General features: G+C 38.6%; 2 protein-coding genes across 2 annotated transcripts; one reads left to right on the top strand and one right to left on the bottom strand.

Moving 5' to 3' along the window:
• Positions 1 to 209659: 209659 nt before the first annotated feature.
• Positions 209660 to 212806, top strand: LOC131686817 (uncharacterized). The gene has a single exon (XM_058970809.1). The coding sequence runs from the start codon at positions 209660 to 209662 to the stop codon at positions 212804 to 212806; it is 3147 nt and encodes a 1048-aa protein (XP_058826792.1).
• Positions 212807 to 280200: 67394 nt separating this feature from the next.
• LOC131691945 (toll-like receptor 6) lies at positions 280201 to 558045 on the bottom strand. Its single transcript, XM_058978725.1, has 5 exons — positions 556896 to 558045; positions 460101 to 460162; positions 358064 to 358105; positions 293172 to 293279; positions 280201 to 293015 (listed from the first exon to the last, which is right to left on the bottom strand). The coding sequence occupies exon 5, from the start codon at positions 291837 to 291839 to the stop codon at positions 287481 to 287483; it is 4359 nt and encodes a 1452-aa protein (XP_058834708.1). The 5' UTR covers positions 291840 to 293015; positions 293172 to 293279; positions 358064 to 358105; positions 460101 to 460162; positions 556896 to 558045; the 3' UTR covers positions 280201 to 287480.
• Positions 558046 to 576716: the final 18671 nt, after the last annotated feature.

The raw sequence follows: 576716 nt of genomic DNA, 5'->3' as shown, positions 1-576716 counted from the left end.
GAGAAATAGGATACCATCCCATCATGCAAACAATCCCACAACACGTCGATAAGTCTTTGAATAGCTCTTGGAATGGACTCCTTTTATTAATTTCATGCATTTTAGTTGTTTATTCATTTTATTCACTTTCGTCATTTGCGAAAATTTTGATGATTGTATTCCTTTTACTGATCTTATTCATTTCATTCATTCATTTTCATCATTTGATTCATTTTGTTGATTTTATTTTTTTATTGATTTTAGTATTTTTTTAAAATTTTATTCATTTTATTAATTTTATTATTTTATTCATATAATTGGTTTCATTCATTTTATTTATTTTTATTAATTTTTGTCATTTTATACATTTTGTTGATTTTATACATTTATTCATTATATTCATTTTCGTAATTTAAATCGATTTGTTCATTTTATTAATTTTATACACTTCATTCATTTTGTTTGTTTGATTAATTTTATTCGTTATTTAATTCATTTTCGTCATTTTATTCATTTTGTTCGTCCTATTCATTTTTCTTATTTTATTCATTATATTCATTTGCATTATTTTATTCATTTGATTGATTGTATTCATCTTATTTATTTTTTTCCTTTTTTATTTCGACTATGTTAGTCACATTTTCTTTTTTTTACATTTAAACGACATTCAATTAGCTAGAGATTACTGGGCAGGGAAAGTTGTGGAAATTAGAACCATAGTACTCAAGTGAGAGCAAGAATGTGAAGTAAACAGATAGGAAAACTAGAAGTGGCAGGGTCATTAGAACAGGCTTAATATCGTACGGGCTTAATCTTTGTCTTCTGCTAATGAGGGTCGAGCTTAGGCAGCATAACTGCGAATCACCCGAGTTCACTAGCATGTGTCCTGGTATAGATAGACGTGTTCATCTTTACCGTGATAACCGACGATATTAAGCCTAATTTCCATAACTTTCCCTACCCAGTAATCCCTAACATTTTATTTTTTTAATCAGTTTATCGTTTATTAATTTTTATCATTTTATTTATTCTGTTGATATTATTCTAGTTTCATTTTAATTATTTGATTCATGTTATTTATTTTATTAATCTTTTTAATTCTGTTCAGACGCTCCTTTTGTTCATTTCATCTAATTTGTTAATTTGACTCAACGTAATTTATTCTATTGATGTAACTGCTCTATTACTACGTTATCTCCTGAAGTTTATTGTAGAAACACAACGTCAGTCTGCTTATATCAATCAAACGAGCTAGTTTGCTTTCACTCCGCGATCCGAAATACCTCAACTTTTGTCTGCCGGGTCTGTATGTCACTAATTTTGTCGGGAAGTAAGGCCGTGAGATCGTTGGAACAATAGCGAAGATTGGTCAAGTTCTGCGGTACGCACAAAGTTGACTTCTCGGATATTTCATGTAGTACCATCCTCTCTAGTAAACCAAAACCTCTTTCTATGCTCGAATTAAATGAATGACAACCCAGATGGCCATTACCATGTTATATTCTGTTCCCATTGAAATATCAATTCAACGGTGCGGAGAACAAAATTTGCTTCACCTTTGTGAATCCACATGTCACACTAATGTGCAGCCAAACAAGACCCACTTAGTGCACCAATCGGTACACACAGTATCGCACGGAACCGCAACTATTTTCGAATACCAACTCAATCCCCGTAGAAAATCTCACCCTTCATCTCCAGTTTCCGTACTTGTTGTGGGTTGTTAGCAGAGGAGTTTCTTCCCCCCTCCTGCCATATTTGTCGAACGAACACACATATCCGCATACGAAGTGCAGTCTAGCGGGGTTGGTTTAGCAGTGCTCACTTTAAGGTGAACTATCCATCCTTACATGCTGGAGTACCGGTTTTGTTTGCATATAGTTATGACTATCAAACACACTCAACCGAGTTGGATTCCTTCGGGTTGTATCCTGCGTCCTGTGTCCTACCTAGTCGATCCCAGCCGTAGTTCAATGCGGTTGGGTGGTACCAGCACTCCCCTTACAACATGATGCAGTGCTTTTGCAGAGGTCTAGTTTTTGCATGATGTTCAATATATGGGTATTTTATTCAATAAACTTTTCGTTTATCGTGCCTTATTTATGAACGGAGAAAGCACGTCCCGCTCGTGTGGGTTGGCAGACTGGTTGCGGGAAAATTTTCCATGTTGCAGGAAACCCTCTCTCAGGTGGTTCATTTTCGATGTGGTTGGATTGAGGTTATTGTGAGTTTATGGCTTTTAGTTACTGTGATATATAGAATCGAGCGGAGATTTTACCAAAGCAGCAGAAGGAGCAACAGCAAGTTGTTTCCATCACACTGTTCCACTTGCACTGGCAGCAAATCGATCCGATGATTCGCAATTACGCCTGGGCAAGCAGATCATTTCGTTTTATTTTTAAAGCAAAAGTAATGAAAATTACTGTTTAAACATCCTCGAGTGGGTGGCACGTTTTTGTTCAGAAAACAAACAAAAAACTCGAGAGATGCGCAGTTCCTGTATGATTGCTGGAGAAATTGTTTCTACTTCCCAAAATGAAAATTGATTCCGCACGAGCTAAAAAACGATGGCGACGAATCCTTTCCACGTTGTTTAACATTCCCGTGACCTGCCCGCATTTCGCATTTTACATAAAGTAAACATTCTCGAGTAACGCAAATAGAAATTAATTAAATTTGAATAATAAGCAGACGTCGTGGGTAGCGGTGGATTGGCGAAGCATTTGTGCTTTAGAGAGAAGATTTTAAATTGAAATGGGTTTATTCACTAAATTAATTATAGGATATCCCGAATAGAGTTTTACAATAGCATTTACCCTACAAACAATCATAAAACAATAAATATTATAGTTTTCACTGTTTCAACATTGTTCGACGCAGAGTTCTCACAGTAGATTTGCAATAAAATTTCATGTAACAATCAATTTTACTGTTCAGCAAAAAACTGATACAGTAAATTCACATTGAATTTTACTGTTTTCGAGAAAAAAATGTATGCAAAAAAATCGATTTTTTCAATGTTAAGATACATAACCACCCCCCTTTTTTACTGTAAAAGTCAATTTTACATTGGAATTTATTGTCGATACGTTAATGTTTATTGTTTTTGTATTGTAGCATAACACTAGAATTTACTGTAAATTATTGTAAAATTACTGTACTGTCACAGTGAGAATTATGGTTTTGTTACTGTACAATTCTATTCGGGATATGAAATTCGAATCGTATAAAAGTGTTGAATTAACCGATAACCTCATTCAATTAAAATAATTTAAACCGCATTACTGGAATGTGAGTAATTGAGATCCAACGAGACCAGCAGTACAATGCACTGAGCTGGAAAAAAATCGATGAAAATACCAAAATGAACCTCATGTTGATGCAAAATTCTCCATCTGACCAATTATTAACCAAACATGGTCGGTGTTAAGTCAGACCGGACTAAGTCGCAAAACATCAAAAAATGAGATAGTGATAGCACTGGATAAATGATTTCTTCAGCTACATTTGACTTTTGCCAGAAATATGTAACAGAGTAAAGCCATGTCAAGTGATCCTCGAATTTTTCGCAAAATCACCGATTTTCATGAGGTATATTTTATTGTATAGGGATTATGGTGAATAGCTTTTGGTATAAATATTTCGTTAAAACTCCCTTTTTTCTTTGAGATATTAACCCTTAAACTTTATTGTATAATAAAATTGTAATTTTTATATCTCAAAAACTACTGAAGATAATTGAATGTATTTTTGTACACTTATAGAATGATATTAACACTATCTCACAAAAATATATCTATTGTATAATTGAGTAAATAACGGTACTTTGCATCTATTTAAAATTTTCAATTGCATTTTTTCTTGTGTTCTTCACGCTAAAAATTTTCAGGAAGTATGTCAAATTACGCAGCAATCCTTCACCTTCAATAATCTGTATTGATAATTTTTCATTTTTGTTCCTATCCAAAGTTATGGATGATTTTGTAACGGTCTGTTCTTTCAACGCATGGCCCACTTTGATGCAGCCCGCGAACACTTACATATTGGCAACGCCGCACGTCGCGACGTTCTAATGCGCATCGCGTTGGAAGTGTGCATCGCATGACTAACAGAAGCTATATCTCTCGATTGCTGCAAAAGAACAAAATTTTCTATAGGGATTAACGAAGATGAATATTTTCCGGATATTTTGAGATCATTTAAAATTTTTTTGACCGAAGTGCACAACAAAAATCATAGTAGTTTAATAAAAACTTTCTTATTATAATTTATCGTTACTCACAATTAAACTGTATCGCAAATAACCGAAACTTAACTTATGTAATGAGTTTATGTTATTGCTATCTTCAAAGACACTTTTGTAGTAAAAGTACGTCTATGTTTTATTCAAATACATTATTTGTCTACAACTTTATACAGGAAAGGGGAACAACTTATGACAACAGCATTTTACTTCACATGTTTTTGTTTACTGAATGATCTTACTTATGTCGTTTTTGCTTGAGGCTAAAAACTAACTCAGTTTCAGACCTAACTGCTGTCAAAGCGTTTGTTTGATGCCAGTTTCGAACCTAGGTTATGCGCCACTGAGGGACCATTCATGAATTACGTAACGCTTTTAGGGGGGAGGGGGTACAACAAGTTGTGATATGATGTGACATAGGGGGAGTTAGCTAGATCGTTACGTAACATGTTTTCACCGAAGAAGAAAAAAATTTCTAGGAATTTGTTACGTAATAGGAGAGGGGGGAGTGGAGAAATTTGTGACAATTTGTTACATGGGGGGAGGCAGAGTCAATTTTGGGCAATTTTTGAGTTACGTAATTTATGAATGGTCACTGAACTGAAAACCGAGTTCTTCCAACCTGAAAAATATTTCGGGTTCGCTCACACCACCGCTGTTTTGCGAGAACCCAACTCAGTTCCATTAGAAACGTTTGTTTGAAGCAACTAACCCGGGTTAGTGTCTAGGTTCTCAATCGAAAACGACATTATAAACAACAATGCGAGCAAACATCCCGGCTACCACTCAGACAGAACCAACTAACAAAAAAGTGGTGAAATATGACACTTTGCAAAAATTCGTGTCCATGCAGGTTCAAACATGTCCACTGCTCAATAACTCGCGAAAAATATAATAACGCTAAAAAGTATGCAAATCACTCGAAAAACATTTACCCTCAAAAATCCGTAAAGAAAAGCTTGTCTTTTTACTCTAATATCAGAGATGGCAATTTTGGACATGAGATACGCTTTTCCAAAGCGATGCGCATTAGGACGTGGCGACGTGCGGCGTTGCTAATATGTAAGAGTTCGCGGGCTGCATCAAAGTGGGCCATGCGTTGAAAGAACAGACCGTTACAAAATCATCCATAACTTTGGATAGGAACAAAAATGAAAAATTATCAATACAGATTATTGAAGGTGAAGGATTGCTGCGTAATTTGACATACTTCCTGAAAATTTTTAGCGTGAAGAACACAAGAAAAAATGCAATTGAAAATTTTAAATAGATGCAAAGTACCGTTATTTACTCAATTATACAATAGATATATTTTTATGAGATAGTGTTAATATCGTTCTATAAGTGTACAAAAATTCATTCAATTATTTTCAGTAGTTTTTGAGATATACAATTTACAATTTTATTATACAATAAAGTTTAAGGGTTAATATCTCAAAGAAAAAAGGGAGTTTTAACGAAATATTTATACCAAAAGCTATTCACCATAATCCCTATACAATAAAATATACCTCATGAAAATCGGTGATTTTGCGAAAAATTCGAGGATCACTTGACATGGCTTTACTCAACAATAAACAATAATTATGACCAAAATAAATTTCCAGTTATAACGTAAAGGATGCTTCGATTCAAACTTTAAACTTGTTTTTCTCGAAATTGATACTTTTCCACTTAGTCCGGTCTGACTTAACACCGACCACATAATCTAATCATGATATACAGAAAAAAACCCTTTCCTTGCCCCCTAGTTGTATCACCCCCGCTCCCGTAGCTAACTATTTGAAATTCCACCTGACGACGACATATTTATTTCCCTCCCCTCTGAACAGCTTGCTCGTTTTAATCTGCCGAAATCCTCCGAATCCCGTTTCCACCAGATCCACATCATGAGAACACCAGAAGGTGCGATGGCGGCTGTGAAATTGCATTTTTGCTAGCTTTGTATTTTCCGAACTCTATTCCGGGACAGCACTCCCACCGGGCAGAGCCAGATAGGACTCTCCATTCAGTGCCCACCAACCAGTCATCAGTCGGCGCACACACACAGACCCCAAATAGCGGAGGGACTTGAATAATAGTGGCAAACAATTTCGACTGCTTTCCCCGGAACTGGCACGAGACCGGATTTTTTTTGCACTGTTTCGACTTAGAACTGTACTGTGGAGCGTTTTTCTAGCAACGACACCGACCATTGTCGAAGCTGGAAAAGATGATGAGCTTTCCGCTCTGCCAAACGAAACGAAGCTTATCTAGGATGACGATACCTGGTCTGGCCGGCCAAAAGTGTACCCCGAACGGTTTGGAGTGTTATTCTCTTCGTGATTGTGCCACACCAGAAAATGATCATTAAAAAAAATTGCACCGCAATCAGTTCCGGTGGGACTGTGGGCTGGCTGGGATTTTGAGTGGAAATTTATAAAATATCACACAATAAGTTTGTTAATTTGACTAAGTCTGTTTCCCAACTCAGATTTACTGACTGAATCAACATCGAATTTATGACCTGACCCACTGTCCATCGGGAACGGCAAACACCAATCGTTTGCAGTTTTACTTGCGTTTTCGTCCAACGAGTTCCGTTTAGAGGGACTGTTACAGGTGATCGTGACGCTGCCCGCCGCGTATCTCTGCTTTCGTTGGTTGCCGCCGGCGGAATTCGTTATCCCGGTGCACGAATTTTCGGACGCGAGAAAGCAAACAGATCTCCGGTTCATTTCACCGGCAGCAGCAGCAGCAGCAACATGTACCATCCCTACCTTATGCGCCAATGCCGACGATATTTAAACTTCAACGCGGCCCCAGAACGGCGCGAGATAACGTGTATAACTGTGTGTGTGTGGGTGTGCGAGCGAGAATGTGTCTGTGTGCACGCGGAACGGCCGGCGGCAAATTCGTCGCTTTTTAACGATCTCACGTTTATTTATCTTTTTTTTTGTTTCGTGGCACCGCGACCGTACTCCTGCGAATGCAATTTTTTTTAGTGTTTTCCTCTCGGGTGAAAAGCGTGAAAGTTATCTCCGCCTAACTGGCCTGGTTCGTGGTTGCTTCAGCCGCCGGAAGATTGCATTTTTAACACGAAACGCAGGATAAGTGAAAGGATGATTATAAGGTTGGAATCGGTTTCAATAAACTTGGAAATATGCGTCGGATGCTGTTTGCTGCAGATGAGGTTTTCGGGGCGGATGAAAGATGCAAGCACGTTTAAGAAGAAAGTTATATGCGTGAAACATCGTATAGATTGATACTTTTAGGTTGAATGTGCGATACTTGCATCACGAAATAAGTAATCATGCCGTCCTGTTTTTGGTGCCACGCTGCAATTTTTTTTTTATTCAAAGAGGCATAGCAAAAGGTTCACAAAAAAGTATTAATACTATATCAGTACTAAAAATCAATATTTAATTTGAAATAATTTGTGAACTTTAGTAAAATTTTTTCAATGTTTTGTGAGCATTTTATTTTCACTCTAATTCACCTAGATCTGTTTACCTGAGGCAGTGCATTTTGAAAACAGATCGAAAAATGAACTACTAGAATATAAGGATTCTAATACCAAACCTTCTGGCGTACAGAAAACTACCGCTACTGGAATATTTCAATTAAAAAAACTAAAAATACAGAGTGAAAAAGGTTAAAAATATGCTTTTATCGGTAAGCTTTCATATACTTAAATCTACCTTTTTTATTTAATTCGTTTATTTGATAAGGTACGTTTGCGTTAGCTTAAAAGGTACCAATTTTGTTTTGTTTAAAATTTTAAATTTCTTAAATCTAGCGGATTACACATTGATTTTTTTTAATAAACCTAAGGAGATTTTATAGCTATCTTATACATCTACACAAGGGGGTAATATAATTTTCGTAAGATTAGGGGGGTTATCAGTCTACCTTCTAATCTCGCCCATCACGGAGAAAAATTCGTTTGTAAATTCATGAAAACAAGATCAGGAAGCGTGAACTGAAGGATTTACGAAAACCATGACCAAGCTCCTAAAAATATGAATAATAAACCTCGTATTCATGAAACTATTTGTGTTTCCAAAAAACTGGTTCGTGACGAATATATACATGGCGTTACATTCGAATATTTGGTAGGGTTACTGTGGTTGTTCCCTAAACATGATTGGTTTTTGTTGTGATTCTTGTTCATAATTTGTGAATTCACAGCCGACAGTTATGACAGTTATGTTCATGATTACAGGAGCTTATTTGCGATTATTGTGATTTCTCATCAAGTGACCGTGATATTTTATACATGAGTTTACTATGGCATTTTTCTGTCAAAGTAGCGTGATTTATGTTTATGATTGCAGGATCTTAGTCATAATTTTCGTAATTTCTATTTCGTGGTATTTTGATCATGAGAAGAATGATAAATGCTCATGATTTAAGGATACCAGTCATGATTTTTGTGTGATTAATGTGATTTATATTCATGATTTCAGGTTCTTTGTTAGGATTTCCTTACTTTATATTCACGTTATCGTGATATTTTAATAACGAGTAGAGTAATTTGTGTTCATGAATTCAGGATCTTAGTCACGATTTTTGATATTTTCATCAAAAGTAATGTGTTTTATATTCATGATTTCGTTTTCATTTTCGTAATTTTTATTCACATTATCTTGATATTTTGGTCACGAGTAGAGTGATTTATGTTCATGATTTCAGAATTTTAATCACGATTTTTGATATTTCCGCCACGAATAGTATGATTTATGTCCTTGATTTTAGGATCATTTTAGGATTTTGTCACGATTTTCATAATTTTGTTGCACGTTATCATGACATTTTATTCTAGAGCGGGATCTTGCGCCATGATCTATATGACGAACGCGATTTGTGGCTCTATAATGTCGAGACATCATACTAAACTTTATCAAAGAGTGATCGGTCGGTTCGTCACGAAGTAAAAGTAAATTGTTGTCGAGACGTTTTTGCGCGTTTGTTCGTTCGAAAAGTGCACCAAAGCATCGTCGGACAGTCGGACATTATTCCATAATGTCCGACGATGCTCGAAGGAAATAGATTCCTGAAGTGGGAATGACTAGATAAAGCCTTTTTCGAAGGTTTTCTTCCCCGCAGAAGCATCATCAGGAGAGAAGACAAGCGGGGCGAACGAATACACTTCCGCGCCCGCCGCTCAGCACTTCTCTACGAACGCTGTTGCTGCGAACGAGAGTGTGAGTCGAATCAACTATTGCAAAAGTGAGACGGATGAACCCACTGAAAAGAGCGTATACACACTACACGGAGAGCTTTGTTTGGTCATCGATGGTGTGTTTTTCTGCCTGTCTCTCATTCTTTCTGCTGTGGAATTTGTGCGTAGGGCGCATTCGGCCTGCTCACTCATTGAGTGCTTACTAGAAGTGTATTATATGGGGTGCATGGCAAACGCGGAAGTGTGAGAGACGGCGATAGGGGATGTGTGGGCCCTGCGTGTTTTTGTTTCTCGGTGCATACAGAGAAATAGAAATATGCGGACTTTGCATGTTTTCTGTTTCGGTCTCTTTTATTCTGCTGTGACTTTTATGCGTTTCTGGAGCGTACTTCTGGTGAATATTCAGTGAGTGGATAGACCGTGTATGTACAATGGAAGAAGGTATACGCTGTCGAGGACTGGATCAAGTTCCCTGTATATTATTGGTAAAATAGAAAAAGTGGTATTTTTTCTATTAACTTATTTTAATTTACATATATCAATTATATTATATTCAATTAAATACGTGTAGATTTCTTACCACATGAAAGGACTCGAAAGTCTTATTGTAATGTTAAAATCCATTTGATACAAACATTACATTAAGGCGGGCTGGTTGATGGAACGATTACCTCGGAACACGGTTTGCCCTGTATACGAAATGGGTAATCGGAAAATCGATTGATCTAGCACCTACCTAAATCCTGGAATCAAGATATTTGCATGCATGCAAATATCTTTTTTCTGTAAACCGCTGCCAGACAGTGGGAGATCTCTTTTTTTTGTTGGCGATGAATCACTGCGACCAGTATTTAGATCTATTGTGGTAACAGTGGGAGATAGGATAGGACACACTAAACCTTATCAAATGAATAACGATGTTCTAATAGTTTTCTTATATCTACTGCTCGAGCCTCTTGCTGGTCGCTAGCAGTTGGATATATCTGACATTTTATGGAATTGAATTGAACAAAAATGATTCTACAAATAATATTCTAGATTTTGTGAAATAGTTTCCGTGAAAATTTCATGACAATGTTACATGCAATTGAAAATGATCAGGGATATCTTCTAAATATCACAAGTACGCAAGATAGATCCCAGGTCAAGTACTAGGAATCATGAACCAGTTCACGAATACATGAATAACATTTGATGATTTCGTGAACTGTTTCACGAACACGAATGACAGGTCGTATCTACTCTATGTACTAGAAATTATGAACCAGTTCACGAATACATACAAAATATTTTTTGATCTCGCGAACTATTTCACGAGCACGAATGGTAAGTCGTGACTTTCAGTTCAGGAATACATGAATAATATTCTATGATTTCGTGAACTATATCACGACCACGACTGGTAAATCGTGGCTATAATACTAAGTTTCATGAACCAGTTCACGAATTCGTGAATAATATTATATGATTTCGTGAAATATTTCACGCGCGAATGGTAAATCGTGAGGGATCATGAACCAGTTTACGAATACATGAATAATAATTCATGATTTCGTGGACTATTTCTCGAGCACGGATATTGGATCGTGAGTACTGGGGTGGGTGCTCCAATAGTTGCAGTAGTGGGTTATACGCCTAACTAAGGTACCAACCATCAACAAATGTTTTTTTATTGATTCATCGCACTAAAATTATGCGACAATAAAACTGTTATCCTTGAAATTTGCTCAAATAACTATTGAAAAAATGATTTTCTTTGAATTTTGAGCTCCTTTGCACCTATAGTTGATATAGTGTACCTATAGTTGCAAGTCCCATAAGAAATCAATGGGATTTGCAACAATAGGAACCGAAATTAGCGATTGCAGCACTATTGGTACATGTGTTCCAATAGTGGTACAAGCGGTTTTGAATACATAAATTGGTTATTAAACAATCTTTATATTTTTCCAACGAAGTAGGGATTGAAAGCTTTCGTTTAATGTATTAACATTGCTCATAGGTCTATTCATCGATTTTTTAGCAAAAGTTTTCCCTAAGTATGCGACTAATTGCTACATCCACCCTATATTAAGAAACTTGAATTAGCTCACGAGGATTGAATAGATTCATGAATAAAATTCCGAATTTCGTGAAATAGTTCACGAGAAAGTATCCCGACTGTTTTGATTTTGAGAACTAATGTTCCTAAATCAATGAATAACATGGTAAGTCAACCTTTGGTTTTATGAATAATGTTCTTAAAGTTGTGTACTAGTCGAGCTTCTATTATGAGGAGTTTTTCGGCTAATCAGTCATAAATTAGACAGCGAAAACAACAATATTGCTTTTACTTCCAACGTTTCAACGGATTTATTCCACCCTTATCAAGTTTTTAATCCTTGATAAAGGTGGAATAAATCCATTGAAACGTTGGAAGTAAAAGCAATATTGTTGTTTTCGCTGTCTAATTTATGACTGATTAGCCGAAAAACTCCTCATAGTTGTGTACTAGTTCACATACAGAAAATTTGTTTGGTAATGAAATGGCGGAAACATGACTTAAGTTCACAAAACAAAAACAAATATTTCCAGTAATAAAAGCGTTATGTGAGCGTTACTGAAGAGCAATTGAACATAATTTAAAAGCCATGATTTTTGTTCATGGTCCTGTTTTCGTAACGTGAAAACGTGGTTGTTCTAGAATTCATGGCACTTTATTCACGATTTTGCGAACAATTTTTTTCCGTGCAGCACAGTTGCAAAAAATTTATCTGTTATAGTTATCAATAAAGAGTGCAGGAAATTTCTACTGCTTTGTTGTTTTTCCACTGCACAAACAGTATAGTATCCTTTTTCTGGCCGTGCAGTGAAAATGAGAAAGCTACAGAAGCGAAAAAAATCTCACTGAAGTGGCTAAGTCATGGGCGACTAGCTCAATCGGGTTTTATTTCACACAGGGTCGGCTTCCACACTGCTCAAGGGAAGACTCACAACCTTGACTTACCTGATAGCACTTTTAACGAACGAAACAGATCGACATTTAAGACAGACATAAGGCTCAATGAAAAAGAAAGTTATACAAAGCAAAAGCGATACATTTTAACTTATATATTTAGCATTTCTTACATGGCGTATACTGTCGTCAGGAACTGTTGGGGCCCTTGCTGCTTAGATGGTGGAGAGAGGGTGAGGAGCTGGAACATTTTGTTGCTGCACACTGGGAGTGGATTTGTAGATGTGGATAGAGCTATCCTAAGCTTGAATGAAGCACACCGCCAACTCGGTATGTGATGTGACGATGGCCGCTCGGGGAAATTGTAACGGTTGCTCTATCCACGGTGCTCGCAGACGCCGGGGGAACTCATCAGTCTAGGAATAGACCCAAACGTCCAAAACGGTCGTTCCCGCACTTAGCGAAAGCGTGTGACTCGGCGATAGCGTAAGTCTCATCGGCCACCAGCGCCTCTTTGGTGTCCAAGGGTTGGGTACACGTGGTGGGACTGGATAGTCCTGATAACCTCCTTCGAACCACGCTGTCTACGGAGCTGATTCTGGCTTCGAAGGAACGGAGACTTTTCCCTGTTCAAGATGCGACGTACGAATGTAACCGGGTCCTCGTGGTGGTGTTGCGTCGTCCTGATAACCTCCTTCGAATTTGCTATCGGGCTTCGAAGAAACGGAGACGTATCGCCGACACACTAACTCGTCACTACAGTCCTTCGTCCCGTTCTTTCGTCGAACGTCTTCACCGATCTCACTAACCGCGACACCTTTTCGTCCTTTTTTAATTTTCTGCCCGAATTCGAGGTACTTATTTTTTTGACGTCCGTCTTCTTTCAGTGGTTTCCAACGACTCCCCGTTTTAATCACTTCTCCTCTCCTTCTAACCTCTCCTTCCCTCTCTCTCTCTCTCTCTCTCTCTCTCTCTCTCTCTCTCTCTCTCTCTCTCTCTCTCTCTCTCTCTCTCTTCTTCCTTCGCCGAAATCGGAAGCAGTGGTTCTGCGGTGCGATTAATTTCTAAGTTTACCTATTCTTCGCCGGAGGGATGTTAGTAGATTTGTTTGTTATCAGGGGTGGACGAGTTCAGAAAACGTTCTTAAATTCTATTATTTATAATATAATATTATGTTAGTATGATTTTACAAAATTACCTAAAACTAAATACAAAAATGATGAGCCTTTGAAAAATTACTATGCGAAAAAAATAATGAAAGATAACAAAATTATAAATTATTTAATTAAACTAACAAAAATATCAATGCAATAAATGTGGATCCGAGACATTGTTCCTGTGTCAACGGTAACAAACGTTCAGACCGAGACTGGAAGCAACATTGTAAAGAACATCATGCAACACAACTGATGTGACCTTCCTCAGCATGTTTGTGCAAACTAACAATCTCTATTTGTAATATTATAGTATTTAAAGCCCATTGACCTCTTAAAACCGTACCGTACCCCATTTCATGAAAAAATCCGTACACATTTCAATTCAAAATTGAAAACACAAAACTTGGTTTATTAGGCTTTTTAGTATTTCTCACGTTCTATATATTTTACTAGATTTTTCCTAAATATTTTCTGAATTCAGTATGATTGATGGAGCACAGAAAGTATATATCAAACTTCACATGTCAGTGTTCTGAGCTCTGTCATTTAATTATAAATAGTTTGCCATCAAAACATTGCTTGGTTCATCGCCTTATGTTTTTAAAATATAAAAAAAATCTCTGCTTAATATTTTCCATATCAAGTAAACTAAATGAACTAATACTTTTTGCTATTTAGAAAGATTCTTAATAATTATTGTGGATTCCAAAGCTTGGGGTACGGGATTCCAAAAATTTTCATATATACAAGACAAGAAATATTGGAATTCTGAATTTTAACTGGGATCGAATGTAGAGACCGAAGGCCTGATACGTTTGTTTTTGCAAAATATTGAAATATGAATCCTTGAACAAAGAGCATGTTTCACATTCTTCAACTTCACAAAAAGCCGTATAAATAAGGCTCTATACAAATCTCACCATTAGCAACACAGAAGAAAGGTAAGTGCAGGCAACTTGCTATAACGCGTGGAGATTCGTTTTCGCAACAGGAGAATATTTGTTTCCTGTCCTGCTGCATCTTGGGGGTCATTATATGGAAAAAGTGCACAAGTGAACAAGTGATCAACAGGAGGAAAACACAATTTGTTCCGAAGCGCCATCTAGCGTGAAGATAATCCACAACAAATAGCATACAAATACGATCTATAATAAATGCCAACTATGTATACATTTTTACGGCAATCGGTTAAGCCGTTTGGGAGTCCATAAATCATATTCATACATACATTGACTTTTATATAGTTAGATAGGTAGATAGATATAAGGACAATTTGTCAGAAAACATGTTATACAAATTGAAGTGGAAACACAAAACTACGAAAAACGTGCATGGACAAACATATTGGAATACGGAAAAGTGTTTTTTGCCAACCGAAAACACACCCCAAACTCGTTAAAATTTTCATTAGAATCGTAGCACAAAGCTATCAAAAAGCACATTTCCACTCCAAGCACCAGATTATTAGAAAGCTAGTTGAGATGATGCTTCGATGCGCGCGAGGGTTTATGATATGCTCAAAACACTACGGTATAGTACAAAAAAAACCCAAAACAAAACAAAAACAGGAAAAAAGCTCCCAGCGAAAACGGCACTCGGTGCGTATGCTAATTTCCACCACTTGACTACAAGATGTTGCTCGGCGTGGAGGGAGCAAGAGCCACCCGCTTATGCAACTGACGAGCAAAAAGGAAACCCGCTTTCCAGCAGCTAGCTCAAAATTCATTACAAATATCAAAGAGAAAAGTTTCGCGCTCGTCCGTTTCCGTTGGCCCCCCTTTACTACTATAGTTGTTGGTTGTTGTGCTGGGAGCTTTGCCTGTTTGCTACTTCTAGTAGCCCTGGTTGGTAGAGAGAAATACGTTAGCTGCAGAAAGAATCCAAAACGAGTTAATCAAAGTTAAGCTTTAGTGGCTGGTTGGGCAGTGTTGCCAGATAACAGGTTGGTTGCTGATGTAAATGTTTCTGTTATAAAGTCTAAATTAAAACACAGACATAAAGAGTTCAACTCCGTTTCTCAATCTATCATTTTTCTGGCATCACTGATCTGTTGACGATGGCGACGGATAACAAAGTTAAGCGCTATGTTTAGTGCGAAGCTATGGAAAAAGAGGGTAAAATCAAATCATCCCCGTCAAACGACCACTAGTTCTCCACCCCTCGCTTTTTTTCTCAAACGTGGAACACAGGAAAAACCATGGCAGCGGTAAATGCTTTGATGATAGTGCAAGTGCTGGTTAAAAGAAAACGACGCGAGAAACTAAAACTTCGGAACTCCGTCCACATATAGAACTACTAGAACTTTAATTTCCTTCGCATTTTTTTTCGCATTTCCACCGGGAGTTTATTGTGATCGTGGAACTCACAACGGCGAAGAAATGAGTAGAAGCAAGGGACGCTGATTTGTTCACGTTTGTGCTTTTGTACTTTACCCTTTGGGGGTGGATGAACTATTCCGGGTAGATCGGAAGGGGCAATAGTTTTCGGTTGCAAGCACACACTCACTGACTCTTTTATGAACTGCGGAAAACTCCATCCGACAGCTTAATTGCTTACAGAATGTGAAAGTTTGCCGGCGAAGGTGCGGAAAATTGCCAACGTCAAACTTTGATTGTACCTAGGGCAAATTGGACTGTTGGACGTTTGCGAGTTGCTTAACGAAGTGATTACGGTTAGCGTGTTTTCCGAGAACGAAACGCACTTAAATGAAGTTATTCAAAACATCCGTTACTTCAAAGCTTCCGTTTCTAGTAGAAGCAGTAGCAGCAGCTAACGCGCAGTTGACGCACCAATGAAAAGGGGAAATTCAATTTCCGGCGCCATAAACTGTATGCAGTTTTCACTTGTACTTGACTTTTTACTACTTCTTGCACAAATCCAATAATGTAGAAATACATCTAGCTGGAACAAGAAACTACAATCTGCAACTATAATTGAAATGTGATCCCGATAGGGCTAACGATACTTCAGCCAGCTAGCCAACAATCTATCATGTACATTTTTGCAGCCTGTCGGAAGCCGTCAGTCGCAATGCATTTTCAATTATTTAAGAGTTCAATCGCCTTCGCACTTCGCAGCACAGGTAGCAGTTACATACATACATACATACATACATGCTAGCTGAAGGACTACCTAGTTGAGAGGTCGGGGTAAGCTTCCTTCGCGATTAAATCATCCTTGTCGGTGTAAGGCCGCTTGCCAAAGTGGTTCATTTCCGGCTGCCGATGATTGACAGTTGGCGGCCTGGTTTGGGGAAAAATGGTAATGCGCTAACAATCCTATTTTTGGCATGTGAATGTAGGCCACGTGTAAGCGTTTTTATTTGTTTGTAATGTGGCTTTTAGGAAACTTTGCTAGGCATTTGACGTCTAGTTTTGGTAGTATATCTTCATCATATCCGCACGCTTTAGCCATGTACAGTAAAAAGCCTCGTGTTTCTTGTGAATAAATTGTTTAGTGCAGCTGAACAGTATGTTCAGAAATATTTAAGTAAATAAATTACGACATTTTTTGAATAGAAGATTTTAATTCCAGATATAACCAAAAAGATGGCCCCATTTCTGATTTTTTAACAAAGAACGATACAATAGAGACATGTTCAGTTAAGCTACTGAAAAATGCCTGTTCTACAACTTCCTGGAAAACACTTAAGTTTTATCTCTCCCGTTGAAAAGTTAGTGTTGGCGTGACGGTTAAATGTAAAACTAAAATTTTGAGCCAAAATATGACTCATACCATATGCTAAAATTCGTTCAAACATGCTATTCAGCTAAACCATGCGATGTTATGACCTTTGCAAAACTGATCCAGACATCATTAACAGTGATAAACTGATGCATACAGCGCCAACTAGTGGTAAAAATTCGAGGAAGTATGTTTTCTCCGGTTATATTGTCGAAAAATCTCCTATAAATTTCCAGCACAATGGCTAAACTTGATTTGGCTCAAATTTGGAGCGGATACTCCTGGTGAAACTATGAATCGTCTGTTTAGCAGAATCAGTGCAGACAAAGCTATCGAAAATGTTTGGGCATTCTTCAAATCTCATCATCCAATAATAAACCCAAATTTTGGATCAGTCTATCTTCTCATCTCGCCTAGAACATAATCGAAAAATCGACCCGCTAGCACCAGTGCACAGTGTTTCCAAATAGGCAAAAAGGTGATAGAAATTGTTTTGACCACGAAAAAACGATTTTTTTCTGCAGCAAAGTTTGTCTATAAAATATTCCCCATTTTATTAAAGTGTTAGTTTGGTGATTAATCCCCCTAAAGCTGAGCAGTAACTTTTCGTTTGGTCATTTATAAAAATAATAAAAAAACTGTATACAGCAAAGTTGTAGGAAATTTAATAAGAAACAAATGCTGAAGAGACTATATAGTCTGGCTTTTTCCCCGAAACCCTTTTTTATTTAAGAGGTTTGCGGTGATCACGATTGGAAACCAATAGATCATCTAAAAACCCAAAACTCAATTTTTTTTATTTGTATATGAGTATTCATCGTACCTTAACGATTAGTTGAATAAATAATAATTTTTTCCTGCATTCGAGAACGTTTTCAGTAAAAAATCGCTGTTTTAAGCTCTAAACATTGTATTAAAAAATTCTTATCCATGAAACAAAAATTTTTGAATAAAAAAGGAATTAATAACGATCAATTGAAAAAATTAAGAAAATTGATTGAGTACTTTCTCGGTAATCGTGATCACGGAAAAACTATTTTTAGTAAAACGACATTTCGAGAAAATCGAGTTTATAATTTCAAATTACCACTGCTCTTGGTAGACGAAGCGCGCTTGGAAGCGCTGTAACTTTCGATCTATCTCTTGGATCTTTATAAAAATTTGGGAAACCATTCGCAAGGAGTTGTACTTTCAGATAAAGTAATAAAAAATTTCGATTTCATGAAAAATGAAAAAGTAATTAACCCCTTAATAAAAATATGCTTAGTTGCTAAATTAGACAATATCTTCTCACAAACTGAGTTTTATTGGATTCTGAGATGATTATGACTTTCATTGGTTTAGTTTTCGATAAAAATGCACTGGATAAAAAAATCAGTTTGGACAAGGAAAAGTTTATTTTTTTTTCAAATAACTTTTTTTCCTCAAAAGTGCCTAACTTGAGTTTTTGATGGTAGGTGGGGAACATAATTATCTATCTTGTTACAAAATTTCATCCAAATCAAAAATGTTTTTTTGTAAATCGACTTTAAATTTTGAAAATCGATTTTATTCAGTGTAGGAGTCAATCAAGAACTTTTTCAATATTTTTATTCGAAAATTTGACTAATTTTGTGAAAACCACTCCTACAACATTTTTTTGGTAGGATTTGTCATTTTTAGACTATAGCCATTTGAAAAAAAATGGGAAAAAAGTTTGGACCTTTTCAAAAGACAGTCTAGATCATTTTTGGAAAAACAAAATATGCAAAGTGGCTTTTTGTGACAAAGTCTTCATGTACAGAAAGTTTCATTAGAATCTAAAAGGGTGCTGCCAACTCTGAATACGATTTGGCGCGAAATTCGTCAGTAACAATAAAACGTTGCCTCTGCCTACATTCAAGTTGAAGTGATTATCCACAACTACTCCGGAGGAAACGATCCACAAAACAATTTTTTTTAAGATGCGCTGGAGTATATTATATAATTTCTTTCAAGTTGTTAATCTTCCTTGTTAAACTTTTCTTCTTTTTGTTTATTTTAGAGGTTTTAACCTTATGGTCATTCGCCTCTTTTCGGGTTAGAAAAATCTCTCCAGAAAAACTTCAAACGCTATGTGCGGGTTTGGGAATCGAACCAACTACGCTATGCCTGCCCCCTTTCTTCTTTTTAATTTTTATATTACTTTGCTATTTTTATAATTGTACTGCCTATGATCGCAAATCAGTAATATAAAGATAGGAAATTCCATAGCAAATGGAATAAATATGCGATCAAGGGCAGTATTGTATACGTTACATATTATTTATACATATTATTTATATTACGACATCTACAATTACATAGGATTTACCACATCCATTTCTACAAATGTTTTATTGGATTCTGAGATGATTATGCATAAAAGTAATCGCTTTATGTTATATTGTATTGATTGTGAAATGTCGCGTTTCACTGGAATAAAGCAGCAAGGTATAATAAAATAATTTACAAGACGTATGATTCAACTAAATATAAGTAACATTTCCGACAATCGGCTGCCTGAAGTTTAAGCTGCATTTCCTACAAACTGAAAATTTCCGAATTAGTTCAACAAACGATAAATCTAACATAAACTCTCGGTAGCCGGCTGCCCAGAGCAATAAACACATGATAACACTTTAGAGAGTGACATAGTTGACATCACTTATCAAGGTTTTTTTTTATTTTGATTGTAGAGGTTTTAACCTTATGGTCCTTCGCCTTTTATCGGGGTATTTTTTTTTTAAGTTTTTTGGCCCAATTTTTAAAATTCTTGTTTTGATATTCAATTACAAGTATTAGTTTCACTTATACCTGAATATTTCAGATTCTATAAACGTGGGAGCAGAAATGTTTTTAATATCATTGGGCATCCCAAACTAATATATACTCAAATAAACATGTCATAATGAATTTAATGCTTACAAAAGGATGTCAATTACTAAATATTTTGCTGATTTTTGTATGGAAAAAGTAAAAAAAAAACATGATAAACCAAGCTTACCCTATTCATAGGGTTCTACAGCGCCACGCACCAATCCTTTATAGCTGTATTGTACATAGTTTGGACAGTGCAAAAAGCGCTGCATTTTTTTGACCTTTCTTTCTTATACGTAGTTGAAGTTCGTGTAAAAATGTAAAAATATTCAACAACTTTGAAACGAATGAGTATTTTTACATACAGTCTTCGACAATATTATGTAGTTTTGATACCTACACATTGTCTTGAACATAGTTTGCACGAGAAGTCACAATGAAAAAGTTCTATTAAAAAAACTATATTTAAGGAGGTTGCCATGGAAAACGCCTTATAAATCGATAACCTTTAGTCCAACAAGCTCTAGTTCTTCAATAAAATTTTTCACTATGAGCATTTCTAAAACTTTGTCGAAGACACCAACTTTCTACCTCGTCAGTAAAAAGTTATTTTTTTAGTTCGATCATAGTAAGCCATGCCTAATTTCAATTGTTATCAGATTATGGGGAATATTCATACGAACAATTCCTCTAAAGACACCCTGTGCATATATTCGATGGTTTGACCTCTAGTGAATTAAGTTCACGTTTTTGGCATTTCCGACCACTGTGCTTTGGCGTCCATCGGCGGTTGGTTGGCTGCTAGTTCCTAGAGTTTTTGATTTTCTCCCTTACTAAGTAAATGGTTAGGTCTCTTTGGTCAGATTCAGGAGTTAGTCTTCTTCTCAGTGTTTCAGAGAATATTGGTTTTATAGCACGCTACAAGTGCAATCTCAATTTTATCAGTGGCTATAAAACTACCATAAAACCTCAATTTTTACTAGGTTAGTCTCATTTTTCCCTCCGCAGTTGAGGCACGCAAGTTTGTGCGTGCACACCTTTGCCCGTGGTCGAATTCGTCTCACCTGTATTCAAATCATATCCATGAAGATTTGTTCCGGCTGACAAGAGCCGGAGAAGAAATACAATAAGTGGGGTGTTCGATGGGCTACCGTTGACCGTTTTTGTGATCCTTCTAGTCTCGACGACTCCCTGATCATTCAACTCGGCGCGAAGTGTTCCTGTGTTCATGTTCACGAATACCACAAAGTTACCGGTGCCTAACATAGGCCCAACTAGTCTTACACGAAATTGAATCCCTGATTGAAACGTTACATGAGATTTTTGGTGTTGTTGAAACTGCTTCAAACTCCTTGATTGATCTTAAAATTTCTTAGACCTCGAGCTAGTGTATTTGGCGATATCAATAAAAAATTAATGTTTTTACAAGGAAGACTCTGACTATAGTTTTTATGAGCAGAAAAAGCTATCCCTGTATGGGGTTCATCAGAGTCATACTCTTTCTGAGCGCATGCCGCCTAAAGAACATCGACAATTTTGAACCTATGCACAAAATTTCGTGCACGCGTTCAACCACAAACATGCTTCGTCTCGATGTACAGGTTCGCCTCGAACATAGAACCCAAGCGAACGATGTACAAACTCTAGTTAAACATCCGTGTGCATACACCGGGTGCATTCACGAGAACGATTTGCACAAGGCAAACAGAGTTAAAGCTAGTAATGATGAGAGTGGGAAGGAGAAAAATAGTGCCTCGAACCTGCGTGTACGCGCATCGTGTACGTACATGAAGTTCGGTTGTGCAGGCGAACATGTGCACGTGTTTAGGTACGAAAAAACGTGTTTGGGTTCGTACACGAAGTGTGGGTTTAATATGAGCATTGAACCAGAGCGAACATTGTGTGCGATGTGCATATGGGAAGACTGGTTTCTGCAAAAGTGTGGTATGGCGTGGTAATAGGTCATGTAGACTCTTCCCACAATAGACACATTTTTCAGCCCTATCATGGTTCTCTGCGCAATTATCACTCCGAGCCTTACTGCTTCAATGGTCCATTTGAACAAACAGCCGAACAGGCAGACGATTCTTGTCGAAAAAACCGTAATTAAAGGCAAAGCAGTTCCACAAAAAAGTAACTCGACACGTGTTTGAGATATCACATTGTCCCATCCAGTGCGTTTGCCATCTAAAATCTTTGCTCACTGGAGCAAAAGGTCCATAAACAAGTCAACCACGTGCTTCAGTAGATCCACGAGTCAGGGCGAACTTGGGAGATACCTGCAACGGTTGAATATTTATGAGTCAGTTTTTTCGAAATCGTTAGCGGATTATCTTTGGTCCGAAAGATGACCAGTTAGGGTCTGACCGAGTTCAACGTATATGGTTTCTAAAGGGAAGTCGGAGCCATCGATGGCAAATCTTGTTAGACATCCATTTTCTCATCATTCTCTTTTCAGCAGAATTTATTTATGCAGGGACCTAGAGCCTGGCACAAAGCGAAAACTGAAAGAAGATAGAAATTATGGGAGATAAAATAAATTTAACGACAAGTCACAGGATATTAAAAGAAAAATGTGACCATCTATCTCCATTGATGTGTAACTAGATGCTACCGAATATCTTTGCAACTGACATCAAGAATGTGTAAAAATTTTGATCATATATTGATCATAAAAACATTTTTGTTTCTCTCGAATTCGTGCAACGAGTTGAGGGAATGTTTGGGACATAACCGGAATGTCGTGACGGCACTTGAACTCGTAATTAAAATCTAATAATATGGACCATCATCAGCAATCCAAAGATTGCCTTCATTGGTCTAATCTGGCACCCCCAAAAAGACCCCATGCCAAATTTGTGCTAAATCGAAGGAAGAAATGTCTTATAAATGTCATGAAACATCGAGATCTGGTAATCTGGTGAAATCTCGAAAAAATTGTCTTTCTAGGAGATGGAAAATTTTTGAGTTGATATGAGGCTTAAGCATGGAAATACAGGCTATATTTATTTGTTTGCACATTGTTGGAAATGTTGAAATGAGGAGACTTGTATTAGGATTCTTGTTTGAAAATTGCAGTTTAAAAATTAAGAGCATTAAAAGCACCAGAGACTTCCCCAAAAACAAAAAATAAATAACGAGATAATACCAATTTTTTATGACATTTACCATCATAAAGATTCAAAGATGCCTTTCCAAATCCAAGTCTCAACTCAACTTAAAATGTGGATTTGGGGTGTGTCCAGTTTTAAAATTTGACTAAATGCACTCTTCGTCGTCTTCAAACACATAGCGTCAACTGATTTCATGAATATCCAGCTCATGATTTGCGGTTGAAATTTACATGAAATGAGCGAGAGTTTAACACGAATGAAGTTTTGTCAAATCTTTTGGAAATCGGATTTTTTGGTATTTTTGCAAGTTTTTCACGATCGGAAATAACGTTGGTGAAGGAAAAATTATTCAAATAAATATTTCGTATTACATATTCTATGATACTGGTGGGTTAAATTCTCTAATAAATTTTTAGCTCTGTAAACCGATTTACACATACAGTCTTCCGAAACAATCCTCCATCCGTCGCCTTCAAATACCTAGCGTCGAATGATTTTACAAAGTCCCATGAAAAATACTCTATCCGTCACTGCCGTCCGTCAATTATATTTCAGTTAAATCAGCAGTAAAACTTGAACTTTAAATTTCACAAAACTGATTCATATTGAGGACTTTCCTCGAAATTGGTTTATTGCTTGTTTCGCTTTAGAAAGATTTTTCGAAAATTACTTTCTTCGTTTAGTAGTTATACCTACTTAGAAATTGGATAAAAATTATTTTAAATTTCACCGATTGATGATGTGATTGGGAAATAATAAGCCTGATGGTCTGCAAAAAACCGGATTATCAACGGATTATAAGCACAACTGTCTTGGCCAGTTAGCAAAGCTTCTTTTGGCATTACCCATTAATGAGAAAACAGCAAGCTGTATTGTAACATTAAATTTGCCGGCCCTCCTAATTTATGAATTATTAGTGAAGTGAAATATATGTATAGCTAGTCTATGTTAGTGGAATGTTATACGACTTTTGTTGTATTCACAAGTCTATGTAAAATTCGTTATTATTTTAACCTGAAGTCCTTCAGGGATATTGGAATATACATCGCTCTCCGTTCATCCCTTTGTTTTTGCGAAAGTAAAGTTGTGTTTCTGACAGTAAGCCATTTACTTCGAGCCAGTTGTCGAGACGAAACAAGATCATTTTCTCGAGCAACTTCTGAATACAGGGCAGCATTGCAATTGGTCGATACGAGTTGTGATCGAAGGCTGGTTTTGCTGGGTTTGAAATGGCAATGATCTTCACTTGCCTCAAGTCACAAGGGACAATGTTTCCCCCAAGAATCTTGTTAAATACAGTCAACAAGCGACCTTTTGCTTCATTAAGTTGAATTTGATTCTGTATAACTCCGGGCTGAAATCATTCAAGATATTGTGAGAAGATGCGGCGCGGCAAGTTTTCTGAAGCGAGACAGGATCCACACGGATCTTCTTGGCGCAAACGAATTGAATAGTCTACGCTTCCAACGAAAGGTACTGTTTCGGTTACGCTTACAGCGAGCCGTGCCCCAAAGAATGCACATCGATCTTTCTCTCGTTAATCCGTCAACGAACCGGCGCAAATAACCGCGTTTTTTTGGCTTCAGTCGAGTTTCTAGCGTCGCGTAGCTCGCATGTCGCTTTGTTTCGGCCGAAGTAGAAAGCAATGGCGTTTCTGTTTTCGACAATACACCAAACCTGTGTAGTCGATGCTACAGTTATTCAACCTCGGATGAAATCAATTTATCTCTACCGAAAACGTCAAACGAACCGATCTCATTCAATGAACGAAGCGATCTTGCAACTACGAGTTAATCGCATCAAAGTAAAGAAAAGCTTAGAGCTTGAAGCTTCTTGCTATATGCACTTTGTTTATAAAATAGGTATGAAATTACTGCACAATTCTTGTTTTGTAAATTCTAAGAGAGCTGGTTTTCATTCAATGTTGTATATTACATAAAGCTTGAAAGTCAACTTCGGTTTCAATAAGCACAACTCCTTCAGTTTTCCCACAAGTAGGAGTCGTTAACCTTCGTTGTATGTAACATGATAAATTATTAACGAATACGCGTTCGCCTCTCGATGCTATAAATAACATATCATCCTTTCATATAAATATTTCACTTTCGTTACCAAATACTGTATCGATTATTTCCACCAATTCCTCCCAGCTTCCAAAGCCGCCCCCGTACACACCAACACCGTATCGTAATTTCCCACAAAATCTAGCATCCAAATAACACCGCCGAAAGCCGGAGAAACAAATCACAAAAGGTGACTTTTATCTACTTCTATTGTGGCATCAGTTTATTGGAACCGGAAGCAGAATCGATTTCTGCCGGCACCCTTCGGCGTCGACTCCTGCGCCTTTCTGGGGTCTGCTGTCTTTTACTTTCTGGGAATTAATATCTTCGCTTCCTATTTCAATCCTTTTCATTCAACTTCTCTCGATTTTCGCTACCTCCACCATCCGACCACCCCCAATCCGGTCAGAGTTCCATTACTGGAGAAAAAGGATACACGTGATATCGCGCCAAGTAGAGAAGCAGGAATCAACGCGTGAACAAGTGAGTCGTGGTTGTCGATATTGGATTTCCGTCCCTTTTCCTGTTTCCAACCACCACCACCGACCGGCTGGTCGGGTTGATGTGACCTGGCCTTGCGCTTACCCACCGTCAGTAGCATCGCTCGCAATAGGGGTTGTTTAAAGATTTACGATTTTTATCGCATTTGCTGTGTCCCGATTTTTTGTCCATTTCCCGACATCGACTTCTGCCGTTTTCTCTATTGCTTACATGATGCTCGTATTTCTTTCGAACTGGTAATAAAACATCATTTGGTAACACGTACTTACAGGATATAATCCTTTTATGGTGTCTGGATTTTCGGTCCTTCTTGTTTTCTTCAATTTAATTTGCTACATATAGCTGGCTGATATCGTTTCTGGCGTGACGAGTTGTCACCAAATGGACCGGACGTTTCCGGGGTCAGCGATAACGGTGGCCGGAAACGGAAACGGGACAGGTTTTATGTTTGTGAGGTCGAAGAAGAAGCACTAGATTTGAAACAGAGATGACCTATATTGAAATGATAATCTAGAATATTTGATAACACATTTTCCATGTTGCAGGTTGTTCCTGTTTCGTCTTCTTAATATAGCATAATTAGCTTTGGGTGGACTTTAGGTACTGCCGTAGTCCCGAAGGGGTTTTCTCGCAAAACGGTTATTTGAGAACAAGCTAGGATTCATGTAGCGTGAATAGAGTCGGTGGTTGTTTGTCGGATTCACTTCCCTGCTTTCTTGTATTGGAAGTTGTTGTTCACCAAGAAATTTTTAATTCAACATTGTTTGGTTTTCGTTTCCGTTTCCCTCGTGGTTCGCTCACATTTTTAACAACATAAAACTCCCAAAGGGAAGCACTTTTCTTTTACGCAACAAAGAATATACCCGCCTTACCCCCTCACCACGAAACTTGACGGGGAAACCGATCCCGTTGGGAAAGAACATCAAATGGAACGCCCGGTTCCACCAGCGAAATCGTGGTCGGAATAATTTTTCACTATTTATTTTTCACCCTCCCGTCACCGGCTCAGCAGTATTTTAGAGGGAGCAAAGAAAGCAGGCCGGTTTCTGTTCAGAAAGGAAAAACTTGAGAATCTGAAGAAAAAATATGAAAAATAACACACGCGTTCGGAATCGCAAAAACGATTCCGTTCTTCACGGCCCAAAATCCGCCATTTGGATCGAATACACTTTCGGTACGATGATTGCCCCGATGACGATAAGCCACTTTAAACAGAAAGAAAACACCGGAATTTATTGATTTTCCTCTTCGTAACGATGACTGGTCTTATCTCTTTCGAGGCGACAGCATCGTTTCAAGGACTCACCAAGGAAGTAACAAGTAGTCCAAGTGCAGAGCATCATCCCTGCTTAGCCTCACCCAGCCACGCGTACGCAACGACAGTTTGATGATTTGTCATCGTTTTCATTTTTAATGGTACCACTCATCACCACCGGAGGGAGGCTTGGTTGAGTACTGGCGATAAAAGACTCGATCCCCGACTCGAGCTGCCCAGCCGCCGTCGTTGGCGAGGAAAAATCGTGAAAAAAGTGATGGCTTCCGTTATCGTTGCTGCGTTTCCGCTTCGTTTGCTGCCTTAGTTCGGTTCTGCAGAGGTAATTTCCGACCGATCGGTTGTTGGAACTTGGTTGATGTTGTTTTATTGTTTTATACCAACCCGACGGCGGCGATGATAAGAGGAAATAAAATTTGCTATTGCTGATGCTCTTTCTAGAGGGTAAGGGATTCGGAAGACAGTGTGCGTTTGTGAGTATATATCCGCTGAATCAGATCTAAATAATTGATTTCTTTGATTCTAAACTATGGCACAAAAACAATTCAGCGCTACGATGAAGTATTAGATTAATAGTAAAACTCATGTTTATTGGAACGAATTAGACAGTGGTAGTGGAAATGCCATCTTCAGCTATTCAAACAGGGTTACTATGATTAATAGTAAAATCCACTTGTTCTGAAGTCATGCTGCCTTTTTAGTTTATAACTTTTCTCAGCGAATTTTCACAAACTTACAATGTTCCACGAATGTGTTCAGTTGAAGAATACCTTTAGAAATATATAGTGTTCTCATGAATTGATTGATGAGGTGATTTTTTATGAATTAATTTTCAATTTTAACCGATTTTCCCTACTAATTTCCATATAAACTTTGAATTTTTTTGAGGGTCCGTAGACACAACCGATCTGTACCAAAATTTGCACAATTACTAAGGGCCATAAATGGAATCAGTATAGCCTGGTGGAGCTAAAAGTAAAAAATTGAACCAGTCTAGTGTATATCATAAATGCATCTGATATGTTACTCTGGATCAAATTTAAATTAAATACATTAAAATTTAAATGGTCCATCAATTATTGGTGAATCCAAGTACGAAAATAAACTATTAAATTGAAAATAAAGAAATCCAGATAAAAATAAACGAAACTTTCAAATATTTGTAGCATACCCAAGTAACAATTTAAGTTTTATAGCACACTACAAGTGCAATCTAAGTTTTAAGAGAGACTTCAAGAGCACCACAAAACCTCAATTGTTATTAGGGTAGGTTACAAAACTAGGAGTACGTTCGAAATAATTGGACTAGACATAACTAGGTGAAATACCTAAAGATCGAATGACTAAATGCAAATTTCAGAGCAATCCATGGAGCATAAATATGAGCATGTACATGATCATAATAACCGTACAATTCGTAGTTGCTACTCCGTACCCGACCAGAACAAGCGAAATCGCACAGAGAATCAACGAATGGGGCCTGGGAGTAGCTATGCATTCTCAGTGTGTACATTCCGAGAGTTCTATACTTTGAAATGCCAATAACGACACCGGTCACGTCCTTAAGTCATCGGGAAAGCAAAGAAATGTTAGTTTAACAAAGGTTGCTATGGAGACCGTGTATAGCTCTGCAGCTCAACGTTTGTCACGGGAAGGAGTTTTTGTTAGTAGGACGGATTCACCTTGATAAGTGATACGATCTATACAACTCTCAGTAGTGTTTTCAAGTGTTTATTGCTCTGGGCAGTCGGCTGCCGAGAATTTATGATGGATTTATCTTTTATTGAATTAATTTTGAAATGCTCGGTTTGTAAAAAAGCAACATTAGCTCCGGACAGCCGGTTGCATATGCTTAATTGAATCAAACGGCAGGTGAACGATTTCATTATTCTTTGCTCGTCCATTCCGGTAAAACACGGCATTCCAAAAACAATACAATGTAATGAAAAGTGATTACTTTTAGTGTCTCGGGACAATTGTCGATATATCCATGTAATTATATATTTCGTAATACACACAATACTAATCGTGTATAATATAATATAATATAATATAATATAATAAAATATACTATAATATAATATAATATAATATAATATAATATAATATAATATAATATAATATAATATAATATAATATAATATAATATAATATAATATAATATAATATAATATAATATAATATAATATAATATAATATAATATAATATAATATAATATAATATAATATAATATAATATAATATAATATAATATAATATAATATAATATAATATAATATAATATAATATAATATAATATAATATAATATAATATAATATAATATAATATAATATAATATAATATAATATAATATAATATAATATATAATGTATAATATATGTATTAATATGACAATTATGTATTGGATTCTTTCTCTGCGGACGATTGATTTTTATGCTATAATTATTCGCGCGCGTTGATATGCTATCTAAGGTATATTTTAAACGGTATAAAATAATTCCTACCGAAATACCTGAAACGACTACCTTTGTATGCGGTTTATACAACCGATGATATGTGCGCTGTTTTTTATGATAATTACTAGAACAAGATTGAAAAGAATAAGTACGAAAAGAAACTAACTTGTCACATTTTGCGCCAATAAGCAAGCTGCTATATTTTTATACTAATGATGAAACATGGTTAACGTGACAGTAATATAGTGCATGTACTACTCCAAAGCATGTTCAAGTACTCAATACAATAAAATAATTTACCGATGATTTGATAGACTAAAAGTAAACCAATGAATATGACAATAAAACATTTGTTCTTCGTGCTGATATGACTACCGAAAATTGGTAACTGTTCTTCAATTCTTCTTGCTAATTGTTAATTCTTATCCCCTGATGCATAATTCAAAAGTCATCATTCACTCAGACACGACCATGCGTATTCACCACACGCATTAAATACCCTGTTGATTAGTTTCCTAGTTGGTCAAATAAACACTAAACAAACGAAGAAATTAGTTTGCTCAGTCCAAAAAAATGTCAGCTCGATTGGCATCAACCGGCGGATACGTGTTCCCTTACAATGCCATCAAATAAAAGAACATTTAAAATTACATACGACAAAATATGCGCAATTCAGAATATAACGAAATAAAGATAGCTGAATTATTTGCATTAAAATAAGATCGGAAAAAAACTAATTACATAACCAAGGTGGTTAATTTTCAAGGACAGCACTTTTGATGAATCTCTTTATAAAAATAAGTGATAAGGGTCGCGGACGAAAATAGCTGAGAAACAGATGTGAATCTGTTTCATTTGGATATAATGATTTTACCGGTTTATATGAGAATTTCACATGTGACCGCATAGTTCAACCCATAACACAGGAACCAAAGTTCCAATGGAATTAAAGAGCAGTCAATAGGGATGTTTCACATGGAAAAAATTCGTTAACAATTTCATGAACAATTTAGTGAAGTAAACGATTTACGAAAGTCCTGACCGAGTTCCTAAAATTATGAATTATAAATCTTATATTCATGAAACTAATTGTGTTTACAAAAATTTAGTTACGTTACATTCCAAAGTTTGGTTGGGTCACTGTAGTTGTGCATGTTTAATTTTTGGTAATGATTCTTGTACATAATATCGGGATACACTAAAAGAACCTACTATGTTCAGGATCATTGTCACGATTTTCGTATGTTCTCATCAGGTTACCATGGTATTTTATTCATGAATTACTATATGATTTTTCTGCGAATGTAGCACGATTCATGTTCATTAGTTCAGGATATTGGCTACGATTTTAGTAATTTAAATTCGTGTAATCGTAATATTTTATTCGCGAGTACAGTGATTTGTGTTCATGACTTCAGGAACTTAATCATGACTTTTTTATATTTTTGACATGATTTCAGGATTTTCGTTTTTATATGCACACTATCGTGATATACAGGGTGTTTGGTTCATCATTATGAATATCTCGAGGGGTAATTTACTGTCATATTTGGAGAAAAAATCGTTCTATACATACCATCAAATCTTTTAGTTGCATTGGAAGGGTGAGAAAATTTTCTGTTCAATACTGTTCTCATATCTTTCAGTTAATTAGTTTTAATTTTCTTTTAGTTGTAAAGTATTTAAAAGTTAGTGTTTTTGATGAGGTTTTTGTTAATTTCCTCAAAAATAATGAATTATGATTATAGCAATATCTATTATCCAAAAGTTGGGTTTGAGGACGATTCATAATTTGTTCTTCAACATAATATTCCTATCTCTTCTCGATTCCTTGTAATTTCACTTCTAAACTTTTCCTGTAATCGACTTGCAAGTTCTTAAAATACTCTAATCTAAAAAATATGCCTAATCGCTATTTCCAGGGCCTCATCGGAAATCTGAGAAAATTTCCTTTCGGTGTATGTGCAGATATCTTTAAGTTAAGTGTACTTAATGACTTTTTACTAGTAAAATAAGCGCTTTCTGGAGAGTTTTGAAATTATGCTAATTACTAATCAACTAAATTTATCGTCACTATTGTTCATTTGCTGCCCCTTAATATTACCTACAAATTATTTGACACTTTATCCATATCGCTTTTCATTTCGCTGCAATTTAATAGTTAACACAGCATGACCTCATCACAAATGTAGTGGGTTCGAAATCGTTGTTTTTGCATACGAAACGAGGAGATAAAATGATTTTGCTTCGAAACTAAAAGAGATAATTGAATTAAGTCGTAGGAAGAATTGTAGAACTATTATTTACTATTTTAAGAAAACAACGAAAATGCTAATAATAACACTAACTTTAAACTAATTAACTTCTAAAAGAATACTAAAGTCATTTAACTGAAAGGTATTAATACATTTTTCTCTGCAAAATTTTCCTGGCGTTCGAATAAAATAAGAAAAGGTACAATAAGTGTCATTCTTTTCTTCAATAAGAGCTAGTATTAGTGAATATGAGATAAAAATATCCAAGTTCAATAACCCAAGCACATGAAAACAAGACAAGATAAGTGTATCATGTCAAAGAACAAATTATGCAACTCTTCAAGACTAACAACTTGAATTATTAAAATGGTAATGTTAACTATTAAGATTTTCGAGAAATAAACGAAAAATTGATCAAAATTGATCAATTTTAAATAAATTACTGTGAAAAGGTTACTAAGCCTCATTAGCTGAAACATTTGAGGACATTGCCATTTAAGCCAATATATTCTGATTCCTGATGTGTAGAACGATTTTTTTCTCAAAATATGATAGTCAATCGTCCCTCTAGAGGTTCTTATGAACCAAACCAAACACCCTGTATTCATGAGCTCACTTTTAAATTTGACACGTGGAGTAATGTAACTAATATTCATGATATCAGCAGTTGTATCATGATATTCGTAATTTCTTTTCTTTTTATCGTGATTTACTATTTTTAATTGCTGTGGGATTTTTTATTCGGAGTAACGTAACAATATGAACTGGATCATAAAAGTGTGACTGATTTGTGGTATTTTGTTTTGTGAACTATATCACGAACACGATTTGTGGCTTTATTCTAGGTCGTCAAACGGTGGGATAACAAAATTCTCACAAGTTTCCTATCTCATGCCTCCACGCGAGTCTAAGTCTATTGATGACATTTGGTCCTTAGACCGGCGACGACTGGGTGCTATCAGCCTTCTGCCGATAGTAGCAGAATGAGACGGTGCGAACAGATCTAGTCGAGAAAACATTGCCGTAAAAATGAATAGTTGATCGGCAATTAGCCCCAATACGACTAATCTGACTAGTATCTATGATCACGGGTCAATACGTATTGAAAATTCGCCGCGTCTGTTTTTATGAACCTAATTTCAAGCTCCGTTATTGCTAACAAGCCCGTGCATCAGGTTAACAATCGTTTATATTTCCCTTCAGTGTTCGTTATTATCGCTCGTATACTTGTATTCCACAAACAATCCGAAATGGAAAATAAGAAATACTTTCCTTGATTTATAACATCTCGCGCTATTTTTGCCCGTATAATGTGTTATCACTCGATAGTTTTCAAGTCAATAAATATATCGTAGAGAAGAAGTAGCGAATTTTAGTCCAAATACTGTTGCAATAAATAGTGATCCGGCCAATTACGCAGATAACATTAGCTTTTTCTAGGCAATACTCCCACGGTCGGCCGAGTGGAGTTCAAATTGCTTTTGTTTAGGGATCATAGTATACTCTCGGTAGCCGGCTGCTCAGAGTTTAAAAAGAACCAAAAACTAAACAAGATCTTCTCTTTTTCGAGTGATCATGCACTCGAAGACTAACTAAACAACTACCTAATAAAATATGCTTTACAGGTCGCATCGTTTGCTTGGAGCGAATCCTAGACCTGATACCCTTCCAAACTACCAACTCCGCGACACCTATGGAAGAGTCTGATGAATCGTCGTCCTTCCGTTAAGTAGGTGGAGCATCAACACTTCCTGTCTACCTTATCCTTTAGACTTCCTCGTGAACGATGGAGATGGGGGCGGCCGGCAATGATGGCTATCATGCTGTTAAGGTATTAATATGGGTCGGATTGGTATGAATTCCTACTTACCATTTCCTAAGCAACTCTTATTAGATAATCAGCTGTCAAACATAATGAAGTCAGTGTGCAATCCGCCAAAATCATCGTCACAACGCAACGCAACGCAACGCAACACGATTTGTGGTTTTATTCTGTCGATGTTTGAAGCAGCGATGCCACTAGTTCAGATTTATCTAGAAATGTACAGATTTTTTAAATATTTTTGGAACAGATGCTTTTCGGTACATATCACAGATTTTTGTAAAAAAGTACAGATTGGTACAGTTTGTTTTACGTGACAACAGCGTAAAATAGTTAAACACTGCAAACCGTCAAATATTGATTTGGTTCACTGACAGAGTGATTTGGAGAAGCTGAGCTGGATCTTTCGCTAACATTAGAATGCGAGATACGATAAATTTGTTTGCAGCAAATCAAATGGAGCCTGCCAGACTATAAGCAAGAATTTTGAATTTCGCATCAAAATGTCAGTTTCTGCTCGACGGCCCGAATGAAAAATATGTACATAAAATGATTTTTTTTAAACAACCGTGTTATTGTTTTTGAACAGAATCCGGTGCAGATTTTTCTATATAGAAGTACATATAGAAAAGGTTTTTCAACTCCCGGTAAAGATTTAGTTGTGGCAACACTGGTTCGAAATTCTAATAGTTTTCTTGTGTCTGCTCCTTGCTATTATTACCAATCGCTAGCAGCTGGACATAACTATATAGTAGCGCTCAAAAGCCTTTTGTAGGTGGTATTTAGTCGGTAATATTGGCATCGACAAAGGAGTGCAGAAAAGTCTAACGACGAAAAAATTCTACGTGCGTCGCTTGCTATTGTTATAAGGAATCGCAAAAAAATAGTTTCAAGCTGGACCCTTTCCAGAAAAGGTGTCAACGGAAAAATACTGTACAGCCGCCATCGTGTGACAAAATCACTTGAAAATTTTTTTTTTGTACAACTAGTATTATAAATCCCATTTAACAAGATACCGATTTACCTCTTTATTGCGTCTACAAAACATTCCGAAATATGCCTATTTTTTCGTGTTCTACAAAGGTGTAACCCCTTAACAGCGCCGCCCTAGCGACTGAATTCCGAACTAATATGAAATGATCAAATAAAGCGCTAGATTCCATGTAACAATTTTGCCAAAGACACCATAACTCTAAAATGAAAGATAAGGAAAGGACGTCATTTCTCAGAAAATGCAGGAAATGAAGTACCTACAAAAGACTTTTGTGAAATAATTCCCGTGAAAATATCATGATCATGCAAAATTGAAAATGATTAGGATATCTCCTAAATATCACAAACACACAAGATGAGTCATGTACTAGAAATCTCGAACCTTTTCACGAATATATGAACAATATTTTAATATTTTGTGAACTGTTTTACGGGCACGAATGATTAGGCGTGGCTTTTATACTAGGAATCTCAAAATAGTTTACGTTTCCATGAATAAGATTCTCCGAGCACGAACGGTCAGTCGTGACTACTACACTACAAATCATGAATTAATTCACGGAAAGCTTTTCCATGAATTTGCGAACTAGTTTACGACCAGGAATGGTGAGTTGTGACTAATATACTCGGAATAATAAACCAGTTCACGAATACCTGAATAATATTTTATGATTTTGTGAAATACTTCATGGGCACGAATTCACTGGGAATCACAAATCAGTTCGCGTTTACGTGAGAAATACTTTCCGATTTTGTAAACTATTCCACAGGCTCAAATGATTAGTCGTAGCTATTACACTAGGAATCATGAATTAGTTCACGAATATATGAAATTTTTTTCATGATTTTGAGAACTATTTCACGAGCACGAATGATGAGTTGTGGCTAATATACTGGGACTCATGAACCAGTTCACGAATACATGAATAACTTTTTATGGTTTATGAACTACTACAAAGCAGGAATGGCGAGTCCAATTCTCTAGGAATCGTGAATCAGTTCACGTATGCATGAATAATATCTGATTTTGTGAACGGATGTTCAACTGTAACTAATATATTAGGTAGCACGAATTGGTTCACGGCAATTGAAGGGATTCATGATAAATATTCCGAGATTCGTGAAATAGTTCATGAGAACATATCTTCTGATTTAGTGAACTATTTTACAACAATGAAAACCAGTTCGTGTTCAAAATGTAATAAATCATGAATCAGTTCACGTCGTATAGTCAGATTGAATAATGTTCCTAAATCTATGAATAACATCACCAGTCAACCTATGGTTTTATGAATAATATTAAAAAAGTTGTGAACTAGTTCACGTGCAGAAAATCGATTTGGTAATGACAAGGCAGAAACTCTGACTGAAGTTCGCAAAACAAAAACAAAAATCTCCACTAATAAAAGCGTTTTGTGGGCGTTATTGAAGGATAATTGAACATAATTATAAAATTGATTTATGATTATGGTCCTGTTTTCCTAACGTTAAAACGTGATTGTTCCAGAATTTATGGCACTTTATTCACGATTTTGCGCACCGGTTTTTTCATGTTGCTGTCATTTGAGACTAAATTTGAGAAAATCGAGTAAGACATTTCTGAGAAGCAGATGTGAATTCAATACAGGAACTTAGCCACCTTCCCGAAGACGGTTCCGGTTCCGCCGAAGGTGTCCGAGTGGTTAATGTGGGTTTGGTTGGGCATCCAAGAGCTGAAACTACAAATTCAAACAATTTGGAACACATTTTATGAAGTTTCGCATCTTTTAGATAACATTCTGATATCGATTCATATGGAAATTACATGCGTGATTGCACTATTTAACCCGTATCTCCGGAACCGCAAGTCGGAAATAAATGAAATTCAATTGTTGAGACAGATGTGCATTTGTTAGTCACATACATACATACACACGCACACATACATACACACACTCCCACGAAGTAATACCTTGACGTAGTTTCGGGGGAAGAATAGCGAAAAGAGTAACAAATGTTTTTAGTAGCTAAGCACAAACGTGAGTCGTGAGTCCCACACAGTGCCAATACACTACGTGCCAGGCTTTTGAAGCTTTTTAAACCTTACCATAAAAACTAGGTTAGGTCTATGGCTTTGCAGTATAATTTTTTAGCAAAAATAATTGACTGAACCGAATTCAGAGGAATAAAAGACGAGCGTTTCGATCCCGAAAAGACATTGAATGATCGGAACAAATGATCCGGAAAAACTAAATGACAATCCATTGTTGTACAACAACAGATCTGACAACAAAGACAAAAAAGTTTCCTGTTTGGCAAAAATCAACTAGTTTTCATGTGAGGTACTGATCACTTAACAGTGTAGTTATTGAATAACATGACCAGAACATTGATACTGTTGCCAAACAATCAATTGTTTTACATGGAAAACCATTCTAGTCTAGCTTCGATAGATTGCGCGTAGTTCGATTTCTAGATTGACAGAGTGAATGAAAATGCTCAATGAATCAAAAAAGTGAAGCTTGGAAGGAGGAAATCACGCTTGCTGTTCATATTTCAGTGACACAATATTTAAAAGTAAAAGGTGAATAAGTAATAAATCCTAGACCTTTATTCAGTAATATTCTTTGACATTTTGTTAGTACTTGTTTCACTATAGATAAACGATGTGTTGTCGTTGTATAATGGAATTTAGAAAGTTGTGTGTCCAAATTATATTCCGTTAGATATCTACATTTCCATAGAATAGACAAATTTACGGTATTCCTAGAATATATTCACTTTCAGCATCTTTTCTCCGTTGAAGCGGTCCTTTAATGGTTTCCAAGTCTGTTAAATATTTGTTAAATAAGTCGTCTCAATAGCCCAGCATCTTCTGCAGGAGACTTCATTCCGACGCAGACCAGGTCACCGTCACACCAAAACGTTCAACTTTCCCACAACGTATCGTTTTCAGAACGGTGGCCGCGAAGATTTTGCATGATTACAAACAACACAGAGAAAGCAAATCCCAATAATTGGATCCACATAGCGACTGACCTGCGAAACAGTAGTGATGCGACGTTACTTCGCCCCAAGGTCCGTCGACTGATTTTATCAAGCGTGAGTTACGCGTCGTCTCGAACGAACCGCAGCTCTTTGGCCGTTTTCTACCCTGCATCCAACCGAATCATCCACTCTGATACCGATCTACATTCAGTGTCCCATCATCTCGCCACGGCAAAGAAAGTTACTCGAAATGTGCAAAACTTCAGTTGCTTGCTTGCTAAAAACGTTAAACCCAAAAAAAGGTATTATCTGATATCGATCGATCGTCACAAATCATTCGAAAATTGTCGCCACCCTTTCACAGTTAATGCCGCGAAAGCATGCCAATAAAGTGGCAACTCCTGTTGCTTCGATGATGGCAGTTGACGTGTTCGCAAGAAAGTGAGAGCCGCAGCAGACGACTATGAGTGGAAAGATTATTAACAAAAGCACGTTCCGAGCACACTTCTTTTTTATCCGGCAAAGGCATTCAGCATTTTTCTTCCCGGATTTTATTTTTTTACTTTTTGCATTTCACCACCCTCGCAGCAGTCAATGCTAGCTAGCTGGCGGTGCAAAGCTGACAGGAAACGGAAAATAAAAGCTCAATAGGAAGCGCCCTCAAGTATCATCAGGACGCGGAGTGCATTGTGTTTGGATTGGCGGCGAAAGTGTGAAATAGTGGCAGGATGGCAGAAAAATAATGGATCCGCCCATGAGAGGATCAATTTTGGACTGAAGGTGCCAGGTTGGGTATGTGTGCACCCCTCGAGGCCGTTACTAATGAGAGTGGTTGGCGGGAATTTGTTCAACAATGGCGAAACGCTAACAATGCGGTTGGAGTGCACTCGAGGTTCACTATTTCGACGCGCATTAAAATTGAGATAATTATTACTATTTCAGTATTGATTGTACGTACCTTTTTTGCAATTTTTTTGAAACATTTCAGTGGTACAATTAATTTCTTCTCTTTTACCAAAAAGAAACCTTATGAAATATAATTATCCCCGTCTTGAGCGAATCGCGGAAAACCGAGAGTACTAAATTGTACGATACTCTCTGCGCGCTTTCTCCTAGCAACAATGTATTAAGTTTTTTTTCTCTTGCCACTTTCATGGATGCTATCGCTGGTGCAAACACCAGTTCTACCATTCTATTCCAGGTAAGACACTCAGCCTGCTATGTCCATGTGTTCAGTATTTCAATTGTCACATGCGTGTCATATTAAAATTTACTGCCCTTTACGATCCTCGAATTCGTCTGCGGAACATCAAATGCACCGATCCGACACGCGGGATGGCGGTGGCCACACTAGCACTATCTTACCGCATGCATAAGGTTCACGCGGGTTCAGGTGCAAACGGAACCGGCCCCAAACGAAGCGACAGAATCTAGCGCGCGCGGTTTCCAAGGTGTAAAGGTTATGGCAGTTTGTGTACCCTGGCTCGCATCCATCTCACGCTGGGATCAATCGAGCTCATACCGAGAGATGCAACCGAGCCAGCGAGGAATGATGGTCGCGGCGTGTGGCTTACGACACCGGTGCAGGTGAGATCCGGGGAGTCGTAAAACGTAGACTAGACAAATATAAACATAAACAAAGGTATGAATTGCTTCGAATATGATTTTACTTTTCTTGGGATAAAACGAATTGGATTTGTTTGAACGAGAAAAGTTGTTCCAATGAAATAAGGTGTTAGATATGAAATGAAAAGAATTCAAAGATGCTACAATGTATGATGTCTCGAATTGTACCCATAGATGGATCACTCCCGACGCATCAGTTCCAAATTCTGAAACAATTATAAGTCACCACCCGTCGGTCGACTGGCGGGACAGAAAACAGCTTATTTAACGCATCTTGAACCGGTTATGTCAACCAACTTAATCATATTGTCTTTTTTGGAAAGCCCACGCCTGCTACGATCAATGGCGCGGAGGGGGTGATCACTAATGTGGGATAGAAGATTGGGACCGAGAGAAAAGTAAATAAATTAAACTATTAAAAGTGCATTTTCCCCGATACGATTTCCGATGAAGACGCGACGCCATGTTTGTCATTCCGTTGGATCCGTTGATGGGTTGAATTGGGAAAGAACTGTTCAACAGACAGCTGACACCATGTTGACAATGACATTAGAGCTGTATACAAAGTGACTTACAGACTATTTTTATTGTTTTTTTTTTCTCCACTATCTGGTCATTTTTTGTTCCCTTTGTGATCTAACCCGACGCACATCCGACGCGACAAAAGCAGTTGGTACGCAATAACTTTCTTCACACTTTGTTTCATTTTTCCCCCGGTTTAAACCCTTCTTCAATGGGCCCGAATGAAGATAAAGTTTTGGGTCTTACATTATAATCAACAGACGGTGCGTTGTGTGCATTCACAGTTGGCGGCTTTCGAAAGAGAAAAAAACAGTCGTTTCCTTACAAAATTGATCCTGGTCGTTCGTTATCCCTTTTTCCGAAACCCAAGTGCCGGCCTAATCAAATTTTAATTAATCTTTTTTCGGTTTGTCGCTTTTCACATCTCACTTCGCATCGGAAGACGGTCACACTAAAGGACATTTTCATTTCGATGTCCAACTCGACGCGCGAGTTTGAAACAATGCGGGCAAAACAAACAACTAGATGTCTTACACCACGGTGAGTTGAGAGCAGAATCCAGCCAATTCGAAAGTTAAGCCAGGGAAGGTGAGAAAGAACAAATTGAAGAAGAAAACGCTGCAGCAAGAGAAGTAGCTTGTCCAAGTGCAGGCTGGAGTTTTCTTTATCGGTACGAATGTCGTCCGATGCTTTATGGAGGAGATAATTTTTATCGTAAAGCATCCCCTTATGTTTATGTGCCTTTGTGCTGCTGCAATACGTGTTGATATCGTTGCAGTCCATGTGCAGCTAAAGATGGTTCATTCTTCGCTCTTGTTTTTATCCGATATGATTAAGTCGTTTGTTGGAGTCCTTGGGACGGGAAAAGTTTCTGTACGTTTATTTGTTCGAATTTAATTTTACTTTGTTCAGTTCTGTTGTAGGGATTTCTAGAATGTGAAAAGGTGATTTTATATCGACTACTATCAGTGCGGTAAAATATCAATTTCAAACGAAAATATTCGTTTCAAGTGAAACTGCGAGTCTTTCACTGTAAGCATACCACCACTATATCAATTGAGTTCTGCTGCCGTCTTCGTTTGAGTCACTCAGAGTTCACTGTCAATTGAATAACAGGTTCTGGTCATTTGACGTTTTTGCCTGTTTAGTTTCTACCACCAGAAAACCAGAGGAGGATCAAACGAAGGAGGTTGAATATGAATTGCAACTCATTTGAAAGCATCGATGAGTGAAGTGCCACGAACTGAGCTTCAGATCAACAGCAACTGATGCGTTAAATGAATATGAATGCTACCGTAGACGACTGATTGACTGCGTTCATTCAGTTTCGATTGAATGAAATGAAATTTTACTGCACTGACTACTATACATACAAACATGCTCAATTACTTAGAGGTTTCGATATAATTAGAAAAATTATCAAAACCGTTTGTTTGGCTTTACAATAATCTAATTTAATTTGAGAAAATCTGTTAATAATCAAAAAGTTACGATTACGCTTATAGACCACTTTTACTAGTCATCAATACATTGCTGAATGCATGTGCTAAAGAAACTCATATTTTAATTCGAAACAGTTGTTCTCGATGATAATATTATATGTCTTTGTTATATTGGTATAAAAAGAGTTCAAAGGAAAAAAAACATGATTTAGTTGATTTATTACAAAACAATGGGTATCCGAAATTCAAATCAGCACAAATATATCCAAACTATGCAATTTAGCAGTTACTAATCCAATTGAGGAAAGAGTATAGTGTGTTGAATCAGAATACAAGTGATAGAAAAATTATTGGCAAAGGTAAAGATGAACATGATTTTTAGTTCATTTCAAGGAGGCCTTGAGAGGACTTCATTTATCAAATTTCCGTTCATTTGCACACTATGTCACTTTTCACGATGAAATATGTACCAAGGAAACAGTAATACTGTGTGATTAAAATGATTTTTAGTTAGTAACTGGCGTTACTTGCAACTAGAGGTGTGCGCCGATGCATTTTTAATCGGCGGCGGCGTAAGCGACATTTTTGGCCGGCGGCGGCGGTGTTGGCGGCGTCACGCCGTTGGACCCTATCGGCGGCGGCGCGCCGGCGTGTGTCGGCGTGACGAATATTGACGCTTATGCAACTAAAAAAAATTCTTGACAGTACAATTCCTTTCCCAAAATTTCGGTTTCTATTATAACAGACTTCACAGTACATACAAACAAACGTTACAGCTTAAAGAAAATCTAAAAAAAATCATCGCCCACGATGTACTAGCGACATCTATTGAACACATTGCACGAAATGTAATTCTCGCAACCATATCAAATTTTTTTTTTCAACTGAAGCTCCAATAGTGCCCTCCCTGCTTGCCAAATGCAAGATAATAAATGAAAGGTGGAACTATTTTAACAGTTGTAAAATTTGTAGAACGAAATAGAAAAATTGTCGATGTCGCATACTACGACTTCGCATGTAATAATGATTGCAATGGACAAATTTGAAGAGTGCAGAGTAACGACTGTATTTCAATGACCCATAATAATTATTTTCTATATCTGGGAAATTAAACAACGGTAAAACAGTTTTTGTTTTGTTTGAGGAAATTAACTTTTAATGATCGTGTAAGGACACCTTTCAAGGTTACTTCATTTTCCAGGCTGGTGTTTACTTTTACTTCTTGTAAGTACAAAATCGCAACGATGGTAAGGAATACGATTCCCTGGCACTACATTTTCTTACAACGTACGATCTACTTCTATCTTGAGTGCAAAGTATGCTCGATGTGCTGGAATCATACAGATCTACACCCTGACGAAACCTAAATATACAGTTACTATCAATCATAATCATTCCACGACTTGACGTGTTAGCTCCTGTTAAGTTGAAACAGATCACTAAACAAGTCTGATTGAAAATGGTCTAAGCGTATCTCTAATTTTCGTAGCACCTGCACCCCGCTGATTTCTCCAGCAGTTCCGCAGACCAACAAATTCTAATCCATTGCATAAATTCGATACACCGAATCAATTAAATTACTAACATCCTGTTATGTGCTTACTCACCGATCCACAGTGGGACGAGCCCGGACTTAAGTCCATATATGAAGGTTATGCGATATTCTCACTAGTATTTTTCTCTTATCAGCTGAGCCATCAGAGACATTTTCGCGAGATTTTAGGTTATTTGAATGCAAAATGAATTTTTGACAGCTTTTTGAAGGGCATAACTCAAGTGTTTTTTGCATTATTTGACCATAGGAACTACATACGGTTATTCTCGTTTTTCAAAGAAACGGTTCATTTTATGAATTGCATTATTTCACCAAAATTATCCTTGTGATAAAATTACATCGTAAAATCGCCAAAAATAAGTCACTAGTTGGTTTAATTAGTGTTTAGATAACTGTTTGTCATGATTTTTTATTGAATTCCAACTTCTAAAGCGATAACAACAACGACGCCCGTGAATACCCACGATCGCACTATGCTCATTCGAAAGCTTTTCATTTTCTCTTTAAAATCAGCCTATGCTAGTTTTGCGAAAACTTGCGATAAGCAGTCAAAATTTGAAAAAACTGTGACTGGAGACGCATGGTTATTACTGATATTTAATTTGAATATTCACTTTATGACTAAAATAATGACACTAATTTATGCACAACTTTCAAATAGCATTTAGAGCATGATCTACAAGGGTTTTACTAGTGATCAAGAGTAAGGAACCGAATTGGAAATATGGTTTTTAAGCGGTAAAGGAATTAAGAATGTTTAAAATTCAGTAAATATTTTCAACCATCTGAAATGTTTCATAAAATGTTTCATGAACTATTTTTGCTAACTTACGCAATAACTGTCAAATTGAGTGAACACAGTTGAGTTCTAGTCATTTGGTGAGACTATTTTTGCCGAGTTTGCATAGCGCTGATATAGCTTAAGAATATGCGATATTATCCTAATAAAATAAGACCATTTTTAAATGAACCATATACGCGAAAAAAGGATTTTGGATTTATTTTAATTTAAGGTATGAAATAAGCAATCTAAGCAACTTAAAACATACCTGCGAAAACAAAATCGTTAACCATCTTGTTGATTAGTGAATGTAAATCAATATTCCACTAAGACGCTCAAAATATTTGTTTTGAAAATGAAAAAAAAATGTAACAACTCCCACCTTGGGCACTTCGACAAGAATGAATTTCACATTTCCGGCCCATATTGTTTGTTTTGGTTTGCATGAGATTAAAAAGACGGTAACGTTTTCGGGTGGGTGCGGAAATTAAGTAACGCATTTAGCTCTGTGTCAAAATCGCTTCACTATCGCCACCGATTTGTAATTGAAATCGACCGTTTTTTCTACGAGTGATGAAAATTCATCTCATGTTACGTCTTATTTGTCTGTGATACCGGGCTGCTGCAACTGACACTGAAAATCTTTCTTGAGTGGGGCTAGATCACACGATGAATAATTTATGAGACTAGAAATCTTACCCTCTGCATCGCCACATCTGTGCACCAGCGTTGCGAAAAGTCAAGATCACTTTTCTCAACTATTCTTCGAGAAAAAAAATTTAAAATAGGTCACGATTCAATCAATTATAAATAAACCTCGTATTGAAAATAATTTTTGTGTTTTCGTAAAACTAGTTCACGCAAAAAAGATGACATAATACTCAAATGTTTAGTAGGTGGTTGTGTCTGAATATGTTTAATATTTTTATGATTCTAATTCATAACTCGATGAAACATTGATTTGTATTAACTTTATTGATTAAAACAGTCAAGAATTTAACGACGTGCAACGATTTTCGTAAATTCTCGTCGTGTTATCGTGATATTTTAGTCTTGAGCTTACCGTTGGATTTTGTACACAGAGTCATGCGTCTTATAGTTTTCTAAATTATTTCACGGACATGAATTGTGGCTAGGTAATGTATTTTGCTCAGAGCAGTTTCATTTAATTCCGCACATTTCTCTGAATTTTAACAAAGGAATAACAGGGTTACAGGTCCTAGTAATGTCTTTGTATCTAATGCAAGTGCCTATGAGACTGGTTGCTAGCAGTTGTACACAATAGCTCACATAGAAATTTCAAAACCAAAAAGCAGAGCGAATAATCCATGAATAATAGTCTGAGTTCCTTGTAATTGTTTACGTAAGTATAATAAGGTTATGTGGAAAATTAATTACTTCATGAATTACATCATGAACAGTTTCACGAGCTCAACTGGTGAATCGTGTGGAGCATATTATGAATTAAGAATCGGTTAAAAAATCAATGAATAATACACTGCGTTCCAGTGAAATTGATTACGTGCAAAGATTAGAATCAGGCACATAATCGTAAATTTCAGGCACATATATCTTGAAAGTGGAAGTTTTTTTTTAATTTGTGGACCATTTCACGCACACGAATGGTTAATTGAAACTTATATGCTCGCAATCATAACCAGTTGACGAAGCAAGAATGGATCTTTGAATTGTATAACGAGTGTCGTGTAATGGTTTTCGAGAAAATATCAAGATTATTTTAATTTTGTAATCGAATTGACGACCACTAATACCAAATAATGATCAAGATGTGATAAATCATGAATCAGTTAACGTCGTATATTCGGTCCATAGACAATGTTCCTAGATTTGTGGATAAAATTATGAGTCAACAATTTTAGAGTTTGCGAATTTTCGGCGCGGGAAAAATGCATCGGCGGCGCGCCGCCGGTTTACCTTTCGGCGTCGGCGTACGTTAAAAATTACCGGCGGCGGCGGCGTGGCGCGGCGGCGCACAGGTCTACTTGGAACTACACGTTTGAAAGATTGATGTCTAGAGTCTTATGTTATTCGGATGACAATAAATTAATTTATCGGAAAAAATGAAACTCATTTATTGTTTCGATAACAATATTATCGTGAAGTATTTTGATAATTTCCTTATTGACATTTAAGATGATTTTATTATGAATAAAAAATGTATTGTTGCTGTAATAAAAAATATGTTTAGTGAAGCATTTTTTTCCTTTGATTGATCGAATTCAATAAGACTTAATTTTGATATAAATATGCTATGTTGCTGTGTATAAAGCACACATGATTAAACGATTTATTTATTGTCGTCAATCAAGAGAAGACCGTTTTGTAACAAAATCAAAACATTCTGGATATTTTCTCGTTAACTATTTCACGAAACTCTTAATTTTTTTCATGAATCCATTCAATCATCGTGAACTAATTCATGATTTCTAATATAATAGTCACGATCCAATATCTGTGCTCGTGAAATAGTAAACAAAATCATGAATATTTGAATTTGTCAACTGGTCCATGCTTCCTAGTACAGGGAGACCCAACTGGATGTATCCTATTTCAACATTGAACAACCCCGCCATTTTCCAGCCGATTTTGACATATAAACACAATTCTGAAACGTAATTTAGTGCTATTCTAGCTCTGAATCGATTTACACCAAAAGAATGCGCTGAAATCGCAGCGGTTACATTGAAAATGATCGTTCAATAGTGAAAACTGCCTAACTTTTGGGACAAAAGCTTACTTCACTCTTTCCGGTGGAGTAAATAAAAAAAAATTGTCGAATTTGGGGGACATAGAACCCAAACGTTATACATCAAACACCACTGCACGACCAGAAAGTAACTGTTTGGGTCGGAGTGTGCCCCAAAACAATCATCGGTTCTTATGTTCAGAGCCGTCTTGAGACCACTAGGGGCCCCTGGGCACAACTGAGTTGAGGGGCCCCTATAATTGAACAGGCACATACTGCTGTAGAGTAGGATGATAAAAAAATGATCCCCAGCATCAGGGAGCCATAGAGGCTACCTTGAGATATATTTTTCAAATTTAAACCAAATCATTCAACCATGTGAAAGTATTAAAAATGCTGTAGGTATCAAAATATATCGAGAAAAAAAATTAGATTTCCATCACTATAGGTGGCCTTGTAAATATACAGGTACCGTCGAAAAACAGAAGATGATTTTGATATCTTAAAAAGATCTCTGACCAATCTTACCGAAAGTGACAAAGAGCATTACATACTATATGCGGTTATGGGAGTTCGAACTCAGGTGAGCTGCGTACAGTGTAATAGAGTTACCAGCTGCGCTATTCCCACCCTATGTGATATAATCTGATCTTCTTGGTTGTAAGACGTTTTTTGGGGCTGAAGAGTGCCTCCGTCAATAATAAGGAATGATTTAGTAAGGAGAGTTAAACGTCAACTCTACAATGTCGACGATTTATTCAATCATTGTCCTGACACTATGACAATCTAAGAAAAATACTTGCCAATATGCCAATAAAATTCAACTTGTTAATAGATGATGACTACGAGATTTACAAAAGTTACATTGATTCGTACAAAGTTGTTCTCAATTTCTTACTGTTCCTGATACGATGCAGTTGGAAAAAGTCAATTCCCAACTTTAAAAAAGCCAAACATTTTTTTCAATCACAATTCAACTACATTTACAGATAATAATATTGAATATTACAGCCATTGAAAACAATCGATATTATGTCGAATCTAAGTGCGCGATTCGAGGTTCATTCTTTTTAGATAGTCGTATTTTTCGCTGCAGGATCCTTTGAAATAGTGTCTCTTCATACACAACTTGCCGGTGAGGTAGATTTTTGTTATATATTTTAACAGAAGTTTCGTGCTTTCTTTTATAGTGAACGGTTCGGAGAGGCGAAGATAGCAAACAAATACGTATTTTCATATTCAACGAATTAGTATCTCAAAGACGGCGCCGGTGGTTAAGTGGCAAGTCTAGGGTTTTGATGGTAGAGTCACCTCTCTGATGTCGGTGATAAGCACTCAGTGCAGAAGGAGACAGAAAGAAAAAAATAATTTTCAACATTCGAAATTACTCGAACCTATTAATATGAACAACAAAATTCATTTCAACAATTCACTACCACAACTATCAGCAGTTCATTCATAATCAGCTACAAACAGAAATGCAACCATCTACCAATGAAGTTCATCAAATATGCAAAGCAAATGCTATATCACTTTGACTGCAAAATTATACAAAATGTAAACCCAAACATAAATGAATAAAAATTTAAGTTACAAAAAAATTCATTTCAATACCAGTAATGTAAAACATTCGAAATAGGAAACACATCGAATGCAAATGGCCGTGAGGCACAACTTCTCGACTACTGATTCCTGATTCTGACGGCCTAAAATATTTTTGATGAGGCGGAGTGTCGTACAAAAATAACATAATTGATTCTGTACCAGACTACGACAGCATAGTGAAAAATCTGACGGCGAAAGAATCGTGAAATCTTAAGAAGTCCAAGAGGAGAATGAAACTGGATTCCTAGTTTTAAGATAGCATGCAAAAAAAATTAAACAGACTATTTGAACCCACCGTTGTATATAGCATTTAATTTCTAGTATTAGGATAGCTATAAAAATTTTCCTCTTTTATAAAAAAAATATTGAAGCGAGTAAAGGCGCTAAAATCTAGGCTCATTAGCCAGGGCAGGACTAAATAGCTCTGCCCCATCCCAGGAGCTTAGGACCAAAGGAGTGACATTAACCTTTTTAGCCAAATCACTCCCAACGATTTACCAAATCCCCATCAAATTGAAACGGTCGGTACGGTTGTCCACGTTTCTTCCTTATTCAAGGTTCAAAATGATTTGTTGATTGAATTCTTCATCAAATGAATAATTTGATTGCCGTATAATTTTGAATCATCTTCATTCTGTACGCTGCACAGTTGGCCTGGCCGTTTTTATAATTGAGTCACATACCACTTGTGTCACAAACATTAATACTGACAAGAAAAAATTGTACGTGAAAGTTTGAAATTTTCCAGGATTCCTACATGTATTGGCTATGTATGTGTATACTAAATTGGCATTGTAGAAAATAATTCATTGTTTTTGCTCAAAATGATTTGAAACTTGAATCAAAATGTTGGATTGACGTCTGAATTGGTCCAATACCATCCTGATCATATAGTGCCTCGTTCCCTATCGCTACCATCAATCCGGTTGATTGTCTGATGCTCTCTAAAAATCACATGAGATAAGGTGCAATGTGTGAATCCGAGCAACTGATCCATTGTTACCCTGCACGCTAAATAGTTATAAACAATTGCTACTATTTTTTGGAACTATGATTCTATATTCATACTAAGTTGGGGGGCCCTAAAAGCCCGGGGCCGCTGGCCCTGGCCCAGTGTTCCCATGCGTAAAGACGATAATGCTTATGTTTTCAAAGAGGGAGAGACCATCGACGACGCACGCTACCGTTGGATTTTGGCGTCCACAAATGCAGAAAAAAGGTCTGAAAAACTTCTATTTTCAACAAGACGGGGCACCTTGCCACACCGCAGCTGCTACAATCAAGTTCTTGCAGAGCAAATTCCCAGGACGCATTGTCTCAAAAAATGATAATTTGGAAAGGCCTTCTCGTTCTCCGGATTTAACGGCACCAGACTTTTTTTCCGTGGGGTTACTAGAAATGTAAAGTTTATTTTAGCAAACCTAAGAATCTTGACGAACTCAAAGCTAATATACGAACTGAAATTGCTGCGATTAAGCCCGAAATGCTGTCCAATGTCATGCTAAATCCCAGGTAAAGAGCTGCTTTAGTGTATCAAATGGGAGTGGTCATTTAGTCGACGTTGTATTCACAATCTGGTTTATAATAAATGGCATAAAATATTCTAAAAAACTTTACTTGCTAAAATCGTCTGGAAAAAATGTTGAAAAAGGATACATCCAGCTGGCGCACCCTGCACAACAGGTGATCATGCTTGCCCATGAAGTAAATCACAAAATACCAAAATATTACTCATGTATACATGAACTACTACATGAATCCTAGTATAATAGCCATGACTTACCATTTGTGCTCGTAAAATGGTTCACAAAATCATCAAATATTATTCATGTTCTCGTGAACTGGTTCATGATTCCTAATAAATTATTTATGATCCCATATCCATACTCGTTAAATAATTCACAAAATCATAAAATATTTTTCGTGTATTCGTGAGCTGGTTCATGATACCTAATACAATAGTCACGACTTACCATTCGTGATCGTGACATAGTTCATGAAATCATAAAATTTTATTCATGTATTCGTGAACTGTTTCACGATTTCTAATGCTATAGTAACGTCTAACCATTAGTGCTCGTCAAATAGTTCATAAAATCATGAACTATCATTCATGGATTCGTGAACTAGTTCATGATTCCTAGGACACGATTTACAATCTATTTTATGTGCTTGTAATATTTAGAATATATTTCTAACTATTTTTCAATTTTATGCAATATGGTAATGAAATTTTCGCTTGAACTATTTCACAAAATTTGGAGTATTATTCGTGGAATCATTTTTGTTTTATGCTTTTTCATGAAATGTCCAGCTGCTAGTGACCAGTAATAGGTCCAAGCAGTAGATATTCGAAAACTATTACTAACGAACTTCGCGATCGCGTGTATCATCGCGAAGGACTCGAGCATTTGTATGATAACGTGTTCGATCGCGTGTGCGTTTGGATGTCCGTGTGCTAACGTGTATGTATCTTCGCGTGTATAAATTCTGCATTACGCCTTTCACATATTCGCGTGTGTTCTAGAATTATCGCGCGCGGACCGTGAATCTAATACCTAATTTTTCGTGCACGGTTCAGATTCTAGAAGAAAGTGGGTTCTTCCATATCACTCGAGTTCCCAGTCATGTCGCCTTGGAACGTGTTGTCTAGTGGATATGTGAGTTATTTTTTCATTTTTTTTATTAATTGACATGGGCCTAGACTGTTGGTACCAAGGACAGAGACTTCTGGACGTGTCCGTTTTATGATGGCGCGAGCGCGTGAGTTTGTACGTTAAAGCTTGCGATCGTGTTTGTAAGTTGATGAGTACTGAGACGTCCACCTTATCACCGAGGTGTTATCATGTTTGCTAGATCGTGGGCGTAGGTTGCTTGGATAATCGCGAGGGGTTCAAACGTTTGTATGCTGACGTGATTTTGTAACACATTTGCGTGTGTTCTTAAATGGTCGCGCGAACTGATATTGAATTTTCGGTGTACGGTTCAGATTCTAGCAGAGAGTTGGTTCCCTTACATCGCTAGGGTTCCCGGTCATGTAGCCATGAGACGTGTTGTCTAATAAGTATGAGCGTATTTTCTTAATTGGTCCATGCTGAAGGCATGGACCTAGGCTTCTAGGATCGAGGACATACTTCCGGATGTGACCGATTCATGATCGCGTGTGCGAGGGCATTTTGGTAGGTTCCCGCTTGATACCTCGTTTCAGAATTTATGAGTGTTAAAAACGGTGCAATCATGTTTGCGAAATCGCGGGCGTAGGTGTGCGTGGGTTGTCGCGAAGAGCTCAAGCGTTTGTATGTTAACGTGTTTTTCTCGTGTGCTAGCGTGTATGTGGCTTCGCGTGTATAGATTATGTGACCGTGGTACCATTCACATATTTGGGTGTGGTCCTGAACGATTGCGCGTGCCGTGAATCTGATATTAAATTTTAGTGTGCGCTTCAGATGCTAGAAGGGAGTGAATTCTCTCGTGTCATCTGTAGTTTCTGGTCATGTCGCCATGGAACGTGTTATTTGGTGGATATGAGCGTCATCTTTGACTGACCCATCTGAAGGCAGGTGTAGAATGGCAGTATAAGAATCGAAAACAAAAGGCAAAAGATGAGAGATGAAATAGATTTGGCAGGTACAAGATACAGCTGAAGTTATGATCATCACATGACAAAGATAGTTTTTGAAACACTACTAATACTTGAATAGTAAGCCGTGTGGTGTCCGGCGGGCTGAAATCTTTTTGCACTATTTCAACCAAGAATAGAACCTCTGGGAACTGCTCCCATGTCGTAAGAGGCGACTAACAACATGCTAGGAGTTCCTAGGCCGAGGTTTTGTTCCGTACCGAAGACTTAATCTGGGCGGACCTTAAGGTTTTCCATATTACCCTCTTTCCAGTCTGTATTTAGTGAATCACTGACATATACCTTTTCTGATTCGCCTTTCTTGATTGTGTACCAACGTTTTAAGTTTCTTCTGGCGGTTGTATATTAGCCGTAAATGACGAAATCTAATTCTACACTAAGTAACAGAATATATTAATATACCGGCACTTCCACGCCAAGGTTTAACTTCCAAAGCTTTGGCTTAAAAACCGTTTTTAAAAAATGGAAACTTTCATGCAGGAAATTTATTGAATTGGCCTAAGATGGAGCTGTCGAATTTCACAAAAAGCTTTTTATGTTGCAAGTGATCTGTAGTTGTGTTAAATTAGGTATTTTTCTATTATATTTGGAACCGTCTACCGACAAATCTACATTTACGAATACCTCCAAAAGTGACTTCTTGAGGTCTCATGAAGGCCTGACACTAGCTTTATGATACTTTTGCTTTTCTAAACAGTAATAAAAATCTCAACATTCAAGAACTTCACTTTGTCAGAAAATGTAGGGCCATCGGAAGCTAAAACTTCGTAAAATCGCACTCCTGGTCCTTTTTTCAGTGCAGTACTCTACGTCACTCGTTCAAATTTGCACCGCTCTTATGGTAGTCGGTATTTGCTAGTATTACTGATCTCCCATCCATTCTGGTAGTCAAACGGTGGGATAGCAAAATTCTTACAAGTTTCCTATCTCATGCCTCCACGCGAGTCTAAGTCTATTGATGACATTTGGTCCTTAGACCGCAGAATGAGAGGGTGCGAACAGAATGAGAGGGTGCGAACAGATCTAGTCGAGAAAACATTGCCGTAAAAATGAATAGTTGATCGGAAATTAGCCCCAATACGACTAATCTGACTAGTATCTATGAACACGGGTCAATACGTATTGAAAATTCGCCGCGTCTGTTTTTATGAACCTAATTTAAAGCTCCGTTATTGCTAACAAGCCCGTGCATCAGGTTAACAATCCTTTATATTTCCCTTCAGTGTTCGGTATTATCGCTCGTATACTTGTATTCCACAAACAATCCGATATGGAAAATAAGAAATACTTTCCTTGATTTATAACATCTCGCGCTATTTTTGCCAGTATAATATGCTGTCACTTGGTAGTTTTCAAGCCAATAAATATATCGTAGAGAAGAAGTAGCGAGTTCTGTCCAAATACTGTTGCAATAAATAGTGATCCGGCCCATTACGCAGATAAGATTAGCTTTTCCAGGCAATACTCCCACGATCGGCTGTGTGGAGTTCAAATTGTTTTTGTTTAGGGAACATAGTATACTCTCGGTAGCCGGCTGCCCAGAGTTTAAAAATAACCAAAAACTAAACAAGATCATCTCTTTTTCGAGTGATCGTGCACTCGAAGACTAACTAAACAACTACCTAATAAAATATGCTTTACAGGTCGCATCGTTTGCTTGGAGCGAATCCTAGACCTGATACCCTTCCAAACCACCAACTCCGCGACACCTATGGAAGAGTCTGATGAATCGTCGTCCTTCCGTTAAGTAGGTGGAGCATCAACACTTCCTGTCTACCTTATCCTTTATCCTTCCCCGTGAACGATGGAGATGGGGGCGGCCGGCAATGATGGCTATCATGCTGTTGAGGTTTTAATATGGGTCGGATTGGTATGAATTCCTACTTACCACTTCCTAAGCAACTCTTATTAGATAATCAGCAGTCAAACATGATGAAGTCAGTGTGCAATCCGCCAAAATCATCGTCACAACGCAACGCAACGCAACGCAACGCACTACTAATACTTGAATAGCAAACCAGCACACATAGCACATTCTTTCTCAATTATCTGTTTGCTATTGATTGATTGTTGGTTGTGAGCTGGTAACGAGAGGAAAAGTATAGAACAGAAAAAAGGCTCTCATCAGCCCTCCCGGCCTCCTCGATCTACCACTACTATTGTAATCAACATCGTGAAGCAGGCTTCTTATATAAATCAAATCTTGAGTAGTCATAATGATTGGCGGGTTATTAACATGAGAACTAATTAACCTCTAGTAGTAGAACATGGTACAAAAAGAAACTAAAAAGAGCGAAGGTCCATATATTTAAGTAACTTTATTCATTCTATTGTGGCTTGCTGATGTTTACAATACCGTCAATCCCATCAACTTGCGCGAGGGATGAACATGAATCACTCTGCTTATGACTAAAATATTACGATAACGTGTATAGAAATTATACAAAATTCGCGACTAAGATCCTGAAGTCATGATCATAAATCCAACCAGCCTGACCGAAAAATCCGATAGTAAACTGATAAATAAAATAGCAAGGTAATGTGATGAGAAATCAGAAAAATTGCAAATAAGCTTCTGAAATCATAAATATCGTATGACTGGTGTATTCTCAAATTATGAACAACAATCATAACAAAAATCAAAACATGTCCTGGGACCAACAACAGTAACCCAAACATTCGAATGTAACGCCATGTTTATATTCGGGGCGAACTAGTTTTTTGGAAACACAAATAGTTTCATGAATACGATAATAAACATTACTCGCAATTTTTGGAACTTTATCACGATTTTCGTAAATCGTTCAGTTCACGAAATCGTGATCTTTGGTTTATGAATTTATGAACTGATTTTTTTCCGTGTATGATGCCTCTAAAACCTCGTGGTCTCTGTCCCTAGCCCAGTGCGCTCATATGTTAGAATAGTACTATTCGGCATCGACGATATAAGCAGAATAAGGATTGGAGCTGATGACCTGGCTGTTAATCAACCTAGGACAAATTAAGAATATAAAACTATAAATTAATATTTAATATAAATCGTACTCATACGTAGTAATCATCTGCAATTTGAATAGCAAAATATTGAGCTTGAACAGTTTGTAATCCACATTATTGAACACACTTCAAGAAGATGATCCGAATTGCAAAGCCCACACGCCACGTACGTTTACCACCAGCGTGGCAAAAAAACTAGATTTATTTCATCCAAACTATTTAGTACTAGTTCTACTTCTTTTTCACTCATTCGGTCCAAACCGTTAAACCTGTGGACTGGAGACGAGATAAGTTCATCAGCCGGACGGCAGACAAGTGAACCGGCGCGAGCAATGCGGCGCATGGAACGGAATGAAATATTTGGAACGGCCATAAAAAAATCCAGCACTGAAGTGATAATAAAAAACGCATTTGAATTTTTCTATGGTAATATCTTTTCCCGCCAGCCAGCCAGCCAGCTTCGATCCACTTCTTCGGTTTGGCCTGCTCGCAGTAGGACCCCATAAATTTCCTCTTCTCAAGAGTGGTCTTTTATTGCACTTTTGCCTGCGGCCTGCTGCGGCTAGGCAACAAAACGGCTGAAATAGAGATAGTCCGGATAGTTTGACGACGCATCGAGTGTCGGTTGGGCATTTCGGTGAATGAATGTGAATGCAATTGGTAAGTGGTCTGGGAAATGAATTTTGTTTGCCCATCGACTCGGCACTGCAATTAGCTGGATGTGAATTGTTGTTGCCTTTTAGCGAGCGCCGTCAATGCGGGTGTTTCAAGGAATGTTTGAAGCATTTTTTTGGAGTAATATTTGCTTTGGTCAGACAGTGAGGAAGTATTTAAATAGTACCTGTTGTGTTGAGTAATGTGACCTCGCCCTTGATCCTGGGATTGTTAGCAACTAATTTCCTTGCTTAAACGCCTACCCAGGATATGACACTGTTGTGTACCGCTCCATTTCATTTCCTGTCTGCATCAATTTATAAAATAAGCAATGACTTTCATGATTGCAAAAAAAATTCCTAGGATCCGTAAAATTGTGAAGACTGCATCGCAGATAGGATAGTTTGACTCGGTGATTTCACTTTCCACAATTTCCAGCAAACCGCCTGCACTTATTGTAATAACTCGAAACAATACCAACGAGTCCTGAATGAAGATAGTTCCACCGAACGAGCCAGCGAAATGTGCCTGCAGACGGAGAACAAAAGTTTTTAATTAAAACCACAACCGATTTAATTGAGTGACACTTTGCACGTTGGCAGATGAACAAAACACTCGCGTGATGGCAGCTCATCATCCGTTGGCACGGCAATCCGGCGATGAATGCAACCACCACGATACCGTTTCAGCATATCGCGTCGCATCGTCGTGCGTTATTTTGCCATTGGGTCGTTCTGACATTAGAGAGAGAGAGTGAGAGGGAGCGAGCTGTGGCTTGCAATTGTTTCTTCCTCGCCATTCGCAAGATTCGTCCCATCAGACGACACCCGCAATTTGTGGTATCGTTCCTATCATCCGTCTGGGTGCTGCTGGAAGGGATCGCGATGGACGAAACGAGAAATACAACTTGTTAATGTAGAAAATAGAGAAATTTGTTCTCATTCTCCTGACTTACGGTAAATCAGTGAAGATTTTTCAATAAAATTTGTCTTGATTTATATCTTAATCATGAAGTTTTTTAAGCTTTATCTATACAAATTAATAAAAACATTTTTTCGTTTCCAAAAAAAGATTCAACATTAGTCCACCGCGTCACCCAGAAAATTAAAAAGATTCCTATCGCACGCAAGTGCTCCCCCTGGTTGACTTCTGGCTGTCGAGTATCTTGCAACTCTCAACTAATTCGCGGCGACAGTGCCAATGAGCTGGGACAGATATTGAAATTGATCGCGGGATGTGCGCTTCTGGTCTGGCCTGGTCTGCTGGTTGATCTTCTGGCCCAAGGCAACATCAGTTGTTAGTCACTGCAGATGCTACACCATACTCCTGACGAGCATACAAAACGCGATGAGTAGCATAACAGCCAATTGAAACATATTTGCATTGCTGATTAAAGTGATGACGGGTGTGATGAATGAATGCGAGTGGAGGTCTGGAGAAGATTATGCTTGAGGAGAGGCAGAAAATGAATGTGTTTAATTACTTGGGAGCAAGTCATTTGGTTCGCTGCCGAAGCATGACGACGCGTTTGGAGTTTGAAATTCGAACGTTGTCTTTTGAAGTAATCCTAACACTATACGTATCAAAGAAAATATAGAAGCGAGAAGAGGATTTCTTGTTTTGCTTTTTTTCTGAAAAAGCAGACGTTAACTTCTCATATATATATTGGAGATGGGTTGGGATCTGAAAATACCTCCCATGTGAATAATAAATTGTTGAGTTGCGGGGGGTTGATTTTTCGTCTGTAGCAAAATAATTTTAATATTTGTTAATAAATATCAGATCAAAGTACGGTTTGTCTGGCAGGGACATTAGCAAACTAAATTTATAAGTATGTTTTGAAGATTATCTGTATAATCATCATTACATAAAACGGAGCACACTCATGATGACCCAATCCCTTCCCAATTGCCAATTGTTTTTTGAGTTTGACTAAATTACTACCGCAACTTATGCTATTGTGGTTTGACATTTTTTTATTATTTTTAGTAATAATCACAAAGCAGCCATTTATTCATATATATTCATAACAGTTCCAAACGATTTTCAATTGAAGCAACAAAGAGAACGGCAGCTTATATCAGTTATACAGTTCGAAACAAAACTGTTCAAAATAACAAAGTAAAATGCTGGGAATGTGATTGATTCCGTTTCAAATTCACTTTAAAATTTCCATATACAGAACTACACATGGCCTAAGGAATTCGATGAATATAAAATAATAATGCAAACCTGCGATAAAAAGCAATCAATGCTTTCTCTTGGTCAGATGGCATCACTTTTCTTTGGATTGACTAAAAAGAATCGCTATAGATTATCTCGCTACTCTTTGAGAACGAATCAAAAATAAAACTGCTCTAACATAACTTGGTCTCCTCATCCAGCAAAATTTCCAACTAACCCCAGCCTTTCTATATGCGCAAATCCAGTTGAGTCCGCCCGTGCTTTAGAAATAACTATTTAAGCATATAGTTCAAAATTTTTTTTTGCGTTTCGGATTCTCCTAATCAGTAACCTGCACCAGACTTTGGGCTAGTTAGATAATAAATCTAAACTAGCACCAAAGGTGGCCCTAGTTAGACGCTTTTATTTGCATGATGTCAGATGGCTTAGTGATACAATATGTATCACATATATCCGAAATAAGAAAAGTGTGTTTATTTGATAATTATTCTACGCCTCTAAAAACTGCAGAAAACATGGATTGCAAAGCACACACAAGCATAAAAATAAATTATAAATTAAGGTTGGAGAGAGAATGGGCAAAAATCGAAAACGAAAAAAGCAGTTTTCTCCCACACCGTGTTTTAGATCTTCATAAAAATCAATCAGCTTATGCAGAATGTTGTTACAGTACTGCTGATTGATTTTTATAAAGATCTAACACACAGTGTGGGAGAAAACTCCTTTTTTCGTTTTCGATTTTTGCCCATTCTCTCTCCAACCTTAATTCTTTCAAACGCAAACTCCTAAGCAGCACACACACGTCGCACCCTGCAGTATTGAGCTCAATCTAAAGAATACCCCTCCCAACCACTTTGCAAATGCAAATCTGTGGATCGGGCTGGTACCCGAAAATTTGAATACGATTTAACTGTGAGCGATGCCATCGCTAGTGAAAATCCATAGCGTCTACCGCTTTTTGTAGCGCCCAGACGCTCGTTTGGTATAAGAGCAAAAACTGATTCAAACAGGCACGTGGTACCTATATTCATAACTGTTCGTGTTCGATTGAGCCACTTATCTGCTTCCTATTGACAGTTCTGCCCGAAATAGCTGCCTCGTTGATGGAAATTTTCCCTTGTTTCGTGATTTTTTTTTAATTTCACTGATTTTCAATAGATATTTAATTATTACCAATATTGAAGTTAAGCGTTTCTGAATCAGCAGATGTGTAAATGCCTTAAATTTATCTAGCAATAGTGGCGTTGAAAGCGCGTTAATCTTTGTAGTATCGTTACATAGGAGATATTCTTGATTTTCGAATGACACCTAGCCCCAGCTGATGGAGTAAGACATTTTAATGTCAAAAACTTTCAACTGTTCTTATCCTGGCCTAAACTCTATTTCCATTAGATTCAAGTCATACGCCAGTAAATCGCTTGTATCAATGACACGCAAAAAGAAATTTGTTCATTTAAGCGTCGACCAACTTGAATGATTTTGGCTGTCGAAAATTTTCTTGCTCCATGACAATCGCTATTATTATCACTTTGTGTGTAGTGTTTTTCAAAGGCGTTGTTTATGCTAAAAAGACCCGCACAGAGTGAAGCCAAATCTACCTATCGAACTGTCAGATGGCTACCTATCGTGCAAGGTAAACAAACATTCTTCTTTTGGAGAACATGCAAGAAAAGTATTCGTGTTGAGAAAAATAATATCATGGCAAAATATTTCAATCGCCTAAACAAGACACTGAATTTAGTTTATTATAGAGGAGACCAGGGCTGGTTGGCAGAGTTTTGCTTTCGGAATTTCTGTACTCATTCTGGTTAGACTTTTTGAAAACCGGTTTGCGCTGTCATGAAGATACAACCCTTGAGCACATATGTAATTTTTTCATCCATGAAAAAAATCAGTAATAAAGTTATTAGCAAACAAATGCGGAAAGAAAAATCGACCAACCAACCCCAGGGCTGGGATAGGTTGGTCGAGTTTGGTAAAATAAGCTAAACACGTCAAATGTATCAGTGGAAAACTTTTAATTAAAAAAAAAACATCGTTTTTTCGTATATAGGTAAGGAAAATAAAATCTACTCTTCACTTTTTTGTCTTTTTAACCTTTTTGGACTTAGTTTTGACAGCTTTAGTGAACTTTTTACCAGCTCTCGCTGATTGTTTCCTCCGCCAGCGTACGTATACGTTTGATTTCCTTTTTCTGCCCCTCCAATACTGCTTTTATTGGGGAATCGGTCAAAATTTGAGTCGATCGGCGTTTACGACCTTGTCACTTCTTCGTAGGGTTCGTCGCGGTGCGGATGTGGGCGGTAAATGGATAGTCCGCACCGCAACCGCAAAAAAATAATAAAACCGCACCGCTTACCGCAACCGCATTGCATTTACCGCACCGCACCGCGCGGTAATGCGGTAAATGCGGTAAAAATCATGTATTTTAAAAATTGTGCTGAAAAATTATTCATTTGTTTTGTATAGCCATATATAATAAAATGTTATTCTTATTTACACGAAAATTAACTTTGACGGACTCCTATGGATGTAATATTTATGAAAATATTCAACTTTGCAAATTTTTTAAAGGGGGCAAGGGTTTTGGCGTAAAAAACTTTTCTTGATTTTTTTAAACTTTGCGTAAAGCGAATTGATCAAAACTTTTGTACATTATAGTGTATCATTTCCATAACATGCTATAATTTTTCCATGCAAAAATATCGACAAACGACTCGGTGACGAAGCTTTCTGTATAACGTCTCTGGAAAAACATGATTTGCGATGTTACCTGCCATTCAAAAACTACTTAACCGATTTCTTTCAAACTTTGTATACAGATTCTATGCAACCCCTACGTTAAGATTTCGAGATAAATTTCCAATTAAGGCAAAAACTGTCCAAACTATGCAAAATTTGGCATCTGGGCTAACTTTGACACTTGTCACAATATGAAGGGAGGCCTTGAGGTAGACTTTGAGAAACACAAAAAAATCGCACTGCCCTACACTAACTTCGAAAGCTTTACTTTCAAAAAGTTAAAAAATACCTTTAACTGAAAAATATTATTTGTTAATTTGGTAGAAATTATTTCCAGTTGGACGAACAATTGATGCACGCGAAAAAAAATTCCTCCAAGTTCGTTTGGTTTGATGATGATAATTACATTCTTTGGATTGTTTTTAAGTCTTAGTATTAGTAGTTCTTCAAGTTATCCAAATTGATCAAAATTCACAGCTGAGAAAATGTCATCGAAAATGATTCATAATTCCACGATTGCCAAGAGGAATCGGTAGAAATGATGCATTTTGTAATTGGACTTGACAGTACAATTGAATTGTTTTTCAATGATTGAATTTTGCGTTTTATGTATTTGAAAAGGTTCGTTTGTAAATTTTTTGTTTGGAGTATAAAATAAATAGTTTTAAAAATATGTCGTAAAATAATGGTGCCAAATTATATTGGGCACAGCCTATAGATTTTATTTCTTAGTAACAGTATGTTTTATCATATTATAACGACCAAAATGTAAAAATCAAGTAGCGATAGGTCGAATACAGATTATACTCGGATTTCTTTTCAAGCCATTGTCAAGTCTATGGAAATTAGAGCAATTAAATGTTTATTATGTTTCTCTATTGTAGGGTAATAAGTAAAACTCGAACGTTCTGATAGAGGGATTTTCCTAATAGTGACATTGCTAAGCATTCGTTCAGAAAATAAATCTAGTTGCGTTCTTCTCAAATGGTAAAAGTCATAGTTTTAATTCACTTTTTAATGCAGACTGCAGACTTTATCAATTATTTTTTGAAGTGCGGTTGCGGTAATACCGCGCGGTAAAAGCCATTTCCCGCACCGAATCCGCGGGAAAAAGTGTCTCACCGCACCGCAGTTTTTGCGGTGCGGGTGCGGTAAATACCGCGCGGTTGCGGTAATTACCGCAACCGCGACGAACCCTACTTCTTCGAAACAGATCGTGCACTCGCCTTGGGAAGAGGTCTAACGTCTTCAGAGAGACTTACATCTGCAGCAAATTCTATGCTAATGTTCGGGGTTGGGTCGATCTGTGACGTGTTTGTGAATTGTGATTATGAACGACGAGACATACCTACCTGACACTCGACGGTAATGACTGGCAGGGATTCGATTATTCCACGTCCCGCATGAAGGAGGTGAACAGCGACGTATAGATCATCTTCCATACAAGGTTCCCTTGTTGCTGATAATAATCAGTGAAAAGGAAATGTGAAAGTTGATGTTCATTTCTTCGCAACTTGTCGAAGGACGATGTCATGTTCTGGTCGAATTAGCTCAGAGCATATTACGCGAAGCGGTCGCTGGAAGAATTTTTGAAGATCCCAGTCGTCTCCAAGAACGCCGACATCCTCCCCCCCCCCCCCCAACGTGCCCAGTTGTATGGAAAACGTACACTTGGCCGCATCAAACCAGCACAAAGCTTTTTTGGTTCCATTTAGGATAAAAAAGCTGCAAAATTGGCGGTCGATTGGTTACGACCCGGTGTTGCGCATTACGTTTGAAATTTGTATGGGATTTCGTGTAGGGAAATATGCTTTTTTGCATAATATTGAAGGTTACGAGACAAAATTATTTAACTTCGAAGATTTAAATAATTTTTGAAAACCTTTTCTAAGCATGTGCGAGAAAGAGAAAGAGCATATGACATTACATTGGAATATCTATTTTACTACAAAGTCGGATCAACTTGCAGTCTCCTACAATGTTAATCCTCTCATCTTTAGTTATACATCTGAAGATTAGGATACATAAGATGGTGCTGGCATTTTGTACCGATTTTTTTGTTTCTATTTCCGATATTTCATATATTTTTACATACTTAAAAATTCCTGTGAATAAACCAGAAGCATCCGAACGAGTTAATATTTGGCAAGAGGTTTCTGGAGCCTATTACATCTGCCGGTCTAGTACGCACGCATTTGTTGTAATTTTAATATGTTCATCACAGTATGCTGTGCGTTTGACCGACCACTCTCGTTTGTTCACTTTTTTGTACGGCTTAAATTCGTCGTTTCCAAAACGTCACTTTTTGAAAATGAATTGAAAATTAGGGTTAGGAAAGAGGGCGCAACTACACGAAAATTGCCGAATTACTTTGGAATTCATCACGTAAATGTAAAATCTATTATAAACAAATTTTGGCGACACTATTCTTTGGATAAACTGCCAGGAAGAGATAGAAAACCTGAATCTTTCAGCTTCAAACTAGACTAGAAAGTAGTATCTCTAAATAGGAAGAGTCGATATCGATCAGTTGTTTGGCCAATAAAATTGAATATCAGATTGATCTAATATCCCAAAGAGGGGAGCGTCGTAAAGACCTAGAAAAAATCTGGAAATTGCTAAACAAAATGTAAACAACAATAAACTGAAACAACATCCTTGCTCTCACTTGAGTACTATGCCTCTAAATTTTCAAAACTTTCTCTAATTAGTAATCTCTAGCTAATTGAATGTCGCCAACACGTGAAAAAGAAAGTGTGATTACATCAGTTGAAATAAAAAAGGAAAAAACAAAAATTCTTATTTTTTTGGTGTTGGACGTGAGTACCAATTATGTATTCTTCCTGGGACATCATCATAGCCCAGGGATGCATTGTGCTGGAGTCCCAAAGGTTGCAGAGTTCGAATCCTGCCTCTGGGAGGAAAGTTTTCTCAAATAATTACTTTAACCCACCACTTCGGATACTTACCACCAAAATAGCCTTAAATAATGTATTAGCACTTACGCCAAAACCCAGAAACTAGGGATGGGTAATGTCTGAGACATAACCGCTGTAGCAAGTTTGCGTAGTCCGTTTTTGCGTGACTCGAACTATAATGATATTTATTAGGCCAAATTCATTTAAAACAAACAATTATTACTTACAATAAGTTTCTCTGCGGAATATTTGTACGGTGACAAATTGTTGTACCCTTTGAGGAAATTTTTCCAAATAGTCTAATTATAAGTAGGCATTTAATAACATAGTACATAATTATTTCGCAAATTCATCGATCTTACTTCAATTCTATCGCTCTGGTTTCAAAGGGAAATGTATATTTTCTGCGATTTTGTATAAATGTGGCTGCCACGAAATAGTAAGGATTTGTTAGGTTAGGTCGAAGTAAATTTCCTTCACAGGACTCGGCGGGAGAAATTATTCGTTATAGTATTAATATACCTTTTCAGTGATATCCAATAAAGCGATCACGAATAAAGCACATATGGACTATTTTGTTCCGAACGACCTGCTCCTAGTTCGTCTAATCTAACGTGGTTTCGATTTACTTCGGTTAGTCTACTGTCTCATTATAGAAGGATCCCACAGTGACAGCGCCTCGTCGAGATAGCTTTACACACTCAACGCATCGCTTTTCAGCAAAGGAGGGGCTCGATAAATGATGCCCTAACAACCGCAGTGTTGACGTAGGACTATCCGTTGGTGTATATTATGAAAATAGGGATCTTTAGGGGTGTGCGGGTTACGGCATTTTCTGATGCAGATTGGTACTGTGAGTTAATATCTTAATCCTTTTTCTAACTCTAAGCCCGAAACAATTGAAAAAAAGCATTTTTTAGTTTGTTTCCTTTTAGGACAATAACACATTCAAACCACGACTCTATAGGTTGCCTCATCAGTTTTACCATAGTTTGTAGATGATACTTGGGATTGCAAGCTGCTAGCGGATTGCAAAAGTACCAGATCATGCGGTGTGGGGTGCTGTCCCGGTTAACAATACAGTGAAAGAGATATTTGCTGATACGTCATTGAGTAGGACAACTGTCAGTTTGTTGGCTGAATTTAATTTAGTTTTTTTTAAATTTAAAAGTCAGAAAAGAATAATAAAGGTTTAAAAATAATATGAGTGTACTCGTGAGGAGACCCACTATAAATACATATGAAAAATTGACACAATTTTTTTCAAATTAAAGATCCCTATTCTGCTTATATCTATTTCAAACGGCTAAGTTTACACATTAGGTTTGATTCGAGTTCTCCGCATAAAATATATATGAGTAATTGTCAATAAGAGTTGAAAGTTTTCGGTAAATTTCCGACGGCAAAATCTAAAGAACGTTATTCGAAAATTAAATTTGACGAATTATCAGTAAAAGTATGCTACTTTTAGTTAGGATTGTTTAGGGTTATAGAAAAAACTTTCACATAAAATAATTTTTCTACGTCAACACCCCGATTATGTTCCGGACAGTACCTACTCCTAGTTTTTGAAAATCAATTATTGCCGCTGTACTGAATGGGATAAATATACTTTTACACGATTTGCTAAGGAATATTCTAAGTAATTGTGCAGCGATTTCGTAGAGGATAGGATTAACATAAATTACAATAAATGATGATTTGTAAAAGCAACCTTTAGGAAGCATTCATAATTTACGTAAGACTTTCAGGAGTGAGGGGATAAAATAAAATATGACATTTTGTGACTTATGTGGGAAGGAGAGTAAGTTAGGATATTACGTAACATATTTTACTGCAGAAATTTTTTTTTCATTGATTTCGTATTATGGGAGGGAGAGATAAAATTTTTTGTGACAACATGGGGATAAGGGAAAATCCATTTTACGTAATTTTTACGTTACGTAATCTATGAATGGTCCCTTAGTTGTGATTTTATTGGTAGTCTTTTATTCAACTAGCGAGCATAAATTTAATTTCAAGATTAAGCATTTTTGAGACAGGTAACACCAATTAGCTATGGCAAAAAATTTCCAGTTGACATTCAAACGTCGTAGAAGCCACAAGCATTTTGCCACCGGTGATCTGCTCATTAGTTCCTAGAAGGAACACTCTCTGCTAGCAGCATCCAATAAAAACCGGTTTCAAAATCTGTCCAATTAATAAGAAGTAAGAAAATAATTTGGGTCAAAAAGTGACCCTTGCGGAAAAATGCTTCTACCGTTTAACAGATGAGGTTTCGGAGTTGTTTTTCAACGTCAATTATTGCCGCTGTACTGGAAGAATAAATAGATTTTTACACGGTGTGTTAGCAAATATTCTCAACAATTCCGTAGAGGATACGACTACCATACAGTACTATACAAATGATCTTGTAAAAGAAGCCATTAGCTAGGATTTAATGGATGATCTACTGTTCATAAACGAGCATAAATTTTGCATTCGAATACAATTCAAATTTTCAATGTTACTATTGGTAACGGAAAATATTGAAAAATATTTTTTACTTCATGGCAGAATCCTGAAAAGCGCCGATCGCTACGAAATATCAAGTCGATTCACCACTGATAAACTTTTAGATTAGCAATTCGTTTAGCAGGAAGAAAGTTATTAAGGTTCAAAGTGTGCGTAATGTTGCCGTTTTGAAATGACGCCCAGTGTAGTAAAGAAAGAAGTTAGTCCTGCGTCTTAAATGGACTAATTGCTCAAATTTGAAAGGCGGATTCGCTCCGTCATACTTCTGTTAACTGGGCAAAGGACCAGAAATCGACAGTCTCCATTAGATCTGTTACCCATCGAAGTATGGGTTGAGAACTAGAAATCAGACATCAGACGTAAATAAGAATCCCGGCCTTGGTATCTAGCGACGAAAGTAAATAGATCTAATGTGTTGAGTGGCGGCGGCAATTGTGAGTGATTTTGCTCTAGTGGCAGTGGTACGATCACTGTCGCCAATTCGATAATCATGCGTCATCGTAGCCCAGGAGTAGCGTTAGGTTTTGTGCATTGGGCCGGAGTCTCAAGGGTTGTAGGTTCCAATCCTACCACTGTGTTCCAAAACGTCTTTTTCGTACTCAAAATTAATAGCATCTAAACCGTTATCTTTATGAATACAGTTTGTTCGGAGAAGTTCTTGCCTTCATGACTGCGCATCTACTGGAATATAATGTTCAGTGATTAATTCACCCGTAAGTGATATTCGAAATTTATTTCCTGAACTAATTAAGATCGAAACTTTATGTCATCGGTAAAGTTGTAGAAAATATCACTGCAAAGGAAATTGCTCAAGACACTATGTGTCTAACTTTAATAGTTTTCGAGTTATGAAATATGTTATATAGAAGACCCCTTAAAATTAGTTTTTTTTCATAATAATGTTTTTAATTATTCTCCCACATTCTCGGAATCTTCCATAAAGTTTTTTTGCAGTACCGAATCACATATTTTTGCGGAACAAATTAACTTCCTACCTGTCGTATTTAAAAAGATATTCTAAACTTTGAGATATTTTTGGGGTAACTTCTACCATAAACAATCCGTTAAGGGGCAAACAACATCATAACATACCGAAAGTACTAGCTTTTTATTTTCATATACCGTCGTGCGGGGCTACTTTGCTACTACTGCACACTTTAGTTTTTCAATATTTACTGACAGATGCGCGTTTATTAGTTTTATTATGGTTTTGACATTTGTAGAGCCATGTATTTTAAACAATGTTGTATATTTTGTCATTATTCTTAACACTGTTTACCACAACAAACAAAACACTTCAAGGTTCGATGAAAGTGGTTGGAGGGTCGTAAAATAAGACTGCCTGACAAAACGAAAAATCTTAAGTGCACTGAGACCACATACTGATTTTTGGAAAGAAGAAAAAAAAAGATGATAAATGGCGTTTTCCGTTTATTTCTAGTACGTCAGGATCAGTTTTTATGACCATTTGAAGGTTTTTGTGTGATGAAAAATGGTGTTTTCAGTTTGTTTCTAGTATGTCAGGATCGATTTTTATGAGCAACTAAATACTTTTGTGTCCTTAAAAAAGTTATTTTTAATATCATTATCAACAACTTTACCGAAGATACCAAGTTTCTAAATTATGGTTAGATTTTAGTCTTTGTAGTTATTTTCAAGAGTATCAATTACCAAAATTGATGTTTTCAAGAGATGCTCTTTTTTATATTGTATAATTTCTTTGAAGACATTGAACCATTGCGAAATGATGTGATCTTAACCATGAAAAAACTGGTTTCGAATCTTTATTTCAGAATTCTTGACGTAAAAAGTGCATAACTTGAGTACGTGGCCTTGTGTACTAATGTGTACTAATTACAATCAATTTAGCACTCAAACGTATGTCAAAAATAGCCCCTTACATCACTTTCCTTATTTTGTGAAATTTACAATCCGACTGTGTGGTTATTTGTATAATTGATTATACAAAAAATCTTTAAATGCTTTTAAAAATCTATTCTGACATACCAAAAATTAACCGTTATCACCATTTTTCATCATTTTCCTTTTTAATGTATGTTGTTTTATTGTTGAAAAGCCTTTGATATCAGTATGAATTAATCATATTTCAATAAAAGTAAATAAAACTGGTAAATTTTTATTTTATATCGAAGTGTTCAAAGTAGCCCCCAGCTAGTCAACATAAAATATTTTTAAACGCTATATGAACAACTTTTCTATGTGTGAATCAATTCTGCTCATATTTGGTATACATAATACATACACGACGACGATAAATCTGTGTTGATATGATACAAATCCATCGATTATTAAGGGAGTTATAATTCGTCAAAACTGAAAAATTGATAAAAAGTGCGCAAAGATACCCCGCACGACGGTAGTGGCTAATTTGTTTGTCGATTCGATTCTCCCCGATTATTATGTTCAAAACAAAATTTCATCGAGGGTTATAAAATGAAACATTCGAGGGCACTGCGGAAATCACCTTAATTTTCTCATGGTAACTGCACTAGACATTTTTTACTGTAGATTCGCTGCAGTGTTGTTTCCCATGACCGCCCGAAACGCGATATAGCTACGTAAGCAGTGTCCATTGCATCCAAACCTATAGCAGAACAAGCCTACGATTTTGAACAATCCTTGAAGCGATTTTTTTTAATAATTCTAGGACAATTCATAGAGCGAGGTATATTTTGGTTTAGTCAAAAATTGCTGGATCGCCGATATTCATATCTCGTCAAATATGGTTGATCGACGGCAAGCTTGAGCGCGGAACACAAAAAGGGCGGTGCATGGACTCAATTCTCGCGACGCCATTATTATAGTTTGGGCTTCAAACTTCGAAGCAGTATTCTAGGATTGTCATCGACAAAGAGCATAAAAGCGAATTTAGAAAATGGATGTTTATGTTAAAACACAAGTTTTGATATTTTTGTAACGAGGTGGACGAGTAGATGACAGAAACCGATGCCTGATGCCATTTCAAATTTTGAAATTCCTGTTGGGTCGAATTAAAAAAAATAATATCATATTACAACAAAAATCACTATTTGTAGGTTTTTGCCACCTAGCACATCACTGTGCAGCGATGTAAAATAACGATTAACATTGCGGGTTAGCCATGCCAGCCAACAGCGCACCGCATCCCATCGACAGCCAGATGTCAGCCAGTTCTTTATTTGTTAATCAAAGTGGAGCATCATCACCACGCGCGTGTGACAATCGCAGACTGTAAAGTGGAAAGCGTTGATGCGAGAGAGAGAGAGAGAGAGAGAGAGAGAATCTTGCGCTTCCCGTTCGAAGTGAAAGACAAACTGCGATGGCAACGTACAACGGATGATGATGATGAGCGGCAGCGGGAAGACTCGAAATAAATATTCATTAAAAACTCGTACTTGCCTGTGTAGGAGAGGCAATGAAACGGTTTATGATCCGAGGCAGAAGTTGAACACTGTTGTTCTGTTCAGTCGATGGTAAATGGTGCTGACAGGGATATGTTTGCAGATTAATTATTTGCTGCTATTTGCTCGGTTGATTGCTTAATGAAAGTCTGAATGCAGGATTGCTTTGTACTAGGGGGATGGTGGGTGCTCAAAGTGTTTCAATTTTAATTTGGTTCTCTGAATATTTAGAGGTTGGACGAATTCAGAAACATATCTTATAAGAACAAAAGTTTGAAACTATGTCAAGAAAATGCAGAAATTAGTTACATAGCAGCGTTTGGAATGAAAATGTCCAGACGTTCTAACTCGTGAAGGTGTCCGATTTAGTAGAAAAGAAAAATGAAAAATGACAAACGTTGGCTTCGTTTGCGACAAATTTCGATAAAGTTGAAATAAAGTAGTCAGCCAACAACGGCAGCAACGAGCAGAACTGGAAGAAAGCGATATGTCTTTCTTATCGGGGATCAGCACACACTCCATAGTCGACAGACAGCCATGCAGGAGAAGCAGTTGGAGGATTTATGCTTCGTCCCATGCGGGCACTTTCTTGCGTACAGTCATGCATTGCGAGAAAAAGGACGGAAAAGAAAGTGACCGTAGTCAGTCGCATTCACTGCAGGCACGAAGGTCAGACGACCAGACAAACTTTTGGCGACATTTTGCTCGGTGAAGATGTGAGAGAAAGATGCAACATGTATTTTTTTCCTTGCAAAGACAAAATCAATAAAAAAATACTGAAATCTCGGAAGATACTGTGAGGTTGATTCTGCATGGAAAAGAATGAACATTCGCACCATTATATTTTGTAGATATGGTGTTTTTGGGACGAATAATTGTTTTCTAAATGCAATAAAATTGAAGATTCCCGCCTTCATCAAAATTATAGAAACACCTATTCTAAGCGGCTTTTAGATCGTTGACATCAATGAATAAACAATCGGAAGATTTTATGACTAACATTGCGCTGATGTTCAGGGTAGTAGGCGACGCATTAGCATTCCCAATGCCAGTGCCCCCATATCGCGAATCTCTACAATAGCTTCTTAAACATTGTTGAGGTGTGCCAGATACCTGTCAGATTTGACTTTTGATAATAGTTATGTAATAGGCAATTGATGTTTACCCCTGAAAGCGTCTCGAAACGCAGTACCCAGGCAGCCCTTCGTTCTGGCGAAGGGAAAAGTTTCGTGCCTTCCAGTAAGCAGCTCGGCTGATGAGGGTGAAAAGTACTTGTGTGCCAAAAATGTCGGCAAACATTCATCCGCAATGCTGTATGCCGTCTACCGTTGTCAGGGAAGGGTAACTTGTACCAGTACGTGGTGGAACAGCATCATTGTTGTTAGCCTTCATCCTCCTCCTATCCAACGGTTAGGGTAGAATAGATACCACATCTATGGAGCTGAAAGGGAATCGTGGAATCTGTTTTGGGACTCATAGGCCAGGACAGGTAACCGCGTGAGCAATGGAGAAACATCAAAAGTAGGTTAAAGGTGGAGGGTGTACGGGGAGAAACGAGTAAATTCCTTCGAGGGAAGTTCGTCCATATCCGTACAGTTGGTGTTACGTGGGTGACGACGACAGATGGTTCGAAATATTCATTGGGTTGAATGTGAACGGTGTTCGTTTTAGTGTAAGCACTGTGACACATCCCAAAAGGATAGCTGCGCATTGGAGTACTCCGTCGGTTCAAGAATTTACCGTTGTTTCGTTTCACTCTATAAATTCGATCGGCTCTACATATATTCAAAGGAAATTTACACGAACGTCATCCCATGTCACTATCATCAGAATAAAGCGGGCTCCAAAGGAACCTCGCAAATGGTGATTACGGGCTGGTATTAAGGGATGGAATTCAGAATGCCATTTACGGGGAGCATAATGTCTACCCGTTAGCCTTACTCAAACTCCCGTTTGAAATGATTTTAGTGTCTGTTGGTATTCTAATTTCGTCTGGGACCGTAACCTAACCCGTAGCTAGGAATCATCCTGCAATGTGCAATATATGTCGGTCTAGCGTGGGGATACAACCCGGAACAGGTATTCGAAATGTTTCGATTACATTCCACCAGAATCGTGATTTAGGAGTGTTACTCTATGTGCTGTAAATTGAATCCATTCCAACAATCCATCAGTCAGCTCAGTACCGGCTCTAGCCCATCACTGGAAATTCTCATTCCAACCACATATCGGATCAAAGAGATTTCTCGTTTTTCGGTTGCCTCTAATTTAAAACCACCAACGAATAATCTCGGGAAGAGTGAAACAACTCAACAAAACAGCACCACCACCGGTAGAATCGTGAGCAAGAGAAAAAAAAAGTGAGAAATATTATCTATCAGAACTTTATCAAAATACAATATTTTATTTCGCAACAGGAACTAAATTGCACGTTTCGAGCGGTTCTGCTTTCGCTGGGCGGATATTTCCTGTAGCCTTTTTGCCTTACACCACGTCTACGTGCGTGCACCGCAAATGTTTGCAATTTAGATCTGCGTCGGTCGGCTCTCGTCGGGATTTTTTTTTCTTTTCATTTTGATAAATAACACTGGTGGCAATGGTGATTCTTTTTCGCTACTCTACCTCATTCAACACGAGTGAGCAGCTTTGAAATGGAGCATACATCTGCGAACGATGGATCTCCTTGGGGCAGCTTTTGGTGAGAGGAGGTGTTCCCTGTTACAGATCTGGGTGTGGAACAGTCGTTCTAGGCACAGTGGTCCAGAATGCAAATTTAGCAACAATTTTAACTTTTTGTTAAAACAAAATAATTTAGCCTTATATGTTTAAGAAGGTTGTTTCGCTTTGCACGGCCCTTCTTTTTGTTTGAACAGAAATTAGAGTGGTTCTGATTTAGCAAGATCTTGAACTTCTAAAACGTATCGAGATAAAACTTGAGAGCCTTCAATGAAGTTGTGGAACAACACATTTCAGAACAGTTGCTTTTAGAGTGTTCCATTGAAAATGGTTTTATTTATGTAACTTTTGTAGTTTTGCCATCGAAAATGTTTTACTGCACTATCTGGGGTTGTGTGTCGTTCTTAATCTAATATCAAACAATGTCACGTTTTTGCGTCACGATTTTGAACGCTAAATCACTGTTATGGATTTGCAAACATATTTCTACCACCAAAAATACGGAACTAACTAAAATTAAGTTCTATTGCTATATAGTTTATGTATTTCAATAGTACACTATTGAAAAACCTGTAAAATAAAAAAAATATCGGAAAACGTCAAAACTCCCATATATGAGTTAATCTATTCCGGGCAGAGCCGTCAACAGGGAAGACCTAGCGACTCAATCATGTCTTTGTATTTATTTATTTCGTCAATCAAGTGTAGACTACATTACCCAACAAACATTAGGAGCTGAACTATAAGACTACGTGTTGATTTAAAGCAGATTAAAGGTTATGTAAGCTGAATAAAACTTTCGCTGAACTATTTAAACTTTAACAGTTTATTCAGCCTATTTAAAATCCAGTATTCGCCAGTTCCAACTAGGCTGAACTATACTGCTAATAAATGTAATTGCGACAATATTAAAGCTTTTATTCAACCATCTTAATTAAACTGAATTGCGAGTTGAATAAACGATGCTGTTACCAATAGTATTACCTTTAATCATTAAGCTGCACTACATGTCTTCAAAAGGTTGTTTCTACCTTTACATTTGCCGTTATACCACCTTTGACTTTTAGCTGAATTATGTGTTTAACAAAGGTAATTGTAACTACTACAAAAGTTGGCGCGATTAGCAAATCATGAGGAATGGCAACCGACCTGGGTTCGAGTCCCAACACACACACAATATTTTTTTTACTATTAAGTGAAGGATTTTTTTTTATTATTTCGGTATATTCCAATTGAGATGTTTTGCATATATTACAGTTAAGGAGCTATAGATCAATAAATGAATAAAGAAATAAAGAAAGTTTATTTAGTTTTTTTATATCTACTGAGTTTTCACCACGGGAAATACACGATTTACAGTTTTTCAATGTACAAGCTTACCACATCACACGCGCCCTCGTTTATGTAAATTTACCTTTTAATTCGAAACGGTCTGTTTACTTGTGAAACATGAATATTCTCCTTATTGAACACAAGAGAAACTTTTTGTTCCAACGTCGCTATAAATTGTCACCATGATTTTTTTCTATCCATCGACTTGCAAACAAAGGTACAATGAAATGATTATTCACGCTGGCGAACTTAGTTGATATAAATAAATAAACTATTGAATTCGAACAGCGACGTCCGCTTACCAAAAAAAATCACTATGGAAAGAAAATCATTTGGCAGGGAGTGGTAAATAAATTGAGGAGATTGCCACCTTAGAATTATAAATGACTTCAATCCATCATTCAGTTACCACCACTTTCATATAACACCCATTTTTACTTATCTAAATGTTTTGTGACAACCATAAATCCTCACCTTGGAAACAAAAACGACTATAATCATCATTTTGGAAATAAAAAAATTATCTAATTTAAAATTCCCGAATGTTCTAAAAATTATTAATTAAAAAAAATTGAAATAAAAAGTTATCGTAGGTTCGGATTCGAACCCAAGCCAACTAGGTTCACTCAAATCTATAGAAGGCTACTGTAGCCTTTGTACAGACTCTATTCAGCAACCTAGACTTGTCGGTACATCGGTGAAATCTTAAGCATTTGATGTATGCAAGATTGGTGCAGACAGTAAGGTAAGTGCTTAGTATTCAACCGGTTGCTGGTTCGGATCCAGGTACGTGATATGACTTCCAACAAGGTAATACAATTTTTCTCTAACTGTAACGTAACACTAATAAAAGAATATGGCTTCCAAAGAGATTGATGGCGTGTGTAACTTGAAATAAATGTCTTTTTTAACAATTTTCCTATGATAATTCTCTCAGCTGAATAGCGGTAACGAAAAGGTTTATTGATAAAGCTGTACTGTGGTTTTCTTCAGGCTGTATACGTGCTGAAGAATTGTTCTTTCATGTGTTTTAATCAGACAAGCTGAATAAATTCTCCAAATCCCGGATGTTTAAGGGTGGAATAAACGATATATGATTACACGTATACTTCCAATGTTCAGCTAGAGCTGAATAAAGCAACTGTTAAAACGTTTATAAAACCACGAAATGTTTGTTGGGTATACAAATATTAATTGCTTATATACTCTCCTGTAAACTATTTCTATGTACTATGATGTCGTAAAGAGTTGAAAAACTGTTTTAAACTTGTTCGGGGCTTGGTAAGGTCAATACTTTCACAATGCTCGTTATACACAGCCATCATCTGGTTTAGTGGTCCGAATTTAGCATAGTCTGTACGGTGATGACCTATCGCGAACAAATTTCTATTGCGTAATTGACGAGTGGGAGCATATACATTTAATTTTGACAATATGTAAGATGAGTCAATACACTGCATGACGATATCGTTTAGAAACGAGATCATAGCATAGTCCCGACGTTCTTTCAATGTTTGAATATCTATCAACATACAACGTGCTTCATAAGATGGAAGAGGGAATACTGTCTATCTTAACTTGCGTAGTGCATATAATAGAAACTGTTTTTGGATTGACTCAATTCTCACTTCGTGTTTTTTTATGAATGGTGACCAAACAATACTACAATATTCTAAAATAGACCGAACATATGCTACGTAAAGAGTTTTAATTGTGTAAGGATCTTGAAAGTGATATCCGAAGCGTTTTATAAAATTAAGCATATTACTAGCTTTATGAACAATTGTGTTGTAATGTTCCACAAATTTTAATTTTTTATCTAAGATAACTCCTAAATCTCTTATTTTATCGCATTTCTGAACGGTTTGATTACCTAATGTAATTGACACGGAAGCCGTGATTTGTTTTCTGCTAAAAGTCATGAGATTACATTTTTTAACATTTAACTCCAGTAAACATTTACAACACCATGTATAAAAGATTTGTGTTTCATTGTGAAAAACATTATAGTCATTATTATTTCTAATTTCTAAAAATAGCTTCATATCATCCGCATATATGAGAATCTTAATGTTTTTTTAAAATAAGAGAGATGTCGTTGACATATAAAATAAAAAGAAGAGGTCCTAAGTGTGAACCTTGAGGAACCCCCGAAGTAACTTTAATTATATCAGATTTCATCTCATAGAATTTTACTATTTGCTGACGATCTGTTAAATACGACTTAATCCAATTGAGGAGTCTCATCTCGATTCCCAATTTTTCAAGTTTGAATATTAACATGGGAATGTCCAGCTTATCGAAAGCTTTGCTGAAGTCAGTGTAAAGAGCTTCTATATGATTTCCTTTATACATGGCATTTAACGAGTAATCAACAAATTCTAAAAGGTTTGTACTAGTTGAACGGCCTTTAAAAAACCCATGTTGTGAATTTGTTATTTTATGTTTGACTTGGTTGAAAATGGTTTTATTTATGATGGATTCGAAAAGTTTGGGAAAGCAAGACAGAATGGCAATTCCCTATAATTGCGAATATCAGATTTTTTACCCGATTTATAAATAGGTATTAAGAAAGATTTTTTCCAATCTTTTGGGAAAATACCAGATTCTAGTGACTTATTGAACAGCCAGAATAAAGGTGACGTAAGCTCAATTGCTAAATTCTTTATGAAAGCAGGTGGAATTCCATCAGGTCCTGAGCCTTTAGTGGCATCTAGATCATTGAGACCAGACAAGATATCTTGAACATTAATGTGACTGACACCAACATCCCTTGAATAATCAGGAAAATAAGAAAAATATTCAAAGTCACGATCATTATCTGAATGGTTAGAATAAGTTTCTTGAAAAAATGTTGCGAAGAGATTACAAATATCTTTTGAAGTTTCACCCTCTTTCCCACCAAAAGACATTTTTGATGGGAAGTTGCATGAATTCAACTTAGTTTTGATGTAATTAAAAAAGTTTTTTGGGCATGACTTGATCTCATTTTCAGTTTTTGCATTAAATACAGTTAGTGCCGAAGAAATAGCCAAAGTTAGTTGGTCACGAATGTTAAGGTATTTTTCCAAAATATCCTGATTATTGTGTTTTCTGTAAATTTTGTGAGCTTTTTGCTTCCGATTTTTCAAATTAATAATTTCCTTGTTGAACCAAACTGGATTTTTGGATGCATGATTTCGTCGTTTTTCGTGAGTGGAACTTCCTCCTGTATTATTTGCCATAAAATATTATAAAAGATCTCCACTGCACATTCAACGTTCACTTGATTCTTTAAAAGGGACTGCCAATTAGCACTGCTTAATTTATATTTAATATTTTCATAATTTGCTTTTCTATAATCGAAAACGTCCTCGAAGTCACAATCAATGAAATTATGATTCTTGTGCACAAAAATAGAGAATTCTATTGCTGTGTGAAACGTTTCATTTTTCCAAAAGGGAGAATGAGATTCATCAACACAGAAGTCTTCATTAATGTTTGTTAATAGCAGATATAAATAACGATTGTGTTGATTTTTTATATAGTTTATTTGATTGAGTCCTAGCAATGCAATTTTCTCAAACATATATTGTAATGTTTCGTTTTCACCAACGACAGGAAGTAGAATGTCCTCATTTTCAGAGTCAGGAATAAAATCTAAGTTGCGCTGATTAAAATCACCTTAAATATGAACTTTAAATTCTGGAGGAAAATTAGAGATTATTTCTTCAGCTGGTTGAAAGAAAATCTCATATGTTGATTTGCAAGCTAGGTCCGGTGGAAAGTACACTGAGAAAAAAGGGGGTTTCATCAGCGATATGTGCTTTAACCCATACATGTTCAAATTCTTTGAATTTTGGTGAGACAATACGAACGGAATTAAATATAGATGAAACTGCGATGAGAACTCCTCCGCCTGACATTCTTTGGGTTAGCCGTAAATCACGATCATCTCTAAAAACATTATAGTCACTACCAAAAACCTCTTCACTTTTTACATCCTCATTCCAACTTGTTTCGGTACCTAGAATTATCGAAAATGAGGAGCCTAATATATTCTTATGGATTTCGTTCATCTTTACCGCGCTCCTCATTCTATTAAAATTTTGACAGTAAACCAAAATTTCAGTGGCTTTCGAAGAAGTTGGTTATGATTCGTTATTCGTAAAAATATTGTTTAAAACTATTGTACTGTTACCAGCTGCGTCATACTTGTCCTGGTCTGCCTCTGAGAAGTGCGTTAAAATTGGCGAAAACACGAACGTTCACAGGAGCAAGATGAACAATGATGTTGATTGTTATGGTGATTGTTGTTAAGACCATTGTTGTTTGTATTGTAAATGCTGTTTCTGTTGTTATTGTTGCTGTAACTGCTGTTTCTGTTTCCGTTGTGGTTGTTGTTATTTCTGTTGCAGTTGTTGTTGCTGTTGTAGTTGCTGTTTCTGTTGTAGTTGCTTATTCTGTGATTATTGTTGTTGTTGTTGCTGTTGTTGTTACTGCTGTTAATGTTGTTGTTTCTGTTTCCGTTGTGGTCGTAATTGTTTATGTTGTGCCTGTTTCTATTGAAGTTGTTGGTGGTATTATTGGACTTGTAGCTGTTGTTTTTTGTTGCTATTGTTGTTGTTTCTATTTTGGTTGTAGTTGTGATTATTGTTATTGTTGTACTTATTGCGGTTCCTGTTCTTATTGCACTTGCTATCTTTGTTGTTGTAGTTGTTATTGTTCTTACTGTTGATATTGCTGTATTTTGTACCCTGTTTTCTTCTCGATTTTTTACTCTTTGCTGCTTTATCTTGCTCTTTTTGTTGTTTAATACGACGCTGTTTACGTAAGTCATATTCTGACCAGTCGAAGTGCCACACTCTTTTCGAACCAAGTGTGCGCCATCCATCTTTTGCCACTTGATTATGCTGCGAACCTGAGATAGCAGTTTTATTTGAAACCACGGTCAATTCGTCCATCAGACTGGGGGGAGACACCGCAGGTGTCAAACGAGCATTATTAACACTGGTTTCCAGGGTACTAATTGTCGCGGCAATTGCCCTTACTTCGTCTAAAATATCGTCGCCAACAGCGCTGGCTTGTGATTTTATTTCGTCAAGAGCATCACGAGCAGAAAACGACTGGTTACCGGTATGTTCGTTGCATTGAGACGCCATGTCAATGGTTATTACGCTTAAATTTTGAACTTCGCAGCATATTTTTTTTAGCTCATGAGTCAGGTCAGTTGTGAGCTCCACCACGTACTCCTCAATGCGCTTCCTTGTGGATTCCATAGATATGTTGAATAATGACGTTATATGATTTTTTAAAACAACGAGCTCATCGGCCTTATTGACCGCGTTGTTTTCCATAGTGCGCGATAATGTTGACACCGCATAATCAACTTTCGCGCAAGTGATATTATTTACATTAGTCACCGGTTCTTTTAGCTGGTGATCAATGTTGTCGAACAGTTCACCAAATGCGTTCAACTTTTTGATATCAGCAGCCATTCGAAGATTGGAATCCGTTTGCGTCTTGATTAAATTAAACAGCTGCTCCTGTTGGAAAAGCACTTTACGTGTGTCAATCTCCGTTTTAAGATTATGCTGACAATCCGAGCATAGAGGAATCATAAAAGACGTGATGTGATGCTCTTGTTGCCGTTGCACTCCTACACAGGCCGCGTGATACGATTTGTTGCAAAATTCGCACTTCCATAAGAAACGATCATCACTAATTGAACACGACCGAACACTGCACGACATAATGCTGACTATTTTTTTTTCGAAAATCGCGCGCGGCTTGAATAAAATTAATCAAATAAATACTTGTAGCGTAGCGCCGTTCAACTACGTCTACTACCGGTAACGGTCGACTAAGAACCACTAGATTATAAAACCGGCTGAGACGGTTGTGCCTCCAACTGGAAAGCTTTTTTCTCGAGAAAACGGCAGGATTCGAGACGCTATACGCATTGGTGGAGTGGGAAAGAGAGACCAGTTCGTAAATTATGAGTAGACAGTTGAGACGTCGGAGGCGTGATCGACGGCATCCTCAACAAGTGGTGTTTCGACAGCAAACCTCGGGTAGATACATTTGCTTACCGCGGTGGCAGAACTCGAGAATGATCGCACCTATAGTACTGGTGTCGTCAGGCATCTCTAAGCGACGAGAGGAGAAGTATCACACGTAGACCTATTTGTTCTATTTGTCTACCGCAGAAGCAGAACGCCGAAGAAGGACAACAAGTGGCACCGAAGAGTATCGCATCGACAGGTGGATTTTCCACAGCAAGCCACGGGCAGCCATACTTTTCTACCGCAGTGGCGGAAACTGAGAGAGTCTGGTGATTCGAACGAGCAGTGCTAGTCAACGGAAAGAGATTTGAAGAGTCGCGGATAGGCTTATTTGTCTACCGCAGAAGCAACGCGACGAAGAAAGACAACAGGTGGCACCGACACACACACACACACGAGTTGTGTTCTAGCGGTGTTGACGTTCATCACATCACAAACAGTAGATAACTTGCTAGCTAAAATGGATGACGAGATGGGATAACGAATAACTGACTCTTCTCCTCAGCCTTCTGCTAAAAATGTAAAACCCATTAGAATTAAAATCTACTCGGACTCGTCAACGGGACCATGGATTGTATGTATTAGGCGCAAACTAAATATTACCCAAAAGATTTCACTTCACTATTCTCGGATGTAAAAGAGATCATCAAAGTTAATAAAGATAAAATTCCAAAAATTCATTGTCGTTGGTAGTCTCAAACAAGCCAATGCAATTGCCTCTTGTGAGCTTTGTACCCGTGAATATAGAGCGTATATACCTTCAAAGGACTTTGCAATTGATGGGGTCATCACAGAATCGAGTTTGACTGTTGATGACTTAATTAAGCATGCGGTTGGCCGTTTCAAGGACACCATACTTAAAAATCTATTTTATGATTTTGCAAAACAAAGTTTCTACGTCGTGCCAAAAAGTGTAGTTATTGGAGACGCTTCGTTGATAGCTTGTCAAGCGAAACATCAATTAGTGCTCTTTGGAACACAGCTAGAAGAATGAGAAATCGAAACATGACGAATGAAATTTCCGAATCGCTGAATATTTAATTTTGCCAAATAAGTATGTCCAGATTCTGTTCCCGCGCGGAAAATCATTCGCGAGGCTCCCGCAAGTAACGATTCCATAGATTCGCCCTTGACAATGATGGAATTTTCAATTACACTCCTTTCGTGTAACAATAATGTTCCGAGTCCAGACAGAATTAATCAACAAGTTTGATGAGCAGAATATTGTCCCACGCGACTGGAGACAAGCAAGAGTCATCGTAATTCCGAAGCCGGGAAAACCAGTCTCCGACCATAACTCGTATCGACCGACTGCAATGGTATCCTGCATCAAGTAATTGTTGGAAAAAAAATATCCAAATTATAAATCCAACTCGCATGCCAAAAACAAAGAACAAATGACATCTGTTTTTTAGACATAAAAGGAGCATTCGACTTAGTGTTTATTGATGTTCTCTAGGAGAAACTAAATCAATATGGTCTTTCACCGATGTTAAATAACTATTTACACAGTATCGTTGTTTATAAATCGCCTTAGGTTGCATGCAGTGGACCCATATGGTGAGTCTTGAAGTACTAGCGGGAGTTCTTCCTTTAAAAGACTGGTTCTGGGACCTTTTCTCTCGTTTACTTATTCGATGTGAGGTTATGAATCCATTAGGAATTAAAAATTTAGAAAGACTTGTCGAGTTTCAATTCCTAACCAGATCCATGACAGTGCACTTCAATCATATGTCATAAGAAATAGCACTTTAAATATGCATCTCCTCCGTATAGGGCTCGCAGGGGGTAATCATTGTGCTTGCGGAGAGGTTTACCACGACATTGAGCATGTTGTTTGGTCGTGCACTGCATATTGCGGAGCCAGATCCCAATTCGTAGATTCTTTACGAGTCCGAGGAAAACCAATCCATGTTCCTGTTAGAGACATCCAGTCTCACGATGATCCTTTATACATGGAACTTAGCGTTTATCAAAATTTAATTAGATTCATCTCCTCATACTCTCTTCTTAGGCTGATTATTTATCAATTAAAGTGTCCTAGAATATGGAGCTTTATTTTACGTTTACACAATGGCCGGAAAAAATTGTAAATGCAATAAAAAATACTAGATCATTATGAAATACAAGAATCTATGAAAAACGGCAAACATAACGTGATGGTAATTATTATTTTGTTAATTTTAGATAAATTACTATTATAATAATAGTTAAAATTAGACTTAGGAATTTTTGTAACATGCTATTTAAAAAAAGAAACTTTGACGTAAAAAGCTTTAGCAAATGCCATGTCAAATGATCGCATTGAAGAAAAATAATATAAAATCTTTCATTTTAATGTTTATTATTGACTAGTTTAAAAGCTGCCTATAACAAGCATTTAAAAATAGTCGGTGATCACGCCGTCGCTCTCTACGTGGCAGGCGGGAATTTAGATCCGGTGGTTCATCATAAAATACTTGTTGTCAGTAATATCAGCCCCCTCTTATTGAAAGGACACAGACTGGAGTGCGATAATTACCGTAGAATTGCCCTTCTTAATTCGGCATACAAAATCATGTCCCGTGTTCTGTTCAACAGATTGAGACCGCTTAAGGAGTCCTACGTCGGCGAATACCAAGCCGGTTTTCGCAAAAGGTCGATCAACGACGGATCAAATCCTCGATAAATTGCGGGAGTGCAACTTGCAGACACATCATCTGTTTATAGCTTTCAAGGCGGTGTACGATTCAGTGAAACGAAATGATATGGCAAAATACGCTAGAACATGGCTTTCCGACGACACAGCGACAGTGAGAATTGGACTCATGATTAATACCGGCAAAACAAAATACATGGTCGCTGGTACACAACGTGTGTCCAGCAGTGATAGTGGTAGTGTAGTGGTGCTAGATGGTGAAATATTTGAATTTGGAGTTGAATTTGTGTACCTTGGAACTTTAGTGACGTGCGATAACGATGTTACCCGCTAGGTGAAAAGGCGTATTGCAGCTACAAAAAGGGCTTATTGCGGACTTCGCAACCAGTTGAAGTCCCGCAGGCTGCAAACAAAGACGAAATTCGCTCTATTCTTCCGGTGGCTTTATACGGTCATGAAGCCTGGACGAAAAAGGAAGCCGACCGTAGAGCGCTCGGAGTATTCCAGCGTAAGGTGCTGCGAACAATACTCACCGGTAAGCAGAAGATTCTGGCAACATCGCATGAACCAAGTATATAAAGGGACGGATATTGTGAAGCTGATACAATACGACAGACTTCGGTGGGCTGGACACGTGGTCCGAATGCCGGATGAGCATAAAGCGAAAACAATATTGAACAGGGAACCCGGAAGAGGCCGTCGGCTTCATGACAGGCCGCGTACACGATGGTTTTGTATAGGTGAGGAGAACCGGAGGGCGCTCAACGTTCAGGGTGACTGGAAGCGATTGGCTCAGGGTCAAGTGCAATGGAGGAGGATGGTCCATTCGCCGTAAGCGCATCTAGGAGATGCTGTAGCCCATCAAGAATCAAGCATATCACAAGGCATACCAAATTAAGCTGGGGAGTGCTTAGTTCGTGGGATTTTCAATCTCCTCACAAACCCATCCCCACATGACAAAATTAGTTACCAGGAAGACACCATTGAACTAATTCTGATTAAACTAAGTATGATATTTTTGTTTGTTTCAAGTGTGCCTTCGTCAACACGTAGTTCATCAGGTTCGTGGCTGGCGAGCCATTATGTGTAGGTGCAAAGTCTAATAAGAATGTAACAGACATTTCCATAATTATATTGATTATTAGTCATAGTTTGGGGAAATGAGAAAGGCACAATTGCACCACTAGTTTAACAACAAAAACAATGATAATTCGGAAATGTGCAACTTTTTTTCCATTTCCTGTAAAAATACAAAATGTGAGTTAGTCCCTATTGGACGCCACCCATTTAATTCTGGTATCTCGAAACCCAATTCGCAATTCTCAATTCTCAATTCTTAATTCTCAATTCTCAATTCTCAATTCTCAATTCTCAATTCTCAATTCTCAATTCTCAATTCTCAATTCTCAATTCTCAATTCTCAATTCTCAATTCTCAATTCTCAATTCTCAATTCTCAATTCTCAATTCTCAATTCTCAATTCTCAATTCTCAATTCTCAATTCTCAATTCTCAATTCTCAATTCTCAATTCTCAATTCTCAATTCTCAATTCTCAATTCTCAATTCTCAATTCTCAAATCTTAATTCTGAATTCTCAATTCTCAATTCTCAATTCTCAATTCTCAATTCTCAATTCTCAATTCTCAATTCTCAATTCTCAATTCTCAATTCTCAATTCTCCATTCTCCATTCTCAATTCTCAATTTTCAATTTTCAATTTTCAATTTTCAATTCTCAATTCTCAATTCTCAATTCTCAATTCTCAATTCTCAATTCTCAATTCTCAATTCTCAATTCTCAATTCTCAATTCTCAATTCTCAATTCTCAATTCTAAATTCTCAATTCTCAATTCTCAATTCTCAATTCTCAATTCTCAATTCTCAATTCTCAATTCTCAATTCTCAATTCTCAATTCTCAATTCTCAATTCTCAATTCTCAATTCTCAATTCTCAATTCTCAATTCTCAATTCTCAATTCTCAATTCTCAATTCTCAATTCTCAATTCTCAATTCTCAATTCTCAATTCTCAATTCTCAATTCTCCATTCTCAATTCTCCATTCTCAATTCTCAATTCTCAATTTTCAATTTTCAATTTTCAATTCTCAATTCTCAATTCTCAATTCTCAATTCTCAATTCTCAATTCTCAATTCTCAATTCTCAATTCTCAATTCTCAATTCTCAATTCTCAATTCTCAATTCTCAATTCTCAATTCTCAATTCTCAATTCTCAATTCTCAATTCTAAATTCTCAATTCTCAATTCTCAATTCTCAATTCTCAATTCTCAATTCTCAATTCTCAATTCTCAATTCTCAATTCTCAATTCTCAATTCTCAATTCTCAATTCTCAATTCTCAATTCTCAATTCTCAATTCTCAATTCTCAATTCTCAATTCTCAATTCTCAATTCTCAATTCTCAATTCTCTATTCTCAATTCCCAATTCTCAATTCTCAATTCTCAATTCTCAATTCTCAATTCTCAATTCTCAATTCTCAATTCTCAATTCTCAATTCTCAATTCTCAATTCTCAATTCTCAATTCTCAATTCTCAATTCTCAATTCTCAATTCTCAATTCTCAATTCTCAATTTTCAATTTTCAATTCTCAATTCTCAATTCTCAATTCTCAATTCTCAATTCTCAATTCTCAATTCTCAATTCTCAATTCTCAATTCTCAATTCTCAATTCTCAATTCTCAATTCTCAATTCTCAATTCTCAATTCTCAATTCTCAATTCTCAATTCTCAATTCTCAATTCTCAATTCTCAATTCTCAATTCTCAATTCTCAATTCTCAATTCTCAATTCTCAATTCTCAATTCTCAATTCTCAATTCTCAATTCTCAATTCTCAATTCTCAATTCTCAATTCTCAATTCTCAATTCTCAATTCTCAATTCTCAATTCTCAATTCTCAATTCTCAATTCTCAATTCTCAATTCTCAATTCTCAATTCTCAATTCTCCATTCTCAATTCTCAATTTTCAATTTTCAATTTTCAATTTTCAATTTTCAATTTTCAATTTTCAATTCTCAATTCTCAATTCTCAATTCTCAATTCTCAATTCTCAATTCTCAATTCTCAATTCTCAATTCTCAATTCTCAATTCTCAATTCTCAATTCTCAATTCTCAATTCTCAATTCTCAATTCTCAATTCTCAATTCTCAATTCTCAATTCTCAATTCTCAATTCTCAATTCTCAATTCTCAATTCTCAATTCTCAATTCTCAATTCTCAATTCTCAATTCTCAATTCTCAATTCTCAATTCTCAATTCTCAATTCTCAATTCTCAATTCTCAATTCTCAATTCTCAATTCTCAATTCTCAATTCTCAATTCTCAATTCTCAATTCTCAATTCTCAATTCTCAATTCTCAATTCTCAATTCTCAATTCTCAATTCTCAATTCTCAATTCTCAATTCTCAATTCTCAATTCTCAATTCTCAATTCTCAATTCTCAATTCTCAATTCTCAATTCTCAATTCTCAATTCTCAATTCTCAATTCTCAATTCTCAATTCTCAATTCTCAATTCTCAATTCTCAATTCTCAATTCTAAATTCTCAATTCTCAATTCTCAATTCTCAATTCTCAATTCTCAATTCTCAATTCTCAATTCTCAATTCTCAATTCTCAATTCTCAATTCTCAATTCTCAATTCTCAATTCTCAATTCTCAATTCTCAATTCTCAATTCTCAATTCTCAATTCTCAATTCTCAATTCTCAATTCTCAATTCTCAATTCTCAATTCTCAATTCTCAATTCTCAATTCTCAATTCTCAATTCTCAATTCTCAATTCTCAATTCTCAATTCTCAATTCTCAATTCTCAATTCTCAATTCTCAATTCTCAATTCTCAATTCTCAATTCTCAATTCTCAATTCTCAATTCTCAATTCTCAATTCTCAATTCTCAATTCTCAATTCTCAATTCTCAATTCTCAATTCTCAATTCTCAATTCTCAATTCTCAATTCTCAATTCTCAATTCTCAATTCTCAATTCTCAATTCTCAATTCTCAATTCTCAATTCTCAATTCTCAATTCTCAATTCTCAATTCTCAATTCTCAATTCTCAATTCTCAATTCTCAATTCTCAATTCTCAATTCTCAATTCTCAATTCTCAATTCTCAATTCTCAATTCTCAATTCTCAATTCTCAATTCTCAATTCTCAATTCTCAATTCTCAATTCTCAATTCTCAATTCTCAATTCTCAATTCTCAATTCTCAATTCTCAATTCTCAATTCTCAATTCTCAATTCTCAATTCTCAATTCTCAATTCTCAATTCTCAATTCTCAATTCTCAATTCTCAATTCTCAATTCTCAATTCTCAATTCTCAATTCTCAATTCTCAATTCTCAATTCTCAATTCTCAATTCTCAATTCTCAATTCTCAATTCTCAATTCTCAATTCTCAATTCTCAATTCTCAATTCTCAATTCTCAATTCTCAATTCTCAATTCTCAATTCTCAATTCTCAATTCTCAATTCTCAATTCTCAATTCTCAATTCTCAATTCTCAATTCTCAATTCTCAATTCTCAATTCTCAATTCTCAATTCTCAATTCTCAATTCTCAATTCTCAATTCTCAATTCTCAATTCTCAATTCTCAATTCTCAATTCTCAATTCTCAATTCTCAATTCTCAATTCTCAATTCTCAATTCTCAATTATGATTTTCGATTTTTTTGTTTAAATTTCTCAATCTTTAAATTTTTGAATCTTTAAATTTTTTTCAGATTCTCGGAGTTTTCATGTGTTTTGTTTTTAAATATTGGTTTTTGAATTTGTTCGGAATTTTTGGACATAGATTTTCCGATTTCTGGATTCCTCGATTCCTTGAATTTTCGGTGTATGGATTATCGGGTCTTGGAAGCTTAGATTGTTGGACTATCAGAATGTCACATTTAAAAATGTTCTAGTTTTCAAATATATAGATTTTCTTTCTTATGATGTATCCGTTTTTTAGGCATTACCGAATTTCATTGCCTAAAATCCAAATCCCAATATCTGTTGGTAGGAAAAGCAGTATTTTATCATGTATTGGGGAAAATCAGAAAACAACAGACGTTACTTACGTAAGGGGCACACAACAAAACGAAGAGTAACGCATAGATCACAATAAATTTCCTGGTGAGAAAAACTCGTTTTTTGTTGTGTTGTTTTCGAACTGCTCCGGGGCCGATATGGAAAATCATAAATAACGAAGTATGTGCATACATATATTCTGCTGCAGCAACACGGTGGAAAAGTTTTGTGGCTCCGCTTTGCTTTTGTTTTCTTCAATTTTTAGATTTATACTGCAAGTGGTTGTAGAACATACATCGCAGATTTTGTCTCGAACCGTTTAAAAGGTTACATTTTCAGGGAACATACGGACGTGATATGCAAAGAACCTCTTGAGGGGAGGTGAACCTGGTTAGACTAAAATATATGAGTGTTCGTTCGCACTATTAGTTTTGGCCCCACTGCGTGAGATGTTTCGTTCTCACGCGAGGATCGGTGCTACCGGGCACCATTTATACCGGTTTTTCTAGCCCTTCTGGCAACCGGGCGATGATATGAAGTGGTGAGCCAACATTAACTCATACTGTGAGAATGACACAGAAAATTCAGTCTACAATAAACCAGCAACTAAAGTAGATCATCTTTTTTCGATCCTGAAAACTAAGTGTAATTTTATATTAAGTGCATGCAAAGTGCAAGTCGTATGTGCAGCAATAAAGAGTGTTCGGATCAGTGCAAAGTTATATACCGTGGTTAGTTAGCCCGAGAAAATCCCAGGCAAAGTTGTTCGCTACTGCTGGTTGTTCGGTGCATCTGGTGATTGCAGTCACCGGTAGTTTTTGCTCCTTTTCCTCGCCTTCATTGCGAGCTGCCGTTCGTTAGTGGAAGACTTTGCTGACCTGTTGCTGCCTGACGGTGCGGTGATTTGCGCTACCTGCAACAGGTGATCGAGTTGCAGCCAGTAGGGTGCGTGAACCTACCTTCGTCCCTTCGGAGAAGTTTTGGTCATATCGCAAAAAGGAAAGCACAACGTAGGGGTAAGCGACAATGAGAAAGCAAAAAAAAATACGTTGAGTTCACCTGATTAGCTTCCTTCACTAGAAAATCAACTAATTATGCCTCAAAGCAAAATGTGAATCTCATTCAGGACGCTATTCTTCACTATTTTCATAAGCTGGTAAATTTTTCCGCTTTCAGTTTCTCCAACCCTATTTCAGGAGGGAAATTTTATTCTTCAATTCTCGGCGTCGTCGTCGTCCTAGTCGTCATCATCAGCAGTGCTTTATGGCGTGCTGGTAGTTAAATCGCCAATCAGTGGCGCTAATGAGCCCATATTTTATTCGCTTCTTTCGCTCCGATAGCTACTTAGCCAAAAATGTCCAAGTGTATATATATCACTTATAAAAATGTTGTACGACTGCAGAGTTCCCACACCGCCATGTCGTAACTCAAATAGCTGGATGGGGATTGTTTTTCCTTCTTTCCTGTACTGTGAGCTATTGGCATTTTGGGAAGTTACACAGCAGTTCGAGCGGAATAAGTCAAATTGATTTTTTATTATTTCTGATCCTAATCGCCTTTCCTGCTCCGGCTTGGATCAGGTGTTTCACTTTAAGGCATGCCGGTCGTATTATAGATTTCGTGTAGAACTCAAATTTCGGCGAAATCGAAAAAAAGCCAGACTTCTAAGAAATCCGCTTCCAACACTGGCGAACGGCGTTCGAATGGTTGCAGTTTGCGATGAAAAGTTTTACTTTGTAATTTTTGATCCACGACGTTAAATTTGCCTAAAAGTATCAATCTGCATGCTTTAACATGCAAACACATTTTTCATTGCCATCCCCAATTTTTGCAATGAATTTCAAATCCAGCTGAAGAATAACTTCACGTGGTTCGTACCAAACATTTTTCTCCCTCCACATTTCCTGGAAAATCATACGCAACAAGCGCTTCCGATGAAGCGTGAAGCCAAGGCCAGTGGGCTCCATCGGTCCGTCCAGTGGAAAATCAGTACAACTGCGCGTTGATCGAATTTCCTTCGCCACCCTTGAAGGGAAACAATTGCGTAATGACCAGAGGAGAACGAACGACTTGTGGAATCTAATCAGCACAATGGCACCAGATTGCCAGCTGCTGCCAGTAATGATCTATGCCGATGTTTGCTGGGGAGGGGTCATTTCGGGCCGATCGGTAATGAATAATGAATTTCGATTTTCCAATTTGGAGCTTGATTGGGGTGGAGCAAATGTGGGGAAAATCGAAAAGGTTAGGAAATTATTATTTAATGATTAATGCTGAATTCTTTCGATTCGATGTTTTGGAAGTTTGTCAATGAAATATGAGTAACAGTTAGGATAGCACAGACATTTTATGTAACTCTGTACAACCAGAGTTAAAAATAATCGAATCTATTTTTAGACGGCTGAAAATGAACCGGATGCAACTCGTGGTGAATAGAAAAAAGATGGGTGGGTAATGTCTAGGACATAACCGGAGTGTCGTGACTACTCGTTTGACTTGTAATTCAAATCGAATGATACTCAATGAAATATGTGGGAATGTTTCAAGTTATTCTTTATAATAATTATGGTGGTTCTGAAAAGAACCTTTGTTGTTGGCGTCTGCGTTGATAGGGGATGCGCTGGATTCTAAGCTCGTTGAGACATTCATTCATGAAATGAACAATTTTCTTGCTTTGAAATATCAATGTTAAAATCTCTCGAAACAACCATCGGAATCTTTTCCGTACAGAAATGAACACGCTTAGCGAAAAACTAGGGGCGGGTAATGTCCGGGACATAACCGCGATGGTCATATTCTTAAAATTCTGCTTGTATCTCCTTCAAATGGCTAAATTTTGCGCATTAAGTTCGATTCACCGGGCTCAGCGAAATTTTCCTGGGGATCCCGTTCGTTAGTATATTCAGCAAAACAATTTTATTACCGAGTTCTCCGCGTTGAATACAGGTCAATAATTTCATATAATGATTTCAACATGCAGACAATGTACATGTATGACAGGTGGGAGTGTTCTGAAGTGGTTTTAGTGGAGGTAACAACATAAAATCATGTATTGGACATTTTACAATGATTCTCCTTAACCCTGCAAAACCACGTGGTTGGCAGCAGAGGGTTAAGTTGTTTGGAAGAGATGACAGTTAATATATGATAACTAAAAATATAAAATTGTTCTATAAATTGCAAAGTTATTGCCGCGTTGACCTGAAAATTTGTCATTTCATTCATAAAGGAACAATCATTGAAATTATGTCAATTTATGCTTTGCAAGATTTGAAATAACTTCGAAGTGTGGTCACGACACCCCTGTTATGTCATATACATTACCAACCCATCTTTTCATCATTCGTTTTGGTGTAGCTTTCGCTTAGTGGCAGAGTTGGCACATTCACTGATTTTCTTGGAAGGATTTGCAAAAACCTTCGGGTTTGTAAATTAGAAAAACATTTTCTTATGATTCACTGGTAAAAGTACAGAATTACCAAGCGCAAACTTAATACCAGTTAATAAAAGAAACTTTCTAATTAAATTCTTTTTCCATTTTGTATTCGTCCTAATAAGGACGGTTTGTAGATAACTATGTTGATACAAGACGGGAATCTTTTAAAATAATTCAAACCTTGCCGACGATTGTTTTTACTGCGTACATCCATACGATCTTTCCCCTTTCGCAGCTCACACCGAATGAGTACGCTTTGCAGCCTTCGATGTTTTGGTGGCATTTTTAGTGGCAGTTACTACCGCCTTTTCAGTGACTGCGTTTCTTAGCCTTTGGCTTTTTGGACTTCTCACCGCCACCACCTCCACCAACGTTTTTCTTCTTCTCTCCGATGGTAGCTGATTTGATTGGTCGTCCGATGCAGCTTCTCACGACCACGCACGTCTGTTATGCACTGCGTCTTACACACGTCTGGCTTAGAGAAAAGCTGCGACACCCCTATTTATAGGTTTTATCATTAATGTTGATTTCATTTAAAGTAGTTTTCGAACTATTTAAACAAATTTTATATAGCAAAGAACGCATTGGTAGCAAGCATTGAACGTTTTCCTTCCGATTTATGAAACAAGATTGGCAATCCGTTTTGTAGAAGAAAAGTTAATAAGGTTCAAAATGTACGTAACGCTTTCGCTAATATGCACTACTATCGCTTGTCGCTCGTTCTCGTGGCGTGCATGAGCCTTTCCTTTCCGTCCGACTTCTAATGGCTTAACCAAAATTAACATCCCGGCTTTCCCCCACCAACTGCTCTCGTCAAGCAACCCAATACGAATAATCATAGGAACAAACATGTAGTGGACCTTTATATAAACTTTTCATTATTTTATTGTTCATTTGCTGCACCATTTTGACGGCTCTGTGCGGGATGGGCTGAAAATTTTCACTTTTCCGAGTCGCTTTCGAAAGATTTTTCAAAACACTATTATTCCGTTGATAATGAATATCCTACATATTCCAAAATTTAATACAACATTGGTACAAATATTTTCGACAAAATGCCGAAGAAATTGATTAAATCCATTCAGTACAACAAAAGATATAAGCGTTCAAAATCTTACATCATTTTTCTTCCGAAATTTTGAAAAGGGGCCCCTATATTGAAAGGTAAGTCGTTAGTCACGACAAAATATCCATTCATAAATTCATGTCATTCATTCAGTTGAATATCGTACAATAATATTCATTTCGATAATTATCTAGGCAAATGTTTTCAAATGCCGGTAAAGCATACACTCAGCCAAAAATTACAGTGAACTTCATAAGTATATCGTACATTTTTTAGCCACAAGGAGGACGTCTGTAAATCATAAGACTACCTTATGAAGCGGCATTTATTTCGTCAAATCGGTTTGCTATGATTTAATTTTCCATAATGCATCTTCGATTTTTCATAAGACAAAATTATATATTTCTCTTATGTTTATGTGAATCATAAGATATTCGTATGAAACTCTAGCGAGTAACGTATGCAATACCCAATAAAGTCGTATTTTCTCAAAATCATCTTATCAAAACACAGTTTTGTTATTTTTCTATACATCATAAGATAATTCTTATGAATCTAGCTGTATGATTTGGCTGCGTGTATAAAACAACAATAATCATCGCTTATATTATGCCAGGGCCTACTTTGATGCGTTTGATTCGTTTCTGTGCGTTCGCTTCGTGTAATAATCGGAGACGAATGAAAATCTGCGTGCATGAATGGGCGGTTTTGACGTTTTCAGGTGCGTCACTGAATATTGAAAATGAATGCGGCGGAATATGATCAATTTTCATTCAATGAAATTGAATATCTATAACTATGTGTACAACATTGTACCTCTGCATTGCCGTTGGCTTCTCCACAGATAACATTTTTCGTAGATATATTTCTGCCACGCAAAAACGTGGAAAAAATAATCCCGAAGGCCTATATTTGTCCTCCCAGGCTTAGTATGCGCAACATTATGAATGAAAATATCTGGTAGTTTCATCATGTTTTACGTGATTTAAATATCAAAATGTAAAATATAAAACGTCTATAGTTTTATCTATTGGTATCTTCTCATAGAAAATTATAAAAAAAAATTGTCGTAATATGCTCATATTCTCACCTTGGCTAGGACTAAGGGCTAGGGGCTCCGTGATTTGGGGATCCCGCATTTAACTCTTTCATGCCTAACTTTTTTCTAGTACATGTAGGGTTTCAAAACTATTTTTCCTTGAAAAAGATGGGAGCAAGAAACACGAAAAACCTTATTTCATAAAGATAGGTGCTTCCCTCGCTGTGCTAGAAGCTGTTCAATTTTTACCTATCAATGCTCAATACAATTCTCGTATAATATTTACAATAGCCCAATTGCGTGGAAAATGTGGCCAAAGACGGTCTAAATTGATAGGTTTTACCAGTTTTCAATAATATTGCAACATAACAAAGATATATGAAAATATCATTTTCCGTCGTCTACGTAAACTGTCCCTGGCAGCACTGCTCCATCGAAATACAATCAGACTAATTGCAATAACTTCAGTTCTAGAGCTGATCATCGTAACTGTTAATACTCAAATGAAAGGTAATAGTCACATTTATTAGCCTTACTTGTTTTTGTGAGCAAATCTTGCCACAATCAAAAGTTATAGCTGTTTAAAAACTTGTTTTAATCCACCTAGCGGTGCAATTGTGCCTTTCTCATTTCTCTAAACTATGGCACGGAGGCTTTTTATGTTCAACATAATTGTGGAAATGTCCATTACATTCTTAGTACACTTTGCACTTATATACAATGGCATGCCAGCCACGAACTTGATGAGCTACGTTACGACGGTGAAACACTTGAAACAAAAAAATATCATACTCCATTAGCCTAATCAGCATTAGATCAATGTCATGCGGGGGAGGGCGAAAGTCCCATGAACGAACGACTCTCCAGCTTAAATTGGTATGCTTTGTGATATAGTGGTGATTTAAAGATGATGGGGTTGAAAGGGAGGGGTATGAGGGCTGGATGGGGTGGTGGTCTGAGGGGTGATTTAAAGAGATTTTTAAAGGAGGGGAGTGAACAGTATAGGGGGGGTGTAACCCCTCTCCGTAAACCATCAACTACGCCCCTGTTAAAATCCAGAAACCTTATGCGAGTCGAAAAATAAATTTGGCCGGGATTAGGTTGACGTTTTTCAGAGTGATTGCATAACCTTTCTATATGAGAAAGGCAAAAATGTGCCAAAATCCAAAAAAAGTGAACCGTCGTCAAATTTTTTTTCCAGTTTGCATCAAATCTCGACGTTTTATGCACCTTGAACACATTTAGCATCAAAAATAAAAATTCTATTTTTAAGTTTCCTATAGTTTAAATGAGAAATTTCTGTGTGGCCGCACTCTGAAACCCGTAACTCCGGAACCAGAATTCCGATCGATCCAAAATTCAATAGCAACCGATGGGAAGGTTGCACCTTTCATTTGAGACTAAGTTTGGGCAAATCGGTCCAGCCATCTCTGAGAAAAATGAGTGACATTATTTGACACATACGCACATACATACACACACACATACACACACATACACACACATACACACACATACACACATACATACACACATACACACACACATACAGACTTTTTCCGATCTCGACGAACTGAGTCGAATGGGATATGACACTCGGCCCTCCGGGCCGGGATTAGGTTGACGTTTTTCAGAGTGATTGCATAACCTTTCTATATGAGAAAGACAAAAATACTACATAAAATCATACTACAGTATACCTCGATAGTACGTACGTTTTGCCTCGATAGTACGTACACCTACCAACAATTTTTTTTATCGTTTGATTTTGTAAACTTCAACAAAATGCGATACATTTTATAGAAGTTTCACGAGTTCCATGTTACTTCTGCATACTTTAGAGAGGTTATGTCAAGGGTTCTGTGCTACTCAGAGTAATTCTGCAAACTATAGCAAAGTATTCCAAAGTTTAAGTAAACCATAAATTCATCATGAAATTCTGCCTAGTATGAAAAGAATTCTACGAGCTTTAGGGACGTCCTACAAGTATCTTGAAAGTCTTACTAATTTTTGGGAGCTTGCTAACTTACAAGGGAATTCTTAGAACTACAGACAATTTGTACGATATTCCTATCATTCATAGTTTTTTTTATCAAACATCAGAGAATCTCAATGAGCTTTAAGGATGACAATTCGCCGGTTGTATAAAATTTACGAAAATACTTCAAACTTCAGAGAATTTTCATGCACTCAAACATTTTAAATAAACAGCAGAGTGTTCACGATATTCACTCATCTTTTACTAAACTCGGGGTAATTCTGCGAACTTCAAAAAAATTTACGATCTTGATTGAAATCTTTAGAATTTCTGGAAAGTTATTTAAAGGATTTCAAGAGTATTTAAAGGATTTATGGAAAAAAAATTTCAAACGTCAAGGAGTGTCTTCAAGCTTTGCAATATTACTTCAAACAAATAAATTACAACGAACCTCAAGTAAATTTCCAAAACTTACAGTTAACTTCACAAAATTATGAAAGTTTGACCAAAAACTTTTGCATGCTTTATGTACGGTGTCTCACAAGTATCATAGAAGAATTACTAACTTCGAAGTAACCGGTTAAATTCAAAGATATTTCTCTGAAGACCAAAAATGATTTTAGTAACTTTTAAGGTATACTATCTAGAGCAATGATAACACGATTTTTGCTAATTGATTTTTAAATATTATGCACATAAAATGTGAGTGCTGAATTCATTACATTCTGGGAGATACTAAGTTTTGAATGGAATGGGTAAGATTCGGATCAAGTACGTCCAGCGAATTTGATGGAGACTAATATGACTGACAGATCTTGACAAACTCTGCTAAACGAGCCTTTTTCCCTCTATACTTCTTTTCTGAAACTTGTGCGAGCAATTAAAGTAGTATTCAACATATTGGCATGGTTCAAGGATTAAGGTATGACAGGGAACTAGGCTTTATATATCTTTAAGCTCATATGTTGTCATCAGGCATTTATCGCTCATACGAGTAAATGCGCCCGGATAGTTTACTACTGCGACAGTAAAAACTCACATTTTCACACGAAAAGTTATTGGCACTCACATAACTTCTCCGGATAAATAAAACAGCCGGAGAACGAAAGAATGAGTTTATCACGGTATCCTTTTTTCCAAGGGGTTTCCAACGAGCCAAAATAGTGACACTTAATCAAGAATTACTTCCCTTTTCGAAATAATTCGGTAATCCGTTGATTACTTTGGTAATCAATAATAAGCAGGGTAATTGTCTGTATTTTTAAAATAATTCACGTAATCAACCATGAATACAATGTAATCAGTTAATCATAAAGTAATTTATTACTACAAGACTTATTCTATGTTGATTTTAACGTTTTTGCTCTCATTTTTTAAATATTTTTTGGTTATTTCACATATGAATTTCACATTACATTTTACTTGCGGTTTAGGGGAACTGTGCCTAAGACGGCCACCTTATTGTTAAATGGCAAATGCGACCCATCGATTGATGCAGTGCTCGCAAATTGTACGCCAAGCGTGATTTGAGATCATATCTCATCAACACAGTAACCGATACTAATTAAATTTCAAACTAAAAGATGTTTAAAATGGTTGTGAAAATTGAAGCACAAAATCGTCATTTCAAAAGTGCTATGGGTAAGATGGATATGTGGTGTTGATAAAGATGAAGATAGGACAAGGGAAGAGTGAAAAGCTTCGCAACTAATAAATTTATTTTTCTGTCGGCATATCACAACGTTTCGATATTAAATAATAGCCCAAGGGTGTACAAAAGAGTGCCCAGAAAAATTAAGAATTTTTGAAAACTCAATCGGCCCACCCCTGAGTCGATTCTTAGTCCCACCAGGAGTACTTGCTCCAAATTTGAAGCAAATCGGACAAGTCTAGCTACCGGACCAGCGTGCCTGTAGTTGTATAGGATTTTTCGACAATTTACATGGAGAAAAAACACTGACTCGCATTTTCGCCGCTAGGGGGCGCCGTATGCATCGTATTATTATTAAAGGTGAAAATAAGAAAGATAATTTAGTTGCCTGCAACTTTGTCGAAGACTGCTAGTGAATCCGGCTTTGTTAAAAGAAGTTATTAATTTTTTAATGAAGTGATGTCTGAGTCAGTTTTGCATGGGGCCTAGCAGTGCATGGTTGTGTATCAGTACTCGATTCCCACCAACTATACATTTTTGTGAGATAATGGTTAGATTTAGCTGTATAGTATATTCACAAGAATTGTAGAACATAATAGGAGTTATGTTTTGGTTATAAAATTTTAGTTCCACCTGTGACCGCATAGAGGGCGCCAACACTAACTTTTCATAGAAGTGAGATAGAATATCAAGATGTTCAGAAGAGTTATTTAAAAAATCTTGATCTACAACTTTGTGGAAGACACCTAATCTCTATCTCTTTCCGTTGAAAAGTTAGTGTTGGCGCCCTCTATGCGGTAAAATGTGAAACTAATATTTTCTAACCAAAACATGACTCGTATTACTTACTATAAATCTTCTGAACATACTATTGACCTAAACCTAACCATTATTACACAAAATGTTTAGCTCGTGCGTATCAAGTACTGATCCACATCCATGCACCGCTAGGCCCCATGCAAAACTGACTCAGACATCACTTCATTAAAAGTTTAATAACTTCTTTTAACAAAGCCGGATCCACTAGCAGTTTTCGAAAAAGTTGTAGGCAATTAAATTATCTTTCTTACTTTCACTTCCAAAGATAAAACGATGCACACAGTGCCACCTAGCGGCGAAAATGCGAGTTAGTGGGTTTTCTCCATGTAAATTGTCGAAAAATCCCATACAAAGTGCAGGCACGTTGGTCCGGTAGCTAGACTTGTCCGATTTGCTTCAAATTTGGAGCAAGTACTCCTGGTGGGACTAGGAATCGATTCAGGCATGGGCCGATAGGGGTCATTTTTTTCCTGTCACTCTAATGTACAATTTAACGGCGTTTTGCAGTGTTTCACCCAAGAAATATACCCATCTTTCCCTACCCTATTGTGTCCGTTATACCCAGAATGATACAAAATTTAATAAATATCCTTGATTATGAACGACTTATTAAAATTTCTGTTTTTCACCAGTCGTGTGCTAAATAACCAGTACATCATGTTAAACCATTTCCCGAGATCAATCATTATTTGCTGGTGTTAAAAATTATACCCATTAGCGTGCCCTTGACAAAAAGAATTGATTTGCTTAAATATCTGATAATCTGATTCTCTCTTAAAAATTTGGGTAGAAGAAGTTTAGAGTGTATTGTTTACACTGTATTTTTACCGCTGTCAGTTTTTCGAAAATTGTTGCCGATAGATTGAAATCTGCGTGTGTTATAGAAAATGCGCACGTGGAATGCGTGGCGGTTTAAAACAAAAGAAGTTCAGCGTGGCCATAGAGATTGTGGGAGACCTTTCTAGAGGCTCAATACTAACAATTAAGCGGATAAAACAGAACCCTCTACCCCAGACCCCTTAACAATTAAAACTAGGAAAACACTTTTCGGTCCTTGGTAGGCGCGCAAGATATTCTTTGGAAAGACATTCACATGGGCGATTAATTCTTTGGAAATACATTCACAACGGGTTCATTCACAAGAGCGACATTCGGGGGATTTAGTAGTAAAGAGCATATTAGGGACAGCAAAGAGATGGTGGACAACGATCACAGAAACAAGACGAACACAAACTTGCACCATTATGGCGAGTGGCCGGTCTTTTTTGAAGACCCGACTTCCAGTCCGTTATTTGCATTCGGTTTTCAATGCAGCGATAGATTTTCTGCTGGTCTTGTAGTAGAGATCAGAGAATGATAGAAAAAAGAGAAGAAATAGCTTGTGTTTGGATATTTATCGCCAACACATCCAGAACCCAAAGAATATAATTTATCTGAGATCTGGCGCCACAATACTCGTCTCATGACCAGACAACATGTTCGATGTCATGATAATCCTTCTCCACAAGTTCAAATAGCGTTCTCTACAAGCCCAATATGCTGGGAATGGACATCCAACGTATTATGATTTGGCATGGGCTTCACTCGAACTAAATTACAACCCATATCTATCCCCTTGAAACAGGCTTTCGTTGACACTTGTGGGATTATAGAATGTTGCCACCTCCCTAAGTCTCTACTCCTCCACGAGATTTGCCTTCTTTAGAGTGTCCAGTGATGAGAAAATCACATGTAAAATTCTTTTAAATGAACTGATCTTTCGTAAAAATCACTTTCTAATGCACTCACCTTAGCTAGAGTTTGCGCCTTCTCATTACTCGGAATGGAGCAATTAGAAGGGACCCAAACTAAGTTTCCGTGCTTTCCCCAAAAAAATTCTAGGAGTGCTTTTCACGATCCATCGAACGGAGGGACTCTATACAACTTAAACTATCCGCAACGAAGAAATAATGGTCTACAGGCAGGGTGTCAACGATCCCAAGGATATCCCAAATTACTACTGATTCTGAGACATAAACTGAAGCAGTTTGTTGATTGAATGTGTCGAAGCCAGGAGACTCGTCGAGTTTTGATGAGTCAGAGCACCCCACTATATTCTGATTATTGAATTGAAAAAAACTTGAAAAATTGATCCTATGTTGCCACTTCTAATTCAGATTTCTAATGTGGTTTTCGAGTCGAACCAGAAGACAAGATATTTTATTGCGGTGACGAGCGATAGTTTGACCTATTAAAAGGAGCTGTACTTATGCTGAATCGTGCTTCCTTGAAAATACGGCTAGCTTTGTTTTGTTCATGGAAACCTTGAACCCGGTTGCAAGTTGAAGCAGACAAATTATCCAAAGTATCTTGCAGTTCGATGGCTTTGGATCCTATTACGGGGACCTATCCATCATCTGTAAGTGTCATTAGCGTGTTAATATTTACAAGATATTCATAGATGTCGTTTACAAGCCAACTGTACAAAAGGAGGCTAAGAGGAAGACGCATGCCGCTTGCCTTTTTTAATTTTATAAAAATTGTTAAAGATTGTGTGAAATGATAAAAAAACAAGCAAACAACAGCTTACTATTTATCCGAATAGTCGTTTTGAATTTTTGGTCGGTTCACATGGTTTGGGTTTCTTGTAGTGAGAATAATCCAGCAGAGCTAGAATGTATTAAAGGTGTATGTAATAAAATAGCGATAAATTTGCTAAGCATGAACAGTTTCCGCTTAAAATAATTGAATAATTTGAAGTAATTCCAACAAGAACTCGCTTTGTTTCCAAATAATCCAGAGTAATCGAGGAATTTTACAGTAATCGAGTAATTAATTAGTAATCTGTTTTTCGAAGAAGTAATCTTTATAACCATGAAGTAATCTAGGTAATTTTTTCGGGAGTGACATGTAATCAATGCTGTTGGAAACCCCTTGCTTTTTTCGCTCGCTGCTCTCCTGTCGTTATCCCAAAACACGAAAAAACAAGTCTATCATATTTATTTGCCGCTTTTCTTTGTAATTAAGTGTATTTTTTTAAATTTTTATTGATTTCCACTAAATTAAAATTTTATCACCTTCACCGGTGAGAAGGAAAAAGTCAAATAAACTTTATCCGGAAAATCATTCTCACGCTATTTGTGGAGACGGAGAATTTTGCGACTCATCTTATCTCGGAAAAGTTGGACCTCGGATAAGCTTCTTCTCACGTGAGTGAGAGAGAATTACAATGCCTGGTTGTCATAAAAAATATTTAAAGTTTAATCTCCATTGCAAATATATTTAAATATCCGTTTTGCAACCAAAAAAATAAAGGTATAGAAAAACAACATGTTGTTAATGGCATCGCACTCGCGGAAATGCTACCAAATTCAAAGAATTTATCAATAACTCTCGAATATCCTACGATATTCAGAGGCATCTTATTCCTTTCGGTTTTTTATTACAAATTCAGAATATTTTATGCAAAATTCAGACAAATCGTACGTAGTCAAGGAACTGAATAAGTCCGAGGAAATGCTTTTACATGCCATTTTCAACCATTCTGATTGTAGAAAACCGTTCTTCTAAAACCAAGTACACAGTGATTGAACAGTTTATTACTAATATGAGGATTAATTCAGTGATAAATCTTATTTTTGTAAGTTTTCATGCAATATTAAACATAAAAAGTAATATTTTGAAATTTATTTTTGTGATTCGATAGTACGTACGTTTCGATAGTACGTACACTAAACGAAGCGAAAGTGTACGTACTATCGAGGTATACTTGTAAAACGCAAAATCTGCGCTCCATTTTTTCTGTCAAAAGAAACGATGACTGGGTATTATCAGATATTACTGTTAGAATCCAGAATGTTTAACGTACTTTTGGAACTTTCTGTTTTATGCTACAGATTTTGTCCACAATAAGAAGGGACAGATTAGAACTGCTTCCGGAATTTAGATGAAAGGAATTATTTCTTACTTATACCTTTTTTACGTTTTAACGACATTCAATTAGCAAGGGACTGGAAAATGAAATATATTTTTCAATATTAGAAGCCATAGTACTCAAGGGAGAGCAAGGAGTTGAAGGAAGAAAGTTTAGAAAAGCGTGGAAAAGGGACATATGAGCAAGCTTAGAGTTTACCGGCGACTTAGCCTGTTAGGATCTTTTGGCATTAGAAAAGCGATTCACCTATTTCTTATTAAAACCTCGGAAAACGAACGAGAAAACTCGAATTTCCATAAGACACCATGTGGGGTTATCACCTCTTAGACGCCAGCTAGTACTAGGGTTACCTCCATGGTCAACTTTGACTGCTAATAGCAAAAAATCTATTTTTTTTTCAAACTTCTATCCACAGATTACTTAGAACTTAAAAAAAATAAAATAAATAATTATCATATTAAGAACCCGGAAATTGCATGATCAGGAAAATATTGGTGTTCCCAAATGGTTTTGGATGAGGAAGCATACGATAACGAAAATCGACAACAAAATGTTTCCGGACTATACCTTTCTCGATGGCCGAAGCCTTGTCGATGCTGAGTGGTCGGAAAAATCGATAGAATGGCTGAGGTTTGAGAAGTCTTTTCTTAGCGAGAAATGTTCCCCAAACTCTTACGCCATTAGTCATACCGATGGCCTTAGTGACATTCATACTCAAAACACCGCTAACGAATGACGGATCTCAATAGTAGCATGTCTGTAATAATATACGTACATGGAACTATTGAGAACCAGAGCTACAGGTCCAAAGCCCTGGTAAAGGAGGATGGTTGTGATGATCTGGGCCGAGGTCACCACGTAAAGCAAGATAGGTCATAACCCCAATTCCAAGGCATGAAGCGACCCGTGCCGAGGGATGAGTGATCGAGGGGGTGAAAAAGATGCTCGATCGTTAACGGAGCCTGTGGGGTACCTGGGCAACCCCCACAGTAAGCGTCCCTTACCACGTTAATGCGGAGCTCTGGCGTGGCGGACATCTATTCTCGCGCTACTCGTGGGATTAAACATGGAGTCAACAAAAAATAAAAATAAACAGTCGGAGGTGGTTTGGCGAGGTCTCTCCCCCCCCCCCCCCGTGGGGAGAGTAGTGGAGCGATGAGTGCTGCATCTGAAAGCACCAGTGACCCCCCAGCAGCGGTAGGAAATAGCCCTACCAACGCACCGGACGGGCCATTACCGGCGATGCGCAAAGTGGTGGAGCAGCTCGATGCAATAATCGAGTACACTAGCGCAAAGCAAACCATAAGCAAGGAGTTAAAGCAGAGTCTCCTGGAGCTCCGGAAAACTGTTCGTGTCGCAAGACAGAAACAGCAGGCTTGTGCCAAGAGGGTGGAATGTCGGGAGAAGTCCGACAGAGAAACCCAGACAGTGGCCTCCAAGAGGGAGGTAAGAGAGAAGGTCGATACAGGCACTCAGACAGTGGCCTTCACCTTCTATGGAGCAGCCACGTCGCTCGGAGCGGCGGCCGAATTCCCCTCGAAGGGAAAACGCAAGGGCAATCGTAAGACGGCGCCGAACGCGAAGCACCCTAGGAAGTCGCCAGGCGAGGGTGCAAAAACCGACACCACACGGCGTGCAACCGTTAAGACCAGACGCCGTTTGGTCGAGGGAAGCGAGGGCGAGAGTGACCTCGCTGAGCAGAGCGTTGGTACCAGCAACCCGGCACGACCGGGGCAGGAGGGCGTTAACCTATGGACGCTGGTCACCAGGAAGAAGCCGGCACCGACACCGGAGGTACCGCGGCCCGCGAAAAAGGCCAAGGACAGAGGCGAGGCCTTGTGGTTAAAAACCGACAAGGACAAATACGCCGACGTCCTAAAGTCGATGAAGGCGGCCGAAAGCCTTTCGGCCCTTGGGCGAGATGTGCGTAGCGTGAGACGCACCAACACGGGAGAAATGCTTCTGGTGCTGAAGCGAGGCGCACAATCTAGTGCGGTGTACAAGGCCTTGGCCCAAGACGTCCTTTGTGAAGGCGCCCAGGTCAGGTCGCTAGGGGCGGAAATGACTCTCCAGGGCAAGCATCTGGACGAGTTCACGAACGCAGAACATGTCGTCGCAGCCGTTAAGGAGCAATGCGACGTCACAATCGAGCAGGCCTCTGTGCGCTTTAGAGAGGGACCCTCTGGCACCCAAGTAGCCTACCTCAGGCTACTGAAGGCGGATGCCAAAAAGGTAACCGAGAAAGGTAAGCTGAAGATCGGCTGGTCGGTATGCCCAATTAGCATACCCCAGCCGCCTTCAGGGGATAGGTGCAAATCCTACGAGTGCAAGGGCATAGACAGGAGCAAACTATGTCGTCGCTGCGGCGAGGAGGGGCATAAGGAGCGGGGTTGCACTAAGGCGTACAAGTGCCTTATCTGCACCGCTAAGAAGCAAGCCCATAAACATGCTATGGGCGGACCTTCGTGTCCCTTCGGTGAGTTAAATAAGAAGAAGCCGTGAACGTCACACAGCTAAATCTTAACCATTGTGCAGCAGCCCAACAGCTGCTGTGGCAGTCGGTCTCGGAGTCGAGGACAGATGTCGCCCTCTGATCAGACCCGTACAGCATCCCTGCCGGCAACGGCAATTGGGTGTCGGACGGGTCTGGAATGGTGGCAATCTGTACAACGGGACGGTTCCCGGTTCAAGAGGTAATACACTCCTCCGCCGAGGGTGTGGCGATTGCCAAGATCAATGGTGTGTTCTATTGCAGCTGCTACGCCCCACCAAGGTGGCCAATAGAACAGTTCAACCAGATGATCGACAGGCTCTCGTCGGACCTAGTGGGCCGAAAACCGGTAGTCATAGCGGGAGACTTTAACGCTTGGGCAGTGGAGTGGGGCAGCCGCTGTACAAATAGCAGGGGTCAAGCGCTAATGGAGGCGCTTGCGAAACTCGATACTGTGCTAGCTAATAATGGCTCCGCTAGTACATTTCGTAGAAACTGGGTGGAGGCGTGGACGGGTAGACGAAGGCTACACCCATAGCGATCATTTAGCAATCCGCTTTAGGATCAACTATGGTGTGCAGCATCCGAGGGCGGGAGATCCCTGTCTGGTACGCGGGTGGAAGTCCAATCACTTCGACAGCGAAGCTTTCACCGCGGCCCTGGGACTGGGGGCCAACACCGACAGTCTAAGCGGGGATGCGCTGGTAGCTGTTCTATCACGCGCGTGCGACGCCACTATGCCGAGAAAAACACTGCCAAGAAACGGCAGATGCCTGGTATACTGGTGGAGTGCCGAGATTGCAGCTCTACGGTCAGCCTGCCTCAGAGCTAGACGTAGGATGCAAAGAGCTCGCACCGAGGATGCAAGAGAGAACCGCCGTGAAGTGTTTCGAGCTGCGAAATTGGCCCTTAACAAGGCCATTAAAAGCAGCAAGAGAGCGTGTTTCGACAACCTGTGTGAGAGTGCCAACGCGAATCCGTGGGGTGACGCCTACAGGATTGTGATGGCCAAGACCAAAGGGGGCTCCTCACCCCCAGAACGGTCTCCGGACCGGTTGGCAACGATTAACGAAGTACTCTTTCCGTCTCGAGCCACAAGCGCCTGGCCACCTGCACTACGAGACAGTGCGGGCACAGCCGAAATGGTGGCTCCAGTGACGAATGAAGAACTACTCGCAGTGGCTAAATCCCTAGCAATGAACAAAGCTCCAGGGCCGGATGGAGTTCCAAACAACGCTCTCAAGGCAGCGATCATAGCGAACCCGAACATGTTCAGGCTAGCTATGCAGAGATGCCTTGACGAGTGCCGTTTCCCCGATAGATGGAAAAGGCAAAAATTGGTGCTGTTGCCGAAGCCCGGGAAGCCGCCAGGCGACCCATCGGCGTACAGACCAATCTGTCTGATTGACACGACTGGCAAACTGCTTGAGAGGATCATCCTCAACAGGCTAACTCCGTACGCGGAAGGTACGGACGGTCTGTCAAGCAACCAGTTTGGCTTTCGGAAGGGTAAGTCCACAGTGGACGCTCTCAACTCAGTTATAAATACTGCCGAGATAGCGATCCAACGGAAAAGGCGAGGAATTCGATACTGTGCGTTAGTGACACTTGACGTGAAGAACGCATTCAACAGTGCAAGCTGGGATGCCATCGCGCTCTCGTTACACCGGCTTAGCCTACCGGTGGGTCTGTACCGGATCCTGGAAAGTTACTTCCAGAACCGCGTATTGCTATACGAGACCGATGCCGGTCAGAAAAGGGTTCCGATTACCGCCGGAGTCCCGCAGGGCTCGATCCTAGGCCCGGTGTTATGGAACCTCATGTATGACGGGGTTCTGAAACTGAAGTTCCCTCCTGGGGTCAAGATCGTCGGCTTTGCCGACGATGTAACCTTGGAGGTCTACGGGGAGTCAATTCCTGAGGTAGAACTAACCGCAGAACACGCGATCAGCACGGTGGAGGAATGGATGAGCGCGAGAGGCCTGGAGCTCGCTCATCATAAGACGGAGGTAGTTATCGTCAACAACCGCAAGTCGGCACAACATGCAGTTATCCATGTGGGAGAAGTCGCGATCACTTCACAGCGGAGTCTAAAGTCTCTCGGAGTCATTATAGACGACAAGCTGACCTTCGGCAGCCATGTCGACTATACATGCAAGAGAGCGTCGACTGCTGTTGCGGCTCTATTGAGAATTATGTCCAACAGCTCAAAGGTGTTCGCTCTTCGTCAAGTACTGCAGAAATGCCGCGAGTACAATGTGCCCACACATCATTTGTTCATCGACTTCAAAGCCGCATACGACACTATCGATCGAGATCAGCTATGGCAGATTATGCACGAGTACGGATTCCCGGACAAACTGACGCGATTAGTGAAGGCGACGATGGATCGGGTGATGTGCGTAGTACGTGTCTCAGGGACGCTCTCGAGTCCCTTCGAATCACGCAGAGGGTTACGGCAAGGTGATGGTCTCTCGTGTCTGTTATTCAACATTGCGCTGGAAGGTGTAATAAGAAGAGCAGGGATCGACACGAGTGGTACGATTTTCACAAAGTCCGTTCAGCTACTTGGCTTCGCCGATGACGTTGATATTATTGCACGAAACTTTGAGAAGATGGAGGAAGCCTACATCAGACTGAAAAAGAGAAGCCAAGCGCGTCGGACTTGCCATCAACACGTCGAAGACAAAGTACATGATAGGAAGAGGTTAACGAGAAGAGAATGAGAACCGCCCGCTTCGAGTTTGCATCGGTGGCGACGAAATCGAGGTGGTTGAAGAGTTCGTGTACTTGGGCTCACTGGTGACCGCCGACAATGATACCAGCAGAGAGATTCGTAGACGTATCGTGGCAGGAAATCGTGCTTACTTTGGCCTCCGCAAGACACTTCGGTCGAACAGAGTCCGCCGTCGTACGAAGTTGACCATCTACAAGACGCTGATTAGACCGGTAGTTCTCTACGGGCACGAGACCTGGACCATGCTCGTGGAGGACCAACGCGCACTTGGTGTCTTCAAACGGAAAGTGCTGCGTACCATCTACGGTGGAGTGCAGATGGAAGACGGCACATGGAGACGGCGAATGAACCATGAGTTGCATCAGCTGTTGGGGGAGCCGCCCATCTGTCATACCGCGAAAATCGGACGACTACGGTGGGCCGGGCACGTAGCCAGAATGTCGGACAATAGCCCGGTGAAAACGGTTCTCAATTGCAATCCGACCGGTACAAGAAGACGTGGCACGCAGCGAGCACGATGGATCGACCAGGTGGAAGACGATTTGCGGACCCTTCGCAGACTGCGTGGCTGGCGACGCGCGGCCATGGACCGAGTGGAATGGAGGAATCTTTTGTATACGGCACAGGCCACTTCGGCCTTAATCTGTTAATAAATAAAAAAAAAGCTCAAAGGTGTGCGCCAGTAGACGTAGGTTACTGGCAGGCATTGCCGTATCTATCCTCAGGTACGGCGGCCCGTCATGGTCAAGAGCACTGAGGGTAACCAGTTACCTACAGAAACTGGAGAGCACCTACCGCGTGATGTACCTCAGAGTGATATCTGCCTACCGCACGGTATCACACGATGCATCCTGCGTGATAGCGAGCATGATGCCAGTCGGGCTGATCATTCGGGAAGATGAGGAGTGCTTCGAGCTACGTGGAAATAGGGGAGCCCGCGAGCGCACCAGGATGACCTCGGTCGCCAGATGGCAGCGTGAGTGGGACAACTCCTCGAAAGGTAGGTGGACCCACCGGCTGATACCTAGCATATCGAGCTGGGTGGGAAGACCCCATGGGGAAGTTCACTTCCACCTGACACAATTCCTGTCAGGCCATGGCTGTTTCCGACAGTACCTCCACAGGTTCGGGCACGCGGAGGTCCCAGTCTGCCCGGACTGCCCAGGTGTAGACGAAACTGCCGAACACATACTGTTCGTATGTCATCGGTTCGACGTCGAAAGAAGAGCAATGCTTGACGTCTGTGGCTGGGACACAACCCCTGATACCCTTACTCAGCGGATGTGTCAATCGGTGGAGAAGTGGAACGCAGTCTCGGCTGCTACCATCCAGATTGCCAGTAGGCTACAGGTAATCTGGCGAACCGAGCAACAGACGACGGGCACGGCTAACTAGTGATTGGTTAGCTGGAGCGAAAAAGGCCAAGCGCAAAAAAAGGAGTGAATGGTCTGTTCATGCCGAGGCAGGTTTGGCACAGCGAATGGCAACCGCGTAAGGGGTAAACCCAGCCACCCCGAAGCAAGACAGAAGAGTGAGTGTATAGGCGTATAAGTGGACTGCCTCATGCCAAGACGGGAGGGTCGTAGCGTAGTATGTTGGGACTTAGCTATCGATGCCTCATGGCGTGGCAGAGGAGTGAAAGGGTGAGCATCCAAGTCAGTCTCACACGGCATGTTAAGGGTGAGCACAAAAGTCAGCCTCGCATGGTATGTCAGAAGTGGGGCCTAAGAAAAATGTCCCACATGGGATGCCAGGGGGAGTGACAGAGGTACAATAGAGTGGCACGATTGAGAGTGAATCAGGTGATAGGGTGAGCACCCAAGTCAGCCTCACATGGTATGGGTGGGGCGAGCACAAAAGTAAGCCTAGCAAGGAATGAGTAAGGTGAGCACACAAGTCAGCCTCGCAAGGAATGAAAAAGGTGAGCACAAAAGTCAGCCTCATGTGGGAGTGTTTGAGAGTGAATCAAGGTGCGATAGAGAGAGCACCCAAGTAAGCCTCATACAGAACGTATGAACGCGTGAGTGAGAGTGAATGAGTACATTAAGTACAGCCATACCCCCAGAAGTAGTACCGAGAGGTAGTTCCTAGGAGGAATGATGACATAGCCCAATGAAGTTTAGTCGGTATTAATGGCAGCGACACCATTCGAGCCCGACACGCCCCCAGTGCACCCCGTGCGGTAGATTGGACCCTACCAATAGCACGTGTACTGGGCTAGGACGTAAAGGTCTTCTCCATTGTAAAAAAAAAAAATTCATACTCAAGGAGACGAATCCACCAAAATGTTCTAAAGCAAGGCCGCTTGAAACTTTTTGGGTCATGACCAAAGTATATCAGAAAGGGAATGCTCAAACAGCGGATTCTGTTATATACGTTAGCCAAATTAAAAAAATACTTGCATTGTCGAACAGGAAATTCTACTGAAGCTTATAAAATAAAAATGCGATTGATCAAAGACTGCATCTAGTACCTCCAAATCAATGGTCTGCACCACCAGCGGAAAACATAACCCTCAAGTGCCTATGCAGCAAATAATTCTCGGTCGATAAAATGAATCACCACACACTGTGAAAAAGTGCGTACAACATATCAAGTGATGTAATTTTTGTTTCATTTTTTTCCATTTTCACAAGTAGTAAATAGATTCCCGTGGCCCAGTTTAGTTAGTACATATAGCGTGTTAGTATGAATTCCACGATTGGCGAAGAAACAAAAATCGATTTGCCTGAGACAGACCCATAATACACCGTTCTCGAATGACATTTTCTAGTTTCTTCAGTACGAAACTGCCCCTTATCATGGAGATTTTTATTTCCCGTCATTTCCTCTGACATTACAGCAGGTTCCTAGTGGATCAATTTTTATCAAAGACACTCCAACCTACCGGCTACCCCACGACTCAGTCCCATCCCGTTGCAATCATGTTTTCTAAGTTACTGGATGAAAACTATCCTCGAGCGAGAAAACTACCATTGAGCAATATTAAACGTCAATGTTTGTAAGTTATCTTAAACGAATAAACTGTTACTTTCACTGACCATCGTGACAAAATTCGTTTTTATTATCCGCTTCGAAATTGCCAGCCAGAGCTAAACTTCACTATTATTTTGACACCAAGCCAAAAGCATCTTGTTTCCCGGCGAAATGGACTCAAGCTTGGACCATTAAAACAACAGTATCCAACTGTCTTAACATCACTCACCATTTTATGCGCCGCTTTCCACAGTTTAATGTGGCTAAAGTACGCAAATTTACTTAACCAGCAACGACGACAAAGTTTCCCGCACGCTTCTTTTTCGGTGCTTGCCCTGGAAATTAAAAGCATATCAGTGGCGTACAAATTATGGTCGTTGGTTGGTTGGTACCATCAAAAGACTCAAAACGCCACAAAGCAGCAGGGTCTGTTGCTTCGAACCAGAAAAAAAATCGACCCGACCGACCGACCGACCGACCGACCGAGGATGGAAATGCTGATAACAGATTAGAGACGAAACCGAGACGGTCGTTAACTATGCTACTTTATCGCACACACTAATGGCTTTCGGGGGTAGGATTTTTGTGTGTGTGGTTGGCCCGAATGGTTCAGAAGGGCAAAAGAAAGTAGCCGATGAGATTAGACGTAGTTGAGCGTGCGGCGATTATCGCAAAATGCGTTTAGTGAGCCGGGGGAAAAGTTATGACAGGCTGACAGTGGACAGCGCTAAGCAGCGAGTTGAACTATACTGGAGTGAGTGGCGTAGTGATTTTCAAGGAATCAATTGTTTTCGGAAGTAAGTTTAGCCTCTGTCATCATGCGAGAATTTGATGATTAAACGAGAGCAATCGAAGACACATGTCTTGATCAATAAAATGCTGCTTCTTTACCCGGCAGCAGTGGCGGCGCTAAGGGGGGGGGGGCGAAGGCGGCAGCCGCCCCGAGCGGCAATGTCAGGGGGCGGTATTTCCTACTAAACAAATTTCTACTTCAGTTTGTAGTAATTCTTCAACTTTCATTAACCACGATAATAATCAGGTGCGGGTGAAACGCTTGAATTTATATTATTTTCGAGCCTGTGGACAATTAAAAAGGTAGGGGATCAGGACGGCGGATGTGATCGAATGTACTTAAAGTTGTGGGAGTATGCAGAGTACCCAGGTAACCAATAAGCATGCAAAATGCGCCTTAACGCCTACCTGATAAGCATTTAAGTCGTTCTAAATGCTATTTAAAAGTTGCTTTTGGCAAAATATGCGGCTACATTAGTACTGTGCCATAAAAATGCTTCTCTACTGCTGTTGTGCATTCAGAATGCTGTTTACTGGCACAAAGTTTTTAAACAGTTTTTTGAATGCTGATTAACAAGAGCTATGCACAACGAATGCTAATATAGTGCAAGAAGCATCTGAAATGCAAATTATATGCTACTTTACTGCATGCACTAATTCTTACTGGTTACCTGGGTAATTTATTGGGATTAAACTAGGGAGCTCTATCATATATAGAGTGTTTAGTTCATAGGTAAAAAGAATCTTTCGAGCGTAGAAAATCATATATGGGGAAAAATTGGCCTACACAAACTATCAAATCTCAACTGTTACAAAATTATTGAACTTTTTTTTTGTAAACCAGTTGTTTGTTTTTAAATGTCTCAAACTCAAAAAGTATACTTTGTATTTTCAATCTTTTAATTCCATTGGAAAGGTGTTCTCTTTCCCGTTAAATACCGGTTGCGTTGGTCTAGCATAGTCGATAAGACAACCGGTCTAATAAGTGTTTTATAGGTTACTAGTTAATACCCATCGCGCGTTGCTGCGACTTTCAATCAAGTAGGAGGAAAACACAATTTATTTCGAAGCGCCATCTGGCGGGCAGATAATCTCCAACCAATAGCACACAAACACGCTCCAGAACAAATGCCTACTATGAGTAAATTTTGACGGCAATCGGTTAAGTCGTTTGGGAGTCCATAAGTCATATACATACAAACATTCATTTTTATATATATACTAGCCAATACCTATCGCGCGTTGCTGCGACTTTCAACGAAATATGAGGAAAATACAATTTCTTCCGAAGCGCCATCTGGAGGGCAGATAATTCCCAACCAATAGCACACAAACACGCTCCAGAACAAATGCCTACTATGAGTAAATTTTGACGGCAATCGGTTAAGCCGTTTGGGAGTCTATAAATCATATACATACAAACATTGACTTTTTTTTATATATATATATATATATATATATATATATATATATATATATATATATATATATATATATATATATATATATATATGTATATATATATATATATATATATATATATATATATATATATATATATATATATATATATATATATATATATATATATATATATATATATATATATATATATATATATATATATATATATATATATATATATATATATATATATATATATATATATATATATATATATATATATATATATATATATATATATATATATATATATATATACACTAGCTAATACCCATCGCGCGTTGCTGCGACACTCTGCGAAATAGAACACAATTTGTTCCGAAGCGCCATCTGGAGGGCATATAATTCCCAACCAATAGCACACAAACACGCTCCAGAACAAATGCCTACTATGAGTAAATTTTGACGGCAATCGGTTAAGCCGTTTGGGAGTCTATAAATCATATACATACAAACATTGACTTTTTTTTATATATATATATATATATATATATATATATATATATATATATATATATATATATATATATATATATATATATATATATATATATATATATATATATATATATATATATATATATATATATATATATATATATATATATATATATATATAGACTAGCTAATACCCATCGCGCGTTGCTGCGACACTCTGCGAAATAGGAGGAAAACACAATTTGTTCCGAAGCGCCATCTGGCGGGCTGATAATCCCAAACCAATAGGACACAAACACGCGCCAGAACAAATGCCTACTATGTATAAATTTTGACGGCAATCGGTTAAGCCGTTTGGGAGTCTATAAATCATATATATACAAACATTGACTTTTATATATATAGATAGATAGATAGATTGATATACTAGCCATTACCCATCGCGCGTTGCTGCGATTTTCAACGAAATAGGAGGAAAACACAATTTTTTCCGCAGCGCCATCTGGCGGGCGTATAATCCTCAACCAATAGCACACAAACGTGCTCCATACCAAATGCCTACTGTGTATAAATTTTTACGGAAATTGGTTAGGCCGTTTGGGAGTCTATAAATAATATACATACAAACTTTGACTTTTATATAGATAAATATATATATATATATATATATATATATATATATATATATATATATATATATATATATATATATATATATATATATATATATATATATATATATATATATATATATATATATATATATATATATATATATATATATATATATATATATATATATATATATATATATATATATATATATATATATATATATATATATATATATATATATATATATATATATATAAATATATATATATATATATATATATATATAAATATATATATATATATATATATATATATATATATATATATAGAGAGAGAGAGAGAGAGAGAGATAGATAGATAGATAGATAGAAGGTTAGTTTGCGCTACTATTCGATCGAAGAGTTTTTTGGAATGAGTGAACCCGGCGATTAGCAATGGGTAAACAAACTAGCTTTTTTGTTCCCTGATTTCTAGCCGGAAGCATATCCGAGAGCTTAACAACGATAAGGCCGTTGGGAAGGGGGGAATCCCGGGTGAACTTCTAAAAGTCTAAAAAGAGATCTGCTGGCCTCACATATCCTATCTTCAAGAAGGGCTACCAACTCGAACATATCTTCCGAGGCATAAGTCAATGCCGCCTACAAGCTAGTCTCTCGTGTTCTGTTAAGGAGATTGCGCCTGTTGGCTGAATGCTCTGTTGGTGAATATCAAAGCGGGTTTCGAGAAGGACGATCAACGACGGACCGAATGATTATTTAGCGGCAAATGTTTAACTAGCGACAAATTCTGCGAAGGTGTCATCTGTTTGTGGATTTCAAGGCGGCATACGAATCAGTAAAACGAAATGTATTGTTACAGATAACGATTGAGCATGGTTTCCCGACAAAACTGATTAAGCTGATTCGTATGACGCTGGATGGGATAAAATCAAGCAATACGAAGATCTGATGTACAAAGGAATGGAACTATTATCACGAGATCTCACATGCTTCTTGGCTTCGCGAGCGACATACACATCATTGGTGTTGATCGCAGAGTAGTGAAGGAGGCATTGTTACCTTTTAAAAGGGAAGCTGCAAGAATCGAACCGACTGTAAATTCTGACAATACAAAGTACATGGTAGCTGGTAGAGAACGTGGCAGTCGTGTTGGGTTCGAAGTGGAAATTGATGAGGTACACATTTATATATCTTAGAACACTAGTGACATATCGTCGCTGTTGTGCTATCTTATGACAAACGCCATTTTGGGGTAAACTGAGTTAGATATGCAACATTACTAATCTGAAAATTCTCTACAAAATGGCGTTTTCAGAATTTTGAAATTTTGCTTGGTTACTGAGTTATAGCGAAAAAAGTGATGAGAAATTGTCAGTTTTTTGCTTTAAATCACTGTATCTTGGGATTCGCTTAAGTAATGTAGAAGTTTTAGATGTTTTTATATGTAAAAATGTCTGAGGAACACAATGGCATAATAATTTTTAAAATAAAAATACATGTATTGCGAGAAATATACAGTTTTTTTTTACTATTAAATTGGCAATATTTCATGTTTGGCAACACTGTAATTAAAAATTACTATTTTTTCTAGATTGCTTGCTCAATTTCCTTCAAAATGCATCTCATCGATTGTTTCTAGGTCGAATAAAGCCCCAGATATTAATAAAAGTTAATAATTGATGCTTTTTTTCTATGGAAAATTTTCCATGCACAATTATGACACGCCATACAAATTTTGCCATCAATACACACTTACGACATGTGTGAGTGCGACTTTTGTTTACATTTATAGTGAAAACTCGCAACATAGTCAACCGAACTTCATGATTTTTGAGAGTTTAATACAGAATAGATTGAAGCATTAATTGTCTTCTTTGAATTGTTTTTACCATTTATAAGTTTCAAGATATTCAATCTCAAACTTTAAAAATCGTTTTTCTCGAAATGTGCTAAATGGCGCTTGTCATAAGATAGCACAACAGCGACGATATGATAACGATGTTAGCCGTGAAGGAAAAATGCATGTTGCTGCTGCGAATGTGGTTTACGTAGTAAGCTAAAGTCCCACAGCCTAAGGAACGCAAGACTTGCTCTATTCAAATCGCTGATACTCTCTGTTGCGCTGTACGGCCATGAGGCGTGGATGTTGAAGGAAGTAGACAATCGAGTGCTCGGTTTGTTTGAGAAAAGAATTCGGCGTTCAATACTCGGCTGCACAGTAGAAAATGGAGAATGGCACGGTCGCATGAATCCCCAACGATACCAAGGAAGGAGCGCATGCAGTACGCGTTCATGGAAGTTGGAAACTGGCGGTCCAAGATCATGGAACTCCAAAATACATTCAATTATGATTCGGATTATCTGGATTGTTCGGTCACTAGGACACTGAGATAATGATGACAACTGTTGGTTTGTTGCGCAAATTTGATGTTATGGCAGATGCATTTTAATTGCCCTTTTACCTAGGATTGTACAGATTAAAATGTCGTCAGTAGATATCTGGCAAGTCAGAAACTGCGTAATAGCCGGTTCTTGGAGGTAGTAGATGACACGTTTAAATCGAAATCCGCAAACACTTCGTTGAATGTGGCAGGCATAAAGAGAATCGGATCATGATCACCATGCAGGGAGTTCCTATGTTCCAACAGTAAAAAGCTTCGTTGACAGAGAACACGTTCCGGTGCATAGATGTGGAGTTGACCCAATCATTCCGACGTATCTAACTCTCCTAGAAGAATCTTCGCGACGAAAACTGCTTGGGCTACTCTTCTTCTCGTATACCTAATAATCTGCAGCGGTCTTCGTATGGCGAAAGATTGTCAGGGTCCTACCACGGAAGGCGTCTTAGTGCATAACGAACGAATTTTCTTTGAATTGCTTCCATTCTTGCTATTCATGTTGCTTGATACGGACACCATATTACGGAGTTAGATTCCAATATCGACCGGAGAGGGTCATTAAATTCACAAAAAATTTTTAACATGAATAGTCGAAATGAGGTCGAAAAGTGAGTGCAGAATCCAAAATGACTCCAAGGTCACACAATTGTGGTACACGCTCAAGATTCTGATCTCCTATACAGTAGTATGAAATTGGCTTGTGCTGGCGATGACACGATATTATACTGCACTTGTGAATGCTAATTGTAAGCGAGCTTAAGAAGCACCAGTCACTGAAAGTGTCCAAGAGCTGTTGTAAAGCTAAGCAATCCCTGATGCACTTGACGTTCATGTATAATTGAACGCCATCAGTGTAGAATATACGACATCCCGGTGGTTACACTGTAGCTAGATCATTGAGAAAATGTGTGAATAAGAGTGGGCCCAAATTAATTCCTTGAGGAATACCCGAGTTGTTCGAAAATAAGTTAGTACAATGTTGTCTTCCTGCAAAGTAATTTTGTCATGCGAGGGTGGGTGTGTGAGGAGGATGAATAAGTCACGAACGAACCACTCCCTAGCGTAATTTGGTATGTCTTGTGATATAGCGGTGGTATAAAGATGACGAGGTTGAGAGAGGGAGGGGTATGAGTGATGGATGGGGTGGTGGTCTGAGGGGTGATCCAAGGGAAATTAAAATAGGATGTAACCAGTGAGGGGGAGGCGGTGTAACCCTTCTCCGTACAACCCTAGCAGCGCCCCTGTTCAAATCCAGAAAGCTTGTGTCAGTCGAAATTAGGTTGGGGATTTTTTAGTGATTGCATATCCATTCTGTATGAGAAAGGCAAAAAATTGTGTCGTCGCACTCTAAAACCCGTAACTTCGGAACCGGAAGTCGGATCAACTAAAAATTCAATACCAGCTTGAAACTAAGTTTGAGCAATTCGGTTCAGCCATTTCTGAGAAATGTGAGTGGGATTAGAATAAAAACAAAAATCTCTTGCAATAATTCCAAGCGACATCGCTTGCAAATTTGCAGTTACAGCCGCATGCAATGTTTGCAAGCATATAAAATCACTTCATCTCTTGCTATACGTACATACGTTTCTTCAACACACTGTCAAAGGATTGTCACCACATTTACGTGCCTATGCTGGTCTTTTACAATATCATTAATCGTAATGTCATCCAAATGTTTATATAAAAGTATTATTTTGTAAAAGTAATTATTCACTCATAACTATCTGAGAGCGTGGTTGGATGGATAAAGGATTGATTAGTAAGCTGACCGTGTGGGGCTCATTTTCCAATATAAGCGTCTTTTTATCTAACGCATATTTGTCACCAATACATCGTTAATGCATAGACAAAATTCGTTTTTGTATTTCTTGAATTACATGCAAGGAAGCTTTTTGCAATTTTTGCACATTAACAGAACGCTTGCAATTTTCGCTCGTAATTATTGCATTAATGTAAGCACTTCTTACCGGGTACGTTTTGGGTGTAACGAGGAAGAAATAACCTTATCAACGGTATACTATGTGATGTTCTTTTCTTATTAGTGTTATGCGGTATTTTTAATCACAATCTATTGCCAATGAAAATAGCCGCCATCTCGATCTTTGTTTTGCCAGCGATCAGGTTTCCGCCACATCAATAGTGATGGCGCCCTCTCCTCTAGTAAAACCAGTGATGCATCATCCTCCATTGATCGCTACGATTGATACCACTGTGGTGCATGATTTCGATATTGCACCACGTCATGTCACCTACGATTTCCGTAAAGCCGACCATCGTAGTATCGCAGACTTTTTTTCCACCATCGATTGGGAAAATATTTTGGACCTCGAAGATGTCGAATCCGCAGTCCAAACTTTTTCCAACGTTCTGGCGTACGTTATTGACAGGTACGTTCCGAAGAAAGTTCACCATCGACAAACCGGCCCTCCATGGCAAACGAGTACATTGCGACGGTTGAAGTCTATTAAGAGAGCTGCCCTGCGGAGGTTTACCAAGTATCGTACAATATCACTCAGAGACTATTACGTCAGTCTCAACCATGCGTACAAACGAGCCAGTCAAAACTGTTTCTATCGATATCAGCAAAATATTCAGCGTAATCTCAAGCCGCATCCTAAACGTTTCTGGAAATATGTAAACGAGCAGCGCAAGGAATCTGGACTGCCGTCGTCTATGACTTTCAATGGTAACACAGCTTCCACATCACGATATATATGTGCACTTTTTTCGGAAAAATTCGCGAACGTGTTCACAGATGAGGAATTAACTATTGAGCAAATCGAACTCGCTGCTAGCAGAGCTCCACTTGTGGGTCAAACTCTGAGTGCTATCGATGTCAACGCAACGATGATTACCAGAGCTTCCTCTCGACTTAAGTCATCCTTCAATCCGGGACCCGACGGGTTCCCCTCCGCTTTTCTGATAAGGCACATTGAAGTTTTGGTTAATCCGCTTCTTCACATCTTTCGAACATCTATTGACAGAGGTATTTTTCCATCTTGCTGGAAATCAGCGAACATGTTCCCAGTACATAAAAAGGGAAATAAACGAGACGTCATTATGTGATTATGGAACCTCTTCAGGCTCACTGTAAGCAGTACCTAAGTGACGATCAACACGGCTTCACGTCTGGACGGTCAACTGCGTCTAACCCATTATGTTTAACATCCTTCATAACAGAGAGTATGGAACATCGCGCTCAAACCGATGTTGTTTACACCGACTTATCTGCCGCTTTTGACAAGATAAACCACGATATCTCAATAGCAAAAATGGAGAGATTTGGAATTAATGGTAGTATTTTGCAATGGTTTCGATCCTACCTCACTGACCGAGAGATAGCGGTTGTCATAGGAGAATGCCAGGCCCCTGCATTCTCTTCTACATCTGGAATACCTCAAGGAAGCCACTTGGGACCGTTGATGTTTCTGATATACTTCAATGATGTACATCTAATTTTGAAGACTCCACGATTATCGTTCGCAGATGACCTCAAGATTTTTCGCCTAATTCGTTCAATTGAAGATTGCAGAATTCTCCAACAGCAGCTTCAAGTCCTTGCTGATTGGTGCAATACGAACCGCATGTATGTAAACCCGAAGAAGTGCTCGGTAATATCTTTTTCACGGAAGAAGGATTCGATTTATTTTAACTACCGTCTACTAGAGACAGGAATCGAACGTGTCAGTCACGTGAAGGATCTGGGAGTGATTCTGGATTCTCAACTTACGTTTAAACAACACGTATCCTATGCAGTTGGTAAAGCGTCTTGAGCACTGGGATGCATATTCAGGATAGCCAAAAACTTTACGGATGTTTATTGTCTCAAATCGCTGTACTGTTCTTTATCCCGATCAATTCTAGAATATTGCCCTGAAGTGTGGAGCCCGAACTATAATAATGGCGTTGAAAGAATTGAAAGTGTGCAGCGACGCTTTTTACGTTTCGCGCTCCGTAGATTGCTGTGGAGAGATCCTGTCTGACTACCTAGCTATGAAAATCGATGTCAGCTGATTCAACTAGAGCCCCTACATGTTTGAAGGAATACCGCAAGAGCTTTGTTCATCGCTGACACTCTGCAAGGCCGTATAGATGCCCCAGCTATTTTGGAAGAAATCAACATAAACGCACCTCGAGCACTACGTAACAACAATATGTTCCGGTTGCCATTCCGACGCACAAATTATAGTATGTATGGAGCCATCACTGGTCTGCAACGAATTTACAACCAGGTAGCTTCAGCATTTGATTTCAACGTTTCTCGACATACTCTGCGTGTACGTTTCTCCAGATTGTTTAATCATTTCGTTAACAACACTTGACCTTTTTATTCTTTGTTTGTAATTATTGTATGATTATTGTTTTTATGTGCGACTTCAGTATTAGAAATAAGATTAGTATTTAGGCTAACATCATTGGGGCTTTAATATGCCTGTTGATGTATTAAACAAAATAAACAATCAGTTGAAAAATGTCAGCGTTTCCAAATTAGAAACTTACTCGCATGAACGTTCAAGTGGACGGTTTCATATAAAATAATTTGAAAGCATGTTTGTAAAGTTTAAAGTTAAAGTTTGAAGTTTTCAGCCGAATTTGGAGATAAGTTGATCGTTAGATGTAGAATTAAATCTCTCTAATTTATTAATAAAATAAGAATGTTGAGTAATTTGCCTTTTGGCGGCGAAGGTCCCGAAAATAAGAAATTTTTTAGCTATAAATCAAGATTTTGGGGGTATACAGCATATTTCGTACATTATCTTTACATTATCTTTAATAAGGTTTAATAAGGATTAAAAGGAAATTATTTTTCTCTGGACGTTTAGCTAGAGAATTTAATAAAAAGGTTGATCGCCAGTAACTCACAAGAATAATATTTTAAAATGATTTGTCCGATTCTTTGATCAGTAGTTATAAACCAAATGAAGAATGGCTCAAACAAGAAAATTTTAGGCACCAATTATTGCCATAATTAAAGGCCAAGATCACGGAGCGAACATGTGAACGGAGTTGTAGCCAGGGCCGGCGGAAAGCGTGGGTAGTATGGGTAGTACTACCCACTCGAAAATAACCGAGTGGGTTTACCCACTCGAAATTTTGAACCATTTCAAAAAATTTAGTTTCGCAAAGCATGTATCTCGCACTAGACACATTTGAAAATATCGATGTACCACAATTCCATTTGCATAAACGAACGTGGTTTAATGTGAATGTAATGTAAGCGTGTGCATTGCGAAAAGGGAAACAATCCTTACTAATGGACCCCTCACCTTATACTTTCTACCCACTCGGGCGTAAAGTGTTTCGCCGCCCCTGGCTGTAGCGCCACCTTTCGCAAGGAAATTTATGCGCAACACTACCGCTAGGGTTCGTCGCGGTGCGGATGTGGGCGGTAAATGGATTGTCCGCACCGCAACCGCAAAAAAAAATATAAAACCGCACCGCTTACCGCAGCCGCACTTTATTTACCGCACCGCACCGCGCGGTAATGCGGTAAAAATTTTATATTTAACAGTTATGTGTCCAATAAATAAAAAACACTTTTAACAGGCCAACGAGGGTACCCGGGTACCCACAAATTGAAATGCTCATAACTATAGCTTCCTTTAGCCGATTTGGACACTTTTAGATGTTTTGGATTCAGGAACTCGTCTACTTTTGATTCTGTACAATAGAACCGGAATAATGGATCTGGTTTTTGGTAATCCGGATTTTCCGGAGTAATGTTCCAGTACTAGGATATAATTTGTAAATTTTAATAGTGTCCTAGCAATATGAGTATCAAAACTCTTCAAATTGTCTCGGAAGTCTGTTTTTTATTGTTACAGGACCCAGTGGCGTAGTAGCGGTGGGGGGGGGGGTTTGGGGACGAAACCGCCCCCCCCTGAACTATTTTGGAGAAATTTGAAAAAATTGTATGAACATATGTTGAACAAAAATATGCCTAATATTTTAAATGAAATTCTCAAAGTTTCATTTGCAAAAGTTATCTTGTGAAAATATTTCCTTGTAGTGAAAATTGGCTGCAGACTCGACACCTACCTTTCGGCACGTTGTGGAGGCTAGCTCAATCGCCGAGGACTATAACGAGTAGATCGCGGCGAAGCGAGGAGCTAGGAGCTTAATAGTTCACGAAACGGTTATCGGTACCGAGAAAAATTTCGACACATTCTGTAGTCCTTGACTGATGGCGAACATGGACTGGAGAGTGTGAGAGAAGTATCCCCATAGAGACCACCAGGCGATTCGCTACCGCATCGGCCAATGGAACCCTGCTGCAGCACGAAGAAGGACGGGCGGCAAGCTAAAGTGGAAGACGAAAGCCTTTAACGAAAACCTCTTTGTTGAGTAACTTCGGCGAACAACGGAATCAAGTACGTTGATACGGCTGACGGCTAACAAGAAGGATTGTGACGGCATGTGACGTTACAATGTCACGAAAACTAGGGTCATGCAGTAGACGGCGTGTAGCTTACTGGTTAAATGAGTAACTCAGTACGCTACACGCTGCTTGTCTTAGAGCCAGAAGGCGGGCTCAGAGCGCAAGATCGGAGAGTGAGAGAGGAGCACAAACGACGTATCTAGAAGGTAGGGACTCTTTAAAACGGGAGATCAAGCTTGGCAAGCCAATTGCCATAAGTAGCTGTGCTGAGAAATAAACGCCAATCCCTGGGGGACGCGTACTGAGTGTCATGACGAAGACGAGGGTCCGTCGACACCAGCTGAAATATACCCGGGTAAGCTAAAGATAATCGTTGAGGGTCTCTTCCCAAATCACGATTCAACTACTTGGTCACCGACACCGTACGGCGAAGAAGAATGAGGCAACACAGTCGAGTGGCAAGTGACTAACGACGAGCTCAAAGACGCGTCAATGTGACTAAAATCAAAGAAAACCCCCGGTCCGGATGGAATACCAACCGTGGCGCTGAAAGCTGCGATCCTGGCATATCCGGACATGTTCAGGATGCTACTGCTGAAGTTTTTAGACGTTGGTAATCCCCGAAATGAGGAAGGTGCAGAAACTGATGTTGCTGCCAAAGTCAGGGAAGTCACTGGGCCATCCAGCCTCGAAGAGACCAATGCCGCAGCGTGGCATAAAAGAATGAGCCACATGCTGAAGAAGCTACTTCCAGAGTAGAGCACTGCTGTACCAGACGAACAAAAGGGCAGAAGGCAATGCGAGTCACAGCGGGCGTTACTCAGGGCTCCATTCTCTGTCCAACACTTTGGAATGGGATGTACGATGCACTGATAATATAAATTCGTGAATATAATGAATCATGAAATGCACGAATTCATGCGTCGTTTTCTGCAACGAAGTATTTTCGTGCCCTGTAAATAGTTAGTTTCGGTCATTTTATGAACAAGAATGGCCGTATGGTGAACGAAAGCTTTTGAAAATTTTACACATTTAATGTATGTACACTGCACTAATGTTATCGTTCATAACGACATTATTTTTCGAGAATGAAATGACATGTTTTTTTTTAATTTTAATAAACGTTTGTGTATATTACGAACGATTTCGTTGGTCGCACAAATTTTTTTCGTTTATCTTAGAAAAATTTTCGTATTTATTAGCCTCTTATTGTTCTTTTGGGATCGATGTTTGACAACACCGTTTTTTTATTTAAAAAAATCGATGTGGCCAAATCGATTTTATTGTGGTACGAAGAAATGGTCGCTTGATGAACGAAAGTTTTCGTAAATTTTACTTATTTAGTTTACATTGCACGAAAGTTATCGACATTATTTTTCGTGAAAGAAACGAAATGTTTCGTTTATTTTAATAAACGTTTATGTATATTACAATCGATTTCGTTGGTCGCATTCGATCTTTTAGGATCGATGTTTGACAGCACCGATATTGCTCCGGCAGAGAAAAACTCAAAATTGTTCATACAAAATAAACGAGCAGTTCGCGACGGCTCAATCGATTCTGTACTGCTCCAGATTCTGAATCAACTGGAAGCGAAAGAGGTTCAGAAAATCATCCTGCAACCGGCGGACACGGATACGACTACTAAATAGTCAGACAACAACAATTATCTGACGAATAGCAACAATGGCTCCATATTGCTCTTTAGACGTGGACGGTTTGACGAATGGTGCTCGTAAATATTACAAAGATGTTCGTATATAGCAGCGAACGACTCGTTTGCTGAATGAAGCTCTTTCGTAATAAGCCAACGAAAGTCATTTCGTGGTTTTCACGAAAAACTAGTAATAAAAAATAAAAGTGTTTCGATAGAATTACGAACGATTCATCATATGTACGAAAAATTGGTATATTTTATTACAGTTGTTTGTACGAAATTAATTCCTAGCGATTTACGAATATATTCTATCAGTGTGGGGTCTTAACACTGCGGGTGCCCAGGAAAGTGAAAATCGTTGGTTTCGTGGACGATGTGTCAATAACGGTGAGACACTTGAAGCAATGGAGGTGTCGGTAACGGAGACAATAGATGCGATCGAGAGCTGGATGAACGGGTCAGGCTGCAACTAGCTCACTACAAGACGGATTTGTTGTTGGACAGCTACTGCAAAGCGGTTCAGCGGATACAGATCACCATCGAAGGGCATCGAAGCGTGCACTGAAGCAATTGGGAGTGATAATCGACGACTGATTGAGCTTAAACAACCACGTTGAATACACATGCGAAATGTCGGGTCTTTACCTAGTGTTTCGTCATCGATACTGCGATATGGAGCTCCTGCTTGGAGTGCGGCGCTGAAAACCAAGTGAAACCGCGAAAAGCTGAACTGGACGCTTCGACTGCTGGTCGTACGAGTTGCGATTGCGTACCGGAGGCAGTATGCCTTGACGCCGAGATGATCCCCATCTGCATTACCCTGACGGAGGATATCAAGAGCTACAATCAATGAAACGTTAGAAACGTGAGGAAGATGATTAGTATCGATTCGATGGTGACGTAGCAGCAGGAATGGGATAATACGGAGAAAGGAAAGTGGACCTACCGGCTCATCCAAACCTGTCGACGTGGGTCAATAGAAAGCACGGAGAGATGACCCTCCACCTGAAACAGCTCCTACCGAGCCACGGCTGCTTAAGGAGTATCTTCATCGGTGTGGGTACGCAACGTCAACACTGTGCCTGGAGCGTCTTTGAATGTCCGAGGTTTGAAGTCTTTGAATGTCCGAGGTTTGAAGTGACGTGCAGGGAGCTACTTAAAACGGGAGGACCGGACATCAACCCTGATAATGTAGCCTACAGAATGACAAGCGACGTAGAGACGTGGAACACAGTAAACAGAGATATGATGTAGATCAGTGATTCTCAACTTGGGGTCCGCGGGCCCCTAGGGGGCCGCGAAGTCATTGCTGGGTGTCCGCGAAGAAAAATATATTTTCCGAGTGGATATTGAAATTTCAAATCTTGTTTCCTAACAAATTGAAAATAACATATTGATAGCATACAAAATTTATGTTTATCTGCGGGGTCCACAGCAACCCAGTGTGGTATCTAAGGGGTCCGTGGTAAGAAAAAGGTTGAGAACCGCTGATGTAGATCGTGACCGTCTTACAACGGAATGGACATCGAACAACGGTTTCGGGAGAGCAATCACCGCCAGGGAACTCTCCGCAGGTATAAGCTAGATCCACCGCCGAGGACTAGTCGAATAGACTGCAACGGAGCAGCGAGTATGAGTCGTCGAAACGCCAGCGAACCGGACGTCACGCTCCATGCGGATTCGTCAGACGGACCACGGCACCCCACCGGTTGTTCCGATAGAAAAATAGCGAAAACCAAAGAAGAATCGATATTGGGAAAACTTTTTTCGCCAGGGAACTCTCCGTTAGCGTAAGCTAGATTCACCGCTGGGGACTAGACTGAGTAGACAGCGACGAGACACCACTAGTCGCGGGTCATCGGCGTACCAGTGCATCGGATACCCTGGTTCACCAGAATCGCCGAACTGACCTCGGCATCTAGCTGATTAGCTCGATCTCGAGAGAACTTCTCTCGCCGGGGAATTCTCTGTCGGAGTAGATGAGGTCCATTGTCGGGGACTAGACCGAGTTGTTCGCGAACAAGTCGAGGACTGAATGGACCATCAAGGAAGTAGTGCTAAATGGCCCAAGAAGAGAACTAAAGGGCTTAAAGGAGTTGCGGTGCTAAATGGCACCGGTTACGGAGTCAAAGGGCTCAAGAAGTTGTGGTACTGAAACCAAATAAGAATCGGTATCGGGAGAACTTCTTTTGTCTGGGACCTCTCCGTCAGCTTACAGTCACATTTACCGCCGGGAACGAGACCGCGTAGACCGCGACGATACACCACCAGTCGCACCGGGGCTCCAGCAAACCGGATGCCCTACTCTACTGGAATCGCCGAACTGACCGCAGCACCTGGCTGGTTGGCTCGAACTTCTCTCGCCGGGGAACTTTTCGTCGGAGTAGGCTAGATCTATCGTAGGGGACTAGACCGACTAGTTCGCGAACCAGTCAGAAGCTCAACGAGAAAGTGGTACTGAATGGCACAAGGGAACTGAAGGGCGCAGTAAATTAGACAATCTGAAGTTTGCCGCCCAGATTGTCCTCGTAGAGGAAGAGCATTTATTCTTTACCAACAGATAGCTTTCCTACCTTGCCTACCCAAACCCGTTCCCTGAGTTGTTGGTTTTTGAACATTCTTTTTTCTGCTCAGAATGTTTTTGAACATTTTTTCATATATATAAAAAAATTTCATATCCTCACCGAAAAATTTTTTTACTACGCCACTGACGGGACCCTATGGCAAGTTGAAAAATGGAATTGGAATGGAATGGCCACTCACGGCCCCACGGGAACCTGCTCCGGAATGTCCGTTCCGGGGTCAAATCACCAAATGGTTTCAAAACCACTAGATATCTAAACCACTAGCCTACTGATGCAATTCCAAGAATTTTGATACCCATATTGCTAGTATTCCATTGAAGTTCGCGAATAGTACCCCAGCACTGGAACCTGCTTCCGGAAGCCCGGATTCCCGAGAACCGAATGAAGTAACCCGATTCATTTTTACCAAGTCCAAAAGTGGATGAATTCCTGATTCCAAAACGGCCAAAAGTATCGAAATCGGTTGGATATTACCTTAGTTATGGGCATTTTAGTTATGTGGGTACCCGGGTACCCACGTCGGCCTGTTGCGTAGTAAAAAACCGATTTAATCCACCTAGCAGTGAGATGAGACATTTCTTACACATTTCACTATTGGATTAGTTTGCAGAACTCACGAGAAGTAGGCACCCAACTAGAGGTGGGATGAAAACAGTTTCTAGTCTTGCACGAATAAAATCTCGAATAAACTGAATAAATTATAGAAATCAACAAAACGACCAAAATAAAAAAGTAAAGCAAAAATAGATGGTTGGGTAATGTCTGCGACATAACTGGAGAGGTGTAGAATACATGAGGAACACGTTCTTCAAATATGTTGATACTCATTGGAATTTTCGGACAAAAAGTGATTTGGGCGAGGAATATTTCAAATTATTCTTTACAAAAATGATGGTGGTCCTGAAAAGCACCGTTTTTGTTGGCGTTGTTGGCCTTGGTGAGGGAGATGGCAGAACAGATAATAATTGATTCCTAAAAATCATTTTTTCTTTTTTCATGTAAATTATACATACTAACCTAATAGAAGATTCCTGGTCATATTTCTGAATCATTAGTGCGAACATTGTGTAATTTGGTTAAGTACAATGAAAATTACAAACTTTCCAAACTCGACCTTCTGTTCCTTCCGAAATATTGAAATGGGGTGTCTATATTAAACCATTAGTCGTGGTCCCAATAAAAAAGATGGGTGAGTAATGTCTGTGACATAACCGGAGCGTCGTGACTTCAATTCGAGACGTTAATTTAAATCTAATAATATTCAAAAGAATCACGTTTGAATGGGAAATTTCCAAATAATTCTCTATGGTAATAATAGTGGTTCTGGAAAGAACCTTTGGTTTCGGCGTTGGTGTTGATGGTGATGCGCTGGATCGTTGGATATATTTGGCATGATAGTTACGTGCCTGGCGAACTGTTTTGTAGCCTCGAACAAAACGACAAGACTGGCTTCTTCGGGTACCATTACGGCTGAACTTTATAAGCTTAGCTCGACTTTGAAATACTGCACAATCTCACGAATCAGACGCTGGTAGGGCCATTTTGTTTGCTACTAGCACGGAGCTGCACAAAAAAATCATTTAATGCAGTTAGTTCACGGAGGCTGCCAAAAAGCTCGAATAGAAGCATGCGACTTCAACGTTTCTCTTAAACACATGCAATTGAAGCAACACTGATTACTAGAGGGATGGAGAGGGAACCCGAACATTCTTTTAGGTTATACTGATAATAGCAGCAGAAAGGAATGGAAAATGCTGTGCAGTGCACGAAACGAGCGAGAGGATAATTTAAATTTTTGTTCCGTGTGCAAGCTACTTCTTTCCACACAACGTATTATGTTGCTTGTTGAAAATTTGTTACATATCTTAAAATGAAAGTTTCAGTTTAACTCTCACTAGAACACAATTGATTGGTCCTGAAAAGAACCGTTGCTTTTATTGTAAACTACGCCCACTCCCAGCGGACATTGTGAGCCAGTTTGATTTCTTTTGCGAGAAAGTTACGTACTTGGCGCACTATTTTGTATCCTCAAGCAATACGACCAAGTAGGCATCACTGGCTTCATTACGGCTGAGTTTTGTAAGCGTAGTTCGACTTTAAAGTTACCTTACGAACCAGACGCTGGAATGTTAGCCAGCGGATTAGTTGCTCCGTTGCCCTTTAGTTGGGGCGAAATACTGGCATGGCGACAGTTCCTGATCGGTAGTTGGTTGCGATGGGCCACCAGTAGCTGGGGCACTTTTTCGAACCGTCATCATTGCCAACTGCTCTCCTCCGGTGGACTGGCTGCTTGCTAGTGCTTGAACGAATACGAATGATGAGAAAAACCGACCGACCAATATTCATATATGAACACACGAGAAAGCACTACTATCGCTCTCTCGCTCGTTTTCGTGCCATTCCTGTGCCTTTCCTTTCTGTTCGGCTACCAATACTAGCATAACCAAAACAAATATTCTGTCTTTCCATCGCCTTCAATCTAGTGGCCAGTGCTAGCAAACTTGCATGTTCAGTTTTTAAATAAAAACATTCCAACAATATTTTCAAATAATGTTGCAGATTTGAAAAGAAGGACGGAAAAGATTTTCACAAATTTAAATTCTTTTGTCTTATTTGTTAGCGCTGATACTGGCCATGGTATGGTGGGGGAACACGCATATTCGTTTTAGTTATGATGGTATTAGCAGCAGAAAGGAATGGCAAAGCAGTGCACGAAAACGAGCGAGAGAGGATAATTTAAATTCTCTTTCTTTCCACACATCGTATTTCTTATATAGCTTTCTGAAAATTGTTATACACCATAAAATGTAAATTTCAGTTTAACTCTTATTAGAACACAATTAATTGGTCCTGTAAAGAACCGTTTATTGTTTTATTGCGGGAGCATAATTCAGACGCACTCCCCGCGGACACGGTGAGCCAGTTTAATGTATTTGGCCTGAAATTTATGCGCTTGGCGCACTATTTTGCAGCCTCGAAAAAACCGACTAAGTAGGCATCGTTGGCTTCTCGAGGTATCATTACGACTGAGCTTTGTAAGCGAAGCTCGACTTTGCAGTCCTGTACAATCTCACGAACCAGACGCTGGAACGATAGCCTACAGATTAGTTGCTCTATTGCCCTTTAGTTGGGGCGAAATTCTTGCAAGGCGACAGTTCCTGATCGGTAGTTGGTTGCGATGGGTCACCAGTAGCTGGGGCACTTTTTCGGACCGTCGTCATTGCCATCTGCTTTCCTTCGGTGGACTGGCTGCTTGCTAGTACTTGAACGAATACGAATGATGAGAAAAACCGACCGACAGATATTTATATAATCGCGCTAATATGCACTACTATCGCTTTCTCGCTCGTTCTCGTTGCCGTGCCTGAGCCTTTCCTTTCCGTCCGGCTTCTAATGGCCTAACCAAAGGAATATGCCGTCTTTCCCCCACCAACTGCTCTCGTCAAGCAACCCAATACGAATAATCATAGGAACAAACATGTATTGGACCTATATATAAACTTTTCATTATTTAATTGTTCGGTTGGTCCACCATATTGACGGCTCTGTGCGGGATTGGCTGAAAATTTTCACTTTTCCGAGTCGTTTTCGAAAGATTTTTCAAAACACAATTTTTTGTTATTGGTGCATGTTATACATACTTCAAATTTCAATACAGCATAGAGGAACATATTTTCAACAAATTGGCCTAAAAATCAAATCATTCTGTTAAGTATGATAAAAGTTAATAACGTTCAAAATCTGACGCCACGCCGCAGCCAATATTTTGAAACGGGACCCCTATATTGAAAGCTTAAATGTATTCTACATTAAAAATGAAACAATAGGTTTTTAAATTCATAAAATGAGAAGAAAAATTAATGGAAATCAAAATTATAATATACACGAATCAAATTAGATTAGGTTATTACATAAAAATTAAGATTATATTTAGAAATAGTTACAAGAATAATAGAATAAATTGACTAATACTAACAAATTGAATGAAATAAAACGAATGAAATGCATAAAATTAAAGATATGAATAAAATGAATCAGATAAATCAAATGAATCAAATGAATCAAATGAATCAAATCAATCAAATGAATCAAATGAATCAAATGAATTAAATCAATCAAATAAATCAAATGAATCAAATGAATCAAATGAATCAAATGATTCAAATGAATCAAATGAATCAAATGGATCAAATGAATCAAATGAATCAAATAAATCAAATAAATTAAATGAATCAAATAAATCAAATGAATCAAATGAATCAAATTAATCAAATGAATGAAATGAATCAAATCAATCAAATGAATCAAATCAATCAAATGAATCAAATGAATCAAATGAATCAAATGAATCAAATGAATCAAATGAATCAAATGAATCAAATAAATCAAATGAATCATATGAATCAAATGAATCACATGAATCAAATTAATTAAATGAATCAAATGAATTAAATGAATCAAATTGATTTAATTCATCCAGTGAATACAATGAATCAAATTAATGAAATGAATCAAATAAATATAAAGAATGGATGAACAAAATGAATAAAGTAAAAAATAAATGAAATGCATAAATAAAACAAACGAATCAAATAAACAAAATGAGCTGAAGTGATAAAATGAATAAAAAGAAGAAAATGAGCAGAATTAAATGCATTGATTAAAATGAAAAATTGAACAACAGTAAAAGGTTATAAATTAATATAAAGAAATAAATTGAATCAAATAAATTATTTGGATGAAATGATTAAAACTGAAAAAGTAGTCAGATTATTAAAATGAAGAAACTGAACAAAATGAATAAACTGGAAAAAATTAATAAAATGCATACAATGAAAACAATGAATGATATGAGTAAAATGCACAGAAAGAATAAACTGATCAGAGTGAATCCAAAGAATGAAACGAATAAAATAAGTAAAATGAACGCAGATGAACAAAACGAATAAAAAGATGTGGAATGAAATAATTAATTAAAATGAAATGGTCATATATTTGAAGCCAAAAACATTTTTGAATATAGAAAATGAATAAACCGGATTGTACGAATTTGAAAACCATTGTATCAGAAAGTTTTGAAATGTTTTCGAAAATCCCATCTTCTGAAAAAGAAATGGTTCAAACTACTCAGTATATCCAAATATGGACGACGATAAGTTAGAAGACACATTGTAGTTGCATCCCCCATCGAGAGTGGGTACTTTGGGGACTTCTTTTCCTGGATCTAATTTGTGGATATTTGGTTTTTGATCCGTTATTTTTCATGAATGTTCGTACCAATACAACGAATGTGCAGCTGATACAACTCCTGGTTCATTCGCCTGCGCAACGTTCCGTCTTCCATCTGCACGCCACCATAGATGGTACGCAACACCTTTCGTTCGAAAACTCCAAGAGCGCGTTGGTCCTCCACGAGCATAGTCCAGGTCTCGTGGCCGTAGAGGACCACCGATCTAATCAGCGTCTTCAAGATAATCAACTTCGTGCGGCGGCGAATTTTGTTCGACCGGAGCGTCCTCTGGAGTCCAAAGTAGGCACGATTTCCCGCTATGATCCGTCTCTGAATTTCTCTGCTGTTATCATTGTCGTCGGTTACCAGTGAGCCCAAATACATGAATTCGTCGACCATCTCGATTTCGTCACCGTCAATCCGAACTCGGGTGGGAGGTTCACATTGTCGTCTCTAGAACCTCTTCCTCTCATGTATTTTGTCTTCGAAATCTTGCTGGCTTCAGCTTTCAGTCTTTGAGCATATCTTTCATTCAAAATTCAATAGAGATATGAATAGTTTAAATATCGCACGTGGAATGTCTCTTTTGAAAATTTCCATCGTCAAACTTTCATATTACCCAGTTAAGCCAAATATTTTTCTGATATAGCCATGAATTACCTTAATTATAGTGTAGATACAGGCTTTGTATGCAATTGAATTAAAGTTGAGTTGATGTAGCAGCAGACAAAAAATAGTTTTGTTTTCTCAAACCTTCGCAATTACAATTAATAAATATTTCAGATTGGCAGAAGATCTTATCGCACAACTTAGAAATGCATACAGAAATAGCTAGATAGATGCGATAGAAGAGACACAGAGAGAGAAAGAGAGAGAGAGAGAGAGAGAGAGAGAGAGAGATGGGGGGGGGGGGGCGTGTGAGGAGTGGCAAATGATGGTTAATGCAGTGACATTATTTTTATAGGTATATTATTATGATATATTGATTTTTACATTCTTATCATAAATAATGTAAGTAGTAATTTTTGCGCCATAACCAGTATAACCTAAATCTTGCAAATTTTCGCTAAATTTTTGGACTTCAAACATACAGTTGCTTTCGATGACGCCACAAGTATAATTATATTAGAAATCTTTATCTCACTACTAGGTGAATTACTTGTTAATCTGTGTATTGATATACTATCCAACATTTACCTCATGATTGAACGCAATTCCTAATCCAAGGAATAAATATTGGAACTCCCTGTTTCTTTACCAACACATTATTTTGTCTTTGAAGTGAACTTATATATTGATTTTTGAGAAATAGTTCATTTATTATAAAGGTAATTCACAAAATGTTCTCAACATCGAATTCCTTGAATCACGTAGATGTGTTTTCATACCCCTATATTCAAAATCGCTTTAGTTTTGCCCCTAAAACACCAGTAAAGCAATACTCTGTATGAAACAATCTCATTTTTAATTAGTGGAAATTGGCAAGCGAGGACTAAAAATACAAAATGTTTAATATCTCCGCCACTCGTGCACGGATTCAGACAATCTATAGCTTGTTAGCAAGGTATTTTTACAAGCTTTTCATTTATGTGCAGTTTGTGGGACAATATTGTATTGTTCGAAAGTTATTCGCAAAAAACCTGCTGTGTTTTGACAAAATCGTCCATATCTCAGAAAGTAAACAACATATCGAAAATCAAAAATAATAGTGTCAAATGGCAACGTTAGGCCTTTCATTTGAAACTAATTTAATTAAGATCGGTTCAGCCATTGCTGAGATAATTACATGACATTTTGTACATACTTACATACACACATACACACACACACACATACAGACATTGTCTCAATTTGTCGAGCTGAGTCGATTGGTATATGAGACTCGGCCCTCCGGGCCTCGAAAAAAGTTGTCAAAGTTTGAGCGAATCCTATACATTTCTTTTGTAAGAAATGTAAAAATACAGAAGCCGCTCCTCACTCCCACCCTTACTATATCAACAATATTATTAACCCTCATAACTCTCCGAGCTCTCGATCGAAGCAGTTCGTTTTCTGGTGCTGTGCATAAAGTGAACAAGAATATATATTGACAGTGAAGGTCAACTATTGTTTGAGGCAGTCTTTGTTCGCCGGTGCCTAGGCTGGTGAAGTGAATACCAGAATTGCCGGACACGCCGCTATATAAGCTAAGTATTATTTTTCTTTCTTTTGTTTCCCTTTCCCCGATCGGTCTCTACTTTTCCCTTTCCCCTGAATACAAGTTTCATCTCTCGTTTGGATTTGGATGGGAATGATATTCCCATGGATTTACCGGATAAACCCGATATTACTCCCTCCCCTGATTCCCCCAGTCCTCCCCGTGTTAAAACATACCCAGCCAGTTCAAATGGACCCTGGGTGGTGTATTTCCGGCCCAACACGAAATCGCCCAATATTCTAGAAATATCACGGGAGCTGACTGCTAACTACCCGGCCGTAGCGCAGATAACACGTGTTCGAGCTAATAAGATACGCGTTATAGTAAATGACCTCGATCAGGCAAACCAGATTGCTCGCAGCGAGCGTTTTACGAAGCAATTCAGGGTGTATGTGCCTTGTAGGGCAGTGGAGATCGATGGAATCGTCGCCGAACCGGGTCTAAAGTGCGAAGACCTGTTGAAGTACGGGGTTGGCTGCTTTAAGGACCCTTCACTTCAAAAGGTGAAGATTCTGGAATGCAAGCAATTGTATTCCGCAAAAACAGAAAATAATAAGACGACTTATTCTCCGTCAGACTCGATTCGGGTGACTTTCTCCGGGTCTGCTCTTCCCAACTATGTCCTCCTGGATAGGGTTCGCTTACCCGTTCGCCTGTTTATGCCGCGGGTAATGAACTGTAGCAATTGCAAGCAACTGGGCCACACAGCCACTTATTGTGGCAATAAAAAACGGTGCGGCAAATGCGAGGGAGAACATGAGGATGACGCTTGCGGTGGAGAAACTGAGAAGTGTATTTACTGCGGGGGCCCTCCGCATGCTCTTAAGTCATGCCCGGCGTACAAGCAGCGCGGGGATAAAATTAAGCGCTCCCTTAAGGATCGCTCGAGGCACTCTTATGCAGAAATGCTAAAGAATGCTTCGCCATCTGTCCCTTCTGAAAATTCCTTTGCTCTTTTGGCTGGCGTTGAGCAAGAATCTGACGACCCACAAGAGGGAACATCATTGGTTAACCCAGGGGAATCCAGGAAGAGGAGAAATCTAGCCTCCCCTAAATTGCCTCGTAAGGGTGCCAAGGTGTCGTCCCCTCAGAGTGCGCCAACTACAATCAATAAATCCAACGGAAGTGATGCACAAAAGCCGAAGCAATTTGCTCCAGGACTTGGAAATCTTAATTCTAACAAGGAGTACCCACCACTTCCAGGGACACCAAAAACCCCAAGTGTCCCCTTTTTTCAAACAGATACTCAGTCCAGTAGCGGACTAATGAAATTTTCTGAAATAGTGGATTTAATTTTCACAGCTTTCAATGTTACTGATCCTCTTAAAAGCCTTCTGATACGTTTTCTCCCTATAGTGCAAACATTTTTGAAGCAGTTGACTACTAAATGGCCCCTCCTTGCAGCGATCGTATCCTTCGATGGCTAAGTCATCGAACGAGGTCACCGATTCGATCACTGTTCTACAGTGGAACAGCAGAAGTATCCTCCCGAAAATCGATTCCTTTAAATTTTTACTAAATAGTTTAAAATGTGATGCTTTCGCATTATGTGAAACTTGGTTAACTTCCGATATAAATCTCAACTTCCACGACTTTAATATAATTCGTCTGGATCGAGAAAACCCCTATGGAGGAGTACTTTTGGGGATCAAAAAGTGCTATTCTTTCAACCGAATTAACCTCCCTTCGACACCAGGCATTGAAATTGTCGCTTGTCAAGTTTTAATCAAAGGTAAAGACCTTTGCATTGCTTCCATCTACATTCCTCCTAGAGCCTCGGTAGGGCACCGAACGCTTTGTAATATCACGGAATCCTTACCGGCACCGCGGCTAGTTCTGGGAGACTTTAACTCGCACGGTACGGTATGGGGTTGTCTTCATGATGATAATAGATCAACAGTAATCCAAGATCTTTGCGATAATTTCAACATGACCATCTTAAACACGGGAGAAATGACGCGGATTCCTACACCACCAGCACGCGTAAGCGCGTTGGATTTATCGCTTTGCTCGACATCGCTACAGTTAGATTGCATGTGGAAGGTGATCCCTGATCCCCACGGTAGCGATCATTTGCCTATCGTGATTTCAATTGCTAACGGTTCAAGACCATCGAAAACAATCAATGCCTCGTATGACCTCACACGGAACATTGATTGGAAGAGTTACGTGACCGCGATATCCGTTAAAATCGAATCCACTCAAGAACTTCCTCCGGAGGAAGAGTACAGGTTTTTGGCTGGCTTGATTCTCGACAGTGCGAATCAAGCTCAGACTAAACCAGTACCCAACGCGAATACCCATGGACGGTCTCCCACACTGTGGTGGGATAAAGAGTGCTCAGAGCTGTACGCGGAGAAGTCCACTGCATATAAGGCCTTCCGGGAAGACGGGTTACCCGCTAGCTATCAACAGTACGCGTCGCTAGAAAGGCGAATGAAGAGTTTAATGAAAGCCAAAAAACGCAGTTATTGGCGCCGGTTCGTCGACGGGTTAACGAGGGAAACAGCGATGAGCACTCTTTGGGGTACGGCTCGACGTATGCGTAACCGTAATAGTACCAACGAGAACGTGGAATATTCAAACCGTTGGATATTCGCTTTCGCCAAGAAGATCTATCCGGACTCTGTCCCGGTACAGAAAACGTGCCGCGCCGCGTTTCCTCCCGATACCACGAACGAAACACCGTTTTCGATGGTGGAGTTTTCACTTGCTCTCTTATCATGCAACAATAACGCCCCAGGGTTAGACAGAATCAAATTCAACTTGCTGAAGAATCTGCCTGACACTGCAAAAAGGCGCTTGCTGAACTTATTTAACAAGTTTCTTGAGGGTAACATTGTCCCTCATGACTGGAGGCAAGTGAAGGTCATCGCCATTCAAAAACCAGGAAAACCAGCCTCCGACCACAACTCGTATCGGCCGATTGCAATGCTGTCCTGTATTCGGAAGTTGTTCGAGAAAATGATCTTGTTTCGCCTCGACAATCGGGTTGAAGCAAATGGCTTACTGTCAGATACACAATTTGGCTTCCGCAAAGGCAAAGGGACGAACGATTGCCTTGCGTTGCTTTCTACAGAAATCCAAATGGCCTATGCTAACAAAGAGCAGATGGCATCAGTCTTCTTGGATATTAAGGGGGCTTTTGACTCAGTTTCTATCAACATTCTGTCAGAGAAGCTGCACCAGCATGGTCTTTCACCAATTTTAAATAACTTTTTGCTAAACCTGTTGTCTGAAAAGCACATGCAGTTTTCGCATGGCGATTTAACAACATCGCGATTTAGCTACATGGGTCTTCCCCAGGGCTCATGTCTAAGTCCCCTTCTCTACAATTTTTACGTGAATAACATTGACGATTGTCTTGCCAATTCATGCACGCTAAGGCAACTTGCAGACGACGGGGTGGTCTCTGTTACAGGGCCCAAAGCTGCCGACTTGCAAGGACCATTACAAAATACCTTGGACAATTTGTCTGCTTGGGCTCTTCAGCTGGGTATTGAGTTCTCCACGGAGAAAACTGAGTTGGTTGTCTTTTCTAGGAAGCGTGAGCCGGCGCAACTCCAGCTTCTATTAATGGGTGCAACGATCAACCAGGTTTTCACATTTAAATATCTCGGGGTCTGGTTCGACTCTAAAGGTACCTGGGGATGTCACATTAGGTATCTGAAACAGAAATGCCAACAAAGGATCAATTTTCTCCGAACAATAACTGGAACATGGTGGGGTGCTCACCCAGGAGACCTGATCAGGTTGTACAAAACAACGATATTGTCGGTGATGGAGTACGGGTGTTTCTGTTTCCGCTCCGCTGCGAACATACACTTCATCAAACTGGAGAGAATCCAGAATCGTTGCTTGCGCATTGCCTTGGGTTGCATGCATTCGACCCATACGATGAGTCTCGAAGTGCTGGCGGGCGTTCTTCCGCTAAAAAATCGATTTTGGGAACTCTCATATCGATTGCTCATCCGATGCGACATTCTGAACCCGTTGGTGATTAAAAACTTCGAGAGGCTCGTCGAGCTTAATTCTCAAACCCGATTTATGGCCTTGTACTTCGACTACATGGCACAGAGCATTAATCCTTCTACGTATACTCCCAACCGTGTTCGTTTCCTAGATACTTCTGATTCTACTGTATTCTTCGACACATCCATGAAGGAAGAGATTCGTGGAATCCCGGACCATATACGCCCTCAAGTGATCCCCAATATATTTTATAATAAATTCCGAGAAGTCGACTGTGACAAAATGTTCTACACTGACGGATCAAATCTCGATGGGTCCACGGGCTTCGGTATCTTCAACAATACTATCACCGCTTCATTCAAGCTCAATGATCCTGCTTCAGTTTACGTCGCAGAGTTAGCTGCAATTCAGTACACCCTTGGGATCATCGATATTCTGCCCACAGATCACTACTTCATCGTTTCGGACAGCCTCAGCTCTATCGAGGCTCTTCGTGCGGTGAAGCCTAAAAAGCAATTACCGTATTTTCTGGGGTATTACAGGAGTCCTTGTGTACGTTATCTGAAAAATCTTATCAGATTACCTTTGTTTGGGTCCCCTCTCATTGTTCTATCCCGGGCAATGAAAAGGCCGACTCATTAGCAAAGGTGGGCGCATTAAATGGTGACATATACGAAAGACCAATCTGCTTCAACGAATTTTTTAGTATTTGTCGTCAGAGGACACTCAACAGTTTTCAAACCTCGTGGAGCAATGGGGAACTTGGACGATGGCTACATTCGATTATCCCAAAGGTATCAACGAAACCTTGGTTCAGGGGGATGGATGTGGGTCGGGATTTTATTCGTGTAATGTCCCGACTTATGTCCAACCACTACACCTTAGATGCACATTTGCGGCGTATTGGGCTTGCGGAGAGTAGTCTGTGCGCTTGTGACGAGGGCTATCATGACATCGAGCACGTTGTCTGGGTATGCGCCGGGTATTTGGACGCCAGGTCTCAGTTAAAGGATTCCCTTCGGGCCCGAGGTAGACCACCCAATGTCCCAGTCCGAGATATGCTGGCAAATCGTGATTTCCCCTATATGTCCCTTATTTATACTTTCATAAAAACGATAAATATCCCAATTTAGCCCCTCTCTTTTTATTTCTCGTTTTTAGAAGTTTCCTCTTGCCGTGTGGAACCGATAAGCTTCAGACTGCCACTATGTAACCGCCATCGCCCTTATCACTACGGAATCTGAAGCGAGAGCGACTCGAGGTCCGAAGGATTCCCTTTGAAGGATTCCCCGCGGGTCCGAATAATACCATCCGCCAATCCGACCTACTAGACTGAGGCGCAAATTTGTTTCGCTGATCTCCCGTTTGCCCGAAAGTTGCAAGTTTTGCTCTTCTCTACCGGTCACCATCTACGCCTTCTCTCCCCTGTCCTTGATACAACTACTTCTACACCGATTTTGGAAATGACCAAGCATAAGTATCCGATAAAAAATCAAATTTGTATTCCGTATTCCTAGTTTTAAGATAGTCGTAATTTCTACTCTTCGTTAAAACTATTGTCCCCCATCTTGTAAATAGAATTGTATCCCTAGTTTTAAAACATCTGTGAAATTTTTCATAAATATTTGTTCCCCCTTTTGTGTACCAAACTATATTGTTAGTTTTAAGATAACTGTAAATATTTCCTAAAAAACTATTACTATTGAATTCCTTGTTTTACAATTTTTCATAAAAAAAAATCTTTTGCCCCCTCTATTATATATAGATTTTTTTTTCTAGTCTTAAGAAAGCTGTAAAATTTTTTCTCTTTTATAAAAAAAATATTTCAACATTGTAACCTCCTAGTTTTAAGATATTCAAAATGTAAAAACAAAATAATTCGGCACCGCCAAGCTAACGCATTTGTGCCTATCAAATAAACGAAATGAAAAAAAAAAATATTATTAACCCAAAAGCTTGACTTAGTGAAGTTCTAAGATGTCACAAAATTTTAATTTCCAGCTATGGATAAAACATAGGATTTTAATTAATTGAATCTTAAAAAGGTACCCGGGTACCGCGTCGGGCACACAACGGTTAAAAAAAAGGTGTTGATTTTTTTTATTTGTATAAAAAAATGTTATTCTTATTCACACGAAATTTAACTTTAAGAGACTCCTCAGAATGTAATGTTTATGAAAAAAATCAACTTTTGCATTTTCTATTAATAAAATTCCGTACATTTAAAGGCAACATTATACATTCAAAAACGTTCTACTGCAGTAATAGGAAAATTTTTATTTTAGCAACTCTTCTGTTAATTGAAAAAATGGCATAAAAATGTAATAAGAAATGAAGATGCATATTTTTTCTTCAAATTTTCATATTTTCATTGTTTTTGACATGTGAAAATGAAATGGATGTTTTCCGCATTTACGTAGTAAAAACCACCTTTCATTCTTAAAGGAATTTCACCAAAAAAAAATTAAGGTTCTATATAGCAGCGCATATATTCCAATACAGTGAAATAAAAACATATTGTATTTCATCAATAAGAACGACGCCATATTTGACGAAAAAAAATTGCTCTATAAATCTAATCAGGGGTCCGGTATCAACCGGTACAGAATTATTGAACATTAGAAAAACTGCAAAAAATGTATGATTTGTAGCATACAGCAAAAATGTTATTAAAAATAGGGGGTTCCATGGACAAAATATCCCAAAAATCTGATTTCCGTATTTTTCAAGAAACAGATGTATTATCATTCAAATACTAAGATTGCTACCTTTAAAAATGGATGAACTGTAATTTTTTAAAGGCTAGTTCGAAAGTTATAGTATTTAGTATATTTTCCTCTAGTATTTTCCCAAAGAGCCAATGACAAAAACTTCAATTGAAGTGGACGGGAGTCAAACTATGTGGTATTTGGCATCTGAGCTAACTTTCACACTTGTCACAATATGGCTTTGAGAATTACAAAAAAATGTAATACCATACACTATAAAAAACTAACTTTGAATAACATTACTTCAAAAAAGCTAAAAAATAGTCTTAACTGAAGAATATCAGGACTTGATTTGGTAGAAAATGATCGTAAATTTGAAAGGAAGTGCGCAAAAAAAGTTATGTAGCATACTTTTTGAGAAAGAATCCAATAAAATTGACTGCAGAAAAATTCACATTGAATTTACACAGCAATCAAAGAAGATAGAAGTACAATGTTGATGAAAGAATGATAGAATAATCAGCTTAATTTGGATCCATCCTTATTTTGGACGCTTTTCATACATTCGTCTCTTTTACTGCTAATTACTTCAAATTCGTTTGGTTTGATGAAGATAAAATATTCTTTGGGTTGTGTTTAAGTCCCGGCATAATTAGTTTATCTCCAATTCCATTAAATTAATCAAAATTCAAATTGAAAAATTGATCTCGAAAACGATTCATAATTCCACGATTTCCAACAGGAATCGGGAGGAGTGATGCACTTTTAAATTGGATTTAAGAGCACAAATTTATTGTTTTTAAATGATCTAATAATTTTGTCTCTATTTGGATTTTATGTGTTTGAAATTGTTAGTTTGTGAAGTTTTACTTAGAAGTATAAACTAACTAGTGTCCAAAATATGTCGTAAAAATAATAGCGTCAAATTATTTCGGACACAGCAAGATTTTCTTTCGTAATAGCAGTCTGTTTATCAATTTAGAATAACCAAAATGTGAGAAATCAAGTAGCCATAAGTCGAATATTTATTATATTTCGATTTCTTCTCCAATAATTAGCAAGTCAATGGAATTTATGCCAATTCAAAGTATTTTTATGTTGCCTTATTGTAGGGTGAAAAGTAAAACTCGAACGTTCTGACATGGGGGTTTTTCTAACAATGCTATTGCTAAGCATTTGCTAAGGAAATAAATCTAGTTGCGGCCTTCTCAAATGGTTAAAGTCCTAGTTTTAATCCACTTTTAAATGCAAACGTGAGACTTTATTAATTATATTTTTGCGGTGCGGGTGCGGCAAAACCGCGCGGTAAAAGCTCATTCCCGCACCGCATCCGCGGGAAAAAGTGTCTCACCGCACCGCAGATTTTGCGGTGCGGGTGCGGTAAATACCGCGCGGTTGCGGTAATTACCGCAACCGCGACGAACCCTAACTACCGCCAGGACAAAGCATTGACAATAAAATATGAAAAAGATTATTTTGTGTAGAGCCTTTCTAATACTTTTATCATTTATTGTTTCATATGAAAAGATGGAAAATAAAATCGATCTCTTTTGAAAATTCATTACAAGAGGGGCAGCAAATTCAATTGTTGGCCCCGAGCAGTAAAATACCTCGCGCCGCCACTGCCCGGCAGAGATCCTATTGCGACAGCTTTCTCCTTTATTAAATAACCAAACCTTGTGGGACGTAACTTTCGCTTAGGTAAGCCAGTTCTGCTACAAAAAAGTTATTTTTATTGCAGACGACATCAGGAGAGGTGATCACGTGGCTGCTAAACAAATTACCCCATGTCGAAACGAGCTGATGATATTGGTAAAGCGGCTTACCCGGAAAACTTCCATCGAATTAATATAATTAATAACGCAAATGTTCAAGGCCGCTAAACTGAACCTCTGCAACCTGTCATTTCCCAGTCAACGCGGTGGGTTGTCCCATTTTTTGGGTTTTATGCTCTGCGAAATAATGAGATGATTATGTCCTACGCGGTTTCTGGTTGTAGGTCGTAATAAGAGGGATGTGCCGGAGGCTTATATCATACAACTATATGGGAAAAACCAATCATGGCATATCAATGTACATTTCTAACGCTTTGTGTCGCAGGTAAAAATCTTTTCGCCGTAGACTGCTGTTTGAAAATAGATATTGAGCTTTTGGCATATGTTTAGCTCGTTAGTGAATGATTTGTTTGGCAAAGCAACTGTGCTGTTTTGTCTAGAAAAAAATTCAAAGCAACTTGCATTGTATTATGTTTGCATACATTGATCGATACAGACTTTATATATGTTCCATTTATAGATATTTCCAAGGAAGTAAGGTTTTGTAAGAAACTGTCGAGTACATGGTGGGCACAAAAATAATTCGTATATTTTTGCAAACGACATGATGAACCATTATAATTGTCCAAAATGCCTAATATAGGTGCACCGTGCATGCCACTGAATACCGCATAAGGATTCAAACGTTTGCCGAGTACGGTTTGGTTATATTGCGGTCCTTCGATAGTTATTCTGCGAGTGTGAAATTTTGACCGAGCGCGCTACCGAATAGTGCGACAATGTCCAAAATGCAATGTGAAGTTTCAAAGTGCTCCACGAGCGATAATCGCTTCTTGGGAAGATGCCAGGGAAAGCGCAACCGTTATTTCCACGCTGGTTGTGCTGGTGTTCAGTGTGACAGCGAAAAGTCTATTGACAGCAACGAACCACCACCCTGTCGCAATCATTGCTTGGACAAGATCAGCCTAAGTCGAATACTGCAAAAACAGGTTGTAATCTGCGATAAACTGCGGACTCAGATCCAAACAAATCTTGAAATTGTGACCTTTCTCAAAGGTATCAACAAAATGCAGGAAACGTTCGATCAGCTAGTATCGCAGATAAGTGAAGTTAGGAGCGTACTGGCAGTAGCAAATTCCTTCGCCGACAGTCCAGTTCCGGTGAGGACTAGATGACAGAGAAGGAAAAGAAAGCGAACAAATAAAAATAATGTTCTCCATTGTTTCGAATACAACAGTAACGGTATTATTGGTGGAAATTGCATCTGCATCGCCAATAGCAGCAATAACAAGGCCAACCGCAACAGGTATAGTACTAACAGCAACATCATCGGTAACGATAGCGCCAATAGAAACAAGATCGTTAACAATATCAGCAATGACAACAGCAGTAACGTCTACAGTGGCAGCAACAAGGACAACGTCAGCAATAGCATCAGTAAAGATAACTACCTCAAAGCAAGCGGCAATAGCGTTACCTACACGAACAAAGCCAATAAGCAGAGTGCTGTCCGGACTAAGAATACCATCAGAACCACCAAAAACGGGACTAGCAAAACTGTCAATAAGTAATGCGTTAACAACGACAGGGACAGAAATATTTATCAGCACCATCAACACGAAATTTCGAGGTAACACCCAAACTATCTGTTACCTCTAACCCTATCTGGCTGAATTATGATTAGTTTATTTTGTAGCATAAGAACAAGTGAGCGCGTTCTGCACATATACCTACACAGGTTTTAGGATTTTGTCTCGAAGCAATTAGGATTGTTATATTACTGATTGTGTTATTGTTTAGCAAGGATTCGTAGGCTTCAGAAAGTGTTAAAATATCCAATTTAAACATTGTACGCCGAGCTAGGAGTTGAGTTAGGACACCCAAGGATTGGCTTAGGAGAATTTGTAATTATCCTTTTGTTTGTACTGAAAAGAAAACGAATACAGAAACGATTTTCTGCTGAATGTTCGTACTTTATTTTTTGAAAGAAGCTATAATCAGTATTTCGAATATATGTCTTCTAAAATGGGTCTTGCTTTTATTCCGATTCATTTTCGGGCTAGATAACCTGACAATCGAGTTACTAACTAAAAATCGGCAAACAGACTTTTTACTCGGGGAACCACTTCTATTATATTAAAGTGTAGACATCGAGAGTAAAATTCTGACTGGGGCGAGGTCACCATGTGCGTTTAAATAGGGATAATTTAGGGCTTTTCTAGAGTCAAATTTACTTTGAAAATTCCTAATCAAGTAAATTTTATGGGATAGAGATTTTGTTTTAATTTTCGATAAAAAATATGGTCATTCTTGTATTTAATTTATTGACGAAAAAGTTCCAAACTATCCTTGAAAAGTTCTTTAAGGGGTTATATACAAAGTTGTGAGCTAATTTCGTGATTTTTTACCTTTCTCATAACCTCCAAAAACCGTCTTTCTAACGGAGAGCCGAGTGTCATGTACCATTCGACTCAGTTCGTCGAGATCGGAAAATGTCTATGTGTATCTATGTATGTATGTATATATGTGTGTACGTGCGGATATATTAACAAAATGTCCACATCGTTTTCTCGGAGATGGCTGAACCGATTTTCACAAACTTAGTCACGAATGAAAGGTACAAGGCTCCCATCGGCTGCTATTGAATTTCATTTAAATCTGATTTCCGGTTCCGGAGTTACGAGTTGAGGAGTACGGTTACATATAAAATCTTGTTATAATTTGTCCACATCGGTTTTTCGGAATTTTCTGAACCGATTATCACAAACTTAGTCTTAAATGAAAGGTACAACGTTACCATCGGCTGCTATTGAATTTTGTGTGGATTGAACTTCTAGTTCCTGTTTTTTTTTGTATATTATTTTCTATTTGATTGTATTGTTTTGTTTGCATTACATTTCTAATTTAGTATATTGGGTGTTCAGCCACAAGTGGTGACTTTTCATCCCTATTGTTTACATGATTCGGTTAATTATTATTAAGTTATATTATGCTTTCGCAGTTAAGTTTTTTTTCAGTAGGATGTTTTAAACCTACTTGTCTTCTGAATAAGGAGCTAAACAAATCTTATAAACTAACTTATAAACTATAAAGAGAGCTAATCGTTGCAATTGAAGATTGCAACGATTTTTGTCGGAAGTTGCTTATAATACTGTCCGTCATAATTTCTAATGTTTCTATGTTTGCGAGTCTGTGCAATTCATTTGTGCTAAACCGTGGGGGACGCTTCAAAATCATTTTCAGAATTTTATTCTGAATCCTTTGAAGCGTTTTTTTTTCCTAGTAGCACAACAACTTGTCCAGATTGGCACTGCATATAGCATTGCCGGTCTAAATATTTGTTTATAAATTAATAGTTTGTTCTTTAGGCAGAGCCTAGAATTCCTATTTATAAGAGTGTATAAACATTTTATATATTTGTTGCATTTGGTTTGGATTCCTTCAATGTGATCCTTAAAAGTGAGTTTTTTATCGTAAATCAAACCCAAGTAGTTAACTTGATCTGTCCACGTTAAATTCAAACCATTAAATTTAATAATATGGTTATTATTTGGTTTAAGAGAAGAAGTTCTTGGCTTATGCGGAAACACAGTCAATTGCGTTTTTGCCGCATTAGTGGAAATTTTCCATTTTTTCAGGTAATCATTGAAAATATTCAAGCTTCGTTGCAGTCGACTGCAGATAATACGAAGACTCCTCCCAGTGGCTGAGATGCTAGTATCATCACAGAAAAGTGACTTTTTACAGCCTGTAGGTAGATTTGGAAGATCAGAGGTAAAAATATTGTACAGTATTGGTGCGACGCTTGATCCTTGAGGGACGCCTGCTTTAACGGGTAGCTTATTAGATTTACAATTCTGATACACTGATAGAATATATTCGTAAATCGCTATGCATTAGTTTCGTACAGATAATTTTCATAAAATATACGAATTTTTCGTACATATTATGAATCGTTCGTAGTTCTATTGAAACACATTTATTTTTTATTACGAGTTTTTCGTGAAAACGACGAAACGACTTTCGTTGGCTTATTATGAAACAGCTTCGTTCGGCAAACGAATTGTTCGCTGCTTTATACGAATATCTTTATAATATTTACGACCAACGAGATTGTTCGCAATATACACACACGTTTATTAAAATAAACAAAACATTTCGTTTCATTCACGAAAAATAATGTCGTTATGAACGATTACATTCGTGCAATGTAAACTAAATAAGTAAAATTCACCAAAATTTTCGTTCATCAAGCGGCCATTTCTTCGTACCACAGTAAAATCGATTTGGCCACATCGATTTTTTTAAATAAAAAAATCGATGTAGTCAAACATCGATCCCAAATGATCGACTGAAAACAATAAGAGGCTAATAATACGAAAACTTTTCTAAGATGTACAAAATGAACTCGTGCGATCAACGAAATCGTTTGTAATTTACACAACCGTTTATTAAAATAAACGAAACATTTCGTTTAATTCCCGAATAATAATGCCGTTTTCAACAATAACATTCATGTAATGTACACTGAATATGTAATATTTACGAAAACTTTCGTTCATCAAGCGGTCATTACTTCACACCACAATCTTTTTAGTCATCAATAGAAGGGAGCAGATTGAATTAAAATCGATTTTGTCAGATCGATCCTTTTAGTTAGTTGAAAAATCGTTGTTGTCAAACATCGATCCTAAAATATCGATTGAAAAAATAATATGTTAATGAATACGAAAACTTTCCTAAGATGAACGAAATGAAATCGTGCGACCAACGAAATCGTTCATCATATACATAAACATTTATTGAAATACACGAAACATTTCGTTTCGTTCACGAAAAATAATGTCGTTATCAACGATTACATTCGTGCAATGTAAACCAAATAAGTAAAATTTACGAAAACTTTCGTTCATCAAGCGGCCATGTCTTCGTACCACAATAAAATCGATTTGGCCACATCGATTTTTTTTTAAATAAAGAAAAATCTATGTTGTCAAACATCGATCCCAAAAGATCGACTGAAAACAATAAGAGGATAATAAATACGAACCCTTTTCTAAGATAAACGAAATGAATTCGTGCGACCAACGAAATCGTTCGTTATATACACACACGTTTATTAAAATAAACAAAATATTTCGTTTCATTCACGAAAAATAATGTTGTTATCAACGATAACATTCGTGCAGTATACATTAAACGTGTAAAATTTACGAAAGATTTCGTTCGCCAAACGGCCATTCTTCTTCATGAAATGAACGAAACCTACTATTTAGAATGCACGAAAATACTTCGTTGCAGAAAACGACAAATGAATTCGTGCATTTTATGATCGATTTCATTATATTTAAGAATTTATATTATCAGTGTAAGAAACCTGTAGGGTACGGTTATTAAGTTAGATTTTAATTATCTTTATTATGTAAATTGGAAAATTGAAATCCCACATTTTGGCAATTAAACCTTTGTGCCAAACACTGTCGAAGGCTTTTTCGATGTCTAGAAGAGTTACTCCAGTGGAATGGCCCTCTGAGATATTTTTTTATTTATTAACAGATTAAGGCCGAAGTGGCCTGTGCCGTATACAAAAGATTCCTCCATTTCAGTCGGTCCATGGCCGCGCGTCGCCAGCCACGCAGTCTGCGAAGGGTCTGCAAATCGTCTTCCACCTGGTCGATCCATCGTGCTCGCTGTGCGCCACGTCTTCTTGTACCGGTCGGATTGCAATTGAGAACCGTTTTCACCGGGCTATTGTCCGACATTCTGGCTACGTGCCCGGCCCACCGTAGTCGTCCGATTTTCGCGGTATGACAGATGGGCGGCTCCCCCAACAGCTGATGCAACTCATGGTTCATTCGCCGTCTCCATGTGCCGTCTTCCATCTGCACTCCACCGTAGATGGTACGCAGCACTTTCCGTTCGAAGACACCAAGTGCGCGTTGGTCCTCCACGAGCATGGTCCAGGTTTCGTGCCCGTAGAGAACTACCGGTCTAATCAGCGTCTTGTAGATGGTCAACTTCGTACGACGGCGAACTCTGTTCGACCGAAGTGTCTTGCGGAGGCCAAAGTAAGCACGATTTCCTGCCACGATGCGTCTACGAATCTCTCTGCTGGTATCATTGTCGGCGGTCACCAGTGAGCCCAAGTACACGAACTCTTCAATCACCTCGATTTCGTCGCCACCGATGCAAACTCGAAGCGGGCGGTTCTCATTCTCTTCTCGTGAACCTCTTCCTATCATGTACTTTGTCTTCGACGTGTTGATGGCAAGTCCGACGCGCTTGGCTTCTCTTTTCAGTCTGATGTAGGCTTCCTCCATCTTCTCAAAGTTTCATGCAATAATATCAACGTCATCGGCGAAGCCAAGTAGCTGAACGGACTTTGTGAAAATCGTACCACTCGTGTCGATCCCTGCTCTTCTTATTACACCTTCCAGCGCGATGTTGAATAACAGACACGAGAGACCATCACCTTGCCGTAACCCTCTGCGTGATTCGAAGGGACTCGAGAGCGTCCCTGAGACACGTACTACGCACATCACCCGATCCATCGTCGCCTTCACTAATCGCGTCAGTTTGTCCGGGAATCCGTACTCGTGCATAATCTGCCATAGCTGATCTCGATCGATAGTGTCGTATGCGGCTTTGAAGTCGATGAACAAATGATGTGTGGGCACATTGTACTCGCGGCATTTCTGCAGTACTTGACGAAGGGCGAACACCTGGTCCGTGGTAGATCGTTCGCTCATGAAACCCGCCTGGTACTGCCCCACGAACTCTCTTGCAATTGGTGATAGTCGACGGCATAGTATTTGGGAGAGTACCTTGTAGGCGGCGTTCAGCAGGGTGATTGCTCGGTAATTACAGCAATCCAGCTTGTCGCCCTTTTTGTAGATAGGACACACGACACCTTCCATCCACTCCTCCGGTAAAATCTCCTCCACCCAAATCTTGGTAATCACCCAGTGCAGCGCTTTAGCCAGTGGCTCGCCACCGTGTTTTAGTAGCTCGCTTGGTATTTGGTCAACCCCAGCGGCTTTATTATTTTTGAGCCGGTCAATCTCCTACTGGATTTCTTGGAGATCCGGAGCCGGTAGTGTAATGTCTTCCGCGCGTGCTCCCAGGTGCGTTACCGTGCCATCCTCGTCGTCTGCTGCATCGCCGTTCAGGTGTTCTTCGTAGTGCTGCCGCCACCTCTGGATCACCTCACACTGGTCCGTGAGAAGATTCCCGTTTGTATCTCTGCACATGTCGGCCTGTGGTAGCGGTTCAACTTCTCGTAGAATTTCCGCGTGTCTTTAGCGCGGTACAGCTGCTCCATCGCTTCGCGATCTCGGTCTTCCTGCTGGCGCTTTTTGGTCCGGAAAACCGAGTTCTGCCTGTTCCGTGCCTGTTTATATCGCGCCTCGTTCGCCCTCGTGCGGTGTTGCAGCATTCTCGCCCATGCTGCATTCTTCTCTTCGACTAACTGCTCGCATTCGCCGTCGTACCAGTCGCTTCTTCGGTCCGGGCCCACCGTACCTAGTGCAGTGGCTGCGGTGCTACCTATGGCGGATTGGATATCTCTCCAGCCATCTTCAAGGGCAACTGCGCCTAGCTGCTCTTCCGTTGGTAGTGCCACTTCCAACTGCTGCGCGTATTCTTGAGCCACTCTGCCATTTTCTAGCCGCTCGATGTTTAGCCGCGGCGTTCGGCTTCGACGAGAGCTATGCACTGTCGAAAGTTTTGAGCGCAACCATAGTGCAACCAGGTGGTGGTCCGAATCTATATTCGCACTGCGATAAGTGCGGACGTTTGTGATGTCCGAGAAGAATCTACCGTCGATTAGAACGTGGTCGATTTGATTTTTTGTTACTTGGTCCGGTGATCTCCAGGTGACTTTGTGGATATCTTTGCGAGGGAAGAAGGTGCTTCGGATTACCATTCCACGGAAGGCTGCGAAGTTCACACATCGTTGGCCGTTGTCATTTGATACGAGATGCAGGCTGTTAGGCCCGATCACCGGTCTGTACATTGCCTCCCTTCCTACCTGTGCGTTCATGTCGCCGATGACAATTTTCACGTCTCGCAGAGGGCAACCGTCGTATGTCTGCTCCAGCTGCATGTAGAACGCTTCTTTCCCGTCGTCGGGTCTCCCTTCGTGTGGGCAGTGCACGTTGATGATGCTGTAGTTGAAGAAACGGCCTTTGATCCTCAACTTGCACATCCTTGCGTTGATCGGCTGCCACCCGATCACACGTTGGCGCATCTTGCCCAGCACTATGAAGCCGGTTCCCAGCTCGTTGGTTGTACCACAGCTCTGGTAGAAGGTAGCCGCTCGATGCCCGCTTTTCCACACCTTCTGTCCCGTCCAGCAAAGTTCCTGCAGCGCCACGATATCGAAGTTGCGGGGGTGTAGCTCGTCGTAGATTATCCTGTCACATCCTGCGAAGCCGAGCGATCTGCAGTTCCATGTTCCGAGTTTCCAATCGTGATCCTTTATTCGTCGCCTGGGTCGTTGCCGATTGTTCTGGGTCGTATTCTCTTCTGTATTGTTTGTTATGTGGGTTTTTTAAGGGGCGGCTTATAGGGCCTACGCCAACCACCTGTCTCGCCGGTGGGCCGTCGTGCCAGGACTGCTTAAGGTCCCACCTGGACACCAGGACAGGTTTACACCTTCCGAAGAAGGGTAACCCCCCCCCCCCCCCCCTTCCCTGCCGGCATACGACCAAAGTTCCCACCGGGGTTGGTTACCCGATCTTCACTAAGGTTACTCGTATCCCAGTCGACGCCACGAGGAGGCCAGGGCTAGGAGTTAGTGGGCAGGAAGCTAAGGACCGCAAGTGGGGTCTATTTTATGCCTTCAGGTACAAGAGGCTTACGCACTGCCCAGTCATTGTCGACCTTACTTTCACTTACACATCTGTTTTCGCAATTTAAAAAACGAAGAAAGTGATGTATTATACATTTCTTTTGTTTGCATTTTTACCTGCGAAAAATGCGATCAAACGCGTGGGGTACATTTATACCCCAGTGCAGCATTCTAAGGTGGAAAACGCAAGTGCAACGTTCTAGGGTTAAGAATGTAATAGACATTTCCACAATTATATTGAGCATAATCGGCATGGAGTAATAGTTTGAAGAAATGAGAACGACACAATTGCACCGTTAGGTGGATTAAAACAGGTTTTTTTAAAAGTTTTTGCAAATATTTTTTGAAAAAAACAAAAGACAGTTCGTTGGTAGCACTACCGAAGATAGAAAACAAAAGTTCAAATAAAAAAATATTCAAAGTTGTCGGATTTATGGCCCGAAGCATGTTTTTTTTTGGCAGAGGTTTGCGGTGAACGCTCTCCAAGCCGGACCGCTCAAATGAAATCCAAAAACTAAGAAGATTATTGAAGAAAAATGTATTGTGCTGTACTTTAGAGATTTCAATTTTTAGAACCCGAACCCGAGAGCTTGAAAATTGAAAAACCCGAGCCCGACCTGAGCCCGAAATTATAAAATTTGAAAAACCCGAACCAAGAATTTCAAAATTTGAAAACCCGAACCAGAAAATTTAAAATTTGAGAAACCCGATCAGAGCTCGACTGTATAGTACGGAGCATTAATTTAATGCATTAGAGTCCCATATGGAATTTTGTCGAAAATGAGTTTTCTGTATTCTATATCACCAATTGAATCACAATGCACAAATAAGATTACCTAGTTTGTTTAGAAAATATTGAAAAAAAAATACCAAAATATGTTTGTCCCATCCATAACGCTCAATGAGAAAGTAAATCTTCAACAGCGTTTTTCTCGGCTTGCTGTTTTTCAATATGGGACTCTCATGCTTTTATGGGCAGCACACGCGTCCAGTAATATCTGCCTATGGCAAAACAAATTACTGGCGAATGGAATTCGCATTTATATTTACTATTATCGAGCGTCGAATTTTTTTAATGTTCTGAGAAACTTATAAACCGTCAATATCCTTACTGGAAAGTAGGATAAATCGGCAGCTTAATGATGACAGTTTCAAACAACCCTGCCCGTCGTACTTAACCAAAATTTCTAAGTTTTTTTATCGATAACCATTCCTGCAAGAGTAGTTTTATATAATTTATTAAATTGAGCTATGGCTATTGGTAATTCCTATTCGACGGTTTACACGACGTCACCCGCGTTACTGGTTGGTAGGGTCCAACTTGTGTCGAAGGGTGTCAATCAAGATTTTCTGACGCGTTCTTGACGTAACGTTAGGACGATCGTCTATGATGGGGTGTATAATTTCTTTTATGCTTTAGATAGTACGGTAGAGAGATGCTTCGATATCTCCGATGGAGTTCTCGGAACGTCTCCAAACTTCTACGAATCCGCCAAAAACTTTAACAGATTTTTGCGATCAATTCCTTAAGATCGTGGAAATTTATATATTCTCACGAAGGAATCCGGATCACAGAAAGTGCTTGCTGCATATTTGTACCACTGATTTGATAGTGACGATGGTAAACCATTCCCATATGAGAGCCTTCGTTGCTCATGACACTCATATGGTGATGGTATACTAGCGCCACTATCAAATCAGTGGTACAAATATGTAACAAGCACTTTCTGTCAGATTGCTCCAGGGCTGGGCCGTTGCATGATTTGGATTCCTTCATGAAAATACATGAATTTTCACGACCTTAAAGAATTGATCGGCAAAATATTGGGTGTCCTGTGCAAGCCATTAGCGGATTTGTAGAAGTTTCAAGTAAAGACCGTGTTTTGTAACGTATACTATGAACGCCGTCAGTGCATCTAGCGCCGGTTCCACAATCCTTCAAATTTATCTCGGTGGTGATCTAACGTATCCTTCATTTGCTCTCAGTCTACTTGGTAACCCTAGCTAAATCAAGGACAGCCAGAAACCTGACGGGAAGGTTTCTATCGGAGACTCGGGAGACCTGGGAAGATGTTGGTTCAAATCCAAAATTTTTCGTATAACATAACATCAATTTATTTTTTTTTTTTATTCAAAATGGAACTTTCCATGTTTTTAGTTTAAGTCTAAGGGAACAAATACAAACTCTAGAAAACCACCTAGGAAAAAAAACTGTTTGAATTATCTGCTTTTTAAAAAATAAATAAGACGATGTGCCTGTTGTTCAATTTGTAGTCAATAGTTTAAAAGCATCTCGTGGATCGCAACTATGCTAAGAATAAACAAATCGTTCTGCATCTGCATTAAAATTCAATTATCATTTTAATTCATGTTTCTATTAACAGTATTCATAATTAATCATTAATGTAGGGGAACATGGGGAGACTTGACCAGGTTTTCAGTTAATACTATGTAAATATCTAAAAAAGTTTTCAATCCTTCAGAACTCGTTAAAATGTAATGTGCAAAAGTATGGAGCGTGTTCATGTTTTTTTTTGCAGAAGTGTTAATTTACTTTTTCAAAAGTTATAAAAGTTTTTCTGTGATCGCTTTTTCTGGTCAAATCTCCCCACCGCGGGGAGACTTGCCCAAGGCGCAGGGAGACTTAACCAAGAAAATTTTGAAATATTAAAACAAAAAATAATGGCTTGAAACATGCTGTAATCATTTTTTTATATTTTCGAGGTCCTTAGTGCCAGTAAAAAATAGAAAAGGATTGTGTTTCATGAATTTTGATTTTTTTAATGCATTTCCTTTTTAAGATTTACTGTACTGCCAATTTTGTGAACTTGTGCTAAAAAGATATAGACAGGTGTTTAAGGGGGGATTTTTTTTATGACGTAATTATCATTAACAGTAGGTACCACAGAATAATAAATATCTGAAATGTTGTACCTTTCTTCAGCTTATTGCCCCTTGATCAAGTCTCCCCAACATTAGTTCTTACGTTCAATGTCGTTGTAATTTTATAAATAACTATTCCAATATTCCGATAAATGTACAATCATCTCACTACTTCATAAGGATTAACATGGTATATGAGTACTACAAAGAATTAGTTACTCTAGTACATATGTCCATACAAAGATTGATAAAAAATACATCATTTACCACAAATTCATGAATTACGGAATATTTGCTATGATGAAAGGTTTTTTCACTCCAAACTTTTAAAATTGCCTGGCGGGATCGAAACAAGCATAAAAATACTTTTTTTATATATTTTAAGAACCAAATAGAACACGGAATTGATAATTGTTAAATCTCGCTCTCGCGAACCTGACCATCTCTAGTGTACTTGAACAGATCAGTTTCCCAATAAAACAATTTTTTTACAAAAAAAAACATTTTGACCAAAAAATTGAGCATTGTGATGTTCAAACTTTTAAACAAAAATTCATTGCAAAAAATCGAAATTTTTTGATCAAAAAGCCGTTCAAGTACACAAGAATGCAAATAAGAACAATTCAAATTTTTTTTGAAAATTGGATGAATAGTTTTTAAGACATAACGTTCACCGCAACGGTACTTTTCAAAACGCTTTAAAACACTGAGAAAATTGCGTTTAAAGTTCTTTAAAGTTTGTAATTTCAGAATATTCAACAATTTAACAACTTAATTGACGAAAAAAGTTTCATACTACTTTTTCTGTTTCAATCATATAGTTTTTAACCTTAGGGTTATTTGTTTCTTTTTTTGGATTAACAAATCCCTTTAGAAAAATGTCTAACAATTTGTGCGGGATTGGGAATCGAACCGAGGTGAACTGTGTACAGGGCATTCGATCTACCAACTACGTTATGCCCGACCCCAGAGTTTCATACTAAATTACACTGCGAAACAAATTAATTTTTTTGGAGGACAGTATAAATAGCAAAATTACTCGAAGTTAAGGATCACTAAAAATTCGCAGCGAAAAAAAAATTAAAAAACGCGCCCATTTACACACTGTTTCAATCCAGAGCTTGTATGGAGAATAAAGAATGTTCAATTGGAAAAGTCACAAAAGAAAATGGTGATTTTCAACTCTTTCATGTCCAACTTTTTAGTGCATGTAGAATTCCAGCACTATTTTTCGTTAAAAGTAGTGAGATCAAGAAATGCGAAACACTTAATTTAATTTTTCGTCGTCAACGTAAACTGCCCCTGGCATCACTGCTCCATCAGAATCCAATCAGACTAATTGCAGTAACTTCCGTTCTAGAACTAAAATTTGTAACTATTAGTGCACCATTGAAAAGTCACATTTCTAAGCCTAACTTGTTTTTGTGAGCGAATCTTGTCTGAATCATAAGTTGTTGTTTATACACAACATGGGCATGAGACGGGTGAATAAGCAACCCAACCAAGTATAACATGTGAGCGACCGAAAACAAAAGTCGCAAGGACAGAAAATGCTTCGTACAACCCGTTTCAAATATATTAGAATAAAATAAATCAGAAATAAACTTCAAGCGTAAAAATCGGACAGAGATCCTTAAGCATAAGAATCGCTTAAAAAACTTGACAAGAATGAATCTCCAGTATCAAAATCGGTTAAATATAATTCGTGATGTTCAAGATGTTAAAAGTCGGCTAGCACAAATTACTTTGTAGGAATCGGATGTCTTTTTCCGGTTTTTATACTGAAGATTTTTTTTATTCAACTCTACACTTCAAATTTAAATCCGGATTTTATATTCTAATATATTTGAAGTGGGTTTTACGGAGGATGTACTGTCTTTGTGACTTTTATTTTCGTTCGCTCAATGTTTGTTGCTTCTAAAAAAGAATTCCTAATCGATAGTTCAGCTTAACCTGGCACTATTAAGGCGTTTCTGAAATTTGCAAAAAATGGAAAAAGGAGGAGGCCCGGAAATATTGAAAATTAAAATTTTTGTTCCGATGAAAATGGCGGTAAATAGAACGAAACCTCTTCATACAATTTAAAAAGTTAAGAATATGAAACCTTCTCTTCTTGATGAATATGCTATAAAAAACCTATTTCTACGGAAAAAAAACCTAACATTCGTCATTTAAGCGAAGCTCCAAGATTATTTCGCATGTTTTTCAGAACGTTGTGTACTCAGTGATCACGGCCCAGCTTTAATCAATCTAACATCACAAACGAGGCGAATGTCTCTTCCGTTCAATGTCACCAAATCGACAATCAACACCACCTAGTAAAGAATCAAATGCCGATTAAGCAGGATTAACAACAGCGACCCGTAAGTACAGAACATCCGACCGTGAGCATCATAAATGCAGTACCGATGACGACATGGTCGTGAACGGAAGACGGACCGAATAAGCCCTAAGGTGTAGCAAACAACACAGCTAATGTTTCACCGCCAAGGAGGAGGATCTCAACACGCAGCAGCAAACTGCGTCAACAAAACCCAATGAACAGACATCCTGAAAGTTATTTGAAATTTTTAAATATTTAAAAAACCAGGAAAGGTCCACGGCTCAGTTATGCTAACATATAACATGTGGCATTAAAAATTGATAAACCTTTTTTAACAATTTGAAACTATGTTATCAATGTTTATTGCTGGAACCTCCATTCATGAACCAAACCGGGGGTTCGTGAATTGAATTAGGTCGTAAAAAAGGGTTCGTTATTTGGGATTTATTTCGTAAAAAAGTTCGCTTTACATTTTTATTAAAATTAGTTTGTTGAGTTATATTCCCGATAACCCTATCAATATGGGTATTTTTGGAATGGGCTTGATTAGTAGAAGATGAAAATTGGCTATTGGAATCTTTTTCCAATCACAATATGGGTATTTTTGGAACGGACTTTTCAAGAAGAAGATTAAAATGGACAATTGGAACCTTTTTGAAATCCAAGAAGGCAATTTTCTCTTGAACAATATTCCCGGAAACCCTAGCATCTTTGATTTCAAAACAAGTTCAGCTATCGATTTTTGTCTCATGTATTAGTCAACCCCCTTCCGAAAATACCCATATTGTGGAGGTTATAAAAAAAATTCTATACCGATAGTCGCCATCTTGGATTACAAAATGGTCTCAGCCATCGATTACTGTCATGCAGTCTTCCCATATGCACATCGCACACAATGTTCGCTCTGGTTCTGCGCTCATGTTAAACCCACACTTCGCGTACAAGCCCAAACACGCTATTTCGTGCCAAAACACGTGCACATGTTTGCCTGCACAACCGAACCGCCATGTACGTACACGGTGTGCGTACACGTATGTTCGAGGCACTAGTTTTCTCTTTCTCACTCTTATCATCACTAGCGTTGACGCTTTTTGCTTTGTGCAAATCGTTCTCGTGTACGCACCCGGTGTACGTGCATGGATGTTTGTACACCGTTCGCTTGGGTTCTATGTTCGAGGCGAACTTGTACATCGAGACGAAGCATGTTTGAGGTTGAACACGTGCACGATATTTTGTGCTCAGATACAAAAGTGTCGATGTTCATGGGAAGTCTGCGTCATGTACTCGTACTCGAAAGAATATGTTAAATTGTAATAACTTCTTGCTGTACTGTACGTACTTCAATTATTTTTTTTTTTGCGAACTTGGTTCGTAAAAAAAGAGTTTGTGATTTCGAATTTAGTTCGTAAATAAAGTTACGTAAATCTAATATTACGTAAAAAAGAGTTCGAAAATGGAAATTTCTAGACTGAAATATTAAACCAAACATGCACACAAATTGAGCTAACCATGAAAAAATTTTTAATATTCCCAAGTTAATTAGTTGATCCAAATACCCTTATTCGACTAAGGGAACGACTCTATCTAAAATTTTCAAAAAAATATCTATATTTTTCTTATGTAATCAGTAGTCAGATTACCAGAGAGTATTATCGCAAAGTATCAAAGATGAACTCAGAGTATTTTCGAAGAGAGATATTATCAGGCCCGATGAGGGGGGACGTCAATTTTGGGCAATTCTAGGTGCCCGCATATTGTCCTGAAAGTGGAACTGAAAGATGGGCGAAAAATTCCAGTGGTCATAGAAGAGTACTATAAACAGTAATTATAATTACTCTGTGTTCATTCGCCTTGTCAAATCGTTACATAAGCTGGAAAACAATTTGAAATATATTTAAATTTAATAGCTTGAAAATTTGAATTCTGATTGTGTATACCGCAATTTTATTTTAAATTTGGCGTTTCTAAAAAATCTACATTCTTGAAGGGTAGTTGTTTACTTTATGTACATGGTTAAAAAACCGAGTTTTTATTGCGAGCGCATATTCATCCTCTTCTTTGTTCGCTTTTTTGCTGGTGGTACCGATTGTTGACCTGGAAACCCGGATCACAACTGAGGAATTCAATGAGAAACCGGCCGACCGCAAATTATGACCATCGTCGATTCGAACGAAACTTTGCAGGTGTGTTCGCTGTATGAATCTCCATGATATTCTCTGACAATTGGAATATTTTGATACAAGAGTAATTTTTCAAAAGGGTGTAAACGTTTCTACGTGTATGAATTTCAAATTTTCTTTGTTCGATTACTGTATTTTATACAGCAAAACTATCTGAGAACAAGTTACAGGGAATGAATACTTCTGTCTGAAAAAAATATACACTGAAAAAAATGTTATGTCATTTTTCAAAAAAACAAAAATTTATGATCAAAATTTAAATTGCGGAAAAAACCCATTTTTTTTAATTTTTTTATTACCAAAAACCTAAAGAGAAAAGAAACATTTTGATTGTGATTGCATGATGGAGAAAAAATCGGTAAAAAAGTTTTCCTAACAATAACTTCGAACATGTTTTTAAATTTCATACTAATAGACATACAAAATTGTAATTCTATTACAGAATATAATTCTAAGCATCATTTAAAATCAAAATGCATTTAACAAAAATCTTCCAAAATGCGATAGTTTTCGAGATATTTGATATTTTGCTACTTCAAAAACAATTAATTCGTGTAATTATGCTCTTTTAAAAAGTTATTCGCGTTACCCCATCAAAAATGTCAAAACTTTAATGTTTATCGTTCTAAAGACGTAAAAGCAACCTTTTTAGTGTATTTGGATCATGGAGAAGCTTTTAATAAAAAAGTTTTCCTAACAACAACTTTTGACATTTTTTATAATTCTTACTATTTGCAGTCAAAAATATAATTTTCTTTTTGAATATGATTCTAAACGCCATTTTAAATCGAAATGCTCTTAACAAAAATTTTCCAAAATGTAGTAGTTTTCGAGATATTTTAACTTTTGTTTTAACAACACAATTATTTTGTTTTATTACGACCTTTTCATAAGTTAGTCACGTTTCTCCATCAACAATAATAGGTTTTTCAAAAGGCCCGTAAACTTTCCTGCAACTTTCTCTTTGACATTCAAAATGTTTCTTTTCTCTTTAGGTTTTTGGTAACAAAATATAAAAAATTTAAAAAAATGGGTTTTTTCGCAATTTAAATTTTTATCATAAATTTTTGTTTTTTTGAAAAATGACACAACATTTTTTTCAGCGTATATTTTTTTCAGACAGAAGTATTCATTCTCTGTAACTCGTTATCAGATAGTTTTGCTGTATAAAATACAGTAATCGAACAAAAAAAAATTGAAATTCATACACGTAGAAACGTTTACGCCCTTTTGAAAAGTTGCTCTTGAGTCAAAATAATGTTATTACCTGTGGAAAATATTTAGTCTTGCATGACGGTGAAACGTGTAAAGTTTCATTGGAATCTAAGATGGTCGGTCACGATTTTAAAGATTTTCGGACGGATCTTCGTGGAATTCCTCAACTGCTTTTGAGTGAATATTTATTTCTGTCAGATACGTAGATATTGGTTTAAAGACGCTTGTGATACCGGTGTGCTGTTGATGGGCATAGTAGGTGCACTTTTCTTACCTGCTTCTGTACAAGGTTTTCCGTGGTGCAATGTCTTTTTGCAAAATTTGCACATAGGAATCTGCCCTGGGTGCATGACTAGTATTGTCTGAAAAAAAACGTGCCATTTTCGGTTGATCGGCATCAAATGGTTACGTATGAAGAAATTGGTTTGCTCGGAAGAATTTTTTCAACACACGAACATTTTAAACACCCGCAAAAAAATTTCCACGACGTTTCAGCTGTTATGAAATCCACTTCTCCGTATCATAACCTTTATTTTTTTAGTCACGATGTCAGGGGTGCACGAAGGTAAATCGTGTAAGCGCACCTCTCTAGATCATTGTCTATATGTACGGGAATGCAGTAGTTAACGTTACCGCATTCGTTGTTGTGCTTGGTAATATTTGATATGGTGCATTTCCAGGATTTAACCTGGCAGAAAGTCAGATTGTGCCCCCCGATCAGAATGAAATACAAGATTATAATAGAACACAATTTCTGTAACATATTGTGTTATAAATTAGGTTAGCAGTTAAAATAACAGAAATTTATAACAAGTAACTATGCGAGATATAGTTTTGAAATATTTCTGTTATGTGTTTCTGATCGGGCCAACTACACTTTTAGTAATTGTTTAACTTTCCAAGCAGCTGATCTTACAATACATTAGCAAAAATCAATGGCAACACAATACGTTTGCAGTGGTGCTAGTTTTTTTTCCGGGTATCTAAAGCGGAACTCTGGGCGATATGAGAAGGTAGACTGCTAATGGATATTTTTTGTATTTTTATAGCACGTTTAAGTAATTTTTTCCATTAACCGTTATGTGTCCGACGCGGTACCCGGCTTCCAAATAGACGGCTCGCCTAAATAGTAGATCTCATATTGGTGTATTAGTTCTAAAGTGTGTGCCAAGATTCATTTAACTGAATCGACTAGTATGTTTAAATCCAATTTAAAGTTAGTTATAGGGTTGAATTGGCTCGGTGAAATTAAAAACGAACTCTCTTTTCCTATTTGTTACGTAACGTTTCGGCTTACTACGCTTCAGCCATCGTCGGACGTATAAGTTCGCTCTTAACATACTCCATTCATTGATCTTTTTTTAAATTTTGATTATAGAGGTTTTAACCTTAGGGTCATTCGCCTCTTTCCGGGTTAGAGAAATCGCTTTTCGAAAAATCTCTAACCCTATGTGCGGAGTTGGGAATCGAACCCAGGTGAGCTGCGTACAAGGAAATCGATTTACCAACTACGCTGTGCCCGACCCTCCATTCATTCACGTCTTCTGCCGACTGGCGAAGGATTTGGTTGCTATGCTATTCCGCTGTCTGCTTTCTTTGCTATTCACATACTCACTGCAATTCTATGTAAAGTATTATATTTAGTTTAATTAAAAGAGTTGTTCCATTTGGAATTTTTTATATATCAATTTTGAAAACCATGCTTTCAATGACCGCAAAACTCTGAAAACCATCATCAATATGGGTGTCATTTGAAAAGAAATTGTCAGTCGATGACGGAAATAGATGACTCTACTGACTACTTTTTGGAATTCAAGTAAAAGTCATATTTACACCAATTTAAAAAATTTGAGATATTTTTATACTTAATGAACTTTCATCATTTAGTTAAATTCATTAGTCGCCATCTTGACTTTCAAAATGATTTTAAGCATCGATTTCCGTCATACTTTTTCTGCCCCCTTTGGAAAAAAAACCCGCTTTTTGTCATCTCCTGACCAGTCCCTTTCAAATGATACATACATTGATGATAGTTTTCACTGTTTTGTGGTAACCAGAAGCCTAAAGTTTGAATTTTAAAATGACCTCAATCGTCAATTTTTCGTCAACTATTGAACACAACTTTTCAAATGATACCGACATTGATAGTATTTTTTACTATCTTGTGATTACCAGAAGCCACCATCTTCAATTTAAAACGACCCAAATCATCAATTTCAGTCAACTCCCGATCAGCCGCTTTCAAATGATACCCATATTTACATTAGTTCTGACTGTTTGATGGTTACCGGAGGCTGCGAGCTTGAAATTCAAAATGGTCTCAATCCTCCATTTACGCTACCGGAAGCCGCCATTTTGAATTTCAAAATGGCCTCAATCGTCAAGTTCTGTCATCTACTGACCACGACTTTTCAAATGATATCAGCTTAATAGCAACCGATGTGTTAAATAAATCTGAATCTTGTCACAGCCGATTGATTGGCTGCGTCCATTAGTTTTGATTGAATGAACTGAGGTTTTACTCAGGGATGTTATGCACCTCAGAGCAAATACAGAGAAGAATAACAAACGCTCTTTGACTTTTCATGCGAACCACCGCTCTTCTCTTTCACAATAAACCTTTTCACTCCGATGCGTGTTGCTCCCACACGTGTATTCTACTCCATGGCTGCACGCCACAAAGAGTAGAAATAAAGAGGCTTTTTAGTGTGTATCTTGGTCCCACGCGCACGTAAGTATAGAAGGCAACCAAAAAACATTTTTAAAACGTTCTTCCGATCAAACTTTATCTGAATTGTAGTTTGATTCGCCTTCTTACCTGCTTTCCAGTGAGGGGAGGCACAAAAAAGTGGCTCTTCAAGGTGACTCTTTGAACGAAATTGTGCAGCTCTTGGTGCACAGATCTTACTCTTTTTCGTTTTCAAGTTTCTCTTTGTGCGGTCGTTCTGCACATCGCAGTGTTTTTGTGCTGCTCTATTTTTAATCGGTGTATTTCGCTCTTTGTGGCTCATTGTGTGAGCAAATAACAAGCCTGGTTTTACTGCACTGCAGTGGTATGAAAAGAGAGGTGCCAAGATGAATTAGAGCCCCAGTAACGCTGTTTGTGGAACCGGGAAATTATGCGATTCATTTTATCCGGAAAATATTGACAAGGTATCTCGCGTGAGTAAAAAATACAATGTCGGACTTCGTTAAACAAAACATTGTACTACAAGCTTACACGAAGACGTGTTAAACTCCGGTCTGAACAGCGGAGGGACATTTATTTTTGATTTTTGCATATAGCCTTTTTAAAAACATAAAATCTCCCTGCCCTTCGGCTCAGGAAGGGTAATGGGCGCGTCGTACCAAGTTGGTCGAGGTACATTTCGATTGTGAGTCAGTCGATGCCGGAGGTACAAAAGTGCCTGTGCCGATGGCAACACTGTCGGGGATCAGTCGAAGATTTCGCAAATGGGAACATGTGAGTGACAAGATATTTTATTTTTTTTTCATTTTAAATACCTAAACCGTTAAGGTGCTGATTCAAGTTAGCAAATGCATCACAAAAGGCACCTCACTGACGTGTTCCCGTTGCAAATCCGCAGAACCATCCTGAGTGGCCAATGAGTGTGTGTGCGCTTGTAAGCATCGGTGAAACCATGTTCACGTTCGGCAACAACGATTTTTATGGTTTTGGCCCAGAAAAGATGCATTTTAAAAAACTGAATCAACCAGAGTCTAGTCCAATTGTGAGCCAACTCGGTCAAGTTTAGCGACCAAAGCAACGTCGTTGAAGTTTTTTTATGAGATTTTTCGATGATCTATTCGATAATCTATATGGATACAAACCGCTTGTTAGTCAGTTATTAGAACAACATTTGGATTGCGATGCTGAAAACAACTTGACTGGCTACAGCTTTGTCGAAGAATCGATCCAAATTCATACTTTTAACGACGTAGCGTCTGAATTAGATTTGCATAGCACCTAACAGCATATGGTTATCGTTCAGAAAACTAATTTCCGCAAACTTATTGGATATTCAAAATAAAAATGTTGAGTTAGTATGCTCTGAAGAATTCTAGTAAATCACCATTCTTACTACAAAAAATTAGTTCCGAAATTTTATCGAATAGGGTAACGTTCTACCTCACTTCTACCTCACAACTTTCTGATATGATAAATCTGAGGAACTAAAATTCTTCTGACCATACTTTTCAGCTAAACTCAAAAATTTACATTTTCAAATCAAATGAGTCTGTGACATTACACTGTTGAGCCCTGTGCAAAACTACCCCATGTACTACTTCGTTAAAAGTTTAATAATCTCTCGGAATGATTCTGTATTTATTAGCAGTCTTCGAAGAAGTTGTAGGAAATAAAATTATCTTTTAAAAATCACAATTATGCTGGTGTTTCATACAAAGGGCCACTTACTGGTAAAAATGGTAAATAGTTTTTTGTTTATATCGATTCACGTAACATTCCATACAAACTCGATTGACGCTGGTCCGATAACTTGGCATGACTCAAAATTTGACAAGACACTTCTCGTGGTAATAAATATCAAATCAGGGGTGTGAGACGGTGGGTTTTTTCCTGACCACTCAACACAGTAAGCTGAATAAGAATAATTACGGATTACCATGATAATCGTTGGAATATGACTTACGAACAGCACCGTGCTAGTCAGCGCAACATACTCCCATAATAATGTCTCTACTTTCCCCCGGAAGTCGCGTCAATATCTACAGGTGGACGACCACCCGAAGCTCTAAGATGATTTCACTAGTGTTACTTAACAGTACACTGCGCGGCTTTCGGAGGGTTAATATCTGCGATGAATGTAAGTAATTATCAATATAAAAATGTATTTTTCATATTCACTCATTTATATTTTATTTTTTCATTCATTACGTTTATAATTTTATTTAATTCATTATACAGAAAACCAGTTATGCAAATAAAATATGCGTAAATACACATTTTAAAAAGAATGCATTTGAATTTAAAATATTGCCATATATTGTAATTTCCTTTATACGCACGAATTTAATTCCAACGCTGTTAGTTTCAACCACGTGTTTTACGTTGTTCTACAAAACAATCTTTCTGCTTGGCCTAACATATTAAATGACATCAGCACTGCATGGCGTAGTTGATTATACTGAAGATATGCAATCTCCGTAAGCCTAAGCTCCATTTCGATTTCATGAAATATTTCGCTTCACGATTTCTTGGTCAACAACCGCAGTGCTGGGACGGAGCAGTGCTTTTCCGTCATCTTCAAAAAAAACTTTTTCTTAACGAATTAATCATAGTAGGCTACAGAAAATTTTACTTTTCAACGGAAAGAGATAGAGCTTGACCGTTGTCGTGAAAATTGCAAAGGAGATCATTGCCATAGATTTTGCTGAAAATATCTTTTCTTTGTCGCTGGTCCTTTGCATTTTCGCCGCTAGGTAGCACTGTATGCACCGTATTCCCACTGTAACTGAAAATAACAAAAATCATTTAGTTGTATACAACTTTGTCGAAGACTGCCAATCAATACGGCTTTCTTGAAATAAGTTTTAAAACTTTTAACGAAGTGATGTCGTTAGTCAGTTTTGGATGGGGCCTAGTAGGGCATGGTTGTGTGTCAGTACTAGATTCCTACGAACTATACATTTGTGTGAAACAATGGCTAGTTGTAGCTGAATAGTTCATTCAGAAGAATTGTAGTACATGAGACGAGTTACGTTTCGGTTATAAAATTTTAGTTCCACATGTTACCGCATGGAGGGCGCCAACACTAACTTTTCATAGAAGAGAGATGGAATATCCAAATGTTCAGAAGAAGTACTGAAAAATGCCGGTTCTACAACTTTATAGAAGACACCTAACTTCTATCTCTCTCCGTTGAAAAAATAGTGTTGACGCCCTCTTTGCGGCAACATGTGGAACTAAAATGTTCTAACCAAAACATGACTCGCATTATTTACTATAATTCTTCTGAACGTGCTATTGAGCTAAACCTAGCCATTAATTCAGTGGGAATCTAGTACTGATGCATAACCAAGGCCCCATGCAAAACTGACTCAGGCATCACTTCGTTAAAAGTTTAATAGCTTCTTTTAAGAAAGGCGGATTGATTGGCAATCTTCGACAAAGTTGTAGACAACTAAATTATCTTTCTTATTGTCAGTTACAGTGATAAAACGATGCATACAGTGCCACCTAGCGGCGAAAATGCAAGCTAGTGGGTTTTCTCCTTGTAAATTGTTGAAAAATCCCATTCAAACTTCAGACACGTTGGTCCGGTAGCTAGATTTGTCCGATTTGCCTCAAATTTGGAGCAAGTACTCCTGGTGGTAATAGGAATCGACTCAGGGGTGGACAGATACTGGTCATTTTTTTCTAGTCACTTTAATGCGCACGCCGCTATGTTGATTCTAGTACACCCAAATGCCACCGAATCAGAAGACTCATGCTGTTTGAATGTAACTGGTGATTCGTTACAGTGGGGTCTCTAGTTATTATTTTTTATGCGGAAGGTTAACACAGATATGGAACGGCGAAGGATCACAGTAACCTATGGTTTGAGTCATTGCACAGCGGAAAAAATGGACCCCAAAACGCGAGTTTTTTGAAAAGGCCAGATGACGCTAACCAGAAAAGGTGATTTTTATGTAAGAAGGCCTGAAAAATTTATTTACACTGACCGCATGCTACGTTATCATGTCCGTTTTGCCTAAATTCCCCTTTTCGTTTGATTTCATTTTCAAAACTGAATACATAACTCGGAAGAAAGTTGAATACAACAGACCAAATTGGTGCTCCTTATATAAAAAAAGCCAGAGAATCGATTGGAGATAATTAAAATAATCTCACCAAACCCATTTTCCCCAATTCTTCGCACAACTAAAGTTTGAAGTTAATCCTAGTTTTATACTTCGGTAAAAGGCTATATGCGACTGATCAAAAGTGGTAATTTATGAATTATGAATAAAAGCTCAGGTTTTTGTTTCAATATAGTTAAACTATCCGCCAGAAACGTGTGTACCCGTTTTACCCCAATTCCTTCAATAACTCAAGTGTAAAGTTAAACCTGGCTCTACATTTCAGAAGGAAGTTGACGGCGATTGGTCAAAAGTAGTATTTCTTATGCTAAAAATGCTGGAGAATCGATTGAAGATAGTTGGAATGACCGCACGAAACGTGTGTGCCCGTTTTACCCCAACTCTTCTTATATCTTAAGTAGGAAATTGAACCAGACTGTGCTTCTCAGTAAGAGGCTGAATGTGGCTGATAAAAAGTAAATTGTATGCAGAAAAATTCGGGAAATCCATTAAAAATAGCTAGAATGACCGCACGAAACGTCTATACCCGTTTTACCCCAATTCTTACCATTACTCAAACGTGAAGTTAAACCTGGCTGTGCTTGTCGGAAATAGGCTGAATGCGGCTGATGAAAAGTAGGTAATACTTATGCAGAAAGATCTGGGAAATGGATCAAAGATAAAAAAAAATTACCGCACGAAACGTTTGAATCCGTTTTACCCCAATTCTTCACATAATACAACTGTGGAGTTATACCTTACTCAACATTTTAGAGAGACATTGAAAACGACTGATCAAAAGTAATAATTCTTGTGTAAAAAATATTGAATATAGTTGGAATAACCGCACGAAAAGTGTGAACCTGTTTTACCCCAGTTCTTTCCCTGAAGTTAAAGCTGGCTGTACTTCTCGGAAATAGGCTGAATGCAGCTGATGAATAGTAGTAATTCTTATGTACAACAAAATCGCGTTCAGTCTGATCCTGAAATGTAGTCCTGTTCAACTGACTTTCTTAAATGTGTAGTTAGAATTAACTTCAAACTTGAGTACAGAGAACGGGGGTAAAACGGGTACAGTTTTCGTGCGGTCGTTTTATTTATCTTCAACCGATTCCCCGTATTTTTTATAAATAATGCATTTGATCAGTCGCATTCAGCCTCTTTCTGAAACGAAGGGACAGATCTAACTTCACACTTGAGTTATGAGAAGATTTGGGGTAAAACGTATACACACGTTTCGTGCGGTCCTTCTTACTATCTTCAATTGATTCCCCGCACTTTTTTTTACTAAAAATAACTCTTTTGGATGAGCCGTATTCGACCTCTTCCCCAAATGTAAAACTCGGTTTTCAATCATGAATTATGGGTGGTAAAACGGGTTCCCACAATTCAGGCGGACATTCTGACTATCTGAAATTTATTTCCAGGACCTTTTTACATAAATAATATAACTATTGATCAACTGCATTCAGACTATTTCCTAAACATATTGCCATATCTCATTTCCCTCTTGAGTTTAAGAGAAATTGGGTTTCCTTGGACTTTTTGGCATAAGGAACACTACTTTTGATCAGCGGCATTGAGCTTTCTTCCGAGCTTTCACAAGGGAAAACTAAAAACTCAATATTTGGGGAAAATTGGGGTAAAACGGATTACAACGTTTTATGTAGATTATTTGGTCTTTTTTACATAAAAATCACCAACCATGGTATCCCGCATTCAGTATTCTTCTATGTTGTGAAGCCAATAATACAAATAGACACTAGTAGAAAGGGGAATTAGGGCAAAACGAGCATGAGAGCGTACTTTACGGTCATTTTAGATACCTGGAATCATTTCCCCAGACATTTTTACATACGGAGTATGCATTTTGGATAACAACACTTAGCCTTCTATAAAGTTATTGAGTAAAGTCGCGTTTTTGGTCCATTTTTTCTCACTGTGCATTGTTGCTATACTGGAAACTAAAAACGTTGATTTCCAATCGAACAAGGCGTCTGTTTTTTAATTCAAATTTTTTTTTAGAAAGGATTGTACGCCTTTCTTTATTATATAGGGTAACAGTTCATTTTTTTGAATCGGAAGCTTCTATCTATTAGACTGTTTGAGTGCAACTTTCAAGATGAAAAACTCATTGCTGATAACTCATTTGTTACGAATTTGGCGTTTTAATACGTCAAAATTGGTTTAATACTTTTGAAACCATATGGAACTTATCTCATCGACTTATTTTACTGACATCTCTGATCACAGCGAAATGCAAGAAAACTCTAACATTCAGTCGATAAACTGTATAAATTGATCGTCACCCAATAGAAAATTCTTCAATATCAGTGTTAATTTTCACGGAGACGCGCTAGTACGCTGAGTGTACACCGCATTGAAAATCAAGCGAAATCTTTTTAGACCTTCAGCAGCTGCTGCTACAATGAACCATTCACACGCAATATTTGATTTTAGTGAGTGTGTCATGAAAAACTTCCCTTAAACCAATAACCATAAGTGACGGAGAATAAAATATCTCCAGCAAAATTTATGGAAATGCTGTATTCCATAACTTTCTCGAAGATAGCCATGCGCTATCTATTTTCGTTTAGCAGTTAGATTTTCTTCAGCCTACAATGATCAATTTCTTAAAAAAAAAACGGAATATGGGATGGCACTTTTTCTACTCGAAGGCAATTAAGAATCTGCCAATGGGTCAATTTATCTGAGATTCAGATCGTTTTGTACTAAATTCACTGCACTGCAATTGTACTGCGGCGCTCTTAAAGCTATTCGAATATTGTTTCAAAGATTTCGTGTACATAAATAGACTGATGTTTGTAATTGTAAGAATTGTAATGCATTTGAATTTCTTTACGACATTGCAGTGGCGTAGCCCTGGGGGGGGGTTGGGTTTTGGGGGTCAACCTGCCCCCCACCAAACCAAAATTAATAGAATTGAAAAAAAATATTGTACTAAATATTTTTAGAAGAAAGTTGTCTGATAACTACATTGATCACCCATTGTTTTTAGCATCACGAGGACTTTCGGAAAATTGTGAGAAGGGGATCTTGTAACTTATTCGGGATCCCATAGTTGTCAAATTACGTCAATATAAAATAAAATATTCTTTTTTCTTGTTTTTATTTCGACTAATATGTAGTCGCATTTTCATTTTTACTTTTTAAAGACATTCAATTAGCTAGAGAATACTGGGTTGTCTGTGTTCACGGTAAAGAGGAACAAGTCTGTCCTTACCGGGAGGCATGTTGGTAAACTTGCGAGATTCGTAGTTATGCTGCCTAAGCTCGACCCCTGCAAACAGAAGACAAAAGATTAGCCTGTAGGATTTTAAGCCTGTTTCTAATGACCCTGCCAATTCTAGTTTTCCGCACTGTATATTTCACATCCTTGCTCTCACTGAAGAACTATGGCTTTAAATTTTCATAACTTTCTCTATCCAGTAATCTTTAACTAATTGAATGTCGGTAAAAAGTAAAATAAAATAAGTGCCTGAATTGAGCGACCAAAAATAAAAGTCGCAAGGACATAATTTCGTATAACCCGTTTCAAATATATTAGAATATCAAAATCGGAAATAAACTTCAAGCGTAAAAATCGGAGATCCTTCACCATAAGAAGCAGCATCCGTATATCCTCACGTTGAGTCGACTAACAAAAACTATTTTGTAAGAATCGGATTTTTTCCGGTTTTTATACTGAAGGTGTTTTTTATCCAACTCTTACAGAGGAAAGTCCCAGTCCGATTTTTATGCTTGAAGTTTATATCCGGTTTTTATATTCTAATATATTTGAAGCGGTTCTTACGAAGCATGTTCGGTCCTTGCGACTTTTATTTTCGGACGCTCAATTATTATAAGTTCTTTTTTGAAGAGATGATGCAAAATATGGATTAGGGACAGTTTTTCGAATGGGAAGCTAAGTTTGAATAGGTTTATTGTCTATAAAGCATAAACTTGCTTACCGAAAACTTGCACAAATTTAAACATTTGCTGAATTTTTTTTTTTTTTGAGATTGCGACAAAATATAATATAAAATTATAGTCAGAATAAAATTTCGGAAACTAGACGGAAGATGATGAAAAATACAGTACTAGCAGGTGAATAGTTGCTAAGCAGGATTGAAGTAAATAAAAAATTTCAACATATTCTAAGATAGTAGCTATTACACACAGAAATTTTTTTTTTGGTAAAAGTAAGAGTTTTTCACTCTTAGCCTAAAACAACCAACGCATACTGTTAGTTTGAAAATAAAACTTTTATTTTGATCACTATTCTTCATTAGCTTAAAAGGAAAACTTTTATTTTGATTATCGTTCTGTGTGTGTGTGTGTTAACCTTCCTATCTCCCACTAGCTGGTAGTGATTTACAGAAAAAAGATGTTTGCATGTATTTAAACATTCATGCAAATAACTTGGTTCACGGATTTAGGAAGGTGTTAGCTCAATTGACTTTCCGATGACCCATTTCGTGTACAGTGCCAGACATGTTCCGAGGTCATCGTTCCATCAACTAGCCCCGCCTTACTGTAATGTTTGTATCAATTGGATTGTAACATTACAGTAAAACTTTCGATTCCATTTAAGCAGGAAATCGACGCGTATTTATTATAATGGTTCAATTTGTATATATAACATAACACATGTGTACTAGAACTTACCATTTTTCAGTTTTCTACCTTCATTCATATCTTCCATTTATGTCTCCTTTAACTCTCATCCACATTTCTTGATTTCCTGCTTATTTAAGAAAGAAAAGGGGAAATAATAAAAAAGAACCGATAGACTCCGTGTTTTCCTCAGCGCTTCCGTTTCTCCTAGTCTGGTGTCACTGCCTGTTGGACTTGTGTAAGTTGTTCCATGGGAGATCTCCAAGGAGCTGTAATTGGAGAAAGATCTGACTTCTATCCAGAAGTATCAGTTTTTCACATTAATAGATTATATATGTACACTACAAAACAATCCCGTGTATAATGCAACCATTTTTTGAACATTTATATGTACATATACACACATAAACACATACACATATATACACACATGTATACATAAAACCGATTTAATCCACCCATCAGTGGGATGAGACACTTCTCATACATATAACTGTTGTATTATTCATTAATTTGCCAAATGCACGCAAAGCTGGCAAGCAACTATATGTGAGACAAGCACAGCCTCGAGTCCTGCACGTATAACACGTATAATAAACTGAATAAATTAAAAAAACAATAACAAAACAAACCAAAAATCAAAACAATTATGAAACAAAAAAGTTATTCATAAAATGGATAGAATGATCCATATAAATCAAATTAATAAAACAAATCAAATTAGCTCAAATGAAAATCAGACAATATTAAAAAAGTTATGAAATTAAGAGAGTAAACTAAATTGTTTCAAGCTAACTAACTGTCATCCAATAACTAAAAGAACTGACTAAACCGAATTAATAAAATGAAGAAACTGAACAATATATGAACTGGGAAAAACTAACAATTTAATAAAATGATTAAAACAAATGAAACAATTAACATGAATAAAACAATAAAAAAAATTATTGAATTAATAAGATAAATAATATGAATAATGTGGATAACACTAACCGCCATGTTTGAAAAATGCAAAAACAACCAAGTCCATTGCAGCCGCCAGAAAATTTGTCGTCTAAGTATTGAAATTGCCTTTAAATCGCATTCGCAAATAGCATTTGTTCCTAGGGGCAATTAGCACAGGCGAGTTGAGTCAAACGTCAAACTATTAAAATCGCCTGACGATCTTAGTCCGCATTTTTTTTTTGACCGGGTACTGACTCCAATCAGATATCCGAACCGGTTCCGGAATGAGTTTAACTGGGAATCAGTGAAATCGTTGCATCAACTAGTCAAGTTCAGATGGCGCTGTCGATGCTAAGTGGGAACATTTTTTTGGTAGCTCGCGCACATACATAGTAAAATAATTGTGATGTGACGATAAAATCACTACGTCAAATTACACTATTCCAACGATACTTTTGCCTACCAACACATAACACAACAGGAGAAACGACCTACCGAGCGATTAACTTCGATTTCCTATCAAATATATTACATTTCACTGCAAAATTTTGCAAACTATGGGAGGAACACAAAATCACTTCCGAGAGATTCGGCAGTGCTGCCACTTCTCCCTTTTATTTTGATTATCGTTCTTGATTAATTTAAAAGTTTTACTTTCAACCCAATAGTAAGCGTTGGATGTTTTTTTTTTTTGCTAAGAGTGGAAAACTCTCACACTTCTCAATTTTTTCTGTGTGTAATGGTGTATATTTGAGAGTTGAATTAAATTAAGAAGGTATTTTTGAAGAATTTTACAACATAAAACGGCATATCTTTTGATAAAACAATTTTGGCGGATAATCCACCACGAAGTAATTGTAGAGAAATTGAATTATCTCCAAACAACTTTAGCTTCAGACTTAGCGTCTTCACCAGAGTTTTCGAAAATACTATTTCAAACAAGTTTGTTAAAGACATGAATACCTCATACATTCAGAGTATCGGAATATAGTAGACTATATGTAAAAGAAAACCTTTAAAACAAGTTATTCTAATATTACTGTATTTGATAAATCTTTCCTGCGGTTTATAAACAATAAAATTCACATTGCATTCAAAGTATGAGTTTCTGAAGCATACAAGAAAAAGCAATACTGAAGAGAACTTGCTTTAAAAAATTTTGCTAAATACTGTTTCATATCTCGATATGCTGCGTTCATGTAGCCTTCACATATTCAAGAAAATTATTTTAAATGATGTTATCAACAACTTTGCTGAAGGCACCAAGTCACTTACAATTTTTAAAGAGTTCATTCTCCATAATTACTGTTAGAAGAATTTGTATATCAACAGATGTGCTGTTTTATATTGGAAAACTTCTTCGAAGTTGTTAAACCTTCAAAGTTGATGATTTCGAAATTATGTGACCTTGACTGTTGAGAAAGTCCCACTTTAAAAGTTTACATTTTTTTACTTCATTGACATATTACCTATACAAGAAAATAATCTACAGAGGTTTAAAAACTGTTCCACATTGGTTCTGGAGTGGTATCTGTTAGTCTACTTATGTTTCTGAATTTTCAATAATTGATCAAATTCTCATTAAATTTTAGCATTTTCAGAAAATCAAAAATTTTCGTCGAACCCTCCCCCCCTCCCAAGCCAAATTTCTGGCTACGCCACTGCAACATTGACTTTTACTGGATGTCATAAATGTATTAGATTAGATAATGAGAATAAATTGTCTCAAAACAACGGGTAAACGTGTTTACCTGGCGAATCACAACTATGCATGTTATCGGTCGTGATAATATCCTATTTGTGTAAGTAAAACGAGTAAATATTTTAGATTAAAATAAATCAAGGCCGAGTTAATCTTAAGATTTTTCTGATAGTAATTTGAAAACAATGGGCGCAAAACTTTTTAGTCCAAATGTACATAGTTAATGTTTAAATAATATCCGTCTAGGGAAATTCCACGAGGGTCCGTCCGAAAATCATCAAAATCGTCTTTGATTCCGATAAAACTTTACACGCTTTACCGTCTTGTAAGACTAAACATTATCGACTGTCTATGAGATAATTTTGACTCGAGAGCGATTTTTAGAAGAGCGTATGCGGTTTTACATCCAGCATTTTCCAAAAAAAAAAATTGTTCGATTACCGTATTTATATAGCATAATAATCTAAGAAAAAGTTAAAGAAATTGAAAGCTTCTGCGTGAAGAAAAAATACACTGAAAAAAATGTTGTGATTGTTTCACAAAAACAGAAATTAATTGCAAAGTAAAACATTATTTTCAAATTTTTTTATCTTTTGTCAACGAACCTAAAGAAAAGAGAGACCTTTTAAATGTAACTGTGGAATGGAGAAACAATTAATAAAAAGTTTTTCTAACGATGACTTTAAACAAACCTTATTTGAATTAACTGTTTTTGTTAAAACGATATTCCAAATATCTCGAAATCTATCGCGTTTTGGACTATTATCGTTAAAAGCAATAAGATTTAAAATGACGTTTGAAATTATGTTTATAATTTGGTCTGTCAATTTCTGTGAAATTTAAAAACTTGTTGAACCCTCAAAAAAGCAAGGGGTCTCAGAGGCCCGGCTAGTTTCAGTTCCCTAGTTTGAATGAACTTGTAATTTGAAATACAAATGATCGAGCCTTTTCGGGCTTTCGATTCTCTCACTAGTAAAACGATAAAAAAGGCTTTTTATTTCATTGGGTCTTAGGAGCGATGCATGATGAAGTCACAATTTTAGCTTGCCTTTTTGAGGGGTAATGTTATTGTTAGAAATACTTTTTTTCATCGTTTCTCCATTCCGCAGATACAATTAAAATATTTCTTTAAAGGGCGAACACGAAATTATTGCGACACCGAAAATGTCATGCCATAATGTTTAAAATCAAACCAAAATTTTAGGGTAGTTTTATACATATATTTACTTCAAAAATCAAAAGTAAAGTTAATCGATGGAGCCTCGGGTGTAAAATTGAACGCATTTTCGCTTGATGCCCTCCATCAAAGTCTTTACAGTGTCATCCGGTACCAGTTTCTCAGTTTTTTTCCATTTTCATAACATGTCCTTCTCGTCTTTGACTGTCTTCTTGCTCTTCCGAAGTTCCCGCTTCATCATTGCCCAGTACTGCTCCACCGGGTGCAGCTCCGGACAGTTTGGCGGATTCATGTCCTTTGGAACAAAATGGACAGAATTGGCCTCATACCACTCCAGGACACTTTTAGAATAGTGGCATGATGCCAAATCTGGCCAAAATAGCGGAGCTTCGTCGTGCTGCTGCAAGAACGGCAAAAGGCGCTTCTCGAGGCACTCAGATTTGTAGATCTCGCCATTTACTGTGCCCTTTGTCACGAATGGCTCACTCCTCAGTCCGCAAGAGCAGATAGCCTGCCAAATGAGATATTTGGAGGCGAACTTCGACATTTTCTTCTTCTTAAATTTGTCGTCCACATAGAACTTGCTCTTGCCGGTTAAAAACTCCAACCCCGGAATTTGCTTAAAATCGGCTTTTATATACGTTTCGTCGTCCATCACACAGCAGCCATATTTTGTCAGCATCTTCTCGTAGAGCTTCCGTGCCCGAGTTTTAGCCGTCGATTGTTGCCGCTCATCGCAGTTTGGGAAGTTCTGTACCTTGCATGTATGTAGTCCAGCTCTCTTCTTTGCATTCTGGACGTAGCTCTGTGACATGCCGAACTTTTTAGCCAAATCACGGCTTGAGACTTTGGGATTTGCTTTAATCATCCGCTTCACCTTTCCCTCCGTGTTTTTGTTCTCCGGTCTCGGTTTTCTTCCAGCTCCTTTGCCGTGGTCCAACGTCAACCGCTCCTGGAACCGCTTCAACACTCTGGAGACGGTTGAATGGTGGATGTTCAACATTTTTCCCAACTACCGGTGCGACAGGTCAGGAAATTCCAGGTGTTTGGAAAGAATTTGTTCTCTCGACTCGCGTTGGTTCACCTACATTTTCGTTGAATCGAAAAACACGAGTTTGACAGCATGTAAACAATACACATCAATGAGAAAGTGTGCAAAATTTGGTTGATTTTTACCCAAAGGTAAAAAAGTTATGCCCTGTTGAATGTGTCGCAATAATTTCGTGTTCGCCCTTTACCTTTTAGATTTAATTGAGAACGGCTCAAAATAAAAAATGGGTTTTTCGAATTAAATTTTTATCATAAATTTTTGCTGTTCAAAAAAATGCGACATTTTGATCAGTATATTTTTTGTGCAAAAGCTTTCATTCCCCGTAACTCATTATCAGCTAATTTTGTTGTATAAAATAAGGTAATCGAACATTTTTTTTTTTTTGGAAAATGATGCATGCAAAATCTTTTAGGCCCTTTTTAAAAAATGCTCTTGTGTAAAAATCTATTATTGCGAAAGGAAATCATGGTGATTCATGTTCCAAATCCATCTGTAATGCATTGTTCGTATCCGGAGACGATCATATTGTATGGTCGGCCACATCCTCGTGGAATCCCTCTATAGTAGGCCGTTGTCGTTCAAAGCTTGAAGCCGATACTGGCTCAATTGGGAACTTAACTGCTGTCAAAGCATTCGTTTGAAGCCAGCTTCGAACCTTGGTTAGGCGCTGTTGAACGTTGAAAATCGGGTTGGGCTGACCTACAGTATAACTCGAGTTTGCTGTGGTCTCAAACCGAAAACAGACGGTCAAACGTATTTACTGGCTTAGATGACGTTTTCGTGCTTACGTATTTACGCCAAATTAACTGTTCCACAAGTTTGCAGAATCAAAAATATTTTTTTTTGTTGAATAAAAAAAATATTTCCGAAAATGGAAATACTTCCTCAAGAAAAATTAAGGTGCTAACTGATTCAGATGCTTAATCAGATTTTACGAAACTTCACTGAAGACGCCTAAGCACGAAAACATCGTCGGAAGCCAGTTATATTTATTATTGACCACCGAGCACCGCCGCAGATTTGCAAGAACCCAACTCAGGCCCGTCTAAAAACGTTTGTCTGAAGCAACTAACCTAGGTTCGTTCTATAAGTTCTCAAGCGAAAACAACATTGATAAATATCTTAACCGTTATGTATCCGACGCGGTACCCGGATACCTTTTTAGGTTTCAATTAATGAAATTTCCATGTTTTATCCATAAATAGCTGGAAATTGAAACTTTATGACATCTTAGAACTTCACTAAGTTAAAATGCATATTTCTTTGCACTGATGTGGAAAGAAATGACGATTTAAGTTTACTTTTATCCTTATTCTACGAAACTGACAAAACTGTTAGTTTAGTGCATCATAGGGGCCAGAAAACTTGCGCTACCAATAGTCATGAGTTAACATATAAAGTTGAGTTAAATAAATTAGACTGGTAACGAAGGGTACAATAAACTGTAAATAATAGTACTTGTGATACATGTGCCAGGTGTATTTAAACAATCCAAATGTGTTCTGAAAGCACATACTATAAGAGAATCAATTAGGTTTACTAAATATCAAATAGGTAATAAAATGTACACACTTAGAAACACTTAAAATTATATTTAAGGTAAACATCAACACTCGTTGCAGACATACAATATGATAAATGTTATGTATTATAGAGGATTTAACCCTAAGGGTCATTCTCCTCCGACATACAATATTCCTTATTCGCTGATAAATGTTTTAACACGTTTGTCATAATCGCTCACATGAAAGAGTTGTTCAAAAGTTTAAAACAGGACAATGCTAAAATCAACGATAATTATTTGGTGTTCGTGAACAGTAGTTGTTTTTGTATAGTTGTCCAAATTCAAAATGTTCTGAAAAGTATCAAGTAATTTTACTATCGCTTGAATTTTCTATTTTTAATTTAGCGTTAATAAACTACGAGTTGAGATACTCAGACAGTGTAACGCATGCTGAACATAAACCGGCAACCCTGTGCGTGTGCATTAGAGTGCCCAGAAAAATAAAGAATTTTTGAAAACTCACTCGGCCCACCACTGAGTCAATTCCTAGTCCCACCAGGAGTACTTGCTCCAAATTTGAAGCAAATCGGACAAATCTAGCTACCGGACCAACGTGCCTGAAGTTTGTATGGGATTTTTCGACAATTTACATGGAGAAAACCCACTAGCGCGCATTATCACCGCTAGGTGGCACTGTATGCATCGTATTATCACTGTAAGTGAAAATAAGAAAGGTAATTTAATTGTCTACAACTTTGTCGAAGACTGCTAGTCAATCCGGCTTTGTTGAAAGAAGTTATTAAACTTTTAGCGAAGTGATGTCTGAGTCAGTTTTGCATGGGGCCTAGCAGTGCACGGTAGTGTATCAGTACTAAGTTCTAACAAACTAAACATTTTGTGGAATAATGGTTAGATTTAGCTGAATAGTATGTTCGGAAGAATTGCAGTACATAATACGAATTATGTTTTGGTTAGAAAATTTTAGCTCCACCTGTGACCGCATAGATGGCGCCAACACTAACTTTTCAACGGAAAGAGATAAAATATCGAGATGTTTGGAAGAATTGCTACAAAATGCCTGTTCTACAACTTTGTAGAAGACACCTAATTTCTATCTCTCTCCGTTGAAAAGTTAGTGTTGGCAGTTTAATAGCTTTTCTTGTTCGAGTCGGATCGCTTTGCAGTCTTCAACAAAGTTGTAGATAATGGAATTATCTTCTTAAGTTTCACTTTTGGTGATAATCTGATGTATACAGTGCCACCTAGCGGGGAAAATGTGCGAAAGTAAGTTTTCTTCATGTAAATTGTCGAAAAATCCCATACAAACTTCAAGTACGTTGGTCCGGTAGCTAGACTTGTTCGATTTGGCTCAAATTTGGAGCAGACACTCCTGGTGGGACTAGGAATCGACTCAGGGGTGGGCCGATAGGGGTCATTTTTTTTCTGTCACTCTAGTGTGCATTCATGCTGATGGGATCCCACAACGCTCATCGTTGCATCTGCCATTAACACAGCCTCTTTCAGCATCCAACCTGCAAGCAGGTAAGGCGTGCGGCAACATAGCCACCTGGGTGGTCCCTTTTCCACTACCGTTTGAGGTTCCACAGCTAAGTTTTCTAAATTTCGCTGATGCCCATCAGCCCATTCCGCACGACTTAATAAAAGCATATGTAACCGACCTAACCGGATTTGAACCAACTTTGAAGGAATTTTTTATCTAAGGTCAAAGTATAAAAATTCAATTTTTTGTGTCCATTGAACCACTACTCGCTCCCCTCCGCCTCCCTCATTTTGACTAATTATCTTGCTTAACGAAATACCTTTTAAGGGATTAATGGTCTCTAAATGAGACCAAAGCAGTGGAGGAATCCTGTGCTTCCCATATAAAAGACGTAACCTGTTCTGGAGACACCTAGACCGATATATTTCCGCATTTATAGTTTCGGTAGTTTAAAAAAAATGGAAGACTGCAAACCCCAGCAGCATATTGCTTGCCATACCAGGCCATTCGAACAAATTTCTCAATTTGACGCGACCTGTTCGCATTCCCTCCCTATGGCGGCAGTAATAATATTGTGGACTTGGAAGGGTTTCGCATGAGTCCCATCGTCTATCAATCCGATCGGTGCAAAACTCACCAATACAATCTCCCGGCATGTTTCTTTTGCTCCGTACTTTGTTAGACAATTTTATACTTTTTTATAGATCTTCAACTTGTTCTGCTTCTTGATACCGTAAATCACTCGAAACTTTTTTCGTAGATCGCTTATTAAACCAGAATAGTCTACCGAATCATTTTAGTTTGAAATGATTTTTACTCTAAACTTATGAAATACTGATTTGTTATACTTTTTGAGTATTTTGTTCGGTTTTTGGGTACAAAAACTACAAAAAACCGAAATTTGACTTTACCTTATTTTTACGAAGCTTCATAAAGTGTATATTTTTTATGAAACAAATAAATCTCAGATTTGAGCAAGAGTAATAAATTACAAGCGAGATATTATTTTTCTTTAGAGTGGGATGTACCAAATTTACTTTTAAGAGTTTGTTTGTTTTAAATACAATTTTTTGTGAAACTAGTTGACAATTTCAAATTTTTTTAAGCTAAAACTCGTAACTTTTTTTATTGTTCAATATTCCAATGTGTTAAAATGGATGAAACATTTTGTACATTGATAAAGCACTGAAATAATTTTTTTTAGCAGTTTCAAAGGTTTTCAGAATCTTTTATTCTAGTTGGACACAAATTATACGAATTTCGGTTACTCGAATTTTACAGTACATTGAAATACTTTGTATAATACCAATTAACATCTATTTAACAATGAGTATCTTTCCAGAATTAGTTTAAACAAACATTTGAATGAAAAACATTGATATCAATAACTTAATGTGGGTGAACATGCAGATTATCAAAGTCACCCCGGAATACGAAAACGGACATCAATTTGAAATCATTTTTGGAAAAAATAGCTGTAAGCGGACAATTTTAGGTAAAACCATCCAATCTTGTTCTCCTTACATCAGTACATGGTTTAAAAATATTAAACATGAAAAAAATGTGTTGCGTCTAAAAATATGCAATGATTACTTCGAAAAGTGATCAATGTCACCCCGGTTTACGGTACGTTGGATTATTCCAGCTTTTTTTTGTCTAAATCATGCTTCGGCATTGCTTTATTCTTCCTTACAGGAAATACCGCTTGCTGGTCCAGTTTCGATTTGTACGGTTCGGGTTTTCTGTTTCTTCCTGGCAGTTAAGCCAAAGATCGCTATTCTCCTAACTGATGTTTATGATGTTAAATCCACTTGCGTGATGAATTGCGATAGGTTTAAGGACATTATACATGCGAGCCAAAACATAGCTCCTACACCGCACACACCCCTCTCCCCTGCCTAACCATGTATCTGACATGAGCAAATATAAAAATACGTTTTTCAATACACTAACCTTGCCGGTGTACCACCAAACTGCTACTTGAGGAAGCTAGAACATTTTCCTATATAATGGACCCGAGTTTTTGACAGAATTCCATCTGTAGCTCTTATTTTGTGCGAAAATATCACCCCTCTTCACTTGGGGTTTCTTTTCGAAACACTCTTATTTTTCTTCTTTTCATTATTAGAGCACTTTTTCAAATGCACTTTAAACACACCACTACAAAAACACCCGTGAAACTTTAATCGTTTACTAACAAAACTTCAAATTTTCTGCCAATATGCAGATGACCGATGGAAAATATCCGAAAACTCTCATTTGTGCGTTTGAATTTTCACTTCGAATTCCATTTTTCTCAATGTAAACAAGCGCGTCGGTGCCTAGCAACAAGCGTGCGTTGCTGGCTTCCACATATCTTCACCTTAAACCTCACAAAACGTAAACGAACGAACGATGACAGTCAAACGCACAGCATGCTGTGATGAGCACCTTGAACCACTCCAAAGACGTGCGTACAGCGAAACTAAGCGAGGATGACATTTTACCGATTCAGAATTCATTAAAGTTGGCTGAAACATGGTCATATGATCAGGCTAATATAAGTGAGTGGATTTTTCAGCTTGTAAAGATCCAAGCCGTTTCCCCGATAGAAAAGTGTTAGTATTCTGAGCACAGCGGCAGAAACCTCTCCCGAATCTTATGCCTTCGTACATGTTGGCCACCAAAACCAATTGGATAGCCTTCCGTAGAATTTCCTCTTTCTTTTGGTATGTTAAACTTAAACTATTATTATTAGTTATCATGACGAAATTCAGAGTATGGAAAAAGTTAGTATTTGCAGAACAATTTGTGAAATCGACCAGAAGCATCAGTGAATTTCGTTAGCTAAACAGGTCAAATTATGTTTCCATGTCCAGTGAAACAGCAATTATTTCCAAAAATACCATCACAGTTCTCGTTTGTTCTAGTTAAAACTCGCAAATAGCAGACACCTGCCATTCAAACAGAGTTGCCATGATTTATACTGAAAAAATCTGTACAGTTATTTTGACCTAATATGTTTTTCTCGGATGTTTTCGGCAAACTTATATTACTCCATTAAACCAACAATTTTTTGAAAGATGATGATGATGATGGTCCTACCTCATACCCCTACAAAGGTGTGAGCTGAACGATTTATCTAAAAGATAATTAATATTTTGATCCATAACAAAATCAGTTAACAAAAAGAAACGGACTGGTTCAATTTGCAGACATAGCCTTCAAAAAAACGTAACCAGATACATTTCGAATATTTCGCCAACAACCAGGGTCCATCAAGAAAATTTCCATTCCGGGAAGATACTTGATAGAATCGGGAATTGAACCCAATAGTTTCCATTTCCGATAATTCTCTGTAAGACTCCTCCCGCCTGACCAAGACATCGGTACTACCACCTGCTAAGGTGAGCAGTGACGAGCCTAGTGACAGTGCAGAGTCCGGTCGAGTTATATCATCCACATCAGACCCCTTTATTGAAAGTTTCCTACCATTAACCCAAGGCAATCAAGGGATATTCCTATCCGAGAACATCCTTGATTGATCAGGAATTGAACCCGATATCTAGTTAGTTATCAGAAGGAGTCATCAAGCCCCATACTCAACGAGCTAACTCCGTTATTACCACTATCGCAGCAATAACCGAGATTAACTCTATTGTCGAGCAAAGTCAACACAACTCCATCATCAAATCAGACCCTGATCACAACAAAAGTCTAACAGTTTCGATTCAACCCGATGAGCTTTTAGTGCTGGTCGCCATGTTCGATTTCAAGTTAGTCTCTATCTGCTTAGCGCGCGCGTGGCTCAGACTTTTGTAGGCATCTCATTATTTTTTAATAACTTTAATAAACAAGTACCGTAAACCTGGGTGACATTGATCACTTTTCGATGTAATCATTACATATTTTTAGACGCAACACATTTTTTTCAAGTTTAATATTTTTAAACCATGTACTGATGAATGGAGAACAAGATTGGATGGTTTTACCTAATATTGTCCGCTTACAGCTATTTTTTTTTTCAAAAATGATTTCAAGTTGAAGTTCGTTTTCGTATTCCGGGGTGATTTTGATAACCTCCATGTTCACCCACATTAAGTTATTGATGTCAATGTTTTTCATTCAAATGTTTGGTTAAACTAATTCGGGAAAGATACTCATTGTTAAATAGATGTTAATTGGTATTATACAAAGTATTTCATTGTATTTGAAATTCGAGTAACCAAAATTCGTATAATTTGTGTCCAACTCGAATAAAAGATTCTGAAAACCTTTAAAACTGCTAAAATTGTTTTATTTCAGTGCTTTGTCAATGTACAAAAAGTTTCATATCTTTTTAAAACGTTGGAATATTGAACAATAAAAAAAATGTTGTGAATTTTAGCCTAAAATAATTTGAAATAATTGCCAACTAGTTTCACAAAAAATGTATTTAAAATAAACAAACTCTTAAAACTAAATTTGGCATATCCCAATCTAAAGGAAAATAATATCTCGCTTGTAATTTATTACTTTTGCTCAAATCTGAGATTTATTTGTTTTATAAAAAATAGACACTTTACGAAGCTTCGTAAAGTCAAATTTCGATTTTTTGTAGTTTTTGTACCCAAAACCGAACAGTATTTTATAAGTTTAGAGTAAAAATCATTCTCAATTAAAATGATTCGGTCGACTATTCTGGTTTAATAAGCGATCTACAAAAAAAGTTTCGAGTGATCAAAGTCACCTCGATGATCAAAGTCACCCCGGTTTACGGTAACAAAAATCCATCATCATCATAGCGAATATAATAACTTAGTGTGATTAAATGCAAATATTAGAAGTGAAAAAAAATACAATCTTCGTGGTATTACATAGTTATTCAAGTTACTCCAAAATATAAAAATCCAAAAAATCTGTCTACAAAGCAGATTTTACATGTGAAATACGTAGTGTTTTGAACTCCGCTAATGTTGCTGCCCGTTTAATATGTCTAGGCATCGAATTGAAAAAACTTATTCCTTTGTACAACAAGGAGTTCTGTGATCTACTAAATAAAAACTTTGGTGTTCTTGCATCCGACGCATTTCTAGTGTTGTACCTATATGCACATCACTTCCTCTTTCAATTCGATCACACAAATATCGAGGCAGCATTCCATTAATAATTTTAAAAATGAACACCATTGTTAAGTAATAAATTCTTTGCTTCACAGAGAGCCATTGTAATGCGCTTAGCATGAAACTAGAGGAAGTGTATCTGTTACATTTTAAAATTAATCGCATGATTCTATTTTGCAATCGCTGTAACCTCAATATTTGTGTTTGATTGGCAAGAAACAAAATGGACGGGCAGAAGTCAATATGTGGTGAAACAATAGATTTATATAATAAAATTTTACTACTGATTGTTAAATCATTTTTCAGACGACACAATATACCATACTTTTTAGCAATCTTTTTGATGACATTGTCGATATGAGACTTAAAGGTTAACTTGTCATCAATGATTATTTCAAGATATTTTAATTCACTAACGCGATCAATAGTCTCACCATTTACACTGAAACCTCCATTTTCGAACTCTTTTTTTACGTAATATTCGATTTACGTAACTTTTTTTACCAACTAAATTCGAAATAACGAACTCTTTTTGGAAAGTTTGAGTTCGTACATTACAGCATGAAGTTATATACTTATATATTCTTAGTTAATTGTTACTAATATTAGTTGGGTATTTTTGGAATGGGGTTGACGAGTGCATGACGGAAATCGATGTCTTGAGCCATTTCCGAATCCAAGATGGCGACTTCCGGTTTAGATAAATTCTCTATAACCTCAACAATATGGGTTTTTTTCGGAATGGGGTTGACGAGTGCATGGCGGAAATCGATGTCTTGAGCCATATTGGAATCCAATTCTCTATAACCTCAAAAATATGGGTATTTTCGGGGTAGGGTTGACAAGTGAATGACGGAAATAGAACCCATATTGTTCGTTATGAAGAATATTGTTCAACCGGCAATCGTCATATTGAACTTAGAAAAGGTTCCAATTGTCCATTTTCAGCATCTACTTGTCAAGCCCGTTCCAAAAATACCAATATTGTCAGGGTTATCGAGAATATTGCTCAACCAACGAATATTAATAGGAATGTGAAGCAAACTTTTTTTACGAACTAAATCCCAAATAACGAACACTTTTTTTACGAACTAATTCAATTTACGAACCCCCGGTTTGGTTCGTAAATGGAGGTGTATTTCAACGTTAACGTCAGGCCTAGTATTAGCCAAAGAGATAATCATGTATTTAGTTTTAGCAACATTTAACTTTAATTGTTTAAATTTTAACCAACGAGCAAGGGAATGCAAATCTTCAATTCAAATGCGCCACGGCTTCATCTATATCCTTAGCTGAAATGAACAGAATAGTGTCGTCAGCAAACAAATTTAAGTCACAAAATCGTAAAACTCGCCTCATGTCATTTATATACATAATAAATAAAATAGGACCTAAGACACTACCTTGCGGCACTACAAGAGGATTGCCGAGAGGACTAGATACAAAATCGTTGAAACTAGTTTTCTGAGTTCTATCGCATAAATAGTTTTCAAACCACTTATGTGCTATCCCTCCGATACCAAATCGCTCTAAAGTTTTCAAAAGTAACGGTCTCGAAATTGCCTCAAAAGCGCGTTTCAGATCCAAAAATACAGCAAAAATAGTCTCTTTAACCTCGATTTTCTCTTTCCATTTTGCTAACACTAGATTCAAAGCGGTTTCGCAAGAGTGTCCCTCTCCGTATCCCGATTGCTCCGGAATTAGCAAATTATTATTATTCAAATAACTCATCAGCTGGCCCTTAACAACAAGTTCTAAAATTTTCTCTAATGTGTGCAACATGTTAATGGGGCGGTACTCTTCGGCTTTATCCGTCCCAGTAACTTTGGGAATAGGAATCACAAATGATTCCTTCCAAACTATCGGCACGTGCCCAGTTTGCAGCGATTCATTTACAAGGTCCAGCAGATCGTGTCCGATGACATGAAAGCAATCCTGTATCACTTTTGCGTTGACATTATCGATACCAGCCGATTTTCCCAAAGAAAAATAAATATCCTTCAACTGTTCAAAAGTGATTGAGTGAAATCCGTCAAATCTACAGTTAATATTAATCGGCTGTGTTATTTCCACGGGTTCACTGACCAGCTCAATACTTTGATTGATCAGTTGGACACTGTTGACGAAATAACTGTTCAATTTTTCAGCTATTCTTTGTTCAGATTGTTCTTCTACCCCGTTAAAAGTTATGGACTGCGAGGAACTACGTTTAGGTTTAATTAAATTCTTTAGGATTTTCCATAACGCTTTGCTGTTGTTTTGATGTTGATCGATCTTCCTTTGAATATATTCACAGTTGGTCTTCTTCAAGGCCCGTGAATAAATATTTTGCGCGTGCGTGTACCCATTCCAAAGACGTTCACTATTAGTTCTGCAAAATTTCTTGTACTTTTTATCCCTTTTACGTTTAAGGCGCAAAAGATCTAAAGAGTACCAGCTGTTCGAGTTATTTGAATTAACAAACTTTTGAGAAACTAAACTATTTGTACACTCTTTTAACACGTTAGTTAGAACAGCTGCCTTGTTATCCAAATTTCCATTCAATTCCGTAAAATCTAGGCTTCTTGAAACCAGTTGAGACATAGCTTGTTTCGAATATCTTTTCCAGCACTTGATTTTAACTTTATCCTCTTCACGGTTAGGTTCATTCTCCAGTAAAATTGAAATTTTCTCATGGTCTGAAATTTTACAATCGGCCTCTACATACGAATGAACCCCATCAAAATTGGAATACACGTGATCTATCAATGTTCTACTGCGTCTGAAAATTCTTGTAAACTCACTAACCGTTTGCTTGAAATTGAAAAACTCTGCCAACTGCTTCAACTGATTCGAATTTTGATCGTTGAGCCAATCAATATTGAAATCGCCCGAAATTACATTAAGTTTACTTAAGTCAACGAAATTCTCCCACCAGTTTTCTAAAATTTCTAAAAACCGTCGATCGCTTGAACTAGGAGAATGGTATACTACTGCAAAATTTCCCATCTGCATGCCTCTTTCAACTGATATACCCAAGAAGCAATTATTATCAACTGCTTCGTTTAACCGAACGTTGAATTTAATCGATTCTTTGGCGTAAATAACAACTCCACCGGTATGTCTGGAATGAGATAGGCAAAAAACAACTTTATAACCCGGAATGCTATACTGATCAAATGCATCAGCATCAACAATATGTGTTTCTGATATTAAAACCAACAATGGACGTTTGTTTTCTACAAGATGTCGCATTGCGACAAAGTTTGTAGATAACCCAGCTATACTTAAATACAATGTCGTTTGTTAGTTGTTATTCCCTTGACAAAACGTTACTTTTTTCAATTCTAGCAGTCTCCGATATACTGAACACTGCTTACTAAATGCCGCATGATTTACGTCCTAATTCATTTTACGTTCATTGTTCCTTTTAATACAATTCACGCATTTAAAATCAGTTGACGAGCATTCAGATGTTCTATGTGCTCCATTACATCTGGAGCATGTTTCTTTATTCACGCATCCCGTGCTCTTATGACCATATTCTCCACAGTTGAAGCAGCGCAGCACGTTAAAGGCCTCTAAAACAGAAAACCTATCCCAACCAATGTTTACCGCACGGGCTGACATCAGGCCGCTATAAGTGTCCTTATCAACTTCAATTATAACATTGTATTTGTTATATTTGAAGCGTGGATTTTGGAAATTGGCAACCACTTTAACATAATCGACCGGAATGCCCTCATTCTGATTCTTTAATAAGTCAACGAAAACTTCCTCAGAGTATCGATCACTCATCCCCATTATTTTCAACTACGGTTTACCGGGTATCGGTATAACAGCGTTATACTTTTCGCCCAGATTGCTTACAATGTTCACCTTTGGATCCAATTTATTTTTTAATTCCTTCCTCGTGTCATCACTCGATTGCAACGGCTCGACTGGTTTAATCACAATGACCGGGCGAGCCTTACGTTTCGTTTGACTTCTAGTTCTAATTTTATTCGTCCCAGTAGCTCCCGACAAAACATTCGCGTAAGTAATTCTACTATTTTTATCAAAAACCTCGTCATTACTTCCGTAATCGTCTATTTCAATTAACATCGGTTCATCTTCTTTATTCGTCAAAATTTTTCGTTTTCTACTGGGATTCCCGTCAGATTCAAAATGAACCTTCCTATTACTAAAATTCCTCTTTCTGTTCATTCCAACTAATTCAATTTCACGCTTAACATTTTCATTAAAACAACTTTTCAAATCTTCCAACTTTTTGGCAACACTGTTTTCCAAGCTAGCTAATTTACTCTCTCTCTCTCTCGAGAGAGAGTTGTTGAAAGACCTGATCAGTTTTTCTATTCCGTTTTCTACTGCGATGTTTATCTGTGCATCGATGTTTTTTTCGGGCATCAGTGAGAGACTGAGAAATGGAAGCGAATTGTTCCATCTTCTTATTCAACTCAATGGATATCGAACTAACATCCTACACACCAGAAGACTGATCTGATAAACATTTCGCACACTTGTAGCAAAGACTTGCATTATCAGCCACCCAATTTACCATGGCCTTTGTTAACCCGGAACATTTTTGATGATATTTATCTCCGCAAAAAAGACATACAACAAGGCCTTCGGCGAGACTCACCGTGCCCGTACACTTTGCACACAGGCCGCTCATTATAGGCAAATTCTAGAGAAAATTTACAATAGAACGTAAGTAACATTGAGAGCCTCTCTTTGTTTACTTTCTCTTTCGTTTATTACGACGTCATTACAGCACTTTGTACTAATTTTCCAGTACATATCGCAAGCCGACGGTTTTTACTACAATATTATGCAAAGAGTAGAGTAGTAAATGTCGAAATGGCCGAGTAATGAACAGAAGAGAAAGACCTCAAAGAGAATCTCTCATTGTTGCTTACGTCCTATTGAAAATTTTCTCTAGAATTAAACTACAGCTGGAGAAGCGGGATAATACCAAAGAACAATATAACACTGCGTCTTCCACTGCGGGCAAGCTTATAAAGCCATCCGCAGCGAAATGAAATCTGAAAATCACAGAACAATCATAGTCTGTATGACTACGCACTATACTTATCTGAAAGTAAAGTATTTCACACGATTTAACCGATTGATTCTTACGCACTCTTTCACACAAGTTACCATATTCACTTTCTCAAAATCAATGAGAAGATTCAATGAGAAGATTCAACCGACTGGCACCAGTTTGTCCACAGTTACTGCCATTCGTTCTAGATTACCTTTCTCCCTGTTAATTTTGCACCAGTCAAGCAAGTTTTCTTTATCCATCAAAATCCAAGCAAGCGGTGCTGACCGGCGGCAACTGAAGTTACGGCGTTGTTTAACCCTTTCATGCCCAACTTATTTCTCGTGCATGTATGGTTTTTCCTTTTTTTCATAAAGATAGGTGCTTCCCTCGCAGTGCTAGAAGCAGCTCAATTCTTACCTTCCAATGCTCAATACAATTCTCATAGAATATTTACAATAGTCCAATTGCGTGGAAAATGTAGCCAAAGACAGTCTAAATTGATAAGTTTTATCAATTTTCAATAATATTGCAACATAACGAAGATATATGAAAAAATCATTTTCCGTCGTCAACGTAAACTGTTCCTGGCAGCACTGCTCCATCGGAATCCAATCAGACTAATTGCAATAGCGTCAGTTCTAGAGCTGGTCATTGACACTATTAATACTCAAATGAAAGTCAATAGTCACATTTATTAGCCTTACTTGTTTTTGTGAGGAAATTTTGCTCTAATCAAAAGTTGTAGCTGTTTATAAACGTTGTTGTCCACAAACAACATGGGCATGAATGGGTTGAATGTTTTAAAAACCCCTAAGAAAGATGATGTTTGAAAATCTTTCAACGAGGAATCGTCGTCGGGGCAACGTTGGACGAAGTTCAACCAATCGTCCAACAGGTGCCGCTTATTACATATCGTCACTTATGACAAGCACCATTTAGCGCATGTCGTGAAAAACGATTTTTTAAAATTTGAAATTGAATATCTTGAAACTTGGTAGGTAATGGTAACAAAATTTCGAGAAGACAATTTATGCTTCTTTTATTCTGTATTAGTCTCTCAAATATTACGAAGATCTGTTGACCATATTGGGAATTTTCGTTGAAAACGTAAACAAAAGTCACACACTCACACGTGTCATAACAAATTTCGTATGGTTTATCATAATCGTGCATGGACAACTTTCCATACAAATAAAGTATCAATTATTAACTTTTATTCATATCTTCAGCTAAATTTGATCTAGAAACAATTCATGCATTTTAAAGAAAATTGGTCAAGCAATCATTAGTCAATAGTCATTTTTGGTTACAGTGTTGCCAAACATGCAGTATATCCAGTATTAAAGTAAATCCGCAGTTTTCTAGCAAAACATATATTATTCTTTTAAAAATTATTATTCCATTGTGTTCCTGAGGCATTTTTACATATAAAATTATCTAAAATTTCTATATCTAAAACCAAGCTACAGTGAAGTACAGCAAAAAACTTACGATTTCTCATCCCGTTTCTCGCTATATCACAGTAACCAAGCAGAGTTTCAAATTTCTGAAAACGCCTCTTTGTAGAGATTTTCCAGACGCTTGAATGTGGTAGATCTTACTCAGTTTATTCCAAAATGGCGTTTGTCATAAGATAGCACAACGGCGACGATGTATGATTTATGTTTTGAAACTACTTAGCATACAGTCGGCTATTAGCTTCCAACGGGTTTTAAGTAGTAACTATCATTCAATCCGGTCGTTTTTTTTGTGGGATCTTTCCATAGAGATTCCCATCTCAAGCCACTTATCCAAATAAATTAGTCATTGGACCGGGAATTGTCTTTAATCTAGAAAAATAAATAGAATTGCGCAATATTTTGGCAACATTTGAGATGAAGAATCTACAACTTGTTTGTTAATCGTATACCGGGCTTGAGTACTTTTCGATCATTAACCAGCGGAGGTAAATTGTAAGAGAACTATAATTTTATCCAGCTGAAAATTGTTGCAAATTGTTGACAATCCTACAAAAATCATTTTAGTTGAATTAGTTTTGAATATTTATATCGTTATCTAATGGTAAGAGTCTTATCTGGTACTAAGAGCCAGTTATCCACTATTCAACCCCACAGAATTCAATAACACTCGCTTAGTCTTAAAAATATTATGAATAACCTAGCTGCATCATTGTAAATGTATTCGGGAACAGCGATAGTAATTAACTTGAAAATAGAATCCGAAAGCCGTTAAAATTTAGCACGGTAGTATTATTGTTGACATACAATACAAAGCAACATAGGCCGCATTTGACTTCTTTGTGGTCCGGAATGAACTTGGTAAAGCAATATCTTTTTCGGATGTTCCGAACAGGGATAGAATGTAAGCACAATTTTAAATAGTAGTTCGATGCATACTGTGTTTTTATAAATTTTAATCTTATCATTAATATTTTATTTTCCACGACTACTGGGGTCGTAAAGTAACGATTTCAGGGATTTTGAGACGTAAAAGGGAAGCATTTTTAAACGTTTGAAGGATACTCCTCTTTTCGCGAATAACAGCAGAATTGTCAATTAATGTTATGCTGAAAAAAAAAGCAAATATTTTTTTCTCTTATTTTTCTAAAACATTTTTTTTTCAAATTTCCAATCAAAGACAACATATAAACAACGTCGGAGATTATTCCTGCTTTCGAAAGCTGAACAAACAAATTTCAAACAAACAGCTGTGTTTCAAGTCCAACAAATTTCAGAATTCGTGTAAGAGTTCTAAACAATTTGAATTTCCCTCATTGGAACTATTAGTTGCACGATTAAAACTTACGAAAAAGACACCCTGCAAAGATCAAATATGATTATGAATAATTAGTGTAGTGTAGTTTTGTACGAAACAGTAAATGTACCAGATAATTAAACTTATCAATAATGACTGTGTTAAACAATCTACGGAGGTTTATGGGAATAAGGGGTGTTGTGTACAGCTCAACACCACTGATGTATTTATCCAGACCGTTCATATAGCTTGTAAGAATTAGTAGCATAACTATAGGAAATAAGATTTAGTATATACCACCCCCCCCCCCCTCCTCTTTCTTATTATCACCCTTTCAATTTGAAGCCGTTGTTGGTTGGAGTAGTGTCTGCTAGCTTTGCTCAACGGATTGGCTCAAATTATTGAAGTATTTGGTTCCCCAGTTGTGGACCGAGTTTGGTTCACTGCCCATAGAATTTGAGTTCGTCATAAGAAAACTTTAAATAATTTGCATTATTGACAGCAATATTGATTCCGAAATTTGTAGACATTGATAATTAGCGAAAAACTTATTGGCCCTGTGTTTACACGCGGTACCAGCTGCGGTACGACAAACTTTAGTGAAGATCAGGTAACCGCCCCCGATTGGATCTGACAGGGAAGAGGAAAACCGAAGGTCGCATGTTCGGAGCGTCTTCAAAGAGCGTCTGACCCGAAAAGGGCGGCTGAAGAAAATAGTGGTGCTACGTCAGTTATATCCAAAATGACGCACAAAGCTAGGTGTCGAAATGCTGAATAATACTATCCCGAAAAATGTAAATATAGTGCGTAAATAAAGGGATATTTATTAGCGAAATATTTACGACAGCGAAATGAATCTATTAATATTTAATTGTTTTCTTTTATTTCAAAAAATCACACGATTTAGCGATTTTTTTTTCTCAAGGACAATTACATTTATTTTTTGTGAAATCAATTTTATAATGAATATCAAAGACCATCAGTTTAAAAAAAATGCAAAAAAATTGCATTGACTTTCTTTCGATATTATATTGATTAAATATTTTGAGTCAATAATTTATTTTTTTATGATTGTCATCGTGCAGGTATATTGATTGATAATTTTGTGTACTCTGTACAAAAGAAATTTCGCTATTAAAAGTAATCATAATTTAAATTTATTGTGGCAAATATTATGTTCGTCAACATCAGCGTGGCCAATCAATCGTAGTATTCCAAACCATGATCAGTATATTTCAGACTTCAAAGCTGCTCAAGCTTGGACCTCCCGTCCCCAGACCTCTTGCACACCCACAGCCCGTGCCTCATCCTCGATTGCACACAGCCAGCGAGTGCGGTCAGCCTTCTGCTGTAAACATGTGCATTAGACTGGTTCAATTTTTGACTTTTAGCTCCACCAGGCTTTATTGATTCCTTTTATGACCCTTAGTAATTGTGCAAAAATTTGGTACCGATCGGTTGTGTCTACGGAACCTCCAAAAATTTCCATGTTTATATGAAAATTAGTATGGAAAATCGATTAAAATTGAATATAAATTCTTAACAAATCACATCATCAATCAATTCATGAGCACGCTATATATTTCTAAAGGTATTCTTCTACTGAACACATTCGTGGAACATTGTAAGTTTGTGAAAATTCGCTGAGAAAAGTTATTAACTAAAGAAGCAGCATGACATCAAAACAAGTGGATTTTACTATTAATCATAGCAACCCTGTTTGAACAACTGCATCTGCCATACGGGAGCGTTTATTGGTAAGCCTCGTTTACACTTGTATAACAATGGAGCTCTTAAAACAGGGTTGCTATGATTAATAATAAAATCCACTTGTTTTGATGTCATGCTGCTTCTTTAGTTAATAACTTTTCTCAGCAAATTTTCACAAACTTACAATGTTCCACGAATGTGTTCAGTAGAAGAATACCTTTAGAAATATATAGCGTTCTTATGAATTGATTGATGAGGTGATTTTTCAAGAATTTATTTTCAATTTTAACCGATTTTCCATACTAATTTCCATATAAATATGGAAATTTTTGGAGGGTCCCGACAACCGATCGGTACCAAATTTTTGCACAATTACTAAGGGTCATAAAAGGAATCAATAAAGCCTGGTGGAGCTAAAAGTCAAAAATTGAACCAGTCTAATGTACATTGTGCTGCCGAATATTGAGCATAGAATTCTTCTATCACACAGACCGAGCACGAGACAGTCAGTCTTATTTTATGACCACACCTCATAGCGCTGTAGAGCAACAGGGAGTATCAGTGATTTGTATAGAGCAAGATTTGTATGAAGGATTATTCGAAGCCGAAAAACTTATTTTTACGTTGTTAGCTAACATCACCAGTGCCCAGGATATATGAATTCATCGATAACTCGATATTGTAGCCATCCATTGACTTTTGTATTGTCACAGTTTATAGTCAGCACAATTCTCACTGCCTCTATTTCAAAAGGCCCAGATGCCCTTTCAAATTCTCTATGATCTACTTCAATGATGTAAATATCGTTTAGATTGGTTACAGTTATTCAAATGAAACCAAAGTTTCAGTAGTGCAGTATATGTACTTGTTTCGGCTAATTTTGGGAGGAATTTATGAGAAATTCTCGATATTTGCGATTGACGCCCTTCAACAGTGCTTAACCTTTAACGTTCTTGCTTTTGCAATCTTTAGCTGTGTTGAAAACAGGATCGCTTTCCACACTACATTTCCGACCTGTGTTCCACCTTAATTGGCAAAAAATGTTTCATGTTGATTTGTAATTGATCCGTGTGAGAGCTGTAATATTCAGTCATTAAATCGGAACAAAACTGACCCCCTTTCCTCTCCTTCTATTGTCATGTCTTGTCTTTGGCAGAGTTATAAATATTCGAATTGATTGAATATAAATTGGTCATATTCATCTGCGTCTACAGAAAAATAAAAAAATGCTGAAAAAAATCTAGGACAGTCCAGAAACACTTCAACAGTCATCAAAAAATTAAATTCGCCTCCAGTAGATAGCGTTTTAGCAAATTCACTATTTCTTTCAAGTTTTGACCTGAAGCCAAAAGCTAAAGTTGTTTTTTCGATTTCATAGAATAATACGTAGCATGTTTTCAACGTTTCTGGAAATGGTGTCTCTTTGAAATGGAAAGTATTGGAAAATATCATTCGTATCGGTATAAAACTGAAGCTGAATCTGAAACTGTGAAATGATCAAAACGGATTTGTCCAAGTTACATCAAAATGGTTACGAGAAAAGCTCATTCAAAATATTCAGTACGCTCGTGGTATGCCAAAGAGGTGTTGAACCGACTTCTAGTAATTGTTTAGGATTCCTAAACCTTAGGCCAAAAAAATTTCGATCTTTTTAAAGTTCTGTAGAAAAGAATTTTTTTAAATTCACCAAAGTATAAAGCCGGAAATGTGCATGAATCTGACTATTTTCCTTACTTAGTTTATACAAGAGTGCCGATGTTCATTTTTGATACTGGTAAAGTTTAAAAATTCATTAATGCAAATGGAACCGAAATAGTAATAAACTATGGAACCTTGTTCGTGTTTATCAGTTTACTCACATTCACCACATGTGTATTATTCAAAATAGGTTTTAAGCTTACGACATTCAGTCATTTTCAACGATCATATATTACTTAAATTTATTCCAGTTTGTGTAACTTATTAGATCCTGAAGCAAACCATCAACTTCAAAATTTCTGAATAGGTTAGTTTAATGAATGCTGTGTAGGAACTAAATTGTTCATTATTGTTATAGATATTTATTTTAGTGTAGTGAAAATCGCCGGGAATCAACTAGTTAGGTCAATTGTACGTATTTTATTTATAATGAAATACGACGATAATAATTGCTGTAGTCAGTCATAAATCGGTCAAACTTATAATACAATTGTAGGAATGAAAATGACAATAACATTACTAAGAAATAAGATCACAGTGAGCTCTTTCTGCGAGTCCGTCCGTATAAAGAAAGAATGTAAAAATACCACCACAGAGAGAGGTATGTACTGATACTAAGATATTAAAAACTATTATCCACGGATGTTCGTGTGAGAAACTGGTATTTTGTACAGTTCCTTGCCAGAGTTGTCTTCGCGTAAACATCCGAATAACTTGTAAATATGTATAACCATAATGTATTATTAAATATTGTTGTGTATTGTAAAAATCGTTTAAATCATTTAGACAAACCGAAATCCTGTCGAAAGAAACCTGATCCGAAACTAGATACGTAAATTCGCTCGATTGACGCAGAATGGCAGTACTGCTGCTTTAGTTCGGGTTTTTTTTTGTCACTCCAATGAAAGAAACTTCTGCTTACACTGTATTTAGAGTCAAAATACCGCGCATGGCCTTCGGGCAGACGAACTTTTGAAACAACCTGGGGTCTCAAACCCAAATACATCAATTGAATTTACACGACAATTGTACGTCAAATATTGTCATTCGGATGCCTTGTATGGTGGCAGAGGGGAGAGGTGGTTGCGGTCCAGTCAAAGCTAAACCATCTGCAAAGAATGGCGTTGACTGGTGCTTTTTAAAGAAGAAGCACTATCGTATACATATATACAGACTGCAGGTCACTGGGCTTTGGAGCAGTAACCATGTAGATCTTGCTACAAGTCATACACGACTATGGTCCCAAATGGTTACATGGAGTGAAGATATTCTTGTTCCCAGCGATATTACACTCACATGTTCTTTTCCGTAAAGGACATTCCATGTGCAGATTCCCTCTCGAGAGGTGTGGTTATCGGGATATATGGAGAGATAAGAATAGACGCAAATGTTCTGAAACGGCTCTCTGAGGAAGAGACGTGCTGGTGCTGCTCTCTACTGTCGTGAAATGAAATTGGAACGGTCTCACTTGCTGGGTAGACACTGTATTGCATTCCAAGCAGAAATCTTCGCGGCCCTTCAACAGAGCTTGTTCGGAAAAGTTATAAACTTCTGCTCCGATAATCAGGTTACAATAAATGGTCCTTAGTTCAGACAAATCATAGCCCAAACTAGTGATCGCATGCCGAGCACAAGTCGAAGGACTAAGCACTATCTACACTGTCTGGATGACCGGACATTCTGGCATTACTGGAAGTGAATAGGCTGACGAATTGGTCAGAGCAGCTGTAGTGATTGGCTTCGTTCGTCCTGAGCCCGCGCTGCCAAGTTGTATAAGAGAAAAGATACGGGCCTGGGCTTCGTCCGAGCACCGCATTTATTGAAGGAATCTACAAACGTGTCTCCAAACAAAAGCGTTTGTCCATCAGCAGTGCTCAGTGATTTCGAAAAAATTTCCCAAATTTTTCGAAACACCACTGCGGCTTGCCGACCATGGCTTTAACCGGCCACTGAAAACTCAATTATCACATGGCAACTATTCAGTAGTTGCCAGGACAACTTGCCTAGTATGGCTGTTCGGCCATCTATGGAAGTTGTCCTTTAATGTCAGCTTCTTTCTCCGAACAGCCTAGATAAGCCGTGTAGTGTCGGTAGTGGTTGTTTCAACCGGCTAAGAATTACACTACGGACTACCTGTTCCAGTGGTAAAAATCTACCAAACAAGGAACCCCAATTCCATAGTGTCATGCGACCCGTGCTATGGGTAAAATTGTTGAGGGGGTTTAAAACATTCTCAATGGCGAACGGAGCCTGGGAAGAGTTGGGCGAACTCCCCAGTATGCTGCATTACGCAGCGGAACGTTCACTTTACACAACGAAGTTTTTTTTCACCGATGATCCACTTAATTTTGACGATTTTTTTGTTGGCTGGGGGTTTGCTGAGACTCTCGGCTGATGGTAGTTCGGTGAAGTTTTGTTGAGTTTCGATTATCAAATTTCGATGTGTACAGATGAACCTGCCCAGAGGCCGTGTGGTAACTCCGCTAGCGAATGACGGATCTCAATAGTGGCATGTCTGTAATAATATACGTACTATGGAACTATTGAGAACCAGAGCTACAGGTCCAAAGCCCTGGTAAAGGAGGATGGTTGTGATGATCTGGGCCGAGGTCACCACGTAAAGCAAGATAGGTCATAACCCCAATTCCAAGGCGTGAAGCGACCCGTGCCGAGGGATGAGTGATCGAGGGGGTGAAAAAGATGCTCGATCGTTAACGGAGCCTGTGGGGTACCTGGGCAACCCCCACAGTAAGCGTCCCTTACCACGTTAATGCGGAGCTCTGGCGTGGCGGACATCTATTCTCGCGCTACTCGTGGGATTAACAGTTATGTGTCCAACAAAAAAAAACACCTTTAACAGGCCAACGTGGGTACCCGGGTACCCACAAATTGAAATGCTTATAACTATGGCTTCCTTTAACCGATTTGGACACTTTTAGATGTTTTGAATTCAGGAACTCGTCCACTTTTTGATTTTGCGAAATTGAACTGGATTAATGCATCTGGTTCTTGGTAATCCGGATTTTCCGGAGCAATGTTCCAGTACTAGGAAATGATTTGTAAATTTTAATAAAATCCTAGCAACATGAGTATAAAAACTCTTCAAATTGTCTCGGAAGTATGTTATTTATTGTTACGGGACCCTATGGCAATTTGAAAAATGGAATTGGAATGGAATGACCACTCACGGCCCCACGGGACCCTGCTCCGGAATGTCCGTTCCGGGGTCAAATCACCAAATGGTTCCAAAACTACGAGATACAGCCTACTGATGAGATTCCAAGAATTTTGATACCCATATTGCTAGTATTCCATTGAAGTTCACAAATAGTATCCCATCAGTGGAACCTGCTTCCGGAAATCCGGATTCCCGGGAACCGTATGAAGTAACCCGATTCATTTTTACCAAGTCTTAAAGTGGATGAGTTCTTGAATCCAAAACACCCAAAAGTGTCGAAATCGGTTGGAAATTTCCTTAGTTATTGAAATTTCAGTTTTGTGGGTACCCGGGTACCCACGTCGGCCTGTTACGTAGTAAAAAAATTCAGGAGCCCCTCCTCACTCCCCCCCTTACTATATCAATATTATTATTAACAGTGAAGTTCTAAGATGTCACAAAGTTTCAATTTCCAGCTATAGGCAAAACATGGGAATTTCATTAATTGAAACTTAAAAAGGTACCCGTTGGACACACAACGGTTAAACATGGAGTCAACAAAAAATAAAAATAAACAGTCGGAGGTGCCAAACCCCTTCGCTAGAGGTGGTTTGGCGAGGTCTCCCCCGTGGGGAGAGTAGTGGAGCGATGAGTGCTGCATCTGAAAGCACCAGTGACCCCCCAGCAGCGGTAGGAAATAGCCCTACCAACGCACCGGACGGGCCATTACCGGCGATGCGCAAAGTGGTGGAGCAGCTCGATGCAATAATCGAGTACACTAGCGCAAAGCAAACCATAAGCAAGGAGTTAAAACAGAGTCTCCTGGAACTCCGAAAAACTGTTCTTGTCGCAAGACAGAAACAGCAGGCTTATGCCAAGAGGGTGGAAGATCGGGAGAAGTCCGACAGAGAAACCCAGACAGTGGCCTCCAAGAGGGAGGGAAAAGAGAAGGTCGATACGGGCACTCAGACAGTGGCCTTCACCTTCTACGGAGCAGCCACGTCGCTCGAAGCGGCGGCCGAGTTCCCCTCGAAGGGAAAAGGCAAGGGTAAGGGCAATCGCAAGACGTCGTCGAACGCGAAGCGCCCTAGGAAGTCGCCAGGCGAGGGTGCAAAAACCGACACCACACGGCGTGCAACCGTTAAGGCCAAACGCCGTCTGGCTGAGGTAAGCGAGGGCGAGAGTGACCTCGCTGAGCAGAGCGTTGGTACCAGCAACCCGGCGCGACCGGGGCAGGGGGACCCAAACCCCTGGACGCTGGTCACCAAGAAAAAGCCGGCACCGACACCGGAGGTACCGCGGCCCGCGAAGAAGGCCAAGGACAGAGGCGAGGCCTTGTGGTTGAAAGCCGACAAGGACAAATATTCCGATGTCCTAAAGTCGATGAAGGCGGCCGAAAGCCTTTCGGCCCTTGGGCGAGATGTGCGTAGCGTGAGACGCACCAACACGGGAGAAATGCTTCTGGTGCTGAAGCGAGGCGCACAATCTAGTGCGGTATACAAGGCCTTGGCCCAAGAGGTCATTGGTGAGGGCGCCCAAGTCAGGTCGCTAGGGGCGGAAATGACTCTCCAGTGCAAGCATCTGGACGAGTTCACGACCGCAGAAGACGTCGTCGCAGCCGTTAAGCAACATTGCGACGTCACAATCGAGCGGGCCTCTGTGCGATTGAGAGATGGACCCTCTGGCACCCAGGTAGCCTACCTCAGGCTACTGAAGGCGGATGCCAAAAAGGTAACCGAGAGAGGGAAGCTGAAGATCGGCTGGTCGGTATGCCCTATTAGCATACCCCAGCCGCCTTCAGTGGATAGGTGCTATCGGTGCCTTGAGTCCGGCCACAAAGCCTACGAGTGCAAGGGCATAGATAGGAGCAAACTATGTCGTCGCTGCGGCGAGGAGGGACATAAAGAGCGGGTTTGCACTAAGGCACACAAGTGCCTTATCTGCACCGCTAAGAAGCAAGCCCATAAACATGCTATGGGCGGACCTTCGTGTCCCTTCGGTGAGTTAAACAAGAAGAAGCCGTGAACGTCACACAGCTAAATCTTAACCATTGTGCAGCAGCCCAACAGCTGCTGTGGCAGTCGGTCTCGGAGTCGAGGACAGATGTCGCCCTCTTATCAGACCCGTACCGCATCCCTGCCGGCAACGGCAATTGGGTGTCGGACGGGTCTGGAATGGTGGCAATCTGTACAACGGGACGGTTCCCGGTTCAAGAGGTAATACACCCCTCCGCCGAGGGTGTGGCGATTGCCAAGATCAATGGTGTGTTCTATTGCAGCTGCTACGCCCCACCAAGGTGGCCAATAGAACAGTTCAACCAGATGATCGACAGGCTCTCGTCGGACCTAGTGGGCCGGAAACCGGTAGTCATAGCGAGAGACTTTAACGCTTGGGCAGTGGAGTGGGGCAGCCGCTGTACAAATAGCAGGGGTCAAGCGCTAATGGAGGCGCTTGCGAAACTCGATGCTGTGCTAGCTAATAATGGCTCCGCTAGTACATTCCGTAGAAACGGAGTGGAGGCGTGGATTGACGTAACATTTGCCAGCCCGAGTCTGGCTCCAGGCATGGAATGGAGGGTAGACGAAGGCTACACCCATAGCGATCATTTAGCAATCCGCTTTAGGATCAACTATGGTGTGCAGCATCCGAGGGCGGGAGATCCCTGTCAGGTACGCGGGTGGAAGTCCAATCACTTCTACAGCGAAGCTTTCACCGCGGCCCTGGGACTGGAGGCCAACACCGACAGTCTAAGCGGGGATGCGCTGGTAGCTGTTCTATCACGCGCGTGCGACGCCACTATGCCGAGAAAAACACTGCCAAGAAACGGTAGATGTCCGGTATACTGGTGGAATGCCGAGATTGCAGCTCTACGGTCAGCCTGCCTCAGAGCTAGACGTAGGATGCAAAGAGCTCGCACCGAGGATGCAAGAGAGAACCGCCGTGAAGTGTTTCGAGCTTAACAAGGCCATTAAAAGCAGCAAGAGAGCGTGTTTCGACAACCTGTGTGATAGTGCCAACGCGAATCCGTGGGGTGACGCCTACAGGATTGTGATGGCCAAGACCAAAGGGGGCTCCTCACCCCCAGAACGGTCTCCGGACCGGTTGGCAACGATTAACGAAGTACTCTTTCCGTCTCGAGCCACAAGCGCCTGGCCACCTGCACTACGAGACAGTGCGGGCACAGCCGAAATGGTGGCTCCAGTGACGAATGAAGAACTACTCGCAGTGGCTAAATCCCTAGCAATGAACAAAGCTCCAGGGCCGGATGGAGTTCCAAACAACGCACTCAAGGCAGCGATCATAGCGAACCCAAACATGTTCAGGCTAGCTATGCAGAGATGCCTTGATGAGTGCCGTTTCCCTGATAGATGGTAAAGGCAGAAATTGGTGCTGTTGCCGAAGCCCGGGAAGCCGCCAGGCGACCCATCGGCGTACAGACCAATCTGTCTGATCGACACGACTGGCAAACTGCTTGAGAGGATCATCCTCAACAGGCTAACCCCGTACGTGGAAGGTACGGACGGTCTGTCAAGCAACCAGTTTGGCTTTCGGAAGGGTAAGTCCACAGTGGACGCTCTCAACTCAGTGATAAATACTGCCGAGATAGCGATCCAACGGAAAAGGCGAGGAATTCGATACTGTGCGTTAGTGACACTTGACGTGAAGAACGCATTCAACAGCGCAAGCTGGGATGCCATTGCGCTCTCGTTACACCGGCTTAGCCTACCGGTGGGTCTGTACCGGATCCTGGAAAGTTACTTCCAGAACCGCGTACTGCTATACGAGACCGATTCCGGTCAGAAAAGGGTTCCGATTACCGCCGGAGTCCCGCAGGGCTCGATCCTAGGCCCGGTGCTATGGAACCTCATGTATGACGGGGTTCTGAGACTGAAGTTCCCTCCTGGGGTCAAGATCGTCGGCTTTGCCGACGACGTAACCTTGGAGGTCTACGGGGAGTCATTTCCTGAAGTAGAACTAACCGCAGAACACGCGATCAGCACGGTGGAGGAATGGATGAGCGCGAGAGGCCTGGAGCTCGCTCATCATAAAACGGAGGTAGTTATCGTCAACAACCGCAAGTCGGCACAACATGCAGTTATCCATGTGGGAGAAGTCGCGATCACTTCACAGCGAAGTCTGAAGTCTCTCGGAGTCATTATAGACGACAAGCTGACCTTCGGCAGCCATGTCGACTATACGTGCAAGAGAGCGTCGACTGCTGTTGCGGCTCTATCGAGAATGATGTCCAACAGCTCAAAGGTGTGCGCCAGTAGACGTAGGTTACTGGCAGGCGTTGCCGTATCTATCCTCAGGTACGGCGGCCCGTCATGGTCAAGAGCACTGAGGGTAACCAGTTACCTACAGAAACTGGAGAGCACCTACCGCGTGATGTGCCTCAGAGTGATATCTGCCTACCGCACGGTATCACACGATGCATCCTGCGTGATAGCGAGCATGATGCCAGTCGGGCTGGTCATGCGGGAAGATGAGGAGTGCTTTGAGCTACGTGGAAATAGGGGAGCCCGCGAGCGCACCAGGGTGACCTCGGTCGCCAGATGGCAGCGTGAGTGGGACAACTCCTCGAAAGGTAGGTGGACCCACCGGCTGATACCTAACATATCGAGCTGGGTGGGCAGACCCCATGGAGAAGTTCACTTCCATCTGACACAAATCCTATCAGGCCATGGCTGTTTCCGACAGTACCTCCACAGGTTCGGGCACGCGGAGGTCCCAGCGTGCCCGGACTGCCCAGGTGTAGACGAAACTGCCGAACACATACTGTTCGTATGTCATCGGTTCGACGTCGAACGAAGAGCAATGCTTGACGTCTGTGGCTGGGACACAACCCTTGATACCCTTATTCAGCGGATGTGTCACTCGGTGGAGAAGTGGAACGCAGTCTCGGCTGCTACCATCCAGATTGCCAGTAGGCTCCATGTAATCTGGCGAACCGAGCAACAGACGACGGGCACGGCTAACTAGTGATTGGTTAGCTGGAGCGAAAAAGGCCAAGCGCAAAAAAGGGAGTGAATGGTCTGTTCATGCCGAGGCAGGTTTGGCGCAGCGACTGGCAACCGCGTAAGGGGTAAACCCAGCCACCCCGAAGCAAGACAGAGGAGTGGGTGTATAGGCGTATAAGTGGACTGCCTCATGCCAAGACGGGAGGGTCATACTACGCTACGTATGTTGGGACTTAGCTATCGATGCCTCATGGCGTGGCAGAGGAGTGAAAGGGTGAGCATCCAAGTCAGTCTCACACGGCATGTTAAGGGTGAGCACAAAAGTCAGCCTCACATGGTATGGTAGAGGCTAGCACAAAAGTAAGCCTAGCAAGGAATGAAAAAGGTGAGCACACAAGTCAGCCTCATGTGGGAGTGTTTGATAGTGAATCAAGGTGCGATAGAGAGAGCACCCAAGTAAGCCTCATACAGGACGTATGAACGCATGAGTGAGAGTGAATGAGTACATTAAGTACAGCCATCCCCCCAGAAGTAATACCGAGAGGTAGTTCCTGGGAGGAACGATGGCGGAGCCCAATGGAGTTTAGTCGGTATTAATGGCAGCGTCACCATTCGAGCGCGACACGCCCCCAGTGCACCCCGTGCGGTAGCTTGTACTCTACCAATAGCACGTGTACTGGGCTAGGACGTAAAGGTCTTCTCCATTGTAAAAAAATACCTTTTTGTGAGAAAAATGTCAAGAAAGTTTGAATTTACGTAAAGGCGAAAAGCAATGACTTCATTACATCAAACTTATAGCATTTTGGTAGTACAATTTTCACTGAAATAAATGAGTATAAGTGCATAAAAATTTATTGATAATTTATGGAGTTATGGCTTTTTCCCCGAAACCCTCTTTTATTTAGGAGGTATGCGGTGATCACGATTGAAGACCAATAGAACAAAAAATTCCATTAGTATATTAGTATCCTAATTATTAGTTGAACAAATAATATTTTTTCCTGCATTCTGAAGCGTTTTTCCCATGTCTATAGTGACTCAAACTGTTTTCAAAAGTATAAACAAGTAATAAATTTTCTTATTTTTTTCTCATAGAACAAAAATTTCAATGTTTTTGATTAACGCATTAATGGAACATTTAGCCTAGTGTTTTGTGATGTGGCATTCAAACTTGAAAATTTAAATTGCAATCTAAAACGGCACTCCAGAGATAATTTCCATAATTTATTTGACGCCACGCACCTGCCCGAAACCCATAAAAGCCTATCAACTAATTAAGTAACGTCTCAAGCTATGAATGCTGAATCGCTTCTCCTCCAATGGCAAATGTTGGACAGCGAGTTTAATAAACTTTTGAATCTCCGGACCAGATCAGTCAGTCGAACAGAGCACCGATCGAAAACTGGCAGCCAATCACTGTAATAAAACTGCCCCGAGTAGGATGCGATACGATAGTCGTTCGGAATAGTAAAAATCGAACCACAAGTTCGAGAGAGAGATTGTCTCTCCAAAGGAAGTGATTAGCCGAAACCAGGCCAAACAAAACATGCTGATAATGATGAAAAACTTTCAACCTGCCGTCATCTGTCCAATTACGGCGCTTGGAACATTGTCGCCGTTCCACCAGCGACCACCGCTCACGCAAACCGTATGTTCAATGTTGATGCTGGCCAGTCGCCAGAAATTGAAAGAAACCCCGAAAAGGAAGAGCCACCGGCTGTCTAATTATTTCTCTAATTTACTCATTCATCTTTCCGCGTGCAAGATTCGAGCAGCATTTTTATGGCGACCATCAATTTCACCAAAATCCAGCAACTCCCTGCGAACGCTCGACGACTGCGTGCGAGTTATAAAAATATATAAATTCGCTTTTCCCTTTCTTTCCCCCCCACGGCAAATTGGTTCGTTCTGCGGTGGAATTGGGGCTAAGTTTGGCAGCACATTTTTATGATTGTTATTAGTGCCCCCAAGCTTCGAAGAGGCTTTCAGTATTTTTATGGTTTATTATTTATTTTGACTCATCGCAGGATTCGCCTTTAAAAATAAAAAGTGAAACAGTCCTTTTCGTGAACTTGATCATTGACAATAGTAACTCCTGAGAACTCTCATCAGTGGCATATTAAATCGCAGCTTCTTCTGTACCCACTACTAGAACCATCGGCGGACTTTATATCATGTGCGAAAATTTTTACGATCCAATTAGATATAATAAACTGGTGTGGAATTTGAGACAACTCAACTGAAATGGCGACTGGAGTTTGACTACGGGTGCCTAATATCCACGGAATTTATGTTTTACTGTGTTCTGGGAACGAAATTTTTTAACAGGTTCAATTAATTTTTATCTGATTCGAATTTCCACTTCACTAGATATTGTGGATGAACATAATAACATAATCATGCTGCGGGTTTTCTTTAAACAGAACCCAAAACGAACTTATCTCGAAAATTTGAACTTTTTGTATTGATGAAATTACTTATTTTCTCTTACCCTAAAGACAGTTAAATTCATGTAAAATGCTATAGCTACAGCAATATTCGGCTTCTTTTCTTCCGAATAATGATTTCCATAAACCACCATTCCATTTCCCTGCCATCTTCGCACATCAAACGAGCAGAAATAAGATTGTAAGTCGCGGTTAACGATACCCCGAACGGAATATCTAATGACCATCAAGATTATTCTAATTTATATCATTTTCGGCGCCCGAACCCTCCGGTCACCCGTCGTGCCGTCAGATTATCGAGCTTCCACAACAGGTGGAGCAAGATAAAAAAAAAGGTTGATACAATCGCTGCCGGAACGCCGTTCATAATTTTCCGGTTTTTGCGGTTTCGAATTACTGCCGGTGTCTGCGCGAGGACGGGATAGCGATTCTTGTTTTTATCGAACGCTGAAAAATTTAGAATCAAAATTAAATTTTATTTGTATAGGTAGTTGGCTGCGGGTGAGAAACAGTTTCGGATGCGAGAATTAGTAAATTGATGAGTTATTGGGTGGGAAAATAGCAGCAGCTTCGTTCAGTCAACTTTATCTAAAATATTACATGTCGTATTGTTGGGTTCATCTCTTTGAGAAGAGGATGATCAAGGGTTTTTATGGAATTTTTTTATCATTCCTATGAGAAATATTGATTACGCAAAAGAAAAAAATCTGTTCATAACATTTTGAAAAAGATATTTGTGTTTTCACAAAACTATTTAAAGAAAAAAAATACATGTTGTCAAAATCGAGTTTTAGTAGAGTTACTGTGAGTGGAGTTTTTATGATTCTAGTTTATAATTTGGGGATACCCTAATTCGTATTAACTTTAATGTTTAAAAGACCCGACAATTGAACGATGTTCATGGTTTCAGCAGTTTAGTCACGATTTTTATTATTTCTATATAACTTATCGTAATATTTGAGCCTTGAGCTTGCTATCGTGACTATACGAACGGGATTATCATCCAGACATTCCACATTCATCTGGACATTTTTTTCAGTGTGTATTTCTTTCCTATTCATATATTCATTCCCTGTAACTCGTTCTTAGATAGTTTTGCTGTACAAAATAGAGTAATCGACCAAATTTTTTTTAGAAAATAATGCGCGTAGAAACGTCTACGCCCTTTTGAAAGGATGCTCTTGTATAAAAATATTACAATTGCCAGAAAAAATCATGGAGATTTATAGACCGAACACAACTGCAAAGTTTCGTTTGAATCGACGATGGTCATATTTTGCGGTCGGCCGGTTCTCGTGGAATCCCTCAGTTGTTTTGTGTCCAGCCGCTAGTGACTAGTCATAGGTACGAGCAGTATACATAAGAAAACACTTAGGACTATCAGTCAAACATTTCCTGTAACTTTCTTTTTGATGTCAGATGCGGCCACAGACGAACGGTAAGTATATATATATATATATATATATATATATATATATATATATATATATATATATATATATATATATATATATATATATATATATATATATATATATATATATATATATATATATATATATATATATATATATATATATATATATATATATATATATATATATATATATATATATATATATATATATATATATATATATATATATATATATATATATATATATATATATAGTAGGATTTCAAGTTTTCTATAGATCATAAACCCTTACTAGGTCCGAATAGCGCCTGTCACGACCCCTCGGTCGGCGCATCTCACCATTTCTATTAACCGTGCATCATGTGGAGTATGTGAAATACCACACACCAGCTCTCGGTCAGCGAGAAACGTCAACCAGGAATTCGAAGAAGAAAAGCGACTAGATTGTCATGCGAGGTGCGAAGGCGTTATTAAAATTAATTCTTAAATCTAGTTAAACTAAACTTAAATGCTAAATTCTTATACTAAGTGGCTTATAACTATACTTAAGGCTAGTTACAGCCTAACCTAAAACTAAGTGAGTGTAAGAACGGGAAAGCGTGTTCCAGAACAAAGCTCGGAGGAGGTTGAAAATAGAAAAAGGATTAGGAGGTTAAAATAGAAAAAGGATTACGGAGGAAGCAGGATTACAAAGGAGTAGGGGTACTAAACGTAAGTTACCAAATCATTAGTTGCTGCATTTTGTACTTATTGTTACACAGGAAGTTTTAATCGCGTCCAATATACGGATTTAACACTCGGAAACTCCCCTTATTCCTGATTGACATTCGTCAACAATTTAAAACTTCGTTTATCCACGTCCGGGATAACGATGTCGGAAGGCAGAACCAGTTCCGACGAATCAAACCAAGGGGTTTGCAAGGTATGCGATGGAAGCGATAACTCACGGATGGTCCAGTGTGACAAATGCGACGACTGGTTCCATTTCGACTACGTGGGGGTAAGTCAAGCTGTAGAGAATCAAGATTGGCTCTGCTCGGACTGCTATGGGAAGCAGAATGCCAAGAACAAGAAATCTACGAAACCAACTCCCCCAACGGTACCGCCCGTAAGTACACTTGCAACCATTGTAACAACTGGAACACTGGTTCCCAAAATTACGAGTACGTCCTCTATTAACGTGACAAGCATGTTTGTCACGTCCTCTATGATATATACGCCAAATACACTAGTTTCTCCATACATGTTTAATGCACCAATGCCACCCCATTCGCTAATGCCACCCTGTTCATACGCGCAGTCTTATTATATGATGCCACCCAATACGCCAATGCAATTAAATACTTCTATGCCACCAATGCCACTGATACAATCATATCGTCTGTCAAATCCGAGTATTTCGTCGTCGGGAGTGAACCACTACGACCGTTGTTACACAGTGCCATCCTGTTTCATTCAGCCCATTCCGTCAGTGCCCTATCCAGTTGTGTCTAGTGATGTGCAACCAACTACCATTCCAATAGGAGGACAACCTAAAGAGCTGCCGGAGCAACTGCATCCACGATTTCCTCCGAAGACCAAGAAACAAGTTTTGGAGGATAACATGAGCCAGTATTCCGAAGTCAGTTCCAGAAGGTCCACCAAACAGAGACAGTTGAAGTTGCAACTGCAAATGTTGGACGACGAACGGAAACTACAGGAAGCGGAAGAAGCAAGCAAACGCGAGTATATTCACACCCGCAACCAGCTGATGAAGGAGATAGTCAACGAGGAGGATTCGATTGTGGATGCTGACGAAGGACTGTCAGATGAACGAGTAGCGGAATGGCTTAACGACGAGGCTCCTGCAGAAGTTCCAATTTCGCAGAACCAACGTCAGCTACCGGTATCCCAGTCAGTGGTTGTTCCACAACTAACGAATGTGTGGACGTCGGTCGGACAGATGCAGATCCAGGACTGAGTGAAGAAAACTGGTCTGTACCCGACTGAGAATCCCGGGATCAGACGAACGAATGTCAACCATCAATCGACCGCGGTGGGAAGCCAATTTGTTCCTATGTTACGCTCTACTCCGAGACAGATGCCCTCAGGTTATGAAAACGGCAGCAACCTAACACATAGCCAAGTCGCTGCTCGACAAGCCGTGTCACGAGAACTCCCAGTATTCAGCGGCTCGCCGGAAGAATGGCCGTTGTTCTACTCCACGTTTACGACAACGACCAACATGTGCGGCTATACCGCAGAGGAGAACCTAATGCGGTTGCAGAAGTGCTTGAGAGGGAAGGCGTATGAAGCAGTAAACTGCCGCTTGATGCATCCGGCTAATGTTGTTGGTATCCTGTCCACATTGAGGATGTTGTACGGGAATCCCGAGATCATCGTGCAGAATTTGATATCCAAGATCCAGTCAACGCCAGCGCCGAAAGCGGACAGATTAGAAACACTCATCGAGTTTTCCCTTGCAGTGCAGTACCTTTGCGCAACGATCGAAGCTTGCGAGCTGGAAGAGTATTCGTACTACGTTGCTCTTTTACATGAGCTTGTAGATAAGCTACCTTCAGGGTTCAAGGTGGAGTGGACCAAATATCGCCGTAACCTACCACGAGTACATCTTTCAATATTCGCAAAATGGTTGTATGAGCTAGCAGAAATTGTGTGTCCGATCGCAAATTTGCATTGTAGCGGGGCTAGAGCGCCCCAGAGTAACAAGAAAAACTCACCGTTCCTTAATGCTCACAGTGGGGAGACAAGCGGCGGTACGACGGACAAGACGAATCATCAATCCAATTCGAATCGATTTCAGGCTAACTCTAAGGAGTGCCTGGTTTGTAAGGGAAGTTGTCCTAATGTGGAGAAATGCCAGCGGTTCACTGAGCTTGGATACAACTCTAAATGGGCAACTGTGAAAGAGTTCGGGTTATGCCGGAAGTGCCTACGGAAACATAAGGGACCGTGTAAGTCAAAGCAAGTTTGCGGCACAAACGGTTGCACTTTCAAACATCACCAACTGCTCCACAACAATCAACGTGAAGGAGCGCTGCGTTCCGGTAGTAGGGATTCGCATTCCGCCACGGTGGCACAAGACACATCTGTACGCGAATGCAACGCTCATCATAAGGCCACGAACAAGGGACTGTTCAGAGTTGCTCCGATCGTCATCCATGGCCCGGTTAAATCCATCAAAACTTTCGCATTTCTCGACGATGGGTCCTCACTAACTCTAGTGAAGCTACAAGGAACGCCGGAACCTTTATGCCTTAAATGGACAGGTAACAAGCGGCGGATGGAAAGTGACTCAATGAGGATGGACCTCGAAGTTTCTGGAACGGGAGAGGTTCAGAAGAAGTATCGCCTTGCAGGAGCACATACTGTTGCTAGTTTGGATTTGTTTCATCAAACGGTAGACACGGAGTTGATGTGCAAAGAATATCCCCATCTACGAGGAATCCCCATCGAATCGTACATAAATGAACAGCCTCGGATCTTGATCGGAATCGATAATGCCAACCTGACATTCCCACTCAAGGGAAGGGAAGGCAAGATGTACGAGCCGATCGCAACAAAAACACGACTCGGATGGATTGTTCACGGAGGTTCGAACACCGGAGAGGCTGTTGTGGGACATCATAGCCATAGCGTTCAGACATGTCCATGCAGCGAACGATCCGATGGTATGTTGCAGCAAGCCGTACGTGAATACTTTTCTCTGGATGGACTGGGAATTTACAGACCGGATAAGCAACTTTATTCCGTGGCAGACCAGCGTGCGCAGCAGCTTATGTAGTCAGCGTCAAAGACAGAGAGTGGGCGATATGAAGTTAGCCTGTTATGGAAGTTCGACGAATTTCGACTACCCAACAGCAAACCTGTAGCTCTACGACGCTTCCACTGCCTAGAGGCCAGAATGAAGAAACAGCCGGAGTTGGCCCAAGTATTGCGGGCGAAGATCGAAGATTATCGTAAAAAGGGGTACATCAGAAAACTGTCGGACGAAGAGCTGCAAGTTCCACAAGAACGAGTGTGGTACCTCCCGTTGTTTCCAGTGTTCAACCCGAATAAACCTGGGAAGGTGAGAATTGTGTGGGACGCGGCTGCAAAAACAAATGGTGTATCGCTGAACTCGATGCTGCTGACAGGACCGGATTTACTGACGCCTCTGGACTACGTGCTTTTCCGGTTCCGAGAGTTCCGCGTAGGACTTAGTGGTGATGTGAAGGAGATGTACTTGCAAATGGCAATGTCCAAGAAGGATCAGCACTGCCTCAGGGTGTTATGGTGTGATGACGCATCTGGAGAACCGAGCACCTACGTGACGCAGGTTATGCCCTTCGGTACCTGTTGTTCGCCAAGTTGCGCGCAATTCATCAAAAATCTCAACGCAAGCAAGTTCGAAGGGCAGTATCCAGTGGCCGCGCAAGCCATTATCAAACAGCACTACGTGGACGATATGCTGGTGAGCGTCGAATCTGAACAGGAGGCGATCCAGTTAGCAATGGATGTGAAATTCGTGCACGCCCAGGCTGGATTCGACATGCGAAACTGGATTTCTAACTCCCCTGCAGTTATGAAAGCCCTGAAGGAGAATAACAACGACGAAATCAGTCTAAACATCGGAGCAGAACTGACGACCGAGAAGGTTTTAGGAATGTGGTGGTGTACGGCTTCAGATTCATTCATTTACAAACTTTCAGCGAAGCACGACCGGGATTTGCTTGATGGGAATCGCACACCTACGAAGCGAGAGATGCTCAGAACACTCATGGCTGTTTTCGATCCACTGGGATTGATATCCAACGTGATGATCTACCTAAAAGTCCTATTCCAGGAAGTATGGCGATCCGGAATCGGCTGGGATGAGGTGATACCAGAACGTCTTAACGAAAAGTGGGAGAAATGGCTGGAGATCCTACCCAAGGTACAGACTATCAGCATACCTCGCTGTTACCGGTCTGCAACGCGGTTGGGCCCGCAAACGAACATCCAGCTACACACGTTCGTCGACGCTAGCCTGTCGGGTTTCGCAGCGGTCGTCTACCTACGTTTCGAACAGGGCAGTACTGTGGAGTGTGCGATAGTAGGTGCGAAGACACGAGTAGCTCCCATAAAGTTTGTTTCAGTTCCAAAGCTGGAATTACAGGCCGCAGTCGTTGGAGTTAGGCTAGCTGACAGAATTACAAGGTCGCTGTCGTTCAACGTTCACCAGCGGTTCTTTTGGAGTGACTCGAGGGACGTCTTATGCTGGATCCGGTCAGACCATCGCAGATATTCGCAATTCGTTGCCTTCCGTGTCAGTGAAGTCTTGGAAACCACGGGAATTACTGACTGGAGATACAAGTGCTCGAAAGAGAACGTTGCTGACGATGCTACAAAATGGCAGGGGTTTCCCGATCTCACCGAAGACAGCAGATGGTTCAAAGGTCCAAAATGCTTGTGGGAGCGCAGCGATAGCTGGCCATCAAATCTATACGAAGATGAGCATACCGAGGAAGAACTACGTGCAAACCTGTTTCATCATCGAGTTGAACCCGAACCAATCATCACTGTTCAAGACTACTCTCAATGGGAGCGGTTGCTTCGCGCCACAGCCACAACATTAAGAGCAGCGCAAAAGCTTCGCAGCACAACGCACGAACCAGAAGGCAGCAAAGGATCTCTCACAGGCGAAGAATTGAAACAGGCCGCCAACTATCTGTACCGACTGGCTCAAACAGAAGGATTTCCGGATGAAATGGGCATTCTAAGGGCCAAGGTGGGCAACAAGGTGCTACCCAAATCAAGCTCGATCTACACACTCAATCCGTTCCTGGACGAGCAACACATACTAAGAATGCACGGCCGAATCAGTGCATGTGAGTACGCTTCCATGGATGCTAAGAATCCGATTATCCTTCCGAAGGACCATCACGTCACAGGGCTGATCGTACAAGACTATCACGAGCGTTACCACCATCAGAATCACACCACCGTCGTGAATGAGTTAAGGCAGACCTTCCGAATTTCAAAGGTTAGGCGATTGTTTCAACGAGTTAGAAGCAAGTGTCAGGTGTGCAAAAACCAAAGGGCTGTTCCTTGTCCTCCCCCAATGGGCGATCTTCCTGTGGCTAGGTTGGCGGCATTCACTAGGCCATTCTCATACATTGGCATTGACTACTTTGGCCCAATGTTAGTAGTTGCTGGACGTCGAACTGAAAAGCGATGGGGTGTGCTTATAACGTGCTTAACTATACGGGCGGTACACATAGAAATCGCACATTCCCTCGATGCGAATTCATGTATAATGGCGTTGAGAAACTTTATGGCAAGGAGAGGCGTACCATTAAAGATCTATAGTGATCGTGGGACTAACTTCATTGCTTCAAATAAAGAGCTTGGGAAGGCAAGCGTAGAAATTAAAGCTGCACTGAAGGAGATGAACCAGGAGCACGTCGTCCGAGAAATCGTCAGTCCAAACACTGAATGGTCATTCCTTCCTCCAGCATCTCCCCATATGGGTGGAGCCTGGGAAAGGCTTATTCAGTCGGTGAAGAAGAACCTCATGGCACTGAAACCAGGACGCCATCCAACCGACGAGACACTCCGCAACATGTTGATGGAAGTTGAGAACATCGTCAACTCACGTCCGCTAACGTACGTTCCAGTAGAAGACCCGGAAGCTCCAGTCCTGACACCGAACCATTTTCTCGTGGGTTCATCGAGTGGACTCAAACCATACAGTGTCCTCAACGATGATTCGGTAGTTCTGCGGCGAGCATGGTGTACGTCACAAGTCGAAGCAAACATCTTTTGGCGGCGCTGGGTGCGAGACTATCTGCCGGAGTTAACCAAGCGCTCGAAGTGGTTCTGCGAAGTCAAGCCGATTGAGGTGAACGACATCGTAGTCGTCGTCGATCCAGGGCTTCCACGGAACTGTTGGCCCAAGGGACGGATCATTTCGGTTAAAACGGGCAAAGACGGACAGGTAAGATCAGCTGCTGTACAGACACAATCCGGGATCTACGAGCGACCGGCGACAAGGCTCGCCGTTCTAGATGTTCGACGCGATGAACAGTAAACCAGGGATCTGTTGTACCCGGGGGGAGTGTCACGACCCCTCGGTCGGCGCATCTCACCATTTCTATTAACCGTGCATCATGTGGAGTATGTGAAATACCACACACCAGCTCTCGGTCAGCGAGAAACGTCAACCAGGAGTTCGAAGAAGAAAAGCGACTAAATTTTCATGCGAGGTGCGAAGGCGTTATTAAAATTAATTCTTAAATCTAGTTAAACTAAACTTAAATGCTAAATTCTTATACTAAGTGGCTTATAACTATACTTAAGGCTAGTTACAGCCTAACCTAAAACTAAGTGAGTGTAAGAACGGGAAAGCGTGTTCCAGAACAAAGCTCGGAGGAGGTTGAAAATAGAAAAAGGATTAGGAGGTTAAAATAGAAAAAGGATTACGGAGGAAGCAGGATTACAAAGGAGTAGGGGTACTAAACGTAAGTTACCAAATCATTAGTTGCTGCATTTTGTACTTATTGTGACACTTACACAGGAAGTTTTAATCGCGTCCAATACACGGATTTAACACTCGGAAACTCCCCTTATTCCTGATTGACATTCGTCAACAGCGCCCTTAAATACTAAATACTAAAACTAGGAAAAATTCACATTTTGTTTGTTCCCGTAAAAATCCCCTAAGTACAATGAAAATTTAAAGCGCGCGTGCATTCAAATGCTGATTTAGCTTTCAGATCAGAGTCACTCTAGGTTTTCTTTGAACTGTCAATTTTATACAGATTGTGTAAATATTAGAGCAAATCTAGCGCGACTCCGATCTTGAATCGAAATCAGCATAAGTGGAGGAGAGCGAGTAAAGGCGCTTTAACCTAGGCTCAATAGCCAAGGCAAGAAGTAAATGTCTCTGTCCCATCCCAAAGGATCAAAGAGTGACATTAACTCCCAACGTTTTATCCTAACCCACTATAAACTGAAACGGTTGGCACGGTTGTCCTCGTTTCTTCCTCATTCAAGTTTCAAACGATTCGTTGGTTGAATTGTTCACTAAATGAATAATTCAATTGCCGTATAATATTGAAACATCTTCAAACCCAACTCTGCACATTAGGCCTGGCCGTTTTAATATTTGTGTCTTTATAATATGCTTCAAATATTAATGTTGAAAAGTAAAACACTAAAGAATAACTGCAGAGTTTTCCAGGACGCTTTTCAATACTCGTTTGTTTTGAGATAAAGTTAGAAGATTGCTGTTTCCAACTACCAAAATCAATGGTCACGAAATTCATTGTGGTTTATGCTTCTGTCCCAGCCGGTGTGAAGCGAACGACAAATAAAGTTACTTTTGTATTGTGTTCTTTGTATGAAGAACAAAGGAAACTTCTACTATACTATACCCTAGTAATCTGTCGAGATGAGTGAGTCGCAGAAGCAAGAAGTGATGCACCGGCCAAATACTGTGATTAGTGGTGATTCGCATAAGATCGAGTAGTTGTGATGAACAGCCACCTTTATTGAGTTCTACCACCTCAGGTATTCTGCGCTCATAGCGTTCAACAAATTGGATCAGGCGAAATCATTGATTTTGAATGCTTTAAAGCCATTAAATTTTAATGGTTGTGTGTGACAATGCTGTAATTAAGATCTTCATCTAAATGGACGGTGTGAGAATCAATGATCGGTTACAAGATCGGATACCGCTTACTTGCAGATACATATCACATATGGGAGAAATGCAGTACAAAACATCATGCGATAGTACAATTACACAAAGTATGCTGTGCACATATCAATGGCAAACTAGTACGTTCCAGTTCTGTGAAAAAAACGTCACATTACGAATTATTTACCGCTGAACACAAACAATTACCAAATATGTGGCACATGTTCAGGAAATATTAACAACGGCAAAAGCTGCGTCAATATCTCAAAATCTACAGCCAGCACAATCATTGAGGAAATTCAGAATCATAAAGGCAACAAGCAAGCATGTTTGCGAACATAAAGGCAGCAACCACGATTATGACACGGAAGTGTTCAATAGCGAGATAGATATGAACGACCCCCTATACGCAGTTGGTGAGGAAAAAATATTTCCCGGCTTCGTAAACAGGTATCTACGTGCAATGTAAAACCAGTAAAACTCATTTTATTATTTTTACACTGTTTCGATTGAACCGAGTTCACTTATGAATTATTTGAAAAATCGTAGAAGAAGTTTAATGGACTACTGAATACTAAAACTCTCCAAAAGTGAACGCATCATCGCAAGTGATTGTCCCGTTTAACAAAACTCAGATATCGAGTATTACGATATTGGCAACTCTATTTCAAATTTAAATGACAGGTTTTTAATTGTACCCAATTTGACTTACTGTATTAGGTCTGTGCACTCTGTACTCTTAGTATAAATACTAGACATCACACTCAAGCGTAGTAGGCAAAAAGAATATTTCAATTTTCTGAGAACGATATAGCTGAGGCGACAGTTTTTGCTTTCGCGTCATTTTAACGCATCATTATTTTCATTGGCACTTAATTTCACTTTCATGCGAGGAATTCGTTCCGTTCATGCGAGTTCGCAGCACCTTTGCGACTAAAATGTTGTGACTGGTTGAATCTATTAGTCCAATAATTTAGATTTCATGTCTTCAGTATATAGCAGTCTCACGATCTGTTTTTATTCGTTTTGGACTAAAATGAGAGATGATCAGAAATCACGGAGGAGGAAAAAAGAATCAGCTAATCTAAGAAGCCTCAAGAGCAGCTTTCGGAATTTCGCTCTGATCCTCTCAATTCGGTTTGAATAAAACGGCATTTTTGAAAACACATTACGTCTTCGGTATCCGCACAACATTCAACGTTAGGTGGAACAACACTGATTGAAATTTTTTCCTAAATTTTGGTAAAACAAACCTGTGATGTATTTTCATTGATTTGTCGGAAGCAAGTGTGATGCGAAAATTATTTAGCTCACCCATATTTATAGTTTCGACTAATTCTAGTGGTGTCATCAATATTACATTCAGTGCTTCGAAATTTCAAAATTAACTATTTGTGCTTATCGAAACTGACATTCAGATTCAACGCCTCGGTCATTCATTATCTTTCCAACTGACTGAAATTTCATGCACAATCGAATGTTTGATCGCAGAGGAAATATAAATTCCTTCACCAAACCAAAGCATTCAATTGTTATTATGTGGACAGTCCGAGCATTAGTGAGCTGCGTAATCTACGTCTAGTGCATTTTCGCTCAATAATCCCTCTCAGAGCTAGTATAGAAACAAAATTCAGTTTGTTTCTGAAACCGAACATATGCGAAACCGAATGCGCTATGTCGGGAGAATGAATGACGAGGGAAACGAACCAAACACTTCATTCATCGCGGCGGGCAGGAATTGAATTTCGGTTCTCTTGCAAGTTCACTCAGGGATGTCAATTTTTTTAAGCTCTGGTTACATTTTACAAAATTTACGTAAATTGCAAGATAACAGTAATCAGGGGATTTCCTTTCGATTAGTGAACAGTCCTATAGTAGGTAAAATTCCGGCTAGTTCAGTCAATTAATTCATTACAACATCTCTTTTGCATTGTACAAAAATTCATGAATTCCGAAATGAAACCTGTAAGCTTCGTGTGCTCAAATATAATATTTGCTTAATCTAGGTAAATACAGCTATAGTTCTTATTTATGCTTTGTAGATAATTCAGTAGTATTTTTTGTACACCCTTTACATGTCAACAAAGAAAATTACTGGTCTGTTTTTGCCATAGTTTCAAGGATCTATTAGAAGAGTTGCCTAGAAAAATAAGCCTGCCTAATGATATAAAAAGTTTCAATTTCATAAATGAGTAGAATCTGTGAAAATTTGAATACTTAAAAAAATAAATAATTAGTTGTTCTCACTTGTCTGAAAATAGTCTTTAATGTATCATCATTTAAATTGAAAATTATTATAAATTTGAGTTGAATAGGAGTTGAACCGTTTCTGCGCAACTACAAATCGCCTGCCTAATCAGAAGATTTGGAGCGAATTTCGACATTCTCTTTTATTTGTATTTAAATAATTGAGTCCTAATGAACTATACTCAAAAGAAATGACCTAAAGTGGCATGCGCGGAACTAATGACGAAGTCGAAGATGTCGTTATAATCGTTGAAGCGACAGGTCATTTCTAATGTCGATTGTGTGCAGCGTGGTTAGTGTTGTGCATTTCAGAGTGCAGCAGTGTTCGAGAACAAAGGACACGGGTTGGTGCGTAGAGGTTAATTTGTGATAGAAGATCGAGAACATCATATTCAGCCATAAGAAGCTTAGACATGAAGGTAGTTCATGACGCGGGTCTACGATCTTCTAATGTGTGTAGTCCTAATAATCGACAAGGATCTTCGTATGGTTCAGGTTCAGCGGATCGTTCCAAGGCAATTGACGTAACGCATATCGTATGAATCTGTGCTGGACAGCCTCACTTCGTTGGCTTCAAGTTGTATGATGGGGGCACTCACCAGACCACGTTTTGCAAATTCCAACGGTGAAAATGGTAGCTTATAAATTAATAATAAAAACCAAATTCAAAAGTAAGAATTCGTCGATGTACTGTACTATTTCTTGTATCAGACAACATATTGTCTATTGCCTTAGTTTTGGAACTGTTTTCACTAAGAAATTTTGAAAAATTACATTCAGTTTCAAGTGAATATCTCAAGTCACCAGAATTAATACATTTATGCAACAAGTTTTAAGCCCCTCCCGAAACAAAATCCTGGCTACGGGCCTGATGATCAAATTTAAAATATCTCCAGATCTTCTACATTTTAGAAAACTTTTGTTATGAGCATTTTGATTTAAAATGGCATTTAGAATCATATTCAAAAATGAAATTATATTTTTGACAGCAAATAGTACCTATGAATTATAAAAATATGTCAAAAGTTGTTGTTAGGAAAACTGTTTTATTGAAAGCTTCTCCAAGAGCCAAATACACTGAAAAAAATTATTTTACGTCTTTAAAGCGATAAACATTAAATTGGTGGCATTTGATGATGGTGTAATGCGAATAACTTTTAAAAAGGGCTTAATTACACGAATTAATTGTTTCTGTTGAAGCAAAATTCCAAATTATCTCGAAAACTATGTCATTGTGAAAGAAATTTGTTAAATGCATTTTGATTTACACCAGGGGCGGATCCAGAAAAAAAATTCAAGAGGGGTTCGAAATTTCGTTTTTAAAAAGTACATTGTACAATATGTAAAAATTTCATTTAATGGAAATCGGTATCGGTGGTCAAATTTGGCTTGAAAAAAATAGAGTTTGAAACTAATATAAAATTCAAACTAATTTAAAATTTCTCAAAAGTTGAAAATTTTCGGTAGGGGTCCAGACTCCCAGAACCCTCCCTCTGAATTCGCCACTGATTTACAACTATAATTAGAATTAGAATTCTATTCTGTAATCATATTACAGTATGTATGTTAAAAAAATTAAGTAATAAAAACTTTTTTAATAATAATTTCTCCATCATGCAATTTATTTAGATTTTTTTTTGGTAAAATATGAAAAATTTAGAAAAATGGGCTTTTTTGCAATTTAAATTTTTAACATACTTTTTTTGTTTTTATGAAAAATAGCACAACAATTTTTTCAGTGTATATTTTTTTAGAATAGAAAAATTCATTCCCTGTAACTCCTTCTCCGATAGTTTTGTTGCGTAAAATAGAGTAACCGAAACAAAAATTTTCGATAGTTATGCACGTAGAAACGTCTATGCCCTTTTAATAAATTGTGCTTGAGTCAAAATAATCTTATTGACTGTGGAAAATGTTTAGTCTTCCATGCCGGTGAAACCTGTAATGTTTCATCGGAATATAAAATGGTCTACGTTATATTTTATGAAACAGTTCACGGTACTAAAAAAATGATTCATGTGAAAAGTTCCATTAAACTGAAAATGATGAGAAATATCTTCTTAAGCTCCTTTATTAAAAACACGGAAGAACCGGTTTACGAATCCGTGAATAAAAGTTCACAAAATTGGGAAATCTGTATCGATTTTGTTGGTTATTTTTTGACAAATTTGAGACTAAGAGAAACGAAAGCAATGAAATTGAAAGACGGATAGGTATTTTAGAGCGAATCAGTTATAAACTTAAAGCGGAAAACTAGGACTAGGCAGGCGCACATGGACATGATCGAAAGGAAATGTGTGCCTTCTGCTAAGTAGGAGTTGGGCATTGCACCCAAGTCTACCGCATGGTCTATGGTAGAACATAACTCATCATCATGTTTTACCGCCTGAAAACGTATGTATTCGAATGTGTGTATGAATGTGTGACCAACAATTGCACATCGGTTACTCGAAGATGACCGAACCGATTTTCTCAAAACAAGTCTCAAATGGAAGGTATAATATGCAGTTTGGTGTAGTATCGCCCCTCCACTTACCCTAACACCTCCATCTTTCATCAACATGGCTTTTTTCCAGGTAGATCGACAACTACTAATCTAGCCCAATTCACTTCGCTCAGTATTAAAAATATTGAAGTTGGATCTCAGGTCGATACTGTATACACGGATCTGAAGGCTGCATTCGATCGTGTAAATCACTCTCTTCTACTGGCAAAGATGAAGCGGCTGGGCGCTTCGGAAAGTTTTATAGGGTGGCTTAAATCATATCTCGTAAATCGTTCTCTGTCTGTAAAATTAGGAAATAACGAGTCATACAGTTTCATCAATTTGTCGGGAGTGCCTCAAAGGAGCAATCTAGGACCGTTGCTTTTCTCGTTGTTCTTCAATGACGTTTGTTTTGTTATACCTCCTGGGTGTAGACTTATATATGCCGATGATCTCAAACTATTTCTTATTGTGCGGTCAATAGAAGATTGCAAGGAACTACAGCAACACTTAGATGCATTCTGTAGTTGGTGTAATCGCAACTTGTTGGCTCTCAGCGTGTCCATAATATCTTTTACACATAGAAAAAATCCAATACTGTGGAACTACACCATCTCCGGGAAATCGCTAGAGAGAATGACAGTTGTCAAAGACCTCGGTGTACTTCTGGACTCACAACTGACATTCAGAAATCATTACTCTCATGTTACAGCACAGGCAAATAGAAATCTCGGATTCATTATAAGAATCGTTCACTGATCCATATTGTTTGCGGGCACTCTATTTTTCACTTGTGCGATCTATCTTGGAAGCTTCAGCACCCATTTGGTGTCCTTACACAAGCATTTGGATCAACTGAATAGAAGCAGTGCAGGCAAGATTCCTCCGTTTTGCTCTTAGAACTCTGCCGTGGCGTAACCCAACAGAGCTACCACCGTACATCGATCGCTGTCGTCTGCTCGATATGGAAACCCTAGCCAAAAGGCGGAACACATTTAGAGCAGTATTTGTTAGGAAGATATTAACTGGCCAAATAGATGCTCCAGATATTCTCTCACAAATTAATGTCAATGTGCCCCCGAGAAGCCTCAGATCGCTTAACTTTTTAAGACTCGAGTTTCAACGCTCCGAGTACGGTCAAAACGAACCCATTAGGGCGATGTGTAATGTTTTTAATAGTGTTTATGACCATTTTGACTTTTCTGTATCTTGTGATGTTTTCAAAAATAGACTAAGAAGGTTGACTTAGATTTTAAGATTCATTTTTTGTAATATTTGTATTTTTTATTTTTGTGATGCTGTGTACTATGTGATTATATTTTATAGTAGTGTGAATCCATTGTAATCAGGTGTGAACATATGAAAAGATAATGGGTTTCTTTTTTCCTTTTTTTATTTCGACTATGTTAGTCACATTTTCTTTTTTACGTTTTAACGACATTCAATTAGCTAGAGATTACTGGGTAGGGAAAGTTATGAAACTTAGAGCCATAGTACTCAAGTGAGAGCAAGGATGTGAAGTAAACAGATCGGAAAACTAGAAGTGGCAGGGTCATTAGAACAGGCTTAATATCGTGCGGGCTTAATTTTTGCCTTCTGATAATGAGGGTCGAGCTTAGGCAGAATAACTACGAATCACCCGAGTTCACTATCATGTGTCCTTGATAAAGGTAGACGTATCTATCTTTACCGTGACAACCGGCACTTGAGTACTATGGCTCTAAGTTTCATAACTTTCCCTACCCAGTAATCTCTAGCTAATTGAATGTCGTTAAAACGTAAAAAAGATAATGGGTTTTTACGCCCATTTGAGGATTGCTTCTGAAGTATATCCTGAAATGGGCTTTTCCCATTCAACTACATTTCATGTAGACCAGCATAGGTCAGATGAAAATAAGAAGAATAAATAAATAAATAAATAACCCAAGGGGGGGGGGGGCCTTGGCCACCCTCGCACTCGCATTAGGGCATTGCAAAAAAACACTCATTATTGAAATCTCAAAAGCCTCCTACAGCGACAAATAGCAAAGTAAACTCAGATGCCAAATTTCATATCATTTGGACAATTTTAGACCTCCGTTCACCTTAATTTCTCAGATTTTTTTCTATTCAAACTGCACCATTTTTTAGCGTTTGTTTTGAAGCTTAATCGACGATGTTTCTCGGAATTTTGAAGTCCTGGTGCGTTTTTTTTTTCATTTGTTATGGTAGTTTGAAAAAAGTGATGTCCAATATTTACTTTTTTGCCTTTCTCATATAGAAAGGTTACGCAATCAATCTGAACATCGTCAACCTAATCCCAGTCTATCCCCACATCACACACCATCCTTCCCTAAACCCACCACCCGCTCCAACAAGCCCGAAGAAAATTTTTTAGTTCCTCCCAAATAAACTTTCCTAGTATGTCTGTAAAACCAGAGAAAAAATTGGTTCGAAATGATTTTGAGTTTCAAAACTACTTTAAATTTGAAACTAATTTTAAATTTGTTAACAAGTTGAAACTTTTTGGCGGGGTCAGGACCTCCCGAACCCTCATCCTGAATCCGCTGCTGGGTTCAAGTGTTTCAGCTGCGACACATAGTTTCTCAAGTTCGTGCCTGTTGATCCAATCGTACTGAATATGTAATGGACATTTCCACCATTATATTGAACATAACCAGCCAAGGAATCGCACATGAAAAAAACAGTCATAAATTCATGAACAAAAGGTCACGATTTCGTGAACTGAACATTTTACGAAAACCATAACCAAGTTCCTGAAATTATGAATAATAAACCTCGAATTCATGAAACTATTTGTGCTTTCAAAAAACTAGTTCCCCTCGTATATATACATGGCGTTACATTAGACTGTTTGGTTAGGGTACTGTTATTGTTCCCTGGACATGTTTAGTTTTTGTTGTGATTCTAGCTCATGATTTGGGGATATACAGCCGACAGTCAAATGATGAACTTATTCGAGATTCTTGTGATTTCTCATCACGTTATCTTATATATGAGTTTACTATCACATTATTATGTCAGACTACCGGGATAAAAATTCATGATTTCAGGATCTAAGTCACGGATTTTGTAACTGCTGTTCATGTTATCGTAATATTTTAGTCGTAAACAGAGTAATTCATGTTCATAATTTCAAGATCTTAGTAATGATTTTCGTAATTTCTGTTCAAGTTATCGTAATTTTTACTTTACTTATCGTAACTTACTTTCAAATTTAACACGAAGAGTAATATGACTAATATTTATGATGTCAGAAGTTTTACCATGGTATTTCTAGATTCTCTTCGCCTAATTGTGATCTATTACTTTTTGGTTACGATCGTTTTTGCTTTTGTAAATAGTCTGTGTGTGTGTACGCGAACACAATCTCACTCACTTTTCACAGAGATTCTACAATGAATGTATAAAGGTAATTTTTTTTCCAAAATGTGGGCACATCTGCTTGGATTTGTAGAACTAGGTCACTAACAGCCATTCAAAGTTTCTTTGACCACATTGGCCACCATCATCGGTTCCGGAAGCCCCAGCGGAAGTATCCAAATGCAGAATAACAGTCACATCGATTTCTCGGAAAGGCTTAATCGATTCAACCAAACTTAGTCTTAAATGAGAGGTGTTCTATCGCCGAAAATGGCTATTAAATTTCATCCTGATCTGACATCTGGTTCCGGATAGAGCTTCCATCCCGGGAATTTATTTCTCGGGAATCCCGGGATTTTTGGATTTCCCAGGATTCCCGTTTCCCGGGAAATTATGTTTTCTCATTCTCGGGATTCGGGAATCCCGGGAAAAAGATTTTTAATTTATTCCAAAAGGCTTAGGTTCTGCAAATGAAATTCTGTAGGAAATATTTTGACCGGTAAACATTTGGGGTGCGTAGTGATTGCAAATTATGCTTTTTCAACTGATTTTCAGATCAATGGAATATATAGCTTAAGCTCGCAGATGTTTTTTTGTGATATTTTCAAGTCCAAGTCTTACTCAAGCCACTGCTAAAGAATGTGCGTATTTTCATGCAAAAATGGATGAATTTGCTGGCCGTTGTTCCGAAGCATTGCCTTACAGTAGCGTTAGCGGAGCGCAAGATATCTCTTCAACCGATAAGCCGACTGATCAGATTTTTTAACCGTTCTTTTAACAGTTCATTTTAATAGTTAGATCTTAAATGAAAGGGCCTGCAAACACAACTTAGTTATGGAAATAGTGTTACTTTCTTAAAAAATCAATCACTGTTTGTATTAAAAATTGTTTGCAGAGGTATTCTGCTTAACTCAAACGCTATTTAAAATAAGAAATGTTTCTAGAGCATCTGCAAAAATATTTGATCGGTTCATCGAATGCATACTTCGTATAATTTGTTTTAGCGGAACTGTAATATCTGCTTTATCGTGAATTTTGCATGCCCGGATATTTAAATTTTTGGATGTATAAAAAGTAATACAGAATGCTGTATGCGTCATGTCATGTCCTATCATTCGCATTCAAACTCTTTGAAAGTCGCTTTAAAAGACGCACGCTGGATTTGTGAAGGACCCTAAAATCAAGAAATTCAGATTCTGACAGATACTCGCTCGTAACAGGAAATCGATGGTAGACTTATTCCCGGGATCCCGGGATTCCCGGGAAATTTCATATTTATTTCCCGAATCCTGGGAAGCTGAAAACCGTCGGGAAATGGAAGCTCTAGTTCCGGAGCTACGGGTTATGGCGTGCGGTCACAAAGCAAATCCCGATTCAAACCGATACTCCGATAAAAGGAAAAACCTGTAGGAAACTATTGAAGAGTTAAAATAATTCATTTGCTCCTTTTATAAACTGGCTGTCTAGAAATGGACGGAAGCAAGCAGAACAAAATCGAATATGATTTTTAATTATTCGAGTTGTTTGAAACACTCAAAGGACATCAATTTGAAAGAACAATGTGAACAATGGACTAGTTCGCTATGGACGTGTGTGGCAAAGATCTATTTTGCGGAGAGTACAGTCGCAATGAGACGAGAAGGTATTTATGGATCATTGTTGTCATGTTGTTGTACCATTACATTGTACGATTGATAGATTATAGTGAAGACCCGCTTTTGTCAGTCTCATACGAAAATTGATAGTTGGTAGTTTGATGAGCTCTAGCAGACGAACCAAGTCGAATTCGAGTAAATTTTTTCTTGTGCATATTTTTCTTATCTTAGAGATCCTTAATATTAAAAAATCCAAATTTTAATTTTTTTTTAAATTTTGTGCCGTCGAAATTTATACTAAATAATCTGAAAGGGTTATGAAGCTATATCTAGGGACTACAGAAGAATATTTTAAAAGCTTCGGTTTGTTAAAAGGAAAGAAAAATATATGTCCCAATTTTGTCAATATCCCCGTTTTAACAGCCTAAAACTCACCAAAGGGCTGTTAAAAACGGATCTTCACAGTATTAGAATTGTCTAAAGTTGATGCAAGTTATTATGAAAATTCTGCTAGTTAACTTGAGTGCTTATGCTACAGAATTTGCGAAGTTGAAGGCTGATGAAGTACTATCTCTGATAGTCGACACTAAGCTAACAAGGCATCAATACTTATTAGTTTGCGCATAAGTAGTAGAAAGGCGTTTGGAGTACTAGGGCTCTAAATTTTCATAACTTTCCCTACCCAGTAATCTCTAGCTAAATAAATGTCGTTAAAATGTAAAAAAAGTGTTATACCTAAATCGAAAATACAGCTAAGAAATCATCCGAATTGAGGCTAGCCTAAACACACAATTAATAAAATCGTCGATTAAAACCAACAAACGATACCAAGTTGATAGCTGAAAGTTATAGTAAGAATAGTAAGAGTGTCGATAGATTCTCTCATCTAATATAAAATTTGTAGTAAAAAAAGTTACAGTTAACTAAAGTACGTTGAAATCTAATCCGCAAGAACCGAATTGACGATAATGAAATCGGATAGTTTATTTATGTTCTCATTCGTATTCATTACCAACTATTGGCAAAACTTATATCATAAAATGTGTGATAAAATCAATTTATCACTATAAGATGAATTGATCTGATCTTTTCGATATTCAATTTAAGCTGAGCGACTCCAAATTCACTTATAATATATGGCTATGGGACGATATTCTCTAAAAATGTATATGGCGGATGAAGACAATGTAGGTCAATGGGGAGGGAGGGGGGTGGGTCGATGTAGAAAGAGATGATGTGAGGGGAAGCTGAGAGGGGACTGATGGAGTATGCAACACCCAACCGCATATTATACCCACCATTTGAGATTTGGTTTATGAAAATCGGTGCAGTCATCACCGAGTGATCGATGTGACTAATTCTGGAATACGTCCAGAACCCGAAAATTTCGGAACTGTTGATAGTTGATTGGCCATCAGTGATCTAGTCTTGCAAATAGAAATGATGTTATCTAGACTTGCAAATAGAAATGGATTTTTAACCTTTGAAGTATTACGATTGTATCGGTTTATATGGGAAATGTGGTCGCAATAAACAACCTGTAACTCCGGAACCAAATGTCAAATACGAATGAAATTCAATAACAGTCCATGGGAGTATTGTATCTTTCATTTGAAACCAAGTTTATAAAAATCGGTCAAGAATTTCCTGAGAAAAAGGTGTGAGATTAACTTACGAACTTGGACAGTACCTAGTGGCATCAAGAACCGTCATCGGTGGCCAATGTGGTCAAAACTGCTTAGAATGATCATTAGTGATCTAGACCCGCAAATCCAAGTTATATTGCACCATTTTTGATATGTATTACACCATTTGGACATCATGGTGTTACCATTTTAATGGGAATTTGCTGGGTGACCGCACTCTTCAACCCGTAACTCCGGAACCGGAAGTTCGATCGACAAAAGCAGCTTATGGGAGTGTTAAACCTTTCATTTGAAATCAAGTTTGAGCGATTCGGTTCAGCCATCTCTGAGAAAAGTGAGTGAGATTTGAAAACACACACACACACACATGCACACATACACACATACACACACATACAGACATTTGTAAATTTCGACGAACTGAGTCGAATGGTATATGAGACTCGGCCCTCCGGGCCTCGGTTAAAAAGTCGGTTTTCAGAGTGATTGCATATCCTTTCTTTATGAGAAAGGCAAAAAGGTAAAAATTTCGCTAAAATGTCTCTCAAACAACTTAAATTTGCAGTTCTAGGTCACTGGCGGCCAACCGAACTTTCGTTGATTACATTGGCCACCATAGACGGCTCCGGAAGTACCCGGGAAAAGCGGCCATTTTTCAAAATTAACAAACTCACAACAGTTTCTCGGAAATGGTTGGGCCGATTTTCACAAACTTAGTCCCATGATAGCTATATTATTCCAACAGATGTCTATAAAATTTCGTACCGATCGCTTATATGGTTCCGGAAATATAGACTAAACTGTCCTGTCACATATGAAATTCCCATATAAGCCGGAACTCAAAATTATTTTCAAATGGGGACCCCATGAAATTTCAGAAATCGAATTCTTATTTTTGATGCCAACATCTATAAAATGCATGAAACGTCGAGATTTTATGCTATCCCTAATTATTTCTTTCATAAAAATCGACTTTTTGGGACTTTGCCGATTTCGCACCTTTTTGCCTTTCTCATAAAGAAAAGATAATCACTCTAAAAATCATCAACCTAATCCCGGTCGATTTTTTTCGATTGACATAAGGTTTCTTTCTGGGTTTTAACAGGAGAGGGTTACACCCCCCTCCCCCTGACTGGTCACTACCAATTTAAATTGCCCTTAGATCACCCCTCATTGCACCCCCCTCAGACCACCACCGCTATAGCACAAGACATCCCGAATTAAGCTGGAGAATGGTTTGATCGTAGTTAGCAGGAAGATAACATTTAACTAATGCTGATTAGGCTAATAAAGCATGATATTTTTTTGTTTCAAGTGTTTCACCGTCGACACATAGCTCATCAGGTTCGGTGCTGGCGAACCATTGTGTGGGTGTAAAGTGTACTAAGAATGCATTAAATATTTCCATAATTGAAACGAACATAATCAGCCATAGACTCACAGTTTAGAAAAATGAGAAAGGTACAATTGCACCACTAGGTAGATTAAAACAGGTTTTTAATACTGCACGCTACTAACAATCGAGTATTTTGTAAGCATACCGCTGTTAAAACATTCCAAATCCGACCACTATGAATGAACTAATGGATGAAATTCAAGGGTTCAGTCATCCGCATGGAAGTCCTTCAGAATGAGAGGCGGTGCTCTTGACGTTCGAAATAAAATCATTAGGAACGCGGCTTCACTCTTTTAGAAAAAAAATGAAATCCCTATTTTCCCAACAACAATAACAATCAAATAAAGACCTGAAAATCAAATCGAGTCCTAAATAAAATAACAAAGTTGTTAGATCTGCTGTCAGTATCAGTTGAAATCCCTACCGATAATGCTTCCCATAACGCATTTTTTTTTCATTCAATTTGTACTCACCAGCCGACGCACAAGCCCACGCACTCACCTACACAAACGATGAATTTCTGCTCCGAATTTACATAGCGAAAAGTCTGGGATGAAACATTTGAACAATGCTCAATAAAAATCAAAATTCATAACAATAATTTCACGAGTCATTAACTTTTTGTGTTTCCATTTGAAAGCGGAAAAATGTGCTGTCTTCTTTCCCGTTTATCGACTGTAGCAAAAAAAAAACTGACTCCAAATGCGTCCCATTCCGCGCTGTTTTTACGTAAAACTGACCTATAACTCGTGAAGGCTGAACATTCTAACCTCTCTAAAATCTGATATTCGACGTTTTTACAGCAGTCAGCCAGTTGAACTATGGTATCATTCGTTTTTACTTCACCTTTGTTCGAATGACATCAATTCTCATAAACGGTGTTATTATGGTTATTAATTGTTACAAAATGATTTACATAAATGGTTCGGCTCTGCGGCAGCCGAGAGCGAAACAACCACGACGACGACGAAGACGTTGATGATGATTGCAGTTGGTATGAAACTTTTTTTTTCATTTTGTTAGATCCCTATCCGATAAGAAGTTTTCTTTTCGCTCCAGATCATAATGAGCATTGGCTGAAAATGAAAGTTGGAGAACTCGACCGATAAAATGATCGGTAAACGAATATGTTTCTTTCTTCAAGGGCCTGTCGAGTAAGGCAAGTCAGCGTGACTTGCTAAACAGTTTATGCTGGAATCATTATCTGAATTGGGCTGTTTTCCGGGGTAGGTAGTAAAGCAATTCATGGAGATAATCGATACTCGATCATTTATTCTGCATCAATATCAATAATGCATAGAAGTTTTATGCCTTATTTAGTCGGATTAGCATCGATTGATTTGTTCACTGATTGGACAGTGAAAGCGGCAGTTCAACTACCAATCAACATGTTCATTGTTCATTGGGGGTAATGCATGTTCAAATATAGTTAGCGAAAAAAATCGATTTCCCGCTTCAGCTGCGGAAAGCGGCGGGATGTTTCACTTCCCTCCGAAAGCCCGTAATCATCGACTGAATCTAGTTACCGTAGGAAGAAAAAATCAAATCACTATTTTGACAAATCACCCAATCCACGTACGAAATCCATCTTCGAACTGCATACCTTTCACTTCCCTCTGTTTTAGGGCAGTTCACCAGTGGGTGTGACCCGTAGCCACCGCAGGTCGAAGCTATCAATCTGTCATAAGGTGCACAACTGCCGCTGCCGCCGCTGCCCGGCCCGGCACTTCTTATTTTGGAACCATTTTGCTGACTGCCGAAAGGGACCGTTCATAAACCACGTAGACCGAAATTTGAGAATTTTTAACCCCCCTCCCCCCTAATAGACCTTAGTAGACTTTTACCAACCCCCCCCCCCCCCCCCTCCACCAAAAGTCTACGTAGACTTTTAATTTTTTTTATTCGCGGGAAATGTGTAATTAGCAAGAAGCACATTATAATGTTCAATTAAAAATTAGCATTCAGATTTATTTCAAGCTTTTTAAATATTAAAGAAAGGTGTTTCACATTGGTTTTTTGTCTATAATTGATCAAATCAATTAGTACTAATTCAAGGTGCTTTCCAACGTTTATGTACTTCTTTCGTTCAACGTTCGGAATAGTTCTTTTCAAGGTTAGTCACTCAAATATATGTAAAAAGATATATTGCTATAACTAGCTTAAATTTTGGCCGAAGTGGGCGAACAATGCAGAATTGCTAAACACTTTTTGAGCCTTACTGGTGCATTCAAAATTGTTAAATTATAAGAAACATTTACGAAATAATACTGTCGATGTGTACTATCATCTAGACTAAAATAATAAACCAAACATGTACACAAATTTCACTTTTCGTGAACAAATTTCAATATATAGACCTAAAATTTAACGGGTGTTTAAAGATTTTGAAATCAGTGCAAATGATTGCAAGAGAAACTGATTAACTCGAGTAAACACTTTGTTGTAGAAGTTTAACTACACTACTGCTTTAACCACCGAAATCAATAAATAAAAAATAAAATTAATCCACTTATTGTTAAAAATCGGGTGTTTTGTTGTTACAATGCTTAACTTTGACCATTTTTTACGTTTTTAAGATTCATGCATTTAATGGTCCATGCATGTCTGCTAACTAGTGATGTCTCAGATGATTTCACAGTCAAAATCTTCCGACGAGAGGAATTTTGGGCGATCGTCTTTCTGTATTATTCCTAGATCGAAACTATATCGAAATATACGCAAGAAACAACACTGTGTGAGGTTGTCCAAAAAAAAATCGTGGGTTCTGGGTTGAGTGGTCGCTTAACGAGTAATTACCTCAATAGTGTACTAGCTTTGAAGTGTCTGCATAAATACTGAATACACCGATATTTTGAATACAACTCTCTTTAAATCCCATTTATAATTAGTAATACGAGAATAACAAAAAATAAAAGTCTACGTAGACTTTTTCAAAGACCCCTCCTCCCCCCTCGTAGACAAACGTAGACTTTTGCCAGACCCCCCCGTCCTCCTTATGAGTCTACGTGGTTTATGAACGGCCCCAAAGGTGATAGAGCGGCCGAGATTATTCGGTCCATCAAGCAGCGGCAACTGAGCAAGCAACAATAGCAATAGCAAAAGAAGAAGAAAAAAGTGCCCAAGCTCACGTGGGTTGAGGTGAGCTTTTGTCTCCTGGTCCGAGGGTCATTAGGCAGCTCGCCACAGTCCCGCAGACCGGACGTCAGATTGATCACATGTCTTCAGTTGGCGGTGCTCACGGTACAAGATTAATGCTTGCCCGTAATCGGCCGAGTGTCCGACTGAACCGTCCGCGACCGAGTGGTTTATCGGATCCTAATCATGCCCGGTTCGTATTGAGCGAAAATCCATCTACCGAGGTAGACGGTTAAAGAATTCCGAGACGGAAGAATGTGACTGGGCAGTGATGAAAGCAGCCGATCAATGAGCTTTGAAAAATTAAAGATCATTGTCTACCGTCTGTGAATGGAAGATTAGTTTATTTTCGTTTTCCGGGTGATGTTTACTCGAATCTTGGTGATTGGAGCGGTCTAGAAAAATATTGTGCTATTAAGGGTCCATTGAACTTCCCACGTTTTAGCATAAAAATAACGGCGACGTGAATTCACTGAATAATTCATATCTTCATTGTCAAGTGTCAACTCAATTGACACTTCCATCGATTGATTATTATGAATATCCGTATACAAAAATGATGTCAATGAACTCTTTTTTCAATTTTAGAATTTCCTCGAGCTAAGATGTTGGTAGGAAATGTCGGCTATATTCTCACAAGAGAGAATTAAAATCAAATCATTTTGTGCATGTCGGGCGCAAAACTTATAACTTTCTTTTTTCCTTTTTTATTTCGACTATGTTAGTCACATTTTCTTTTTTACGTTTTAACGACATTCAATTAGCTAGAGATTACTGGGTAGGGAAAGTTATGAAACTTAGAGCCATAGTACTCAAGTGAGAGCAAGGATGTGAAGTAAACAGATCGGAAAACTAGAAGTGGCAGGGTCATTAGAACAGGCTTAATATCGTGCGTTATAACTTTCGTATGTCAAAATATGCGATTCAACTTCGTATCATCACTAGGGTTCGTCGCGGTTGCGGTAATTACCGCAACCGCGCGGTATTTACCGCACCCGCACCGCAAGAACTGCGGTGCGGTGACACACTTTTTCCCGCGGATGCGGTGCGGGAAATGGCACTTCAAAAAATAATTGATGAAGTCTGCAGTCTACATTAAAAGGTGAATTAAAACTATAACTCTATAACTTTTGGCATTTGAGAAGGACGCAACTAGATTTACTTTCTGAACGAATGTTTAGCAATGTCATTATTAGAAACATCTCTCTGTCAGAACGTTCGAGTTTTTTATTACTCTACAATAGAGAAACATGATAAACCTCTAATTGCTCTAATTTCCATAGACTTGACAATGACTTAAAAAGAAATCTGAATATAATCTGTATTCGAACTATCGCTACTTGATTTTTTACATTTTAGTCATTCAAATATGATAAAACATACTGTTACTAAGAAATAAAATCTGTAAGCTGTGTCCAATGTAATTTGGCACCATTATTTTACTACATATTTTGAAAACTATTTATTTTATACTTCAAAGAAAAAAAACTACAAACGAACATTTTCAAATACATAAAACGCAAAATCCAATCATTGAAAAACAATTGAATTTTGTTGTTAAATCCTATTACAAAATGCATCATTTCTCCTGATTCCTCTTGGCAATCGTGGAATTATGAATCGTTTTTGATGACATTTTCTCAATTGTGAATTTTGATTAATTTGGAGAACTTCGAGATGAACTAATGGTACTACGGCTTAAGAACAATCCAAAGAATGTAATTATCATCATCATACCAATTGGAATTTGGAAGAATTTTTTTTTCTCGCGCGTCCATTGTTCGTCTAACTGGGAATATTTTCTACCAAAATTAACAAATAATATTTTTCAGTTAGGAGTATTTTGTAACTTTTTGAAAGTAAAGCTTTCGAAGTTAGTGTAGGGCATTGCGATTTTTTTGTCTTCCTCAAGGTCTTCCTTCATATTGTGACAAGTGTAAAAGATAGCCCAGATGCCAAATTTTGCGTAGTTTGGACAGTTTTTGCCTTAATGGAAAATTTATATCGAAACTTTAACGTAGGGGTTAGGTATTTTTACATAAACTCTGTATACAAAGTTTGAAAGAAATCGGTTAAGAAGTTTTTGAATGGCAGGTAACACCTGTTTTTCCAGAGACGTTCTACAAAAAGCTTCGTCACCGAGTCGTTTGTCGATATTTTTGCATAGAAAAATTACAGCATGTTATTGAAATGATACACTATAATGTACAAAAGTTTTGATCAGTTCGTTTCACGCAAAGTTTTAAAAAAATCGAGAAAAAGTTTTTTTTTTCACGCCAAAACCCTTACCCCTCATAATAAAACTTGCAAAATTGAATATTTTCATAAATGTTACATTCTGAGGAGTCCGTCAAAGATAATTTTCGTCTAAATAAGAATAACATTTTACTATATATGGCTATACAAAACAAATGAATAATTTTTCGGCACAATTTTTAAAATACATGATTTTTACCGCATTTACCGCATTACCGCGCGGTGCGGTGCGGTAAATACAATGCGGTTGCGGTAAGCGGTGCGGTTTTATTATTTTTTTGCGGTTGCGGTGCGGACTATCCATTTACCGCCCACATCCGCACCGCGACGAACCCTAATCATCACTACTCTACATGTGCTCAAAAAAGTATATAGATCACACCTTTTAAAGTCCAGGTATATTTTTAAATCTAGTTAGAAGTAAACCTAATTTCTAATACGCTACTTTTATTTTTTTAACGCCATGTAATTTCAAAGAAGAGATAGAGGGACATTCGCTGTCTTCAGCAAAGTTGCAGTACAGATATTTTTCACTAAGTCTTCCAAACATGCCCATATGCTATCGGGCTGTGATCACCTATTTTTATCGGTGTCCTTTATCACCAATTTTTTTTTTAAAATGAGCTCTTTATTATTATATTATTATATTGTTTTCGAAATTGCCCTATTTTGTCATATGTAATTTTAAATGTTCATTGATTTCATGGCATTATATCCGCCGGTTGATGCCAATCGAGCTGACATTTCTTTAGACTGAGTAAACCAATTGGTTTGTTTGTTCAATGTCTTTTGACCACCTGTGGTGCTTATCTACAGGGCATTGTATACGCACGGTCTTGTCAGCGTATAATGGTGACTGTTAAATCTTGTATGGGGTTTGAAATTTGATAATTCGCGGAAGAATTGAAAACCAATTCCCAATTCGTTTAATAATGTCCATTATAATAATGTGCCTGTATGGAGTACTTTCATATACTTCTAAGGTGTACATTGTATCCATTTTACACGGTGCTAAAGTTATTTTGTAGTTTTCGTGTCCTAGTATAGGTTGTAGATCTCATCTAATGCAATACACTTTCCAACCGATTTTCAATTTTTTGAATGAACTGGAGAGATAGAAATGGTCTTTCTAGCAGTGTTCTATTTCGTAATAGAATAGATAGATATCGGAAAACGCGAAAACTCTCATACATGAGTCAGTCTATTCCGGGCAGAGCCGTTAAGAGGAAGCACCTATTGACTCAAACAAATACCGTGCGATTATAAAAACAGGTACCATGTGTCTGTTTGAGTCAGGGATGCGAGGTGCACAGATTAAGCTGTGTTTCACAGATAATCAATGTGCTTTTCAGATTGTTAAAAATCGTACAGATTTCCACATATTTCTGTTCTAATGCACAGACTAGCACAGGTTTATCAATTTTTTACCTAAAGCTGCTAAAACTGAAAATAGTCGCGGCTTCTTGTTTTGAGACAAACGTTTTCCTTCCAACAGACTTTCACAAACATTTACCTATGCACCAACTTCGCCAACACTAATTTTTCTTAGAAGAGAGATAGAATATCGATATGTTCGGAAGAATTATCGAAATATGCCTGTTCTACAACTTTGTGGAAGACACTGAATTTCTATCTCTTCCCGATCAGAACATCATAACAGAAAACTATCAAATTTATATCTCATGTTGATATTTATTACTCTCTGTGTTATCTTTATGATATACCGATCAGGAATGCAAGAAAACTTATATCAAGATTATATCCTCTGGTGCTATCATTGGATTAATAATATGATATTAATGTACGCATACAACGATGATGTTACAGTAAGTACAGTCTTTTTAAAGCGAATTTTCGGAGCTTTTGATTTTTTTATTTGGATTTTCAAAATTCCGCATTTTGAGTATAGACAAGTTTTAGATGCAAGTGGTCGGAGAACTTGTCAGTGAGGTGTTTGATTGACTTACTTGGTTTCAGTTGGATTAAGAGATGACATTTCCTATTTTCTGAGACACTCTTCTGACACATAACTTCGAGTAGGAGGCGCATGATTTAAAGTTAAAGCCATTATTATAAAAAAGCTTTGAAATCGTGAAGTTATCAAAGAGCATTTTTATAAAGATTATAATTTTCCTATAAAATTTATTTCGAAGAAAATTCAGGAAGTATCAAGCAGTCCAAATGAAAGAAACGCGAATTGAAATCAAATTGTACTGGTTTATTTAGTCTTCCCCATATCAAAAATGCCAATAACAAATCCCTAAAAGAGATTTATTTTGAAACCTCAAAACTCATTCGTTGCTTTGAATCTATTCGGAATCCTAAATAAGATTTGTTGTATTCTTCGTGAAACAATTTAACGTTAAATATCCGCTCAATGTTACCATGTCGCATCGACATTATTTCTAAAAACCACGTAAAACACGTTAACGTACAAGAGAAGCGCCAAAGCGCACTATTTAGAATCTAAAAATAGCCCCTCTTTCCTAATCTGAAAAGATATTATAAAGCTATTCAGTCTATCGTCATACAGGCAGCTAATAATAATACGTGACTGAAACGGAATAAAAACGAAGCGTATGACATCAGGAAAACAAACAGCACTTAGGCTTGGGCAAGGTTCAATGTGTGCGTTCTGGAAACGTCTTCTGCATCTATAATCGTTTTGCCATTGACGGATGCGTGGAATATTATGCTAACATTAAACATCAGTCGAAAACAACGTCGTTGGTTCATGCAGAAAACTTCCCCATCAAACTCAGAATACCCAGGTTCAAAGCGGCAATTTCGACAAACAATAATTTGCGTGTCATATATTTACAATAACAATCACCCAGCAGGTATGCAATCATTTGGCAATGTTATAAAAGCTTTTGCTGCATGAAGCTTTTTGCTCCAAAGCAAAAAGCGCCCTAATGTATGCTTTATTTTTCTCATATTCTATTTTTAGACGTGCACGCTAAAATCGTTGATATTACACAATAAGTAATACAAGCTATGTTGGGGTGTATTATGCTATCTCAAGTTGTTATGATCGTGTTATATTGCTATCAACCTTTGTTATAAATGTGATATTCGTAGAGAATTTTTTGTTAGAATTTTTGTTATTTTAACACCTAACGGTTTCTACTTTATAACAAAATTTGATAGGAAATTTTTCGTAACAAAATATCAGCATGAGTTATAATTGTGTTATTTCCTTCTGGTCGGGGACAATATGTTCGATATCGTGATAGCCGTTGATTCACGAGCCTAATTCGTCAGAGATGCGCATCTACCGTGTAGTGACTGGACATGAACCGAGACATACCACATCTCAAGTAGCATTTAAAGTTTAATGGAAAGTTTTAAGAGGCTCTTTAACCGTTATGTATCCAACAAGAAACACCTTTAACAGGCCAACGAGGGTACGCGGGTACCCACAAATTGAAATGCTTATAACTATGGCTTCCTTTAACCGAATTGGACACTTTTAGATGTATTGGATTCAGGAACTTGTCAACTTTGTGATTCCGTAAAATTTACCTGTACCAATGAGTCTGGTTCTTGGTAATCCGGACTTTCCAGAATAATGTTCCAGTACTAGGGTATGATTTGTAAATTTTAATAATGTCCTAGCAATATGAGTATCAAAACTCTTCAAATGGTCTCGGAAGTCTGTTATTTATTGTTACGGGACCCTACGACAATTTGAAAGGTGGAACTGGAATGGAATGACCACTCACACCGCACGGGATCCTTCTCCGGAATGTTCGTTCCGGGGTCAAATCACTAAATGGTTCCAAAACCACGATATACAGCCTACTGATGTAATTCCAAGAATGTTGATACCCATATTGCTAGTATTCCATTGAAGCTCACAAATAGTATCTCAGCACTGGAACCTGCTTCCGGAAATCCGGGAAGCGAATGAAGTAACCCGATTTATTTTTACCAAGTCCAAAAGTGGATGAGTTCTTGAATCCAAAACACTCAAAAGTATCAAAATCGGTTGGAAATTACCTTACGTAGTAAAAAAATTCAGGAGCCCTCCTCACTCCCCCCTTACTATATCAACAATACTATTAACTCAAAAACTTGACTTATTGGAGTTCTTAGATGTCACAAAGTTTAAATTTTCAGCTATGGATAAAGCATGGGAATTTCATTAATTGTAACTTAAAAAGGTACCCCGGTACCCCGTCGGACACATAACGGTTAAGAGTGCCTAAAAACCACAATTGTTACTTGGAATGTGACCTATCAATCAATTTTAGCAATACACCGAGCTCTGCCGTAATCCTAAGTATTAATTTAATTTAATATATGTGGAATAAAACCACGAGTAAGTGAGAACCCCACCTTCAAACACGATGATTCGTTCGCAATACCGTGGGGGGCGACGCGATAGGTTGTTTTGTGAACAGAATCAGGCCAGAATTTCTTAGCAAAATTGACTATCTGATGGTCGCACATTCTTTAGTGCTGTTTCGGTTTCGCATATTTTGGACAGCGCCCCAAAGAGTATTCATCGATGTTTCTCTCATTAATCCGTACCGGCACCAGTAACTGCGTTTCTTGGATTTTCATCAAGCTCTTCATTGTCTTTTCTTACTTCTCGTACTTCCTGAAATTGTCAGGTGATTCTACCTTCAAGAATTCGTTGCATGCGAATTTATTTCCTTGCACTCGTCACAGCACTCTTTCCGCAGGATTTCGCGTCCGGTATGCGTTTAGTCTGAATGTTAATTTCTGTGTTGAGAATCCGTACTCCTCCTCCGGAGGAAGTTTTTGTTTGGACTCAATTTTGTCGGGTATCGCTGACACGTAGCGTACTAATCTATACGGTTTAATAGTTTAGTTCAGTAGAACAGAAGTTTTTTGTCGACATTTTCAAACTTCAAAGCTGTCGAAAGGTTAGACGTACACAAAAAATAGCCGAGATACCGACCTGATATCCAGTCAAAAGATTCAACGAGCTCTTTCTGAGTGTTCTTCTCTTCAACCAGCAAAATATATAATGTAGATTTTTTTATACAAAATTGCTGTCTCCAATGATGCTTTAACATAAACGAAAAGTTCACACTGTACCTGCTGGGACTCACCTAAAATATCGCAACAAATTTATCGATTTCACAGTTCCAGCCTCCCACTTGGACCGATCAGGAGAACCGCGCTCAGTCAACGAAGCGAAACATGGAAAAGAGAAACCCTTCCAAAACAAAATATCACAAAGTCATGACGCATTAATATTGCAATAACTTTCCACTCTCCGGGCTCACCGAGCGCTGGTCGTGGCGCAAAAATGTAATTAGAATTTATGATGCCTTCGTGCCAGCCTTTATCATCAGCTCGTTTTCACGGGAGAATAACTGGTCTCCCTTTTTGCTGCCGCACCTACATCCGATACCCCGACTCCCCCGGTGCTTGCGGTGCGGTTTCGCTCTCAAGTACCTTCTCGTTGAAGTAACATACACTTCCTTTTTTTATTCTATCACCTCATTACCGGTTATTATTACCCCGTTCGAGCTGGTCGTCCCGAGCAGCGACCGACGATGGCGCGAAGGCACCTTTTTAGCGTGGCGGCAGAAATTGGCCTCAAGTGGCCACCGGCTCGGCGTGCGAGAGGTGCTGCCCAACGCAGACAAAGTGCTTACAACAGCGGTTGCGGCCGGGACTGTCCAGAAGATCGAAGCAAAAGATGCGCCCGCCGGGCAATTAAAGATTGGCTGGTCCTTCGCAACTTTCAAGCAGCAACACCAGCAACAACAATTTACCTACACTGTGGCCACATCGCAGAAAGAGAGGCGAAAGGCAACAGTTCGCGCCTCGTTTTGGGATGCGAACTGCGGATGCCTGCCTGCAGTGGAATCTCGTTTGAGGTTGAGAAATCGGAACGTAATGCGAGCCTCGGCGGATGCTAAGATGCAGAAATCCGTGGAGAACGTATGAAATTCCACCTTGCGGCGGCCCTTAACTGCATCGACACGACCGTGTAGCGGGCGCGAGAAACACTTGTAGTAATTGATGTAAAGTGGCGTTAGAGATTGGAGCGCGTGATTCGGCTGGCTTAACAGGTCGACTTAAGGGTCTGCTGCGCGCTGCAGCGGTACGGAGTGTGCGAAGCGAAACTGTCGGATGTAGAACGTGAAATTTTTAATGCTGCAGCCATATCATTAATGAGCTTTCTTCGAAATAAATATTTTGCTAGACAAATGGGCTGCAAATTCCAAATAGGAATGTTCGATTCCGGGAGTTTCTGTCTGTTATAATACTTGATAGTCTTAGCTATATTGTTAAATCAATCAATCGGAAGAAGAAGTAATTGTTCAATGCTGAAACAGAAAAGATAAGAAATTCGTGAAACAACATCCTTCAGTAGCCTACCAATTCAGTTCTGCTAATCAACTCCATCTAGTGATATTCGGGTCAAAGCAATAACCGACCAATTCGTGCCCCGCAATGAGCTGGTCCCGGTTGCCTATCTTCCATTTCACTTGACGCTGTTGGACATCCCCCTACCAGCCCAGCAGCAAGGCACTTTGATATGTGGGATGAATAGCAGCGGGAATGAAACGCAATCCGAACAGTCGAAACCAACTGGAAACGATTTTTATTATTTTGCCACATATGTATCCACGAACCGTCACCACCCGCCAACCGTCCGTCAAACAATCACAAGGAAGCGAGCTTCAAACACCAACATACGTCTCACCCCCTTCCTCGGCGAAGCTACTCCAGCATATCTTCTTCGAACGACGCAAGTTAACAACATATATCCGAATCTCTCACGGGTCGTAGCCGCGTGTGGATGTTTGCTGTGCTGCTCCGCTGGGCGCGTTGATTTGCTATCCACACCGCCACCCGTCTTCGGTGAAGAAATGCCAGAAAACATCCCGCTGATTTGCTTTTTTTTCTTCATGCCCTATCGCTCGGAGCCTCCGAAAAAATGGTACTTTTCTTCTCTTCAAGTTCGGTGTCAGTGAAGAGCTAAAAATCAAGCGACAGCGACTAAGCGCGGTGAGTGAGATTAATAATTTAGCCAGATAATGGGTCGTTTGTATCCTACGGGGGAAATTTACGCGATTGGACAAAAGCAGTCAGAGCAAAATGACAAAAATAGACAGCGTCTAATCAGGGAAGGATGCCAATGATCTGTTGGTGAGAATTTGAATTTTAGCAATGGGTATAACTGACAGGTTTCGTCTCAAGTTTCTACACTACGAATAGACACGCGTCGGACTTTTTTTTGGTAAAATTGATTGATTCAACTAGTGACCCTTGGGAGACTCAACATGAAATATGTTGGCTTTGCCACAATTGCACGTTACTTTCGATTTTGATAGAATTTGAATGAGATGAACTTTATGTACAGAGCAATGTCACGAAGATTCTGGCTGGATTACATACAAACAAGGACGTAGCCAGCTATAGCGCCCGAAGAGACCGCCCCCCAGGCACGTAGCCAGAGGGGGGGCTAGGGGGCTAAAGCCCCCCCCCCCGAAAATTTTCAAAAATAAATTTAAGAAACAACATGTTTTTCGGTGACTCTTAAAAAAATTGTATCTTGTTTGGTTTCAACAAGTTAATGCGAGAATTGTGAGGAAGATTGCTATTTCGAACCACCGAAGACAGCGGTCAGGATATCTACTCAGTATGTTGAGTGTGATAAAACAGTTCCCTTCATATTGTGTGACTCGTCGGAAGACAAACGAAACTGTTACTTTAATTCTTGCTGTGGGGATCTGTCGAATGATTGAGTCGCAGAAGCAAGAAGTAGTGCTCCAGCCAAATACGGAGGCTATTGACTTCAGGTCTTTTCGCATAAGATCGATCTTATGCGAAAAGACCTGAAGTCAATAGCCTCCGTATTTGGCTGGAGCAACATTAATGATGTGAAATATTTGCTGAAGGTGATTATGGAGGTTATGCTTACGAACATCGCCTTTAACGAGTTTAACCATGTCAGGCGTTCAGTGCTGATGCCATTTAACAAATTAGCCCAGGCGAAACCAGTCATTTTGCATAACAACTTGTAACATGTGGTTGATCCTCATATATATGGACGATGAGAAAATCAATGCTCGGCTACAAGATCTGATACCACTTACTTGCACCGTGGCTATTAAAAGATTCCTGTCACATTTGGAAAAAATGGTATTCATTATAAAGGACACATCTAGGAAGTATATTAAATGGTGTTTTTGTGGTGAAAATCTAGGTGAACAGACATATTTCCTGCAACCTGACCCTGCACGTAAAAACTGAATGCGATAGTATTATTTTACACATTATATCTTTGCATATACATAGTCTCCAAAACCATTTCCTGAAAAACAAACATTTGCCAAATTTTGGCTGCTGTTCGGATAATATTGACGGCAAAAACTGCGTCTAGTATCTCAAAATCAACGGTCGGCACCATCATTGAGGAAGTCGACACTCGTGACCCGTCAGAAATTCGCGAACATGGACATGGCAGTAACCACTATGATGATAAGGAAGTGTACGAGATAGAAATGAACAACCACCGCGACACTGTTGGTTAGGAAAAATATTTCTCAGCCTAGTAAATAGTTCTCCACATGCAATCGCTAGTTGTTCGCACGAGATCTGCAGGACAACCATTTACGTTTTATCACTTTCATTGTTCACATCATGGAAATATATTGAAGACACAAGGCTTCATTTAGCTAATGCATTGAACCGAATAAAATAAACGAAATATATAATAAAATTGCAGAAGTTTTATAGAAAAGTGAGCTCAAAAACTGTCCCAAAATGAGAACTTTATCGCTAGTGGTTGTGTCTAACAAAACTCAGATATTATGTTATATATTAGCCAGAATAAAGTTAGTTAAAGCATAAGCAGATTGAATTTCTGTAATAGGTTAGTGCACTGTACGCTTAGTAGAAACATCAGGCATCTCACTCAAGCGTGCTAGACAAAAACATTTCCGTTAGTTGATGACAATATAGTCGAGAAGACAGTTTTTGTTTTCGCGTCATTTTAATGCAATAGTATTTCTGTTGACACTCAATTTCATTTTATGCGGAGAATGCGGTCCGTATTTAAACATTATTAGTCCGCAAAGTAGTGATATTTTAAACAATCGAACAATAAGCAAGAAAAATGCCAAAAAATAAACAAGCCAAAAAGTGGTAAAACAGCGGTTTTTCTGAGGTGTTCATCAACCCAAGAATTGTATACCGTCGTATATTACTAATGTTGTTCACATACAGAAACGTACATAGTAGCGGTAGGACTATCTGTTGTGATTTTATCCTTACTTTTCAACGGATGTCAATAGATGCTAAACCACATATTAGTCAATCAATCATAATAAACTTAATGTTGTAAGCAGCAGCATTTCTGTCTCTTTCGATGGTTTCCAATTAATGTCCATGTAAGTCTAAAAACGACGATACAGTGAACAAACATCAGTAGCCTATCACGGAGAGCGACTAAAATGTTGTAACTAGTTGAGTCTACAGTCAATAAATTGGGATTAATGTTTCGATTTCATGTTTTCGTTTTATTTGTGTTCGTTTTGGAATAAAATGAGAGAGATGAGCAGAGATCACGAAGAAAAAGAGAGAAAAAATAATAAATAAATTGAAATCGACCCAAGAGCAGCTGTTCTATATTTTCTGGGCACTCAACTACAGAACAACAGAAATCATCAAAGAAAGTTGGCCTTACACCTACGTTACTCTTCGACAGAGGTGAAGTAAGTGCGATGTATACCCGTCCATATGTCGGAATAAAGAGATGTTGAAATTATTGAGCTTGTTCATATTTATAATATTTCTTTTTTTTCAATCTAAAATTTTATTTGAAACGGCTCAATGCGTTAGCACAACTGATCCGTGGGTCTTTTAATTTTTTTTACAATAAGTAAAAATAAAAAAATTCTAAGAATGTCGGTCTGCCAGATCTTGTTGACGCAGTTTGCTGCTGCGTGTTGAGATCTTTTTCCTTGGCGGTGAGGCCGCTTGGTGGTCATTCAGTCTGCCTTCTCTCGCGTTATCGTTCCCGTCCATGTCGTCATCGGTACTGCTTTCTTCCTGTTCACGATCATAGGTTCTTATTTGTTTCTTGTTCTTATGGGTCGCTGTTGTATATCCATCTTCATCGGTATTTGCTTCTTTATTGGCGATGCTAGTTGTTGGTTTGGGAGCGGTTGTCGTGGTCGTTGTACCTGCATTATTGGGTAATTGGATCGTTGTTTTAGGTTTATCTGAAGGTATCGGTGGCTGCTTGTTAGAGTTGGCTGTAGTAGATGAGTTTTGACTAGTTGCTTCGGCGCATGTTTTTCCGTAGTAGGCTGTATAGTTACAGAATTGGCATGTTGGGGTCTGCCCGGGATATGTAATTAGCGTTGTTTGCTTATATGTCACGCCATCCTTCGGTGATTTGCATTCGATAGTCATGTAAGAAGGTATTGGTTTAGTCACTCGCATTCTCACAATACGAACGCCATTGGGAATGCCGGAGAAAAAATTTCTCCAGGTGTCATTCGTAATAGATTCTACTTCTCCATATTGCGACATGATTTGTTTGATGAAATCCTCCTTCGTGCGCGGGGCCAAATCATGGATACGCACGTCCACCATGTCGTTTTCCATATGCACGGGGATCTTGATTCTGGTGTTATTAAATTCGACCTCGTGTTGCATGTTGTTCTTTGCAATAAAGTTTTCGGCCTGTGCTAAGCTTCTAAACGTGATCAAAACACAGTTTTTACGTGATGTAGCTGAATGTAGGTAACTTCAGCGAGATTAAGCTCCATTTTCACTTTAACTAATTGTTCCACTTCCTTAACTGTTCGTGTTATCCCGTAGCACAGGCACTTTTGCTTCATTTGGCAAACTCATTTTACTCCGCATAGTGTATAGTCACCGTAAAAATACCTATCTAAATACGTCACCATTTAGAAATAATATAAAACTATTACCAACAAAACGAGAATAAGTAGTTGAGGACATTTGTTTGGCACCAGTGAACGTTATATGATCAACTTACGGTGTATTTAAAATTTTGATTCAACTTTAGTTGGAATGTTTCAATAAAACGATGAAACGAAAGGATTTGGGATCTGGATCTCTCCGATGGATTTAGGGAGCTAGTTCTTTAAATTTCGTGATTTTGAAACTGCACGGTGAACGACACATGCACGGCGACTGGCGATTTGAAGGAAAATTAGAAGATATTAGTAATCAGTGTTTTCATTCGATTTGTAGACAATTTTCTTTAATCAATTAAATTGTGGGCAGTTTCCTTCAGTTGATTTAATCATTTAAATTTATATTTTGATCCTATTGATTACCAAAAATCCTTCCTAACTGGGGTTCTAATCTACCCGACCAAGGCTAGTCTTGAAAATAGTTTCATTTAAATAGAATATATCAAAAAATTGTGTTAGCATGATGCCTTGGAACTGGTAATACTCGCAGAACACCAGACAAAGAAAATAGAAGTTGAACCGTCTCTGCGCATCTACAAATCGCTTGCTAAATCAGAAGATTTTGTACGACATTCTTTTCGTTCGAACATTTTATGGATATTTTTCTACTCATTTCGGTTTAGCATCTTCTACGCCTTTTAAAGGTGTAGCTTGGAACACCTAGTGTTTTCCAGCACCGTCAAGCATTGTCATATTCGGTTAGCGCATAAATACTGTGAACTCTAGAATATACTTTGTTGTAACGAGAGTAAGTACTATAACCTTTCTTGTGACAATGAACATATTTTTAGGATTGTCTTTGATTTGGAATTGATTTCATTATGAACTTTTCAAAATTTAATTTAGTTTCTAGTGACTATATCAAATTGTCAGAATTAAAAGCTTTATGCAAATTTTTTTAAGCCCCTCCCGAAACAAAATCCTGGCTACGGGCCTGCCGCCCCCCCCCCCCCCCCCCGATACCTAACCTAAAGTCTAAACAAAACAAAATTTTTGGATTCACTGCGAAATTGTTTTAAAAAAATTGGAGCGTGATTTCGCAGTTTTAAACTAAAGTTAGCATATTTTTTCACAACGGTTTAGTAGAACCACTAAACCCCTATCAAGTGTTGGTTTTGTTCAGTTCAGCTCCTTTGAAAAATTCGACAATAAAAAAAAATGTTCGTGCTCAAAAAAATTTTTTTTTTTTCGAATATTGAAAAAGAAATTGTTTACTTGATGATGTGTTGTACCGGGATTACTCAGGTTGATATCGTTTTGGTCGTTTTAACTTTTAAAAGATTGAAAGTAGAAATTTTGCCCTCTGACACCAAACAGAAATCTATTTCTGTTATCAGTGTGATCAACTTGTAAACTCTCTGAGGTGTTGAAATTTCGTGTTGAGATTAAAATGAGTACTCAATTTGATGTTTTGTCAGAAAAATACAGGGCGATTCAACATAAGGTTGTTTTGACATGGAATTTTCTAGTGGTTAGCGGGTGCCAACAGCAAACTGTCATGCTATTGTTGTTCAGTATTGTTTGCCATTTCATAAAGTAACGACTTACTAGAACTAGAAAAAAATGAATTTGTTTTTAGCGGGTTTCGTTTGCTTTGACACTAGATGCTTATGTTTTATGCTATTTTTAGACATATTTCGACAAAAAAAAATCGATTTTCAAGACTCCCCCTTTAGATTTTTTCTTATATTATGAAATCAATATTAAAACGCCGCAGCCTATTAATGATGTCCGATTGAGCTAAAAACTTGCATAGATGACTTTTTCGAAGTAATAAACATTTAATGTAAGACTTTATGCGAAAATTTGAGATGACCATTTTTATTGACATCTTCCCTCTAGAACACCCCTAGTTCTTAATACAAACTTTAATTTTAAACTGTGAAGCCCCGTTCCAATTTATCAAAAATTTCTTCAACAGGGGTTTCCTGGGACCCCAAACTTGCACAGAAAATGAAGCAAACCATCTTGGCGTAGTGAACACAACAGGATTGAAGTTTCGACAAGAAACAATCGGTTTCTTTTTTGATCCATTTTTACTCTTGGCTCCTTTCGAATAGGTTGAATTTTCATCAAACAATTCGATTTTGATATCATCTCTCCGCAATACAAAAAATTCTTGGATAATCATTTGTCGTTTGCTGGACATTCGAAAATCATGGCGGAGGCTCGTGTTCACTAGGAGGTTGTAGCTCAGTTTTCCAGTTAGACTAAAAAATTAATTTTACCTGTAAAATTAAAAGTATGTTTTGTAAAATTCAACTTAAAGCCTACTAAAAACGAATGAAAATAAGCCCTTATTAGTTAAAATTGGATGATTAATGTGAAAATTATTCAATTTTTTGTGGAATGGAAAGTTTTGAGTTTCTCGGAGTCAAATTATTAAACCAATTTTTTCTTTAATATATGGATTCTCTGTTAGAACTCTGTAAAACTAATAAAATGAAGAATTTTGAGAACTCGAAAACTGTACTACTGTATTTTTTTGACATCATTTTCGTTTTCAGTATACGATTTTACGTTGAAAATGGAGGTCACATATTGAAGTTCAGATTTTTATTTTTGTTTTGTAAACTAGTGTAATTGTCATGCAAAGTAAGGTTTTACCTGCAGGCAATTTATATTTTAAGCCGCTCAAAATTATTCCATTTTTCGATACATGATATTCCTGAAAAGTATTAAGTATTGAGTCTCCTAGTGGCTAAACGCCCAAAAACTCCCAAAATCTTGAACCGCGAGAATTTCAGAACAATTTTTAATCGAATACCTATCCCTACTCGTAATCTTTCTCCTTGGGTAGTGCGTACTACTATATACGGCCTCTAGTTAAAAGAAGTATCGGACTAACACTCCTTTTCTATTTTTCTACTTCGATCTACGTACGTGCCTGGCTGGTGCTGGTATAAATCAATAAGCAACTTTGGATTATCAGGAGTTGTACATTAAATGATCGAGACTAATTTTTTTTTTTTTTTTTTGTAAAATACGTTTATTTGTCATTTTATCAATGTTTAAAATTAGTTTATATTAATTTACAACTAGTGTCTCTTGGATATTAAAGGCTAAAATATCCACATCTACCCTATCATCTTGACTATTTTGAATGAACGAGATGTAGCAACATAATAGTTTCAGAACCTTTGTTCTCGTTGTCACCTCGAATCGCTCTAGTGAAGGCATCAAAATTTCATTTACCAGCAGCCGCCGTCCTCCAGTCACTGCCAATAGTTGTTGTTGAAACAGAGTGTACGCATTCCCCACTCTACGACATTCAAAGAATTTGTGCTGTAAAGTTTCGATTTGTTCACCACAGTGTGTACAGTTTTCTCCGTCCGTTCGTCTCATGGTGTGTAAAAGTTGCCGGTGCGGGACCTTTTTATTTGCCCACATATACAGGGCACTGCGCTGTTTAGGTAGCAGCTTTGGAGATGATATATTTCTCCATATCCGTGTCCAATTTGCTGCGGGATTGGCAGCTTCAACTCTAGCTCGGTCTGTGCGTTCAATATAGAAGCGGTGGATGAGATCGGCGGAAGGGTGTGTGCGGATTTGAAAAGGGAATGTTGCAATATTTTCTAGGATAACTTTCAAACAGGGAAGAGAGCTTGGTCGGGGGGGATTTTCTTGGCTGAGGAAGGAAGAGTAGTAGGGAATGGATTCGATCTCCTGTAGGTGGCGATTGATTAGCAGCGCTTTACATTTCATCGCTGGTAGTTGCAAAGTTAGACCACCTTCGTCTTTACTGCGTGCCAGTTGCTGCATCGGAACCGTTGCGCATGAGCCACGGAAAAGATAGGAGCGCATAGTAGCAGTTAACTTTGCCACGTGCGCTGCCGTCGGATGTAGATTTGCTGCCATGTACCACATTTTAGACGAAATAAATGTGTTCAACAGCGTCACTTTTTGATGTAAAGCCAGAGTGCGCAGCGAGTGCATCCATACCTGCCATGTGAAATTCGTGACAAGACTGTCCCAGTTTAATGAGACCATTAATCGGATCGAGTTGGCAAAAATTACTCCTAGGATTTTAATGCTGTTGTCCGTCTGAAGCCATGGCACCGTTATAGGATTTGTCGTTAGACCCACATCAATAGCTGTGGTTTTTGTTTCATTCAGACGGGCACCAGATACGCGTTCGAATCGCCTGAATAAAACCCGCATTTCATTCAGCTGGTCTGCGCTGCTAGCAATTGCACTGATGTCGTCCGCATATGCAACGATTACGTCTGCTCCACACACCTGTTCCAAACTCTTCAATAACGGGTGCAGCTGAATTATGAACAGGTGCATCGCAATAGGATCTCCCTGCCTTACCGATCGCTGAATGGGGAAGGGTGCAGAAAGGTGTCCATTTATTAGCAACCGTGACGAAGAAACTGCTGCTATATGGGAAAGCAACTCAACCAGCGCAGTATTAAATCCAAGCGCACGCATGGTACGAAAGAGAAACTGATGGTTAACCCTATCAAACGCGTGGTCGAGATCGAACGACACCAGTTTGCCTCTTCGCTTGTTTGCTTTTAGCTGAGCAATTTTATCTTTCAGTGCAAGGGTGGCCTGAAAGATGTTTTTGTCGGAATTGGAGCACTTTTGTGAGTCGGTTAGTACATCATGCGATTGCAGTACATTTTCGAGACGCTGCTTAAGGATCCGAGAGAGGATTTTGTAATCATAGTTGATTAAACTTATTGGCCTGTACGCACGCGCGGTTTCCCCTGCACCACGTTTCTTGACCAACACGATCACACCATCGAGGAACTGTGAGGGTAAATTTGATCTGATTGCCTCATTTAAAATAAGGTTCAGTTCGCGGTGAATGACGTCGAATGTTCGTAGATATAATTCTTTTGGCAAACCGTCGGGACCAGGTGATTTTCTGGATGCGCTGGTGCGGATTGCGGTCAGAATTTCAGTCGTCGTAATTTCGTTCATAGTGGCTTCATTTGCGGGGTCGTGCTCAGGGATCACTCTGTTGCATTGGAAGGGACCATCTTCTTCTTCTTCTTCCACTTCGCCACGTGCGTACAGGTCGGTGAAATATTGAACCATATGATCCTGGATGGTAGCCGAATCATCGATGACTTCGTCTCTCTCGGTCCGTAGGTGCTCGATAGTTGTTTTCCGTCTCACTCGTTCCCCTAGCTGGTACGTCGAGAGAGGTTCTCCCGCCACATGTGTTTCGTTGATTCGTATAAACATCTCAGAGAAGTTACGCTGGTGTGTGAGCATTTCAGCCTTCAGTCGATTGATGGTGGTGAGCATCGAACGGTTGTTTTGGTAGTTGTCGTATGCCTGGCGTAGTAAGCCGTAAAGCCGCTGTTGTTCACGATAGAAATCATCGAAAGCAATTTTTGATTTCCATCGGAAAAAAGATTTTATTTTTGGCTTGGCACACGACAACCACCACTCCATCCACGAAGGGAAGTTTCGGCGCTGACGAGTCCAGTATTGCCACTGTATTTGAAACTCGTTGATGTTCTCAGCGGTTAGAAGATGGGGACGGAGTGACCAGAAGCCACGACCATGCGGTCTGTCCGAGAGAGGAAGACAAATTCTCACAGTGACGGCTTTATGGTCCGAAAAACAGCAGACGTGGACCGCTGTCGATCTCAGCTGATTTCGGAGGCCTGCGCTCACATACATACGATCGAGCCGGGAGGAAGCGTTGTGCGTAATATACGTATATTCGATCTCGCGTGATCGGAGATGCTGCCAGACATCGTGAAGGTGCAATTGTTGAACGGTGGCTTGTAGAGCAGGGCTAGAGTTGTTTCCCGTCGCATCACATAACCGCAGAACGCAGTTAAAATCCCCCGCTAAGATGGTGTGTTCGGTGCGGTGACGAAGGTAGTAGGCGATTGTTGTATTAAAAAATCGCTCACGCTCGGCACGTTGGGCCGTACCCGACGGGGCATATATATTGCACAGTGTTATATTGTTTACACGGAGGGCGAGCAGTCTCCCATCCAGGCTCTTCTCTATGTGCGAGAATTTAATGTGTTCTTTTAGAGCAATTGCTGTTCCTCTCCTAGCATGGTCAACATTGCAGACGACGTTGTATCCGGGAATAGTGAGTTGTTCGTTTTCAACCTCTTGAAGAAACACGATGTCGAGATCCGTCGAGCGAACGAATGTGCGGAGAGCGTTAAGTTTTGTTGTGTTGGTGATCGTGTTGATGTTTATGGTTCCTATATTACAGCTGACGTAGTCCACCATTTTTACATTTCCTCATCCGAAATCTGGACGCGTGCTTGTTCGGTGGTGGAGGTAAAGTCTTCTTCGCCATGCCGCATTTTCTTGCCCGGCGGTAGTCTTCGTGAGCGTCGGCTAGATGCCGAATTTTGAGATGCTTGCGAGCAGTCCGTCTCGTTACCATCAACTTTGCGCTGTGTGACAACGTACCCGGTCGGGCTTATGCCCACTGAAGGTTTTTGAGGAGTGAAACCTGGTGCCGCGGGGGGAGCCATGGTGCTTTTCTGTTGTGCCATTGCAGATCGTGTCTCGATGGTTTCTCGGGGTTTTGGAGCATATTGACCGAGTGCCATCGAATCTTGTGACGAGGGCTTTGACCCCGATGGTTGTGGTAGATCGGCCGGTTTCGGCATGGGCTTGTTCGGCTTTACCGGTTTTTTCTGCTGTACGGACATTTTCGTCACGTTTGCATACGATTGGTCTGCTGAGAGTTTCTGCACGAGCAGTTTTTTATTTTGCACACAAGGGATGCCGATGTGTGCGAATTCGTGGCAGTGTAGACATGTTTGCCGCTGTCCTTTGTATGCAACGGCAGTTTCTTCTCCCTGAATAGTGACGAGAGAAGGGATGTTCTTCTTCACCACCATCCGAGCGACACGAACACCGGTCTTCACGCCTTCAAAAGCACCGTAGCGATTATCCCACAGGAGGTCTCGAACGTTGAGTACTTCACCATATTCGGCGAGGAAGGTAGAGACTTGTTCGTTGGTGATGTCTTCGGGAAGGTCAAAAATTTGCACCTCCACACCGCCATCCTCCATCGTTATCCGTAACTTGTACACTTTTCCTTCGAGAACGAACTCGTGTTTGCTGTCGTGTTCTTCTACGATCCTCTCTGCTAGGGATAGGTTGTTGACCTTTACAAAGGTACATCCCAGCCTTCTGCTTGGCTGGATTTGGAGCACGTTTTCTCGAGTGAGACCGAGTTCCTTCCCGACGAGTTTCAGAATCACATCGTGGGAGGGATGCTTCGGAAATTGCGAGTAATCCACGCGGAATGTATTTTCTCGCATCGTGGAATAGCACCGCTGCGACAATCGCACAGTGCTTCGGACACCGATGATAAAAGCAAAAAACGTATGATATTGTTCGCGAGCAAACTTCGATTTTAGACACGTCTGAGTACAAATCGACCGATCAGCACGGAAGCTTGCTGTTAACTGAGACTAATCAATAACGGAGTTGCATCCCGAGGTAGTCGCTGAAGGTATTGGATATCCGATAATAGAATTTATTTTATAAGCGTTATTCTAATTTCTAGTATGAGCACCTCAAATACGCTTCGGCAATAAAAATTCTACGAATGAAACTTTTTTGTGTGATAAACATTCGCTAGCAAAGAATCTACGCTGCTTTCAGCTTCATCGTTCCTTTGCATTTCTCGCATATAGTGCGCAATGTGACGCGCACTAGATGCGAGAAATACAAATTTTTAATCTTATCCGCTTGCAGGGCCAGCGAATCATTTTTTTCCCCGAGTAGAGTGATTTCTACTCCTGGTGACGAAAGTTCAGACATGGTGTATGTAAGTGAAAGTGAAAATTTCCGGATAATAGGGTAACGACCCGACCAGGAGGAAATAACACAATTATAACTCATGCTGATATTTTGTTACGAAAAATTTCCTATCAAATTTTGTTATAAAGTAGAAACCGTTAGGTGTTAAAATAACAAAAATTCTAACAAAAAATTCTCTACGAATATCACATTTATAACAAAGGTTGATAGCAATATAACACGATCATAACAACTTGAGATAGCATAATACACCCCAACATAGCTTGTATTACTTATTGTGTAATATCAACGATTTTAGCGTGCACGTCTAAAAATAGAATATGAGAAAAATAAAGCATACATTAGGGCGCTTTTTGCTTTGGAGCAAAAAGCTTCATGCAGCAAAAGCTTTTATAACATTGCCAAATGATTGCATACCTGCTGGGTGATTGTTATTGTAAATATATGACACGCAAATTATTGTTTGTCGAAATTGCCGCTTTGAACCTGGGTATTCTGAGTTTGATGGGGAAGTTTTCTGCATGAACCAACGACGTTGTTTTCGACTGATGTTTAATGTTAGCATAATATTCCACGCATCCGTCAAGGGCAAAACGATTATAGATGCAGAAGACGTTTCCAGAACGCACACATTGAACTTTGCCAAAGCCTAAGTGCTGTTTGTTTTCCTGGTGTCATACACTTTGTTTTTATTCAGTTTTACTCACTAATACAGCTGCCTATATGACGATAGACTGAATAGCTTTATAATATCTTTTCAGATCAGGAAAGAGGGGCTATTTTTAGATTCTAAATAGTGCGCTTTGCCGCTTCTCTTGTACGTTGCCGTGTTTTACATTGTTTTTAGAAATAATGTCGATGCGATATGGTAACATTAAGCGAATATTTTACGTACATTATTTTACGGAGAATATGATAAATCTTATTCAAGATTCCGCATAGATTTAAAGCAACAAATGAGTTTTGAGGTTTCAAAATAAGTCTCTTTTGGGGATTTGTTATTGGCATTGTTGATATGGGGAAGACTAAACAAACCAGTACAATTATCTCGCACCTAATAAATTGCTAGAAATGCAAATCGTTCACAGAAGTTATATCTATCAACTGCGAATATAACAGATAGATGAACAGATCAAATCACTTGACAGTTGAACCATTGAATATCAAACTTATTTTACCGGGAATGAAAAGATATAATACTCAAGTAAACTCAAACACTTTTTATGTGGAGAAAATTTTGGAGATCAGTATAATATATCAGATAGTTTTTTGTGACCTGAAAATTTGTTTTCGCAATATATAGCAAAGCTTAGAGGAAAATTAATTATATACTCATTTGACTTAGCTATAAAAACTAGTTTTAAAATGCTATTTGATTTCATTTCGCGCTTCTTTATTTCGTCTGAACTGCTTGATACTTCCTGCATATCCTTTGAAATAAGTTTTATAAGAAAATTATAATCTTTAGAAAAGCTCTTTGATAACTTCACGATTCTAAAGCTTTTTATGATAATGGCTTTAACATTTAAATCATACGTCTCCTACTCGAAGTTATTTGTCAGATGAGTGTCGCAGAAAATAGGCATTGTCATCTCTTAATCCAACTGCAACCAAGTAAGTCAATCAAACACCTCACTGACAAGTTCTCCGACCTGCATCTAAAAATTGTCTATACCCAAAACGCGGAATTTTGAAAATCCAAATAAAAAAAATCAAAAACTTCGAAAATTCGCTTTAAAAAGTTGAATTGCAACGTATAAAAAGAGACTTCAGTGTATAAGCAAATAGACTGCCATTTGTGTAACCGTTAGCGTTCAAAGAAAATTGTGAAAGAATATATAACTTACTGTAACATCATCGTTGTATGCGTACATTAATAATATATTATTAATCCAATGATAGCACCAGAAGATATAATCTTGATATAAGTTTTCTTGCATTCCTGATCGGTATATCATAAAGATAATACAGAGAGTAATAAATATCAACATGAGATATAAATTTGATAGTTTTCTGTTATGATGTTCTGATCGGGTCCCAGCTTGGACTCCCAAGTCTCAACGAGACTCTATTAGATTAAATAAGTTATTTTCGAAATCGAAAGGCTCTCATGTTAAGTTTAATTGTAACTGCGATTACTCGTCTGACAAAGATGCAACAGGACACCTTCCAATAGCGTGGTGGCAAATAATTGTATAATGCATACACACAATGCTTAGCATTCGACATCTGTACTTATCGTTACGACAAGTAGAGATAAGGAAACTGAGTGTCTGCGGATGTTCTCAAGGTGGAGTGCTGTCACCACTTACATGGAAGCTTGTCGGCAATGCCTCGTCGAGGAAACATAATGAGCGTGGGTTTGCGACAAATGGTTTCGTCGATGATTATCATGTAAAATGGTGTTGAGCAATGGTGTCTTCATGTTGAACTATCAGTTAATTTGACCGAAAGGGTAATTTGGCCGTAAAAGATATTTGGCTAAAGGGGTTATATTGTCGAACGGGCCGTTTGGCCGGCCGAACGGGTCGTTTGGCCGAACAAGTCATTTGGTCGAACAGATAATTTTTCCAAAAGGGTCATTTGTCCGAAAGAGCCATTTGCCTGCAAGGGTCATTTTTCCAAAAGAGTAGTTTCGTCAAAAAAATAATTTTGTTAGCGTAACGGTTATTTTGCCGAAAATATCATTTTGCCGAAAGGATGATTTGGCCGCAATTATGATATTGATGACCGCGTTATTTTGCCGAAAGTGTCATTTTACCGAAACGGTAATTTTACTGAAATGGTCAGTTTTCCAAAAATATCATCTCGCTGAAAGGGCCATTTTGCCGAATGTACCATTTTGCCAAAACGGTCATTTAGCTGAAAGGGTGATTTGACCGAAACAATTTTTTGGCCGAAAGGATTTTTGGCCGAAAGAGTCATTTAGCCGAAAACGTAATTTGGCCAAGAAGATCATTCGGTGGAAGGGTCATTTTACCGAAAGGGTTATTTTGCCGGAAGGATCATTTTGCTGAAAGGGTCATTTCGCTAATTTCGCAAGCGTTATTGTGCCGAAAAAGTCATTTTACTGAAAGAGTCATTTTTCCGAAAATATCATCTCGCTGCAAGGGTCACTTTGCCGAAAGGATCATTTTGCCAAAAAAGGGTAGAAAGCAGTGCTGTACAATCTCACGATGCTCTTTGAATTGTGACGGTATCACCACAAAAATGACCTTTTTTTCATTTCCATTTTCCTCGTATATTGTTTCAGTTAACTATCTTTCACAGAAGCCGTGCGAGAGAGAACGCATTGACATGATAGACAGATTGAGTACCATTTATTTTGTATTGGTATGGTAAACGAAATATTATCAGTGTATTGTATTCAGGCAGCATGCGGTGCTTTGTTAATGTTTTATCTCCCTTTCTCTTTCTTTTATGCAAAGTTATTTATGTGAAACCGCCTGTTTGTTAATTCCAGCTCGTTGTTTGTAATAAGATAACCGTATTTATATTGTTAATAATATGACGGTCAGTTTTACTTCCTCTCAATAATAATTCTAATGAGTGACACATTCAGAAGAAAACCGTCTTTCTGTTGTCAATTCATTGGAATGAGAGCCGTCACTCAATAAGCATCGCTTACTGTTTTAACTGCTCACCATTCCATTCTCTTTTGTCTAGTAGGTTTGCCATCAATACCGTGATGGAGCTCGGCACTAGTAGGAAGGTTGATTTAACCGAAAGGATGATTTGGCAGAAAGTTTTATTTTGTTGAAAGGGTGATTTGGCGGAGAGGGTCAAATAACCGAAAGGGTCTTTTGGCCGATAGGATCATTTAGTCGAAAGAGTCATTTGACCGAAAGGGTCATTCGGCGGAAAGAGTCATTTTACCGAAAGGGTCATTTTGCTGAAAGGATCATTTTGCTGAAACGGTCATTTAGCTAAAATTGTCATTTTTTCGAAAACTTTATTTTGCCGAAAGCGTTATTATGCTGAAATTGTAATTTTGCCGAAACTGTCATTTTTCTTTATTTTGCCGAAAATATAATTTCGCTGGAAGGGCTATTTTGCCGAAACGACCATTTGGCAGAAAGGATAATTTTGTCAAAAGGGTAATTTTGTTGAAAGGGTGATTTGACCGAAATAGTCTTTTGGTCGAAAGGATTATTCGGCCGAAAGCGTCCTTTAGTTGAAAGGGTCATTTGGCCAATGAGATTATTCGGTGGAATGATCATTTTATCGAAAGGGTCATTTTGCCAAAAGGATAATTTTGCTGAAAGGGTCATTTTGCCAAAAGGATGATTTGGCAGAAAGGGTTATTTTGCTGAGAGCGTGATCTGTCAAAAAGGGTCAAATGACCGAAAGGGTCTTTTGGCTGATAGGGTTATTTAGCCGAAAAAGTAATTTTACCGAAAAGGTCATTTTGCTGAAAGGATCATTTTGCTTAACGGGTCATTTTGCTAAAATTGTCAATTTGCTAAAATGGTCATTTTGCCGAAAGGGTTATTTTTCCAAGAGGGTGATTTTGCCGAAAGTATCATTTTTACGAAAGTAGCATTTTTTCGAAACTGTCATTTTACCGAAAGACCCCTTTCACTGAAAGAGTCATTTTGCCGAAGACATAATTTTACTGGAAGGGTCATTTTGCCGAAAGAATCATTTGGCCTAAAGGATAACTCGACCGAATGCATTACTTTGCTGAAATGATGATTTGGCCGAAAGGATCTTTTGGTCGAAAAGATCATTCGATGGAAAAGGTCATGTTACCGAAAGGGTCATTTTGCCGAAAGGATGATTTTGCTGAAAGAGTTATTTTACTAAAAGGGTCATTGTGCCAAAATGGTTTTTTAATTAAAAGAATTTGGCTGAAATAGTTATTTTGCCGAAAGTGTGATGTGACCGAAGGAGTGTTATGTTCGAAAAAGTCTTTAGTCGAAAGATTCATTTGACCAAAAGGGTCATTCGGCGGAAATAGTCATTTTGCTGAAAAAGTCATTTTGTTAAATGGACATTGTCCCGAAAGGATCATTTTGTCGAAAGGATTATTTTGCCGAAAAAGTTATTTTGCTGAAAGGGTGATTTAGCCGAATGCGTCATTTTGCCAAAAGTTTTATTTTACCGCATGGGTAAGTTTACAAAATGGGTCATTTAGCCGAAAGAGCCATTTTGCCGATAGAATCATTAACCATAACCCTTTCGGCAGATGGATCTTTTCGACAAAATGACCATTTTAGCAAAATACCCTTTCAGCAAAATGATCCTTTCGGTAAAATGATCGTTTCGGTAAACTGACTGTTTCCAGCGAATGACCCTATCGGCCAAAAGACCCTCTCGGTCATATTACCCTTTGCGCCAAATCAACCTTTCAGCAAAATAACCCTTTCGGCCAAATTACGCATTCGGTAAAATAACCCTTTCAGCCGAATGACATTTTCGACCAAATTATCCTTTCGGCCAAATCACCCTTTCAGCAAAATAACCTTTTAGGCCAAATGATCCTTTAGGCCAAATAATTCTTTCGGCAAAACGACCCTTCCAGCAGGGTGATTTGGCACACAGGGTGATATGGCCGAGAAGGTCTTTTGGCCGATAGGGTCATTTAGCAGAAAAAATCGTTTGACCGAAAGGGTCATTCGGCGGAAAGAGTCATTTTACCGAAAGGGTCATTTTGCCGAAAGGATAATTTTGCTGAAAGGGTCAATTAGCTAAAATGGTCTTTTTGTCGAAAAGAACAATTTGCCGAAAAGGTTATTTTGCCAAATGGGTGATTTTTCCGAAAGGTAAATTTTTCCGAAAGGGTGATTTTGTCGAAAGTGTCAATTTACCGAAAGGGTCATTTTACCAAAAGGGTCATTTTGCCGAAAGCATCATTTTGCTGGAAAGGTCATTTTGCGCAAGAATCATTTGCCCTGAAGGATCATTTGGCTGAAAGGGTTATTTTACTGAAAGGGTGATTTGGCGGAAAGGGTCTTTTGACCGAAAGGGTCATTTGGTCGAAAAAGTCATTCGGCGGTCAGGGTCATTTCACCGAAGGGTCATTTAACCGAAAGGGTCATTTTGCCGAAAACATCATTTTGCTGGAAAGGTCATTTTGCGCAAGAATCATTTGCCCTGAAGGATTATTTGGCCGAAAGGGTTATTTTGCTGAAAGGGTGATTTGGCGGAAAGGGTCTTTTGACCGAAAGGGTCATTTGGTCGAAAAAGTCATTTGGCGGTCAGGGTCATTTCACCGCAGGGTCATTTAACCGAAAGGGTCATTTTGCCGAAAGGATAATTTTGATTAAAGGATTATTTTGCTGAAAGATTCACTTTGCCGAAAAGGATATTTTGTCAAACGGATTTGGCCGAAAAGGTCATTTTGCTTAAAGGGTGTTTTGGTCAAAGAGGTCATATCAATATTAATTCGTCAAAAGGGCGAAAGTGTTTTTTGTAAACAAACTTGTTTCGCTCATTAGTCTGCTGCAGAGTGGAATTTCATGAAAAATATGCGTTAATGTAAATTTTTACACTTCGTAGAAGTAATTTCAATTGTTTTCTGCTTTGAAATTATAGTAAATTAAGAGAAATCATCAAAACAAAAATTTGTTTACAAATCTTATTCGCCCTTTTGCAAATTTAATACGGATATGTCCGGACATGTCATTTAGCTGAAGGAGTAATTTGACCGAAAGGGTTATTCGGCTTAAAGAATCATTTTTCAGAAAGCGTCCTTTTTTGAATGGGTCATTGGGTTTTGTCGACGGCGTTATTTTGCCGAAAGGATCTTTTAGCTGAAATGGTCATTTGGCCGAAAGTGCAACTATTGCCGAAAGAATCATTTTGCCGAATGAGTAATTTTACTGAAAGGGTCATTTTACCGAAAGTTTGAGTTTGGCGAAAGGGTTGCCGAAATGATGATTTAGCCAAACACACTCAATTCGGCTCGGTAATTTCCCAACGGTCTTGTAGTCAACAAATTAAGAAACTGATATCTCAGTAAAGTGAGATTAGTTAACTGATTTTCGGTGAAATATATTCCGAGTCTCGGCACTCAAACGTTACTTTTACTGAGATGTCAGCAAAAAAATTGTTTTAGTATGGAAGGATCATTTGATTGAACGGGTCATTTTGCTGAAAGGTTGATTTGGCCGACAGAGTGATTTGGCCAAAAGGGTTATTTGGCCGAAACGGTCATTTGGCCGAAAGGCTCATTTGGCCGAAAGGCTCATTTGGCCGAAAGGCTCATTTGGCCGAAAGGCTCATTTGGCCGAAAGGCTCATTTGGCCGAAAGGCTCATTTGGCCGAAAGGCTCATTTGGCCGAAAGGCTCATTTGGCCGAAAGGCTCATTTGGCCGAAAGGCTCATTTGGCCGAAAGGCTCATTTGGCCGAAAGGCTCATTTGGCCGAAAGGCTCATTTGGCCGAAAGGCTCATTTGGCCGAAAGGCTCATTTGGCCGAAAGGCTCATTTGGCCGAAAGGCTCATTTGGCCGAAAGGCTCATTTGGCCGAAAGGCTCATTTGGCCGAAAGGCTCATTTGGCCGAAAGGCTCATTTGGCCGAAAGGCTCATTTGGCCGAAAGGCTCATTTGGCCGAAAGGCTCATTTGGCCGAAAGGCTCATTTGACCGAAAGGCTCATTTGGCCGAAAGGCTCATTTGGCCGAAAGGCTCATTTGGCCGAAAGGCTCATTTGGCCGAAAGGCTCATTTGGCCGAAAGGCTCATTTGGCCGAAAGGCTCATTTGGCCGAAAGGCTCATTTGGCCGAAAGGCTCATTTGGCCGAAAGGCTCATTTGGCCGAAAGGCTCATTTGGCCGAAAGGCTCATTTGGCCGAAAGGCTCATTTGGCCGAAAGGCTCATTTGGCCGAAAGGCTCATTTGGCCGAAAGGCTCATTTGGCCGAAAGGCTCATTTGGCCGAAAGGCTCATTTGGCCGAAAGGCTCATTTGGCCGAAAGGCTCATTTGGCCGAAAGGCTCATTTGGCCGAAAGGCTCATTTGACCGAAAGGCTCATTTGGCCGAAAGGCTCATTTGGCCGAAAGGCTCATTTGGCCGAAAGGCTCATTTGGCCGAAAGGCTCATTTGGCCGAAAGGCTCATTTGGCCGAAAGGCTCATTTGGCCGAAAGGCTCATTTGGCCGAAAGGCTCATTTGGCCGAAAGGCTCATTTGGCCGAAAGGCTCATTTGGCCGAAAGGCTCATTTGGCCGAAAGGCTCATTTGGCCGAAAGGCTCATTTGGCCGAAAGGCTCATTTGGCCGAAAGGCTCATTTGGCCGAAAGGCTCATTTGGCCGAAAGGCTCATTTGGCCGAAAGGCTCATTTGGCCGAAAGGCTCATTTGGCCGAAAGGCTCATTTGGCCGAAAGGCTCATTTGGCCGAAAGGCTCATTTGGCCGAAAGGCTCATTTGGCCGAAAGGCTCATTTGGCCGAAAGGCTCATTTGGCCGAAAGGCTCATTTGGCCGAAAGGCTCATTTGGCCGAAAGGCTCATTTGGCCGAAAGGCTCATTTGGCCGAAAGGCTCATTTGGCCGAAAGGCTCATTTGGCCGAAAGGCTCATTTGGCCGAAAGGCTCATTTGGCCGAAAGGCTCATTTGGCCGAAAGGCTCATTTGGCCGAAAGGCTCATTTGGCCGAAAGGCTCATTTGGCCGAAAGGCTCATTTGGCCGAAAGGCTCATTTGACCGAAAGGCTCATTTGGCCGAAAGGCTCATTTGGCCGAAAGGCTCATTTGGCCGAAAGGCTCATTTGGCCGAAAGGCTCATTTGGCCGAAAGGCTCATTTGGCCGAAAGGCTCATTTGGCCGAAAGGCTCATTTGGCCGAAAGGCTCATTTGGCCGAAAGGCTCATTTGGCCGAAAGGCTCATTTGGCCGAAAGGCTCATTTGGCCGAAAGGCTCATTTGGCCGAAAGGCTCATTTGGCCGAAAGGCTCATTTGGCCGAAAGGCTCATTTGGCCGAAAGGCTCATTTGGCCGAAAGGCTCATTTGGCCGAAAGGCTCATTTGGCCGAAAGGCTCATTTGGCCGAAAGGCTCATTTGGCCGAAAGGCTCATTTGGCCGAAAGGCTCATTTGGCCGAAAGGCTCATTTGGCCGAAAGGCTCATTTGGCCGAAAGGCTCATTTGGCCGAAAGGCTCATTTGGCCGAAAGGCTCATTTGGCCGAAAGGCTCATTTGGCCGAAAGGCTCATTTGGCCGAAAGGCTCATTTGGCCGAAAGGCTCATTTGGCCGAAAGGCTCATTTGATCGACAGGGTTATTTAACCGAGAGGGTCATTTGGTCGAAAGAGTCATTTGACCGAAACAATCATTTGGACGAAAGAGTCATTTGGTCGAATACCCATTGGCCGAACGCTAGTTGGCCAAAAGTAGTTCAATCGAATGTCACCGTTTTATTTAGGGTGATTTGGGGATAGATTCCGCACATTTCTAAACATCGATCCTGCATCAAAATAAACCATTCAATAATGTGAAATGATTTTTGTCAGGAAAAAAAATTCATCAAATTTCCACGAACATTTTACAAAAAATGGTCATTGCGGGTGAGACGCCGCACCCTGGTCACAAACCGAAAAATGGTGAACAAAATTATTTTTAGCTCTCGTTAATGCTTTGTGATTATGTGTCTTCAGCTGAGTTTCATGAAATTTGATTACACCTATAAATCGGCTAGCACCTTCACTTTTCTTAAGGGAGTACTACCATTTCTAGAAACATTTTTTTATTCAACGTTTTAAAAATATTTTTATTTCGTAACCTTGTGTAACGGTTAAGTTGAAGTAATTTAATTAAGGGTGCTATTTATCTATATGTTTGCTCGAGCGACATCTCTATGTGTTGGTATCGGTTCCTTAGAATCAGTGTTTGGCTGGTTCACCCAACAATGAATTTATATAAATTAGGTTTGTTCTTGAAAGATTCATTTTGAAAAAGCATCAATTCGTTAAAACTTTCGTTTTTATCCCAATATTCACATCACAACAAATTAATGCGTTCACGAAAATTAGTGCCTGAAACTTTCAAGAATAAACCAAAGTAACTAATGATTAGATACATAACACCTGTGTAAATATGTAGATAAAAAGAGTCATAATCCTAAATATCACTGTGTTAGGTCCGTTAGTTTGTGGATGTACCTTATTAAGAACATATACTTGACGCAAATAATCATTTAATGACATTCCGAGCGGAAAAAAATACATTTTAGCTACGCTTCCTCCTTCATCGAGTGCGGCATCTCTCCCAATTGTAGGGGAGAGATGCCGCACGACGACATTTTCTCCTGAAATTATGGATGGTCGTGCTCGTGACCAGTATGCCTTCTAAAAGGACCCAGCTTTTCAACTGATACATGGTTTACCACAAAATCGAACAATTGAAAAAAAATGAAATTTTGAATGCGCATCTGAAAAATTTTCAGCACTCCGCAATGCAACTGGACGCACGTAAACATTAATAAAATTTTCGTGAGTTAATAAAAAGGATTATTTTACATCTCCAGTGCTATAATTCTTCGAAAGACTCTCACAATATCATATTACCGTATAAAAGTGACCCCATATACGAGATATAGAGAGTGCGGCATCTCTCCTAACGCGGCATCTCTCCCAAAATTACCCTAGTTTTTAATTTTTTTTAAAACATACGTTGTATTATTTCACTGAATGTATTGTAACGGTGCTTACTTAGTTGTTTCGACACCGGATCGATGAAAATACACTCATGTCTTTTTACGCGGGGGATACAGGCCGCGTAAATGAAAACTGTAAATTAAAAAATCTGCGTAAATGAAAACCGCGTAAATTTCAAAATCCGCGTAAAAACACCGCGCAAAAAAACCGCGTAAAGAAAACTGAGTGTACATTAATTTCGATTCATATAACTTATAGTAGCACTGTCAATATTCTTTTGACAATAAAAGTACAGTGTTTTTTGCACAGTATTCTATAGTGTACATAACAAATTTTTCTAAATTTATATATTTAATAAACAGCTCTGTAAGCTATGAAGAACAGTTTATGTTGTAAACAAGAAATGGATAGAAAGAAAAGCTCATGTTAAAAAGAAGGAAAACGTTCATAGAATATGTAGAGCAATAAAAAACACATATTGTTAGCACAAGAATAAATGAATATTATTCAATTTAAGACAAACGAATCACATTCAGTAGTAATTAGGTCGTATCGATGTATTTCTCTGTCGCGGTTATTCAGTCTGATATAATGTGCATTTGTTAAGTATGATTTTCGATCAAATAAATATTGGACTAAAGCCAGTCGGCCTTCGGTCCAACGGCAATCGGCTCAACGGTATTCGGTCAAACGGCATTCGTCACAACGGCATACGGTCGAATTGCATTCGGTCACTCGGCATTCGGCCAAATGGCACTCGGTATTCAACCAAATGACATCTCGGCATTTTGCTAAATTACCCATTCGGCCAATTGGTCCTTTCTGACAAGTAGCAGTCGGTCAAATAGCATTCGGCTAAATGACCGGACCCATTCTGTGCAATTGTATCACCTCAGGTCAGGTAGGAAAAAATAGGTTAATCTAACCGTATTGTCATAATAACAACACCAGTCTAATTAGTAATTTAAATCACCGTAAAATGATAGTACGATGATTGATATTCCTATGTTTGTAAAAAAAGTTACAAAATATGATGAACATTTCTAGAACCAAGCTCACGAATCTTGGAAAACATTGTATCGCCTATTTCAACTAATTATGTTGAATTACACAACTGAATCGTCGACTCGGCTAATCAACTGATAAAACCGCATTGGTACGGTTACAAACAAACCGAAAAATTACATTCACACTTGAATTGAAAATGACAAAAAAAATTGTGAACCACTTCCTGGCCTTCCTCTGCCAAGACCCCCCGATACTTCGTTCATTCAACACGTTCTTTCTCCGCCAATCCCCAAAGTAAGCACACGCTAAACCTGAGTAATGTGCTTTTAATCACCTTTAATTAATCTATCAGACACATGTTTTTCACCCTGCAAGTAAGCTCCGGGTTTTATGTTTTCTCTTGTTTCTCGAAGGCATTGCATCCATTCGTCGGAGTTCCGATCCCCCCGGCTCACAGTTTGACTTTCAGCCACAACTGCTGACTAGCTGGTTGGATGTTTGTCTGTCCATCTGACTGAGTGGATGTTATCGATTTTCCTCCACTGAACTGCCCGGTGAGATTGTGACGAATGAACAGTAAAACATACGATGGAAAACAACGGTTTAATCTCTTCGAGTTGATCCAGTCTGGTACGAGGTTTAGGACCGGGTCCGTCGTCGCCGCTCCAACGCACAACGGGAGGTGAAATGAAGTATTTTAATTACTCGCTAATATCGTTATTCCTGCCGGCACTGGAGCACCTCGATGCGAATCTTCCTTTCCTCTCGACCGTGGGGAATGAGCAAGAGCCCTTTATGCGCTAATCCATCACGTCCAATTAAAGTGTGATGATCCCGAACAAACGCCTCGCATCGGACGTGCCAAACCAAGTGGCCTATCCGTTCGAATGGTTCTCATTTTAAAGCATTTACGATCGAACTGGGTTGGTTTGAGATCCTGCCTCAGATTTGAGGTTAAGCAAGAGCGGGCGGACGCAGCAGGCGTGTGAAACGGAAACCCACGACTCGAGCCGACCAAACAAGCAGCAACCAGGCCAATCTATTACTTATCTAATCCATCAATCAGTTTAAACAGAATTTCCGGAGCAGTGAGAATCGCCGACGAGAGCTGGACGGTGGGTGAAGCTGCAGGCCGGCTGAAGTCAATGGATTGTTTGTGGGGGGTGGTACATGTTGTTTGCTGCTGGTCAACATGAACTGGTTGGATCGATATGAACTAGTTGCGGGTTGAGATTTTAGCTGGCCTCAGAATCTAATGCGGCTACTTACACCGCAAAAGCAAGCTTTTCGTAATTAAGGGAGTTTAAGTAGCCTTCAACGATAGTTCTATCATAAATCGATATGCGTTGGTTATTTCAAGTGATGCGGCTTAAGTTCCTTGTCGGTGTTAAAAACTTCATTGATTTAGAACTGACAATGAATGTGACCACATGGATTTTTCAAGAAAAAGATTGATCACCCTAGGATCTTGTTTTGAATATGTCTTAAAGTGCTTCTAGATCTTATTCCAACGGAATCCGAATCATAAATCATCCATTCTTAGTTTGATTGTGAATAAAGAACAACTCTTTGAGCTCCATTCCATCGTTTGCTTCACCAAATAACTCAGTTCATCAGTAAATTCAACTCGACCAAGTTCGGATCCTGACACTTAAAGCATTCCAAGATCGATGTGAAACCTTCAAACTCACCCATTGTGGCTAATCGTGCCGTGCGTGCAAGCCATTTTCAGCCAACTTTCTCACTGCCCCGTCATCACGCAATCGACGTTGCTGGACCAAACGGGGATATCTATTAGCCGTTGCGAGTACAAAGCCACCAAGATTCGAGCAATTGTAAGGCTGTTTGTTTGTGAAGCTGATTAAGATTCGTGTTTCCTGTCAATCAAGTGCTGGCTTACCCACCAATGGGAAAAACGGGTGGGAGAGGAGGACGATGGCAATCGCCTCCGATGACAATGGCAGCCTCAGCAGCAGCAGCAGCAGCAGCTACAGTAAAAGAGATTCGTAGAACCGGCAGAGGTGTGTGCCGTTGCGGAAAATAAAGGTTGAATCAATTGTGTGATATGTATCCGTATTTGTCGGCGAAAGTACCGGAGCCGCCGTTTCCGAAAGCGATAGAGTTCGGTTTGAAAGCGGCATTATGCACATCATATTCGTATATATAGTGAATTCGAAAACAGGGGTGTGGTTCGTCGGATTACCCGATGAGGTGGGTCATTTTTGGAGACGCGATGTTTGAACCCAACGATTTAACTAAAATAATTTGTTTGCAAATTTCAGATCAATTCCAAGTCAACGGGTTCATTTCCTATTGATTGCAGTCACTTCGCAATTTCGAAGCAATAGCGCATTCTTCAAAAATTCTCATACAACTAACAACTATTTACACACCGCCTCCGGCATTACCGGCAGCAGTGCCGGCCGCCCAGTCGGGGCTCACGCGATGACTTACAAATCTCGTCTCGCATCTCTCACTATCGCGCCCAGCAGCGACGACGGGTCGAGAGGAAGCTGTTCAACATCGATCGATCCACCCATCGCACGGCGGCGATGATTCCGGCCACGGCGGCGGCGGATGTTGTCGTGGCGCGTCAAGCAGAGATTAATTTCAAATGCAATCAAATCGAAACGAGATCGATTGAATGATGTCAGCAGAATTAGCACTAATTCAGGTGCGTTTGGTGGCAGTGTTTTGCAGCGAAAGTGACACCACCCAGCCTGCTTCGTGTTTGCTGAGATGCGGGGTCCGTTCGTTCGTTCGGTTGTTCGCTCATTCGCATTGAGTCGGTAAGTATATGGACGATGCTAATGTCTATATGCGAAGGGAAGTGGGATTGGCTAATGAGATGGCAGATTGAATCAAAATTTCACTTTCAATCAATCCCAACGGTTGAGTCAAGATTGGCAAGGTAATGATTTACGGGCTTAGCGTGGGGGAAAAGATAAGGGACCTTTCACTACGGTAGCTGGCAAATTGATATTTTGCCAGTGGTAGAGAGTACTAATCATTTCTTTTTTTGCTTTGTACATGCATCTCAACCCTGATGTCAATAACGATGAAATGTTTATGGTTATATCACTTGAGGTTTGAATTAGACAACCCGTTCTAAATTAGTTGGGGAATATTTTTGACACTTCTTACTTGATAATTTCGTATTTTAATGCGTATATAACTCCAATCGAAGAATATAGCATTTCTAATGCTATATACCTTTTATGGGTATCCGGCTGTTCCGGTATTACTGAATATGAATGGGCGGAAGAATTCGTAAGAGTGGGAGCTGCGACTGACTTCGTTGGTCCAGAACCAGTTCTACGACTGTCGATAAGTTGAATAAAACAGAAAATTCGCTCTTGGGCTGTATCCAAACATGCAATCCACAGACGTAGCTTGCAAACTTACGATCGAACAAAAATTTTCTACCGGATGTGAATCCACAAATTTCAACTAATTTGTTACATTTTTCCAAGCACAATTACAGTATTCTAGTCAGAGCTTCAGCGGGATTGTGAATCCTATTACGAAGCTCCTTATCATTTGATATGTAACTGCCCTGCAGTAATGTAATTTCGTACCCGTATTTTTGGATCTCCATACATAAATGAACCAATGTACAGGGAGCTGAAACTCAAGGATATGCTTTTGTTTCTAACCTAGCGTGGTAAAGAGCTATAGTCTTCATCAGTAGGGTTCATTATTCCTTTGGGAGTGAAGAATCCAGGCTGTTTATTGTTTTAGCTATCCAACTTTAAAGGTCAACAGAATGTTTAAAAATCTCCTATCCTAAGCATGTGTGGAAAAGAGAGGCAAAACATAAATTTATATGAGATTATTTGTTTACTACAAAAGCGAATCAATTTGCAGGAGGCAGGGGCGGATCCAGAAAATCTTGTCGGTGGCGATCTGAAATTTCGATTTTGAAATGAACATTGTACAATACGGAGTACACAATGATCTTATCTAATGAAAATCAGTGAACTTAACCTAAAATGATTTTGAGATGTACGCTAGAAGACAATAGGTTAACAATTTAGAATATAATAAAATATTTTTCAAGTTTCTGTTTATTCTCGTTAAAACAATTCTCGGAGTGAAAAAAAACAGTTTCAAAATGTTATACAAGTGTAAACTAGACCCACCGCTCGCGTATGGCAGATGCAGCTATTCAAACATGATTAATAATAAAATCCACTTGTTTTCAAGTAATGCTGTCTCTTTAGGTAATAACTTTTCTCAGCGAATTTTCGCAAGCTTACAAATATATTTACTAGAAGAATACTTTTAGAAATATATATTTTTTGGGAATTTATTTTCAATATTAACCGATTTTCCATACCAATTCTCATGAAATCTTTGGAGAGCCCGTAAACACAACCGATCGCTACAAAAATTTGCACAATTACTAAGAACCAAAAAAGGAATCAGTAGATCCTGGAGGAGCTAATAGTCTAAAATTGAACCAGTCTACTGTATCGTGTTAAGCCAGATATTTTAAGCAAATCAACTAGTTTGTAAGCTTGAATGATTTGTATTTTCAGCAATCGCGATTCGCGATGGTGAAAAATAAATAAATTTCTATAAGGAAATCTCTTTTTCTTTCATATATCAATGCAAATTCAACCGTCAAGTCGTTAATGGCAAACATAAACGGTTTGATTATATTGATGATCCCTGGTACTACATTCTATTGTGGAACTTGACCTTCTGTGTTGGCAAACTTTGCAGCCGAATTCAGGGTTAGTGCACCGTCTACTAATACTTGAAATCGTTCCTGGTTAGGATTCGACTACATGGCTCATGAGACAGCGCATTACTCTCTGTGCCTCATAAAAATGCACTGTACCCAAAAACCAGTCAAGATAGAAGACCAGATTCGACCACCAAAATTGATTTCAATTAAATGAGGTTCTTATAACGTATTGAACAATGAACATTTACTGTATCGATTTTGTTGGCTATTTTCGGCAAATTTGAGACTAAGAGACACGAAAGCAATGAAATAGAAAGACGGATAGGTATTCTAGAGCGAATCAGTTATAAACTTAGAACGGAAAACTAGAACTAGGCAGGCTCATATGGGCATGATCGAAAGGAAATGTGAAGAATTCTTTGCCTTCAGCAGAGTAGGAGTTGGGCGTTGCACCCAAGTCTACCGGATGGTCTATGGTAGAACATAACTCATCATCATGTTTTACCGCCGACGCCGGCAAAAAATTCTTCACAAATCCTCGCCTAGAACGACCATGCGATCATTCTTCTCCCTTTCTGCTAGCATCAAGCCGTGACTAGTTTATCTGCAGAAGGCAAAGAATTCGTCACATTTCCTTTCGATCATGCCCATATGAGCCTGCCTAGTTCTAGTTTTCCGTTCTAAGTTTATAACTGATTCGCTCTAGAATACCTATCCGTCTTTCAATTTCATTGATTTCGTTTCTCTTAGTCTCAAATTTTCCGAAAATAGCCAACAAAATCGATACAGTAGAACCTTGCGGCAATTAAAACATAGTAACACAATGAACATTTCAAAATCGAAATTTCGGACGCCCTCCGACTTTTTTCTGGATCCGCCCCTGACTGTGAAAATGGCGAAGGATTATTAAAGGTGTGAGTAATAGAGTAGTAGGAATCCCTAAGGAATATGGTAATAAACCACCTGGTACATAAGGACACAAAACTTACTTTGAAATTGTTTTTAACGTTTCGCGTTCCGATCATCAGCTCATTAGAGCCGTCGTGACCGCCACACAGTGGCACCTGTTCATACAAAGTAGGTACAAAATTATAAAAAAATGGATTATGTTGCTAAACATTGGGTTTTTAACTAAGTTTGGGTCGGTGAATCTGCTTTCTGCTATCAGTTTTGAAATTCCATAATTTTTTTTTCAACTGCTTTTTGTAAACCCATTTAAAGGCGTTGGTCATTAAAGAGTTAATATACACGTTATTAACAATAGCCAATGACATCGGATAGCAGAAATGGTTGACAAAACTAGCAAATATCACTAATTTTTCAGTGATATGACGTTGTTGAGGCATCCAATTTGTAAGAAGATTCACGAGATACAGGGCGTCTGTATATGGGTATTTTTAAAAACATAGATATAGCAAGCTCGGCGCAAAAATGTGCAAAATGAGGCCTATATATCTAGAATGTACACTAAATTTTTAGTCAGATTCATGATAAGTGACCCATGGGAGACCATCTCAAAAATTGGAATACGTATAAAAATAAATTACTGATATGACATTGAATTTTTCAATTGATTTTTCTTGATGCCAAACCAACATATACGTTTTCAACACAAAAAACTTGTTTCTATAGTTTAGCATATTCATTCTTATTTCCAAAAAAACTCAAAACTACGCCAATCGACCGTATAGTTCTTGAGATATCGCCATTTGAAGTTCGAAGGTACGACCAATTCTAATGAATTGAATTTAGCAGAAATCCTCGACATCACTTGCTTCAAATACATGTTAAAAATTCATTTTTCATCCGAATATTGTAAAATTTTGCGATATTTTTATTCAAACTGAGATCAAAATAAAATAAATATTCACAAATGAATTGTCACTCGTCGTGCCACTGTGCGTCATGCAGGAGTATACGGAACATTAATTAATTAACTAATCAGTCAATCTGCATATATCTGAAAGATTTTATAATCTGATATTTCAGTTTATATTTTAAGTACTTAATCATTGTGACACTATCCAAGAAATTAGAAAAATGTTATAGAGGGATTCCATGACAAACCGGCCGACTGCAAAATATGATCATCGTCAATTCGAACGAGACTTTGCAGTTGCAATATTTTGTTACAAGATACAATGCAACTCCAAGAATTTTGATAGCCATAGTGCCAGTATTCCACTGAATTCACAAATAGTATCCCAGATTCCCGAGAACCGAATGAATTTATCTGATTCAATTTTACCAAGTTTACAAGTGAATGAGTTGCTGAACCCAGAAGACCCAAAAGTGTCGAAATCGGTTAGAAATTGCCTTAGTGATTGGCATTTCAGTTTTGTTAGTACCCGGGTACCCTCGTCCGCCTATTACGTAGTTAAAAAAATCAGGAGCCCCTCCTCACAGCCCCCCTTAGCATATCAACGATATTATTAACCCAACAGCTTGGCTTAGTGAAGTTCTAAGATGTCACAAACTTTCAGCTTCCAGCTATGGATAAAACATGGGAATTTCATTAATTGAAACCTAAAAAGGAACCCGGGTACCGCGTCGGACACAGTACGGTTGAATTGCGAAATGATGATGGATCGTCTAGCATCGGAAATAAACGACCCGTTAGGATGGAGTGCACTGAAAAAAATAAACACGTTAACATCATGTGGAAAGCTCAATTGATTCAATCCTCAAACATATGAACACGGTTGCCATTTGAATATGTAATCGAGTGTGAGAAATATGTTTTTCAAATAGAACTCATGCAAAGATTGTGTAAAAAGCACATAAACATCATAAGAAATACCATTGACTAAAATTTTATGTGGAAATTTCATACTTTACGACTCAATATGGCATTCAACATTCAATAAAAAAAATATGTTATGTTCACGTGGAATTCGTTTAAATATACCGTAAACCGGGGTGACATTGATCACTTTTCGAAGTAATCATTGCATATTTTTAGACGCAACACATTTTTTTTCAAGTTTAATATTTTTAAACCATGTACTGATGTAAGGAGAACAAGATTAGATGGTTTTACCTAAAATTGTCCGCTTACAGCTATTTTTCCAAAAATGATTTCAAGTTGATGTCCGTTTTCGTACTCCGGGGTGACTTTGATAACCTGCATGTTCACCCACATTAAGTTATTGATGTCAATGTTTTTCATTCAAATGTTTGTTTAAACTGATTCTGGAAAGATACTCATTGCTAAATAGATGTTAATTGGTATTATACAAAGTATTCAATGTACTGTAAAATTCGAGTAACCGAAATTCGTATAATTTGTGTCCAACTAGAATAAAAGATTCTGAAAACCTTTAAAACTGCTAAAATTGTTTTATTTCAGTGCTTTATCAATGTACAAAATGTTTCATCCATTTTAACACGTTGGAATATTAAGCAATAAAAAAAAGTTGCGAGCTTTAGCTTAAAAAAATTTGAAACAAATGCCAACTAGTTTCACAAAAAATTGTATTTAAAATAAACAAACTCTTAAAAGTAAATTTGGTACATCCCACTCTAAAGGAAAATAAAATCTCGCTTGTAATTTATTACTCTTGCTCAAATCTGAGATTTATTTGTTTTATAAAAAATAGACATTTTATGAAGCTTCGTAAAAATAAGGTAAAGTCAAATTTCGGTTTTTTGTAGTTTTTGTACCCAAAAACCGAACAAAATACTCAAAAAGTATAACAAACCAGTATTTCATAAGTTTAGAATAAAAATCATTTCAAACTAAAATGATTCGGTAGACTATTCTGGTTTAATAAGCGATCTACGAAAAAAGTTTAGAGTGATCAAAGTCACCCCGATGATCAAAGTCACCCCGGTTTACGGTAATTTGAAACACCACATGAAATGAATTTTAAGAGTTTTCTATGTGTAATTCAAAGAAGAAACATTTATTTACTTTTTAACATGAAATTGAACGTTAAAAACGCTTGTAGTTAAAGTAAACCGTAACGGAATTACAGGGATTGCAAATAGCTCTGGTGTATATATATATATATATATATATATATATATATATATATATATATATATATATATATATATATATATATATATATATATATATATATATATATATATATATATATATATATATATATATATATATATATATATATATATATATATATATATATATATATATATATATATATATATATATATATATATATATATATATATATATATATATATATATATATATATATATATCCCTCGAAACCGTTCTAGGGTTAAATTTTTCTACTCAATTCCTCTGTTTCGTGTTGACAGGTCAGAATTCAGAAAAATAATAAAACTGGCAACGGTTTTTGATCAAAGTGTGCTGTTCATATTGAGTTCTACAAGATGACGCCAAGAACTGGTGTTCATCTGTCACATTCATAACCACCGAGAATTGTCAAACGAAGTTCATCCAGCTCAATTTGTGGGGATATGTCGGTTGGTGTAAAACTTAATTTGATTTAATTTTTCTTTTGTTTATAGTTTATTGGAACACGAAGAATTCAGAATTAGTTGGGTACAAAGTCACTTCCATTTCAAATGAGTGTTGATTATCTTACTTAGTATTGTAAAGGCTAGCTACTTTCGTCCAAGTTCATCTCTTTCTAGAATTGGCATATTGTACGTTTCATTGGAAACGCGTCATTCAATCATTTTGGGAGGACGAATTGAATTGGCGCATTTGCTAATAAATGCTGAAAAACGTCGAGAAATATGTATTGCCCAAGTTTCATATGTGCTAATTGTTTACATTAACAGAATTTGTCAATAAAACTGACTGAAAACTGCGTTTTAGGTTTTTGCCCAGTGACCTTTCCCGGTCAGGTAAAGCTAAGGAGGGTATATGTCCTCCCGAAGCTACTCGAGATACTGCGCACCCTGAGTTTGATCCACCATTGCAGCCTGCCAACAGACATAATCAGGTCAACTCCGTTACCGACACCCACCCGTCTACCACAGAACTTGAAGGACACGACATCAACCTTTTCCGGTCAGATACCAACGCTCTAAACAAGTCAGACCAACTCGAAGGACATGGAATTCCTGTATCCGTTTTCTCAGGTAAATACAAAGAATGTATATGTCCTTCCGAAGTAGGACATACAGATGCTGCCCCCGTTGAAAGCCCACCCCATTTACAGGCATTTGCTTCCACCACCACTCGATCTACCACCGTTCAACCGTCAGGAGAAAACTTGCAGGGACATCTTAAAATCTACTATCAGAACGAGAGAGGGCTACGCACAAAAATTGATGAGCTGTTCGTCGCTGCTTCGGATGTTGATCATGATGTTATTGTTCTGACCGAAACGTGGCTGAATGATCAAATCAACTCGCTCCAATTATTTGGCTCAAGGTACTCTGTATATCGTAACGATCGCGATCCTAATAGTGCAGGGGAGAAACGTGGTGGTGGTGTGCTCATTGCAGTTTCCAACCGACTCTCATCCAAACACAAAAATGACACTCACAATCTCGAACAACTCTGGGTAAATATCCGTGGCCCCTATACTAATCTCTGTGTGGGTGTTGTATATATTCCCCCCGATTCCGCAAGTGATGTAGAAACTATTCAGAAGCACGTAGACTGCGCACTTGACATTGCAACTTCCATTGAACCCAACACGGCACACCTACTATTTGGTGATTACAACCAGCCTGGACTTCTTTTGAAGAGCACTCCCTCCGGGTATGCTTTCCCGGACCCTTCTGAATCAACCTTTACGAGGGCGAGTACTATCTTACTGGACAGAATGTCTGTACTGAACATGCGACAAATGTCTACAGTGAATAATAGGCGAAATCGAATCCTGGACCTCCTGTTTATAAATGAAGAAGCTTCAATGAACTGTACCGTATCAGAGGCACTTGAGCCCTTAGTTGCTGTAGACGCACATCATCCTCCACTTCTGGTAACGCAGATTTGTCCGCAGCTGGTTCTCTATGACGAGATGGAGGATGTCAGGGAATTCAACTTTTCGAAGACTGACTTCTCTAGGCTTCATAACTCACTACAAATAATCGACTGGGAGACTTTCTTGAATTTCGCGATCGATGTAGATGCTGCCGCAGAAAAACTCTCACTGGTGTTAAAACAGCTTTTCAGTATACATGTGCCTGCACTTCGTCCCCGAACAAAACCACCATGGTCCAACAACCGGCTACGTAAACTGAAAAGATTGCGAGCTGCTGCGCTTCGACATTATACTATTCGAAGAAACCCAATCACAAAAAGGGAGTTCACTATAGCCAGTAACAGCTACAAAACATATAACCGCTTTCTCTACTCAAGACACGTAGCACAAACCCAATCCAACCTAAAACGAAACCCAAAACAGTTTTGGTCTTTGTAAATGGGAAACGTAAAGAAAATGGGCTTCCTTCCAGTATGTTCCTCGCAGGTGAAACGTCCAATACTCCCAGCGGTATCTGTAATTTGTTCGCAAAACATTTCTCGAGTGTGTTTAAAAATGAATCGGCTAGCTCAACTCAGGTGGACTGTGGCCTTCAAGACATTATGGCTGCCATAAGCAAGTTAAAGTCCTCTACATCGGTGGGGCCAGATGGGATTCCTTCCATTATACTGAAAAAATGCGCAAGCGCATTGTGTACACCTTTACGACTAATCTTCAACCAATCACTGTCGCAATCAGTGTTTCCCGTGTGTTGGAAAAAATTAGTAATATTTCCCGTTTTTAAAAAAGGTGATAAGCAAAATGTTGCGAACTATCGTGGTATAACCTCGATCTGCGCTGGATCAAAGTTGTTTGAGATCCTAGTAGGAAATATGCTCTTTCGTGAGACCAAAGCATACATATCGAAGGACCAACATGGTTTTTTTCCAGGCAGGCAGTGTTTCAAAAATCACTCCAATCAGCAAGCGTTGATAAAACCATAGTTTGACAAATCATTAAAATCCATGATTTCATCACTCATGGTTTTGTGGCTCCTGCGGAGTGAAAACCGCCAAGGAGTGAAAACAGGTTACTAGATTATAATTGCAGCATACAGTTTAAAAGCCCGAGCTCACTTTAGATTTTCAATTTTCATTTTATCAAGCACAAAAGCAAAACAGATCCTTGGTACAGTTCATGGCGAAACCTTCTTTTCGAGAGACCTCGAAGGCCAGAATTCAATGGTTAGCGTACTAGGCTAGGCTTAGGCCATTACAGTAATAAATAATACACCTGTTTTGCATCCTTCCACTATGCATTTGAACTTTTGGATTTCATCACTTCAGCAGAAACTGTTTAGGACGGAGTGTGCTCCAAAACAAGTAAATGCCCAGGACGCGTTGTCTCAAAAAATGGTGATTTGGAATGCCCTCCTCGTTCTCCGGATTTAACGGCGCCAGACGTTTTCTGTGGGGTTATTTGAAAAGTGAAGTGTTTTCTAGCTAACCTAAGCATCTTGACGAACTCAAAGCTAATATACGAGTTGAAATTGCGGCGATTAAGCCCGAAACGCTGTCCAATGTCATGCAAAATGCCCGCAAAAGAGCTGATTTTTGTGTATCAAATGGGGGTGGTCATTTAATCGACGTTGTATTCTAAACCTGGTTTATAATACATGGGATAAAATATCCTAAAAAACTTGTTTACTTGCGAAAACAGCTAAAAAAGGGCGGAGTTGTTCAATGTTGAAAAAGGATACATCCAGCTGGCGCACCCTGTACAATCTGCTGGGATAATTGAGAAATTAAACATACAAGCCCTACTAGCAAAGTTTGAAATGAAATTCGGTCTATAAGCGGCGCCAGAAGAAGAATCACAAACCGGAGTGGCCAAGAGGACCCAAAACCAGGAGTGAAAACCTAAGAGTCAAAACCAACTTGGATTGCTTTGATTTTTTTACTCACTCCTAGAAACGTGCATAACAATGATTGGTTTCCACCGCTCCTTTGGAAACAGGCTCCTTGCTGTGATATGTGTGGTTTATTTGAAACATCTGCGGGCATTGTATTTTTCACTTGTTCGGTCTGTCCTGGAAGCTTCCGCAGCCATTTGGTGTCCTTATACGAGCATTTGGACTAACAGAATTGAAGCAGTACAAGCCAGATTCCTCCGCTTTGCTCTTAGAACTTTGCCGTGGCGTAACCCAACAGAGCTACCACCATACAATGATCGCTGTCGTCTGCTCGATATGGAAACTCTGGCAAAAAGGCGAAATACATTCAGAGCGGCATTTGTTGGGAAACTATTGTCTGGCCAAATGGATACCCCAGATATTCTCTCACAAATCAACGTTAACGTACCCCCCAGAAACCTTAGATCACGTAACTTTTTAAGACTAGACTTTCAGCGCACCGAGTACGGTCAGAATGAACCCATAAGGGCGATGTGTAATGTTTTCAATAGTGTGTATGACCATTTCGATTTTTATGTTTCTAGTGATGTTTTCAAGAATAGACTTAGGAGATTGACTTAGCTTATAAGATTATGTGAAAATATTTCTGTAATGTTATTGCAATGCTGTATACCTTGTATGTAATGTTGTTAATTTGTAATGTCAGATCATTGTAATTGTAGGAAAAACGTGCGAAAAGATTATGGGTTTTTACGCGCATTCGAGGTCTGCTTCTATAGTGAATCTTGAAATGGGCTTTTCCCATACAACAACATTAAATTTCATGTAGACCAACATGGGTCAGATGAAAAATTAAAATAAATAAATAAATAAATTTATAATAAGGTTTTTACACAAAATACCACCACTTTTTTAAAGTGCCATTCATCCCACAAGATATATATTGCAACGAATCGTGTGCCGAATAGCGCACAGTGGCACGACTTAGAACAAAAGGTACAAATCCCCGACTACATACGGGGAACGTGCCATTTAAGCCAATATATTCTGATTCTGATTCCTAGAACAAAATGTGGACCAAAGTTCAAACTTTGCCGTATCGATTCAAATAGGTAATTTTGGTACGCTGAAATCGTTTTTTTTATATTAAAACATTTCAAAAATAAGCGTTTACTATTCATTAGGGTGTCTCAAAAATATTTTTTTTCGAAATCGTTCTTAAAGTGTAAATTAATTTTCGTGTGCTAAATCGTTTTCGATATTAACACATGTAAAAAAAAATTGTTGCGAAGGCTCAAAATTTTTTTTAAAGAAGCTGAATTTCTATTTTAATTTTAAAAATAGAAATTAACTTTACTACTTATTAGAGTGCCTCAAATGTAAGTATTTTGTCTCTTATAATGATTTTTTTCGATAATAATTTTGGAATGCATTTTCCATATTGAAACAAATTAACACTCGGAATACCAAGGGGGTCTAAAAAAATACTTTGACCGGTCATATCTCAGCCGTTACATAATCTATTTTAAATCTGTCTTCACCAATAGAAAGATATGTCTTTTGTAAATACGTCAAATTAAAAAATAATAGAATAGATGATGAAGGAAGAATAGAATTCTTCCTTCACCATTAGATAGATAATTTTTTTATAAAAACAGTGAACAAAGAATGATGGAAATCAAATTTGTATGTCTGAAGTAATTGTAAAAACAGTAATTGAGAGTCAGTACAGAAGAAATGAGTTTTTCTGTTCAAACAATCGTATCACGACCGTTTGTCAACCAATTTCAATTTTCCTTACACCAATGCAATCCTTAGAGCTTCTAGACTTGTAATATAAGCAATAAATAGTAGACTTTCAAAAATTAATATACGTTTTCGAGTTTTTAGGAGATAGGATTTTTACAATGTACGTGGCATACGGTTGACTTGTCAGTTTTACGGTTTGAAAATTACCTGTTTACTCTATAGTTCTACATATTATACATGGATATTATTATATCAAAATGTTTGCACGAACGTGGAGAAACACATTATTGTATGTAAGTTACTAAATAATAGAGTGTGTTAGGACGATTCAGTAAATACGAAGAAGTTCAGAATTTTAAAATATTCGTCATATAACTTTAAATTTGAAGCGATGACCTATACATTTTAATACACCAGTCGATTGTAATTGATGGCGGCTACAATTTCTGAAAAAACACATTTTTATATTTTCTCAAAAAATAGTACGTAGAAGTACAGAAATTTCAATTAGTTGGCAAATAACGTCGAATTCAAAGCGATGGCCCTTACCTTTTTATATACCAATCGATTATAATTGATTTTGGTTACAATTTCTGGAAGAACAATTTTTATATTTTCTCAAAAAATAGACAAAAGTACGTAGAACTACAGTAATTTCATTTAGTTGACAAATAGCTTCAAGTATTCAAAGCTATCACCTATGCAATTTATGCACCAATCGATTGTAATTGATTTTGGCTACAATTTCTGAAAGAACAAATTTTTATATTTTCTCAAAAAATAGCCAAAAATACGTACAAGTACAGAAATTTCATTTAGTGGGCAAATAACGTCGAATTCTAAGGGATGATTTATACTTTTTTATACACCAATCGATTGTAATTGATGGCGGCTACAATTTTTGAAAGCACACATTTTTATATTTTCTCAAAAAATAGACAAAATACGTAGAAGTACGGAAATTTCATGTAGTTGGCAAATAAGGTCAAATTCAAAGTGATGGCCTACACTTTTATATATATACCAATTGATTGTAATTGATTTCGGCTACAATTGTTGCAAGATAAACTTTTCATATTTTCCCAACAAAAAACGACAAAAATACGTAGAAGTACAGAAATTTCGATAATATCGCATACCCCTTTCGTTCATAACGCAGAAATATGAAGCGGGTGTTCAATCGTATGAAACCTACTTGTTAGGAGTCTGGCAACTCTTCTTATTACTTTTTATTGAAATACAGTGAAAAGTGTCAGATTGGCGAAGAGTTTTTTGAAAAAAATACGGCGATTTCCTTTTGGACAATAAAATGAGCTCGATTTTGAAAAAAAAATACTCTAGACCCTATAAGCTAGTGCTGTATCTGCCATACGCGAGCGGTGAGTGACAAGTCTAGTTGAGACTTGTATAATGATGTAGCTATTCAAACAGTGTTGCTATGGTTACTAATAAAATCTACTTGTTTTGAAGTCATGCTGCTTCTATAATTAATAACTTTTCTCATCGAATTTTCATAAACTTGCAATGTTCCACGAATGCATTAAGTAGAAGAATACCTTTAGAAATATATAGTATTCTGATTAATTGATTGATGAGGTGATTTTTTAAGAATTTGTTTTCAATGTTAACCGATTTTCCATACAAACTTCCATATAAACTTTGAAATTTTTGGAGGGTCCGTAGACGCAACCGATCGGTACCAAAATTTGCACAATTACTAAGGGCCATAAAAGGAATCAGTGGAGCCTGGTGGAGCTAAAAGTCAAAAATTGAACCAGTCTAATGAGCAACCTTAGGGAAGATCGGGTAACCAACCCCGGTGGGAACTTTGGTCATACGCGGGGGTTTCCATCTGCAGACCTGAATGAGCGTCTGTTCTCCAGACTAGGAGCTGCCCACATCAGCGTCTGTTCCTCATGTTAGAGGCGGCTGATCATTGTCCGAGTGCCAGCGAAGGACTCTAAGCAAAACTGTGCACAAACAGCATCTGTTCTGGTATCCAGTGGCTGAACATGAAATGCTCTCTCCGGAGCTATATCAAAGATGGCAGCCCCATCACGGTGTGATAGGGAACCTTAGGCTATCCACCTACTGTTCCCGAAATTCAAAAACCGTTCTAAAAACCGAAAAAGAAAGTAGTAAGTAAGTAAAGCTCGTGGTTAATGCATCTGCGCCATTCCATTGTACCGTCGAGTAATGACCAAGCTCTTATCTCAAACACACCGAGTACTCGAGCACTGGTCATACAGACAGAAAAACAAGGAGTATCAGCGATTTATTTAGAGCTAGTTTTGTGTGCGTCAGAAGGCTGAAGGTTTCGAAGTTTACTTTTAAGCTATTTGATAATAATTTGATTAAAAGAATAATTTTCACACACTTTATTCCTAAAAGGTTACTCAAGTTAACGCATTACTGCCCAACTTTGTCTTCATGCGTGTACGGGTTCGAAGAAATAGAAATGGTAGGCTACAATTAGATGTAACTGTACTTTTAGTGCTCCGATCTTGAAAAATTTTTGAGGGAATTTTTCTAAATGCTATTGAAATATCCAATTAATCATGTTTTATTTCATTAATTCCGACAAAGGTGAAAAAACTGAATCAAAACAAAACATTAATGCCTATTTTATTACTATAACTAGTACATACAAGTTCAAAAAGAATGTGCATAATATTCAATCATATATTATTCCTGTTTTATTAGAGAATTGGAACTCATTCTCATTGATGAGGTGATGGTGATTCATCACCTAATACATATAGTAGGCTGGGAATTAATGGGAGAACTAAAGGAGTAAAGGAATATGGATAAGTAGCTTACTTTTGGAGTTTGAGGCAGTTCAAAAGAAGCAAAATGTTTGGTTATACCAAGTTGAATAACGTGACGTAATTTAAAAACAAACGCAATACTTACTAAACTTCACATTGACCAAATCAATTCGTCAGTTGAATCCAATGTTTCTATTCAATACTTACCATGATGGGAAAGCAAAACTGTTCAACACCAACGAGCGAACTTATACACCAAGCATGACAATTTCGGATATTGAAACCAAAAAAAAAATAAAGCAATCAAACAAATAGTTTTCAATTTTCATAAATAAATAATAGCTTTTATTTTTCGTAATTTGTTGATTTTTGTCTCTTATAGATTTTTCGTTCTTAAAATTCTTTTCCCCGTTTGTATTGAATGTTTCTGGTAATTTAGTAATTTGTTCTCGGAACGCCTCGGGAGCCTTATCAACTAAAATAATTACAATTCTTCGGCGATCAGTTTTTTTTTACGAGTGCTAGTTGTTCTTTTTTGTTTGCTACTATCTCTCCGTATGCCTATCCGTTCACTATTATTTACAGGGGGAGGGGCGGCTATCTTCACCACTGGGTGCAGCAACAGTGGCGTAGTAGCGGGGGGGGTTTTGGGGACGAAACCCCCCCCGAAATATTTTGGAGAAATTTGAAAAAAATGAATATGTTAAACAAAAATATGCCTAATATTTTAAATGAAATTCTCAACGTTTCAATTGCAAAAGTTATCTTGTGAAAATATTTCCTTGTAGTGAAAATTGGCTGCAGACTGGACACCTACCTGTCGGCACGTTGTGGACGCTAGCTCAACCACCGAGGACTATAACGAGTAGATCGCGGCGAAGCGAGGAGCTAGGAGCTTAATAGTTCACGAAACGGATATAGGTACCGAGAGAAATTTCGCCACATTCTGTAGTCCTTGACTGACGGCGAACATGGACTGGAGAGTGTGAGAGAAGTATCCCCATGGAGGCCACCAGGCGATTCCCTACCATATCGGCCAATGGAACCCTGCTGCAGCACGAAGAAGGACGGGCGGCAAGCTAAAGTGGAAGACGAAAGCCTTTAACGAAAACCTCTTTGTTGAGTTACTTCGGCGAACAACGGAATCAAGTACGTTGATACGGCTGACGGCTAGAAGGATTGTGACGGCTTGTGACGTTACAACATCACGAAAACTAGGGCCATGTAGTAGACGGCGTGCAGCTTACTGGTTAAATGAGTAACTCAGTACGCTATGCGCTGCTTGTCTTAGATCCAGAAGGCAGGTTCAGAGCGCAAGATCGGAGAATAAGGAGGAGCGCAAGCGACGTATCTAGAAGGTAGGGACTTTTTAAAACGGGAGATCAAGCTTAGCAAGCCAATTGCCATAAGTAGCTGTGCTGAGAAATAAACGCCAATCCTTGGGGGACGCGTACTGATTCGTCATGACGAAGACGAGGGTCCGTCGACACGAGCTGAAATATGCCCGGGTAAGCTAAAGATAATCGTTGAGGGTCTCTTCCCGAATCACGATTCAACTACTTGGTCAGCGACACCGTACGGCGAAGAAGAAGGAGGTAACACAGCCGAGTGGCAAGTGACTAACGACGAGCTCAAAGAAGCGTCGATGTGACTAAAATCAAAGAAAACCCTCGGTCCGGATGGAATACCAACCGTGGTGCTGAAAGCTGCGATCCTGGCATATCCGGACATGTTCAGGATGGTACTGCTGACGTCTTTAGACGAAAGTAATCCCCAAAATAAGGAAGGTGCAGAAACTGATGTTGCTGCCAAAGTCAGTGAAGTCACCGAGCCATCCAGCCTCGAATAGACCAGTGCCGCAGCGTGCCATAAAAGAATGAGCCAGATCCTGAAGAGCTACTTCCAGAGTAGAGCACTGCTGTACCAGACGGCAATGCGAGTCGCAGCGGGCGTTACTCAGGGCTCCATTCTCTGTCAAACACTTTGGAATGGGATGTAAGATGCACTGATAATATAAATTCGTGAATATAATAAATCATGCAATGCACGAATTCATTCGTCGTTTTCTGCAACGAAGTATTTTCGTGCATTGTAAATAGTAAGTTTCGTTCATTTCATGAACAAGAATGGCCGTATGGTGAACGAAAGTTTTCGTAAATTTTACACATTTAATGTACACTGCACGAATTTTATCGTTGATAACGACATTATTTTTCGTGAATGAAATGAAATGTTTTGTTTATTTTAATAAACGTTTGTGTATATTACGAACGATTTCGTTGGTCGCATGAAATCTTTTCGTTTATCTTAGAAAAGTTTTCGTATTTATTGGCCTCTTATTGTTTTCAGTCGATCTTTTAGGATCGATGTTTTTTTTTATTTAAAAAAATCGATGTGGCCAAATCGCTTTTATTGTAATACGAAGAAATGGCCGCTTGATGAACGAAAGTTTCTTTTATTTTAATAAACGCTTATGTATATTACAAACGATTTCGTTGGTCGCATTCGATCTTTTAGGATCGATGTTTGACAGCACCGATCTGGCAGAGAAAAACTCAAAATTATTCATACAAAATCAACGAGCAGTTCACGACGGCTCAACTGATTCTGTACTGCTCCAGATTCTGAATCAACTGGAAGCGAAAGAGGTTCAGGAAATCTTCCTGCAACCGGCGGACACGGATACGACTACTAAATAGTCAGACAACAACAATTATCTGACGAATAGCAACAATGGCTCCATATTGCTCTTTTGACGTGGACGGTTTGACGAATGGTGCTCGTAAATATTATAAAGATATTCGTATATAACAGCGAACGACTCGTTTGCTGAATGAAGCTGTTTCGTAATAAGCCAACGAAAGTCATTTCGTGGTTTTCACGAAAAACTCGTAATAAAAAATAAAAGGGTTTCGATAGAACTACATCATATATACGAAAAATTCGTATATTTTATTAAAGTTGTTTGTACGAAATAAATTCCTAGCGATTTACGAATATATTCTATCAGTGTGGGGTCCTAACAATGCTGCTGCCAAGGAAAGTGAAAATCGTTGGTTTCGTGGATGATGTGTCACTAACGGTGAGACACTTGAAGAAAATCGGTGACGGAGACAATCGATGCGATCGAGAGCTGGATGAACGGGTCAAGCTGCAAATAGCTCACTACAAGACGGTTTTGTTGTTGGACAGCAACTGAAAAGCGGTTCAGCGGATACAGATCACCATCGAAGGGCACGTGAATGCATCGAAGCGTGCACTGAAGCAATTGGGAGTGATAATCGACGACTGATTGAGCTTAAACAACCACGTTGATTACACATGCGAAATGTCGGGTCTTTATCTAGTGTTTCGTCATCGATACTGCTTGGGGTGCGGCGCTGAAAACCAAGTGAAACCGCGAAAAGCTGAACAGGACGCTTCGACTACTGGTCGTACGAGTTGCGATTGCGTACCGGAGGCAGTATGCCTTGATGCCGAGATGATCCCCATCTGCATTACCCTGACGGAGGATATCAAGTGCTACAATCAATGAAATGTCAGAAACGTGATGAAGATGATGAGAATCGATTCGATGATGACGTAGCTGCAGGCATAGGATAATACGGAGAAAGGAAAGTGGACCTACTGGCTCATCCAAACCTGTCGACGTGGGTCAATAGAATGCACGGAGAGATGACCTTCAACCTGAAACAGCTTCTACCGAGCCACGGCTGCTTAAGGAGTATCTTCATCGGTGTGGGCACGCAACGTCAACACTGTGCCTGGAGCGTCTTTGAATGTCCGAGGTTTGAAGTCTTTGAATGTCCGAGGAGAGTCTTTGAATGTCCGAGGTTTGAAGTGACGTGCAGGGAGCTACTTAAAAGGTTGAACACCGCTGATGTAGATCATGACTGCCTTACAGCGAAATGGACATCGAACAACGGTTTCGGGAGAGCAATCACCACCAGGGAACTCTCCGCAGGTATAAGCTAGATCCACCGCCGAGGACTAGTCGTTTAGACTGCAACAAAGCAGCGAGTATGAGTCGTCGAAACGCCAGCGAACCGGATGTCACGCTCCATGCAGATTTGCCAGACCGACTACGGCACCCCACCGGTTGTTCCGATAGAAAAATAGCGAAAACCAAAGAAGAATCGATATTGGGAAAACTTTTTTCGCCAGGGAACTCTCCGCTAGCGTAAGCTAGATTCACCGCTGGGGACTAGACTGAATAGACAGCGACGAGACACCGCTAGTCGCGGGTCATCGGCGCACCAGTGCATCGGATACCCTGCTTCACCAGAATCGCCGAACTAGGCACCTAACTGATTAGCTCGATCTCGGGAGAACTTCTCTCGCCGGGGAATACTCTGTCGGAGTAGGTCAGGTCCATCGTCGGGGACTAGACCGAGTTGTTCGCGAACAAGTCGAGGACTGAATGGACCATCAAGGAAGTAGTGCTAAATGGCCCAAGAAGAGAACTAAAAGGCTTAAAGGAGTTGCGGTGCTAAATGGCACCGGTTACGGAGTCAAAGGGCTCAAGAAGTTGTGGTATTGAAATCAAATAAGAATCGGTATCGGGAGAACTTCTTTCGTCTGGGACCTCTCCTTTAGCTTACAGTCAGATTCACCGCCGGGAACGAGACCGCTTAGACCGCGACGATAAACCACCAGTCGCGCCGGGGCTCCAGCAAACCGGATGCCCACTCTACCGGAATCGCCGAACTGACCTAGCACCTGGCTGGTTGGCTCGAACTTCTCTCGCCGGGGAACTTTTCGTCGGAGTAGGCTAGATCTATTGTCGGGGACTAGACCAAGTAGTTCGCGAATCAGTCGGAAGCTCAACGAGGAAGTGGTACTGAATGGCACAAGGGAACTGAAGGGCTCAGTAAATTAGACAGTCTGAAGTTTGCCGCTTAGATTGTCCTCGTAGGGGAAGAGCATTTATTCTATACCAACAGCTAGCTTTCCTACCTTGACTACCCAAACCTGTTCCCTGAGTTGTTGGTTTTTGAACATTTTTTTCCTGCTCAGAATGTTTTTGAACATTTTTTCATATATATACAAAAAAAATTTCATATCCCCCCCCGAAAAATTTTCTTACTACGCCACTGTGCAGCAAGTTGCTCTCGTGCTCGTGACTATTCAACAAATACTCTCATTATATTACAGTTCATCTTTTTTTTTGTTTTTGTGTAAAGTTATTTTAAGGAGCGAGTAACTTTGTTCGTTTCTTTCGAATCAATTTGTATCTCATGGTTTGCTTTGAGTAGTGTTTTAGATTTGTGAGTGTGTTGTATGTTTACCATTTTGTTTTTAGTTGCTAGCAGTTAAGTCGTAAACTTCTCTATATTTACATAATGCGTTAGAGCTCTAGGATAGTAATTCCAAAAATGTCTTTATTTACATACAAGAATTTTACACTTGTCAACGGATTCTCATTACATTCTGTTATACTTTCAATGAGGTAATAAAAATAACACAACAAAATAGTATCTTTCATCGACTGTTTCTTAATAGCTTTTTCTTTCGTATAGGAAACCTAACCTTCCACCAATATGGAGGAACTTGTGTTCAATTATACACTGCCATTTGAACTGCACAGTTTTGTTAGCAATTAATTGGACGAACTTAAATCGAGTTTTTTTTCTACTCTTACCCCAGCAAACGAAAGAAAAGGGAAGGAGGGGATTACTCTGACTATCTGACTAATTTGTTTCAGCTAAAGAGTTTCGTGACTAAATAGCGGGAACAACTTCATGGAAGTGGAAAAGAAAAAATGTAAATCAATTCAGTTCCGGTGTGGTTGCACTAATTTACGACTGTTTTTTTGTTGTTGTTCTCTACCCAGTTTCAGTTAGCGAAACTTTCAGCTCTCTCTTATGTTTTTTTATTTGTAGGTGCCCATGTTATTCTCACCTTCTGCTGTTTCGTGATTCGTAATCAAATTGAAATATTCTGTTTCGTCGTAAATTCTTTTCTTGCACTTGTTTTCAATTGGATTTCCTTATAAAATTCGTTTCTCGTCGGGTGTTATGCGCGCAGCAAGCAAAGTTGATGATTATTTTGTTAAAGTTTGCTCTTTTCGGTCCGATTTTAGAATATTGCTCGGAAACAGAGCCGGATGAGGAGAGAAACGAGAAAAAACACAATCACACACGTGTGAGTTTTGCATTTCGCTGAAGAAATCAGATTCTCTGCAGGAAGACGCAAATTGCCCCTTCATTAAACGCATTTTTTCGAACAAATGGTGCGTGGTTGTGCTTTCTCGTTTTCTCCTTCTGAGTTTCGATGGAAACGAAATCTCCGCGAATGTAAGCAGTTCAATCTAATAGTTTTATGTTTGCGAGTTTAGTACTGTGAGTGAGTGAGTTTTTACTAGTTAGTAGGGTGGTCTATATTTACAGGCTTGTCTCTTGTGCTTTCGATATCATTCTATTCTCTCTTGCTATATTTTCAACGATTAAAATGGCTTGAATCTAAGCGTGAAAAATCAGATTACCTTTTTCGGAATTCTATTAAGGGATTTCTGGCGAGACGGGATCAGAACAAAAGAGAAAGGTAAAAAACTGCTTTCAATCATCGAGCGTAATGCAAGATTGATTTTGAAGAGATTAGAATTAGTTCCTCTGCGTCTCCTTCTTTTGTGACTAGAATTGTGGTGATCGCTTGGGAACGATCATCGCTGGAAGATCTATTCTCTTCTGTTGCTGCTGCTGCTGCTGGGATCGGTTTTTATTTTCCGTTTCCCGCCTTGCTTGATTTGTGTGAGTGCTTCAGTATGTCATATTTCACTGTTGAACTGCCGTCATAACTGTTAATCTTTCTCGTGTGTGAGCGCGGGAGGTGTGTGGGAGGGAGAATGAAATCTTGGCTTTTGTGTGTTTCAAGATTCCCTCAAGCGTCGTTTCACTGCTAGCTGAGTGATACATATATTCTGATTTTTTTTGCTTTGTTTTCTGCTAAAGGCACTGCGTGGACTTTACAGGCTCTGAGACTGCACATGTCCCGTTTTGAGTTTGCGGTCGATAGAAAATTGTCAAGATGAGATAGTAGTTTGAAGCTAACTGCTGCTCGAGGTAAACAAGTTGACCATTGGAAATTTGCTTTCTAACCGGGTCATCATATTCAAAGAGGACCGGTTGAAATATTGTGTGATTCAAATTATTGGTTTAGTGTATAGTGCTTGTGTGGTGTCAATTCTGTCAGTGCTGTCAATTCTGTCAATTCTGTCAATGCTGTCAATTCTGTCAAATTGTCAATTCTGTCAATGCTGTCAATTCGGTCAAAGCCATCGTTTTGCCTATGTATTTTCGTTCATGCAGTCCATCAACCAAACTGCGAAAACAGTCCTGGCAATCGAATCAGAGCAGCGCATAAAAAAATACCAAAAAGCATTTAAAGAGAGCTAGAGAAAGAGAGTTTAAGATCACCCTAAAACTGCCTGCCTACGGTTGAGTAAGTAACATTTGTAATGTGTGCAACTTCCTTCACTTGACGTGTTTTACTACGAGTTTAGGTGTGACTGCTTGCAGCATATGGCTAGACGGGGGGCCTGTCCCCGCGGTAGTTCAACGATAAAAATAATTAACTAACCTGTATTTAAGTAATCGTTATGCCCACATCGCCTGTGGCAGTCTTCTATCATTGAAATTGTTCGTGTCTCCAATCGTGCTCGATTTGGACTTATCACCTTTGCTACCGCTACCATCATTGCAACCGTTAACACAGTTGTTCGGTTTCCTACTGCTATTGTAACTACTACTAGTCAAATTATTTGCCACGCTGGCGTTATTGTACCCGCCAGGATCGGCCTTACCCATGAACGTGGTGGACAGGATGTTGGGTGGACCTCCATTTGGTATCGCTGGACCACCAACCGCTCCACCACCACCATAGCCGTGGGTGGGTGTGATCGAGTGCGAACACTCGCTGGAGCCCCGCGAAGACGTTGAATACTTGCTGCTGGAGGTGCACTCAAACGTTTCCCCTGCGATCCGTTCGCAGCTGGTGTTGTACGTCTCGTGCGTAGTGTCCAGCAGGCAGTTGGAAGGAACCGCATACTCGTGCTGTCTCTCCGCCGTCACCTTCCGGCTGAAATCGTTCAGCCGCCTGTCGTGCTGCGTCGTGTTATATTTACAATTACTAACCGTATCATAATTATCACAGTTTCTCGGGCAGTTCCCGCCAATGGTAGCGTAACTGTGGTTCTCGTGCCTTGCTGGTCCCGGCGCTGGAAGCGTCCCAGCGGTGGGCATTCGTGGTCGCCCGGCAGTGTTGTACTCGTTGGCCGTTGCGTAGATGTTGATCGCCGATCGCTTGTTCAAACAGTTGCTCTTTTTCACGTGCGGCAACGCAATTCGAAGCTTCTGCCAGAACTTTTTGTCGTCCCACTCGATGCAGGTGTTGGAACGCAGATACAGACGCATATCAGCATCCAAGTCTCGTTGCGGCAGATCACCGTACAGGATGATAATCAGTTTCCTTCGGCGCTTCAGCACTTCATGAATCGCACCCTTGAACTCGAATCGGGTCCACTCGTTGTACAAGAAGTTCTTCGAAAGAATTAAGATGGCACGTTTGGAACTTTCCACCGCTTCCACAATCGTATCGGCGATGTAGGTGTTGATGTTGAAATCTCTGTAATGCAAACACAGCCGGAATCCGATGTCATTCTCGAGTGTCGTCGCCAGAATCTGATTAACAAAGTGCTCGTCCTGCAGTGAGTTGATTATGTACGCATCGTACAACCTATCCTTGTCGTATTCGTTCACAAACGTTCCGGACTTGTAGCACAGTGACCCAAGGCAGCTGCTGTGGGCCCAAACTTTAAGCTCCTTCCGATAGCAGAACATACCGAAGATCAATCCGAAGAACCCGACAAAAGCGCAGGTCGCTACCAAAAGCAACGGCAGCATATCCTCGATCTCCTGCGTATGCACAATCGAACTCATCCCCTCACCTCGGAAGGTACACTTGGTTCCATTCTTCTCCTTCAAAATACTCGTCAGATTATTGTAAATACAACTGATCTCATTAGCATCGATGATCTTCTCCGTATTCGACTGCAGATAGATCCTCAGTTTATTCAAAAAACTACAATCACACGTCCACATGTTATTAGCCAACGCAATCTCCACCAGGTACGGGTTCGACGCCAACTGCCAAACCTCGAAACTGTTGATCCGGTTCCCGTCCAGCCGAAGCACTTCCAACTTTCGCAACTCCACAAACGTATGATCCTCAATGTACGAGATCTTATTTCCCTGCAGGTACAACTCTCTCAAACTTTCCAGCGCACTAAACTCAGTCCCGTACAACTTCTGAATATTATTGAACTCCAGATGCAGCACCGTCAACCGCCGCAGCCCGATAAATGTCGTATTGTAAATAATCTCAATGTTGGAATGATTCGCGTACAGCACTCTCAAGTTCTTCCGTCCGATAAAACTATGCCCGGACAGTTCCACCAGATTGTTCCCATCGATGTACACCTCGGTCGTGTCCATCGGAATATTGTTCGGAATGTCCGTGTACCCCGCGGCCGAACACTCCACGATATTCGTCGACCAGCTGTTGTCGTGGTAGCACTGGCAATTGTTCGGACACGTCATTTCACAATCACACGCGTCAAACTCACAGCAGTGGCACAGCGCGAAACAATGGGTGTTGTAGTTACACAAAAAATGCTTCGGTTCCGCCTCGATCAGCGGGATGAAGGCTCGCTCTCGGTTGTACATCAGCTTACAGTAAACCGTCTCGATGTCGTTTATTGTCGGATACTGCCGCGACGTCACGTGATTAATCTTCTGCAGCCAATCGATGTTGCAATCACACACGAACGGGTTTCCACCGATGTAAAACTCCGGCAGCTGTTTGTCCTCCGGCACCGGTTGAAGTCTCAGTGCCTTTATGTCCAACCCGGTCAGCTGATTAGCGTACAAATCCACCCGAGTCAGATTTGTCTTGTGAATGAAACAGTGCGGTTCCACGTGTACAATCTGGTTATCGTTCAGGAACAGAAACTCGATACTGTTGGGAATCGACGATGGAGTCACCCTCGTCAATCGATTAAAACTGGCATCCAGCGTTTGAAGGAACAACTGATTGTCCAATCCGTACCGATTGTTCAGCTCGGTCAGTTCATTCTTGTGCAGATCCAACCACTGTAGATGCGCGGGAATATGCGAGTAATCAAACTGCTCCAGCCGATTGTCGGAGATGTTGAGCCAAACCAGATTCGGCATCGCCGTGAACAATCCTTCAATATCCGTCAGTAGGTTCCCATCCAATCGAATCGCCTGCACACTGACAGCCGGTTCAAAGGCACCCTTTTCGATGAATTGAATTTTGTTTCGGGCCAGATTTAAAATTTGAAGACTTGGCAGATCCTTGAACGCTTTTCGGGTGATGTTTTCAATATTGTTACTGATCAAGCGTAGACCGTACAAATTGTTCATGCCACGGAAACCAGGCTCTTCGATCACTGTGATGGAGTTCTCGCCTAAATCGACCGTCCGTAGCAATCGCATATCCTTCAGGGCCAGTGGAACCTGTGTGAGCTCGTTTCCATTCAGGTTCAAGTCCTGCAGTGAACTACAATTGCGGAATGCTTCCGGATGGACACCGGTCATTACGTTGTTGTCCAGTGATAGCAAAGACAACGCGTACAGACCGTTCAAAGAATATGCATCCAAGTATTTGACTTTGTTGTGTGACAGCAGCAACGTGTGGAGGTTGTTCATCGGGGAGAAAGTATCAGCAGCGATAATTTCCAGCTGATTATGACGTAGATTCAAGATCTGCAGCGTGTACAGATCGGAAAAGATCTCCGATTCTAGCTTCGTGATTTTATTGTTAGCCAGATTGAGTAGCACCAGTCGAATCAAACCGGAGAATGTATCCCGATTGACCCAAGCCGATGTCAGTTGGTTCATCGAAAGATCCAACGCTTGCAGTTGTTCCAACTTTGAAAACAACCCCGGTGACAGAACACTGATCGAATTATTCTGCAGATAAATTTCCTGAATCGATTGAGCTGGATCCTTGAATAAATCAGTTGGCAGTGCAACGATTTTATTAGAACTCAAATCCAAAATTTGCAACTCCTTCAACCCATTCAATGCCTTATCGCCAACCATCGAAATTTCATTGTCGTGAATCTTCAGCAGCTTAAGTCTTTTCAGCATACCAAATCCACTAGCTGGCAGCAGAACGAAATGATTCTTCGATACATCCAAATCCTCCAGATCCAAATTGCAGCTCACCAAGCTCCCATTATGGGTGCCATTATTATCTTCCTTTACAACCGGCTTCTCCCTAAAGCCCAAATCGTTCACATCCTGCAACCGGTTCGAGCTAATATTCAGCGACCGCAGTCCACTCAGCGAGCAAAACAAATGATCCGGCAGCGACCAGATATTGTTCATACTCAAATCCAGCTGCTCCAAGTTTTTCGTGTGACCAAACACCTCCGGTTCGATTTCCAGATTCAGCTCCGGCCAGTTGATGTTATGCGTCCGCAGGCTAAAGTTCCTCAGATCGTTCAACCCCTCCAGCACCCCGTTCTCGAACTTGGCAATCTTGCAGTACTCCATCGAAAGGCTCTTGAGCCGCAGCAAATGGGCAAACGATTTAGCCTGCAGCTTGCTGCGAGCCATTATCGCCTCGTTGCAGATCACCGCCAGCGATGCCGTATGCTCCGAAGGTATCACACTAAAGTTCGTATTATCAAACTCACTGTTTACGGTTCTCAGATTGCACACCAGCTCCACCTCTTCGTCGGGTGTGATGCGGTACTTGCAATCGTCCGGGGCATCGTACCGCAGGTTCGATTCCACCGGACTGGTCGGGTAGTAGCGGGCCTCGGCCGAATCGTACTGCAAACTGTAGTTGACCTGCACCGACAGTAGCAGCACCAGCAGAAGTGCCGGCAGAGCCACCAGCTCCGATTTCCGCGTAATTAGACTCATTTGTTTTCTTCTGTGCGACAGCTTGCCACACTCACTTTCTTCTTCGTCTTCGGCTGACCGGACGAAATCGTCGCAGTTGATTTTGAACCACTTCTTCGCTTCTATCGGCTATTTTAACCATTTAAGATAAAATCATTTCATTTTTCTGGTGCCTGTCGAGAATAGCTGTTTTTTTGTTGTTGCACCATAACACAAAACTGTCGTCGATAATAAATTATTCAAGATATACTAGCACGAGAAGCTATCGCTGAAAGACTTTGTTATGTCATGTAATTTCTCATGTTCGCCAATCCGTCATGTTTTTTGCGCTTTGTATCACCGCACTTTTTATCCGGGCAGCTTCCACCGTCGCGCACAAGTTCTAGCTCGGTTTTAAATTCCCATCGGGCGAGATGTGTCAACCGAAACGAACAAAAAAAATAAACTTCACACAACACTTGTATTTTCTCGCTCAATATACGGGTCCTAGACTCACTCGCGCCCCCGTCTTATACCGAAAAAACACTCTTCACGTAGTAGGCTGTTGTTTCCCCGTTTGGTTGGTTGGTTGATTGTTACACGCTCGGCACAGCAAATTGCAATTGAAACGCGCACGAAGCACAAGCGAGCATCTTTCGTCGCGAGCGTCTAAAGTTGTACTAAACTGTTCGCTGCCAGTGCCCAGTTGTATATACGAGTTTGCCACTTCGCACCCGGTCTACACGGCAGACCCGAAACGAGCGCCGTTGTATGTGTGCGAGCCGAACATTACCGAACGCGGCAGGATACCGTACGAACGAGCCGGAAACTCTACACAACCGCGCTTGTAGTCGTGTGTTTTCCCTTTTCAAAGCCTCTTTCACTAGTGTAAGTTGTCGGTTCTCTCCACAAAACCCGATACACCCGAGCGAATCAAACTTCACTTTATTATTCCACTATTATTGTTTCGAGTTCGAACGGCTTCTGGCCTGCCTTCTGTCTCACCGCCACCAAACTACACTTAATTTTCATTTATGCTGATACAGTCCTACAGTTTTTTTTCTTCTCTCTGCTTAATTCTCTTCTCACCACAGTCTCTTGTTCCATTCCACACATTTCCTGAGCTCACGGTCCATTTCAAATTAAAAACTGTGCTCTCGTTGGTACAACCATGCATGCACGCTCCGCTTCGCAATCGGTCCTCGGTTGTTGGTACAACTTTTTGCCAAAAAACGTTTAATCCTGCGACGTTCTTCAACAGCCTCTTCCTTCTGTATTGCTTTTATTTCACTTTTTTTTCTCTCTCTCTCTGTCTCTCGGGTGTGTGTATGTATATTGTTGGAGTAGGTAACGTTTTGTTTCGGAAATTTTTACTGCATTGAATCCTTGCTGTTGCTGCTGGTGCTATGTACGACTACTACTGGTCTTACTCCTGGCTGGGGGTCCCCGACGGCTGCCAGCTTTAATTACACTTCGGTGCAACTGCAATAGAAACAAGAGAGGAAGAGAGGTAAAAATTAAAGAAAACTTTGAAATTTATGTTCACAATCATTGAATGGAAATTGCTGCTGCTGCTGCTACTGCTGCAGTTGGTCGCCCCGACATGAATTGATAAAGTAAGCAAAGTAGAGACTGAAAATTGAGTCCTTGTTCGAGTGTGCACTGTTAGCTCGGAAGGGATTTATGTTTAATTATGCAAAGGAAAGAAATCACCAAAGGCAAATTTTTCTGAATGTTGTATAGGGAAAGTGAAGCAGTGAACCCGGAGGTTGACCTCTGTGGTGAGTTGGAAAGTTATATGGGATAGGACAACGAACGAGCGCAGGATAGGGGATGGATGGTTGGATGAGAATGGGATCGATAAAGCGACCCCGAGGAATTGTGCGGGAATCGATATTTATTTATGGGGAGATATTGTCGCTCTGGGAAGATGCTGTTATTCGAGGATTAGATTTCGATTGTCCTTTTAAATTGGATAGGTGGAATGAAGCACTCGGACAAGAAACGTGTTTTTACGTTTGTTAGAAAACGATTGTTCTACTGCATTCGTTTCGAATAGGGTTCGTCGCGGTGCGGATGTGGGCGGTAAATGGATAGTCCGCACCGCAACCGCAAAAGAATAATAAAACCGCACCGCTTACCGCAACCGCACTGCATTTACCGCACCGCACCGCGCGGTAATGCGGTAAATGCGGTAAAATTCTGTATTTTTGAAAAATGTGTTGAAAAATTATTATTTTTTTTTGAATAACCAAATATAATAAAATATTACTCTTATTTACACGTACATTAACTTTGACGGACTCCTCAGAATGTAACATTTATTAAAAAATTTAAAAAGTTGACACTTTGCAAGTTTATTAATAAAATTCCGTACATTTTGAGATAAATACTTTCGAAACAAGGTAAATCTTAGCATAGCACTGAAGTCATATGAAATGTAGCTGTACTTAGGGTTGTGGTACCGGTAATACCAGTACCGAAAATCCCGGGAATACCGACCCATTTTTGGTACCGTAATACCGGTAGTGAAGAAAAGCCAGTACCGGTATTTTCGGTACCATACAATTTTTTTATGAAAAATATGTGGATTCTCTAGGGGGACATGTTTCAAAATATCGGTCTGCAAGATGACTTTTAATTATATTAATTACCTTCTATACCTTCTATAAAAACAATTACTAGCTCCCGTTGTACTGAACGGAATGTTTAAATTCTTTATATAGTTATTATTAAATTTTAACGATCTTGTACTAAATTTCATAATATTCACATCTAGCGTAAGAGACGTAAAAATTTGCTATGATTTTTTTATTAGCGACATTCTGATTGGTTTCCATTTTTTACTGGGTGGCACGTAATAAGACTATGGTCTAAATCATGTCTTTGGTTTGCTCTTAAACCTTTATTTATAAAATAAAGAACAGCGATTTAGCAGCTAACAATTTTAGACTTGGTGAGCTACTCCAAATGGAGCGATTTGTGATTATTAGTGATAGGAAAATTCAGCAAAACTCCATAGTTTACAGGAAAGCAAAGAGCCTTGGTATGCAGGTCGAAACCAATTTACAGCAAATCAAGAGAGGAAAAGCGAGCAACCTGCTCGGATTTACTGCCATTCTCGCTTTGATTTACTGTTATTAATAGTGTTTCTTACTTTTACCATCTGTTAAAGTCGATAAAAGTCGCACCGCTTAGCAGTTATTGATTTCATAGTGGCCTAGATTTCGAAATAAAAGAAGGTGCCGCATACGAAAAATATTTTCTGCTGAAATGAGTCATGCCATTCCGAATCAATTAAAAACAATAAACATGTTTTTTGATCAGCACAAATCAATCATCTGAGAATAAGGTCATCAGTTTCAGCATTCAATTTCATTTTGAAGCTCTTTTCGAATTTAAAAAAGGGCTTCAGTACCGTAGTACCGGTTCTCGACAAAAAGGGTCGGTACTGCGAACCCTACATGTACTTCATCATTATACATACAAAAACGTTCTTCCGCAGCAATCAATAGGAAAACTTTTAAGTTCTCCAAATTAATCAAAAGTTCTCCAATTTAATCAAAATTCACAGTTGAGAAAATGTCGTCGTAAACGATTCATAATTCCACGATTGTCAAGAGGAATCGGGAGAAATGATGCATTTTTAAATTGGATTTGATAGTGCAATTCAATTGTTTTTCAATGATTGTATTGTGCATTTTATATATTTGAAAAGGTTCGCTTGTAAATTTTTAAAAGTGTTCAAAATATGACGTAAAAATACTGATGCCAAATTATATTGGACACAGCTTATAGATTTTATTTCTTAGTAACAGATTGTTTTATCATATTAGAATAAACAAAATGTAAAAAATCAAGTAGCGATAGGTCGAATACAGATTATATTCGGATTTATTTTCCAATCATTGTCAAGTCCATGGAAATTAGAGCAATCAAATGTTTATTATGTTTCCCTATTGTAAGGTAATAAGTTTCGTCGTTCTTAAATGGTAAAAGTCAAAGTTTTAATTCACTTTTTAATGCAGACTGCAGACTTATCAATAATTTTTTTAAGTGCGGTTGCGGTAATACCGCGCGGTAAATGCTCATTTCCCGCACCGCATCCGCAAGAAAAAGTGTCTTACCGCACCGCAGATTTTGCGATGCGGATGCGGTAAATACCGCGCGGTTGCGGTAAATACCGCAACCGCGACGAACCCTAGTTTCGAATACACTCAAGTGGCTTATTGAACAGGGACGTCCCGCGCAAATTTAAAACCATGTGAAAATACGTTTTAATTACTTTTTTGATGGTTCAAATATCAATAAATCATGAAAAATGTGTGAAAAGCGCCTTGACTATGATTTGTTTCTAAATGCTATACTTTGATATTTATGAAATAAGTTTGGAATTTTTGGTGCACACTTCACGATTTTGTGCATTCAAACTATCCAAACATAGGCCAATGTTCGAAAGAAACGATTTTTTACTTCGAAAAAAATTAAGAATTGGGTAGTTTTTTTCTTTTTAAAAAAATGCGACTCTTAAGCAGTGAGAGTGACGGTTTGAACAATAGGTTTGCGGGTGCCAAGCTCTAGCACCATCAGCTGTAGGACCGCAGTCCATTCATATCAAAATAAATTTCAAAAATCGTTTTAAGGTACTTAATTCATTGGAGTAAAAACATTTTACAACAGTCATTTTAGCGATTTTACATATTCCACAATGTTTGTGTTTGTTTGTTTATTGTCCAGTAGCTTAAGGCACACGCCTTTTAAAACACTACTTCCGGAATAAGTACGTCATATTACAAATGTAATGTTATCCTAAAACTATCTAATTATCAAACTATTTAATTGTTCCAGAAATTCAAACAGTCCCTCTTAAAAATTGTTTCCGTTGTTAAACACTTTACATCGGCCGGCAGCATGATCCAGTTTACCACACCTCTGACAAAAAATGAGTTTCCATAAATTAATGTCCTGTTGTTCGGAAGCACTAAATTCTGCCTGCGTTGACGTTGTGACTGTGCTAATTTACAGTACAGCGTAGATGGGGATTTCGTTGCCAGAATCTTCCTTATAAATAGGCAAGAACGGTGCGCATAATGTGTAGACAGTGAGCATCCTACTAAGTGTGTTTGCAGATGACTCACTGAGTCGTAGCGACTGAGTCCGTATACATATCGCACACATGAGTTAAGCGCAGTATGTAGACGAATATTTGCAGAAGCGCTGGGATGGACGTGAAGAACGCTTTAAAAAGTTTTAATTTAGTGGCCATTGGCGCGGAAGAAGTTGTGCAGTACAAAGTTCGTAGTCCGCCATATATTTTACCACACTGCTGGGCTATTAAAGCGTCCCAGCGAAGATCCGTTTGGAAGATATATCCTAGGTTGCTGGTGTGATCAGTCCATTCAATCGTATGTCCATCCATTTGAAGTACTAGGTCTGAGTTAGCTGCATAACGACCCCGGTTCGAAACAAACAGACCTTTGCTTTTGCTGTGATTAATCAGTAGATCATTTGTTCGACACCATTTAGCTACTCTATCAAGATCTTCGTTCATCATGCGGGTTAGCTCACTAGTGCATTGTCCAATTCTAGCAACGTAAAATTGAACGTCATCTGCATATAATTGTATGGAGCAGTGCTTGAGCACAGTAGGCAGATCATTAATGAAACAACAGAAAAGCAGTGGCCCAAGCACCGATCCTTGCGGTACTCCTGACATCACAGCGGCACTTCTTGAGTATTTATTATTACACACGACAGTCTGCGCCCTTCCCTGTAGATAGGATTCAATCAGGTCAATTGCTTGCGTCGAAAAATCAAATTGCGTTATTAGTTTATTGCAGAGTTTTCGATGAGGTACTGTGTCGAATGCTTTGGTGAAATCCAGGAACAGCAAAATACCAACTCCTCTTTTATCCAGTACAGAAACTAGGTCGTCATGTACGCGCAGCACTGCGGTTTTGCAGCTTTGGCCCTTTCGAAATCCTGCTTGGTACACTGAGAGTAATTGGTTTTCTTCTATATAAGAAGACATTTCGTCGCTGTTGTGCTATCTTATGACAAACGCCATTTTGGGGTAAACGGAGTTAGATATGCCACATTACTTGTTTAAATAATCTCTACAAAATGGCGTTTTCAGAAATTTGAAATTCTACTTGACTATTTGGATATAGCGAGAAACACGATGAGAAATTGTGAGCTTTTTGCTTCAAATCACTGTATCTAGGAATTTGCTCAAGTTATATTGAAGTTTTAGATGTTTTTATGTGTGAAAATGTCTGAGGAACACAATGGCTTAAACATTTTCAAAAGAAAATTACACGAGTTGTGAGAAAAACACAGTTTTAGTTTTAAACTGTAAATAAAGGATATTTGGCAACACTGTAACCAAAAATAACAATGAACGCAAAAATATGAATAAAAATTAAAAAATTGATGATTTTTTTCTATGGAAAATTTTCCATGTACGATTATGACACGTCATACAAATTTTGTCATCAATACACGCCTATGACACGTGTGAGTGCGACTTTTGTTTACATTCATAGTAAAAACTCGCAACATAGTCAACCATTTTCTCCAGAATGAAATGTTTTCTATGATAAACTCCATAAATTCTTATTTTACTTCTAACTTTTTTTGTACCTGATTTTTCGCGTTAGAACACGCAACTTTACCGAAGAGGCCAAATAACTGTGAATACTTTATAAAGAGTATGGCTGATTCTGATTTTATTTTATCTCGTTTTTAACCTTAGAATGCTGCACTGAGGTACACATGTACCCCACACCTTTTTTGGAACCGTGTGAAGACGAGAATTCAGCATTTACTGACCTGGGACCCTAACCATAACCTAACCAGTAAGTACCAATATATCACCGACCAGAAATATTTATTTTCATTTCAATGTCCACCCCTTTTCGTGGCATTTTCCAAAACCCGATTTTTAAACTTTCACTCTTCCAAATAATTGCACTTTTTCAAAAATTCTATTTAATAGTATTTCTAGAACATTCTTTTAACTTTTGGAATCATTAGATTTTTTTCATAGTAAAAACTCGCAACATAGTCAACCGATCTTCGTAATATTTGAGAGATTAATGCAGAAAAGATAGAAGCATCAATTGTCTTCTTTGAATTGTTTATACCATTTGTAAGTTTCAAAATATTCAATCTCAAACTTTAAAAATCGTTTTTCTCGAAATGTGCTCAATGGCGCTTGTCATAAGATAGCACAACAGCGACGATTTGTAGTTGGATGATTTTCTCGAATACTTTTGATAGAGCACATAGAATATTAATAGGTCTCAGGTTACTAATAGAATTCAGTTGAGGTTTCTTACGATGCGGAAAGATTTTTGCGTGTTTCCAACAAGAAGGAAAAACAGATGTTTCGATGAACTTGTTGAACATATATCCCAGCAAACCAGTAATCGTATATAAAAGTTTACAAAAAATTGCCAATAATGACAGACTAAATCAAAATTACAAATAGTGCAAGCAAAAATTATGTTTTGTTGTAAAAAGTTCACATAAAATGCAGATCTGTGATCGAAATACAATTTTGACTTGAAGTTATTTATTAGTCCATTACAGCTTAAAACAAAATTGTACATGCGGAAATTTTGAAACATTGTATAGAAATTAATTTGCAATTGGATTAAACTGCAAAATCGTTCAAAAAAAAATAGTCACTTCCTTATAGCACTTCGCAAATCCTCTGCCAGACTAGTTCAATATTTGAGCAATAAAAAATGGCTTGAGTAAAGAATGTAGGTTTTGATTTGACAGGTATAGAAGGTATCATTGGAGGGCCATATTTAGGTTGGATTATGGTATTTTTAGATCGTAATCACAAAGCGATAAAAATGATCAAATATAATCGTTGCTTGACAGTGTATAAATAGGTGAGTACATAGCGGCTATGCTGGGAATACGAAGATCTCAGGTTCGAAACTGTGGAAGTAAATCGTAGAAGGTAATTTAATAATTGATGTTCCAGTAACTCACCCATGAAAAATAACATATCTACCAGTGTGGGCGTAACTATGTCTTATAACAGAATTATAGAAATTTCATCCCGATTTTTTATTTTCATGTTATTTTTAAAATAATACTCTATGTTAGCACATTGGGGACCTTCAGCTGCATAAACTATCATGTGTGATTGTAAAGTTGATCACATATAAACAGATAAGCTAGATGATTGTATAATGCTTTTGATGAGATCAAAATTCGTCGTAAATCACATAGTTCTACTATACCGATTTGTTGTACGTATATGGCCTCCACTTTTGTTCACGTAGAAGGGATCTGTGCATTTTATACAATCAATTTATATCGTTTAAGAGTACAGTTAATCAAATTGCAACTTATTAAAGTGAATCAAAATGTTGGCTGGGATGTTATTGGTGCCACAATCAAGGGTAGAGCGATCTTGATGAACTTGATTGGTAGACCGTCAACCCCTACTGCCTGTGATTTGATGTTCCAGATTGCATTCACGATTTCCCACCATTGTACCGTATGAAAAGAAAAAGTGAATGGTGTTGATGCAGCTCTCACCCGTCCTGGAGTGTGTGTCCGACTATTGTTGTGATTAGCCAGGAAAACGCTGTTTACATCATCGGGATCAAAGTCGCACACCTGTGGTGCCCTATCCTTGCCAACTCCAAAACTTCTCACTCGTTTCCAGAGCTCCGCTGATTGAATTCGGGTATCCAGGAAGTTCTCCAGATATTGCTTCTTAGCTCTTCTAATTTTCGCATTCACCCGGTTGCGTAACATTTTATAGGCTAGTCGCTTTGCATTCTTTTCGTGTGGGAGCGCTCTTACCCAGTCTTTATAAGCAAGAAATGTAACCTACAGACGTCGAAGGAAAACCATTTATTGTAATTTTTGCGATTTTTGCTTCTTCGCTCGGGAATGCAGCTGTCATGCACTCTCTTAACGTGGACATTGAAAAAATTCAGCAGCTCATCAGAGTCCTCAATGGCGTAAAACTCATCCCATGGCACAGAGTTAAAGGCGTTATGCAAGAGTTCCGGATTAATGTTATCGTAGTCGCGAAATTAAATCGTGTTGGGAAAGGCCCGGGAAACTGACCTGGCCGAATCGTAATGTTCGTACATTGCTACTAGTGAGAAGCAGATCTAATTGCGAGCATCCATCATTATGAAAAAACGTCGGTTCTTCTCCTACACAGATAATCGAGAAGGATTGCAGCACCGTCTCAAGCTGACTGCGTTCCCTGCCTGGTCGTAACATGTTCGTATTAAGATCTCCAACCACGACAATGTTTTCATAGCGTTGAGTAAACTCTGCCAATTTGTCAGCCAAGAAGAGCGAACAGTCGTTGTTCGGTGGACTGTAGACAACCACCAGTAAAATTCGAGAACCATTCACAAGAAATTCCAGAGCCAGACCCTCAGTTTTGTCCTCTGTGCCAACTGTTATTTCAGTGCTTGCGATTTTACTGCAACGAAGATGATTTCTGTAGTATACTACAATTCTACCCCCGCGTCGGTAGAGACTGTCGTTTCTGACTGTCGTAAACCCATCAATAGCGATACTGCGATCACTGTCCTTAGGAGTCAGCCATGATTCTGTGAAGCACGCAACTTCTACTTTTGACGTCGTTAAAGCCAGTCGCACTTCTTCTAGTTTATTCATTCTCCTTGCGCGTAAACTTTGAGAATTTCCATGACAGATATTAAATTTTCCCGGAAGTAGAACAGCATTTAACACAGCTCCAGGGATATTTGTCGAGGTGTGGTTTAGTTGAGGGGGCATTCAGACGAAAAATGGGAAACAATTTTTAGAGGGATAGATAACTAAAATATACTCTGACATAATACGATCTTCTTAACAAATATTACAACAGCACTTAACAAACTTTAAAAGTGAAGCGCGCATACATACATAATATTATGTTCAAGTGAATTGAGCCAGCTCGTCTTCAGATTGCACAGCTACTGGTTGTCCTTCGGTTGTTTGCCGGAGGTGTACCATGCCTTGTTTAGTAAAAACCGCCGTTAACTTCCCTGCCTTCTTCAAACGTATAGCTGCCGCCTTTACCTTCCGAGCCGAAGTAGTGAAATTTTCATTAACGTAGACTCGCCGATCCGATGCCAGACCCAAGTCACGAAGCTTGAGGTCACGTCTTCGTAGATAGCTTCCGTAGAAATCATCCCGCACATTTCGTAGTCCAAACTCCACAACAATAAGGCTATCATCACCGTTTTTAAGGGAGCGACTTTGAATTCGTCTGATATCTGCCATGGGGATAGAGTTGTCATTGTATCCGATTTGTTTACACATAGCTTTGAAGTACGTTCCCAAATTCTCGCCAGTCATAAACGGGACACCACTAATGATGAGCTCATTCCTATTGCCAAGATTTCCGACAGATTGCGAAATTTTCTCCACTCTCTCGTGTAGTGAGCAGTACACTCATTCTTGAGAGCAGTGATTTCCTGAGTGACATTCTCTAGCTTTCCTTCCAAGTCCGATTTTACAGTATCGATTTTGATATTTATATCACTGCGCAGGTTGTCGATCATCTTATTCGTTTGGTTGAATTGATTCATGAGCATTGATACTGCACTTTCCAATGTGAGAGGAACAGGCACTTCGTGTTGATCATCATCTTTCCGTGAGCGCTTGTTTGTTTTGGTGTTGATTGTAGCAGCAGGAGTACTCACTGGCACGTTCAAGTTGAAGTTGCCCGGAGGAGTTCTTTTCAAAGTATTGGTCATTTCGATTTCTGGGGGAGTTCTGGTGATGCTTGCCATTTCCAATAGAGTCAACTGTGGCATCAAAAACAAGCTTGCTTAGATGGGCAAATGGCGACAAAGATGATGGCGTAAAAACTTTGATTGGCAACGACGGTAACAAATTGATTAGCACGACAACGATAACATACGCACGACTACCGGAAAATTCTGCGGATTACTTTAGCACTACTTCAGGCGAGATAAGTAGCTACTTTCTTCACTTTTAAAGGTTTGTTTATTCCGCGTTTTACTCGTGATGCATCCCAATGGAATACAACACACACACTGTGTGTGTAAAAAGCGCCATCTTTCGGCAATATTTTTTTCTTTCAAATTTATCATAGTAGGCTATAGAAAATTTAACTCTTGAACCGTTTTCGACAAAGCTGTGCAGAAGACATGTTGTCTCTGTCAGTCACAGTAATCGAGTAATGCTGCAGAAATATTAGGATTAGGACGTCAGTAACAACGAGAGATTCTCTTTGGAGTCTTTCGCTTCTGTTCATTACTAGGTCGTTTCAACATTTACTACTTAACTCTTTGCATAATATACTCGTAAAAACCGTCGGCTTCCGATATGTACTGGAAAATTAGTGCAAAGTGTTATAGTGACGTCGTTATAACCGAAAGGTAAAGTAAACAAAGAGAGGCTCTCAATGTTACTTACGTCCTATTTTGAATTTTCTCCAGAATGAAATGTTTTCTATGATGAACTCCATAAATTCTTATTTTTACTTCTAACTTTTTTTGTTCCTGATTTTTCGCGTTAGAACACGCAACTTTACCGAACAGGCCAAATAACTGTGAATACTTTATAAAGAGTATGGCTGATTCTGATTTTATCTCGTTTTTAACCTTAGAATGTTGTATTGAGGTACACATGTACCCCACACCTTCTTTGGAACCGTGTGAAGACGAGAATTCGGCATTTACTGGCCTGGGACCATAACCATAACCTAACCAGTAAGTACCAATGTATCACCGATCAGAAATATTTTTTTCATTTCAATGTCCACCCCATTTCGTGGTATATTCCAGAATCCGATTTTTAAACTTTCACTCTTCCAAATAATTGCACTTTTTCAAAAATATCGAAATTCTATTTTATAGCGTTTCTAGAACATTCTTTTAACTTTTGGAATCATTAGATTTTTTTCAAATCGGTTCAAAATTCGCAGTTATAGTAATTTTTGTGAAAAAAGTCAATACTGCGATTTTTTCACTTTGCCTTTGGTCACATCAATTTATATATCATCGTTTCAAAAAAATTCCCTACTTTCACCTACACGGCTGTTTTCGCAATTAAAAACGAAGAAAATGATGTATTATACATTTCTTTTGTGTACATTTTTACCTGCGAAAATTGCGATCAAACGCGTGGGGTACAGTTGTACCCCAGTGCAACGTTCTAGGGTGGAAAACGTAAGTGCAACGTTCTGTGTGTGTGTGTGTGTTAACCATCCTAACTCCCACTATCTGGTAGTGATTTACAGAAAAAAGATGTTTGCATGTATTTTAACATATCCATGCAAATAACTTGGTTCAAGGATTTAGGTGTTAGCTCAATTGACTTTCCGATGACCCATTTCGTGTACAGCGCCAGACATGTTCCGAGGTCATCGTTCCATCAACCAGCCCCGCCTTACTGTAATGTTTGTATCAAATGGATTATAACATTACAATAAGACTTTCGATTCCTTACATAAGGTAAGAAATCGACGCGTATTTAGTGTATTTATTTGATTTTTGTATATATAAATTAGAACGTCTGTAGAAAAATATACCAGTTTTTCTATTTCCTTCCTCATCTCCTACTTACACGAGTGACTGATACTTGCTTATCCATTTTTCGTCCCATTCCAAACCTTCTCCAGATATCTTCAAAATCTCCAGCTTCTTTATCACGCATCAAACAGCCCGATCAATCCTTTCTCATTCTCACGTTTGCAAGTACAGCGCAATTTATCAACAACAGTATGCATGCAGCAGATACAGAAGACTCCACTGGCCATGCACGTGGTCCTGACCCGAAAAAGGTTTGGAAAATGTCGGAAGAAAAAGAAAAACTGACTTGCAGGTTTCCGAATGTGGAACTAAGAAATTGGTGCGACACCTATCGGGCGATAGCTACGGGTGACGCGCTGATAATTCGGAATCGCCACTTTTTTCACCAAGTGACGCCGAAAAATTTTCACTTTTTGGGAAAGATTTATCACTGGGAGAAAAACACTTTTTTGTGAGTTTTTGATCTCCACTATTATTATTTACGTTGTTAAAACACTTTTTTCTTCCCCGCATCGGGAATAGACGGCCCCTAATGCGGGGGGAGCACTTTTGACACTAATGCTGTGTGGCTTTGAATCACTTTACGCCGGGATGAAAAACTCCAAAAAAATCACTGAATTCCACTTCCGATTTACGAAAACCGTTCACCGAGTCGTTCTTGGTATTTAAAAACACTTTTGTTTGATAATACGTACCGAAAAACTACGATTTTGGACCGACTAGCGAGGAACTCCAAAACAGTCGACTGATCGCGGCTAAGGTGCACACTAAACCCCAAAAACGTAAGTGCAACGTTCTAGGGTTAAATTCGTATAACTTCACTATGGTCAAACATTGTAATTACACCGGATTCTGTTTTTGCATGCACTTTTTTGCACGGTTTTGCAAAATAACACGATTTTTATGTATAAAATATCTATTTCGATATACCAGATTAATGATACGATCATCCCGATAAAAGAAAACCGTTAAAAAAATCCGTGCTTTTTCGAGAAACCATGCAAAAAAAACTATTTTTTTATATGCATTTAGCAAAGGGCAGCTGAAAGTAAATGGCATTGGATATTTGCAAGGCAAATGGTCTGCCAATATGTAAATATCGCGTATTTTTCAATTTTAGGAAAATAGTTTTAATCAAAATTCAAGTTATGGTAGTTGAAAATCAAAAACGTTGGGCAATGGTTTTTATACAATTATTTTCTTCTTAGATATAATTAAATAATATTCCGGCTCGGATATCACATCGTATTGGCAATAAAGCAAGGGTATGTGGCCAAGTTCCCTGGGAAGTGCCACTGCACAAAGTATATTTAATTTTGCTTGTTCAATTTGATAAGCTAAAAACTGATAGCGGGGATTTTAACATGCAGTGAAAATTCGTATTGTTTTATTTTTACAACAGCATTCAAAGTTTTCGATGATTTTTATTAAATAAGGTTATTGCGTATTACGTAATGTGTTCATTTCAAAATCAAAATGTCAGATCTACTAGGTAAAAATGTGTGTAATATGTGAAATATTTAATTAGCTTATTTAGGAATTAATAACCCACAACCGAGCCACACCTTAGCCTATCTTGGCATGCCTGCTTGGTGAAAGTGATTGGGATGAGAGAGGGGTGGGTCTGAAGAGGGTGCATTAGGTGGTCTGTTGTGGGGTATTGAGGGGAAGTGGTTTGATGGGAGGAGTTGCTTGATGGGGAAAGTGTTTAGGGAATGGTGGAGTGTACTATGGGGGGGCAACCTCTCACTGCATACTACTAGCTACGCTCCTGTTAAAATACAGAAAACCTATATAAGTCGTAGTTGGCCCTCCGGAATTAGGTTAACGATTTCTATACAAGAAAAACAAAAAAAATGCCAAAGTCCAACAAAGTCAATTTTCGTCAATTTTTTTTTATTGAGGCAGCGTCAAATCTCGACGTTTTATGCATTTTAAAGACATTTTACATCAAAATTACGATTTGAAATTGTACTCTAGACGCCCCATTTGAGCATTTTTCAGCTTCTGTTTATATGGAATCACGAATCGTCGAAGGTGGCCAATGTGGTCAAAGCGACTTTGGTTAGTCATTATTGATCTAGACTGGCAAATCAAAGTAATTTTGCACGAATTTTAATAGGCATAAAATTTTATACTATAAACACATAAACAGGCACCATCATTTAGATATCATTGTCAAATCAATCAAAAAATTCAATGGCAGCCGATGCGAAGGTTGTACCTTTCATTTGAGACTAAATTTGTGCGAATCGGTCCAGCCATCTCTGAGAGACAGCGGTGTTATTTTTTCCACATGCACACATACATACACACAGACATTTTCTTATTTCGACGAACCGAGTCGAATGGTATATGACAAAAAGCAACTTAGTTTCTTGAGAAGTGGGTAATTGATGATAATTGTTCCGTTATTTTCATAGGTGGATCCTGTTCATTGGAAATGAGGTGTCACCATACCCGATGAGAAGGGAGGGGAGGGGGAGGGTGGTCAGCGAGGGTCATTTCCCCTGGACCCGGGTTCTATTTTGGGGTCCACATTTTTACCTAAAAGTAAAACTGGATGGACGAACGATGGGCGAAAAAATACGATGTTCATAGAATAGAAATAACAATACTCATTTTAATTGCTTTGTATTCATTCGCCTTATTAATTTGTTATGGTGAAAGCGGAAAAATGTGAAAGACATTTTAATATACCTAATAACTTGAAAATTTGTACTCTTTTACTTAATTTGATAAATAACGTTTGTTACAACTAACGTTCTTAAGAAAATAGACTACGTTATATACAGGATTAGAAAACCAAGTTATTACTTAAATAGGCGGAATACACTACATTAGATCTTCAAACAGTAATGCGAGTCCACGGACGAACGTATCTGTCCTCATCCGCGTTTGTTTCTTTGGTGGTGGTGCCACTTGTTGGCTTGAAGATACGGGGGGCGATTGTTGTTGAGTGTATATTGATCCTGTCAGAATCCTATATACTGGTTTTGTAACCGTTTGTGCTTTGGCATAGGATAACGGCATATTAATTTTTCATAATTGAAGTTGTAGGCGGACTTTTAAGATGCTTTTACATAAGGTTTTTTGTGGTACAGTGTCTTCTTGCAAAATTTGCACATAGGAAGCTGCCCTGGATTTATGACCAGTGCACTATGGTCCCAAAGCTGTATTTAGGAAGACAAAACTGTTTGCGCCTAAACCGTTGGTTTTAGATATACAGTATCTTCGGCAAACTTTCTTAGAACTTTCTTGTCTATTTTTTGTATTAGTTGAATTAGGGTGGTCCTTGTGGTTAGGGTGTTCAAAGTATCAACTTCTTAGATATGTAAAATTTAGCTACATAGTGTTCTACAAAGTTATAAATCAATTAAATTGAAGCAACTTTTCTTAAGAAATTTTTCATTTTTCCGAAGCAATGAAGTTTCTATCTCTTTTATTTGCATAGTTACAGGCGATTTTCAAAACAAAAATGGTTTTTTTCAAAGCTATATATCTTCTAATATTGCAAATGGATTTTCAATCTTTTAATTTCATTTGAAAGATCGAAACTTTTGTAGTTTTTGGTGAAAAAACTGCGGAAGAATTATTTCTGTAAAATAAATAATTAATTTTTTTAAATTGTGTATTTTTCAATAAAAATCGTACGTAAATTTTCAAATAGACGAGATAATAACTTTGTTACTTCAGCAAAAATCTTCGCCATGCAAAGTTCTAAAAGTACTGCGAACAAAGTATTTACGATAAATCAATGTATGAAGTGACAAATGAAAAATAGTGATTTTAAGAGGTCACGTTTTCATCCCTCAATCTCTTATGGTAAAATCAACAGAGAAATAGTCATTGAGTGTGATAATACCGAATGTCATAGCAATTCTATTGGATTTGTAAACGTTTTTGAAAGAACAATCTACCGTACATCTAAATAGTACAGTGGATTTACAGTAGTGTTAGCTGCAAACTATCGTTAATTCTAAATCGGCCAACAAAAGTTATCTATTCTCACTTAAGTAAATCCTTTTTGGTTTGGACTAGTGCTCAAAACGAGTGCTAGAAAGAAAACGTTTTAGTTCACGTCTTGTTATCTTAAAATAAAATCTTGAAACGAGTTTGTTATTCATAGCAGCGGAAATTATTGTATGCTTTTCCAACATTTATGCAATGTTTGAAAGTATAAATTAATTATCGACTATAATGACGGCTGTGGGTAAGTTAGGGAAAGATTCTCGATTTTTTGTTACTTCAAAACAAATAAAAGTAAGAGGTCTGAAAATCGCTAACCGCGAACTGGTAAAATAACTCATAAAGAATAATTCCCTAGCATCTATATAATGCATGATGACGGTACTTGCTTTATTGGCCCCGTAGTAGATAAATTTTATTTAGAGTTTACTATAGTACGCTATTAACATTATTGTGCTTATTATTAGTGCTTCGATCTGGATGAAATTTTTCCAAAGTATGTACTTCTACAGTGGCGTAGCCAGAAATTTGGTTTGGAGGGGGTTTTGATAAGAATCGCAAATTTTTTGAAAAAATGCTAAAAATTAATATGAGTTTGATAAATTATTGGAAACTCAAAAACATAAGTAGTCTAACAGATGTCATTCCAGTCTACAAACAAGAAGGATCAACATGGAACAGTTTTCAAACCTCTATAGATTATTTTCTTGTATATAATGTCAACGAAGTCAAAAATTGCAATCTTTTAAAGTGGGATAAATGATCTAAAAAAATTTCAACGTTCAAGATCACCTAATAATCCTAGACTTTGAAGGTTTGACAACTTCGGGAAGTTATCAACATAAAACAGCGCCTGCTTTGATAGAAATTTTAGTGATTAATTCTCATAGGTAATTATGGTGAATTAATTTTTCAAAAATATTAAGAGACATGGTGCCTTCAGCAAAGTTTTTGATAATGTCATTTCAAACAATTTTGTTGAAAATATGAAGGCTACATGAATTCAACATATAGGGATTTAAATGGACTAGGCCTGCTATATTTCTCCTTAGTGAAGAAAAATTTAGGCGAAAACCATTTTTTTCTGCGTTACGGATAAAATTGTTTGAAACAATCATTGCGAGTTGGGAACACAAAACCTATAACTAAATTATGGATGGATGGAACTGAAACTTGCGTTTCATGTCTTTGACAAAGTTGTTTGAAATAGCACTTTCGAAAACTTTGCTGGAGACATTAAGTCTCGACTAAAATTTGCTTGAAGAGTAATTCTTCTCTATAATTACTTCTAGGAGGATTAACCGTCAAAATTATTCTATCAGTAGATGAACAGTTTTACGTTTTGAAATTCTTCAATGTTACTTAACATCGAAATTTGGCAGTTTCGAATGAATGTGATCGTGACCGTTAAAAATTTATCGAGCATTAATTTTACTTTTCTTCATTAGTCAACCTCACAACTTGCAGTACTAGTACGTAGCACACAAAATTTTAGTACGCCATTCATTGCATCCTGCTAAGAGGCTATTCATATAGTTGATAATACAACAAAAACCCAATGCTCGTAAAACCGATCCTGACCTGCTAGAGACAAAATTACATCAGCTTTCAACTAGTTTCTGAAATGTTATTCTTGTTGTTAACTATATTGAATTGTTGTCTAAACTCTACACAATCTAAAAAAATACATTTTCAGCAAATGTTGAAATGTATGCAAGTTTTCGGTAAACAAGCTTATGTTTTATATGCAATCAACCTATTCAAATTTAGATTCCCATTCGAAAAATTGTCTCTAATCCATATTTTGAAGCATCTTTCCAAAAATGAGCTCATAATAATTCAGACAATTATTTTATTTTACATTGAAGTAATTTGACAACTATGGGATTTTGCCTAAGAGATAAGTTACAAGATCCCCTTCCCACAATTTTCCAAAAGTTCTCATGACGCTTTAAACACAGTTCTCAATGTAGTGATCAGAGAATATTTTTCCAAAAATATTTTGTGGAATATTAAATTAAATTCGTCAGTATCAATTTTTTTTTCAATCCGATTAATTTTGGTTTGGGGGGGGGGGGGGGGTTTAACCCCCAAAACCCCCCCCTGGCTACGCCACTGTACTTCTAAAATATTAATTAATTTTTTTTCGAGCTCTTGAGTTCCAAATTTGTATATAACCCCTTAAGCAATAACATTTTTAGTATGATATTTAATTTCGCATTCGTTGGTGTGTTGTATGTGGCTCCGCGAAACGAATGACTGTGCTTTGTTAATGTTTGATATGGTGCATTCACAAGGTGTTTGCTTCTGCCAGATCAAGCACCATCTGCACTTTCCACTTTTCAAGTAGCTGGTCTTACAGGATATTTTCAAAAATCAATAGCAACATAATTCGTCTGCAGTGGGGCTAGTGTTTTCCGTGCATCTATAGCGGAACGATTTGTAGCTTCGATTCCGGGCGAGATGAGAAGGTAGATTGACTTTAATTAACAGAAATTAAAAATGTATGTTCATTGTATTATTGCATTTTTTTAGCATGTTAAAGTAATTTTCCCATAAAATGCATTGTGTTGAGATAGAGCGGTAATTTTAGGCCTCACAAAAGATGCTTATGATATTTATAAGAATCCAAGTGCGAAGTAAAGAAATCAAATCAGGTCAATTTAGCCACCAGCACCAGCAGTCGATCGTAGCTGTAGTCGCAGTTGTTTTATTTGCGTCTGAATCCTAATTACTACATTCGGTGTCTTCAGTGTTGCCAGTTACTACATGTTCTCATAGCGTATCAAAACCGACTCCTACATTAGACGCGTTTCGATGTTTTTTCCAAAATTCCAATTTTCTTGGATTCAATATGAGATAATCCTATTTAAATTTAAAATCCTTTCGAGTTTATATTTTTAAATGAGAATTACGAGCTAAAAACTGCTCCACCGCACCAGCAATAAAATATATTTGTGTAATGCTTCAACCCACTGTGTCGAACGTGAACAAAAATAAGTGACGATTACAAGCAGAAAATGGCCCTTTTGTGGTAGAACTTTATTCTTGTTTGCTTTTTGAGATGTCCCTTGAAATCACCTGTTCGAAAAGTGAAAAAATTATCATATGTACAAATGGAGAGAACAATGGTTAATGTTTACACCCTACAATTTCACTATGTTAAGCATAGCGTTTTGATTATGTTTCAGACTATTAATCAAATCGAAGCGTTTGTTTCGCGAAACGAAATAAATCGTTGAATGTTGCAACTTGAAGCCAGTACTTCTGTATATATAGGCGATAACACAAGCTATGTACGAATACAAGGATTAGCTCCGTGTACCTCTAATAACTTTATCAACCATCGTGTACACCATCACCGGCCTGAAAGGGTACCCCCATACCCACAAATTGAAAAACTCGGCAATTTTATCTGATTTGAAACCATGAAATAAGAAGCTTTCGAAATTCACCAGCCTGGCACGCTATTTGTAGATGTGGTTTATTCACGATTTACACAATTTCTCATCACGTTACCGGCATGAGATTTCACGATCTTAGTCGAAATTTTCGTAATTTCTATTCACGTTATCGTGATACTTTAGTAATGAGTAGTGTGATTTATGTTCATAATTTCTGAATTTTAGTCACGATTTTCGCAATTAACATGCACTCTACCGTGATATTTTATTCTTGGGCTTAGTTTAGAATTTGACACGTGAAATGAAGTTATGTGATTTTTTGTTCAAGATATCAGCAGTTCTATTGTGCTTTACGTAATTTCACTTCGTCTTATTGCGATATTACTTGTTTGGTTACTATCGGATGTTTTGCTAGGAGTAACGTGACAATATTAACTGGATCATAAAAGTATGACTGATTCGCGGTATTTTGCTCTGTAAACTACATCACAAACACGATTCGTAACTATAATTTTTATTGTGCTCAGCGCAGTTTTCGTTTTCTGTCCAAGTATCACACTGAACCTTATTTTTTTCGAAACCAGGGGGAACAGTTATAGTCAAGTCAGTCCTGATACGGGTCAGGTGGATAGTTTGGGTAATGGCTGAGCTGGTCCATGCGAACTACATGCACTCCATTGGAAAAGAAGATGGATGGGCGGAGGAGGGTCTGAAAGGTTATTCGATCGTAGTGTCAAGTCATCTAGTATGTAAATCTGTCAGTCATGCGTATTGTAACGCGAGTCCAATGACTTTTTTAAAATGATGTCATTTTGCAACACCCTAATGTAGATAGTGATTCCCGTAGAACAAAGGGATAAATATGTGATTATGTTCAGTAAACCCGTACTGTAAAATTTGAGGTTAGCGTGGTTCACTAGGACGTTATTAACAGTTAATTTTCCATCTCCGGACAAAGTTAGCTTCTGGCAAGTTGAACTATCTCAACCAACCAAGAATTGATCAACTAGCTTCCTGCTACCATGTTGTGAGAAGTGATTGATAACAGGAGTCACTAAGTCAAGGTATATCTCCGTACAAAGAACAACTGAATGGATTAAAGTTTACCAGTCATGAACGGAATATCACGCGTCTTACTCTTTCTATTTCAAGCTAACGCAAAACCCATACGTTTCATGTACCACACTCTCGTTTCTAATATAAAACGATTATGATAATTTTCAATACGTCGACTGATAGAATTTTATCCGAATATGTTTCGTTCGTTGGCATATTGTGTTTTCGCAGACCTCTTCCACCAAAGCGGTATTGCTGTGACACTGTCTCGTTACATCGCAATTTTTTCCAAGCGCTTATCAGAGTTTTCCTATCTGTTTTCCAGCGCTCGAAGGAGTAAAATATAACCCCATGTCAACCACGCCTATCTTCCACAGAATGATATTGAGGGAAAATCATCCTTCCAGGAAATCTTCGTGCGTTTGCATTTATCTCACAATCATACCAACTGGCAGAGTTCCGCCGGAAAAACAACCACTTTACACGTTGAATTAGCATAAATGATTCATAATTTAATATTAGCATCGAACGTTTACCGTGGAACCTTGTGATTCTGTTTGCCGACATGGATAACCAACCATGGTGTGTCCCTAAACAGCGTGTGACCCTCTGACACCCTACTCCCTCTCGCCGACCGACGTCAAAAGATGGCCGAAAAATTCGCCCCTTTTTCAACCCAACTCGCAGCAGATAAGCGAAACGAAAAGGTTCAGCCGGAAAACGCAACGTAACCGAGAATCATTAATGCACGAACGCACAAAATGCGACCACCACCGTCGTCTCCGCCGCTGCCGTCATCCAAGAACTTTGATAAAGACCTCGGTATCGTTGTAACGGGTTGTAAAAATTGCCCCGTTTCGTAGAACCAACCATTGTCGGGCGCGGAAAACAAGTCCACCGGAACCAGTTCGACAGCAGGCGAGGTGAAAATCTCGACCCAACAAAACCGGTAATGATATCGATTTAATTAAAGTTTGATGGAAATTCGTTTGCCACTTATCCTCACGTTCGCGAGATTCGACCTGGCAGCATCCAGGAAACGTCGCCGCCGCACGCTCTACACCGTCTGCCTACAACGGTTCCGTACTAATGATGGTACAACTTTTCACCATCGCACCATTGTTTGCAAACTGTCTATCAACCTCGACTCGAGTCAAGCTTCCTCCAACTACTCTACAGCTTCCACACACTGGGATGCTATCGTTGTGAGATCAACTATTCACGGACTTATTGCTTCATCATGAATGGCGTTTCCACACGACCGTGAACTGAGCGTTCCGCAAAAGCGCCACGGGTGCCGTCATCCCGGTTTTGGGGAGGGGAAATGGAATGTTGCAGAAATGTGTCTTAAAGACCTGTCTGTTTCCTGGGCGCTTTAAGGAGGATACATTTCAGTCGACAGAATTTTCGATCGACAGTCTAACTTTAATGTTGCCTTAGAAAACGAAACGGAAAAGCGGTGTCATTCACTGAACAGCGGATGCTCACCGCAAGTGGAAGTTTTCGTTGTGCTTCTAATTGGTACAATTAAGAGTTGAGAAAAATTAATTAATGACGTAACTTGTATAGTTACGGTTTGGCTTAATCGATACTGATAATTGGTTTTCAAGTTGTAGGTTGAAGTGCGCCCGTAATTACTATTTCACGTTAACTTAAAGTTGAAAATGTTTTTTTTTTTTTCGTTCTAAATTATCAGTCGCTTCTGTATGCTTGTTTTCACCTCGCGGAAGCATTATCGTATGTCGCACTGCATCTCACTTATATTTACCGGAAAACCAACGCCATTTTGACTGATACCATCGGTCTACGTGACATATGATGGCAGTCAAAATACTGTTGGTTTTCCGGTAAAAGTGTATCCAGGTAGAATTCAGTGTCCCATTCTTCCTCACATATTTACATATTTTCCACTGCTCTGCGAATAATGAATAGGTATCGTTGATAAAGCCGTTCGTGAAGATGAGCTACGTTGAGCAACAAATTAGAGAGTGTATTACCCTGTTTCAATCAATCACATGTCACAAACGGGTTCACACCTATTTTGACGTGTGGCTCCAATCCATCCAGTGGCGCACGAACCATTTAAATCAGTGTTAATAGTAAGTCCTTGCTCTAGCATTATCTAACACAGTCCGTTTCGTTACACTGAATCGTACGACATCTTGAAATCTACAAACGGATGAGGAGTTGCAGCGGAATAATTAGGTTTCTCAAATACTACATGGTACCAATATTCAGTTCAATCGATCGTTGTCAGAGATATAAAGCATGATTCAATGTTAAAATTAGATTTAAGCGACAAAATTTCCTAGAGCCTTCCGTATACTGAAAAAATCCGTTTATAAATTCATGAACAAAACATCACGATTTCGTGAACTGAATGATTTACGGAACCGTGACCAAGTTCCTAAAATAATGAATAATAAACCTCAAATTTATGGTTGGTTGGGTTACTGTTGTTGTTTCCTGGACAGTTTTTGTTATGATTCTTGTTCATGATTTGGAAATTCGCAGCCGATAGTCAAACGATGATCATGATTTCAAGAGCTTAATCACGATTTTATTCATGAGTTTGTATTTTTCGGTCAGACTAGCGTGATTGATTTCAAAACCTTAGTCGCGATTTTCATAATTTCTATTCAAGTTATCGTGATATTTTAGTCATGATTTGAGGACCTTAGTCACGATTTTTGATATTTTAATCACGAGTAATGTAATTTATGTTTATGATTTCAAGAACGTTGTCAAGATTTTCGTAATTCTTGTACACGTTATCGTATTATTTATTCCAGAGCTCTTTTTCGAATTTGACGCGTGGAGGAATTTGACTCATGTTCATGATATCAGCAGTTTTATCATGGTATTCAAAATTTCTCTTCGCCTTATCCTGATCTGTTATTTTATTGGCTACTATCGGTTTTTTTACTCGGAGTAACGTGACAATATGAACTGGATCATAAAAGTATGACTGATTCACGGTATCTTGTTCTGTGAACTATATCATGAACACGATTTGTAGTGCGATGAATAACGTTGTTCGAGGTCCTAATAGTTTTCTTATATCTAGTGCTCGTACCTATGAATGGTCGCTAACAGCTGGACATTTCATGAAAAAGTGCATGGAACAAAAATGATTCTTCGAATAATACTTCAAATTTTGTGAAGTAGTTTACGTGAAAATTTAATTACAATGTTGCATGAAATTTAAAATGATTAGGGCTATCTTCTAAATATCACCTGTAAGCAAAATGTATCGTAAAACATGTACTTAGAATCATGAACCAGTTCAAGAATACATAAATAATATTTTATGATTTTGTGAACTAATTCACGAGCACGGATATTGGATTGTGACTAATATTTTAAGAATCATGAATTAGTTCACGAGGATTGATTGGATTCGTGAATAAAATTCCGAGTTTCGTGAAATAGTTCACCAGAAAATATCCAGAATGTTGGGTTTTTGTGAACTAATGTTCCTAAATCTATCACGAGTCAACCATTGGTTTTATGTATAATGTTCATAAAGTTGTGAACTAGTTCACGTACAGAAATCCGATTTAGTAATGACATGGCGGAAACCGTGACTGACGTTCACAAAACAAAAACAAATATTTCCACTAATAAAAGCGTTATGTAGGCGTTACCGGAAGGAAATTCAACATAACTATAAAACACATGATTTTTGTTCATGGTCCTGTTTTCGTAACGTTAAAACGTGATTGTTCCAGAATTTCTGGTACTGTATTCACGATTTTAATCCGTGTGCAAAGGCTGTTCTTTATTGAAAATCACCAGGGTAGTCGATTGCACTGATGTTGCACATTCTAACAGAAGTAGGAATGAAGTCCTTTGGTCTGCCGAATTTTTAGTTATCAACTGCGTTCGATTTCTTAGATTTTCACACTAAGAAAAACTGCAAGAATTGTAAGAGTAGCAGCATATAGTAGGAATTTTAAGAAAAACGGTAGTTTCAATGTTGATTGATGTATTCTTCCTTCCTTTTCCTTATAGTAGTAAAGCTAAAAATTTCAACCAAAGTGGGTAGGAACAAAACGTATTCAAATCTCGACTATTTTAGGAAAATATTCGGCAGTTCAACTGTCAGCAGCCAGCAAATTAAAAATTGCTCAACTCCGGTGGAAGTTTTCTTAAAGATAAATATTCACAGTGTATAAACTAATTTTGATGGCAATAATGTTAGTCCTTCCACCAATAACAGCGATTACGATACACAGTCTGCGTTCAGCATTGGACAGCATGTAGTGAAAAACAAAAAAACAATCACTTTAAACTTATGTGCTTTTTCTGAAGAACAAAGAAAACCGTCTCTTTTATTCTTGGCGTGGTGACCTATCGAAATCAGTGAGTACAGCAGTAAGCCGTTGAGGTCCGGTTGAATTCGTTGGACTTCCAGTCTTTTCGTATTTGGCCAAGTAGTCGCGTAGTGAAATATCAATGGAAAATAAAAATGGATCATACACTTACGAAAGTTGCTTATATTCAATTCCATCATGTCAGGCATTCAGTACTGAAAAAGTTCAACAAATTGGCCCATGCCAGACATGGCATTTATCACTCATATGACTAAAGAAGTGTGGATAAATTAGCATTGCGAGAATAAAAATGTACATTTTCCCATGAAAGGATATTATCACTCACACAAGTTCTCCGGTTAAATTGAACACGCAATTTCTTCGGCCAAAAAAAAAAATTGAGACCATCGAATTTTCCTAATAAACTGGACTGGGGAAGTATCGCCCATAACTTGGGAATGGATCAAGCAAAAAATGTTTAGTTACATGACGCGGACTACCAGTTCAAATTATTATATTTTGGTGGAGCATTACTAGATTTACAAAAATACCCAAGTAAGCCATTTTCTAATCCACGCAATTAGGAGTTATAGGAACCCATTCAACACTGCTATTATCGTGTAACCAAGCAAAGTGTACACGATGTCTGCACATATCGGAGCACATCGATACCGTAACGGACATAAAAAATGCACCAAACCCTGCGAGTACACTTTTGACGTAGGACTACGTGTTGTTATGGGGGTACACTTGACAAATTCAACAAAAATCGTATGTAAACTGGTTAGGTTTTAAACGTTTATAATTCAGCCAACTCATGATAAATTTTCGAAATTTTTGCTCATACGGCTTATTTATATATTTATATATTTATATATTTATATATTTATATATTTATATATTTATATATTTATATATTTATATATTTATATATTTATATATTTATATATTTATATATTTATATATTTATATATTTATATATTTATATATTTATATATTTATATATTTATAAGAGCAGACTTAAATGGATAAACCCATAGATTGTTGATATGAAGGCGTTGAAATAATGTATAGTATAGTCTAAATTCCACGTATTTGCGCAATCTCGAATACATTAATTCGTAGAAAACCAAAAGAGTGACATGACGTCTTATTATAGTAGTCAATATGAGGACGTTATTTGTAAGCAAATGAAAAAAATATACGGTCTTAATGTGAATGTGAAGCACTTCATTATGCATCACGTCAGAGAAACCACCAATCTTGTGGCTGCAATTCAGCATATAACTTATTTTTGTTTCGATTATAGAGGTGTTAATCCTACAGTAGTTCATTTTTTTCGGATTAGAAAAATCTCTTTTAGAAAAATTTATAACTCTATAATTATCACGCCTAATACCTCCAAATATACATCCAGCATCACCAGCAAGGAATTTATCACTAACGATACCGGGTTTTCTATCCCTAGCAAGGAAATTACGGTTCTATTGAGATAGTCCATTGAGCCATGCCAAGCAAACGATTTGATAAAAAAATATCGTTGTAATTATTTGCGACCAAATAGTGCAGGAAAGATTTGAAATAATTTTTCGCCAAAAGTATTGCTTGGTGTTAGAATACTTATGCTTTTTTATGTATTATATTTATTTGACACGGCTCAAAAAATATTTATTCGACCGTTTGAATTTTGTACGCGCTAGTTACTGTTGCGTGAGGAGATCCTTTTACACCGCCGTGAAATATTTGCTACGTCATCTGCATCAGCTTGATGATCTGCTGTTATGTCTTCTCTGCCATTATTGTCGTCGTCGGTATTGTTGTCTTTGTTCTTATGGTCGGATGTTTCTATCTGCTTCCTGTTTTTACGTGTCACGATCGTTTATTCGCCTGGTGTATTAACTTTTTCGCAGGCTGTGTTTGCCATTGATTTTGCGGTACAGGGTATATGTAGCCATTGACAGAGAAAGTGTTTGAGGTTTAGCAGAAGAGCCGATTGAACAATTGGGCGGGAGTTTAGCATTGACTCGACCTGAAACAATGCGGTTTGCAGTTCAGATTCGGTTAGGTGAGCATTTCGAAGATTTTGCGCTGCAGACTTCATATAGGCTTACCAGATTCCACTGAAAGTGGGAGAGCGAGATGGAATGAAGTGAAACTGTATTCCATCGTCTGCACATTCGTTTGCGACTACATCATGGTGAACTTGGGTTCAGCAAAGCTTTCGCAGCTCTCCCAGTGCTCGTTGTGCTCCAACGATGTTCGTGCTGTTGCCGCAGTAGATATGCGTAAGTTTTCCTCTTCAACCCACTCTCGCTATGAACGTGCCGGAGGTCAGATCTGACACAAGGTCAAAGTGCACGGCTTTGGTAGCCATACACACGTAAACGGTGATGTAAGTTTTGAAGAAGTGACATTCTCACGTACATTGGCCCAGCCAAATCAACGACAACATTCTGGAACGGGTACGCCTGGTTGACCCAAACAAATGGCAGATCAGCAGCTGCAACGGTTTGGGTTTGGCACGTGTGCAGACCATGCAGCCGTGTACAATGTGGCGAACTAAGTTTCGTCCGCCGGGAGGCCACAATCTTTGGCGTAACGAGGACAGCAGTGAGCTGGGACCGGCATGGAACGTCTTGTGGTGTTCTCTCGTGGCGATCATATCGGTGTCTTCCTTCGACAGGTATTCCAGTATTGTGAAGCCGGCCGCCAACACGGATAATGCCGTCTACGAGTGTCGGGTATATGTATCGTAGTTTAGATTCAGTATGAACTTTTCCGACGGTTTCATGTTGGCTTATATCCTTGGCAAAGTGCTGCTGTTGTATGCGACGGACAAGGTTGAGCAGAGTGCGATCAATGTCGAGAGCCGTCAACGGGCCGACAAGAATTGGTTGGTGAATCTTGCGGTGGTGGCAGTTATCAGCGAAACGTCGAAGAAGTTTTCCGATACGAAGTAACTGACGAAGATTGGAATAGCGATCGAACGATATCTGACGGTTCTTCACTCATGACCGGTTGGTCTGAAGTTGGCTTCGCTACGGCGACGTACTTCGCTGGCCAAGGAGCGATCATTGATTTCAGCCACTGTGGTTCATTCCACCACTGGGGAGGAGTTCATCGAGATCCATACCTCCAGAAACGAGATCAGCGGGATTATCTTCGGATAGGGCATGATTCCAAACGGCGTGAGACGTCGGTTCTTGGATTTCAGACACTCTGATGACTACAAACGTCTTCTATGTCGATGGAGTTTTGGATATCCAGTTCAAGACATGGCCAACATGCAGACTCCAAAGTGTCGCTGAACCCATGAATCTCCAAGCGATCGTAGCCCAGACGTTTGTTCAGAACCATGCATTTCTTCTGATTCGGCTTCTTGAACGAAAGGAAATCGGCATCGTGAACTTCTTCGAACGGCAAGAATCGGTTGATCTATTCATCGATCGTGTAGGGATTACTGAACTGACAATTACATGGAGCGCTGTGATGGTGATTCTCCAACAAACACTCTCCGGAAACGACCCAACCGAATTCTGTATTCTGCAGGAGCGGTAACTCTTCTCAGTACGATATTCTGCCGTATCGAAGAACTCTGAAGAAATGGGTGGCGCCCAGAACCATATCGATGTCGCCAGTAACAGCCAAAGTTGGATCTGAAAGTTCCACGTGCTTTGGGATTGGCCAAATTTATCTTTACTCACTTCACTACTCTTCTCACTTTCTGGATCTGAGGAAAACTTTCTGCCAGCACCTTACACCCATTTTTCGAAGACTTTCATTTATTTTTGCTTCAAATGCCTGCGCTTCGTGACTTGACCAGATTTACGGGGAACTTAATTCTGATACCGCGAAATAAAAACTCAAAAGAATTTTGTGACCGGTGCCGGTCACAACTGACAACTGATTGTCATTTACTATCTGTTTTTATTGTATGTTCTTTGTGTGCATTAGTATATGTATGTTTATGCTGCGGCTGTTTATCATATTGCATAATATTTCCTTTTGTTTCAAGTTCGTGTGGCAGAATAACGGCAGGAATAAAAAAAGTGAAGAGCCAAAAGAGTCAAAATTCGAAAGAGCCAAGATCCAAAAAAGAACGAAAATCCAAAATAATCAAGACTAAAAGAAAAGTGTCTAAAGAGCCCAAAGACAACAAGCGAGAACGAAAAGAGTCTAGACCCAAAAGAGCCGAGACTAAAAACAACCAAGAATCAAAAGCGCTCCGCGACAAGAGAGCAAGTTCCAACAAAATAAAGAGCCAAAAACCCGAAGAATCAAAAGAGTCATAAGAAAAAGCCAATAGAAAAAAAATGAGCCAAAAGTCAAGTTTCGAGAGCAAAACCGAGCCAAGAGCCGATAAAATCAAGAGCCACAATCCGAGGAGGACATTAAAAAAACCATAACAAGAAATCATATCTGTTCGGGGACACCTTCTTAAAAGCAAACCGCCTTTGAAACTTGATTGATTGCGGCACTATAGTTTCCACTCACTGACCGCCTAAAACGTTCCATTTTCCGCACATAATTTGGAACCATCCTCATAAACCACGGAGCAGCCAAGCTAATGCTTTCGGAAGGTCACATAAATGCAAATAAAAAAAACAGACCGTCTCGCTTCGAGCCGAGGCTGAACTTTGAATTCTAAAAAGTGTCATATTTTGCGTTGTACAATTCCGCGGATCAGCCGCGGCGGCAAATGTTTTGTGGTGGGTGGGTGTGTGATGAATGGAAAATCTCACACTCAACGTAAGCAAAGACGCGTACCGCAATATGTAGACACTTTTGTGGATGTCGCGGTCCCTTTGCACATCGACACGAATAAAAACACATACGGTTTTGAGTTCTTTTCATCTTGGTTCGTGTGTTTTTTATGTTTCATTTTTGTCGCGAGTCGATCGCGCGAACTGCGGTGTGGTTGAAAACGAAAAAAACGAACGTTATAGCCAAGGCGCGGAAAACGAGTTCATAAAAAAATATTGCCGTTGAACCACCAGAGATCAACAGTGCGCGGCGCGCGCAGAAAATCGAGAACATTTGGAGGGACGGTGTGGGAATTGCTAATGAATTTAATTTATATTTTGTTGCCTTTGACATGTTTGTGATTGGATTAGTTAAATGATTTCTTATTTATGTCACGCCTGCATTCTTTTTCATATGGGCTGACAGAAGGTAAACTGGCCATTGCCTGTCGGGGATATCTTCGTTAAGAACTGGTCCCGGTTTCCCAAAACCAACACCTTTCGAGAGTGCTGCTAAACAAGTTTTCGTTTCGAGAATGAATGGGATATGGGCAGCGAACGCAGCATAGAGAGAGAGATCCGAAAGAAGAAAGTTAATCCCTGAAATGTGACTTTATTTAAGCACGAGAAATCAAATTGCTTTGAGCTTTATGTGACAAGTGTTCAGATTATGTTATCGGAATATTATTCTGGCGACGGAGACAGCTCTGAGTTCTGAACTGAACCAAGCAGATATAGTTGAGTTTTTGTTATAAGAATCTCATGATCAATAAATAACGATAAATGTTGATTGGACCGAATCTAAAACTTAAAAAACCACTTTTGAAATCAACTCAATAACTCGTTAGGCACACTTCGTGAAAAGTTTATTTCCTCTCAATTAATCGAAAAACACGAGACCGTTTGGTGAATTCATCACGAAAAACAAGAACCTTTTGAATATTTAAGCTCCATTGGAAACAAAAAGCAGCGAAACTCGTCGGTTTCGATCGGTCGCAAAAGTTTACTGTTCAATAGTCTTGCCTAGTGGAAGCGACAGGACAAGTTCCGTTACCTACCTGGATTTGGCACGGGGGAAACCTTTTGGGTGAAAAGTTTTCCTTTTAGAAAATTTCTCTCATTTGCAAGAAGACATCTTCCAGTGCCAAAGAAGCCAACCTCCAGGAAACGAACAACCAGTTTCGCCAATCGACTTCAATTTTCCCAAAGGTGTCAAGAGGGTAATCTTCTTCACTCTAACCTCCCCCCCACCACCACTCGGATACCGGCGACAGAATGCAAAGCGGGAGAATACGCATCCGCCGGATCGATGAATAAATTTGGCAAAGTTCAATCGACTATAACTGCCACCATCAGCACACGGCAGGAGCGGTACGCCGCCCCGGGCAGAGATCGATCGATTCCGTGCAGTAGATGTCTGCCAGACAATAGAACCTGCTGTATCGCTATCAATTCAGTTTGTTTGAGAATGATTTTCTAAAGATTTCCCGGTGCTTCCGGTGAATGCAAAACTGTAGGCTATTTGTGCGCGATGCTCGCGAAGAGAAGTGTCACAACAAATTCGAAAATATTCAGTTTTCTTCTGGATGAATTCGGTTAGAGAGTGGCGAGGGGTAGTGATTTTCTTTTCACGTTAGACACCCGCTAACATTGATGCGCTCAGTCGTGATCTCGTTATCGCTGTTCATAGAAAAAAAATACCAAATAAATGATCACAATGGTTTCCGACAGTGTTGAACCGGAAATCGATTTGTTTGCTCAAATAAAACAGAAACGCCATCCTGTACATTAATTGACTTAGCATCTCGATCGAAATACTAAATAATAATTAAAATTCAGAACCTGTTTGTCGTTACTTTTACTGGCTTGCATGTCCATCATCCAGGTGGGTCAGTTTGCTCATACCCTTTCATATTCAAACCATCTATTCTACTAGATTAACCTCTCAATGACGCCGTATCCAAAAAAATAACCCTTATTGCAAATCAGTTCCTCTGTTCGTCACCATCCTGGACACCGGAATGGGTCGTAATCCTGTCGATGCTTCCGCCACAGACTGGCTCAGTTGCGCTTCAGTAATTTACCATTTCACGCATCATATCCTTGGCGTCAGCCGTCATTGGCAAAACCACCGTTGTCCGATTCTGGATACTCCTGGCCCAGCACCGCATGTTTCGCAGTTCGAGGAACAATTTGTTGCGACAATAATAACAATCATCATAATCATAAACAGAACCATAATTCCTGGGGATGGGACAGTTCGCTGCCGGGTTCGTATATGGAAACATTTTTTTGTATGGTTGGTGAGAAAAAGCGGTACCTACATCAGTCGCTTCACGGATCGCACTATTATCGTTCTTATAGCACAAAAGAATGGGTAAACAATTGAACTAAAAAATAATTATTGACAATATTTGTAGTCTTGGGACACATGGACCGCTGGGCGTTTGGACGCTTAGGAACTTTTCTACTGCGTGGATCTTCTTTTTCGGTGGTACTCCATTGACAGTTTGGTGATCGTTCAGTATGCCATCTCCCTCGCTCTCGTATACTTCCATTGCATGATCGTTGATTTCCAACTTATCGGTTGGCCGTTGGATTGTAACTTGGATGCTGGTTTCGAAGTACTAGGCGCAGCGGTTTTTGATTGACCGGATGTTTTGTTGATTATCAGTAGGTGTCGGTGGCTGATTCCTAGAGTTTTCTGTAGTAGATGAGTTTTCACTGGCTGATTCGGCGTATGTTTTGCGTAGTTGTCAGTAACAGAACTGGCATTTAGGGGTCTCTCCGGGGTATCTGACAAGCGTTGTTTGCTTATAGGTTACGCCATCCCTAGGATATTTGTCAAATTAGACTGTATAATTCCACATATTTCGATTATTTTTTTCCGGTTTTATGCGCGGTTCCAGGTCGTGTACAGGGACGTTCTCCTTATCATCATCGGTATACAAGGTTGATTTTAATACCCTTTTATTCGACGCCATGTTGCTTTTCTCAATGGAAGATTCTGCCTGGGTTAAACTACTCAGGTCATACTTTGACATCACGTCATCTATTGTCTAGAAAGAAATTTTCTTCTAGTCACTAGGTAGCTCGACTGTGGGAATAGAGGTCCTGAATGTACACTTTCGTGCGTGGTGCAGTTGTGTGTAGGTCACTTGCTCGAGATAGAGCTTCATTTTCACTTTTACTAACTTTTCCTCCTTCTACACTGCAGGTCTATCGCGAGTTTTCTTAAAATCAATCGAAATAGTGTTGTCCCGTAGTAGGGGCAATTTTATTTCTATTGAACGGTGCAGTCGCAGGTTACGATACTATACTGTTTGTGTCTATGTGTTATTTTTTTAAAATTGGTGGTAAAGCCGACCCAGCACATGATCGGTAGTTAGACCTTCCTACCGATTTGGTCCATCGTGTGCCATAGTGAAGGACTCTGAAAAAAGTATAAAATTCTGAATCTTACCCTCCACCAAAGAGTGCGACATTTGCCTGATAACCCCGGATTCCATTTGAAATGACTGCTTCAGTGTAGGAAGAGTGCTAATGTACTTCGCTGGATACCAGGTCTAGCTGGTTGTGCTGGTTCGCTGGTCTCATCACCGCCAAATAAGTCCTGCACGGCATGCGCTCCTCTCTGCGTTGGCCAGTTAGATTCTGTGGTCGATCCAGCGATTCCTGGTGAAGTGTGGCTTCCGGTTCAACGGTGCCTCGACGACCCCATACTGGTGGTTTGTCGCGTTTGGTGCTACTCTGCATAATTCCCGATGGTAGAACTAGCCTGTCTCGGCGGAAAGTTCCCCGATGAAAGAATGTCTCCTGAAACCGTTAACGAATGCGGAATGTTAACGAAATGTCCGGTAGAGTGCCGAAGTCTGTCCAGTAATTCCGGGAGGAGGATTGCGTCCGGTTCACTGGCCGGCGATTCGCTACGGACTACTCGGTGGATCTTTCCTACTCTGACGAAGAATTCACCGGCTGTGGAAAACCTTCCGAAACCAATGCTACGCGGGCCGATACTGATGTCGGTTCTGCGATTCTGGGTGAAGGGTGACTTCCAGTTCATAGAAGTTCCAACGACCATTTGCCGGTGCTACCTCACGATCTACTCAAACGATCTACTCCGATGGAGAAATGTCCTGTCGACGAAATTTCTCTCGCAATCGTTATCTTTATGCTAGTCGATTAGGTGCCGAGGTCAATTCTGGGTGGGGGATGACTTCCGGTTCGTAGGTGCCCAGGCGACCTATCATCGACGCTACGTGTGCTCAGTCTAGTCCCCGGTGGTGGATCTAATCTACTCCGGTCGCGCCTGCTGGTCTACTTTATCTCTTTTCAGCAGACTGACTTGTCGAGTATCAAGGTCGGTCCGACGATTCCGGTTGAAGTGTGACTTCTGGTTCATCGGTGCCTCGAAGCCCGATACTGCTACGTTGCTGGTGCCCTTCTCGCCTTGTTCGTCAGCGCGGCCATTCTAAGACCACATGGTCCTTTCGTTTCCTCTGTATCAAGCCACGCGATGCAGAACAGCGATCTCGCGTGGCCGAACCTGTTTCGATACTTCTTCAGACAGCCATGACCAGGCAAGGACTGTATCATGTGGAAGTTCACTTCACCGTGCGCTCTGTACACCCACACCGACAAGCATTGAATTAGTTGATGGATACATCTACCATTCACAACGTTATCCCACTGATGTTGCCACTTACTTAAGGTACCAGCTCGTGCCTCGTTCCCTATAATACTCGTTATCATCTTCGAGTAGAAAATTTGCAGGAATAGTTCCAGCTATCACGTAGGTTGCCTCTGACGAGATAGTTCGATACGCGCTAGACACTCGCATGGCCATCAGCCTGAACGTGCTGTTCAGCCGAGATTCCAACATTGTTGCTTTTAACGCGTTGGAGTAGGTAGAATAAAATCCATAGTGAATATTGTTTATGGCGTGTATCCTGTCGCCTCGTATGAGTACAGCTTTATGGTGAGCTAACCCCAGCTTCTTCTCGCGCATCCAGTCTTCCACAGCATCTAGTGCCTGCGTTGCGAGTACTTCTACTTTCTCTAGTGATTCGCAGATGACTAGGAGCACCACTTCGACTGCAAAACCACCAATCTTCACAACCCTGGGGAGGCTCAGCTTCAACACTCTGTCGTACATAGCATTCCAAACAGTTGGGCCATGTGTGGAACCCAGTGGAACACTTGCTGTTATGGTTAAAGATTTTTGTCTGTGTGAATTTCATATATAAGTTGTCTGTTCTGAAAGTAGTTCCTCAGAATCCTACAGAGGTTCTCGGGAACCCTCAGTCTGCGCAGCGGATCGGCGATTGCAGTGCAACTAGTCTATTTCCACGGCCGTTCGTATGGCGTCCACAGTAGATCTGCCTTACCGGCAGTAGATCTACCTTTCCGGCAGCCAAACTGCATGTCGGCTTGTATGCTAAAGGATCTTCAGAGGGCTTGCTTGAGTTCGACAACACCAGATTTTGTCTCTTCCAGACGGGAAAGATACCACCGTCGATACCGTTCGTTAGGATTGCTGTTTTCAGAGCCAAGCTAGGGATACCGTCTAGTTCCGGGGACTTTGGGTCATACTGAGTCCCGTATGGCATGGGCGGCCATGTTGTGGAAATAGCGATTCTCATCCTCTCCTCACCTATCCAGTGGTACTGTCGGTCCTCTTATTTACCCTCTTACCCGAAGCCACTTGCGAGCCGAAAGGTTGCTTCCTCATCGTCATCTACGCTTCTCCAAGCTGGTACTGTTCTTTCAAAGCTTCTCTTAGCTCTTCTTCTGAGGATACTTCATTCAGGTTGAATGGTTGCCTCAGGGTACATGGCTCTCCCTTCCACCGGTTCGTCCATGGCTTTGTCAGGGAGCGCTTTAAATTTAGAGCTGTTTGACTTTGAATCCTTATTCAATTCCATCATCATCTATTTGATATGGGTGCGTCTGAGTGCCGGGTTCATCGCGCAGTAACTTCTTGTACAAGTCATCGTTAGCTTTGAATCCCAAGTAACAATTTAAGTTTTATAGCACACTACAAGTACAACATAAGTTTTAAGAGAGACTTCAAGAGCGTCATAAAAACTTAATTGTTACTAGGGATATGAGTGCATCATCATTGCTTCGTCCCTCAAAGACCTTGCGTTTTCGGACCTGCCCTTGTTGTTCGCCTTCCATCTTGTCCAGCCGACGACTTTCCATTAGGTGTTTAACCTGCGCTAGTGGCTGCTTCGTTCGCTATGCGTGGTTCCGAGAGCTATGCGTGGTTCCGAGAGCCTCCTTGTGTTTCTTGAAACCTACTGGTTTCGCATCACTTGGTGAAGCTCTTAGTCTCTTTGGCGACATTCGCCTCATAAATATCCCTCACTTTCGGTGTTACCATTGTTTGCCTTATTTCCAAGGATTTCTTGGCTATTGACAGCTCCTTTTCAGTTATCTCCGCTATATGCTCCAAGATTCTCCATTTTTTAAGGTCAATCCGAGCATCTTTCATCTTCAAAACCAGTGTCTTAATGTTCTTGTGCACATTACTTCTTTTATCGACAAAGTTGTACAGCTCGTCCAACAGTTTTTTTGTTTACTATTACATTCGGTAAGCATGCGGCTGATCCTGTTGTTGAAACAGGTTTTTTACGCAAAATTCCCAAATGAGAAATTTTTGGACAAGTCCAACTTTTTGTGCATAAGGTCACAAAACCTAACATGAAGCATGTTTTTTAGTGTTTTCGTCGTCAGTAACTAACTCCAGCTTAACGCTAGTTTTTTTTTTCAATTTGTTTATTTGATAAGGCACGTATGCGTTAGCTTAAAGGTGCCATTTTTTCATTGTTTTACATTTTGAATTTCTTAAAACTAGGGGGATACACATTTCAATATTATTTTGTTTTATATAATAAAACTAAAAAAAAACTACAGCTAACTTATACATATAAAAGAGGGTATAATATAATATTCGTAAGATTTGGGGGACGGGTCATTTGTGTGTTCTTTGTATAGTAATTCACTTTATGATTTTTAGAAGGGAGATTGTAGAAAAAATAATTATTAACTAAGCGGAACATTTTACAAGCTTATTAACTAGAGATAACTAGAAAGAGTGGTTCAAGATTAAGGGGAATTAATTAGGGCTATTTTAAAGTAGTGGTACTGTTGGGCATTTCTTAACGAGATTTAATATTGTTCAACTAAAACTAGAAGATAGGGGGGCACATAAATTTTGGGAAGATATTCAAGGGGAGAAGGGGGTGAAGTAGGGTAGATCGATTATCGTCATGAAGGCAACCCCATGCCGTGCCGTGGGAGTTAAAGTCACCTAAAACTAGCCTCGGTGCGGGGAGGAGTTCCGCAATATCGCAAAGCCGTCGGTGGCTAACTGAGGCTCTAGGGGGGATGTAGGTGGAAGCAATGCAAAGGTCTTTGCCTTTAATTCTGGTTTGGCAAGCGACAACTTCAATGCCTGGTGTCGAGGGGAGGTCGATCCGATTGAAAGAATAGCACTTTTTGATCCCCAAAAGTACTCCTCCGTAAGAGTCTTCTCGATCCAAGCGAATAATATTAAAATCGTGGAAGTGTAGGGTTATTTCTGAAGTGAGCCATGTCTCGCATAGGGCAAATGCATCGCATTTCAAATTATTTAGTAAGATTTTAAACGAATCGATTTTCGGGATAATGCTTCTGCAATTCCACTGTAGAACAGTGATTAAATCCTTGACCTCGTTCGATGAATTAGCCATCGAAGGATACAATCGCTGAAAGGAGGGGCCATTTCGCAGTGAACTGCATCAAGAATGTTTTTACTGCGGGGAGAAAGCTTATCAAGATACTTTTAAGGGGGTCAGAAATGTTTAACGCTGTAAGAATACGGTCCACAATGTCAGAGAAATTTATTAAGCCAGCACTGTTTTCTTTCTCTGGCTGAGATATGGGAACACTTGGGGTTTTTGATGTTCCTGGAAGTGCTGGGAACTCCTTTTCTGAGCTCAGGTTACTGAGACCGGGAGCGACTTGCTTCGGTTTTGCACCAGTACTTCCTTGAGTAGTTATTTTAGGGGGACCATGAAGAGACACCTTCTGGCCTTTACGACGAAGCTTGGAAGAGGAAATGTTCTTCCTTTTTCTACTACTTCTAGGCACAGCAGAAGATGTTCCCTCCTGGGGTTCATCACAGTCGCCTTCGCCAGTAGACAAGTTGGTAAAGATGTTCGTAGAGACAGGTGGCGTAGCTATCTTAAGCATTTCTGCAAAAGATCGCTTAGAGCGTCCCTGAAGGGAACGCTTAAGATTTTCCTCGCGCTGTTTGTACGCGGGACATGAAGGGAGATCATGTGGGTTTCCCCCACAGTAGAGGCACTTTTCGACATCTCTACCACAGGAATCATCCGCATGATTCCCACCGCATTTCCCACAGCGGGCTTTATTGCTACAATGGGAGGCTGTGTGTCCCAATTGTTTGCAATTAGTACAGTTCATGACCCGCGGCACAAAGAGGCGAACAGGTAGACGAACCTTGTCAAAAAGGAGGTAATTAGGCAGGGCAGAGCCGGCGAAGGTCACCCGATAAGAGTCTGAGTTGACGTATGTTTTCTTCCCGTCAGCTGCGACTGATGCTGAATGCAAACGTTTGCATTCCAGTATCTTCACTGGCTTAAGCATGGGGTCTTTGAAACAGCCAGTCCCATATTTTAGCAGGTCCTCACAATTCAGACTCGAATCGGAAACGACCCCACTGACTTCAACCCTGCTAGCTGGAATATACACCCTGTACTCCCTCGTAAAGGGCTCGTATCCAGCAATATCGTTTGCCTGAGTTGAACTGTTAACCACCACCCGAAGCTTATCAGGCCGAATTTTCGATATTTCTGTCACGGCCGAATACCGATCCGTCAGAACTCGAGAAATCTGTAACAGATTCAAATACTTTTTTTCTTTGGTCCGAAAGAAGATCACAAATGGCCCGGTGGCCGAGCTCGGATATACCTTGAGCCGGGGAGCCGATTTTATTTCGACGTCCATCTCACCTTGAGATGAACCGCCGTCAGGGGAAGTCATTTTTGCACGGGCCTATTGCCCAGTGCACGTTTTTAAGACAACCAAGAAGGGGAAACGAAAACTAATACTTAGCTTGTGTATGTAACGGTATCCAGACGGCTTACTAGAAGAACACTGTTTCACTTCACTGACCGGCTAACGGTACTCAGAAACAGAAACACAAAAGAAGGGAAAAAATACTGAAACCTCAACTAGGCGCCGAGTGTGTAAATAACCTTGAACGCGGATTAACACTATTTGTCGCTATAGAGTGTACGGACCGATGACAAAAGACTTCTATCTCGACTGAGTGCTCGATAACGAAATGAGCTTAACGCTAGTTAGATAAATCCAAACCAGCATAAAATTGGTGCTAGTTTAACGTCAAAACAACAAGTACAAAAAAGAAACTACATTATCCTTTTTGTGAAGAAAAATAATTTTATGAACATTTTTTAATCTCAGAAAGGACTCCCTATCAGAATCACTCACCATGTATAATCGCGGAGGATTTGAGCGTTTGTATGTAAACGTGGGCGTTTGTGTTTTTTTTATTTCGATTATAGAGGTTTTAACCTTAACGTCATTCGCCTCTTCGGAACAGAAAAATCTCTTAAGAAAAATTTCTAACCGTATGTGCGGGGTCGGGATTCGAACCCAGGTGCGCTGCGTACAAGGCAATCGATCTTCCAACTACGCTAAGCCGACCTCACGTAGGCGTTTGTGTGTCGTGTGTGTGAAGCTTCGCGAGTATCAATTCCTTTGTATACAAGTAAATCCGCTTGCACATTCGCATCGGCTTTTGAATGTTCGCATCGGGTTTATATTTTTGCAGAGCACTGAAGCGATTGTATGATATTGTGCGCGTTTTTTTACCGCGGGGATGTTTGTATGTCGTTTTTGTAATTTTGCGTATACTAATACGTTTCCATAACCGTGTGGTCGTTTGCATATTCCTGTGGCATTCATTTTTTTTTCTATTTATACTATCATAATCGTCTTAAAATGAAATTAATTAAATAGCTCTTATTTATAGATTCGAAAAATTTCGATGTTTTGCTTTGAAAGTAATTTTGAAACAACATTTGCGTAGCAAAGACGGCATGTAATACCACTTACTTTCGATTGACGAAAACGTCGATTAGATTATTACTAGTGTATTTATCTACATCCTCCCAAGCCAGTCACCGTAAACGAATGCACGAAATGTCGATCGAAATCTATAGCATTCATAGAACCTTCTGCTACAACAATTTATTAAACATGAGGCACTATAACAAAGAACTATTATTTCTTTACCTGCAGCAATAAACACGAGGATCAATAAGAAACTGATATCGAGGAGATTCGCCCACTTACAATTAACGAGATATTGATTGATTTCAAGGGTTGCAAGATTCGGCCATCTATCAGCGAAATTAACAAAACTGGCTTTTATAACTTATGTCATCGTTACTTAAGGTATGCACTAAAAATGAACTGATGTCGGATGGTAATATAAAAAAAACTATAAAACAGAATTCAATGGAATAACTTTTCCAAATCTAAAGTATAATAAGCCTTTAACAACAATGCCACGATACCCTGTCAAGTTGCCCTGCGGTAGTTGGCCGCAAACTTACCCAGTTAACCAGGATAAGGACGACCAACAAAAAGCTTACAATTTTTATCGGAATCATATAATGGTACATGGTATGTACACGCATTATACAAAATTGATCTTAACCAGTGCCTTGTGATGACTCCTTTACGATTCTTGTATATGAATGCAAACTAAGTCATATAATGTCTAAAGAGGATCGTTATTAGAGTAGCCAAATTAATCCAAGTATTGTACAACAAGAATCCTAAAGCAAAGGATGGTAGGGCTAATTTCGAATGAAAATCTGGTTTGGTACCGATTTCAATTCAATCCCCATAATATCAGTTCTGTTAAGTTAATGCTAATAAATCAATACTTTGCAAAAAGGGGTCTCAGTCATGTGTTGATATTGCCATCATTTCGTTCCCATATCTACATGGTTGCATCGTCCTATGAATAGGAACTCTGATCTATGGAAATATGGACAATATTTTCAGGAAATAGATGAAATTATGAGCTTTCTACAAGTTGTTTATAAATAACTTAGGTTAATTTCAAAAGTGGAGCAAGTACTTATGTTAACAGAACAAAAAAAATAAAAAGCGTGGATAGTATTAACATAATTCGAAACATGTTGCAGCTAAAGTATATCCTGAAGTAAAATATGAAAAAGTTAATATGATTGATTCAGACATCTTTTTTGTTATTTCTATATTTTTATATATTTTGAAAACAAATTTTATTGTGTATCTATTGAGGAAAAATACTTGTTAAAAAAATACCTGTTGGATTTTTTTATGCCAACTTGTATGTATTTCTGAGAAACAAAACAAAAGTATCATTTATTAATAATTACAACTATTTAAAATATAATGTGGCATTCTCCTTGTTATTTTTGGTAAAGATTTATAGATACGTTGCTATAATAGAGAAAATGATCGCAAGACTTCGAAAAATTTATACAAATTTGACATTAATTGGATTATGATAAGTACATATATTTTCATCAGTACAAGGAAGACATTACAATATATGAGTTGATTACAACACATTTCGGATATCATTAAAAGTATGTTATGATAGGCGAGTTAGTTATCTCACGTAGATAGACAAAGTCGTATATCCGAGTGGTATTCTAATAAGCGTTTTCCCAAGACTCAATGAGTTTTGTCCGAACTAACCCCACCTATCTACACCCAAAACAGACCCTGTAAGAATCGCTTACATTAATGCAATAAATACGAGCGAAAATTGCAAGCGTTCTGGTAATGTGCGAAAATTGCAAGAAGCTTTCTTACATGTAATGCAAGAAACAGAAAAAACGAATTTTGCCTATGTATTAGCGATGTATGTGTATTGGTGACGCATGTGTTAGAAAAAAAGTCAGCTGGCATTGAAAAACGAGCCCCGCACGGGGAGGTCACTAACCAACACTTAATCCATCCAACCATGTTATCATATAATTGTGAGTGGATAACAGTAGTATATAAACACTTAGATGATTTCACGATTAATGAAAAAAATAAAGGACACATCCAGATATTGAACTCACGTCCTTGCGCATCATAGCACTGACTATATGCACTGTTCTATCTTTCCACACGTTCAGAGAGCGTTAAAACTCGTACAATCAGCACATCCGCAATTTGATGTTATCTCGTGTGTAATGAATAACACAAAACTGCGTTTTATGATGTTGGTGAGGAATGAATAAAAAGCAGACGGAAAATGAAAGCATGCCTTGCGTTGCTATACCAACCAGCACAGGCACGTGAATGTGGTGGTAATCCTTTGACAGTGTGTTCAAGAAACGTATGGACGAATAGCGAGAGATGAAGTGATTTTATATGCTTGAATCAATTGAAAGCGGCATTAACTGCAAAATTGCAAGCGATACTAACATTATTTGCAAGTGATTGTCACTTGCAATTATTGCAAGAGATTTTTGTTTTGGGTGTAATAGTGTACAGGATATGTTGACGGCACGTAAGCTGATGCTTCAGGGTTCGGGACCGAGTAAACACATTTGTTGGAAAAAAAATGCTAGAAACGTTTTAGGTAGCGAAAATTTTAAAGTAATTCTCGTTCTTAAAGAAAACAGGCAGTCTAACGATGTCTCTTATTCTTAACTTTGATTTTATATTAATATTATCCGAAAGCCTAATATAATCGTATATCGTAGTATTTTGAGTCGTAAGTGTGTATAAAAAGTGCCACATGGAATCAGACTAAGTAAAGATCAAAGTTGCATTTATGTACAGTTTATATCATATATTGAAAACTAATTTTATCTCAATGTACGTATATTGCCTCCACTTTGGTCTAAAAATAGCATATTTGCGCATTGTATACGACTTAGTTGTACTGTATATTTACATGTATAACTCGGTTGATATTTCGATATAATTACAAAATTGTTTGATGGGTAACCATGGCTAAAGCCATGTTAAAGCCACTCGAGGGCCCTGGGAATTTTCGAACTGAGAGGCCTTATAATATTTGAGCAGGTGTTAACAGATATTCGATGATAATTATAAAGCACAAAAAATCATTGCAGCATAGCACATCCTGTAATGGCAATTGACAGGAAACATTTGAAGGTTAGATATATTTTGGCGTACCTTATACTTAACTACATCCGCTGTTAGCAATGTGCCGACAGAAAGAACTCGTGATAATATGACTTACATAGTCACATGGCGTTGGTTGAGTATGAACAGCGCCTTGGCTAATAATCACTCGTTCCCACGCGATCATACCGTTGCATATACTCAAAATTACTCAAAATCCTGAGTTTCAAAAATGTTCATAAAAACATTTTCCTTGACAAAAAGGATGATGTCGTTCCTTTTTTGTACTTTTTATTGTGACGTCAACCTAGTGCCAATTTGGTGCTGCTTTGGACTTATCAAACTAGCATTAAGTTGGCGTTAGTTACTGACGAGGAGAATCCGAAACACTAAAAGAAACATGTTAGGTTTTTCCTGTTTCTGGACCTCAGTATTAAGGAAAATTAGTTTTAGAACTCTTTCTATGCTAGAAAAAAGTTGGACATGAGAGGGTTAATAAAGCTCTCATCATACTGCTAAATGAATTAGTCACATACTTTTGCACAAAGTTGTTCCGACCAGACCGCGGGAGATTACCAATTATCAGAAACGCGAATGGGCCTACGAGAGCTGATTATCCCGGTCCCACGATCGATCACTCTTCCGGAATCCAAACCACCGTGGAGAGAAAGAAAAAAAAAGTCGGAAAATCGCAATCATTTTTTACCTACTGCGTGTACTGTTGCACCTATCTTGCATTCGGACGTGGCCGGCGTCGGTATTGATCAGCATGCAGGGATCAGAATAGATTGTACAATGTGGCTCATCATGTTATTCCCAAGCATGTTGTTCCAATGAACATTTTGCAACCTAATTTGGTTCTGGTCAATAACGGAGTAGCAACTACGGGCGATCTCTTATGCTTATGCTTGCTTTACTGCGTGTACTGTTGCACCTATCGATTCATTGAATTGATAATTGAAAGCAAACGAAGGCTGATAAAAATAATAAATTCATATTAATTCGGATTTTCGGCTGGAACTGCTCCGAATGGATTAAATTGATATTACTTTATTCGGGCGAAGCTCGTGACAAAGCCAGAGGCCTTGAAATTGATTTTTTTTTTCCGATTATTCAACTTTGTCCAACCGGAGTAGAGCAGCGTGGTGGTTCGTTAAAGCAATCGGCTATTGCTCGGTTGTGCCGGGGAATTTTTGAGTGACATTTAATTGTCCCAAATCAATCAAGCGACAAACCACCAAACAGCATCGCTAGCATCGTGATATGACAGCATCAAGCTACGGTGCCGTGTTCGACGCGTACGCCATCAACTGCGTTGTATATGGGAAAATTGAATATCCCCTTTAATTCGTCCATCCATCGTCTTATTAATTTTTAAATCTGATCAACTGTGTATTAAAACTTATTGTCCGTCTCGTTTCGTTCGGGTTCCGATACAAGCGACCCCAGCAACGACGCTGGGGTTGCCTGTGTCGGAGTTTTTGGCAGAAACAGGCCAGCAATGAACCACAGTGGTATTGAAAAGAACCTGCTCACAATCGGTTTGACGTGGATCGATATTTTCCCTCACAGCAAAGATAGGACAAGAAGACGGCAAAGCATGAGCCATGAACGAGGATGACGGGTGACGGCGGACGCGGCAGCAGGGACCAATTTGGTGCTTATGATTTCTTCCCGAGACGGCAGGAGTGGCCAGAAGGGAGACAAACCTTTAAGCTTTAAGTGATCACGTAAAGTGTCAATCATACGGGATTTGGAGTTTTGTCTTGGCTTAAACTTCTTGTTCTTTTTGTTTTTTTCTCTCTCAAGCAAAGTATTTAGGTTCGACGGAAAAAAGGCAGCAAAATTAAAGGTAAACCGTTGATGCGATTGCAGCGTGCCTAGGAGGGTTCAGTTTGTTTCCTGATCTCTATCGTTCTGATCTTGAGATTTTGTTAATCTTCCCTCGGTTGATTGCTTTCCCTTGCCTAATTCGGTCGGTGAAGGTTAATTGGAATCAATTCATAATATTTTGCAACAGTTCTGGACCAAAAAGGATCATCAATTATTGCGTCGGTGTTTGGAATGCACGGATGGATGATAATTTGGCAGTTTTAGATATGCGAGTTTGGCTTTTATGAATTACAAACGTATGAGCTTTTCCTTTTATGAGCCACTTCTGAAGAATACCATACAATATGATTCATTATTTGTTGTTTATTATTAAATACGCTATTTGTGTTTTGAGAAACTCATTTTCAATTCCATGTCGGAAAGAAGCAGTTTGGGAATATACAAATTTTCTCCGAATTTGATATGACAGTTTTGAAGCAGTATAAATTTACTTAAAGTTTTCAGCAAGCCAGTGCTGAAAATGAATAAATTGGTTCTTTATTTTAACTTTAAAACTGAAATCATACCATTTCCATTTGTTCGATTGAATAACTCATCCCAATCATCCCACGGTAATTCCATATTACCATCATGACCTCGGTACCAATATAAAATTGAACATTTTACCTGCTAACTGATCAATCGTTGAATGGCTATTTTTACGTCTGTGTGTTCGACAACCAGCAAACCAATCATACACATATCATGAATTTAATTTAAATGAGATTCCGATTGAACTACTGCATGCTACCAACCACCGGCGATTGGTAAATCACATCTGTTTTATCACTGTCTGTCCATCCAAATGCGGATTATTTTCATTTTCCCTTGGACACAGTCCCCCGGTTGAGCAATCGTTCTACTGTTGCTCTATTTTGTTGTTCAGCATAAATATTTATTTCCAATCAAATACATACTGAAACCGAGTGGCAGTGGTTCGACAACAAAACACCTGAACAAGAGATTTACTGAAACAGCTGTGAGCTGATATGTAGGTAGGTACTCGAATCGAATTCGTTTCAGCTTTGGGGGGTGTAACACCTGAGAGTGTCGCAACAAGGCGTTATTTTGACAGCGTGACACTGACATGATGTGAAATAGCTTGCGGATCGGTGATTTGGCGTGAATTGGTGGTTAGAATGTTCAATAGTTACCTGTTTCCCCAGGAATGGAAATTTCATGAAATCAGAAATAGAATAAGAATTTTAATTCATTTATTTCTGGTCTTCGGTAAATTACATAGTCCAGACATTATATACTAATTTTAAATTTAAACGCACTTTTTAGACATATTAAAATCAAACTTGTCGAGAACTGTGAAATGATCGCCTACATACATCCAGCGGGTTGTTTCGTTGGGAGGAGTACGACTAGCGAATAGTCGAAAAAGTTCCACATGCCTGGTCTGACTACACGATGAGTAAAATCGTAGTTTCCGCAGAAGTTCAACACATTGGATGGCATTTGTAATTTTATCGAATATCACAAGTCGCTGTGAAGTAGTATGTTTCTGCAAAGATCCCTGAGAGAGATGAAAGGAAACTGACTTAGGTAGCAGACGAAGAGCGTAGTGTATAAAGCACTTTTGCCCGTTTTCGGTTCTATTCATATGTTCACTGTGGTACGTTGAAAAAATTTTAGTTTTTGATTCAGATAGAGGTTGAAGTCTTTTATGGTGGTGACTCGTTTGATGTTGGATGAGGATATATTATAATTGAAAGCATGACATACAGAACGTTAAAACATTACTTTTGTGTAAATTGACTTCCATGTCGTTGATGTCACTCCACACAGTAAACGTATCAATGTCAGACTGAAATGCACAACATTCCAGAAGAGATTTTATGCAGTGGAAAAACTTCAAAACGGTGTATAACCGCTTAGATGATTTGATCACTTCGCTGAGGTCGTTAATAAATAAAACAAATAATAGTGGACCCATGTGACTTCCTTGCAGATGTCGAATAAAGATGAGTGCATATTTTCAATAGTCACAAAAGTACAGCGTCCTGTCAAATACATCCAAATCCACTACGTCAACTAGTGCGGATGCCCAAGCAATTTAATCTTCACTGTAGTAAGATGATCTGGAATCAGTAGCGACTCGCTCAAATGGCACGTTCCTTATATTGTTCGGAGGTTTGTGCCTTGTCGTGATTTGTCTTTTTATTATTTCCTAATGGGAAGGATTGGCGAAGTGGTAAGATTAAGGATAAGAAAAATAACGACACAGAAAACTAAGACAATACGAAAGAATTCTTTGCTCCCAAAGGCATGAAAAGACACTCCTCGATTAGCGAATATATCCACACCCCGAGATGATATTGAGATAATAAAACGATAATACTCTCGAAGAGATATTGTCATTCAAATACGGCTTAAACTATAACTCTTTACCACATTTCGGAACAATATCATATCCTTGAGCTTCATCTTTTTGTAGATAGGTTCATCTATGTATGGAGAACGAAAAATTCGGACACTCAATTGCATTACTGCAGGGCAGTTACATATCAAATTTTTTGAAGTTCCGTAATCAAATTCACAAAGATCGCTCGAATAATACTCAGCACGTTGAACAGTAGCCATGTGATAGTTTAGTTTGCAATGTTCAGGCAGTGCCTTGTCTGGAATACTGCAATTGTGCTTAGAAAAATGCAACAAATTCTTTAACATTTTCGAACTCACATCCGGCAGAAAAATTTTTGTTTGAACGAAAGCTTGCAAGATACTCCAGTGGTTGCCATATTCGGATGCAGCTCAAGAGTGGATCTTGTGCTTTGTCGAACTTATCCATAGTAATAGAACTGGTTCTGGACCAACAAAGTCAGTCACAGAGCCCGATCTAACCAATTCGTCCGCCCATTTATTTTCAGTAACAACGGAACGAACCTATATAAGGTAGGTAGTATTTGAAATGCTAAATTCTTCGATTTAATTTCAACGTGCTATTACTAATTTCGATCTCGAATCTGCAGAACTAAGTGCTTTCAGGGCAGCCTGACCGTCAAAGTAGAATTAGACTCTGTTTCCGCAAATTCCCTGATGAAGTGCCGGTTGTAGGCCACAGAGAATAGCAAAGATTTCTTGGAATACGGTACAGTATCTACCACGCGAATGAGACTGGTTTAATCTCATTTCACGACAGTAGACACCTTCTCCGGCTCGGTCGTCCAACAAAGAACCGTTTGTGAAACAAGCTACGTATTCTTCAAGTTGTCGTTCCATCCAGTCAAACAGCTATTCCTAGCCAGGATAAATTTTCACATTAAAGGTTTTCAAAGGAAAACTGCATGTGAGTATAAGACCACTGGGAGCAAGTATATACTCATCCCAAGTAACCATTTGAGGCCACAGTCTTGTGTGGATAGTTGCACTATCTATTGGATTAATGTTCTACAGACCAGTGACCCTCACACGGTATGCACAAGAAAGAGCTTCCTGTTTCAAAAACACATATAGTGGTTTTTTGTTTAAGAGTGCCACTAGAGCAGCAGTAAGTGTTGTCGAAAACGCACCAGTTATCGCCATCAAGACCATCCTCTGAAGATGGTTTGACTTTGATTGGATTGTCATAACTTCTCCTTTCTGTCACCAAACAAGACACCCTTAAGCCAGAAATGGTCTAACAATTGTTGTGTAGATCCAATGAATGTACTTGGGTTTGAGTCTCTAAGATTTGTCGAAAGCCAGTCTATATTGTCTGAAGACCACGTAAGCTTTTTTGATTCTAAAATCAATGTGAGCTGTCCAATTAAGTTTTAAGTTAAGCATTACCCCAACGTACTTGATCTGCAACAAAAATTTCATAGTCAAACAACTGCAACGGAAGAGCTCTTTGGATTAACTGATAGTCCCACATGAAGATACCAATGCTCAACAACACGTAAGGCTTGTTCCATCAAATCAAACAGTGTGTTAATGCAAATACTGGTGATCATTATACAATAATCATCGGCTAAACCATATGTCGGAAACACAAGCTCATTAAGTTTCCTAAAAAACAAGCCATCGGCAACAAGGTTTAATAGAAATGGGAAGGACATCCGTAGACGCTCAATTCCCTTATCTCTGCTTGTCTTAGCGATAAGCACAGATGTCGGTTGCTAAGCATTGCGTGTATCCAGTTCGTGATATATGAAGGTAATCCATGACCTCGTGCTGCTTCCAAAATCAATTCAAAAGACACGTTGTCAAACTCAGCTTCAATATCAATGAAAAGTCCTAAACTTGATTGCTTTTGAGAATTTTTTTGTCTATTAACAGGGTGATAGTAGACTTCCCCTGCTGATATGCATGCTGCCTTGCATGCAGCGGCGCTCGCCCAAACTAACATCCCGAATGTAGTTTGTTTGAGAACTGTTTTGAGAAGGCAGGAGGTCTAACTTATCGGTCTAACGCTCTTTGCCTCCTTATAAATGATGCGGCTACCTTTGGGACTAAATTGGACAGTTATTTTCCGACACGCTAATGGAAAGTGCCCTGTTGCAAGACTACAAATGATAACTTTGGTCAAAATATGCTTGAAGTCTTCATATCCTCTTTGAAGTAGCACTGGATTGATTCCACATTTTCCCGGAAACTTATACAGAACAAAACTTTTAATCGCTTATTTGATCGATTCGGTTGTCATAATTCTACGAGATAATGTCAAGAATCAGAACTACCTGAAAATAATTCAGGGGCAGTCGTCAGTGATGGCTCCGTACAGTCTGGAAAGTGTGTGTCTAAAAGACAGTCTTCGTCAGACGAGTAACCACCATTCGCAGTTCTAATCGAACAGACATTATTTAATTTACTAGTCTCGTTGAGATTTGAGACATTAGTACAAAGGCTTTCCAACCACTTCGCTTAGAGGTTCGAAGGGTTTTTCTATATGCTTTACGAGCCAACTTAAATATCTCCGATCCGTCCCTGTGTCAGCGATTCTGAGTTCTTCTAACTAACTTTTCTAGTTGAACAAGTTCGGTATTCCATCGAGGTGTTCCTCTAGAAGCACGCATAACTCGAAGTGAACAATCCTCTTGTTATACAGCCACTATAAGAGAGATTCTTTTATCCACGACCTCGTCCAGGTCACTTGAAGATTCAATCGTCGGAAGATAGCTATGAAACCAAGTCCCCTTCGTAAAGTTTGTAGAAATAAGATATGTAAAGATATCTAGCGAGACGATTAAATGATCAAATACGATGTACTTGTGATCGAATAACGACAGTTTAAGTGCGTAAGGAGATAGTTTGCCAACCAATGCGTAATACCGTCAGAGCAGAGAGTTATATCTAACATCTCTTCTCTGCCAGCTCGTGCAAATGTTGGGCGATTTCCTACATTAAGCATATGCAGATTCGTACTACTCAAGTATTCCATCAATTGGGCCCCTCTAGTGTTGATATCTGAGCTACCCCAATGTATGTGGTGGACATTCGCATCACTGCCGATTATGATAGGAACCCACACAGTGTAATGCAATCAGAGCTGTAGCGTGCGGTTGGCCGGATTGGCTCTCACCAAGGGCGCCATATTCTGCACACACCAGTCGTTGAGAGAATCCAGAATGGTTTGTAGTGCGAAAAAGTCAGTCTTATTATGATGACGAAATAAATTGCTACCAGGACTTAAAATATCGGCAACGTCGTTAACGAACAGTGAAAATAGCAGTGATGCGAGTGTACTACTATGTGGAACTCCAGTGTTATTTTCGGAAAGTAATTAAATTGAGCAGTGTCAATACAAACAGAAACTTGACGATGAATGACATACGCCATCTGGACCTTTGTAAGCCCTGATGAAACAATGTATACATTCCTCTAGACACTCCTGCTTATACAACTTCGACTCCATCGTGTTGTTGGTTCTGAAAAACTCGGTTTTGAGTCCACAGCTACTAATTCTTTGTCAGATCTGGCGAATCTATTGGCGAAAATAAATTTGGATTTACTGCGGACTTTACCTCGTGCTGTGGCCATAAAAACGTTTTTCCGGGAATCTACAGAAACAGCGATGTTAAACTTTTCGTCCAGATCAGATTTTCGGCGTGTGATTTGTAGGAAAAAATTTCTTTTCTCGTCTTTCATATACCACAACTTTTTCAATAGTGCGCGTGTCAAAGCAACACTTTCTCCACGAAAATACGTGTATTTGTCATACAATTCGCTGGCAAAATATTCCCTATCGGACCACTAGAAGCGCTACTACAGAATAAATAAAGTGTCCAAATGTTATTACCGTTTTTGATTGAGACGAAACTTAGTTAGGCTCTAACTCCAACTGCTGTCAAAATATTTTAACTGGCAGCGCACAGTGGCTCAAAACAGCGTTTTGAGGTACTTAGTTCATTCGAAAAACTGTTAAAACTGAAATTTTCTACAATGGTTATCTAAGTAAAAAGCGCCATCTTTCGGCAATATTTTTTTTAAATTGATCATAGTAATCTATACAATATTTTTCTTTTGAACCAGAAGAGATAGCGCTTTGCTGTTTTCGACAATGTTGTAGAGGAGAGTATATTTTTTAAATTTTGCAGAAGATGAAAATGGTTTATGATTTTTGTGAAAAGATGGGTGAAAGATAAATATGTTTTAGGACCCTTTTTGAATTTTCGTTAGCGATGATCATACGAGCCCTAATTATTAATACTGCATTTCAACTTTAAAGAGGCGGATGGAAATCGAAAAGAGGTTTTCGCATGATACTAAAAATGTTTTTTGAACACTTAAGCGTGTTTTGGCATATACAAAAAACCTCAAAATATTTTGCTTTCGCGTTTTCGACAACAGAATTTTTGTTAGGAATCATGATAAAAATTCCAATGCCTCCTTAAATTATTTTTCGAAAGGCCAGTTAAAGAGGAGGGCCAAGGGCGCCAGAATCCCACGCTACGGCTCTGGATACAACCCTTTTGAAAACTTCAGAAGGTAATGGTTCATTATGTGGCAAGTATACCGAAAAAAGACGTATTTGCTGTTTATATTACCAATAGTCATACTGACCGTGAGAGCACAAATTTCGCGAGTCGTGAGGTCGAATATAAGGCTTGCGCCGAAAGCACTATTTACAAGTATATAGGCACGAGGCATTTCACGTGGATTTGTCATGTCATTTTTTGTTGAAAGCTATGAAGACGGGGCTCAGCAGCTTTCCAAAATTAAGGACTCCTGTTTTCAATCGCCTCTTACGACGTGAGGGCAGGAACCGAGTGGATCAATTCTTGGCTGAGATACTTCAACCCGCCAGATGCCATACGGCCTCTAGGCTGATTTTGTCCGGAGAAGGATAATAAACTGTTATCAACCTCCTAGTGGGCTACAGTCAGTCAAACAATGATAAAATTGTATATGACAACCGGATGCAGACAATTTCAAGCATTTGGAACAGACGTAATTCGGTAAAAATATCTGATTTGGCAGGCTTGAAAAACGACATTTTCACACCATAGCCATGAGATATGAACATTGAAGATAGCAAACTACCGAGGGTTCGATGTGCTTGAGAGAAGAATTGTGCGTCGAATCAACACTCGACGGCACAGTAGAAGGACGTTGGAAGGCATGTGAAAGCCGGAAGACTTTAAAGCACTAGACATGTAACGCGAATGCCGAAAGAGAGACCATCTAAAGCTTATGCTCAGCAGAGATGCTGGAAGAGGTTGGTAATTTTGGGTCAGCTGTGTGCGATCTAGGCAGGTGCGCGTGCTGCAGTTGTTCAAGAAGACTGGATGATGACGGCCCGAGATCGAGTAACCTAGAAATTTGGTCTTCATTCGGAGCACCTAGATTGTTCAGCCGCGATTATGAAGATCAGAAGATGGATTTTTAGTCCTAGGATGACTCAAAACGAAAACGTGCTCATTAGCATTACCACGGTTGATGGTTCGCCGCCAATCACAATTTTGGTCGTATTCTAAACCTGGTTCAATGAAACTTTGGGTTTTAAGCAAATATTCTGATAATTTCTTTTGTTTCTTTCCGCTTTTGTCAATTTTGTCAAAAAGAAAATTGATGTGACGTTGATTTCACCAAAATAACTATTTCGACTGGTTGTAACTGCCATATCAGGTCAAATTTAGGAAGCATACTTTATTTTACGTCAAATTTAGTCTCAAATCTCAGCCCAACCATGTTCAAATATTTTTCGGAAGTTAATTCCGAGAGAAACAGAGGTTCAGTTTAAACTAGTGCTTTTTGTCAATAAAGTTATTTACACGCATAGTTAATCCTGTACATTCACGTCGATAACCCGACATTGGCCTGTCAACCTCAGCCCATTGGGTCCAACATCGAGCTATTTGTACAGCGTTTTGAGTTGTTTCCAGTTTTCTTCAACTTTCGCTTGACAATTGCCATGGTACCTTTGTAGCACCTTACGGTTTGCCAAATCTAGTCGAAGCTTCATTGGGCCTTTATGAGCCTTACTGAAAGGTAGTATACTTTTCTCCAGGAACTCTTGTTTATAAAGTTTCGAGTCCATTGTTTTTGGAGCTGAAAAGGTTGGTTTTGGGTCCGCAACTACAAATTCCTTGAAGGATCATCTGCGTAAACTCTTCGATAAAATAAAACTTGAATTGGCCGGGGATCGCCAGATTAAACGTTTGTCCGTGAGTCTTCAGAAACGAGAAGTTTTCGAGGTGTGGGTGTGTGCGGGATCAATTTTCCGTTCTCGTCTTCCATCTTGAGAATCTTTTTACTGGCCATATCAAGACAAAACTTCCACTACTGAAATACGTGTAGCTCCCAAACAAATCACTGAAAGAACTTTTCACATTGATTTTTATCTCGTAATTATTAACTCTTACCGTTCAGCTTTTAACTTCATCATCCCTTTATGAAATCCATAATCTCAGTATCCCACCAATGTACAGCGGCGGATGCGCCTTTGGGAGGAATGCCCTTGAAAAGGGAATTGAACCGATTTATGCTGCACTTTTTATCGCCGCCTCGTTTCGCATCCTTTCCGCTGTTTGAAATTCGATATGTTCATTCTTTCAAAGTATTTCACCGCAACAACAACAACAAAAAACATCTGACTTTTCATGTCATTATTTCACCGCCCTTGCCCTGTGTTCCCCTTCCTCGCTAAACAAAATACAAAGCAATATTCATCGGAGGTCGAACCAACCTGTAGCGGGGAGCAACTGCGTGTCAGAATTCCGGCTCGCCAAAGTTCTCAACGATTTATGATTTATCGGGCAGTTTTGGGAAGCCACAACAACTGAACATCATCGGAAACAAGCGCTGCCTCAGCAGGCGGAGGAAGACCAGATAACAATGATAAATATGAGTTATTGTCCCTTGATTATGAATTATCGTCATTATTATGAAGTCGGTCCAAAAATGTAGCCATTTTTTTATTCGCGTTCGAGTTCCCTTTTTAGTAGACGGAGAAGGGTTTTGATTTCAACGATTTAATTTTTTCCACTTGACAGGAGCCGGCTTTCATTCGTACTGAATCAAATATTTATCATTTAATTGCTTTAACATCGATCGGGTACGGAGCAATGACGATGGTCATTCCCGTGGTGGAGATTTTGGAGACCAGGAGTAAGGAGGCTGGGAATAGGCCAAAAAATAACTGGCCCAGAAGGGAGAATATGAACTCGAGCGCCGTTGGTGTGCTCTTGTTCGAGGTTGGCACAGAGCCTGGTACGATTTTTTAATGAATTAATACATAAAAACTGCAAACGAAGGGATTTTTAGCATAACATCATGTTTGTGTATAGTTGGGGTTTTTTTCTAGTTGCTGCTGGTGATCTGCAGTGGACTGAAAGGGAATTTACAGAAAATATTTTTTCGTGAAATATTAATAAAGTTTGGAGCAGTCTGTCGCTAGGCAGCGTTCGGGAAGCCGGCACATTTGTTGAGCCAGAAAGGGACGTTTTTCGCCACTGTCCTGCAGAACTTCGGCTCCGGGGTTCACATTCTGCCGGGTCCCTTGGCGGCGGTCACGCTTCACTGCCCATTGTATGTGTCTGTCGTGATTATTTTTTTTGTGTTGCTTTGCTTCGATATAATACATATCCGAACGGGATTTTTCGTGCTCTATGCCATAGGTCATGTGAAGCTACTGGTTGGGGCCATTGGAATTAAGCATAAATTAAGTAAAGTGCCGTACAGTTGATAGCGGTGAGTAATGGGATGAGTTGGAAAAAGCGACTGGCTGGGGCAGTTCAAGGTTCGTTGGAGCAAGTAATATGAATTACCTCGAAGGGGAAGTCACTGATGGTTTTATATTTACTGCTCTTCGTTAAATTGGAATTCTAACTAGTGACACTGCTAGCAATACATTAAAACTCATTCAATAGGATAAAACAAGTGAAAAACATGTAACTTAAAAGCTTCCGAATCAAAGTGTGAGCAATTCTGCTATTCCACAAATGGTTGTTGAAATCTTCCAATCAGGCTTTGTAGAACGACGGATGAAAACACATTACCGACACCACAGCCGATATTGCGCCAACAACTCAATAATTAAATTATCTGACCAAAATGCCGCCCACGCTTGGGCACATTCGAGATAATGGCTTTCGTTTTTCATTCACTCTCCCTCGGTACCTTTGACAGTCTATCCTATTGCTTCGACAAGCAGCGGACTACATCGTCCTCATCCAAACCAAAGCTATCGGCGATGCACGAAAAGAAACATCTTCATTAAATCACCTGTCCCCCGCTTGCTGTGGTGAGGTGATGCGTTCCATCGTATCGCTCTGACTATAACTAATGCTGATCCGACAGAGTCAAAGGGAGAAAAGCTGAAAATCCCTCGAAAACAAATTTCGAACCATTTCACGTGATCATAAAATATGAGAAAAGTGACAGCCTAATGCGACACCCGTAGTCGTTTCGTTTCGTCACCGACTGGTTTGCGATTGCTTGCTCAACTAAACATGGAAACTGCACATGTGTGTGTGTGGATCAGTTTTTTCCCTTATGTAAGTTATGCAAATTATTGACAAATGATAAAAGCCGTTTTCGTCCTCACTTTGATGGGGCGGCCACTATTTTTTTATATTTGTATTTTCTTGAATTTTGAAATTTTAAGAGCCGTAACGTCCCTCGATTAGATGTTAACGGTATCTGCCGCCGGTTGTCATAATCGTGAAAAAGTTCTCCTTTCCGAAGTGATTAGTAATGCACCATTTTTCAATAGAGAGAAAAAAGACGAAAGTTGTCCATGTTCTGCCTACATCTGTCACGCAATTAAAACATTCTCAAAGTGTACGTTACACCCAAAACTAAAATTTGTTTTAAGTGCAAGCATTTCAGTTACTTGAGCTAAGGTTTTTTGCAGTTTTACAGTTATGCAAATCAGTCCATCTCTTGCTTTATAGATACACCCAGGTTTTTTTCACGCGGGGGATACGTACCGCGTAAAAAAACCGCGTTAATTGGAAAAACCGAGTAAAAAAACCGCGTTAATTCGAAAATCCGTGTAAAAAAACTCTCAGCAAAAAACTTACAAAATTTTTGGAATTTTTTTTTTGTGCGGATTTTGCAATTAACACGGTTTTTCAAAAATATTCTAAGTGTTTTTGAATGCAAAAGACTTTTTCCTGAAAACAAATTAAAACGTCCTTTTAAATGCAAAGAACTTAGAAGAATTGTGGCAGTTTTTTTTGCGCGGATTTCGCTATTAACACGACTTTTGTAAAAAAATAAAAGTTCTTTTGAATGCAAAAGACTCTGAAATTTTCGGGAAGATGGAGAAGACGGGTCTGGACTCCTTATGGCCCGCACCTCAACAAACAACATCAACGCACCGGTATTTTTGGAATGATCTTGACGCGTAGATGCCAGAAATTAATTCTTGACGCCATTTTTAAATCCAAGATGGCGACTTCCGGTTTAGAATTTTTCTATAACCCTATCAATATAGATCTGGGCAATCATTCAAAACATCCTCAAATATAAGATCTTATCATAAACCAGCGAAATGCAAAATATTATGTGTTCATTCAGAAGAGTGCAGTGAGGATGGAAGTAAGAGAAGAAAGAGACGGTGGTGTGAGTTGGGGGTTTGATTTGATTCAAATTAAACACATTGCTTAAATTCAAGAGAATTCAACTGTTTAATTAAAACTATTTGTACTACAATTTCAGCTTCCAAAAATACCCATGATTATTGGGTAATAATGAATTTCGCTAAATCGGAAATCGCCATCTTGGATGTCAAAAGGGCGTCAAAAATCAATTTTTGGAACCTACTCATTCAAGATCATTCCGAAAACACTAATATTGACTGGGTTATAGCGAATGTTGCTAACCCGGAAGTCGCCATTTTGGAATTCAAAATAGTGTCAAATATTGACCTTTATCTCTTACTCTTCAAGGCCATTCCGAAAATACACATATTATCATTTTCGGGTACCTACTCGTCAAGACCTTTCTGAAAGTACCCATATTGATTGAGTTATAGCGAATTTCGCTAAACCGGAAGTTGCCATTTTGGATTTCAAAATGGCGTCAGAAATCTATTTCTGGCAGCTACTCGTCAAGTCTATTCCGAACATACCCATATTGTCGAGGTGCGGGCCATAAGGAGTCTTCCAGACCGGTCTCTTCCATCTTTCCAAAAATCTTCTAAGTCTTTTGTATTCAAAAGGACTTGAAATATGTTTTGCAAACACCGTGTTAATTGCGAAATCCGAGCAAAATAAAAACTGCCAAAATTCTTCTAAGTTCTTTGCATTGAAAAGGACTCAGAATATTTTTTTGCAAAAGCCGCGCTAATTGGAAAATCTGCGTTAAAAAAACGCTTTAATTTCGAAAATCCGCGTAAAAAACGCGTTAATTGGAAAATTCGCGGAAAAATCCGCACACGCGTAAAAAACCTTGAAAAAAATGCTGCTTCTGCAATGTTTCATCATATTATTCAATTAAATTATCATATTGTGTGTGGCATAAAAATTGATGCAAACTATTTGATGCAAGAGAGAGAGAGAGAGAGAGAGAGAGAGAGAGAGAGTTTTCTTTGTTCTGTGGCGAGCTGTGGCAATAAACCGGCCGCTGCAAACGTAGCCTACCATTAATTATTAATTGTTGTATGTATCCGAACTAATTTAAAGCTTTGGTTACAATTGTAAAAGTACTACACCCAATAAGCTCAAAAGGTCTTTTGACAAAAACTGTACACGAATTGTGCAGATCGTTAGGGAAACGAGAAAAAATAAGGTTGAGTGCACAAATTCACATGCACACTGGAGAGAGGTAGTAACAAAATTCTACTCCCAGATCTTCAGAATAACTAAACCATTGGACCGTCATCAAAACGTTTTGCAAACTTGCGATGTCGCAAATTGTATTGCTGTCGAACGCCTTGGCTTGCCTTTACCAAATTTTTGGGCACAATTTTTTGAAGTTTATCTAACTGCTGGTGTCTGTTTTTGGTCAAGCTTATCGGAAATCCTCGGCAGATGCCATTCCATACCCGTTAATGATGAAATGAGGACAGAACCCATTGGAGAAATGAACGCTAATATTTAGGATGCACTCTAGATTAGTAATATGAACTACATCTCAGTTGTGCTGCTCGGTTTGAGCATGCGCCTGGATTGGAGTATCTATGGAGCGATTTGTTCGCTGCATTGGGTTAGCCTGCGAATGATTGCGGGAGTTCAGCCAATGTTTGGCTTTAGTTTCTTTTAAGAATTGACTGAACTCCTTCGAGGTAAAAGTTGGAGGCATTGTCGCTCAGTCGCTCAGCAGAATTTCCAGAATGCCATTGCGGGTCTGTATCGTGCAAAGCGATTTAGTAGGGATTTTTCGGACGGTAAGTTACAATGGTGTTCTTGCTGAAGAGGTCAAGTACGACAAGCAAGGGTACCATATGAGACCAGTAGTATCGCAACAGCACTTCGTGGATCATTTTATCATATCCCACGTGAGCAAATTTTTGTGGGTAAGTTGTATCTTGACAGAACCCAGGTGTTAGGATGAGTTCCCAGCTGAACCGCGAATCACACGGAAAAACTTTCGAATTTACATATTTGAAAAGTTGATCATTCTGTACTTCGAAGTCAGCGTAATCGTTTGGATTTTGGATGACGCATCCGGCACGACATTGTCCTTACCGTTCCGCTGTTCAATAGTATGTATGTGAAGTGAAAAGTATGCAACTACTTTCTCATCCTCGGGCTACGCCGGCACCATAACAACAGCGACTGTTACGTCACTAACGTCCGTTTAGAGGATGATGAACTCTTTGGAGAAAACTGATGGAACTAAAACTGGAGGAGTAACTAGAAGTTCGTCGAGGTCTGCCTCAGAGTTCCAAACTAAAGTCTTGGTTTGTGTTTTGAGTAGATCGGTCAGGGGTGGTGTTACCTCACCGAGTAGTTGAGTAAATTGCAACATACCCCTGCCGAAAACACTGAAAGCGCACTATTTGCATCTATTCTTGGCCAGGTGTGCCTAAAGAAAGGCATGCTTTAAATCAAAGGTAGACAGGTTCTTGGATAAGCCGCCCAATTTTCGAGACTTCTTTTTATTGATATCCAACGCACAGTGGTCCAGAATGCGAATTTAGCAGGAATTTTACCTTTTTGCTAAAATTAAATGACTTAGCCTTACAACATATTTGGAAAAGTTGTTGTACTTTGCAAGGCCCTTCTTTTTGTTTAAACCGATGCTAGGGTGGTTCTAAATTTAGTACTATTTAACATAGAACTTTTTAACTGTTTCAGATAGAGCTTTACTGTCTTCGATGAAATTGTAGAGCAATACATTTTAGACAATTTGCTGGAGATATGTAAGCTCTAGCTTTTATACTTTCCATTTCACGAGAAATTCAGGGTGTTCCTTAAAAAACGGTTTTATTTCTATAACTTTTGAAGTTTTTATTTTACGCAAAAGTACCCTTTGGACAACTTGAAGATTATTTTAGGGCGCATTTTTTTTTTAAACATCAACTACTAAACTTTTTACATTTCTTATTACATTTCTTATAAAAGAAATGTATAGAATTCGCTCAAACTTTCAAGATTTTTTCCGAGGCCCGGAGGGCCGAGTCTTATATACCAATCGACTCAGCTCGACGATTTGGGACAATGTCTGTGTGTGTGTGTGTGTGTGTCTGTGTGTGTGTGTGTATGTAACGGACAAATTCTCATTCGTGTTTCTCAGCAATGGCTGAACCGATCTTATCCAAACCAATTTTAAATGAAAGAACTAAAAAACAGTATGAACGCTATTATTTTTTTTTTGATTCTGATGTTTAGTTTTTAAGATATAAATGTTTGAATGCGTAAAAATGGCGTTTTTTGCAGTTTTTTTAAATTATCTGCAGAAATTGACAATATAGATTACCAATTTGTATGTTTTTAGACAGCTTTAACGAATACCTTTCGAACAAGCTATAGATTGTTGAAATCGGACTATTATCAAAAGAGATATTTATAATTAAATGCGGACGAAAGATTTTTATCATTTCCCATTGCCAGAAATATGACCAAAAACATGTAATCTATTATTAACGCCAAAACGGCTTATTTTAGGTCAATTGTATCTTCGGAGAATTTAATGGAGCTAATATGCCCTTTCTTTTGGTATTGTGCTTTTGCTGATTAATCCCCCTATGAGTGAGATATTTTCTCAAATTTTCTTGGAAGTGATTATAACGAAATGATGCCTTCAGCAAATTTGAGGCTCTTACTTTTGCGAATAACTTTACTGAAGACTTCAAATATCTATTTTGAATACTTTAAAAGTTATGGCTTGTTGTTTGTGGATTACTTTTCGTCGCCTATTTATTGTTCAATATAGTAATAATCCATTGAAATAAGCCAAACATTATTTCGATAAATCGAATTTTGTATTTCATTTTTCTATCTACAACCACTAGAAATAATCACCGAACACTTCCAAGTTGTCTGGAAGGAACTTGATAACTTTTCAGTGCAAAAATGTACATTTATGCGAACCTTCTGACTGCAATTTTTCTAACTTATGACCATCGGATAGATCTGAAACCTTTCGGAAAATGAAAAGCGAAATAAATAACTCCAAGCAACGGCGTAGCCAAAAGAAGGTTTTGGGGTTTAACACCATACAGCCCCCCTCCCACACCAAAAAAAAATATTGGATTGGAGTTGAAAATTTATTGATGCAGACTGATTCAATTCAATATTACAATAACATTATCTGATCCGTAGATTGATATTCTGTTGTTGTAAACATCATGAGGACTTTTGTTAAATTGTCGGAATGGGGTCCTGATATGTAACTGATCTATTGATCTTGATTTCACAGTTGTCTAATAGCATCAATATCAAATTCCTGCCTGAAAACATTCCAATAGAAAATTCCAGAGTTCTGTAATCAATCATAATCCTCAGATTTATTTTCAAATTTTCAGCTTTTTTCCTACACAATATTACGAAAGCTTATTAAACAATTTTTCCTAATAAGTTTGTGAAAATTATAAACTATTTGAAATTTTTTAATAGTTTTATTTTTTATTCAACCGTGATTTTTTAATAAATAGTGACCATCGCTTCACAACGTAGTCTATTTTTCATGGCTTGCGGTGAGCACGATCTCTCGAATTGCTGAACTGAAAAGTATGGAATAGAAATTAATATTTAGTATTCTTTACAGACCCGCTGGTGCCCTAAGACGATTTCGCTAGATTTTTAAAGCACTGTGCACTAGGCTGCCCAGAAAAATGATGAATTTTTGAAAACTCAATCGGCCCACCCCTGAGTCGATTCCTAGTCCCACCAGGAGTACTTGTACCAAATTTGAAGCAAATCGGACAAGTCTAACTACCGGACCAACGTGCCTGAAGTTTATATTGGATTTTTCAACAATTTACATGAAGAAAACTCACTAGATCGTATTTTCGCCGCTAGGGGGCACTGTATACATTGTATTATCACTGTAAGTGAAAATAAGAAAGATATTTTAATTATCTACAACTTAGTCGAAGACTGCTAGTAAATCCGGCTATGTTAAAAGAAGTTATTAAACTTTTAACGAAGTGATGTCTGAGTCAGTTTTGCATGGGGCCTAGCAGTGCATGGTTATGTATCAGTACTCGAGTCCCGCGAACTATATATTTTTGTGAAATGATGGTTAGATTTAGCGGAATAGTATGTTTACAAGAATTATAGTAAATAATACGAGTTATGTTTTGGTTAGAAAATTTTATTTCCACCTGTGACCGCATAGAGGGCGCCACTACTAACTTTTCATAGAAGAGAGATAGAGTATCAAGATGTTCAGAAGAAATACTGAAAAATGCCTGTTCTATAACTTTGTAGAAGACACCAAATTTCTATCTCTCTCCGTTGAAAAGTTAGTGTTGGCGCCCTCTATGCGGTAACAGGTGGAACTAAAATTTTCTAATCAAAGCATGACTCGTATTATTTACTATAATTCTTCTGAACATACCATTGAGCTAAACCCAACGATTATTTCACAAAAATGTTTAGTTCGTGTGAATCGAGTACTGATACACAACCACGCACTATCAGGCCCCATGCAAAACTGACTCAGACATCACTTCATTAAAAGTTTAATAACTTCTTTTAACAAAGTCGGATTTACTTGCAGTCTTCGACTAAGTTGTAGACAATTCAATTATCCTTCTTATTTTCACTTACAGTGATAATACGATGCATACAGTGCCACCTAGCGGCGAAAATGTGTGCTGGTGGGTTTTCTCTATGTAAATTATTGAAAATTCCCATACAAACTTCAGGCCCGTTGGTGCGGTAGTTGGACTTGTCCGATTTGCTTCAAATTTGGTGCAAGTACTCCTGGTGGGACTAGGAATCGACGCAGAGGTGGGCCGATAGGGGTCATTTTTTCCTGTCACCCAGTGCATTAACGCAAGTGACGGAAGGTTATCGAAAAGTTTCGTGAAAATGAAAATTCCACTAATGATGATGATTTTCCCAAACGGTTCGTTTTCGTGTGGTTTTTATTTGTTCTTTTGCATTAGGATTAGCGATAATAATTCAAATCAAGAATACTACTGGGAAGTCACCTTTAGAAAAAGTCGATGTCGAAGTAAAATTTGAAACTATGCACGCATGTACTTCAGAGATAGCGTGATATCAGGAGCTGCGATTTCATTTCAACGCTTTTTTTTGTGAAAAGGGCGATACTTACAAATGTAAACATAGATACATGCGAATGAGGGCTTTGAAACGCAACAAATTAACCTAAAAGTTTGGATTCTACGATACTGCTTTCTTAAACTACAGCAAAAAGTACAACAGGCGAAACTATATTTTTGTTTGTTTATTTAAAGTTTCGCCCTCCACGCTCCATGCAAACAAACAGGGCGATACTTTTTTTGCTAGTAGTTTAGAGGCGAAACTGTTATTTTCGTATTTTTTAGGATTATCAAACTGATACCAGCTGTAAATAGTAACAATGATCTCTATTGAAAAAACCCGGACGAAATCGGTGGTGTAAAACGGTAGTTATTGTAACAAAACGTAAGAGCGATACTTCAATGCTGATAGATGGGACCGAAAAAGTAAACAATCGCCAAAGGGGCGATACTATCATTTTGTCAATTTCAATAGCAAAAACAAATTTTAATTTAATAATTTCAAATACTTTATGAAGTTTTGGGTTTCGATCACTGAATCATGCAATCTAGAATGTAAAAAAATACAATAGTTCTTAAATAGGAAATAAAACCAAGTCTGGAAATATACACTGTTGATTTTCTTTGAATGGTATCACTGCTAGTATCGCCCTTTTCAAGAAAAAGCGTTGATTTCTTAGTTCTCAGTCGCGTTGGAAATTTGAGTAAAATATAAACTTCAAATCGATTCAAAAAAATTCGTTTTTTTTGTTTCAGTACAATATATAACCCCTTTAGGAAAATTCAGTTTTCCCACCACAATATAGATATTTTATTAACAGAGCATTAACAATAATTCGTTGGTATGTCTATTTTATGGGCCATTTTTTCGCTTTCCCATTGATTTGGTTTGAGATTCCTAGCACTGATGTTGTCCTGTGCTGATTTGAGCGATTCTCTGAGTCCTGCCACTATCCCATGTAGTATGTGTTATCAAAAACATCGCGAAGCATCAAGTTCTAAATGCTCTCAAACGATATAATATCCGAAGAGTGATAAGAGTTATAAGAAATGTCTCATCACACTGTTAGGTGGATTAAACACGTTTTTAAAGTAATAAAAACTTTTATATAAAAAATGCAACTTTTTCAAATATAATTATCTTCGATTCGGGCACTACACATTAAATACCGTTGCTTTTATATGAAATAGCATGCTTTATAGTATAGACCACCAAAAATGGCAAATACGATATTTTTTATATCTTGCAATATTTACTCAAAAAATAGTTTATTTTTAATAAAAAGTATATATAACTTTCTAACGAGGGAAGCTAGAGGTTCAATATATTAAGACAAATTGTTCTCCTTCAAAATATCTGAAAGTATTTCTAAAGTGATCTTAATGAAAAATCAAAACTGCAAAAGTTATACAAAGAAAACCATTTTTTAAGAAATACCCCAAATTTTTTTGGTAAATTTTTTGTAAAACAAAAAATACACGACATAGAATTTCAGTGTCTTCGGCAAAGTTTTTTTAAATTTCATTTTATTCAATTTTTGGGAAGACAGCGAAACTCCATCTCGAACCATTAAAAAGTTAATTTTCTGATTTTAAAAAAATAGAACCACCCTTCCCACTATTTAAAATAATAGAAAAGTGTTGTAAAGTGCAATATTTTATCATGAAAACGAAAGTACATTTTTTATATTGCTCACCGTGAAAGTAATTTAAACATATTACAAAGAGTCAATTCATGAAAAACCAAATTTTTAATATAACTTTTTCAGTTTTCATTTTTTCCACCCTATCCTTCAGATGTTTTTCAGAGTTTTCGAAGACGAAGATTTTCTGCTAATACATCAAAACTCTAGCTTTTAGCGTTCAGATGATATAAGAACTTAATACATCAAAATAAATTTTTTTAAATCAATTTGGTGAAATTTAAAAAAATATCGTTTTCGCCATTTTTGCTCTATTATAACTCTAATCATGACCTTATTGAGCATTGCATGAAAATGTATAACCTCACTTTTCTGACAGCTCAAAGAGCTTGTTTACATTTACTCGCTGAACTGTCATTTTTTCGAGCATTTTTACTCATATGACGTCATCTTGCAATGTCCCATTTATAGTTCAAAAAGAATTATCTTTTGTATTGTTATTCCAAAAAACCTCATTTTTGGCGAAAAAGTGCTCATAACTTTTCAACGGAAATAATTAAATATATGGTGCCATGAAACAAATCATTCGCCTTGAAACAATCTTAAATTTGTCTGAAGGCTACTTCAGTTTTAAATGAATACAGCAAAAGTTTTTTGAATAAAACTGTATTTCTAAGAAACACCCTTTGCTACGACTTTAAATTAGTTGTAAAATAAAAAGTATGACAGATAGAGCTTACGTGTCTTCAGCAAACTTTTCCAAAATTTGTCATTCTACAAGGTCGTTTGGCTCTAGCTAGAGTTTCTAAAAAGTTAATTTTTTGATCTTGGTAAAATTAGAACCACCCTAACTGTTGTTTCAACAAAAAGAGGGGACTCAGAAACTACGAAAACTTCTCCAAAGACTAAATAAGGCTAAGTTGTTTAGTTTTAGTAAAATCTCAAAATTCCTGCTAAATTTGCATTCTGGACCACTGTGCAACGAAGAAAAAAGATCGAAATGGTGAGTTAAGCGAAAGAAACTATGTGGTATCTAGCGGAGGAACTAAATAGATCCATTTTGTTTGGTGGCAGCTGCGGTTGTATGTGATCTCGCTTTAGAGGAAGAGTAAGATCACTGTCGTCTGTGCGATAATCATATGTTCTTTCCGGGACGTCATCATATGCCAGGGATAGTATAAAAGTTTGTACATTGGGCCGGAGTTCCAAGGGTTGCAAGTTCCAATTCTGCCTCTGGGGGAATTTTTTACATAATTGCTTTCGCTCAGCTCACCATTTGGATCTGTTTTCCTCGTAAGATACCACTAAAAAGTCTTAAATAAAGTATTGACGCTTACATCAGAAACCAAATAAATTATTCGCCCAAGGTAGGTCAGAAGATATACATTCCGTACAGTGCGCTCATTGAGAGGCTTTTTGGCTTTTGGGGTTATATGAATTTGTATCACAAAAACGTTCAGATTTTTAGTTTACCTTATTGGCATGTGGATTAACGTAATAATCAAATCATGTTATCTGCAAGTAAATAGAAATAAAAACAATTAGTCTATTACCAATAAACAATATATTTATATTATAAAAAATCGATGTTTAAATATACCATATTGTATACAAACCAAACAATATGTGAAACAAATTTTCTACGGTCTAACCTTTCAAAGACACCCCAAACAATTTATGATAAGATAACAAAATTACAAGCGATTTCATCTATCGTGATAGTGCAATGTTTAATTTAAGAAAGACGCCTTCCATTTCAGCAGCGGACTTTTGACTCTTTCCACAGTCTCCACACTTAATATTTAACAGTTGTTATTTGTTATTAGAATCATAATTACTGAAATCCGCCATGTAACATTCAGATTTTTTTACAATCCCCTTATTCTTTGCACATGTTGGGAGCCTGAGAGCATATTCCGCGACATTGTTGTCTTTCCACAAACATATTGAGTAACCGCATTGCCCCCCCCCCCCCCCCCTCAAATGAGAACCGAGGACATCAAAACAAGTTCCACGGAGCCATCTGTTTATCGAATCCGCCAGCTAAATTTTGCCAATACATCTTCCGTAACCGACTGGCAGCTACTTTGCACATTCCGTTTTTCCCGCTTGGTTAAACACAAAGCTTATCCCGTAGCACGACTGTTCCGCTACCAAATTCATCGACAACCGGCGACGGCGCCATCGACATCAAACTGATAAATCTTTGCACTTCATACGTCGACTCGCGATTTTCTTGCACAAAGATTACACCACAGAAAGTGTGTGCCCTTCCTTCTCGTTAGAAACCAAAAAATCACGGAATTGAATTTCGATTGACAGCCACCCCCATAAGGGAGCGAGCATCCTGTGCCATCATCGGATCGTCGACTCCATCCCACCCCCCCAGGCGCGGATCAAACACCCAAATGACACTCAACCGCAAGTTTACTTTTCTGCTTTGGCGCGCACATTTTCAGGAAACACCCAGATTTAAGCAAATTTTATATCCAATTTACATTGCGCTTCTCTTGCTTCGTCCCGTTATCGGAGGACGCCGCCGCCGCGCGTCAACGAATGAATTTAAATTTATGTTGATGTTTATTAAATTTAGACCACATCGAAGCTTACCAGCGACGGGTTCGGGATTCAGCTGGCATGGCGATGTCGCGTTCGATTTCATACCCTCCCGTCGTCGTCGTCGTCGGTCGTTGTGGAATTTCGACTGAATTTCTTCCACGAATCGCTGCTCCGTTAGGTTCATATTTAGAGAGTGCAAACGAATTCGGTGCAAAGTTTGCTTGCAACTGGTTCTATTGAATCAAATCCGATAAATAACTACCCGCTAGATATTGCCATGGGAGTAGCGAAAAAAAACGTAATCCTCTGTTTGCAAATAATCTCGTCACATTGCGAAAAAAATGCTTTCACCCTGGAGAAAGGGGCGAGGGACGAAGTAATAATAGTAATAATAATTCAGGATGGAATCAAATATTAATTTTAGCCCGATAAATCTAAATCAAACAACGATTCTACTGGTCGGAGCATTGCAGAATTACGCCCTCACATGATGAAAGCACACGTTTTTGACTATGAGGGTAACGCAAAATAGAAAATCGAGTGCAAAAGTTCAGTGACATTTAATTACCTCCTCGATTCGAACATTTGTGCTAATTCAATTCGCACTGTACACAAATAATGAGAGGTTGCATTCGATGGACGCTGATTATGGGAGTTGTTATCGATGTTTCATGGAGTGGTTCTTCATTGTTCGTGTAGAATATTTGCACTTAATCATACATCGGCTATCATATGATAGTTTAGAATAATTTGTTGTAACTAGTTTCACTTTTGTGTAATCGCCAGAATCGTTCATGTTCAAGTAGGGTGACAATATCAGTGAAAATCCAAGACAGTCGACAGGGAACTGTATCTCCCTGTTACTTCTCGATCGATTGTGCTTTCTCCACAGGTTGTCGGCAGTTAAGAAGCCCCGCTCGGACGTGCCTGGCAGATTTCCCCCAGATAGCCGGCAGCGATATAAAATTTACGCACCTTACAGGCACGCACCGGCAGGACTAGTTCTATATTGCTTTGGGTTTTTTTGTACTTTTTTGAATTTTTAATATAGAGACATGAAATTCATATTACTTACCGTGGTTAAAAAAATCGTTGTTTCTTCTTATATTTTTCATCTGCCAAAACTATACGGATAACCTTCTTGGAAGTTTGTTGCAAATGTGCCGAAAATTAAACAAAGACTAACAAAAAAAGAGAATCGGTGAGGTAAATCTGCCCGACATAACTGGCAGGAGTATAGAGTATAGAATTCTGGTAGCGCGATTTTAATAATTTTGACAGCTGCCGAAATCCTGACTGATTTCTACTGGCTGCCCGATGTTCGGTAGTAAAACTTTCTAGGGGTCTGTAGGAAGAGCTCTGCTAGGAAGTCTTTCTTGGGAATTCGATCACCGAGCATTTTTTCGGATTTTCACACACGCAAAGTTTCATGCTGTTGATGAGAAATCAGTAACCCTAAATTGAGCACATGCAATGAAATATTTTGAGATCGTCTGTGCAGGACTAGCGATCAGTTTTCAGCGCTAAATACACGTCATTGAAGTAAAGCAGAAACATCGACGGTCCCAAGTAGCCTCCCTGCGCTATACCTGGCAATCTACAATGAAAACCATTATCTGTCGATCTGAGAGCTCGGATTGAAATAGCTACTAAGCCAACCGTTAATTTGAGATTCAACTAAGAACGCCTCAATATGCGGCCATCTTGAAGAACGAGAAAAGAAGTTTTTTCTTACACCGTTGGGAAAATCTTCCCGAAAATTAATTAATGTAGTCGTGGCGTTGGTAGAATATTACTGATTGATTTTCACGAAGATTTTCCAACGGTGTGAGGAAAAATTCCTTTTTTGTTTTCCAAGATGGCCAAGATGTCACAGTTGAACCTTAAAATTTCTCCAGTTTAACGATTGTTATATGAAAATCAGCGGATAGGTTCGTGTAAATAATATCAGTTTGAGCTCGACGTTCCATACTCTCTGTTATGTAGGAATGTAAACTCGGCAAGGTAGTCGCTATTCAGCGTCCAGGCGTGAAGGTACTATTTTATTTCATTTATTTGACATGGCTCAAAGCGTTCGCTTCGCTTACCTGAGCCTTGGATCTTTCAATTTTTACAATGCGCAAATAAAAATAAATAAATCGAATTTCATTGTCTATTCATCGGATCATGTGTCAACGATTTGTTACATCGAGTAAAGATTTTCTTTCGGCAATGGGGATCACTTGTTCCGCCTTTTCTCGGTTTATCGTTTTCGTCCATACTGTACTCGCTATTGATGTTGTAGGGGTTTTCACGATTAGGGTAGGAGTATCAGTTATGGCAATAGCACCAGTTATGGTATCATTGAGAAAAAAAAACACTTTTATCAAACAAAACCTTTGGTTGCTACTAAATTCATTGTTATAAAGTGAAACTATAATACATGCACTGTTTATTTTGGATACTGTTGATAACATTACAAAAGTCTTGCAATATTTTATTGTTATTTTATTTCAAATTGTCATACCCGCCGTGAACCTACTAGTTCAGCTAAGAATACACGTTTCCAATTCAATAAAAAATGAGTACAATACGCACAATAAATATAAACAAATAGCGTTCTAGGCAATTTTAATACAAGTAGTTTTAATAAAAAAGAAAAAATATACACCATTTATCCATATTTATTTGTTCATACACTACTGCTACAACTGGTACACTTGACTAGCCATGTTCCTTATTTCGCGTCGTGCGAAGTAGGCCGTTTTTTAACTGTTCCAGTTGTGGCTATAAGCTTGTGTACATTCTACGACTCTGCAAATAACTGCCTAGGCATAACTTTTCAGTGTTTTGTTTGATTGTACATACCTAATTACTGTTCAGTATACACTTCAAAGTACAATGGTTGTGTTCTAAGCGAAAACCCGGCAGTGAAAAATGTTCAGAAGAAACCATTAACAAGTGCATTTCGAGCATACAGAAGGGTGAAATGACGTTGTACAAGGCCTGCAAAATGTACGGAACTCCGATGTCCACAATTCGATACCGAATGAGTGGTAACTGGAAAAACAAAAACACCACAGGTCCTCGGTCAGTAGGCCCCCTGGCAGTTGAGGGGAGTAGTAGGCGCATCACAATGATCGGACACGTTGTTCGTAGGTTTTGTTGTTGCAGCATTTGGTGATGCATGAGCTGCATTTCCGATTGTTTGTGATTCAGTTGATGTAGATGAGGGCTGTGTGTTGAGTTTGCTTGCAGTTGATGTTGTTTCGTTAGAGGTTTTTGTACATGGTTTCCGGTAGTATGCCTACTTGTTACAAAACGGGCACATAAGGGCCTGTCTTTCATATGTGCACAGCGTAATTTGAGATTTATTTACGTCTTCTATTTCGTATTGAAACTTCAGGTAAGAAGGAATATGTTTCGTCACTCGCCTTCTCTCGACACGAACACGGATTCCATTGTTACGCATTACGACATGATGGTTGTAATAAATTTATTGGTCGCTGGGTCTTTTGACAATGATTGCTCCTCGGTTGCAGATTTGCGTCACTATTCGTAAATGACGCGCTCAACCTTTCTGAACATCGCTTGCGATATTGTTCCTTCTGTTCAGCTATCTCTATGCACTTCCTGCTGAACCGTTTAGGTTTAGGTTGCGTTCAACGCGTTCTGATTCAAGCGTCCAATAAACTCTGGGTACGCCTCATTGAGAATCACGAGTGTGGTCGTGCGCTCAAATCGGTATCGAGCGCTGTGTATAGATATTAGGCATGGACCACAAATTGGTCGGTGTTAAGTCAAACCAGACTTAGTGACATTGCATTGATTTCAAGAAAAACGAGTTTAAAGTTTGAGTCGCAGGACCCTTTGCGTTATAATTCAAAATTTATTTTTGTCATAACATATTGCAAATCTGGTAAAAGTCGAATGCAGCTGATAAAATTCTTTATCCAGTGCTTTCATTATCTCAATTTTCAAGATTTTGCGACTTAGTTCGATCTGACTTAACACCGACCAAATGTAGTCCAGAAATTTTTATTGGAAGAGTTTGAAAATATTAAAATATACCATTGAGTTGCCGAATGAACAAGAGTGAGACTAGCTATTGCTATGCTCGATGGAGGATTCAATTAGTCTTTGATCACATGCATTTGCAGTTCAGAGCTACGGTCTTGTCGCCTGACTGTTCATGCATCTTTCAGAGAGTTCATTCGGTACAGTTCAAAAAACGCTGCAAATGCAGTGAGATTGGCGGGAAATTCTGTCATGTCGATCTAAGGATGATCATCTGATGATCAGTGTTTCTTGGTACATTCAAATGCAGGAACTCGCCTAGCTACACATTCTCTGATAGACACGAATCTATAACCACGCCATATTTTCATTCTTTATCTGTTTTAAGTTTATCTTCTGCTAGCAGGATAGTAAAATTTCATCCTGCTGCCAGGTAACATAAGAAGCCATATATGTTCTGCTACAGCTTCGAATGGTACTGCTCGCCTTTCAAGTAATGCCATTTCAGGCGCACATATCTTCGTCTGATCAGATGATCATTCTTGGATAGACGTGATGGAATCTGGGAATCAACTTGCTATGCAGACTCAAGTGACAGACTGTTTATTTTTCACCAAAATGTCCGAGGGCTCTGCACAAAAATCGATGAAATTTTTCTGGCTATCTCTGCCTTTCATTACGTCATAATTTTCCTCACCGAGACCTGCCTAGATGATAGAATTAATTCTCGGCTGCTTTTTGGCGATTCATATGCCATTTATAGAACAACCGCAAATCTCGCGGTGAAGGCGTACTCATTGCTGTATCATCCGCATTGAACAGTTTCGTCGATCCAACACCTGTTGAGGTTTGGCTTTAACAGCTGTTCTTTAAACAGATACTTGATCGTATAACAGCATCGGCGTAATATATTTACCCCCAGAACGCAAGAATGATCTAGTCAGTGCAAATAGCCATATCCGACCTATTGATGCTGTTTTTTCTTGCCATGGAAGTAATGACTGTAATCAGCATTATTGTTTGGTGACTACAACCAGCCTGACTTTATTTGTAATACACATGACAATGTCGCACCTGTAGTCAACGTGCTTCGCTCTTACATTTCCACCGCTTGCGCTGCACTATTGTATGGATTTAGCTACAACTGACTCAAGCAAATTAATAGTACTACCAATCGCTACGGTCATATTTATGCAACTGATGTGTTTGTTCTGCCCAATTTTCCATCAGTAACACTCAACCTCATATTTACAGCAGCAACGCGGAAAATACTTTTTTCTCAATTCGTTTAATTGACACGGCTCGTTGCGTGAACTTAAAGGAGCCGTGGGCCTTTTATATATTTACAGAAAATAAATAATAAAAAGTAACATTTTAATGAAACATTGAATCCTTAGCACGCAATTTACCTTCGTTTCCTAGGCGGTGGAGCATGTACGGCGTCACCTGACAACACCTGAGGGTTATTCACTGTGCTTCCTTAATCGTCGCTTTCGTCAATAGTATCATCGTTGCTGCTATCTTGAAGGTTTCGGTCTATAGTTTTGTTATGCTTCTTCGTTTTGCTGGCTGCGGTCGTGGAGATTTCATCCTTGTTAACTGCAATATTTGTTTGTCGTTTAACCGTCACTACTGGTTGGACAATTGATTGTGTTTTAGCTGTGGACGTTGAAGCCTGGATGGTGTTGTTGGTTGTAGGTGATGTTTTCTTCTTATGAGTTTCCACGCACGGTTTTCCATAATGTGCAGATTGTTCACAAAACTGACACGTGGCAGTTTGATGATCATATGTGCACAGGGTGAACTGTGCATAGAGGGTGTCATATTCCAGGGTCACAAAGGAAGGTATGGGACACTTTAGGCGGGGAATGCCGCGGAAAAATTTCTCCGAACGTCAGTCTTAATGGAAACCACTTCGCCATTGGGGTTGTGGTACCGGTAATACCGGTACCGAAAATCCCGGGAATACCGACCCCTTTTTTGTACCGTAATACCGGTACTGAACAAAAGCCAGTACCGGTATTTTCGGTACTATACAATTTTTTATGACAAATATGTTAACTCTGCAGGGGGATCTGTTTCAAAATATCGGTCTGTAAGGTAACGTTTAGTTATATTAATTTGCCTTCTAGATAAATCGTTGAGATAACAACTTTGTGTGGGAATGAAGTGGGGTCATCATCATAATAATTCTAGAAGTTAAAGTTTAATTAGCGACATTCTGATTGGTTTCCATTATTCACTGGGTGGCACGTAATAAGACTATGGTCTAAGTCATGTCTGTATTTGGTTTGCTCTTAAAACCTTTATCTATAAAAGAACGAACAGCGATTTAGTAGCTAACAGTTTTAGACTTGATGAACTGCTTCAAATGGGGCGATTTGTAATTATTGGTGATCGGAAAATTCAGCAAAACTCCATAGTTTACAGGAAGGCATGGAGCCTTGATATGCATTAAAGAATAGTAGGCAACGACATAAAGGTCGAAACCAATTTTCAGACAAGCAAGAGAGGAAATGCGATTAACCTGCTCGGATTTACTGCCATTCTCGCTTTGATTTACTGTTGTTAATAGGGTTTCTTATATTTGCCATCTGTTCAAGTCGACGAAAGTCGCACCACTTAGCAGTTATTGATTCCAAAGTGGTCTAGATTTCGAAATAAAAGAAGGTGCCCTATACGAAAAATATCTTCTGTGAAATGAGTCTTGCCATTCCGAAGCAATTAAAAACAATAAACATTTTTTTTGATCAGCACAAATCAATCATCTGAGAATAAGATCATTCAATTTCAGTTTGAAGCTTTTTTCGAATTAAAAAAAGAATTCGAGTACCGGTACTTTACCGGTACAGAGGGGTTCAGTACCGTAGTACCGGTTCTCGCCAAAAAGGGTCGGTATTGCGAACCCTATTCGCCATATTGTGACATGAATCAGCGAATTGCACTATCAGGTGTGCCAAGAGATAAATCATGTAGTTTAACGTCGACTGCATTGTCCTCCATACAGACGGGGACCTTGACCTTTACGTTATCATGTTCTATGAAGTGACACAAGTTGTTGCTATAGGCAAATTGATCTAGTAAGACAAGTACCACATTACGAACATGATGAAATTGAACGAGTCTAACATCATATCTGCCAACACACATTCTTGTAACAAACGTTCCACTTCCCGCACGGGCGGGCGAAAACTACATGTCTTGAAGTCAATGATTGCTGTGACCGACAAAATGCATACAATACTCACTATAACAATAACGGTGCTTTGTTTGTATAGGGTTTCAATAGCTTAGCGTGCACGAACCGAACGCGACGGGGAGCTGCTTTGAACGTGACCAGTGTCGTTGGTGGCTGGAAACAGACTAGCGAATCTCTGGTTGAAATAAAATGAGATTTTTGGTGTTCCTGGAAGCGCCGCAGGTAAATTCTTGTTTGATCTCAAATTTCCAAAGTTAGGAGCGGTTTGCTTACTTCGCTTACTGGAGCAAGGTGTCCATGAAACATCCAACACCGCGTTGCAGTAGATCCACACAGGATAAACTCTAATCGGTCGATCTCAACTTTGTGTGCGGGCATGTAGACGGGGTAGTCCTTCATCAATGGTTTGTTGCCAGTAACGTTATTTACTTGCTTTGGAAATAATATCACAATTCTAAACTTATCTTGGTGAAATTTCGCGATATCTAACGAGGATTATCTTTGATCTGAAAGAAAATCGCATATGGTTCAACCAAGCTCATTGTGCATGATTTTAAACGGAAAGTCGCCGTCCTTGGTGACAAATCTTATTCATCATACATTTTATCAGCAGTTGGGTCTTTCAGGAGAGTATATTTATGCACTGAGCTAGAGCCCGGTGTAGTGTGGAAACTTAAAGAACTTTCCATTCGCAATGACAGAAATTACGGAAAATATAACTGAAAGACAAGTTTGAGAATGATGTAACAGAAACGTGGCCTTAACGCTACCGACTTTCTTAACAACTGGCACAAAGAATGTGTTAAAATCATCATCAGCAATATAACTCGAAGGCACCATTAGTATCTGCATCATTGTTTCACTGGCATGTGCAAAAAGATGGATATGTCTGGGACATGATCGGAATGACGGCAATTGAACTGGTAATCCATACATCGTCGGTAATCAACAGTCCACCAACCAGATCACAGCTTCTAGAAATTATCTCCTCCGTATACTGATCTTGATATATAGTCTTCTGAATAGATGCTCCATCCATCGCCTTCAAAATACTAGCGTCACCTGATCCAATGCGTTTCAGGATGTGCGGTTAGAATTTACATGAAACGAGCGTTGGTCAATCTTTTGGAAATCGGGTTCTTCTCAATGTCCTTACAAGTTTCCAACCATCAGAAATGAATATGGAGGTTGTCAATGGAATACCATTCATATAAATTCGTCGGACTGTTGTATGATAGAGACGGGCTAAATAAATCATCCGCTCAGAAAACCGATCTGTACGTAAAGTGTCCTGAAATAATCTTCCGTCCATCGCCGTCAAATGCCTAGCTTCAACTGGTTTCATAAAATCTCCTGAAGAAATTCTTCGTCCATCAGCTTCAAAAACATGGCTTCAAATAACGTCTGCACTGAACTTATTTCTCAATCTTTTTTCTTTTCTTTTATTTCGACAATATGTAAGTCAATTAGCTAGAGATTACTGGGTAGGGAAAGTTTTAAAAATTTGGAACCATAGTACTCAAGTGAGAGCAAGGATGTGAAGTATACAGATCGGAAAACTAGAAGTGGCAGGGTCATTAGAACAAGCTTAATACCTTACTGGCTTAACATTTGTCTTTTGCTGATGGGAGGTCGAGCTTAGGATACATAACTACGAATCACTCAAGTCCACCAGCATGTCTTCTGGTAAAGACAGACTTGTCCCTCTTTACCGCGAGAACCGACAAAATAAAAGCCCATAAGATCACCACTGAAAGGCTTATTTCTCAAATTTCCAAAAAAAAATGTGTGTTCTGTTGGTGCTCAATATTGATATCTTTGACAGAAAAAGCTCAATTTTTTCATAAGTTCGAAATTGAATGAAAATTGGTTAAAATTCCTCCAACTGATATATTAGCTTTGCCCAATTTTCCATCGGTAACACTTAACTTCATATTCACCGGAGCAATGCGGAAAATACTACTATGCATACTGTCTTCCAATACCACCCATCGTTTCAAATTTTAGTTAAATCGGCCAACATTTACTCATTTCTAAAGCGATCGGTTGTTTTTATGGACAAAATCATAAAAATATTCAGTTTGTCTCCACACGTCGCTCTCAGCAGAAGCTAGAAATCATTCTACACAAGTGAAACAGTCAATTCGGTCGCTGCCTATTCCACAAGTAGTGCATGTAACAACAGCCTCTATTTACTGTGCGAAATAGTGATTAGTGCCGGTGCCTAACAACAAGTAGCCCCGCTGCCGACAAACGGTGTTGATGTTGATTTCTCGAAATGTATGCATCACATCAAACATTGCTGATTATGTTCAAATATACCAGTCGAGTCGTTTCGCGGAACAACATACATCACACCGCTGAATGCGCAATGTTAAATATAGCAACCCCGTATACATCGAAAATGACACTATAGAAGTTCGCGTACATGATCTGGCTCAGCATACTCCAGACAGCGTGAATAAAAGATATATGCAAAGATTCGAAGAAGCATACTCCGTTGCAAACGATACATGGAGGAACTTTTTCCCGGGCATTCCAAGCGTTGTTAGTGTGATGAGAATGCGTGAGACTAAGGAAATTCCCTCATACATAACCATCTCAGCGTTATCACACGATGATGTTCAACATAAACAGACAACGCTACCAATGTATCCAGGGCAAGTCTGCACACAAACGCTACGTGTATAACATTGACAGATTTTAGTGAATTTTGATATAAATATCCTGGCACCTGGTGGTTATTACAATTTCGCATCACCGATCGTAGAAAGCCTGTTGTGTGCAGAAAAAAATTGTCAGCGTTATTAAGTGACTTGCAGTAGTCATGGTTTGTTCGTACTGTCAGCTCCATCCCGGAAGAAAGAAATTGGACATAGTGGGACTCTTCGTGTCCGCTGGATATAGCGGACATTTTTTTCCTTCTTGACTAAGGCGACAGTATCGAACGAGAAGCTGGTTCAAACCACCCGACGCTGCTGTGCGATCGTGAAGTGTAGTAGATGTTGAAGAATTAGACTAGGCAAGGTGGTATCATTGTTCCGTGCCTTAGATCGAGAGGTCGAAACAACTGGCCAAACGATGAATAAGTACCTGGACAAAATAGATATTGTTATTTAGACGCGTCACCCAGAAGGAGCGACTAAAGGTGCTGGTAAAAACATCTTTCCGGCGAAGTACAACGTCGTGGTCATAATGGATGGCGAAATCCACTCGACGCTGGTCGGCAACGATTGTTAGGGGACAGGGCACTTTACGTTTCCTACCAAGGAGGTAAGCAATGACGTCATACATATCTCCCACATCAAGTTTACTTCGCTTTAATTAAAAGGTATCACGCAAAGGTGGCTGTGGTCTTTTGGTTGGACCTAGTCTCAGTTCGTTATGCCAAGTGATCACTGGAGGAGATGGACTAACTAATCGTACCGAAAACCGCAAACCCTCCCTGTGTCCCTCAGCTACGATCGATTAAAAATTTTTGAGTGAAACTCAAACGAAAGATCCGGACATCTTTGAGTAAAAATCTTGTTAAAAAGGTTAGTAGCTAAGAAACAATAACAGAATTGATACCATCGATGAATTTTCCAGTATATCACGTTCAATGTGCATGGCCTTCAATTGAACCTTCTGTCAAGGGCAAATTTCCGTAAGTACCGCACAACTCCAAGCCAATACCAAAAATGTATAAATTAAATTTCTCCCAACTGGAATTTGCTTGATGAGAACAGATTCCACACACGAATCCACGAAAACCAACACTGCTGCGGAAAACTATGTGCATCTGGAAAAATTCCACAGCCAGTGAACGACAACAACCTACGGCCAGCAGCATTTTTGCATGTAGCCTAGAAAAGTCACAAATGTAGTTAGTTTATGGAAAGGCTGCACTTGAGAGAGTAAATAGTTTCCCTGACGCCGGCATTGGGGACGTCCTTGTTTGGTGCACCCCGGTCGGGGCGGTCAGCTGACCGAATCCAGCGAGCACCGAAAACACCGTCAGGTGCAGCAGTTTACCTCCAACAGGCAGCGCGTTCTTCGAACGATGCGCTTTGTGCGTGGTTTCAAACGAAATTCATTCCAGGGCATTCTCGAAATTTTCCCTTAATACCTACTCAATTTATTGAAAGTAAGCGAGCGTGTTTAGAGGAAATTTTCAAACAACAACAACCCATCTAAACCACACATACACTCATTCGAGCCGGTCCGGTAGAGGAGCCTCATCAGGAAATTAGTTCGCGAGAACGTTTAGCCGTTCGTTACAACAAGAGAGTATGTGACCTCGGCGACACCGAACTGCGCCGGAATCAAAATCTGTACCGACGTCACGTTGCTGCTGTCGGCCGACAAGCCACAATGTCGCTGCATCCGTTGCACTGTGGCTAAATTTATGTTCCTATAACCGGGAAACTGCCTCCTCCCTTCCACTTTCTTCCCACCGGCAGCAACACCCAAGGGCGTACAAACGAGATTGCTAAAATTATTTTTCACTGGTTGTAAATTCCAACCAGCTATGAGACGAATTGAGCCCGCCTCGCCAAGGACTAGCACTGGAACATGGGCAGGAAATGAAGGGAGCTAGCGTTTATATGTGCAGTGCACATATTCGCTGGGTTCGGATGCACTCGCTGCACCGGTTGTCTGTTGTAGGAGGGTGGGGTACAGTTTGGTCACCTCTTTCGCGCTCTCTCATTGCAATTCGGGCATGCAGTTTTTGTTAATTCCATTTCATCGTTTGCGAGGGTGGCCCTGCGAACAACGGGTAATAAAGCTCGTGAGTTCCAGTAAATCATCGTCGTCCGGAAAGGATGTGGGCTGGCGGGAGGGACCGATGTAGCCGCGGTGAGTGTGTTTGTGTGTGTGGAAGTGTCCAATATTCGAAAAATGGTTGAATAGTGTCTGGTTTTTGCGGTTTTTCTGCTAATCGACAAATCGTACGACTCGCTGAACCAACAGTGGTCAAGCTGGAGCATATGAGGGATAATTTACATCTAGTTTTTATCGAGTGAAATGGTTATTTCGTGGTATGTTTACTGTTGCTTGTACGTATTGATTCTTTTTTTTTTACATTTAGTTAGAGTGACCAAACCCTCTTCATCTCGAATCCACTTACAAGTATACTTAGAAAAAGTATGTCAAACTGCAAATTTTCTACAAACGCCTAACAACTGATCCTCGGTCAAAAGTTTTCGTACTAACATATTTCACATAACACTATCCGAACAAAAAAATAATTAACAGGGTCAGCAGCACTCCTGGAACTATAAACGAAAGCTGAGAACAACCGCCGACCACCATCATAAGGGTTATGTACTGTGTTTAACCCCAATTTACATGCACATGATCAGTCAACCATCCAAGCAACCTTCGCCTTGCCCTGTTTACTACGTATGTATGTCCCTATGCTAGCATATTTTTCAAGTTTGCCCTTCCATCAGATTCCCAGCAGCCCGATAAAATGCTGGTTAGTATAGATGAAAATGTTAATCAAAAGCATATTTTGCATCTCGACCCTGCTCAACCGATACGAGTATGGGCTTCTACCTACATGCCTACCAGTCAGTCAACAGCACCGCATCGAAGGCAAACGATTGAAGCGAGCACCTTCTACCGCTCGGTCTGATGTTGTGTGGTGGATATTTTGCGTCTTTCTTGTCGAGAGCATCGAGGTGAGTATTTGCCTAGGCCAACTTAGATCTACCGTGTATGCGTGTATGTGTGTATGTTGGTTTCTTTGCCTCGCTGCTACCAATACTCATCTCGATCCAGTGTGAACGATGCGAGGGGCCCGTCAATCTAAATCCACGGAGCTAAATAATATTATGCTGTTTTGGAGAGTTTTTCTCGTTTCGCTTTGCATTTGTAGTTCGGGGCCTCAACATGCGGCTCGGTACCGATCGTCAGTGAGTCAGTCATGCTGTCGTATGTGCCTCAGTCTGATGCGGGAAGGCGCAGTGGGTTCAGAGTGTGTATTCTGTTCCGTGCTTTGCATGTATCATCTAGGACTTTGGATGGTACATCGTGACGGAGAGCAGCCGTGATGGCATGTTTAGGTACAGAATCAGGTTAGCGCTGAGCACAACATCAAAAGAAATCCTTTTTCAAAATAACGAGACCATCTTCTACATTGATAATCGAATGATAGCGAAGGAGAAACTGTTTAGAAATAGAAAATTTTCGACGCTCAGCTTCCAGCTTGCACAAATCTGGGCTTGGTGGGATTTGGGGTAGTAGGATGTTTTAGTGATGTTGGTGCCTGGCACAATTTGATACCGTTGAACGTGCTCCAATTAACGTGATTATGTAAGGGATGTTTTTAGAGATGGTTTTCTGGGCGGTTTCGATAGACGGTCCTACAAATCCAAATTAATAATGAACTATGTTGTGAAATGTAAAATATTTCAATGAGTCAAAGGATTAGAGAAGGAGATTACTAATGAGTTTTTTTTAACTAATATTAGAATCCAAGTCAAATTTCCCCCATCGCGTGAGAAACACCCGTACCTGGTTCGATAGGGGTTAAATTAGGATGACCATATGGTCTGGTTTCCCAGGACATGTCCTGGTTTTTCACTGACTGTCCTGGCGTCCTGGGAAGTCAAGGAAAACGCTTGATTTGTCCTGGTTTTTGTCCTGTAAGTCTAAAATATTTTTCTTTACTGAGTCTTTGCTTTATTTTCTCTGGTTCAGATCGCAGTTACGACCGATCGCAACCATAACTGCGACATAAGCTCACTCTCAAGCCAAATACGACAACCAGAGTTTTATACACTCGAATCCCTCAATTCTACCATCCAATATCATTATTAACACTCAATTTTCTTCTCTAACGTGGAAATTGAAAAGATAAAGAACGAGGCGTTCGTACATAGCCTATGAATGACCTGTTTAATTCGTTTTCTAGGAAATTTGGCAGCCGAACAAATCCAAATGGTTCCAGTTGTAGATCAATCTGAGACCACAAATTGAAGACGTTTTGGTGACTTTGCTTCTGCTTGAGATCTCTTTCCAGTGGATTTTTTCGTTGTACTGGAAATCCGCGAACATTTTTCCAATCCATGAAAAGGGAAATGACGAAATATCAATAACTATCGTGGAATAACTTCATTGAGTTCTCTCTCTAGCTGGTGATTATGGAACCACTTCAGGGTCAATGCTAGCATTAACATGGCTTCACTGGACGCTATACAGCGACTAACCTGCCGAGTCTAACATCCTACTTAACAGGGAGTATGGAAGGTCGCGTTCAAACTGATATTATTTACACCAACCTATCCGCTATTTTTCATAAAACAATTGAAAAATGGAGAAATTTGTAGTCACTTTGCTCTCAGATCGAGAAATAATGATTGTCATTGGAGTTTGCCAGCTACATATTTTTAAATCAGGAATGGCGTAGGGAAGTTACTTGGGACTGTTCATGCTTCTACTTTACTTCAATGACGTGTGCTGAGTGCGGATAACCTCTCGCCGGTCCTGCACAGATGATTTCAGCATATTCCGCATCATCCGCCAAATTAATGATTGTCAATTTTTCCAACATGTCATGTAACCTTCGCTGATGGTTATGTAACAAGAACTTCGTGTGTAAATCCAAAAAAACCTACCAGAACCTAGAACTTTTTTGCTGCCGAAAACCTGGGGAGAAGTCACAATCAATTAAGAGGTGATGGTAGCTGGTAGTCCCCTTTGGACTGTCCTGGTTTTTCACTCGCTTGATATGGTCACCCTATCGGAATGACCAATGAATGAATACTGTGCATATACTGTTGATATATGCGTTTCGAACAATATGATCATAGGATTATTACATTTTACCGAAACGAATGAAATCGAATCAGTTTTTAAAAATATTTGCTTCTAGAAAAATTCTTCTAAATTTTCATCAAGATCAGGGCACCACAACATGAGTTGTTCATTTATTCATCTACACTAAAAAATATGAATTATATCGATGACGTAATTCCAAACATGACATAATTTAACACACCACCATTCATGTTCCGACAAAATATCATCACTGCATATAACCACAAGACAGCCCCATGTCAGTGGCGTAGCCAGTGGGGGTTTTGGGGGTTAAACCCCTCCCCCAAACTAAAATTAATTAGATTGAAAAAAATTGATTCATGCTGAATAATTTAATTAAATATTTTACAAAATATTCTCTGATGACATTGAGAACCGTCCATTAAGCATCAGGACTTTTGAAAAATTGTAGGAAGGGGCTCTCGTAACTTATCTCTTAGCCGAAATCTCATAGTTGTCAAATCACTTCAGTGTCAAATAAAATAACTGTCTGAATTATTATGAGTTAATTTTTGGAAAGATGTTCCAAATCTGGATTAGAGAAAATTTTGCAAAATGGAAGCTAAGTTTGAATAGGTTGAACATAAACTTGCTCACCGAAAACTTGCATACATTTTAACATTTACTGAAAATGTATTTATTTTAGACCGCTTAGAGCTCAGACAAATATTCAATATGACAAGAATAATATTTCAGAAACTAGAAAATTATGAAAAATGTCGTTTACAGTTTTGACTCTAGCAGGTCAGGATCGGCTTTTATTGGCATTTAATTGTTGTTGTTGTTGTATTAGCAATTGGGTAACCACTAAACAGGATTGAAAATTAATAAATATTTCAATATATTTCAAGTTAGTGGCTATTAAAAATTAAAATTTGTTCCATCTGGCGGATAGATAATCCCAAACCAATAGCACACAAACTCGCTCCATCACAAATGCCTACTAGCCTAGCATAGCAAAAACGACCACACTAATCATGGATGGCTGATACAGTGAAATCTTTTCATACGACAGCATAGCTCACTGCACATCTGGCCATGTCCTTACGATCGCTACAGGAAAGAGAATGTTAGTTGAATACCTACTTAAGAAGATACGTGGGTTCCCCACGCAATCTCCATAGGTATTACGGATATTAGATTTTGTTAGTAGGGAAGGAAATGGGATGTGGGTTTGGAGTGATTTTATATACTCAACAAAAAAGATAATAAAAATTACTATAAATCGGATTGATCTCACCAGATTTATTTAGGCGATGACACCACCAACAGACTACTTTCTCCGAGCATTCCGCTTAGCTGGTTTACCACAGCAATGAAAAACTTGAGATGTAGTTGATGAAGAAGGTATCGGTGAGGACCCGGGTGACGATTCTGACTGCAAATCAGTAACTAACCGATACCGATACTGACGTTTCTACTAAACTAACTTCACTATTTTGCACACTCGAACAAGTTTACAGTTTTGAACGGTTCATTTTTGTTTAGTATAAAAAATCTAACCTTTCAGTATCAAGAAATATTTTTCAATTGGTAAAAAAACGTGACACATTAGGAATTTGCGTCAAACTTTGCTCAAAGCCTACTTCGATCTGGATTTATAATCACGCTCCATCACAAATGCCTACTGTTTATACATTTTCACGGATGGCGGTTAAGCCGTTTGGGAGTCTATAAATCATATACATACAAACTTTGACTTTTATGTACATAAATAAATAGATTTACTCTACAAGCAAATGTAGGTGTAAACTTAACGTCTCCAAAGATTTTGAAATCCATTTCAAACAACTTTGTTGAAGACATGAATATCCCATATATTTTCAGAGCATCGAAATATAATTGTTCTGTATGTATCGATTTTGTTGGTTATTTTCGGCAAATTTGAGACTAAGAGAAACGAAAGCAATTAAATTGAAAGACGGATAGGTATTCTAGAGCGAATCAGTTATAAACTTAGAACGGAAAACTAGGACTTGCCGGCGTTGGCGGTAAACCATGATGATGAGTTATGGTCTACTATAGACCATGCGGTAGACTTGGGTGCAACGCCTAACTCCTACTTAGCGGAAGGCAAAAGACTCTTCACATTTCCTTTCGATCATGTCCATATGAGCCTGCCTAGTCCTAGTTTTCCGTTCTAAGTTTATAACTGATTCGCTCTAGAATACCTATCCGTCTTTCAATTTCATTGCTTTCGTTTCTCTTAGTCTCAAATTTGCGAAAATAACCAACAAAATCGATACAGTAGAACCTTGCGGCAATTAAAACATAGTAACAAATATAATTGTTTAAAACCTTTACGACAAGTTATTCTGATAGAACTGTATTCAATAAATCCCTTCTGCGGTTTATAAACAATGAAATTCACATTACATTGAAGGTATTAGTCTCTGAAGCTTACAAAAGAGATATTTAAGAGAACTTGCTTTCAAAAATCCCTAAATATTAAAAGGACTAGGAGTTTGCCCAGAAACATAAAGAGTTTTTCCGTTTTTTAGCTAGAATCAATTCGGCACTAGTTTAGTAAGTTAGTGTCGTTTTTCTCCACTAAGAAGAAATATACCATGTTGTTTTAAATCTCGATATACTGCATTCATGTAGCATTTATGTTTTCAACAAAATTGTTTAGAATAAAATTATCAACAACTTTTCTGAAGACGCCAAGTCTCTTACTATTTTTGAATAGTTTATTCTATATAACTGCATACCTCTATGAGAATTAATCACTAATCACACGCTGTTTTATGATAAAAAAACTTCTCGAAGTTGTCAAACCTTCAAAGTTTAGGATTTTTAAATTGGATGATCTTGAACGTTGAATTTGTTTTCGAACGTTCATCCCACTTTAAAAGATCGCATAGAATGAACAGCTCCCGGAAGAACCTCTTAAACACGGCAGTGAGAAACTATATGAAGTCCTATACCATATTGTGTCAAAAATATGGGAGAAAGAAGAAGAGCCTGCTAGCTGGCAAGACGACCTCATTTTCCCTCTCTTTAACTGATATGTGTCCAACAAAAGCACCTTTAACAGGCCAACGTGGGTACCTGGGTACCCACAAATTGAAATGCTCATAACTATGGTTTCCTATATCCGATTTGGACACTTTTAGATTTCTTTGGATTCAGGAACTCGTCCACTTTTTGATTTATGAAATTGAACCGGATGAATGGATGTGGTGTTTGGTAATCCGGAATTTCCGGGGTATTGTTCCAGTACTAGGTATGATTTGTTAATTTTAATAATGTCCTAGCAATATTAGTATCAAAACTCTTCAAATTGTCTCGGAAGTCTGTTATTTATTGTTACGGGACCCTATGGCAATTTAAAAAATGAAATTGGAATGGAATGGCCACTCACGGCCCTACGGGAACCTGCTCCGGAATGCCCGTTCCGGGGTCAAATTACCAAATGGTTCCAAAATCACGAGATACAGCCTACTGTTGCAATTCCAAGAATTTTTATACCCATATTGCTAATATTCCATTGAAGTTCCCCAGTACTGGAACCTGCTTCCGGAAATCCGGATTCCCGGAAACCGAATGAAGTAACCCGATTAATTTTTACCAAGTCCAAAAGCGGATGAGTTCCTAAATCCAAAACACCAAAAAGCATCAAAATCGGTTGGAAATTACCTTAGTTATTGGTATTTCAGTTTTGTGGGTACCGGGGTACCCACGTCGGCCTGTTACGTAATAAAAAAAATTTCAGGAGCCCCTCCTAAATCCCCCTTACTATATCAACAATATTATTAACCCAAAAGCTTGAATTAGTGAAGTTCTAAGATGTCACAAAGTTTCAGTTTCCAGCTATGGATAAAACATACGAATTTCATGAATTGAAACCTATCAAAGGTACCCGGGTACCGCGTCGGATACATAACGGTAAAGAAAGGGAATAGACTGGAGTGCGATAATTACCAAGGAATAACCCTTCTTAATTCCTTCCCCATATTCTGTTCAACAGATTGAGACCGCTTGAGGAGTCCTTCGCTGGCGGATACCAAGCCGGTTTTCACGAGAGTTGATCAACGATAGATTAAATGTTTACCCTGAGACCGATCCTCGATAAATTCCGGGAGTACAATTTGCAGACACATCATCTTCATAGATTTCAAGACGGTGTACGATTCAGTGAAACGAAATGAATTATGGCAAAGTATGCTGGAACATGGATTTCCGACGAAACTAATACGGCTGATTCGTGTAACGCTGGATGGATCGAAGTCAAGTGTAAGGGTTGAGGATGAAATTTCGACATCGTTCGTAACCTTGGCGCATATGCTCCTGGACTTTGCGGACGATATCAATAGGCAGCCCTAAGTTTGCACCGCTAAAACAACAAAAATGACCCATAAAAAATTGAAAAGCGATCCATAAAAAAGTTGTCCATGTTCCATAAAACAAAACTGAAAATCCATGAAACAGTGTGAATGATCCATAAAAAAGGGTGATTTGATCCATAGATTATGCAAAATTGAACCATAAAATGGTCGCAAAAGAGCACTAAAATAGTAATAAAAGAGCAATTAAAATGAACCAATGCCCCATAAAAATATTGGAAATGTTCCATAAAATGATACATTTTGCGCCATAAATTAACTGACATTGATCCATAGAATATTAACAATGTACATTAAAACACGTCGATATGTTCCATAATATGGACAAAAATGTTCCACGGTATTACAAAATGGAGCAATAAAATGTCAGAAAAAGTTCCATAAATTTGATGAAAATGTTTGCTAAATAATTTTTCTTGGTCCATAGAAGATGTAAAAATGAACATTAGAAATGATTCATATATCGAACGTTAAATTATGGTTCATGGATATTTACAAAACGATCCATAAGAAAAGAAAATGTAAAACGATCCATTAATATGTGCTTATGCACCAGAAAAAATAAATTTAATGAATTCATGCGAAATTTTTGCTATTCCACCTAATAATAAAGTTTATTACATTTGGTTGTAATGTCAAACTACAACAAACAATACATACATTATAGTTAAACTTCAGCTTCCGTATCCCACTAGTCAGCTAACTGACCTTAGCTAACCTGAAATCATTATGGCAACTCTTTAAACGTCAGGGTATTTATGATATTAGAGCGCTAAGAGTTATTAGACCACTGATACAGGCTGGCATGAGTCGCAAATATTATCTGAATAACTATCTGAAGCGAAAACATCGCTTTCTTGTGCACTGTCCGACTTCGCTACCGCTCAGTCGGCTTTTAACTAGCTATAGCCCCTATGTTTAAGTAAACCGGGCAAACGAAAGGACCACATGTTCGCTTGCAATTCCAGCTACGGGTTAATCAATGCCTCGTCCAACGGATCCTCAGCGGCTTTGCGCCGCTTCGGATCCTTGGCCTCGGTTATGCGGCCAAGCCGCATCACACTAGCTCCCAGTATAAGCTCACTTATTAAAACACTGTCACTGTTATGAGAATTATTAAGCACAACTTATTTTTTCAGTTTACTATAAAGTTTCGCATGAATTCATTAAATTTATTTTTTCTGGTGCATAAGCACATATTAATGGATCGTTTAACATTTTATTTTCTTATGGATCGTTTTGTAAATATCCATGAACCATAATTTAACGTTCGATATATGAATCATTTCTAATGTTCATTTTTACATCTTCTATGGACCAAGAAAAATTATTTAGCAAACATTTTCATCAAATTTATGGAACTTTTTCTGACATTTTATTGCTCCATTTTGTAATACCGTGGAACATTTTTGTCGATATTATGGAACATATCGACGTGTTTTAATGTACATTTTTAATATTCTATGGATCAATGTCAGTTAATTTATGGCGCAAAATGTAACATTTTATGGAACATTTCCAATACTTTTATGGAGCATTGGTTGATTTTATTGCTCTTTTATTACTATTTTAGTGCTCTTTTGCGACCATTTTATGGTTCAATTTTGCATAATCTATGGATCAAATCACCCTTTTTTATGGATCATTCACACTGTTTCATGGATTTTCAGTTTTATTTTATGGAACATGGACAACTTTTTTATGGATCGTTTTACAATTCTTTATGGATTATTTTAAATATTTTATATGCAAAAGTACATTTTCCCATATCAATATTATTATATTATGAATTTGTGTACCTTGGAACTCTAGTGACGTACGATAACGATGTTACCCGCGAGGGTAAAAGACGAATTGCAGCTGCAAATTGGGCTTATTACGGAATTCGTAATCAGCTTAAGTCCCGCAGTCTGCGAACGAAGGTAAAATTCGCTCTATATACAACCCTAATTCTCCCGGTGGATTTATACGGTCATGAAGCATAAACGTTAACGGAAGCCGACAGTCGAGCGTTCGGATTATTCGAGCGTATGGTACTGCGAATATTACTCGGCGGTAAGCAGGAGAATGAAATCTGACGATGTCACATGCACCATGAGTTATGCCAAGTATATATGGGACAGATATTATGAAGCTCATACAACACGGCAGATTGCGGTGGGCTGGACGCGTGGTCCGAATGCCGGATGAGCGTCAAGCGAGGACAATATTCAACAGGGAACCCGGAAGAGGCCGTCGGCTGCGTGGCAGGCCGCCTACAGAATGGTTTTGTGCGGTTGAGGCGGACCTGAGGTCGCTCAATATTCAGGGCTACTGGAAGCGTGGAGGAAGATACTCCATACGGCGTAGGCACATCGAGGAACAGCTGTAGCCTATCTGCATCAACGACAAAAGATCGTATTCTTTAACTTCATTGACATATTATACAATAAAATAATCTACTGAAGTTTTGCAACTGTTCCATGTCGATTTTCCTTGTTGTAGAATGGAATAACTTCTGTTAGACTACTTATGTTTCCGAATTTTCAATATTTTATCAAATTCATATTAAATTTTAACATTTTCCGAAAAATTAACTATTTTCATCAACCCCCCCTCCCCCCACAAACCGAATTTCTAGCTACGCCACTGGGCTCAATGTCTAGGAGCGGCTGTGGAACATTGGAATTCATCGAAAAAATTATGACCAAAGAGGTTTACTTGGATATTCTGGAGAGAAACCTCCACGCCAGTGCCCGAAAGGCGAAACCTTCGCGGAACTTTATCTTTCACCAAGACGGAGACCCTAAGAATACAGCGAAAGTAGTGTCAAAATGGCTCAAAAATAAGAAAGTTAAGGTCTTGGTTGCTCAAACTTCAGATCTTAATCCTATCGTGCATCTGTAGGCCATTCCCAAGAAAAAAGTACGAGAACAAAATCCAACAAACAGTCAGGGAAATCGAATCAACTGTCTTCCAAAAACTTGTAGAATCCATGCCGGATCGATGCCAAGCCGTGACGCTGGCGAAAGGAGGCCACATGAAATATTGAACATGAAAATAGTTGAGGGTGTGTTTAATTTTTTTGATATCATTTTTATAATATTTTTTTTAATCTAATTCCCACTGAAGAAGAAGACGAAAATATTTTGTAATATTTTTACTAAGTGAATTCAGAACAGTTTACAAAACATCGAAGAAAAAACAATTTTTTTATTGCATATAAAAGTCACTTCATTTAGCAGTTGTACAAAATATTTGTTAATTATAAGTATAACTCGCACTGAATAAATGTTTAGGTAAATGATCAGGAGACAGATGCCAGTATCTTCTGACTTAATTTCGAGAAATAATGCCAAACTATGATACTCACATGCATTCAAATGACATTCATAATGATGACTTACGTAACCGGAAACCACCACCTTGATTTTCAACATGGCGTCAATCATCAATTTCCATCACCTACTACCATCACTACCACTTTTCATATGACACCCATATTGATGATAATTTTAATCGTTTTGAGGTAACCGGAAACCTCCATCTTGGTTTTTTTAAAATTGCGCAAATCGTCATTTTCCATTTCCTACTGCGTCCCATCTCTCATATGACACCCATATTGAAGACGGTTTTTACTGATTTGTGGTAACCGATAGCCGCCACGGCATGCCATCTTGGTTTTAATAATGGATTCAATCATCAATATTCCTGTTACCTACTACTGCCTACCAACTTCCATATGATACCCATATTGATGATGGTGTTCACTGCTTTATGGTTTTCACAAAACGTCATCTTCATTTTGAAAATGGCACCAATCACCATTCTAAAAATATTTCATCACATGATATACTGCATTAAAAATTACCTTTACCCTGTTTGTATTTATTATCTTGGTCGGAGTTGTTTTCATGTAAGTGAGTGTTCATTCATATTCATTTGGGGGTGGTTAATTAAAATGATTCATTTCCAAGGGCTGAGACCTTGCTAATATTAGGTTGGTTTTCAATAGAAACTAAAATGGCAAAAACGTCAAGTGACCAGAAGCTGTTATTCAATTCACAGTGAACTTTGAGTGACTCAAATGAAGACTGCAGTATAACTCAACTGATATAGTAGTGGTATGCTTACAGTGAATGACTCGTAGTTTCACTTTAAACGTATGTTTTCGTTTGAAATTCTATACCGCCTTGTGCAGGAAGGAAAAGCTTCTATTTGAAGAAACGTATGTCCATTAAGGAAACTTCTCTGCTGGAAAGCTACTTAACCCCTTCTTCGTAACTTTCAACAAAAATGGCGTGACAAATCCACGTGAAATGCCTCGTGCATGTAAACTTGCGCATAGTGCTATTGACGCATGTCTTATATCCGACCTCACAACTCGCGTTATTTGTGCTGTCAAGGTAAATATGACTGTTGATAACATAAACAAGAAATACGTCTATTGTTCAGTATATTTGCCGCATAATTAACCATCATTTTCTGATGATTTCAAAAGGATTGTATCATATTGTGGCAGAAATGGGTTCGGTAGTGATAAAAATGCCCACCACATAATTTGGGGCAGCTTAAATATCAATTTGAGAGACACCGAATTGATGGAATACTTAAGTAGTACTAAGCTGCACATTAGACCTCTCCACATTTTGAAAAAGTTTTGAAATATACATGGGTCAGCTCAAATTTTTGTTCTAGGTGTGAATTTAAGAACTTTCGCCAAAAATGGCCTCATTTGGACATGATTTAGAGGTGTCTCCAATCAAAAATCGTGTTTTTGCTATGTTTCCATAGGAAATTCTCACACTCTGATTTGATAAGCCCTACACGTCCACATATCATCAAAGGTTGTTCCTTACACATATCTTAACATGTTTTATGTGTTGTTCTGCTATGTTCACCTTGTTGTTGTTGAGCTATGTTCACCTGTTAAAACATGTTAAGATATATGTAAGGAACAACATTTGATGATATGTGGACGTGTAGGGCTTATCAAATCAGAGTGTAAATGATTTTCCTATGGAAACATAGCAAAAACACGATTTTTGATTGGAGACACCTCTAAATCATGTCCAAATGAGGCCATTTTTGGCGAAAGTTTTTAAATTCACACCTAGAACAAAAATTTGAGCTGACCCATGTATATTTCAAAACTTTTTCAAAATGTGGAGAGGTCTACTGCACATACTAAATGTACGAAATCACCCAATATTTGCACGAGCTGGCAGAGAAGATGTGTTAGACGTAACTTTCTGCTCTGACAGTATCATGCATGAGTTGGCAAACTTGCTTGTACCGAACGAGCTCGAACCGTCGTTATCTGATCATAAATACATTGTCTTCGATCATTTTAACGTTCCGCTAGATATCGACACATATCGTAATCCCAAATCTACGATACGAACCGGGAAGTCTACGTTGAGGGCTTGGGGGACTAAGATTGAATCTCCACGTGACTTGGATGAGGTCGTGGATAAAACAAATTTACTCATAGTAGCAGCATACCAAGAGGGGCTTGGGCGATTGAAAATTTTGCTTCATATAAGCCTCCGGGAATGATTGGAATCATTCCAGTTCCACTACAAAGAGGATATGAGTACTTCAAGCATATTTTGAAGAAAGTTCTTACTTACAGTCTTGCAATAGGATACATTCCATTAGCGTGGCGGGAAATAACTGTCAAATTCATTCCCAAAGGTGACCGCGTCATTTATGAGGAGGCAAAGAGCTTTAGACCGATCACTCTGACCTACTTCCTTCTCAAATCAGTGGAACATTTAATCGATCACTACATTCGGGATGCGAACTAACAACGAGCACCCATTGCATAAAAAAAGAAAATTGACTCACTTTTAGTCGTTCATAAAAAAAGAAAAAAAAATATATTTGAAAAAGCTCAAGTTGAAAAATGTCAAAAAACTACCTATTAAACTTTTTCCTATTATATACATACATGGCAGAGCAAAATCTAACTATTTAAAAGTGATTTAATAAGAATTGTTATGATATGATACGGTAACGAATACGTCGATTTCGCCTTGGTGTATTTAACATTGTGCACCGCTAATTCCGTGGAAAGAAAAATCCCTCATAAATAAGCTCAATATAATTCAATTTCCGATGTCGATCAGTGATTTATTTCCCAAATAACGACGCACATGAATTTAAATTTTCCTCGAAAACCTCAAAAAGCATTTCGTTAATCAAAATTTATATCATAAATCGATCTACTGCTGCTGCTGCTGCCACTTTCCATTGGCAACACATTTCGCCCATAACGTCACTATCCCAGCTTCTAAATAGACCACCAAATCCACTTAACAATCTCAATCGATCGGTTTTGGAAAATGTTCGCAACGGAGACCATTCATCAGCCCGGTCGGTGCGGACGTGTTTTCACGATAATTTGTTGTGCTAGTGCTGTATGGAGATATATACGTACGTCTGCCATTAGATTTGCCTGCCGAAAGAATCGATCGATACACAATGTACAGTCGGAAGCACGAGTTCGATTTTGGCAACCGGAGTGCCATTAAGCTGTCAGCTAGCCGGATCGTTAGCCAGGATTTGTATGCAACTGGCCGAGTATGTATAAGGTTCCGTAATTTATCGCAAATTGGGGACTTGGGGTCTTTTGTTGCGAGTGCAATGAAAGTTTTATCACACCACAATGAATTTTCATTTTAATATTGATTTTTTTTGCTCACTTCTGTGGTACTGCTGACCTCGTTGATTCATGGCGGGAAGGTCGAGCAAGATGAGAATGAAGGATTGTTTCGCAGAGAGGAATGGAAAAAGTTTTCGATTCGCTACCACCATAGTTCTATCTGAAATGAGGATCGTCTGCTTTTCCGCATGCTGCGAAACCAATTCCATACGTCGGTGCAAGTACAAATAAAAGGAATAATAATAATAATAATAACAACAATAGATTCTGGCATCTTTATAATTCTATAAAGTTTATAGTGGTGGAATGAAATTGAGTGGAACGCTTCGGGACACACGTTCTGTTTTGCTTCTGTTATGTTATTTAGTGGCTCGGTCGTCTTCAGGCTGTTTTAGAGTGGGGTGCCAGCGGTTGGCTGTAAAACGCGCCTCCTACCACACAGTACAGAGGATGCCGAATTTTGCCTAGCTGCTGATGAGGGATGGGAAACTTTATGACTTCTGAAAAGATTCACATCCGTATTCTTCCAGCTCGACTGGCAGCCAACCGCCTTATCAGAACCAGTCGTCGAACAGCAGGAAAATCCCTACCCGTCACCGCAAAGATAGTTAGTTGCTGGCTGGCATCTGTGAGACATCGAGAACACTGTCTAACCGGGAAGGGGGAAAACGAATAAAGTTTTCCCCGTTTTCGTTAAACTCGTCCGACCGCGCGCGCCTATGCACACGGCTGACACTCTATGCTATCTTGGTGGGAAAACATGCTGACAAACAATAATAACAGCAAGATGAAATGTTTGTACACAGTAGAACAAGCTCGCCAACCGAACAAGTTCGTACAGACACAGGCTGACGCCGAAGGATTCCGGCAAGGTATATAATCACGCACGATCGTTTTTGACAGCTTCCGCATCTCTTGCTGCTTGAGAAGCGCACTAAATTACGTGCAATTTGTTGGAAACTTTTATGTGCGTGTATCTAGTCGGTAGTTCCGGTGAAAAGTTTTTCTGATAGAACTTTAATGGAATTGGGGATACCTTCAAGGTCCAAGAATGCGGGGAGCTTTTGATTGCTGCGGACTTGGATTAGTTGGCTGCCTGCTAATAGCTGCATAGAACTATCGTCTACGGAAAACAATCTCAGTAGTCGAGCGTTCCATTATTGTTTCCAACAATGACAAAAAATAGCTTCTTATTGACTTAATAGTTCGATACAGTATAATAACCGTTATACTTCGAAAAAAATGATTTTTAAATTGAAGTAGTGTTTTCAGGGCTGGCGGATCACGTGGGTAGTTTAGGTAATACTGTTCATTCGAAAATAGTCGAGAGGGGAACAACCCGCTCGAAAATTTGGAACAAAATAAAACCTGAGATTAACCACTTTACAATTAGCATTTGTTCAAATATGGGATAATAATCAGGTTTTGTTTGAAATTTGAAATTATTTTATATTATTATTTTTATATTAATGCTAAGGGACTATATTTTGACACATCTACATTGTAAGTGGCGGTAGCCCACGACTCGGTTTCTGATTTGTACGCAGACCCTTAATGTCAGGGCGGCCTGGGTGCTTCTACCGGAATTTAGGATTTTCGTATGTAAACAAACAAAAAGGGAAAAACAAATAAACTAATTTTTAAAGAGTATTTTTCTACGATCAACTTTCTCTTCACTGATCACGGCCCGGCACTTTGAACGGTAATCTACCGTCGCACACGCGTGCGCAAAATTTGTTACTGTCCCAAAAAACACAACAATTTTCTAAACTTTCTTTCCTCTTCCGTGTCAATAAATACATACCAGCATAATTGCATCTGTCATCACCGATGTGAAGCATAATCAGCACACATTTTTCAGCAAAAGGAAAGAGGTGGTCTGTTTAATCCCTTTGTTTTTCATACAGTTATATGAAACAAAATTTACTACACCTACACTGCTGGCCAATAAAATAGGTGTGTTATAGATTATTTTGTTTTTCTCTCAATTACACATACCAAGTTACAGCAATCTCAGTCACACCTACCGCACACACAAGCCTTGGTATCTGTCAAGTTACTAGTGGGTTGTTGGCGCTGATAATATTTGCAATCTTTGTCAAGATGCAAAATAAGACTGCCACAGGCTTTTTTGTGTGGTCAATATAATAGGTGTGTGAAATATAATAACTGGTTATTATTTTACTCAATACCATTATAGGTTTAATTTGGTAAAGTTTGTATTCTGCGTGCTAATAAATGTATTTAAATGTTGAATAAGTCAAAGATTTGTTATATAATGGGTCGAGCATCTCACTGTACTCAAGTGGAACTAGTTTTGCTAAGAAATTTTGTTAAAGAAGATAAGACGTACAAATAAATCGCGAATACACTTTGGCATTCCGAAAACTTCTTTACAAATGCCTTAAAACCTTTGAAAAAAGATACACGCAAAAAAACCCAAGAAAACATCTACAGCAGCTGACCATTGTATTTCATTATTAGCGAAATCTGATCCATTCGCGTCATCCAGGACTATTACAGCACAAATTGGAATTGTGGTAAGTCCGAGAACAGTTCGCCGTAGGCTGTAAAACTGCAATCTTCCAGAAAGAATTGCTAAAAAGGTTCCACTATTGCGAAGCAAAAGACTTCGCAGAAATATGCAATTTACTTTTCAACACCGTTAATGGGCCTGGTTCAGAAGGAATCAAAAAATGGCGACATATCCTTCGGAGGGATTAATCAAAGATAAACCTGTTTTCCTCCGATGCACAACGAAACGTTAGACGTCTAAAGTGCAAAAAGTTTGATCTGTGACACACGCAAAATATGGTAAAGCACGGAGGCGAAAACAATGAGGTTTGGGGCTACTTTTCGTTGAATGGCGCAGGTCCTATTTTTCGCAACACTACTATAATGGCAAGATTCGAATGCAAGGCTAAAGGATGGACATCCTAAAGGATGTCATGCAGTCCTATGCCAAAGATAACGTACCTTTATATGGCAGTTTCAGCAAGATATTGATCGAAAACACACATCGAAGTATGTAAAGGAATGATTTCGGGATAATAAAGTGACTATAATTTCGGACCCTACCAATCTCCTACCATTAATCCCGTAGAAAATCTACGAAATGTACATAAAAAGAAGTTATCCGGTCAAAATTTCAGAAATAAGGGTCGTTTGTGGGAAGCAATTTAAAAGGAATGGTACACTATGCCAACGGAAACTTATCAGCGTTTGAATGACTCAATGCCAAGGCGAATGGATAAAATTTGGTTGAATAAGGGAGGTTACACAGGCTACTAGTTGTTAAAAATATTAAAGTCTTAAAATCATTGGATTTGAAAAATTTTAATGCAATGGATTACAATACACCTATTTCATTGACCAGGTGCTTTTTTGATTTCATGGGAAAGAGAGAGTTCCGGTCAAGCATAACAATGAATTTACAAATAAAAGTGTTCTTTTTCATATTTACGACTGTGCCTAACTATCAAATATTGGAATAAAAAAATATTTTTAAAGAAAACTCAAAATTTCATGTATTTTTATATCACACCTATTTTATTGGCCAGCAGTGTATCTAGACCAACAAAATCGTTCACCAAAGCTTAAACAAACAAAATTTACAAGGAAAATTGAGCGATCATAAGGAACAGCGGTGAGCATTATGTTTCATAAACAATACACTCTACGGAGGGAGTACGCAAAAATTGATATATTTCCAACCAGTGCTAAATTGTTACCCTGACGGGTTACAACATCATAAAACAAAGAATTCAGATCGATATACAAAAAATATTAATGCAATTTTATTCATACCAAAAATGCAGAAAAAATATTTTTGAAGACTAGATGTACAATTTGAAATTTTTTTTTGCAAGAACTTTTATTTGATTAGCAATTGAAACAAGAAGAAACACTCTTAGGTTTTTTATATAAGGAAAGCAAAAGACAGGCACAAGAGGGACTGATTCCAACATCTAAGCAGCAGAGACCGTATCATGGAGAGTGAAGAAAGGATGGAGAACAATGTCAGGGAAAAGAAAAACTTGCGGCATTTTGACAAACGGAAGATCAGTGTCAGAAGATCATGAGCCGAATCACCGACTGGCCTTCTTAGATCCACTTGGAACTCTGTTGGGACCAGATCTCCAGGTGGCTGTTAGCTTAACAATCAAAAGAGAAGAGATAACTTAATTTGGATATTTATCGTGTTATGTATAGGAGAGACATATTTAGGAGGACGAAGATAGTCAGCACCACTCGGACAGAAACGAGGCCAAAGGGATTCGTTTAACGGAGATCTGACGCGAGACCACTAAGCTCACGACCAGACAACATGTTTAATGTCGCGGTAACCGTCACCACAATCGAAAAGGCCGCCCTTGACGACTCCAATGCAACGAAGGTGGGCATTCAACGCATAATGATTGCACGTGACAAGAGATATCAACCGAATGAAACCACAACTCTCAATCATTCTTTTATAAACTTGTTGTTATCTTTGAGATTCTTAAACTTTCATTATTCTACTAAATTTCCCAATCTGACAAGAAATACTGAATAAATCGTTAAAGCTGCGCGATATTTCGTAAATATAACCTTTTAATACCTTTCTCATTAGTACGAATGGAGCAATACAAAAAAAACTCAAACTAAGGTAATGTGCTATGATTTTGTAGATAAAACACTCAAGAACTTACATGTTTTCGTCAGGAAATACTTTCTATGCTTCATCGAACCGACAGCCTCATTGGAACTGTAACGATGTGGGCATGATCGGTCGTTGATAGGTCAATTTAAAACCATCGGTTTTGTAAGGAGAATATTTGCAGCACTGTCTCTTTTATGATTGCCCTCAATTGTCATCATATGACGAACATTACGGTGATACGCGCACTTCATAGCTTAGCGTGAACATCTTTGTGTCGCTGTCGCCGAAAAAGAATTCTAAGTTCCACATATTCCAATCAAAGGTGGAATCGAACACACCACGTAGGCTCTAGCCAACAGACGAAATTTGTTTCCTCCGTTAATTCGTCAACGAACCGGCGCCAATAATCGCGTTTTTTAGCTTTCATCAAATTTTTCATTTGTGTTTCTAGCGTCGCGTATATACGGAAGAAATCAGGCGATTCGTTCAAGTAGCCCTTATAGAACCTTTACACGTATGTACAATTCTGAGCCCTCTCTGTTCACTACGGAGTGGGAGACTGTTCACTGTTGTTTGCGCCGAGTACGCGTTTCGTATGACATTTAATCGCAGTGCAAATGCAATGTGTAAAAACTGGAAAAAAATTTAGACACTTGTTATTTTTGATGTCTAATGTAGAAATTTTTGTATCTAAGAACAAGTTACTTGGTCCTTCAAGGAATATTCTCCGGACCTTTCGAGGAAGCTTGGCAGATAAAATGATTTTCCTCTTTCGAATATTTAAAGGCACATTAGAAGATGTTCTCACAATAAGATGATCAGAACAAGGAAAGGGTTATTTTTCTAAAAGGATGATTTGGCCGAAAAGGTTATTTTGCCGAAAGGGCGATTGGGCGGAAAGGGTCATATGGCCCGAAGGGTCTTTTGGCCGATAGGGTCATTTAGTCGAAAGAGTCATTTGACCGCAAGGGTCATTCGGCGGAAAGAGTCATTTCACCGAAAGGGTTATTTTGCCGAAAGGATCATTTTGATGAAAGGGTAATTTTTCTGAAATGGTCATTGAGCCGAAAGGATCATTTTGCCGAAAGTGTCATTTTTCCGACAGGGTGATTGTTCTGAAAGGGTCATTTTGCCGAAAGCATCATTTTGCTGAAAGTATCATTTTGCCAAAAGAATCATTTCGCTTAAAGGATCATTTGGCCAAAAGATTTGGCCGAAAGGATCATTTTGCTGAAAGGGTTATTTTGCCAAAGGAATGATTTGGCCTAAAGGGTTACTTTGCTGAAAGGGTGATTTGGCGGAGTTATTTGACCGAAAGGGTCATTCGGCGGAAAGGATCGTTTTACCGAAAGGGTCATTTTGCCAACAACGGTCATTAGGCTGAAAAGGTGATTTTACCGAAGGCGTTATTTCGCCGAAAGGGTCATTTTGTCGAAACGGTCATTTGGCCGAAAGATTCAGTTTGGCCAAAAGGATCATTTTGCTGAATGCGTAATTTTACTGAAAAGGCCATGTTTTCAAAAGTATCATTTAGCTGGAAGGGTCATTTTGTCGAAAGGATCATTTGGCCGAAAGGGTCATTCTTCAGAAAGGGTGATTTGGCCGAACGGATCATTTGACCGAAAGGGTCACTCGGCGAAAAGTGTAATTTTACCTAAAAGGTCATTTTGTCAAAAATATCATTTTGCTGAAAGGATCATTTTACTAAAATGGTCATTTTGCTTAAAGTGTCATTTTGCCAAAAGCATAATTTTGCTGGATGGGTCATTTTGCCGAAAGAATCATTTGGCCTAAAGGATCATTCGGCCAAAACCATTTGGCCGAAAGGGTTATTTTGCTGAAAGTGTTATTTGCCCCAAAGGGTCATATGGCCGAAAGGGTCATTTGGTGGAAAGGATCATTTTACTGAAAGGGTCATTTTGCCACAAGGGTCATTAGGTTGAGAAGGTGATTTTGTCGAAGGCGTTATTTCGCTGAAAGAATCATATAGCCGTAAGGGTCATTTTGCTAAAAGCGTCATTTTGTCGAAAGGGTCATTTGGCCGAAAGAGTAACTTTGGCCGAAAGGGTCATTTTGCCGAACGCGTAATTTTGCTAAAAGAGTCATTTTTCCGAAAGTATCATTTTGCTAGAAGCGTCATTTTGTCGAAAGGATCAATTGGTTGAAAAGGTTATTGTACCAAAAGGATGATTTGGCCGAAAGGGTTCTTTTGCTGAAAGGGTGATTTGACCGAAACCGTCTTTTACCGAAAGGATGATTTGACCGTGAGGATCATTTGGTCGAAAGGGTCATTTTGCTAAAAGGGTGATTCGGCCGAAAGGATTATATGGCGGAAGGGGTATTTTGGGCCGGAAGGGTCATTTGGCCGAAAAGATAATTTGGCTGAAAGGATAATTTGCCCGAAAGGAATCGTTTTGCTGAAAGGGTCATGTTACCAAAACGGTCATTTTGTCGAAAGGATTAGTTTGTCGCAAGGGCCAGGTGATTTTGGCGAAAGGGTCATTTGGCCGAAAGGGTAATTTGTCCGAAAGTATATAGAAAATAATGCTCAAAAAATGCAAAATAAATGTATAGAAAGAACAGTTTACACTAAAAATAGTGAAATATCCACAGCATGTGTAGACCAACACCACATTGGACATTGTTAACACAAGAATAAATAAACAATATTCAATTTAAGACAAATAAATCGCATTTGTTACTAATTACATCGTATCTATGTATTCCTCGATCACGGTTATTTAGTCAAACAAAATGGACATTTACATAAGAATTTTTTTCTCTAAATAATTATTGGCCAAAACTCATTTGACCTTTGGGATATCAGCATTCCGTCGAACGGCATTCGGCACAAAGGTATTCCGCCAAATCACATTCAGCCGAATGGCATGCGAACAAACGGCTTTCGGCTAATTGTCATAATAACAACACCAGTCTAATTTGTAAATTAGATCACGGGACACTAATAGTATGCTGGTTGCTATCCCTATGGTTGTAAAGGAATAATATAAAAAAATTAATAAAATTATGGTGAACATTGATGGAACTGAATCATTGAACAGTGGCGTGGTCCTCTTTAGCATTTCTTCTCGTAGCATTCCTTAAAAGAGTACTAAAAATTGACTAATCCATCAATCTCTACTTCCCAAGCGGGCACGTAGAAAAGATAGCTTTTCTTGCACGGCGGAGTGTTATTTAGTTAGATTATGCTGATATTGATGGTGTTAAATGACTTATCTTTGGTTTGACCATCCAGGGTGACGGTCGTACTAGATGGACATAATTCGCTTCGAAAAGGAGACTTATCGGTATTATTTGTGTCATCAAAGAAATATCCAATTCGCCCTCTATTGAGCCTGAGGGGATGTCAGTCATCAAAGATATCTTCCCATTATCCAATACTATCATGCGGGCTTCCGTATGCGCGAAAACAAGTTTTTAACGGAGAGATCGGAAAATTAATGCAACAAAAATTAAAAGAATGCAGTAATTGGTACTTAGCTGTGGAACATTAGTAGTATCAGTAATCAATTAACACCTTTTCGCTAAGCCGTCGTTTGTATATCCTGAACAAAAGTCGTTTTCAAATAGCCCAGAAATTATCCGAAAATTTTCATTTCTCACGCTATGTCTGAACTTTCGTCACTATGGGTAGAAATCACTCCGAATCTTACTACTCACTTACTCCGCCGGTCCTGAATATTTTGATGCGTTAATTATGCACATTGCACAGTGGTCCAGAATGCAAATTTAGCAGGAATTTTGAGTTTTTGCTAAAACTAAACAACTTAACCCTTTTAATTCTTTAGAGAAGCCCCCCTCTTTTGATTAAAACAATAGTTAGTGTGGTTCTAATTTTACTAAAATCAATAAATTAACTTTTTATTCATTCTAGCCTGAGACAAATAATGTTTTGCGAAGTTGTAGAATGTCAAATTTTAGAAAATTTTATTGAATACATTTACATATCATTTCACAACGAATTTAAAATCAAAGTTTAGGGTGTTCCTTAGTGTTCCATAGAAAAACTGTTTTATTTAAGCTTCCGGCTGCCGCGTTAGTGCACTGAGTGCACGCTGCTAGCGAAATTGTCTAAGGGCACCAGTGGGTGCTCGTTCAGTGAGCCATTTGCGCGACTTCCGGAGGGTTAAATAACTTTTGCGGTAATGATTTAAAACTGAAGTAGCCTTCATGCAACTTTAAAATTGTTTTAAGGCGAATTATTTGTTTCAAGGCACCACATATCAAACTATTTTTCGCTGAAAAGTTATGAGCACTTTTTCGCCAAAAATGGGGCTCTTTCGAATGCCAATACCACTCATTGGAACAAACAAAGGATAATTGGTTTGCCAACTATAAATAAGGTTATGACTTGAGTTGAAATTGAGCAAAAAATGGAGGACACGATATTTTTAAAAATGTCTTAAAATTGATTTTATTTTGGATATTTTAAATATTTCTATCTTTTGAATATTAGAAGCTAGAATTTTAACGCGTTAGAATAAAATGTTCGTCTTCAAAACCTCTGAAAAACATCTGAAATACATGTTGGAAAAAATGAAAACTGAAGAAAATATATAAAAAAATTGGTTGTTCCTAAATTGACCGTTTGTAATATGTTTAAATTACTTTCACGGTAGATAATATAAAAAATATAGATTCGTTTTTATGATAAAATTGATTAAATTTTGCACTTGCAGTACAATTCTTTTCTATTATTTTAAATAGTGGTCCCTTTATCTCACATCTACGTAATTGTGTAAGTATGAAAAGACAAAATTATTTTTTGTCTGCTTTTACCCTTCAAATAATAGTTTGCAAATTTATTATTACATTCAACTTGGCAAAGAACATATTTGAAGTCCTGAGAAAATTTGCAAAACGTTTGTATTATGATAAAACTATAATTACTTTCAAATGCTCTAACCCTGAAGATGAAACATTTTTCGAAACGTTGCACTATGAGGAGGCAGATTACCGAAAATCGAAAACTACACCAACCCCAATTTTATTCAATTCTATGCAGAGCGTTTATATACACAATAATTAAATAAATCCTTGTTATCTTAGAAAAATATTAGACGCAACTATGTGATATGGACGCTTGAAGATGTAATTTTGAAAAGAGACATTCCACGTGCGTTTTTAAACTCTTCCTATTTCTGTTGAATTTTGATTGAAACATGTGCTCAAATCGTCGCTGTTGTGCTATCTTATGACAAGCGCCATTTTGCACATTTCGAGAAAAACGATTTTTAAAGTTTGAGATTGAATATCTTGAAACTTATAAATGGTATAAACAATTCAAAGAAGACAAATGATGCTTCTATCTATTCTGCATTAATCTCTCAAATATTACGAAAATTGGTTAACTACATTACGAGTTTTCTTTAAAAATGTAAACAAAAGTCGGTCTCACACGTGTCATAGGTGTGTATTGATGACAAAATTTGTATGGCGTGTCATAATCGCGCATGGAAAATTTTCCATAGAAAAAAAACATCAATTATTAACTTTTATTCATATCTTTGGCTTCATTTGGTCTATAATCAATCGGTGAGATGCATTTTGAAGGAAATGAGTCAGGGAATCTAGAAAAAATAGCCATTTTTGGTTACAGTGTTGCCAAATATGCTATATTCCCAGTTTAAAACATAAATTGCATTTTTCTCACAGTTCGTGCATTTTTGTTTCGAAAATAATTATGCCATTGTGTTTATCAGATAGTTTTACATATAAAAACATCTCATACATAAAGATAATTAGAGCCAATCCCCAGACACAATCATTGGAAGCAAAAAATTAAAAATTTCTCAGCTCGTTTCTCGCTATACCTCAGTAACCAAGCAGAATGTCAAAATCCTTTAAACGACACTTTGTAGAGATTTTTTAGACAAGTAATGTGGCAGATCTAACTCAGTTTACCCCAAAATGTCGTTTGTCATAAGATAGCACAACAGCGACCAAATATGCCATGTGGTTCTTAATTTTTCTAATTAGAAAATTTACTTTTTAATAGTTCGAGATAGAGTTTCGCTGTCTTCTAAAAAATTGTAGAAAATTAATTTTAAAAAACTTTGTCGAAGACACTGGAACTCTATGTCGTGTATTTTTCATTTTACAAGAAATTTACCAAAAAATAGGGTGTTTCTTAGAAAATGGTTTTCTTTTTATAACTTTTGCGGTTTTTTAAGATCCCTTTTGAAATACTTTCAGATATTTTAATCTATACTACAATGCGTGCTGTTTTATCTGACAGCAACGGTATGTAATGTCATGTGGCCAAATCGAAGATAACGCTATTTGAAAAAGTTCTAATTTTTACATAAAAGTTTTCATAACTTTGACCCAAAAAAAAATTGGTAGTTGATGTTTTGAAGCAAATTAGTCGTCCTAAAATAAATTTTAAATTGTCCAAAGGACACTTTTGTGTGAAAAAAACTACAAAAATATAGAAATTAAACCGTTTTTTAAAGAACACTCTACAACTAACATTTCGATTTATTATGCAATAGAAGGTGTCTTCAGTCAATTTATCTACAATGTAACAACAATTACAACTTCACCGAGGATAATCAAGCTCTATGTTGAATCGTTAAAAAGTTCAATTTTAAATATTACTAAAATTAGAACCACTCTAGCTTCTGTTTAAACAAAAAGAAGGGTCTTGCAAAGTACGATAACTTTATCAAACATATTGTAAGGCTAAGTCAATTAATTTTAGCAAAAAGTTTTTGCTAAATTTACATTCTGGGCCACTGTTCATTACAAGTAAGATGGACAATTTGTGTTTCTAACAAACTGCACCCACTATAAACTTCGTGCACCTTTTTTCTCTCATACACACTTTGGCTATTGTGATTCTAACTTTTATTGTTTTTGGTTGGACAGTGTTCTATTTCGTTCAGAACAATGGGAGTTTTTTATTATTACTCTTCTAACACCTCTAAGCATATAAAGAGATGAGAAATGTTCTGAGCCGGTACTCCCGGTATTTCCTGAACCGATCACACCGACACCACAATCCACAAATCACTTCTCTCGGAGGAGCAAAAATGTCACATATCCTTTGTTTCCCGTTTCGAAAGTATCGCAACGATACTCGATTTTATTTATTAGGTCATCCGGTTAGATTTATAGGACAGCAAATTAATGGAAAATCAAGACAGCGGAAAAGTTGTAATACAGAGCGGACTTCCTTCGCTCTCTCACTTCTTTTTCGTACGTCTTGCGACACCACCCGACCGAACCACCAACCACCATCAGCATCATCATTGCTACTATCATCTCGAAACACCCATCGCGCAATCCACTCTGCTTCTATACGGTATGCCAGCTTCGAAAGATTGCTAACAGTATATGCATAAACTAAATCAAATATTTGCTCGACTATTCTGTTCCCCGTTGCATCCAGTTTCGGTCTTGATTCGACCAGCAAAGTCTTGGTCTGTCTGACGCTGGAAGATTAAACTGGCACTATTTTTTCGGTGGTTGATCCCCCGACAACCAACCCCTTCCAGTAGGAAAAGTAGTTCAACCCACCGCCAACAGCAACGGCAGCAGCAGCAGCAGCGACAGCTTTTCAGGAACTCCGTTTGTTGTATACGGGGGGATGCCCTTACCCGACACGGCTCGTTGATCATTCCGGTGGCGTTTTGTTTTCCGGCTCAGACGAACCGAAATTTGCCGTTCCACTAACGTTTAGTTAGAATGTCCCGATGTCCTGCTGGCTGCAGCATTACGCTGTTTTTTTTTTGTTTGTCGTTTTGTGTGCCCTCCTCGACTTTGTTGACTTACTTTCTGGAGACGATGTGACAGGTTCAGTGCAACCAAGCAAGCAAGCAAGCGAGCAAACGAACGAGCCAGTGAGCGAGCGGACGACCTCCTTTAGTGAAGGAATGCCGGGCAGTCGAACAACATCATAAATTATTCCGTTTTGGTGATGCTGTCTCAATGATTTCTGGACCGGTTGAATTGTGATAGATTAGGATTGGAGTTGGCACTGGAGAGATGAAAATGTTCATCTGCTCTTTAATCAAAGGGTTCGGAAAAAATGTACGGGCTCCGGAATTTTCCAAAATAAAAAACATATTTCCCTTTACCTCCAGTTTCGCTACGGGTTGAAGAATCGTTTTAGATTGGAAAGGAGTTTGTGTTTTGCTGAAGATTCTGCAAGTTTACAGAACGGACACGTGGCGCCATGATTTTCGTAAACTCACAACGCTCCCGCTTGGTTTTTAGTATATTTTATGTACAGGGAACGTTGTGTGTCTACGAAAATCATAGCGCCACGTGTCCGTTCAGTAAAATCTTATTTTCTCCGAGTCTCGAACGACCACATTTTGCAACTAATTCAAAACGACCACTTCATACAATTTTGTATACGATAGACTTTATGTTTCGAGATGCATAATGCCACTCCAGTTCAACATTCCTGACATGATGAAACTGGATATACTAAAAACTGCATATAAACATTTTCTCTTAGTAAATATTACACTCGACATATAGTAGCACTAATTTCACTATACCCAAAATCAAATGCCACTCTATCTTGGAGCTCTAGAAGCATTTGCTGACCTTGAGGGAAGTTCACACACCGTAAGCAAAGTTTTTAGTGAGGAATAATATAACTCTAAAAAGTTGGCCACTCCTAATTAAAAGCAGGAGCCTCTTTTTCATTTATTGCATCTTTTGCATTTTATGGCTTTAGCTTACTATTAAATTAGTAATTAGTTTCCTTTCGTTCTCATTGCCCCAATCTTGTTCCAGTAAATAACATAGAGAAAACGTGCACGTGTCATCTGTGTGTATTTTCGACATACAACGTCGATCACTTCAACTACTTAGGAATTCCTCGACAATCCACTTACCGGTTCGCTTCGGTTATCACTGCAATGCGATGGCCATTAAAGGTAAAATTTGCGTCGAGTACAACGTCAAGGTCTGTGACGCGTTCTTCTGTTGTAAAACAATGTTGTTGATATTGTAGTCAAAAATAATTTTATACAATGACAGACTTGATTGCGCTAACTCCCAGCTTACTTCAATGGCGCTATCCAACGAAAATATCAAGCTCCGATTGCAGGCCAACACACATGGTGCACAGTGGTCCCCCCATAGGGCAATAATACCAAAAAAATATTTCGTCAAAGGCGTGTTTTTATCTTGCGATTACATCGTTCTGGATGTATATTTTATAGTTGATGATGAATTTTGTCAAAAATAAACTGGTTTTCTTAGTATATAGAAGAATGCGTAAGGTGGTTCGTTATTTACCGATAATGTAAATAATATCGATAATCGATTGCTCGCCAGAAAAAATGTTTTTGTCGATGTAATTTTTAATATTCATATTTTTTCAGACAACACTACTATTAGCTGTGTATTGAATGATAAAATTCAGTTTTTGGAGTATAAGGAGAGAAGAAAAATGGGTTTATTTGTATATGTAATAGAAAAATCAACCTAAAAATTTCAATATGACTTTAACTAACTTTGTCCTTCGATATCCTTCCCGAACTTCTTTTCAAAATGGTTGGGCTGTCCAGTTTCACTTAAACTAGGATTCAGCTGCGCATCTCTGCGCCTAGACTGCTTAGAGAATCTAAGATTTTGTATATGTTCAACGGGATAATGCAAGACAAAAAACGTTTTTAATCCACCTAACAGTGTGATGAGACATTTCTTATAACTCTTATCACTCTCTTCGGATATTATATCGTTTGAGAACATTTAGAACTTGATGCTTCGCGATGTTTTTGATAACACATACTACATGGGATAGTGGCAGGACTCAGAGAATCGTTCAAATCAGCATATGACAGCATCAGTGCTAGAAATCTCAAACTAAATCAATGGGAAAGCGAAAAAATGCCCCAAAAATAGACATACAAACGAATTATTGCTAATGCTCTGTTAATAAAATATCTAAATTCCTCAATCAATGCATTGTGGTGGGAAAACTGAATTTTCCTAAAGGGGTTATGTATATTGTACTGAGCCAAAAAAATCGAGTTTTTCTTTGAATCGATTTGAAATTTATACTTTACTCAAATTTCTAACGCGACTGAGAACTAAGAAATCAACGCTTTTTCTTGAAAAAAGCGATACTAGCAGTAATACCATTCAAAGAAAATCAACAGTGAATATTTCCAGACTTGGTTTTATTTCCTATTTAAGAACTATTGTGTTTTTACATCCTAGATTGCATGATTCAGTGATCGAAACCCAAAACTTCATGAAGTATCTGAAATTATTAAATTAAAATTTGTGTTTGCTATTGAAATTGACAAAATGATAGTATCGCCCCTTTGGCGATTGTTTACTTTTTCGGTCCCACCTATCAGCATTGAAGTATCGCCCTTACGTTTTTTTTTTTCAATACCAATTTTACAATTGGTGGGGGTTTGGTGAAAATCGATCTTACTGTCCAAACGGCATAATTCCGAAACCGTAATTTTTGAAGTTTTAAATTTATGCAGAATTATTTTTCAGAAAATAGTAACAGAGTTCGTGTCTTTAGCGAATTTGTTGAGACTTTATTGTAGTCATGAATATTAACCTGAGAAAATTCACCATACATACTTCTTGGACGATATACCGTCAAAATTATTTTATCAAATGATGCGCTGTTCAACGTTTGTAAAACTCATCGAAGATACTAAACCTCCGAAATTGGCGGTTTCAAAATGATGTTATCTTGATCTTAAATTACTGTTTTTAAACATTTGACCTATACATATAATTGGTCATACAACAAAAATCAAATGCTCATCAAAATCGATCAGGACCTGCTAGAGTCGAATGGAAATCGCCATTTTTCATAAATTTGTCTCTAGATTCGGAAAGTGTTATCCTCGTTATTAATCATATTACGTTTTCGTCTCAACTCGACGCATTCCCAAAATAAAAACCTGTTTTAATCCACCTAGTGGTGCAATTGTGCTTTTCTCATTTTTCCAGACTACGATTCCATGGCTGGTTATGTTCGATACAATGGTGGAAATGAATATTACATGTTCAGTACGATTTGCACATACGTACAATGGATCGACAGCCACGATCTTGAGATACTATGTGATACTGAAACATCGCTTAAAACTAGCGGCGGATCATGGAGAAAGATCCGGGAGGTCCGGGTCCTGCCGAAAATTTTCAACTTGTTAAGAAATTTTAAACTAGTTTTAATTTTAAAGTAGCAACCCCTCACTGCATACTCCCTCCGGGCCGGTATGATTGACGATTTTTAGAGTGATTGCATAACCTTTCTATATGAGAAAGGCAAAAATGTACCAAAGTCCAAAAAAGTCAATTTTTGTCAAACATTATTTTTTTCGAGTTTACATCAAATCGCAATGTTTCATGCATTATAAAGTCATTTGGCATCAAAAATACAAATTTGATTCTGAAAATTTTTCATTTCATTTGTGAACATCGATCCTGCCACCTCTGATTAACAGAGGTCACATTTTTTTCCACATACACACATACACAAACAGACATTTTCCGATATCGACGAACTGAGTCGATTGGCATATGACACTCGGCCCTGCCGGTCGGGATTAGATTGACGAATTTTAGAGTGAATGAGAAAGGCAAAAACATTTTTAGCAAATGTTGAAAGTTATGCATTTTTTTTGGTGAGCAGTTCTATGTTTCATAGACATTAAATCAATTTTAACTTCGCTTCCTATTAAATAAAGACCCTTATTACAGTACATCTCTACAAAAACGAGCTCGATTTGAAAATAAATCTGAGGATTATCATTGATTACAGAACTCTGAAATTTTCTATTGGAATGTTTTCAGGCAGGAATTTGATATTGATGCTATTAGACAACTGTGAAATCAAGACCAATAGATCAGTTACATATCAGGACCCCATTCCGACAATTTATCAAAAGTCCTCATGATGTTTACAACAACAGGTTATCAATCTACGGATCAGATAATTGTTATTGTAATATTGAATTAAATCAGTCAGCATCAATAAATTATCAACTTCAATCCAATATTTTTTTGGCTGATGCGGGGGGGGGGGGTGTATGGTGTTAAACCCCGAAACCTTCTCTTGGCTACACCGTTTCTTGGAGTTATTTACTTCGCTTTCATTTTCCGATATGTTTCAGATCGATCCGATGGTTATAAGTTTGAAAAATTGCAGTCAGAAGGTTCGTACAAATGAACATTTTTGCACTGATAAGTTATCAAGTTCCTTCCAGACAACTTGTAAGTGTTCGGTGATTATTTCTAGCGGTTGTAGATAGAAAAATGAAATACAAAATTCGTTTTATCGTAATAATGTTTGGCTTATTTCAATGCATTATTACTATATTGAACAATAAATAGGCGACAAAGAGTAATCCACAAACAACAAGCCATAACTTTTAAAGTATTCAAAATAGATATTTTAAGTCTTCACTAAAGTTATTCGCAAAAGTAAGAGCTACAAATTTGCTGAAGGCATCATTTCGATATAATCACTTCCAAGAAAATTTGTGAAAATATCTCACTCATAGGAGGATTAATCTGAAAAATCACAACACCAAAAGAAAGGGCATATTGCCTCCATTATATTCTCCGAAGATACTATTGACCTAAAATAAGCCGTTTTGGCGTTAATAATAGATTACATGTTTTTGGTCATATTTCTGGCTATGGGAAATGATAAAAATCTTTCGTCCGCATTTAATGTTAAATATCTCTTTTGATAATAGTCCGATTTCAACAATCTATAGCTTGTTCGAAAGGTATTCGTTAAAGCTATCTAAAAACATATAAATTGTTAATCTATATTGTCAATTTCGACAGATAATTCAAAAAAACTGCAAAAAACGCCATTTTTGCGCATTCAAACATTCATATCTTGGAAACTAAACATCAGAATCAAAAACAAATTAATGGCGTTCATACTGTTTTTTTGTTCTTTCATTTAAAATTGGTTTGGATAAGATCGGTTCAGCCATTGCTGAGAAACACGAATGAGAATTTGTCCGTTACATACACACACAGACACACACACACACACACACAGACATTGTCCCAAATCGTCGAGCTGAATCGATTGGTATATAAGACTCGGCCCTCCGGGCCTCGGAAAATTTTTTGAAAGTTTGAGTGAATTCTATACATTTCTTTTATAAGAAATGTAAAACTTTATATCACATTGTCAAATTATATTACGTTAATAATTACTACTGATATCGAAACTATATAGCTTAATTATTATTTTGCTAAAATTTCTTATCGATCGAATCATTAGAACTTGAGTTATATTAATTTTTTTGACACTTCTCTTTGAAACACATGTCGCTACGGAATATTCAATGTACGAGGTTAATGTCTCACTCCACTTCGTATTACAACTACGTTCTCAAGTGCGTTAAAAAGCCCAATGTGATTAATATTTACGAATAAACTTGAAATCATAAACTATTTCTCGTTTCTCCATTTTAAAATAGCTGGTACGCTCAAGGATGCAAAATGCCTACCTTTTCTGTGGCTGTAAATTTTCTGCCTACATTCTCATTTCTCTTTCGACGCTGCTGTTGTTCGCTAGCGCAGGACGCCCAGCGCTGTACGGCAGTCTGTAAGCAAAGCAGTAACATGACAAAAAAATACTACCCCCAGTATAGCCACCAGACGCGAGCGGTACAGCATCTCTTTCCTTATTTTACACTTTTTAATATTTTTAATCTATTCAATATTTTTAATCACAAACGACGACAATGAATGCGGTTCGTTAACGCCACGACCGGAATCAACGCTTTCGTGTGCGGGCCTCTCCCTTTGACTATGCAGAGCAAAGTGTACAAAGCGAGAGAACAAACTTTACTACGCCATACTCTCACCGAGCAGTCGGAGTACAACAGCAAAACAAAAATGTATTCTACTGCTGTACAGGAAAATGTACTCGGTTTGGCTACCGTTCTGGCAAGAGCTGTAGTGATGCGTCGCTCTAGCGGGCTGTACGGCTTGTGTAAATATACCAAAAAAATGTAGTTTATCGGTACCGTTGGCATCCCTGGGTACGCTAACGGAGGTTTTTTTTATCGACTATGGGATAATTTTTATTGTAGGAAAACACATTTTTATTGACGAAAACCACAATTTTGAAGGAAAAATCCACGATTTATTTAAAATTCTTTCATTAACTTACTATAATAAACAACATTTGATTGGTCTGTGAGTTGGTTCACGAGATATCATGCTCACCGAAAACGATATCATAATATTTGCGTTCAGGTGCAAAAGCTAGAATTTAGAGAACTTCCAACGAATAACTATTCATTGTTTTTGCAAGCGCAGCACAACTTGTACTATTCGATATAAAAAAAATTCTGGAACAAAAAAATTTAAAGTGAACCTTAATGTAATAAGAAAGGCCGTATCACACTGTTAGGTGGATATAAACGATTTTTTATTACGAAATTTGAATTCAGCGACCCAAATTTACTATAGAAATGCAGTTTTGTATCAAAATTTGCATTAAATAGATTTATGACCGCCTCCCTTAAGGAATGGAACCACTGTGCGGTGGGACCAAGGCAAAAGGGTGGGATAAAACCTTTCTGAGGCCTTAGATATAATTTTAGAGCCAGCATGTCTTCATAGGATATGTTCACAATATTATTCTGCAACTTTGTAAATAAAAAAAATTTATTAGACTAAAGTAGAGTACCCGAGCAATAAATAAATATTTCCAAAGATTTTTTTGGATGGTAGATTCTTCGGTGAAATTGTAGAATATTATGTTTTGAATAAGTTCGTCGAAGATACTACAGACATCAGACCTCATTTTCGAGTTAAAATTATTGTTTGTCTGTAAATACGACCTAAAAGCAGTTTTTCGAATTTTCTATATTGAATTCCTAATTGATTATTCTAATATGTTCCACAAATTTGCAGGTATCAATATAGTACAACTTTTTGTTGAAGGAACAAATACTGTAAAAAGCGAACGACTAAATGCTATCACTTTCAACTCGCCAACCTTGACTTCCATTTCATTTTGATCACACCATTGTAATGCGCTTAAAGAGCACTTCAGATCGTGTACTATAGAGCCAGTCGTATTGCAAATGTCGTTACTGAATAACATGAATATCAAGGGGGGCAGATGGCTTCCTTGCGAGGTATCTGATGGAATCTCGAACAGGCTAGAGTGTAAATCATCTGTTTTCCCAAACGTTGATTATCTGGGTAGATAAGAGTATATCCATTCGGTAACCCAAAGTTGGACACGCATGCGACGCATTTTTGCTACAGATAGCTTATGAGGAACTTTATCAAAACCTTGGAAATAGTTTGGGTGGTTATAGTTAAGAAAAATATATTCCAAGTACTAATTTTGTTTTATATTCCTCGGCTTTTCGGTCTTTCAAATCAGAACAGGTATTGTTTACTGCCCGACGTTTCGGCCACAACGTCTCAACGCCGATAAACGACGTATAGACGTAGAACGATAACATATTTCCCTTGAAAAAGGCCATAACCAGTGGCCGAAACGTCGGGTATGCAATACCCGTTCTGATTTGAAAGACCGAAAAGCCGAGGAATAAAAAACAAAATTAATAAACATTATCCGGTCGTATTTATCTATTCCAGGTACTATTGGTGTTGAGGTCATCAGTACCGCAGAACAGCCTCATGCCCAAAAGGGGCGGTGTTGGGAATTCGTCTGCTAACGTGTCAACACATTCGCCGGCGCTTTGGCGAATTCTCTACTACAAAATAGTACAGTTGCGGTGCGAATAAGCTCAATGGAGCCGAATAAAAACCGTAATCTTTATATGGTACAACGCAAGCGGACGCAATCGGATGGAAAATCGAAAAGGCACCGAGTATTCGCGTCGTAAAGCTAACCCTTAAAAGGGTTAGATATCTAGCCTTGGTACTACAGTCAGTTGCGTAATTTTACCTTCTATATTGACAGACTTTGCAGCAGATTGTTAGTGTACAGGGTAATTGGCTGGGTTAGTGCTGAAGTCCAACTGATTCCTAAGAATCCTTCCTGGTTTGAGCTCGAACGTACGACGGTGGCTTATGAGACTATCGCTGCTTATTGTAGTGAAATTACACGGAACATATCTATTTTAAAACGGTAAATTTTCTAGGCAATAAAACAATAAGACATTCTTCAAATTAAGCTACGCAAATTTATCTCAAGCCGAGAGCTACCAGATGCTCCATAGGATAAACTTTAGCTTCTTTATTAAACATTCGGCATCATTGATTTCTGCCTAATGTCCACTCGGCCTACTGTTTTATTCAACCACGGCTGCCGCTTCTTTGGATTCTATCTGTGTATAAGCCGAGCAAATGCAACAATCACAGCTTTGTAAAAATTGATGAAAAGCAGCTCATGATTTAAAGAAGGAAAACAACACAATTAATTTTTCCAGACTCTCAATAAGCACATCAATTAGGTGATAAGCATTATAATACGCAATGGCACGAAATGGTTTCTACTTATTCTGCTAATTACTATCAGAGGCTTTAAGTTATGTTAAAATGAAGGCAAAATATTACTTTTGCTCTTCGAGTCAATGACTGTTGGCACACGGGCTAATGACCATTCAGCCTAATGACCTATTCGGCCTGATGATCAATTCGGTCTAATAGCGTTCGGCCTAACAATATTCAGCCTAACGGCTTTCGGTCTAATGGCCAGACACCGACGTTATTATGATCATAGATCCTGATCATTCCAGTAACTGATGGCGCAATGGATATAAATACAGTCAGCCAGTTTGAAACCAATCACTTACCTCCTAACGGGTCAACCCTCTTTGATGTCAATAGCCGGTAGTAGTAGGAACCCATTTTATACCAAAAATCTACGATAGATTATTTAACTTTTAATAATACAAACCAAATTTATTTCGGTAGTGTCCTATATGACATAAAGGAATAAAACTGTTCTGTTTTGGGGAATAGTTCAGATCTAAAAAAATTTCTTAGTTTGATTCATTAATTTGTCTCACAGATGCTTTGACCCGAAAAACCACTTCCATCTTCATCTTTATCTCTATGCTTACGTGAGCAAATTTAAATAAAGCTGTTGTCCGTTTGCTTATTCCTTCCAATCGCACTAATAGCATGCTGCATGCTTTATCACTTCTATCAGTATCAGTTATCAACGTAAATTCCTTTTCGTCATTATCGTCATTTCTGTACACCAGCTTTGATGTCGCCAGAGAACAGGGTGACCGAATTTAAGTACCGAACAACGAGTCGATCATCGTTTTAAAATGTTTTCAGGGATAAAACAACTGTCATTTGTTTATTTTTTTCTGTCTCTTGTGATAAAAAAATCGTTTAAAAATGTTGTCCGATTTTTGATTGAGTAATAATCTTACTTGGACACTAGGCACCCTGTAGTTATGCTGAAGGGTCTAGCCACTCTATTCGCTCTCACAGATTGTAAACGCCAAAAAACTAATAAAATCCGTACAGTGTCGTAAAACATGACTGGACAACTTGTGCCCTCATCCGGGTAATACGACTCGGCACAAGCCGTTCGGCACAATGGATGTTGGCTGATAATACTGGGAGAAATTTATGAAGCTTCTGCGGTGGCGGTTTACCATAGGAGAGCAGCCTAGGACATCATCTCGCATCTACAGAGATCAGTAGGTCGCGAGAGATGGGATCAACTTTGACGCGAAAGGAATTTGGACCCGGTGCCGCTGGTGGTCATATTTTAATATTTATTGCCTCGCCCTGACAGTCAGGACATTTGACATAGACGAAATGTACGAGACTTTTTTCAATTTTCCATTAAATCTAACTATTAGCTCGGTGAATGTATGGCAGGCCCCGTTCGCTGACCGTGTCATTCAGCAATAACGGACCACTAGCGAATTAATAGCTGAACTGGACGTCAATTGGGAACAACCATTTAGCTCTCGAGCATCGTTCGGATAGTCAGCCGACCGAGCAAATATTGTTCCGCACTCGTGTGTTGAATAGCGGGAATAATAGCATGTGAAAGCCGTCAACTGTCGCTGTCGAGATGACGAATCTAATGGCCAAACCGCGTTCTGAAATGATGGCGAAAACATTTTGATTGTCACACTTCATCCCCTCCGACCCCTGCTAATACGAATGGGGATGACACTTTATGCCTGATATGGTGTCAGCGTCGGTATCAATGTCAAAACTGCTAAAAATCAATCATATCGCTTTTTCTAGCGTTTTATTTTGAATCGATACGATTCGAATTCAGATTGAGGTCTTTCATGTATATTTCCTCTATTTTCAATCCCCCGCAAACTATCATGGAAAGTGGTTCGTTTCACAAATAAAAAATTGAGTTCGTAGCACTTTGTTCCTCTCCTGAACATATGGCGACCAATAATCAACTGTTGGTAATTCGAACATTTTAAAAATTGGAAAATAATTATAAATGAATACAGATACTTTCTTTTATTAAAATAATGAAGGCGTCAGCTTCTTAAAAGTGATTCAGTTATTATCTCACTTCATCATTCTGACTGAATAAAATCCACTTTGCGCGGAAATCGACAGATTTAAAATACTCCGCACTTACTACCCGTAAGACAATAACAGAAGTTAGAATCTCCCATCACTCCCAACCCTGGAGGAGCTATAAATTTTAAAAAGTACTTAACCGAAAACCATTTATAGCTGTCGGCCATCTGAAACCGACGAGTGCGAGTTTTCGCGGAAAATATCCTCTGTTTGTTTCTGACCGTTACTCGTTCCGTTCGGTTGGTGCGATGTGTGGCCAAGCGTTGCTGTTGCTATTGTTTCAAGACGAGCGGAAACAGTTTTTTTCTCGCTACGAATTATTCACAACAGAACAGAAGCTGACGCGGAAAAATTGCTGTCGGCAGTGGTCATGAAAAATCGCCAGCACTGCGCGCACTTCACTGGCACTAGGATTGGCGGTGTCGGAAAGCATGTTTGAATAATCTGCGACTACTTGTTCTGCTTTGGTATATTTGAAAATAAATCTATCTTAGGTTGCTATATGAAATCATGCACGATTCGAGAAATTGGTTTTTATTGCAAATGACTCATCCGGCTGAATACTACTCATTTTACGGGTATTAAACTCAAAATAAATTATCACCGTCTTTTTTTTACAAAAAATCATGTTTAAATTGACAGAGTACCAGAACTCTACAAACCACATAAAATATGTTTGCTTTTGGTTTGAAAGTAAGTCAACACGAACGCACCCAAATGTAGTTTGATGAATGGTCTCAGACAGTCGAACGATTCCCGTTTTGGCGCTTCAAGTTGACTTCTTCTACGGGGCGTAACGAAGCGCACAACTGGTTAATTGAATCAAATTGGATGATTAATTATTGCCAACTGAATTAAATGGTTTGCTGCTGTGAACACTACCGTAGCAGAGCATCCCGGGAGGAAGAACGGGTGGGAAAAAATAAACGATACTGTCACGAAGCAGCTTATTTGTTTAGTTGAAAATTAGAATTGCTAAATGGTGAAAACGATCGTCTGGCGATTATGATTGTCGACTGATGAGGTAATTGAGAAGTGCGCTTCTTTATTTCAAGTCGTGGTAAAATCATACGTCTCCCAACCTTTGAACGGAACGGATCGTTATATTTCACAGTTGTGTTCGGTGTGTAAATTTTAGTGAGTGAAGGTCATCCTTTGTTCGTTCGTTAGCTGCCATTCTGCTGGTGCCGGCAGTAAATCCAGTACATTGTTTTCGCTGGTGCGGAACGATCGACATTGTTTGCAGATAAGTTTTGCTTTATTTTTTTCCTCGTTTGCTTTCTTTCCTTTTCCCTACTTTTACTCTACCTTGTAATCAAATAATAAGACACATTCCCGTTTATATAACGCTCTGCCCTCGTGCTTAAATGGCCGAGGGCGAAATACCATCTGATGTAATCATGGAAGTCCCTGATCCCCCTAATACTCGCATTGCTCCCCGTATAAAGCAGTACCCAGAAGGTTCCTCTGGGCCATGGGTGGTATATTTTCGGACCGGAGAGAAACCGGTTAATATATTAAAACTTTCTGACTGCTAATTACCCGGCCGTAACTCAGATAACACGTGTTCGGGCAAACAAGATACGTGTTCTAGTGAGTGATCTCGGCCAGGCAAACGCAATTGCTTGCTGTGAGCGCTTTACGCGGGAATTTAAAGCGTACGTGCCTTGTGTGGCCTGTGAAATCGATGGGGTAGTGCCCGAACCGGGCCTGAAATGCGAAGAACTGTTGGAGCACGGGGTTGGCTGCTTTAAGGACCCCTCTCTTGAACAGATTAAGATCTTAGAATGCAAACAATTGTATACCGCAAACACCGAGGGAGGTAAGACTACCTACTCTCTATCAGGCTCGCTTCGGGTGACATTCGCCGGGTCCTCTCTTCCCAACTACATCCTCCTTGACAAGGTTCGCCTACCAGTTCGCCTGTTTGTACCGCGGGTCATGAGCTGCAGCAATTGCAAGCAGTTGGGCCACACAGCCACATATTGTGGAAATAAGAAACGATGCGGCAAATGCGAAGGAGAGCATGAGGATGACTCTTGCGACAAAGAAACTGAAAAGTGTATTTGCTGCGGGGGCCCTTCACATGCTCTTAAATCATGTCCTGCGTACAAGCAGCGCGGGGATAAAATTAAGCGCTCCCTTAAGGAACGCTCAAGGCATTCTTATGCAGAAATGCTAAAGAATGCTTCGCCATCTGTCCTGTCCGAAAATCCCTATGCTGGTTTGGCTAACGTTGAGCAAGAATCTGACGACCCACGAGAGGGAACATCCTTGGTTAACCCAGGGGAATCCAGGAAGAGGAGAAATCCAACCTCCCCTACATTGCCTCGTAAGGGTGCCAAGGTGTCGTCCACTCAGAGTGCGCCAACTACAATCAATAAATCCAACGGAAGTGATGCACAAAAGCCGAAGCAATTTGCTCCAGGACTTGGAAATATTAATTCTAACAAGGAGTACCCACCACTTCCAGGGACATCAAAAACCCCAAGTGTCCCCTTTTTTCAAACAGATACTCAGTCCAGTAGCGGACTAATGAAATTTTCTGACATAGTGGACTTAATTTTCACAGCTTTCAATGTTACTGATCCTCTTAAAAGCCTTCTGATACGTTTTCTCCCTATAGTGCAAACATTTTTGAAGCAGTTGACTACTAAATGGCCCCTCCTTGCAGCGATCGTATCCTTCGATGGCTAAGTCATCGAACGAGGTCACCGATTCGATCACTGTTCTACAGTGGAACAGCAGAAGTATCCTCCCGAAAATCGATTCCTTTAAATTTTTACTAAATAGTTTAAAATGTGATGCTTTCGCATTATGTGAAACTTGGTTAACTTCCGATATAAATCTCAACTTCCACGACTTTAATATAATTCGTCTGGATCGAGAAACTCCCTATGGAGGAGTACTTTTGGGGATCAAAAAGTGCTATTCTTTCAACCGAATTAACCTCCCTTCGACACCAGGCGTTGAAATTGTCGCTTGTCAAGTTTTAATCAAAGGTAAAGACCTTTGCATTGCTTCCATCTACATTCCTCCTAGAGCCTCGGTAGGGAACCGAACGCTTTGTAATATCACGGAATCCTTACCGGCACCGCGGCTAGTTCTGAGAGACTTTAACTCGCACGGTACGGTATGGGGCTGTCTTCATGATGATAATAGATCAACATTAATCCAAGATCTTTGCGATAATTTCAACATGACCATCTTAAACACGAGAGAAATGACGCGGATTCCTACACCACCAGCACGCGCAAGCGCGTTGGATTTGTCGCTTTGCTCGACATCGCTACAGTTAGATTGCATGTGGAAGGTGATCCCTGATCCCCACGGTAGCGATCATTTACCTATCGTGATTTCAATTGCTAACGGTTCAAGACCATCGGAAACAATCAATGCCTCGTATGACCTCACACGGAACATTGATTGGAAGAGTTACGCGACCGCGATATCCGTTAAAATCGAATCCACTCAAGAACTTCCTCCGGAGGAAGAGTACAGGTTTTTGGCTGGCTTGATTCTCGACAGTGCGAATCAAGCTCAGACTAAACCAGTACCCAGCGCGAATACCCATTGACGGTCTCCCACCCTGTGGTGGGATAAAGAGTGCTCAGAGCTGTACGCGGAAAAGTCCACTGCATATAAGGCCTTCCGGGAAGACGGGTTACCCGCTAGCTATCAACAGTACGCGTCGTTAGAAAAGCGAATGAAGAGTCTAATGAAAGCCAAAAAACGCAGTTATTGGCGCCGGTTCGTCGACGGGTTAACGAGAGAAACAGCGATGAGCACTCTTTGGGGTACGGCTCGACGTATGCGTAATCATAATAGTACCAACGAGAACGTGGAATATTCAAACCGTTGGATATTCGCTTTCGCCAAGAAGATCTGTCCGGACTCTGTCCCGGTACAGAAAACGTACCGCGCCGCGTCTTCTCACGATACCGCGAACGAAACACCGTTTTCGATGGTGGAGTTCTCACTTGCTCTCTTATCGTGCAACAATAACGCCCCAGGGTTAGACAGAATCAAATTCAACTTGCTGAAGAATCTGCCTGACACTGCAAAAAGGCGCTTGTTGAATTTATTTAACAAGTTTCTTGAGGGTAACATTGTCCCATATGAATGGAGGCAAGTGAAGGCCATCGCCATCCAAAAACCAGGAAAACCAGCCTCCGACCACAACTCGTATCGGCCGATTGCAATGCTGTGCTGTATTCGGAAGTTGTTCGAAAAAATGATCTTGTTTCGCCTCGACAATTGGGTTGAAGCAAATGGCTTACTGTCAGATACACAATTTGGCTTCCGCAAAGGCAAAGGGACGAACGATTGCCTTGCGTTGCTTTCTACAGAAATCCAAATGGCCTATGCTAACAAAGAGCAGATGGCATCAGTCTTCTTGGATATTAAGGGGGCTTTTGACTCAGTTTCTATCAACATTCTGTCGGAGAAGCTGCACCAGCATGGTCTTTCACCAATTTTAAATAACTTTTTGCTAAACCTGTTGTCTGAAAAGCATATGCACTTTTCGCATGGCGATTTAACAACATCGCGATTTAGCTACATGGGTCTTCCCCAGGGCTCATGTCTAAGTCCCCTGCTCTACAATTTTTACGTGAATGACATTGACGATTGTCTTGCCAATTCATGCACGCTAAGGCAACTTGCAGACGACGGGATGGTCTCTGGTACAGGGCCCAAAGCTTGCAAGGACCATTACAAGATACCTTGGACAATTTGTCTGCTTGGGCTCTTCAGCTGGGTATTGAGTTCTCCACGGAGAAAACTGAGTTGGTTGTTTTTTCTAGGAAGCGTGAGCCGGCGCAACTCCTGCTTTTATTAATGGGTGCAACGATCAACCAGGTTTTCACATTTAAATATCTCGGGGTCTGGTTCGACTCTAAAGGTACCTGGGGATGTCACATTAGGTATCTGAAACAGAAATGCCAACAAAGGATCAATTTTCTCCGAACAATAACTGGAACATGGTGGGGTGCTCACCCAGGAGACCTGATCAGGTTGTACCAAACAACGATGTTGTCGGTGATGGAGTACGGGTGTTTCTGTTTCCGCTCCGCTGCGAACATACACTTCATCAAACTGGATAGAATCCAGTATCGTTGCTTGCGCATTGCCTTGGGTTGCATGCACTCGACCCATACGATGAGTGCTGGCGGGCGTTCTTCCGCTAAAAAATCGATTTTGGGAACTCTCATATCGATTGCTCATCCGATGCGACATTCTGAACCCGTTGGTGATTGAAAACTTCGAGAGGCTCGTCGAGCTTAATTCTCAAACCCGATTTATGGCCTTGTACTTCGACTACATGGCACAGAGCATCAATCCTTCTTCATATACTCCCAACCGTGTTTGTTTCCTAGATACTTCTGATTCTACTGTATTCTTCGACACATCCATGAAGGAAGAGATTCGTGGAATCCCGGACCATATACGCCCGCAGGTGATCCCCAATATATTTTATAATAAATTCCGAGAAGTCGACTGCGACAAAATGTTTTACACTGACGGATCAAATCTCGATGGGTCCACTGGCTTCGGTATCTTCAACAATACTATCACCGCTTCATTCAAGCTCAATGATCCCGCTTCAGTTTACGTCGCAGAGTTAGCTGCAATTCAGTACACCCTTGGGATCATCGACACTCTGCCCACAGATCACTACTTCATCGTTTCGGACAGCCTCAGCTCTATCGAGGCTCTTCGTGCGGTGAAGCCAAAAAAGCAACTCCCGTATTTTCTGGGGATGATACAGGAGTCCTTGTGTACGTTATCTGAAAAATCTTATCAGATTACCTTTGTTTGGTTCCCCTCTCATTGCTCTATCCCGGGCAATGAAAAGGCCGACTCATTAGCAAAGGTGGGCGCATTAAATGGTGACATATACGAAAGACCAATCTGCTTCAACGAATTTTTTAGTATTTGTCGTCAGAGGACACTCAACAGTTGGCAAACCTCGTGGAGCAATGGTGAACTTGGACGATGGCTACATTCCATTATCCCAAAGGTATCAACGAAGCCTTGGTTCAGGGGGATGGATGTGGGTCGGGATTTTATTCGTGTAATGTCCCGACTTATGTCCAATCACTAGACCATGGATGCGCATTTGCGGCGTATTGGGCTTGCGGAGAGTAGTCTGTGCGCTTGTGACGAGGGCTATCACGACATCGAACACGTTGTCTGGGTATGCGCCGGGTATTGTGACGCCAGGTCTCAGTTAAAGGAATCCCTTCGGGCCCGAGGTAGACCACCCAATGTACCAGTCCGAGACATGCTGGCAACTCGTGATTTCTCCTATATGTCCCTTATTTATACCTTCATAAAAACGATAAATATCCCAATTTAGCTCCTCTCTTTTATTTCTCGTTTTTAGAGTTTCCTCCTGCCTTGTGGAACCGATCAGCTCCAGTGTGCCACTATGTAACCGCCGTCGCCCTTACCACTACGCCTGCATAGAAGGAAACTGAAGCGAGAGCGACTCGAGGTCCGATGACTTTTGAAGGATTCCCCGCGGGTCCGAAGAATACCATCCGCCAATCCGGTACTCGACGACTTACTAGACTGAGGCGCAAATTTGTTTCGCTGATCCTCCTTACCCCCCCGATCGAGCGAAAGTTGCAAGTTTTGCTCTTCTTTCCCTGTCTCTCCCCTGTCTTTGATACAACTTCTGCTATACTGATGCGGAAATAAGCCACCCTCTGAATATCTTGACCAAGCATAAGTTTTAGTTAAAAAAATTCAAATTAGTATTCTGTATTCCTAGTTTTAAGATAGCTATAATTTTTACTCTTTATTGAAACTCTTGCCCTCCATCTTTAATCCCTAGTTTTAAGATTTCTGTGAAGTATCTCATAAATATTTGTTCCTCCTTTTGTGTACTAAACTATATTGTTAGTTTTAAGATAACCGTAAAATATTTCGTAAAATACTATTACTCCCCCTCTTGTATATCAAAGTGAATCCCTTGTTTTAATTTTTTTTCATAAAAAAATCTTTTGGCCCTCTCTTGTATATTGAATCTTATTTCTAGTCTTAAGATAGCTGTAAACTTTTTTTTCCTTTGTAAAAAAAAAAATATTTCAACATTGTAACCTCCTAGTTTTAAGATATCCAAAATGTAAAAACATAAGCATTTGGCACCGCCAAGCTAACGCATTTGTGCCTATCAAATAAACGAAATGAATAAAAAAAAAGTCGTGGTAAAAGCTGGGCTAGGTTCGAAGTCAATTATAACGTTGTTTAAAGGTGCACTTTAAAAAACGGGAAAATTCCGGGATTGTCGATAGTGGACAGAATCTTTGACCCTCCGGCACTCGCGCAGATGGCTCCTCGAATGGGCAGCCGCTGATAATGAAAGAAGATTTCGCTAGAGTTTCGGAAGGTGTTGCACAAAATACAACGGCGCGAGTGCCGGAGGGTTAATTAACCCTCAGTGATCTAAATTTACTAAGTGAAGTAATTCGATATCCGTTTCAATAGATGTTTAACCTCTGAGGTATTACGATTGTAACGGCTCATATTGGAAATTCCTGTGCGACCGCACTAACCAACCTATAACTCCGGAACCAACAGTCGGATCTGAATAAATTTCAATAGCAGTGGCAGTGCAATATCTTTCATGCGAAATCAAGTTTGTGAAAATCGTCAAAGAACTTGTTGAGAAACAGATGGGATGATGGCTTTGCAGTTTGGAAAGACCTCCTTGAGCATCATGACCTATGTAGTCAAAACTGGTACGAGTGGACATTAGTGATCTAGACCCGCAAATCCAAGTAATTTTGCATCCATTTTAATATCTATTGCATCATTTGGCCAACATCGTGGTATCAGTTTATATGGGAATTTACTGTGTAACCGAACTCTTCGACCCGTAACTCCGGAACCAGAACTCCAATACAAATGAAATTCAATAAAGATTTATGGCGAACATATTTTATTTGAATATAATATTGTTGAAATCGGCTTAGCCAACTCTGAGAAAAATGAGTAAGTTTATTTAACACATACATACATACATTCATACATACATACATACATACATACATACACATATACATATCGGGGGCAGCAAGGACAGGAGTCTAGGGGCTAAACAACTCCCCCCCCCCCCCCGCTCTACTGCGAATTGGGGAGTTTTGCTAGGCTATGGTGGGGGATTTGGACAGCTCCGACGAAGCGAGTCTGTGCCGCTTCTGCTAAGATCCTAAGATTCCAATAATCTAAGATTTTAGCAATAAAAGCACTCTAGCCCGACCGGAGTGCCAACCGTCACATCAGGATCAACGCCAGTAACATCCTGATTATGGCATTCTGGCCATGGCGAACGACAACGAACAGGACACGGATCACGAATTGGGCGGTGACTTTGGGCTGACAGACGTGCTGTTCTACTCGCTAAGTAAGGAAGGATGACACCGACTTGAAATGGCGAGAAGGCTAACAGCACAGCTGCCTCCGTCCCAACAAAACCCTAGCAGGTCTCCAGGTACTTTTAATACTTATCACCAGTAGTAGGTTCGGTTGGAGAATTCCGCGATTTACGCCGATCCGGCTCTGAACTCTACTCCCCATGAAGGATAGTGTCAACCCTTGCATGACCTCTCTGCTGCTAAGATTTTGTTAGTATAGATAATCATGGGACCACGAGGGTTTTTATTGACGGATTGTGATTGCTGCACTTTTTTATCCAAGGCATTGAGATTTTCTTTTACACGTAAATAAGTATTTTTGATTTTTCTTTCCTCAGCAGTGTAAAAAGTATAAGCAAGTTTTCGTTTTGGATATTCGTGCCCCACATACTAGCCATGACAAAGTAACCATAAATCTATAAATTACGGCACCACAATGAATCTGCAATCATTGTTCCAAGATTTCAATCCGAGGTAAGTTTCTGGTTGAGTACTCCTTTCGCTTTCTGAGGGTCACTAAAATAGTAATGGGTTGTAATTTGAGCATTTTTCAAGGTTTCTATCGATTGAAATAGTTTTAAAAAAATGGTCTTGTTAGTAGTATATAATAAGTTTTTTTTTCCTTTTTTAAAGCAAATTCGTGGTGCACTGCTGTAAAATTCAATCAATATTAAGATTTTAGTAAATGTTTATTATTAATGTGAAAAACTGGTACTTCTATTAGTGTGAAAAACTGATACTTCTGGATAGAAGTCAGATCTTCCTCCAATTACAGCCCCTTGGAGATCTCCAATGGAACAACTTACACAAGTCCAACAGGCAGTGACACCAGACTAAGAGAAACGAAAGCGCTGAGGAAAACACGGAGTCTATCGGTTCTTTTTTATTATTTCCCCTTTTTTTCTTAAATAAGCAGGAATTCAAGAAATGTGGATGAGAGTCAAAGGAGACATAAATGGGAGATAGGAATGAAGGTAAAAAACTGCAAAAATGGTAAGTTTTCTAGTACACATGTGTTATGTTATATATATACAAATTAAACCAATATACTAAATACGCGTTGATTGCCTACTTAAATGGAATCGAAAGTCTTACTGTAATGTTACAATCCAATTGATACAAACATTACAGTAAGGCGGGGCTAGTTGATGGAATGATGACCTCGGAACTAGAGATGGTCGGGTTTCAATTTTTTCGAACCCGAACCCGACCCGAACCCGAGCGCATGAAAATTTAAAAATCCGAACCCGACCCGAGCCCGAAATTATAAAATTTGAAAAACCCGAACCCGACCCGAGCCCGAACATTTTAAAACTTAAAAACCCGAACCCGACCCGTACCCGAGAATGAAAATTTTGTGAAACCCGAACCCGACCCGACCCGAGAATTTTGAAATTTGAAAACCCGAACCCGAAAATTTAAAATATGAGAAGCCCGATCCGAATCCAACTTGCTAATACGGAGAATCAACCAAAAATCTCGAAACTTTTTAATTCTACGCACCCGAGATGGACCCTTGAATCATCTAAGAATAGTATAAACACTCGAATCTGAAGTAGCACCATACGCATTGAGTTATATCTGCATATGACAAAACAAATCACTGCCGAGTAGAATCCGCATTTATATTTACTATTATTGACCGTCAAATTTGTAACGTTCTGAGAAACATATAAATCGTTGATATCTTAACCGGAAATTAAGTTAAATCGGCGGCTTACTCATGGGGAAACAGAAAGCTTAATGGTCACAGTTTCCAACAACCTAGCCCGTCGCACTTAACCAAAATTTCTGATTTTTTATCAGAAACCATTCCTGCAAGGCAGTTTCGTATAATTTATTAAATGTATTAAATTAAGCTATGGCAATGAGCAATTCGTATTCGACAGTTTACATGACGTCACCCACGTTACTGGTTGGAACGGTTAAACCTGTATCGTTAATGGCTTCAGCAGAACACACAAAATTTTTGCGATCAATTCGTTAAGTTTGTGGAAATTCATGTATTTTCATGAAGGAATCCGGATCATGCAACAGCTCAGCCCGGGAACAATCTGACAGAAAGTGCTTGTTTCATATATGTACCACTGATTTGATAGTGGTGCTATTATCCCATCACCCTATGAGTGTCATGAACAACGAAACCTGGCGGAAGTGAAGCTAGGTTTAGGTCTGATGGAACAAAGACAGTCTCTAGAAAATAAATTTGGCCTAAACTATCTCCTTTTAAAAAAAAGTGCCCTTTTTAAATTTGAGCCGCCATAATGACACCAAAGTACCACCAAATTTATGAGTTCAAATCCTTATTTTTCCGTTACAGTTTATTTTATTTTCAAGCAATCTTTATCATAAACCAATTTGATTATTAAACTTCCATGAAGGCAGGTACAACCTATTTGTTTCATTTGACCAATTTAACAGTGCTCGCTTAAAATTTGTTTGGGGTACAAATGTATCCCACAAAACAGTTTGCGTTAGTGTTTTGTCATGTGTACATAATTCAAAAAAAATATTATATCTTTTTTTAAAGCAAAATATCGATACATAGTAAGCGAGAAAGTTGTATAAAATTGTATAAGTTCCAACTCTGCCGAATAATAGTATCTGTTATTTAGTATAAGAAAGCACTAGAGCAAAGTAACTAGAAAATGCGTTTGGACCGGTATCTTAATTAAATAGTCAAAACACGAATATTTTTAAACAGGTTACTTTACGAATGATTTAGAATAAAACTATCCAACTTAATTATAAATTTAATAAAAATTAGACATACTAAAGCGATTTTAGTTCTAGGGTACGAATGTACCCCACAAAACCGTTTACGTAGAGAAAAAATCGCCGCGGCCTATGTATCGGTTTTAAAGTAACTGTCGAAATTTATATTCCATTATAGAAAGTTGAACCGATATTTTCCGATAAATTCCTGTTGACTTGGTTTATTACTAATTATCATGAAAAATAAATCGTCGCAAAGAGATTTTAGATGTGAAACACGTATTGTTGAATGCTCTTTCATGAATGTTCGTTTAAAAAATTAAATAATTCAGGCAGTTTGCGAATCTGCAGAGACGAAATTTTATGCAAGATTGAAAAAATACAATATTTGAGCACCAGAAAATACGACAAATTCTAGCGATTCAGAGGTGCTAACATTTGGTACGGTTATATGTGTCATCCATTCGTATTACGAAGTATAATTCACTACTACAAAAAGACTGCGTTTTGTGTATAGACGCAAACAATGTCATGAAATGGATCGGTTGTTTTGTTCAAAACCCGAACCCGACCCGACCCCGATAATTTGTAATTTGAAAAACCCGAACCCGACCCGAGCCCGAAAGTCCAAAATTTCAAAAACCCGGACCCGACCCGAACCCGAGAATTTCTAATTTGAAAACCCGGAACCCGACCCGAACCCGAGAAGCTTAAATTTACAGAACCCGAACCCGACCCGAAACCCGTCGGGTTCGGGTCGGGTCCGGGTTTCGGATCCAAAAACCCGAACCCGACCATCTCTACTCGGAACATGTCTAGCAGTGTACACGAAATGGGTCATCGGAAAGTCAATTGAGCTAACACCTTCCTTAATCTGTGAACCAAGTTATTTGAATGAATGTTTAAATACATGCAAACATCTTTTTTCTGTAAATCACTACCAGCTAGTGGGAGATAGGATGGTTAACACACACACACACACATAGATAATCATGGGACCACGAGAGGCGACTATGTACAGCGAGTGGAGATAGCGGCCCGGGTTTGGGACCCAATAAAAAGGAGAAAAAACAAGAAAATAACATATCCGTAGCAGGCACGGCGAATCCGTTCGCCAGAGGTGGGTTGGTGAGGTCACCTCCACCAGCAGCAGCTGAACTTATTCAGCAAGAGCAGGATGCGGAGAAGCAGCAGCGGCAGCAACAGCAGAGCAGAGCGGGACGAATTAAACCCCACAGAAGCCAAAAGTAGTGGCAACATTGTCCATAAGGACATTAAAGAGATGGTCATCAGAATCCGAAAGGCGCTACTGTCTGCCGTGAATGAGTATAACACGGCAACGCGGAGGGCTGATGAAGCTGAGCGAGCATTGGTGTCGGATAAGGCTACTATCTTTCTAGCCCCTCCGAAGCAGGGTAAGGAGAAGCAGATTGGTGTGGAGAACACGCCAGTTTCCGTGACTCCAAAGAGGACAAGATCCTCGCCAGGAGACAAAAGACCAGGCGCACTCAAAGAGCAGACGCTCGAGGATGCTGTGGCTGTTGCCGAAGAAAAAGCGACACCCAACAGAGAGAAGGCTGGAGTACCGTTGTAGGTGGGAAGGAGAAACACGAGAAACAGCCGAAGAGGAAGAAAGAGCAAAAAAGGAAGCCGAAGAAGGAATACCATCGGCTCGTCAGAAAGCTCCAAAAGGAGATGCACTGATCGTCGAAGTGAACGATACGACGTCCTACGCCGCTCTTCTCAAGAAAGTGAGAGATGACCCAGAGCTAAAGGAGAGAACGTTGTTAGAACGAGGCGCACTCAGAAGGGCGAGATGATCATCGAGCTGAAGAAGGATCCTTTCGTCAAGAGCTCGACCTACCACGAATTCGTTGCTAAATCATTGGGGTGCGAAGCGAACGTGAGAGCCCTGTCGCAGGATGCGGTAGTCGAGTGCAAGGGTCTAGATGAGATAACGACCGTTGAGGAACTGAAGGGTGTACTGATCGAGTAGTGCAAACTGGATGTACCGGCTACTATCCGGATTGAAAAATCTTATGGAGGAATGCAAACGACGGCGATTCGACTACCGGTGGCCGCTACCGAAAGACTGGCAAAGACCGGTAAGATAAAAGTCGGATGGTCAGTGTGCTCGCTGAAAGTCACTCCGCGAGTTTCCAAGCAGTTGGAGCGATGCTGGCGAGGAACTGCAAGGGCCCTGACAGGTCTGCACTTTTCTGCAAAGAAAAGGGGCACGTTGCTAGAGACTGCACGAAGCAAACAAGGTGCATGACCTACAAACTGGAGGACGGAAACGACCACATGATGCTCTGCGTACATGCGAAGGCAGGCCAATGATGATGGAGATAACCCAGCTTAATCTCAATCATTGCGACATTGCACAACAACTGTTGTGGCAGCCGACAACAGAAACGAAGTACGACGTTGCAGTTATTGCAAAGCCGTATCGTGTTCCTCCCGATAACGGTAACTGGGTGGTGAATAGTGCAGGGATGGCTGCAATACAATTACTGAGCAGTTTCCCTGTCCAAGATAACACACACGAAGGCTTCGTGATTGCCAGGATCAACAGCGTATTTTTCTGTAGCTGCTATGCTCCCCCTGAGATGGGCACCAGAGCAGTGCAATCGGATGCTGGACGCACTAACCGACTCGTTAGTCGAACGAACGCCGGCTATTTTATAGGAGGAGACTTTAACGTTTGGGCCGTGGAGTGGGGTAGCAAGCTGATCAACGCAAGAAGCCTTAGCGAAGCTGGATGTGAGACTGTGCAACAAAGAATCCGCTACCACATTCCGTAAAGACGGTCGAGAATCCATCATCGACATAACATTCTACAGCCCTTCGCTGATGGATAACATGAATTGGCGAGTTAGCGAGCAGTACACACATAGTGACCACCAAGCGATCCACTACACCATTGGTCTGCGAAATTTTACGGTAATACAGAGAGTGAGGACTGGCGAGCGGAAGTGGAAAATAAAGGGCTTCGACAAGCACCTTCTTGTGGAAGTACCTCGTGTTGACAGCGTCACTCCAATTTCGAGTGCTGATGAGCTGTCGGAAACAGTAGCTAGAGCATGTGATGTAACAATACCGAGGAAAATGGAACCGAGAACTACCAGCGTCCATCGTACTGGTGGAGCGATAGGCTCAGCATTCTCCGGGGTGCTTACCTAAAAGCCAGAAGACGTGTTCAGATAGCAAGATCTCAGGCAGTCAGAGAAGAGTGTAAGGTATCATTCCGGTCGCTTTTAAACGCGAGATAGTCCTAAGCTAGTCTACCTGCTACAAGGAGCTGTGCAGAGATGTGGACGCCAACCCCTGGGGCAATACTTACCGTGTCGTTATGGCCAGGACCAAGGGTCAACAACGCTAGTCGAAATGTGCGCTGACAAACTGAAAATTTTCGTGGAGGATGTTTTCCCGAAGTACTACCCACCCTCATGGCCGCCTTCACCGTACGTTGATGCAGACGGTGGAAATGCTGGTGATAATCGAATTTCCAACGACGAGCTCCTTATAGTGGCAAAAGGGTTGAAAGCGAAGAAAGCTCTCGGCCGCATCGTATCCTCAACGTGGCACTGAAGACTGTGATCCTGGCGTTTACGGATATGTTCATATATATCAATGGTAATGGTAATCACTACTTTCCGAGCTGCAGAGGAAGTGGTGAAGAGACCAACAAAGTAGCGTCATGGACTAGAACGCCGCCGCCAAATCGGGTTTCGGGAGAATTTCCGCCGCGGGAATACTCCGACGGTGTAGGCTGGGTCCACCGTCGGGGACCAGTTGAGTGGTACGCGACGTAGCACCGGTCGTCGGGGCGCCAGTGAACCGGACGTTAGGCTTCATCGGAATCGCTGGATCGACATCGACACTTGTGAGTAGGCTAGATCCATCGCCGTGGATTAGACCGAGTAGACCATGTCGAATAGCTAGCAGTGGGTCCTTGGGGCGCCAGTGAACCGGAAGCTACGCTCCACCTGGAATCGCTGACCGGACCTCAGCACCTAGGGGAACTGGGGGTAAGCCCGACACCCTGGGTAAGCCCGACACCTCACGACTTTTCCTAGTTATCAAATTCTAAATCATACAATAATGACAAGATATTATTAGTACGATTATTTTAGGCATTTCGATACACATCGATGCCGTATGGATTCATTAAACGTCAACAAAATAAACAAAACAAGCGAAAGCAAAGTTGATGCGCGCTTGGATGTTATTTTTAGTTGATACATTTTAAGGTTTCAATAGCACAAAAGCTTTGAAAATGACCAGTTTTTGTATCACACATTCTATTCTACTCTCCATATCGTTATTTGAGTGTATTGAAGATAAGTTTGAGTATTTCAATACTGTTAATTGAGCATTTAACAAAAATGTGCGCTGTTGGGGTAAGACCGACAGTTTTGGGTGGGGTAAGACCGACACGGTGTTTAGTTGATTGGATTCGTTTTTGAATCGATACGAACGACTGGGTATATTTGTTGTGTTCAATTATACTATAATTACGTCATGTTAATAATTGAAATACACAAAAACTATGTTTTTTTGTCTTTATTTATCAGTATTGTCTAAAAGCCGACCAAAAAAATTAGGAATTAAATTGAACGTGATTCATAGTTATATTACAAACAGAAACGAAAAGTATAATCTAATATGAGATATTGAAATGATATTGATGAAAAATTTTCATTGACCGCCGGATTATTGATCAACAGTGTTCCGAAAAATCACAACACGAACCGGATAGCTTACTACGAAGCGTGCGTCACTTTTAAGTGAATGAGTCCTAGTAATAGCGTATATAATCTGCTTGCAGAACAGCTCTTCCTACTTAGAATGGCTATACAAGTGGCAATTAAGCTCGAAAGAATTACTTGAGTAAACCCGTACCATAATATAAACCATGCGTTAAACACTATTTATTCATAACACCACGCATACGAATGCTCTTCCTCTTGCTACGCGATGAAACTACAGAAAGCATGCGTTTGCATCACACATACTCATATACACATAATTACACTTTATCACACATACACAATACATTTTTAATGGAAAAAATTGGACATAAAGAAAGTTTAAAAGGGGGTCGCTCTTGCCCCTTTGGGGTGTCGGTCTTACCCGCAGCGTTTTTAAAATGTCATTTTTCTCCATTTTTTGGCAACCAATAATTTTTAATGAATTCAATTTTTTGAAACGCTGAAAAAATTATATTTTGTTAAGAACCACCTAAACAAGGATTATGCACAGAATATAAAATTTTAGGAGCTTTGTGGAATTTTAGAAAAAATATTGCGCTTAAGGTGTCGGACTTGCCCCGAGGTCCCCTACTGGCTGGTCCGTTGAGTAGGCTAGGTCCACCGCCGGGGACTAGACCGAGTAGACGGAGCGGGGAACTAAATGGCTCACAGTATATCGATATCGGGAGCAATCTACCGCCTGGGAATTCACGGTAGGGTAGTTTCGCCGCCGTAGACTACCCGACAGCATCGTGACGAAAAGGGAAGCTATTTGGCTCACGAAACAAACACCGGTACGGAGAGAAATCCCGTTGCCGGAGAACTCTCAGTCGGAGTAGGATAACATCCGAGTTGATCTTGATAAAGCTGGGAGCTAAATGGCTCAAAGGAAGCGGGTATCGGTGTCGGGGGAAATTCAATGTGCAATTGTTGGTCACATTATGCACACCTAAAGTTAGTCAAACTCTATCTCGAACCGTTAAAAAGTTCAAATTAAAAGCTTAATAAAATTAGAACAACTTAAGCTACTATTTAAACGAACAGAAGGGCCTTGCAAAGTACAACAACTTTGCTAAACAATATATAAAGCAAAGCTTCTTAATTTTGGTAAAGAGTGCTATGCTTACACTTTAGACCACTGTGCACTTTTGTAGAAGTGGGAGAGGATCAAAATTTGTCCAAATGATATGAAACTTTGCATCTGATCTTACTTGGACATTTATCACAAAATGGAGTCTTTGATGGAAAATAAAAAAAAATATTCGTAATGCCCTTACACCCAAGAGGGTGAATGTTTTGACGTTTCCTTGAAAAATGAGTGAAGCCAACATAAGCTGGCTTTCTGGCTCGATTAGTTGCCAAAAATGACAGCGAGCGCGCTTTAAGCAATGTTCACATTGCTACGATCGCTGCGAGCGCTACGAACCAATGTTGTTGATTCAACTCAAAACTTGTCGAATGTAAACAACGTTCATCTTGATGTGTTTAATTGTTGCTCGGGTGGTAAAATCGTTAGGCTGTCAACACTGGCAAAACGTAAACAAGAACGAACACTGAGTCGTCTTTTTATCAGCCGTGATTTCAACAAATTTTAAAGACGCGTTTTGGTTGTTTTTAATTTTTCTTTGAGATTGTTTTTTAAAATGCCGTGCTTTATAAAAGAATGCAGTGAAAAGTTGTTTGTAGCGGTTGAATCAGGTGGTGTGTCCAGTCATAGGCAAGTAAAATCCTTTCCATTAAAAAGACTCAAACAAACATGCGCTCATCGAATATTTGTGTTAGATTCCCAAAAGATGACGAAATTTTCTTTGCTTGGGCAAGATCCATCGAAATTTTCACCGGTCAAAAGATATCAAAAGAAGAGGTAAAGTTTGCTAGAATTTGCGGCAAACATTTCCGGCCAGAGGAATTCAAGGTTATCGGAAAAAAACTATTGATTGATAAATCAACCATTCCAACAATTTTTCAAAAAAACGCGATCTCTGAAACGTAAGTTTATGTTGATCAAACAAACCGAAAGTTTGACTTATTTTGTGCCATCTTTCTAGGGAATACCTCGAATTCGTGTATGACGATTCTCAAGTTGATGTAGTATTGAACACTTCGACGTGTAGCTCAAATAGAAGGTATGCTTGTTTCATAACAGTTTTCTTTTTTAAAACCTTTATTGTAGGCCGAGACGTGCGTATGTAGGAGATATTGAGAAGTTTCGCGAAATATCAACCGATGAAGCTCTGCATGTTTATAGGAGGTCCAATGCGAGCCAGAAGAAAAGATTGCGGGCATTACAACAAACTAATCGTCGCCTCCAACAGCGAATTGCTTGTTTGGAAGATCTTGTCGACCAAGCACGAGATAAACACATGCTTACCGAGGATGCTGCCAACCATGTGCATTCGGTAAGATTATTGGTTTTTTTTTTACTAGTATGCAATCTCAAATATGTTTCGCAGTCCATTGATGGAACGGAGAGCTTGCTGAGAGAGATACAAAATTTGAAGTCCTCAAGAAAAGGTCAGCGGTACAGCAACTCATTAAAAACTTTCGCAGTAACTCTTCACTTTTATTCACCGCGTGCATATGAGTATGTTCGACAGGCATTGGGAAACAGAATCCCGAGTCATAGATCTATCATTAGATGGTACTCAGCCATTGAAGGTGATCCTGGACTTACCACCGAAACAATGTCTGTTCTGCAAATTAAAGCAAAGACATCGTTAGAGCAAGGAAAACGCTTTTTGGTAACTCTGATGATGGACGAGATTGCCATACGTCGACAGGTGGAGTGGGACGATATCAGAAAGCGATTTAGCGGCACAGTCGAGTTTGGTGGGTTTATTGAAGACAATGCAGAAGATGTGCCAATGGCCAAAGAAGCTCTTGTGTTCATGGTCACTGGTGTCACTGAGGCTTGGAAATTGCCCGTTGCCTATTTCTTAACTGATTCTCTCAATACAGATCAGAAGGCATCTTTAATAGAAAATGTTATTTCGTATCTATCAGATATCGGGGTTACAGTTATAGCATTTACTTTCGATGGAACTGCTACGAATCTGGCTACCGCGAATAGGCTTGGAGCGTGCTTGAAGTATGGTAAGACTTTTAAAACTTTTTTTAATCATCCAGTTACCGATGAACCCATTGCTATTATAATGGATGTTTGCCATATGGTTAAACTAGTGCGCAACACGCTCGGTGTGAAACAGGTGTTTAAGACGGATCAAGGTGATATTCAATGGAAGTTTTTCGAAAAGCTAAATGATTTACAAAACACATGTGGGCACAGTTTTAGTGGACGTTCATTGGATCGTCATATACATTTTCAGAATGAAAAAATGCGAGTAGATTTGGCTACCGAACTGTTTAGTAATAAAGTTGGTGACACCCTGGATGATCTCCGTAAGACAAATCCATACTTCGAAAAAGCTGAATGCACTGTTAACTTCACCAGAATCATGAATAACATATTCGACGTTTTTAACAGCAAAAATTTGCACGGAATAGGATTTAAAGAACCAATGAGAAAAACAAACATGGTACGGAACGAAAAATTATTCAAAGCAACGGAAGAACTATTCACCACAATGAAGATCTTACAGAGAAGACAAGATCAGATGATGTGGAATGAAATACTGACGTCGGTAAATAAAACAGGTTTTCTTGGTCTACTCGTCGCCATCCGAAGTTTTAGAGACATGCTTCAGAGGTATGTTATAGAGACAGGTGAACTGTCTGAAATATATGGCTATCGTTTTAGTCAAGATCACTTAGAAACATTCTTCTCCGCAATACGGTCACGAGGAGGTAATAATTGGTTATTGTGTCATATGAAAATGTCCGTATTCCGTTGTTATATCATTTTTTTTATTTGTAGGTTGTAATAATAACCCTACAGCTATGCAATTCAAAGCTGCATATAAAAGGTTAATAGTAAACAACGATGTACGCTCATCAGCTTCCGGAAACTGTCATGACTTCAACGAGATGCGCATGGTTCATATCGAGCACAAGGCTCAGTTTTATCTCGACACTATCAACCTAAGAAATCAGGCTGAAATTTCTGTCGATTTAGATACCAATATCGCTTTTAGTCAGGATCCCTCTTGGATGCTTTGTGCAACAGATGACAACTTTGTTTTCAGCACCGTGGGGAAGGCTTCAATGATTGTTCAAAAAAACGCTATCAGAAAAATAAAATGCGACCAATGTTTGCAGGAGCTTACCAAAACAGTTAATGGCGAGGCTCACAAAGATATTCAACTCATTTCTAGGATTGCGGAGCAAGAATTCAAATGTTTAGTTGGTGAAAAGACTAGTTTAAACATCCCTATACATTACGCAGTATTAACAAACACGATAGTGCGAAGAATTCATGGACATCCACAAGTATTTGAAAGATTATCAAACCATATCATACATCAGGATGCTCTTTTGAATCACCGAAATTTATTAATTAAACTACTTATCGAACTTTATTTAAAACTTAAAATTGAACAATACGCGAAAAGATTTGGAGGCTTTAAACCGACTTTAAGAAAAAAGCTCACGAAAATAATTTTGTTCCAAGGCGACTAATAATTTAGAGTAATTGTTACCTCCTGTTTAAGATAACGATTTATTATAATGTTACTGATTTTATGTAGTTTCACTTAATAAAATTATTTTATTAAACTAAATGTCACATTAAAATTTTATTGTCCCGGCAATGTGAACAGACCTTAAACATTTCAAACGTAACTAGCGCTACTGGCGTTTGGTGGCGGCTTCAGGCAACATGCAATATTCACGGGGCTGCTTACACCACATTAAATTGGCTAAACTAGAATGAAAATAGAACAAATAGGGAAGCCCGGGGCTAGTTGGCGGTTGGGGTAAATTGGTGGAATTCCTTTTTCTCCGTTTCTATTAGGCATATAGCGCTGCTTCTCGTTGTGTACTTCAAGCAATATGAAATACATTGTTCAATGTGTTTTTGTTGCAAAACATTTTGTTTTGTGGAAATTGTGGGAGATAATGTGTTTTCGAGCATACTAAGTATTCATAATTTTGAACATTTTTTGTTATTTAAAGTGATTTTTAATCTATTCCACGAATGATATTTTTCGATAGTGCGTGGAAAGAGCTTTCAGTATCCGTATATATATTAAACCTATCCACGAACAAAAGTTATTTTTTAAATAGTTTGTTATGAAATATGCGGTTGGGGTAAGTTGGCGGTGACGCATGCAAGGCAAGTTGGCGGTACTATTTATAGTGCAAAAGTAGTCATCAAATATTTTTATTTTTGGAATTCACTTCACAGTACGAAAATCTTTTTCTTGTGTATCTTGTCAATGCAGAGGACATTTACTTCGACCAATAGCCTGAAGAATTTCTAAAATTTGCTTTTAAAAAAGGACCACGCGTCGAAGTCAAAATGCCGGGGTATTGAGACTGAAATATAATGGTAAATGTCGGTAGTTATACAGTTTTCTTTAAAATACATTCAGCACATGCCATAAGAACCCTAGAAGTAATATAATCTGCTTTTGGTTGCTTATTTTCTGGCGTGCGCATATACACTGCTAACTTACTCCGGGGCCGCGGAAAGTTGGAGGGTTCTCCGCATCCCATATTTCCCATATGAGAATGAAATAAACATTTTGTTAAAATTGAACAATGTTGCCAACAGTCTTCCCTTGTATGCAACATGTTCTTTGTTACAAGATCTCCCCAAATCAAAGTGTTAAAAAATTACAACTAAAAACACCGCCAACTAGCCCCGGTTTCCCCTAATATTATTCTCAACCACCAGTTCTATTTAGACCTTCAAAAAACGGGTGTCGTGGTAACAGTGCGTCGCGTCTCACCGTAGCCTAGGGGCGCCAGGTCTGGACCACTTCCCAAGACAGACATAAGTTATTGCGTTTTACGATTCCTGGATGAAATATCTCCCACTAGACGAAGAAAAATTAATTCCGAACATAAAAATTTGACAGGAATCTAAAACTTCGCTATTTCTATTCTTTGCTTTTATTTTACCTACATTCCAGTGCATCAATCAAACAATAAGTACCCAGTAAACATACATCTTTGCCGTGTCCCCCCCTACCATGCACTGAATCGAATCGTGTGCTCCCATCTGCCCTGCGGATTGGCACCAAATTTGTCATGCTTTTTGCCAATTCTCCCGTCACAAAAGACGAAAAATAACGACATTTTCGCATCCCGACAATCTCCGCCCGGGACTAAGTAGGAAAGTTCACATTTTTTTGTCGCCGGTAGAGCAGAGAGACGCACAACAATAGATGATTGAACTATTCCCTCTGTATGTAAGTACGTTGTATATGTTGCTTCGAGGCGTCTTCCTTCGTGCCGGGACTGGGACTGAGACCGGGACGTCTCTCCAGTCAGAGCTGTCACACTGTACCGAATGCTTATTGCTTTTCACGTCCCATGCGATGTTTGGATGGTGCCACAAAAGGCAGCAAAAGAAACGAGCATGAGAGAAATCATTATCAAATTTTTTACACGCCAAACTATACCAAACCACCCTGCAACGGAAGACAGATTCCTTCGGCCACGCACTCCCGGCCCAGGCAAAGACGGCGAAAGTATATACACATAGACACACACACAGTGGAAAAGGGCACATGGTGTGGGATTCAGACTGGCTGGAGTCGGTTTTGTGAAATGTGATGCTTTTTGCTCTGCTTTTCTTTAGTCCCTCGCCCGGGTAAGACCTGCTGAACTATCGATTCCGAGACTAGGAACTGTCAGTCGGCTTGCCTTCGGACCCATACTGTGCGATCCGAGAAAAAGCGATAATTCGGAACGAATCAATTTCCTATAAAAATTCGAAGGCGTTAATTCTAGCAAAGATCGTAGCCGCTGCTGCTGAATGCAAATCCGGCAGATGTACCTTCTGTTCTGGACATTCATCCCAAGGACCTCCACGGTGATGATGACTTTTTGCCACCCGGTAGGGGCAACGATGCGACCTCGATTATTTACGGTATACTTTGCCAGAGTTCACAAATAAAAGTCGCACTTGTTCAAAGACGATCCCGGGAGTAGAAGAGCTGCAGCTGAGAATCTAGTGCCAAATAAGGAATGATAGTTTACAACTGTTTTTTTGTTGTTGCATCTATCTTTTATTTTTAGTGGGATCGTTAACCGGCCACACCGGTTCAGTTCGGTGGGTGGTTAGAGAACGTAAGCGACGACTGTGCGGTTTTTTTTCTTCTCATCCTCTCGCCTAAGAAGCTGGGCCACTTGGTCCATAAAGTTAACCATAAAATACCAACACTAAACCCGCTTCTCAATCTTTGCACACACGAGAACTCCAAATAAGTTAGCCCGAAGCCATCGAAGACAGTGGGGAAAGGGTACTTTGTATGCTAATAAAAAAGTTGAACCGGTGATCTTCAAAGCATACAAATGATTTTGGACTAGAGGAAGAAGCGTGCCCCGGTTGCGGGGGATGGTGGCTTGTCTTGGGCTAGTAATTTGATGGTATTTTACAGTGAGTGCTTTAAGATGTGGAGCTTTTACGATAATGGAGGTGAAATTTTCGTACAAATTGTTTTTTTCCTTCTGCTTGAGAATATACATGGCGAATGGGTATGGTGTCAATATATTTAGAATAATTTTGTACTTTTGTTGGGATGAGGCTATTGAGAATGTTGAACGATTTCAAAAAACATTTTGGTGGTTTTTTGGTTGAATTAACTTTAAAACTACGTAATTATAAGAATTTTCGTTTTCATTACTTAATTTCAACTTTATAGAACAAGTCAACTTAAAAAAACCCTTAATGATCCGTTCAGAGTTCTCGAAAACAGACTTAGCGAACTAGTCGCATTAACCAGAATATTCTAACTAATTCTAACAAAGGCCATCAAACGGACCAGATCACTTGAATAAAGAGTTACCAACTGAATAAACTACCGTGACCGATGAGGAGATATCAGAATTTCAAACGACTCCAGAATTGAACAGAAACTTTGAAACTTTGAGATCTAATGTAGATGGATACTAAAATATTCAAGAAGACACTCTGTTCGAAGTGCAATTGTTTAAATGATTAAATCTGTGATATTTTCAGTGTTCTTAATGCATTGCATACGATTCAATTGGTTGCAGTATGTAGAACTGCAAAAGAAATCCATTCAGCGTACGCCGGAAAAGATCTCTTTTTGGTTAAATGATTGCTTGTCAATGATATTCGGTCCTATCATTGTCTTTTTAAATAGGGTTCCTAAATAGGCCGACAGCAAATTAAGGGCACGTTGAATCTCGACCGGAACAAGTTGGAATGATGTACAGTTCGGACTCGATTATCCGGGGAAAATGATTCGATTATCCAGGTGTTTCGACAAAAATTTAAATATCCACTAGAGTGTCTGATTATAGTGCTGATTCGATCATTTCAGTCAACAGAACGTTTTTCGGGGAATGGTGGGTCCAGGGTTAACCCCCTCTCGAATTTTGGCCTTCCTCAAAAATAGCTGGTATATGGGTTATTCCATGCAAATTGACAAAAAACCAAAACTTGCAATCGACCTTCACGGGTTGCTACCAATTTTAAAGAAAATGTTCATCTAGAGCCAGTATATAATAACCTAAATTATTGTGTCGTATGAGCCGCCCTCGGTCCATGGAAACACTCTTAATTATAATAAATTCCTTAAAAAAATGTTTTTCTTCGGATTATATATCTGGTACTGATGATTTTTGAAGGATTTGTTCAAGCAATAATAGTTTTTAACAGCAGTTTTACTAAATATGCAACTTTTTAATTTTAAACTAAAAGTACATTTTTCTCGTTATACACATATCGGTTACTTCTGGCTTTTTTGACACATAAAATGTCATTATATTTACTTTGCTCGGTGGGTTTCTGGCACTCTTTTTGAATAATGATGACATGTTCCTCGAGATTCTGTTTGGATACTTCTGATCGAAGTTTTCTAAGCATTTCAATGGAATCTATTTCATAATTTCGATTGAATCCTTATCCGTATTTCTACGGTTTTTTCTTTGAATTTTGATGCAGGATTCCAAAGAAAAGCTTCTGAGAGATCTGGTGGAATCCTTCTCAAGATAGAATTCTGCTGAAGATTATAAATCATGTTCCTATTTTCAATGAAATCCGGTGTAGCTCTTCTCCTATTATCCCCTTCAACAATTGATTCCTTCTCAGAATTCCAATGGCATCTTTAACCTCTTCATGCCCATCTTGTTGATAAACAATTACGTTTCTACACGACTATAACTTTTGGTATACACAACATATGTTTACAGCGACAAGTAAGGGTAATAAATGGGACTAATATCTTTCGTTTGAGCACTAACAGGTGTAAATATTAGCAGTACCACAAAAGTGATTACAATTAATCTGATTGGGTTCCGCTGAAGCAGTGCCAGGGATAATGGTGGTAAAAATGAAATTTTGGAACTACCCATGATCGCATAGTTTTCCCGTTTTCTGTGGGATCTCCTATTTCTATGGGACTGATATGCGGTCATAGGCAGTATAGTGAACATTTTCTAATTTAGACTACCTTCAACTACCTTTTTCATGTAAATAGACTAGATCGGAAGGTAAATTTTGAGCAACTTCTATCACTGCAAAAGAAGTACCTATCTTTATTGAACCAGATTTTTCGTGTTTCATGGCGCCAACAGTTCTAAGGGATAGCTTTGGAGCGCTATACGCAGCAGAAGAAAGTTGGTCAAGAAAGGGTTAACAAGATTCTGATAAGAGACCGAGCAGTCACTGGAGGCGATTTAGGGTGGCTTAAGCAAAGATGGATGTTAGGCTACGTAAAGAGGGCGCCAACAGTACTTCTCGCAAAGGGGGCCGGGAACCTATCATATACGTAACGTTTGTAGTCCTTCGCTGCAGACAAACATGAGTGGGATATTTTGCGAAGACTACGAAACAACCCCCTGCTTACTTTTCTTACTTAATTTTGTACCTAGTATACGAATCAATTAACCCGGAAAATCGAAGCCCCGGGTAATCGGGTTTGACCTGTATTGCAAAAGACACACCTTATTAAAAAAAATTGTTTAAGAATTCATACGCAAGTAGCTAAAACAACTAATACGTACCGATAACTCGATACCACCATAAATGATAAAAGAAAACAAACTTAAAATGCAAATCACACTTTGAAATTCTGAAAAATCGACTAAGGCCAAAATAGGTAAATTTACCCTGATCATTTTATTTCCAATTTCTCCACGAGTGAAGCTTAAATTCATAAAATAACACAAAGTTTGATTCAATTATCCTGGGAGAGACTTTTTTAAATCCCCGGATAATCGAGTCCGACCTGTAGTACAAAAATCAAATAAAAATAACCCACTGTCGCTTGACAGTAGTGAAAACTCGCTAATTCTATTAATCTTTACATCAGTTTAGATAGGAAAGAAGGCAGGATTATAAAATTCTTTTAGTATTCTTTGCTGTCGTGCAAAACTTCTTAATATTTTTTGATGAGTGATGAGTGGCCCTAAGTGACTCAATTCAGTTCGACATCTGCTGCCCATGCCTGTACCGTCTTTACGCATGGGCATGGGATTTTGGGGACCCTGAATTTAAGATGAATATAAAAGCATTCTAAAGGCTATATCCCAAAAAATAATTGCACTCAATTATCTATAACACTTCAATCTGAGGGTAACAATGGATTGATAGCGGCTCGGAATCGCACATTCCATGTGAACAACACGTTTAAAGAGCATCAGACAACCAAGCGGAGTGATATTAGCGGCAAGAAACGAGACATAGCGTGTCCATGATGGTATTGAACCAATCCAAACGCCATTCCAACAATTCGATTCAAGTTTCAATTTATTTTGAGCAAAAACAATGAAAGGTTTTCTGCTACACATATACAAAATTCGAAAGGCACCGAACAGAAGCGGCAACCTGAGCATGCACAAGGAGGCTGTATAGAAGGTGGAAGCGAAATATGCTGAAATTTACTACAAAATCCTCGTTCAGCCAGCCATCTGTAGATATTACAAATATTCAGTTGATCATCACATCTGGGACTGTCATCGTTATTTCCGTAAAATCCCAAAAAAAAAATTAAATTTAAATTGTAATACAATCTACCTTTACATTGTATCTGATTGAAAGAATCAATCTTTTTTTCGATTGGTCCCAATATTTTGGCCATGAAATATTTGTATGAGCATTCTTATATTACGAGGTTTCCCAATCAAAGTATAGTTATTGAATAAGTTGAGAGAGAAGAGGTACTTACCTTACCGCTCAGGCTAGAGCCTTGTTGTCTCTTGCTGTATACAGAAACCGTCTCCACTCCACTCGGTCCATTGCTGCTTGTCGCCAGCCTCGCAGTCTTCGAAGGGTCCGCAGGGCGTCCTCTATCTGGTCGATCCACCGTGCTCGCTGTGCGCCCCGTCTTCTTGTTCCTGTAGGGTCGCACTCAAGAACCATCTTCACCGGGTCGTCGTCCGAAATTCCTGCGGCGTGTCCAGCCCACCGCAAACGTCCTATTTATGCGGTATGCGCGATGAATGGTTCTACCAGCAACTGATGCAACTCATGGTTCATTCGCCTGCGCAACGTTACGTCGTCCATCTGCACGCCACCATAGATGTTCGAAAACTCCAAGGGCGCGTTGGCCCTCCACGAGCATAGTCCAGGGCTCATGACTGTGGAGGACCACCGGTCTAATCAGCGTCTTGTAGCTAATCAACTGCGTGCGGCGGCGAATTTTGTTCGACCGGAGTGTCCTCCGAAGTCCAAAGTAGGCACGATTTCCCGCCAAGATCCGTCTCTGAATTTCTCTGCTGGTATCATTGTCGGCGGTTACCATAGAGCCCAAATATACGAATTCGTCGATCATCTCGATTTCGTCACCGTCAATCCGAACTCGGGATGGGAGGTCCACATTGTCGTCTCTAGAACCTCTTCCTCTCATGTATTTTGTCTTCGAAACGTTGATGGCAAGTCCAATCCTGCTGGCTTTAGCCTTCAGTCTGATATACAGTTCCGACATCGCCTCAAAGTTCCGTGCCATTATATCAATATCGTCGGCGAAGCCAAGAAGCTGGAAGAACTTCCTGAAGATCGTGCCACTCGTGTCTATCCCCGTTCTCCTTATTACACCTTCTAACGCAACGTTGAATAGCAGGCACGATAGACCATCACTTTCGAGATTCAAAGGGACTCGAGAGTGTCCCTGATACTCGAACAACGCACATCACCCGATCCATCGTCGCTTTGACTAATCTTGTTAGCTTACCCGAAAAACCGTACTCGTGCATTATCTGCCATAGCTGATCTCGATCGATTGTGCCGATATGCCGATTTGAAATCGTTGAACAAATGATGTGTGGATACGTTGTATTCGCAGAACTTCTACAGAACCTCCCGATTCGCGAATATTTGGTCCGTGGTGGCGTCAACACATGAGTCCCGCTTGGTAGTGCCCCACGAACTTCTTTGCAAATGATGACAATCGGCGGCAAAGAATTTGGGAAAGGACCTTGTAAGCGGTGCTAAGTAGTGTGATCGCGCGGTAGTTGCAGCAATCCAACTTGTCACCCTTTTTTACAGATTGGGCAAACGACACCCTCCATCCACTCCTCCGTAACAATCTCCTCATCTCAAATTTTGTCGATTACCCAGTACAGCGTTCTAGCCAGTGTTTCACCACCGTATTTTAATGGCTCGTTGGGTAGTTGATCTACACCGACAGCGTTGTTGTTTTTCAGCCGGCCGACCTCCTCCTTGACATCTTGGAGATCAGGGACCGGCAGCCTATCGTCTTCTGCACTTGCTCAAAGATTCGTTGCCATACCCCCTTCGTCCTCTGCTGCTTCACCGTTGAGGTGCTCGTCATAGTACTGCTTCCACCACTCATCACCTCACACTCATTCGTAAGAAGGTTGCCGTCTAAATCCCTGCACATATCAGCTTGCGGAACTTGCGCGCCTTTGCGCGAACTGTTCAGCTTCTCGTAGAACTTCCGTGTGTCGTTTACGCGGTACAGTTGTTCCATCGCTTCGCGATCACGTTCCTCCTGTTGGCGCTTCTTTCTCCGGAGGACCGAGGTTTGCCTGTTCCGTGCTTGTTTGCATCGCTCCATATTCTGTCTCTTTCCGTGCGGCAGCATCCTCACCCGTGCTGCGCTCTTCTCTTTTATTAACTGCTTACATTCTTCATCGAACCAGTCGTTTCCTCGATTCGGAATTGCTGTAGCCGCTATAGCAGTATTTACTATGGCGGAAAGGATCTCCCTACAGCCATCTTCAAGAGTAGCTGCGCCCAGCTGTTCTTCCGTGGGTAGTGCTGCTTCCAGCCGCTGTGCGTAGTGTTGGGCAACCCCGGCGTCCCGAAGTTGCGCGATGTTGGGCCTTGGCATCCGACTACGACGAGTGTTGTACACCGTCGAGAGTTTTGAGCGCATGCATCCTGCAACTAGGTAATGATCCGTATCTATATTCGCACTGCGATAGGTACGAACGTTGGTGATATTAAAGAAGAATCGCCCGTCGATTAGAACGTGATCGATTTGGTTTTCGGTGCGTTGGTCTCCAGGTGGCTTTGTGGAAATCTTTGCGGGGGAAGAAGGTACTTCTGGCTACCATGCCACGGGAGGCTACGAAGTTCATGCATCGTTGGCCGTTGTCATTCGATACGGTGTGCAAGCTGTTTGGCCTGATTACGGGTCTAAACATTACCTCCCGTCGTACCTGAGCGTTCATATCACCGATGACGATTTTCACAGCCGTCGTACACCTTCTTCAGCTTCGCATAAAACGCTTCCTTCTCGTCGCCGGGTCTCCCATCGTGTGGGCAGTGTACGTTGATGATGCTGTAGTTGAAGAAACGGCCTTTGATCCTCAACTTACACATCAATGCGTTGATCGGAGTCCATCCAATCACGCGTTGACGCATCCTACCCGGCACAGCTCTGGTAGAAAGTAGCCCGATGCCCGCTTTTCCATACCTTTTGTCCTGTCAAGCAAAGTTCCTACAATGCTACAACTTCAAAGTTGCGTGGTTGGCGTTCGTCGTAGATTATCCTGTCGAAATCTGGAAAGCAGAGTCACCTGCAGTTCCATGTTCCGAGCTTCCAATCGTAGTCCTTATTTCGTCGCGTAGGTCCTTGTCGATCGTTCCGATTCGTATTTTCTTCTGCATTGTTCGTAACGGTTAGTTTTCCAGGGCGGCTTGTTGGGCCTTCCCCAATTGGCACCATGTCCATATTTCAAAACCGCACGAGAGTGGTATTTGAACATTTCTTTGTTTTTGTGCAAAAAGACATGAACCCATTTCAATGTTTTGAATTTCGTTCGATCGAAACCTATTGGGCAACGATGAAACGCGATCTTCGGAAAACCATAAGAGAGGTGAAGGAAGGAAAGGACATGGTTAGGAAATGAACAAAAACAGAGATAGCGTTCCGGAAACAATTGTACAAGCTCTAATGCAGGACGTCAATCGAAAATGTGTACCATATTACTCAAATTCATCCTAAATAACCTGAAATAATTACATATACTGAACTACTGTAAAACTTAATCTATAGTGTTGTAATAATTCATGATTAACCTTCTAGTGTACAAAAAAATGCAGGACTAGAACTAAAAATTATTTCTGGCTTATTACACCTTTACCATACCTTATAGTTATGTTATAACTTTTAAAAATATCAATTATGAGTCGAAAGCACTGCAGCTCCAAAACCGAAGTCTTATTGTGTCAGGATTATAACAAAAACGCCAAATCTCCGAAAAATGTGAAGTGAGTGACGGCACAATCAAAAAGTCTTATTGAATCATCTGAAGCTGTTGCAATTTGATCTGATCGATGACGAAAACGTAAATCAGATTACAGAGATAGCAAAAAGTGAAGCAACCAACATATGCCTGTCTAGTTAAGCTTACAATAAAAATTACAAAGCACAAGAAATACACAGATAGCGCTTTCCACATATCAAGGACAGATTTCTATATGTCACTTCACTGATCAGACGTCATATTATGGAAAACCATACACCGAAATCTTTGCGAAACTGATTAACGGATTTCAACTTCAACAGTCTTTAAAACCATCCCCGTAATAATTAACGGGTGTCAAATTTTGGGCTACTACTCACTAATGACAACTGCAAATGCTGTGTCCAGCATCTCCAAATTAATAGATAGCATGTATGAAGCAAGGCAAAACATCTCATCGCGAGCACCAAGCCAACATTACCGCTGATAACATTGACAAGAGAGAAATGAATGGCACCCAAGATGCAGTAGGCGTGGAAAAAAAGTTTTTTGGCGCTAAAAATGGCCTCCAAATCATTGTCTACGTCTATTGTTCGCCATATTTGCTGTAAAATGAATCATCGTTTTTTGTAGATTTTTAAAGGGCTGTATCATACTGTAGCAGAAATGGGTCTCCTCCACTTATAATCGGTAGTGATGCAAATGCTCATCACACTGTAGGCTGAATTGATGGAATGCTTAAGCAGCACAAGTTTGCATTTATATTCAATGTTGGAAATCGCCCAACATGTGCACGATCTGACTGAGAAGATATGTTAGGTGTAATCCACCTATCTGATGATGTTGCGTATAAGGTGGCAGACTAGTTCGTACCCAAAGAGCTTGAACCGTTGTTATTTGATCATAAGTACCTAAGTACATCATAAGTACGAACTCAGTCTACTTTCTACTTCAGCCGCAGTCACACGTACAATCGAGCCAAGTGAACAACAGGCCTCTCGATCTAGTGTGCATTGTCTCGAGAACAAAGGAAACATCGGATTATTCTTGTCATCATGAGTAAAGTTGACGTAAAAGCTCTACTCCGACCCAACGCTGCGGTCGTTGACTTTAAATTTTGTTTAAAACGACCGAGTTTTAGTGAAGTGGAATACCTTCTGAAGGTAAAAATGCAACTTAGACTTACGGAAGTGTTGTACCTTCAGTATCATCATCTTCGCAGTGCAGTGTTAATATCATTCAACACGTTAGCACAAGCCGAGCGTTTCGTTTTGAAGAACAACTTAAAACACGTGGTTGAAAGCGACAACATTGGAATTAAGATTCCCGTATATATTGAGAATGATTACATAGATGTAAGGTTATATGACCTATCACCTCGTACCCCTCCTGAGCCAATTGCAAATTTGTCACAATACGGAGAAGTAGAATCCGTTACACCTGATACTTGGAGAAACTTCTTCCCGGGTACTCCTAACGGCGTTTTTGTAGTGAGGATGCGGGTTGAAAGGTCAATACCCTCCTACTTGACAATAAAACTCAAAACTCACGGAACTACAATTATGCAAACTACGCTATGCACCCATGAGGGGCAAATTCCTACGTGCAAGTATTGTAATCAGACAGCTCATCATGGACAACCTTGCGCGGAAGATGCAGAGGAAGACGCATCTCAACCGATTGCCAACTCATCTACGGCAAACCAACCCAAAACAGAGTTTTCAATACCAATGCCTGAACCACAAACGGTGGCCAAATTTGTGGCAGCAGTTGCACAGACCATAATGACAACCACAAAAGAAGCATCCAGTACCGCAAAATCAACTGTAAGCAACATTGGAAAGGATAACAATAACAGTGACGGATTTACGCTGGTACACAATAAATGCAAGAAACAGTGAAAAACATCTGATCGCGAACACCAAGCCGGCTTCGACCTGGACGTGAAAAACAAAAAAGAATTAAACGACCCCCCAGATGCAGATTGCCAGCAAGCCCCGCGAAAGAAGGTCTCCGCTCGCGATAAAAAGTTGCGCGCACGAGATCCAATATTATAATATTTGTTTATATTTTTATTTTTACATTTGTAAACATATAAAAGATCCACGGCTCCGTTAAGCTACCGCTATGAGCCGTGTCAAATAAACGAATTTAAAAAAAAAATAAGTGCGAACTAAAAACTTGTACGAAATTGGCCATAATCTTTCATAAGAATTTTCCATCGATTGAATCTCCAAGTTATTTGGACGATGTTGTTGAGAAACTAAACTCACCCATAGTAGCAATTCTAACCTCATTGCTCAGCGGGACTAGTAGATAAATAAATTACTTTCGAAATCGAAAGACTTTCATGTCAGTTCAAATAGAACTGGTAGTGGTGAATACTCGTCTGATGAAGATGTACTCAGCTATCTTTTTGACATACGCTTTCCTGGCTGTACGGAACTATCGCTAACGACAGCCTCTAAGTTCAGGTAGATTTAATTTTTGGGTATTTACTCGTAGAATTGTTATAACCGAATTGAATGGATGATCTTGTATTTCGTTGAAATCAAATTTTAGCAAACTTGTTAAAAACCGACATTTAAAATACACTACTTCGACTAGCCCTCATTATTACTCATAGTGGATAGGTATGTGCTAGGTGATTCACTGTGATTTTTGGCGTAAAAACTTTTGCACTTTCGAACTGAAAAAATAGACTCCAATTTCAACTCAATCGTAATCCATCAACTGTCGGACCTCTATGAAGCAGATAGCAAATTAAATTAATTTTTTGTAAATATCCACCCTTCTCCCGAGTGGTCCTCCAATCCCGTGCCGTCATCGTAACAAATGTTCCTCTATCTGATCGCAGCCCATTCGAAGAACGGCATTCACCAACAAACAGCGCGAAATAGCATTCCATCCATTCCTGAAAAGCCACTTCATTCCCTTTTGAATAATTTACAAAATTGATTGATTTATTAACTATAAAAATTCATTTGAATGTCAGTTTTATTATTTCTGCCCGCGTCTCTTTCGCTGTATCTATTTAGCATCACAGGTTCCTCCACTCCATCACAAGCCACTTCCACAGCTACCTTGATCGGCGCGCTCGCATTTTGTCTATTTTACGACTCTTGCCCGGTTGCCCTCTCGAACTCGAACCGCGCGCGTCGTGCTGCTGGTTGTGTGCTCGTTTTGCTCGCACTGACGGTTGGCGGCGATAGGAATCGACCTGCCTGCCAGCCACACCATGAACCAACCAACCAACCCACCAGCCAGCCGGCAAGATCTTGGCAGTACGATTTGGAAGTGGCTCCAAATTGGATGTTCGTCACCAGACTGGAAAAAGCGCCAAATTCATCCCATTCATCTCTCTATCTGTGTAGCCCCATCTCCTCTCTCTCTCTAGTTATACATGCACGGGCCGCAGCAAAAAAGGGGAGCAGGAATATGATTTATTAACATTCTGCATAATGTTTACGATTTAAATGATGCCGAACTCGCGGCCGGATTTTACGCGCTGAAGGTTCTGTATGGGTTACTCTTACCTACTACTGTACGGGTTCTGTTATATTTTTTTTGTGTGTGTGACTGTTGTACAGCTGCGGCGATGTGCCATGGCTGTTTGCCGCGACTCATCATCCTATTCCTAGGTGAGCAGATTGGCGTTTGATGTTGGATGGAGTTTATTTTTTATTTTTTGATGTTTCACGGATCCATTTTCAAGAGGGATGAAGCACTTTTTACGCTAACCCCGAAATGATGAACAGGGGTGTTTTGAAAGTGCTTTGAAGTGAATCTTCAGCTTTATTTGTAGCATTAATTCGAGTAGATTTGCTGTTCTTCTAACTGGAGCTAATTTGAGTCGGATTAATTCATGTTCATCCGATTGGATTACTCGTCCTAGCGTGGTTGACCTTGTGGGATGGAGTGTTTGTAAACATGGTATTTCTAGAGTAGAGTAAATTCCACACTAACTCGGCTTGTGAGATAGAAGCACTCTCTTATAAGCAAATGAAACTTTGTGAACGAAAAGAGTCTATCCAATCAAGTATAAATAATTTGATTCAACACAATTGATCTAAAATAATGTTTTTAAAAGGGAAAATATTTTTAACGCTCTTTTAAAATAAATATAACATTAAAATGGCAAGACTTACGAAAATAAGTCCAATTGGAATGCAGGAAATCTTATAAAAAATACTTTTCTACACTACAAGTCGTCCAATCAAAAATTAGCAGATTATACAGTTGTTTTCTACAAGCGATTGATTAGTCGACTCGAAGGAGCATCATCGTTTACAATAAGACCAGCAAAACGTGGCTTCAAAATATATTTCTTGCAATCCAATTAAACTAGACATATACCAAATGAACCATCAAATAATATTCAGTTTAGTTAAGAATCTTAAAAAAAATTAAATCAACAATCCCTCTAAATAAAAACTGAATGCTTCTCGGAATAATACTAACTGCAGTACACGACAGCTGTTACAGCGGACTTCACTACGTTTTCACATCCTCTTACCAGACGTACTGCATAATCTTTCTATCATCACGTTCGGAAAATAGCACCATTTTAAAAGCACTTACATCCGAAATCGATAAAACTTTCAAACGCGAGAACAACTGATGACGGCACGATGGAAAGATCATGGTGTGAAAAAGATTATATTCAGTGTTTTTTTTTTGCTGCGGTTTCGTCGATGCATGGGAGGTTATGAAGAAACAAATCTCAAGGATACTATGCGTCAAGACATTAAAATTGCATAGACTAACCGTAATCAATCCGTTGGAAGACAATGCACCCCGATTTTATTATCTTTTTGTACCCGATTTTATCAACCTTCCGTTAGCTCATCCTTTTTAACCAACTATTCTGGTCTACAATCTTCCAATTGTATTCAATCAAGTTTATGGGTCCGGCACTGTTAGGAAGTAGTCGAAATATGAGGTAATTGACCCAATTTTTGCCCTATTTAAGGTAATCAATAACCTAAAATAAAATTTTGCTTGAATTTTCAAAAAAAAAATCAATTCTTTGTGTTTTTAGCACACTTTGACATATTATCCGTGGGCAACAACAATTGGAAGAGTATTGTACTAAGTATTGCATACTTAGTGATATTATGTTGTAGGTCTTACCAAACTGCAAACAAAATTTTACTAAAGACTATTTGGACAGACTGTCTGTGAACACCGGTGCAGAGGATACAATTTAGCGCAAATTTGTCTCTTAGAGTATGATGTCTGTTATCTACACGGAAAAAAATGTTCCTAAAATCGTGAATAAAGTGACATGAATTCTGGACCAATCACGTTTTTACGTTACGTAAACAGGAATATGAATAAAAATCATGGCTTTCATAATTATGTTCGATTTCCCTTCAGTAACGTCCGCATAACGCTTTCATTATTGGAAATATTTGTTTTTGTTTTGTGAACTTCAGTCACGGTTTACGGCTAAGTTGTTTCTAATTCAATTCTCAGTACTCGAATTAGTTCACAACTTTATGAACATTTTACAAAAAACCAAAGGTTGACTCATGATTTTTGTCATAGATATAAGAACATAAGTTCACAAAATCAAAAGATTTAGGCTATTTTTTCTTGAACTATTTCACGAAATTCGGAATTTTATTCATGAGTCCATTCAACCCTCGTCATGATGCCTAATATATTAGTCACGATCCAATATCCATACTCGAGAAATAGTCTAAATCATGAAATATTATTCATGTATTTGTGAACTGATTCATGATATCTACTATAACAGTCACAACTTATCATTCATTTTCGTGAAAAAGTTCACGAAATCATAAAATATTATCCATGTATTCGTGAACTAATTCAAGATTCCTTGTACATGATTTACGATCTATCTAGTATCTATTAGCGAGCTTGTGATATTTAGAAGATATCCCTAATCTTTTGCAATTTCATGCAACATAGTAATGAAAGTTTTACATAAACTGTTTCACCAAATTTGGCGTATTATTCGTGGAATCATTTTTGTTCCATGCACTTTTTCATGAAATACCCAGCTGCTAGCAACCAGTAATAGGTACAAGCAGTAGATATAAAAAGCTATTAGGACCTCGAACATCGTTTTTCATTTGATACGGATCATTGTAATGTCCGGCCAGAAAACGAAAACTGAACTGAGAACCCCAAATAGTGTGCGTGATGTAGTTCACAGAACTAGATATCGCGAATGAATCTTATTTTAATGATCCGGTTCATATTGTCACGTTATTCGGAGTAAAACAACCGTTAGTAACCAAAAAATAATAGATCGCGATTAGGTGAAGATAATTTACGAATACCATGATAAAACTGCTGATATCATGACCATTAGTTACATTACTCTTTGAAAATAAGCTCTAAAATAAAATAGCATGATAACATGAACAGAAATTACGAAAATCGTGACTATGATCCTGAAATCATGAACATGAATTGCTCTATTCATGACTAAAATATCACGATAACATGAACAGAAGCTACAAAAGTCGTGACTAAGATCCTGAAATCATTAACACAAATCAGACACCTCTTGACAAAAATATTTAAAATCGTGACAAAGATCCTAAAATCATGAACATGAATCACTTTACTCATGACTAAAATATCACGATAACGTGAATAAAAATTACGAGCATCGCGAGTAAGATAATGAAATCATGAATTTTAATCCCGCTAACGTCATGATAATTCACAAGAATCGCGAAAAAGCTCTTGAAATCATGAACAACGTTTGACTGTCGATTGTGTATTCCCAAATCATGAACAAGAATCACAACAAAATAAACATTTTAAGGGGACAACAACAGTAACAAAACCAAACATTGGAATGTAACGCCATGTATTTATTCAGAGCGAGTTAGTTTTCTAGGTTTATTATTCATAATATCAGGAACTTGATCACGGTTTTCGTAAACAATAGTAACCCAACCAAACATTGTAATGTAACACACACAAATAGTGTTCAGTCCGCACTGTGGACTGAAAAAGTTAATTGCGCAGCAGAAAAAAGTAATGACGTGGTAAGCGTTAATTGCGCAGTAAACATCAATTGCGCAGTAGATTTTTTCCACCAATCACACCGAAGCACGTATATGCAGCAGCTATATAAGCGCACCTCTCAAGCAGCCATTGATTCAGTTGCGAACGAACCATTCAGTGGTAAACAGTGGAACCAACAACAAGAAGATCGGACAACAGAAGCAGCAGCAAGTTTCGACGAGCAACGAGCATCAGCACCGAGAGCCCATGCACGATCGTGCATAAACGTGTTTGCTCTGCTTCATCGGTATTGATTCAAGCTGCGCCTGCCGACGAACGAAGGCCAGGAGGAAGGCAGCAGATTTTCAGGCAGTGCATGCCAGCTGTAGCCGCCGGTGGCGTGAGCACTACCACATAGACGAGAAAAGTGTGAATTAATTTTGAAATGTGAATTGACACGAGTGAAATAATGAATACAGAGTAGTTAAGTGTATCCTCTGTGTTTCACTTCTCACCGTTCTCATCCGTAAAGAATTCCATTTGGTAAAGAGTTAGTTTGAAATTGATAAAGAATTAATAAGAATTCCATTGGGACGAAGCTCGTCAATCCATCCAACCAGCCATCCGCCCGACAGTCCACCTTGGATCCTCATACAAGTCACATCAAATAGGTTGATGAATACGAGGTTTATTATTCATAATTTCCGGAACTTGGTCACGATTTTCGTGAATCGTTCAGTTCACGAAATCGTGACCTTCTGTTCATGAATTTATGAACGGATTTTTTCCGTGTAGTTTGTCTACTCCTATAAAAAGATGTTTCTGTTCTCTTTTGTTATCTCCAATGCCATGCAAGCGGATTAATCTATTCATTTGTAAGTAGGAACACACCAACCAGTCCGGACAAACGAGAATGGGTTATGTCAGTCGAAAGCCACAGACCCAGGATCAAACCACCCAAACCCACCGAGCATTTTTCGTGAAAACTTCCGTGAATTCAATTTTTCTTATGAAAAACTGAACTAATTACATTCGAAACGTTGGGTATGAACGTAATTTTATATTCTCCGATCTGTGTCTAATCAATCAAAGAATAATATCCGCATCACACTTTTAAGAAGATTCATGAATTCTCAGTAGCCGGCTGTCCAGGGCGATTATTGCATGATATTGGCATGCGCACTAAAAAATTTCCCTTCCCGTTCTATAAGAGGAGGTGCAGAGGATTTCTTGGGCACTAGAAGCAACATGTATTGCACTAATGTTCCTTCCTTCCCCAGCAGATCTGCAACCGGATCTTAACGGTGTCGGTATTGATCAGCATACGGGGGTTAGTACATATTGCACAATGTGGAATAACATGGTTACCCCCGTGTGTGTTGCATCCAATAAACATTTTGGAACATCCATTGGGCTAGGTCAATAAAGATGTGGTAATCATGGGCAATCTCTTATGCTTATGATTATGCTTGTTTTTTGTTTCCCTACCAACAGACCCCTTGGTTCCAATGGTATTCACTTATACACAAAAACGCTCTAATCGTATTTCTAGTCAAGTGTAGGTCAAGTGCAGAGTTCTCATGGTAAAGAGAGAGACAAGTCCCGTTCCCCAATCAGAATGCTATAACAAGATTATAACAGAATGCAATTTTCATAGTAAGCTGTGTTATAAGTCTGGTCTCGTTACTAGTTAAAATAACAGAAAATTATAACAATCAACAGCGCGAGATATAGTCTTGAAATGATTTTATAATGCATTTCTGATTGGGTTGGGCGATTCGTAGTGAAACTGCATAAGCTCGACTCCTGCCAGCAGAAGACAAAAGTTTAGTCTGTAAAATTTTAAGCCACTCCTAGTTTTCCGATCTGTATATTTCAAATGCTTAGTCTCACTCGAGTACTATAACTCTAAAATATTCACAACTTTCCCTATTTAGTAACCTTTAGCTAATTGAATGTTATTGAAAAGTAATTGATTTGTGTATGAAAATATGTAGGACATCGCATTATATTTTAAATCGTTTTCTAAATATCCGAATTTTCCGTACTTCTACGAAGCTTTTATTTTTTTAGAAAATGTGAATTCTTCCGGAAATTGTAGTCGAATCAATTAAAAAATATTCCAATTCTTTCGAATAACCAAGTTATTTTTTCGTTAAAATCGGATAACGGAAATTCGCACAATTTTATCGGATAACCGAGTTTCGAATAATCGAGCTACGGTTGATCTAGTCTACGGATAATCGCATGTGGCCTGTAGACATGTCCAATTATATTTAACATAACCAGTAATTGAATAATAGTTTAAATAAATGAGAAAGAAGCAAGAGCACCAATGAGTCGATTAAAGCAGGTTTTTCATTTTTATGTCATTATCATGCATTTTCGTACATTCAATGAAATTTTGATGCTGATACAACTACAATGATAATCCAACAGTTACATTGAATATCACGACAGCGACTTGTTAATGCACGTTAATACGCGACTAGGTATATTAGAGTGGATATATTATTGAGAATTTCACAAACAGTAAAATGCAATAATTTTTATAAATAATATGAGGATCTAGTGCGTAAAGAATATTGTATGCAAATGAAAATGCATTTTTACAATTTTGTCGAACATTTGTAAAGAACAAATGTAGAATTAGCAATCAATGAGAGTGGATAAATGCTTCAAAGCATTCAGAACCTAAAAACACGAGAAGCGTCAAGTATAAAAAACTGCTATTGCTAAGATAAGTTTACAATCTATAAGTTAGTTTTAAGCTTTGATATGAGTGTTGCAAATCCAGTTTGCTACAGAATCAAATCTAGTTTTGTAGCATAAACCATTTTTCACATATTTTTGCTACGTTCTCAGAATAACCGATATATTCCATTTCAACCTCAGTTATGTTACAGCGGCAAGCTTTTTCATATTGCACCATAAATAAGCAATCCTCGTGGTGAGCTCGACCAGTAGAATCAAACAGCCATGCGGTTGGCGGGGTTGCAGGATCGGAACTCAATAACGAAATTCTTGTGTGTAGAAGAACACAAAACGTTCGCCACCGACTGAAGAGTCCTCTCCAAGGACCACCAGCAAGATCCAACGTAAGTGAAAAATGTGCTGCATGGGTTAAAATCGATTACTTATGGCAGTTGCCAGTAGCCACCCCACCCTTTCTTTCACAGTCCGGGCAACAGGATGCTATCAGAGTTGGAGAGATTTGTTTGGAGTATGCGACAGTAGCGACGGGTTAACGACCTGGAACTGCAGCAGTCCCATAAATTAAAACCAGCATAATCCTTGCTTGGAAAGCTAAACATGTCCTTTAAGAACATGCCATCGTTACGTTGGTTGTTCAGATACTGAAAACTGTTCTGAGGAAACTCCCAAGGCATTTGGAAACGCCATCCAAGAGCAATCTTAGTCAGAAATATAGAACAGCTGCACATGTACAACCTTCTAAACGAATCGAAACATTCCTAAGGTGGGCTGAATCGACGTTAATGCGGTTTTATATCCGGCCCAGAATCGCAGGTTTTCCGATTTGATTCATAAGAAAATATTCCTCATATAACAAGCGCACCATTTCATTTTTCGCTGGTGACCTTGTTTCTATATGCAAGCCTGTGTAGAAAAAAAAAACCTGACATAAAAGCTTCCAGGAAGAAAAAATATATTCGCCCAGGGATTATGTATCGCGACAGGAGCTGCAAGACGGGATACACGGAATTGGATTGAAAAAAGAGAGCGTTGCTGGGCTGTTAATCATAGCCGGTGAAATATGTCACGGGACAGCTGGGCAGGTGACTGTTACGGGGAGGTTTAATATCAAAGGAAATGTATTTTTTACTCTAGATTAGGTGTGCCAGTAATAGGGAAGCACTGTACCCTGCTATTATGGGGATTAATATCAACTGACATTAGCTCTTCTGTTTAATAATTTAGTGTATTTAGTTAATGGAATTGATGAATTCATCATCGGAACTAAAACTTACGCTGATTTTGAAAATCCTTCCATAAGTATAATTTAAATAGCAATAGGATGCACGGCTACCTGAACTGAACGACTGGTTTAATTTTCTTGAAAACAGAATAACAATTTTTGTAAGAATTCATAACTTCTGTGCTAGCGGAAAATCATCCAAAACCAGTTGTTTGTCATATTCCGAGTTATTAATTCAACTTAAATTTGGTTGCTCAATTATTGCTGTCAGATACTGATGAGACTAAGTCCAAAAGTAAATTATGGCTTACAAAAGTTATAAGTTATGTGCCGTTCGTGGAAACGAGGGTTCTGACCCAGTTTCCTCCTTATTAATATTTATGCAGGATTTTTTTTATTTTAATTTTGATTATAGAGGTTTTTTCCTTTATGGTCATTCGCCTCTTTTCAGGATAGAGACATGGGAAAATGTACTTTTGCATATTAAATATTTAAAATAATCCATTAAGAATTGTAAAACGATCCATAAAAGAGTTGTCCATGTTCCATAAAACAAAACTGAAAATCCATAAAACAGTGTGAATGATCCATAAAAAAGGGCGATTTGATCCATAAATTATGTAAAATTGAACCATAAAATGGTCGCAAAAGAGCACTAAAATAGTAATACAAGAGCAATTAAAATCAACAAATGCCCCATAAAAATATTGGAAATGTTCCATAAAATGATACATTTTGCGCCATAAATTAACTGACATTGATCCATAGAATATTAACAATGTACATTAAAACACGTCGATATGTTCCATAATATCGACAAAAATGTTCCACGGTATTACAAAATGGAGCAATAAAATGTCAGAAAAAATTCCATAAATTTGATGAAAATGTTTGCTAAATAATTTTTTTTGGTCCGTAGAAGATGTAAAAATGAACATTAGAAATGATTCATATATCGAACGTTAAATTATTGTTCATGGATATTTACAAAACGATCCATAAGAAAATAAGTTGTGCTTAATAGTTCTCATAACAGTAACAGTGTTTTAACAAGTGAGCTTATACTGGGAGGTAGCGTGATGCGGCTTGGCCGCATATTCGAGGACAAGGATCCGAAGCGGCGCAAAGCCGCTGAGGATCCGTTGGACGAGGCATTGATTAACTCGTAGCTGGAATTGCAAGCAAACCTGTGGTCCTCTCGTTTGCCCGGTTTACTTAAACATAGGGGCTATAACTAGTTAAAAGCCGACTGAGCGGCAGCGAAGTCGGACAGTGCACTAGAAAGCGATGTGGCGTAGCCACATTAGTCAGTGTTCGTTTATAAAGTGTCTGTTTTCGCTTCAGATAGTTATTCAGCTAGTATTTGCGACTCATGCCAGCCCGTATCAGTGCCAGTGGTCTAAAACCTCTCAGCGTTCTAATATCATAAATACCCTGACGTTTAAAGAGTTGCCATAATGATTTCAGGTTAGCTAAGGTCAGTTAACTGACTAGTGGGATACGGAAGCTGAAGTTTAACTGTAATGTAAGCATTGTTTGTTGTAGTTTGACATTACAACCAAATGTAATAAACTTTATTATTAGTTCGAATAGCAAAAATTGCGCATGAATTCATTAAATTTAATTTTTTTCTAGTGCATAAGCACATATTAATGGATCGTTTTACATTTTCTTTTCTATGGATCGTTTTGTAAATATCCATGAACAATAATTTAACGTTTGATATATGAATCATTTCTAATGTTCATTTTTACATCTTCTATGGACCAAGAAAAATTATTTAGCAAACATTTTCATCAAATTTATGGAACTTTTTCTGACATTTTATTGCTCCATTTTGTAATACCGTGGAACATTTTTGTCGATATTATGGAACATATCGACGTGTTTTAATGTACATTGTTAATATTCTATGGATCAATGTCAGTTAATTTATGGCGCAAAATGTATCATTTTATGGAACATTTCCAATATTTTTATGGGGCATTGGTTGATTTTAATTGCTCTTTTATTACTATTTTAGTGCTCTTTTGCGACCATTTTATGGTTCAATTTTACATAATCTATGGATAAAATGACCCCTTTTTATGGATCATTCACACTGTTTTATGGATTTTCAGTTTTGTTTTATGGAACATGAACAACTTTTTTATGGATCGTTTTTCAATTTTTTATGGATCATTTTTGTTGTTTTAGCGGCGCAAACTTAGGGCTGCCATAGAGACATCTCTTTTGGAACATCTCTAACGCTATGTTGGAAATCGAAACCAGGTGAGCTTGGTACAAGGCAATCGATATACCAACTACGCTATGCTCGTCCCCAAACCAGGAGAAAATAACTGATGTCAGTGTGTACTTTTCGTGTAATATTGTTAAAATTTTCTAAACTTGTTCAGAAACTGCAAATACTCCACATACACTGTACTGCACGAAACAATATCACTTCCATCATCTGCAGTGATTCGAAACAGTACTAATATGGATTGTACATGTTGCGTAGCGCTAAACAAAATTTTCCAAGTGAATAGAATAAAATATCCAACAAAAAACAAACCAGATTAAATCAAAACCAAAATACGCCACATTCGTCGAAATGAAAAGCTCTCTCCACGCGAAAGGGCGAACGCACGTACGTTAATAGCCGTAATGTTAATTTATCACCTGCAAAATGAAATATTCAAATGCAAAATTTACGACCCATTTACCACTCACCAGAACTGAGTTGTTCCGGAAACAAATGAACAGAAACCGAGTGAGTGATGAGATATACAGATGCGAGTAACAGCGGACAGGACATAGCATTGCTTTTGGAAGAATAATTGACGAATTAGCGCAGTGACAAGTGCCGGTGAGTGTTTATTGCGAATATTTTCTAAAATTTACGTCTTGAATTTTGAGCCATGTACTACCCTGAATTACTACGTGCACATTTGATATGCATAAATGCGTGTGAACGTATCATTGAAACATTGATTTGATTGTTGTCGAAATTTCAACTAAAAAATAAATTTGGTAAACTCTAACCTGTAACATTATTTGTTTATGTGTTGCTAAGCCAATTCTTATATTTATTTAGATCGCGTTATTAGTTTGAAGGGTGTTATTTATATAGCTAGCAAGTAATAATATTCAATGCTTTTGACAATAATCTCTGAAGAAACACTACAGTAGAAAGTCCCTCTTCTGATTTGAATTGAGAAAAATTAATATAAAATAATGAGCGCATGTGACACCACCATGCCATAATAAACTTCGAAGAATGAATATACTGTGCCCAGCTTACAGGTGGAAGCAGGTCCTGTGGGCCCTCCGAGTAGGAGAGAGTGAGGACACTTGATCCTTGGGGATACTTGATTTCCTGGCCATATCTCATAATCTATACACAAAAAGTTATCACAATATACAAAGAAAATATTTGGTCGTTTATGATGTTTAAAAAATAAATCTGATATATTACATTTGGTTTGGGAAAGTTGTATAATATTTTAGAAAATATGCGTTTAAATCCATCTCGAAGATCTAATACAAATTTTTTTAACGGTTGTATGAGATCGTCGAACTAATTATATATGAATACTTTCTTATGGCTTATGTCTAGAAAAACTCGTTTGTCCAATAAAAAGTTTCACAGCACATACAAAAAATTTAAATTTTGTTCGCCTCATAGAATAGGTATCTTTGATCTCTGTAACATTGGGTATTCTTGATCCCTATCATTAGTTCTATCAAACACTTTCAAAATGTTTAGAAATAGAAAAATATCATTTTCATAAAGTACCTGGCACTATTAATTGATCTAAAATGTTTTTTTTTTCTTGAACGAATTATGGTATTAGTTATGGAAGGTTGGAAAAGCCAGTTAAACAGCACTGATTTACCGTTAATAGGTAGTCTTATTCATTCATTTGTCAGAATAGGTCATTGGCTGGACTTTCGTGTCTTTTAGTCATAGTGTGCTTTGTTTCTTTAGCCCTAGTGGGTGGGGAAGCAAGTTACCACACGGTTTTACAGAAGCCTCGTTTTGACATGATTTTCAAACTGTTCGTATTACTGACAGGACATAGTAATCGTATTTTCACATTATTCATAGCTCTTACAATTCGAATTGACTACAGGATGGCATATTTTGCAATTACAATTTTTATATCATTGAAATGTTATGATCAAAAAACAAAAGTGGGATCAAGCGTAGCCACTCTCCCCTAAATGTTCTACATCTAGAAAATACGCTCGGAGAGATTTCACAGAGGCAGACAAAAAGTAGTAAAATGTAGTGTTGTATGACAAAATAGCCACTGTAAAATTTGTGATAAATCAGAGTAAAGTCCTGATTCCAGCCATTGAGACGTTGCATATCGTGTGGCTATGACAGACATACTATAAATAGTCGTAGAAGGGCTCTTCCTGAGAAAATATAATTCTCAAAAGAAGAACTAGTAGAAGTGGTGACAGGTTTAAATATGTAAAAAGTGTTCCATCCATATGGAACTTTGAGAGCATCAATCTAACCACTCTCGGATATGTTCAGCAAGCCTCACTAGGATCCATCATCCTATTGACTAATATGCTTAGTGTGTATACTCGGAAAACTCTTGGAGATGATTCTCCGCGGCATGATAATCTTCAACCAGAGAATGATCACGTTTTTTCAAAGAACCAGCTCGGATTCCGGTGAAGAAAGTCTGCAGTGAACGGATTCAGAACCGTAAGACGGCGCTTAAACATGTGAAGAAGAAAAAATCGATGTTGCGCCTTGATAACGATAGACATCAACAACGCGTTCTGAAGCACAGCTTCCCAAGTATTAATTCTAGTTCTATAGAGCACTACAAGTGCATTCTAGGTTTTAATAATGTCTTCAAGAGCACTATGAAACCGATTGTTGCTAGGGATCCCTAACCACCTATGCAGAATTTTGAGGCGCTATTTGAATCAACAATCAGGTTCTGGTTTATGGAACTAACGGGGGTCAGAAATGTATTAGAATCTCGTCAGAAACCCATAAGGCTCTATTCCTGGTCCAACGCTCTGGGATACAATGTACATCGACGGAGAGATGCTAAAGCAGTCTAGGCACCGGATCTTAGACAACCAACTTGAATACCTTGTTTGGCAAGCGATCTGCGGATGTGGTAAAATATTCATTTATTCGACAAATCACCGTCAACGGACAAATCCACATGAAAGCGCCCAAAATGATGTTTTTGGAGGAATTTGTCGACATTATAAGCCCTTTCATATGGTAAATCTTCAACATTCATACGACCATTCATACTTTGCACAATCGATCAAATTCTAACATCCCTGATTGATATTTATTATACAAGTACCTTTTTATAAGGAAATTTTCAGTCAAACAAATCAGAAAGTTTAAAAGCGTTTGTTTTGATTATAGAGGTTTAGAGTTAGGGTCATTCCTCCCGTTTTTTAGGTTGGAAAAGCTTCAACCCTATGTGCGGAGTTTGGAATCTTGATGTAGCGCCGGGTGCAATTAGAAATATTTGCGATGGAGTGATAACACATTTTTCAGCAATATTGACCAACTTGACTTGACTTGACTGATGACATTGTGTGTTAAAACGGTAAAAGGTAATTCAAAATTCTGCGCACGGGCCTAGGTCCAGTTAAGTGCAAAATTGTGATTTTAACTTAAGGTAATTCTGGGGTGACTATATAAAAGAAGTAAATACCCAGGTCAATCGTAAGGGGACCCAGCATTGTCGCTAATTCGAAGTTAATTTGACACTACTTCGTGCTCGTGCCTGGAAAATTTTGCCAGGTTTTCGATAGTGAAAAAATATTGCATTCAATTTATGCAAGTAGCCTAAACCAACTGGATCTCTCTTGCTTGAGAATAAGATCACCGAGCGCTTTTTCAGGTTTACAAACATGCGGTTCTTTTCTATACCATTCAACAAAGACTGGATACAGATGTTGGAAAATTCTTTAATCTTCATTCGATGGAATCAGACGAAGGAGATGAACATCATCATATGTACATAATTGAAGTACAGCAGAAACATCAACGGTACCATGTGCTTTCCTTGGGGTATGTGTTGTTGGTGAAATAAATCTGGGTAAACCTGGCAATCTCTATCTCTCGATCCGTAAGGTAGGATCGAAACAACAAAAATTATTATTAATTCCAAATATCTGGATTTTAGCGACTGAATTGATCAAAAGCGGCAGATTAATTGATGTAAATAACATCAAATTAATCGCAGCATTCCATACTCCCTACGATGTAAGATATTGTGGGATGGGACACAGAAAAGTTCAAACATCCAGACATGAATCTGTATTGATCGTCACCAAGGAGCTGGTTGTGAGTCCTAAGAGGTTCCATATTGATCAGATTCCATATAAGCAATTTCACGACAGTTATGGACGTCTCGCTCATTTTCCTTTTTATTGACATGCTCGCGGATTACTAGCAAGATGGAAATATGTTACTAGTAAGAAATGCTCGAAAGATGGATATAAGCGGAGTCACCAAAACTGTGACTTTTCAAAAGACTGTCGGGTCATGGATTCAACGATGATTTAAATCAAGAAGAAGCTAAGGCAATTTTTGTTGAAAGAGAGACGCGTCTACGTGACCACTCACAACATTGAGATCGATGGTGTGGTCACCGATTCAAGCTTGTCATGCTTAGATCTACTAACGCGCGGATGATGGCTGTTTCAAGAACATTTTCAATGGCAATCGCACTAGACGGGACAAAACAGTGTGCCCTTACTAACTCGTATTGGGGTGCAAAAATATCTTTGGCGGGACTGCTTTGCACCGAATTACGTCTTCGAGATCATCTGCCTATTCGGCTGTACTTTCTGTGTATCATTTATTTATTTATTTAGTTAGATAATCTGACAAGAAATAATCTTAATGAATATCTTAATGAATAACGGTCAATTTACACAATTAACCCATTCATGCCCATGTTGTTTGTGGACAACAATGTTTTTAAACAGCTATAACTTTTGATTAACGCAAAATTTCCTCACAAAAACAAGTAAGGCTCATTAATGTGACTATTGACTTTCATTTGAGTATTAATAGTTTCAATGACCAGCTCTAGAACTGAAGCTATTGCAATTAGTCTGATTGGATTCCGATGGAGCAGTACTGCCAGGAACAGTTTACGTTGACGACGGAAAATGATTTTTTCATATATCTTCGTTATATTGCAATATTATTGAAAATTGATAAAACTTATCAATTTAGACTGTCTTTGGCTACATTTTCCACGCAATTGGATTATTGCAAATATTCTAGGAGAGCTGTATTGAGCAATGGAAGGTAAAAATTGAGCAGCTTCTAGCACTGCGAGGGAAGTACCTATCTTTATGAAAAAAGCCTTTTCATGTTTCTTGACTCCACCGTTTTCAAGGAAAAATAGTTTTGAAACCATACATGCACGAGAAAAAAGTTGGGCATGTTTGATCAGTCTTCCCATGAACTTGAGACAAGTTTGCACCTGTGCACAAATGCGTGCACCTCAAATATGCCTAGTCATTGTGTACAAGTTTGCTTGGAACACTTAAGCGAGCAATGTGCAAACTTAGACTTAAACATCGTGTACATACACCATGTGCATACACAAGAAAGATACACACAAAACAGAACGAGTCAATTCGCTAGTGATGATGAGTGAGATAAAGAGAAAACTAGTTTCAAGAGCCTATGTATACGAACACCGCGTACGTTGTGCATGCTACCATGTGCACGCGTTTTGTTCGCATTGGCGTGTTCGAATTTGCATACGAAAAGTAGGTTTAAGATGAGCATAGAACCACAGCAAACATGGTATTCGATGTACATTTGGAAAAACTGATTTTGAGATTAAATCTGAGCGATGCGGATTGTTAGTTTAGCATATACCATATACACTTCACATTCCGAAATGCTGACTATGGGTCAGTTTTGTCGATTCGATACCCGCCAACGAATATATTCAAAAGCCCTTGAGGACGGACGCAGTCACAGGCACAGCTTCAAATTATCCGCGTAAACCTGTTTGCATCCAATACCAACTAATAATGAAGCATCATTGAAAAACAACACAAACAGCAATGGTTCCATGTTGCTACCTTGTAGGACTCAAGATTTGTTTGTAAATTTAGAGGGAAGGCAATAAACTAGCTACTCACGTAGGACACTGCTGTTTCAATAGCAATTCGCAATAACTTTCGCTATTGAAGTGTTTGCATTTAAAACTTTCGTATCGTGCAAATCAAACATGTTGGGTATTTATTCTTTCATCGATTTTACATTTGAGAACAACACCATTTATTATGAATAAATCTGAATGGGACTAACAAAGTCGTAGCGTGGTCTTCTAGCGCCTTTGGGGAAGTCTTAGTTTTGCGCTCCTTTGGTGTTCACATTGGCTATCATTTTCAGTTCACCTCTAATACAATAAATAAGTGTACCTTATGATTTATCCCTAGGGGTGGAAGGAATGTATAATAAATGCACAACAAATTTAGAAAAATGTATGTATTACATTCCTATTTTTGCATTTATTTTGCATTTTCTGGCAAAAGACTTCTAGTTGAATGTAGGGCAAGTTTCTTGTAGGGCATTGACGTTTTACACATAACGCAAAACACATTCTGGATTTCAATTTTCATGGAAAGAAAAGCATTTAATTTCTATGATTTTTAAAAATGCCTCAAAAGTGAGCTGTCCCTAGATTGATCCTTAATTATTATTTATTTCATAATGATTTCAGCGCCCCCTGAGGCTATCGCTCTTGGCGGAGGCCAACAAGACCAACCGCACGCTACGGGCCTGACTAAAATTAGAGTTACAGCCCAATGAAGCGGGAAGACAAAAATAATACAAAAATATTCTTTGTCCAGCAATTTGAAAGATCAGCGCAATTTAAATAAACAACATTCGAAAGAACCAAGAATTGTTTTTGATGATTATTCAGATGATTCTTGTATTAAAGTGATACTTCGCCAACGTCAAAACAATGAAGACTTGACCTGGACGTATTATGTGTACAAATGACTTTTTCAACAAAAACAACAAAAATTATGTGGAACAGAGTTCGTATTACCCTGCAGGGCTTGCTGACCCCATCTTCCCTAAATATCGATTATGGTAGCTCGTCGAATAAATCCCCACCTCCACCACCAACACAGTCGATCCAATTGATCAATTGAAACCCATCATCCCCCTTCAGCTACACAACTGCAGTCGGATAATATGTGCTATAATGCGAGGAAAATTGCAGTCAATATCCTCGTCCATCACGGAACCTGACACAGAAATCCATTCGTTTCACGCCAAGAAGCCAAGCGTCCGACAGTTTCGGAAAGGAAAAATATTTAGCAACACCCCGCCGAAACTAACCGAAAGGAAGAACATATGAAGAAGAAAAAAAAATATAACTAGAAAATCGGAGTGTGCACAGTGCAGCATAAATTGTATTTTGATACTCTCCCTCTCGGATTCCATGCACCCAGCGTGGTTAGGTCGACTGTCGTGTTCTCTACACCCGAGCCCGAATTCCTAGAGGGGAGCCAAACAACACATCGCACATATCCGGCACTGGTTCAACCTCGGGCTCGTAGTTGGTGCTGGTTCTGCCAGCAGGATTCAAGTTCCAGAAAGTGAGAAACTCTTCATCCCGAAGGGATGGAAACCCCGCTGCGACTTCCATCTTCCATTACTTGCCAGGAAACCGTCTGCACCCAGCGTAGTTTATGATTTTATGTTTCCTAGATTGCAACTGGCTCAAACACACGCTTCTGTCAGCACCCGAAAAGTCATAAAACCTTTTCTTTTCGCCTTCGCCAGGATTCCCAGGTCAAGTCAATTGCGTTTCGAATGTCACAGCCTCGCGCACAACTTTGCACCTTCCCATCCCACAACAACAGTTGCTCTGGCTTCTGCTGGTTCGGTTTGACGACGGAGGAGGGATTGTTGAGTGCTATAAAATACACGGTATTGCACCCACTCTCGTTTGATCGATACTTCGGGGCAAAACGGCAGGTTTCATTTTCCGGGAAGACGAACTGAATGTGTGACTCTGCCAAGCTGCCGGGAGATGGGGTCCCATCGGACTGATTTTTTTTTTCAGTGCGGCAAAGTCATAAAATTACAACTATATATTTCCAATTTAGTTCTAATACGGTTCGAATCACGGATCGGCCACCCGCTTCGGGTAGAGTCAACAAAAGGCGTTAAACGTGAGTTGTTGTGACCTTCGAGGAAAAACCAAGCTGCTAACTTACCGAATTGATGGACGTTGGTTGGCCTCCGGGTTTGGGAATTCCAATCGATGAGGAATTTATTACTGGAAGAAAAGATTGAAAGGGGGGATGGTTCAGATACTGATTGCTACAGTTGATTGAGGTTGAAATAGTGCAATTATTCGTGTGTTCTAAGATATTCGACAAAATCAAAATTACAGTTAAGTACAAGAACGTAGCCAGCCATGGAGCATGAAGCCTTTCGAAACCGAATCGAATTTTTTTTCTGGAATCCGAAAAAAACCGAAAAAGCCCAAAGTTGTGGGTCTCTAAAACCTTGCAGTGAAGTTATTCAAAAAAATGAAAAATAGCTTCACAGTTTAAAACCGATGTGGACTTGTTTCTTCACTACCATGTAATAGAAACCCCAAGCACCTGTTAATTGGTTTTGTTCCGGAGTTTACTTTATTTGGAAAATTCGATGGAAACATTTCAGTATCCCAAGGATAATTTTTCTTCCTCAAGAAAATTTTATATCTATCAAGAATTTTCTTTCAAAACCTACATTTTAGGCTCTGACATCAGATCTAGATCTTTCGTGAATTTTGAAATTATTTGGCATCAAAATGAAATTTTTTATTTCCAGAAAAGTTTTTGGAACGACATGTATTTTTTGCAATTTTCCGTCGAAGCTGAATGATAGATTCTCAACAGTTACTTTTTGAAATAAATTGTTGAAAGATGTGTTTTAAACAATTGAAAAATATGCTATCCAAGAATAGTTGACATTCTCAATTACGAAAGGAAATTTTGGTAAATGATGATATTGAATCTAATAGTTTTATGACAAGATGACATTTTTGTATGATTTACTTTATACAATGCAAGATTTGCTTTGTGTGTTTCTTTGGTATAGATAAGAAAGATATGGTAAGATATGGTTAGTACGATTTTCTATTGCGAAATATTGTAATAGGACAAATCTTGAATATAAAAGAAATGTATAGAATTCGCTTTTATTATTTTATTCATTTATTTATTTTTTATTCATTTTTTCTGATCATTTATTTTATTCGAGTTACTTTTTTATATTATGGGCCTTTCGAATGTGTACACCTTTTTTTGCACACCGTCTATAGTGAAACAAATCATTCATCGTTATTTTTAAGAAATTCTCGCTTTTTACGTTTATACCGCTTATTGGTAGGTGCACGACTTCTTAAGTCACGATCCTAACTATCTAATAACAATAATTCTTAATCCACCCAATGTAACGCTGGTGACTTCTACCTTAATCTTCGTTATCGCCCATTGCTTGTCTGTTGGATGAAACTGGGAATAAATTGTTGGACGCAGCTTATTTAAAGCTCTATTTCCGTAGACGCACATTTTGCTCCAACGATCACTGGTTAGATCTGTCCAGCATGTAAGCAGACCGTCTTGGGACTTAATTAAGGATGAAATATTTTTGTTATAGCACTCTATTTTTAACACTTCCAAATTCGTAGTTTTATCCGGCACAAAAAAGCTCATTTTATTGTCAGATGAACAGATACCATGCCAAACCACTTGACTTGAATCTACCACGAAACAAGCTGCGAGTAGGAGCGTTGTAGAATTTAAGCTATAGTATTTTATTAAAATCGGCTTTCGCACATCGTTGATCAAGACACATCTATTGAGCTTCATTAGCACCTGGTCGTACACCATACGGGTTCGGATTTTTGTTCGCTGTTTGTTGTTTGAGGCTTCCATTGGGTCGTTTATTTTCTCGATTATATTTGTAACTTGTTTCGGAGACGGATTCGCCAACAGTACAGCGGTTAGTGTTCAATTGTTCGCCAAATTATTATCAGAGATGTTGGAATCAGCTTTGATTTTTCGAGTAACCCTATGTTCTTCGAAAAGTGTAGTCTACTTTTCAATCACTCATTTAACAGGTTTCCTAGAATAATCCATTAGGTTCTTCTCATGCTACCTCGAGAACGGACGGCATAATCTCGTTGCTTGCAGGTATGGGAAAAATCACATCTCAAACCGTCCGTTCGTCATTTACAAGAAAGCTTTCTTCGCCTATGAAGCATACCGCTTGCATAGAAATACAAGTAAAGCAACCTGGAGCAGCGAATCCGAGCCATAGCTGCAACAGCAAAGGAAAAGCAAATGAATTAAGTTTTTGTTCTATCTTTACCGAATGGCTTGTGGTTTGCATCGGTTTTGCATCAAACAATTCTATTTTGATATAATTTACCCACAATACTATAATGGATAATAATTTATTTTTTAATGGGTATCCAATAATCTTAGGAAGAACTGTTGTCCATTTCACTATTATCTGCTCCCATGTCGTAAGAAGCGACAACACAGTGCACTCTTCTTCAATTAGCGCCTCTTTAAGACTTTTTATATTTTGTGGTAAATTAGTGTATTTGCTATCATTCTTCTTATCTATGCGTAAAAAATCTGCGTGCTTCTCTTTCTAGTAGTTAGTATAATAATAATAAACAACGCACGCGTGAAACACTTATGTCCAATCACTACACATTGGATGCGCATTTGCAGCCTATTGGGCTCACAGAGAGTGGTTGGTGCGCTTGTAATGAATGTTATCACGACATCGATCACGTTGTCTGGGCGTACCCAGCGCGGCGCCAGATCGCAGTTAAAGGATTCCCTCCAGGCCCGAGGTAGACCACCCGATGTTCCAGTTCGGGATATCCTGGCAAGTCGCGATTTGCCCTAATGTCTCTCATCTACCTTTTTATTAAATCGACAAATATCCAAATCTAGCCCATATCCTTTATTGCTCGTTCTTAGAGTTCCCTGTCCTTTCTTTCGGAGCACCAGAGACTATGTGACTGCCGTCACCTTTACCACGCCTGCAAAAATGAAGTCAAAGCTAGACCAGGTCGATGGTCTGATCACTCTTGAAGGATTCTCCGCCGTCAACCCGATCCTAGGCTTCTACCATCTACCAGCCTGAGGCTCTAACTCATATCACTGTTCTTCTCTTTGCCTGAATGTTGCAAGTTTTGTACTTGTTTCCCCGTCATCGTGCTCGCCTACTCCCTCCTGTTCCTAATACAACTCCTGCTGCTGTTACAAAAACCAATTTGTATTATATTCCTAGTTTTAAGATAGCTGTAAAATTTCTCATAAAAATTTGTTCCCCTTCTTTTATATTAATCTACATTCCTAGTCTTAAGATAGCTGTAATTTTTTTTGTGAAAAATAATTTTTGTCCAATCTTGTATATCGAATCGTATTTTTAGTTTAAGATAGTTGTAAAAAATGTTCCTCTCAAAATTAAAAAAAAAATATTTGTGCATTGTAAACTTTTAGTTTTAAGATATTCAAAATGTAAAAAAAAGAATTTGGCACCGCCTAACTACCGCATTTGTGCCTATTAAATAAACGAACTGAATAAAAAAAAGCTCGCGTGAACTAGTAAGTCTATAATGCAAAGTAAGGTTTTTACCTACAGTTATTGCTTATTTAGGGCCGCGCAATTTTTTTTCATGCTCTCGTTGCGAATACAATCGATACATTTATTATGTGTTTTTTTGTTTATCTTCTTATCTTCTCTAAAAATAATATTTGAATTAAATGTATTGCCAGATATTTTCTCGCTATTCGTCGTCATGATATGTCTAAAGCGTATTGTTATGCACCTAATAAGTTTTCTGGTGGACGGACGCTCAGAGACAACCAAATTTTGAACCTTGAACGAATCCCAGCATATTGTTTAATTGAACACCGATACTTTCAATTGCACTCCTCCTTTGACACTTGTGGAGGGCGCTGTAGTATATACGGCCTCGACTAATATTAAGTGTCGCACTAACATCTCTTCACATTCCTGCATCGATTTACGTACGGGTCTGGCCGGTGCTAGTATTGATAAATAAACAACTTTGAATTACCAAGAGTTGTACATTGACTGATGATTTATTTCTCCCAGGCATTGCCATCTATTGATTTTCTGTGCAATTTCATCTAGTCCTGATCAATAACAGAGTTGGAACCCGGGTAGCTCGCACAATCTAAAGCAATTGGATATCCGATAATCGTACATTTCCTATACTCGTTCTGTTAACAGAATTATTCTAACATTAAAGGGTGTCTCATATCAAATTGCATAACGGGAAAAAACGTCGTAGAAAATAACCCATTGGGTATTTTCTCTTCAAAATTTGGGTAGAAATAGAAATAGAGTGTATTGTATTTTTATCGCAGTAAGTTTTTCGCAAATTGTAAAAAATGGCGAAAAGTAACGTCACGAATTGATTTTGTGCAAGCACCTGGAAAATCCTCAACTCTCTCATCAGGGAAATCGGAAAACAACTCGGAATCGTGCAGTCAACGGCGAGTCGTGTGATTAAACGGTACTACCAAACTCTGCGCATCGAAAGGTTAAAGTAATGCGGTCAGAATGGATGATCTATTAGTGTTATTAGTTATCAGGATCACAAGCGTGTAGTGATAGCACACGGAAAAAAATCCGTTCATAAATTAATGAAAACAAGATCTCGATTTCGTGAACTGAAGGGTTTACGAAAATCATGACCAAGTTCTTGAAATTATGAATAATAAACCTCGAATTCATAAACCTATTTGTGATTCAAAAAAACTAGATCGCGTCGAATTTATACATGGCGTTACATGCGAATGTTTGGCAAAGTTACAGTGGTTGTTCCCTGGAAATGTTTAGTTTTTGTTGTGATCCTTGTTCACAATTTAGAAATACACAACCGACAGTTAAACCATGTTCATGATTGCAGCTTATTCGCGATTTTTGTGATTTATCATCAAGTTACCGTGATATTTTATTCTTGAGTTTGCTATCGGATATTTCTATCAGAGTAGCGTGATTTATTTTCATAATTGCAGGACCCTAATCACGATTTTCGTAATTTCTTTTTCGTGGTATTTAAGTCATGAATAGAGTGATTCATATTCATGATTTCAAGATACTAGTCACGATTTTTTGCGAGTATTGTAATTTATATTAATGATTTCAGGATCTTTGTCGCGATTTTCACAATTTCTATTCACATTATCGTGATATTTTAGTCACGAGTAGAGTGGTTTATGTTCTTGAATTCAGGATTTTAGTCACATTTTTTGATATTTTTGTCACGAATAGAATGATTTCTTGATGTTCTTGATTTTAGGGTTTTAGTCACGATTTTCGTGATTTAGTTGCACGTTATCATGATGTTTTATTCGAGAGCTTACTTTCGAATTTGACACGTGTTCATGAAATCAGCTGTTTCATAATGACATCAGCTGTTTCATAATTTCTCTTCGTCTTATCGTGATTTGTAATTTTACCTGTTATTGTCAATTTTTATACTCGGAGTATCGCGCTTATACAAACAGAAACATAAATGCGTGACTAATAAGCGAAATCTTGTTCCATGAACTATATCACAAACACGATTTGTGGCTTTATAATGTATTTTTCGTGCTCCGCGCAGTTTTTTTTCTGTCGAGACATCACACTGAACCATGTCAAATGAATAACGATGTTCTAGATCCCAATAGTTTTCTCATATCTATTCATACTCTTGCTGTTCGCTAGTAGCTGGATGTATACGACATTTCATGAAATAGTGCATGGAATAAAAATAGTTCTACGAATAATACTCTAGATTTTTTGAAATAGTTCCCGTGAAAATTTCATGGCCATGCTGCATGGAATTGAAAATGGTTAGGAATATCTTCTGAATATCAAAATCATGCAGGATAGATCCTAGGTCAAGTACTAGGAATCATGAACTAGTTCACGAACCCATGAAAAATATTTCATGATTTTGTTAAATATTTCACCTGCACGAATGGTCATTCGTGACTATTGTACTGGGAAACATGAACCAGTTCACGAATACATGAACTATATTGAATGGTAAGTCGTGAGTCGTGACCTTCAGTTCAATATATATTATAATATTCTATGATTTCGTGAACTATTTCACGACCATGAATGGAATCATGAACCAGTTCACGAATACATGAATAATATTTGATGATTTAGTGAACTATTTCTCGAGCACGTATATTTCATCGTGACTAATATATTAAGAATCATGAATTAGTTCACGAGGATTGTATGAATTCATGGATAAAATTCCGAGTTTCGTGAAATAGTTCACGAAAAAGTATCCAGACTGTCTTGATTTTGTGAACTAATTTTACTAAATTTTGAATAACCTGATAGGGCTTTATGAATGATGTTCTTAAAGTTGTGTGCGTGTACGCGTACGTACGTTCACGTACAGAAAATCGATTTGACAAAGCGGAAAACATGACTTAAGATCACAAAACAAAAACAAATATTTCCACTAATTAAAGCGTTACGCCAGCTTTACTGAAGGAAAATTGAACATAATGAAAATTGAAGCCATTGTTCAAGGTCCTTTTTCGTAACGTAATGTGGTTGCGTAATACCAATGTTTCGGTCAGGGTTGTGGCCAAAAAGTTGGATCTGTCCAAGTCTTCCGTTCAGAGAGCCAAAGACCGGGAGGGACTGCATACGTACAAAGTGTAGGCAAAAAATCACTACGAACGACAAAATACGCTTTGAAAGTCACGAACCAGGAAACTGATGCTGACGAAGCCTCATTGTCTCATCATGGATGATGAGACTTAAGTCAAGGCTGACTTCCAGCATCTTACGGGGCTCTTATTTTTCACCGCCCAGCACAAGTTTCATGTTCCGAAGGAAGTAAGCAAGCGGAAACTTTCAAAGATTACCAATAAATCAATGATTTGGCAAGCGATCTGTTCATGTAGCAAACGAAGAGCGCAGTTTATGACTGCCGGGACTGTGAACGGGGAGATCTACCTCAAGGGGTGTCTACAGAAGCGTCTGCTTCCTCCACTGAAGCAACACGATCTTCTGGCCGAATCTAGCTCTGTACCACTATTCAAATGTTGTCCTGGAGTGGTAAGAAGCCAACGGGGTCATTTTATACTCAACGGCATGACCCTCCCCCAACGCACCGAAACTAAGGCCCATCGAAAAATACTGGGCAATTTTGAAGCATCCCAATGAGGTCAAATCTAAGGATGACAAGAAGAAAAAGTGGGTTTCCGTACAGAAGAAGCTGCAGCTAGATATTGTACAGAACCTAATGAGTGGAGTTAAGCGTAAGGTACGAGCATTCGTTTACGGTATTGAAGCAAAATAAAATAAATATGCAAAAAGCTTACTCATGGGTTATATTTTATCGTGTGAAGGTTTGAGGATCGGTCCACCAGGTAATTTTCTACAGCGTTTTTTTCCATGATGTAATTGAATGTGGAACACACTTTATTAGATCTAGAAGCAGCCGGAATTCCGGCTCATTTCCAGGCTCCACTTAGCGGGGTACAAATGCAGTCTGCTACTAGTGTGGATACAATACAGTCAAGGCACAGCTCACAATACTCTCTTCCCAGTATAATGATCTTGTTGTATAGTCCTGGAGTAACTCTGCTACATTCAAACTGCTAGCTACAAATTACTGGAATAGTATATATCGAAACATGGTTCAGCTTAAAATAAACGCATTACTTGAAAAATCAGCATAAAAAGTCGCATAAAAAATTTCAGTGTGTATCGAAACATCATTTCTGGAATGCTTTGAAACTGATATTTTCTTTCTAAACTCTTGGACCCCTCAAAACTTTTTTCTGGCTATGTGCTTGGTTAAGTCTACTCTCTACTATAGCAAAATTCCCAGTTTTGAAGTACCTTCATTTTCTGTAGCTCGTTCTCAGCAAGTTTTGCTGTATAAGTAAATCGTTCAAAAAAAGTAATCGAACAAAAACATTTTGAAATTTGTACGGAGCTATATTTACGCCCTTTTCAAAAATTGCTCTTGAGTCAAAATAATCTTACTGACTGTGGAAAATATTTAGTCTTCCATGTCGGTGAAACGTGTAGAGTGTCATAGGAATCTAAGATGGTCGGTTACAATTTTAAAGATTTTCGCACGGATCTCCGTGGAATTCCTCTTAATCCACGGAAAAAAAATCGTGGAGAAAGTGCCGTGAATTCTGTAACAATCACGTTTTTACGTTACGAAAACAGGACCATGAACAAAAATCATGTGTTTTATAATTATGTTGAATTTTCCTTCAGTCACGGTTTTGTTGTTACTAAATCGATTTTCTGTTCGTGAACTAGTTCATGACTTTATAAACACTCTTTATAAAAACAAAGGTTGGTTCTTGATGTTATTCATAAATTTAGGAACATTAGTTCACAAACATTTTAGATTTTCTCGTGAACTATTTCACGAAACTCAGAATTTCATTGATAAATTCATGTAATACTTGTTAACTAATTCATGATTTCTAATATATTGGTCACGATCCAATAACCGAGCTCGTGAAATAGTTCACAAAATCATAAATTATGATTTATGTATTCGCAAATTGGTTCATGATACCGAGAATAATAGTCACGACTATCCATTCGTGCTCGTGAAATAATTCACGAAATCAAAAAGTATCATTCATGTATTCGTGAACTGGATCATGATTCATAGTACATTATTTATGATCTATTTTGCATGCTAGTGATATTTTGAAGAAATCCTTAATCATTTTAAATTCCATTTCATGGTAATGATATTTTCACGTGAATTATTTATCAAAATTTATTTTGATAAGTCTTTTCGTGGAATTATTTTTGTTTGCTGAACTTTTTCGTGAAATGTTCAGCGAAGAGAATTTCCGAACAACATGAAACAACCGCTGATATCATGAACATGTGTCACATTATTCTACGTGTCAAATTCGAAAGTAGGCTCTAGAATAAAATATCACGATAACATGAACAGAAATGAGGAAAATCGTGACCAGGATCCTGAAATCATGAACACCAATCACACAACTCGTGGCGGAAATGTAAAAAACCGTGAATAAGATTATATCATGAACAGAAATAAACATAAATCTCTACACGTGACTAAAATAGCACGATAACATGAAAAGAAATTATGAAAATCATGGAAGTTCTTGAAATCTTAAACGTAAATAACATTATTCGTGTTTAAAACATCAAAAATCGTGGCTAAGATCCTGAAATCATGAACACTAATCACTCTTTTTATGACTAAAATATCACGAAAACGTGAAGAGAATCTACAAAAATCACGAGTAAGATCCTGAAATCATGAGCATCGTTTGACTGTCGGCTGTATATTCCCAAATCATGAACAAGAATCACAACAAAAATAAACATTTTAAGGGGACAACAACAGTAACAAAACCAAACATTGGAATGTAACGCCATGTATTTATTCGGAGCGAGTTAGTTTTCTAGGCTTATTATTCATAATATCAGGAACTTGATCACGGTTTTCGTAAATCGTTCTTTTTCCGACAGCATAAAGTACAAAGTTACTTTACGCTCGTCCAGGACATGCCGCATACTCAGGTGATTCGCATTTCATATGACCCTAGTCCACGTTTTTCTAAACATTCTTCCTTCAACTCCTTGCACTCCCTTGAATACTGTGGCTCTTAATATTGAAAAATACTTCACGCTTTCCAGTCCCTTGCTAATTAAATGGCGTTAAAACTTAAAAAAAGTAAATCGCTCAGTTCACAAAATCATGATCTTTTTGACGTTGAGTGGTAAGCGTGGCCGCCACTTATTCCAGTTGGGCCTGGGTTCAATTCCAACCGAGGTCGTTGAGATTTTTCTGAGGTGAAAAAATCTGTGGTCACGCCTTCCTTCGGAAGGGAAGTAAAGCCGGTGGTCGCCGGTCCATGATTTGACGGATCGTTATCTAGTCCAGATACTGGAGTCACCTCTCGCTGGCGTCGGTAAAGAAGAAGTACAATCCAACTTCTATACTTACTAACAAATATCCTCCACCCGTGACACTTGTGAAGTGCGAAGTAGTATATGTGGCCTCTCACAAAAGCAAGTATCGGACTAACAATTCCTTTCCTTTTCTTCCGCGATCTATGTTCGGGCCTGGCCGGTGCCGGTGTTGATCAATAAACACTGTAGGATTACCAGGAGTTGCACATTGAAAGATGTTTCGCTACTGAGGGATTCCATGAGAAACCGGCCGACCGCAAAATATGACCATCGTCGATTCGAACGAAGCTTTGCAGGTGTGCTCGCTGTATGAATCTTCATGATATTCTCTGGCAATTGGAATATTTTGATACAAGAGTAATTTTTCAAAAGGGCGTAAACGTTTCTACGTGTATGAATTTCAAAATTTTTTTGTTCGATTACTGTATTTTATACAGCAAAACTATCTGAGAATAAGTTACAGGGAATGAATACTTCTGTCCGAAAAAAATATACACTGAAAAAAATGTTGTGTCATTTTTCAAAAAAATAAAAATTTATGATAAAAATTTAAATTGCGAAAAAACCAATTTTTTTAAACTTTTTATATTTTGTTACCAAAAACCTAAAGAGAAAAGAAACATTTTGATTGTGATTGCATGATAGAGAAAAAATCGGTAAAAAAGTTTTTCAAACAATAACTTCGTACATGTTTTTAAATTTCATACTAATTGACATACAAAATTGTAATTTTATTACAGAATATAATTCTAAGCGCCATTAAAAATCAAAATGCATTTAACAAAAATCTTCCAAAATGCGATAGTTTTCGAGATATTTGAAATTTTGCTACTTCAAAAACAATTAATTCGTGTAATTATGCTCTTTTTAAAAGTTATTCACGTTACCCCATCAAAAAATGTCAAAAATTTAATGTTTATCGTTTTAAAGACGTAAAAGCAACCTTTTTAGTGTACTTGGATCATAGAGAAGCTTTCAATAAAAAAGTTTTCCCAACAACAACTTTTGACATTTTTTTATAATTCTTACTATTTGCAGTCAAAAATACAATTTTCTTTTTGAATATGATTCTAAACGACATTTTAAAACGAAATGTTCTTAACAAAAAATTTCTAAAATGTAGTAGTTCTCGAGATATTTTAACTTTTGTTTTAACAACACAATTATTTTGTTTTATTACGATCTTTTCATAAGTTAGTCGCGTTTCTCCATTAACAATGATAGGTTTTTCAAAAGGCCCGTAAACTTTCCTGTAATTTTCTCTTTGACATCAAGGCGATATTTTGAAACATTAGAAAGTTACATGAAAACAACCAACATATGATTCAGCTATATAGTTTAATCAACAGAGCCTATGGTTGAAATATATTTTGGTTGTCAAAAGTTGTTGTTAAGAAAACTTTTTTATTGGAAGCTTCTCCAGGATCCAAATACACTAAAAAGTTGCTTTTACGTCTTTAAAACGATAAACATTAAATTTTTGACATTTTTTGATGGGGTAACGCGAATAACTTTTAAAAAGAGCATAATAACACGAATTAATTGTTTTTGAAGTAACAAAATTTCAAATATCTCGAAAACTATCGCATTTTGGAAGATTTTTGTTAAATGCATTTTGATTGTAAATGGTGCTTAGAATTATATTCTGTAATAAAATTACAATTTTGTATGTCAATTAGTATGAAATTTATAAACATGTACGAAGTTATTGTTAGGAAAACTTTTTTACCGATTTTTTCTCCATCATGCAATCACATTCAAAATGTTTCTTTTCTCTTTAGGTTTTTGGTATCAAAATATAAAAAAATTAAAAAATGGGTTTTTTTCGCAATTTAAATTTTTATCATAAATTTTTGTTTTTTTGAAAAATGACAACATTTTTTTCAGTGTATATTTTTTTCAGACAAAAGTATTCATTCCCTGTAACTCGTTCTCAGATAGTTTTGCTGTATAAAGTACACTGCCGTTATATGCATAATTGTCCCATGTATATAGAGAATCCCATAGAACATGGACAAATATGCGTATTACGGCAGTACAGTAATCGAACAAAAAAAATTGAAATTCATACACGCTGAAACGTTTACGCCCTTTTGAAAAGTTGCTCTTGAGATAAAATAATCTTATTACCTGTGGAAAATATTTAGTCTTGCATGACGGTGAAACGTGTAAAGTTTCATTGGAATCTAAGATGGTCGGTCACGATTTTAAAGATTTTCGGACGGATCTTCGAGGAATTCCTCTACTCCCAAGCATAATTATCTACTGATTCCCTGTGCAACTTCAGCTTGTCCAGATCGATAACGGAGTAGCAGCCAGGGGTGGTCGCACAAGCTTAAGCTCAAGTTCACGAAATCATGATCTTTTAATTATGAATTTATAAACGGATTTTTTTCCGTGTGAAGAACTTTTTTGGTAAAAACTATGTTTTCTCCATTAAGTAGAAATTTGTTTAAAACCATCTTTGCGCACGAAGAGCACAAAATCTATAACTAAATTAGTTATAGTATTTGCGTTCCGGCTTCATCTCATCAGAATACGGTATTAACTTAGTGACAGTACTAAGCTAGAGCCGGATTGACGCTAGCTCCAAAAAGAGGTGACACAATTTGTGTCGAAGACGAAGTCGAAACGCAAATATTATAGCTAATTTAGTACAATTATTGTTGTGTTCCCAGATGTTCGACAAAATCAAAAGCAAAATCACAGTTAACTCTATACTAGAGCAACATTCCCAGCGTTGAAGTACCTTCACCATTCATCCCCCATTAAACCTCACCTAATTTAACCCGTGTCGGCCTGAGTGAAAGAAAAAAATTCAAACTAGTGCCATGCATTCGTTTTTAGCAGTATCGACTTACTTTGGATTTTATTGGACTCGTACGAGTTTCTAGTTTTGATCTGTTTATTGAAATTGCCGGAAATGTCTACATGCCCGGAGTTATTCCGGTGGGTCACTGGGTCAGATCGGGTAAAAATGATACCAACTTCCTTTTACACCACCGTATACCCAGTTAAACGATATCAATTTGGTTACAATTAATATTATTCGTATAGCCCTGATTATAGACATCATATACCATTAAAATTTGACCAAAAAAAATGCATAAATATTAATATCCAGGTGAGTTCCTGAAGAGGGTTCCTGCTGGAACCGGTTCGAAAGTGGTCAAACAGAAAATCATACGAATACTTCCAATGTGGGTATCAAACTTCATGATTTTCAAAGACAAACTCAGGAATGGTCATTGTTAGTAATTTTGGGAAACCCTGCCAACCTGGGGTCAGTTCCGGATATCCCCGGGGGAACCCTAGTGGTGCCCAAACACAAAACCATGCGAATACTGCCAATATGGGTATCAAACTTCATGATTTTCAAAGACAAACATAGAAATGGTAATTATTAGTAATTTTTGAAAAACCTGCCATCCTGGGGTCAGTTCCGGATATCCCCGGGGGAACCCTAGTGGTGGCCAAACACAAAACCATGCGAATACTGCCAATATGAGTATCAAACTTCATGGTTTTCAAAGACAAACTCATAAGTGGTCATTATTAGTAATTTTGGAAAAAACCTAACATCCTGGGGTCAGTTCCGGATATCTCCGGGGGAACCCTAGTGGTGGCCAAACACAAAACCATGCGAATACTGCCAATATGGGTATCAAACTTCATGGTTTTCAAAGACAAACTCAGGAATGGTCATTGTTAGTAATTTTGGGAAACCCTGCCAACCTGGGGTCAGTTCCGGATATCCCCGGGGGAACCCTAGTGGTGGCCAAACACAAAACCTTGCGAATACTGCCAATATGGGTATCAAACTTCATGGTTTTCAAAAACAAACTCATAAGTGGTCATTATTAGTAATTTTGGAAAAACCTGCCATCCTGGGGTCAGTTCCGGATATCCCCGGGGGAACCCTAGTGGTGGCCAAACACAAAACCATGCGAATACTGCCAATATGAGTATCAAACTTCATGGTTTTCAAAGACAAACTCATAAGTGGTCATTATTAGTAATTTTGGAAAAAACCTGACATCCTGGGGTCAGTTCCGGATATCCCCGGGGGAACTCTAGTGGTGGCCAAACACAAAACCATGCGAATACTGCCAATATGGGTATCAAACTTCATGATTTTCAAAGACAAACACAGAAATAGTAATTATTAGTAATTTTGGAAAAACCTGCCATCCTGGGGTCAGTTCCGGATATCCCCGGGGGAACCCTAGTGGTGGCCAAACACAAAACCATGCGAATACTGCCAATATGAGTATCAAACTTCATGGTTTTCAAAAACAAACTCATAAGTGGTCATTATTAGTAATTTTGGAAAAACCTGCCATCCTGGGGTCAGTTCCGGATATCCCCGGGGGAACCCTAGTGGTGGCCAAACACAAAACCATGCGAATACTGCCAATATGAGTATCAAACTTCATGGTTTTCAAAGACAAACTCATAAGTGGTCATTATTAGTAATTTTGGAAAAAACCTAACATCCTGGGGTCAGTTCCGGATATCTCCGGGGGAACCCTAGTGGTGGCCAAACACAAAACCATGCGAATACTGCCAATATGGGTATCAAACTTCATGGTTTTCAAAGACAAACTCAGGAATGGTCATTGTTAGTAATTTTGGGAAACCCTGCCAACCTGGGGTCAGTTCCGGATATCCCCGGGGGAACCCTAGTGGTGGCCAAACACAAAACCTTGCGAATACTGCCAATATGGGTATCAAACTTCATGGTTTTCAAAAACAAACTCATAAGTGGTCATTATTAGTAATTTTGGAAAAACCTGCCATCCTGGGGTCAGTTCCGGATATCCCCGGGGGAATCCTAGTGGTGGCCAAACACAAAACCATGCGAATACTGCCAATATGAGTATCAAACTTCATGGTTTTCAAAGACAAACTCATAAGTGGTCATTATTAGTAATTTTGGAAAAAACCTGACATCCTGGGGTCAGTTCCGGATATCCCCGGGGGAACTCTAGTGGTGGCCAAACACAAAACCATGCGAATACTGCCAATATGGGTATCAAACTTCATGATTTTCAAAGACAAACACAGAAATAGTAATTATTAGTAATTTTGGAAAAACCTGCCATCCTGGGGTCAGTTCCGGATATCCCCGGGGGAACCCTAGTGGTGGCCAAACACAAAACCATGCGAATACTGCCAATATGGGTATCAAACTTCATGGTTTTCAAAGACAAACTCAGGAATGGTCATTGTTAGTAATTTTGGGAAACCTTACCAACCTGGGGTCAGTTCCGGATATCCCCGGGGGAACTCTAGTGGTGGCCAAACACAAAACCATGCGAATACTGCCAATATGGGTATCAAACTTCATGATTTTCAAAGACAAACATAGAAATAGTAATTATTAGTAATTTTGGAAAAACCTGCCATCCTGGGGTCAGTTCCGGATATCTCCGGGGGAACCCTAGTGGTGGCCAAACACAAAACCATGTGAATACTGCCAATATGGGTATCAAACTTCATGGTTTTCAAAGACAAACTCAGGAATGGTCATTGTTAGTAATTTTGGGAAACCCTACCAACCTGGGGTCAGTTCCGGATATCCCCGGGGGAACCCTAGTGGTGGCCAAGCACAAAACCTTGCGAATACTGCCAATATGGGTATCAAACTTCATGGTTTTCAAAGACAAACTCATAAGTGGTCATTATTAGTAATTTTGGAAAAACCTGCCATCCTGGGGACAGTTCCGGATATCCCCGGGGGAACCCTAGTGGTGGCCAAACACAAAACCATGCGAATACTGCCAATATGGGTATCAAACTTCATGATTTTCAAAGACCAACTCAGATTTAGTCATTGTTAGTAGTTTTGGAAAAACCTGCCATCCTGGGGTCAGTACCGGTTGTCCTTGGTAGAACTAGTAGATTACTGAATCATCTGAATCCTAGTAATACGGGTATATAACTTTTTGCCACGATATGTTCATAAATGATTTTTTTACTACTGATTGATTTTCATGACTTTTTTGTTAGTGCGGGAAAACTGCTTTTTCGTTTTTAAAGATGGCCGTTTTCCGAGGTTCTCTCAATTGAACCTTAATGCATACTTCTTGTATGAGTTTTACCCTTCATGTTGTACATAGACAAGCTCTTATAAAAAATGCCATTTTAAGAGGTTTTACCAAGTACCAATTGACCATGTTGAAATCAGTTCTAAGTGTTATTGAATGATCTCTAAACATTGACCAAACCGTAGTATTGGTTAACCATTTTACTCTCTGCATCCTTGCAATATCGGAATCGTTTCATTTATATACTATGATGTACAGGGGTTTATTTTGGATGTATTGTAAAACAAATGAGGATGTTGGGATTGTGAAACAACTTTTATTCTTATATTCTAATTAAACTGCACACTTGACACATATTTTGTGTGAACTTATTTTTCTGCAGTCAGTACATATGTAAAACTTGCACTTCGTGCATTTTACGTTCGTTTTATTGTCTCTCTTGCACTTTTGGCAACGAGCCCGTTTATTTCCATAGGTGTTGTAAAAGAATTCGTTCGCATCAAAACATTTCTTACAAAATAGCACGTCGCGTTTTTGGATATGCTGCAAGCATACTGCTGAAGAACACACTGCACATTTTTCGGTCCCTCTATTCATTTGGACACAGCAATTGCAAGATTCCATACCCTTTGCATAACTTCCAAAAGACTGATTTTGGAAACTTTTCAGAACAGCTCGCAGCGATTGTCGAGTATTTTTGGATTGTTCTCTTATTTTAACATTTTCTAGAATTAGCTCCTTGCACAATTCCTTCAAAAAGTCTGATCTCCAATGCTTCTTGTTTTTCACAAAAAGGGGATATTTGAAACGAAACAAACAACTTGAATTCAAACATGCAATACTGATTAGCTCCATAATTATTTTTTTCGTCCACACTCGAGTTTTCCGTACACAATTTGTTTTCCTGGTGATGAAATCACCTGCATCGACAGCTCCTTTTGTTCGGTTATAATGCTGCACTATTGCTGGTTTTTTGCCAGGTTCATTGGTTTTTAGGGGGTTAGATGTGAGAATAATTGCTGGTTTCTTCTTTTTGCCATCGATGTACGACGTTAGAGCATTCACGCCTGCGTGACCAATTAAAGTTGACTCTGGTTCGCGTCCTTTTGATGACTTGAACTCCGCTGGAACATTGGGTTTGTTGTGTCGTAATGTACCTGTGAGGATGGTTTTTTTGTTCCATAGCTCTTCACTTAGTTCGGAAGAAGTGAAAAAATTGTCAGTCGTTAGTTCTCGCCAGGCCATAGTAAACGGTTCTATAAGATCCTTCACGACCCTCTTTCCTTGTCCTTTCTCTGGCTGACCATCTTTCTTGCCGGTATATATCTCCAGATTACAGATGTATAGGCAATGAACGCAAGAGCAGCACCACACTTTGATACCGTATTTCCCAGGCTTCGATCGCATATATACCCGAAATGGTACTTTACCTGAAAATATAAATATGGCTTCTATAAAATGGTGAATTTGAAATCAATCTTGAATTCTGGGTATTGGTTGCGTCACAGTGAACACTTGTATTCTCAAATGTTATATGCATACCTCTGAAAACACAAAGCCTTTCATCTATAGTTAGATTTTTGCTTGGGTTGTAGTTTTTCACACATCTCTCCACCACATCGTTGTATATTTCTTTTATCGGCTCTAACTTATTTTTCGATTTAGCAAAGCGTCTTTTACGAGTTGATTTGTCATCGAACCTCCAGTTATTGTATATAGCTTTGAATCTGTCTCTTGACATAGCAATTTTGAAAAATGATGCTGTCCATGTATCGTCCGAATCCCAAAATAAGTGCGTATTTAGGTTATTTTGATGTAATCGTCCTGCGGCAATCAATATAGCAATAAAAGCTTTCATTTCCGGTACATTTACAATCTTCCATTTTTTATTTTTTCTGATACCAAAGCGATTCGTGAATTTGACCATTATCTGTATTGCTTCATCTGAGATAAATAGCTGGAAGGCTTCCATAGCGGTAGAAAATTTAGATGAGTTTTCCGTTAACCCATGTTGCGATTCGTCGAAATCACCTGGCAGCGGTCTGTCCAGGGAAGGAGATCTCTTCCACCTGGTGCCGTCTTTACCAATATAATCTGTGGTAATATTATCTTCACCGATCTGCTTTATTTATTTGTTCTCGTTATCACATGACATAGTTACTTACCTTGTTGAAGAGTGTTGAGAATAAATATCCGAAACGGTTTCATCATTCGACGATTCATCGAAATTTTCTTCACTCTCTGAAGTATCGCTATACATTTTCTTTCACAAGAACAAATTGTTTTCCCGAATGAAGCGCGAGCAGAAAATAATGATGACAGTTCTTTGTGAATATGAATGATGATTCGATTACACGACTAGCACAAACACACTTTCAGCGATATGCCCAGGGATGACGTGACTCACGTGCTCACCAATACTCAATTATGCACAGGATTTATTCTTTGTAACTTCAGTGCAATCTTACTCCTCTAGGCCTTGTTCAAATCGACAAAATTGAAACCTAAGTTTGGTAATATCTTCGAACGAATGCACACTAACACCACAACACAGTATCGTAAGGCTCGTGCATATGCGGAAACTGCATTTTTTCTGTTCATCTTATCGCTGTGTTCGTACCGGAATGAGAGTGAGAACAATGACCGAACAATCAAAAAAGAAAATGGACACAGTGTTACCATGTGAATGATATTTGAATCAAAATTATTAGAGTATTTTGCAACCTGTAACTGTATTAGTGTTTTCCTCCTGTCATAATGTTTTGATAGGTGGATGAAAACAAATCAAAGCTTTTCGGTCAGATTATTCTCGCGCTGGAACTCGCACAATCTGCTTTGTATGTCTGAGGAATAAATTTTATAGCGACACAGAGTATTTCAGTACCAGTATAAAAACTTTAGGCAAGCTATTTGAAATATTTAAATTGAATGACAGTTTTACACATGATAGCTGGAAGAAAACAAAGTAGTGTGTATGTGTGAAATCGGTTGCATAGTTATTCGAGTTGATACGTACAAAACCAAATGAATCAACGCAATTGACGATATGTGATAGAAAAAGAAAATTGGTTCCGAGCTCGTACTATGGCTCCCCGGGGATATCCAGAACTAACCAAAATATTACAGGTTTTTCCAAAATTACTGACAATGACCATTTCTGAGTTTGTCTTTGAAAACCATGAAGTTTGATACCCATATTGGCAGTATTCGCATGGTTTTGTGTTTGTCCATCACTATGATTCCCCCATGGAAATCCGGAACTAACCTTAGGATGGCAGGTTTTTCCAAAATTACTAATAATGACCACTTTTGAGTTTGTCTTTGAAAACCATGAAGTTTGATACTCATATTGGCAGTATTCGCATGGTTTTGTGTTTGGCCACCACTAGGATTCCCCCGGGGATATCCGGAACTGACCCCAGGATGGCAGGTTTTTCCAAAATTACTAATAATGACCACTTATGAGTTTGTCTTTGAAAACCATGAAGTTTGATACCCATATTGGCAGTATTCGCAAGGTTTTGTGTTTGGCCACCACTAGGGTTCCCCCGGGGATATCCGGAACTGACCCCAGGTTGGTAGGGTTTCCCAAAATTACTAACAATGACCATTCCTGAGTTTGTCTTTGAAAACCATGAAGTTTGATACCCATATTGGCAGTATTCGCATGTTTTTGTGTTTAGCCACCACTAGAGTTCCCCCGGGGATATCCGGAACTGACCCCAGGATGTCAGGTTTTTTCCAAAATTACTAATAATGACCACTTATGAGTTTGTCTTTGAAAACCATGAAGTTTGATACTCATATTGGCAGTATTCGCATGGTTTTGTGTTTGGCCACCACTAGGGTTCCCCCGGGGATATCCGGAACTGACCCCAGGATGGCAGGTTTTTCCAAAATTTCTAATAATTACTATTTCTGTGTTTGTCTTTGAAAACCATGAAGTTTGATACTCATATTGGCAGTATTCGCATGGTTTTGTGTTTGGCCACCACTAGGGTTCCCCCGGGGATATCCGGAACTGACCCCAGGATGGCAGGTTTTTCCAAAATTACTAATAATTACCATTTCTATGTTTGTCTTTGAAAATCATGAAGTTTGATACCCATATTGGCAGTATTCGCATGGTTTTGTGTTTGGGCACCACTAGGGTTCCCCCGGGGATATCCGGAACTGACCCTAGGATGGCAGGGTTTCCCAAAATTACTAACAATGACCATTTCTGAGTTTGTCTTTGAAAACCATGAAGTTTGATACCCATATTGGCAGTATTCGCATGTTTTTGTGTTTAGCCACCACTAGAGTTCCCCCGGGGATATCCGGAACTGACCCCAGGATGTCAGGTTTTTTCCAAAATTACTAATAATGACCACTTATGAGTTTGTCTTTGAAAACCATGAAGTTTGATACTCATATTGGCAGTATTCGCATGGTTTTGTGTTTGGCCACCACTAGGGTTCCCCCGGGGATATCCGGAACTGACCCCAGGATGGCAGGTTTTTCCAAAATTTCTAATAATTACTATTTCTGTGTTTGTCTTTGAAAATCATGAAGTTTGATATCCATATTGGCAGTATTCGAATGGTTTTGTGTTTGGCCACCACTAGGATTCCCCCGGGGATATCCGGAACTGACCCCAGGATGGCAGGTTTTTCCAAAATTACTAATAATGACCACTTATGAGTTTGTCTTTGAAAACCATGAAGTTTGATACCCATATTGGCAGTATTCGCAAGGTTTTGTGTTTGGCCACCACTAGGGTTCCCCCGGGGATATCCGGAACTGACCCCAGGATGTCAGGTTTTTTCCAAAATTACTAATAATGACCACTTATGAGTTTGTCTTTGAAAACCATGAAGTTTGATACTCATATTGGCAGTATTCGCATGGTTTTGTGTTTGGCCACCACTAGGGTTCCCCCGGGGATATCCGGAACTGACCCCAGGATGGCAGGTTTTTCCAAAATTTCTAATAATTACTATTTCTGTGTTTGTCTTTGAAAATCATGAAGTTTGATACCCATATTGGCAGTATTCGAATGGTTTTGTGTTTGGCCACCACTAGGATTCCCCCGGGGATATCCGGAACTGACCCCAGGATGGCAGGTTTTTCCAAAATTACTAATAATGACCACTTATGAGTTTGTCTTTGAAAACCATGAAGTTTGATACCCATATTGGCAGTATTCGCAAGGTTTTGTGTTTGGCCACCACTAGGGTTCCCCCGGGGATATCCGGAACTGACCCCAGGATGTCAGGTTTTTTCCAAAATTACTAATAATGACCACTTATGAGTTTGTCTTTGAAAACCATGAAGTTTGATACTCATATTGGCAGTATTCGCATGGTTTTGTGTTTGGCCACCACTAGGGTTCCCCCGGGGATATCCGGAACTGACCCCAGGATGGCAGGTTTTTCCAAAATTTCTAATAATTACTATTTCTGTGTTTGTCTTTGAAAATCATGAAGTTTGATACCCATATTGGCAGTATTCGCATGGTTTTGTGTTTGGCCACCACTAGGATTCCCCCGGGGATATCCGGAACTGACCCCAGGATGGCAGGTTTTTCCAAAATTACTAATAATGACCACTTATGAGTTTGTCTTTGAAAACCATGAAGTTTGATACCCATATTGGCAGTATTCGCAAGGTTTTGTGTTTGGCCACCACTAGGGTTCCCCCGGGGATATCCGGAACTGACCCCAGGTTGGTAGGGTTTCCCAAAATTACTAACAATGACCATTCCTGAGTTTGTCTTTGAAAACCATGAAGTTTGATACCCATATTGGCAGTATTCGCATGGTTTTGTGTTTGGGCACCACTAGGGTTCCCCCGGGGATATCCGGAACTGACCCTAGGATGGCAGGGTTTCCCAAAATTACTAACAATGACCATTTCTGAGTTTGTCTTTGAAAACCATGAAGTTTGATACCCATATTGGCAGTATTCGCCACCACTAGGGCTCCCCCGGGGATATCCGGAACTGACCCCAGGATGTCAGGTTTTTTCCAAAATTACTAATAATGACCACTTATGAGTTTGTCTTTGAAAACCATGAAGTTTGATACTCATATTGGCAGTATTCGCATGGTTTTGTGTTTGGCCACCACTAGGGTTCCCCCGGGGATATCCGGAACTGACCCCAGGATGGCAGGTTTTTCCAAAATTACTAATAATTACCATTTCTATGTTTGTCTTTGAAAATCATGAAGTTTGATACCCATATTGGCAGTATTCGCATGGTTTTGTGTTTGGGCACCACTAGGGTTCCCCCGGGGATATCCGGAACTGACCCCAGGTTGGCAGGGTTTCCCAAAATTACTAACAATGACCATTCCTGAGTTTGTCTTTGAAAATCATGAAGTTTGATACCCACATTGGAAGTATTCGTATGATTTTCTGTTTGACCACTTTCGAACCGGTTCCAGCAGGAACCCTCTTCAGGAACTCACCTGGATATTAATATTTATGCATTTTTTTTGGTCAAATTTTAATGGTATATGATGTCTATAATCAGGGCTATACGAATAATATTAATTGTAACCAAATTGATATCGTTTAACTGGGTATACGGTGGTGTAAAAGGAAGTTGGTATCATTTTTACCCGATCTGACCCAGTGACCCACCGGAATAACTCCGGGCATGTAGACATTTCCGGCAATTTCAATAAACAGATCAAAACTAGAAACTCGTACGAGTCCAATAAAATCCAAAGTAAGTCGATACTGCTAAAAACGAATGCATGGCACTAGTTTGAATTTTTTTCTTTCACTCAGGCCGACACGGGTTTAAACTGCTCCCGAGGAACACCGCCTCGCTTTATTTTCCCAGCGATCGGAACAAAAGGGCAGCTAAACAATCGGTCTCGATTAGGAGTCCAATCAGAGCATAATTTGTCGATAATTTTCTCACCTCGCCCATTTATCGCGCACAAAAGTCCAACTCGATTACCTCATCTCATCCAATTGTTCGCCTTTTCTTCGAGCGGATCTCTCGCTAGCCTATTTAGACAAATATGGGCTCATTTTTCTCGGCCAGTCGGACTTCGATTACCGACTGGCCTCGCTGTGCCACAGTTAAAGCGAATTTCACGAGAGATAAATGAGCCGTAGGAATCCTTGCTAGTTAGTTGCTTTCGGCAAATTTGCCCAAACAATGTGTCTAATCTTCCCGGACCTGAAACACTCACTCTCCCTAGTCAGTCAGTCGGTTCCCGGGCGCAGAAAAAAAAACTTACTGTGTTGCCCTTTGTTCTCAGCTGCCACTCCGGGGTGCACAGCAGCAGTCCAGCCGGAGTCGTGCGACCCACTACAAGCCAACAAAGGGCAGAGGAACCAATTGGACCAGGATTGACGGATGGATTGTTTTGGGCTCTGGAGGATGAAAAATGAGAAGAAATTATAAATTGCAGCAGAAGTCAATCGTTGGTCCTGCTGTGAAGGCGCAGCAGCCGGCCTAAGAGGAAAACAATTATCGGTACAAGAATAAGTGTGAAAACAATTTCAGGAAGATCACTTTGAAAATTGATCTCTTCCTTCGTTTTTTGCTCACACCTAATTTGTTTTGGGCCTAGACAGAGATCGAATTCGATGTCTCTGGTCAAAGCAGGATACGATTCTCTATTTTACAGAAGCTACGAACTTGTTGGAAAACTAAAGTTTTGTTTCGGGTCAGAGAAATCACCACAAAACTGCCAGTTTAACTTTCGATGGTTTTCATTGTGTACCAACGAGCCAACTTTTGTCAGTTTCTGATTCCGCCCGACAGCATCACTTATGAGAGCCTCCAGAAAATTGCTGTTCCTTTTACCGCATTTTCCCTCATTGTTGAAAATCCGGGAAAAGAGGGTGGGTTAAGAACAGACTTTCCAGTTTTTCGCTACCACAAGAGCAGGATTTTCATGCAGATACTCACACAAAGCCCCACGGCAGCCAGCCCGGATGGCTAAGCACTGGTAGACAGTTTTGCTCCAGGCGGCTCAAACAATTACCTAGGTCATCTAGAATTAAATTGAGTTTACAGAATCTCAACAACGGTTCGCACACACACAAAGACATACATAGATACATGAGCACTTGTTCTGCTCGAAAGTTGAAAAGAAAATCACAAAAGCTGAAGAAAAGTACATCGCATTTAAAAGTGAGGGAGGAGGAGTCACTTCAAGTCGAGTGAAAATCTTCAAGACAATGGGAAACGTCTGTTCCAGAACTCGCTAGCCATGGACGCTGAAAAGTTCGAGTGTGGGAAAGTAAGGTTGTACGTTTATTGCACTACATACTCAGTTAGGACCAGCAGCAAGCTTCCTTCGTAAAGGAATAGTGAGCGAGTATAGTTGAATGTACCCAACCGACCAGGAACCATTTCATTTCAAATTTTAATAAATGAACACTAAGTGGGTACATAATGCATTTTCTAGTTTTAAATAAACAAAATTCTTTTCAGTAACAGAAAAATAATGAAATCCCGGCAAACCTGTTCAAAAACATTGTTCAGCTGACTAGCAAATTGATAGGAAAAACGATCCATCCTGATGAAAACTTCCGAGCACCATCGGAGCGTAAGAAAGCAAGCCACTTGTGGTTCGAGTACTTGTTCCAAGGGAGGAAATAAAATGATTTCACTTTTTTCTCCGCTTTACAGCACCCACCCGACTACCGTACGGTTTCGGGACTCAGTTTCGGGCGTGGCCTCCGTGCGGGGAAATTAAGAAATAATTGAATTTGCCAGCGAATATTGTGCGTAATAAATTATTCATCCGCTACAATTCCGTGCGCGTGATGGATCAGGTCAGAAGCTTGGACCCGAAGGAGCATACTTTAGTCAAGTTTAAGAGCCTCTAACTCGGGATACTTTGAACAATGAGAACATTTCAATTTTAAATGAAATACGAAAAAAATTCTCCTCCGCTACTCTACAAAAGTCAAGTAGAAGTGAAATTTACCAATAGCTATTAGGCTTCTGATTCGACGGCTGAATTGGTCTTGTAATTGGGCGTAGAACAAATTCAAATTTCTGTACAATCATCATTCTCTCGAAGTGGACGTCTGGACGAATATGGTAGCAACTGGAAAGTTCTTTCGAATAATTAGATCTCACAAGTATGAATGATGAATTAGGCTCCAAGAACTTCTGTTCTAATGATCAATAAAACAAAACAAAAAACGGGCAAAGAATGACTAGAAAAGTGACTACCGCGGCAAGCTGAGAAGACACCAGGAAACATTCTCTGAACTGTGAAGTCAAAGAAGAACGAAATGTAATTGCAATAATTTAACAACTTAAATTGCTATAATTATGATTGTCTAATCGGTATACAGCATTCGAACCTCGATCGATACAGACTGCTAGCCGAACTGATGGAGGATAGACCATTCGTTCGACTATTAATAGAAAAAGTTCGTGTGTGTGATGGATAGGCCTTTTTATTTTGTTGTTTTTCTTTTCGTACCTCGTTATCCGACTATCTGGAAGCAATTACTCCACCCGATCCCAGCTGTCTCTCCTCGTTTCGTCTTGGATATTTTCGCCACTGGTGATCACTTATTGACGTCCTATTATTATCGGTTATTTTTCGGACTGTTTGGCTCCGAGCCTTTATTAGAAACACTTGTGATTGTCAAATTATGAGCAGTTGGTGCTTATATCTAAGAATTCCGAGGGAAGCGTGTTATCGAGATTCTTCATTCGTTGATTTGTAAATGACAAATGAAACAAAAAATAATAAACTCTTATAGAAGTCCGTCATTAGCTCTAAAGATGTTCGCTATGTGGCAAAAATACAAGCATGTTGAATGCAGTTATAATGATAATGAAATCGTATTGGATAAACGGAAATAAAGCTGCTCCTAAATTTATTGAAAAGGCTAACGATTTTGTAGAATCAACCGTTTACAAAAAATCACCAATCCATGAATAATAAATCTCGTATTGCATGAACTATTTGTTTTGCGTTGCATTATGTTGCGTAAGTGCGGCATACTTCGTAGATTGTAGACTGGTACCTCTCATTCCCACACAGATCACTTGAGGAGCAATGTTTGGGAATAACAATTGTCCCAGTCCAAGCGAGAACTTCACCTTGGTGTCACCGTTGCGGTTCTCGAACATGTTTACCTAACGTGGTATATTACAAATGAAGTGTTGATCTGATACTCACTTAACAGAAGGCTCCGACTCAATGACGCTTCCATGTCAGCGATGCGACTGATAATATAATTTTGTGTTGTAGAAGTTTTGTATTAACTTCTGTCCGAACAGTTTACTGATTGATTAAAATACTACCCATGATCGCATATTTGTCCCATTGTCTGTGGGATGTCCTATCTTAATGGGACTGACTTGCGATCATAGGCAGAATTAATATATACAGTTCCATGTAAAATAACTCTGGATAACCGATCGTCGAGAGCAACTTCCGTCAGAATCAACTTAAATTCCGGACAATCGACCATCGTGAGTATTATTACCAATTTAAATTTTATTGATTTAAGAATGCGTTGTTTGATAATGATTTTTCATTACCCTTGATTATAACACATCATATGGTCAAATAGTTATGATAGGATGAAGGATTGCGTATTCATGCAACTAAAAAATATTAGTGGAGTTACGCTCGAATGTTTGTTAGAGTACTATTGTAGCCTTCTGTATACACGGAAAAAAATCTGTTCATAAATTCATGAACAAAAAATCACGATTTCATGAACTGAACTATTTACGAAAATTGAGACCAAAATCCTGAAATTATGGATAATAATCCTCGAATTCATGAAACTATGTGCGTTTAAAAAAACGAGCTCGTTTAGTTTTTGTTATGATTTTTGTTCATACTCTGGGGATGCAGTGATTTGTAGTAAATCAACTAAAACGATGGTCATGATTTCAAGAGTTTAGTCGCGATTTTTGTAATTTCTCATCACGTTACTGTGATGTTTTATTCAAGAGTTTAATATCGGATTTTTCTGGCAGAGTAGCACGATTTATGTTCATGATTCAGGATTTTAGTCACAGTATTCGTAATATATATTCACGTTTTCGTGACATTTTATTCACGAGTTTTGTGTTGTTTTTTTGTCAGAGTAGTGGGACTTATATTCATAATTTCAGGATCTCAGTCACAAAATCCTTAATTCCTATTCACCTTATTGTAATATTTTAGTCACACGTAAAGTGCACGGAAAAAATCCGTTCATCAATTCATGGTCACGATTTCGTGAACTGAACAATTTACGAAAACTGTGAACAAGTTCCTGAGATTATGAATAATAAACCTCGTATTTATGAAACTATTTGTGTTTTTAAAAAACTAGTTCGTCCCGAATATATACAAGGCATTACATTAGAAAAATTGGTTGACTCACTGTTTTTGTTCTCTGGACATCTTTAGTTTTTGTTGTGATGCTTGTTCATGATTTGGGAATACACTGCCGACAGTCAATCGGTGTTCATGATTTCAAGAACATATTCGCGATTATTGTGATTTCTCATCACGTTACCGTGCGGCATTAAAGTTAGTGATTTTAGGATCTTTGTCGCTATATTCGTGATTTCTATTCACGTTAATGTCATATTTTAGTCATGAGTAACGTGATTCATGTTCATGATGTCAGGATCTTAGTCACGATTTTCATAATTTGTTTTCATGTTATCGTGATATTTTTTTTACAGCTTACTTTCAAATTTGACACGAAGGGTAATGTGACTAATGTACATGGTATCAGCGGTTTTATCACGGTATTCGGTATTCGATTCTCGATATCTTGTTCTGTGAACTATATCACGCACACTATTTGGGGTTCTCAGAGCAGTTTTCGTTTCCTGTCCAGACATCACAATGAACATTATCAAATGAATAACGATGTTCGAGGTCCTAATAGTTTTTTTTATATCTACTTCCCGTACCTATTACTGGTCACTAGCAGCTGGGCATTTCATGAAAAGTGCATGGAACAAAAATGATTGCACGAATAATACTCCAAATTTTGTGAAAGAGTTCACGTGGAAATTTCATTCCATGTTGCATAAAATTGTAAATGATTAAGGATATCTTCTAAATATCACCAGCACGCAAAATAGATTGTAAATCATGTACTAGGAATCATGAACCAGTTATCAAATACATGAATATTTCATGATTTCGCGAACTATTTCACGAGCACGGATATTGAATCGTAACTAATATATTAGAAATCATGAATTAATTCACGAGGATTGGATGGATTCATGAATAAAATACCGAATTTCGTGAAATAGTTAACGAGAAAATATCCAGAATACTTTGGTTTTGTGAACTAAGGTTCCTATATCTATGAAAAACATCCTGAGTCAACCATTGGTTTTATGAATAATGTTCATAAAGTTGTGAACCAGTTCGCGTACAGAAAGTAGAGTTAGTAATGACTTGGCGGAAATCGTGACTGAAGTTCACAAAACAAAAACATATAATCTCACTAATAAAAGCGTCATGCGGGCGTTAGGGGAATTATGGTTAAAACCGACACCTTAAGCTTAACACTTTTTCTAAGTTGCCAGAAAACCAATAAAATTATAATTTTTATGCAGAATTCTTCTTCAGAAAATTCTTAACAAGACTTAATTTTTTCAGCGCTTCAAAAAATTAATTTCATTAAAAAATATTGGTTGTAAAACTTGGTAAACAAAGTGACTTTTTGTAAGCACTGCGGGTAAAACCGACACCCCATAGGGGTAAGATCGACACCCCCTTTAATTTATTTTCTCTCCACTTTATTAAAATCTTTATCTTTATTAAAAATGAGATATATGCGTGATTAATAAAGTGTGAGTATGTATGATGCAAATATGTGCTTTTTATTGCTTCATCATGTAGTGAGGGGAAGAAAGTTCGAAAGCGTAGTACTATAAATAAGAGTATTTTATGCCATAAGATTATTTATTGATATGAGTATTTCCAAATAATCCTTGCGCACATCATTGCAACCTCCAGTGTCATTTTATTTCATAAGAGAAGATTTTCAAGCGTTCTACGTTCTGCTAATTGGATTCATTCACTTATAAGTGACACACACACACTTCTTAGTAAAACTTTCTTTTTCAGATTTGATTTTTCGGACTCTGATCATCAACGATCTATTGGAGTATACATAATATCATTGTCTCATTGTGATAAAATTCGTCTATGACAAACCAAGAGAACACTAGAAATTCGGTTTGATGACCTTTTTGCAGAAATAGCAAAAGCTTCGTTAGAATCAGATAAGCAAAAATTCCAATTTTTGATTTTTAAAGAGACTTACAAGAAATAAACACAATAAAAGTATTTCTGAGTATTTCTGCTAATACTATAGTGTTCTAATAGGCTAATTGAAGTGTCACAAAGATCCCCAGTATTTTGAAATGAATCGCAACTATACACAACCATCTTAACAGGGTGTCGGTTTTACCCTAACCATAGGGTGTCGGTTTTACCCCAACAGCGCACATTTTTTTATAAAAGCAATTAAAAATATTGAATTTTTTAAACTCGTCTTCAATGCACCTAGTTGATCATAGGACAGGCCGATAATAATAGGTACTGAAAAATGGGGTGATTTGAAAAGCTTTCGTTCGGTTAAAACCTTAAAATCTACCAACGAAATTTTACATCCAGACGAGTATGAACGCTGCTGTCGAATGTTTTGTTAATTTTTATGACATTCGGCGCACTAACGTAAATCCAATTTTTCTTCAAATGCTCTAAATAAACGTACCAATAATATTGTATCATTATGAAATGAATAAAAAATTGATTTCTAGGAAAAGTTGTGGGGTGTCGGTTTTACCCACAGTGTCGGTTTTTCCCACAATTCCCCTACTGAAGGGAAATTAAAGTCCGCGTCGAGAGGCAATTCCTCAAATTCATCCACGTCATTCCAAAGATGATCGACTGATAACCCGTACTCCTGGAAATTGTCAATATTTGAGAGACGAGCAGTACCATTCGAATCTTCAGCAGGACATATACTGCTTCTAGTGTTACCTGACGGAGAAACGCTGCATGCTTGATCATAAAAATACATATCATTACACTCGAATGTTTAGTGGAGACTATCGTCACCAACTGCTTAAACTAATTATATTTAAGGATGGACAATATTTTAGCTTTTATCGAATTCCTCATCAAGCGGAAGTCAAAGACTGTCGCTACGCTGAAGAAAAGCGCTCTGGTGGCCATAGTTGTGTAGTACTACGATATTAATGTAAATATTGAGCGGCCCCTCGAATTACTGATCCGCTCAGCATAGGTAAAAGTTTTTGTAATTTCTCCCGAAATGTGAATGAGAGAGAGAGAGTGGTTAGTTGGAGTTCCTTCAAATGAACTGTCAGATGAGTGGTTGAGCACCCAACGGATCCAGTCGTCGTTGGAGCCGAGTTACTTTTGGCGGGTGGTCGCACCCCGCGTTTGAGATAACCCTTTCTGCGACCTTTAACGATAGAATAAGCTATGGTGAAGGGGAACTATTTGTCTTTGAAGTTTGAAAGCCATTCGGCAGGACCCGGGGTTTGTTGGTAGAAGATCGAGGCCTGAGGATATTCAAAAGGAATTAGGGCCGTACTCAGAAAAGCTTCGAAGAAACTTGCGTAATTTCGTGAACGATTGCGTAGTTCCGGTCACGAAGATATGACCCATGCTTTAAACTGAGGACCCCAACGATCTGATTTTTCACTTTGTTCTGGATCGTGGAAGTGGCATAAGTGGTTTAGTTTTCTCTCGCGCCTCGGTGTGATTTAATAGATAAAAGGATAAAATCGTGAGATTCTCTACATCAGTTTAGCCATACAATTAGTTTTCCCTTCCCAGTTCCAACTCGTACAAGGTAAGTGGCTTCCTGTATATCGAAGCAGTAGTTTAGAGTCGGTATTCCCGAATTAAGGTAAGGTGCAAATGGTGGCCAGTGCAGTGCGTGCTCTAATTCCAACTTGTCGCTGGATGCGTGTTTTTTGTGCGGGCTCGAAGCTGTTGGATCCCGTCACACCGATCATCATCCGTCATCAACCGCTTCTGAACCCCGCCATCCAGCTACAAAGTTCCCGGTGAACCATTCGGAAGAGCGACGGCCGTCAAACTTGCGCTAGCCAGGGAGCAGCGTCGTTGCCAGCATACGTCCAGGTGCTGGGCACCGACGATCAACCCACGTGGAAAAACGTGTAAATGCGACCTTCATCAGGAGTCTGCCAGGGAATGACCAAAGAAATCGTTTGTGGCAACCGGATCAGCATCTCCAGCGGACTGGATCTTCGAGCGACCCACGTAAAATCATAGTAGTGTGAGTACCCATTTTCTTTTGACATACGCATGATCAATTTTGTTTAAACCCGCAAATGCCGGTTTACCCGAGCAAATACTCATGGGTTCAAACACCACATAGCCCCTTGAAAAGACCTTAAACATGATCCGTGTCAAAATTCACAACCATCAAGACACCATAAAATAGTCTCAATAACCCATAAATACACCAACATATGGTATTTTATATGGGATCTACCGGACCATGGTGATGGTATTTTCATGGGTTGAACCAATTTCAAACACCTATGACAAACCCCATGAGCATGGGGGTATTATGGGCTTTTCGTTTGCTCGGCTAGTTAGCTAAGTGACCATCCTTTCTTGAGAAGCTCAAAAAGTCCAGGTTCGAAACTCGATTACCAGCATTTTTTGTTCGGCGTTTCTATTTTTCCCGCCTCGTGAAAATCCTAGGTCAGCGATAAAATCCAATTGTAAATACACGCACCGTAAGTTGAGCCACTCATTTTAGGATGAACACCACGTTAGGCAGTTAGATTTTTGATATGCTTTGGGAAGGGAGTGAGACAGGAGAGACCGTGACCATGTTGGTTAACGCACTGCACCGAAATTAGCTAGTAAGTTCGAGACCCGAAATGTAAAATAAATATTTTTTTGTATGCGAATTATGAGTTGAAGTGATTAAATAGTTTTTTGGCACTAACTATTTTTTTGTATTTTCTGGTTTAGGGAGTTTCACGATTTCCGGTCGTTTCCGTCTGTAGCGAGCAGAGTTGACTCTATTCCCTTCGACTCCAACTTTCCTAAATCGGCCACGATAAGGGACCTTGTATTTGAGAAGATCTTTGCCCGTGGAGATCAAAAAGCGTCAGAGCTAATCAATTATACCGGTCGAGGCCTTTTTTGTGTACACCGGATTCTGTTTTTGCACGCACTTTTTTTGCACGGATTTTTTTTGCACGACTTTTTTTGCACGGTTTTGCAAAATAACACGATTTTTATGTATCAAATACCTATTTCGATATACCAGTTTAATGATTTGATCATCCCGTGAAAAAAAAACCGTGCAAAAAAAAATCCGTGCTATTTCGAGAAACCGTGCAAAAAAAATCCGTGTTATTTCAAGAAACCGTGTAAAAAAAATCCGTGTTATTTCGAGAAACCGTGCAAAAAAAGATGGGTGGGTAATGTCTAGGACATAACCGGAGTGTCGTGACTACTCGTTTGACTTGTAATTCAAATCGAATGATACTCAATGAAATATGTGGGAATGTTTCAAGTTATTCTTTATAATAATTATGGTGGTTTTGAAAAGAACCTTTATTGTTGGCGTCTGCGTTGATAGGGGATGCGCTGGATTCTAAGCTGGTTGAGACATTCATTCATGAAATGAACAATTTTCTTGCTTTGAAATATCAATGTTAAAATCTCTCGAAACAACCATCGGAATCTTTTTCGTACAGAAATGAACACACTTAGCAAAAAACTAGGAGCGGGTAATGTCCGGGACATAACCGCGATGATCATATTCTTAAAATTCTGCTTGTATCTCTTTCAAATGGCTAAATTTTACGCATTAAGTTCGATTCACCGGGCTCAGCGAAATTTTCCTGGGGATCCCGTTCGTTAGTATATTCAGCAAAACAATTTTATTACCGAGTTCTCCGCATTGAATACAGGTCAATAATTTCATATAATGATTTCAACAAGCAGACAATGTGCATGTATGACAGGTGGGAGTGTTCTGAAGTGGTTTTAGTGGAGGTAACAACATAAAATCATGTATTGGACATTTTACAATGATTCTCCTTAACCCTGCAAAACCACGGGGTTGGCAGCAGAGGGTTAAGTTGTTTGGAAGAGATGACAGTTAATATATGATAACTAAAAATATAAAATTGTTCTATAAATTGCAAAGTTATTGCCGCGTTGACCTGAAAATTTGTCATTTCATTCATAAAGGAACAATCATTGAAATTATGTCAATTTATGCTTTGCAATATTTGAAATAACTTCGAAGTGTGGTCACGACACCCCTGTTATGTCATATACATCACCAACCCATCTTTTCATCATTCGTTTTGGTGTAGCTTTCGCTTAGTGGCAGAGTTGCGACATTCACTGATTTTCTTGAAAGGATTTGCAAAAACCTTCGAGTTTGCAGATTAGAAAAACATTTTCTTATGATTCACTGGTAAAAGTACAAAATTCTCAAGCGCAAACTTAATACTAGTTAATAAAAGAAACTTTCTAATTAAATTCTTTTTCCATTTTACATTCGTCCTAATAAGGACGGTTTGTAGATAACTATGTTGATACAAGACGGGAATCTTTTAAAACAATTAAAACCTTACCGACGATTGTTTTTACTGCGTACATACATCTTTCCCCTTTCGCAGCTCACTCCGAATGAGTACGCTTCGCATCAAGGTGTTCCTATTTATAGACTTTACAATGCAGATGGAAGGCCGTCCTTTTGTTCGATAAATGAAAATATTTTCATCATTCGTTTTGGTGTAGCTTTCGCTTAGTGGCAGAGTTGCCACATTCACTGATTTTCTTGGAAGGATTTGCAAAAACCTTCGGGTTTGTAGATTAGAAAAACATTTTCTTACGATTCACAGGTAAAAGTACAGAATTACCAAGCGCAAACTTAATACTAGTTAAAAAAGAAACTTTCTAATTAAATTCTTTTTCCATTTTGCCTTCGTCCTGATAAGGCCGGTTTGTCTATGTTGATACAAGACGGGAATCTTTTAAAACAATTCAAACCTTGCCGACGATTGTTTTTACTGCGTACATACATCTTTCCCCTTTCGCAGCTCACACCGAATGAGCACAGTTTTCATCATGGTGTTCCTATTTATAGACTTTACAATGCAGATGGAAGGCCGTCCTTTTGTTCGATAAATGAAAATATTTTCATCATTCGTTTTGGTGTAGCTTTCGCTTAGTAGCAGAGTTGCCACATTCACTGATTTTCTTGGAAGGATTTGCAAAAACCTTCGAGTTTGTAGATTAGAAAAACATTTTCTCATGATTCACTGGTAAAAGTACAGAATTACCAAGCGCAAACTTAATACTAGTTAATAAAAGAAACTTTCTAATTAAATTCTTTTTCCATTTTGCCTTCGTCCTGATAAGGCCGGTTTGTCTATGTTGATACAAGACGGGAATCTTTTAAAACAATTCAAACCTTGCCGACGATTGTTTTTACTGCGTACATACATCTTTCCCCTTTCGCAGCTCACACCGAATGAGCACGGTTTTCATCATGGTGTTCCTATTTATTGACTTTACAATGCAGATGGAAGGCCGTCCTTTTGTTCGATAAATGAAAATATTTTCATCATTCGTTTTGGTGTAGCTTTCGCTTAGTGGCAGAGTTGCCACATTCACTGATTTTCTTGGAAGGATTTGCAAAAACCTTCGGGTTTGTAGATTAGAAAAACATTTTCTTACGATTCACAGGTAAAAGTACAGAATTACCAAGCGCAAACTTAGTACTAGTTAATAAAAGAAACTTTCTAATTAAATTCTTTTTCCATTTTGCCTTCGTCCTGATAAGGACGGTTTGTCTATGTTGATACAAGACGGGAATCTTTTAAAACAATTCAAACCTTGCCGACGATTGTTTTTACTGCGTACATACATCTTTCCCCTTTCGCAGCTCACACCGAATGAGCACAGTTTTCATCATGGTGTTCCTATTTATAGACTTTACAATGCAGATGGAAGGCCGTCCTTTTGTTCGATAAATGAAAATATTTTCATCATTCGTTTTGGTGTAGCTTTCGCTTAGTGGCAGAGTTGCCACATTCACTGATTTTCTTGGAAGGATTTGCAAAAACCTTCGGATTTGTAGATTAGAAAAACATTTTCTCATGATTCACTGGTAAAAGTACAGAATTACCAAGCGCAAACTTAATACTGGTTAATAAAAGAAACTTTCTAATTAAATTCTTTTTCCATTTTGCATTCGTCCTAATAAGGACGGTTTGTAGATAACTATGTTGATACAAGACGGGAATCTTTTGAAACAATTCAAACCTTGCCGACGATTGTTTTTACTGCGTACATCCATACGATCTTTCCCCTTTCGTAGCTCACACCGAATGAGTACGCTTTGCAGCCTTCGATGTTTTGGTAGCATTTTTAGTGGCAGTTACTACCGCCTTTTCAGTGACTGCGTTTCTTAGCCTTTGGCTTTTTGGCCTTCTCACCGCCACCACCGTTTTTCCTCTCTCCGGTGGTAGCCAATTTGATTGGTCGTCCGATGCAGCTTCTCACGACCACGCACGTCTGTTATGCACTGCGTCTTACACACGTCTGGCTTTGAGAAAAGCTGCGACACCCCTATTTATAGGTTTTATCATTAATGTTGATTCTCATTTAAAGTAGTTTTTGAACTATTTAAACAAATTTTATATAGCAAACAACGTATCGGTAGCAAGCGTTGAACGTTTTCCTTCCGATTTATGAAACAAGATTGGCAATCCGTTTAGTAGAAGATAAGTTATTAAGGTTCAAATTGTACGTAACGCTTTCGCTAATATTCACTACTATCGCTGTCTCGCTCGTTCTCATGGCGTGCATGGGCCTTTCCTTTCCGTCCGGCTTCTAATGGCATAACCAAAACTAATATGCCGGCTTTCCCCCGCCAACTGCTCTCGTCAAGCAACCCAATACGAATAATCATAGGAACAAACATGTAGTGGACCTATATATAAACTTTTCATTATTTTATTGTTCGGTTGCTGCACAATATTGACGGCTGTGTGCGGGATGGGCTGAAAATTTTCACTTTTCCGAGTCGTTTTCGAAAGATTATTCAAAACACTATGTTTCCGTTGATAATGAATGTCCTACATATTCCAAAATTTAATACAACATTGGTACAAATATTTTCGACAAAATGCCGAAGAAATTGATTAAATCCATTCAGTACAACAAAAGATATAAGCGTTCAAAATCTTACATCATTTTTCTTCCGAAATTTTGAAAAGGGGCCCCTATATTGAAAGGTAAGTCGTTAGTCACGACAAAAATCCGTGGTATTTTGAGAAACCGTGCAAAAAAAATCCGTGTTATTTCGAGAAACCGTGCAAAAAAAATATTTTTTTTTAATAGGCATTTAGTAACGGCAGCTGAAAATAAATGGCATTGGATATTTGCAATACAAATGGGGATGATCTGCCAATGTGTAAAAATCGCGTATTTTTCAATTTTAGGAAAAGAGTTGTTAATCAAAATTCAAGTTATGGTAGTTGAAAATCAATAATGTTGGGCTATGGTTTGTATAGGATTGTATGCTTTTTAGATATCATCAAATAATATTCCGGTTCATATATCACATCGCATTGGCAATGGAGCAATTGGTATTTGGCCAAGTTCCCCCGGGTAGTGCCACTACACAAAGTATATTAATTTTGCTTGTTCAGTTTGATAAGCTAGAAACTGATAGCGGAGATTTTAATATGCAGGGATACGCAATACGTATTGTTTGGTCTGAGTAGATAACGACTGATGCTTTTTTTTTATCAACCAATTAGTGATCTCTGATTAAATAGAGCTTTCAAAGAGTTAGAAACAGGCACAAGTCTATTTTTTTTATTGAGATGGGACAAGTTGGTGCTGGACCTGTGGCCTTCGTCTGGTATGATCCATTCTCGTTGGTACGGATGTGGTTTGTAGATGAGTGGTCCTACTTAAAAGCGAATTGATCACTTCGTTTGGGTGGAGATATATGTGACTTCTGCTAGCTATCGAGCTTGGATATGTTAGCTGGTTCCAAGAAGATGTGCAGGACTGGCACCTACGAGAATGTTGATTGTTTCACTCGAGCTTTGGTTCTTGGAAATAACAAATCGCTTCCTCGGTGTGATATGCTCGAGTTGAATGCTCAGGGGTTGAAATGTGTTTGGAGGATTGGTGGTCTCCGAGAGCAGATGCGAATAACTCTGAAGTATCCAATGAAGGGAGATTGTATCTGTGGAACTGAAAAATATTGTCACTACTCTAGCATATTTTCCTAATGTATTGTACATCATAACAACTACCAATATCGACTATTTAGAACAGAGATTTTCAAATTCTGTTATAAGATCGAGAAGAAATATAGCACAGTTGTAGTGAATAAAGTATTTGCGAATAAGGGCTAATACTGCTGGCATCTTTTATCATATTTATTAATAGTCGATTGATCCGCTTCAGACCTAGGAGACGAAAGAAAAGAATAGAAACAAAGGCGGTTCTAATTCTAAATTGGTTTAGTATAGATATAGACGACTCAAACGCACTGGTAGGAGAATATTTTGTAGAAGTAGACAAATTAGAGGACATCACACTTTTTGAGACACACATGCACAAAACTTTATCGTCCTCCTGAAGATCGGTGTTTAATTGGCAGATAGTCGCAATTTCGTACGATTTTGCAAAGTTTGCCTCGCGGGACGGACCGATATCCACCAAGGCATAGGTTGCAGTCGTTAAAAAAAACTAGATTCGCTAAGTGAAAAATAGCGAATTTTTCAACTTTTCAGGAAAGAATTTTTAATCAAACATTGCAAAATGGCAAATGCTGCCACGCATCCCCCGTGCAAAAAAAGAATTTGGTGTAATTAGTTCCTAGCGAATGTTTACAGACTGGTAATCAAGGTACCTGACTCCAGTAGGACCATTCTGGAGCCAGAACTCAGAAACAAATAGTACTATAAAATAGTAGTAGGAGTAGTAAATAGGAGGGGTCTCAATAGCTGGTCAAACCGAACAAGGCGAATGGTCTCCTTCGGGAGTGGCGCATAAGCCATCCGCTAAATATTGATTTCGGCTCCCGTTTCAACTGTCTCCGGGTTACGCTTGGTTCTCCTGAATGCTAATTTCAGGAGAGAGATATTGCGCAAAGCTCGAATGTTGGCTTGCATATTCGGGCGTTCGAGGATTGTTGAGCACTCTGGCACCCTGAACGTAACGATTATTTACTCCAGTTCATTCTGAAGCAACTCGGCATCAGTTTTATCCCGTAAATGTTGAAAATTTTTCTTTTTGTCGGCGAAAAAAGGCGGGCCTTTTAATTTAATATTAACGTCATTAAAGTAGAGAAGAAATATTACTTGGCCGAGATAGCTTCCTTGTGGGATGCCGGCTGTAGCAAGGAATGGTGTAGATGGGCAGTCCTTTATGCTGATTTGGAGTTGCCTTCCATCGAGGTAGGAACGAAACCAGCGCAGAAGTCGCAGTCCATGAATATCAAGTTTGTCCAGTTTCGCTGTTACGTTAGTTAAATCCATATAAATAGCATCAGTTTGCAATCCGGCTGCAAATTCATATCGAATACATATGTTGTGAACAAGAGCAGGTTAGTCGTTGTCGATCGTTTGGGCATAAAACCATGTTTGTCGTCTGCAATGTAGTGTTTACAGTGAAAGAAAATATGGTCTAAAACAACCAGCTCGAGAAGCGTGGGCACGTTGCTCGATAATTTACGATATTCAATTTGTTTTTTTATGGACCGGTTGGTTGGTTTGTGACTACGGCACATCAGAGCTCAGAAAAATTGGCGATCAATGGAATTTGCAGCTTTTTCCCTTGTTCTTCATTCGTTTTATGCAGCGCAGGACTCATTGCTCCAGTAAGCGAAGATTTTGAATGGCTCTCGCACTGGACGGGATAAAATTGTGTGTCCTATCTTTCGACATGGTTCATCTACCTGTTCGGCTATTTGTACCGAACGTCATGCTTTGCACATATTAGAGATTCATGAAGGTGACTCGTGTGTGGAGAATGCTGAAAAATGTGGCTACTGTGGGGAGAGTCCACGTGATATATTACCACCGACGAACCGACATGACAGAGGCATTCGAAAAGTGTCCCATACAAAATAACGATTGTTTTGGAATGAAGCGATCACTACTGTCAAACTGCGACAGATCGCTCCGCCATATTTGAATCTGGGCAGTTTACTCGATAAGTATGTTGATATTACAGAAGGTGTGCAATTCGCTCAGCTGTGTATGTAGTGGTAGTATGCATCAAAATAATATTCAAAACTCATGAAAAATGCATGTATTCTGTTACTTTTTTGCTTGTAACGGACAGTTTTGTTAAATTGTGCATACATAGGATAACAAAAAACTGACGTGTGTGATGTCATCGGATCATCAAAGCATCGTCGCTTCATCTAATCTGTTTGGTCTTCAAGCAAGCAGCGTTAGTCCGTCAGGTAACATTAGCAGCAGTATATGTCCTGCTGAAGCTTCGATTGGAACTGCTTGTCTTTCAAATAATGACAACTCTCAGGAGTATGAGTTATCTGGCGATCATCTTTGGAATGATGTGCAGGAATTTCAGGAATCGACTCTTGGCGCAGACTTGAATGGTAAACTGACGTTTTATTACCAGAACGTCCGAGGCCTACGCACAAAAATCGATGAAGTTTTCCTAGCAATCTCTTCTTCTCATTACGACGTAATTGTTCTCACCGAGACTTGGCTAGATGATAGAATTCATTCTCGTCAGCTTTTTGGCGATACATATGCTGTTTATCGAAACGATCGCAGTTTTGAGAACAGCCGTAAATCACGCGGAGCGGGCGTACTCATCGCCGTGTCTACTGCATTGAATGAGACAGTCAGATCCACGAACCTGCTGAATCTATTTCTGTGATTGATGCAAATCATCCTCCCGTAGAAGTTATTAACCGTATTATCACTTGTAATAAAAATTGGATGTGTGTTCCCCCTTTTCGAACAACTCGGGTGTTCCTCAAGGAAGTAATTTGGGCCCACTCTTATTCACATTCTTTATCAATGATCTAGCTACAGTATTACCACCGGGTCTTCGTATATCCTATGCTGATGATGTTAAATTGTACATGATCGTCAAGTGCATCAGGGATTGCTTAGCTTTACAACAGCTCTTGGACACTTTCAATGACTGGTGCTCCTTAAACTTGCTTACAATTAGTATTCATAAGTGCAGTGTTATATCGTATCATCGCAAGCACAAACCAATTTCATACGACAACTGTATTGGAGAACAGCATCTTGAGCGTGTACTACAAGTGTGTGACCTTGGAGTCACTTTGGATTCTGCACTCACTTTCCGACCTCATTTCGACTATATTATTAACAAGGCAAACCGCCAGATGGGATTCATGTTTAAAATTTCTAATGAATTTAATGACCCTCTCTGTCTCCGTTCACTTTACTGCGCATTGGTACGGTCAATATTGGAATCTAACTCCGTAATATGGTGTCCGTATCAAGCAACATGGAATTGAAGCAATTCAAAGAAAATTCGTTCGTTATGCACTAAGACGCCTTCCGTGGCAGGACCCTATTAATCTCCCGCCATACGAAGACCGCTGTAGATTATTAGGTGTACACACGCTTGAAGCGAGAAGGAGAGTAGCCCAAGCTGTTTTTGTCGCTAAGATTCTTCTAGGAGAGTTAGATACGCCGAAATTATTGGGTCAACTCCACCTCTATGCACAGGAACGTATACTCCGTCAACGGAGCTTTTTGCTGTTGGAACACAGGAACTCCCTGTATGGTAACCATGATCCAATTCGCTTCATGTCTGCCACATTCAACGAAGTGTTTGCGGATTTCGATTTCAACGAGTCATCTACTACCTTCAAAAACCGGCTATTAAGTAACTTCTGATTTACCAGATATTTCCTGACGACATTTTATTCTGTATTTTTTTGCTGCTTTTGTTTATATTCTTTTTATATTGTTTATTTTATTGTATTAGTTTGTTTATGTTATATTTATTTCTGTATTTATTATTAAGTTCTGTATTGTGTGTTCATTTGAAAAGATATGGGGTTTTCATGCCAATTTGAGTATAGTTAATGTTTCACTCAAATTGGCTTTTCCCCATCCCTTCATATTCATTAAGACCAACTAGGTCAGATGAAAATAAATAAATAAAATAAAATAAAAATAAAATAACTGCAAAACCGATCTTCAACATGTTAAGAAAGTTTTTTCGTTCTAGCATTCCTGGTACAACGTCGATACACCTTGGTTTTTGCGTACTGTTGTGTTATCGACGAAGACTACCACACGAACCATTATACAGATGCCGCTTGTGTAACAACGTACTTTAATTTAAACAATTAGGACAATATCTGACGCATTTTTTGTTGCATGTGGCACGTCGGTTCGTCGGTGCTATTACAACGTTCCACATACAAATACCGCCCGAAGAATCTGAAGCTTCCTTTTAAAGGTTCAAATTCTTATGTTGAGAGGCCGCCAAACATAATAGCTCGAGCAAGCCCTGACACAAAGCTGTAGAAAACAGTTCCTAGTTTTAAATTTAAGATTAAACGAGAAATTTCTAGCGCTTTCAGAAACACCAAAAATCCAGCGACGTTTCAACTAGAGATTCCACTTTACGCAGGACTAGTTGTGCCTAGATTGAACATCGGGAAGTTTGTGATATTTTGGTACTCATCTCGGTACCGAGGAATTCTCGCGATACGCCATGGGGCATATGCCACGACCTTTACTACAGTTTCAAGGAGGTGGCCTGCTTTTCTACTCAATACCTCATATCCGTCCTATTTATCCTACTACGTAAACTGAGAGCAGGAGCCCCTTTTCAGTTCGACTGTCGAACAATAATTTAGTTCGTTATGGTTTTTTTTCTTTTCGACCTTGTCTCATCAGAATCCGACACTAAGCTAGTGCCAGGACTAAGATAGTACCAGATTGACGGTAACTACAAAAAATGGTGATACAATTTGTATTTCTGAGAAATTTTCTACGAAAAATATTTGTAAAGAGCGTTGATCGCAGCATGTCTTTCAATCATATTAATGTAATTACTTCCAGAATGTTTAAGGGCCCTGATAATATTACAGACTTACGCGACGAGTCCTCATAACATCCAATCTGAAAGAAGCGCATCGGTCAACAAGTGGATTTAAAACAACAAGTTTTAATTTCACCTCTACCATCCAGTACTATGAAACTACCCAACGTTACTAAACTACCCCTTCTACTATGCTGTCATCAACCTTTCGCTACTGTATAATCATGTCATAGAACCTCAATCAAGTGGAACGAGGTCGCAAGAAAACGAAAATCCAGTAGACACCCTTCCGCTCATCGGCTGTTAATCCATTGCCTTTCTAGGAAAGCAATTCCTTACGGCTCACTACCGAAGTTGGTGACATTATGGCTATTTCCAAATCCACCCCCACAGACCGGCACTGCCACGCCACACCGCTATACAGATAGGAACTCAAACAGAAACAAACACAAACCGGCACATAAAACTGTCAACACTATTAACAGAAGCGGCAACATCATTTCGGCTTCCGTTACGCTTAGGGAACTTTTTTTTTCTAAGTTACCCCAAACATTCGGATGTGGGAGCTATGGGGCATAACGAGGCCAGCGGAGGATTATATCTATACCTTCCCATACCCACGGGGTGCTCGGAAAACCAATACAACGCATATATCGCTAGTCGGCCAGCGAACCACAGAGCTGAGCTGCTGGCAGGCGTAGCACAATATCGACAGGATACAAAACACACGTCATGCGGGATACAAGCGTTCCGTTCCGTTCCGGTGAAACTAGGCCACTAGCTCGCAGCAGTGGGTGTCTGGCGGAATCGAACACTTTTTTTTGCGAATAGGATGGGGCTCTTTGTTTCGGTAAGCGCTTTGTCATATTTTTCTATGGACGGTTTCACGAGCCGTTTGGTATCTGAATATTCAACATTTTGTGTTTATTTTAAAATTTTTAGAACATTGATTTTTATGTTTTATTCAGACAGACACACTGGTCGATGTGCCTTCTGTGATAAAAGTACTAGTATTTCTAGTGGTCATACAACCACAAGATACATGAACTGAGGGCAATAAACGTACACCCTCCTCAAGGATATGGTCATGGTAAACAAACAGTGGCAAGTTACATACAGTAAATAGGAAAAGATTTGCTGATTCATGGGTTTCCGGTTAGACATTTACAGAATTTTCCAACTGGTTCATATCAATAGCCAGAACTCTGCTGCTAGTCTCCCATCAATTGTGGGTTATTCACATCACAGAGCTTTATGGCTTCGGCAGCCGGATAAGTGGATATAGATACAACTTGGCAGCAGTATCTATCTCCCTTGTTGAGAAAACTTCATGGACAACAAATCGACCCTTTTGACAAATCACTTATAAGAAGGAAAACACATTTGAATTGTCAATTGACTCAATTATTTAGCAAACCGGAAGCAATAAATCCCAGCCCTCACTCCCACAGTGACAACCCACAATCGGGAAAATTTAAAGCCGCAATATAGCACGGCGTAACGTAACTGCCAAAGCGTGATTAGAAAGTGCTTTATGACTCCACTGGGAAGAGGGAGCGGAAAAAGCGAGACTCACAGAACGACGCTGTTAACTAAGGCCCGATAGAAAATTTGGCCGTGCGCGGGCAATAAATTTTCTAATTTGAATTAACCTCTATCTCTTCGTGCTTCACTGATGGGTGGAAAAGCTCGCACTAAGCTCCAGTGAGCTGTGCTTACTTTGCTTTTTTTTTGTTTGCTTCCACCGAGCCGCAGAGTGACGCAATTTTCCATCGATGAGTCTGTGTTGTTGGTAGGTAGGTACGAAAGAGAAATTCTGCTGATGGGAATGGCAGAACACATTGGAAAGTGGATTTGAATCCGCGGAAAATCCAAGTTGAAATATTGTTTTACGGTTGTTTTTCGGTGGTGCCGGTAAACTGTATCGAAAACGTGATAAAGCACACCAAGAGCTCCGACCTGAACGACACGCAAGAATCCATTGACACGTAAAAATCGTAACGATGCAACCTTGTGTGAGTCAAGGACGATTCCGCGATGTAACCGCTTTCGCCAGACCATGGGCGGCGTAATGTCTCTATATAGGCGCTCTTTTGCGGACTCCACGCGAATGTTTGTTTGCAGTATTACGGGAGACTTACGAGCCTTCATTTAGATGATGGTGAAAGGAATTCCGATAAGCTCCTTGATGGCGAGGCGAACACCCCTGGAAATGAGTGTGTGTGTGTCGGTATTTTCGTTTAACAGAAGGAGGTAAACGCTTTTCCGCTTACGTACGGTTACTTTGAAGTCGTATTTCAAGGGAAATCTAATTTAATAAGGTTAAGAAGTCAAATCCTAGCCGCTGGAGGAAAAGTGGCACCACCCTGCCGCAGCGGTATTTCGTTACAAAGTAGGTACTTGGCTGGCGGTATTTTTTCCTGCTTATTTTTTACTCGCCTTGTACACGTTGGCATGCTACTCGCGGTGGCCGTGCACGGTCGGAACAGACGGTATCGATTTGGTTGGTGTTTTCCTTTCCAGCAGCTCTACGGTTGTAATCCACGATAAATGTGTTGATAATAATCTGTCATTTTGTTTGTGATATTTGAGCTGATTGCTTTTGTGTAATTTAATAGAGAAATCGAGGTATGATGGGAAAAAATGTGTTTTTCCGTCGTTGACTGTCGGTATTGTTGTCAGCAGTTTAAGTTTACGGTGAATGGGATGTAGGTCTCTAGAAAAAAAACAGGAGTGTGTTGGAAACTTATCTTTGATTTCTTCTCGGCAAGAATAACAACGAAGAAATAAGTCGAAAAATTAACATGTGAAACTGAACTGAAGAATATCAGTGAACATGCAGGATTCGACCCTTACCAATAGGAGGTATACTTTGAGAATACGTACCCTTGATAGAATGTTATTAAACTTACATTTACTGACAAAAATATATTTGGCTATTCAGCTAAATCTAACTATTAACCCAAAAAATTATTAGTTGGTGGGAATCGAGTACCGATACACAACTATGCACTGCTAGGCCCCATGCAAAACTGACTCAGACATCACTTCGTTAAAAATTTAATAACTTATTTTAACAGTCGGATTGACTAGCAATCTTCGACAAAGTTGTAGACAATTAAATTATCTTCCTTGTTTTCACTTACAGTGATAATGCGATGTATACAGTGCCACCTAGCGGCGAAAATGCGCTCTAGTGGGTTTTCTCCGGATGTAAATTGTCGAAAAATCCCATACAAACTTCGGGCACGTTGGTCCGGTAGCTAGACTTGTCCACTTTGTTTCAAATTTGGAGCAAGTATTCCTGGTGGGACTAGGAATCGACTCAGGAGTGGGCCGATTGAGTTTTCAAAAATTCATTATTTTCTAGGGCAGTCTTCTGGGCATGTAGTGCGAATGCCGGAATAGAAACCAGCTAAAGTTATGCTCAGCAGAGAATCTGGAAAATCACTATCGACTTCGGTGTGGACACTGCGCCGTCTTAAGCTCACTAGATACCCTGTGCACTAGAGTGACAATCAGGGCCGTCGAGAGCCGCGACGGGTCCCGGGACTTATAATACTGACGGGTCCTAGTGTAGATATTATTTGAATGTCGATTAGGGCAATTGTACGGTTTCATCCTTTCAATCCTTCCATTTTTTATACAAATGGTTTATTGGATACGGCTCTTTGCGTTAACGTAATTGAACCTTGGGTATTTTATAAATTTAAGATGGATAAAATAAAAAATAAGCGAATAGGAAAACTGATGGATTACATCATTCGACCGTTTCAAAGGTCCTAAGGTTCCTGGAATGGATGACAGTGGACCACAAGTCAGACTGGACGAAAACCAGAAACAACGCGTAAAAAACCAACATAGCATTGATTGCTTATTTTAAACGGAATCCGAAAGTTTCAACACGGTACTTGACAGGAAACCAGATGTTTCGCAAAGTTTCGCCAAGAAAAGAACCTGATTGAAAACGTATAAGATGTAAAAATTCCCAAACCGGGACGAACACCAGCAAAGTATTGCCAAAACGCGCGACCAAGATCTCTACACGACGCTACTACAGTTTTTACCGTTTAAAAGACAGCACGATCAAAACCAGTTGTGTTGGCATAATTTGACGTCCTACCACTATTCCAAACCCGTACAGGGGTGGTATGAGGATAATTCGGTGGATTTTGTGCCATGAACCCACCAAACTGTCGGGAACTCTATTGGCCACCTGAACGAGTTTTTCTTCGCGGTGTCCGAACATGCTTTTCTAAAATGTGCCGTCTGAATTCAAAATGAGAACTTATGTAATAAATTGTCTATTAAAAATACAAAGGCTTGCAATTTTTGAAAGAACTTTTTTTAATGATTTTCTGAATTACATAGACGTAGTAGGGAAGTCAAAAAATTAAATGGTTGTGCACAGGACACGACTCCGGGGACATTAAAAATGCGGCACTTTTCAAGAACGTGCAATATAATTCGCGAATGAATTGTTATGAATCTCCAACAAGTCTCCGCCTCTCAGAACGTGTATACGTCTGCATCACGTATATTCGAAATATGAAACGTATGTGTGTTAATACGTATTTCGCAAACTCACAAGCAGCATACACACGTCGTATCCTGCAGTGTTGAACTCAATCCAAACCCACCCTACCAACCTACCTTTCCCACCCATTGCTAATCATTGTGTGTACACGACTCAAATCGGTCGCATTTCCATTTTCTTGAGTTTCAACTCGCGCAGCGCACGATAAACAGCAAGGAAACGATCGCAAGTTGTACACGGTTAAACTGTGTACGGATTACAGGAATGCCATAGCGTCTACCACTTATTGTACTGGCCGGACGATACAGCCATAATGTTGCTCGATTGGAATGCTAGCATCGACTGACTCCAACAGAACCGGGAAACATCTATTTATAATCTCGTGGCATTCAATCGAGTCGCTAGTGCTCCCTACTGACGTCAAAAAGTTAAATTTTAGAGTTTAGAATGATACCCAGCCCCAGATAGTGCAGTAAGGCATTTTCAATGTCAAAACTCATATACTTCACCTAACAGGAAGATCTAACCACTCTGATACTATTCATCACGTATGTTACTTCCATTTGACCTATCAATTGTCCCATAAATTGTTTTTCTCAGTTTCCGCAGAAGTGATGCATTGTATTAACCTTGATTTTTCATATGAGATTGTTTTAACCCGAAGAGGCGAATGACCTTAAGGTTAAAAGTCTATAATCGAAATAAAAAAAAGAAAATCTGGGAAGTGAAAAAGTTATCCGAAAAAATGACCATACAACAAAAGAAGGAACCTAAAACAATTAAAAGACTAGTCATTTTTATTCAAGCTTTAAATGCTTCTGCTATTTCTTAAAATATTTTTTATGGAGATTCGAACATATTTTTATGGAGAACTACAGCTTCTTTACGTGTCTTGTATCACCAGCCAATTGAATAAGTTTTCTGGTAACGAGTTTCGGCTTAGCACTCAATAAAACAGCAAAAACGACGTATTGCTTCAATATTCAATTGAATAAGTAAATGAAATAAAATACTTGCAATAAATTATACCAGAATGATTCAATCTCACTGTTAGGCGTTTTTTGCATTGCGTCCAATAGATTCTGAAAATTATTCTGAAAAATTCCTATGAAGACACCAAGTCTCTGCAATGAACATAAAGTTAAAGGTATTCACAACGTTATTTCAAATTTCAGGATTTTTTAAATTCTTAATTCTAATTTTTTTCAATCAGAGAAATTAATTTAATTATGTTACAATTACTGTTTTTATCGTATGAGGCTTTTATATTCTTCTTCAATCTCCACCCATATCTATTTTTATAATCAGATAAACATGCGGGCCCTCAAAATAGACCCGGGCCCACGGGCAGTTGCCCCCCCCCCCCCGTATGACATGGGGCCTATCAGCGCATGCTTGTGCATCAGTACTCGATTCCTACGAACTGAACATTTTTGTGAAATCATAGTCAGGCTCAATAACATGTGCAGAAGTATTGTAGTAAAGATTAACTATAATATGAGTCATGTTTTGGTTAGAACATATTAGTTCCACATGTTACCACACAGAGAGTGCCAACACTAACTTTTCAACGTAGAGAGATAGAAATTAGGTGTCTTCTACAAAGTTGTAGAACAGGCATTTTGCAGTAATTCTTTTCAACAGCTTGATATTCTATCTCTCTTCTTTGAAAAGTTAATGTTGGCGCCCTCTATGCGGTTACATGTGGAACTAAAATTTTCCAAATTTTTTATGGATTAATTTAATTTTGCATTTTAGTTCATTTGTTGCATTTGTTCATTTGAGTTCGTTTCATCTATTTTATTCGTTTCATCCTTTGGACTATTTCTGATCAGTTTATTCATTTCGTGCAGTTTATTCATATCATTAATTTTAGTTATTTTATTAACTGTTTTTATTTTATGCATTTTACTTATTTTTTCCAATTCATACATTTTATACAGTTTTTTTTTCTAATTTTCATATTCTGACTATTTTTTCAGTCATTCAGTTTATTCGTTTCATCCAAACAATTTATTTCATTCAAATGATTTTTTTGTTAATTTTATAACTTTTTATATCGTTTAAGTTTTCATTTTAATCATTTTATTGTTTTTTTATTCACTTGATCATTTTCTTCATTTTATTCATTCTATTCCTTCTACTGATTTTTATTAACTCCTGCATGCCCATAGTATTTATAAACAACAACGTTTTCAAACAGCTATAACTTTGATGTTAGATATCCTCACATAAACATCTAATGGTTTATTATCGCTTAATTTAGCATTTTAGTCATTGAATGCAATTTATTCTGTTTATTTTCCTTCTTTTTTCATTTTACCAATTCCATTTATTTTGTTTATTTCATTCTTTCTATCGTTTTGTAGAATGTCATCCATATAATTTCTTATGGTTTATTTATTTTATTTATTTCAATTCTTTCATTCGTTTTTTATTTAATTTCTTTTGGCTACTTTATTTTATTTGCTTTCTTTCTTTATTTATTTATTTAATTTATTTTACTTATTTTATTTATTTTATTTATTTTATTTATTTTATTTATTTTATTTATTTTATTTATTTTATTTATTTTATTTATTTTATTTATTTTATTCACTACATTTACTTTCTTGATTTATTTTTTTATGAGGGAACCCGGGGCTATTCGGACCTACCTGAGCAAATCCCTTTCAGGTGAAAAGATGTGAAAACAATTATCGGCCAAAGGTTAGTTTGAAACCTCAGCTACATTTTGGTGCCACAAAAGTTTATTTTCACCCCACCATAGCAGCGCTAGGCGACGACTGACAAAACTCTACGTTTTTCCATCCTTCTACAATGTAGGGGTAAACCGGGACAATTCAGAACACTCATTTTTTTTTTTTTTAACAATGGAATTTTGTTTACCAATGAAATATTTATTGGAGAAACTTCTTAAGAAAAAAATAAATTGCCTTACAAATCTTAATCTGGTTGGACACAGGCTGTTGATTGGCACATCATGTATTTTTATTACTGTGGCGTATGCAATCGTATGCGTAGCCGCAAGCCGCTGAACAGTGGTTGATGGAATAGGGGGTCTGAATAGCCCCGAACGCTCATTTCGAACAAAAGTGGTGAGCGTCTTGAAAATATCTGTGTTTTCACCCAACCAAATATATTTCCATAAAATACGAACCTCAAGCTTTCCAAAACACTTACCTTTTCATTTTTCTCTTTTCTTTGTTGCATTAATCACGCTTTTACCATTATAATGGTTCCACTAATATGTACGTCAGAAAGTCTTACGATTTTCTTGATAAATCGAGGGTCCGAATTACCCCCACGTTCTTAATAACCCCGGGACCCCCATACTTTTTTCATTTTAAGCATTTCATCAAACTTTTTATTTTATTCATTCCATTTATATATTTCCTTTCGTATATTTTGTTCATTTTGTTCGCTTTATTCACTGTATTCATGTTATTCACTTTCTTCATGTAATTCATTTTACTCATTTTGTTTATTTTACTCATTTTACTTATTTTATTCTTTTTGTTAATTTAAATAATTTTATTCGTTTTATTTGTTTCATTTTGTTAATTTTACTTCTTTTACTTATTTCATTCATTTTGTTCTTTCTAAAATATTATTATTTTGTTAATTTTATTATCTTATCAATTTACTTTTATTTTTATTAATTTTATTATTTTATTTATTTTCTTAATTTAATTAATTTTTTGCAGTCATTTTATTCAGTTTCTTCGCTTTGTTAATTTTATTGATTCTTTTCAGTCCTTCCTTCTTTTTATTTCATCCACAAATGAATCAATTTAATTTATTCTATTAATTTAAAAAAAATTCGAATTGCCTAATGTTTCATTCAATGAGCTGAATCAATTTGATTTATTTATTCTACTAAATTGGTTTATATTAATCATTCTACTCATTTTAAGAATTTGATAAGATAACATATCACTGTAGGAGGGATATGTGTAAGAAATGTCTCATCTCACTGTTAGGTGGTTTTAGTTGTTTTTTTTTATTCCAATGCGTTCACAGATGGTCAAAACTGTTCGGGGAAGTGTTGTTGCAGTAGGATTTTTGTAGCAGTTTTCGACTGATGTTTATTTTAACTAGCTCAGGCAGCTGTAGATAGAAAGCGAGCTGAATTATCAACACTTCTACAAATTATAATGCATACTTCGCTTTTTTGCAAGTTCGCCAATCGAAAGAAATCCAGTTAAAATCTGTCTTTGGAAAATTTTGTTTAAAATTGATTTCAACATTAAGCATCAGAATTACTCGAATCTATAAATATAAGCTGTAGAAATTGTCGTGCACGAAAAGTAGAATAGAAAAAGGATGTCAATTACTGAATTTACTGTAGCGATTGTCATACGAAAATTGAGAAATTCAGAAAACAAATTTTGTTTCAAATTTCAAAGCATACATGTTTCGCATTATTAACGAAAGAAAAAAAAAAGAACGACCACGGAAAAAATGACAAATTAGAGCCTATCTCGGACAGAACTGTCAATATTATGCGCCAAATGGAATCAAAATTCTTAACTTTCCAACAGTATCGTCACTATCTACGTGAAGGCTACCACCTGAAGCTCTGAGATGATTTCGCCTAAATGTCATAAGGGTGTGGTTTCCGTAATATATTGCCGCTACATATTTACCGGCTGTTTTAACCTACCAACTTGCACTGCCCGAAAGTTACCCCATGCAAACAACTCTAATTCAGGACATAGTAGGTGTTAGCTCTATCGGTTCTCCTATGATCCATTTTAAAATAACAAAGACCTAGCCGTACATTCTGAGATAATTTTTATAAAACTCCACTCAATATTACGACCGGTATTAAATTTATACCACTAATCAAACTTCTGGTTCGCTGCAACGAATAAGAGCGCATGGAATTTATTCGTATTTTGTGTATTGTACAATTTACTGGATTGGATTCTATTGGGAGAACTGGGCCAATTCGGACCTAGTAATGGTTTATGAGCTATAGAACTGAAACGTGTCAACCGAATCACAAATAAATAGAAGAATATTTTTCCCGGATGATATTTCACACTGATTTTTCTTAACATACAGAAAATAATATATTGATAACATACAATCTCGATGTTAAACGGTAACACTGTAATGTTATTGTATTCCTAGTTTAAAGTTGAAAGAAGAATATGGGGTGAATAGATGAGCATGAGTTAGGTGCCTCTACCCTATGATAGATCTATAAATAATAACAATCATATAATGCTTTAAATTGGTTAGTACATACATGATAAATAATTATTTAGCAATGACAGATCAAATCTCATTTCAATTTTTTATTCGAAATTTACCGACTTCCAAATTATCAAAATCAACCAAGTTAATTACACCTTTTAATCTTCCATCGGTCAAAATTGACCCATATTCCGCTGACTCAATTCGCCCGAAAACCATCCCGACACTGTCCCGCATACGCCACTCACACTAATTGAGTTGATAAATTAATCAACAAACCATCCCGCTGCTGCTCGCAGCCTCCGTAGTCGAACTGTCTCCCCGTAACTTGCGTAAAACCACACCTCCAGGGCAGCGAGTGACAAGTGGCGACCCACCCAAAACCAACCCGCCCCCGTCGACAACCGCCATCGGCACTTTCAGTGAAAATCAAACCACCGATCAATCCGCCACTACCCGCAGATGGCGCAAGCCAATCAACCTTCTCCCACTCAAACTAATGGTCGCCAGGTTCTTCTTCGGTACAATTGGAGCAACCTCCCCTCCAGCCCTTCCCCAGACAGCTGTCAGTGACAGCTTTTTCGAGGGAGGACTTTTTCAATCAATCTCTTGCCAGGACACGATTTCCCGCCAGCCACCCACTTTCACAACCTGCTTCCATCGAATCAATCAGATCTGACTGAACGCGCGACCGGGTTGTCAGCTGAACACTGATGATGCCCTGTATTATCCGGCAAATGTATAACCCCGCAGCCAGTGGGCCATTCGATTTAGAACATTCCGCACACACACACACTTACACACTTCCGACAATGCACAGTGTCATCTCGCAAAAACCGCAGAAATCAATATTGAATTACGAATGCACCATGCGCGCGGTGTTATTGCGGTCCGCGGAGTCCAGGGTCGGCGTGTTGGTCCTGGGAATCGACGGCCGAGCTGTAATTTCTGGGTTGGCAGAAATATTACTGCTGGTTTGCGTCGATAATCGATGATGTGAGTGAATTGGATGGATGCCTGTGATGCGGTTGTGGATGAGCACGGGTTGCTCTGATTTGCAGTGTATGATGTGTAGAAGTTCACTTGTATTCGACATGGTTTTATAAAGGATGGACGCAATTAATTTGAATTTATCAAATGACTTTCATACTTTATTCTCCACTCAAAAAGGGAAAAAAATGTAACAGAATAAAAAACTGGTTCCAAATCAAAAGCGTATCCGAATCAGGACATGGTATCTGTTTTAAATGCAGTTTTATCAAATGTGAGAATCTTCCAATACAAATTATTCCTATATTTGGTTTTTGAGGTAAGTGCCAATGCCGTATTTAAGACTTTTTGGTGGTATCCAACAGGGTTAACAGATCGAAATGGTGAGTGAAGCGAATGCCCCCATGTGAAAGAAATTCCCCCAGAGTCAGGATTCGAACCTGCAACCAGTTTCCGAATTTTCGAACAAATTCGCACAACAATATACATTCGTGCAAGAAACATATCTTTGATGGAGGAGAGCCATAAACAGAAAGTATTTGCGCACACGCCTTAAAGAACAACTTTGTGGGCCGAAACGTCAACGTACAACGCAGTTCAACAAAAATATCGGGTTTATATCTAGTTCACTGATATATGAGCTGTAATCAAACGCTTCTAGATGTCGAATTGATAGCGTACTTTTTTTGAAAAGTCGGAAAACGAATGATAAATCTCAAATTTTCTCAAGCCATAACGCGGGGTTACCCTCTTTTGGACACCAACTGGTACTACGTTAAATTCGGAAAAAATACGGGTTATCATTTTTTGACGGCCGGTCATTCCACTATTATTGTTGAAAAGTTATAAAAAGTTTTTGAGATTCTTGGAATACCAACCTCGCAGATTGAGTCAAACGCAAAATAATTCTTTTTCAACTACACATAAGGTCATAATTGGAGGCATATTTGAGCAAAAATTAACGATCACGATATTTTTTTTCAAATTTCGCAAAAGGTATTTAAATAAATCAATTCTTGATACTATAAGTACTAATATCTTTTAATACCAGAGACTCGAGTTTTGACGTCTTAAGAAAAATGTTTGTCTTCAAAAACTCTGAATATTATTTAAATTATTTAAATAATGTGTTGGTAACACTCTTTCTAAGCCAATCAGGTATAATAATTAAAACGGCGCCGGTGATCAAGAGGTTAGCGTGACTCCAGTGGCCAAGGTCGTTGAAATTTTCAGCGGTAAAAAATCGGTGGTCACGTCTTCCAACCTCGTGTTTCGGCAGTTCCATCCATTAAAAACTTGAATCGGTGACCACACCGTCGATCTCAACGCTGTGAACGGACATGTAGATGCGATAGTAGTTTATAGAAGGCTTGTCGTCAGTAACGTAACTTGCTTGCTCTGGATAGAATGTTACAATTCTGTTCTTATCTAGGCGGACTTTTGAGGTAGCTGAAGGCTGAATATTTTTGCATCAGTTCTTCCGAAATCTTTATAGAACCCTACGTAGATTATGTTTGATACGAATGAATATCAGATATGGTACGATAGAGTTCTGAGTATTGTATTTTAAAAGGGAAGTCGGAGTCGTTGATGACGTGTCTGGTTCGACATGCACTTTATCATTATCTGGGTCTATCCAGGAGAGTTTATTTACGCTCAGGCCTAGAGCCCGTTGCAAAGCAAAAACTGAAAGAACAGTAAGCAACAGACAGAAATTTGCGGGAGATACAAGAAATTGAAAGACCAGTCAGTAGATAGTAATTCAATAATGTGGACAACTATCTTCACTCGATGTATGACTAAATGCTATTGATTTTCTTAGAAACTTGCACTAATGAGTAGACACCTTTCTCAGCAATAGATGATAAAAGCTTCTATGTTTCACTCTCATGTGCAAAAAAGATGGGATGATAGTAGGGCATTGCAAAAAAATATTTTAGTATTGAATTCTTAAAGTCCCTGACAAGTTGTGACAAATGTCAAAATAAGCTCTGATGCCAAATTTCACATCATTTGTATAATTGTAGACCCTTGCTCACTTCGTTTGAAGTTTTTAACATTGACAGTAGACGAAAATATGAGGAAAAATATATTAAATGAGTCAACTTTTGATTTAGAATTCGGAAAATTACAATTTGTCCGAATACGGGTGATTTGGGACCTATAGCTTTTTGATATTCGTATTAAATTTTGCCATTTATTGGTGTCTATATATCTATTTTTCTCCAATCAAAGTTCATAAAATATACCTTGTTGAACAAGCAAAAATCATTAGATTTTTGACAATTAGTCTCGATTCCACATTTTTATCATTAAATTGGACATATTGACACCCTTCACAGTATTTTTTCATAAATTTACTACTTCTAGCTTAACATACGCATGGAAAGTTTAATTTCTGGAAAAATACGGGAAGTTGGGGTATTAGGGCATTTAGTTAAAACAATGTTGTTTCTAGACTAAATGTCAAAAAATCAATTTGCCAATTGTTCCTGCCAAATTTCCACGTTCAAAGAGGAAAATTTTATAAAAAAATTATTAAGTAACAATAGAGATATATGCACGAGAAAATGATCAAATTTTATACGATTGACAAAAGGCCCTAGAACTTCTAGCATTCCTTAGTTTTTTTTTAAATTAGGAAAACTGCAAAATATGTATGATTTGCAGCATGGAGTAGTTTTTTTAAATAGGCGATTTTGGGGACAAAATGACCAAAAACCCCACTTTCCCGTATTTTTCGAGAAACAAAAATATCTCCATTATTACGGTTATTTCTATTAAAAATTGCACATCCACTGCAAAGATGATAAAACGAAACAATCAAAGGAAAAATGAAGTAGATGGCAACTTCCGGTTGGGGAAAATAGTCTATAACCGAAACAATACCGATAGATACTGGTAGGGTTACAGAAAATTTTGCTCAGCCGGAAGTTGCCGTCTTGGATAATTACGTCATTCGTGGATTTCTTATTTCGACGAAGATTAAGTCACATTTTTCATATTTCCTTTTAACGACATGCAATTAGAGATAACTAAGTAGAAAAAGTTATGAAAATTTAGAGCCGTGTGTTTCTAAGCAAACTCCTAGCCCTGCGTGATGTCCTGTAAGAAAAGGAGTTCTGGTTAAGCTAATGACAATTAATGAAAATTTTATATTTTGAAGGAGAAAAATTTGTCTCAACTTAAATAACTTTCTTTCGTTAGAAAATTAGGCATACTTTTGATCAAAAAAAATAGAATATGTTACCCGTATACAGCTTCCTAAAAACCGTCAACATTCAGATTAAACTACCCCTATTATTTTTTGTTATCATTCTCAGAATTGCCTTCTTCTGCCTGTGCCGTACACCAATGATGGTTTGATGCGACTTCCAGCTGACATGAAACAACTCTGTCGACTGAGCCAACCAACAACAAGACCTAGTGCACAAACATCACACGCGCAACGCGATGTGTTGCTGATCCGCATCTGAACCGTTCTACGAAATCGTATGGAGGAACCCGTGCCAGCTCGAGGAAAACCGCCCGGCGTCCCTATACATTATGAAGACCGTCCGAGTATGTAATCTTACCGTTGATTTTCCGATGCCGGAAACCGAAAGTTAATATCTTTCTCCAACCTGTCAGCTTTGTCCACCCTATCAACCCCCGTATCTGATACCCAGATGTAGGAATTCACCAGCCGCCCCCTCCTGAATATCTTCCAAAAACTTATTTGTCTCTTTGTCTTTTCTAGTTATAGTTGTTCAATATATACTCACGTTAAAAAATGCCCAGTACTAGTACACATAAAAATAGCCCTAATTAACTCACTTCCTCCTAATCTTATTAAAATTGAATCACTCCCTCTATTCCTGGTTTTAATATGATTGTGAAATATTCCGCTTAGTTAATAATAAACCGTTCCAATAATCTCTCTGGCGTAAATCCTAAAGTGCGTTACTTTATAAAAACACACTAAATACCCTCGCCTCCCTCCATAATTTTACGAATATTATATTATCTTCTCTTGTGTATGTATAAGTTAACAGTAAAATTTCTTTAGTTTCATTGTACAGGGTATTTGGTTCATGGTTAAGGGCCTCTGGCAGAGTCATATACTATCATATTTGAAAAAAAATCGTTCCACGCGTGCCATAAAATTTCAAGCAGTGCAGAGTTATTGAACTTTTTAAGCAAAAACTTATTTGTCTTAAAATCCTCTAACTCAAAAAGTATACTTCGTATTTTAAATCTTTTAGTTCCATTGGAAAGGTGAGGAAGTTTCGCATTAAATAGTGTTTTCATGTCTTTCAGTTTAGTAGTTTTAGTTACCTTTTACTTGTGAAGTAGGTAAAAACTAATGTTTTGAGGAGGTTTTTGTTAATTTTCTCAAAATTATGAATTACACACCTAGAAAAACTAGTGTAAATTTACGTCTCCTGACCCTGACATATACGAGCACCAAAAATGACTTAGTTTTACGTTTGATTTTAATTTTACATGACGTTTAATTTCGTAAATCATGTAATTTTACTCGACATACAGCGTTTGTTCTGAATGGTAGGAAGTGTAATTTTATGTTATTGCGCATGTAAAGTATATGTTTCATGTAAAATTAAAACGGAACACGGTAATGTTCCGTCATTTCGTAAATTACGGTTTGTTGAATTGTGTCATGTTTTCAATTACGTCAACGATAAAATTCAGATTTTTTTGGTGTGTATGATAATAACAATATTATTCAAAAGTTATGGTTTAAGAGGATCCATAATTCGTTCATATTCCTATTTCATCTCATTCCTTTGTAATTTAATTAATAAACTTTTGTTGTAGTCAACTTGCAAGTGTTTAAAAGATTCTAGTCTAAACAGGCCGTGTGGTATTCGGCCTAGAATTGAGCCACTGGAGTCCTGCTCCCATGTCGTAGGAGGCGACTGAAAGTAGGAGACCCTAAGTCAAGGTGTAGTTCCGTGCCGTGGACTTAATGACTGGAGGGTCTAAAATATGCCAGACGCGCACAGATCATTTTGGGTTTTGCCCTTACTGTGTTATGCGAATCTCTGACACAGTGGACCATTATTTTCTTCGCAAATCGTGGGAAAAAAAATGATCATGTCCCATTTAAACCTGATATGGCTCGCTAAATGCGTTAACATCCCAACTCGCTTGGTGTCCTCTAGTTGTTGTGCAATTTGTGTTGGAGATGAAATGTACAGTTCTCTAATCAACAATGGTTAGAATAGCACAAATCAATCTCCAACATAAACGTACAGCAACTATGAATTTATCTCGACTCATGCAGGAAGGTAAAGCTTCCATAGCATTGGTTCAAGAACCGTATTTCCATAAAGAAAACTTCTAATTTGGAAAGTTACTTAACACTGCCTTCATTGCTTACAACAAGACAGGCATGACTAACCCACGTGAAATGCCTCGTGCTTGCATTCTTGCAAATAAGGCTATTGACGCGTGTCTCATATCGGAGCTCTCTACTCGCGATATCTGTGTTGTCACAGTTACACTGACTGTCGGAAACGTAGACAAAAAAAAAAAATATATATATATATATATATATATATATATATATATATATATATATATATATATATATATATATATATATATATATATATATATATATATATATATATATATATATATATATATATATATATATATATTGTTCAGCATACCTACCGCATAACGAATCATCTCTTTCTGATGATTTCAAAAGCGTTGTATCATATTGTAGCAGAAATGGGCTTCCGCGCATTATCGGCAGTGATGCGAGTGCTCATCACATGATTTGGGGTAGCTCAGACATCAATCTGAGAGGCTCTGAACTGATGGAGTACATAAGTAGTACAAATCTCCATATTCTGAATGCGGGAAACCGACCAACTTTTGCGAGGTCTGGGAGGGAGGAGGTGTTAGACATAACACTTTGCTCTAATAGAATTTTGCATAAACTGGGAAATTGGCAGGTTCCAAATGAAACTGAACCGTCTCTATCCGATCATAAATATATATTTTTCGATCATTGTGATGTCACCTTCAATGTGGTGACATATCGTAATCCTAAATCTACAAACTGGGACCTCTTTTTGGAAAACGTGGAGACTAAATTTCATGGATATTTTCCAACAATTAGTCAACTAGACGACTTAGATGACGTCGTGGATACGACAAACTCATTCATATTAGCATCCTACGAAGATGCTTGTCCACTTCGTACTGTTAAATCGACTAGGTGGAGGGCTGAGCTTGAAAGAATGAAGAAAGTTATGAGAAGAGCTTGGAACCGGCGTCAGCGTGATGACTCCAGGGCTTTCAGGTCAGCTCGTAGTGCATATAAGAAATGTCTTAGATCTGCAGAACGGGCTGGCTGGCAAAGCCTTTGCACTAATGTCTCTAGTCTGAACGAGGCTAGCAGATTAAATAAAATTCTCTCCAAATCGAATGATTTTCAGATGAACTCCTTAAAAACCAGAGATGGTGTTTATGTGACGGACGAAAAAGATGTTCTTAATTGTCTCTTCGACACACACTTTCCAGGTTGTATCGATCCGGAGTTGAACAATGTTCACAGATCTCATTCTGGTGATTCGGACTCGTGGGCGTTAGCACGCACATTGGTTTCCACTGAATTGGTCAAGTGGGCAGTTGACAGCTTTGCTCCATACAAATCACCCGGAAAAGATGGAATACTTCCCGAGCTACTGCAAAAGGGATTTGATATTCTTAAACATGTCTTGAAAAAGATTTTGCTTTCCAGTCTTGCTACCGGGTATATCCCGAAAGCATGGCGAGAAATAACTGTTAGATTTATTCCCAAAGGGGGGCGCTCAAGCTATGAAGAAGCCAAGAGTTTTAGGCCTATCAGCTTAAGTTCTTTTCTTCTGAAAGCTTTGGAACGGATAATCGATCATCACATCAGGAACGTTAGTTTAGTTGAATATCCACTACACAAAATGCAACATGCATATCAGTGTGGGAAATCCACGATCACTCTGCTTCACGATGTTGTTTACAACATTCAGAAAGCTCAAGCAATCTAGCTTGGATGTATTCCTAGATATTGAGGGTGCTTTTGACAATGTGTCCTTCCAGTCTATTCTGGAAGCGACGCGCGGTCATGGGATACCTGCATGTATCTCAGATTGGATAAACGCAATGCTTAGTAACTTAGTAAAAGTATGTTCTCGTCACTGCGACAGGCTGAGATACGGAAGTTGAGTATTTGCGGTTGTCCTCAGGGCCGCGGCGTTCTGTCACCTTTGTTATGGAACTTAGTAGCTGACGGTTTGTTGAAGAAACTCAATGAGCTTGGATTTCCAACCTATGGGTTTGCTGACGATTACCAAACACTAATTACTGGATTTTGCATCGGAACAATCTTTGACTTAATGCAACAGGCATTAAGAGCTGTCGAACAGTGGTGTCGACAAGTTAAACTATCAGTTAACCCAAGCAAAACTTCAATGGTTCTTTTCATGAAGAAGCGAATAACAACCGGGGTTCGTCCCTTGCAGTTCTTTGATTCTGAGCTACTGTGTGTAGATCAAGTCAACTTGGAAACACCTGGGGTCTTTGGAAACACCTGGGGTCTCAAACCTAAATACATCTATTGGATTTACACGACAATTGTACGTCCAATACTGTCATACGGATGCCTTGTGTGGTGGCAGAGGGGAGAGGTGGTGACAGTCCAGTCAAAGCTAAACCATCTGCAAAGAATGGCGCTCATGGCGTTGACTGGTGCTTTCACCACGACTCCGACTGCTGCTCTTGAGGCACTTCTAACTATCAAACCATTACACATACACTTCAAACAAGAAGCACTATCATGTGCATACAGACTGCCGGTTACTGGGCTTTGGAACAATAATCATGTTGATCTTGCTACCAGTCATACACGATTGTGGTCACAAATTGTTACATGGGGTGAAGATATTCTTGCTCCCAGCGATATTACACTCACTTGTAGTTTTCCTTACAGGACATTCCATGTGAAGATTCCTTCTCGAGAGGAGTGGTTGTCTGGCTATATGGAAAGACAACAACAAACGCAAGTGGTTTGTTACACTGACGGTTCTCTGATGGAGGGACGTGCTGGTGCTAATGTCTACTGTCGTGAAATGAGATTGGAACAATCTCACTCACTAGGTAGATACTGTACTGTATTCCAAGCAGAAATCTTTGCGATTATGTGCGGGGTGCAATCGGCCCTTCAACCGAGTTTGTCCGGCAGAGTTATAAACTTCTGCTCCGATAGTCAGGCTGCAATCAAGGCCCTTAGCTCAGACAAATCCCGGTCCCAGCTAGTGATCGCGTGCCGAACCCAAATTGAAGAACTAAGCATTGTCAACACTATCTACCTTGTTTGGGTGCCCGGACATTGCGGTATTACTGGAAATGAATGGGCTGACGAATTGGCCAGTAGGGTGGGACAAAAAATAGATTCCAGCTCCGAGCAACTTTTTAGGTACCATTTGTGTCCTAGAACAACTGTGCAAATTCTTAGCTCGATCGGTGAAACTATATTTTTGCGCCCACTGTTTAAAGTTTACATGGGATTTTGTATGGGAAAGTTAACTTTTACAAAATAATTCCTCCAGGAGTCGCCCATTACTTCCTAAAAATAAATCGTTATGTGGTTTGTATAGGAAATTTAACAAAGAAAAAAAGTCTCGAAAACCACGAAACGATCTGATGCTTGAGAAAAAAGTTATTAAGCTGAAACCAATTGATGCTCTAACGATTGATAAAATATTCATTTTTTCTAGCACCACTGCTGTTGGTTGTCCAATTATACGCAATTTTGTTTTAATCCTCTCTAACGTATCAAAATCGTTTATCTATACTATTTGGCCACTTCGCAAGGTTTTGAGGGATAAATTGAGGCCTCTTTTGTACATAATAAGAGAAAGTTAAAAATTTTGTATATAATAAAACCGTCAGAAGCAGTGATGCTATGAAAAGTGAAATTTTCATCAATCTTCAGGGCATCAATTGGTTTTTGCTTAATAACTTTTTCCACTAGCATCAGATCGTTTTGCAGTCTTCTAAATGTTGTTTCCTTGACAAATTTTCTATAAAAATCAGACATCTGTTTATTTTTAGGAGATAACGGGCGACTCTTGGAAGAATTAATTTGCAAAAGACAATTTTCCCATATAAAATCCCATGTAAACTTTAAACCGTGGGCGCAAAAATATAGTTTCACCGATCGAGCTAAAAATTTGCAGAGTTGTTCTGGGAGCTAAATGGGACCCAAAAAGTTACTCGGAGCAAAATTTTATTTTTTTCATATAACCATGTCCCACTCTATTGGCCAGGGTAGGTTCAGCGATTGACTTCGTTGGTCCTGAGCCCGCGCTGCCAATTTCGACAAGTTGGATAAGGGAAAAAATACGGTCCTGGGCTTCGTCAGAGCACCGCAATTATTGGAGAAATCTACAAACGTGTCACCAAACAAAAGCGTTTCTAGAACAACCATGCCCAGTGGTTTCGAAAAATCTCTTACATTTTTCGAAGCTCCACTGCGGCATGCTGACCAGGGCTTTAACCGGCCACTGCAAACTCAATTATCACATGGCAACTATGCAGCGCGCTGAGTCTTTTTCATGTGATCTTTGTGAATCCGACTACGGAACCTCATATCATCTGATATGCAACTGTCCAGCGGTAGCGCAATTGCGATTTCGAGTCTTCAGCCGTCCTTATATAGACGAAACCATGTTTGGTCGACTGAAACTCAGAGACATACTAATGTTTCTTATCCAATGTGGTAAAGAGCTTTAGGTTTATTCGCAGGCAAGTGAGAACTACTTGTGAGTTTAACTTACCTGTTGTTTATTTTTGTTTTGTGCTGTTATTTTTCCCACCCTTCCAATTCTACTTCCAAACACCTCCTTGTCCTTTCCTTCCGCTCAGGAAATGATGAAAACACACGGCAAGGCACAAATCCCCGACTATGTACGGGGAACGTGCCATTTGAGCCAATATATTCTGATTCCTGATACCTTTTACTTGTAAAGTAGGTAAAAACTAATGTTTTGAGGAGATTTTTGTTAATTTTCTCAAAATTATGAATTATGATAATAACAATATTATTCAAAAGTTATGGTTTAAGAGGATCCATAATTCGTTCATATTCCTGTTTCATCTCATTCCTTTGTAATTTAATTAATAAACTTTTGTTGTGGTCAACTTGCAAGTGTTTAAAACATTCTAGTCTAAACATATGCTTTAAATCCTTATTCTCAAGATTTCATTGGAAAGCTGAGAAAATGTTATATCAATTTATGTACAAATATCTTTTATTTAAGTGTGCTACACGAGTTTCGCAATTATTCTTAATATTTATCAACAAAATTTATTGTTGCTATTGTTCATTTGATGCCCTAAAACAATCTGTATAAATTGTAAGTTGACACTTTATCCCTTTTCTTTTCCTTTAATAATTAACACAGCATGACGTCCCTATAAATGTAGTGCGTTCGAAATCGTTATTTTTATATATGAAATGATATGATAAAAATAATTTTGCGACCTAAGGAAAAGAGAAAATTCATTGGAGTCAAAGAGAGAATTGTAGAACTTGCTAAGATGCCTTATGTTGATGATAATAATGGTGATGTTTAGTATTTACTATGTTAAGAAAATAACGAAAATGCTAATAATATCACTAAAAAGAATCCAAAAGAACACCAAATTCACTTAACTAAAAGTTATTAATACATCTTTCGCTGTAGAATTTTATTAGCTTTCCAATGAAAACAAAAAAATACCAAAAGTGCCATACTTTTTTCCATTAGAGCTAGTATTAGAGAAAATAAGATAAAAGTATTCAAGTTGAATAACTCAAACACATGGTAACACGAAGAGATAAGTGTATTATGTCAAAGAACAAATTATGTAGCTCTTTCAGACGAAAATCTGAAATATTAAGATGATGATGTGTAAATATTAGGATTTTCGAGTAATGAACGAAAAATCAATAAAAATGTCAAATTTTAAATAAATTACTTCTAAAAGGTTACTGAAACTCATTAGCTGAAACATGTGAAGAAATCATTACATGGGAAATTTCCACACCTTCCAAATGAGACTAAAAGATTTGAAATACAAAGTATACTTTTCGAATTAGGGGTATTTAAAGACAATCCAGTCAGACCCGTAGCGTGCGGTTGGCCAGGTTAGCCCCCCCTCCCCCCCCAAGGGCGCAAGCCTTGGGGGCGCTAAAATCTTGATCTGCTTTATAAAATAAGTGAGGCTAAGTCATAAAATAAGTCAAGATAGAAGTATCATTCCTAGATACACAAAAATTATTGTTTGAAATTCGAACTGAAAAAAAACCAAAGCAGACATCAAAAAGGCGTATAACTGATACTATACCAAAGGCGCAAGAAGACTACGCTATGGTCCCTTTAATGCAGATAAAAAGACGAACAAGACAAAGACTTCAAATTTCAACAAAAATAGCGAAAAATATTGCGAACTTTTCCCGCTCGTTTTCTCAGTTTCATAGGCACAAGGGCAACGGAAATGTGGTCATGTCCAGTAAAGCAGGCCGCATTTTCCAAGCTGTTGCAAAGATCGTAGAGTAAGCTAGATCAATTATCATCGAGAAGATAGGAAAATTTAAATATCCTCGATGCCGGGAGTATCCGTAATATCACAAAGTTGCCGGTTCCCAACCTAGGTCCAACCAATCCTGCACTAAGTTGAATCTCTGGTTGAAATGTCACATGAGATTTTTGGTGTTCTTGGAAGCGTTGGACACTATTTGTTTTTTTAAATTATCTAATAGGTGCTGTTTGCTTCGAATAGGTGGCAGAGCTTTTTCTTGCTGGTATATTTAGCGGTCTTTCAAGAGAGAAAAAATATTACAAAGACCCATTTGCTTGTAATTAGTGCAATACAGCATGCGATTGTCACTCAAGTTCGAACCGATAACTACACCATCGATCTAAACCTTGTGAGCGGGCATGTAAACGCGTTAGTTCTTCATGAAAGTCTTATCGCCGGTAACGTCATTTGTTTGCTTTAGACAAAATATCACAACCCTGAGCTTATCTAGGCGAACTTTCGATATATAAGGTACAGCTGAATATTTCTGCGTATTGCGGAATATTATAATACTTCGCTGACTATATTTGATCCGAAAGAAGATCGAATACGGTCGAACCCAGTTCAAAACGTTTGATTTTAAATGGAAGCTCGGAGTCTTTGGCGACGAATCTTGTTCGACATCCATTTTAGGATCATTTGGGTCAATTCAGGAGTACACTTGATATACGGTAGATCATCAATATCAAATCGGACACCTCTCAAAAGTATTGGTACCTCCCATGCAAAATTTGAGCGCAATCAAAAAACAATGTCGTGAACCGTCGAGATCTGGTGTAATGTTGAAAAAATGTCTTTGTAATACAAGGAATATTCATGAATTGAGATAGGAATTGAGTTTAAGAATGCAGCTTTTATTTTTTTGAATGTCAAATGTTTTAGAAATCAATGAAATGTCGAAATCTGCTGTTAATTAAATTAATTAAATTAATTAAAAGTACCAGAGAGGCAACTTTTGTCAAAACAATTTTTTCATGAGAAGATCCGTTGTTTCATGCATTTCTAAAAAAATTGGCATGGAGAATAAATTAAAAGCAGCAGGTTCAGGTCAATAGTATGTTCAGAAGAATTATAGTAAATAATACGAGTCATGTTTTGGTTAGAAAATTTTAGTTCCACATTTTACCGCATAGAGGACGCCAACACTAACTTTTCACCGGAAAGAGATAGAGATTAGGTGTCTTCCACAAAGTTGTAGAACAAGCATTTTTAAAAAACTCTTCCATTCATCTAGATATTCTATCTCACTTCTATACAAAATTAGTGCGGTCACAGGTGGAACTAAAATTTTCTAACCAAAACATAACTCGTATCATGTACTACAATTGTTCTGAACATACTATTCAGTTAAATCTAACCATTATCTCACAAAAGTGTATAGTTGGTAGGAATCGAGTACCGATACACAACCATGCACGGCTAGGCCCCATTCAAAACTTACTCAGACATCACTTCGTTAAAAGTTTAATAACTTTTTTAAACAAAACCGGATTCACTAGCAGTCTTCGACAAAGTTGTAGGCAATAAAATTATCTTTTTTTTTTTTTAATTTTCGCTTACAGTGATAATACGATGTATGTAAATTATCCAAAAATCCCATACAAACTTCAGGCACGTTGGTCCGGTAGCTAGCTAGACTTGTCCGATTTGCTTCAAATTTGGAGCAAGAACTCCTGGTGGGACTAGGAATCCATTCAGGGGTGGGCCGATAGTGTTTTCAAAAATTCGTCATTTTTCTGGGCACTCTAGTGTAGATCGATTTTTTACCCAAATATAATCTTCTATCATCCTTCAAGAGATTCTTAACCATGAACCAAACACCCAGTATAAAAAAATAAAGCTAGGGGATTATAGCTTTAAGAAATTCAAAATGTGAAGCAAAGAAAAAAATGGTATAAATAAAAAATAAACTATTTCTTTGTAAATATTGCAGGGTATAAAAAATATCGTATTTACTATACCATATTAAATAGGACTGGTGGTATCCAACGGGGAAATATGATCGGAAATGGTGAGTGAAGCTAAGCAATCATGTGAAAAAAATTACCCCCAGAGGCGCGACTCGAACTCGCAACCTTTGAGAGTCCGGCCCAATGCACTAACCCTTATGCTATCCCTGGGTATGGCGACATCCCAGAAAGAACAGATGATTATCCCACTGGCGACGGTGATCGTACCCTGCCTGCAAAGCGAGAATTACACACAACGGCAGCTGATCACCCCAACACATTTGATCTATTTAATTTCCCCGCTAGATACCAAGACCTAAATAAGGTATTGGCACTTAAGTCAAAAGACAAAAAAATTGAATTATTAGCCATATTAAATGTTAAGTTCTCTAAACGAAGATAATGATATTAAAAAAAAATATTTTTTGTGTAAAAATTCTCATAACATTGATACGAGAATAAGTAGGGAAATTTTGAGCCGTAGTGCTCAAGTGATAGAAGGGACGTGGAATGTACAGATCAGAAAAGTAAACGTGGCATGATCATTAGGAATAGGCTTAAAATGTTAAGGAGTAATATTTTGTCTTCTGCTGGTGGGAATCGAGAGTGAAATTAAAACATGAAATCCGAAAGCACCGTCAACTAGACCCGGTCCCACCAATACACCACAAATTCCGAAACTAATAATTTATCTTAATAAAAACATTTGTTCTGAAAGTGTACAATCCACATCATGACTTCGGCAAATCAAATGTTACGGGCCGTTCCGTCATTTAAGAATTCGTGGATTATTTTTAAAAACATCTTACAAAACTAATTATGCAAAAAATGATTAAAAAAATAATGTTCCATTATAAACAAAGTTACGAAAAAGTTTACATCCAGATAAAAATACAAATTTTGTTTTCCCGTTGAAATAATGGTAATTTCTACCTTTCCTGTATAGATTTCTTGAACCGTGACAAACAGTAGCAAATCAGCAAATACCTTCCATAAAATTGGCATTTTCAATGCGTGCCCGAAGCAATCCGGTACCCGAAGGTGGCAGTTTTTTCGGCTTCATAAAAAACAACACTGTTGACTGTTTCTAGTGTTTATTACCTCGATAACCCATAATTAACCAAACCCATTGCCATAAAATTAAACTTTTGGATTCCGTCCATGCTCCTTTCCTCGTTCCAATTGGTAACAATCTGACCCCGACTTCGGTAAGAGGTAACCTGTGTAGCTAACAAAACCGGCAATCGTCGATGTACCATGACGGCCTCGGATACGGGATGAAATATTCATCCGAAAGCTATGTTTCCTGTGTGTGCGTTTTCCCCGATTGGGAGTTCAAAAAGTTTTCCATTTATTTATTTTCTCACCCTTCGTTATTTCAGCGCGGGTTTCCTGAGTAGAAAATTATAGCGATTTTTCCCGGAATCGTTAAGCTACCTCTTTTGAACGAGCGCCAAAGGTCACCACCGCACGGTTCGATCAAGGAGGCTGTGTTCGATTGAAATAGCAGACGCCCGGTTCTTTTCGAAATGAGATGCTGTTCAATTATTTTTTTTTTTTTTCAATTCGTTTATTTGATAAGGCAGGTTTGCGTTAGCTTAAAGGCGCCAATTTTGTTTTGTTTTACATTTTAAATTACTTAAAACTAGGGGCTTACATATTGATTTTTGAAATTAAACTAAGGCTAATTTATAGCTATACATATACACAAGGGGGTAGTATAATTTTCGTAAGATTAGAGGGGTCATTTAGTTTTTATGGCAATATGGTTTGACATTTTTAGCAATGAGATTATTGGAGCAAATAATGTTTAACTAAGGGTGAAAATTTTTACGACTATCTTAAAAGTAGAAATAATTAGAGGGCGTGATTAAATTTTGTAAAGATTCGGAGACATTAATTAGAGTTATTTTATGTGGTAGTAGAGTTGGGCATCTTCAACGAGATCATATAATATAATAGTTAAAACTAGAAAAGGCAAGAAGAGCTAAATGCTTCATGAAGATATTTGGGGGGGGGGGGGGGGGAAGGGGTGTTACTTCTGTGTATAAGAGTCAGGGGAAGTAGGGTGGACAAACATGGCAGGGGGAGAACATTATTTCAGTTTCAGACTTCGGGAGATCAACGGATGGATTACAGAATCAGGGTGGTCTTCATCAGGAAGAATCATGTACTGGGACGCCGGGTGGTCGTTCTCGAGATGGATGCTGTTCAATTATGTAGAAGATGTGTCTGCTGAGTAGTCATTCTACCGTCTAAAGTGAAACCGTTCATTACGTGACCCGAAGGATTTTTTTCATATGATAAATGTTTTACCCAAGTCTTACTTCTAAAATATTACTGTATGACATAACTCAAAACTCTATCCAGTTTTCGGCAAAACTTCCAAATTTGTTCCACGACAACAAAGTGACAGCTGATTAAAGCACGTGCTTAATCAGTGAAACTTTTGCTCAAATTTCATCAACCTCGAGTAAATCCACCGTCCAGATAGCACAGGCAGCGAAAAGTGTGCCACGAGAACACCAACAATCTGTAAGCGTGGGCTTCTTCAACACCCGGCCACTTGTTTCCTATCTGCTTCGAACGGGGAAACAGTTAAATTGCCGTTGTCGCTGGTGTCGAACAAATATTTAGGATGATAAAACTTTAAAGAGTTCTGCTCTGGAGAAATAACTTTTTCCTAGACCTTCGGAGACTGGCTGGTAGCAACATTTTCCACATTAGGTGCTGAAAGTTTAATCTTCTATTAACTTTAATTAACGCTGAGCTTAAATTGGGTGAATTGGGCTAATTTGCAGACTGCTACCATCACCGGTGTAGGGGAGGGATGACGCAACAATGTACGCGTGAAAGGGAAAGAAACATTTTCGAGCAATAATGAAACAGAAACACTTATTTCTAATGGAGCACTTTCCGGAATAGAAGTGGCTGTCGAATATTACGCAAAATGGCGTTTCGACAAAATTAAAACCTAAATTGTATTGTCGCGGGGGGTACTCTAAAATATACAAACTGTTGTGAGGATTCGCACTTTTTTTGGGCGATAAAAAAATTAACAGTTCAAAAGTAACACTTTTTTATTGCTATAAAAAAAAATTATTTAAAATCCGACGAACCAGCGGACTATACAAATGCAAGCAAAAGAATGCTGACTCACTTTCAACCAGCGCTGAACAAATGCTACACATTCTGCCACCTCCGAGTTCCAGGCGAAAACGACCAATCCCAGCAGGATCACATCCGCCCTGTTCACGTTTAATTAAGTAGCACATACGTGATCCAGTTCTCCAGTGAGAGAAGAAAAGCACTCTTTAATCATCATTTCGCGCCATTTCCAGGGAGGCAACCCTCACATTGCAAAACTATCCTTGTCAGATCGCAGGCCATCGCACAGGTGACCTGTTCGTGTGTCACGGATCGCTCGGGCGCTCTACGGGAGTCGCCTAGTTCGCCTACGCCCATGATAGGTTAGTTTTTCCCCCACTGATTCGTGTGGCGGAAAAAAGGGTGTGCGAAGCGAAAGAGGAAAACTAATTTTAAATTTGAATTTCAAATAGAAATAAAAATCAATACCACGCTCGGTTGGTGGTCCTCGTGCGGTGGACTTTAGGCAGGTGCTGCTGCCGTTTCTGATGCATGCCGGAAGTTGTTCCAGCTTCTGGTGATGCGACACCCTTCGTTCCCAGCAGCAGCAGCAAACGGTGTAAGCGGCGTGAAAATGGTCGGCACTCGACAGCGGATGGGATGACATGCGACACAGATATGTCTCTCCCAGCGGATGCCGTTTTGTACGTCGCAGAATGGGTTATCTTCTGCAAGCCGGTGTTTTTGTGACGTTCGCTTCGTTGCTGTGGCCTACATTTTCCACGGTGTTGGTTAATCGATGAACACGTGGTCCAAGTGGATGACTTTTACCTTGGAGATGGACGCTGGAAATTGAATTTTTGCATCTGTTCAAGGGATAAGAATTATTGTTTTTCGACGATAAAGGTGATGAAGATAGGAGGAAAAAATACTCGTTAGATTTTATACGCTATTCATTAAATTGTGGTTGGAAGTGCTGCCGAGTATGATCTTTAATTTCCAGTTCATTCAAGTAGTATCCCGACTTTTTTTTTTTGAATGCGTATGATTCAAATTTTATTGTGAATAGCGCCAATTTTTTGGTCGCATCAACGTTTAAAAACCTTGAATTTAATTTGAAAGCCTTCATGACGTTCTGGCGTAGTTTTCAGTTCAACATACTTCTTCGGCGCTTTGATTGCGCCTTTCGTGAAACAGAACTTTAAACATTTTAGTACTGCGAACACGGTGATTTTGGCCATTCTCGAATGCTTTGCGATCCTCGTACCCATTTTTCTTCTATCTCGTGGCAGTTCAAAAAATATCACCGTTTAAAATAAATGCAAAGGATTTCATGAGAAAATTTTTGTAAACATAAGCAAATTGCTAAATTAATTATGGAATTTGCGTTTCGACTACGTCTCATCAGAATTCGACACTAACTTAGTGATAGTACTAAGCTAGAGCCGGATTGACGTATTTCACTAGTTCTCATTGGCTGAAAAATGTACTCCTTTTCTTGCAGGACATCCCGCTTGACTTGGAGTCTGACTTCTCCTTAGTGGAGGAAAAGTAGTTTTTACCCAATTTTTTCTCCACTAAAAAGAAATGCATCATAGAACAAATCGCTGTCAAAAGATTCCAAACGTTCAAAAGGTTTTTTTTATTCGTTAAGCTTGAGTTTATTAAAAAAAAAATATGATGACCATACTCGAGATCAGAACCGTAGCGCGATCTTCTGGCGCCCTTGGTGGAGGTTCAGTTTTACGTTCCTTCGTGTTAACTTTGGCTTTGTTTTTCAATTAGACTTTCCAACAATGTATTATTAGGGGAGAATGAGAACACTTGTTCCTTGGGGATATTTTATTTCCTGGCCATATCTTATAATTTATACGCATAAAGTTATCACAATATGAAAAGAAATTGAGATATTTGCTCGTTCATGATGTTTAAAATCAAATCTGATGTATTACTTTTGGTTTGGAAAAGTTGGGAAAATATTTTAGAAAATATTTGTTTAAATCCACCTCGATGATCTTTTTACACATTTTTTGAACGATTGTATGAAATCGTCGAACTAATTATTTATGAATATTTTCATGTACGATTAGTTTCTAATTGCTTTTGTTTAGAAAAACACATATTTTGAATAAAAAGTTTCACGACACATACAAAAGAATTTAAAATTTGTTCACCTTATACAACAGGTATCTTCGATCCCTGTAACACTGGGTATTCTTGACCCCTATCATTAGTTCTCTCAAAAACTTTCGAAATGTATAGAAATAGAAAAACATCCGTTTCATAAAGTATCCGGCACTCATTATTGATCTAAAATGTTTTTTCCGTGAACAATTTATAAGGCAGTTAAACAGCACCGCAAACACTTATCTTGACTTAGTTAAAGTTTGTTGTGCATCTAAAAAGGTAGTCTTATTAATTAATTTGTCAGGATAGGTGTTTAGCTGAACTTTCGTGTCTATTAGTCATAGTGTGCTTTGTTTCTTAAACCTTAGTAGGCGGGGGATCAAGTTACCACACGTTTTTACAAGAACCTCGTTTTGGCATGATATTTAAAACTGTTCATATTACTGACAGGACATAGTATTCGGATTTACACATTATTCATAGCTCTTACAATTTGAATTGACTACAAAATGGCGCATTTTGCAATCAAAATTTTTATTTCATTGAAAAGTTATGAGAAAAAACAAAAGTGGGATCAAACGTACCCACTCTCCCCTATGTATGTAGAAATGGTACACTTATGCTGACTCGCTTTCTTGTTGTTCATTGTCGGATGCTCTTGCTGGTTTATTACTCTTATGTGCTTCTAGTCTTCTTTGGCGTTGGCTACTGTGTTGGTTGTTGATTTGCAGACATTAGGTGCAGACGTTATTGAGTGAATATTTGTTACTTTCTGATCCGCAATAAACATTTTAGTAGCCGTTCGAAGTTTAGCTGGAGTCTTTTGCAGTGCATGACTTTTTCTTTACTGCTTAAATTAACATAACAGGTTCAATTGGGTCGTTTTTATGTAATTTTGGCACGCTGAATTCACTTTTCATTATATAAACATATTAAAAATAAACATTTACTATTCATTAGAGTGTAACAAAAATATCTATTTAATCGAAACGGTTCTTAAATTTTTTATAATAATTTTCGGGCGCTAAATCATTTTTGATGTTAACAATTGTTACTAAACCTTTCATTATACATTAGGGTGGCTCACACATAATTATTTGGTTGTGAAGGCTTACATTTTTTTAAAGAAATTTAAATTACTGCGTATTAGGGTGGCTCAATAGCAAGTATAAAGATTTTTTAATAGTAATTATGGTAAGGTGAAATTATTTTCAATTTTGATTTGAATTGATTTACATCTTGTTACGGTGCTCCATAAATGATTATTTAGTTTTTACAGATCAAATAAGATAAATTCATTAATGGATGACTTGATATGAAAACTTCATTTTCTTTAATTTTTATAACAAAACAACATGGTAAACATTTTTTTCGCAGGTGCGTTTTTAGTAACTTACGTCATATATTTCATATCTTACATCAAACATAAATTAAAATCCCTTTTTCGCGTATATGATTCATTTAACAAGGATCATATTTTATTTGGGTAATGTCGCTTATCCTTAAGATAAATCAGTACTATACAAATACTGATCAAAATAGTTTAATCAAATGACTATAACTTAACTCTGTTCACTCAATTTGATGATTACTGTGTAAGTTATCAAGAAATAGTTCCAGAACATTTAATAACACATTTCAATATTTTACTGTAATATTTACTGAATTTTGAACATTCTGAATACCTTCACTTTCTAAAAGACCACTCTTTACACTCGCCTCCTCTCTCTTGATCATTAGTAGATTGAAATCAACGCTATTTGAAAGTTGTTCATGAATTCTTGTCATTATTCAATTTAGTGATTATTCAATTTTAATATTAGTATTGACCATGCGTCTCCATTAACATTTTTTTTAAATTTTGACTGCTTATCGCAAGTTTTCGCAAAACTAGCATAGACTCATTTTAAAGAGAAAATAAAAAGCTTTCGAATTAGTGTAGTGTGATCGCGGGCATTCGCGGGCGTCGTTTTTGTTATCGGATTAGAAGTTCGAATTCAATAAAAGTTCATGACAAACAGTTATCTAAACAATAATTAAGCCAACTAGTGACTTATTCTTGGTGATTTTACCATGTAATTTAATCTGGATAATTTTGGTAAAGTAATGCAATGCATAAAATCAACAGTATCTTTGAAAAACGAAAATAACCGGATATAGTTCCTTCGATCAAATTATCACGAACGCCGTTGAAAGCACATGAGAAGAAGTTTCTCCGAAAGAGACCACCTCACCGTAATTTGACACGAGTTATTTAATTAACGGGATTAGAGGTAAATGGTGCCAAATCGTGCAGTCGTATCTCCATTAAATCATCATCCATATATACGAGAATGACTGTGTCATTCCCGTATTCGAAGGCGTCCTGCATGTTATTTCCCTTGATAAACCACTCTGCTTGGCAATTGTCCTGAACATAATCAGTACATTATGCTTGATGTGGTTAAATCACAGAGTGCGAGCAATAGGCAGGCAAGTAGAAGCAACACTATTTTGCTACTACAGGGTAGATAAAGCAATATACTGGTAGATCTACTTATGTACCTTCTGGTAGCAATAAGGCAATTTGACTTTTGCTCTAGACGACGATTTGATGTCAGTCTAAAATTGCGGCATTTGTCAATACTAGCATAAAAAGCAGAGCATAACACAAATTGTATAGATTTTCACTGATTCAATAAACAGAACTTTCACTTCGACAGGATAAACTTCATTCGTGAATTATGTAGACCAGAAAAAGTATCGCTAAGTTTGCTGGTTCCTCTGTCATAGATAAATTATATAAAAACTTTTGCTGACATGACAAGACAGTTTTGGTTGAAAAAGATTTAGAATTACGCCCCTTGCAGACTCTCAGGATTATTACTTCCTTACACAATGCGTAGAGAGAACGACACACACCGATACAAAATTGAGCAGAATCATCACATCGACCGACCGTAGAACTTTCATTCAATTTTTATTCAATTTCGAAGTAGAAAATAACAATAATTTTCAAAAATGCAGAAACCAATTTTCAGAAAACCGTTTGGAAGCGATGCAGAAAACTAAACAATTTCGGGTGAAGCCATCAATATAGGGCTCTAAGAGTAACCTATTTTCAATATAAAGTCACCGAAGATATGTCTGTAATATCAGCATTGCGATGTTTGCAGGCGACGGACGGAGTATTTTTCCGGGGGGCAGTAAGTACAGATCGATTAAATGAGCAGACGATTTATTGGTGAATACAACCCGCATCTTACCGGATGGCGAACACGATTCTTTATTGAAGACTCCGGATTCTCGTTTAAAATCATACCTATTGAACTTCATCGAATCATATCTGATGTGCTTTCGCATTAAAGACCTTCCGCTAAGTATCTCGAAAATATTCTCAGATTTGTGATAACCTGTCTAATAAAAGCAACTGGTATTACTGGCGACAAGTATTTTATGAAGGACTACCGTGCTTACATGTCCACCCACAAAGTTGAGATCGACGGTGTGGTCTCCGATTTGAGTTTTTCGTGTGTAGATCTACTGAAGCACGGGATCAGCTATTTCAAGGACCTTTAGTGAATATTTGAAGACCAGTCCGCGAAGATTTGGAATGGCAACGGTAAAGTACGGGACTAAATAGTATGCTCCTACAAGCTCGTATCGAATGACCTTTAGTGGGACTGCTTTACCTAATTTCGTCCTGTTCGACAAGAATGTGCCTAGTGTGAGGAGAATCCAGATCATCTATTACCCTGCTTAGGGTACCAAAAGCACCCGAGCAATTTGAATCATTCCCTTAAAAGACGCTTGAAGCACGCTTTTTCAGAAATACTTAAGAGAGCTACACCATTCTACACGTCAGAACATTATGCTCTCTTGGCTCAGAAAGATTTCTGCTCTAACGATCCTCTTGGAGACATTTGAATAAATCTGAATGTGCCTGACTGGGCCATGACATGGTCTTCTGCCACTCTTTGTGGAGTCTCAGTTTTGCGCCCCTTTGTTGATAACGTTGACTTTCTTTTTCAATTCGACTTTTGGACAATAATTTTGTGTTTATCTACAAACGGCACACATATTCTGACTTATTTTATAATATTCCACTTATTTTAATACGCAGATTTCAGCGCCCCACTAAGGCTGGCGCTCTTGGCGGGGACCAACCGCAAGCTACGGGCCTGAGTACGATACCCGCCTGGACACAGATTCACCATGCTGGCAATTCTGTGCTGATATCGTTCAATTAGGAGAACTGAATATATTTCTTCAATAAACTCTAACACTTGAAACACGAATATGGATTACTGCGGATAATGACAATAGAGATCGTTTGATGAATATGCAATTAGCACATACTATTCCATTCTTCATGACTATGGCTCGCGGTGCATCCTATGCTCAGACCACGTTGCCAGGAAAAATCCGGATTGTCAAGATTCACATCCACATACACAAAAGGACGCGGTTAACATTAATAAAACGTGTTATGTTTTCGATATCCAAGCTTTTTGGTGTCATCTTAACGGATATTTTTCAAAACTTATTGGCCACGTTCATTCTCAGCGAGACCGGTACAGCTGCAATTTATAGTGACTATAATATATTCAATAAACTACTACATTAAAATAAATGTTAAAATGGATAAATGGAAAAAAAAAACAAAAAAATATATATATATACATGGTAATACTATTTCATTAATTAATCCACCTTCTGTATATGCAATGCTTATAAGTTGATGTGAATATCTTTGTTTCCTTACTAAAAACCAGTGTCATGACAGAAGACATTCGAAAATTTTGTGCTTTACCATGTCGTCTCAACACTTTTCTGATAGGAAGCGAAAGGGAGGTGAAAGGAAAAGATAGGGATATAGAAAATGACAACACAATACAATCACAACATAAAACAGAAAATAGCCTGTATTCTTTACTTCCCAAGGAATAGTGAACCCTACTGATAAAGCCTATAGCTCCTTTCCAAACTGGAGTAGGAACAATAGCATGACCTTCAGCTTTTGCTCCGTACACATCTGTGTATATACAGTCAGTGCCCTGGCTGGAGTATTACATTTCTGCTTGGAAAGTACATCAAATTCTGTGACATTTATGGAATCACATCCGGCGGTAGGAAAGTTTTTGTTTGAACGCAAGTTTGCAACCTACGTCAATGATTGGCATGTTCGGATGCAGCCCAAGAGCGAATCTTGTGCTTTATCCAACTTATCGACAGTGGTAGAACTGGTTCAGGACCAACGAAGTCAGTCGCAGCGCCCGCTCTAACCGATTTGTCCGCCCATTATTATCTAGTAATACTAGGATGACCGGATACCCATACAACGTAGATAGCATTTGAAATGCTGAGTTCTTCGATTTGAGTTCCACATGCCATTACTTATTTCGATTTCGAATTTATCGAATCAAATACTTTCAGGGCAGTCTGACTGTCAGAGCAAAAATAGATTCTTTTACCGCAAATTCACCGTTGAAGTGCCGATTGTACGCCACACAGAATCGCAAAGATTTCTACTTGTAATACGGTACAGTATCTAGCAACTAAATGAGACTGGTTTAATCTCATTTCACGACTTCCAGCCAGACAGCCATTCCTCGCGAGGAGGAATTCTCATATCGAAAGTTTTGAAAGGAAAACTATATGTGAGTGTCACTAGGAGAAAGTGTACACTTATCTCAAGTAAATATTTGGGGCCACAGTCTTATTTGGCTAGTTGTACGATTTATTCGGTTACTGTTTCAGAGCCTAGTAACCTTGAGACGGAATTCACAAAAAAATCATTCTTGTTTCAGAAACACATACAGTGGTTTTATATTCAAGAGTGCCTCTAGAGCAGCAGTAGATGTTGTCGAGAACGCACCAATCATCGCCACAAAGAAGATGGCTTAACTTTGATTGGATTGTCATGACTTCTCGCTTCTGTCACCAAGCAAGGCGCTTGTATACCAGTATTGGACTAACAATTGTTGTGTAGATCCACTGACTGTACTTGGGTTTGAGTCCTCAAGATTTGCCGAAAGCCCGTCTACATTTGCCGAAGGCCATACAAGCTTTCTTGATTTTGAAATCGATGTGAGCTCTCGAATAAAGTTTTGAGTCTAGAATTACCCCCACGTACTGAACTTGATCTGCGACAATAATTTCAGAGTCAAAGAACGCTCGAGCTCCGGTTTTAATTCTTTATTGCGCGAAAAGCACCATTGATGTTTTATCTGAATTACCTGATAGTCCAACATGAAGAAACCATTTTTCAACAAAACATAAGGCTCATTGCATCAAATCAAAAAGTGTGTTAATGCAAATACCGGTGATCATTATATGATAATCGTCGGAAAAACAAAGCTCATTAAGTTTCCTCAGCAAGCCATCGGCAACAAGGTTCCATAGGTTCCATTCCTTGAGGACATCCGCAGACACTCAGTTTCCTTATCTCTACTTGCCTTAACGAGGAGCACAGATGGCGGTTGCTTAGCATTGCGTATATCCAGTTCCTAGGTATATGAAGGTACTCCATGACCTCGTACTGCTTCCAAAATGGATTCGAAAGACACGTTGTCAAAAGGCATCTTCAATATCGAGAAAAACTCCTAAACTTGATTGCTTTTGTAAAAAAGCTTTTTCAATGTTGTAGACAACATTGTGTAACAGGGTGGTATTAGACTTCCCTCGCTGATATGCATGTTGCATTGCATGCAGCGGGTGTTCGCCCAAGCTATCATCCCTAATGTAATGGTTGATTAAATGTTCCATCGATTTGAGAAGGAAGGAGGTCAGACTGATCGGTCTAATGCTCTTTGAATCCTTATAATTGACGCAGCCACCTTGGGGAATGAATTTTACAGTTATTTTCAGCCACGCCAATGCAATGTATTCTGTTGCAAGACTGCAAGTAAGAACTTTTTTTTTTTTCAAAATGTGCTTAAATTGTTCAAATCCTCTCTGAAGTACAGCTGGAATGATTGCATCTTTTCCCCGCGGCTTATACTGAGCATAACTTTCAATCGCCCATATGATCGATTCAGTTGTCACAATTCTACGAGCAAATGCCCAAGAATTAGGACTATCTGAGAAGAACTCAGGGGCCGTCGTTATTCATGGCTCCGTACAGCCTGGAAAGTGTGTGCCAAAAAGACAGTTGAGTACTATATCTTCGTCAAACGAGTATTCTAATCGAGCTGGCATGAAAGTTTTTTTGATTTTGAAAGTAACTTAGTTAATTTTTAGTTAATTTACTAGTCTCGTTTAGGTTTGAGACATTTGTGCAGAGGTTTTTCCAATCACTTCGCTCAGAGGATCGAAGGGCTTTTCTGTATCTTTTGCGAGCCAGCTTTACTACCTCCGACTCGTTCCTTGTGTCTGTGATTCCAAGTTCTTCTACTTTTTTAGGCGAATAAGTTCGCTATTCCCATAAGGTTTTCCACTAGAAGCGCGCATAACTCGAAGTAGATAAGCCAATTGGTATACTGCTACTATGAGTGAGCTTGTTTATTCACATTTTCATCCAAGTCGCTTGGAGATTCAATCGTCGGAAGATACCTATGAAACCTTGTCGACAAGCCCTCATCATGGAAGTCCCAGTTCATAGATTTGGGATTACGATAAGTGACGATATCCAGCGAGACTTTAAATGATTAATGACGATGTACTTATGATCAGATAAAGACGGTTCGAGCTCGTTGGGTACGAGCCAATTTGCTAACTAATGCGCAATACCGTCAAAGCAGAGAGTTACTTATAACACCTCTTCTCTGCCAGCTAGTGCAAATGTTGGGCGGTTTCCTGCATTAAATATGTGTAGATTTGCACTACTTAAGTATTCCATCAATTCGGTACCTCTCAAATTGAAATTTGAGCTGTCCCAAATTATATGGTGGGTAATTGCATCACCGCCAATTATGAGGGGAAACCCATTTCTGCCGCAGTATGTTACAACCCTTGTGAAATCATCAGAAGGCGATGGCTCATTATGCGGCAAATATGCCAAACAATGGATGTATATCTTGTTTATGATATCAACAGTCATATTGATTGTGACAGCACAAATATCACAAATTGTGAGGTCGTATATAAGACATGCACGAGACATTTCACGTGGTTTATCATGCCATTTTGTTGAAAGCTACGAAGACGGGGTTAAGTAGCTTTCCAACAGAGCAGTTTCCTTTATGGAAATACGGTTCTTGAACCAGAGCTGTAAAAACTTTTCCTTCCTGCACAAGACGGGATAGATTCATAGTTACTATACGTTTTTGCTGAAGATTAATTTGTGCTACTCTAACCATACTCGATCACAGCACTACACGTGTTGTACAGCAACTAGATGATACCAAACCCTTTGGTTCATAATCGCTTATAGCGAACCCCGAAATGGGTGTTAGGTACATGACCATCATTTGAATTCCACATTTTCGAAGAAGCAAACGTCCACTGTGTCAGAGATTCGCGTAACACAGCAAGGGTAGAACCCACGAAACTCCGAACGCGACTGGCATATTTCAGTTCTGCCAGCCAGCCGACACGGAGAAACACCTTGATTTAGTAACTATTGTCTTCAGTCGGCTATTACGACATGGGAGCATGAACCCAGTGGATCAATTCTTGATTGAAATACTTCAACCTGCCGGATGTCACGTGTCTACAGGAACAAATTCTATTCATCGACTCTACGGTTTAAACATAAGTTTACTTATTTTTGGATATTGTGAGATAATTTTGGTTATAATTTACGCGGAAAATTCTCAAGGAAGAGTTTTTGATTTTTTACGTAGCTTAAAAAAGGTATAGAAACTCTAAAATTTTTAATATTTTTTAGATCCTGGTGGACCAATTCTTGTGTACGAATCGACACAACCTAGCTGGCTCGAGGTGGTGTCCGATTAGTTTGTAGTAGTTATGCCTACCGACTAAACCTAAACCTCTTATTTCTCGCAATCCTCATCTATCGGGGGCAATCGTTAGGTACTACTTCAATAGAGATTGTGCTCTTGCTTTTTTATTTTTGCGTTAATCTTTCAGTCAGCTTTTTCTTGCATGCCATCAAACTTCACTGTATAACTGTTTTGTTCCGGTCTGCTGCAAATATCGTCACGTGTTGAGACACGATCCGAAAGTGCCTATCATAACGATTTACATCTGTGGTGCTGAGAGTTTCTTGGCGGCGGTATTTCTCCCGATACCATTTTCGTGAGCTTTTTAGTTGTCAGCCACTACGAAAGAGAGATCATCGGCGGTGAAATTTCTCCAGATAACGATTTTCTCCAACTTCGTTTGTGTTTTTTCACTTTAGCTCTCGTTGCTAGCCCCCTGACCGACGTTTGTTGCGTAACTGGTCTACTTAATTTTTTTGCTAATATCGAAACCAGTCGAAACGTGAACCGATCCGTAGATGCCGATCAACTTGACCTTCATTTATTTTTAGCCACCCTCGCGAGGTTTCTTTCTTAATTTCTTCAACGTGTTTCTAGAGGACCGAACTCAAATGACATTGTGTTTTTTTTTCCTGAACCCCCAAAACCCTTCCCTCGCGCGGGTCAGCTTTACGAATTCTTAAATAACAGTGCGGCGCATAAAGTCTCATTTGTGATAGTTATGAATGTAGGCGTTGAAAAATGTCGTTAATAGAATCAATTATTGTAAATTCGAAGCTTTCTGTATTTGCATGTTAATGAGCATGCAGCATTGCTCTTATGGTGGAATAAGAAATGCTGTCCAATTGAGCTTCCGAAGATACGCATATAAGAGAAATTGAAATTTCCTACGTTAGTTATCATCTGAACTGCTTTTCTGTGCATTCCGCCACCGAATCGTTTCCGAACTACGTATACTATCTTTCGAATAATAAATCGTTTGATATATATTAAATCTACATACTTCGTTTTCAAAGTTAGTTGGAACCTTTGATGTTCCACAACTTTCGAAGCCTTGAACTGTTTTATATGGCTATAATAATTTGATCACATATTTCTGCCAAAACTATTCACACAATGAACTAGCCTCACTACCCAAGTTTCCCACAAACACACACTGACATCGATGCACAAAGTTGCCATATCATTCCAGCACGGAACACGTCCGACCCAAAAAAAAATGAAACCCCTGCGGGAGCACCGAAGCGGAAAAAGGTTGTCTACTTCTGACAGAAGGGAAAAAATGCTGCTCGAAAGAAATTTAGGGCACGTGGTTTTTCCGCCCAACGAAAAGTTATAAGTACACACAACATCCAGTCCGAGGCCCGCCATCAGGGTCCAACTGTACACCCCAAAACGGGCGGAAAGGTTCTCCGGTAGGCTCAACCGCACGTTGTGAATTTCTAAATACTCTGCTGCTTACCCTGGTTTTGTCTGGCAATCACCATCCAGCACCACCACCACCCTCCTACTACGGTCATCGCCGCAGGAATGTTTGAGTATTTTGGGGCCGCATTGAAGCATTGAAATGTGTAGTTGCGAACAGAAAAAAGTGTAAGGAAACACGAACATGACGCAAAAAAGCTTTTAATCCGCTTCCGAAACTTTGTGTGTTTTGTTTTTTTTTCTCCTGTTCCTGTTGCGAAAGAGGAAGCTTTGGGTGAATCTCAAAGCAAATTGTAAGCAAAGACCCAGTTTTTGTGGTGGATGGCTTCCCAGCCTCTTGTTTGTGCTTGATATATTGATTTTTTTGCTAAGGTTACCGGAAGCAGAAAATACTAACTAGCAGCTAGATTGGTTTAGTTTAGAATATCCTGTTGATCCAAAATTGCCAAATGTCGTAAATGCCAACACACACTGTATGTATGGTCAATTAAAACCCATATACACTATTAAGGTCAAAACCATACTTTCCAACTTCTGTCGCAAATTATGTGATTATAAATTTGCTTCTGTTCGAATCCTTCAAAATTGGCACGTAGCGTAAAGAAAAATCCCAATTTAGCTAAAAGTTAAACGAACACGTTTTATCGATCCAGCTTCACCTTGAAAATTCTGATGTCGGATGAAACCAGCTTTACCCCCAACGGTTCTGGAAAATATCATATAATTTCACAGTCAAGTGAAGATGGAGTCATCACAGTTGCGAGAGGGATTGGTAGGATCTATCGATTTGATTTTGCATCGGTACTATGATTTTGGTGCTCTTTTACACTATTCAACGACAAGCAAGAACTAAATCAACTTAATTTTAATCCCTTCCAAAAAAATAAAACGCTTTAATTAACATCTGCACTTTGTGCGAACTTCTCCCGAGGGCTTTCCCAACAATTCTATCTCTTAATCAGCACTACTATAACTCTCATAAAATGGCAAAATTTTGCAGTCTGCTCTATATTCATTTGGGTGTGTGTATGGGAAAATAAGCCTGCTGGAATCTTCGTTGGCTTTTCAACACTCACGTATTGTCGAACAAAGTGTGCCAGCATTTTCCTGCTGAATGGTGGTACGCTTTTAGAATTCTGCGAAAACGACCGTTCCGTATTTCGATGGAATTTCACCGCCTGGCGGAAACGTGTTGTTGTATTTGCTCATTGAAGCCTTGGATAGAATAAACCAAAACCGGCCTCTGGCTCTGTGCTTTCAGGGAAGAGGTTCTATTTTGGAACTCGCCCGGTAATTACAGCGTGGTGTGGTGTTGTTGGAAAATGTTTTAGGGATTCGGCGGAACGGGATTCAGTGGGGTGTTGTTGCTCTGAAGAGCTTCCTATAAATAAGCTGTAGGATTGGATGAGTCAATATTCGTACTTTAATTTACTGTTATGGCGTGGTTTGCTTTTGGAATGTAATTGATTCGAATCAGCGTTCGGTAAAAATTCAGTGTCGTTCCACAATAAAAATTACTTACTTGATATTGATAATAATTTTGCTCAATCCTTCATAGCGTGTTGCGTGTTTAGGGTCAATATCTCAAAACACTTGACTAAGGTATTTTTGTTATCAGTTTTTGCCTTAAAGATGAGGGGTCTTTGAAATGTGGGCGACAAACAAAATAAAAGAATAATATTTGGTACAAACCGTTACCAAATACCATCAGCGAAACCAAAGGCGGAAAACATTCTTACAGTTATACAATTTCACAAATCTATTTTAAATTTTTAAAGCGATAGCTAAATTTTTTTCATAAAATTAACAGTCATGGCCATATATACTGTAACCAGACCCGTAGCCAGGAATCTGTTGCGGGAGGGGCTTCACAATTGAATGCATAAATTAATTAATTCTGATGACTGGAGATAATTATTGAAAACTGAGCGAAAAATTAAAAGGTTGTTAGTGAAACAGTTCCAAAACAAAGCTAATCGAAACAATAACTACATGTTTACAAGGTAAGAAGGTAAACAAGGTAAGAAGGTAAATAAGGTATTAAGAAAAATTTCGTAGCAAAAACCTATCCCAAGGAACCTTCAGTTGCTCATCAAATGGTATTGCACCGAGATGGATGACGAAATTTAAGGCTGAATTCCCTCAACTCCCTGCACAGAAATATTTCAGCGCGAAATTGAAGTTTACCGTACCGGAGTAGGTTCAAAATAAGGGAATTGCAAAATTTTCTAAAACGTCTGATCTGGCAGGCAATTTGCAGATGTAGTGAAAAAGTTCTACTCTCTTTTAGCCTGACTTGGTATCCTGCCACTATTAACAGTTCTGCGATACCACGTCCATTTGGTGCCAATTTTAAAACTGGAATAACTTTAAAGGAATCTGTGTACTTCCATATAATGTGCTCGGTAATAAACAGTATTACCACCAAAAACTGGTTAAACAAGCATGTGTGAAAATCCGTCAAAAATTTATGTTATGTTTTTTTTGCAAAATCCCTTCATAAAAGTAAAAAAAAATATTGACTCAAACTTCCTTTTAGTAATTGCGAACTTCCGAGCCTTTCGATAGACTCCTTCCATTAAGTTTTGCACTGAATCCCTAGGCACTTTTCCTGCCACTGAACACCAGTTTACCTTGAACTGCATCTCACTGACAATTGTCTTTCGTGTCTTCTTGGGGTTCCTCTAAACGAATGCCCAATATTCTTTTATTGCTCGAAGCTCTGGCGTGTTGGGCACCACCTGTACGTTGTTAGCGGCATTCCGCTCAATGCCTTTTTTCCGTAATGGCAAGTTACCGAATTCGGCCAAAAAATTGTGTCGCTTGAGGAAAAGCAACATATGCTTTTCTAGGCACCCCAGCACATGAATTTCCTAGCTTATGGTCCACGTTGCGATATAAAATATCGCTCTTCAAGCCACAGGAACAGATGGCTAGCCACACGGGATATCTCGTTGCGAACATCGAGATATTTCGTTTGAAAATCTCTGGCATACGTAGCCAGCCATAGGGTTCAAAAGGCCCAGGACCTCCCGAAACCAAATCCACAAAATAAAAAATTTAAAAAATTAGAGCGTGGTTTCGCAATTTGTATGGGCATATTTCTTCACAACTGTTTAGTAGAAACATTAAATCCCTAACAATTTTTGATTTTGTTCAGTTCAGTTCGTTTGTAAAATTTGACAATTAAAAAAAGAAATCTCACAATTTTTTTTCAAGAGCCGTCCTCAAAAAAATTGAACTTGATTGTGTGTTGTTGCAGGTAAGGATGATGGTAAGCATGAAATCAATATTTGATGACATATTCAAAAAAAAAAATATTTGAACTGAGATTCATAAAAAGACTTTAAATTGTTGAATTGTTTTATTAATTTTCTTTATTTTTGTTCTAAATAGATTCAGTTGGCTAGAAATAAGTAGGTAGGGAAAATTGTTCTGGTCTTCAAATGCGAGCAAGGATTTGAAATATCTAGATCAGAAAACCACAGTTGAATGCATGAAATCATACGGATTAATCTTTTGTCTTCTGCTGGTAGAAGTTGGGTTTAGGCGGAGGCTCTGCGAATTGTTGGTATATGTCTCATTTCAAAGGCCACGCCAACAGACAATCAATTTTATAATTTAAACGGACTTTAATAGTTTAATTTTTTTTTAATATGATGATCTAATAATTTTTTTCTGCTGATTATATTATCTCTGAAAATTTAACAGATTTAGTTATTTTTTATGCAAATTTATCAAATGTTCAACTTTATTAGTTTAACACTCGGAATACCAAGGTGGTAAAAAAATGGGAACGCTTACTTTGACCGGTCATATCTCAGCTGTTACATAATCGATTTTAAATCTGTCTTCACCAATATAAAGGTATGTCTTTTGTGCACACGTCGAATTAAAAAAAATAGAAGAATAAAGTTTTCTACCGTAAGTTACAGTAAAAAGAGTATAACAAAGTCAGTGAGAAAAAAAATGGGAACGCTTCTTTGACTTGCCATATCTTAGCTGTTTGCTCACCAATTTTAATTCTTTCTTCACCATTGGATAGGTAAATCTTTTATAAAAACAGTGAACAAAAAATGATGGAAATCAAATTTGTATATCTGAAGTAATTGTAAAAACAGTCATTGAGAGTCAGTACAGACGAAATGAGTTTTTCTGTTCAAACAATCGTATCACGACCGTTTGTCAACCAATTTCAATTTTCCTTACACCAATGCAATCCTTAGAGCTTCTAGACTTGTAATATATGCAATAAATAGTAGATTTTCAAAAATTACTATACTTTTTCGAGTTTTTAGAAGATAGGATTTTACATGTACATGGCATACGGATTTTACAATGTACATGGCATACGGTTGATTGAAATTCTTTGCGACTTGTTAGTTTTACGGTTTGAAAATTACCTGTTTACTCAATATTTCTACATATTATACATGGATATTATTATATCAAAATGTTTGCACGAACGTGGAGAAACACATTATTGTATGTAAGTTACTAAATAATAGAGTGTGTTAGGACGATTCAGTAAATACGAAGAAGTTCAGAATTTTAAAATATTCGTCATATATCTTTAAATTTGAAGCGATGACCTATGCATTTTAATACACCAGTCGATTGTAATTGATGGCGGCTACAATTTCTGAAAAAACACATTTTTATATTTTCTCAAAAAATAGCCAAAAGTACGTAGAAGTACAGAAATTTCATTTAGTTGGCAAATAACGTCGAATTCAAAGTGATGGCCTATATCTTATTATATACCAATCGATTATAATTGGTTTTGGTTACAATTTCTGGAAGAACGATTTTTATATTTTCTCAAAAATAGACAAAAATACGTAGAACTACAGAAATTTTATTTAGTTGACAAATAACTTCAAGTATTCAAAGCTATCACCTGTGCACCTATGCACCAATCGATTGTAATTGATTTTCGCTACAATTTCTGAAAGAACATATTTGTATATTTTGTAAAAAATAGCCAAAAATACGTATAAGCACAGAAATTTCATTTAGTGGGTAAATAACGTCGAATTTTAAGGGATGATTTATACTTTTTTATACACCTATCGATTGTAATTGATGGCGGCTACAAAAAATTAAAATAAATATTTTTTCTGGTAAATCGCAGAAACAGACGTTTAATCCTTATTTCAAAGATATTCTCGCTCTTTTGTGTTCATGCTGCTTTAAAATTGCTCATTGCTTGTTTATTGAAAGAAACTGGGAATAAGTTGGTGGATTAAGCTGGTCTTTTTTCTTTTATTTATTTATTTTATTTATCTAGGGTGATTTGTGTTCCATTGCCGTTGATCACTCGTCGAACGTCCTTGCTAAAATGGCAACTGACTTGATCTGGCTGCAACGTAACTTCACCATCATGAGACTTAATGAAAGGTAAAATTTGTTTGTCATGATACTCCATTTTGAACACTTTCAAATTCAACAGGAACAGATCCCTTGCCAAACTATAATTCTTTTTCGTGAAAACAAACTCGTATCTTTTAAGAAACTTGTCACGATTTTAAATGAAAGATTTGTTTAAAATCAGCTATCGCATATGAATCGTCGAAACACATCCATCGAGCTTCATCGGTACTTGGTTGTACACCATACGGGCTCGAATTTTGACCACTGTTTGTTATTTCGGTCTTCGGTTAGGATGTCTAATTTCAGGGTAACATTTGTAGATTTTTCGCCAACAGTTCAGCGATTAATATTCAGTTTTTAGGCCAAACCATTATCTGAGATGTTGAGATCTGCTGTAAAATCGATTTCTGGGTGACTTCGGGTTGTTTGGAAAATACAGTTGATGATAAACGGTTCCACTCCGACGCTTTCATTGCACTTTGCGAAGAGGAAGTTTCCTTCTACTTTTTAATCACTCGACCCAAAGTTCTCTTAAAATAATCCAGTAGTTTTTTCTCTTGCTCACTCGAGAATGAGCGAAACAGATTCATTCCTCACAAGCAAGGGAAAAAACGCTAACATCTTTTCCAAGGAAGCTTTCTTTGCCCATGAAGCATTTTTGCACAGAAAATGAAGCAAAGCAACCTGGCGCACTGAACGCACACGAGCAGAATCTGTAATAACAAATGTAGAAGATTCGGTTGGTTTTTTATTCTATTCCTTCCCCTAGCCCACCTCGAATGGCTCGTGGTTTGTATTGGGTATTTTGTCAACAAATTTATTTTAATATCAATTTTCCACAATGCAATGAATACTTGGATAATAATTTGTCATTTATTGGACATCCGATAATCGCAGAGGGGGCTGGTGTTCGCTAGTAGGTTAATATCACTATTATCTTCCTCCAGACAAATCCTGCCCTGAGATCTTGTGGTATCCGGAGGAAGAAGCGATGAATTAATCCCCATGTCGTAAGGAGCGACTCAAACTGGTTCCTCTTCTTCATTTCCTGCATCGTGTCGACTTTCTAATTTTGTGTAATAAGTTTGTAAAATATTTCTTATCAATCTTCTTATCTTTTCGTAATAAACCTCGCTTCTCTTGTTAGTAGTTCGAACAATGATAAAAGACGTCAAATTGCTAGTATGTCTGTCCTGCAAAGGTTTCATCTACAATTCTTATTTTAAGCCGTTCAAAATTGTTTCATGTTATCGTCTCAAATACATTCGTTTCCTTTTTAGCTGTAGCATCGGTTGGTATACTATTTTTTTTTAAATGATTTGGTGCGTTTCGTTTTACTTGTTTGACTTCTCTAATTTGAGCATATTCCTAGAAATTTTCTCGCTATTCCTCATTATGATATTCCGAAAACGTATTATTAGACACCTAATGAGTCTTCTTGTGACCGGACGCCCAGAGATTTCTAATATCTTGAATCACGCGAGAATTCCAACATAAAACCGACAGTCTTTCTCCTCCCGTGACACTTGCCTTGCCACAAGCTGTAGTTATTGGATATCCGATAATCGCATTTTTTTATTAGCGCTGTCAACAGAACTATTTAAACGTTAGATCAAATTCGCTTCGACAATAGAAATCCTTTTTAGAAAAACGTTGTTATGTGATAAAAGTTCGCGAGTAAAGAATCTACGCTGCTTAATACAGTTCCATTTTCATCATTCGCACATATAGTGGCCAACTGTGACGCTTTTTGAATCCCTTTTGCTTGGTATGTTATCCATGGTTATCAGTATGCACACTTTGGACTACTTTATGATCAACAGTTAGAATGTTCACATGCTTGGCTGCTCGTTTCTTTAGCAACACTGGGCATTGACAAAAATTTGTCATACTTATTTTTATCTGCAGGAGATTATTGGGAATATATATTTTATTTTTAATTCTGTTGAAACTTCCACCTCCGAATGTAGTCTGCTACCAGAGCGGAAATAATACAACCTGGGGACAGCAATCAATACTACCTGCCCAGTATACTGGCCTTGTTGTAAAGTTTTTGAGTAAGAGCACTGTCGCAATCAAACAGCTAGCTACAAATTATGGTATAGACATATATTGAAACATGGATCCACATATAAAGTTGAAAAACTTGGAAAATCTGCAAAAATTAAGAATTCAGTGTATATAGCAACATCGTTTCTGGTAGTTGTATTGTGGCCCAAGAATTTTGACTTTTTCTGGCTACGTTCTTGATCTTTGCCATCTTTCCTCTTCCAGTTAGCGTTCCTGTCCGGGAAGCTGTTTAAAGCCTGCCTCAACGTAGGTTTCGTCATCCTGTATCACGCAATCAAACTTCGGCAGCATTTTTATGTACAGCTTCCGCGATCGTTCTCTTCCCGACTTGTTTTGTTTCTCGTTGCGATTTGGAGTCACACCACCTTCTTGTGAGTCGACAGTCCGGCTCATTTTTAGCTCGACGCATGGTTTGTATTCCACTCTTACAGGTTTCTGGCGACATCTCGGACAAAGACGGAAGGAGAAGAAGGCATGTGTTCATGACAAAATATGTCTTAGCCAGGATTATAAATTTGGAAAATCGAGACAGTTCAAAAGTTTGCTGGCACGGGTTGTATGTAGAGAGTGGTGAATAGTTGGTCAAAGCACACTATTCTTAACATCTATAACTATAGTACAGTATCTTCTACGCTTTAGAAAGTCGCCACTGATTCTTTTAGCATTTAAAATGCTTTACTCAACTATATGGGGCTACCACTAGATGTAAATCTAAAATACGGAAATCGCTGCGTATTACGAAACTATGATATGATTTTAAACGTTGTTGACTTTTGATAAATTTTGGTTATGCGATTCGGACAATACCAGTTTAAAAATTACCAGCAACTTTATTTTATACTTTCAATAGCACACTTTTGAAAATTCTGTAAAATTGTGAAAATGAAGAAAACTTAAAAAGTTCTTCAATATATTGCGTTAAGGGGATTTTCATAGCCCGACCGTCAATCAATTCAGACTTTTCCAGAATATTAAATAACGAACGGTTAGCATATTAATTTACGTGTTCTACACTATCGATTTGTTTTTAAATTGTGAACAACATACATGCAAGATTAATGTTTTGCATATTTGAGCAAGACTTTCTCTAATTTTGATGCTTATAAGCTAGAGTGACAAGAAAAAAGAACAACATCGGCCCACCCCCGGGTCGATTCCAAGTCCCACCAGGAGTACTTGCTCCAAATTTGAAGCAAATCGGACAAGTCTAACTACCGGACCAACGTGCCTGTAGTTTGTATGGGATTTTTCGACAATTTACATGGAGAAAACCCACTAACTCGCATTCTCGCCGCTAGGTGACACTGTATGCGTCGTATTATCACTGTAAGTAAAACTATGAAAGATAATTTAACTGTCTACAACTTCTTCGAAGACTGCTGGTAAATCCGGCTCTGTTAAAAGAAGTTAATAAACTTCTAGAGAAGTGATGTCTGAATCAGTTTTGCATGGGGCCTAGCAGTGCATGGCACAGTGGCACAACTTAGATCAAAATACGTAGACTAAAGTTAAAACTTTGCCGTATCGGTTGAAATAGGATGATTTTATGTAAAACTCGTACGCTGAATTCGTTTTTGATATTAAAATGCATAAAAAATAAAAAAATTAGCTATTCATTATTCTCATATTTCATATTTATTGATTCAAATACTTGTAGAGTAAGAGTATTCTCTTATAAATTACTACAATTGGTGATAATGTTGTTCAAACCACAAATAATGAATTTAAATAATTAAGCAAAAAAATAATAATTATACTAATACTAATGAAATTTATTTTTTTTATTATAGGGTGTCTCAAATATATCTATTTTATCGGAATTGTTCTAAATTTAAAAAAAAAGCTTCATTAAACATTAGGATGAATGTCAAAAAATTTGCTTAGGGAAATTTTTGTACGCTGAATTCTTTTTTGGGTTATAAAAGTATTAGAAACTAACTTTACTACTTATTAGGAGGGCTCAAAAGTAAGTATCTTGTCTTTTATATTTTTTTTATTATTTGTCTTTTATAATCTCTTATCATGAATTAACATTAAATTCATTAGTGGGTTACTTGATATAAAAGTTACGCTTTCGTTTAATTTTTAAGAAAAAAAATTGAGCGTCATAGTGGAATGTATAATTACATTCACTAATCAACAGCATACTCAAAGATTTTTTTTGAATTTTAAGTTACTTAGATTGCTGATTTCATATCTTACATAAAAAATAATGTGGTTATATGGTTATATTGTTCATTTAAAAATCGTCTTATTGTATTTGCTTACCATTAAGATACATAAGTACTATACAAAGTCTGATCAGAGAATTAAAAGCTGTCGAATGTGTTTAGTGTGATCGCGGGCATTCACGGGTGTCGTTGTTGTTATCGTCTTCAATCAAAGTGCATGACAAAAAGTTATCTAAACAATAACTAAACCAACTAGTGACACATTTCTAATGATTTTATGATGTAATTTAATCACATAGATAATTTTGATGTAGTAATGCAATCTATAAAATCAACCGTTTCAAAAAAACGAGAATAACCGGATGTAGCTCCTATGATCAAATTATGCAAAAACACTTGAGTTATGCCCTTCAAAAAGCTGCCAAAAATTTATTTTACGTTCAAATCACCGAAAATCTCGCACAAATGTTTCTAACAGCTCAGCTGACACGAGAAAAATACTAGCGAGAATATCACGTGAACTTCAAATTTGGACTTAAGTACGGGTTCGTTCCACTGTGTATGGTTGAGTATCAGTACTCGATTCACATGAACTAAACATTTTTGAGAAATAATGGTTAGGGTTAGCTCAATAGCATGCTCAGAAGAATTATAGTAAATAATACGAGTCATGTTTTGATTTGAATATTTTAGTTGAGGATTCTGCCACAATTTTAATTTCCCCGTGTTTCACAACCGCGATTTCAAGCTGCTTTGCGCGAATCATTGCGAATCAGATCACTCTTCCTTCTCATCTTAAGTTTAGAAATATCTTAAAATTTAACTTCTATAACCCTAATAAAAATAAATCACCAAAAAATCCATCTGTTCTACTTTTTGCGATGGTTCACAACTCCCCACCAAACTAAAAAATGCCGATTCCACGCATTTCATGCATTCTGTCATATCTAGAACAAGACAATGATTTTTTGAATTGAGCCTGCGGATGTATTAAAGTATCCTTAACAAACACCAGGTCTAACATTGAAAATCGACCAATATTTATGGTAGTTATGCTCCGAAAACAAAACTATGTTCACAACTCCTCACCGTACCCTACTAGTATAAAAGTTTTAAACAACCTCTGCTCTCTATTGACGCACCAACACAATGGCTCTGCACGTGGCCATGAATGCAGTAAATAAAAAATAGATAGTCCTATAGGCATTTCTAAAGTACGCGCAAAGTTGACTAGGACTGAGATTACTGAAACATAACTCGACAGAGGTTTTGTTGAGAAATGACGACGATACACGCAAAGATATAGTTGCAAAAAGAGGCGAAAAGTAAATAAATTCAAACCAATATTCAGAAGGTGAACGATTAACCTTGCTTCGTTTAAGAGAGATTTGTCCTAATTCTTTATAATTTCTTAAATATTTCAATTCCTATTCAATGCAACGAAATGCCAACATTTTGTCCAAAAATAGGTGTTTAAGTGTTACTATAGCAATTTATCACAGAATTGTTACAATTTTCAAACCACACAATGCGGACCAGATATGAAAATAAAGTTGTATAGTCGATTTGGTTCGTTTTTGGATCAGTCTATCATTTCTTTAAGACAGAATTACTAAGCCTTTAGCTTATAATGTGCCAGGAATACACAGAATCTTAGCTAAAAATGTGCCAGGAATACACATAAGGCCCTCCTAATAGTCATGTCACTTAGCTACTAGAAGAAAATTTCCTTCTAGTCACTAGACTTGACTGTGAGAATAAGTTCCATGATATTAGCCACAGGAAGACCTCATAGTTTAATGTGTTTTGATTCCGGCCAAGCTAAACGGAATCGGAATTAAACCAACTATTCTACTGGTTTACATTTACTGAAAGTGTAAATGAAGCTTAGGCTTGTAGAAATTGAATGCATGCAGGATAGACCAGAAAAAAAATCTTTATGCGCAAAAACAACAATATTATCTTCACATTATGTCAATATATAAAACTTATTAAATGTAAACAGTACAGTGTTCCCAATATTACGAAACTGGAAACACTTGACCTCCAATTACGGAAAGGGCTTCATTTTCTTTACCAATAACCATTCGAAGTTTTAAGAGATGGCCGAATCTTGCAACCCTTAAAATCAACCGCTATTGTGCATTTTTTTAGACACGTTCTACACCACACAAATAAAACAAAAAGTCAATATCTAATCCTAAATAAAATAAAACAAAACTTTTGCTGTGAATAAGAATAGCTTAGAATCTCAAAGAAAGAGGCGGATCGGAGGAATCGTATTTAAATCGGCTCGCAAAGCTTACAGAAACGCTTTTCGATCCTCCGATCAAAATGGTTAAAAAAGCCTTTTCACAAATGTTTCGTGTATCATCGAGGCGAGTAGATTGAACAAGTTACTTTCGAAATCTAAATCATGTCAGTTCTATTAGAATTGTTGATGGTGAATACTTATCTAACGAAGACGAAGTACAGTTGTCTTATCGACACTCACACATTTTCCAGACTGCATGTAGCCAAAACCGTCTCTGATTTCTTTTCTGGAAGTTCTGATTCTTGGGCATTTGCTAGTGTAATATATCGAATCGGCCAAAGAGGTAATCGAAAGTTTTGCTTCGTTTTTGTATCCGGAAAAAAATGAAATCATTCCTGTTATACTTCAAAGAAGATATGAACACTTCGAACACCTTTTATTGAGAGTTTGCACTTACGTTTGCTACTGCACAGTATTTAAACAAAAAATTTCGTGATTTTTTGGGGTGTACACTAACACTAAGTTCGATAGTTTCAAGATCGAATTTAGTTAAGCGCCATTAAAAATGACGTTGCATTTCAAGGGTAGGAGGATACTAAATTAGTGACGAAGAATGATCGGAGAAAGGGTAAGGTTAGTTAATACCTCCTTGAACTTCAATTTTTGAACATCAGTATAATAAACCATATGGATGTCAATGACACTTAAAACAAAGCTAAATTTTCGATTCGAAAAATTCCAGAGTGGTTAAAAGATTTCATAAATTTTGCCATACTGTTTTAACCATTTTATGTCCAACTTTTTTCTAGTGCACGTAGGATTTCAAAACTATTTTTTCTTGAAAACGGTGGGGTCCAGAAACACAAAAAACCATTTTTCAAAAAGATAGGTGCTTCTCTGACAGTGCTAGAAGCTGCTCAATTTTTTCCTTCCAATGCTCTATACAATTCTCATAGAATATTTACAATAGTCCATTTACGTGGAAAACGTAGCCAAAGGCACTCTAAATTGATAAGTTTTATCAGTTTTCAATAATATTGAACACTAACGAAGATATATGAAAAAAACCATTTTTCGTCGTCAACGTAAACTGTCCCTGGCATCATACTTGTTTTTGTGAGCAAATCTTGCCTCAATCAAAAGTTATAGCTATTTAGAAACGTTGTTGTTCACAAACAACATGGACATGAATGGTTTAAATGTATTCGGTACGTGGAGTACGTCCATATGAACTTTTATTGTAAATGGCCTGAGACTACACCGACTGCAGAAGTGTGAACTGAGAAAACTTCTCGTCATCCCAAAAAAATTGATTGCTGTACACTATTAGCTGCCCTAATCTAATCCGATTTTCATAAGTACACGGCGTAGTCTGAACATAATGAAGATTTCAAGTTTGTGTGTGAAAATATATGAAAAATTGGCAAAAAAACAATAAATTCATTAAAAAGTTCCAGTATCATTTTGTGCATCCCACACTCTGCAGATATATACCTTTAGGTGTAAGGATCAACATTGCTGAAGACTGCAAATTGATCCGATTTTGCAGTAAAATGATATTCTCATATAAAGTTATATGTTTCTTCTCGCACATGCTTAGGATAGCCAATTTCAAAAAAAAAACTGTTGGTCTTCAAAGTTAAATAACTTTGTTGAAGAACTTCCAATCAATATGCAACCTTCATCAAAGCTGTTTGCTATAAAATAAGCTATGAGACGTAAAGTTTTGAGGTATGCAGAATTACTGTGGATTTTTTTATTTGATTTTAAGTTTTTTTCCGAGTTTCCATATATATGATACCACTGAAACTTGAAACCTCTTGTGGGTGAACTACAGCTATCGGATGAAGCTCGTATTTTGCATGTGATTTTTGCATCCAAATACCATTTGAATTAACAATGTTCTGAAAAAAAAGTGAAAATTGTTGCCGGCCTAATAAATATCACGAACAAAATGACAAATCTTACAATACTCAAAATTAACTGCAACTGTGTTACATCCCTGAAGGTGAAATACAAATGGTCGGTGTTAAGTCAGACCGGACCGAGTCGCAAAACATCAAAAAATCAGTTAATGATAGCACTGGATAAAGACTTTCTTCATCTACATTCCACTTTTACCAGATTTGAAATATGAAACAATAATGTAAAGGATGCTGCGATTCAAACTTTAAACGCATTTTTCTCGAAATCAATGCACTGTCACTTAGTCCGGTCTGACCTAACACCGACCAAATGTCCTTGGGTTTCGAATATCTCGATCCAATCGATGCAGTAGGGATGAAAATGGCAGTTGTGTATTTCTGGTTTCTTTTGTTCTCTTTGAGTGGAGTAACTGTTCTTTGCTTTATTTTTCACTGTACGTTTTAGGTATTTATTGTTACCGGTGCGAGCAGAATTTGAAAACTTTTGAGTTCGGAGTTTTATTAAGGTATTCTAAGTCATATTACTTTTTTAAACATCAGAGAAATCGACAAAATACAATTTTTAAAACCATAACTAACTATTAGTAAACTTATGACTCCCAGACGGAATTTAGCCCTAACTGGAGGTGTAGATATTTAACATCTCTTAGATATACACAGTTTAAATTGCATAGAAGAAAACCCATAATATTTCGTTACTGTCGGTACAGTTGGAAGTATAAATACGAAGTTGGAGAACATGGGAAGACTTTACCAAGTGTAACATTCTACAATTGGCAATAACGTGTTCTATTTGAATAGAACATGCAATGTACAGCAGTTAAAAGAAAATACAATTAAAAAATCCAAATTTTCGAAATGCAACTGGTACCTAAGGATCTCGACAATACAAAAAAAAATGATTACAATAAGATTTGTGGAATTATTTTTTGTTCCGATTTTTCAAAATTCTCTTGGTCAAGTCTCCCCAGACCTTGGTCAAATTTCCCAACAGTGCAATGGGGAGACCTGACAAAAAACCAAAAATTCTGCAAAAATCATGAATATGCTCAGTTTGCTTCTAAGAAGAAAATTTGTATTAAATTATTTGGTACATGAGGGCTTAACCTAAGCTGGACTTCCACAAATTCAATCAAAATATTTTTCTAGCCTAGCTTAGTTTTTGATTTCGTCTCACTTGTTGACACAGGTTGTGATCAAAACAACATTAGTTTAAAAAATTCTAGAAACTCAAAATTATTGTAGAAAATGAATTTTTTTTCCAATATTTATAATTACCTTGTTTAACCCCTCGAAGCTGCCTAGCAGTAAGATATACAACAAACGCCGTTGTTCATCTAGATTTAACCACCATTCCATTCTCGACATTTCACTATCGATTTATTTTGTCACATCACTTGTCAAACATCCAGCCAACCTGTCGTCACTCAAATTCTTTATCACATCGCTCCTCTTTTCACCCGGAGGAAATATCACTCGAGGAAATCGAAAATCACATCACCTTCCGCTCCGATTTTCCACCACGCCTTCCAGCGGAAACTGTGCAGTACGAAGCGGCGTAAGAAGAAACAACTCGAATCACTTCGCTGATTGTAGAAGGGCTCGCCTTACCGACCCTTAGGACGGAACTTTTCTTCACAGAAACACTTCACCAGTAGTTGTTTTTTTCTGTTGCCCACCTGAACTACTTTCTTCGAGTGGTTGGAGTTTTTTTTCGTGTTTTGAAGGTTCTGTGGCTGCAGTACACTCTAACACACGAACAAGAACGAGTTATTCCACCCCCAAAGCAACACAAGGACCTAAAAGCTGAAAATAGTTCTTTTCTTCCGGGAGTGAATCACCGAAGGGTATTATTTATCTACCTTGCTGACCTTGAACACTAAACACTCCTCACTCCGAAGCAGCCGAAGTCTAATCGCATTATTTATTCCCTCTGCCGCCCCTGTCGGATAAATAGTTCAAACAGAGCAGGCTGGACCGAGTTCAGGGAAATCAGCGGAGCACAGAAAACTTTTTCACTTTTGACTGATTTTCTCCCACTTGGGAGGACATCCAGCAAAACAACCGGTTTGATTGAGGTTCTTTTTTCCAGGAGATTTAAAATCCAAACACTCGTCCTGAAGAGCGGTCTCTTCACGGCAGAACTCAACACCACGGGCAACCGGAAATGGTTCTCAATGAAATCTGCTCTTTTCCACTGTTTTCTACTGGTTTGCTGCGATTTTTCACAACCCGTTCTAGTTCTTTTAACGTCGAGTGAAAATTTAGCCAAACAATCATTGCACACATCAAAACGAGTACTTCGGAGAGCCGCTCCGTTGGGTTCTCTCAGGCGTAACTCGCCTGAAATGGGACCGCTTTTTTCCTACCAACCGATTGCGCGATGGAAAGCTATTCCTTGCATGTCATATTTTCTTCCCACGGTTCAAAGATCGACTGACTGGTTGGTCACCGGATTCGCCTATTTTAACACGACCCTTTTCGAGTAAGCTTTCAATCGTCCGAAAGTTCATCCTTCCCGGTCGATGTCCGATGTGTTTGGAGCAGTTCAGTTCGAAACTTTTCCGACACGGCTGGCACCTGCGTAATGGGTAGCTTTCCAGTGGGGGGAAAAACGACGAGCTTTCCGAGCGCCTTCACGTGACAATGTTGGTGTTGGTGGGAAAATTTTCGAACATTCGGATAATCCTGCAGAGTTGGAGCCTTTACAGCAAACCGTTTCATCCCAAACATCTGTCACTGGCATCCGACTGCCAGATGTATATGTATATCTATGCGACAGAGGCTAGCGCGGTGCGGATATCACGGAATGGAAGTGAACGGAAGTGCTTTTGATGTGCAGTTTCAATTTTCCACTCTGATTCAATTACTGTCTGTGACTGGTTCTCTTCTGTTCGCTTCTCCGACGTATTGAGCAAACTTTCTTTTACTGCATTCTGCTGCTGCAGAATTGCTTCCGATAGGCGGCGGAAGGGTAGGGAGTGCGATCCGCCTACTATGCATGTACTCATAAATAGTTTCAGGTAATGGAAGTGGGGTTTCAGATTTAAAAACAACTCGTCATTTGTGAGGGTTGGTTCGATGACCTGTCTTTATCAACATTGACCATTGCAGTCGGATTCGAAGTGCTTGAAAGGAATGGGCTTTCAATAGGGGCAGTAATCTTCGATCGGTTAGCTAGGATTTAACAAAAAAATCATGTTCCTTTATCATCGGTATTTGTACCAGCGATGCCAGAGAGGTGACTCCACCATCTAACCCTAGGATTTCAGCCCATCAACACATGGACCCAGACTAACAGCTTTACTTTTCCTCCATAGGAGGACGTGAACACATGTTTTGAGTTTGAGCTTGTGCGACTGGCTGCTACTCCGTTATCGATCTAGACTAGCTGAAGTTGCATAGAGAATAAGTAGATAATTAAGCTTGGGAGTAGCGAAACATCTTTCAATGTGAAACTCCTGGTAATTCTAAAATATGTATCAATACCGACGTCGGCCAGGCCCGATCGCGGAAGGAAAGGGAAGGAATGGTTAGTCCGATACTTGATTTTGCTAGAGGCCGTTATATACTACTGCGCACTCCACAAGTATCACAGGAGGAGGATATTTTATATAGTATAGAAGTTGGATTCTACTTCTTCTTTACCGACGATAGAGAGGTGACTTCACTGTCTGGACTAGATGTCGATCCACTAAACTCATAGACCGGGGACCAACGTGACCACAGATTTTTTCACTTCAGAAAAATCTGAACGACCTCGGCTAGAATTGAATCCAGGCATATTGGAATGAGTGGCAGTCACGCTTACCACTCAACCAGCGACGCCGTCAGGAGGACGTGAACACATGTTTTCACATCAGAAAATCTAAACGACCTCGGCTGGAATTGAATCAAGACACTGAGGTGAGAAGCTGCCACACTCACCACTCAACCACCGGCGTCGTAAAAAATATTTCTTTCACGTGCGTGGTAGATCCAAGTATAGGTTACTCCTTTTAAATATTAGTTAAATTTGGATATGATCTTCCTTATCGTGATGTCGCTATTTTTCCGCCGTCTCCTCATGCAACGCACAGAATTGGCTCGAAGCTTCCTTTGGATTTTTTTATGACAGCAGTAAATCCTGGAGTCCGAACAAATTTCGGACGAGCTGTTGTCAACTTAGAGGAAAGATTCTTTTCTAAAACCCTTTTGTACGGTCAGCCTGGACAATTTTACGGCGACTGAAATATCTAGCGATATTTGCGCACGGGAAAAATAACGAACATACTGCGACTTTGCCATGATTTAACTGTCAAACTAATGGCGTTTTTGACATTACACTACACCGGTGTAGTCGGTGCTAAATTCATTCAAACATGGGTGTAATCAGTGTATCTCTTTCTTTGCACTATACCGGTATAGCACCAGGAAAAAACGAAAAGCTATAAGAAAATCGTTTTGTTTATTCACAGCCTACCACTGCACAGTGGGCCAGATTCACATATCAAACGAAAATTTAGGTTTAATGGCACTCTTAACGTACTTTCTAAAACCTATGATGTACTTGTAATTTGCTACAAACTAAAATTTCTACTTGGGAGTTTAGAGAAACAAAAACAAAAATATTTGTATCATCTTTTGATGTATACTACTTTGCCCCTATTCTTTTCTTTCCAGACGGGTAAGTTTCAAGAATCACTTTTACTTGTTTTATCAGCCCAATACTTAGCCAGGGGGAGAGGGGGTAACAATGAAACAAATTTTTTATACGATTTAATTTTGATGATAATACATGTTATTTGTGTAGCCAAAAGTGATGCATAGTTTCACTCTGTTGTTAACTAATACATATATTTTTTCCAGCTGGTAAAATTCACGGGAAATAACTTTTTTTGGGTAATAGACAGTCGGTGGTAAAATGTACCAGTCAGCCCCATGGGTAGGAACTATGAAACACGACATCGTCTACAGTGAAATATTCTACTTGCAAATTTCATTCTTTTGTTTTGACGAATAAAGATCCTAAAGCTTCCTATTAAAGTTATTTTAAGACGCAAATCGTTTGTTTACGCAAGATATCACTATATCATCGCGTAATTTCGGACCACCATATATGCATATATGATGCAATCCTGAAAGAAGCTATAATTTCTACAAAATTTGCCCAAATTGACAAACTTTCCATTTAACGGACCATTTCAAAGTCAACTGTGGCTTATTGGGAAGTTCACAAAAACGCTCATTCCTAGGTTATTAGAGCGAGGAGCGTATTCATACCACCTCGATCCCTGTAATAAGTAGCAAGAAACAATAAGAAATTAGAGAGAGGTTTAATGCACTTGTCTGATTCTAAGATATCCTGTCCAAAAGATTCAGAGCTCAGTACCGATCGAACAGTATGAGATTCTCAAACTCTTTTCTCTTTTGGACCGCCTATCTTCGATGCTCTAGTATTGATGATATCCAACTTACCTTGATCCCTTCACGATAAAAAAGTGGACGTATTCCAACCTGGAGTATACGCATAGACGACCTGTGGACCAGAATTTCCTCCCCGAAACAAAAAAGGACAATTACCATTTGTTTACATTGACTTTGGCAACAATATGGTATCGGAAAAGTTTTTCTCAAGGCCGACTAGTAGTAGTTTTCCCTGTTTGTTGATGAATATGGCTTGTCAAACTATATATCCAGCAAACTAATTGAAAAGGGATTAGCATAATTAGTATTGGTTATACACTAGCAAATTTGTTATAATACATTCAGCATTGTGATGGTTGAGGCATTGGGCAATACTGATTCCATCATATCCCTCGGTAAAGTCTCCTCCCGGTTTAGCCAATACCTTTCTTTGATAGAAAACAGGTCCGTGCGCAAGGGGAGGGTTTTAGGGCTTCAAACCCCTCCCATGGGGGTTTTGAATTACTTTCAAAATATTATAAACTTCCTGTTCAGGGATGAAATTATACAGCGAACCGTGTCATTCGAGTTCGGCACTCTAGAAACAAGTCGTTGAAAAAACCAAGGAAGAAACCTCGCGAAGGTGGCTGGTAAGGGGTGTGATTTATGTTGGTCGGCATCTCTGGATCGGTTCATGTTTCGGCATGTTTCGATATTAGCACTAGTTGTGAGTAGATCAGCTTCACAGCAAAGGTCGGTCAGCGGACTAACAAAGTGATCTAAGGAAAAAGTATGATGTCAGAGAAAATCAAGATATCGTTATTATTATTTATTGCCGATGATCTCTCCATCGGAGTGACTGACCGCTAAATGGCCTGCGAAAATGGTCATCGGTATCGGGAGAAATACCGCCGCCGAAAAATTCTCAGCAGCAGCTAGCAAATAAACAGGAACGACTAACGCCAAGAAGGATAAGAAACCCTGCGAAGGTGGTTGTAAAGAGATGTAAATCATTATGGTCGACATCTCTGGATCGGTTCATGTCTCAAGAGATGATCACATTTGCAGCAGGTCTAAGCAGGTCAGATATACTGAGAAGGTTGGACAGCAAAAAAGAAGAAGCATCAATGGAAAAAAAAACCATGAACGATTAACACAAAATAAAAAGAGCATGAGTGCAATCCCCACTGAAGTAGTGCCTACACGGAAAAAATCCGATCATAAATCCAAGAAAACCGAACGATTTACGAAAACCGTGACCAAGTTCCTGAAATTATGAGTAATAAACCTCGTATCCATGAAACAATTTGTGTTTCCACAAAACTAGATCGTCCCGACTATATACATGGCGTTATATTCAAATGTTTGGTTGGGTTACTGTTGTTCGCTGGACATGTTCAGATTTTGTTATGAGTCTTGTTCATAAGTTGGGAATACACATCCGACAGTCAAGCGATTTTGATGATTTCCGGAGCTAATCCCCGATTTTTGTGATTTCATATGACGTTACCGTGCTATTTTATTCATGAGTTTACTATCCGATTTTTATGCCAGGGTAGCAGGATCTATGTTCATGATTTCAAGATATTTGTCGCGATTTTCGTAATTTCTATTCTCGTTATCGTGAGATTTCAGTCATGAGTAAAGTTATTCATGCTCATAATTTCACGATTTTGAATATTTCATTAACGAGTAATGTGATTTATGTCCATGACTGCAGGAACTTTGACATTGTTTTCATAATTTCTATTCATGTTGTCGTAATATTTTAGTCACGAGTAGGGATTCATTTTTATTTATTTTCATGATTTCAGGATCTTAGTGACAATTTTTGATATTTTTGTAACGAGTTGTGTGATTTATGATTATAATTTCAGGACCTTAGTCACGATTTTTGTAATATCTGTTTATCTTATCGTGATATTTTATTCTAGAGCTAATTTTCAAATTTGACACGTGGACTAATGTGACATGATATCAGCAGTTTCATCGTGGTATTCGTAATTTCTTTTCGCCTTGTCGCGATCTGTTATTTTTTGGTTACTATCGGTTTTTTACTCGTTGTAACGTGAAAAGGTGAACTGGATCATAAAAGTGTGACTGGTTCTCGGTATCTTGTTCTGTAAACTATATCACGAACACGATTTGTGGCGCTCAGCGCAGTTTTCGTTTTCTATCCAGACATCACACTGAACCGTATCAAATGAATAACGATGTTCGAGGTCCTAATTTTTTTTGAATCTACAGCTTGTAGGGGAAGATGGGATAAAACGCACCCCCGGGGCAAAATGCACCCTTTGAATATATCGAAAACAGCTGAAAATTTCTAGAAAACGGTAATACCAGGCGGAAGTCCGCCATAGAAAACAAACACTGTCAAAGTTTGATAACCGTACATCAATAGCAGCTCGAGAAATAAACAAAAAACAATAATGTGCCCTTCTCATGTAATTATTGTGGCTCGCTCAACAAGGATTTTCCGCTCTTACAAATACTGTTATCCTATTATATTAGAGCATTCCAGTTCTATTTAAACCGTTGTTCATTATTCTGTTGCACTACATATGAAAAATCTACTAAATAATTCACTTTTTGCCAAATTTTTATCTCTGCTCCATCGGGGACAAAATGCCCTTTTTTCTGATTTTTTCTGGTTTTTAATCGAAAACAGAAAAATCATTCTGAAAACCTAACAATTGCATAACCTAAGGCTATTTAATGGCACACTTTTGTGAAATCTCGTTAGAAAACGAAACTACTTGCTTGTTCACCGAGTATTATGCCCCGTTGTTGCGGTGCATTTTACCCCGTTGTAGTGCATTGTACCTCGTTGTTGTGGTGCATTTTACCCCCGCACAGATACGTTTTGCCCCGCTTATTTTTCAAAAGGTGATTTTTAATTATTTTGAAAAATTTAATTATTTTCATGTTTTTGCATATTTTGCAAAGCGTTATGATTTTGATTACAGTTGAAAATGTTGGCTAAATGATATCATTAATTAAATTTTCTCAATTGATGTTCTATAGCTTAGTTATGATCATATTTCCTTAGGGGGTGCGTTTTACCCCATCTTCCCCTATCTATTCTTGGTCGCTAACAGCTGGGTATTTCATGAAAAGTGCACGGAACAAGAATTATTCCACGACTAATACTCCAAATTTTGTGAAATTAGTTCACGTAAAAATTTCACTTTACTAGAAAACATGAACCAGTTCACGAATACATGAGTAATATGTAATGAACTTGGGAACTATTTCACGAGCAGGGATATTGGATCGTGAGCAATATATTAGGTTTTATACCAACCGACATAAGCCCACAAAATGAGCCGGATGAACTTCGTTTGACAACTCTCGGTGGTTTGTTTACATGGAAGTTACGTGAGTTCGAATGTAACAGATGAGCACCCGTTGCACTCGCACTCATGCAACTGACAAAGTAAACAAGCCACCGAGAATTGGCAAACATGAACTTCATTCATCATGAGTTCATTCGTATCGTCATCTTGTAGAGCTCAGTTAGGAATCATGAACCTGTTTACGATTACATGAATAATATTTGATGGATTTGTGAACTTTTTCACAAGCACGAATGGTAACTTGTGACTATTATACTAGATAAAATGAACTAGTTCACGACATGAATAACATTTTATAATTTTGTGATTTATTTCACGGGTACGCATGGTCAGTCGTGACTATTATACCAGGAATCATGAACGAGTTTCGTCAAATAGATCACGAGAAAATATCCACAATGTTTTGATTTTGTGAACTTATGCTTAAATCTATGAATAACATCATGAGTCAACTGAGTTTAATGATCATAAAGTTGTGAACTAGTTCACGTACAGAAAATCGATTTGGTAATGACAAGGAAACCGTGACTGAATTTCACAAAACAAAAACAAATATTTCCACTATTTCCGTATTATGAGGGCGACACTAAAGCGAAATTGAACATTATTATAAAATACATGATTATTGTTCATAGTACTGTTTTCGTAGCGTAAAAACGTGAATATCACAGAATTCATGGTACTTTATGCACGATTTTAGGAACAATGCTTATACGGTTTAACGGTGGCGCCGGATAGATGAGGATGGCAAGATACAGGAGGTTGTTTAGTCGGTAGGATTAACTACTTCAAACCAATCAGACACTACCGCTAACCAATTCCATTCCTTCTCGATAATAGACATTTACCCAATTTGTTGAGCTGAATCGATTGGTACACAATACTCGGCCTTTCAGGTCTCATAAAAAATCGTCAAAGTTTACCCTTTCTTTTATAAGAAACGTATAAAAATCAAAACCCTCCCCATGAGCATTTTCTGCGCACGGGCCTGATAGAAAATGATCTTTATTCTGGGGTAATTTTCTATGGAGCCAATATCTCTCCCACGCCTTTGAATAAAGTACATGGCAGTTGATCGTTGTCAGCGACCTTATTGTTCCTTAGCTATCCCATCTTCCCTTGTATCATGGGTGGATCTCTTGCTAAGAAACTATCGTTGGCTCCATGGATCGCCAATAAACCGACAACGCCTGAGTCTAAAATTCTGGAATGTTTGATTTCTACTTTGGTCGAGTTTATTCAGTTGATGGCTTACGCTATGAAGGAAAGTGATCATTATCGCCTCTTCAATTGTAGCAGTTTCTTATAGCATTTTTGTTATCGCACAGTGTTACACCGGTGTAGTCTTGAAAAAGAGACAGACTGATAACACCCAACCCAAGTTTGAATGAGTTTATCACCGATTACACCGGAGTAATTCAATGTCAAAAACGAAAATATCACTAGAACATCCTTATAGTAAAGTGACGAGACGTCCCGAATCAGGCGCGATAGTCCCGGATTTCAATATCTTATCCCGCATGGTAAAACGTCCCGGAAAGCAAAATGTAGATTTTTATTCCAAAATACCCGTATTGCAGTCATATTGTTCAAACCACTCATAAAAGTTTGGAGTTATGCTGTCTCCGGGATTCATGAGGAATGTGCAAATGGAGCCAATTTATTCTGATTATCATGGTGCCCTTTTGGCCTTCTAATGTGAGTCAGGTCATGAATCCTTATGAATAGTTTCTCGGTCTTACACAAGTTGTGCAATATTTTGGAAACGCACATCGTTAATTTGCTTTTTGAACACGACTTGCATTCATCCTGAAAACGACTAGTCACTTTACCTAAGCGTATTGTAAAAAAATTTGATAATCAATAACAGCGAACAATTTTGAGCGAACGGGGTTTAGAAAATAAAGCAAAGCACTGGCCAGAACATAAAATCGCTCTTGTAAAAAATTCGTTTGGGATTCGTCGATTCGACTGCCATCCATTGCTCCTGGTACATACATAACAAATTAATGTATGGAGGAAGTAGAGCTTTTCTTTCGCGAAAAACTCCTTCTGATCGCATATTACAAAAACGAACTGAAACCCTATTGTATTCTGATCGAATATATCTTGACTGCACCAAAAACATAATAATAATATTTTAATATATTTATATGGAAGATGCTAACAATTTACCGAAATAATAACTAAACCTCTAATAATTGTGCAAGTAATAGACATTAGATGTAGTTTAACGCATAAGAGGACCTTTTCAAATATAGGCCAGAGTTTTGTTTACTATGAGAAATCGAACATCAAAGCAACCAGCAGTGTTCCTAGGGTATTATCTTTCAAGGTATTTTTCGTTGAAGTGGTCCCTTAATGAGTTGTATTTATTGTGGAAAATCGGAACCCATTCACATTTTAATATAGATCACAAAAATAAGAAATTTTCACTGTTCCCCATATATCATCGTTTCACAGTTTCCCAATGGGTCTATTTATGAAGATTGTCAAATTACACAGAACCATGACAGGTTACCAAAAAACTTTGTTCGCGACAAATGTTGAACATAAAATTTGCTACAAATAACAGTAGAATAAACATTTATCTGGTGAACGGTAACTCATAAAAATGGAATAATGATTTTTATTGCAAATTTACTCTGACTGTTATAAAACAAACAAATATCCATTAAAAGAGATAGAGTGATCAGAAATCTTCCAAAATACAGTAACACGTGTAAAGAATTAGAAACCATGAAATATGAGGAAATAAGACGATTATGTTCATGCATTATGATTTTATTGCGATTGTTTCATAGTTCCTGCTGATCCACCGTTACCCTCTCTCCCCTAGTTGTAATTCTGGTTTTGTTTTGTAGTTGTATCTTTGATGGCAACAAGAATATAATCTCTGAACTGAATAATAGTTTAGGAAAGGACTTTATTTATATCTTTTTTCCACGATTTTTTAGATGTTCAAAAAATTTTCTTCAGTACTGCCACAATTAATGGAAAACAAAATTTTGGTGAAGGGAGTAACTTAATATGCTGATTAGTTTTTGAGTTATTTTTTTTTTGCTCGAAAAACGACATACTTTGCACTCAAATAAGTCATAACCGGGCAAAAAACGTGAAAGCTGCTCAATATACATGTGAAAGTAGAAAAAAATACTACAAGTTTCTGTACGAATAATTTATATCCGGTTGTAGCGATAGCTGTGGTATCTGGATTCAAAGATTTTAGTCTGAAACCTTGCTACGAACTATATTCGGTGAACCTAAACAGATAATGTGGTAGTATCTTCAGCAAAGTTTTGGAAAATACTCTCACAAGAAACATTACCGAAGACATCGGAATTCCATCTTTATTGGTTTTTCAGAAACAGTGAATTTTTCGGTGGTACAAATGAAAATGCACTGATCTTACAAGCCAGTCGAACCCAAACGAGGAAGGATTTTTAGTATAAGTAGGCGGTGCCCTGAAATCTGCAGCCCCTCTCCTAGGTGGATGGGTTTGACAGTATTGCAAACATTACCGCATATTTCGTGCATCAGTTTTAAAGAATCTCTGACAGACAATGGATTTCAGTTGGTCATTGCATGACACCCCGCTAGTGGTGCATCGAGGAGACCGACAGGGCCTTTGGGCCTTTTTTATGTTTCGTGTTTTTCGTACTTTACACCAGCCCAAACTAACAATCAACCGCTAAAGAAATGTAAAAGAGGAAATGTATTAGTATTAGTGTAGCAAAAATTGTAGATTTCAGTACTAGTGTGCAATTGTTAAGTGCTAGTCGTATGTCTATCCATGTAAGGATCGTCTGAGTATCTGTGACAGCTGGGTTCAGGAATAGATGCGGAATTGGCGTACATGATAGAATAGTAGGCAATTTATTGTTTCACGTACATTTTTTTTTCTTTCTAGGATTAGTTGGTTACATTTATCCAGTGTTTACTTCGAGAATTCAATCCGACTCAGTTGGGAAGATCGGATTTGATAAATTAAGGTACTATTAATTTACCAAAACACGTGAATCATCCATTCCCGGTTAGCATAGTATGAAAATATGCTTTTAGAAAGCAATTGTTGTTAATGGTAAATAAATATCATTTACTGGCATTTAGACGAGTTCCAGTAGTTTGATCGCATGCCACATGCGTTCTTTTTTATGTTTTTAACGACATTCAATTAGCAAGGGACTGGAAAGTGAAGTATATTTTTCTATATTAAGAGCCATAGTACTCAAGGGAGAGCAAGGAGTTGAAGGAAGAAAGTTTAGAAAACCCTAGAAAAGGGTCATATGAGCAAGCTTAGAGTTTATGAGCGACTCAACCCTTTGTCTGCTACCGCAGGAGTCAGGATCTTTTGGCATTAGAAATGCGAATCACCTTAGTCTGTGGCATGTCCGGACGAACGTTAAGTTCATTTTTTATACTTGATTTGTCTGCTTTTGTTGTACTTAGTTTCAGAGCTTGAAAAAGTTGACATTCCCGCAGAGAAACAAAATTAAATTCATGCCCACCGCGATGAATGAAATGTTTGGTTCGTTTCCCCGCATCATTCTTTCTTTTAATAAAGAGCATGCATGAATTAAATTTATATTTCCTCAGTACTCAAACATTTGATTCTGCTGGAAATTTCAATTAGTAGGAAAACGAATGATTCCTTTTTGTTATTATTTCTTACTACCCCAAGTAATTGTATATTCTTTCATATACACTCACAAGCTCTCTCATTCCAAACGTGCAAACGCTCGTGTTCGTCACAATAACACAAACTTGGTCGCAAATAGGAACATACAATGGCAATCATGCAAACATACTAACACTCGCGATTAAAACACCCAGGTAATTGAGTAAACCTTTTAGTACTTATAAATTAACGAATGCGAAAAGTCCCAACGCTCGGCTCTATCAGTCTTAACCGATGTCTTCAGTTGGACCAATAAAAAAAATGTCGATCATTTACATTAGAAAATACGTTCCATGACGACATAACCGGGAACTCTAGTGATATGGGGAACTCTCTTCTAGTATCTGAAACGCACACTAAAAATTAAACATTATATTCACGATCCACGCGATCATAAGAACATACGCGAATATGGGAATGGCCATAAGGTTCATAAATCGAGTTTATACACGCGAAGTTACACGCAAGCAAACGCGACATGGAAACGTCCAGGCGATCGAACACTTACAAACGCCAGTGTGTATCATCGCGAACGATGATACACAAAGACGAACATGCAATCGTGATCATCCACGCACAACTACGCCCAAGGCGTCGCAAACATTAAAAACCCTAATGGTTTATGCGAATGCTGTAGCACTTATAATCTGATCAACGCGGTTTCAAGCGCGCACAACTTAACGCTCATTTCCACTCGATCGTAAAGTCCCAACACCCGCACATCTGAACCGTACGCTCAATATTACAATCAGAATCAGAGCCCGCTGCAATTGGCCTTTAACAGTGTTTTGGTGGGTGACATGTCCCGATCTCGTCTGCATTTATAGTGAATGATTCTGAAAGGGATACCTTCCGAGAACCTTCTATAAAAAGTAGGCTGTGGCCTGAAATCGGTTTTAAAGTCTGTCGATACAGAAGGTCAAGATTCACAATAGTAGGCTCGGATCATTAATGAAGGTTTGCTTGTTCATGTTTGCAATGAACGACATGATGGTTGGTTTTGCATTGATATATGAAAGAAAAATCACAAGTATTAAGTAATTCGTGTGTTATTAACTATCACTCCTACTGCCAATACAAATCATTCAAACAAACAAACCTGTTTTGAACACAAAATCTGACTTAGGACTCCATTTTGTATTTCATTAAGGCGGTGGTCAACTATTTTTCTTCTCGGCCATCACCTTTTATAATTTTTATTTTTATCATCAACAGTGCTATCTTTGAAAATGAGCCATCTTGATCATGCAATTATTTTTTCCTTTCTTATTTTATTGCAAATAAGTAGAAGTTTTGATTCTATTATTTTCAAAATTGCACATATTTTGTCGTATGTAGTTTTAAATGTTCGTTGATCTGATAGCATTGTAAGGGAACACGTATCCACCGGGTGATGCCAATCGAGTTGACATTCATTTGGATTGAGCAAACTAATTTCTATGTTTGTTTATTACTTATTTGATCAACTGGGGAACTAATCCGCAGAGCATTCAATGTGCATAAAGAAAACGCATGGTCTTGTCTGAGTGGAGTGATGGCGTCAATCATGTCTAAGGTTTGAGAATTGACAATTTGCGAGCAGGATCGAAAACCAGTTACCAATTTCCTTCAGTCATATCAACACGAAGAATAACTGTTTTATTTTCATGTTCATTGGGTTGATCTTAGTTCGTTAAATTTTGTTCTTTACAGTTATGTTTATGACGACTGGGATGGTTTTATCTGGATGAATTTGAACGGCTGTCTCAGTCAACAAAAAAGCAAAACGAATGTTTTTTACTGCCCGACGTTTCGGCCTTTGGTGTTAGCCTTTTTCAAGGGAAATACGGTCTCTCGTTTTTTGTTAAGTTGTCGCTGTCCGACTTTGCGGTGTCTGATTGATTTTCTTCATGCGTATCTACTTGTATGCAAATTAAAAATGCATATTTTTATCTCGTAATATTGTATTGACTACTTTCATAGAGTTTTGAGTAATACATGCAGTAGTACAACCTGTTATTAATTGCCTTGTAAACCATATTTCATGAGCATAATAATATTATAGCCTAATTTTTGTTTCAGAAAAAGACAAAATCGGGATCGCCTCTTTACTTTTTGCATCTTCTGCATTTTCTGGTTTTGGTACATTGTTGTTTCTATTTAGTAATTTAGTTTTTTTTGCTGCCGTGTCGTAAAAAGTGAAAAGAAAAGGACTCTCTATACTTCATCACCTGCATATTTTGAACTTTCTAGTTTCTTGTATTTTATTAGTAAATTGTCCAATGAACACTTTGCGGACTCAATTTGTTCTGGTCGGTAACGGAGTTGCAGACACAGGCGATCTCTTTTATGGTTTTGTAGTAAATTAGTATATTCATTCTGATTATTCTTATTTTCTACCCGTGATGAACCTACCTACTTCTCTCTCTAGTAGTTGGAATAATAATAAAATAAGGTTTTCAGATCTGTTAATTTAGCACCGCTCCATAAAATTTGCATATCTTTGTCGCGAAAATAATCGATATTTCTCAGTTGTAGCCGAAGTTTGGTTTCCACTCTTATTTATTTCTGTTAGAATTTATTTCGTGCTAGTTTGTCTTCTGTCAAAATGATATTTGAATTAATTATAATTTTAAGCATTGTCTTACTGTTCGATAATGCGATATTCCTACACAGAAAAAATTCCGATTCAGAACGATTTACGAATACCGCAACCAAGTTCCTGGAGTTATGAATAATAAACCTCGAAATCATAAAACTATTTGTGTTTTCAAAAAACTAGTTCGGTCCGAAAATACAAATGGCGTTACATTCAGTCTACTTTCTACTTCTGCCCAAGTCAGACGTACAACCGAACCAAGTGAACAAAAACTAGCAATCTCTCGATCTAGTGTGCATTGTCTCGAGAACAAAGGAAACTTTTCATTTATTCTTGCCATCATGAGTAAAGTTGACGAAAAATCTCTGCTCCGACCCAACGCAGCGGTCGTTGACTTTAAATTCTGTTCAATAAGATTGAGTTTTCGTGAAGTGGAATACCTGCTGAAGGTGAAGATGCAGCTACAGCTCAAGGAGGTTATGTATCTACAGTATCATCCTCTTCGTAATGTCGTACTCATATCATTCAACACGTTAGCACAAGTCGAACGTTTCGTTTTGCAGAACAACTTAAAGCACGTGGCTCAAAGTGATAAAGTTGGAATTAAGATTCCCGTGTATATAGAAAAAGACTATGTATATGTAAAGTTACATGACCTATCACCACGTACCCCTCCTGATCTAATCGCAAAATACGTCGCAATACGGCGAAGTAGAATCAGTTACACGTGATACGTGGAGAAATTTCTTCCCGGATACACCTAACGGTGTTCTTGTGGTGAGGATGCGGATCGAAAAACCTATCCCCTCCCACTTGACTATAAAACTCAAAACCCACGAAGCTACTATTAATCAAACTACGTTATGCACCCATGAGGGGCAAACTCCCACGTGCAAGTATTGTAATCAAACAGCACACCACGGACAACCTTGCGCGAAAGATACAGAGGAGAATGCATCTCTACCGATTGCCAATGAATCCACGGTAAACCAACCCAAAAAGAGTTTTCAATACTAATACCTGAACCACAAACGGTTGCCAAATTTGTGGCAGCTGTTCAGTCCATATTGACAACTGCCAAAGCAGTATCCAGCACCCCAGAAACCACTGTAAGTAACATCGGTGATGAAGATAATAACAATGACGACGGATTTACATTGGTCACCCGTAAGTGCAAGAAGCAGGAAAGAACATCTGGTCGCGAGCACCAAGGCACTTTTAACGATGATGACCTTGATGTGGAGGACAGGAGAGAATTAAATGGTCCACACAACGCAGTAGGCGAGCCGCGAAAGAAGGTCTCCGCACGCAATAAAAAGTTGCGCGCACGAGATCCAACGGACAATCTATAATATTTGGTTTATTTTTATTTTTTACATATTGTAAACACATAAAAGATCCACGGCTCCGTTAAGCTACCGCTATGAACCGTGTCAAATAAACGAAATATAAAAAAATGGCGTTACATTCGAATCAAGTTCCTGGTTTTGTAACTGTTATTGTCCCCTTGATATTTTTAGATTTTGTTATGATTCATGTTCATAATTTGGAAATACACAGCCGACAGCCCAACGATGTTTATGAATTCAGGAGCTTATTTGCTGTTATATTCATGAGCTTACTATCGGAATTTTCTGTCAGACTAGCGGGATTTGTCTTCATGATTTCAGGACTTTAGTCGTGATTTTCGTAATTTCTATTCACGTTATCGTGATATTTTAGTTATGAGTAAAGCAATTCATGTTCATGATTTCAGGATCTTTGGTATTTCAATGATGAGGAATGTGAGTTACGTTTATGATTTCAGGAACGTTGTCATGATTTTCATAATTTCCATTCAAGCTGTCACGATATTTTAGTCTCGAGTAGAATTTACGTTTATTTATGTTAATGATTTAAGGATCTTAGTCGCATTTTTTATGTTTTTGTCACGAATTGTGTGATTTGTGTTCACGATTTCAGGATCCTAGTCGCTATTTACGTAATTTCTGTTCATGTTATCGCAATACTTTATTCTAGAGCTTACTTTCGAATTTGGCACGTAGGATGATGTGGCTCATGTTCATGATATCTATCAACAGCTTTATCATGGTATTCGTAAATTCTCTTCACCTTATCGCGATCTGTTATTTTTTGGTTACTATCCTTTTTTTACACGAAGTAACGTGACAATATGAACTGGATCGTAAAAGCGTGACTGATTTGAGGTATATTGTTCTGTGAACTATATCACAAACACGATTTGTGGTGCTCAGTACAATTATCGTTTTCTGTCCAGACTGTACATTGAACCCTATCAAATGAATAACGGTGTTCAAGGTCCTAATAGTTTTCTTATATCCACTGCACGTTCCTATCATTGGTCGTTAGCAGCTGGACATTCCATGAACAAGTACATGGGACAAAAACGAATCCACGAAGAATACTTCAAATCTTGAGAAATAGTTCACCTAAAAATTTCATTACCATGTTGCATTAAAATGGAAATGATTAGGGATATCTTCAAAATATCACAAGCACGCTAAATAGATCGTAAATCATGTACAAGAAATCATGAACCAGTTCACGAAAAGATGATTAATATTTTATGATTTCGTGAACTATTTCGCGAGCACGAACGGTAAGTCATGACTATTATACTAGGTATCATGAACCAGTTCACGAATACATGAATAATAATTTATGATTTTGAGAACTAATTCACGAGCACTGATATTGGATCGTTAACCATATATTAGGAATCATGAATTAGTTCACGAGGACTCCTGACTATTTCATGATTTTGAGAACTATTTCACGAACACGAATATTGTATCGTGAGTATTATATTAAGAATATGTCACCAGTTCACAAGTACATGAATAATATTTTATGATTTTGGGAACTATTTCACAAACACAAATGGTTCATTTTTAAAATTATTAATGGAATGCTGCCTCGATATTTGTGTGATCGAATTGAAAGAGGAAGTGATGTGCATAGGTACAACACTAGAAACGCGTCGGATGCAAGAACACCAAACTTTTTATTTAGTAGATCACAGAACTCCTTGTTGTACAAAGGAATAAGTTTTTTCAATTCGATGCCTAGACATATTAAACGTGCAGAAACATTAGCGGAGTTCAAAACACTATGTATTTCACACGTAAAATCTGCTTTGTAGACAGATTTTTTGGATTTTAATATTTTGGAGTTATTTGAATAACTATGTAATACCACGAATATTGTATTTTTTTCACTTCTAACATTTGCAGTAAGTCACATTAAGTTATTATATTCGCTATGATGATGATGGAGTTTTGTTACTTGTTTATTAAAATTATTAAAAAAAATAATGAGATGTCTACAAAAGTCTGAGCCACACGTGCGCTAAGCAGATAGAGACTAACTTGAAATCGAACCAGCACTAAAAGATTATCGGGTTGAATCGAAGCTTTTAGACTTTTGTTGTGATCTGGGTCTGATTTGATGATTGAGTTGTGATGACTTTGCTCGACAATAGAGTTAATCTCGGTTATTGCTGCGATAGTGGTAATAACGGAGCTAGCTCGTTGAGTATGGAGCTTGATGACTCCTTCTGATAACTAACTAGATATCGGGTTCAATTCCTGATCAATTAAGGATGTCCTCGGATAGGAATATCCCTTGATTGCCTTGGGTTAATGGTAGGAAACTTTCAATAAAGGGGTCTGATGTGGATGATATAACTCGACCGGACTCTGCACTGCCACTAGGCTCGTCACTTCTCACCATAGCAGGTGGTAGTACCGATGTCTTGGTCAGGCGGGAGGAGTCTTACAGAGAATTATCGGAAATGGAAGCTATTGGGTTCAATTCCCGATTCTATCAAGTATCTTCCCGGAATGGAAATTTTCTTGATGGACCCTGGTTGTTGGCGGAATATTCGAAATGTATCTGGTTACGTTCTTTTGATGGAAAGGCTATGTCTGCAAATTGAACCAGTCCGTTTCTTTTTGTTAACTGGTTTTGTTATGGATCAAAATATAAATTATCTTTTATATAAATCGTTCTGCTCACACCTTTGTGGAGGTATGAGGTGGGACCATCATCATCATCATCAAGTTGCGACTATTATACTAGGTGTCATGAATCAGTTCACGAATAAGTGAATAATTATTTATGATTTTATGAACTATTTCACGATCACGTATCTTAAATCATGACCAATATATTAGGAATCATTAATTAGTTAACATGGATCGAATGAATTTATCAATGAAATTCCGAGTTTCGTGAAATCGTTTACGAGAAAATATTCAAAATGTTTTGCTTTTGTGAACTATTGTTCCTAAATCTATGACTAACATTATGGGTTTACCTATGGTTTTATGAATCATGTTCATAAAGTTATGAACAAGTTCACGTACAGAAATAGTAATGCATAACTGTGACTGTGGGTTCACAAAACAAAAACCAATATTTCCACTAATAAAATAGTTATGCTGGCGTTACTGAAGGGTAACTGAACATAATTAGAAAACACATGATTTTTGTTCATGGTCCTGTTTTCCTAACGGGAAAAACGTGATTGTTCCAGAATTCATGGCACTTCATTTACGATTTTGTGAACAATTTTCCTTCCATGCACCACAAGTTCCTGCCACACTAAGTGCAACAGGAAAACAGCTCTAAATGTGAGTCGAACCTTAATACACTCAAGCTCACCTGTAGAAACTGGAAGGTTCTGGCCACTAAACTGGCGCCCACGTTCCCTAAAAAATGAGAAAAAGCTGGAAGACGAAGTTGGAACAGGGGTGAACGGTGTCCGCGAGGGAATAACCTTCCATTTGCCTACAGAATGCTCGATATTCTCCGCAGAAGCGTGCGTTATTGCAGTCGTCATTAACAGAAAATCTGAAGGCATACAACGATATTTTTCCCTATTCGCTCTCGGTCATCTTAGCTCTCGAGATCAGAGAATCGAAGAATCCATATATCTAAGAAATCGAAGACACCTGTGATATTCTCACTACGATTTTCTGGCTTACAAGTCCTCATTAAATCATTCAAGGAGAAGGCCTCCAACCACTTCATCAACCACTGGAGGTATCTGCGAGGACACCCACATAAAATCAAAG

Source organism: Topomyia yanbarensis, chromosome 3 (genome assembly GCF_030247195.1).
Source record: "Topomyia yanbarensis strain Yona2022 chromosome 3, ASM3024719v1, whole genome shotgun sequence".
Taxonomy (NCBI): Eukaryota; Metazoa; Arthropoda; class Insecta; order Diptera; family Culicidae; genus Topomyia; species Topomyia yanbarensis.
This window is presented reverse-complemented; position numbering and strand designations above follow the sequence as displayed.

Excerpts from the sequence above, each read along its gene's own strand:
- LOC131686817 (XM_058970809.1), top strand. The coding sequence starts at position 209,660 with ATGAAGAAACAGCCGGAGTTGGCCCAAGTATTGCGGGCGAAGATCGAA.
- LOC131691945 (XM_058978725.1), bottom strand. The coding sequence starts at position 291,839 with ATGAGTCTAATTACGCGGAAATCGGAGCTGGTGGCTCTGCCGGCACTT.